Source organism: Pan paniscus, chromosome 15, assembly GCF_029289425.2.
Source record: "Pan paniscus chromosome 15, NHGRI_mPanPan1-v2.0_pri, whole genome shotgun sequence".
In the NCBI taxonomy this organism is placed as follows: domain Eukaryota; kingdom Metazoa; phylum Chordata; class Mammalia; order Primates; family Hominidae; genus Pan; species Pan paniscus.
In genome coordinates this window covers 61,731,819-62,308,534 of record NC_073264.2, presented here as the reverse complement: position 1 = coordinate 62,308,534, position 576,716 = coordinate 61,731,819, and the positions used below count along the sequence as shown (strand labels likewise).

Sequence of the window (576,716 nt, the reverse complement as noted above, 5' to 3'; positions counted from 1 at the left end):
TTTAGAAAAGGCCATGTCTAAATGGGTGCAAACCTAGCCAATCCCCTCCAAAAGAAAGTTCCCAGCTTCTCTGACCGGGGACTTTCTCCGCCAGCACCCAGGGGATGAAGGAACAATTTTCCTTTATCCTGTGCCTGCAACACAGCACGGCACAGGCAGAGCCTCCTGTTTCAAAGGCAAACCTTGAAATTTACAGTGCCCTCTACCTGAAGAAGGTTAGTTTAAAAATCAAAACGTGGCAGAAAGTCAGAGCTGGTAGAGAATTTGAATATTACCTAGGTAACCCCATATTCACTGAGGCTCTGCATTACTCAAAAAACCCACCTGGAGGCCAGGCGCGGTGGCTCATGCCTGTAATTCCAGCACTTTGGGAGGCTGAGGCGGGTGGATCACCTGAGGTCAGGAGTTCGAGACTAGCCTGGCCAACATGGTGAAACCCTGTCTCTACTAAAAATACAAAAATCAGCCAGGTGTGCTGGTGGGCGCCTGTAATACCAGCTACTTGGGAGGCTGAGGCAGGAGAATCACTTGAACCCGGGAGGTAGAGGTTGCAGTGAGCCGAAATAGTGCCACTGCACTCCAGCCTGGGTGACAAGAGTGAAACTCTGTCTCAAACAAAACAAAACAACCCAAAAACCCACCTCAAACTACTTTAAGCAAAAGAAGAAAATTCCTTGGCTCACAACACCCAACTTGCAGAAGACAGTGAGTTGAACTGGCTTTAGGAACTAGTAGGAACAGGGACTTAAACGTGGTCAGAGCTCTTATCTTAACTTCTGGTATTTCCAGACTCATTTCCAAGCTGTGGGACATTCCTCAGAGTCAGTTTTTTCCATCCGTGTAATGGGAATATTAACTTTCCTATCTACCTCCCAGAATTATTAACATGATCAAATGAGAAAATACATGAACAGAGGTACATATACAGTTGGTTATTAACACTTGTTTTTAAAATGTGAATTTATTGTGATTGAATTAAAGTATTGGGGACAATGTGAACATAATTCAAGTTTCTCATAGGCAATTTTATCTGCAAGAGAAAACTAGATTAACATAGAAGACGGCACCCAGCTGAACTGAGTCTTGTCAGGATTCACAAAATGCCACATACACATATTCTGCGCATCTGCCCTACTACCTTGCAGATGTGTTATTCTAACTAATCTACTTATCACAACCAACTGGGTCATCCTACGAGGTTATATTTTCCTATTCTTTCACATTTGTAAAGTGTTGTGTATTAAAAAGAATTCATTCAACATCTCCAACATGTCTAAGCATCCCAAGCAGGGCATGGGAAAGAAAAGCTTTGTGTATTGAGGGGGGAAATTGAAGTAAAGCATTTTGAGAGAATCAAGAGAACCTATGCTATCTCCCAAGCAACAGACCATAGAAATAAAAGAAATGTCTGTGGATGGAATAAGTTCAAGTGCTGAGAAATCAATAAGAATAAGGCATGATCCACCCACCTTGGACACCCAAAGTGCTGGGATTATAGGCGAGGTCAAGAGATTGAGACCATCCTGGCCAACATGGTGAAACCCCGTCTCTATTAAAAATACAAAAATTAGCTGGGCATGGTGGCACGTGCCTGTAGTCCCAGCTACTTGGGGAGGCTGAGGCAGGAGAATCGCTTGAACCTGGGAGGCGGAAGTTGCAGTGAGCCGAGATTGCACCACTGCACCCCTCCAGCCTGGTGACAGAGCAAGACTCCATCTCAAAAAAAAAAAAAAAAAAAAAAAAAAAAGGCATGAAGACATAGAAGAGATGGAAAGATGAGCATTGTTGAAACCGAAAACCAGGTGGTGAAAAATAAGGGCAACCTCGCTCACAAAGAGAAAGCACTATCTATGTGCAAAAACCTTAATGGAAATTACCACATTCTGCAGAAATGACACCTTTTGTTCTATGAGGGGCTGATTTGGTGATTTCAAATATCACCACAATTTCCAAAACTTCAGCTATTGAGTGAAGTCCTCAAGTGTGGATGAGAAAACTGCAAAGGAATTTCCAGCAGGGATACAGAAATTAACTAAAGAAGAAAATGCTACATTTTCAAATTTTCAATTTTGATGAAACGGATATCCATTATAAATGCATGCTTCAAATGGCCCACATTTCAGAATTTTAAGCCTGCAAAAAATCAAAAATGTTGGTGATCTTTGTTCTACCACTTCATCCTAACACAAGCAGCAACCCTCTCAGCTCCCTCTTCCATCAGCAAATGTCGGGTCTTTTTAAAGATAAAGTGCCGTATTTATTGTAGTATTTACATTTTTTCATTATTTAACATGCACAAAACTGTGCTATCATTTTTATTAAGTTCCTTTCTTTTTTATATTACCAACAAAGTGTTTAGGTACTGTGCCCCTGACCCTGTCTTTTCTCTAAGCCTGTGGTTTTTATTGTGCAATTTTGCATAACACAGTGAGTTTTAGGAATGCATGTATCATGTTATAGCAGAACTATCTGGATCTTTTAATTCCCACACATCTCTCCCTCAGCCATGGTTTGGCGACCACAGGCTACAGGTGTGAACCCATAATTCAAATCTGCCACTCCCCTCTGGGCCCCAGGACCAGAACCTCTCAAACTCCTCTTCACCCCTGCAGGCCTTCAGGGCCGAATCAAATTTCTTGACAACTCTACACTGTGCAGCTACTTTTGATGGACCCTCCGGAAATCCGTTGTCCTTTTTCATCTTCAACTCCACTGATCTTATCCTTTCTTACTTAAGGCTACTTGCTAGGCCTTGTATCTCTGTTGTGGTTCCTAGTGTTTTCTTTCCATTGAAGAAGTACCCCCTCCCCTTCCCCTCATCAGATGGTGCTGACTGAGCTGACAGGACTTAATTGAAGCTGGCATTATTTCCGATGAGAGCAGCGATTGAAAACTAGCATAGCTCTTGTGTGACACCCACACACACTCTCAGAAGGAGACTCAGCGGTGTGCTGGAGAGCCGCTGAGCTATCGTTGAGCTGTTCTGGAAGGCTTTGGCTTTCCTGCAGGACTCTAGATCTGTCTCTGCAAAAGCAACCTAAGACCAGCCCTGCATGAGGTAAGAAGAATGGGATGGAAATCAGGCCCATAGCTACCTAGAAAACCACATTTTAACAGCTGCCATTTATGGAACACTTTTCCTGGGGAATTTCATTATTCTTTCCTGACTACCTAACACATGTCAGAATTTGGAAAGTTAAGGAAATACCCCACTGGGTAAGCTTTAAAATGCGAGTTTCTAGCTCTTCCTGTTTCTAAACTCCAGTAGGTTTGTCTACATAAGAACACCACTGTGTGGTTCAGTAAAGACAACCCTAGAATGAAAGGTGTAAATTATGTCACTCAGTGAAGTAGAAACTTCCAAAATATTTTAGTACTAAAGAGTCTAAAGGTTGAGATCAACAGAATTCTCCTGAAATCTGGCAGACGTCCTTTAACCCTTTAAGTTCAGCTGAATTGTGTATGGCTTAGGAATGGTTTTTAAGGGGATAACATTGAATTTGATTAGCAATTAGGAGAATTGCACTTGATTCCAAATTCATCTCCTGACATGTTGGCATCTGAATATTTCAGCTCTAAATTACAGACCTCAATAACATAATGCTAAACAGTATCTAACACCAAAGTGAAAACACAGTGTGTTTTAGTCATTTTCTGTTGGTGTAACAATTCCACAGACTGAGTCAAGAAAATAGTTTAGGCCGGGCGCCGTGGTTCACGCCTGTAATGCCAACACTTTGGGAGGCCGAGGCAGGTGGATCACAAGGTCAGGAGATCGAGACCATCCTGGCCAACACAGTGAAACCCTGTCTCTACTAAAAATACAAAAAAATTAGCTGGGTGTGGTGGCAGGCACCTGTAGTCCCAGCTATCGGGAGGCGGAGCTTGCAGTGAGCTGAGATCGTGCCACTGCACTCCAGCCTGGGTGACAGAGCGAGACTCTGTCTCAAAAAAAAAAAAAAAAAAAAAAGGAAAATAGCTTATTCAGCTCATGATTCTGGAGGCTGGAAAATCCAAAAACATGGTATCAGCATCTGGGGAGTCATCCCGTGGTGGAAGAGCAGAAGGCAGAAGTGAGCCTATGAGACAAAGAGAGGAAGGGGACTGACTTTGTCAGGAACCCATTCCCATGATAACTAACCCATTCATTCAAAAATGGCATTGATCCATTCATTGCCAATTGTCTACCAAAGGCCCTACCCCTTAACTCTGCTACGGTGGCAACCAAGTTTCCAACACGTAACACATTCCAACCATAGTACACCATTTATACCCTGAAGAATGTGTGTGTATTGAGAAGGGTGATTGTGGAGACACATTTAAGTAAGAAGTGCAGTCTTTTAAAATGAGGCCAGACATCCACATCAAAGATTAGGGATTTGCCTAGTATATTAGTCCATTCTTACATTGCTATAAACAACTACCTGAGACTGGGTAATTAATTAAAAAAAAAGTTTCATTGGCTCACGATTCTGCAGGCTGTATTGTCTTCTGCTTCTGGGGAGACCTCAGGAAACTTACAATCATGGTAGAAGGTGAAGGGAAAGTGAAGAGGAAGCAGCTACATCTTCACATGGCCATCAGAGAGCAAAGGGGAAGGTGCTACTCACTTTCAAACAACCAGATCTCATTAGAACTCTATCACAAGACAGCACTAGAGGGATGGTGCTCAACCATTAGAAACCAGCCCTATGATCTAATCATCTCTTACCAGGCCCCACCTGCAACACACAGGATCACAATTTAACATGAGATTTGGGTGGGGACACAGCTAAAACATATCACCTAGTGATGTTCTTGCTTGGAAAAGTAGTGGAGTCCTATATGTAAGAGTGAGCTTTGCTGCCAGGCTGCCTGGGTTTTATACTTGGCCTTGACATCAACAAATTACCTGACTGTCATGAAGTCACTTTCTGTCCTCTCTTTCCTTAACTGTAAAATAAACATAGTAACATCTGATTCATAGATAACTATAAAAATCCAATGGAGAGTTCATGAAATCACCAGGTATATAGTATGCACTCAATGAATGTCAGCTATTTTTAACCATATCAAACTGCCTTTTGAATAGTCTAGAATGATGTATAGTTTCATTCAGAGTATTCACTATACATTATTACTATACTATACTATACTATTCAGAGTAGTAACTATACATTATTACTATTATTATTATTACTATTATTACTATTATTATTATAATAGACATGGTGAATCCCTTCTTATTTGTTTAAAAGGTACAGTAGTCCTAATAATAGTAACTTCCTAATAGAGTTATAAAGATAAAATGAGTTAATACATGGACCTGGTACATAGTGGGCACTTAGAAAATGGTACCTGTTATCGACCATCTCAAACTGTTTGTGACTAGAATAATGTGGGAAAACATTCAAAAATATTTGTCGTTCTTATTTTATGAAAGGTGCAGTCCTCGGCCTTTTCTGCCTATTTGGATCCAAGTACAGATTTTGGTTCTGATAAATGACTTATTTTAGCCTGAGTTCATGAGGTCATACTTGAAAGAATCAGAGCTGAATGCTGGTTGATTGTGTTAAAATAGGAGAAAAAACACACAGAGTGCACAAAATTATAGAAAATACACCAGAACCTCTAAGAATTTGCTGGTCCCCTCCTTCTGCAAGGGGCCAGCACCCCTCACTCATGGGGACAAGAATGTGCTAAAGTCTGCTCCTAGCAGGCTGCCAGAATTGATTTTGCACATTTCTTCCCAACTCCTCTTTCAGTGACACATTTTACGGGTCGGTAGCCTGAAATTGGCAATGGTAGGAGTATTTACTTGATGAAAATTGGCCAAGGCTATGAATCAGGAATTTTTTTGAAGTCATTTATACAAGATTTTTTAGCACATACTGTGTGATGGTGTCAGAAAATTCGTTTCTTCTTGAACAAATCCTTTTTCCAGAGATCCTCTAGAGACTAGGAACTGTCTGCCTCCTCAGCTGCTGGCTTATCTGTGGGAGCCTATTATCATCTGGTCCTCTGCAGTCCTGTTCCTCCCGATGGGCTGTCCACCTTTTCTCCAGGAGAGAAGGAGGCAGGAGGACCCGCTTCTTTTTGCCACTTTACCCCCTCAGTCACCACAATATCATCACACAAACTGCAAAGACACAGGCAGATTTCTTTACTTGTGGGTTGGTATACTTTCAGAAAGAAACTGTAGCACAGGAGGGACAAAGGCTGAAACTGAAATAAATTTGTACTTAATGGGTCCAGAACCCATTCCCAGAGAGAAAACGACATCCCCTCCTCTGGGAAAACTCCACACCTACCTGTACTCATGCGAAGAGATCTTACTCCTGGAATGCTTACCGAAAGCTGCAGTTTAAGGAATCCCTCCCCTGCAATCTTTAGCAGGGTGAACAAGAGTGTTTATTGACACTTTTAGCTTGGGAGACAATGAGAACATGAAGGAGTGTCTGTAATTTCATGGATGAGGGTGGACATGGATCCTCGAGTTCAAGTTTATTTTGCACCATTCCCAGTTTCTGTACTAGTTGACCTCTTAAAGTAAGTACACCTCCACAAGACAAACATTAATTTTCTCAGATTGCACCAACCTAATAATACAATCTAAACCAATGATTCTCAACTCTGATTGTACCTAAGAATCAACCAGGGAGTTGTTTTTTTTTTTAAATGCTGATGCCTGGGCTACACCCAGCATTGGGTTTTGGCCCAGCCATTGTTATTTTTTAAGGTTTCCCAGGTGAATCTAATGCGCAGCCAGGTTTGGAAACCACCAGTCTAAATCCACGGTGGGGAACGAGCAGTTCCCTAATCAGCAGGCTTGGTCTCAGAATTGGGCCTTTGTTCTCATGTCAAAGAATTGGTCTTTTAAAAATTCCTTTGATTCAGTAGTCCTCCTCTGATTGAAGTGTCAGGTGGGAAGGAGAAGACATAAATTACCAGTCCTTCCAACATGCACAGTTCACATGGTCATTAATCTTTCCGCTTTACCTAGTGATTCAGACATAAACTCAAACTTTGTAACTGCTAAAAGGTAGCACAGCTGATCAGTTTGAGTTTTATCTCTCGTCTTGACTTTTCCCCCTTTGAGGTCCTAATTATCAAAATTACGAAGAGAACCAGTAGATAAGCATGAGAGGAGCCTAAGAAAAAACAAACAAAAACAAAGAGAACCAGTAGAAAACAGTAGAAAAAAATTTTGAAGACCCAATTAATTGACTGTTTGAATCATTGCCTTATAACTCTCCTTCACCGTCTGCCCTTGGCTGGACAGACAGAGAGATTCTCATACTTCCCAGTAACTTACATGTCATTGGACCAGGGCACCCCAAACCAAATTTTACCTGTCCTATTTCCATTGACAACTACCTCTGGAAGTTTCTGTAGCCATTCATCCCAAATCAGTAGGAATTTCTCCTTCTAAGACCTTGGCCTTACATTCATTGAGTTCTTCACTGAGTTCATTGAGGTCCTCCGGTGGCCTCCATCCCCTTCCATGACCAGAACAGTCCAGACTCAGAGAGAGGCTTCCCTTCATAGGAAGCTGTGTGAGGGGAGAGAAAGAGTTTGTCCCAAAAAGCCTGAATTAGAGTGGAGATACCCTACCGAGGGATCCCAGAGTAGAAAGAGCCAGAGAGCTGAGTTGGAGCAAAGTCTGGAAACAGGACAGAAATTGAAGATGAGAACCCTGAGGTCTAGAAGAATAAGTGGAGCTGAAAAGGGATCCATTTGCTACATTCAAGAATGGGATTCATGCACAATGATGTCAAGTAGAGGTTCCTAACTCAGCTAGAGGACACTGGGCTTGGTTGGGGTGGCGGAGAAGAACCAGGTGTCAAAAGAAGGCTTGGAGACTTGCCCAACCTAGATTTGAACTACTCTCAGCTCAACAGAATCTCTCATCACTCTGAAAATTGATTTCATTTCCAGGAAAAAAATTATGAAAACTTTCCTGTCAGTGTGACAGGTGAGGTATAAATACTGAAAACAGATTCATATTTGTGGAGATAAATCCAAGTGTTTTGTTTCCCATGTAAAATTTAAACAAAACACCCAAACAGAAAAAAAATTTCCATTTGGAATGCAGTCTGGGTTCCCCAGATGTTTTGAAATGCTTTGCCAGATATTTAAACACAACCCAAAGTATGTTTGGCTAGTACTTCCTTATTAAAATTTTGGGTAAATTTGAGGGAAGGTGTATCCATATATTTCTGATTCATTTGCATTTAACTCATCAAACCAATATTTAGATGCCACTTCATTTCAAAAAATCTTTACAGAATTAAAAACCAGGAAGTTCTATTTTACAAAGCGTAAACAAATTTGAACATCAAACTGTTCTTATTGGTGGGATTTGCCTAGACTAAAGAGACTGAATTAATTCTAAACTTGGCAAAATACAACCCCCTACCTCTGTACCAGACTGACTCTGTCATTTGCAGAAGGTCACAAAGTTGTGCTCTTGGGAGAATATATATATATATATATGTATCTGTATATATATGTGTGTATATATATATGTGTGTGTATATATATATATATTTTGTTTGTTTTGTTTTGTTTTGAGACGGAGTTTCACTCTTGTTGTCCAGGCTAAAGTGCAATGGCACAATCTCAGCTCACCGCAAACTCTGCCTCCCGAGTTCAAGTGATTCTCCTGCCTCAGCCTCCTGAGTAGCTGAGATTACAGGCATGAGCCACCACACCTGGCTAATTTTGTATTTTTAGTAGAGATGGGGTTTCTCCATGTTGGTCAGGCTGCTCTCAAACTCCCAACCTCAGAGGATCCACCCGACTCAGCCTCCCAAAGTGCTGGGATTACAGGCGTGAACCACCACGCCCAGCGGGAGAATATTTTTTAATGTATTCTTGATTTGCATACAAAGCTTTGTTCATACCAAACAGGAGAAGAAACTTTAAAAGTATGAAAAGTTTCTGTTCCCTGTGTTGTGGTTCCAATCTCAATTTCTCATGGGATTCTATGGGACAGAACCAATTTTCTCATTACTAGAATTCAGGCCTCTTGAGGAAGAGATAGTCCTGCATATGTCACTCTTAGAGGAATAGGGTGAAGGGTTTTATTCATTGACTACAGTGTCTGCAATGGCAATAATTTATTTTTCCATAAATTGTAGTGATCATGTGAATGGCTTGTTACGTTTAAAGAGAAAGTGTATAAAATCCCTAAATGTTTTTTCATGATAGCTTATTAACTTTTTTTGTCTTTAGTCATTCAGCTTTTCTACTGAGAAAGAATAATATATGAAATGCTGGCATTGCAAATACCCAGGAGTTTAAGTAAAGATCACCTAAGATTGGCCAGATGACCAAAACTTTTAAATTATTAGTCTCTTAGTCACTAAAAGGGATCCAAGCACAAAAACATTAGACTTAAGTTCAAGAGGTAATACGGAATGACATCAGAGTACCAGCCAAAAGTTGGGAACAAAAGGCAACATAAATGCGGGTATGAAGTAACAAATTCTTTATTGAAGGAATTCTTTTTATCTCCAACAATTGATAGGTTCTATTATAATCAAACCCTTTATAGCAGATTGATTTCATTAATCTTAACCGCTCAAATTCTTCACATTTCCCTGCATCCACAGAGTGTCATGTCATGTGGCTTTGTAGGGCCTTACCACTCTGGGATGAAGTACCATACCTGTTTTTTTTTTTTCATCAGTTATAAAAATTTATAATTTTATTGAGTTATAATTTGTATACAGTAAAATCCACCCATTTTTAAATGTATAGTTTGATGAGTGTATACAGTTGTATAGTCACCACCACAATCAAGATATAGAACATTTCCGTCACTCAAAAAGGTATTCATATGACCCTGTGCAGCTAATCTCATTTCATCATCTCCAGCCTCAGGCAAAGACTAATCTGGTTTCTGTTACTATAGCTTTGCTTTTCCTAGAATTTCATAAAAATTGAAACATACAGCACGCAGTCTTCCATATCTGGCTTCTTTTTCATTTAACATAATGCCTTTGAGATTCACCATGTTATTACATGTATCAGTAGTTTACTTCTTTTTGTTATTGAGAAGTATTCCATTATAAGGAAATACTATAATTTGTGTGTACATGAATAAACAAATTTTTAATTTGAATTATTTTCAGCTTTAACTACTGGAGATGAAATTGCTATGAACATTTATGTACATATCTTTGGGTGAACACATGTTTTTATTTCTCTAATGTAAATATCTAAGAATTGAATTACTGGTTCATATGATAAGTATATATTAAATTTTATAAAAAGCTTTTAAACTGTTATTCAAAGGACTGCACCATATCACATTTCCCATTAGTAATGTAAGAGAGTTCCAGGTGCTCCATGTCCTCACCAATGTGTAGTATTATAAATATTTTTAATTTTAGCCATTCTAATGCATGTAATGGTACCTCATTGTGTTTTTAATTTGTGTTTCCCTAATGATGAATGAGGATTTTTCATGACCTTATTTAGCATTTGGATATCTTCTTTGGTGAACTGGCAGTTCAAATCTTTTACCCATTTGTTTTTCATTTATTATTTGAAACTCATTCAACAAGAAATAGATAGTAATGCATCATCAGTTAAGGAAATTAGATTTGTACTTATCCTTCTCACAAAGAAGGATCTGATGGCTTCAGTGGTGAACTTAACATTAAGGTATAACTATTACCAATTCAACTAGGAATACTTCCCAATTCATTTTATGAGTCCAGCTTTACCCTGATACCAAAACCAAAGACATTACAGAAAAAGAAAACTAAAAATAAATTTCTCTCATGACATAGCCCCCACACCCAAATTTAACAGATTTGAACAAATCAAATCCAGTAATATATAAAAAAGGTAATACATCATGACCAAGTGGTTGGTATTTGTCTCAGAATGTAAGGTTGGTTTAATACTAAAAACTGTTAGTATAATTCACCATATTAACAGACTGAAAAAGTAAAATTGACTAATTATCTCAATAGATGCACATAAAGCATTTGACAAAATTCAATATCGATTCATGATAAAAGCTCAGCAAACCAGGAATAGATGGGAATTTCTTCATTCTGATCAAAAGTCAGGCATGGAAGACCTACAGGTAACATTATAGTTAGTTGTAAAAGACTGAATGCTTTCCTCTAGGATTATGTCCTATCTTATTACTCTTACTGCTTATATTCATCACTGTACTGGAGATCCTGGAAATGGGGCGGAGGTTGGGTAGGGTGGAGGCAGGGGGTAGGGGAAGCATGGCCAGTGGACAAGAGGAAGTAAAACTTTCTTCATTTGTAGGCAACATGATTATCTACATGGAAAATCCTAAAGAATTCTCAAATAGGTTACAAGAATGAATAAGTAAGATTAGAAAATTTGAAGTATGCAAGTTTATTAAACAAAGATCAATTGTATCTTTTTTTGGTCACTATATTAGGGTTCTCTAGAAGGACAGAACTAATAGGATAGATGTATATATAAAGGGGAGAGTTTATTAAGGAGTATTGGCTTACACGATCACAAGGTCCCACAATAGGCCATCTGCAAGCTGAGGAGCAAGGAAGCCAGTCCAAGTCCCAAAGCTGAAGAACTTGGAGTCCAATGTTCAAGGGCAGGAAGCATCTGGCACAGGAGGAAGGTGTAGTCTGGGAGGCTAAGCCAGTCTAATGTTTTCACTTTCTTCTGCCTGCTTTTATTCTGGCTACACCGGCCGCTGATTAGATTAGCTGATTAGATTGTTACCACCCAGATTAAGGGTGGATCTGCCTTTCCCAGTCCACTGACTCAAATATTAATCTTCTTTGGCAGCACCCTCACAGACACACCCAGGAAAAATACTTTGCATCCTTCAATCCAAACAAGTTGCCACTCAGTATTAACCATCACAGTCACAAAGAGTTAGGACTTGAGAATTTAAAATATAACATTTGGGCTGGACACGGTGGCTCACGCCTGTAATCCCAGCACTTTGGGAGGCTGAGGCAAATGGATCACAAGATCAGGAGATCGAGACCATCCTGGCTAACATGGTGAAACCCCGTCTCTACTAAAAATACAAAAAATTAGCTGGGCGTGGTGGCAGGCACCTGTAGTCCCAGCTACTCGGGAGACTGAGGTAGGAGAATGGCATGAACCCGGGAGGCGGAGGTTGTAGTGAGCCAAGATTGCGCCACTGCACTCCAACCTGGGCAACAGAGCGAGATTCTGTTTCAAAAGAAAAATAAAATAAAATAAAATGTAACACAATGGCATCTAAAAACATGAAAATACCTAGGTATAAATTTAACAAAATGTGTGCAACACCTGGATACTAAAACATAAAACTTCATGGAATGAAATTAAAGAAAGACAGGTTAATAGAGAGATATTCCATATTTATGAGTCAGAAAACTCAATAATGTTAAAATCTCAGTTCTTCCCAAATTAATGTATAGACTCAACACAATCCAAATCAATATTCTAACAGATTTTTTATAGAAACCAATAGTTATTTAAACATTTTTATTAAAATGCAAAATTATTTTGAAAAAGATAAAAGTTGGAGGAGTTACACTGCCTGATTTTAAGATTTATCACAAAGCTACATAATTAGGGCAACGTGGTGTTGGATAGACAGATAGATCCGTGGAACAGAATGGGGGCCTAGAAATAGATCCACACATATATTGTCAATTGATTTTCAGTGAAGGTGCCAATGTAATGCCATAGGGAAAGGAAAGTCTTTTCAAAAAGCCACTGGATGTCCATAAGAAAATAAAATGATTCTTTACCCTAATCTCACATGTTATACACAATTTATTTACATAAATGGATAATAGAACTAACTGTAAGAGCTGAACTATAAAGCTTCTAGAAGAAAATATGTTTTTAAAAAATTGAACTGGGTTAACGCAAAGACTTTATTATACAGGATATAAAAAGCACAAACCTTGAAAGATAAAAATTAATTAACTGGACTTCCTTAAAATCATAAACTTTAGCTCTTCAAAAATCACTGTTAAGAAAATGAAAAGGCAAGCCACAGAGTTGGAGAAAATACTTTTGAAACATATATATTATAAAAGATTGTAGCCAGAATATATAAAGAACTCTTTAAGCCATTTAAACAGGTGTGTAATAGTATCTGATTGGGGTTTTAATTTGTTTTTTCCTAATGATGAATGATAGTAAGTAATTTTTGTTTTTTGGTCTGTTTCTTTTTTGTTCTGTTCCGTTTTTAACCACCCATATCTCACTGTTGGTAAAGTGTTTGTTCAAATCATTTGCCTATTCTTTTCTTTTTATTGGGGTCTTTCCCCTTATATTTCTTTTCTTTTCTTTTCTTTTCTTTTTTTTTTTGAGACAGAATCTTGCTCTGTCACACAGGCTGGAGTGCAGCTACAGTGTTGTGATCTCAACTCACTGCAACCTCTGCCTCCCAGTTCAAGCGATTCTCATGTCTCAGCCTCCTAAGTAGCTGGGATCACAGGCATGCACCACCATCCCCAGCTAATTTTTTGTATTTTTAGTAGAGATGGGGTTTTGCCATGTTGGCCAGGTTGGTCTCAAACTCCTGGCCTCAGGCAATCCACCCACCTCAGCCTCCCAAAGTGCTGGGATTACAGGTGTGAGCCACCACACCCAGCCCTCTTGTATTTCTTTTAATGTCTGTTGGATCTGTAGTGCTGTCTTCTCATTCATGCCAGATATTGGTGATTTTGGTCTTCTATTTTTTAAAATCAGTCTCACCAGAGGTAGATCCATTTTATTAATTCTGTCAAAGCTTTTAATTTATCTCTTTTTCTTCCATTTTGTTTCATTTATTTATGCTCTCATTTTTATTATTTCTTTCATTTTTATTTTTTAGGGGTTTAGTTTGCTTTTCTTTTTCTAGTTTCATAAGGAGGAAACTGAGGTCATTGATGTGAGATCTTCCTTCTTTTCTAATTTAAGCATTAAATATTACAAATTTCTCTTGAATCATTGTACTGGTTGATTTCACAAGTTTTGATACATTGTGTTTTCATTACCATTCATTTAAAAATACTTTCTAATTTTCCTTACAATTTCTTCTTGGATCCATGAAATATTTAGAAGTGAGGAGAGTTTTGATTTTGTTTTGTTTTGTTTCTTATTTGTTTGTTTGTTTTTGAGACAGGGTCTCACTCTGTCAACCAAGCTAGATGGCAGTGGTGTGATCATAGCTCACTATAGCCTCAACCTGATGGACTCAAGTGATCCTCCCACCTCAGCCTGCTGAGTAGCTGAGACCACAGGCATGCACCACCACACCTGGCTAATTAAGAAATTTATTTATTTATTTTTTGTAGAGATGAGTTTTTGCTATGTTGCCAAAGCTGTCTCAAACTCCTGGACTCAAGCAATCCTCCCAGCTCAGCCTCACAAAGTGCTAGTATTACAGGCATGATCCACTCCCCCTGGCCAGAAGTGAGCTTTTAAATTTCCAAATATTTGGGTATTTTCCAATATCTTTTTGTTTAGAGCTTAATTTTTGTGGTCAGAGAATAATACATAGTATATGATTTAAATCTTTTAAAACTTACTGAGATATGTTTTACAGCCTAGGATATGGTCTGTCTTTGTAGATATTTCATGTTCTCTTGAAAAGAGTATGTATTTTGCTCTTGTTGGATAGAGTGTTCTCTAAATGTCAATTAGGTAGATTGATGAATAGTGTTGTGCAAAGCTTCTATATTTTTACTAATTTTTGTCTACTTATTCTGTCAATTTATTGAGAGATAAATATTGAAATCTCCTATATTTGTCTTTTTCCTTTTAGTTCTGATTCTTTACTCTTATTTTTATAATAGTTTTGGGTTTACAAAGAGAGTACAGAGCATTCCCACATGCACTGAACCCAGTTTCCCCTGCTGTTAATATCTTACATTACTATAGTTAATTTGTTGCACAAATGAACCAACATGGCTTTTAACCAGACCCTATAGTTTATTCAATGTCATTATTTCTTTCTTAGTATCCGTTTTTTGTTCCAAGATCTAATCCAGGATATTACATACCATTTAGCCATTAAATCTCCTTAGCCTCTTCTTGTCTATGACAGTTTCTCCAGACTTCCCTTATTTTTAAGGACCTTGACAGTTTTGAGGAGTTCTGGTCCAATATTGTGTACACTATTCCTCAGTGTGGGTTTGTCTGATGTTTTTCTAATGGTTAGACTGATGCTATGGGTTTGGAGAAGGAAGATCACAGAGGTGAAGTGCCATTCTTATCATGTCATATCAAAGGTACATGCTGTCAATGAATTATCATTGATGAAGTTAACCTTGACTACTAGGCCAAGGCGGCATTTGCCAGGTTTCTGCACTGTAAAGTTACTTTTTCTCTCCTTTCCGTACTTCACTCTTTGTAGGTAAGTCACTAAGCACAGCCACACTCAAGGGGAGGGTGAAATATATATTATTTGGGATACTTCTACAAGGAGATTTGTGTCTTCTTTTTTATCTATTCTATCATTTTTATATCCATGTTGATTTAAGGCCATGTATTTTATACTTTAGGATATAATCCAATACCACATTATTTATTTTGTTGCTCAGAATGTTCCAACTTTGGCCATTGGGAGCTTTTTCAGCTTGGCTCCAATTCTGTCAGGTTTTGCTTCATGTTTTTTGAAGTTCTGTTATGAGGTGCATACATGTTTAGGACTGTTATTTTCTCCTACTGAATTTATTCCTCTCTCATTAAGAAATGTTTCTGTTTGTCTCTGGTATTATTTCTTCTGTGTGCATCAATATACATTGAGTTCATGGGTAGTCTGATTAAAAAAAAAAAACAAAAACCCAGGAGGTTTCTGGAAGATCTTTTGCTCTGATCGGGGTTATCCTGGTTATTTCAGTCTAGGGCTACAAAGCAATGCTTGAATCACCATCAGATCAGACCTATCAAGGAGAAATCCAGTTGGAAATAAGGAGCTGGATTGCCTAAAAGTATTTTCAAATATCACAGTCTTGAATTTTCTCAAACCAACAGGAAATTAAAATTTATTGCAAACTCCTATATCAAGGCTCACAAACCAGAATGAGTCAAAAATGAGATGATGAAATGTCAGGACTGATTTATGAGGTTTTGGTTTGTGAACTCTTTGGTTACTCCCTATCTGTCTTTTTCTGTCTGTCTCAGTTTCATCAAAACTTTTCCCAAATTATGTAAATCATGCCTGGTGGGGCCCATGATTTCTGCTCATATTGAGGACAGAAAACTGTCCTAATACCCTTCTGTCATTCCTTCCTCCGTTCCTCCCTGCCTCTTTCTTTTCCTCTTTTCTCATTCTCTTTTTGCTTTCCTCTTTGTTATTAAACATTTATTTATCGAGTGCCCACTATGCATAAAGTCTGGTAGTACAGTTGCTCTCAAACTTTTTTGTTCATGATCAATACTAAGAAACACATTTTTATATCAAAACCCAAAACCCAGCTCTCTCTCATACACACACACACACACACACACACACACACAACCACACACATTTCACTGAACAACTCTCCTGTAGGCACATTAGTCTGCTCAGGCTGCCATAATAAAATATCGTAGACTGGGTGGCTTAAACAGAAATGTATTATCTCACAGTTCTGGAGGCTAGAAGTCCAAGATCCAGATCCTTCAGGGTAGGCTTCTGGTGAGGGCTCTCTTCTGGCTTGCAGACGGCCACCTTCTCACTATCTTCACATGTGTGTATATAAGAGGGAAAGAGAGAGAGCATGCTTCTCTGGTGTTTCTTCTTAGAATGACACTAATCCTATCAGATCCACCCCTATTACTTCATTTAATCTTAATTACTTCCTTACTCCAAATAGAGCTACACTGGGGGTTAGGGCTTCAAACTATGAATTTGGGGGTGAGGGAAATATACATGCACTAAATAACACTAGATATTTTGCAATCAGAAATTTTCTGTTCTATTTCATTCTGATTATTTTAATTTAATGTTGGTGACACTCACTAAACTAATTTCATGATTTGCTACTGGGTCAGGGCCTATATTTGAAAAATGCTGCTGGGAAGAATATAAGGAGTTAAAAGGCAAAGTTCCTACCTTGTAGAGGCTTACATTCTAATTGGGAGAGTAGGGCATGGCCACCAATTGCAGCAACCTGTGGCACTATGAGACACGTGTTTATCAAGAGCAGAGCAGGCTGGGCGCGGTGGCTCATGCCTGTAATCCCAGCACTTTGGGAGGCTGAGGCAGATGGATCACGAGGTCAGGAGATCGAGACCATCCTGGCTAACATGGTGAAACCCTGTCTCTACTGAAAGTACAAAAAAATTAGCTGGGTGTGGTGGCGGGTGCCTGTAGTCCCAGCTACTCGGGAGGCTGAGGCAGGAGAATGGCATGAACCCAGGAGGTGGAGCTTACAGTGAGCGGAGATCGCACCACTGCACTCCAGCCTGGGCAACAGAGCGAGACTCCATCTCAAAAACAAAAAAAAAAAAAAAAAAAGAGCAGAGCAGAGTTTGCCTGGGGTGACATGGAGATACTGAGTGGAGGAGGTGGGGTTTGAGTCAGGTCCTGGTGGGTGGATAGACCAGGACCCACATTAAAACCATGTCCTTTGGACAGTTTGCCATGGGATGCACGTCTTCAGGATGCCTGCCCTACATCTGCAGACCCTCAGAGCCCTGATAAATGTGAAAGGAGGCCGGGCGTGGTGGCTCACGCCTGGAATCCCAGCACTTTGGGAGGCTGAGGTGGGCAGATCATGAGGTCAGGAGTTTAAGACCAGCCTGACCAACATGGTGAAACCCCGTCTCTACTAAAAATACAAAAATTAGCTAGGCATGGTGGCACACACCTGTAATCCCAGCTACTCAGGAGGCTGAGGCAGGGGAATCGCTTGAATCCGGGAGGTGAAGGTTGCAGTGAGCCGAGATCGTGCCATTGCACTCCAGCCTAGGCAACAGAGTGAGACTCCGTGAAAGGAATGGATGTTGGGCTTCTTACCTTAGTAAGCAGCGTGTCCCCTGCTTGGAGGCAGCTACCTGAGTGGTGGGAATCAGATAGCCCTGCCAACCTGGCCAGCCTGCGGGGGAGCCTGTCAGAGCCTCATAACTGTCCAATGGAGTGGTGTTCAAGAGTTCCTATGACTTTCATCTCAGGAGACTGAAGTTATACTGCCAGGGCTACAAGTGGGGCAAGTGAATTTATGGGCCTCATCTTCACCTACCTGTGGACATTGCAAGGACAGAGCCTCAGAGCACCATCCAATTCAGGACAATTTTGACATGAGTAACAGGTTCGGTCTGAGAACAGCCCCACTCAGAAAATGTGTGGGGTCAAAAACAGTAAGATCAACAACTATGGGTTTGAATCGCAACTCCAGCACAGTTGAGAGACTTTGGGCAAGACGCCCTGTCATTCCTCATTTCTCATCTGTAAGATACGGTAGTATTAACCCCAGCCTCATAGGGTCATTTGAGAATGGGCTGAATTAACATCTGTAAGGTGGTTAGAACAGTGTCTGGCATAATACACAGTATGAAATAGTATGTTAACTAAAGCCACCATCACCGTTTATTAAATCCTTTTTATATTGGCTACCATGCTAACTGCCTGAGATATGTTATTTGATTTGATCCTCACATCAACACTATGAGGTAATATTATTATCTGAAAGAAAAAGAAACTAGGATCTAGAAAATGTAAATAACTTCCCAACAGCAAGCAGCTGGTGAATGATAAAGTTGGGTTTGAAAAGTGATGGTGATGGTTTTAAGCATTATAAATGCAGATGATCTTGTTTTATGGTTATATAAAATATTCACATGGATCCAGAGTCAAATGTACACAAATTTAACTTCTGTCCCTGTCTCTTCCATCCTATTCTTGTCCTTCCTATATAGACAACTGTTTTTTAAAATTGTTTTTCAGGCCAGGTGCAGTGGCTCACGCCTGTCATTCCAGCACTTTGAGAGGCTGAGGCGGGTGGATTGCTTGAGCTCAGGAGCTTGAGACCAGCCTGGGCAATATGGTGAAACCCCATCTCTACCAAAAAATACAAAAAATTATCCAGGTGTGGTGGCACATGTCTGTGGTCCCAGCTACTAGGGAGGCTGAGGTGGGAAGATCTCTTGAGCCTGGGAAGTTGCAGTGAGCAAGGATGGTGCCACCGCACTCCAGCCTGGATGACAAAGTGAGACTCTGTCTCAAAAAAAAAAAAAAAACACACAAATAAAATAAGACTGTTTCTCTTTTTCTTTAAAAAATCTATAAGCATGTATTGTATGTATAGGTATATGTGTTTATATGTATACATATATAGTATGATCGTTCTATGGTAGGGAGTTTGGTTCTATGAGAGAGTTTGGTTCCAGGACCCCCACAGATACCAACATTGGAGGATGCTCAAGTCCCCAATATCAAATGGCATATAACCTGTGCACATCTTCCTATGTACTTCAAATCATCTCTAGATTACCTAAGACAATGTAAATGCTATGTAAATAGTTGTCATACTGTGTTGTTTACAGAATAATAACAAGGGAAAAAACTCTGTACATGTTCCATACAGATGCAACCAAACATTTTTGTTTTTTTCCTGAATATTTTTGTTCCTTGGTTGTTTGAACGCAGGGATGCAAAACCCATGGATAAGGAGGGCCGACTGTACTCCCATTCTTCGATAAACAGTGGCAGGCTGTCCAAAATATATATATATATTTTTTCCCACTTTGCTTTTTGTTTTTTACTTACCAATATTTACCTTCTGAGATCATACCCAAATCCCCATTATTTGCTTCAGTTGCAGAGTACTCCATCGTGTGCCTGTACCATAGTTCATTCAACTCATTCCCATTGATGGACATATAGGGGATTCCAGTCTTTGCTTTACAGATGATGCTGCAGTGATTAGCTTTGTGCATACAACTTTCCATATATTTTCCAGTGTATTTTGAGATAGATCCCTGAAAGTAGGCTTGCTAGGTCAAGAGGGAAATGTAGACATGTTTTTGCTCGATCTTGCCAAAGCCCCTTCCATGGAAGTTGTAGCATTTTGCACTACTATGTCCCCACAGTCTTCCCAAGAAATATGTTTTCAAATTTTCGAATTTTTGTCAAGCAAATTTTTAAAATAATTTTTTCCTTCTTAGAGAAACAATATGTGTTATGTTTAGACATTTTTGGGGAAAAGGCACACTCTGAAATTCTCAGCAATCCCTTTTCCTAGAATTGTTTTGCCCTTAAATATTTAACGGCTAGTCCTCACGTGAGAAATTCAGGACCCTTCCTTCCCAGTATCTCCAGGTAATCATGGGAGGGTTTGCCCAACTCTTTTTGTCATGCCAGGCTTCGAGTTACTATTCCAGCTGAATCCATGGTGCCTTCCTGTGCCCCTGCCCTCCATGAGGCGTCTCCTTCACTCTGAACACATCCATGTCTTTCTGATCTAAATAACCACAATCCAAAGCTGTATATGGAGCTGACGTTACTGAAGGCTGTGGCAGTAGAGGGGTCACATTCACACAGCAAGAGCCCACAAGCTTCAGAGGAATAGCAGACAACAGCAGCCCTTGGCCTCCAGCCCCCAGCAAGGAATTCTCAGTGCCAGACCCCTGGCCTCTAGATGCCCTGGGCTTGCTGTGCTCCTTCCTCAAATACCCACATCTCTTCTTTCCCACTCGCAAATCCAAGCTTCTCACTTTACTATGCAAAGAATCTTAGCTTCCATTGTCACACCAGCTCCCTCTAGTTTGGAGTTTCTATCATTTTTGCTCATAAAATGACTCATCTCAGTGTTTTGATGACCAAAACAGTTTTTATCTATAAAAGAAATTCTACCAGCATATAAACTCATTTTCCTCCCAATTAAATTTTAAAAATATGAAGAATAAAACCCTAATCCTTTCACCTAGACAGAGATAAACACTGTCAACAGATTGGTATAATTCATTCAGGACTGCCCCCTAGGTTGTGTGGGACACTAGGTACAGATTTTTTGCAAAACTTCTGTCTATAAGAAATATCTGAGTCACCCCAAATCAGCAGGTCAGCACCATCTTAGCTGCCCAGTGTTGAACAATCCCATGAAAAAAATCCTTGCCAGGCAGCAGGAACACTCCTAAACCTGGAGTCCAACCAGGATAACCCCATAAACACAAGTGCTGCAGCTCCCTGGAGGATCTGGTTGACTCCCAACACCCAGAATAGGGAGTGGCACAGAGTCAGGGTATCCCAAAAAAAGGAGAAACATGGGCCAAGTGCTCCACTTGGACATCCCTGCTGGTCTTGTCTGGTCCTGGACACCAAAGAAGGACTTCCTTGGAGAAAGGTACGTAAAGCTGGGGAGTGGGGCAAGGATGAGTCTTGGGGCCCAGTATAGGGCACTGTTTATCAGTCTAAGGATGGTACCGTATCTGCTAACAAAGCTGTGTAAACCAATGCCAGGATCTCATATCCCGCGATGCTAATCAAATTAGTATGGTGCAAAGCACACGTATCTCTTTTATTATTATTTTATTTGTTAACAGTGGCCTAGCTTATGGGATTTTATTTATTTAATTTTTAGTTTTTAATTTTTGTGGGTACATAGTAGTTGTATATATTTATGGGGGTACATAAGATGTTTTGATACAGGCATGCAATGTGTAATAATCACATCATGGAGGATAGGGTATCCATCCCCTCAGGCATTTATCCTTTATGTACAAACGATCCAATTATAGTTATTTTTAAGTATATAATTAGATTATTATTGACTATTGTCACCCTGTTGTGCTATCAAATACTAGGCCTTATTCATTCTAACTTTTTTTTTTTTTAACCCATTAACCATCCCCGCCTCCCCCTCACCGCTCCACTACCCCATACCTCTTTCAGAAACTGTCCAGGGGATTTTTTTTTTTTACCACAGAGTCAGAGTTGAGAGCATTCAACTTAATAGTGTTTAAAATCATTGCATCTCCCTTCCTGGGAAATTGAGATTATAATATTGAAGGAACTGGCCCCAAGCCACCCAGTGGGCCAAGACTACAGCCCTAATATCCTGCATGTACCCACACCCCACTCCCTACTTGCCTTAAGAGGCTGAGTGTCTAGGCTGCTCAGTTCCTTCCACCTAGCACGATTTAAGTACTCCTTTCTTCTCTCTCGCTCTTTTTTTTTTGTTTTTTTGTTTTTGGTTTGAGATGGAGTCTTGCTGTGTTGCCCAGGATGGAGTGCAATGGCACGATTTTGGCTCACTGCAAGCTCCACCTCCCCGGTTCAAGCAATTCTCCTGCCTCAGCCTCCTGGAGTAGCTGGGATTACAGGTGCACACCACAATGCCCAGCTAGTTTTTGTATTTTTAGTAGAGATGGGGTTTCACCATGTTGGCCAGGCTGGTCTTGAACTGCTAACCTCAGGTGATCCACCTGCCTTGGCCTCCCAAAGTGCTGGGATTACAGGTGTGAGCCACTGCACCCAGCCCTTTCTTCTCTTTTGATGTACTTTTTAGGTACTTTACCTGCCAATAACATCTCTGCTGTTACTGCCCTTACTAATCTTTACGCTATCAAGCTAAACGTGTGCTCATGAATAGCTGGGAAGGGTCTTAAGAAAGACACAGCCTTTTTCGACTAATCGGCATTAATCATTTCCTTTGGTTAAACTGGCTGAGACAAAACCCAGAGGGGTGCTTGTTCTTTTTTATAATCAGTGAGACTCCATGAGGAAGTGCAGGTGATGTGACTTCCAGGCCTATTCTCCATGGTGCAGAACCAGGCTGAGAGCAGAGAGGAGCTGAGAGCACACATTTCCCTCTGCTGATGTTCAATTACAGGGCTGGCCAGCTGACAGCTGACGGGTCTGGTTCAGACATTGTAGCTCAAGCTGGGATTTGGATACTTTCAAACCACCTACACATAAGGAAGGGAAAACAACAACGTGATTTTCTCTGACACTTTCCCTGAGTTCCTTTTCCTTTATTATTGTTAGAAATTCCAGAAAGAAAAACACTGAATTAAGCATTACATACATTCCTCTCTGGATGAGAACTGGGTGTATGGATTCTTGGGTTCATGATTGAAATTCTTGTATACCAAGTACTTGGTAGCCCAGGAAAAGCCAGAAAATCTTCATGCCTACCTTTCTTTGGCTATAAAATGGGGTCAACACATTGGCTTTGAAGGCCAAGCTACTCATTCTAGCCTTGCTTGAATTTTCCTGATAGCTTGTTGGGATGGTTGACAAAGATGTGTCCTCTCCTAAGTAGAAGCTAACCTGAGTTGGAATGTCAGTCAAGTCCCGGCAGGAGCAGATGGCACACTTGGAAGAGAGTTTTTGAATAGATGATTTATGGATGTGTGGGTAAACCTACGAGAAATGAGGAAGTGTCCTGGGGCTAACGACAGCACTGTGGCCTTCCCATCCCCAGGCCTGAAAGGACAGGAAGAGAAACTGGTTTTAGGAATCTGGTGAGACTTGTCATCGTAGGAGCTATGGTCTTCAGTAGAGATGTAGCCCCTGCCAACCCACCACCCAGCAGGGAGGGCTTGGGGAGTAAATACCCCAAACTCACTCAACCCCGCCCTCTGATCTCCTACTGTGCCTCCCTTTGGCTAAACCCAGCAGGAAACCAGAAGGCAAGAGAGCCCAGCTGCTGCAGCCTAAAGAGGTCAGCCTCGGGGTCACAGAACAGGGTGGAGAAAGAAAGTGAATCCCATAGGGCAAAAGGAGAATATCCCCTAGAGCTGGACAAACAGCCCCATAACCCCCCACCCCAATAACAAGTCTCCAAATATGCATCTCCAATGCACGCACCTCCTTCAAGGTTGGGTCCTGATGCTCACTGTTAAACACAATGATGTACATAAAATCACACAATCAACTGTAAAGACCTACACATATTCCAACTTATTACTATGGTTGTTGTTATTGGAATTAGAAACCTAGCCATTAGATGTCAGGGACTAAGCAAATAGAACAATGTAGCAACTGTCAGCCCCCGAGGCTGTTGTCAGGCTCCCTCAGCCTCCGTGCTTTGGTGCCTGTGCCCCATCTGTGACCAGGTGGCCCCACTGGAAATTCCAACAGCATAAGCTACAGTCATTCTGCCTGCTCAGTGTTGATTTTCCTCTCTCCTCAGCTCCTGCAGGGTGGAATGTCAGCTAAGTGGCAGGGAGCCTGCTCACCAAGGGGCTGGCTGATTGCTTAGGAAACCCATCCCTCTACTGGAATTTAATAAAAACCACCCACCAGACACAGGGTGGGGGCATTGGCTCTTTAAATGATGCTTTTCTTTAAGGGGGAAAAAAATCTATCTGTGCCAGTAAAAGAAAGAAGAGAAAGAATCTAGTTATTCAAAGATGGAAGAAAAAAATGTTTTTAATTTGTAACTTTGCTAATTTCATTCTGCTGCTCAAAACTCTTTGATGGCTATCATTGCCTAGGGAATACATTTCAAATGCTTTAGCCTGAGATCTGGCCTCAGCTTTTCCTACAAAACCTTTCATTACTCTCCTTCAATTATCCTTCTTCCATCAAATTGCATGACTCAGAGGACATTTTCTGGGCAGTTCCAGGTATCCTCCCACACACAGCTTTTTCATGCTGTAGACCAGTAGTTCCCAACACAGGGTGTTCTTGCCCCTCGGGGGACATTTGGCAATGTCTAGAGACATTTTTGGTTATTACGCAGGGGCAGGGGTGCTACTAGCATGGTAGGTAGAGTCCAGGGATATCGCTAAACATCATACAATGCACAGGCCAGGCCCTGACAACAAAGAGTTATTCAGCCCAGCATGGCAGCAGGACTGAGACTATGCCCAGCTGTCTCCCCACTGTCTACATCTTGTGTATTCATTGATTCATTGATGAACCTTGTGTATTCACCACAGTGAAACCTGCATTGTCCAGGACACTAGCCACTTATCACATGTGGCTGTTGAGCGCTTGAAACGTAGTTTGTCCAAACTCGATGTGTTGTGTCAAATGTTAATCAGATTTCAAAGACTTCATATGAAAAATGGAATGTTATTGTTCCATTGATAATTTTTATGTTGATTACATGCTGAGATTATAATATTTTGGATATTCTGGGTTAAATAAAATATACCATCAAAATTAATTTTACCTTTTTTTTTACTTTATTAAAGTAGCTACTAGAAAATTGTAAATTACAGATATAGCAGAATTGTAATGTTATTAACACTGGTCTAGAACAGGGATTGACAAACATTTTCTGTAAAAGGTCAGATAGGCAATAATTTAGGCTTTGTGGGCCCCTGTCCCATTTCTCCTCCTCCTCCTCTTTCTCCTCCACCTTTTAAAAATACAAACTTTTTTTTTTTTTTGAGACAGTGCCTCACTACATCGCCCAGTCTGGTCTTGAACGCTTGGCCTCAAGCAATCCTCCCACCTTGGTTTCCCAGAGTGCTGGGATTACAGTCATGAACCACTGTGCCTGGCCAAAATATAAACCTTTTAAAAAATACAAAACCCTCTTAAACTTTTTAAAAATATAAAACCTTTTAAAAACACAAAAGAAACATTCTCAGTTTGAGGGCCATATAAAAAACAGACCTTGGCCCCAGATTCAGACGGTGGGTCACAGTTCATAGCTCATGGCCCTGTGGAGGTCAGTGAGCTCCTGAAGCAACCCTTCCCTCCTGTCCTTTCACAGTGGGCTTCTTGGACTTCACTGCGTCCTTCCTCCCATCAAGTCTGGTATCTGCATCTCAGCCCTTTCTTAATCCTTGGCTCCTAGAAGTTGATATAGTCTTTCCGGGCCGGGCAGTGGCTCACACCTGTAATCCCTGCACTTTGGGAGGCTGAGGCGGGTGGATCACGAGGTCAGGAGATCGAGACCATCCTGGCTAACACGGTAAAACCCCGTCTTTACTAAAAATACAAAAACTTAGCCAGGCATGGTGGCGGGCGCCTGTAGTCCCAGCTACTTGGGAGGCTGAAGCAGGAGAATGGCATGAACCCAGGAGGCGGAGCTTGCAGTGAGCCACGATCGAGCCACTGCACTCCAGCCTGGGCGACAGAGCAAGACTCCGTCTCAAAAAAAAAAAAAAAAGTTGATATAGTCTTTCCCAATGTGGATCCTCCAGAGAGACCGGCATGATGCCTCACACCAAGCATGGCCTGATGAGGGAGGCGGTAGCATGCAGGGGTGAGGCGCCCAAGCTGTGGCAGGGTCTTGACCTTGCCCTCCATGACCTTCCATTTTCCTTACTTCTAAGTGGAGCAAATGACAGCGTCTCACTCAGAGAGTGAGTGTGATGATGAACGCAAAAATAGACAAATGGAGCACTTAGCACTTTGCTCTGAACATGGTGTGCTTCTCATTATTATTGTTAACATTTTTATATGAGTCATTATTGTAATTTTTGAAACTCACATGTTTGTTGAGTTACAGAGATGAAAGAAATGTGAAAATGATTCTTGTTATTCTTCTTATTAATGGTTACTTTTAAAAACCGAGTTTTTATTGAATTGCATTTTAAAGTCTATAGAACTATGGTCTACTACTTTCAAAAATTTGACTGTTTTTCCAGTGAGTGACATACATGCATAAATGTGTATATGTTGGCAGCTCAGAATTAACAGAGTATTTTTTTAAGTTCTAAATTCCTCTCAAATGGGAACGAAGTGTTCTCCTGACCCTTTCTACACTCCTTATTACTGTCGACATCTGCAACTAATTGTTGATCTATAAGTCAAAACTGTGACCAATGCAAAAAACCTTTAGCAAAGCCTGCCTGGGCTTGGGTGACCCTTCTTAATGTATTTCAGATTAAGACTGAAACAAGCCACCTTTTAACTGTCCAACTGAGCACCAAACAGTAGCGGTGAGTATTTATCAAACATCAAATAATAACATGATCAGATAACATGCTTACCAGCGAAAATCTAATTTAGAGCTTTAAAAATGTTTCATTTGAATTTTCAAAACCCAGACTTTTTGATAGGTACAAAGAAATACATTTTCAGCGTGCAATTTGATTGACTAAAGTAACTATGTATCAACAAAATCAAATTTTGACCATCTGAATATCTTTGTAGTAAATGAATGGCATTTTAAGAAACCACAGGAAAAGGCAACATCCCATTCTGGTGAAGAATTTGGGTTCTGGAATAAACACACACAAGTTTATGCTCCAACTCTGCCATTTACTAGCTGGGTGATGCGGGGCAAGTTACCCAACTTCCTTGAGCCTCATCTGTGAAATGGGGGCAACAGAAGCTTCCTTGTAGAAGAATCCTTATGATAAGCATTTGAAGGGAAGTGTTTGGCACACTGCAGACTATGTTTCAAACACTAGTAACAGAAAGGCTACAAAATGTATAGTCTAGACAAGCAACAGCATCCTTTAAAAAGTTAAACTAGGCTGGGTGCAGTGGCTCACACCTATAATCCCAGCACTTTGGGGGGATCGCAAGCACTTGCTGAGGATAGCAAGACCCTCATCTCTACAGAAAGAAAAGACCTTCAGCTCTACAGAAAGAAAAGAAAAAGAAGGAGGGAAGGAAGGAAGGAGAAAAAAGAAAGAAAGAGAGGGAAAGGAAGGAAGGAAAGAAAGAAGAAAGAAAAAGAAAGAGAGGGAAAGGAAGGAAGGAAAGAAAGAAGAAAGAAAAAGAAAGAAAAGAAAGAGAGAAAGAAAGAAAGAAAGGAAAAAACAGAGAGAAAGGAAGGAAAGAAGGAAGGGAGGAAAGGAAGGTAGGAAGGAAGGGAATTAAACAAACTAAATAAAGATAATGGACATTATAGCATTACAGGCTATTTGTGTGTACTAACTGGTTTAGTTTGTATTCTTCAGAATAGTTAAACGAATAAATCTGTTTTCCTCACTTTGCAGCTGACTACCCAGAGTTGCTCTACAGGAAGCAGCATGTTGCAAATCAACAACCACGTTCCAATGTGGGGCTCATCCACCGCCATTTGTTTTCTTGGCCCAGCCTCTTAGTTCGAGGGCCACTCCTCCCTGCCTGCCAGGCACAGCTACCTGTCACTAGATTTCAGTTTCATTCCCTCCGGCAAATGATTACTTATCTCTTCAAGCTCTCTCCCAGGGCAGAGCCTACATTTTCTGTCACCCTCATCACACCCTCCAAAATTGGTAAAAATCTATACATCCATTTTCACAAGATGTGGTAAAGTCAAAGAAACATAAACTTCACATCTAAAATACAATTTTGTTTATTTTGGAATCCATGTGATTCCAAAATCAGATTTTATGGGATCAATATTTATGAACTTTTAAATTATCGATAGCCTTGAGAATGAGGATTCGATTTTTAATTTTTTTCTTTGACATCTCCTGCATGTCTCGAGCTCTGGGCCAGCCATCTGTGTAACTGCAGACATTGCCTTCCACTTCAGCTGCTACTTCTTAGCCTTGGACCACTATCCTGTGAAATGAGAGGGCAGAGGCAGGATCCCCGGAGCCAAAGACTCAGGGGCAGTGGCCATATTCACCTCAAATGGACAAGCTCCTTCAGCTGGAGCATGGGTGCGCTTTAGCCTCCTTCCACCTATAGGGTTCTGAACCTGTTTGGGGTGGAGGGGAGTGCACCAACCACAGGTCCACACCAAAGCCCTCCGCCCCTTTAGACAGCTACAGCCACTCCCAGCCAAAGGCCAGGCCACTAAGGAGCCCTGAACACCACATCCTCTGGGGCCACACTTAGGAGGAAAGTTGTCTTCCCACAGCTGAAGCCATTGATAGGCTGAGCTAGCCCCTCTTCTCTGATCAAAACTGTGTGTGTCTATTGGGCAATCAAATATCAATAGTGACTGAAACTCCCATTTCCTTCTAGCCCAAGCATGCTCTGCAACAGGGGAGGAAAGGGTGGCTATTGACTAAGTGTCTCCAAGGTGCTTTCACAAGATGCTTGGTGCTTTGTATATATTATCTCATTTAATTCACAACCACCATTGGAATAAGGCATTTTAATCCCCATTTCATGGCTGAGAAAGTTGAGGTTCAGAAACGTTAAGTCACTTGACTGAGGTCCTGTGGATCACAAGTGGCAGGGTCCAACCCAAGAATGACTAGAATGTTCATAATCAGACTGCCGCAGCAGGCCAAGACGGGGTGGGCAGAGGGGGTGCCAACACTGCTCCATAATCCCACCCCTGATGAAGGGACAGCCATCTATGTCAGGGTCACCGTGACTGGGTCTTTGTTCCAGTGCTGAATGCATGCACACACACCCACACACGTGCACACACACACTCACATGCACCACAGGGTGCCGGAGTAATGTGGCTGTTTTGATCTGCTCTGAGGTTCCTAACTCAAGCACTGAAGTCCTGGGCTCGGCTTGAATTCAACCTGAGCCGAGAGCTGGCCAGGCCTCAGAAACGCGGGGCCGTCCATCACTTACGTCTCAGGTCTGCTCCTCGGAGAGCTGGAGTTGACCACAACTGCCTTGGCACTGTTCCACTGTGAGGGAGTCACAAAACTGGCATTTAAGTCCGGAGCGGAAAAAACACCCCAAGCTTGTTCGTTTTTCTGACAGGTGCTGGAGCCCATGAAAGGTCAGATTCCAGCTCACAGTCACATCCTGGCTTAGCCGGCTCCAGGCACACAAAGGCCTGTCTGTCTCGCCCCAGCGCGGGGAGTGGGGATGGAGGCCAAGGGCTTAAAATGGCCGCCTGATGGCCCGCTCCTGCTGATCCATTCCTTCACGCACATTGGCCTCAATGAAGCATTGGGAAACCCAGCTGCCAGGGATGTGTGAAATGGGAGGAATGAAGAAGAATGCAGGCTTTTTTCTTATTTGGAATTGCAAGAGATATTAACCCCCTGGCAGCCCATGAATCCATGCCCTGACATCAGCCTGCTGTGGCTCATTTTGTAAGAGCCCCGGGGACACGTCTGTTTCATGTTCAAAGCCTTACCAGGCTGGAAAATTGAGTGAGAGCTGTCCCTCCAAGCCCTCAGCAAGGATGTTGGGAAATGAAGGAGTTTATTCTCTTCCTTGCTGGTGCATCAGGGATAGCTCAGAATCGCGGTGTTATTGGAACAGAGGGCGTGTGTTTAAATGCACGTAGCCACATGCTTTCATCCAGGAAGGTTTATTTTTGCAGCCTTTATGAAAACATCCTCCAATTCAAAATGGCTCCAAGGACCCACAGTCCTGTATTTTAAGTTTCTCACCAGCAGCTGTAGGCTGAGATTCTTTACCGCTTCTAACTTCTTCAAAAGATCTCACCACCCTCTCTTGTCACATGACTCCTTCCCCTCCCTCTCCGTCACCTCCCCATAACTTTACGCCAAATTGTAATGCTGACAAGAAGCCAAAAGTTACAGCAGCTGCTGCACATCATCCTTGTAAAGAATCCTGGGTGATATTGATCATATAATAAAAACTTCAATTGACAGCATCTTTTAAAATAACAAGCTCAGAGTACCAATACAATTCTTTAAAAAAAAAAAACAAAAAACTTGCTTTTGAAATTAAAAAACAGTGGTTTTGGAATAATTTTCTCCCCACCAGTTGAAAATCTCACCCTGACAAGAAACTTTCTCAGTAAAATAAGCTGTAGACTGGAAACTGGAGGCCTGGCCTCTTGTCACAGCTGTATCATGGAGTTATTCTGCATCAAATATGTTCATAGTCAGATGATGGGGAAGCCCCAGCTTTCTGAAGGGGTGATCACCAGCAAAAGACTGACTGCAGAGCTGTCTTGTGTGTCCTGAATGTGTCCCCAATCCCTAAAAACCCTGTCCTTGCTCCCTTCTGTTAAGATTCCACCCCATCACCTCCACAAATGATTTACTCAATGAGCTTTTGCTCGCAGCCTATGTGAAAAGGTACAGTGTCCTTGGGGCCTGTCCCACAGCCACTCTGTAATTTCATGTCTCCATCTCTCAACAGGAAACACACTCATTCCCCTAGGAAGCATATTGACGATCACACCTACTATGTACATACATTGTGCTAAGTTCTTTTCGGCACAGTCGTGTACTTTTTCCACCATTTTATGAAGTAGGTATGTTACAACCTATTTTGTAGAATGTATCCCATTTTATAGAAAAGGTGCCCGAGGCTCAGAAAGGCCCCCTGATATGGTGGAGCAAGCACACAAGTCCATATCAATCTGACTCCAAAGATTGTACTCTTAGCCACCACCCTGTAGGGCCTCCTAGCATAACTGGGACTATGAGGAATAAATACTCTCCAATAATTTTTTAAAGAGCACAGTAGAAATGCTTTGGTCAAAATAACTACCATTCGTTGGGCCTTCAGTACATGGTGGGAACTGCTAGGAGCTTTGTGTAAATCTCTTATAACATTCTCATAGGGTAGGTATTCACGTTCCCATTTTACATGTTAGTGGCTTGATGACACAAAAGACAAAACAAAATCCTGGGCTCAATCCAGGAGTAAGAGACCTTGGCAATTCAGCTGGACTATGTACAGTGCAAATTTGGCAGCATTCAAAAGTCTTACTGCTACAGCTCTGTTATTTATTATTATCAGAAATAATAACTATGGCATTTATTGAGCCTGGAATGCCACATGCTTTAGGGCTCCCTTCCTGGTAGGCTGTGGTCATGCTTTGGATATGTCAGCTTTCCAAAAATGTGGTTCCTGTGATTTCCAGACTGCCTGGGGCTCCGTGTGTGTGTGTGTGTGTGTGTTGGCACACACCCCACGATGTGTGTCTGTCACACTGCAGGGAGCTTTCCTTCATTTAAACAGCCAATTAAAACCCACTTTGGCACTTAACGCATGTCACTGCTTCTCGGCACTCTGCTGGCTTCCCAGCAGGCCTTTAATTTGATAAAGAGCTTCTAATAACGACTAACAGAGGGCCCAGTAAGTTAATTAAACCTTGCCCTTTATTTTGCTTTCAAGGTGTGCCTCCTCGTAAAAGCCCAAGTTTTGTGCTTGCAAATGACTTTAGACAATGTTCCATGCTTCAATGAGAAAAGTATGTCTGTCATGTCCTGGCAAGTTACTCTTAAAGTCTCAATTTCAGCATCATGTCAGGCTTTCACGGAGGCCAGAAGCAGATGGAAAAAAACCTCTGCACCCAATTGTAGGGAGGCCAGATTTAGCAATGGAAGATGAGTTTCCTCTGAGAGTACAACGCTGAAAGATGAGCTGGCTGTCATATCGAACTCCATTTATCCCATTTCTTTAAAGTAATCTGAGAGACCAGATGGGTTGTATAAACAGAAGAGGAGGTTCCTGGGAGTTCACTAGCTTAATGAAGCCCGTATGTTTGACTCATGTAATAAGTATTTAATCATGCTGATGAAATTCATTTAAACTCCAGCCACACACGCTGTTGCTGAAGCCCTGATAATACCCTACATCACTCGTGCTGGCAGCACTGGAGCAAGACAGGTGACAAAGAAAATTGTGGCATTTCACAGGGTAAATGGGCTTTGGAGGGTCTGCAGGGGAAAGATAATGAGCCATGGGGGGCTGACTTGTTAGGCCATTGCCTCTGAGTCCTTGGAGCTCCCCTCTGTACCTGGCCATGGTGAGGTGCTAATGGCAGGGTAATAACTCACACATGCTTGCTTCTTCCTTTCTAAGTGATTGATGCAGAGAAGGTGTACCCATCAGGAAGCTTTCTGCTGCAAGTAACAGAAACCTCAACTCCACTAGCTTGAACAATCTGGAATTTTTCTGAATACATATTACCAGAAGTCCTAATATAAAGTGCTGTGAGACCTGGTTATTTCAGCAGCTTGAGCATATCCTCAAGGCCTCTGGTCCTTTCCCTATCTCTGTGCTGTACCTCATGATGTGGTCAGTTGTGGTCCCAGTCCAGAATATTTTCTGCTCATAGGCCAATGACTGCCAGTGATATGGTGATATGGTTTGGGTGTGTCCCCACCCAAATCTCATCTTGAATTCCCATGTGTTGTGGGAGGGACACAGTGCAAGGTAATTGAATCATGGGGGCAAGTCTTTCCTGTGCTGTTCTTGTGATAGTGAGTAAGCTTCATGAGATCTGATGGTTTTAAAATCTCTCTCTTTGCCTGCTGCCATCCATGTAAGACATGACTTGCCTTGCCTTATGCTATGATTGTGAGGCTTCCCCAGCCACGTGGAACTGTAAGTCCAATTTTCCTTTGTAAATTGCCCGGTCTCGAGTATGTCTTTATCAGTAGTGTGAAAACAAACTAATACAGTAAATTGGTGCTGAGAGCAGGGTGTTGCTGAAAAGATACCTGAAAATGTGGAAGAAACTTTGGAATTGGGTAACAGGCAGAGGTTGGAACAGTTTGGAGGGCTCAGAAGAAGACAGGAAAATGTGGGACAGTTTGGAATTTCTACACAGAAGTCGAGAATTGATATTTGGGAACCTCCACCTACATTTCAGATGTATGGAAATGGCTGGATGTCCAGGCAGAAGTTTGTGTCAGGGGTGGGGCCCTCATGGAGAACCTCTGCTAGGGCAGTGCGAAAGGGAAATGTGGGGTCAGAGCCCCAACACAGAGTTCCTACTGGGGCACTGCCTAGTGGAGCCATGAGAAGTGAGCCACTGTCCTCCAGACTCCAGAATGGTAGAGCCACTGACAGCTTGCACCGTGTGCCTGGAAAAGCTGCAGACACTTAATGCCAGCCCATAAAAGCAGCCAGGAGGGAGGCTGTACCCTGCAAAGCCACAGGGGCTGGGCTGCCCAAGACCATGGGAACCCACCTCTGGCATCAGCATGACCTGGATGCCATGGAGTCAAAGGAGATCATTTCGGAGCTTTAGGATTTTACAGCCCTGCTAGATTTCAGACTTGCATAGGGCCTGTAGCCCCTTTGTTTTGGCCAATTTCTCCCATTTGGAATGGCTGTATTTACCCAAGGCCTGTACCCCCACTATATCTAGGAAGTAACTAACCTGCTATTGATTTTATAGGCTCATAGGTGGAAGGGACTTGCTTTGTCTCGGATGAGACTTTACACTTCAGACTTTTGAGTTAATGCTGAAATGAGTTAAGACTTTGGGGACTGTTGGGAAGGCATGATTGGTTTTGAAATGTGAGGACATGAGATTTAGGAGGGGCCAGGGGCAGAATAATATGGTTTAGCTGTGTCCCAAATCTCAACATGATTTCCCATGTATTGTGGGAGGGACCTGGTGGGAGGTAATTGAATCATGGGGGCAAGTCTTTCCTGTGCTGTTCTCATGATAGTGAATAAGTCTCATGAGACCTGATGGTTTTATAAAGGGGAGTTCCCCTACACAATCTCTCTCTTCACCTACTGCCATCCATGTAACACGTGACTTGCTCTCCTTTGCCTTCTGCCATGATTGTGAGGCTTCCCCAGCCACGTGGAACTGTAAGTCCAATTAAATAGCTTTCCTTTGTAAATTGCCCGGTCTTGGGTACATCTTTATCAACAGCATGAAAATGGACTAATACAGACGGGATCACCATGATTGACTATTATCTCTGAGTGGCAATGGGGCAGTGTTGGTTCAGAGCCAGCTCCCACCAGCTCATGCAAGCTGATAGTGCACATCTCCTCCCAGCCTTGCGTTTAGTGACTTCATGTTGGTAGCTTGAAATTGGGCATGATGGGACTATTTATACCACAGGAATTGGCAAACACTACATAGCAGGGCTTTTTCTCCTGAAAAGCCAGTTGGCAAACATTTACCTGCATATCACTGTGACAAGGTCACCTTCCTTATGGCTGGATGCCAGAATAAAACCAGGGTTCTTCTAGCAAGAGAGAAAATGGTAAGGACATTCAGAATGTGCAGTAGAGAGGGGAAACTATTCCTTACCTTCTTTTGACTAAAAAGCAGTCTGCTGTGCCAGCAAAAATTCATGTACCAACCAGACCAAGCTTATCCATGGATGGGACTACCATTCTGATGTTTGTCTTGCTCTGAATGTCTGCTTGTCACCTGCTTAGGGTTATTGACTGTGATTCTGGAAATCATTTTTGTTATACATGACCCCTCTGACTTTGTGGTTTTCTCTACTGGATTAACAATGATAGCCATAGGTGCTTTTTTGTTGTCCTTACTGGAATGACAGCCCTGTATAAAGTTATAGTCAACAAGAACTTGCAGAAAACCATGAGGCCAAGACTAGGAGTGATACGAAGGAGCAGAAGTCCCCAAGGCACTACAGAGCCTTCCATGACTCAGTCGCTGATCAACAGCACCTTGTTGTAGCTGTACATTGAAACTGGATATCTTCATGGCTTTGGAACTTTTAAGTCTCCTGAGCATTGTTTTTAAATACAAATAAAATCTGGCTTTAAAAAAAAAGAAAGAAAGAAAAAGAAAAGCATCTGTGCTCTTCACAGCCCTGCCTCCCCATACACACCCATCTCCATGGGTTCTGCACTCCTGATGTGTTACCTCCCTGAAAGCAGGGTTGCATAGCTTTTATACCCACTTAGTTACAGATATTGCACTTGGTAGACCCCCACTTCTAACACACAAGAATACACATAGTTGCCCCTCTCCGAGCACACACACCCTTCCTGCCCATTTTGATGGGAGACAGAAAATCACCAAGCCTTGGAAAGTAGGTTACAGGGGGTGACTCCCCCCACCCAATGCCAACCAGTGGTGGGTGAATGGTGGGCATGGAGGGCAGAGGAGCCCCTGATAGAAGTGGTTCCTGGAACAATATCAGATGTTTCCCCTTCTCCCATTCCCACAGCAATGTGTCTCCCCCTCTTTCTCCTGGAGGAGAAGGTTTGGCCAAACAAGGATAAAGTTCTTGGTGGGAGAACTCTTTTTTTTTTTCCTGGGGGAGACAACATCTCCTCCAGAAAGGCTTGGGTTGCCCTCTGCTCATTCTCTTTGGAAACATAGCACTCGCAGTCTGAGGAAGACTGAAGCAACTTACAAATGGGAGAACCCAAAGTACCCTCAAAAGTGTCCTAAAAGAGCCTGCTCAAGTAGGAAGCACTTGTCTTGTTGGTTGGCTTCATTTTTCTTTCTTTCATTTTTGTTGCTGTTGTTTTTGTTTTGAGATAGGGTCTGGCTCTGTCACCCAGGCTGGAGTGCAGTGGCAAGATCATGGCTCGCTGCAGCCTTGATTTTCTGCACTCAAGCAATCCTCCCACCTCACCGCCCAAGTAGCTGGGACTACAGGTACACACCACCAAGCCCAACTGGCTTCATTTTTCTACCAAAATTAAAAAACTTCTCTAAGAAGCTTTTGATTTCTTTTCAGCTAAAATGATTCTCCACACTTAGTGGGCATCACAGTCACCTAGGAGAGTCTGCTAAGATGGCAGTTTCCTGGGCTGTTCTTCTGGTAATCTGGTTCAATAGTTAGGGTGCTGGGACCAGAAACCTGCACTTTTAGCAGGCATTCTCCGCCACCCCTGACCCCACCTCTCAGTGACTCTGAGGCAAGTTGTCTGAGAAGCCCTTCCATGAATGGGAATAAAATGTTCCCTTTGGTGGTCTAATCCAGAAGTTGGCAAACTGCAGCACACTAGCTAAGAAAGGCTTTTATAGCTTTGAATGGTTAAAGAAGTCAAAAGATTATCTTGTAATATTAAAATCATGCAAATTTCAAATTTCAGCGTTCCTAAATAAAGTTTTATTGGAACACAGCCACACTCTGATTATGTCATGTTTGTGGCTGCCCTCACACTATAGCAGCAGAGTTGAGTCATTGTGAAGGAGATCATATGGCCTGCAAAGCCTGAAATATTTACTATCTGGCCCTTTACAGAAAAAGTCTGACAACCCCTGGTCTAACATGTTCCATTATCTCTCAATTCCCTGGCAGGAGGGCTTCCGATGAGTTAGTTCTGAGCCACTGGCCACATCAGAGCCTTGCAGCCTTAGTAATAGTCTGCAGCTTTATGTCATTTGGCTCAAGGACTGAAAACAATGGCCAGGTGTCTTTCTGAGTGCAAAAGAGCCCTAGAGAGATGACGACTAGAGCAGGTAGTGGTGTGTTTCTTAGTGATATGCTGCAACCCACCCCAACCAGTAACCATTGTGCCATGATCCATGGAGCGTTGACTCCGTCCACAGCATGTGCATGCCCATGGTGGGGTCAGTGGGAAGTGGATGCAAACACACACATCTCATGACCCCTGCCCCCCTGGAACTTATACTTTAGCTGAGAAGAAAACACAGAAGACTTCTAGGCAGGGCAAAAATAGTGGTGGCTCCATTTCAAGCTGTGGGGCTTTTCTCAAATCAGGTCAGGAATGTGTTCAAACATTTACCATCCCAGGTCAAAACTCTGTGAAGTCAGTGTCCTCCATGAAAGAGGAAACCACGAAGGAGAGCTTCCAGGACTGCAGGCCTTGCCTTGTGACCCTGGCAGGTCCCATCCAGGCAGTATATGTTGGCAGAATGCCTCTGATGAGTAGGGCCCAGCATGGGAACTTAAGGAAGAAGGGCACTTGGAGAGAGGGCTGAGCCAAGAGGACAGAAAAACACACAGAGAAGGTGATCTTGAGAAGAGTAGCAGCGGGGAGGACATGGAAGCGGGGAAGGGGAGGATGGGCGAAAAGAATGGCTCACCTCCTGGTGGGGTTGGGCTGGGGTGTTTAGGCTGAGAAGGTAGGGTCGGTCATATTGTGGAGGGCTCTGAGTGCCAGAGTCAGAAACTGGTATGTACAGAAATCCATGGGAGAGGAGGAGCCATGAACAGGTTTTTAAATGTAAACTTTACATTAAAGTATAACATATAAAATAAGGGCACAAATGACAGGTGAATTTCCAGAAGGTAAGCACATTCATGTAACAGTGGGTCAATTACCTGCAATACCCCTACCTGTGGGGATTCTCCTGTTCCTGTAACTTATATTCAGTTAGTAATAACAGTGACCACCATGACTTACACTTACATAGAATGTTTTGATTTACAAATTGTATTTATGTACATTAAGTCTCTGAACACCGTGTGATGGGTACTATTACTATTGTTTTTATTTTACAAAGGCATAAAGCAACAAGATCATGTGAGTATTAAGCAGAAGAATTTGGATTCCACCCTTTGTATTCTTACCCCATTATTGGTACAGCCATTAAGATAATGTAGATAGATATTTATTCATATAGGAACATGATCAAAATATATTATGAAGTTAAAGAATAAGATACAGAAGGGTTATGTAGTATATATCTTATGGAAAATATAATAGAGCAGTAAAGGATACCAGAGTCAAATCATCTGTGTTTAAACCCTGGCCCTGACACTTACAAGCTGTGTGACCTTAGACAAGTCATGCAAATTCAGAAAGTCTCACTTTTCTTTTTCTATTTATTTATTTTCTTTTTTCTTTATTTTTTCTTTCTTTCTTTCTCTCTTTCTCACTTTCTTTCTTTCTCTCTCTTTCTCTCCTCTTTCTTTTTTCTTTCTTTCTTTCATTCTTGCTTTCTTTCTTCGTTCTTTCCATCTTTCTTTCTTTCTCTCTCTTTTTTTTCTTTGAGACAGGGTCTCACTGTGTCACCCAGGCTGGAATGCAGTGGCACAATCATGACTCACTGCAGCTTCAACCTCTCAGGCTCAGGTGATCTTCCCACCTCAGACCCCTCACCCTCAAGTAGCTGAGCCTCACTTTTCTTATCTGCAAAATGGGAATAATAAGTGTCAGGCCTCTGAGCCCAAGCTAAGCCATCATATCCCCTGTGACCTTCACGTACACATCCAGATGGTCAGTTCCTGCCTTAACTGATGACATTCCACCACAAAAGAAATAAAAATGGCCTGTTCCTGCCTTAACTGATGACATTATCTTGTGAAATTCCTTCTCCTGGCTCATCCTGGCTCAAAAGCTCCCCTACTGAGCACCTTGTGACCCCCACTCCTGCCTGCCAGAGAACAACCCCCCTTTTTCCTTTACCTACCCAAATCCTATAGAACGGCCCCACCCCTATCTCCCTTAGCTGACTCTCTTTTCAGACTCAGCCCGCCTGCACCCAGGTGAAATAAACAGCCTTTGTATGTTGCTCACACAAAGCCTGTTTAGTGGTCTCTTCACATGGACACGAGTGAAGTTTGGTGCCGTGACTCGGATTGGGGGACCTCCCTGGGGAGATCAATCCCCTGTCCTCCTGCTCTTTTCTCTGTGAGAAAGATCCACCTACGACCTCAGGTCCTCAGACTGACCAGCCCAAGAAATATCTCACCAATTTCAAATCCGGTAAGCGGCCTCTTTTTACTCTCTTCTCCAACCTCCCTCACTATCCCTCAACCTCTTTCTCCTTTCAATCTTGGCACCACACTTCAATCTCTCCCTTCTCTTAATTTCAATTCCTTTCATTTTCTGGTAGAGACAAAGGAGACACGTTTTATCCGTGGACCCAAAACTCCGGTGCCTGTCGTGGACTAGGAAAGGCAGCCTTCCCTTGGCGTTTAATCATTGCAGGGATGCCTTTCTGATTATTCAACCAGGTTTCAGAGGTGTCAGACCATGCAGGGATGCCTGCCTTGGTCCTTCACCCTTAGCGGCAAGTCCCACTTTTCTGGGGGAGGGGCAAGAACCCCAACCCCTTCTCTCTGTGTCTCTACCCCTTCTCTGCTTTTCTGGGGGAGGGGCAAGAACCCCTCAACCCCTTTTCCTTCACCCTTAGCGGCAAGTCCTGCTTTTCTGGGGGAGGGGCAGGAACCCCGACGTCTTATCTCTGTGCCCTGATCCCTTATTTCTGTGCCCTGACCTCTTATCTCTGTGCCCCGATCCCTTATTTCCACACCCCGACCTCTTACTCTGTGCCCCAACTCCTTATTTCCATGCCCCGACCCCTTCTCTGCTTTTCTGGAGGGCAAGAACCCCCCACCCCTTCTCTGTGTCTCTACTGTCTCTTTTCTCTGGGCTCGCCTCCTTCACTATGGGCAAGTTTCCACCTTTCATTCCTCCTTCTTCTCCCTTAGCCTGTGTTCTTAAGAACTTAAAACCTCTTCAACTCTCACCTGACCTAAAACCTAAGCATCTTATTTTCTTCTGCAATGCCGCTTGACCCCAGTACAAACTCAACAGTAGTTCCAAATAGCCAGAAAATGGCACTTTCAATTTTTCCATCCTACAAGATCAAATAATTCTTGGCGTAAAATAGGCAAACGGTCTGAAGTGCCTGATGTCCATGCATTCTTTTACACATCAGTCCCTCCCTAGTCTCTGTTCCCAATGCAACTCGTCCCAAATCTTCCTTCTTTCCTTCCCACCTGTCCCCTCAGTCCCAACCCCAAGCATCGCTGAGTCTTTCTAATATTCCTTTCCTACAGACCCATCTGACCTCTCCCCTCCTCGCCAGGCCGAGCTAGGTCCCAATTCTTCCTAAGCCTCCGCTCCTCCACCCTATAATCCTTTTATCACCTCCCCTCCTCACACCCAGTCCGGCTTACAGTTTCGTTCCGCAACTAGCCCTCCCCCACCTGCCCAGCAATTTCCTCTTAAAAAGGTGGCTGGAGCTAAAGGTATAGTCAAGGTTAATACTCCTTTTTCTTTATCTGACCTCTCCCAAATCAGTTAGCGTTTAGACTCTTTTTCATCAAATATAAAAAACCCAGCCCAGTTCATGACTCGTTCGGCAGCAACCCTGAGATGCTTTACAGCCCTAGACCCTAAAAGGTCAAAAGGCCGTCTTATTCTCAATATACATTTTATTACCCAATCTACTCCCAACATTAAATAAAACTCCAAAAATTAAATTCCAGCCCTCAAACCCCACAACAGGACTTAATTAACCTTGCCTTCAAGGTGTACAATAATAGAGTAGAGGCAGCCAAGTAGCAACATATTTCTAAGTTGTAATTCCTTGCCTCCACTGTGAGACAAACCCCAGCCACATCTCCAGTACACAAGAACTTCCAAACACCTAAACCGCAGTGGCCAGGCATTCCTCCAGGCCCACCTCCCCCAGGAGCTTGCTACAAGTGCCAGAAATCTGGCCACCAGGCCAAGGAATGCCTGCAGCCCAGGATTCCTCCTGAGCTGTGTCCCATTTGTGCAGGACCCCACTGGAAATCAGACTGTTCAACTCACCTGGCAGCCACTCCCAGAGCCCCTGGAACTCTGGCCCAAGGCTCTCTGACTGCCTCCTTCCCAGATCTTCTCAGCTTAGCAGCTGAAGACTGACACTGCCTGATCACCTCAGAAGCCCCCTAGACCATCACGGATGCCGAGCTTTAGGTAACTCTCACAGTGGAAGGTAAGTCCTTCCCCTTCTTAATCAATATGGAGGCTACCCACTCCACATTACCTTCTTTTCAAGGGCCTGTTTCCCTTGCCTCCATAACTGTTGTAGGTATTGACGGCCAGGCTTCTAAACCTCTTAAAACTCCCCAACTCTGGTGCCAACTTAGACAATACTCTTTTAAGCACTCCTTTTAGTTATCCCCACCCGCCCAGTTCCCTTATTAGGCCAAGACACTTTAACTAAATTATCTGCTTCCCTGACTATTCCTGGACTACAGCCGCATCTCACTGATGCCCTTCTTCCCAATCCAAAGCCTCCTTTGCATCCTGCTCTTGTATCCCCCACCTTAACCCCCAAGTATAGGATACCTCTACTCCCTCCTTGGTGACCAATCATGCACCTCTTACCATCTCATTAAAACCTAATCACCCTTACCCCGCTCAATGCCAATATCCCAACCCACAGCACGCTTTAAAAGGATTAAAGCCTGTTATCACTCGCCTGCTACAGCATGGCCTTTTAAAGCCTATAAACTCTCCTTACAATTCCCCCATTTTACCTGTCCTGGAACCAGACAAGCCTTACAGGTTAGTTCAGGATCTGCGCCTTATCAACCAAATTGTTTTGCCTATCCACCCTGTGGTGCCAAACCCATATACTCTCCTATCCTCAATACCTCCCTCAACAACCCATTATTCTGTTCTGGATCTCAAATATGCTTTCTTTACTATTCCTTTGCACCGTTCATCCCAGCCTTTCTTCACTTTCATTTGGACTGACCCTGACACCCATCGGGCTCAGCAAATTACCTGGGCTGTACAGCTGCAAAGCTTCACAGACAGCCCCCATTACTTTAGTCAAGCCCAAATTTCTTCCTTATCTGTTACCTATCTCAGCATAATTCTCATAAAAACACACGTGCTCTCCCTGCTGATCGTGTCCAACTAATCTCTCAAACCCCAACCCCTTCTACAAAACAACAACTCCTTTCCTTCCTGGGCATGGTTAGATACTTTCACCTTTAGATACCTGGTTTTGCCATCCTAACAAAACCATTAGATAAACTCACAAAAGGAAACCTAGCTGACCCCATAGATCCTAAATCCTTTCCCCACTCCTCTTTCTGTTCCTTGAAGACAGCTTTAGAGACTGCCCCCACCCCAGCTCTCCCTGACTCGTCCCAACCCTTTTCATTACACACAGCTGAAGTGCAGGGCTGTGCAGTCGGAATTCTTACACAAGGACCAGGATCGTGTCCTGTAGCCTTTTTGTCCAAACAACTTGACCCTGCTGTTTCAGGCTGGCCATCATGTCTCTGTGTAATGGCTGCTGCCACCCTAATACTTTTAGAGGCCCTTAAAATCACAAACTATGCTCAACTCACTCTCTACAGCTCTCATGATTTCCAAAATCTATTTTATTCCTCACACCTGACACATACACTTTCTGCTCCCCGGCTCCTTCAGCTATACTCACTCTTTGTTGAGTCTCCCACAATTACCATTGTTCCTGGCCTGGACTGCAGTCTGGCCTCCCACATTATTCCAGATACCACACCTGACCCTCATGACTGCATCTCTCTGATCCACCTGACGTTCACCCCATTTCCCCATATTTCCTTCTTTCCTGTTCCTCACCCTGATCACACTTAGTTTATTGATGGCAGTTCCACCAGGCCTAATCGCCACACACCAGCAAAGGCAGGCTATACTATAGTACAAGCCACTAGCCCGCCTCTTAAAACCTCTCATTTCCTTTCCATCATGGAAATCTGTCCTCAAGGAAATAACTTCTCAGTGTTCCATCTGCTATTCTACTACTTCTCAAGGATTATTCAGGCCCCCTCCCTTCCCTACACATCAAGCTTGAGGATTTGCCCCCACCCAGGACTGGCAAATTAGCTTTACTCAACATGCCCCGAGTCAGATAACTAAAATACCTCTTAGTCTAGGTAGACACTTTCACTGGATAGGTAGAGACTTTTCCTACAGGGTCTGAGAAGGCCACCGCAGTCATTTCTTCCCTTCTGTCAGACATAATTCCTCCGTTTAGCCTTCCCACCTCTATACAGTCTGATAACAGACCAGCCTTTATTAGTCAAATCAGCGAAGCATTTTTTCAGGCTCTTAGTATTCAGTGAAACCTTTATATCCCTTACAGTCCTCAGTCTTCAGGAAAGGTAGAACAGACTAATGGTCTTTTAAAAACACACCTCACCAAGCTCAGCCACCAACTTAAAAAAGACTGGACAATACTTTTACCACTTTCCCTTCTCAGAATTCAGGCCTGTCCTCAGAATGCTACAAGGTACAGCCCATTTGAGCTCCTGTATAGATGCTCCTTTTTATTAGGCTCCAGTCTCATTCCAGACACCAGACCAACTTGGACTGTGCCCCAAAAAACTTGTCATCCCTACTATCTTCTGTCTAGTCATACTCCTATTCACCGTTCTCAACTACTCATACATGCCCTGCTCTTGTTTACACTGCCGGTTTACACTGTTTCCCCAAGTCATCACAGCTGATATCTCCTGGTGCTATCCCCAAACCACCATTCTTAACTCTTAAAGTAAATAAATAATCTTTGCTGGCAAGGCTATGCTGAACCTCCTTAGGCACTCTCTAATTAGATGTCCTAGGTCCTCCCAATTCTTAGTCCTTCAATAGCTGTTTTTCTCCTTCTTTTATTCCGTTTAGTTTTTTAATTCATACAAAACCATATCCAGGCCATCACCAATAATTCTAAATGACAAATATTTCTTCTAAAAACCCCACAGTATCACTCCTTACCACAAAATCTTCCTTCAGCTTAATCTCTCCCACTCTACGTTCCCACGCCGCCCCTAATCCCGCTCGAATCAGCCCTGAGAAACATCGCCCATTATCTCTCCATACAACCTCCCAAAAATTTTCACCATCCCAACACTTTACCACTATTTCCTTTTATTTTTCTTGTTAATATAAGAAGACAGGAATGTCAGGCCTCTGAGCCCAAGCTAAGCCATCATATCCCCTGTGACCTGCACGTACACATCCAGATGGCCGGTTCCTGCCTTAACTGATGACATTCCACCACAAAAGAAGTAAAAATGGCCTGTTCCTGCCTTAAGTGATGACATTATCTTGTGAAATTCCTTCTCCTGGCTCATCCTGGCTCAAAAGCTCCCCTACTGAGCACCTTGTGACCCCCACTCCTGCCTGCCAGAGAACAACCCCCCTTTTTCCTTTACCTACCCAAATCCTATAAAACGGCCCCACCCCTATCTCCCTTAGCTGACTCTCTTTTCAGACTCAGCCCGCCTGCACCCAGGTGAAATAAACAGCCTTGTTGCTCACACAAAGCCTGTTTAGTGGTCTCTTCACACGGATGCGAGTGAAAATAAGAATATGTATTCATCTGTTTTCACACTGCTGTGAACAACTTCCCTGAGATTGGGTAATTTATAAAGAAGAGAGGTTTAATTGACTCACAGTTCTGCATGGTGGGGGAAGCCTCAGAAAACTTACAGTCATGGTGGAAGGGGAAGCATTCACCTTCACGAGGAGGCAGGAGAGAGAACAAAAGAGGAACTCACAAACACTTATAAAACCAGCAGACCTTGAGAGAACTCAATCACTATCACAAGAACAGCATGGGAGAAACTGCCCTCGTGATCTAGTTACCTCTCTCCCTTGACACGTGGGGATTACAATTCGAGATGAGATTGGGGTGGGGACACAGAGCCCAGCCATATCAGAATACATACCTCATATGGCTATCATGTAGACTAATAAGGAAACCTATGCATGATAGGCAGAATAGAGGCCCCTGAAAGATGTCTACATCTTTGGGATTCTGCTATCAAGGCCTCATCCCAGCCACATAAATCCAGGTGAGGCTAGGAGGTGTGTTCTGAGCCTCTCAGGAGCAGAGGAAACCATTTGCAGCTGGTGGCTGCCTTAGACTCATCCGAGGAATTGAAGGGTTTGATGTGTTCCTGCCTTGTCCCAGCCCATATTCTGGAAAATGCTTTATCTAAACGCCTGGCTTTAACTGTTGTTTGGAATTTTGACTAATTTTCTTAGTGCTCCTTAAATATCTGAATTCCCAATAACCCTCACAGAAGAAGGCTGTACAACTTACTAAGCACACGAGAATTTAAATCATGTGTCCAATTCTTGGCTCTCCCTGTTACTAGTATGTGATCTTGGATAATTATCTAATCTTCCTAAAGCTCAGTTTCCTCATCTGCAAAAATCAGGCAATAGTGTGCTCCTGACAGGCTGTCGAGAGGGTTCAATGAGATGATATAAATAAAGTACTTAGCACAGTGCCTGGCAGAGAGTAAGTGCCCCAAAATGCTAGCATATATTACTAATCACCCACAGTATGCCATCACCCTGAGAGCAGGGGCTGCTGAAACAGTGCCTCTCCCACACCCAACAACATCCTGAACAACAGGGCCCCAACACATCCCATAGTCTCCAGCACAGTCTTGTGCACAGGCAGGCTACAGAAGCCCATGAAGGCCACCAGAGAACAGAAAGATGAAGCCACATGCAGCAGCCTGGTAACCTTGGAGAAGCAGCCCCGGCATCCCAGAGACCTGACATGTCCTTCTGCTGCTGGCTGCCACATTTGGAGCTGAGACAATCAGCCTGGCTTACATCAGTTCTCTTGAGTGGATTGTGGAGGGGCTGCTATGGGTGAGGGTGGGTGGGCTTGGTGCCGGACTGACTGCTCACTTTTTCTTCCTTCCCCATGCATGACAGAGGAAAAGGGACTGGACTTCACAGAGTGATTGGTTGTTGCATTTTGTCTGTGATTTTCCATAGATGGCAGCCTCTCCTGATAAATTCCCAGGCACTTCTTGGGGGTGTAAGTGAGTGAAGGCTCTTTGCCAAGGACCTCTGACTCTCAAAGCTGGCGAGGCTGAGAGGCATTTCTCAGTCTCCCTCCCACTCTGTCTTGGCTGTGCCTCTGCTACCCCCCTAACCCTGAGGACACCACTGCACTGATGTAGCGCCAGAGCAATGCGAAGGCACCTGAGAATAACAGAGATGGACAGCCATCTTCTTTCATTTTTGACCTCTTGGAGCTAAGACATGACTTTGAAAAAGCTCAAGGCCCTTCATTGTACAACACAAAGCAGGCTCAGGGCACCAGCTGCTTCATGATTATTCTCTTGCTATGGAAGGCAACCCCAGCCCCCTGGAGTCTTATGCCAAGAAATCAAGATGTATGGATTATTTGGATGGAAGGAAGGAAGGAGGGAGGGAGGGTAGGAAGGAAGGAGGGAGGGAGGGAGGAAAGGAAGGAAGGAAGGAAGGTAGGAAGGAAAGAAGGAAGGAATTTAGGTCAGGAGAGGAAAGTTTGACCTTGTAGTTTGGAGGCAGGTCTATTCTAGATAGGCAATATATCTGAGCAACCAGCAAAGCCATCGAGAGAGCCCTGTGGCTGATGCTGTGGCAGGCACCACATAAAGAGCTAAAAGTGCCAATGAAATGGATGTGGTTGCTGACCAATAACCATCATCCCCTGACAGCAGGTGCAGGGGGCAGAGAGACAAGTGGAACCTCTTTGTCTTGTCATTGCAGACCAGAGTGCCCACAGCGATGTGAAACCTATTTGTCCTGGAGGAGGAGGGAGGAGGGAAAGGGAAAAAAACAACTGGCTCACTCTGGCTCCATAAATCACTGGAAGGGAGAGCCCTTGCCTGGTGAAGTTGGAGATTCTACCTGGAAGCTCCCTGATGGTGCATTGAGCCGGGGTGTTGTAAATCACCAGGGCTCCGCCAATGGCAGCCCTGCCCACTGGCCCATTGAAAAGGGGCTGGTTGTTTTGCTGGCAGCTGATGCAGTGCACTGTCCCAGAAAGCCGGGGGCAGGTGTCTGCCAGGCCATGGACCCAGGCCTACTTTGTGTGCTTCCCTTGGGTGTGATGGGGGGAGAGAGGTGGTGGATTGCTGTCCCTGGGAACTTGGCCCGGTGGCCTGGCATAGCCGGAATGTCCTTGGCCAGCTCTTTGTGAACAGCCAGAGGCAGTCAGGAGATGCATCTCATGATCAGATGGCCTGGGCTTGTGGAGTCTTTTTCCCAGGTTTCAGAATCATCTGAGGTCACTTGAGTGTCCTTGCTGTCCTTGTTAGATCCCTCAGGTAGCTCTCTGAGTCCTAATTGTTCAGCTTGTGCTGATTTTGTTTAGCCTGGATGGGCGTGCCCCAGGGGTAGATGTGTCCACATGGACCTTTAATAGTTTACCTCATTGTCCCAACCATCAAGGAGAGGGGCCATCCCCCCAAAAAGGGACAATAGCTGCCCCCTTTTACCTCCCCAGGTGGGCTACATGTATCCCCACTGCCACCCCTCATCACCCTCAGAATCACATCCCTGCTCACACACCTGCAATGCCTCTTCCATCTGGCAAACACTTGACAATGCTACTAGGCCCTCTTTGAATGTCCTGACTTCTGGACCTCCTATGACATCTCTCATCACCACCTACCAGAGAACCAACAAGAGCACTTCTTTCCTTCATTTGTTTAGTAAACAATTATTAAGCCTCTACTATGTCCCGGATGCTGTCAACACAGGAGAACACAACATGGATGCAACCTCTGCCCTCATGGAGCCAGCGGATTAGAGACACAATACACATAATAAATAAGATGGTTCCTTCAATTCATGTTTTCAAGGAAATAAACAAGAAGCTGAGAGCAAATAATGCAGTTTAAAGTACAGAAGCTGCTATAAAGGGGGTGACAGAAGAAGCCTCTGAGGAAAGGACATTTCAGCGGACACTGAAGATGGAAAGGAACAGGCTGTGCGTGGTACAGCGGGAGGAGCGGTCCAGACAGAGCGGGCAGTTTGTGCAGACAGAAGATCAGGGAACAAGGGGGACAGGGACCCCTGTGTGAGGGGAGGGGAGCACATGGTCTTGGGAAGGAGGTGGGTAGAAGTCTCTGCCCGGGTGCACCCATCCTTTGGCATTTGCCTCTCCCTTGGCAGGTCTTTCATATTCGCCCCATTGGTTTACTGCCCTGGCCTCCACACTGAGTATGAGCCCTTCCAGGGCAGGGCTGCGTCGCATCCTGTGTGCATCCTTGCCCATTCGATGAGTCACAAGTAGACAAGCTGCCTATTGGTTCCTGAATACCTGAGTAGGTTTCATACCTGCCTGGCCTATCCCCTCTCCCTCCCTTCCAAAGGTAAAACAGAAGTCCCTGCTGGCCCCTCCTGTAGGAGAAGGGGATGCAGAGCCAAGTGGCTGGAGGAACTGGCCTGACTTTCATCCTGAGATAACCCTGGCACCTGAGACACAAAGTCCACAGGCTGGGAACTGCTGCAGACTCTGGGTGCTTTTCCAGCTGCTGGTGATACCAGGGGTTCTCAGCAAGGCTGAGCAACTTTTATGGACTCCCCCTGTCTTGCATGCCTGCCTGGAACTTGTGATCAGTTTCTGTCCATTATTTAGAAAGTGTTACCATATATAATAGCTGGTAAGAACAAAAAATGACATGTGCTCATCAACATAGGATTAGATGTGTGGCAACCAGCATTGATCAGATACACACTTTCCATTTCAGTTCACCACGTGTTTCGGTGTCAGGCACAGGGTTGCCAAGAACAATGTGGCCCCTGCCTTAGAGAGACTATGGTCTGGTGGAAAAAAAAAAAACAAAAAAACAAACAGATTTGTGAACAATTAAGTCGTAGAAAATATTTTATTTTATTTGCTATGATGTAGACTTCAGTTCAGCTTACAGATAATCAATTTTACCTGGGGAGGAAAGGAAGAGTAGGGGATATTGGAAAGGTTTCCATGCAGGAGAAAGTGAGTTCACATCAACCAAGCAGGCAGGAGAGAAAAGGCCCTTCAGGGAGAGGGAGCAGTGTGAGCAAAGAAACAGGAAATGGTATGTTTGTTGCATTAACTGTAAGAATATTTGACAAGGTTTGAGAGTCAGAGGCCAGGGGCAGCAGTCAGGCTACGGAGGGATTTGTGTGCTGGGCTCAGGAGCTTGGGCTTGATCCCACTGGCATAGGGAGCACCGCTGAAGAGCTTTAGGTAGGAAAGGGGGTGGTAAGGTCATATTTACCTCAGGGAGAGATTGCTGGACTGGCAGTGTGGAGACTGGAGGAGAAGAGTTCAACTCAGGAGGCCAGGCAATTAGTCCTGGCACAAGTGAGAACTGTCACTGGGCATAGCCAGCGGCTGGGAAAGAGGGAAGATTCTAGAGGCCTGAAGGAGTTGGAGTCAGCAGGACTGAATGCTGCATTGGAGATGGAGAAAGAGGAGAAGTGAGGGGTTAAGGCCAGGCTGTCAGCGTTCTCCTGCAGGAGACAGTGAAAGCTTTCATGAGGCAGAATGTAGAGGAAGGAGCAGATTTGGCATCCAGTTTGGACAGCTTGAGTTGGTCATACTCAGCAGCAGACTTAGATCCTGGCAAGGGGTCTCTTCCATAGGCCCCACATTTTGGGGGCTCCATTCTAGCCCTTCCTGGGTCATACCACTTTCCATGAGCAAGACAAGTTAGTGGGACCATGGAGACAGGCCCACCTGGATCCAGCAAGGCCTTCTTCTAGAACTTGCTCCAGGTAACAAGCCTGGGGGTGCCCAGTCCAATGACCCCAGCCTGTGGCTTCTTCCCAGGTGTGTCCTCTGAAAGATGGCCCGCATTTCTGATGTGCACTCCCCAGCTTCCAGCAGTGGCCAAGTGGCAGTTTTCTGGTGGGGTGTGGAAATGCAGCTTGGATGTGCAGCCTGGGTTGTCCACATATGTACATGTGTGCAACTCCTCTTGCAGTGGGACAGAGTAGGGGTTTGGAAGATAAGAGGTCTCCATTTATCTCCCACAAATATGAGGGACAGACCTGGAGACAACCTGCAGGGTTATCTGAAATCTTCTCTTTTCCAGACTAATTATAGTATCAGCCCCCTACCTCACCTAAGCTGATCTGACTCCATTTCCAGACCCCTCATCATCCTGTTACCCTCCTTTGAATTGACTCTAAATCTTACGTAATGAGGAGGCATACAGATAGCTTCTGTATGAACTCTACAGTCAGGGATAACCGGAGTATGTGGATTCAGTTCCACTTGCTGCATCCCCAAAGGCACTGATGGAGGCAGAGGTGACTCCAGGATACCTTAGCGGGTGGGAGAGATGGGAGCTACCTGGGGAAGGGTTTGGAGCTGGCAAGATATAATTCAGAGGAGCAGATAATGAGAAAAGGATGGAGAGAAAGGTGTAAAGGCATTCAGGACTTGCCTTTCATAGGATTCCAATAAAGACAAAGGAAGGGTCTGCTTTGCTTTCAAGCATGTGGTCCTCACCCAGACTCCCCTGCAGGGTATCCCCTTTGTCTCTTTCATGAAAGCCAGTAGGTCTCCTTCACCCTTTTTCTCTGCTCTGATTACAACACAGAGCCTTCTCTTTGGGAGCAATAGCCATCTGGATTATCTTCTCTTCGTCTGGCCACCTCATCAACTCATCATCTTTTTAATAATCTCATCTGAAAACATATCCTTTCTCATTTGCTTCTTAATTTCCCCATTGTCCAGTGACTTTTCTCTCTCTCCCTTTCTCTGAAACCTTATTCTTATTACTTTATAGAACACTGGGGGATAGATTGCCTAGAAAATATGTACTGTAAAGTAAATGCATATGGCGATATCTATGAATTGCCCAGATCCAGTCCATCTGTGCAATGTCACAGGCCCAGCTGTTTACTTGTGCACAGTGCAATTGCAATGGCTTTATGACATGCGCACTGGCTTACAAGCTACTCTGGTGCTGGTCAGGAGCTTCATGTGCACAGTTAACCTTAGATCACTGTGATTAATCAGAGTGCAGCCATGGTAGATCACAGGCTAGTCCCCTGGCAAGGCCAGCAGGAGCACTCCTCCAGCCTGAGCAAGCGGGGAGCAGATTTTAATTCCAGGCTGTTAGGTGCTGCCTGACATTGGTGTCCCTGTGGTGTTTCATAAGCCCTGACAGTTCCTCACCATTGTTTTAGGGAAAGCAGGCACTCCTCTCGCTTTACCACCCCATTGCCTTCCCTGGAAATGAACACTTTCTCCCCACTTTGAATCTTGTGCCAGAAGGAAGGAGGGGAAATGACTGCACATTCCAAAAAGGTCAAAGATGGTCTGAAAGCAAAGGATGCACGCGTCTGCATCATTTCCAACAGCCCTTTGCAGTTCCTTTTAATTAGCTCAGTTTATGTTCCCCTCAGGTGGGGAGAAGCCCAGGATCACTCTGTCAACAGTTCTATCTATAGCAGAACCCCCATCCTTCACCCCGGCGTCTCCACTTGCACAACACTCGCTGACCCCGAGACTCAGCTGTGAGAATCAATCATCTCCTTCCAGAATTCATCATTCAGCAGCTGCGGGGCCTCAGCTATTTTTATCACCGCAGGAAGCTGGTGGCCAAGGACGTGCTGGGCTACCTTTGCAGGAGGTGTTGCTGTAGAAATGAGCTGTGGGTTGTCAGGGCAGCTGAGCCTCTGCCTCAAGGTTAAATCCAAAGTGCCTGACCTGGAACAGGAGAGCACTTGATCTTCTTCCATTCTGCAGCAAAGTGCCCCAGAGGCTTATGCTGGGGAAGCAGATGTCCCAAGGAGGGGACACTGTGGAAGGACTCCAGACGGGAGGCAGAGGCAAACAGAGTGGACATGTGTGGACATGTACCTGGGTTTCTCCTACCCAAACTGGGAAATGGGATATCTTAACCCTAGGCAGCTGGCTTCAATCACCTGCACAGTACCAGCCAAGGAATTCCCACTTTGCTGTGTTCCCACCAACCACCAACTCTTGTGGGGCGCCTTCTATGTACCAGACCCTGGACTGGGACTGAGGCTCCAGGATCTGCCCTGGAGTTGTCTCGAGTCTAGAGGAGAGGACAAATCAGACGCAGTATCACCAAACCCTGATGGCCACTTGCTCCAGTCACCCCAGGTCCTTTGCTCTGTTCCAGGGGAGGAAGCCATGGGGTGTAACAGCAGGTAACTCGGAAGGATTTTCTATTTGTAAATGTCCATCCGATACTCTAAACAAGCTCCTTCAGCACAGGCCTCTGAGATAAGGCAGTATTTTTAGTTTATTTAGAAATCATCTGGCTTGTTAGCTGTGCACATGTGTGCTTTGCTCACAAAGTGGGAAAAGCAGAACTCACTAGCATCCTAACAGAGAGAAGAGGGAAAGATGTCTCTGATTCCCTGGACATCTCTCATTTCAGAAAAGGAAAGGGGGGTAGTACTTTGAGGCTCTGCTGCTGTGAGCCTCTGTAGCCTTTAGGAAGGGGGAAAGCGACCCTATATTCTCTGCTGGAGGGATGGGGGGATGGGGAAATGTAGGCTGTTCATCTCTTCCAAACTCCAGTTGTTATAGGAAAGCGGTCCCAATCCAGATCCCAAGAGAGGGTTCTTGGATCTCATGCAAGAAAGAATCAGGGCAAGTCTGTAAAGTGAAAGCAAGTTTATTGAGAAAGTAAAGGAACGAAAGAATGGCTACTCCATAGACAGAGCAGTCCTGAGGGCTGCTGGTTGCCCATTTTTATGGTTCTTTCTTGATAATATGCTAAACAAGGGGTGGATTATTCATGCCTCCCCTTTTTAGACCATATAGGGTAACTTCCTGATGTTGCCATGGCATTGGTAAACTGTCATGGCACTGGTGGGAGTGTAGCAGTGAGGTTGACCAGAGATCACTCTCTTGGCCATCTTGGTTTTGGTGGGGTTTAGCTGGCTTCTTTACTACAACCTGTTTTATCAGCAGGGTCTTTATGGCAGGGTCTTTATGTGCTGACCTCCTATCTCATCCTGTGACTTAGAATGCCTTAACCATCTGGGAATGCAGCCCAGCAGGTCTCAGCCTCATTTTACCCAGCTCCTATTTAAGATGGAGTTCCTCTGGTTCAAACACCTCTGACACAATGACATAGAGAGAAATGAGTCTGGGTGGGTCCAGAAGTCCAGTTCCCTACTGAGCAGGGGAGAAGGCCAGTTTGCCCACCGCCAACCACATCTGCTGAGGAGAAGCTAGGGGTATTTGCTGAGGGGTGCCTACCCAAGGGGCCCTTCCTGGTTATAGAGGTGGAATGAGAGCTACCCCAGGGAAAGTTGCAGGGCTTGGGGGAAGAATTTGCTTTGAGCACTGGAGCCAGTGGGAGCCAGGCTATGGAGAAGCACCGGAGGTCCTGGGAGGTTTATCAACTGCCCCAGGGCCCTGGAGTCCCCCAAGGCCAAAAGCTCCCTCACACCCTGGGCTCTCTGTGGCTGTGACTCTGACCAGATATTTTACTGCCCTAAAATAGTCTCTTCCACAGACAATGTCAAATTAGCAAATTGTTTAAAGAATAAAGTCACTCAACACTCTCATTTAGAGCTTCGGAGTGTGCAAATTGACATAACCTTTCTGGAGGACAATTTGGCAATTAGTATGGGAACTTAGAAATATTCACACTCCTCGAGCTAATAATTTCTGCTTTGTAAATTTCCCCAAAGCAAAGAATATCCAAAAATAGTGGAATGGAGAAATGAATGATGGTGCATCTATTTGATGAAATCCAGTGCTGCTAAATATTTAATGATATGGGAAAGTGCTAAAAATGTAACGCTCAATTTAAAAAGGCAGAATAAAGAATGTATGTAGAGTATGATCTCAAGATTTTTGTTATTGTAACAGTTGCTATAAGAACGGTCCTTATTTAAACAAAGTCCTTTATAAGCAACTTCCTTGCATTAGAAGGAAGACCATAGCGGAGGGGGGCAAAGCAACAGAAGAGATGCTTTGGGGGCCGCTGGTGGGGAGGGCTGGGGGAGGGGCATGGAACCAAGGGGGAAGCCAGGAGCCTGGAGGTGTGAGTCTGAGGCCTCCCAGGGTGAAGAAGTCACAGATACTCTGCCTGGTAGCTGCCTGGAAGGCACAAAGATGCCTGGTGTTTTGGCTGCTACTGTGGCTTCAAACTAACTCCAACTCCACCCCCTCCTAAAATTTTCAGTGAAGTCCACCTCATCAATAATTGATCTGTGTGAGTGCAGATTTAGGGTAGAAACCCAGGGAAAGACATAATCTCCATCTGAGTTCATGAAAAACGGAACAACACCAGGAAATTAGCTATAGAAATCCATGCTTGGGGGCAGGGGTGATCCTGAGGACTGAAGACCCCATGGAATTTCCAGAAGGCTTGGGGAGGACTTTAGACTTCTAGAGGGCATGGAACAGGGTTGAGCCTCTCCAACAGTGTGAGAGGCTGGGGAATCCTTACTGATATCCAACATGGGTATAAATGGGCATATAGGCATATACAGATACAGGGCTGGAGGAACAGTGCCAGTACCCCGTGGCACTCCCTGGCAGTGGGATTATGGTGATATTTATTTTCCTTTTTATATAGCTTAGAATTTCGAATTCTTGTAAAACAAACACAGATTTTATAATTTTTTTTTAAGAGTCAAAGTTTCACTCTGTTGCCCAGGCTAGAGTGCAGTGACACAATCATAGCTCACTGTAACCTTGGACTCTTGAGCTTAGGTGATCCTCCCACCTCAGCCTCCCAAGTAGATGGGACTACAGGTGTGTACCAGCATGCCTGGCTGATTTTTTTATTTAGCCATGTTGAGACAGGGTTTTGCCATGTTGCCCAGGCTGGTCTCTAACTCCTGGGCTCAAGGGATCCTCCCACCTTGGCCACCCAAAGCACTGGGATTACAGCCATGAGCCACCGTACCCAGCCAGATTTTATAATTTTTTAAAAACTAATAAATGTAGGTACAAAGCACTGCCATTCCATGTTGCTTGTAGAGTCTGTTTCTGCCTCTGGGTTGGTGAGAAGACTGTGGGCCCAGATCCTGCCATGGACTCAGACTCTTCATGTAACTGAGGTCAGTGCTGGGAGCCAGGGGCCCTGCCCACTCACTAACACACCAGAGATCACATGAGATCCCCAAGATGGAACTCAAAGACATATTGGACACCTTCCTGTCTGGGCTGCAGCCTGGAGCATTCTATGGGTCCCAGAACAGGGTCCATGAAGAGGAATGTATTTCCCTGCAAATTGAGGCACGGTTGCAGTTGCTGGAAGGACATAATCAATGATGGCATCCTGGTTTCTCTGCCTCCCTTTGAGCTTCTCTGTTTATGCACATCTCCTAAAGGCTTGCAAGTCAAATGCCATTTCTTGCTGGTTTTTGTCTTTGAGTATCTTTCCTCTCCTAAAATAGAGCAAAAGCCTACAATGCAGGGTTAGTTTTCTTTCCTCCCTTCTTTTGTTGAAGGGAAATTCTGCACATAATACATAGATAAGAAAATACAATCGACCCATACTATCATTGTGCTTTTGGGTGGACAAGGCAAATATTTCTGTCTTCGATGACAATACATATTTGTAATATCACACTTGGAGCTTTTCTGCCATTGCCTATGTGGGGATCTGAAAGTGTTTTCTACTCAGCCATTCATCTTCAAACCATCTTTCAGGAAAAAGACAGGAAATTGAGAAAAATTATTTGCAGGCTTATTTTTCTGAATGATGCCCTCAAACGTTTTTTGACCGTGGCCCAACTCAGGCTTGGCAGAGGTTCCCACAGCCATCTCCCTCTGCCTGCCCCCTCTTTCCAGAAGAAAAACAAAACTCAGTGATAATAAAGAATATTAGAGGAACAGACAAGAACCTCTTATTTACTTTATAAAAATATTATAAACATTATATACATGACTTTATGCTATATTGTTCCTTATTACTCATTTTGCATAGTTTATTATTATAATTATTTAACATAAATATTTTTATGTTGTATTCTATTTTATAATGTAAAACAATATTTTAAAAGAAGTTTCGTAATGCTTAATGTTTCTTGGTAGGATTCAAGTAAATAGCCTTTGGTAGTGCTTAATAATGTTTACAGCATTGGGCATGGTTTGCACATAAGATCTTGGCATTTGAGATTTTGTAATCCCTGCTCAGCCCTTCTAAGGAAGGAAACCGCCTCTCATATTGTCTTTTGCCTATTTGCCTAATTTCTCCCTCAAAGAAAAGAAAAAGTAGGAGTTAAAGAAAAGGCAGAAGTGAAATTCAATAGTCAAACAACCCGGCACCACACCCCAGGCCTGGTAGTTAAAGATCAACCCCTGACCTAATAGCTTATGTTATCTATAGATTCCAGACATTGTATGAGGAAGCATTGTGTAACTCCCTGTTCGGTTCTGTTCTGTTCTGATCACCGGTGCATACAGCCCCCGTCACGTAGTCCCCGCTTGCACAATGTATCACGACCCTTTCATGTGGACCCCTTAGAGTTGTAAGCCCTTAAAAGGGACAGGAATCTTGACTTCAGGGAGCTTGGATCTTGAGATATGAGTCTACCGATGCTCCCAGCTAATTAAAGCCTCTTCCTTCCTAAAACTGGTATCCGAGAGGTTTTGTCTGTGACTGGTCCTGCTACATTTCTTAGTTCACGCTACATTTCTTAGTTCCCTGACCGGGAAGTGAGGTGATTAACGGATGGTCAAGGCAGCCCCTTAGGCAGCTTAGGCCTGTCCTGTGGAGCATCCCTGTGGGGGACTCCAGCCAGCTTCAGTGACACGGATCCTGAGAGCACTCCCAGTAGGCCATTGCCCAGGTGGAATGCTTTGCCAAAGCAGTGCGCGGCAGACCCCCATGGAGGATTAACACAGTGGCTGAACACTGGGAAGGAATCCGTGCTTGGAGTCCTGACATCTGGAACATGGTAAGACCGGTCTTGGAACTTTCCCACTCCATCTGAGTGGAAGCATGGCCTGATCACCCACGGTGTGCCTTTATCAGCACTTTGGTTTTGGTTTTGATTTTGACTGGATTTGAAATGTTTTGGTTTTGATTTCAGTTCTGACTTTTGGATTTGAACTGTTTTGGCTTTGATTTCGGTTCTGACTCGGCTCAAATTGCTTGATGAATGAGTAACTCCTTATCCGTCCTTTGGTTTTAGTTTTAATTTTGATCTGGTGTGAATTGGTTGGTGAGTGAGTGACTTTTTGCCCCTTTTCCCTACCCTCTTTGTGGTAAGAGTGTTGTTTTGTCTGCTGAGAGAGGAAAATGGGTAAAACACAGAATAAGCCTACTCCGTTAGGAACTGTGTTAAAGAATTTCAAGAAAGGATCCAATGGGGACTATGGAATTGCTATGACACCTGGAAAGCTTAAGACTTTGTGTGAGATAGATTGGCCAGCATTAGAGGTGGGATGGCCATCAGAAGGAAGTCTAGACAAGTCCCTAGTTTCAAAGGTATGGCACAAAGTAACTGGTAAATCAGGACACCCAGATCAGTTTCCATACATAGATACTTGGTTGCAGTGAGTTTCAGACCCCCCACAGTGGTTGAGAGGACAGGCAGCAGCAGTGTTAGTGGCAAAGGGACAGATAGCCAAGAGGGGGATCTCATTCCACCCGCTGAGAGAAGTCAGCTCCTAAGGTTCTGTCTGAACCAACATCACAGGATGCATGGCAGGCAGTGGCACCAGTGGTGCCCCCCCTTACCGAGAAGAGAGACTCCCCACTCCTGAGCCCACAGCACCTGAGCCTCCACAGGACACACACGCCCCTAGACCACCCAGAGTAGACAAGAGAGGAAAGAGAGAGAGAGGCAAAGAGGCAAAGAGAGAGGAAAGAGAGAGAGAGGCAAAGAGGCAAAGAGAGAGAAAAAGAGAGAGAGAACAAGAGACAGAGAGACAAAGAAGGAGTGAAAGACAGAGAGAGAAAGAGAGGCAGAGAGAGAGGAAGAGACAGAGACAACAGGAAAGTCAGAGAGAGAGACAGAAAGTCAAAGATAGACAGAAAGAAAGAGATATACAAATAGTTAAAACAACAATTTACCCTATTCGTTTAAAAGCCAAGGTAAATTTAGAACCTTTAATTGATAATTAAAGGTCTTCTCTGAGACCGTACAACACTCCAATACTACCTTGTTGTCAGTGTAAACAAGGGTGTAGCCCGAAAGCACTGAGGCCACTGACAATCCGTAGCCTTCCTGTAAAAATCCTTAACCCAGTACCCCTTGGATGGCCTAAATACATTCAATCTGTAGCGGCAACAGCTTTGCTAACAGAAGAAAGTAGAAAAATAACTTTTAGAGGAAACCTCATTGTGAGCATACCTCACCAGTTCAGAACTATCCTAAGTCAAAAAAAAAAAAAAAAAAAAAAAAGGGTGGCTTACTAACTCAAAAATCTACAAGTATGGGGCTTTTCTGTTAGAAAAAGATGATTTAACATTAACCACTGATAATTCCCTTAACCCAGCATGTTTCCTAATAAGGGATCTCAATCTTAATTAATTACCAAGGGTCTGACTAGACCTAGGAGGAGGAACTCCCTTCAGGACTGGATGATAGATGGTTCCTCCCGGGTGACTGAGGGAAAAAGACACAATAGGTATTTAGTAATTGATAGGGAAACTCTTGTAAAAGCAGAGTTAGGAAATTTGCCTAATAATTGGTCTGCTCAAAGTGCCAGCTGTTTCCACCCAGCCAGGCCTTAAAGTACTTATAGAACCAGGAAGGAACCATCTATACCAATTCTAAGTTAATTTGGACTAAACAAGGGCTTATTAACAGCAAAGGATAATTGAAATCCCAAACTTACAAGGTTTTCAACAAAAGTAAAGTTTGCTAAAAGTTAACAGTGTAACATGTATTATCCTAACTTCTAATCTTACGGCCTTAGGCAGTCTAGTCCACAGACATGAAGAAAGTTCACTTTGGAAAAGAATGGTTATCATCTTTAGGGGAAAAAAAGGTGGCGGGAGGGGGGAGGAGAATTTATGTAAAAGAATGTTATATGGTAAATTATTTTCCTAAAATAACTGGTTATTTAAAGAAAGGGATGTTTGCAAGAAGTCAGAAAGTTGAGGCATGTCGAAGAATTGTCTGTGAAAGTCGTGAAAGAAAAAAATGTGTTATAAAAAGGAATTTATGCAAGAAATGTTGTATAATTTAAAAGTAATTAGGCCTCCTGAATGTAAAACTATTGAAGAAAGTTTATGTGCAAGGTGTATAAGGAAAGTAAAATATACTTTTAGTAAAAGGATTATAAGGAGACATAAGAATGTGGATTTTTACCTATATTAAAAGGTTAAAAACAAATTTTTGTTTTGAAGGTTTAAGCAAGTTTTAAAACGTTAATCGTAACGAAAATTCTGTGTGTTAATATATTGGCTAAAGTTAAAGGGGTATCATCCAGTTTTTCTGTGAACTGGACATCAAAATAAAAACACGATGGGTTTTTCTTAAAGCACTGACCTGCTCTTTAACAAAAATTATAAAAGGTTAAAAAGAGTCTATAAAAATCTTACCTTATGGTCAGACATTAAAAATTGAATAAATATGTCTACAAAGTTTTATTAAAACTAAGTTTAACATTAATAACACTAATATAAAGGTGAAATTTAGCTTATCTGGTATAAAATCATACGGAAAGCATTGTCAAATATAAAATGGTGTTTGGCTTTCTTTGGTCTAAAAACTAATAAAAATAGGTGCTAAAGGAAATTTCTCAGTAAGAAGGCACCAAGGACTATAAAGTCCACTGTGATGTCCCTACATTTAAAACAAAATGTCAATTTCTTATAAATTATATACTTGGTTTGTTTTCCACTTTCCTTTCCCTCAAAACTAAAAGGCTTTTAGCACATGTACCACCCCTAGAATTTCCAGTAAACCAGCACCAGCCTGAAGATCACATTCTCATCAAAAGGTGGAAAGAAGGAAAAATCGAGCCAGCCTGGGAAGGACCCTACCTTGTGCTGCTAACCACCGAGACTGCTGTTCCTACAGCAAAAAGGGATGGACTCATCACACCCGAGTCGAGAAAGCACCAACCCCTTCAGAGTCGTGGGCCATAGTCCCAGGGGAAAACCCTACCAAACTAAAGCTAAGAAAAATTTAACTCTTTCATCTATTGTATTACTCTTTTTTCTTTCCTTGCTCTATTGCTGACCATCTAGACATAACCAAGTCAATTTCACCTCAAACTATTGCATTTGACCATCTAGACATAACCAAGTCAATTTCACCTCAAACTATTGCATTTAATGCTTGTCTTGTTATACCCTGTGGGGACTTGCCAAGTCAAAGACAGCTCTCTACTTCAGAAAAGTACCTCTGTCCCTCCTGACTCTCCTCAGACTAGGCAATAGTAAATTAGGACCATTTAATCTGAGGAGATTTTGATAAAGACTCCAGTGTCAACCAGGAGTCTTGTCTCCCAGTGTAGAGCTTTCATGCCATAGTTGGTCCAATATTCTGTGGACCACTAAAGAGCAAGGATGGACTGCCCCAACTGGTTTTTGTAATTTCTTAAAACCATACATTCATTTCACTAGAGGATCATAGAAGTTAAAGACTTAAAACAAACTTTGACAATTAAGACAGGATACCAAGATGCAAATGCCTGGTTGGAATGGATCAAATATTCTGTCCGCATGTTAAACAAAAGCAATTGTTATGCTTGTGCACATGGCAGGCCAGAGGCCCAGACTGTCCCCTTTCCACTAAGGTGGTCCTCCAGTTGGCCAGGCATGGACTGCATGGTAGCTCTTTTCCAGGATTCTACAGCCTGGAGTAATAAGTCGTGCCAAGCTCTCTCTGCTATATACCGAAGTTCAGCACCTTGCGGGTCAGCCCCTGAGGGCCATCCAGCTTCTGTCTCCCAACACTAAGTTCACTTCGTGTCTCTCATGACAGGGAGGAAACTTAGCACTCCTTGGAGACCTGAAGGGATGCAGTGAGCTTAAGAATTTTCCAGAGCTTACCAATAAGTCAGCCCTTGTTCATCCCCAAGTGGATGTGTGGCGGTATCATGGTGGACCTTTACTGGACACTCTGCCGAATAACTGGAGTGGCACTTGTGCTTTAGTCCAATTGGCTATCCCTTTCACCCTGGCATTTCATCAACCAGAGGGAGGGCAGGTAATAAAAGAAGGATGGATCCAGTTATCGGACAGAAGAATAGCCACGCCACAAGTGCTAGGAACCGCAGTCGTACTGGCTGCGCATGAGACCACCCGCGTAGGCCAAGAGTCACTTGAAAAGTTGTTAGGCCAGTACTTCTACATCTCGTGTCTGTCAGCCCTTGCCAAAACAGTAGTGCAGCAGTGTGTCACCTCCTGGCAGCACAATGCTGGGCAAGGTCCAACCGTCCTGCCTGGCACACAGGCTTATGGAGCAGCCTCCTTTGAAGATCTCCAAGTAGACTTCACCGAGATACCCAAATGTGGAGATCTCATCCCTAGGTTTGGACTGCCTTTATGAATTGGCTCAGACAACGGGCCGGCGTTTGTCACTGACTTGGTACAGAAGACAGCAAAGGTGATCGGGTGTAGATCAAGGATTAGAATGCAGCCCCCTTGCGACCACAGTGAAAAGGACCCCAGACTGTTGTCTTGACCACTCCCACAGCCGTGAAAGTAGAAGGAATCCCAGCCTGGATCCACTACAGCCGCATGAAACCCACAGCATCTGAGACCTGGGAGGCGAGACCAAGCCTGGACAATCCCTGCAAAGTGACTCTGAAGAAGACAACAAGCCCTGCTGCAGTCACACCCAGAAGCTGACTGGTCCATGCATGGCCGAAGCATGAGGAAACTCACCATGGGACTTATTTTCCTTAAATTTTGGACTTGTACAGTAGGGACTTCAACTGACCTTCCTCAAACTAAGGACTGTTACCAGTGTATACATCAGGTCACTAAGTTAGGTCAAAAAGTTAAAACTGTCTTTTTGTTCTATAGTTATTATAAATGCGCTGGAGCTCTAAAAAGGACTTGTTTGTCTAATGCCACCCAGTACAAGGTATGTAGCCCAGGAAGTGACCAGCCTGATGTGTGTTATAACCCATCTGAGCCCCCTATGGTCACAGTTTTAAAAATCAAATTAAGAACAGTCACCTGGTGAGGTCTAAACCATACTAAAAAGAATTCATTTAGTAAGTTTCCTAAGTTGCAAATTGTTTAGGCCCACCCAAAATCTCCCTGGGACTGGGCAGCTCCAGCTGGACTATACTGGATATGCGGGCATAGAGCCTACACTAAGCTACCTGACCAACGGGCAGGTAGTTGTGTCATTAGGACCATTAAGCCATCCTTTTTCCTACTGCCCATAAAAACAGGTGAGCTCCTAGGCTTCCCTGTCTACGCTTCCTGAGAAAAGAGCATAGCCATTGGCGACTGGAAAGATGATGAGCGGCCCCCTGAAAGAATCATACAGTACTATAGTCCTGCCACATGGGCACAAAACAGCTCATAGGGATACTGAACCCCCATCTACATGCTCAACCGGATTATATGGTTACAAGCTGTCATAGAAATAATCACTAATGAAACGGGCAGAGCTTTGACTGTTTTAGCCCATCAAGAAACCCAAATGAGAAATGCCATCTATCAAAATAGATTAGCCTTACACTACTTGCTAGCAGCTGAAGAAGGGGTCTGTGGAAAATTTAACCTAACCAATTGCTGTCTGCATATAGACGACCAAGGGCAAGTAGTTGAAGACATAAAGATATATACAAAGCTGGCACATGTGCCCATGCAGGTGTGGCATGGGTTTGATCCTGAGTCCATGTTTGGAAAATGGTTTCCAGTGCTAGGAGGATTTAAAACTCTTATAATAGGAATTATAATAGTAATAGAAACCTGCTTGTTGCTTCCCTGTGTGCTGCCCTTGCTCCTTCAAGTAATGAAAAGTTTTGTTACTACCTTAGTCCATCAAAATACTTCAGCACAAGTGTACTACATGAATTACTATTGATCTGTCTTACAAGAAAACCTGGATAGTGAGGATGAAGATGAGAACTCCCACTAATAAGTGAGATTCTCAAAGTGGGGAATAAGGAAGGAGACCACCTCTCATATTGTCTTCTGCCTAATTTCTGCCTCAAAGAAAAGAAAAAGTAGGAGTTAAAGAAAAGGCAGAAGTGAAATTCAATAGTCAAACAACCTGGCAGCACATCCCAGGCCTGGTAGTTAAAGATCAACCCCTGACCTAATCGCTTATGTTATCTATAGATTCCAGACATTGTATGAGGAAGCATTGTGTAACTCCCTGTTTGGTTCAGTTCTGTTCTGTTCTGATCACCGGTGTGTGCAGCCCCCATCATATAGCCCCCTCTTGCACAATGTATCACGACCCTTTCATGTGGACTCCTTAGAGTTGTAAGCCCTTAAAAGGGACAGGAATCTTGAGTTCAGGGAGCTTGGACCTTGAGACGCAAGTCTACCGATGCTCCCAGCTGACTAAAGCCTCTTCGTAAAACCAGTGTCTGACAGGTTTTGTCTGCGACCTGTCCTGTTACACTTCCACTGGCCTTGGACCATCACTCAGCAGCTGTGTTTTCCTGGGAGACAACAACCTCGACATTTCGAACATGGATTCTTTTTGCTTGGAAATGATGCCTAAGCATAATGGTGCTCACATTCTCAGAAAACAGACACCTATTCTAATCATGCATTTTCTCCTCAGGTCTTCTGAGGAAATGATCTCTTTCCAGACCCTCATTTGCTTTTTCCAATCAAGGATCTTGAGGTAGTGAGTAGGAGGCAGTGGAGAGACCTGAGGAATGAAGATAGAGAAGTTAGTTTACCAACTAAGATTCTTCCTCAAATGCCTAAGATCATCTCCCTGGGGTTTTACAGTTAGGATTTTGAGCACTGAGTCAGAAGAAAAGTGCTGGCAAACAGAGGAGTGGAGTTTAGGGGAAGACCAAGCCATGTTCACGACAAGGCCTGAGTAGAGGAAGAAAGCCAAGACACACTGAGGCAGCAGGTGCAGGTTCAGAAGGCCGCCTCACAGCAGGGAGACCTCCCGCACAATGAAGAGCACAGTCAGGGAAGGAGCAGCTGGCTTACTCACTGAGGGATTAAAATCGATCCCCATGGTCCAGAGACACAGAGAATTGCAGCAAATGGAACTGCTCAAGTGCTTCAATCCCCAAGGGACTGGCACTCTTCAGCTTCCTTACTTCTCCTTTTCTTCTAGAATCCAGTTTGGATGCAAGTTCCTCTTGGTTTCAGTGAAATCCTAGGCCTTTAAGAAAAAAGTTTCAGTGAGGGGTCCCTAAGGCTTGCTGACTGTAAAATAAACAAAGCCCAGTGGTGAGGGACTCCTTCTTCCACACTTCTCTAAAATTTCAAGGCCCTTTAAGAACACTAGATTCTTTCATATACAACTTAAAACTCAAAGAAGCACTAACTGTCTTCACTTTTTTTTTTTTAAGATGGAGTTTCACTCTTGTTGCCTAGGCTGGAGTGCAATGGTGCGATCTCAGCTCACTGAAACCTCTGCCTCCTAGGTTCAAGCAATTCTCCTGCCTCAGCTTCCCAAGTAACTGGGATTACAGGCACCTGCCACCACGCCTGGCTAATTTTTTTATTTTTAGTAGCGACGGGATTTCGCCATGTTAGCCAGGCTGGTCTCAAACTCCTGACCTCAGGTGATCTGCCTGCCTTGGCTTCCCAAAGTGCTAGGATTACAGGTATGAGCCACCTTGCCTGGCTTCCATCTTCAGTTTTACAGATGACAACATTGAGGTGCAGAGAGGTTAAGAAACATTTTTAAGGGTACCGAGGTGATAAATGGCAGAGGCAGGCCTGGAGTCCAGGTGATTCCAGAGCCTGGGCTCATACCTCTGCAAGGGTGGATGCCCTGGGCTGGGGCATCGACCTCAGGTCTTGAATAGCCCTGGAGAAGTGAAAGAAAGGGCAACAGAGCCAGCTGCAGAGGGGCTGGAGGAATGGGAAGGGGAAAGCTGCCATAAAGGAGTGTGTTCAACCAGCCAGTGAATGACAGGCACCTTCTGAGACTCTGTCCCCATGCTGAGCACTGAGGAGGGCACGAAGGAACAGAAGCAAGTGGTCCTTCAGCTGTGTGAATGAGGCTGGATGAGGGCAGAGAAAGGGGCAGCCCAGGGGCTGAGCTGGGGGCCCCGCTGTGTGGAGCAGGAGGACTCCCAGGGCCCTGCTCAGGGAGTGGGGACAGCCCTGTGGAGAACACACATCCTGGCTGAGGAGACGCTCCAGGACAGGGCAACATGGGGCACAGCATGATCAGTACATCTCACAGGGAACATGCTGCTGTTCACTTTAACAAACACTTTAGACACTGAGGTTAAAGTGACCTGTGCACAAAGGCCGGGCACAGATCTTTCCTTGAGTAATACAATGGTGTGCAGAGCGACATCTCGGCTGGTTTTCATTTCACTTTTTTTTTCTTTTTTTTGAGACAGGGTCAAGCTCTGTGTCAAACAGTGAGGAGCGCAGTGCAGTGGAGTGCACTGGTGCAAACACAGCTCACTGCAGCCTCGACTTCCTGAGCTCAAGCGATCCTCCCACCTCAGCCTCCAGAGTATCTGGGACTACAGGTGTACACCACCATGCCTGGCTAATTTTTTGTATTTCTGTAGAGACGGGGTCTCACTATGTCGTTCAGGCTGCTTGGGTGGTTTCATTTGTACTACAAAAGTAAATATTGAAAAATTTGTGACATAGAAAATAGAAATAAACACCGTGAGACTCTGGTGCAGCTCACTGGACAATGACACAGAGCTTCTGATTGCAAAGTCTGCCGATTCTTTGTCTTAGGCACTCTGTCACCAAAGCAGCTCAATGGGGCTGCACCGAGGCCCCCATCCCCACTGCACTGCAACCTTGCCCCCTTGCAGCTCTCTAGGCTTCCCTTTGCTGTGTGCAAGACTACCTGTCAACCTGTTCCTCCTCACAGGGGCCTTTATACACCCATCGGAGGCCCGGCCTCGCCACTCGGGAAGTGCCCTGGTAGAGAAGATAGCACTTACCCAGTTGACTATGGGTCTGGCTTTCATCCTCCATTGTAGCTAAGTACCTGTCTCTGAAATTAAAACAGTTTGGTGGATTTTCTCCCCAGGTTTTATATTCTTCCAGGATTGGGCACTGTCACTGCACTCTGGAAACCTCTGTGAACCTGGTCTGGTCTTGTCTGCACACAAACAGAAATGGCTAGATGGAACCAAGGCCAACGGAAAGGGTTTGGCCAAGCCCCAAAGAAAATAAAACGATTCGACCCCAAGGAGGCAGACAGTCCTGATTCCGGGCACACGAGGTAAAAGCCAAATGGAAATCCAACTGTTGCGGAGAGTGATTGCTCAGATGGGGCAAATGTGCTGTGAAATCAGCCCTTGGAAAATCATCTGGAGTTCATCTTAGTGAAATCCAAAAACAATAACTGCCTCCCCCAGCCTGCTCCAGAGGGAGCCTCAGGAGCTCCCCTCGTCAGAAGCCCGGAAAGCCGCGGCAGGAGCGAGGCCCCGGGTCTTCCGACTCAACCCTTGTTTATTTACGAACCTGCCCTGCGTTTCTTTCCCACTTCAGTTCATCCCTCACCCCCGCTTCCCGCCGCCCCCGCCCACCACGGGAGGTCCAGGGCATTCATCATGCCTCTTGCATGACAGGCAGCAGAGACACAAATAAAAATGGGACCGTTAACTCCACGGCTACCAGGCACAGGGATGGGGGCCTAAGCTCACACATTTGGGGGCCTTAGCAAATAAATCCTGATGTGTCCCCCAAAGACTTCCTGCTTCACTGGGGGAAGGTTGGGCAACCTAAGATTTTACTCTCAGACAGGGCAACAAAAGTTGCAGTACAGAGAATTAGAAGGGGTTGCTGATACTTCCTAGAAAAGAGACTGAGCCTGAGTTGGGCTTTTCATTTCACAGTGCACATACGAAACCGCCAGGGAAGCAGCTCTGGTCCCTGGCCCCTGGCCCCTGGGGCCTATTTTTATTCTGGCAAAGTGGCCTGAGCTCATCTACATTCTTAGAGGTGCAGGAGTTCAGCCCAGGGAAAGACCACGTCCCCACCGGCCAGGAGGCTTCTGAGTCTTTCCCGCACCACACTTTCTATAATTGCTCCCACAGACAATGTTGGAGCTCTGAGTAATTGAGGAGTTAGTTGCCATATGATGGGCTGGGTTTCGATATTGCTAAAGATCAAGGGACATGGGAGACTTTTTGGAGGACTGATGGTTTCTGTCCCCAAACCTCACATCTGCCCTTGACACTCTCCTAGAGTCTGAAGCCAACCCACTCTGGGTCTGTGATCTCACTTGGAAAATTCAGATGGTGGGGCTGAAGCGAAGTTGGAGAGAGTGGAGGGAAGGAGCGGGAGGATGTTTGTAAGCTGCTTAGCAGATCAAAGTGACAACGTGTCACATTTTCCAAGCTGGTTTCCAAAGCACTATGTTAATGGATCTTCCAGAAGTCCATCTCTTAACAACCTGAAAGAGGTTTGGTTCTCAATGTTTTCTGCCACAACACACAAGATGACGATGGTCATAAGAGTGGCATACTTCTGTGGACTAGCCCACTCTTGTGCACAATTCCCCACCTACAGCTGCCTCCTACTCTTTTTCTTTCCCACCCAGGAAAGCAAATCGGAATAAAAGTGAGTGTGACAGGCATTATTATGGGGTATCCTAGAATCCACTCTAGTTAAAAAAATCTTAGTGTATGAATCATTCACGGACTTTCATACTTGGCCAGAAGGGACATGACTTTTACATGGGACCATGGTTTTACTGGGACATGGTTTTTCATGGCAGAGAAAGAGACCCACAGCTAGCATCAAGCTTGCTGAGGGCTTGTGTTTGATCCCTGGTCAGCAGGGCTGGCTGTCCAAATTTCAGGGTCTGGCATGTGGGTGTGGGAGGAGAGCACATCACCCTGAAGCTGGTGTCCCCGCTAACTTATGTGAGCATCAGCTCTCTTCACCCCTGGTTGTTGTGGGCTGAGAAATCCCACATCTGGCAGGGTTCAGAGTAACTCAGGTATAATTACACTGTCAAGGTGACCAGGCTTAGGATCACAGGGCTCAAAAGAAGGCATGAGACCTGAAAATGGAGCTGCACTGTCAGGCCACACAGAGAGTAGATGAGGCAGAGAAGGGGGCTGGCAGGAAGGGTCTTAGGACTTTGGGAGGAACAAGAGAGGATAGCATGGGGAAATAATGTCTGTGAGAAGAATTCTCAGAAAATGGGGTGGAAGGATTCTCTCAGCATCTAGAACCTGCTTTCTATGTCCCACAACTTGGGCCTCCAGAAAGCTGGTAACATCTTTCCTTTCCTTCCTGCCTCCAGCAGACAGTGCAGTTGAAAGCTCAAATTTCAGGGCTGCAAATTGAGCAAGGAGGGTAGTGACAGCAGTCCAACACACCACACACCAGCTGCCTTCTTCCCCCGAGGCCACCAAGCCCTGTTCCTCACACCACGGCCAGAGGGCCTTGGACCAACTATTACTTGGGAAGGCAGCTGCCCTCATCAACAGGCCCAGGGGTCTTTTAAGTGAGTAAGGTCTTCAGACGTGACTAAATCTAAAATGGGCAAGGGGAGTCAAGGTTTTACTCTTAGTTTCCTTAGCATGCTTTCCACAGGTGTTCCACCGTGGTGAGTGCAACAGACACAGCCCCCCTCACAAGTGGTTCTCCCTCTGGTGGAGGCAGGCAGGAAATAAATACAGAATCATCAAAAATCAGCTCCAAGATGGCAAGAGTTTTTGTCTGTTTCCCCAGAACACAGAATGGTGCTTGGCACATGATAGGCGCTCAGTAAACAAATATGTTAATAACCAAGGGAAAGTGTCAGAGTGCTAGGTGCCGTGGCCAGAATGAGAGTGTGCTGGGACACAGATAGGCCAGAGGTTTTGCCCACAAGTTGCAGCTGCAGTGAGAACACGTCTGATGATGTACTGCTCAGCACAGGACGGTTCCACGATGAATGTGTCAGTTTCCTCGGAATACCATAAGAAGCCACAGACTTAAACAGCAGAAACTTACCGTCTCATGGTTCTGGAGGCTAGGAGTCCAAAATCAAGCTGCTGGGGGGTTGTTTCCTTCCGAGGGCTGTGAGGGCAGGATCTGTTCCTGGCCTCTCTCCTTTGCTTGTGGATGTGGCCGTCTTCCTCTCCCTTTGCATCATCTTCTCTCTATGTGTGTCTCCATGTCCAAATTTCTCCCTCTTGTGAGGACGCCAGTCATATTGGATTAGGGCCCATTCTCATTTTAACTCTTCAAAGACCCTGTCTCCAGTTAAGGTCACACTCTGAGGGACTGGGGGTTAGGACTTCAACATACGAATGAAAGGGGGTCCAATTCAACCCATAACATTAAGGATTAAATACATAGTAGTTATTAATGATGATAATAAAATCAATAACAAGGAAAAAGTAGAAATAAAAACCAAAACAAAGCCATTAATAACAAAGTCAAAACTTTCGCTTTGTTAGCACCAAGCAACTCTTCCAGCAGCTCCATGTAGCCTATGGGACAAAGGCCAAGTTCCCTGGACCGGCAGTCAAGGGCTTCCACGGGGAGCCTTCGCCTTGTTTTCCACCTTCCCTCCCTGCCTAGGCAGTGTCTCCCAGTGCTCACTTCATCTCTTCGTGAACATTGCTGGGGCTGTGCTGCCCCTAGAAAGCCCTTTTTCCTCTTCTCTGCTTATCCAGCTTCAGCTCATCTCAGGAGCCCAGATGCAGGTGCTGCTCCTGCAGGAAGTACTTCCTAAACATTGTCTGCCAGTCATCATGCAAACAACCTCAAGACAACTCTGAAGAAAAAAGGGGCTGCTTCCAGAGTGGGGAGGCTCAGGGAACCCAGTAGGGAAATGGGGACCAGCAACAGCAGGAAGCCATCAAGCTCCCCTAGTCCTGCCAGAGCTGTAGCTCTGGAGGAACCTGCCAGTGCCAGAATCACAGCAAAACAGGGAGGAAGCAGGGAAAATAAATCCCGGCCTCACTTTTCCTCTGCTCTGTGACCTCCTGCCCACTGCTCCACCAGCAAGGCCACTGGAAGCTGGGGCAAAGGGCCTGTTGCAGCCTGCAGCCATTGCATCCAGGACACATGGCAGGGAAAAGTGGACACAGGGGTGAGTAGGGGGCAGACAGAATAATCAGCACATGTACTGCCTGTGTCAACCTTGCCCTTCTCTGAACCCACACAGTATTGTTTTTTAATCTGGACCACTTGTGTGCCCCGTAGTCCGCCAGGGCCACCTTGGCTAGGAAGCTCGCTTCCAAGTGTGTGGCCATCAGCTATGGCTGGAGTATGAGGCCGAAAGCAGAGAACACATCAGATGCCTCCTCTGTGCCCTGCCTGCTTCCCCGACCTGCAGTGCTGAGTACAGAGCCAGGCTTGTAGTACGTGCTTAGTAAATCAGAGCTGAACACAAGTGGGGGTTTTGGAGATGAAGCGTGGGTGGGATCCATGCAACTACATATTGAAAAATCACTGGCTCTGGAAGAGCAATTGTCAGGCCCATTTCCTGCTGCAGACGAGCCAGGAGACGCTCGGGGCTTGGCAACCTGACAGCGGAGGAGCAGCCAGGGAATTTAGCAGGAGACAGAGAAAATGAGCCCTGCGGGGCTGGCGAAGCCCCATCAAAAGCAGACTCAGGCAGAGTCTCCCTTCCCCGATTCAGGGGCCAACACCGGGGTGGGGTGCCGGCTCTGCTTGCTCAGGTCCTCTGTGAGCCAGAGCGTGTGGGAGTCAGGGAGAACAATGCATCATTTTGGAAGCTGATGCTTCAGTCTGAGACCAGGCATAGCTTGAGGGCCACAGAAATTGTCATCTGAGGAGAGCACAGATGTGTCAGTCCTGGCACCTGCCATGCCAGGTCAAAGCTGGCCTTTGGCCTCAGTGGGTTTGGGGCTGGGGATAACCCCTGTATGCACCAGCAGAGGGCACCTGTCTTAATTGCAACCTATCCATAGGCTGGCCACTGATGTGTGTGGTGGGCATTGCAGCCTCCACTCCAGCATGGTTTTCACCCCAGAGGACCTGCATAGTCACTTCATTTCCCTTTCCAATTCAGGAGTGAGTATGTGACCCAATTCTGGCCAAAGAAATTTACAGGGAGTCCAGGTGCAGCGGCTCATGCCTGTATTCCCAACATTTTGGGAGGCCAAGTGGGAGAATTGCTTGAGGCCAGGAGTTCAAGACCAGTCTGGACAACAGAGCAAGATCCCATCTCTATAAAAAATAAAAAAATAAGCCAGGTGTGGTGGTGCATACCTATAGGACTATCTACTGAGGAGACTGAGGGGGGAGGATTGCTTGTGTCCTAGAGTTCAAGGCTGCAGTGTGCTATGATCGCACTACTGCACTCTGGCCTGGGTGATGGAGCAAGACCTTGTCTCTATAAATAAATAAATACTTAAAAAAATGTATAGGGAAGTCTGCTGGGTGCTTTTTGAAAGCAGAATGACAATCCATCTTCTTCCTCTGAACAATGTGTCTCAATATGATGCCTATGACTGCTGCTACTGCCATCTTGCTACTACCCAGAAGATGAAGCCAAACCTGATGCTCACAGGACTGAGACGGAGAAAGAATGTCAGTCTTTGATGAGATAATATAGCCTCTAAAACAACCAGCCCTCAAACCACACTATTCCAATATTTCAGTTCTGTGAGACAATCAATGTTCTAATTGTATATATAATAGGCTAAATATTAAATTATTTATATTAATATAATTAGATATTACATATAATTAGATATAATACACTAAGTATAAAATATAAAATATAATATATATATATATTTTTTGGTAGAGATGGGGTTTCACCATGTTGCCCAGGCTGATCCACCTACCTCAGCCTCCCAAAGTTCTAATTCTTTAAGTCCGCATCAGTGGGATTCCCATTACTTGCAGCTAAGAGCATTCCATTCAATGCCACCTGAGAGATCATTAGCTAAGCCAGGTAGACTAACTCCCTCCAGGACCTGTTGAGGACAGGCAGCCCACAAGCAGCTCAGGAGATAACTTTAACAGTTACACAAACATGTATTTTAATAGCTATGTGATTGTTTTAACAACTTTTAATTTTTAAATATAAGCAGGATGTCAAACCTATGATACAATATTTCCTTCTGAAATCTGTTATTTAAGTAAAAGCACGAATTATTTGTAAAGGAGAATATTAAGTAAACTACAGTACTGATGGGGGTCAGGACACACTACACGAAAGTACGGCACCTTGGCATTTGAGGAAACAGCAGAAGCAGGAAAGTCACTGTCAGACTTTCTCCCATCTTTCTCCCTTGAAGAAGGTCATAAGACCACCGTTTGAAAGATGCCTTCCCTATATCCAGAGGAAATGAATGTCCTTATCTCTGAAGACACTGGGACACAGAGAATATGAGCAAATGGGCCTTGCCAAGTCCCCCTTCCCTGTTGATTCCCATTAGATCAAAACTTTTTGTCCGCCAGTCATTCTTCTTCATGACCATCCACACTTCATCAAACCTAAGCATAAAAATACACAGGTTTCCCTGTTTCTTTGGCTCTTTATTTCTGAAAGCTCCTGTGTCACATAAAATTTACATTGAATACATTTGTCTGCTTTTCTCTTGTTAATCTGTCATTTGTTATAGGGGCTTTGGCCATGAACCTAGTGATGGGTGAAAAAAGAAATATCATCTCCCCTGTAGTATAAATTATATGAAGTGAAATAATGGAATGTGACTGTCTGAAATGCTGGCCAAGTGGATCAAGGCTACTGTGGGGTTGACTGGCCAGTAAGGAGGCAGAGGAGCAGAAACACCAAGAGCAAAGGACTTTCAATTCAGCAACTATGAATTCAGCATCTTTTATGTGCCCAGCCTGGGCCAAGTACTAGGGTTGCTGCAAAGAAGACGGTGACTTGTCCAGCGGCCCTGATGCTTCCATCTAACCAGGAAGATGGACACTAACCAAATGACTTCACAACACATTATTTAAATACAGAGGTGGTAAATCCATGTGGAAAACAGAGGGGTGTTAGGAGTGCATATAACAGAAACACCTGACTTCAACCAGAGGGAATGGAAAGGCTGTGGAGACAGAAGTGGAAAGCTGTCTGGGGCTGCCCCACATTGGCCTTGCTCAGCTCCAGGCCATCAATATCCTTAAACAGGCTTTTGCTCTGGGAAGCCAAGTAATTGTGTCCTCCCACCAGAAAACTGGCACGTTGAAGTCCTAACCCCCAGTCCCTCAGAATGTGACCTTAAGTGGAGATAGGGTCTTTAAAGAGGCAATTACGGTTAAATGAGGTCACGAGGGTGGAGCCTAATCCAACAGGAGTGTGTCCTTTTAAAAGAGGAAGACAGAGACATACGCAGATGGAGGACCACATGCATTTGCAGAGAAGACGGTCTTCTGCAAGCTGAGGAGAGAGGCCTCAGAAGGAATCAACCCTGCAGACAACTTGATCTTGGCCTTCCAGTCTCCAGAACTGTGAGACAATCCATATTTGAGCCATCCAGTCTGTGGGACTTTGTTAAGACAGCCCTAGCAAACGAATATAGCGGCCTAAGTGAGGAACTTTTGTCCTTTGCAATCGAAAGAGCCCTACTAATACTGGGAGCAAACAGGCTCCATTTTGGGAAGGGAGGATCCTGGCTGGGCCTGAAGATGTCACTGGGGCTGTCTGGGCACAGGACAGCTCCCTTTGTGTCTGTTCAGCCTCATTGTTCTTCCCATCCCCCCACACGGGGAGATTTGCAGCAGACACCGGCTTCCCTGCTGCATGGGGAGCAAGCTGGTAAGGAGAAACCCCCGCCCTGCGTGGTTATGGGCTCCCTGATGTTCTAATTGTGGATCAGTTATAACAGTCCTGCAGGGAGGAGGGGGTTTACTGCCAGGAAGAAAAACCCCAGGAACCCAGCCTTTCTGCTTCTCAGGACAGTGGGGGCCGTGGGGTGGAGTGAGATTCTCCAGCCATGACTCATGCTAGGTTTCATGAGTAAGGGAAGTTAAGAGAGTCATAATGACTGTACTGAAAAGCAGTTAAGTCCATTTTCACAGCAGCATTACACGGAATTAAAAACTGCATAATTTGATCCTATTTGCAACCACAGCTGCCATAAACTAACATATAAGCAAACTGAGCAGAGTGAACTCAGTGCCCCTGATTCAGGCTACGCATATGGGCCTGTATCCACAGTGCTTTGAGCTTCAGCAGAAAAGACCTCACCCTTCCATTCCGTTCCTATTCCTCCGAACCACTGAAATCACATGGGTGTCTGCCCCTTGGGTGGGGACACCATCAGAGCTGGCCTCTGCCAGGGGAAGAAGAATAGGGGCCTCACTGGCCAGGCCTCAGAGATTCTGAGAATGAGACTCACTGTTGTACCGGTAAGAAGAAAACCCGCAGGCTGCTGGAAAGGTGAATTATTTGTAGCCATGGCTAGAGCTGACTTCCCATTCCCACACTTCCAGCAGAAGAAAGACTTGGACAGACAGCACTGAAAAAATCGTGGAGAAGTGGCAGGCCCAACAGGGAGAAATGCAGGCTCTTTCACAGAGGACAGGAGATTGACAGGTGCTAAGTAGGGGGTGTGAGGCCCGCCAGGGGCTTGTGCCGCACACCCATAGTCAAAAGTGGAGGGAACCTCTTCCTCTCCATTAGCCAATGCTCTGGACACTGGGTATCTAGTACTTTCAATCCAGCTAGTTGGCACCATTGCTTCCATATGTGTGCTGGAATTTATTGAGTACCAAGTGTTTACAAAGTGCAATATTACCCACAGAAGAAAGCTTCAAAAACAGGAGCAGACTACTTTCGGTGGCTCTGCCTTTGACCTTTGTGCAGATCAGCAGCGGCAACTGACCTCCCTACGCCCTTTTTCAGTGGAGTAAACAAGAGGCAGGGATGGTCACAGAAAAGGGAGTTAGTCATCCAACCCCTTTAGTTGTCCCTGAGCCCACCCAAGCCCTATTTGCTTTGTGCTAACCTGGCCTCCAAAGGCAACAACCAATATTTGCTGTGTGCCTTGCCAGGGAGACATACAAAGCAGCCCATGTTGGAGTGCGTGCCAGCAGGATTTTTTTCAACCTAACTGGAAGGAGACATGTGCACGTGAACTATTACCAACAGCACAGGCATTGTGGATAATAGCCAGGTGAGGGACCTAGACTTCTGAGAACCAGGGAGAAGCCATTTGCTCTCCTACTTCCTCAAGTCACCCTTTGATGACACCCGTCCCTGCCCCCCATGAGGCCAAAAGGAGAAAACAGAGCACAATGAAAGAGACCATATTCTCTCAGCAGTCTCTACTCTCATACCTCTACCACCCTGTCCCAGAGCGGGAGGGAAACCTTGAACTGCTAAAGGAGTTCACTTCCCTTCCCTAAACAAGTCTTAACAATGAAAACCAAAACTATTTCTTGAGGGCCTACTCTGTGTCCTGCACTGTTTGGTTATTCTTTCCAATCTTCATAATAATTCTGCAATACAAGTGGTATTTCCCCATTTCACAAGTGTGAAAATACAGACAATGAAATTGTTAAATCACTGCCAGGCAGGATGTAATGCAGGAGAGTCTGATGACAAAAGTTTCCTCCCCAGCCTGCCTTGAAATTGCTCAATGTTTCCATAATCAGTGATTACAACTCATTCGATTTCAGGAATAATAAATTTAGAGTGTGTCTGAAAAGGAGTTGAGCAGCTATAAATAAATACTTGTGTACATTCTCTTGAGCGAGATCCAGGAAATGGTCAGGAGCCACAGTTCTTCTACCTGGAATCCATTTTTCATTCAGGACACAAATCGGCAGCCTGCTGATCTCTGTGCATCACAATGCAAGGAGAGTGAGGCTGTCAGCACTGTTTCCTTGAATCCTGCTGTGCAGTGGCAATTTATTCTAGGAAGCACGCTGCAGAGCATGACCAAAAATAGAAATGCAGGTTTTGCATATTTCATTTCCTAATGCTAGTAGCACTATGACCCTTTTGATAGAAGGCTGGGATGGCTGCTATGATGTATCAAACTTTATTGACACTTGATGTGTCCCAAGTTGGCTTGAAATGCCAGGTACCTCAAAGGGGACAGTTTCCTTGAGAAAAGCACTTGCTTGAGAGTCTAATATTTGAAGCACATTAGCCTCACCTGATGCATTCAAGTTTCTAAACCTAAATAGGCACCAGGACTAATGTGCTCTTTAAGGCTTGGGCTGTGGTCAAGCATGGGTTTTGACTTCATGTTTTGAAACAATGAGGATAGCAAATTAAGGAGACAAAAGATTCATACAGGTCAATTCCTGACTCGGATGGTTTGGGCTGTCCATCCTGGAGACCAAGGCCCAGTTCTGACAACGGTTACATGCTGGAGGCTGACAAAGCTGAGCTACAGAGCATGCAGAGATCTTGGAGGCAGCACCCCGTCCATGCCAAGGACACACAGAAAACCAAGACTATTTGTTTCTTCTTCCTCAATTTGTTCCCACTCCGTCCCTGCTGGTGTCTGACTTGCGACCATTAGGTATGCATCCCTTTGAGTTAATGCAGACCATCACAGGTCAGCAGCTGAATAAAGGTAGTAGATTTTTCATAAACCAATTATATTCCGTTTTAAAAACTGTATTTGAAATCCTTTTCCACTATTTTATTATTGTTAAAATATGCTTTCTTTTAGAAAGCATGGGTAATATTAGGTGGGAATGCATTTTCTTTTTAATGTTCTCACTTAGCAAAATAAAAAGTTAGCACTTTGTCAGAGGTTACCAAAACTGGGGGGAATTCTACTGGTCTAGGAACCTCTGCATTAAGACATCATTCCCAGAAAGCTTGCATTTTAGGATGCAGACCCTGCATGGTAAGCCTGGGACAGCCCAGTGAGAATGAGCTCACAGGTTCCTTTTTCACTGAAAAGTGGGAGCCCAGGTTCAGTGAGCACAGGGAGAACCCACCCACTGAAATCCCCTGGAGGTGGGAGTGGGGGCGAGGGGCACTGGGCAAAGACACATTGTGATTATTTTGATCATTTTGCTAAGGCTCCTCCTGTCTTCCTCTTCCCCAAACAAAGGGGGAAAAAAAACCATGAAAATAAATCCCCCAAGGAAAGAGAAAGCGAACTGGACAGGTTATGGTTTGAAAGTTTTATCATGGGTGATTTACCATCCCTCAAAAAAGATGGGTTATTATCAGGGCATCTCTTATCAGGGTTTTCTCTCTCTCCAAAATCCTGAACAAGAGGAAATTGCCTCAAAATGAAGCAAGAATGGGTCTAGATAGTATTTGCTGTTCCCCTACCTTCTCCATCTTTCGAGGCTCAAATTAATCTTCATTCTGACACCGTTCCCGGCTCCCACAGGCAGGCCCAGTGGTTCCTTCCTTGATGCACCCACAGTACTTTATCCATACCTCTAGTGTTGTCCTTCTCATTAGGTATTTCTAAATACTCTATTTTCTTCTGATTACAAAACACAAAAGTTAAAAAGCAGACCCTTTGAAATAACAATAACACTATGTGCCTGGCCCTCTTCTAAGCAGATCACAGTTATTACCCTGTTAATTCTCTCCATAACCCAGTGTCTCAGCAACCCAAGTGTCTCCCTAAATTTATAGCTGGAATCTTTCTACCTCTGATGCCTGACACAGTGTTGGCCTCAGTCAATACCTAATAAATAATTTTGAGTTTACAAGAAAGACAACAGTTTGATTTGGATACTTCACATGTTGCCAAATTTAGGAAAATGGGTCTGTTCAGGTGACATTTGGGAGCTTTCTCTAGCTTAAAGAGCTAGTATTGTGGGCACCTTGTATTAGTCCGTTTTCACACTGCTATAAAGAAATACCCAAGACTGGGAAATTTACAAAGAAAAGAGGTTTAATTGACTCACAATTCTGCATGGCTTTGGGAGGCCTCAGGAAACTTACAATCATGGCATAAGGGGAAGCAGGCACATCTTACATGGCAGCAGGTGAGAGAGAGAGAGAGACAGAGAGAGAGAGGAACTGTCAAACACTTTAAACCATCACATCTCATGAGAACTCACTCACTATCATAAGAACAGCATGGGGGAACCACCCCCATGATCCAATCACCTCCCACCAGATCCCTCCCCTTGATACGTGGGGATTACAATTCGAGATGATATTTGGGTGGGGACACAGAGCCATACCATATCACACCTGTAATTTACTTGCACACTTTCTCATCTTATTGGGTGTTTGTATACATATGTGTGTCAATACACTCATAATTTACCAATTTATCAATCATTGACTGGCTGCTATGGGTAATTCTGAAAGTGGGTGGGTGTGTACAAAATTAGCTATATGTGTGTGTCTGTGTCCCAGAAGGATTGGCAAATTAGTAATTTATGTCTCTGTCAACATTTCTATTCTGAAACTAAAATATTTACTTACTTAACTAACTTTTGGCTTTACTAACAGCTGTTAGCACAACAAACTGGTGCTTGATGATGTAGGAAAAATAATAAAGCATGTGGTGATTCAACTGCTTTTTAAAAAACACATCTTTGCTGGGAAGGCAAATTGGAGCTGGAGGACATCCAGAGAAATGCAACATATGGTCAAGAAAATGGAATGGCTTCTATACAGGCAAAAAAATGTCTTTTTTTTTTTTTCCGGGAAAGATAAAAAAAGTTAAAGGGAAAAAAAGCTATAAAGTTATAAAATTGTGAAAGACACAGAGAAGATAAACATGGAGAGTTGGTTTCAAATTCCAAAATAATGAAATTACTTGTCCTTTCTACCTTGGATGTCAGGTAAATTTAGATAAGTAAAATGAAATATTACTTTTTACATATTGGGTAGGAGGTTAAAAAGAAGTACTACTCCATACACAGTGATAACTGGGAGTTGATGATTGGTTTAGGAATGGGTGGATGAGGGAATCATAAGAAATTATAAGAGAAAAATAGGATGTTGGGGGAGGGTGATAGTTTCCTAAACTGATGATGCTGACATTGTGGCAGACAGCTATGCCTCTACCAATCATGCCTGAAACAAAAGACTATGTTGATGGACTATGAGTCAATAGATAAATATTTGTTTAAACTTACATTTCTATATTTCCTATTGTGTCTGTATAGTTTGATTTACATTAGTATGAAGAGTTTGATTTTCATTAGTATGTATAAATTATTTCCCTCTGACCAGTTTCATAGGGTCATTATTTTATAAAAACAATTGGCTTCCAATAAATGGTCTTATTTTGGCCAGGCATGGTAGCTCACGCCTGTAATCCCAGCACTTTGGGAGGCCAAGGCGGGAGGATCACCTGAGGTCAGGAGTTTGAGACTTGCCTGGCCAACATGGTGAAACCCCCATCTCTACTAAAAATATAAAAATTGGCCAGGCAAGGTGGCAGGTGCCTGTAGTCCCAGCTACTTGAGAGGTGGAGGAAGGAGAATTGCTTGAACCCAGCAGACAGAGGTTGCAGTGAACCGAGATCGCTCCACTGCACTCCAGCCTGGGTGACAGAGTAGGACTCTATCTCAAAAAAAAAAAAAAAAAAAAAAAAAAGGCGGGAGTTCCAAGATGGCCTAATAGGAACAGTTCCAGTCTACAGCTCCCAACGTGAGCAACGCAGAAGATGGGTGATTTCTGCATTTCCAACTGAGGTACCGGGTTCATCTCACTGGGGCTTTTCAGACAGTGGGTGCAGCCCACGGAGCGTGAGCCAAAGCAGGGCGGAGCATTGCCTCACCCGGGAAGTGCAAGGGGTCGGGATATTCCCTTTCCTAGCCAAGGGAAGCCGTGACAGATGGTACCTGGAAAATCGGGACACTCCCACCCTAATACTGCACTTTTCCAACGGTCTTAGCAAACAGCACACCAGGAGATTATATCCTGTGCCTGGCTCGGAGGGTTCCACGCCCATGGAGCCTCGCTCATTGCTAGCACAGCAGTCTGAGATTGAACTGCAAGGTGACAGCGAGGCTGGGGGAGGGGCGTCCACCATTGCTGAGGCCTGAGTAGGTAAACAAAGCAGTCAGGAAGCTCGAACTGGATGGACCCCACTGCAGCTCAAGGAGGCCTGCCTGCCTCTGTAGACTCCACCTCTGGGGACAGGGCATAGCTGAAGAAAAGGCAGCAGAAAATTCTGCAGACTTAAACCTCACTGTCTGACAGCTTTGAAGAGAGTAGTGGTTCTCCCAGCATGGAGTTTGAGATCTGAGAACAGATAGACTGCCTCCTCAAGTGGGTCCCTGATCCCCAAGTAGCCTAACTGGGAGGCACCTCCCACTAGGGGCTGACTGACACCTCATACAGCCAGGTGCCCCTCTGAGACGAAGCTTCCAGAGCAACGATTAGGCAGCAACATTTGCCATTCTGCAATATTTGCTGTTCTGCAGCCTCTGCTGGTGATACCCAGGCAAAAAGGGTCTGGAGTGGACCTCCAGCAAACTCCAACAGACATGCAGCTGAGGGTCCTGACTGTTAGAAGGAAAACTAACAAACAGAAAGGACATCCACACCAAAAGCCCATCTATATGTCACCATCCTCAAAGACCAAAGGTAGATAAAACCACAAAGGTGGGGAGAAACCAGAGCAGAAAAGCTGAAAATTCTAAAAATCAGAGTGCCTCTTCTCCTCCAAAGGAATGCAGCTCCTTGCCAGCAACAGAACAAAGCTGGATGGAGAAAGGCTTTGATGAGTTGAGAGAAGAAGGCTTCAGATGATCGGTAATAAAAAACTACTCCGAGCTAAAGGAGGATGTTCGAACCCATTGCAAAGAAGCTAAAAACTTGAAAAAAGATTAGACGAATGGCTAACTAGAATAAACAGCATAGGAAGACCTCAAATGACCTGATGGTGCTGAAAACCATGGCACGAGAACTACGTGATGCATGCACAAGCTTCAGTAGCTGATTCGATCAAGGGGAAGAAAGGGTATCAGTGATGGAAGATCAAATGAATGAAATGAAGTGAGAAGAGAAGTTTAGAGAAAAAAGAGTAAAAAGAAATGAACAAAGCCTCCAAGAAATATGGGAGTATGCGAAAAGACCAAATCTACATCTGATTGGTGTACTTGAAAGTGACGGGGAGAATGGAACCAAGTTGGAAATCACTCTGCAGGATATTAGTCAGGAGAACTCCCCCAACCTAGCAAGGCAAGCCAACATTCAAATTCAGGAAACACAGAGAATACCACAAAGATACTCCTCGAGAATAGCAACTCCAAGACACATAATTGTCAGATTCACCAAAGTTGAAATGAAGGAAAAAATGTTAACGGCAGCCAGAGAGAAAGGTCGGGTTACCCACAAAGGGAAGCCCATCAGACTAACAGCTGATCTCTCAGCAGAAACTCTAAAAGCCAGAAGACAGTGGGGGCCAATATTCAACATTCTTAAAGAAAAGAATTTTCAACCCAGAATTTAATATCCAGCCAAACTAAGCTTCATAAGTGAAGGAGAAATAAAATACTTTACAGACAAGCAAATGCTGAGAGATTTTGTCACCACCAGGCCTGCCTAATAAGAGCTCCTGAAGGAAGCACTAAACATGGAAAGGAACAACCAGTACCAGCCATTGCAAAAACATGCCAAATTGCAAAGACCATCGATGCTAGGAAGAAACTGCATCAACTAACGAGCAAAATAACCAGCTAACATCATAATGACAGGATCAAATTCACACATAACAATATTAACCTTAAATGTAAGTGGGCTAAATGCTCCAATTAAAATACACAGACTGGCAAATCGGATAAAGAGTTAAGACTCATCAGTGTGCTATATTCAGGAGACCCATCTCATGTGCAGAGACACACATAGGCTCAAAATAAAGGGATGGAGGAAGATGTACCAAGCAAATGGAAAACCAAAAAAAAGCTGGGGTTGGAATCCTAGTCTCTGATAAAACAGACTTTAAACCAACAAAGATCAAAAGAGACAAAGAAGGCCATTACATAATGGTAAAGGGATCAATTCAACAAGACGAGCTAACTATCCTAAATATATATGCACCATACAGGAGCACCCAGATGCATAAAGCAAGTCCTTACAGACCTACAAAGAGACTTAGACTCCCACACAATAATAATGGGAGACTTTAACATCCCACTGTCAACATTAGACAGATCCACGAGACAGAAAGTTAACAAGGATATCCAGGTATTGAACTCAGCTCTGCACCAAGTGGACCTAATAGACATCTACAGAACTCTCCACCCCAAATCAACAGAATATACATTCTTCTCAGCACCACAGTGCACTTATTCCAGGATTGACCACATAGTTGGAAGTAACGTATTCTTCAGCAAATGTAGAAGAAGAACAGAAATTATAACAAACTGTCTTTCAGACCACAGTGCAATCAAACTAGAACTCAGGATTAAGAAACTCATTCAAAACCCCTCAAATACATGGAAACTGAACAACCTGCTCCTGAATGACTACTGGGTACATAATGAAATGGAGGCAGAAATAGAGATGTTCTTTGAAACCAATGAGAACAAAGACACAACATAACAGAATCTCTGGGACACATTCAAAGCAGTGTGTAGAGGGAAATTTATAGCACTAAATGTCCACAAGAGAAAGCAGGAAAGATCTAAAATTGACACCCTAATATCACAATTAAAAGAGCTAGAAAAGCAAGAGCAAACACATTCAAAAGCTAGCCGAAGGCAAGAAATAACTAAGATCAGAGCAGAACTGAAGGAGACAGAGACACAAAAAACCCTTCAACAAATCAATGAATCCAGGAGCTGGTTTTTTGAAAAGATCAACAAAATTGATAGACCGCTAGCAAGACTAATAAAGAAGAGAGAAGAATCAAATAGATGCAATAAAAATTGATAAAGGGGATATCACCACCGATCCCACAGAAACACAAACTACCATCAGAGAATACTACAAACACCTCTACACAAATAAACTAGAAAATCTAGAAGAAATGGATAAATTCCTCGACACATACACCCTCCCAACACTAAACCAGGAAGAAGTTGGATCCCTGAATAGATCAATAACAGGCTCTGAAATTGAGGTAATAATTAAGAGCCTACCAACCAAAAAAAGTCCAGGACCAGATGCATTCACAGCCAAATTCTACCAGAGGTACAAGGAGGAGCTGGTACCATTCCTTCTGAAACTATTCCAATCAATAGAAAAAGAGGGAATCCTCCCTAACTCATTTTATGAGGCTAGCATCATCCTGATAACAAAGCCTGGCAGAGACACAACAACAAAAGAGAATTTTAGACCAATATCCCTGATAAACATCAATGTAAACATCCTCAATAAAATACTGGCAAACCAAATCCAGCAGCACATCAAAAAGCTTATCCACCATGATCAAGTGGGCTTCATCCCTGAGATGCAAGGCTGGTTCAACATATACAAATCAATAATCATAATCCATCAAATAAACAGAACCAAAGACAAAAACCACATGATTATCTCAATAGATGCAGAAAAGGCTTCCGACAAAATTCAACACCGCTTCATGCTAAAAACTCTCAATAAACTAGGTATTGATGGGATGTATCTCAAAATAATAAGAGCTATTTATGACAAACCCACAGTCAATATCATACTGAATGGGCAAAAACTGGAAGCATTCTCTTTGAAAACTGGCAAAAGACAGGGATGCCCTCTATCACCACTCTTATTCAACATAGTGTTGGAAGTTCTGGCCAGGGCAATCAGGCAAGACAAGAAATAAAGGGTATTCAGTTAGGAAAAGAGGAAGTCAAATAGTCTCTGTTTGCAGATGACATGATTGTATATTTAGAAAACCTCATCGTCTCAGCCCAAAACCTCCTTAAACTGATAAGCGACTTCAGCAAAGTCTCAGGATACAAAATCAATGTGCAAAAATCACAAGCATTCTTATACACCAAAAACAGACAGAGAGCCAAATCATGAGTGAACTCCCATTCACAATTGCTTCAAAGAGAATAAAATACCTAGGAATCCAACTTACAAGGGATGTGAAGGACCTCTTCAAGGAGAACTACAACCACTGCTCAACGAAATAAAAGAGGACACAAACAAATGGAAGAACATTCCATGCTCATGGGTAGGAAGAATCAATATCGTGAAAATGGCCATACTGCCCAAGGTAATTTATAGATTCAATGCCATCCCCATCAAGCTACCAATGACTTTCTTCACAGAATTGGAAAAAACTACTTTAAGGTTCATATGGAACCAAAAAAGAGCCCACATTGCCAAGACAATCCTAAGCCAAAAGAACAAAGCTGGAGGCATCACACTACCTGACTTCAAACTATACTACAAGGCTATAGTAACCAAAACAGCACATTACTGGTACCAAAACAGATATAGATGAATGGAACAGAACAGAGCCCTCAGAAATAATACCACACATCTACAACCATCTGATCTTTGACAAACCTGACAAAAACAAGAAATGGGGAAAGGATACCCTATTTAATAAATGGTGCTAGGAAAACTGGCTAGCCACATGTAGAAAGCTGAAACTGGATCCCTTCCTTACACCTTATACTAAAATTAATTCAAGATGGATTAAAGACTTAAATGTTAGACCTAAAACCATAAAAACCATAGAAGAAAACCTAGGCAATACCATTCAGGACATAGGCATGGGCAAGGACTTCATGACTAAAACACCAAAAGCAATGGCAACAAAAGCCAAAATTGACAAATGGCTTTTAACTAAACTAATTAAACTAAAGAGCTTCTGCACAGCAAAAGAAACTACCATCAGAGTGAACAGGCAACCTACAGAATGGGAGAAAATTTTTACAATCTACCCATCTGACAAAGGGCTAATATCCAGAATCTACAAAGAACTTAAACAAATTTACAAGAAAAAATCAAACAACCCCATCAAAAAGTGGGCAAAGGATATGAACAGACACTTCTCAAAAGAAGACATTTATGCAGCCAACAGACATGAAAAAATGCTCATCATCACTGGCCATCAGAGAAATGCAAATCAAAACCACAATGAGATACCATCTCACACCAGTTAGAATGGCGATCATTAAAAAGTCAGGAAACAACAGGTGCTGGAGAGGATGTGGAGAAATAGGAACACTTTTACACTGTTGGTGGGACTGTAAACTAGTTCAACCATTGTGGAAGGCAGTGTGGCAATTCCTCAAGGATCTAGAACTAGAAATACCATTTGACCCAGCCATCCCATTACTGGGTATATACCCAAAGGAATATAAATCATGCTGATATAAAGACACGTGCACACATATGTTTATTGAGGCACTATTCACAATAGCAAAGACTTGGAACCAACCGAAATGTCCATCAGTGATATACTGGATTAAGAAAATGTGGCACATATACACCATGGAATACTATGCAGCCATAAAAAAGGATGAGTTCATGTCCTTTGTAGGGGCATGGATGAAGCTGTAAACCATCATTCTGAGCAAACTATTGCAAGGACAGAAAACCAAACACCGCATGTTCTCACTCATAGGTGAGAGGTGAACAATGACAACACTTGGACACAGGATGGGGAACAGCACACACTGGGGCCTGTCTTTGGGTGGGGGGTGGTGGGAGGGATAGCATTAGGAGATATACCTAATGTAAATGATGAGTTAATGGGTGCAGCACACCAACATGGCACATGTATACATATGTAACAAACCTGCACATTGTGCACATGTACCCTAGAACTTAAAGTATAATAAATAAATAAATAAAAGGTCTTATTTTAAGTGATGAATGATGCCTCCTAACAGAACAACCAGCAGAACACTAATTAATGCATAGGCTTCTTGGCTGGTCTCTCTTATAAACATTAGCCCAAGTTCTGCTTTCAGCCATCACACATCTCTCTCTCCTGTGGTTCCAAATCATGTAACTGATCCTTCTGCTAATAAACTCTCTTTGGCCTTGGGCTGGGCACACTGAGTCCTGGCACCCACTCCCTGGATGTCCCCATAGGGACATGTTCTATATGCAAAAATGGTGACGATGAAAAAGGGCTGGGACTTCATGGATTTTGGTTTGGTGAGCTGTTACCATTCCTCTGGCTTCTCCTGACAGAGCCTTCACTTAGCAGATCATCACATTTCACCCTTCAGAGCATGAGACTTGTACTAATGCTGCAGCACTACCCAGCAGGGAGCCAGCTTTCCCACGGTCACTGGATGTGTGTGGTGTTCCACAGAGCCAGGGCTGCGCCAAGATCTTCAGCTCCAAGTAAAATCTTGGAGACCTTTGCCTTAAATGGTAATTACTCTGGCAAAGGTCCTTTATACCTTGCTCTAAATGTTATCCCACCCAAAGTAGAAAATGACTTGTGGAAAGTCTTTCTTGTTTTAAAAAATAGCTATAGCTATAGTAAGGGCATAGCAGCTTTAGAAATGGAACACGTATATTTTTTATAGGCCATTATGAAATAAACTTGCAGTAACTAATTCTTTCTCTCACCCATTTGCCTCTTTCAGAGACCCTGCAGGATTTAACATCCCAAACCAAATATACTGTTATGTGTTCCCAAACTATTTTTTCTCAGGGCTAAAGGGAAATTCCCATGAAGTGCTATTTTTCCAGAATGGAGCCCCCTGTCAATGGCAAAGAGAATACTTTAAAAATGATATTTCTCAATATTAGGGTACATTATGGATACAAAATCTTAGCCCAAATCCCCTTGGTCATATAAAACATGTCACATAATTGTATTTTCGGTTAGGAAGTAGTGTTACAAAATAAATATTTCCCCATTAGAACATACTGGGAAATGTTTGCTGACACCTACACTCAAACCCAGCAGGTTCCCTTGGAAGAGTTTGGCAAAGAACAGGCCCCTCCTTAATGAGGTGCTGGAGTTGGTTGAAAATTCAATATTAATTTACAAAAAATGGTTGCATTTAAGAAGTCAAAACTGAGGCCTGCTTGTGGGCGTCTGTGCCTTCTGCATTCTGGGTCTGTGAAATGTCCTGGGTCAACCAAGGATCACTGTCCTTGATTGGATTGCATCAGTCTTTCTTTTTCTAAAGCAGTCTGTGGAAAACATCAAGAAGGGTTTTGTTTTGTTTTCTCAGAATTTTTTTCCTTTATTTCTCCCACTGGAAAATTCTTACTGAAATTGTCGATGGTTGTTTCATTTGATTTTAAGAGATGCATGGCCGCAAGGGCCGTGGGAGTACAAATCAATAGCTGTGATCACTGCTGGATCCTCTTGGAGGGTTTTCCCCTTTTTTGCCTCTAGCACACAATCTAGATAGTCCTTGAGGGGAGCCTTATCTGGCCTGGTTTGGGCTTTTCTCTAGCTGCCAGATTGAAGTGTGACAACCACAGAGGTGGTTGTGGGGCTTTTGCTCCTCTCCTCTTGTCCCCAGAAGATTTAGAGTCCGCATTCTCAGCTACTCGGGTGCTCTCAGTTCCAGATCCAGTCATTTCCCCTCTAGCTCCCCTGTTCTTAACAGAGTCCCTCTCCATACTCACTCACTCACTGACTCACTTAATTCACACAGTACTTGGTCTAGATCTGTGACCTTAATTTGTAAGTGGAGTGATGGTTGCACATTAGTTATTATGCTGGTCCTTCCAACACAAACTGCATACATTTTCATCCTCTAAGGTCCTAGAACTATTTTTCTGCACTCTAATGCTGGAATTTCAAGACACCAAAACAAAACAGGTGGGATTTAGAGGCAGGCTGGCCTTGGAGGTGGTCTTTCAATCACAACCCGCTCTGACTGCTCTATTCAGATCTTGGGAATGAAGTTTCAACAACATCTGGGACTGAAGTCACTTTACATATTTTGATACCATGTCAATCCAAAAGGAATTCTTTTGGAGGTGTTTGGGTTTGAGGTACTTGAGCAAATGATTCTAAAGTATATTTAAGAGAACAGGTATGTGAGAATAGCCAAGAAAATTTTTAAAAAGAGAATAAGGGCAGGGTCCATGCTTGATTAGCTATGAAAACACAGGAGTTCCCCTCCTGCTTACTATAAAGAAAGCTTAAAATAGTGTCTCTCCCACCCTAACAACAACAATAAAGTCAGATGACCAAAAAACCATACCTTTTCTTGAGTCCACCAGAAAGCTGAGATCACATGGAACCCAAAAGCCTGAAATCTAAGGAAAGGCTGCGTCCCCAAGAAGAGATGGGACATAAACAAGGGTTTGTGGCTGAGTATGGGAAGAGACACTGGGTGCCATACAAAAATATAAAAAGAATTCATCTAAAGCTTTTAACAAATTACTGAAGGCCAGAAGCGGACTAGCATGAGTGTAGCACCCCTGGGGGCTGCAGACACAAGAGGAATTCGTGTCCACTTGCAGGCTCTTCTCCACTCCCTTCCACCTACTGATTGAGAAAGGACTGAAGGCAGGGTGGGAGAGCAAAGAAGCCTCCCTGCACAGTGCAGGCCCAGGAAAGAGGGGCAACATTGCTGAAGGAAAGGCATAAGGCTACAGCCACACCCTCCTCCCACCTAAGCCACTGGGGAGGGACAGTACAGCCTGTTGCAGTCAGGGCACAGGTGAAGACCCACTGCAGCTTGGGGGAGGGGAAAGCCAAAACACCCTTGATCCCTGGGGAAGGGGCAAGAAACAGTCCTGAGCCCCAGATCCAGACATTCTCTCCTGCACAAGACACAAGGCAGGGTTCAGCTGCCACAGGAGGAGGAGGAGGGGCAGGATTTCTGAGAAAGCCTTACTCCTAAGATCCAGGCATACAGGGCCTGCCAAAGCCTGAGAGTGTACTAGGATCAAGCACACCCCTGACTCCCCAGCACTAAGTAACAAGCAACAACATTCTACCCCAAGGCTGAAGACTTCTCGTTAAATATTAAAACTTCTGAAATCTTGAAATTGTTTAATTAATTGAATAATTTAGCCCTAGCATAGATTAAGGAGACATTAAGAAAAGTTCAGAAATACAGAGTTCACAAATTCAAACATACTTAAGAATTTAGTAACTTTGAAGAAAATGTTAGCTAGTACCTTGTACCTTAAAACAAAATTAGTTCTATATGATTATTTTATTAAAAAAAAACACATAAGAGTACCAGTAAAAAATGTAAATACTGTTACCATTTTGGGATGGGAAAGTTATTTTGAAGTATCAACCAAATACAGAAACTATAAAGCATTGTTTAATAGACTATATACAAATGGGGAAAAAATTCAGAATAGAATAAACAAAGCAAAAACACAAATAAAAATTGGGGGAAAATAGCAATATACATAGCCATTATACCTTAATATATATGATGTATAGATCCACAGATGTTAGACACATAGATGCCTTAATATAAAAGGAGAATCATTTGAACCTGGGAGGTGGAGGTTACAATGAGCTGAGATCATGCCACTGCATTCCAGCCTGGGTGACAGACAGAGACTCCGTCTCAAAAAAAGAAACCATATATATATATATATATATATATATATATATATATATATATATAATTATGAGCTCTTATAAATTAAATAGAAAAGTATGTTCCTTTCCCTCAAAAGAATTATGAACAAAAGACAATAGCAGTCACTCACAAAGCAAAAATTACAAACAGCTAACAAATATTTGCAAAGTCACTGAACATAAGTAATAACTCAAAAATTTCACAAAGATAATAATCTAAGTTGGTAGTATGCCTGGAAATCAACATTGTCATAAAGGCATATGACTGATGGTAGTATAAATTGTCACAAGTTTTTTGAGGGAGAGGTTAAGAAATTTGGCAGTATGAATCAAAAACCTGAAAAACGTACCTACCCTTTGATATAGCAATTCTACATCTAGAACTTTAAGGAAATAATTAGTCAAAATCCAAAAGATTTATATGTATAGATATGCATAGCAGTGTTGTTTATTATAAATAAATGTTAGAAGCAACCTAAATGTTCAGTCATGGGAGATTGGTTAAACAGATTACAATAAATCCCTATAAGTTAAGGCCAGGCAATAATTAAAATGATTAAATAGAGCAACATCATGGACATGGAAAAATGTTGACAGTATATATGTTTAAGTAATAAAGTAACAGGACAATATAAGCAGTATAATCCCATTCCCATTTTTTAATACATACACACACACATGCGTGCGCGCGCGCACACACACACACACACATTGTTGATAACAACAGAAGGAATAAACTCTGGATATCAGGTAGAAAATAGCCTTATTAGAAGGTAGCTTATAGACTCAACAATAAGGCTGGTGAACTAGGCTCGGCAACAGGGCAGGAACAAAGGGTGGTGAGGCAACCAAGAACATAGCCAGCTCATATCATGGTCCAGCCTGGTAGTGTTATAAACAAAATCCCACCATCCCCGGACACAAACCTCTGCATTGAGGGACTCCTGATTCAGCTGTCCTCATGAGAAATCTCCAACAGCCACCTGTATAATTTCATTACTTCCTTGAAATTTGAGCCCAGCATGGGAGCACCTGATCGGTCAAGACTCAGTCATATAGTTATACCTCCCATGAAATAGAGAGAAGAAATATCTATCTGGTCCCTTTAGCTTGCTGGTAAAGACATATATTTTGAGATTCTCCTCCAATACTGATAATGTTTGAATGCTGGATAGTCAGAAAGCAAGAATGATAACTCCATAAATACACACACAAATACACAAACACACACACAAACACACAAACACACACACAAACACACACACACGCAAAACTGGACATTCATAACATGTCATGATTAAGAATTCACATATTAATTAGGTCGGGTTTTTTGGTGATGGTTTGGGATTTTTTTTTTTTTTACGTAATCCTATTGTCAGTGAGTAGGGACTATTTCATTTTCTGCATTTCCAATCTGTATGTTCTGTATTTCTTTTTATTGCCTTATTGCACTGGCTAGGCCTTTCAGTAAAATGTTGAATAGGAGTGGTATGAGAGGATATTCTTGTCTCCTAATATTAGGAGAAAACATTCAGTCTTTCAGCATTAGGTATAATATTAGCTGTAGGGTTGTTTTTTGTTTTCATTTTTTTAGATGCCCTTTATCAGCTTGAGGAAATTTCCAATTCCTATTTTGCTGAGAATAACTATCATGAATGAATGCTGACTTTTGTCAAATGCCTTTTCTGCATAAATTAATATAATCATGCCCCTTTTCTTCTTTAGGCTGTTAATATAATGGAATAATTATTTTATTATTTAAAAATTAATTTTAAAAAATCAAACTTGCTTTCCCAGCATAACCCATTTGTTCATGTTGTATTCTTCTTTTCATAATTTCTAATATTTTGTTGAGTATTTCTGCATCAATGCTAATGAGAGATACTGGTCTATAGGTTTCGAAACTGTCTTTATCTGCCTTGATATCAGGGTAATTCTGGCTTCATAAAATGAATTGAGATGTTACCCTCTCTTTTATTTTCTAGAATATATCGTATATAGTGATAGTTCCTCTTTAAATGTTTGGTAGAATTTTCCATTGAAATATCTAGACCTATTCTTGTTTGTTAACTGTTGAATATTTCAGAGGCTTATAAGTACAATTCAATTTCTTTAATATATATCACTATTAAAATTGTATATTTCTTCTGGGGTGAGTTTTGATCATTTGTATCTTTTAAGAAATTAATTCATTCATCTGTGTTGTCCGATGTATGGTCATAGAGTTGTTTATAGCATTCCCTTATTATCTTGTTATTGTCTATGGGATCTGTAGTAATTTCCCTCTTTCATTCCTGATATTGGTAATTTGTATCTCCTCTATTTTTTGTCAGTCTGGCTAAAGGCTTATCAATTTTATTGATATTTTATAAGAAATAGGTTTTGGTTTTATTGACTTTATTGTTTTTCTGTTTTTCAATTTCATTGACTTCTACTCTTATGAACTTTTTTATGATTGCATTTTATCTCCATTATTTGATTTATACTTTAGAAATTTTTTAGTTGTTGTCCTAGCATTTACACAATACATCTTTAATTGATCAGAGTCTACCTTCAAATAATATACTGCTTCATTCATAATGTAAGGATCTTAAAATAATTTCTTCTCAATTCCTCCCTCCCAACCTTTATATCATTGTTACAATACATTTTACTTTTACCTATCCTATACACACATAATACATTGCTACTATGTTTACTCTTGACAGTCATTTATCTTTTAGGATCATTTAAACATTTTACATGTATCTTAGTTTACCTTCATTTAATCAATTTCCAGTGCTCTTCATATATTTATGTCTTTAGTTACGCATTTCTATCTTGTTTCACATTTCTCCTACCTGAAGAACTTCTTTAACATTTCTTCTCAAGTATATTTATTGGCAATACATTCTTAGTTCTTGTTTCTGTATTCCTGCCCCTTCCTTGGGACAGAGAGGTATTTTGTTTTGTTCTTCCCTAAGTTTTGCCAGTAGTCTAAAGGAAACAGTATTTTTCCCTTTCTCCTGTAGATTAAGGCTTTTTTTCTAGAAAGGAGAAAGGGTGGGGTTCATGCCCCTTTGCAGTGGCTATTTTCCCTTTCTCCCATACCTGCACTGAGGGATTCTTTCTCAGGACTTTGGCCAGTCTTTTCTGGTGGGATACAGTGCCTGGTGGAGTCCATGGAGAAAAGTCTCCAAGAAGGTGCAAACTCCCTCTACATATGCATTACCCAGGGGCTCCATACTCTCACCAGTCCTCACTCATTCGCCACCAATTCTTTACCTACTCCTGCTGAGTTCTTCTATTGGCTACATCTGCTCCAGGTAAGCAAGGGCTTGTGTCCCATGCTTCTTCATAGGCCTCCTCCAGTCCTTAGATTTTTAGGCTAATTGGCTGCCCTGTGACCTCAGCTCTTCGAGGGTCCAAAAAAAGTAGTAAACTTGCAGTTTGTCTGGCTTTTTTTTAAAAGTTGAAGTGACACTGTTCCTAGACCTTCACATGCTGAGATTTTATTCTCTTTTCACCTGTCTAGCCCACAGGGCCATTTCATTCCTCAATAGCTTTTCACACCCACAAGAATGCCTTGTGGTGTAGAATTGGATAGAGATAGTAATAAGCTAACAAAAAAGTGTTCCTATTGCCCTGGAGACATCATCCTCCCAGGGGAGAACTCTATTTTGTGAAAGGCCAGATGTCCAACTGAGGAATAAGCCTGGTCTCTTGGCCCACTCTGGGAAGGGCCAGTAGCGAGTCTAGCTTGCAGAGAGGGCAAAGACTCTAGCAGCATCCCCACGTTATGTCAGGATCTCCCTCTTTGGAGCTATGGGGACAGTGAAGATTGTGTTTTAGCTTGGGCAGGTGAAAATAACATGGTTGAGAAGCTTCATTTATTGGAAATAGGAATGAGGAGCCAGAAACAGAATCTCATCTTACTGCACACTGTGTACCTATTTAGGTGTCTGAGCTGCTCTGGCCTCCAGATTTGACTTCATTCCCAAACAAAAAGGAAGAAGGGAAAGAGATGCTCCATTCACCGGTTGTATGTATGAGGTCTCTACAGCAGGAGAGTGTGAAGTAAAAGTTGAAATTGATTGACTGGTTGTTTATGAAGAGCTAATGAAAACCTGACTGAGAATAGGTTGGTACACGGGTCTCTGTCTCTGCTGCACTGTGGTTTTCAAGGTTTCCTGGACTTGGGAGGAGGGCATAGAAAGTTGCTGGGCAAATCGCACAGTCTCCCCCATGCTAGACTCAGAGCTGCCTTCCCTAGTAAACATCACCATTTTCTTGCCTTCAAAGATTTCAATGCTTTGTGCGTATGTATCAATGAAATTGTTTACAAATATTGCTATAGAAGAGCAACCTTGTTCCCTTACTGGGTTATCGCAGTCCATTCATATCTGCATCCAACATGTTGCCTCAAAAGACCCCAAAAAGGCAGCTTTTGTTACCTATGCTTTACGAAGAGGAAAACTGAAGCTCACAGGGAATGATCAGTCCAAAGTCACTCACCTTCTAAGAAAAGGAAATACCCTGGAGTAGCACTAGGGTACCCAGGTGGGTTCACATGATAGGGAGGGACACCGGTAGCAGGGAGCCACTTCCAGTGACAGATTTTCTTGCCTTTGTCACTAAAACCTCCTGTTGGCATCTAAGCCTGGATATCCATCAGGGTCCCAAGAAGAAACAGATGACTTCCAAAAAGGAAAGCTTACCAGAAGGACTTACACACTGTAATAAGCAACATTTAGGGAAATCCCCATGGAATAGTAAGTACCGCTGTATTATTTTGCTAGAACCGCCACAACAAAATACCACAAACTGGGTGGTTTAAACAACATCATTTATTTGCTCACAGTTCTGGAGGTTGGGAAGTGCAAGATCAAGGTGTGGACAGGTTTGGTTCTCCTGAGGCCTCTTCCCTTGGCTTGTAAACAGTTGCCTTCTTGCTGTGTCCTTACGTGGCCTTTCCTCTGGGTGCACATCTCCATGGTATCTCTTCCTTTTCTTACAAGAACACCAGTCACATTGAATTAGGGCTTAATGGCCTCATTTTAATTTAATTACTTCTTTAAAGACCCTATCTCCAAATACAGTTGCATTCTGAGGTCCTGGGGATTGGGGCCTCAACCTATGAATTTGGGGTTGGAACACAATTGAGTGCATAACAGCTAATAGCAATGAGGGGGGCTACCACCCTATGACTGAAGGGGCAAGAGGAGGTGGAGGTTTCCAGAACCCAGAACCTGGCAAGCATGGCTACACATGGGGAGGGCCACCTGAGGTGTAGTCTACCCACAGTGGCCTGGCAGGCAGGGAGGAGGCAGCAGACACCTTGACCTCACTTTCCTCCCTCTGTAGGCTCCCACTGGTGCTGCTCTCTGGCTGAACCCAACAGGAAGCCAGGGGCAAGGGAATCCATTGCTACAGTCCACTAGGTGAACCTCTGGGCTCAGAGCAGGAGGAAATGGTAGAGGGCCAAGCTCAAACTATTTGGTGTGGCTTGCAAACCAAACTCTTAAGTTCTGCTCTGAAGTGATGGTGATTTATGAGAGGCACATTTGATTGCCTGGTTTTTTCAATTATTCCTGGATATGTTCAAAGGTGAGAGGACACTGAGAAAACACTGTGTCTATAGGGTCATTCTGAGGAAACATTGTAATAAAACAGCCTTTAGAGATGACTTCCCTACGGCTAGGGTCAGGAGTCCCTTCCACAGGGCTCCAGTGGACAGCAGAGAAGGCCCCTGTCCTGGAGTGCAGGCAGAGGCAGCTGCATGGACAGAGGCCCAGAGGCATGATCCCTGCAGTCATGAGCAGGATGTGGCATGGTGACTAGAAAGGGCCTTGAGGAGAGGGGTAGAAACCTAAGGCAGGCCTGACCCTTCTCTACTGTTCATCTGAGCAACGTGGAAGGCACCTACAGGCATCTGCAGGTGAGTCTCTGCTTCAGTCAAGCAAACAGGAATTAAACTACAATGCTACTACAGGGTAATGAGTGCTGCAGAAGCACACTGAAGGGGCACCTAAGCTCGGCATGAGAGCCCAGCAAAGGGTTCTGGGAGTGAGTACTCCTCTTGGAGGAAAAGTAAGAGGTGGCCAATGAAAAGGAGTGTGCCCTTCACTTGACTAAAACAGAGACTCATGGAACAAGAAAGCCCATTTGCAGAGACCCATCATGGCAACAGGTCTTGGTACAAGTTAAAAAACAAAATCAAAGCAGTCAACAGGATTAAAGACATTCTCTGAATTTCCGGTGAGTAAGTAGGCTCACTGGAGCTGTGACAGGCAGACCAGTTTTACGGTTTCAGCCGTATGACAGAAGACAACAGCAGGGGATAGGGGTGGTTATCCAAAGATCTCAAACTTTTCAGTATGTTTTAGGTGAGGGTGGTGCGGGGGTGCTAATATTCATCCATCCATTGATGCACACTTTGGGGGACACTGTGTTAGGAAATGTGGGGATGCAGAAAAGCAGAGGTGATGGTCACTGCCCTGCAGTTATTTACAGCCAGGCACCTGGGACTACACATAAACACGAGGCACTACAGCACTGCTGTGCACTCCCATGTGGCATCTTCCTGAGGCACAGCCTGTCTCTCCCATGTTACCGATACCACGTTCCACAGAAAATGTAGTACTACACAGCCTACCCCAGTGGTTCAGAACCTAAGCTTGGAATCAGGATTCCATCCTGACTTTTAAAAGTTTGACGCCAGATACATTATTTAACCTCTCTGAACCTGTCTTGTCATCTGTAAAAGAGAAATAATAAAGCCTTCCCTTTGGAATTGTGAGGGTAAAATGAGCTAGTCGCACAAATTAAGTACTCAGTAACAAAAGTACTTAGGGATTCAGGAGAGAAATTTTTTTTTGAGACAGAGTCTCGCTCTGTCGCCCAGGCTGGAGTGCAGTGGCTGGTATTGGCTTACTGCAACCTCTGCCTCCCGGGTTCAAGCGATTCTCCTGCCTCCACCTCCTGAGTAGCTGGGATTACCGGCACACACCACTACGCCTAGCTAATTTTTGTATTTTTATTAGAGACGGGGTTTCACCATGTTGGTCAGGCTGGTCTCGAACTTCTGACCTCTGGTGATCTATCCACCTCAGCCCCTGCTGTGGGATGGGTGGTCAGGAAAGGCTTCATGGAACATGAAAGACTTACGCTGGACCTGGGAAGATGGGTCTGGGATTTCTATGAGTGATGAGCAAAAGGACGGGTCAAGCAATGACCCAAAGCACTGGTCAAACTAGAATAATTCCTGTGGTCTCTGGGCCCAGATCCTTGTCCAATTTACCTTGGTTTCCATTCTTCAATCAAACTTCCTGGCTCAGACAACACCCCATCTATGGCCCCTGCTTCCAGGTCTGGCTAATTCCTCTCCTGCTCAAAACCCCTATGATTTGCTACTTGCCATGTGGCCCTCTAATTCCATCCCAAGGCTCCAGAGGTGCAGATCTGCAAACCAGCATGATTAGCCACCATTGCTGGCTTCCCATTCAGCATATAAATCTAGTGCCTGGGATTACCTCATGCCAGAAAACCGAAATCCAAGTCAGATGGTTAAGGCATTAATAGCAGTGAGTGTTGTAAAGACTCAACAATGTGAACCTTCCCAAAATGAACCATCCTGACCTCCCTCGCGCTGACAATGCGTGTGTGACATCATGTGTAAATGAGCCTTAAATTTGAACCAGGTGCCGAGAGCTGTCTGGCGTCTCCTGGCTGCTGTATTAACCACTAACATGCACAGGGGGATTCTGAGGCAGTAAAATGGAGCGAAACCAACAGCAGTGACCAGGGCCCAGTGCAGCAGCTGTAGCAGAGAACATTCAAATCACACCCACCCGACTGGGCCTGGGCCCCCGGGTCCTGTAAAGCGTATTTCCGGAGGGCTGGGGAGCCTAGGGAATTTGGCTGCCTTCATGCAGAGACAAAAGCTCCCCATGCAAATCAAACCACTTCGACTTGCTTCCCAGACTTGATTCTGAGCTGTTTTGATTTGCATCCATGAGGGTAGAACTCAAGTTCAGACTGAAGCTGCAGTTGGTAAGAACCAAAACCTATTGCATGCAGGTACAGGCAGTGTAAGATATATTTTTGGAAGGCACAATTTCCAAAGGAGAGAGTCAGCTCCAAATTCTCAGGTGCTATGATTTTCACCAGGCTGGGACCTGGAGAAAAAAGTGTGCCTTTGTCCGTTTGGCATCACAGAGTCCCTCAGCGAAGCCTCTCCCCACAATAGGTCACATAACACGCCAGCTCTGGAGAACACGAAATCAAATTTGGAGGGATGGAATTAGGTGTGTATAGTGGGTGGGTGTCCTTATCATTGTTAGTCATAGGTATGAGAAAGTAGATGAAGAAGAGTAAAAGCGAGTTAGGAAGAAATAGTTCTTTAAAAAATTAAGCCTGCATAAAATTAACAGGTTATGTTGTTGTTATTGTTATTGCCTTTTAATGCTTATTGTTCATGGTGCCCAATCTCAGGTTATTAACAGCTTGGCCATGTTAAAACCTGTATCCTGATCATCACTAGCAGGCCTACAGCAGAGACTGGAGACAGTGAGGATAAGAAAGAGGTGTACCAAGTGATCCTCTCTTGCTGGGGACTGTTCTAGAAGCTCTACACATGCTGGGGAAAGGAGCAGAAGCCAAAGAGAGGTGAAACTCCCATTCCATGGATCCCAAAGGATTTCAGCCTCAAAGAAATCCTTTGTTGTTCAGGGCACACTCTTAAACCATCAACACTCACCAAGTATACTGCACTGTACCATGAAGTCTCTAAGGTGGGTGGGTAAAGTAGGGATGGGAGGCAGGTTCTGGATGGAGGATACAAAGGAGTTGGCAGATGTGGAACCTTTCCTAAAGGCTGTCGCAGGGTGGTTAGACATACAAATATACAAGAATTTGTATATTTTATCATTTAGAGAAATTAAATGTAGCATCAAGATGTTGAGCATAGGTTTCCTGAGTAATGGAGCAGTTACATTAAGTCATAGTCAGGTAAGTCCTTCTAGAGGAGGTTGAGTGTGGAAATAGGTTTTGAGGGAGAAGAAACGCTTTGGAGGGGAAAGAGAAAAACAACATGAATGGTTTGTGCAAAAGTTTGGAGGCAGGAGGCCGGGCACAGTGGCTCACACCTGTAATCCCAGCACTCTGGGAGGCTGAGGTGGGTAGATCACCAGAGGTCAGAAGTTCGAGACCAGCCTGACCAACATGGTGAAACCCTGTCTCTAATAAAAATACAAAAATTAGCTAGGCGTAGTGGTGTGTGCCTGTAATCCCAGCTACTCAGGAGGTGGAGGCAGGAGAATCGCTTGAACCCGGGAGGCAGAGGTTGCAGTAAGCCAATACCCGCCACTGCACTCCAGCCTGGGCGACAGAGCGAGACTCTGTCTCAAAAAAAAAAAAAAAAAAAAAAGTTTGGAGGCAGGAACTCATAGGAAATCTCTTAAGATGCCAGAGGTCTTGACCTGGCTCGGTGGCTCATGCCTGTAATCCCAGAATTTTGGGAGGCCAAAGTGGGCGGATTGCTTGAGCTCAGGAGTTCGAGACTAGCCTGGGCAACATGGTGAAACCCTGTCTCTACAAAAAGTACAAAAATATGGTGGCGCATACCTGTAGTCCCAGCTACTCTGGAGGCTGAGGTGGGAGGATTGCTTGAGTCCGGGAGGCAGAGGTTGCAGTGAGCTGAGATCACACCACTGCATGCCAACCTGTGCGACAGAATGAGACCCTGTCTCAAAAAAATAAATAAATAAAATAAAAAATAAAAATAAATAAATTAAATAATTTAAAAAAAATATGCCAGAGGTCTTAATAGGATCTGAGGGCATGAGGAATTTTCCAAAACTCCAGAAAAAGTTCCTCATATGCCCAGGAGCTGAGACTTAAGAACAAATCAAGTGTGGTTTTTAGATAACTAGCCCCTGAAGGCCTAAAGTGCTTCTTTTTAGCTTTTGGAAGACAACGATGGCACTAGTCCAATGCAGAGAGGCAATTAATCTTTCTCTACCACTTCTACTTGATGTAAAGTCCAAGTTCAGCCTGGGTCCAGCATTCTCTACATCAGGATCCTACCCTTCAGCTTTACTTCTCAAATTGCTATTACATCTGTGCTCCTGGCAAAATTTTTACTTGTCATCTCCAAAGTATACCTTGTATTTTCCTGTACATATTGTTAGTATTTTCTTTCCAAACAGAAGTATCTTCCTTTCATTCTCATTTCTACTTTGGTTATCCTTCAATTTTACTTCAGTTGCTGCTTTCTTCACAAAGTCTTCCCCACTCACCCAGAAGGCAGTGAACCCCACCTCTATGAGCTTATCCAGCAGAGCTTTTAATGTTCATATTACTCACCAAGATATGTCATTCTTTCAACAAGCACGCACAGATGGCCTCATGTGCATGTGGCACATGCAATAGCCACACCCTGCGCTTCAGGGTATTACCAACCCAGGTATTGTATAGAGGTCACCTCCATTGGATTGTAAGTTCCAGTAGTTTACCAACTAAAGAAAAATACTGTACCTACCTAACAATGCTTTGTGACAGGGAAAATCATCTATTCACAAATGAGGCTGGAAATATAATTCGAGAATTTGCTCTCGCCAGAATAAAGTTCTAGATTGCTACAGCAGGGCTCTCTGATTTATTAAAAGCAAATTACTTTTTGTTTTACTATAGAAGTAACAACATTATGAAATGTTTAAGTAACTGAGTGTGGGAGTGATTAGACATCTTTTGGGAGAGTTGAGTAGAAAAAAAAATTGAGGAAAGCCATTTTACACTAAAATTAAAATGTATGAATGCAAGTCTATTTATGTAGTCTCATGAGCTAATAAATTGAGAACCATTCTGGATGAATGAAAGCAAAGAATTTATTTGAATGCAAATGAATGACAAATCTTTAGACAAAGACAAGGAGAGGCTCCAAGTATTTTGCTTCCCTGTGAAATGTAAATATTATTATGGTATAATCCTTACTGACTTTTGATATATCATATAAACTTAGGAAGTTATATAGTAAAAACGCCCTGTGTTTTTTTCTGAATTCTGAAGTGTTGACAAAAATTTTGCAAATTTGTAAACCAGAACTTATTTAGATATTTTTCGCTCCCAAAGGTTAGGATTAGTAATGACTGGGGAGAGAGTCAACTAAGTCATCAATGAATTTTGTAATCAAGATCTGTTTTTGTATCTACTTCTTTCCACCTATAAGATAACTGAAGTCAATGAGCATTAGAAGTGAAGAAATCTTTACTGAATTTTTGAATATAGACTGGTTATTTAGACTGGTAGTTTCCAAGTGTTGGTCTATGAGAAAGTTTTCACTGGTCTTTGATGAGATAAATAACTATGTAGCAAGTTTTTCACAAAGGTTATTATAACCTTCCTTAATTTTTTATATTGAAGGTGGGAAGTTTAATATCCTTAATCAATTTATAAAATAAAAAGCCTGCAATCTTATCAATGTCCCAAGATTCATTTTGATGTTCTAAAGTTCCAAAAGAAATCTCAAATCTGGGAAACACTGAATTAGACTACTGATGGTCTAAGCTATATTTGGATTTTTAAAAATTGTGTTTGTAGAAAGTCACAGAACACAGAAATGGATTTCTGACATTGTTTCATAAGACATCCAAGTTTTCTCAGTCTAGTTGACAACTACTGGAACACATCCCTGCTCTACTTGAAGACCCATATACCTTTCCTTTGTCCAGAATTTCCTCTGAAATACTTAACAAAGGAGAAACAACAGTGCTGTGGCAATGAACCATGACTCAAGAGGACACAAGGCCGGCCAAAATACTGTCTGGCTGATGTAACAGAACAGATTTAGGTGCCACATTTTAAATGAATAAAGCAGCCTTCAACACAGTCAATATTGACTATGTATCTGCTACGAGCAGAACCTTTTTGTAGAAAAAAACTCCAACAGTTGGATACACTTTATTTACATGGTAATTAAGCACATAGCCTTTATAGTCAAACTTCAGTTTCTATTCTTAGGATGGCATCTTAAGGATAACTTGTTCAAATAACCTTGAACAAGTCATTTAACCTTACAGTCTCTCTAAACTTTAATTTCTAATCTATTAAATGGGGAATATAACTGTGTTTACCTCAGATTATATGAGAATGTGCTTGGCATAGAACCTGGTCTATACACAGAAGTGCCAGCTCAGTAGTGTCATATTATTTTATGAGACTAATGATCTTCCATTCATTTAAAATATGAAACTTTCTCAGATTTTAGCAGGTTGGAGAACTGAGTAAGAAAACCAGGGAATTATAAAATTTGTTTCTACTCTTTTTCCATGGGAGTGCCCTTCCCTAGGGGCCCCACTCCCTCTGATTCCTACTGCCACCATCTAAGTAGAAGCTGAGTTGAAGGCCGGGTGCGGTGGCTCATGCCTGCAATCCCAGCACTTTGAGAGGCCAAGACGGGCAGATCACCTGAGGTCAGGAGTTCAAGACCAGCCTGATGAACATGGAGAAACCTCGTCTCTACTAAAAATACAAAATTAGCTGGGTGTGGTGGCTCATGCCTGTAATCCCAGCTACTCGGGAGGCTGAGGCAGGAGAATTGCTTGAACCTGGGAGGTGGAGGTTACGGTGAGCCAAGATCACAGCATTGCACTCCAGTCTGGGCAAAAAAAGCGAAACTCCATTTCAAATAAAAAAGGAAGTTGAGTGGCTCTGATCCCAAATACATACACACACACACACACACACACACACACACACACACACACAAACAGGTTGATCTATGGCACGTTCTTGGAGCCTGATTTCTGAACTACCAGGCTTTGTTACAGAGAACCTAGCAAGATGACCGTAAGGGGAAATGTTAGAAATTCTAGAACTGCTCCAACCTCCAAGATCTACCTCTGTGGAGGTCTGGTCTCTTGTCTTTAAAAAGAGGCATTCCCCTACAAGTACAATTGATGACTAGTAAATAATGAGCCCTTAACGCAATGAAATGACAATATATTGCCAATGAGATGTCAAGGAAAGTTCAATACACTTTGAGAGTTAGGAAAAGTTGGTTCAATCACATCCCTCATATGAGGATCGTCCCACAACCCTCCTGATGTGCCTACGGACTCTGGGAGGAAGCAAGTGGCTTACATTTTTTCTTGGCCATCTCTGCCTTTGAATTTCACTTTTTGAGATTTCTGGATCACCTGGATAGCATAAGGCTGTATGTGTTCTGTCCCATGTGGGTCTAAAGAAGGGTTTACATGCACAATTCTGTTCACACAAGGTATTTTTGTGTCTACTGACTTTATTAGTTTCAGGAGACAGAGACAGGCAAATTAAAACTGAATATTAAACGCTTCTGTTCTTAAAATGCCCGTCAGCCACTTTTCCTCTAGACTCCCACCACTGGGTTAGCACTCTCTGCCTCTTTCCCTTTGCTTTTCTCCAGTTCCCAAATTCACATTTTCTCTTTTATGCAGAGTGGTTTAGCTATCTCTCTCACTTCCTCTCCTCTTGCCAACCACTTTCATAGGGTCACATTTTTTTTGATTGAGGTGAAATTCACATAACATAAAATGACCCTCTTTAAAGTATACAATTCGCAGGCATTTAGTACACTCACATTGCTGTGCCACTGTATAAGATTTCACCGTTCATACCTAAATGACTTATCAAGATATTCCCCACCACCACCAAAAAAAAAAAGACATTAAGGATATTTCCCTTACTAAGAGAAGTTCTGGTGACAGCTGCATCAAGCAGCTTCTTATCCTTTTGGAGAAAGGGACAACATTTGTGAAAGAAGAAAGAAAGAGAAGAAAGAAAGAAAAGTAAGAGAAGGAAGGAAGGAAGGAAGGGAGGGAGGGAGGGAGGGAATAATAGGCTTGTTCACAGAAAGTTCGGTGGACATAATTGTGTCTCCTCCAACCCCTCAATTCATATTGAGGCCCTAACCCACAAGTATTTCAAGATGGGGTCTTTGGGAGATAATCAGGGTTAGATTAAGTGATGAGGGTGAGACCCTCATAATGGGATTAGTGGCTTTATAGGAAGAGGAACAGAGATCACTCTTTCTCCACCATGTAAGGACACAAGAAGGCAGCCATTTGCAAGCCAGGAAGAGGCCCTCACCAGGACCAAAATAATTCTAGCCAGCACCATGTTCTTGGACTTCCCAGCTTCCAGAGCTAAGAGAAATAAATTTCTGTTAAGCCATCCAATCTATGGTATTTTGTTATAGTAGCCTGAGCTAAGGTAGATGGTGACTTTTACAAAAAATAATTTTCAACTTTACTTACTGCTTCATGGAATGTCAGTAACTTACTTTGCTAATTATTCAGCAAATATAAATATATTTACAGTTGACTTTTGAACAATGTGGGGGTCAGAGGTGCCCACCCACCACACAGTTGAAAATCTGTGTACAATTTTTGACTCTCCCACCAAAACTTAACTGCTAATAGCCTACTGTTGACTGTAAGTCCTACCAATAACAGTTGATTAACACACATTTTGTATGTTATTTGTATTATATACTGTTTTCTTACAATAAAGTAAGCTAGAGAAACAAAAATGTCATTAAGAAAATCATAAGAAAGAGAAAACATATTTACCATTAAGTGAAAGTGGATCATCATAAAGGTCTTCATTCTCACCGTCTTCATGTTGAGGAGACTGAGAAGAAGGCAGGGGAGGGGTTGGTCTTGCCTTCTCGGGGTGGCACAGGCAGAAAAAAATCCCCATATAAGTGGACCCACACAGTTAGAAAACCCATGTTATTCTAAAGTTAACCGTATATTTACATATAAATATAATTTATATGTGAGTCACAAAATAAATATGACCAAATGCTAAGTTTCAGTGGTAGGTATATGGGCATATTATTTCAACTTGCATTCATGTTTAAAATTTTTCATCATAAAAAGATGGTAAAGAACTTACAGAGGAGAGCCTTTCCATTTAGCTAATTTATACTTAATTATTCAAACAAACCAAATTTGATAATAGATCCAAGGATTAGTTGGCCTTTCTGAGTTAATGATAATACAGGATCCTGGAAGAACAATATAAATGAATAGTGTCTGCTATGGGTTACATGTTTGTTCCCCCCAAAACTCACATTGAAATTTAATTGCCAATGTAATGGTATTGGGAGATGGAGCCTTTAAGAGGTGATTAGGCCATGAGGGCTCCACCTTCCTCGGTAGGTTTAATATCATAATAAAAGTGCTTTCAGAAGAAAATATCTGCAAACTACCCATCTGAAGTGGGATTAAGAATCAGAATATATGAGGAACTCAAACAACTCCATTGGAAAAACTATAATAATCCAATCAAAAAATGGGCAAAATATTTGAATAGACATTTCTCAAAAAGAGGACAAACAAATGGCTAACAGACATATGAAAAGGTGCTCAACATCACTGATCATCAGAGAAATGCAAATCAAAATTGCCATATCATCTCACCCCAATAAAAATGGCTTTTATAAAAAATACAGATAATAATAAATGCCGGAGAGGATGTGGAGAAAAGGGGAAAGGGGACCTTTATGCACTGTTGGGGGGAATGTAAATTAGTACAACCACTGTAGAGAACAGTTTGGAGGTTCCTCAAAAAACTAAAAATAGAGCTACCATATGGTCCAGCAATCCCACTGCTGAGTGTATACCCAAAAGAAAGGAAATAGGTATACTGAAGAGCTATCTGCACTCCCATGTTTGTTGCAGTACTGTTCATAATAGCCAAGATTTGGAAGTAACCTAAGTGTCCATCAACAGATGAATGAATAAAGAAAATGTGGAACATATACACAATGGAGTGCTATTCAGCCATAAAAAGAATGAGATCTTTTCATTTGCAACAACATGGATGGAACTGGAGACCATTATGTTAAGTGAAATAAACCAGACACAGAAAGACAAACATCAAATGTTCTCACTTATTTGTGGGATCTAAAAATCAAAACAGTTGAATTCATGGACATACAGAGCAGAAGGATGGTTACCAGAGGCTGACAAGGGTTGTGGGGTAGTAGGGGCGGGGTGAAAATGGTAAATGAGCACAAAAAAATAGAAAATATGAGTAAGACCTACTATTTGATAGCATAACAGGATGACTATAGTCAATAATTACTTAATCGCACATTTAAAAATAACTAAGAGTATAATTGGATTGTTTGTAACACAAAGGATAAATGCTTGAGGGGATGGATACCCCATTCTCCATGGTGTGACTGTTTCACATTGCATGTCTGTATCGAAACATGTCATGTACTCCATAAATATATACACCTACTATGTACTCACAAAAATTAAAAATAAAAATAATAAAAATAAAATAAAATAAAAGTGCCTTTGGAAGTGGGCTTTCTCTTTTCGCTTATCTGTCATTTGAGGAACAGTATTCCTCCCCTCCAGAGGGTGGAACATTCAAAGGCCATCTTGGGAGTGGAGACAAGGCCCTCACCAGACACCAAACGTGCTGGTACCTTGATATTGGATTTCCCAGGCTCCAGCAACACAAAATAGACTAAGCATCTCGCCTAAGAATATCACACACAATCACACCCTTTCCTGGAAACAGCAAACATGCAAAGGGAACAATTCTCACATGGGACTCATCAGAAACGCCACTCATGGGAAAACTCCCTAAATACACAAGATTTAACAAATATTTACTGAGCACCAACTACTGTGAGAGATGCTAATATGTAATGTCATAGTTCCTGTCTTTGGGTTAATTACAACTGAGTCAGAGAGGTAAAGTATTTAAATGTGAAAAGCTAAATAACAACACAAAATTGAAAGGGTAATTCCTACATAGTTGTTGTGAATATAAATCAGTATATCTTTTTTTTTCCTTTTTTTTTTTTGAGACAGGATTTTACTCTGTCACCCAGGCTACAGTGCAGTAGAGCAATCACAACTCACTGCAGCCTCAACCTCCCTGGGATCATGTAATCCTCCCACCTCAGCCTCACAAGTAGCTCGGACTATGGCCACACACCATCACACCTGGCTAATTTTTGTATTTTTTGTAGAGAGAGGGATTTGCCATGTTGCCCAGGCTGGTCTTGAATTTCTGGGCTCGAGTGAGCCACTCACCTCAGCCTCCCAAAGTACTGTGATTACAGGCATGAGCCACTGTGCCCAGCCAATAAAATCTTTAATGAAGGTCAATGTAGTAATACCTACCAAAATTAAAAATGCACATGCCCTTTGACCCAGAATTCCAGTTAAATGGATAGAAATATATACTACAGATATATTAATATATGTGCTAAATGACATATGTATACAAAGATAACATTTGAAGCATAATATAAAATTGCAACATTTGAAAATAAAAAATCCCTCAATATGCATTGATAGGAAACTAGCTAATTAAATTATGGTCTATGCATTAACAGAATACTATGCAGCTGTTAAAATATTTAGGGAGTTTTGTGTATACTGATACAAAATAATCTCCAAAACATAATGCTAAATCAAAAATAGACAAGTGGGACAACATCCAACAGAAGAGATTCTGCACAGCAAAAGAAATAATCAACAGAATAAAAATCTTAAGGAGAGAGAAAATATTTGCAAACCGCATATCTGATAAGGGGTTAATATACAAAATATAGAAGGAACTACAACAACTCAGTAACAAAAAAATTAAATTTTAAAATGGGCAAAGGACATGAAAGAAATTTCCCCAAAGACATACAAACGACCAGCCATTATATGAAGATGCTCAACATCACTACTTATCACGGAAATGCAAAACAAAACCACAATGAGATAGTGCCTCACAACTGTTAGGATGATCATTATCAAAATAACAAAAAACAAATGCTGGCAAGGATATGGAGAAATTGGAACCCTCGTGAACTGTTGATAGAAACATAAAATAGTGCAGCCATTAAGGAAACCAGTATAGAGATTCTTCAAAAAATTTAAAATAGAACTACCGTATGATACAGCAATCTCACTTCTGGATATTTAAACAAAATGATTGAAAACAGAATCTTGGAAGAGATATTTGCACTCCCATGTTTGTTGCTGCATTATCCACAATAGCCAAGAGGTGAAAACAACCTAAATGTCTATTGGCAGATTCATGGATAAAGAAATTGTGGTATACACATACAATGGAATATTATTCAGCCTTAAAGAATGAAGAAAATTCTTCCATGTGCTGCAATATGCATAATACTTGAGGACAATATGCTAAGTGAAACAAGCCAGTCACAAAAGGACAAAATACTACATGATTCCTTGGTACAAGATGGCGAAAGCAGTCAAACTCACAGAAGCAAAAAGTAAAATGGCAGTTGCCAGGGACTGCAGGAACAGGGAAATAGGGAGTTGCTGTTCAATTAGGCACAGAGTTTTAGTCATGCCGGATGAAAAAGTTTTAGGTATCTACTATACAATGTGCATATAATTAACAACACTATATCGTACACTTACAAGTTTGTTAAGAGGGCAGATTTCATGTTAGGTGTTGTTTATTTTTTGTTTTAGCACAACTAAAAAAAGTCATAATGTTAAGTAAAGAGAAGTCAAAGGGGCAAAGAATTTCATGTTGTATGCCAACATTTGCGGGTGTATATCCGTGTATTCTCCTTGTGTTTGTGTATTCTCTCTCTCTCTCTCTCTCTAAGAGAGGCATAGAATATACTGGGAAGAACACAGAAAGTTGTAAAAGTGGTTGCTTCCAAGGAGGAAAACTGGATGCTGGGGATACATTTGGATGGGAGGGTATTTTTGTAAATTTAAAATCCGTACCATGTGCATATTACCCACTCAAAAACTGAATACAAAATTACAAAAGTAGTTTATGAAAAAAATAGGAAAAATCTTACAAGGTACTAATGGTATACCAAAATAATCATAGATAATAAGGGGTAGACTGGAGTGGAGAATAAAGTGTTTACAGAAGTGGGATTTGAGCTGGGTGTTGAAGAATGAGAAGCATTTGGATAGGTGGAAAATAAGTCACATTCTGGGTATGTACCTGGAAGTGGGAGTAGGGAGAGGAGTAACAATATAGAAGAGGGCAATAAAAGGCAAATCAAGTGCTAGACAGAAAAAACAGTTTAAGGGTATTGTAGAACATACGTAAGAAAGGGCTCAAATATAGCTTAGTGGATGAGGCAAGGGAATCTGGGATTAATGGGGGTAGTAGCGAGCCATTATCTGGGATTAATGGGGGTAGCAGCGAGCCATTATCTGGGATTAATGGGGGTAGTAGTGAGCCATTATAGGTTCTTGAGCAAGAGAGTAATACTATGAAAGCAGGATTCCAAGGAGACCAGAGAACAGTAACAGGCAAAATGGGCTGGAAGACATACATCTGCTAGCAGGTAGATATGGTAATCCAGTAGTTGTGCATTGGAGTCATCTGGGAAGCTCTAAGAAGTATATCGATGCCTGGGTCGTAACCCTCAGAGATTTGGATTTAATTGGTTGGCGTGGAACCTGCATGTGTTAATTTTTGCAAAGTTCCCCAAGTGATGCCAAAGAACAGCCTGAATTGATAATCACTGCAATACTTCAGGCACAAAGAGATGAAGGCTGAGATTTAGATAGGAGTCTGGCAGGAGGCTGGGTCAGCATAAAAGCAAATCTAGGAGGCATTTCAAAGAACTGACATTGTGACAGATTAGAGGTAAAGAGTAGAAGGACACAGTCTGTTAGATTCCTTTATGCATCCATTCAACAAATATTAAGCCACTCCAAAGTACCAGGCACTGTCCTAAGCTCTGAGGACTTGGTTATAAATAAGACAGTTATGTCCCAGTTCTTATGAAACTTTCAGTCTAGTGGACACAGGCAACACATAAACAAGATTTCCAGCAGTGACCTGTATAACAGGGTAAAGTTAAAAGCACTACCATGTGTTGGGGGCCATAAGACGGTCATGACCATAAGACAGGTAGGGCAGACCTCTCTGAGGGGGTGACAGTTGACCCGAGGCTTAAATAAGAAGCCAGGCTTGCAAAGGTCTTTGACAATTATGCTCTAACTAGGGAAAACAGTAAGTGTGAGGGAACAAGCTTGGTGTGTTCAAGGGGCAGAAAGGCCAGTGTGGCTGGAGAATGAAAGATAGACTGACATCAGAGAAATAAGTAGGTACAGACAAAATTGAGCCTTGTAGGCCATGGCATGGATTTCGTTCTAAGTGAGATGGAAAGCCCTTGGAGGAAATTAAGCAGGGTAGCAATATAATCTGATTTGAATTTTTAAACAACTACTTTGCAGTATGAAAGTGGACTGTAGGTAGCAGGAATGGAAGCAAGAAAGCCAGTTGGGATGTTGGATGAAAACAGGGGCTGCTGACAGATATGAGAAAACTGTAGTGAGGAATGGATTTGGACATGTTAAGTTTGAAGTCATTGTGGAGCCCCCAAGCAGAAATGTTCTGAAGCAACTAGAAATACAGAAAACAGATAGGAGTTTAGGCTGTACCCACTGATTTGGGGGTCACTTCCAAGGGAAGTGAGGAAATGCAGGTTAGATGACACTACAGGAATATTAACAACTTCATCCAAAGTATAGACTAATAACAACTCAAGAGAAATACTGATAGCGGTGGGCTGCAGGGCCCTCTGGTTAGTCTTGTCTCATTTAACATTTTTATCTGTGAATGGGATGAAAAAATGTAAGTATGATGAAGAATGTCACAAAAGCAGGGAATGGTGACTGATGCACTAGAATCAAAGATTCAAAAAAAAGATTTCAACTGCTTAAGTGGTGCACTGAAGCTAACAGGATGAAATTTAACACATAGATAACAGATACATATGTATGTATGTATATGTGTACCTATACACATGTATATATATATATGTGTGTGTGCATGTATATTCCCTCACATTTAAAAAATGTAAATCAAGAGCACAAGTACAGGGTTCTAGAAACCTGGGTAATTTACCTAAAAAAGGCCTGCAGCTTTTCTGACCACATACTTTATAAGCCAAAAGTGTAATGTCATTGCTAAAAATGCTGATGTAAAGTCAAAATATGTGGATAATATTTACTACAAAACTACAAGAATTACTTTTTCTGGGGAAAAATACATCAGTAGTGAAAATAAATGCATTGGTCAGGATATTTCTAGAATACCGTTTTCTAGTCAGGCTGCTGACTAAATGTCTGAAGCAGAGACGGGAGAAGAGACAACATGGTTGGAAGTTATGTGATTTGAGGGACAGTAAAGTAATAAAAGTGTACGTATATTCAATGCTTAACGGCTTACTCGAGTTTTTCCCAAATATGTAATCTCACTTGAAGGAGAGTTTCCTCTGGTTGAGAGAAAACCCAGTCAAATATTGAGTCTTCAGTAAGTTCAGAGAATAGTAACTTGTCCAAAATTAAAAAGATATAGAAAGAGACAGAAGCTGGGATTCGAACACAGGTAATTTTGACTCCAAAATCTTTTTTTAAAAACATATGTATATATTAAAAATACATGTATAATTTTTCATTTAAGCAATTTCACTTATCAAGTTGGTCTGAAAATGTTCAGTCAGAAAAATAAAAGTTGTATCTGAACTTTTTTCAAGCAAGACGTATGTATGTCTTACATAGTTTCATGACCTTGGGACTAGCTCAACTTCTAGGACATAATATGTGCTAAGAATTTGCTGAATGAATTAGCCAGCCCTTTTGCTTGTGTTGTGTATCTGTCCACTGATGAACACTAGATAAAATATATACACAGTTGACTCTTGAACAACATGGGTTTCAACTGCACGGGTTCACTAACAGTTGACTTTTTTCAATCAAATATGGATTAAAAAATATAGTATTTTCAGGATGCAAAATCTGCGCATGTTTACACAGGGCTGATGTTTTGTATATGTGGTTCTGCAGCAGGACTTGAATGTGCATGGATTTTGGTATATGAGGGAGATCCTGGAACCAATCCCCCAAGGGATGCCTGTACACTCAAACAAGTGAGAAACATTTCACTGCAAGTCTTTTTCTTTATAGCATCCCATTACAATGTCTTTTCATCCATCTGTTTTTTTTTTTTCTCCCTGGCAACTCAATTTTCCTTTCTACCCATTTACTTTGTACCACAGGTGAATAAACCTCTTATTCCCACCTGCCCACCTGGCCATCAGCCAAGATGAGTCTTCCTGTTCCTTATAATTGCTTGTCCTGACTGACAGCTTGGCAAAGCAGGACAACAGATTACTGTGATAGTAAACACATTTATCAGATTGTTTAGGAAGGGTGACAAACAGAAAGGATTCTGATTGCAATAAAGAAACCATGTCCGCAATATCTTTATTCATCCTCCATCAAAATTTTGTTTCCTACTTTTCCTACCTCCTTATGGAAAAAATACAGGAAGATTATCAGAAGAATAAATTGTGTATTTGAGTTTTTTAAAAAACAAATTTCTCAGTACAATAAAAAGATTCTGAAATGTTCTAAGGTCAAAAATTATGACACCTAAAATCTAGGGAGAAAAATTTGCAGGAAGTAAAGTATGTTTAACATAGGGCTAATTCTAACACAGCCACAGAGAGCTGTTAACATGCCGAAAAGAAAAACAGGTTAAAATTAATTCAGTTTGAGTCCCTCTGTTTCTAGCATCTATTTTCTCTCTGTATATACTGTATTGGCAGCGTCAGCACTACAGCCAGCCAGAGTGGAAGTACTCTCCACACCTAGCCACCCACAGATTACCCAGTAACCTGAGCCTGCAAACATGCAGGACAGAGAAGAGAGAAGAGAAAAATCTGTTTACCTTAAAGAGAGATCTTCCAAACTCATTAACATCTTATACAGTGTTTGCCATTTCATTTGTGTTAAGATAACCTTATTCCCAGGCCCTAAAATGAATCATTTTAGGGTCAAATGGCTGTAGCACTTCCACCAATGGGTGGAATACACATTTCAAATACAATATAGAACTGGTTTAAAGGACACATTGAGAAAGAAATGTCTCTTTTTCAACTGATCTCTGCTTACTTCACTACCCCAGGGATATGAGAAAAAATTGTAAAGTTCTTAAAGGTAGATGCTTTATATGTAGGTAAATATAGAACAGGAGATTTTGCAAAGATGAAAATGTTTTAAAAGGGAGCACATGAAGACCAATGCTTAGCTCATAACCCATCTGAAGGCATATACAAAGTTCACCGGAAAATGGATAATTCGTTTCTGCTTTTCCACTGATGGATTTACCAGTATACTAAGCTGAAGTTTAAAAAATGCTGTGGTAGGAAGAAACACTACAGTACAGTAGCAAACAAAGCCAGAGAGGATGGGTTGATCTAGTAACGTGCTACCCATCAAATGCCAGATATGGAATTGCTGGATAGTAGAGAATCTTTAGTATTTTCAAGACCTCGATTCTATACCTAGATTGTATTGAATTTCAGATCCTGCTTCTAGATGGAAAAGCACACACACATACACACATACACACACACACACACACACACACACACACACCCCAGATTTCCAGACCTTGGGTGTTTAAAGGGCCTTCACACAGTAAATCAACCTACTGCTGTCTTGTTTTCTCTGCAACCAGACTGAAATAATATAGCACCAGCAGAGGTGTGAATTACCCCCATTCATCTTAATGGAGTGTTAACTTCAAAGCCTTGTTTTAACCATTTAAATGCTAAGCTCATGAGTAAACATTCTGTTAAAAATAAAAAAGTACAATTTAAACATTCACCCTCAACATACGAAAGTAATTTATAGTCTTGGCACTTCGTCTTTTAATTTAGCAAACAAGTCTCCAAATGTTAGAAAAGTATATATTTTCTGCTTTACTTAGTTTTATTTTAAATAGTTATTACCTAATAAATTATGAACATTAAGCCCATAATGAGAAGGCCCATATTTCCCAGGAAAAATTCTGAGGGGCACTTGAACAAGGTTTTTTTTGGTAATCTTGGTTGAAGGGGGCACTGCTCTCACCAGCCATCTTATTAACCTCATCTAAATGCACAGAGAAAGTTGTGACTCAAAACAGGCAACTAGATAAGGCAGAACATTAAAGTAAAATAAAAATGAATACCTGCACAAATAATTTTTCTTGCTACTAAGTTTTGTGCAGAGTGTTCAACAGACTGTCCCTTTGCCAAACCTCCCATGATCCTATCTCATGAGCAGGTGACAAATGTATTAATTGATGCCCAGCTGTCATCACACTTAACAATTGCCCCCAGGGGGCATCCTTGCATCTGTTGCAGATTTAGGGTTATTTTGGTATTACTGGAGTTAGACTTATTTAAGTAGCTGCACACCTATCTGTATTTGGATCCATAATGTCATAAACAGAAAAAGAGGGTACGAGTAGTAGGATATCGGATTGACTGGCTCTGGCTGACCTGAAGCCACATGGGAGGCCATGTCTGGCTGTGGCCTGGGACCATTCTAAGTGCCTAGTTTCAGGAAGGCATTATTAGTAGGAGAGTACAGCTGAGGTAAACTGTGGGAAAGCACTCAAAACGTGCACCTGGGGCCAGTTCCCCTGTGAGTGAAGGCTAGAGAAAGATTATGAAAATAATTGTCACGCAAGATGAAGAAATTCAAGGTATGTTTCCATGTCCTTAGTGGAAAGCAAACTCATTTCATTGGTCCAGATAAGGGAATGGACAAAGGGGATAAACATTTAATCTATCAAAAGAGTCTGTTTTGGTCTGCACCTAATTTATACAGAGCATTTAATTCTATCAATATGACCCTGTATAATAGGCATTAACTCCATTTTACAGATGTGAACATGGAGGCTTATAGAGGTTACGTAGTGTGCCTTACACTGAGACTTGAATCCAAGTCTTTCTAACCCAAGAGCTTGGTCTTTTACCATTACACTACACTGTTCTCCAGTTGCTAAATAAGTATCTCGATCTTCTCAAAAGAGAAGCTCAGTTGTCAATTTTTCGGCTTATTTCCTAAGTGAGAAGCAAAGGTGCACCTGCAAAAGAGTGTATTTCCATATATGAAAACCGGCACTTTGCATGCAATTCTCTACTTTACATGTGTACTGGGGTAGGATTACATTTTTACTGATACACCCTGGCTTTAGTAGAATTTCATGGGAGGAGAGCCCTAAGTTCTGGTTCCTAACCTGAAATAAGCCATGTCAATGAGAAGCTGCAATGATTTATAACCTCCAAACAAAATATTATAGAAATGATCAACATTTTGTCTCTGCCAAGTAGAATGTTGCCTGTTTTAGTGACCAACTAAGAAAACTCAGAGAAAGGACTTTGAAGTACACAGGCAGTCATCACAGGTCTATCTCATAATGAACAGAAGAGGAAAGTTATAAAAGTTTTTAGATAGGATTTAGAGGGAGGGCAAAATCCCTCTAAATTCTACCAAGTAGAACAATCTCAGTTTTGTTATTAGTGACTGATGCTAACAAAATTAAAACATAGCTAAGAATCAATTTTGTATATAAATTTAATACACTGATTTCTTAAAACAAACAAACAAAAGATTGACCCAATATATTTAAGAACATTTAAACACTTCTGCTCTTTGAAAGACACTGTTAAGAGAATAAAACAGCAAGCCACAAAATGGGGGAAAAAAAATCTTTGCAAAACACATATAAAGAACAGAAATTGGCTGGGCATGGTAGCTCACGCCTGTAATCTCAGCACTTTGGGAGGCTGAGGCGGGCAGATCACTTGAGGTCAGGAGTTTGCGACCAGCCTGGCCAACATGGCGAAACCCTATCTACTAAAAATACAAAAATTAGCTGGGTGTGGTGGCGTGCGCCTGTAATTCCAGCTATGCAGGAGGCTGAGGCACTAGAATTGCTTGAACCCAGGAGGTAGAGGTTGCAGTGAGCCGAGATTACACCACTGCACTCCAGCCTGGGTGACAGAAGTGAGACTCTGTCTCAAAAAAACAAAACAAAACCCCAGAAATATAAAATCTAAAAAGAATGCTTAAAAGTCAACAATGAGAAAACAATTAAAAAATGGTGGTATGTGCCTGCAGTCCCAGCTACTCAGTATGCTGAGGCACTGGGATCACTTGAGCCCAGGAATTTAAATCCAGTCGGGGCAACATAGCAAGACCCAGTATTTAAAAAAAAAAAAGGCAAAAGAGAGTTGAGCTAAACAGATACTTTACCAAAGAAAATAAACAGATGGCAAATATGCATATGAAAAGATGCTCAATATCATATTAGGGAACTGCAAACTAAAACAACGAGATACCACTACATGCCAATTAGAATGGTGAAAATCTAAAACACTAACACCACCAAATGCTGGTGAGGATGTAAGACAACAGAAACTCTAATTTACTGCTCTCTGGAATATAAAATGTTACAGCCATTTTGGAAGGTAGTTTGGCAATTTCTCATAAAACTAAATATATTCTTACCATACAGTGTAGGAACTGTGCTCCATGGTATTTACCCAAATAAGCTGCAAATTATGTCTACATAAAAACCTACACAGGGGCTGGGCATGGTGGCTCATGCCCAGCACTTTGGGAGGTCGAGGTGGATGGATCACCTGAGGTCAGGAGTACAAGACCAGCCTGGCCAACATGGTAAAACCTCATCTCTACTAAAAATAGAAAAAATTAGCCAGGCATAGTGGTGGGTGCCTGTAATCCCAGCTACTGGGGAGGCTGAGGCATGAGAATTGCTTGAACCCGGGAGGTGGAGGCTGCAGTGAGCCGAGATCACGCCATTGCACTCCAGCATGGGTTACAGAGTAAGACTCTGTCTCAAAACAAAACAAAACAAAAAAACCTGCACACGAATGCTTAGAGCAGCTTTATTTGTAATTGCAAAGACTTGGAAGCAACCAAGAGACCTTTCAACAGGTGAATGGATAAACAAACTGTGGTACATCCATACAATGGAATACTATTCAGTGCTACAAAGAAAGGAGCTATTAAGCCACAAAAAGACATAGAAGAAACTTAATTGCATATTGCTAAATGAAATAAGGCAGTCTGAAAATGCTACATACTATATGATTGCAACTATATGACATTTTGGAAAAGACAAAACTATGGAGACAGTAAAATGATCAGGGGAAATGTACAAAGACGAGCAGGTACTATTCCTACAGAAACTACTCCAAAAAAATTGAGGAGAAGGGACTCCTCTTCAACTCATTCTATGAGGCCAGCATCACCTTGATACTAAAACATGACAGAGACACAATAAAAAAAGAAAACTTCAGGTCAATATCTTTGATGAACATCGATGCAAAAATCCTCAACAAAATACTTGCAAACTGAATCCAGCAACACATTAAAAGTTAATCCACCATGATCAAGTACACTTATATGGGATGCAAGGTTGGTTCAACATATGCAAATCAATAAATGTGATTCATCACATAAACAGAACTAAAGACAAAAACCACATGATCATCTCAATAGGTGCAAAAAAGGCTTCTGATAAAATTCAACACCGCTTCATGTTAAAAACTCTCAACAAACTAGGTATTGTAGGAACATACCTCAAAATAATAAGAGGCATCCATGACAAACTCATGGCCAACATTATACTGAATAGATAAAACCTGGAAGCATTTCCCTTGAAAACTGGCATTAAGACGAGGATACCCTCTCTCACCACTCCTATTCAACACAGTATTGGAAATCCTAGCCAGAGCAGTCAGGCAAGAGAAAGAAAGAAAGGACATCCAAATAGGAAGAGAGGAAGTCAAACTATCTCTGTTTGCAGATGACATGATTCTATATCTAGAATGGTCTCCACCCAAAAGCTCCTTGAGCTGATAACTTCGGCAAAGTTTCAGGATATAAAATCAACGTACAAAAATTACTAGCATTCCTATACACTACCAATAACCAAACTGAGAGCCAAATCAGACAATCCCATTCACAATTGCCACAAAAAGAATAAAATACCTAGGAATACAGCTAACCAGGGAGGTGAAAGATTTCTACAATGAGAATTATAAAACACTGCTTAAATAAATCAGAGAAGACACAAACAAATGAAAAAACATTCCATGCTCATGGATAGGAAGAATCATTATCATTAAAATGGCCATATTGGCTAAAGCAATTTACAGATTCAATGCTATTCCTATAAAACTACCAATGACATTCTTCACAGAACTAGATAAAACTATTTTAAAATTCATATGGAACCAAAAAAGGGCCTGAATAGCCAAGGCAATCCTAAGCAAAAAGAACAAAGCTGGAGGCATCACATTAACCCACTTCAAACTATACTACAGGACTACAGGAACTAAAACTGCATGACAGTGGTATAAAAACAGGCACATAGACCAATGGAACAGTATAGAGAACCCAGAAATAAGGCCACACACCTATGACCATCTGATCTTCAACAAAGCTGAAAGAAACAAGCAATGGGGAAAAGACTCACTATTCAATAAATGGTGCTGGAATGACTGGCTAGCCATATGCAGAAGATTGAAGCTGTACCCTTTCCTTATACCATATATAAAAATCAACTCAAGATGGATTACAGACTTAAATGTAAAACCCAAAACTTTAAAAACCCTGGAAGACAACCTAGGCAATACCATCCCAGACATAGGAATGGGCAAAGATTTCATGACAAAGGCACCAAGCAATTGCAACAAAAGCAAAAATTAACTGACAAATGAGATCTAATTAAACTTAAGAGCTTCTGCACAGCAAAAAAAACCAAACAGCCTACAGAACAGGAGAAAATATGTGCAAACTATACATCCGACGAAGGTCTAATATCCGGCATCTATGAGGAACTTGAACAAATTTACAAGAGAAAAACCACCCCATTAAAAAGTGGGCAAAGGACATGAACAGACACTTCTCAAAAGAAGACATACATACATGCTGCCAACAAGCACATAAAAAAGCTCAGTAGCACTGATCATTAGAGAAATGCAAATCAAAACCACAAGGAGATTATCATCTCCCATCAGTCAGAATGGCTAGTAATAAAAAGTCAAAAAATAACATGCTGGTGAGGTTGTGGACAAAAGGGAACACTCATACACTTTTGGTGGGAGTGTAAATTAGTTCAACAATCGTGGAAGCACTACGGTGATTCCTCAAAGAGCTAAAAGCAAAACTAACATTCATCCCAGCAATCCCATTACTGAGTATATACCCCAAGGAACATAAATTATTCTACCATAAAGACACATGCACGCAAATGTTCACTGTAGCACTATTCACAATAGCAAAGACATGGAATCACCCTATATACCCATCAATGACAGACTGGATAAAGAAAATATGGTATATATATATATATATATATATATATATATACCATGGAATACTATGCAACCATAAAAAATAAGATCATGTCTTTTGCAGGAACATGGATGGAGGTGGAGGCTTTTATCCTTAGCAAACACACACAGGAAAAGAAAACCAAATATTGCATGTCTTCACTTATACGTGAGAGCTAAATAGTAAGAACTTATGAACACAAAGAAAAAAACAACTGGGGCTGGTGGGTAGAGGGTGGGAGGAGGGAGAGGAGCAGAAAAGGTAACTAATGAGTACTGGGTTTAATACCTGGGAGATGAAATAATCTGTATAACAAACTCCCGTGACACGAGTTTACCTATGTAACAAGCTTTCACATGTACCCTTGAACCTAAAATAAAAGTTAAAAAAAAATCAGTGGTTGCTAGTGGCTGCCAAGAATGAAACCTAAGGTAAACTATGAACTTTAGTTAATAATAATAGTTAATATTGGTTCATCAAATGTAACAAATGTACCACATGAATGCAAGAGTTAATAATAGGGGAAACTGTATGTTGGGGTAAAAAGGTATATGTGAACTCTGTACTTTCTGTTCAGTATTTCTGCAAACATAAAACTACCATAAAAATATTAATTTAAAAAACAAAGGATCAACCCAATATATTTAAGAGCATTTCGAGTTTGTTTCTTTTTTTGATTAAAACTGCCACACTCTTACTTCCCCATACCCACTGCATTTTGTTCTGCTTTTCTGTTAATAATTTTTATTAAAATGTTATTTTTCATCCAGGGTGTCTTCCGGAATAATTCATTCTTGCATCTAGGGGTATATTATTCTTGTAAGAAGTAGGAAAATATTTCTTTTATTTATTAATCCAATCAAAAATGATGAGTGCTAAACTAAAATTCCCAACCGAAATTCCAAAGATGAGCAAAACGAATGCCTGTGGAAATAAGAAAAAAGATAAAAGATAAGAAAGATAAAAGAAAAAAGATAAAAAATACAATTAGATTATTTGTTAAATCTCTACTCTCTGCAATAATGTATTCTATATTTTAAAATATATTGACTTTCTTGATGCAGGTAAAATAATATAAACTGACAAACTATTTCTTAAAATAGAAGTCTTGAAAGAAAGAAACAAAAACAACCTACCCCAAACTTTTTCCATGAGAGAAAATCCTCTCTGCTAAGTTTAAGATAAAATAGTCCTGGGAATATAAAAATCAAACATGTTGATGTACTGGCACCTTTAAATTGGAGGGAAAAAAAAGAGAGGATATTGCTGGATTCAGATGTGAGGCTGGGTAGCAATTTTATCAATTTTATTATGTGAACTTTTTGAAACAGAAAACTTACCAACTACACCAAATACATTTCTAATGTCAGGAACATATATTGCAAGTAAAACGATGATAATATTGAGTGCTAGAGTGATCAAAAAATGGCGAATCCATGAGAATGGAAAATTGGAGAAAAACATCATTGTTACAGCTTTTCTGGCCTGTATTACAGAAAAATAAACATATAGCAAAGAGGAAATGTCAAAGTCCAAATATTTGCTGAGAGAAACATATACAACAACCATGATATTTTTGCCTCCTACATCATTTAGATTTCAAAAATACAGCATAAACTATTATTATAAAGTATTTATACACATAAATTGTTTATATACTAATTTCTGCGTAAGCTTCATAAAAATACTTAGCTTTAATGCTAGAAAAAATTTTCACATGCAATTTTTTTAGGTTGCATAATTTTTTAAATTACCAACAATAAAAATATGAAAAAAGTCTCAAAGAATCATTTTCATTAAATGCAACAGATTAAAAAAACAGACAATTTATAATAGAAAAAGAAATCATGCCATGGGAAAGAAATACCACTTACTATTTTATTTTATATTATATGTTTCACAGCCTGTAAATATGAAAAAATAGTTCACTACACTTCCCATTGCTAAGAGCACAGCAGGCAGTCACATGCCAAAAAATTTATCCAGTCCCTGCTGTAATCTTGGCACTGCAGCCCACACAGGGAGGAGGCTTGAAGCCCCAGCTCTTACAAAACTCAGCATTAGAGATTCAAGACATCCATGCAGATGCATTTATACCCAAAGCCTTTGTTCCCATTTTCTCAGAAATTCTTAAGATTCTTAAGTATAGCAACCAGATGCAATGAAAATCTGTTTTGCCCCTTAAATTACAATTCTAGAGCAAATAAAATATTTTCACCAAGATTGAACTAGGATGCTTATGTGAAAATAAATTTACAATAAACCCAGAAGGAGCTTATTTTTCCTGACTTGACTTTTTCCTCTTCATGCACATTTTTTTGAAAACAGAATACAGAATTAAAGGGGGGAAAAACCCAAAACTTTAGAAGAACTATAGTTTCTAAATTGGAAACAATGCTGTGGGAGAATGTAAATCTAAACTAAATCTCAAAAAGCACAAATTAGCTTAGTGGCTCACTGTTATTTTTATGCTTTTATGGGGCCATATGCAAGTATGAAGTCTTTGATCAATTACTTGACAAGTGAATAAGATATACAAGACTAGATGTGATTCAAACATTCTATTCTGCAAAGAATTAGTGTTCCCCTATTAGGAAGCGTCTATACTAGGCAACAAAACCCTTTAAGAGTACTTACAGGGAAGTGGATTAGAGGGACTGTCAAAAGCACAGCAAATAGTATGCATAACTTCACAGTCATGACAACAACATCATGTGATAAGTATTTACTATAACCTTTTAGTAATTCTGACTCCACTTTGTCTGTAAATAAAATAATAAGGATCACATTATAAAGTACTAAGGTATCAATAGTAACAAAATTGTTTTCCTTTGCACTAATGGATGGTAACAGATTTTAGATTCCCATTACCAAATCCTGGCCTTTCCCCTAGCCTATGAAACACAGAGACATTAATTAAATATCTTCTTGAAACCTAACACCCTTTTTCCTTTAATAAAAACCAGAATAAGCAGAACCTCTCAAATTATGACAATGAATATGTATACTAAATTATCTCTTTGGAACTTTTCCATAATCTAAGGGTTTGAACATTTGTGCTGTTTGTTTATAAAGTGCTTTCACACGTGTTGTTGAATTTAGTCCCCATGATAACCCCAGGTAGGTCCAAAAGTGTTAAATGATTTGCCTAAGATCACATAACACAAAGCGGCCGTGCCATACACCTACTTCTTTTTGGTGCTAGAGCCAGCATCTTTTCCTCAATACCACAACGTTTTCTAGAATCTCAGAGTTTGGTGCATGTTACATTTCATCTGTGGATTCATGTTTTACGAAAAAAAGAGAAGTGTTAGGGAAATGTCTTACTTAGTAGGCCAGTGTGTGGTGGTCAGCAATAGGATTTATACATGCCGACCAAGCTTTGCTCCACAGCGTTCTTGCATTCTCACAATGTCTCCCTAACCTCAACCCAGACAAGGGGAAAGAAGACTGAGGGTGCTCAGAAACACTGGATATCAGTGTTTTGTGGGAAAATATCAGTTTGTACTTAAAATAGAATGGTGCTTTTTAATTTGAGAGTGTTTCAGAAAGGATACTTTGAGGGAAACCAAAAACAAAAGGAAACATACCTCTGTTCTCAGGGAACTTTAGGAAGAGATGAGATGAATACACATAGCTATGATAGAAAGTGTGATATACACATGTAAGTGGCCAGAGAGTTCTAAACAAGAGCTATGGAGATTCTAAACTGTGATGACACAGAACATGTTCAAATCCCACCAGTAACTAGCAACTTACACTGAGTCTCTCAGTTCCTACATCTTTAAAATGGGGATGGCCATATACTAAACTATAGGGTTACTGAGAACATTACATGAGTCAATGAATGTGTGCTGATGTTCAAAGATGTGGGGGAAGAGATTCTCTAGAAGCAAGGAGCAGCACAAACAAAGCAAAGGGAATGTGCATCTGAGAAAATAAGTGGTCTAGTAAGTACTACAGTGGATGAAACAGTGTGTGGGTGATGGGGCTGGAAATGCAGTTCAGACCTAGTAATACAGTTCTGCATGAGATGTGGCCTCAACCTGGTAGGCCACAGAAATGCAATAATGACTTACAAAGAACAGTGTATTATGATCTGAACTAAGCAGGAGTACGGATTGGAAGAAAAAGAGACCCCAAACAGGCATAACAGCTACTGTTACAATCACTGAGAGGTAAAGAGAATCTGAACTAGACTAGTGATAATGGAAACAGGAGAGAAATGAATTGTCCAAAGTATCAAAAACATACTTTACACAATGTGGGATTTGGACTAAGTAGGAGACTAAGAAAAGCCAGGAAATCTGGATTCTATTTCCAAATCTGTGAGATACTTGTGAGTCTTTGGAGAAATATGGCAAACTATTTTATTTCCATTTTCTGAATCATAAAATGAGCTATTAACACTTCTTGCTTAACAACCTCAAAGACTTTTTAAATGGCCTGGTTATTACGCAACATTTGGGCACTGGCCTGGCTCACCAGAGGAACCCTTTTCTCTTCCTTTCACAGCTGTAATCAGAGCAAGTATCATTAATCTAGGTACATATCTATAAGTCCCTTTAATCTGACAAATTTAGAAATTAAACTTTAGGAGCTCTGGATAAAAGGATCCAAAGCAGCTCCTGAATCTTGAAGAACTAGATTCATTACAAATTCAAAATAGATGTCACATGTCCACTTTCTACTTTCCCAGGATGAAAACACTTCTTCTGAGCCAGTCACTCTGTGTTCTTAACTGAGCCATAACATATGTGAGGGATAGAGTGGTGCATGCCTCCTCAGATTCAGACAAATCTCTACAAATCTCAGAAAGGGCCTAATGGTGATCTCTGTAAGTTATATATGCCATTGAAGTCAGGAGGCTGTCCTGTTTAATACACACTGTCAAACAGGGTATTAAGTTTACAAAGATTATCACAAAGTAGCAGAAATAACACTGGATTAGTATTCAGGAAACCTGCCTTTAATTCTGTGACAGGTCACTTCACCTCTCTGGGCTTTAGTTGTTCATCTGTAAAATGAATTGGAAGCCTTAAGTTGAGGCTAGCCCTTATAAGATCTCAGGTTCAACCAGCAATTTCTTCCTATGACACAAAGCTCCTGTTATCCTGATAGAAAGATATGATCAAAGGTTTTTGTTGGTTATGATTCACAATCCAAGAGCAAATCAATATCTGCCTCTTCTGTCTTTGGAGAAGAACTTACTACTTTTGTATCATTTATTCTATTTATCTATCTATGTATCTATCTATGTATCTATGTATGTGTGTATGTATGTATGTATGTATCTATCTATCTATCTATCTATCTATCTATCTATCTAATCTATCATCTATTCATCCACCCATCTATCTGCCTACCTACCTACCTATTAATCAATCATATACCTACCTACCATGTGATTTTCTTAGATGTGTATTTCTCTATTATATAAAATTTGCATACTCTGAAGAATTTGCATTGGTGGAGAAGGGATTAAATCAGAGACAACATAATGGTTTTACTTGATATTAGACAAATCCCTGTCTAGGAAACATGCCATCTACATGATGAAAACCTTTAGCCTTTGTGTTCAAGCAATAATGTTAGAAAGATAGATTATACATAGACACATACATAGATGGATGCCTAGAGCTTAAGTGAGTCATATTTTTCTAAAAGATCACCTTAACAAAAACTTGGAATAAAGGAAATCTGGCTTCTATAGCACAATTTCTGAGTAGACAACACAGTAATAAAGGCATTGGCTTTGGAGAGAGACAAAACTAGATTCAAATCCCAATTCCACTATTAACTGGCTTCAAGTATCTGGTCTAATTACTCAACCTAAATGAACCTACACTGAGCTTGCAGAATTGTTATAAGGATTAAGTTAGGGAGTATATATAAAATACCTGACACTGTCTTAAATGTTAGCTCAATAAATGTATTAGCTTCCATCCTTCCTCCACATCCCTTTCAATCTAATACAGCTACAATTTAATACAGTTTCTAAGCACCTAATGGTGATTCATGTAACAATTTCTCAGCCAGCCTGGATATTGGCAAGCCATCTGAGGTTTCTTCCAGATAGTTCTATTTATCCATAGGGAGAAGAAGGAGGTCAGTTTTTTTGGACTTTTTCTTATTGCTGAAGATCCCTAAATATAATAGTGTTTGTGCCAGGTAGCAATTTTAATAAAAGAAATATATAGCTATTCCACTATACAAAATATTTTTGGATCCCAAGAGATCCTGTTACAGTATCTTATTGACACAGAAAAGTCTTATTGAGTTCAAGTCTGTATAAAAACTAACAAACCCAACATCCAAAAATAAAGTTTATATATTTAAGTAATTTTGTTTTATTAATAATGATCAGAAAAGCTTGACAATCTGTTTTAACTTTCTTTGTAGCGTCTCTAGCAGGGCACCATGCTCACATTGGAAATAATGCTTTTCCTGATGGTGTACACAGAACCTTACTTTTTCTTGAGGTTCTTATCAGAAGAGGAAAAAAAGTCAACATACAAAGCAGACAGTTTTTGCAAAAGAAATAAAACACAATTTTATTTTTGTTGCATAAATTTAAAAGAACCTGTAAAAATAATTAAGGAGGAAGGTCATGGTGCATCATAGAATGCACATCTGCTGAATCCTGTGATAATTAGATCTGAAGGCAGAGATGTCTGACATCTAAGTATACAGGTATAGTTCCGTGTAAAACCCTTTCCTTTCTCAACTTGTTCTTTTGCAATTAAGATGACTGACTCACCCAACCCCCACACTTCTGAATTAGACTAATATATTGAATTCAAAATTTAAGAAAAACAGAATCATTAAAATTGCACGTTTTTTCTTATAGAAAGAATCATGTCCCTAAGCCTGAAGTTTTACTTAAGTGTTTAAGAAAATTTTCATAAGAAGTCATTAATCTTAAACCTGAACTACCTTTCTAAAAGAAAGATAATCCAATTGTTTAGGCCTCAAGAGCCACCACAGTACTGCATTGTAATTTGGTGACCTGAGCAAATTAACTTAGTAATAAAAGGCATAAGTAAAGTCTATACATTGGCGTGAGGCCATCTATGTAACTATTATTTTGTCATCTATAATTTTAAAATGTACTTACCATAAAAAGTGAGGTACCCAAAGAGTGCAGATATAAAATAAATGAGAAAACTTAAAGCAATTGCTGTATTGGTAACATTCTGCATTCTTTTCTTTGAAGGACTAAAAGACAAAAATGACAAAGGTAGAATAAGTGATCTGAATTATATGTAAAGAAGCAAGTATGTCCTAAGCTGGTCGAGAGAATTCCTCATTCAAGAACAACTCCATCAATAACTATACACTAGAAGTCCTCATTTGAAATTAGTACACAAAGATTACACTTCTTCCTTTTTTTTTTTTTTGAGACAGAGTCTCGCTCTGTCGCCCAGGCTGGAATACAGTAGTGTGATCTCAGCTCACTGTAACCTCCACCTCCTGGGTTCAAGCGATTCTCCTGCCTCAGCCTCACAAGTAGCTGGGATTACAGGTGCCTGCCACCACGTCCGGCTATTTTTTTTGTATTTTTAGTAGAGACGAGGTTTCACCATGTTGGCCAGGCTGGTCTTGAACTCCTGACCTCAGGTGACCCACCTGCCTCGGCCTCCCAAAGTGCTGGGATTACAGGCGTGAGCCACTGTGCCCAGCCTCAAAGATTACACTTCTAGGAAACATTCTTAACTTGGACAGAACTAACTCTTGTTTGTTTTGTTTTAAACTAACACTTAGGATCCACTGATGAGAGGAAAGGATTAACAAAAGAGGATGTCATTCAATCGGAAAGCCTTAGAGGTAAAAAGATACACAATATATTTAAAATATTCCAGGATTCTACAGTACCTTTGAAGTTCACAGTATATGGGCAATATTGAGGTATGGCAGAGAAATGAAAAAGCCATGGTTGGTAAGGCATAAGCACTCTGAAAAAAATTTTAAAAAGACAAAATTATTAAATGCCACTCTACTGAAACCATTATTTCATTTGACAACAAACTCAGTTCTTTAAAAAATCAATTTGATTACATTTATTTCATCTTTAATGAGTCTTCTCTTTATAAAATAAGAATTTTTTTAAAAGAGAAAAACACTTGTGATCCAGCAAATATTTTATTTGATAGTGGGCTTGCCTGTACTAGCCAGAATATTTTTTGTTTGGCTGCCCATACCATGCTGCTTTTACTACAATCACTACTTCTACATTATCTGGATAAGATTTTAAAAATTACATAAGATAAATAATATTTAAATGAGATAAAAATAACATTTTAGAAATGTTCTTTTTTAATTCTCTGTCTTCTAAATGTACGCACAATTTAAATGTATCTTATTACTCTAAGCAGCACTAATAGTTAATGCTCTTGAACCTGCTTTCATGAACTCAATCCAAGGGAATACTGAAAATATTAATCACATTTTAATATTGCCAGCATCTTTGATTAGGATCTCTTTCAATGGGAATGAATATCATTTATTCTAGACCTACAAACTCTTAAGAGATCCAATGTAATATACAAGTATAAGGTTTTGTTTTGTTTTTATTATTAGAATACTTAAGAGTCAGAGTAAAGCAAAAAAAGTTACCATTTAAGTGAAAATACCATCTTTACCAAATAGACAATGGTGATCTATTTTCTCCTTTCTGCTCTAAAAAAATTTCCACTTAACTAACTTTAGGCTCTTAAACAAAAGAAATTCCAGAAATGAAGACCTATCTTGGGACATAATGCCTAGAGTCTTAAAATATCTGAAGGGGGTTAGGAGAGAGGAAGCTGTAGTGTTTCCTGAGGCTGGACTAGGAAAATGAGAGTTTAATTCACAAATTCTCTGTTTCATATATTGCTCAATTTCCTGGCTTGTCAATTATCCTACCTAGATCTTTAAGGCACCTGGAGGTCTTTACCATGTAAAAGATGTGGTAATCTCCCTTTTGGGACCAGAGAGATATTTCTCATTTAAAAACTAGAGATAAAAAGGAAAATTCTGCATGGTGGAGTAACCAAGCTAACATTCTACACTAATAGAGTTTTACATGAGCAGGGGGGATTCTAGCATCTGGGACCTATACAAAATAGCATTTCAGCAGAGTCAGAAAGTATAGACAAATAAGCCTGCAGCAACAGGGAAGACTTTGAGCTCTTCTAGAGTGGTAAAGCAGAGACCATCCATGTCACAGTTCTTGTCTCCTCTGCTGATGCTCAGGGGCTCTTAAAGGCATTTCCAGTATACTATGGCTTTTAGGGAAGTCAAAGGGACTTGGTCTCCTAGTCTCTACTCCTGGCATCATGAATTTCAACTTTGGAATGTCGGCCAGAAGATATATTGGCAGTGCTCAATCCCTAGTCCAATGATGAGGCTGTTTAGCTACAGACCAAGGTTCTACTCACAGGGGAAGAGTTTTTGATATAATTGGCTACTTAGCTTTACAAGTCCAGAGGGCAACAGAAAGTCGGTATACACAGAGGACCTTATTGGCCAGACCAGACATTCGGTAAATCTGTTCTTTCAGGCAGAGGCCCATTTAAAACAGGCTCCATTTAAAGGCATACCAGGAAAAAAAAAAAAAAAAAAAGGTGGCTGTTTCATAATAGGCCACCCTGTGTTAAATAATAGTAGTCTTCTGGTAGGCAATCCTATACTTAGCACTTTCATGAAAATTAATTAGTCACAGGTACAAAGACCTAAGAGACCCTGTTACACAAACCTGTTAAAACCTGAAATGTGAAAAATCAACTAAAAGTATCTGTTAATAACTTACACACCTCTTTGGAGAAATGAAAGAGCTTTGGCTTACAATCATCTGTAACATTTGAAATCTGTTTAAGAGCATTGAGGGGAAAAAGAGAAACCAACAGCCATTAAATTTCAGAATATATCAATAAAAATGATGAATTTATTATTACTAGGCTTTCAAATGAAAGTATTTCAAAACAAAGTTCTAAAATGCAATATAGCCATTACTTTTTCATCAATCAGAAAAGAATCATTAGTCTTTCTTTTCTTTTTAGTTAAAATAAAAAGGAAGAAACTGAAAAGAAAATATAAGCTATTACCTGGAAGCCTTTCTCTACATAATTTAATGTCAGAGGACAAGGGATGGACCATTTTTTAATTATTACCTAAAAAAGTAAACAGAATCAGTACTCAGATCATTTCTTATAAAATTAATAAGAAACTGAATTGAAATAGGTCAGTATCATTTCAATTAATCTCATACCATATCAAATAAGATGCTAATAGAAGAGTCTCTGCTTCTGTGACTTTTCCCGGTTAGAATGGGGTCAACATTTAACATGGTCACCTGTGGTAGGGAGGCGGTTGGAGACTGCAGGGTGTTAAGTAGAGATCTCCCCCATTAACGACTAAGGGTACTCCTGTACTCCTGTGTCAACTTTCAAAATTCCAACAGCATCAAGGCATTTTTTTTTAAGTGCAACTCAAAACAGGAACATGATGTTTTCAGTGACTGTCATACAGGAATATGGTTATTTGTAGAGTAGGTATTAGTGAATAGAGAAACATTTAACAGCAGTTTATGGAAAGGCCACAGGAAGAAATAAGTACAGACTTTATACTCAGGAGGAGCTCAGAGATTTCTGATGTACACATTAAGTGCTGCCCCTCCTTACTTTTACAGATCTGAATTATTTTTGGTGAATGTGGAGAAAGCTGGCTGGAATAAGAGCATATAGCTAGGGAACTCCAGCTGGTAAAAATAAATTTAAAAAAAAACATTAAAAGAAATCCAGAGGGATGCTGTTTCCCAGAATTAATCAATGAAAATGTTTCATGTTTTTACTCTTAATTGTGGCCATCCTGTTATCAGACCTATAGCTGTGGCTCTGTCAATATTACCATTGTTGCTGTTGTTTCAGGGCACATAATTACTCTGTAAATGTTTGCTCCAGGGTGAATCCCAGTGCACAAAGGGACAAGAAAGAATAAAGGAAGTATTTGTTCTTTGTAGGAGACCAATATGTAAACACAATTTCTATTCCTACTTGGTATTTACCTAGTTTTGGATTTTGACTAATTTAATCAAAATTTTACACAGTGATAAAACAAATATAAGGAAAACATATACTTTTAGGATTAAGTTAATGAGTGAACTAAAGAATCACTCTTAATTAAAAACCTCACCAAGAAAAAAATTACTGTAGAAGGATAAACTAGACAAGCTGCTTTGACATTTCTAGGTAAGTTTTCAATATGACATAAAATGAAACGGTCAACTTACCAAAAGGAAATAACAAAATCAAAAGCAATAATCTCACCATCATTATCTTGATAGGTTTTCAAAGAAAAACAACAACAACAACAAAAAACGATGAGGATGGGGTGAGGGTGAAACTGCTCCAAATTCAGTTTCTTTTCTTGTTTTTTTTAAGACAGGGTCTCACTCTGTCACCCAGCCTGGAGTGCAGTAACACAATCTCAGTTCACTGCAACCTCCACCTCCCAGGCTCAAACCATCCTTCCACCTCAGCCTCCCGAGTGCCTGGGACTACAGGTGCGTGGCCATCACACCCAGCTAATTTTTGTGTTTTTTGTAGAGAACAGATTTTGCCATGTTGCCCAGGCTGGTCTCAAACTCCTAGGCTCAAGTAATCCGCCTGTCCCAGGCTCCCAAAGTGTGGGATTACAGGCGTGAACCACCGCACAGGCCCAAATTCAGTTCCTTATATTTTCCCCTAACTAACAGTGGTAGTGTTGGCAGAAAAAATCATTTACTGAGGACTTGCTGTGCACCAGGTACCTTGATAAACTCTGTATGTGAGCTGCCTCATTTATCAGTTGTTATTTCTTAAGCTTTCAAATCAAAATATTTCAAAGCAATGCTCCAAAATGCAATATTATCATTAATTTTTATTAATTTGAAAAAAATAAGAAGTAGCCTGATTTTATATTAATAGACAGTTCAGTTACTACAGCTAATTTCTCTGCAAAGATCCATCCCAACTCCAAGCCTGCATGGTGGTATGGGGTGGATAGAGATGATGTCCCACAAAGCAGAAGTACAGAACAGGAGTGAAATGAGACCCAACAACAGAGAGGAAAGATTAACAGGAAGTCCTTGCTTAGGTTGGTAAGAAGGTAAGTCTTGGGGTTGGAATGACAAAGGGAAAAAGGAGACTAAGTATTAAAAATATTTGTTCACTTGCACAAAAGGCCTCCCTTCCTTCTCTCTGCTCTAAGCCCTTTGCATCTTTTGTGGCTCAACTCAAGTTGTATTTCCTCTAAAATCCTTCTTTACTCTAGCTCTCAGTGAGCCTTCTCTCCTCTCAACTCTTGAGACTCTTATTCTGAAGCAAATATATCAATACTTATTTATATATTGCACACACTGTTCTCCATGTTTGAAAAGAAATTTATCTCCCCCACTAGATTGACAGATCCTTAAGACTAGTGTCCAGGTTAAATTTCCACACCCTAAAATGCCTAACATAGTGTTCAGTAGAAGGAAAGCTTCTGACTAAAAACCATTTAAATAATTCTCTATTTCAGGCCAGTGCAGTGGCTCACGCCTATAATCTCAGCACTTTGGGAGGCCAAGGTGGGAGGATCGCTTGAACATAGGAGTTCAAGGCTAGCCTGGGCAACATAATGGGACTCTGTCTCTACCAACATTTAAAAAAAAATTTATCTGGCCAGGCGCGGTGGCTCACACCTGTAATCCCAGCACTTTGGGAGGCCCAGGCGGGCGGATCATGAGGTCTGGAGATCGAGACCATCCTGGCTAACACGGTCAAACCCTGTCTCTACTAAAAATACAAAAAATTAGCCAGGCGTGGTGGCGGGTGCCTATGGTTCCAGCTACTCGTGAGGCTGAGGCAAGAGAATGCTGTGAACCTGGGAGGCGGAGCTTGCAGTGAGCCGAGATGGCACCACTGCACTCCAGCCTGGGTGACAGAGCGAGACTCCATCTCAAAAAAAAAAAAAAAAAAAAAAAATTATCCAGGCGTGGTGGCATGCGGCTGTAGTTCTAGTGATTCAGGAAGCTGAGGCAGAAGAATCACCTAAGCCCGGCAGTTTGAGTCTGCAGTGAGCTATGATCATGCCACTGCACTCCAGTCTGGGTGACTGGAGAGAGTGAGATTCTGTCTCTTAAAAAAAAAAGTTGTCTAACTGGATTACTGACCTATTAAAACGTTGCTTAGAATACTAATCTGTACTTAAGATAGAACTTTTAGAACGAATGGTAATCCGCTTGTGCTCTAAAATACACCAAAAAAAAAGTAAATTTACCAAAAAAAGGTAAATCCATCTTGTTGGTATCATTCTGAGACATAGATATAATTTATTTTTAAAATTGCAAAATATTTTAGAGGGGGCAAAAATTTAGGTTAAATTTTTTTAATGAAAATACAGATCTGGGAGAACAGATAAAATATAGGTTTTAGTTTATATTATTCAAAGAATATAAGAAAATAATAGTTTCTGAACTGATTTTTTAAAAATGTGATATAAATGCTATACATATTTACAAACACATATTGACAAAAATAATAAATGAAAAACTGGTATCCTTCCAAAATTCTGGGTTAATATATATACGTTTCCTTTTCCTAACCACTATGTATTTTAAAAGATAACATTCAGAGAATCTAAAATAAATATGGCGGCTGGGCACGGTGGCTCACGCCTGTAATCCCAGCACTTTGGGAGGCCGAGGTGGGTGGATCACTTGAGGTCAGGAGTTCAAGACTTGCCTGGCTAACATGGTGAAACACCATCTCTACTAAAAATACAAAAAAAAAAAAAAAAAAAAAAAAAATTAGCATGCACCTGAAATCCCAGCTACTTGGGAGGCTGAGTCAGGAGAATTGCTTGAACCCAGGAGATGTAAGTCACAGTGAACTGAGATCGTGCCACTGCACTCCACCCTGGGTGACAGAGCAAAACTCTGTCTCAAAATAAATAAATAAATAAATAAATAAATAAATAATAAAATTAACATGCCAATTAAAAAGAGTATTTAAAAAAGCATACAGAGTATTCTTCATTGCCCCACTGTAGATTAAACTGTGCTCACAGGTAAAAATCTGAGCAGATGGTTTATAAGGCATTACAATGAATGTAGAATATGGGTATTATTTCCATATGGCTGCTACATTAGAAATCTGCATTGAATTAAAGAGTATCTGTCATGACAGAAACAAAACTACAGTAGACATATCATATCAATACATTTAACCTGCTTTAAGCTATTGGCTATGAAAACTAAATTACTCCTATCTATGCAATGATTGCATTGCCAATTATCTGTGAGAGAAAAATTCAATATGTTATCTATACTGATTCTCTTTAATATCCATACATTCATTTGCATATGTAGGCCACTTCTAACCACACTTCTCAACAATCAAATGATGATGGAAATATTTAGTTTTTTTCTTTTTCAATATGGAGCCTACAAAGTGTATGTTCAATTCACTTATCTGCAAGATATAAGTCAGACAACTGGGGAGAGAAGAAGAGGAATGATTTTAATGTTGTTAAATTCAACAAATGATTAAATGTAAACACTGTTAAATGTTTTTAGTTTTAAGAGCATTCAATAGAGGATAAATGCTTATATATACTAAAATCAGGGTCACTTCCACTTTGTTTAAATAATTTAAAGTTATTTTATCCCTGTGTCTCAGAAGATAGCTTAGCCTAAGTTAAATGCACCCTAGGTTGTTTTGACAGCTTTGAAATCTGGATCTTTAATATGGCTTAACTACTGATGTGCTGTTCTGCTCTTACATATGGCTGTTTCTTTCACGCATTTTCAAAAACAAGGAAGAGTTGAACCAAGCTTATGAAAAGCTCATTTGGACATGTATATTCTTGGAAAGTTAAAAATGTTTATTTCTACTTAAGGTTTGACATTTAGATACTGATTATGGAATAAACTGCTATACAAAGAAAAAAGACAAAAAATTTCACACAAAGGTACTATCTTTAGAATGTTAAGATGTTTTAGAAGAATTAGAAGGAAATAAATTTAAATTCTTATCTTTATATTATTTTATAATATCAAAATAAGTTAAATTTACCATCTGATATTTTTATATAATAAAAATGAGCTAATTAAAAAATAAGGAATATATCCCACATGTGAAGAAAAATATTTGTAGTAGTGTTTTTATGAGAATTTATCTATGCTGAATAAACCAGACAAAATAGGAGAATTCAGTCAACCCAGTTCTTACTAGATCTCCTCAATGTAGTACCAGAAGCTCTTTTTTTTTCATTAATGGAATAAAGTTTCAAAATTAAGATGACTAGTCTCAAACAGATTTTACAGATTAGAACCAGACTGATTCTTCATACAATATGGTACAGGAATAAATTTACACACCTACACAAAGAATTACACTCCATCTAAGATTTTAACAGAATTGGCACGCTCTCCTCTCTAGTTAACCACAAGAAATGCTGAATTTGAAATGCTGTTCTAGCTAAGCCTCTTCAAAATAGATACAATGAAGGAAATAATTTAATGGAACAAAAGTGCTTTTAATAACACAATGAAATAAAATGAGATACCCTTCCCAACACAAAACAGTTAAAAGTAAAAAAGACTAACACAATGAGTCCAATTTTAGTGAGGAGATAAGCAATGTATTATATTTTAAACTTACCACAAGAGCAAAGAACATCATAAAGAAAAATGATAAACTACTTGTGTAGCCAAGAAAGCCTGTAAAATAACAGTAAAATAAAAAGCAATTTATAAGGAAAGCGATTTTAACGTACACCTAAAGCTATACATCTTAGGCATGTTTTCTATTATAGTGGTTGGTATCTGGGGCTTAGGGTTCAGAATAACAACATTCCAACTATCTGTCACAGATCATTTATGTAGCTCTGTACAGCAGAATTGGAACTGGCTTACCACTAATGGTACACTGTAAGGAAAGGCTGCTCTGTAATGTTCCGCTGTAAAGATTTTATTTTAGTGGGGCAGACAAAATACTACTGCAAACCAAGTAATAGGTTAACTAGGCAGGGCTGAAGGCTGAACAACCTAAAATAAGGCCAAGTTTAAAATTATACACAACCACCATCCTTCTGCCAAAAATGCGGTACTGTGAAATTTTAAAGCCCCTTAATATTTGTCTCTCTTTCCCTCCCTCCCTTCTTTCCTTTTTCTAAACAAATAATGTGCTCTATAAAGACTTACCTATTTTGGGAAGAAGTGCAAGAGGGAACACAATGCCAACACATATGATTATTAGTAGTGTTTGTCCATCAAGATACCAATATCTATTATAAAAAAAGTTCTACTTTAGGCATGGGACTCCAGTGTTTGTTCTGACACACACACACACACACACACACACACACATACACACACACACACACATACACACACACAGAGTTATAACCATTACAACCAGCCATTAGGAAAAGCCTACTTCCTTTCATTAAAATGTTCTTGTGGGATCCTATTTTTCTTATTAATGAATTTACATTTAGAAATGAATAAAAACAAAGAGATGCCATTTCCAACTACCGAATTAATAAATATTTAAAAATAAGATAATAGTCAACATTAGTGAGGAGTGATGAGGTGTGTAAAAAGCTGGTGAAAATGCAAATTATATAAATTACCTTTCTGGAAAGCAATTTGGCAATAGACATAAAGAATTTTCAAATAATTATATACTTGAAAACACTTATAAAAGACTATTAAAAATAATAAGAACATACACTTTTTGTAAATTTTAATTTTATTTAAGTTCCATAGAACATGTGCAGAATGTGCAGGCTTGTTACGTAGGTATACATGTGCCATGGTGGTATGCTGCACCTATCAACCCGTCATCTAGGTTTTAAGCCCTGCATGCATTAGGTATTTGTCATAATGCTCCCCCTCCCCTTGCCCCCACCCACCAACAGGCCCCAGTCTGTGATGTTCCCCTCCCTGTGTTCATGTGCTCTCATTGCTCAACTCTCACTTACGAGTGAGAACATGCGGTGTTTGGTTTTCTGTTCCTGAAGAACAAAGACTTTTATAAAAAGATGTTTACTGAAAACATTTAAAATAATAAAAATTGAAAACAAACCTCCAAGACCATGATAATTTTGAAATAACAATATACTGAATATTCAGTAAACATCATATATTTGTGTGTATACAGCATGATAATTTTGAGGAAAAACATGGATGCATTAAAAATGGAAAGGAACTAAAATATATTGATAGCCATTATCTCTGGGTGGTAAAATAATAGGTCATTTTGCTTCTTTATAGTTTTCTATATACATTTTTCCAAATTTCAGGAAAGGGCATTAATCACCAATTGTAAAATATTAAAATTTTCATATAAAGGCATTGGAATACAGAATGAGAAAAAGGTAGGTTAACGTGATTTTGTATTTGTTCATTGAAAAAAACAAAACTGGATGCACATATAAAGCCAGAAGGATATACTTAAAATACCAAAAAGTAGATATTTTTATGTGATAGCAATATGAGCAATATGTGAGATACATATGTAGACATTTTTAAAAGTTAAAGTTAATTCCCAAGACCTCAATAGATTTGTATGTAAAGGAGAAACAATTCATGAAAGAAATACAACTAGTAAATACACATGAAGAAAATCCAATCACTGGTGCTAATTAAAGAAATAATGAGACTGTTTCAATTAATCTAGCAAAATTAGTAAACAAAAATATTCAAGGATGTGGCACAATTGGACTTCATACATTGCTAGTGATCGTGCCAATTAGTACTATCTCTTGGAAAAACAATGATTATATGTAGCAAGAGCAATAAAAATGTAGTGGCAATCTAAGAAAATAAAATAGAGAAAATTCTATGTATGTGAAGCTGTTGAATACATTATTATAATATTGAGAAGCTGGAGGAAAACTCTATATACCCAACATTTGAAAATATTTAGAACAGCATACTCAATGGAATGTTACGTGGCTTTAAGAAAAAACACAATGAATAAAATGGAAAATGATGATGATATAATTATTAACTATAGTTTTGAAAGCTTTTGGGAAAAATTCAAAAGAATTAAAAGGACAGTGACTAGGTTAGAGATGTTATGCATGATTTTTCTTTGCTTTTTTTTCTAAATTTTCTTTATCGTAGCCGTCAGATATTTACACTTAAGTGTATACACATACATACACACGCACAATAGTAACAAAGTAAAACTTATGCAAAAATGGGAGCTCGGGGCATCAAAGACCAATAGGGACTTTTTCAAATTGTTTGGTAGATAATCTCAAAATTCCCACTTTGCAATAACGCATCCTCTTTCATTCTCTACCAGATACCAGTCTCCCACTGCCATGTTAAATTAGGCAAAGGTCTTCTACATGGATTTCAACCAGTGGCTTCTAACATGAACTTAATTGTTACTGTTGGGTGCTGACAACTTCCTCTTTAACAGAACAAGAGAAGGAGCAGCTGCAGAAACAGCACCATCATGACACTTTTCCCTTCTCCACCCTAATTTGTATCATTAGGAATACATATGCCAGAAACTATAACCTATGCATAAGTATTTACAGCTTTAGTGGACCTGAAGCTTTGCTCTCTCCATTTGCACATGCCCCTCAATTCCTGGTATGCAGGAAGTACTAAAAGAGTACACATATCAATAATACAAAAATGATACTCAACGTGTTTATCTTCTAGTCACTCTTGAGTAAGAATCAAAACAGAAACTTCAAAAGATCTTTCATTGAGGAACACCTGGCAACCAAATTTCTGAAGCTGGCAAAAGGCCCAGGGCTCTATGTCTGAAATGTGTTTCCTTCTGGGACCCAATATTAGACCCAGACAGTTGCAGTGCCAGGAGGAAAAATGCCCAAAGGAGTACCAAAGTAGATTCCATCTGTTAGTTTTGCTGTCTCTCGTAGATAACAATACTGCATTATACACTTGAAAATCTGTTGAGAGTGCAGATTTCATGTCAAGTGTTCTTACCATAATAAAATAAAACAAAAAATTATTATAAGCCAATTTCACTCTTTAAAAGAAAAAAAAATGTCACGAAGTTAAGTTGTACAAAAGGGAGCATTTAATCCCCAGGACCAGGACTCTTTTCTCTTGCACAGGAATAAAGGAACAGTTTTTGAAATTCTGTACACCAGTTACTTTATACTATTTCAGATCACAATTCATTTATGTCCATAAAAGTCATATAACTGACCAAAGCACTGAACTGTGGGACTGAAGATAACTTTACCTCCTCCCAGCAGTAACTCAGAATCACAGTTATGGAATGTTAGAGCTGGAAGAGACCTTAGAGATCATCTGGCTCAACAACTTCATTTTATATGTCTGTAAAATCAGCAAAAGGAAGGTGACAGTAGCAATGGAAATACTTTCAGATACTACCTCATTTATTTCAAGATCATGCTTTGCATTCTCCTTTTTATAGGATTGAACTTTAAATTCTTAATATAAAAATAATTATACTGTAAAATGTAATTTCTCTATCCTTGTCTTGGCTACTGGTTATCGTTAATCATTTCTTATCCTTAATAATTCATCTTAATAAAGCCAATTTTAAATACAGTGCTTTTCTTTACCATTCATTAACAATAAAGGCAACACAGTAAAGCACAGTAAAATTAGTTTAGATTTCACATGTGTGTCACAGACAAATGAATTGTGTTTCTCAATGGATATTTTCTAAAGAACAGAAATTATTAAACTTACAAAATAAAACTGCTGCCTGAGAAAAACAAACTAGTAAAAAGAAATCTCAAAAAGTAAATATTAAATACATTTATTTTGTAAATAAGCATTTCAGAAGAATGTACTAACTTTAATTTTTTCCTAAGGGGGGAATAAAGAATGATCTAACAGAACTCCTGTTTTCCTACTGTGATCTAAATATACATTCTCTTTAAGCCAAAAGAATTAGAGTAAAAACCTTTATACTTCCTAGAGAACTTGTTTGATCTGCGGATTTAATCCTGTATGATAAAAATGTTCCAAGTATGAAATATAGAGTATAAATCCTTAGCTGTATTGCAAATGCTTTGGCATGCAGATGTTTTTTTCCATATTTTAATGAAAACCAGATTTATTTATAAGTCGCTTTAATTTCATTCTCGAAAGGAATGGAACAAGAGTATCATATGTTCTGAATTAGGATCTTACTCACATCCCATATCAATTATGTAACTAAAATGCAAGACAACTTAATTGTGTCAATCATATTCCCCTGACAAGATCATTAAATGTTAAGAGAGCTTCCAACTTTAACAGCCACAGATTTTAAAAATGTAAGTTATTCTATGAAATATATAGATATATCATGAAAGTTCAGTATAAGTATTATAGCTTCTGACTTCTATTAGAGTATTATGAACACAGTTTCATTCTGATATGTTTATAAAGATTTATATTTCAAAGGTACACCAAGCTCGCAGATAACCCAGAAAATTAGCATACCTGAAAGATCTTAATTAAAATTTATTGTACATCAAACCCTAAAATAAAAGCTTATCAATATCATGTTGCTCTCATAGAAGAAATACTGCCATGTAAGTCTATCTAGAAAAAAACTGTCCTTTATGGATAGTAAAGTCAATTATCATAATATTTTGTTTCTTACTTATTTTCTAGCATCAAGCTTTCAAGACTAATGATTTATCTGCATTCAAGTAAGTTAATATAATTAGCCAAAATAAATGAATATATATTACATTTAAAACAAGATAAGGTTGTTAAAAAGATGTACAATTTTAACATATAACAGAGATGATGCAAACTGACCACAGTATTTTGAAGTATATGATTTTAAAAATCTATTTCTAACATGTAAAAATAACATTTTAATCAATTTTCTATTAATATGAATGAGATGGAAGTTCATTTTAATTTTTATTTAAAAAACAAAAAAATCAATGCAACAATGTAAATCATTTGCCAATTATTTAAAATGAAGCTACGGTAAAAATATCACTTTTAGAGAAAGAAGACCTAAATTTCAGTACCAGTTCTGCCACATACTACTTTAATTATTTCTAAAATATTACATATATTTCTAATCCCTCCTCTTTCCACCAACATATGACAATAAAAGAATATAAATAGGAGCCACCAAATTCAGGATCAAGAAAAAAGAAAACACTTGTGACAACTGTTGGAATTAACAGAGTTATATTAATTCAAATGTGTCACATTTGACTCTGAGCTTCCTGGCAGTCAGGGCAAAAAGGGAAACACCACCTTTAATATAGTAATTATTAGAATTCCTTAATTCTCCACACTGTGCTGTAAGTTTGTGTACACACATGCTTGTTTATACACATGCTATTAGCATGTGTATATATATCTTATTTGATCATCCCAGCAACTTTATTAAGAAGGCAATATTGGTACCCCCATTATATCACATAAAAAAACCTAAGGCTCCAAGTACTTTATATAGTCAAAAGAAGTTAAATTAAGTTCCTGAGATTATTGAATATTAAATGGATAGAACACATATCTCCTTACTCTTAGTCTAGCCCTCTTTATTCTACCTCATATTACCTTGAGTTCTTAACCCTAAAATATAAATTTCTCACATAGAATTTGAGTAATAGAAGGTGCCCTCAATGTTTTTTACAGCAGATACAAAAATGAATTTCACATAGCTATTTCTTATAGGAATTGTTTATCAACCTAAGCATAAAATCAAAATGTAACTAGATAAAGCTGTAGATAAAATAAGGTAGTTTTGAGTATCAGATGTGATAATGCATGTGGAAACCTCATTAACTGTAAAGTATCATACAAAGGAACAATATCTTCTGATGAAGAGAAATCATTTAGGACTTCTACTTGTCTTTTTTTAACTACATTTTCTTGATGGTTTCTATTCAGATCTAAAGTACACCACACTTTTCTTACAAATATGTATTTGCAGTTGTCTAAGTAGAATTCTTTAATGGAAGCTGAATTGTAAAAGCTAAAAACTAATTTTTGAAACCTTTCCTTGCATTCCAGAACAAGTTCAATTATTGAAGCAGAACAACCCAGTATTCAAATCTAAAAGTCTGACAGGTTTTGTACTGTGGTTTGAAACTTAACTATGTGAAATAACTTGATGGCAATTAAAATGATTTATTCTGTCTTTTCAAGTTCTTTTTCTAGAATGTTCTTGTTCTACACAGTGAAAAGTACAATTAATTTTGTTTTTTCCCTATAAAGAGGTGAGTCAAAAATGTAAGATGCATTTTTTAAAGAAAGATAAAAGAGATACAATGTAGTTTAGTATTGTTTATAATATTGTTCACAAACAGGAAATGAAACAATTAAGTCCTTGCAAATAATTTATTTTTTTGCCATGGTATATAATAGGAATTTCAAACAGGTATAGTTGTAACTGCCACATTTTTTATCACTATGATTTGCTGAGAAATGACAGCAATATCATTCACTCCCCTCCTTTGTTTAAGACCCATACTGTCAGTATATTCAACCTTCTCCCATCCCCAACCTGTGTCTTGCATATCCCCAGAAATTTACCCTTTACTCCTCCTTAAGAGCATCTCAATCTCAGACCTGTCTTAGCCTATCTCACACCCCCAAGGAATGCAAGGATTATATCTGGTGCTTCATATGGTTCACAGAACAGCGCTTTCATATGGGTAATCAAACATTGGCTGAGTAGTTTCTATTCTATTACTGCTTCACTTCTGCCTAATTTGTAACTGTCTTGAGGGCAAGGACTACATTTATTTTACCTGCCACTACAAGTATTGCCATTTACAGCTTAATACATATTTATCGAATTAATACATGAATGGACACAATGTAAAATACTTTTTCTTACCTACTATAGTCTCCAGTCAAAAATTCTGCAATAGCAGCAGGAAGCTCTGTTTTAATAATTAAAAGATAAGATGACATAGCTGCAAAAGAATAAAAAGTGTTCCTATTAGAATTCTATGATTCTTAACCATTTAAACAATAATCCATCTAGGAAAAGAGATGTCCATTAGAGCTATGACAACATATGGAAGATTAACATATAACACACTATACCAAAGATACATACACACACACACACACACACACACACACACACACACACACACAGAAAAGTAACTGTAGAGAAGAATAACAATTGTTAAGTTCATTAAGTATCTTTTGTTTACATTTCAAGTCCAAAGCAAACTAGGTAAGAGAAACAGTCTTGATTACAGGCTGCTTTTAAATGAAATTTTGTACAAAGTTTTACAAAAACTCTCTTATATGTTATCACTCTGTCTAAGGCATTAGAGGTTAGTTTAGCAACAACAGACATAGACACAGAAGTTTAATAGGTATGGCTAGTAACTGGATTATCTGTTCCTTCTTACTAGAGAAAGATGCCTCCCCACAACAGAGAAGTCTCATTCCCTCTGTCCCTTTCTTTTCCTCTCTCTACTACCCACCCCTGCATTATGAACACATATAATTATAGGATAAAAAACAATACATAATGAATTACATTTAAAATTAGTCTCTAAAAAGATTAGAGAGAGTTCAATATAAACCATTAAGTATATTAAAAAGACAAAACTTCCAACTTTTATTCCATTTTATTAACAGGGTTCATCTATATTATGTAATCATAACCTGAAGCTAGCATTATTTCTCACATTTAATCTAACAGAGTCTGATAAATAACTACCTTTTATAGCACTTTAATAACGATCCTAATTCTGATGTAGCTATAAAAACAAATTCTATAAAAATACTAGGAAAAGTTTTAATATGGTTACAGAATACAGAACTCATTCATATGTAAATACTTGAGTTTAAGCTTAAATATATAGAAACTCAGATGATTTGTAGTCAGAACTTCAATTTAACAGAGTAAGATTCTCTTTCCTCCCAGAGATTACGTTTGTGTGTATGTGTTGGGGCCAAAAAGGAAACGCCCATGAAGAATAAAGAGTGTTTGGGAGGCCAAGGCGGGCGGTTGACGAGGTCAGGAGTTCGAGACCAGCCTGGCCAACATGGTGAAATCCTGTCTCTACTGAAAATACAAAAATTAGCCAGGCGTGGTGGCAGTTGCCTGCAATACCAGCTAACCTGGGAGGCAGAGGCAGGAGAATCGCTTGAAACTGGAAGGCGGAGGTTGCAGTGAGCCGAGACTGCACCACTGCACTCCAGTCTGGGTGAAAGAGCAAAATTCCATCTCAAAAAAAAAAAAAAAAAAAAAAGAATAAAGAGTATACTTTGTGTGCACATTAATTTTATTACTTATTTATGTATCAGGAAACATTTCACTTTCTCCTTACAAAACTTACAAAAGCTAAGAACAAAAATGAATGTCAAGTTTCAATGGCAAAAATCTGGGGAAAAATTGATTAAAAGGCTCAAATAGTTTAAGAAGAATGTATATTTCTCAATCAACATCATTTGAAAGGAGCTGAACTTCATGATTACAATGCTATGTGACCATTTAACTTGAGGAAAAAAAGGATACATGCTAGTTTGTGTGTAAATTTGTATGGAGATAGATAATACTATAGACACAAAAACATACACTCTCAATTTTTTTTTAGTAAAATAACATGTATTTATGTCAAAGTAAAATTTAGAACAGTTAAATAATCACTTCTCTGTGATGAAAATATACATATACATATTTTTTCAGTTTACAACGATTTCTTTTTCCCTAGCAGAAGTACAGCTATGTCTCAGTGGGTTGACTAAAATCCACTGAGACATTTCTGCAAAATCTTTTAGTTATGGGGTATTACAACTGATTGTATGTGAAAATGTGTTCTGTATTGTTCATATTCTCATAAGGAAAAATGCTATCAATTTGGCACAGAACAGAAGGAAGGTTTAGACTAACCTTCTCCATTCAAGGATTTGGAGTTTTTATAATATTTTACCGATTCCAAAGAACTCTACACATATGGTGCAAAGATAAAAATTGTGAACTGAATTTTCTGAAACCGGCCTAGACTTACTTAAATATATCTTGTGAGAGAGACAGAAAAGAAAAAAGACAAAATACTTTGAAAACAAGGAAAGCAGACTTCCTATAAAATGTAATTTATTATCTGCCCATCTTTCTTTCTTGCTTGGATTAATCCAACACCACATGCATTTCTAAAGTTTCAGACATTCATCTCTTTCAGTAATTTTCTATTATTTCTTTTGGACCTTTAGCTGTAGAAAGCTTCAGTGAATATGAGATCCTATTTCTTTCTAATATAATATCTGTCATTCCTTCCAGAATTTCTATTAGCCCCTGGCTAATCATCTGATCACTTTTATCCTTTGTTGTACCCTCAACTCTTTGGTTTTCAAATGGGAGTACTATTTCATTAGATTCCAGTCTGAAGAATCATGTATATTTTAAGAAATATGAACTCACCAAACATGTGTTTCTCTCTCAAAGAAGACCTCACATACAAGATACAAATATAATAAAACATGCAAAACATTGCTTCTTTTCTAGAGAATGTTAGTATATATTTTAAGAGTATACAACCACAGAACTTACTATAGGGGAAAACCCACACGGATTAAGCCAGTAAAACAAAGGCCACCACCATTCTATTCACTATGAAAATTATTTTTTTCTTAATCACAAGTAACCTTTCATGTAAGAACTAGCACTTTAACACATTATATTATATATAATACAGAAAAGAAACAAAAAGATTACCAAATACATATTAAGTTAGGAAATATATCTTGATTAAATTCATACAAAAGAACAATCAGCTCAATAAAATGAACTGGAAAAGTTTTAAAGATATACTATTGATAGGAACGCTCATATTGCCTTTGTTTTTAACTAAAAGGTTTACTAGATCAAATAGCTGTTTGCCACAGTTTTTGTCTCATGTCTTTTATAAATGGCATAAGAAAGTGTTTAAGCACTTATCTTACAGACCAATCATAAGCAAAAATTTGTAAATGATTTTGGGTGACATGGACACCTAGTATAGATTCCTAAAACAAGACACACCATGTTCTACTCTAAATTAATAGCTGCAACTGGGTCATCCACAAGAGCCATGCATATAGTTAAGTGGCCCCAAACCACCAAAGCCAAAATCAGTGCCAGAAGATATACCTTGATGTCAGGTATTCAGCCATTATAAATCACTTAGTTTTAGCACATTAACTAAATAGGTATTCTTTTCTACTTAATTTTAAACATAACTAATATAACTCATTTAATAGAAACTTCTCTGGGAAAAAATAAAACATCTGTCAACTGAAAACACAGAAGTTGAAAGCACTCTTTAAAAACAACATGGAGAAGCAACAGTAATATTAAAAAGTGACTAAAATGGGGTCAAATCTGATTAGGTAATAGCAAGTTGCAAGGTGTTAATATCTGTTGATCTAATTATAAAGTGAAATAAATGAATTGGGCCCGGGAGGTTGAGAGGAGAGATGTTAGAAACACAGAAACAGGGAAGGGACTCTGGGCTGAGATCCATGAAAACAGCTAACATCTTTGTTTTTTAGATGCCTACTGTATGCTTGGTAGTATTCTACACAAGTTATTTCCTCACTTAATCTTTACACAAACCTGTGAGGTACATATTACTTATTTCACAGAATATAAGGAAGCACAAAGAAGTAACTTGCCCAAGCTAGTGATGGTGCAAACAGCCAGCCTGGGTTGAGAAACTCATTCTATTAACTAGTATGCCATGAGAAAGTGCAGGAGCAAAGTGAAAAAGTAAACCAACAAAACAAAGACAAATAAGGAAAGTCTACCAGAAGTACCACTCTTCAGAATTATTTTTCTTTTTTAAATCAGTATTTAAACAAACTACTTTTGAATGCTGAGATTAACAGTTGACTTCAAAGGAAATGAATATCACAGAGAACATTAGTCAGAAGCTTTAGTAACACTTAGAATTTTCATTTCATCTTGAGATATATTTTCAATGTATTTCATTTTTCAGTATTGGAGCTCCTTTGGTGATGTGATTAGTTCAAAATTCATGGAGTTTCATGATGAGATTTTATTGCATCTACTGCTATGACTCTACTGTATTTACGGCTGTGATTGTAGTTCTGAAGAGGAAGTTTCCTATTCTCACGTATTTGAAATATTAACACTCCACTGAAATCTAAAAAATAAAAATCAGTCTCTGTGCTTCCAAATACTGTATTCTTATGAGTTATTTTTCGCAGCACTCTGAAAATGCTTCCCAAGTTGTCGTTATTAAGCATACAAACTTAAAAAAACAAACCAACCCTAATTGGAGTTTGGGCCTAAGACATCATTACAGTTTATGAAGATAAGAATCTTTTTTGTTAAACATGTAAAATATATGTATGAGGACAGAATTACTTACAGCTATTTTTAAAACAGAATTAGGTTTTCAGCACCTGGGGGAAGTTCAGCAATTCTTAAAGGATTACTCAGCCCTAAACAAACGGATGTGCTACGGGGAAAAAATAAGTTTGCCTTTCTGTCTCAGAGAGATTCAATTTTATCTCAAACATGTTTTTAGTCATGGATACTAACTGGTTTATTCTATTCAATGTGTCTTATTAATCTGGTGGTTCCACAAAATATCTAAATGCCACTGAAGTTCTATATGCACTCAAATAGTACAGAACACATGCATAAATGAAAATCAAAATATATGGGGGAAAATGCTCCCCCATGACCCTAGAAAAAAATGTATATCTTTGTCTTATCATTTTCAGGATCTTAAATTTGAATAAAAAATGACCAAAATATCTACTGTTCTGAAAATTTTATAATTTTCAACAGAAATTACTATGAAAAATATTTTCAAAACCTTAAAAAAGATACACTACCAGTAAATGTTGTCAAATGAAGTGCTTGTGAAAAAGACTCTCCAAATTTCCTGTACCTCTCCTATTCTAAGGCAGTGCTTTCTAGAATTTCTAGACAAGTCTCAAGAAAGCTGCAGTTTCACCACAGATAAACTGACCAGCAGATGGCGATGTATCTGCGCGCCCAATCCTAGCTTCCCAAGAGACAATACAAACTAGTATATCTGGAAACACTCTTATACTTTACTAGCCTACCAAAAAGTAAATAAATAAAATGCATGAATGAATATACAGGAAGAAAGCAAATCCAAGTAATTTCTAGCATCTAATATTGTGAATTTTTCAAATACTGAGAATTTGAGATTTTTATAATTCTCAATTGAAAATGATCTTATTTATACCTTTCTGAGATTTAGAAATGGGGTTACCCGAGTCCATAGATTACCAAACTGAGGTGTTAATAAAGGCTGCAAGAGTAAGGTGTGTGGATTCTGTGCCAGACTGAAACATCTGGGTCATTCTAGCAATTTCAGGAGGTTTCAGTAAGACTATTAATGTTTATGGTTTTCCTTTCACAAAACGTAGTAATGATTAAATTTTTAATCTCCTTTAAAGAACTGGGGCTTTGAAGAATTAAGGAAAGCATATGCTATTCATAGTAATCCTTCATATAAGAGCAAAATAAGAATATAACATCCCCCTAGGAGCTACTCATCTTTCCACATTTTGAATTGGGCAAGTTGTGAAACCAGAAATAACATCAATTGACTTCACTGTTATCATGTGCTTGTAAGAGTTAATAAGACTTTTTCTGGCTTGACTAAGAAGATGATTGGGATGTAGTGTTTGATTTCTAGTGATAATTCTAGCCTACTGAATGGTTTACTTCAGGAGTTCAAATGAATGTGAAACCAACTACTTACCTTAGTTTTTAAGAAAAGAATCACATAATACAACACTGTTACAGGAACTATGTGAAAACTACCTTATACTTATTTTCTACCACAGTTATTAACCTTTTATCTTTAGTTAGGCTGCCAAATTCAAACTCTCTAAGCCAGAATTGTCCCCTATAACAGCATTAAATGTTAAAACTTCCAGACACATCTTTTCTGACTTTGGGTCCCAGTAGCAGTGGCTCTCAACAAATGCTACTCCAGCACCTGAGGAAATGGGCTGCAGAGGGTTACCTCTGGCTCTAGCCAATGTTGAGCCTGTTATTCATTAGTATTGGGAAGATATCAGGAATTGCTTTTAAGTAGTAATTTACTATATGGTTCCCAAATTTCCAAAGCCAAGGATTTCTATAACCTTAGAATAAGAGTGTTAAATTTAGTGTGTTGCATTTTTTTCCATTATAAAATTTAGAGATTTATAGACAGTAGATTTTTTCAATCAATTTGTCAGACCACACTAGAGCCTTGTGACTAATACTTGGTGCCTGATTAATCTTGGGGGAGAAAAACGATTTTCTGTGAAGTTCTAACAGTAGACGCTTTCCTAAAAACTATATGCTCACTTACATATACTGGGCTTTCTCTTCCTGGTCAATCAACTCTCTTTTTGCTCTTGAAGGAGTACTAAGCCAGGTCACTAGCTTTTCCCTCTCTCCCCTCTTAGTCCTTTCTTTCTTCCTATAATAAATGTTATTTACTAAATGTATACTATGTGCTAAGTACTAGGGATGTAAATAAACGAGCACATTAATTTGATTTATGGAATATGGAAATGTGGGAAATAAACTGGGTCTTTGGCGAAAGACACATGAAACAAATATTGATCAAGGGCAATTCATGGTCATTTTGCTTTTAAAGGCCTTCCATTTCAATTTTTTTCATGGATTCACCACAGGAATTGTATCTCATGAAAACTGAGAAGTATTTAAATGTTACAAAGAATAAGAGAGTTAAGAAACATTAAGATATGATTTTCTTAACCTGAAAATAATAGATATTTTACATATATGTGTGTGTGTGTGTGTGTGTGTATATATATATTATTATTATTATTATTTTTGAGACAGTTGCCCAGGTTGGAGTTCAGTGGCGAGATCTTGGCTTACTGCAACCTCCGTCTACCGGGTTTAAACGATTTTCCTGCCTCAGCCACCTGAGTAGCTGGGACTTACAGGCACACAACCCCAAGCCTGGCTAATTTTTTGTATTTTTAGTAGAGACTGGGTTTCACCATGTTGCCCAGGCTGGTCTCAAACTCCTGAGCTCAGGCAATCCTCCCACTTTGGCCTCCCAAAGTGCTAGGCTTACAGGCGTGGGCCTCCACACCCAGCCTATTTCAATATATTGTTAACCCATTTTACATAAATGAGATCTAACTCTCCCCAGTATTTTGAACTTTTAAATTTTTACATAATTCTAAACTAGAAGTCATTCTATGGTCTTTCAAGTTTCTTTTTTTATCACTTACATAGTATATTCAATTGTCTCTTTGAGGCAAAATCTTAGGCTTTTAAGCAGAACTTTAAAAACTGTCCAATTCATTCAACAAATACTACTTATTGAGCTCTTCTCAGAAACTAGGTAAAGTTAGGAAAACAAATAAAAACACATAGTTCCTGTCCCCAAGAAGTTAGAACATCTTCAACATTTAATCTTTTCACATTTTTCAAACATTTACTATATCATAGCAGAAAGAATAAAGGCCAACTGAGCAAGGTTTGAATCCAAGCTTCATTATGGGATAAATGTGAGCAAGCTACTTATCTCCACTGCACACTGATCTCTTCTCTATAAAATGAAGATAATATCTATATTGAAGAGTTGTTATAATTAAAGTATCTAGTAGAGTGCTTGACCTAAATAGAATCTATTACATTATTTTTCAGTTTTAATGTAAACAACCACTGCAAAAGTCAGATAATTTATACTAACAAACATTCTTTTAAAAAAAAGTTATCTGAACTACATTATTTGCAGACAGGCACTTAAGATGTGTAAAAATTCAATCTGATTTACACTTAATATAATCTTTTAAATATCCAATATATTTCCAATTAATAAAGAAAATAATCAAAATCCATTTTAATGAAGTAACATTGGTCACTGTACGATTAACTTATTTATTATAATAAAACTGTATATATATACTTATTTAATATAATGACACAGTATATTAAATATCCTCCCAAATAAGTATGTTATTTGCAAGCATACATGGACTAGAAGTTCCACAGATTCTGTATATATCAATCAAGAAACTACTTTTTAAGGCTAGGGTTCCTAGACTTTAACCTAAGAGGAGGTTCTAAAGGGTAGTCCTAAGAACTGAAGTTCCCTTTTGCTTAGTGACAAAAAATAGCATCCATGAATGCTTTTAGGGCAATAGTTATTGATTTGTTAAAGATACCTAAGAAAGGGCCAAATCATCTTTTGAACCAAGTATAACCCTCGCATTGAACTTTCCTGTAATAAAATACGTTAATACGTTAAAATAATTAATGTGCCTCCCAATGTGCCAAATTTGAATTCAAATTTTGGGGTAAGAAGGGACCTTAAACTCCCTGCTTCCCACTCTACCGTCCAACAATTTAACAAAGAGGGAACTGAAGCCAAGACAGTGAGAGTGAGGGATTTCCACAAGACACATGGCTACCCAATGGCAGAGACTGGAGTAGACAGAATTCAAGGTATCTGACTTCCAATCTAGTGTTCTACTCACAAGAGCAAGCTTCCAATTCTATTATAATAAAGAAATGGTTTATGTACATCTGGCTACGAAAAAAGACAGAAAAAATTCTGAAAATATGTATTGGGTTATTACTGACTGGGCACTTAATACACTTTTAACCAATGTGAAGAAAATCATGAGGATATCATTCTAAAAACTAAATAAGCATTACTAGCTTTTCTAAATTTAAGGGACATTAAAAACTGCTGTGACCACTCTAAATCACCTTTTTAAAAAAAAGTTCTAAAATAAGCAAGCAAGCAAACCAACGAAATTAAGAGTTGGGAAAACTCATGATTTATCCACCTCCAAATGCAAGAATCCTTTCTAGAATTCTGGCAACTGACCAACCAGCTCTGTTTGAATGTTTTCAGGGCTAAGGAGCATTTTCAAAGGGATGTAGGCCATCCTCATTATCACACAGCTTAGTTACAAGGGTACTCCGAATAAGAAAACCCAAAACAGCTTCTCTGTAGATTTCTATACATTAGCACCAGTTCTGCCCTCTGGAACAATACTTGAATTAGTCTAGTGTCTTTTTTATATTTCATGTTCAGTCTTTCAAATACCTGAAGCTAGATGCCAGTCTAGCATTTCCCTTTTCTTGATAAATATATCTAGAATATTTAAAGTACTTAGAAAGAGATTATACAAATCATTTCAGCTTTATTCTGCTCAACAAGTTTATCAATTCCCAGGTGTAATAGGTGCTGGGAGTACAAAGAGAAATGAGGCATACTTTTGAGCTAAAGGAACTTAACAATATAGTGGGGTACAGGAGCATACATACAGAGAAGTTAAATCTAGTAGCAGCCAAGTGCTACAGTATAGCCATCTCCAATAACAGTTATAAACAAGATTAGAGAACAAGGAAGGAATCAAGGTGAAAGGGACAAAGAATACAACAGTGGGCCTTGTGCCAGGTTCACAAATTTGGATCTAAATTGCTGAACTGAACAGTCTACATAAACTGTTAAACAATGGTTCAATCTAACCTAAACAATATGTGATAGTTCTTAGAATCTATACAGAGAGGATAAAGAGGGATTAAAAATATAAAAATATACATCATATTCAGAAACATTATCAGTGCACAGTTAAGCAATACTTAGTTGCTAAATAAATTATTCCAAAATAGATCTTAAAATCAATGACTATAATAAATTCATAAATGAAGAGACTGGTTTTCTTGACTTTCTACTGTGAAGTGTGAAGTAGTGTGTGTTAGGAGAAAATTATTTGGTATGGCATGCAAGAAAGCATTCTTTTTATTCATATTTTTTCATGAAAATTCAAAGAATTAAAACAGGATTCTAAAACAATGGCAGCACAATTCACTGGTGGAATGTCAATTTTTCCTTAACCAAAAAAACCTATTAAAGATGGAATTTGATTGAACAATACTTAAAGTGATATAGCTCAGACCTCTTGATTATGAGAGCTGAAGTTTATTAAAACTGTCATCTTTGAATTAAACTGTTACATGTAAAAAATAAGATTAAAATGTCCTCTGACTATACAATCCTGTATAAGATCCAAAGTACATGTCAACCTTTTCTGTGTATTTTCCTTTAAGAGCATTTATTTAGCACTCCAGTCAATGATAAAAGAAAACGAAGATATTGTTCAGCACTACGCAACTTCTTTACAACATATACACACATGATACCCATATTTTGGATTTAAATGTTTAATACATTTACTCAGTAACTGTCTATAATTAACAGTAGTTTTATTTCTACATAGTTCTCAATATTGAGATCATTTCTAGAATTGGTTATTAATAGGAACAAGATACAGGATAAATGTGAGAATGCTTATTTATCTCAGATTTATTTATGTTTTAAACCACTTGGTCATTTTAAATTCTTGGTTACAAGAGGACACTGTTGTCCATACTTGCTTGTTCACAGCCCACGGAACACTAATCCCTCTAAAGTAGTATCTGCCAATAGGGTGATTAGAACAAAAGTAGAGGGAAAATATTTTAAAATCACCAGGAGAGCTTTTCCAGACTGTATCCTACCTTCAGAATCACAGAAAGCCAATGTTTTAGAGGTGTGCTGCAGACCTAATAACACGACTGCAATCAGGGTTTAGCTGGAACTGAATTTAGAAGCTACTGTCACAAGTGCTGCTAAAAAGGATTAAAAAAAAAAGAGTAAAGAGGCCAACACACAGGCTTCTGAAGATAGCTATGTCTACAGAAGTTCCCAGCTAGATCTGTAGTAAGATAACAATTCAAAGGACATTATTGCCATCACATTTATGTATAAACAGTGCACTTTCAATTGCTTACCTCCAATATTCTGAATTATTATGGTGCCTGCCACCACCAACTGTAAAAGAACAGAAATATTCAGAAGATAGAAGGGGAAACAATATAAAAGGATCAGTATTTTATTAAAATCCAGTAACTATTACTAAAAAAGCAGATGCAGAAGTTGTGAGGAGAAACTAAAAAGAAATCTGCCAGTCATTTGAAATACATAAAATTAACAATCATCACATTAAAAAGTATTTCTTTAATAGTTCCAAAGTTACTATAAAGAAGTTTTTGAAATTTTTCTTGGCAGTCACTTTTAAATTGTTAAAAGTGTTAAAAGCTAGTAATCGATGATTATCAAGTATAAAAATTAAAAGTGTGGGAGTGGTGTCTCATTCCCTTCTTGCTGGTTTTATCACACTGCTTAAATAAGTAGAAAAAGACCGGCTGGGTGTGCTATGCCAATGCTATATTGCCTAAAAGGAAATGATATAAGTTTTCTGACTATATCAGCTTGGCATATACCAAGACTTTGAGCATCCCAGTCCCAGAGATTAATAAAGTCTAGAGCCCAATTACTCTCAAACCCTGAAAATATAGGCAAACTGTTCCAAACTCAATAATGTGAATTAAGCTGAATATAAGACAATGGGAGTTGGCAAGAACTGTAGGATATCGGAGAATTCCTCCCCCTTCAATGGGGCAGGTGCTACTCAGCTCTGGCCAGTTGATAATATGTGAGAATGTGGATCCAATGTAGCCAGATCTTCTGATTTTTCAAAGAAAGTCAGAAATTAAACTTTTTCATACTTTAATGATGCTTAGTTGGTAATCAGTTAAAAATAAAAAATATTTGAGCCATATAAAATGTGCCTGAGGACTAAATTCAGTCTGCAGGCTTGTTAGCTTATCATCTTTGATGAGATTCCTGGGGAACTCAAGGTAATCAGATATGCTTAGAGGAAACAGTAAAACACTGTGCTTCCATGTGGGCCTTTCAATCACTCAAGTCTTAATGGATCGGAACCCCAACGTATGCCTGGAGCTGACTAGCTGTCTAGAATCATTCAGTTCTACATGAATTGGGAACAGATAATCTTTCATGCCCATCTTTGTTAGGAATTCTATCAGTGGCACAGCATTTGCCTACACTGAAAACAATCTAAGTTATTAGGACCTAGGAGCCTTGAGGTTTGCAGAGGAGGGCTAATGATATGAAAATCTGGCAAAGTGTCTTTGGAGATGTGGTGATTGCCACTTGAATGCTCTCCAGAAAAAATTCTGCATTTCAGCCTATGTAAAACTTAGTTCCAAAATGTCGAAGTTACTTGTGAAAAGACTATTTTGAACTTGTGTATACTATCTTCAGTACAAATGATACCTACTGTCAGTAGTAGGTATACATGAAATTTGGTTTTATTTTCAATTAATATATTGCAAAAAACAGTAATATTAACTTATTGATGATTATTCTTTCATTCTTTGGCTGAATTTAAGCATTTAATATCTTGAAAGCTAGAATATCTATCTATCTACCCACCTGCCTACTTACTTATATTTTTAATGCCTAGCACAGTACATGGTACAAAGTATTTGATCAATAAATATTTGTCTGGTGAATAAATACCAATTTATAGACATTTAAATAAATCTTTAACAAGTTCAAAACATTTCAAAAAATTTCTTTATCATAATATTATCCCATATTATAACTATATAATATCTGGATAGAAGGAAATGGTTAAGTTTCAACCCAACTGTGGAAGTGTGGAGAAAATTTAAACAAGCAACCAAACAACAACTCCTCATTCAGAGTATGCTTTGTCTAGTGTTCCTGCCTACTATGAATTTTTTTGGTGCATGTATTAAAATGACAACGCAACTACTCTAAGAGGTTTAGGAAAAGAAGACTCTCAGCAGTCCCTACTTTTTAAACTTTGCTGCTATACAAGCAACGCAGGAAATATGAACATGAAATGACAGTGATGTCAGTGTTGATACTTAGAGTTATGTTTATAGGTTATGTTATATTAATTGTGGAATTTTCTCATACAAAAAATATTTTCTTCTTTGTTTAAACTAGATGGAGGAAACTGATCCCTGGCTGCACCAAACATCCTAATCCTCTAGAACAGAAACATTGCTACTAAGGAAGATTAACAAAACCTTTTACCCTCAAGTAACATATTCTGTTTTGTTTAAGTTTCAGGTTACTAAGGTCCAAGCCATGATGCTATATAGTATATGATTTAAGCATTCCTTTTTGTACTTTAAAAACAAAGTTAGGGCTGGGCGCGGTGGCTAATGCTGTAATCCCAGCACTTTGGGAGACCGAGGCAGGTGGATCACCTGAGGTCGGGAGGCCCAGACCAGCCTGACCAACATGGAGAAATCTGTCTCTACTAAAAATACAAAATTAGCCAGGCCTGGTGACACATGCCTGTAATCCTAGCTACTCAGGAGGCTGAGGCAGGAGAATCACTTGAACCAGGGAGGTGGAGGTTGTGGTGAGCTGAGATCATGCCATTTCACTCCAGCCTGGGCAACAAGAGCGAAACTCTGTCTGAAAAAACAAAAACAAAAAACTCCACCAAAGTTAACTGGAATGTAAATACAGGTTTTCTTTCCATTGTATAGCTATATATATTTCCTCCAGACTCACTTTCAGAAGTTAGTTTAGCCAGTTACAGATAGAGTATCCTTTTAGAATAAAAATAAAACAAAAAATGGTAAGTATGTGAAGTAATGCAAATATTAATTAGGTCAATTTAGCCATTCTACAATGTTTACATATTTCAAAATGACATGTTGTCCATAATAAATATATACAATTTGTATTTGTCAATTGAAAACATAAAAACACAAACAACGGATTTACAAACAAAAGAATTCCTGTTTGGAGCCAAAATGAATATGAATTTTAGAAGTACAGTAGTTCTTCAGAAATTAAAAAATATATATATTACAGCACTAACATAACGTTCAACTCCTGATTACTGGTGGAAGACAATTATTTTTCTCTACCTATTAAACTAGTGCAGTATCCCTATTGCAAGTGGGTGCCCCATAAATACTGCTGTTATTTCTCTTATTCTGAGTAAGAAAAGCAGTAGATCTAGAGTTCTAGGATGTGGTACTGGCTTTATATAATAGTTGACAAATAGGTCCCTTAATTTCTCTGGTCCTTAATTTCCTCACCTATAAATGAGAGGATAGCTAGATAATCTTTTAGCAATGTTCAATTCTTAAGTGATATGATCTTCTGATTACTGGTTTTGTAAATAGCCATGCTACAATTTGAATTCGATGTTGCTTTTCTTTTCTTGTCTTTATGAGGGTTTACTCATATGAGTACATAATCAAAATTAATACAACTTAAAACAGGTCATCGTTACTCTTTTAAAGTCATTCAAGTCATTGTGCTACTTTATTAGGATGAAAAATATTAAAAGATTCAAGCATTGAATTAAATGTATTGATGCATTTTTAGGAAGGACACAAAGACTTCTCTTTCTTTGCCTGCTCCTACCATTCTCTCTTTTCTCACTTTAGTTTCCTTTTATTCCTCTAATGTCTTCCTCTTGTATACACTTGTCTCTTTTAACTTGAAACAAAAGGAAAAATGCCACTTTGGGTTTTGGACACAATGAGGAGGAAAAAAAATTACCTTTCCAGGTAATCCAAATGCAAAGAGTCCAAGATCTTCATAAGATGTTACAGCTGTTAAGAGAAATTACAATGTTCACTTTTACACAAAACTATTTATGCGTCAGGTCCTAAAGAGAAGAGCAGGTCCTACTACAAACTAAATGCAGTATAATTCTTATGATCCAGGCCAATCAGGACTAAACACAAAATGAGAAAATTCTCCCTAACATCCTCAAATAAAGGCAACACTAAAAAGGATGGTTGGGCTTAATCTGCTGTTTTATGTAAAAATCTCTGGTAATTTTCATCAAATCTTTCATTTCCATCCCAAAACATAAGCCACAATACCTATGATTTTCAGATGTCTTTGTAAAACATGTCTTTTTCTCAGTAGTGACGGTTTTTACTTTTTAAGAAAATCACCAAGGATTCTTTTATTATGTTTCTCTAATATATCTCATTTCTGAAAGATTCTTTCTCTCAAGCTGTACATATTAAAAGTTATTTCCGGACACAGAAGATGGGTGATTTCTGCATTTCCAACTGAGGTACCGGGTTCATCTCACTGGGGAGTGTTGGACAGTGGGTGCAGGACAGTGGGTGCAGTGAATCGAGCATGAGCCGAAGCAGGGTGAGGCATCACCTCACCTGGGAAGTGTAAGGGGTCAGGGAATTCCCTTTCCTAGTCAAAGAAAGGGATGACAGACGGCACCTGGAAAATCGGGTCACTCCCACCCTAATACTGCGCTTTTCCAATGGTCTTAGCAAATGGCACACCAGGAGATTATATCCCGCACCTGGCTTGGAGGGTCCTATGCCCACGGAGCGTCGCTCATTGCTAGCACAGCAGTCTGAGATCAAACTGCAAGGCGGCAGCGAGGCTGGGGGATGGGCGCTGCCATTGCCGAGGCTTCAGTAGGTAAAGAAAGCGGCCTGGAAGCTTGAACTGGGTGGAGCCCACCACAGCTCAAGGAGCCCTGCGTGCCTCTGTAGACTCCACCTCTAGGGGCAGGGCATAGCCAAACAAAAGGCAGAGAAATCTGTCCAGACTTAAATATCCCTGTCTGACAGCTTTTACGAGAGTAGTGGTTCTCCCAGCACGCAGCTGGAGATCTGAGAAGGGACAGAATGCCTCCTCAAGTGGGTCCCTGACCCCCGAGGAGCCTAACTGGGAGGCACCCCCCTGTAGGGGCAGACTGACACCTCACACAGCCGGGTACTCCTCTGAGACAAAACTTCCAGAGGAACGATCAGGCAGCAACATTTGCTGTTCACCAATATCCGCTGTTCTGCAGCCTCTGCTGCTGATACCCAGACAAACAGGGTCTGGAGTGGACTTCCAGTAAACTCCAACAGACCTGCAGCTGAGGGTCCTAACTGTTAGAAGGAAAACTAACAAACAGAAAGGACATCCACACCAAAACCCCACCTGTACGTCACCATCATCAAAGACCAAAGGTAGATAAAACCAGAAAGATGGGGAAAAAAACAGAGCAGAAAAACTGGAAACTCTAAAAATCAGAGCACCTCTGTTCCTTCAAAGGAAAGCAGCTCCTCACCATCAATGGAACAAAGCTGGATGGAGAATGACTTTGACGAGTTGAGAGGAGAAGGCTTCAGAAGATCAAACTACTCCAAGCTAAAGGAGGAAGTTCGAACCCAAGGCAAAGAAGTTAAAAACCTTGAAAAAAAATTAGACGAATGGCTAACTAGAATAACCAATGCAGAGAAGTCCCTAAAGGACCTGATGGAGCTGAAAACCACGGCACGAGAACTACGTGATGAATGCACAAGCCTCAGTAGCCGATTCAATCAACTGGAAGAAAGGCTATCAGTGATGAAAGATCAAATGAATGAAATGAAGCGAGAAGAGAAGTTTAGAGAAAAAAGAATAAAAAGAAATGAACAAAGCCTCCAAGAAATATGGGACTATGTGAAAAGACCAAATCTACGTCTGATTGGTGTACCTGAAAGTGACAGGGAGAATGGAACTAAGTTGGAAAACACTCTGCAGGATATTATCCAGGAGAACTTCCCCAGCCTAGCAAGGCAGGCCAACATTCAAATTCAGGAAATACAGAGAACGCCACTAACATACTCCGCGAGAAGAGCAACTCCAAAACATATAATTGTCAGATTCACCAAAGTTGAAATGAAGGAAAAAATGTTAAGGGCAGCCAGAGAGAAAGTCGGGTTACCCACAATGCGAAGCCCATCAGACTAACAGCTGATCTCTTGGCAGAAACTTCACAAGCCAGAAGACAGTGGGGGCCAATATGCAACATTCTTAAAGAAAAGAATTTTCAACCCAGAATTTAATATCCAGCCAAACTAAGCTTCATAAGTGAAGGAGAAATAAAATCCTTTACAGAAAAGCAAATGCTGAGAGATTTTGTCATCACCAGACCCGCCCTACAAGAGCTCCTGAAGGCAGCACTAAACATGGAAAGGAACAACCGGTACCAGTCACTGCAAAAACATGCCAAATTGTGAAGACCATCAAGGCTAGGAAGAAACTGCATCAACTAACGAGCAAAATAACCAGCTAATATCAGAATGACAGGATCAAATTCACACATAACAATACTAACCTTAAATGTATATGGGCTAAATGCTCCAATAAAAAGACAGAGATTGGCAAATTGGATAAAGAGTCAAGACCCATCAGTGTGCTGTATTCAGGAGACCCATCTCATGTGCAGAGACACACATAGGCTCAAAATAAAGGGATGGAGGAAGATCTACCAAGCAAACGGAAAACAAAAAAAGGCAGGGGTTGGAATCCTAGTCTCTGATAAAATAGACTTTAAACCAACAAAGATAAAAAGAGACAAAGAAGGCCATTACATAATGGTAAAGGAATCAATTCAACAAGAAGAGCTAACTATCCTAAATATATATGCACCCAATACAGGAGCACCCAGATTCATAAAGCAAGTCCTTAGAGACCTACAAAGAGACTTAGACTCCCACACAATAATAATGGGAGACTTTAACACCCCACTGTTAACATTAGACAGATCAACGAGACAGAAAGTTAACAAGGCTCTCCAGGAATTGAACTCAGCTCTGCACCAAGTGGACCTAATAGACATCTACAGAGCTCTCCAACCCAAATCAACAGAATACACATTCTTTTCAGCACCACACCACACCTATTCCAAAACTGACCACATAGTTGGAAGTAAAGCACTCCTCAGCAAATGTAAAAGAGCAGAAATGATAACAAACTGTCTCTCAGACCACAGTGCAATCAAACTAGAACTCAGGATTAAGAAACTAACTCAACACTGCTCAACTACATGGCAACTGAACAACCTGCTCCTGAATGACTACTGGGTAAATAATGAAATGAAGGCAGAAATAAAGACATTCTTTCAAACCAACGAGAACAAAGACACAACATACCAGAATCTCTGGGACACATTCAAAGCAGTGTGTAGAGGGAACTTTATAGGACTAAATGCCCACAAGAGAAAGCAGGAAAGATCTAAAATTGACACCCTAACATCTCAATAGAAGAACTAGAGAAGCAAGAGCAAACACATTCAAAAGCTAGCAGAAGGCAAGAAATAACTAAGATCAGAGCAGAACTGAAGGACATAGAGACACAAAAAACCCTGCAAAAAAATCAATGAATCCAGGAGCTGCTTTTCTGAACAGATCAACAAAATTGATTGTTGATAGACCGCTAGCAAGACTAATAAAGAAGAAAAGAGAGAAGAATCAAATAGATGCAATAAAAAATGATAAAGGGGATATCACCACCAATCCCACAGAAATACAAACTACAATCAGAGAATACTATAAACACCTCTATGCAAATAAACTAGAAAATCTAGAAGAAATGGATAAATTCCTTGACACATACACCCTCCCAACACTAAACCAGGAAGAAGTGGAATCTCTGAATAGACCAATAACAGGCTCTGAAATTGAGGCAATAATTAATAGCCTACCAACCAAAAAAAGTCCAGGACCAGATGCAATCACAGCCAAATTTTACCAGAGGTACAAGGAGGAACTGGTACCATTCCTTCTGAAACTATTCCAATCAATAGAAAAAGAGGGAATCCTCCCTAACTCATTGTATGAGGCCAGCATCATCCTGATACCAAAGTCTGGCAGAGACACAACCAAAAAAGAGAATTTTAGACCAATATCTCTGATGAACATCCATGCAAAAATCCTCAATAAAATACTGGCAAACTGAATCCAGCAGCACATCAAAAAGCTTATCCACCATGATCAAGTGGGCTTCATCCCTAGGATGCAAGGCTGGTTCAACATACGCAAATCAATAAATGTAATCCAGCATATAAACAGAACCAAAGACAAAAACCACATGATTATCTCAATAGATGCAGAAAAGGCCTTTGACAAAATTCAACAGCCCATTCGTGCTAAAAACTCTCAATAAATTAGGTATTGATGGGACGTATCTCAAAATAATAAGAGCTATCTATGACAAACCCACAGCCAATATCATACTGAATGGGCAAAAACTGGAAGCATTCCCTTTGAAAACTGACACAAGACAGGGATGCCCTCTCTCACCACTCCTATTCAACATAGTGTTGGAAGTTCTGGCCAGGGCAATCAGGCAAGAGAAGGAAATAAAGGGTATTCAATTAGGAAAAGAGGAAGTCAAATTGTCCCTGTTTGCAGATGACATGATTGTATAACTCGAAAACCCCATCATCTCAGCCCCAAATCTCCTTAAGCTGATAGGCAACTTCAGCAAAGTCTCAGGATACAAAATCAATGTGTAAAAATCACATGCATTCCTATACACCAATAACAGACAAACAGAGAGCCAAATCATGAGTGAATTCCCATTCACAATTGCTTCAAAGAGAATAAAATACCTAGGAATCCAACTTACAAGGGATGTGAAGGACCTCTTCAAGAACTACAAACCACTGCTCAATGAAATAAAAGAAGATACGAACAAATGGAAGAACATTCCATGCGCATGGGTAGGAAGAATCAATATCGTGAAAATGGCCATACTGCCCAAGGTAATTTATAGATTCAATGCCATCCCCAACGAGCTACCAATGACTTTCTTCGCAGAATTGGAAAAAACTACTTTAAAGTTCATATGGAACTGAAAAAGAGCCCGCATTGCCAAATCAATCCTAAGCCAAAAGAACAAAGCTGGAGGCATCACGCTACCTGACTTCAAACTATACTACAAGGCTACAGTAACCAAAACAGCACGGTACTGGTACCAAAACAGAGATATATACCAATGGAACACAACAGAGCCCTCAGAAATAATGTCGCATGTCTACAACTATCTGAACTTTGACAAACCTGAGAGAAACAGGAAATGGGGAAAGGATTCCCTATTTAATAAATGGTGCTGGGAAAACTGGCTAGCCATATGTAGAAAGGTGAACTTGGATCCCTTCCTTACACTTTATACAAAAATTAATTCAAGATGGATTAAAGACTTAAATGTTAGTCCTAAAACCATAAAAACCATAGAAGAAAACCTAGGCAATACCATTCAGGACATAGGCATGGGCTGTTAAGCACTTCATGTCTAAAACACCAAAAGCAATGGCAGCAAAAGCCAAAATTGACAAATGGGATCTAATTAAACTAAAGAGCTTCTGCACAGCAAAAGAAACTACCATCAGAGTGAACAGGCAACCTACAAAATGGGAGAAAATTTTTGCAACCTACTCTTCTGACAAAGGGCTAATATCCAGAATCTACAATGAACTCAAACAAATTTACAAGAAAAAAACAACCGCATCAAAAAGTGGGCGAAGGATATGAACAGACACTTCTCAAAAGAAGACATTTATGCAGCCAAAAAACACATGAAAAAATGCTCATCATCACTGGCCATCAGAGAAATGCAAATCACAACCACAATGAGATACCATCTCATACCAGTTAGAATGGCAATCATTAAAAAGTTAGGAAACAACAGGTGCTGGAGAGGATGTGGAGAAATAGGAACACTTTTACACTGTTGGTGGGACTGTAAACTAGTTCAACCATTGTGGAAGTCGGTGTGGTGATTCCTCAGGGATCTAGAACTAGAAATACCATTTGACCCAGCCATCCCATTACTGGGTATATACCCAAAGGACTATAAATCATGCTGCTATAAAGACACATGCACACGTATGTTTACTGTGGCACTATTCACAATAGCAAAGACTTGGAACCAATCTAAATGTCCAACAATGATAGACTGGATTAAGAAAATGTGGCACATATACACCATGGAATACTATGCAGCCATAAAAAATGATGAGTGCATGTCCTTTGTAGGGACATGGATGAAATTGGAAACCATCATTCTCAGCAAACTATCCCAAAGACAAAAAACCAAACACCACATGTTCTCACTCATAGGTGGGAACTGAACAATGAGAACACATGGACACAGGAAGGGGAACATCACACTCTGAGGACTGTTGTGGGGTGGGAGGAAGGGGGAGGGATAGCATTAGGAGATATACCTAATGCTAAATGATGAGTTAATGGGTGCGGCACGCCAACATGGCACATGTATCCATATGTAACAAACCTGCACGTTGTGTACATGTACCCTAAAACTTAAAGTATAATTTAAAAAAAAAGTTATTTCCCCTTTTTCCTAAGCAAAAGTTTCTAATCAATATAAGGTAAACAATGTCAACATGCAGATTGATGTAATTTTGGTCACTAATTTATGACCCTCTAGCTATCTGACATCTCTCTGTATGTATTTTAAGTTAATCTGTGTAGGCTGATCAGGGGTAAATTTGTGATCTTAGGCATTCTGAAAGATTTTAAATTGCTTAAATGCTCTCAATACTAACATTGCAACTCCTAGCAGTTTAATCCACCTGCCTTATTGTAGCTTTTGAATGGGCAGACTAAATTTAAAGAAGTAACCTTTTTTTCTTGGAAAACTTTTGAACGCTTATGGTCTGTAAGAATAGAGTCCTCTTAGAATAGGTAAAGCTTAGCACATTTCATGGTTGTCTAACAACTACCCATGCTGGATTAATTCAAATGGAACATTTACTCAAGAACATCCCTACTTCTTACTATACAGTACTTGCATACCACATTGTCCAAATGTTTCATTGGCAATGGTTTCTAAAAACTGGATATGTAAATAAAGTTAAAGTATAAACGTATGATACTTTCAGAGATATTCACTTCTCCAGGTGCCTAGAATGATGATAATGTGTTCACAAAAAATAATACTCTTATCCCATAATTGGCTGGGCATATACTTTCTTTTGTCATCATAAAAGAGTATTCCATTTTCATGTCACATGTTTAATAAATGTGGTCACAGAAAAGATGAAAATTAAATGGCTCATAAAATAATCAAAACTATGTCTTTAGACCATATAGCTTTATGTTTTAACTAGTGATGCTACTATTTGTATAATCCTATAGTTTGAAAAGTGCTTACACTAAAGAGAATAGCAGATACCAAGGCTTGGTACAGCAATACATATCTTTTATTGAGTTAAAGATATGGCTCATCATTTCTCAAAGCTAGTTCCAATAAATCTTCTCAAGATATACATGGGTTTTCTTTCAACTGCCACTGTATAAACAAAAGAACTCCTCGGTACTTTCATAATCAAAGACCTATATGTATGTAAAAATAAGCATTTTTTAAGCCAGATACAGTCTTTACCTATCATTACTACAAAGTTAGAAAGAAATCAGTGGAATGCTGAAAAAATAATGAGATCTACTAATTAAGAACAAAAATTTTAACTTTATTATCAGAATTGATCAATGAATTTGGAAACTTCATGAATGATACAGCCCTTTTCTAAAATGTATTTACATACTGCTAAACAATGCACAAGGGCAATTTAGCTTTGAATTTGAGATATATAATTTGATTTATGAGTAGCAAACTTTACGCTTTAATAATAAAAGACTAATAATTTTACAAGGGTGGATTTGAGACATATTTTAGAATATAAAATTAAGTTACAAAACTAAGAACTAGAATTTTTTCCTCCTATGTGAAATGTCAACATTCTTTTTTTTCAAATCACATATTCTAAAGTAAAAACTATCACAAAAATTAGTAATTATTTTAATCAACAAATCTTTAATATTCTTAAGCTTAATTGATAATGTTATACATGGGCAACATTCCTTATATTTAACATCCCAAAGCCTTGGTATATATATTTTAAACCTGAAAATTATGTACATATTATCTTCTAATTTGGCATTGAGAAGGTAATTTTGTTCCATATTATATGAACCAAGTCTCCAGAGCATCTCTGATATGTCACTTTGAGGCATGAGATTAAAGAAATATCGGTGTTCATTTTCAGCATCCGTTTCATATTACAATTAAATATGTACATTCTTATTTTTTTTGAGACAGGGTCTTACTCTGTAACCCAAGCTAGAGTGCACTGGCACAATCATAGCTCACTGCAGCCTTGAACTACTGGGCTCAAGCAATCCTCCTGCCTCAGCCCCTGGAGTTGCTGGGACCACAGGCACATGCAAATACACCAGGCCCAGGCTAACTTTTCATTTTTTACTTTTTGTATAGGCAGGGTTTCACTATGTTGCCCAGGTTAATCTCAAACTCTTGGACTCAAGCCATCCTCCTACCTTGGCCTCACAAAGTGCTGGGATTACTGGTGTGAGCCACTGCATCTGGTCTGTTCTTTATTTTATTTTATTATTATTAAAGTTTTAGGGTACATGTACACAATGTGAAGGTTAGATACATATGTATACATGTGCCATGCTGGTGTGCTGCACCCATTAACTCGTCATTTAGCATTAGGTATATCTCCTAATGCTATCCCTCCCCCTTCCTCCCACCCCACAACAGTCCTCAGAGTGTGATGTTCCCCTTCCTGTGTCCATGTGTTCTCACTGTTCAATTCCCACCTATGAGTGAGAACATGTGGTGTTTGGTTTTTTGTCCTTGGGATAGTTTGCTGAGAATGATGATTTCCAGTTTCATCCATGTCCCTAAAAAGGACATGAACTCATCATTTTTTATGGCTGCATAGTATTCCATGCTGTATATGTGCCACATTTTCTTAATCCACTCTATCATTGTTGGACATTTGGCTTGGTTCCAAGTCTTTGCTATTGTGAATAGTGCCGCAATAAACATACATGTGCATGTGTCTTTATAGCAGCATGATTTATAGTCCTTTGGGTATATACCCAGTAATGGGATGGCTGGGTCAAATGGTATTTCTAGTTCTAGATCCCTGAGGAATCACCACACTGACTTCCACAATGGTTGAACTAGTTTACAGTCCCACCAACAGTGTAAAAGTGTTCCTATTTCTCCACATCCTCTCCAGCACCTGTTGTTTCCTGACTTTTTAATGATTGCCATTCTAACTGGTGTGAGATGGTATCTCATTGTGGTTTTGATTTGCATTTCTCTGATGGCCAGTGATGGTGAGCATTTTTTCATGTGTTTTTTGGCTGCATAAATGTCTTCTTTTGAGAAGTATCTGTTCATGTCCTTCGCCCACTTTTTGATGGGGTTTTTTCCTGTAAATTTGTTTGAGTTCATTGTAGATTCTAGATATTAGCCCTTTGTCAGATGAGTAGGTTGTGAAAATTTTCTCCCATTTTATAGGTTGCCTGTTCACTCTGATGGTAGTTTCTTTTGCTGTGCAGAAGTTCTTTAGTTTAATTAGATCTCATTTGTCAATGTTGGCTTTTGTTGCCATTGCTTTTGGTGTTTTAGACACGAAGTCCTTGCCCACGCCTATGTCCTCAATGGTAATGCCTAGGTTTTCTTCTAGGGTTTTTATGGTTTTAGATCTAATGTTTAAGTCTTTAATCCATCTTGAATTAATTTTTGTATAAGGTGTAAGGAAGGGATCCAGTTTCAGCTTTCTACATATGGTTAGCCAGTTTTCCCAGCACCATTTATTAAATAGGGAATCCTTTCCCCATTGCTTGTTTTTCTCAGGTTTGTCAAAGATCAGATAGGTGTAGATATGCGGCATTATTTCTGAGGGCTCTGTTCTGTTCCATTGATCTATATCTCTGTTTAGGTACCAGTACCATGCTGTTTTGGTTACTGTAGCCTTGTAGTATAGTTTGAAGTCAGGTAGTGTGATGCCTCCAGCTTTGTTCTTTTGGCTTAGGATTGACTTGGCGATGCGGGCTCTTTTTTGGTTCCATATGAACTTTAAAGTAGTTTTTTCCAACTCTGTGAAGAAAGTCATTGGTAGCTTGATGGGGATGGCATTGAATCTATAAATTACCTTGGGCAGTATGGCCATTTTCATGATATTGATTCTTCCTACCCATGAGCATGGAATGTTCTTCCATTTCTTTGTATCTTCTTTTATTTCATTGAGCAGTGGTTTGTAGTTCTCCTTGAAGAGGTCCTTCACATCCCTTGTAAGTTGGATTCCTAGGCACTTTATTCTCTTTGAAGCAATTGTGAATGGGAGTTCACTCATGATTTGGCTCTCTGTTTGTCTGTTATTGGTGTATAAGAATGCTTGTGATTTTTGTACACTGATTTTTTATCCTGAGAGTTTGCTGAAGTTGCTTATCAGCTTAAGGAGATTTTGGGCTGAGATGATGGGGTTTTCTAGATATACAATCATGTCATCTGCAAACAGGGACAATTTGACTTCCTCTTTTCCTAACTGAATATCCTTTATTTCCTTCTCCTGCCTGATTGCCCTGGCCAGAACTTCCAACACTATGTTGAATAGGAGTGGTGAGAGAGGGCATCCCTGTCTTGTGCCAGTTTTCAAAGGGAATGCTTCCAGTTTTTACCCATTCAGTGTGATATTGGCTGTGGGTCTGTCATAGATAGCTCTTATTATTTTGAGATATGTCCCATCAATACCTAATTTATTGAGAGTTTTTAGCATGAATGGGCTGAATTTTGTCAAAGGCCTTTTCTGCATCTATTGAGATAATCATGTGGTTTTTGTCTTTGGTTCTGTTTATATGCTGGATTACATTTATTGATTTGCATATATTGAACCAGCCTTGCATCCTAGGGATGAAGCCCACTTGATCATGGTGGATAAGCTTTTTGATGTGCTGCTGGATTCGGTTTGCCAGTATTTTATTGAGGATTTTTGCATCCATGTTCATCAAGGATATTGGTCTAAAATTCTCTTTTTTGGTTGTGTCTCTGCCCAGCTTTGGTATCAGGATGATGCTGGCCTCATACAATGAGTTAGGGAGGATTCCCTCTTTTTCTATTGATTGGAATAGTTTCAGAAGGAATGGTACCAGTTCCTCCTTGTACCTCTGGTAGAATTCCGCTGCGAATCCTTCTGGTCCTGGACTCTTTTTGGTTGGTAAGCTATTGATTATTGCCACAATTTCAGAGCCTGTTATTCGCCTATTCAGAGATTCAACTTCTTCCTGGTTTAGTGTTGGGAGGGTGTATGTGTCGAGGAATTTATCCATTTCTTCTAGATTTTCTAGTTTATTTGTGTAGAGGTGTTTGTAGTATTCTCTGATGGTAGTTTGTATTTCTGTGGGATCGGTGGTGATATCCCCTTTATCATTTTTTATTGCGTCTATTTGGTTCTTCTCTCTTTTCCGTTCTTTCTTAAGAAAGCTTTCCTTCCAAAAATCTAGAGCAAGAAGGCTTTTCAGTGTTACATATGGGGATATATCAAACACCTGCTTTTCAAATGACCTATTTTACATCAGTTTCTCTTTCAGTGAGCAAGTCATCAAGGTAATACCCATCAAAAAGACTAACTGGAGTTTGTCTTATTTTTATGCAACAAAATGAAGTATAGATAGTATATTTAGCAAATGTAGCAAGCAAATACCTTCACTGTGAACCAAAACCATAATACTGAAAGATTCCAAAAAGAATTGGTCTTTCAATTACCTGAAATTTAAAACTTATTTTTAATTTAAAAAATTAAAACACAACAGTTACTGTTTGAGAAAATGTAATCAAACTAACAGTTTAATGAAGACAGTTTGAAATGCAACTCTGACAATAATGGGATGCATTTTAGTAATCTCAAACTTGCTCTCTGGGTCTATTTTTTTTAGTTTTATAAAAATATCTGTAAATGCAGCAAACTTCCAAATTGAGAAGAAAAAACCATTAGGCTCTTAAATGGAGACTGACTACAATGGTCAAATCCTAATTCTAGCTTTCCGGTCAGCATATCTAGCTAGTCATTCCTTTCTGTCACTGCCATCAGACTTCTTTTGTTGCAAAAATTAGAAGCACTTTTCCATTCCTGAGACAACATGAATATGAGTAATGGCTTCCTGCTTAACATTGAGGCTTTACTAAATAAAATGTGTACACAGTCAGCCAAATGTTTGATCTCCACATACTCACTTTTTAACAACAAAAAATCTGCAGCATCTCAGCATATAAACCAAATCAACACTAGGGAAATACTTTTAAAATTCTGCTCTGTCATTTGGGCAATTTCTTAAAATGCTGAAAACAGTGTAAACTGGTATTGACTGTTGAAATGCAATTTGAACAATGAACCTTTAAAATATTTAAAACATTTGACCCTTAAGAGCTTGTCTTAAAACTAAAATCAAGAGAAATCATTATATGCAAAGACACTCAGGGGGTATTGTTTCAACTGGAAAAACAAAACTAACCTAAATGCTCAACAATGAGAAAGTGGTTACATAAATTATGGTAGGTATTTTTGATAGAATAGTATGTAGCCATTTAAAACTATATTTAAAATATTAAAATGCCAATATTATTTTAGGTGAAAAAAATACATAAAAAGACTAAAATGAATTACAAATGGTCACAAACTTTTTTCTTTTTCTTTCTTCTTTTTTGGCAGGGAAGGGTTTCCAATAGTCTATAATGAATATAATACAAGTGGTAGAATTTTCTTTTTAAAAACCATATTTTTGTACAGTTCCATTTTCTCTACCAAATATCTGGTTGGTTTTATTTAAGCTGTAATTTTAATTTTCTCTGGTGTTTAGTAATTGAAGTACTACTTGGTCTTCTAACAGGAGATTTTTTTTCAGCTCTTTCCTACCATCAAAGTTTTATGAAAGATGTTTTGAGAGATACAAAAATAAGATGTGGTGATGTCCAGTTACATTAATAGCATATTCCTACAGAACAGGAATAACAGTAATTATGACAATTACAAAATTAATTGAGTCTTTTACAAGAATTGATACAAACAGTACTTGGCATGACTGACCTCAAGTAAACAAATGACTGAAAGCAATCATTAGCAGTTTATTTTAGGAAATTTTTTTTGATATTAAAGAAATCAATGCTACGTTTTGTGGGAGCAGAAAGGCTATAAATCTTAAGTAAATTCGGGGAAAATTTCTTCCTTAATGTACCATCAAGGCACACTTTAATGCTATAATATTTTGGCGAGAGCAAGAGTTTGGCCTCCACAGGAATCGTTTAGAAACCTGCTTCCCATGAAATAGTGGAATATTTCCAGCTAGTCATTCCAGTGTTCTGTTTTGCATTTTTTCCTCAATGAAATAGGACAATTAATAAACTCTGGTCATAGTACAGAGCCCAGGTTTCAGCAGCAGCAATATTATCTTTGGATCTGGGTTGAGGGACATGAGTTATTCAAATACAGTTCAACTCTCAGAAAGCTGGCCATTGGGAATGTACCCTTATTATTTTGAAATTCTTGTCTTTCTTGTGTTTTCTATCATTTTCCTCTGATCTTTTTTTTTTGTATTATTTGCCCATGCAGGTCATTCATTTTTTGAATATTCACTATGCAATTTCATTGACACTTCTGATCTTTCTTAGTATGTGTTTAGATGCCAATGTGCCAACTGAATGTGGCATGATTTTAAAACACTCAACACAGAAAACAGAATGCTAGAATACTAGGAACATTCTTTCTCATGGCACAGAGGATGTGATATTGCATATATAGAGATGATTCTGGGATCTCAGTATACTACTTAGCTCTTCAGTGAACAATATTTACAGTTATATCCTATAAATGGTAATAGTTTTCAACTTTTGGCTTCAACCTATGGATAAAAACAAACAAATATAATTATAAAACAGAAAGTAAATATTGTCAATCTGACAATGTAAAGGTACAGCAGACAGACTATAGGAAATAGGAATAAGGAAGGTGAAAGAACAGAAGCGCTAGTATAATAAAGGCAGAAGATAAAAAGATACTGACTAAAGTTGATGGAACAAAATTAAATGTTTATATGTATTTAATTTAGAATTACAAAATAATCAATGAAAGGACAATCGAATATAAACTAATGAATATTAGAAGGAAGAAGGGGAGGGATTCGTGTAGCTGAGCTTTTGCTAACCTTCTGCAGTGAAGAGTCAATAGATAATCTCTTAAATCAATAGATAACCAAAAGCTATTATTTAGACTTAGAGAGGCAATCACCAAAAAAATTAAAAACAAAACTCTTTACATGTTGCTAACTCTGGGAAATGGGATAAAACTAGGGAAGAATGGGTGGGGAACTGTTCTAAGTTCTGCATAAGTGTGTGCACACATGCACACATACACGTGACCATATATTACTTTTGATAAAAATAAAAAGGAAAGGTTAATGTAAAAATGTTTAACCCTGCAGAGATTCACACCCATCCTTCACTGCAACTCAATAACAAAAAATTCAGCTTCTGCTTAAGGGAACACTTAATCTAATGTCAAGGCAAACACTACAAAGGAATCACTACACAAGGGGAGCACACACATAATGTTGCCAGGGTTTCTCAACCTTGCCACTACTTTTGGGCCCAGATCATTATTTGTTGTTGGGGGCTGTCCTGTGTATTGCAGAATGTTTAGCAGCATTCCTGGCCTTTACCCACTACCTGCCAATAGCCCCTTGCCTCACCCTGCCCTCCCCAATCCCCAGCTGTGACAATCAGAAATGCCTCCAGACATTGCCAAATGCCCCATGGGAGAAAAACCAAGTCCAGTTTAGAACCACTCATTAATAAGAAGGATGAGACAAGTACACAAATTCACTTTAGATAGACCCATACAATCAGCCCACTTAGTTTAACTGTGGGTTTACTGAACTATGATCCCTGATCAAAAGAAGAAAAACAGATCAAAATATAGTTTGGACAGCTCACTACCATTCCAAACCATAAGAAAATGTCCACAGTGAGCTTTGAAATGGGAAACATATCTATTGCCTTTCAGTCAGTTTTAGTTCTTCTGTGATTGTCAGTGAGAGTATCTCATAGTGCTGAATGGAATTCATTACATCCCTAAAACAACTCATGTCCTTCATAAGATACCCAAACGATGCTGAGGGAATGGGGAGAGATGGCTGTCAGCTCTTTATTGAGAAATGGTATGTGTCAGTGTCCAGTACGTCATGTAGATATTGAACACTGTATTTGATAAACTATGTAAAGAATTTTTTTTTCCCTTGGAAGTGGAGTTTCACTCTTGTCGCCCAGGCTGGAATGCAGTGGTGGCAATCTCAGCTTATTGCAACCTCTGCATCTCGGGTTCAAGCGATTCTCCTGACTCGGGCTCCCGAGTAGCTGGGATTACAGGCGCCTGCCATCACGCCTGGCTAATTTTTTGTAGTTTTAGTAGAGATGGGTTTCGCCATGTTGGGCAGGCTACTGGTCACGAACTCCTGACCTCGTGATCCACCTGCCTTGTCCTCCCAAAGTGCTGGGATTATAGGCATGAGCCACCGGGCCTGCCCAAGAATTTTTAAAGATACATTTGACTACACATAATTTTTGCCTTGCATGTTTATTTTGGAACTTATGTACTCTCTTTGTAGCTTTAATACATCCATCTATTCATCACCCATGTATCCAGCTTTTATTAAACACTCTCTGTGTGTCAAGCACATGGCAGATGCTACAAACATTGGTTAATGGTTTGAATATATATTAAATTTTCCAGAAATACAATTACCATGTAAATGCAGAAAAGACTATAATTTGTTTTGTTTGGAACTTTGCAAAAAATTGTTTCCTAAATGGAAAGTCACATCACTAACATTTACTTTTTGTGTCTTCTTTATTTCCTTGTTATGGCATTATATTATGTAAGTAGTGTATTAGTTTCCTAACGCTGCTGTAAGAAATTATCACAAACTTCATGGCTTAAAACAACAGAAATTTATTCTTTCTCAGTTCTAAAGTCCAGAAATCCAAAACCAGTTTCACGATGTCTAAATCAAGGTGTCCACAGGGCCACTCTTCTGAAGGCTCTAGAAAGAATCCATTCCTTGCCTCTTGCAGTCTCTGGTAGCTGCTGGCATGCCTTGATTTGTGGTCATGTCATTCCAATCTCTGCCTCAGAGGTCATGTTGCCTGCATCTCCTCTATGATATTCCCTCCATGATACATGTGACTGAATTTAGAGTCCACCGGGATAATCTCTCCCTCTCAACATCTTAACTCAGTCACATCTGCAAAGTTCTTTTTTGCCATATAAGGTAACAATTACAGGTTTCAGGGACTAGGATGTGGCTACCTTTTCGGGAAGCATTACTCAGCTCACTGCAGTAGGGTATAATACCTATGGGAATTTCATTTCATATAGTAAAGGGAGCATTTAGAAAATGTCATAAAAAGAAGGTATTCAGAATCAGTGCTCCAGAGGGTTTTAAAACCTTTTTGCCTTAAAAAAGAAAAAAAATGAGGAGCACACAAAGGCCATTTCACTCCTTCTTTATTCCATTATCATTACTCGAAATTACAATCTTCATAAAATAATTGTAACCTTCTTTAGGAAAAGGAAGACAGAAGACTACATTTTCTTTGCCAGAGAAAGAGATTATGTTCTGGGCACTAGAAAGGACCAAAATTCTCTTTGGAAGCAACCAACAGTGGATTCCAGTATCTACTTTGACTCTTTTTCAACAACCTCAGTGGCTTCTCACTGCTTCAGCAAAAACTACAAATTCCTTGGGATCTGAGACTTGTCTAACTCTCCAGTTTAATTTTCTCCTTTGTACTTTATGTACTACTAATAACAGTAAACTATTTTTGGTACTTTGAATACAATAGGTAGTATATGGCTTTGTATCCTTGCACATGCTGGAATATTCTCTCTTGCCTTGTCTGCTAGTCAAATTCCTTTTCAGCTTAGTTGTCCATGAACATTTACTGACCCTCACCCTCCAACTAAGGGCAAGTTGAAACGGGAGAGTCCTCTGATCCCCCACGAAGGGCAGGGCCTGCGACAGGGCTGTGGCTTGTCTGTTCTGTTCGGCTGCTGCACTCTCAAACCCCTTACAGGAGGCGGAGCTCGCAGACCGGCAGGTGTAGGGGGCGGGGAGAGCGCTTTTGGGCTCCAGCCCCACAGCAGCATCTAGGAATACATGCCTGCAACTCCTGAAGCCCCAGTGGGCGTGCTACAGTGCTCTTTTAGCTCTGCCTTCTACAGATTGCTTAAGTATTAACCAGCCCAGTGCCCTCTTCGTACCCAGATTCTTTTCCTGTGTCCAGGAAGAATCAGGTCACAGACGGATTTGAAGGATGGTGAATGTGGGAATTGTATTAGGTGATGGAGGTGGCTCTCAGTGAGATGGATGGGGAGCTGGAAAGGGGATGGAGTGGGAAGATGATCTTCCCCTGGAGTTCTGCTGTCCCATGGCCAATCTCCTCTCCAGCTGTCCCCAACCGACCTCTCCTTGACGTTCAAACACTCCTTCTCTTCTCTCCTTTACTGTGCTCCTCTTCTGCTCCTCTGTTTGTCTGCTCTCCTGCCTGTGGACCTGGAATTTGGGGTTTATATGGGTACAGGATGGGGGGATGGCAGGCAAAAGGCAACATTTGGACATGAAAACAGAAATGCCTGTTCCCAATTAGGGCCATGGGTTTCCAGGCTTGGGGGGTGGGGGCCTTTGCTGGGGAACCACCCTCTTCTACCCAGTATTTCCCTGCCTCCTGTCCATATCAAAGTCACTCTCTTCTAAGATATCACTATACCTTATACATATTTAAACTGTTAAATTTATCATACTACATTATAAATTATTTGCTTATGTATTTGTTTCCCCTATTAGACTATGAGCTTTTTCAGGGAAGTAACTGGCTCTTATTTATCTCTTTCTTATTAGTAGACAAGAGTATTGAATGAATGAATTTCTAGCCTGTGCTTCATTCTAAGCCTTGTCCACCTACATATAAGTCTAAAACTGAACTCATTTTTATTTTGAACAACCTCCTCCTACTGTGTTCCTATCTTCATTGATGACACTATCATTAATCCAGTGGCTCAAGCCAGAAACCTGAGAGATACACTAGACATCTACTTCTCCTTTATTGTCCACATTTACTCAGATATCAGCTCCTCTCAACTGGAACTCTGCTGCACCCCACCATTTGTTAACCTGTTTCTTTCTTTTATTCACCTTATTACTACCTTGGTTCAATCCCTATTTTATTCTGACTTTTTTAACAGCCCGGCCTGACTGCTAATCTACTCAAGCACTGTTAACACAAATTAAGAGTTAGACCGACAAATGAGAAAGACAATCCCTTTACTCAGAGGAATAAGAAAAGAGTTTCCATCCTGAACACAATCCAGAGGGCAAGCATGACCCGGAGCAAGGACTGTGCCTTTGTGAAAAGAACAACTCCAGCCAGGCAGTGGCTCACATCTATAATCCCAGTACTTTGGGAAGCTGAGGTGGGCAAATCGCTGGAGCTTAGGAGTTTCAGATCAGCCTGACCAACATGGTGAAACCCCACTTCTACAAAAAGTACAAAAATTAGCCAGGTGTGGTGGTGCACACCTGTAGTCCCAGCTACTCAGGAGGCTGAGGTGGGAAGCTACTCAGGAGGCTGAGGTGGGAGGATCACTTGAGCCTGGGAGGTGGAGGTTGCAGTGAGCCAAGATTACACCACTGCACTCCAGCCTGGGCAGCAGAGTGAGATCCCATCTAAACACCCCCTCCCAAAACCACAAAAAACCTCACAACTCCAATCTATAGATGGTGCTTAGATCTGCTGCTTAGTTATGTCCTGGGAATGCCCTCCACTTCTTTCCTGTGCCTGATTCCTTGTTTCTTTCTTACTCTCTAACTTTGGTAAAGGGTATACTCTATTGTTCACTAAGTAAGGGTGAATAAAAATTTTTGAGAACTTGTATATATGAAAATGTCATTGTTCAAACTTCACACTTAAGCAATAGTTTGGCTAGTTATAGAATTCTATATTAAAATCATTTCCCCCCAGGAATTTTGAAGGCATTGTTTTACAGTCATCTAGTTTACAGTATTGCTCCTAGGAAGACTTTCACTACTGTGGTTCTTGATTCTTTGCAGGAATTTTTTTTGTGTTGTTTGTTCCTTCTCTCTGTAAGCTTTTAGAATATTATCTATATAACTGGATTTCTGATCATTCACAGTATGTCTTGGGTAACAATTATCTTACAAGTATTATACTGGACACCAGGAGGAAAACTTTTAATCTTGAAACTAATTTCCTTCAGTTACATCAATTTTTGTATTATTTTGTTAATAATTTTCTACCATCCCTTTTACTTTTTTCTTGTTGCAGAATTTCTATTATTTGCATGTTGGACTTCCTGGACTGATCTTCTAATTTTCTTATCTTTTCTCTCCCATTTTCAAGCTTTCTCTTTTTTTCCACCCCCAGGAAACTTCTGTAACTCTCCCAACCCAACAATTGAACTAATTTTGACTTCTAGGACTTTTGGTTTTCTGAATATACCCTTTTTATAATTCCTTATTTTTGTTTCAAGAATGCAGTATCTTCTTTTAGTTCTCTAAAGTTATTAAATGTAGCTTTTTAAGTTTTCATCTGGTCTTGTATTGTCTGTTTCCTCTTTTCCTCTGAGTTTGTTTCTTTCCTTGCGTTTTCTTTAATAATTTTAGGAGCAGTTTTAGGTTCACAACAAAGTTGAACAGAAAGTACAGAGTTCCCATATACCTCCTGCCCCCAACACATGCACAGCTTCCCCTACAATCAACATCCTGCACCAGAGTGGTACATTTGTTACAATCAATGTATCTATATTAACATGTCATTATCACACAAAGTCCATAATTTACATTATAGGGTTCACTTTTAGTGCTGTACATTCTATGGGTTTTGACAAATATATAATGACATGTGTCCACTTTATAGTATCATACAGATTCATTTCACTGTCCTAAAGGTGAGGGTGCTCTGCCTATTCACGCTCCCTCTGCTAAACTCTGGCAACCACTGATCTTTTTTATTTTCTGCATAGTTTTGCCTTTTCCAGAATGTCACATACTTGGAATCATACAGTATGTAGCCTTTTCAGATTTTTTTGTTTTATTATATACATTTAAGGTGTACAACATGATGTTTTGATATACACAGAGAAATGATTACTAGAGTCAAGCAAATTAACGTATCTACCCTCTCACATAGTTATCTTTTCTTTCCTCCCTCCCTTCCTTCCCTCTCGCCCTTCCTCCTCCCTTTCTTCCTTCCTTGTGGTAAAAGCACCTGAAATCTACTCTCTTGGCAAATTTTCAGTAAACAATATTAAATATAGTCATCATGCTGTACATTAGCTCTGTAGACTTATTCATTCTACATAACTGCAACTTTATACCCTTTGATGAACATCTTCCCATCCCCCACATAACCACTGTTCTACTCTGTTCATATGTATTTGACTTTTTTAGATTCCACATGAATGTGAGATCATGCAGTATTTTTCCTTCTGTGTCTGGCTCATTTCATTTAGCATAATGTTCTCCATGTCTATTCATGTTGTTGAAAATGGCAGGATCTCCTTAAGTCTGAACAATATTGCACTGTACGTACATATCACAATTTTTTATACATTCACTTACTGACACTTAGGTTGTTTCTCTAACTTGGCTATCGTTAATAATGCTGCAATGAACATGGGAGCATAGATTATCTCTACAAGGTACCAATTTCATTTCCTTTGGGTATAAACCCAGAAGAGGAATTGCTGGATCATATGGTTTCTTTCACTTGATAGTATACGTTTAAGATTCCTCCATGACTTTTCATGGCTTGATGCCTCATTTCTTCTTCTTTTTTTTTTTTTTTGAGATGGAGTCTTGCTCTGTCGCCCAGGCTGGAGTGCAGTGGCACGATTTCAGCTCACTGCAACCTCCATCGCCTGGGTTGAAGTGATTCTCCTGCCTCAGCCTCCCAAGTAGCTGGGATTACAGGTGGGTGTCACCACACTTGGCTAATTTTTGTATTTTTAGTAGAGACGGGGTTTCACCATGTTGGCCAGGCTGGTCTTGATCTCCTGACCTCAGGTGATCCGCCCACCTCGGCCTCCCAAAGTGCTGGGAGTACAGGAGTGAGCCACCGTGCTGGGTATTTTTTTTTTTTTTTGAGACGAGGTTTTGCTCTTGTCGCCCAGGCTGGAGTGCAATGGCATGATCTCAGCTCACTGCAGCCTCCGCCTCCGGGGTTCAAGCGATTCTCCTGCTTCAGCCTCCTAACTAGCTGGGATTACAGGTGCCCGCCACCATGCCCAGCTAATTTTTTTCTGAGACGGAGTTTTGCTCTTGTTGCTCAGGCTGGAGTGCAATGGCTTGATCTCAGCTCACCGCAACCTCCAACTCCCGGGTTCAAGCAATTCTCCTGCCTCAGCCTCCTGAGTAGCTGGGATTACAGGCATGCACCACCACGCCCAGGTAATTTTGTATTTTTAGTAGAGACAGGGTTTCCCCATGTTGGTCAGGTTGGTCTCGATCTCCCGACCTCAGGTGATCCGCCCGCCTCGGCCTTCCAAAGTGCTGGGATTACAGGCGTGAGCCAAGGCTCCGGCACCTCATTTCTACTTAGTGCTGAATAATATCCCATTGTACAAATATATCAGTTTTTAAAATTCTTTCACTTCTGAGGAACATTTTAGTTGCTTCCAGATTTTGGTAAATATAAGGCTGTTATTAACATCTTTATGGAGGTTTTTGTGTAGAAATATGTCTTGAACTCATTTGGGTAAATACCAAGGAGCACTACTGATGGATCCTATGATGAGATTATATTTAGTTTGGTTAAAAAACTGCCAAACTGTATTCCAAAGTAGCTGTACCATTTCTTATTCCCACCAGCAATGAATGGAGAGTTCCTGTTGTCCCACATCCTCGCCAGTATTTGGTATTGTCAGTGTTTCAGATTTTTGTCATTCTAATACATGTGTAGAGGTATCTCATTATTGGCTTGTGTGTGTGTATGTGGCTGTTTTAGTATATATCTTTCACATTAAAGGTTTTCCTGAAATATCTGGTGATACTTGGCTATTTCTTGACGTAAGTGTGATGCATTAAAAGACTAAATACAAGCTCTGTGTACACAGAAGAGGCTTATTGAGTGGTACGCTTAACTATATGATGATTAAACAGGAGGTACTCAGCTCTTTCTTGAAGGGCCCTCAACTATTTTTACCTGTAGGTCTTTTCTCTTGGGCAGGAGAAATTCTGTTGAAAATATTCCTCCAATCCCTTAAGTGAAAGTAGAAGACTTACTGCCAGCAGTCTCAGAACTCCTACTAACTGGGACTCTCCTTCAGTTAGTAGACTTTCACTTAATCTCCCTGTTTTCAGTAAGGTGATCTTGGCCTTAACTACACCTAATATCTATGATTGCTGAGTCCTTTTAGTTTACCTTCTCCAGAAAATAAGCTTCCAGGTTCCTATAATAGTGGGGAAATGGCAGCACAGTGTTATGAAAGTGGACTCTGGAGTTAGCTTGCCTAAATCGAATATTAGCTCTTCTAACTAGCTAGCTGTGCAACCTTAAGCAAGCTAGTTAATCACTCAGTGCCTCAGTTTCCTATCTCTAAAGTGGATGTAACAATTTCTACCTCACATTGCTATTGTGAGAATAATACATGCAAATCTCTTAAAACAGCACCATGAAGACAGTATGCTAAAAAATGTTATCTGGCCAGGTGCGGTGGCTCACGCCTGTAATCCCAACCGTTTGGGAGGCCGAGGTGGGCAGATCACCTGAGGTCAGGAGTTCGATACCAGCCTGGCCAACGCTGTAAAACCCCGTTTCTACTAAAAAATACAAAAATCAGCCAGATGTGGTGGTGGGTGCCTGTAATCCCAGCTACTTGGGAGGCTGAGGCAGGAGAATCACTTGAACCCGGGAGGCAGAGGTTGCAAGCGAGCAAAGATCCACCACTGCATTCCAGCCTGGGTGACAGAGCAAGACTCTGCCTCAAAAAAAAAAAAAAAGTTTGGAGGCAGGAACTCATAGGAAGTCTCTTAAGATGCCAGAGGGCTGAGACATTAGAATTGCTTGAACCCAGGAGGCGGAGGTTGCGGTTTGGCTAGATCGCGCCACTGCACTCCAGCCTGGACAACAGAGCGAGACTTTGTCTTAAAAAAAAAAAAAAAAAGTTATCTTTAAAGAAAAAAAATATAACAGAGGGAGCAACATTATTATATTTCCCACCTCACACTCAGTCCCCAGATGAATATATGTTCACTGAGTAGAATACAGGCAGGATTACCCAGCACTATTTAAAGTTATTTTCTCCCCCACTTTTGAACTGTATGAATTAAAATGACATGAACTTAAATACCTGTTATGATTTAACTCTACTGTAATCCTGGGGAGGGGTTATGGCGTGATCTACACAGTAGCAATAAGGAAGGAGAATTAGGCAGACCCGAGAAATATTTACAAAATTAATTTGTAACTGGGTGAATGTACGAGGTGAAGGAGATATAAACTGGTGGTACCATTCACGGAGGTACGGTACAGGAAGAGGAGCATATCTGAGCCATTAAAGATGAAAGATAAGTTTAATTTTAAACATGTTGAGCTCACAAAGCCTCTGGAACATCTAAATGGAGATCTCCAATATCAGAGGTAGCTGATATGTTTCGGCAGCATGGATGAGAGTCGTCAACCTATTTTTGGTAGCTAAGCTATAAAAGTTTATAATGTTATTCAAAGACAGTAAAGTACAAGTACGGATAAAGATGGAACCCTGGTGGGGTAGAGACTGCTGGTTGTCTCTTCCCTTCTTCTACCTGAGTAACAGAACCCTGACTTCTAGTTGGGCTCATTGCCACCTTTAATAAACGCTACATTTTCTAGGTCCCTATGCAATTTAGTATGGCCATCGGGCATATTAAGTTCTGGCAACAAGAAAATGGAGTCTTAAGTGAGATTCAGCTGGTAGGCATCCCTTTCTCTCTTTCTGCTCTCTAGAACACGGATGCGATGTCTGCACTCCACAAGTCGTCCTAGACCTCAAGGATGGGGAAGGCACACACAAGAATAATGGAACAGAAAGGTAGATCCTCCTTCCTTGATGATACTGTAGATCAACCGTTGCTGTTTGTAATTTTAAATGAGATTGTATAAAAAGACCTCACAGAAGAGGTAAGATTTGTCAAAGCCTTGAAGGTGATGAGTGAGCAAAGTCATGTGGGAAACTGGGGGAAGAAACGCCCAAGAAGAGCACAGAAAGCACAAAGGTATGGAAGCAGGAGACTACCCAGCACGACTGAGGAAGAGTGAGCACAATTTTAGAGCCAGACTGTGTGGGTTTGAATCCTGGCTCCTATACTTCCTAACTGGGAAGTTACTTTCACCTCTCTTGGACAAGTTACTTTAACCTCTCTGTGCCACAGTTACCTCATTTCAAAAAATGGAAATAATATTGATACGTACCTCATAATATTATTATGAAGATTAAATGAATATTCAAATTCATAAAGTCCTTAGAATGATGCTAAGTGCTATATAAGTATATGTTACATAAGATAAAAATTAAAAGTGTGACTGAAACCAGTGAGGGAGTACTGGAAGATAAATCAAGGAGATAAAAAGGGCAGAAGACTTGTGTTGGACTTTGTAATGATTTTTGCTTTTACTTTGATTGAACTGGGAAGCAACTGGAGGATTTTGAGCAAAGGAATGCTATGACCTAACTTACATTAACAGATCATTATAGTTGTTTTGTTAAGAATAGACTGCAGGAAGTAAGAGTGGAAGTAAAAACAAAAAGATAAACTATTACTTTTGATGGTGGTAATAGTAACTGAAGATGGGTGGTAGCAATTAAATGAGAAAAATACCAGATTATTAATTTTTTGGCCAGGCACGATGGCTCATGCCTGTAATCCCAAGCACTCTGGGAGGTCAAGGCAGGAGGATTGCTTGAGCTGGTGCTGGAAAACAGCCTAGGCATCGTGGTAAGAGCCCATCTCTGCAAAAAATTAAAAAATGAGCCAGGTGTGGTGACGCGCATAGCCTGTAGTACCAGCTGCTCAGGAGGCTGAGGTTAGTTAGGTGTGGTGACGTGCATGGTGATACGTGCATGGTGATGTGTGCCTGTGATTACCAGCTACCCGGGAGGCTGAGGCAGGAGGTCGAGGCTGCAGTGAGCTATGTTCACGCCACTACATTCCAGCCTGGGCCACAGAGCAAGACACTACCTCGAAAAAAAATTTTTTTTTGAAGTGAAGGGAACAGTATGGCATGGATTGAACATGCAGGATGAGGGGAAAAAGGGGAGATACAGAATAACTTAAAGATCTTTGGCCTAAGCAATTAGAAGAAAGACATTACCATTTACTTAGATGGGAACAGTAGAAAGTGTAGATTGGTAGTATAAAGATGGGGAGTTTTACAAATCTGAGCTGTTAGACATCCAAGTGGAGATGTCACGGAGGCAGCTGGAGATGAGACTGAAATTCAGGGGAGAGTTCCAGGCCAGGGATATAAATTTCAGAATCACCATGAGCCCGATAATGAGTGTAAAAGAAAAGAGATCACTCACACCTGTAATCCCAGCACTTTGGGAGGACAAGGTGGGCGGATCACTTGAAGCCAGAAGTTTGAGACCAGCCTGGCCAACATGGCAAAATCCTGTTTCTACTAAAAATACAAAACTTATCTGGGTGTGGTGGCACACATCTATAATCCCACCTACTCAGATGGCTGAGGCAGGAGAATCGCTTGAACCCTGCAGGACGGAGGTTACAGTGAGCCAAAATCACATCATTGCATTCCAGCCTGGGTGACAGAGTGAGACTCTGTCTCAACAAAAAAGAAAAGAAGGGAAAAGAAAAGAGATCAGAGGAATAGTCCCAGGGGTACACCAATGTTTAGAGGATGGGGAGATTAAGAGAATTCAACAGAAGAGAAAAGGAGTGTTTGATGAAACAGGAAGAACTAGGAAAGCGTGACTTGTCTTTCAGAGAGCAAGGAGTTATCTGCTCTGTCACATGCTGCTGACTGAGAACTGATCATTGGATTTAGCAATGTGGAAGTCACTGCTACGACAGTTTCAGTGGAAAAGCCTGACAGGAGTGGGAGGAGAGGAACTGGAGACATCTGGTTTAGATAATTCTTTTTCTTTTTGGAGACAGGGTTTCACTCCCGTCCCCCAGGCTGAAGTGCAACAGCATGATCTCAGCTCACTGCAACCTCTGCCTCCCTGGCTCAAGTGATTCTCCTGCCTCAGCTGCCCCAGTAGCTAGGACTACAGGCTCATGTCACCTCACACAAATTTTTGTATTTTTTTTTGTAGAGATGGGGTTTCACCATGTTGCCCAGGCTGGTCTCAAACTCCTGACTTCAAGTGATCCTCCTGTGTCTGCCTCCCGAAGTGCTAGGATTACGGGCATGAGACACCACACCTGGCCTGGTTTAGACAATTATTTTAAGGAGTGCTGTCATGAAGACATGAGGCATATTCAAAAGATGCAAAGTAAAAGAGATTTTTATGATGACAGAAATTAGACTATTTGTAAAATGATAGGAAGGAAATCGTAGAAAAGGGCCAAGAAATAAGAAAGAAGGGAGAAAGTGGCTGGAGTGATGTAGGCAAGAGCAGGTGGGATCATAGCACAAGTCGGCGGGTAGGCCTTAGAAATAAACACAAAGAATTCATCCCAAGGAACAGAGTATATAGGCACAGATAAATAAGTTGTGGCAAGAGCTTATAAAATTCTTTTATGATTGCTTCTATTTTTTCAGTGAAACAGAAAGCGAAGAATATCAGTTATGGGTGAAATCAAAGAAAAAAGTGTCGAAGGTTTGACAGAAAGGAGAAGATATAAAAAAGCAATCTCCTAGATAGCAGATGAATGAGCTAAATGAAGTGATGAACCAAAGAAGTGAACCAGAATTGTGTGATAGCATCATAGGTACACTAGACATTGAATTATAGTGATATCAGTCTGCATGGTTGTGCTTTTCCTCAGGAAGATTCAAATGCATGGGTGCAAATGTGAAGCAGGCAGTTATATTTAACTATGGTTGGAATTTTGCCAGGGAAATATGATGGTTCAAGGGATAGGCAAGGGATTAAATAACATACTACAAAACCTCAACTGGATAAAGAGGGAAATAAGAATGAGTGTGGGGGGTCAGTGCAAAGGTGGTAGAACCAATGAATTGATAGAAGTCTTGGTAGGGGTGAAAACTGTCAGAGTTGAAGTACTTGAGAGGGTGAGTTAGAAACATAGGAGATGGTGGTGGCAGATGGGCAGATACTAACAAATGCTATTTTGGTAATGACAAGATCAGTGGTATGACCATAGGAGAAAATAAGTGGCCAGTGTAGGTAGAGAATATGATCATTAGAGAAGAAGAGGTTCAGGAACTGAAAGCATTAGAAGGATTAGCTACATGCATATTGAAATCATCCAGAATTATAACAGGGGTAATACTGAAGAAACTAAAAGGTGAGTAGAAGCTAAAATTTAGCTAAAACTTTCATGAAATGACAGGAAATGGTCTAGGAGTCTATAGATGACAATAGTAAGGAGAGCCGTAGATGGTATACATTCATGAGATTAAAAGCTGGGGGGTTCAAGGAGAGGAAGATGGTTGAGAAGCAGAAATGTGGGACAAACAGGACACCTATACCATCTTCAAATTAGTATGAGAGACATAAAGAGAAAAGACTGACCACTTGAGAGAACTACAGAGAAGCCTCAGAGGAGGTTCTCGTAGTGTAAGAAACAGACAGAAATGTTCAGAAGAGAATTAGAGACATGTGAGTTTTGCTGATGATTGACTGTGAGTTCCAGAGAGCACAGTGGAAGGGTTTCAGGAGTTAGAGAGCAGTGGAAGACGAGGTCAGAAACAGATGACAGCCATATGGGATGAGTCTGAGAAATGAAAGATAACCTAATATACTTGAAATGACTAACACAAATTGAGATAGATGGTATAATGTCATAATCCAAATGGTCTCAAGGCAAATAATGGTGACAATGCAGTGAGTAGTAGGGATCAACGACTAGGGAGTTGTGGTTCGGCCAGAGGTATGCAGAGTTCTAGGACTCTCACTCTCTCCAGTTGACAGTGACATGGAAGCCAGTGGAGGGGAGCTGTGGGTTTAGTATCAGAGCATGAGAAGTATTCCAAAAGAATGGCAACGAACCAACTATTTCTGAGATAGTAGTGTGTACAACACCCTGCAATCTTTAGGGATTTTTGCCCCAGTGGGCATTTTTGCCCCAGGGAGCACTCATTTGCCAAGGACTTGACATTTCATATACATTATTTTATTTCATTCTCAGAACAATTCCAAGAAGGAAGTGTTATCATTGCCATTTTACAGATGACAAACAAAGGCTAGAGAGAATAAGGTTCTTTACATTCCACCTCAGCTCCCATGAAAAGTCCTGATAGACCCCAAACTCTCCATAAAATCTAAAGTAGAATTTCATGTGAAGAAATCCTTTACTTTTATAAAGATGAAAATTTCTCTTTACCCTTTACCACCAGCAAATAAATGAAGAAGTTATTTCATAAAAACTCATGATAGCTCTTTCTCTTACCAATGAATTCAATCTGAGCATAATAATCCTTTATGACAGTCCAACAAACTGTTGGAAGAGAGTTAGTTATGTATTATACTCTAGTCTTTATATATGAATGTATGTATTGAAAAAAAAAAAAAAGGAAAAGCCTACCTCCACAGAGAATTTTACAAAGATTGAAGGAATTCAATCAACGGAAGACAGGTGAGTCAATGTGCAGGCAGAACCATGAAGTAGTTAGTTCATGGGCCCAAGTAGGCTACAGAAATCAAAGAAAAAGAGAAAAGAAAGAGAAACAGATATATTCACTTCATACGCCCCAGAGTTACAGAAAAGAACAAACACAGTGTCAGAATCTTAAAGTTAAATACATGTGAACCGAAGGAGTAAAAAATTAAAATTACTTAGAAATCTCCACACACTGAATACTACTCCCACATAACCGAAATAAAACATTTTACTTAAATTAAAACTAAAATGAAGTTTTAAAATGAAGCTTGAAAGACATAATTGCCACATAGTTGACTAAAGTATTAATCTTTTAACAGAATGAATTGAAAGAATCTACCAAGATGTTAAAGTATCACAATTAAGTAAAATTTTTTTCACATTCAGCAAAATTTCAATACATGCAATTAAAATTCAAGTTTCAGCAGGATTTACAAATATATTTATCTAAAGCTATTATTCCTAAATTCAGGATGCTTTTATGAACAACCTGTTACTTTAGGATTAATATTTGTACGGCTTCCTAGTATTTTCATCTGTCTGCACATTCACCCAAGCCCCTTGAGAGCAAAGGCGTGCACTGGATGGCCAAAGCACTGTTAGAAGTTGTGGCTATAAACTATGAATCCTAAACTAGATTTGCATAAGAATCACTTGGAGGACTTGTTAAAAACATATCTGGCACTGGATGGCCAAAGCACTGGTACAAGTTAGAGCTATAAATTATGGATCCTAAACTGGTTTTGCCTTGTTAAAAACATATTCTTGAGTCTCACCTCAGATTTTTGAAATTAGAATCCCTGAGGCTTAGAGCTCTCTGTGTATAAAAAGATCTATGAGTATTTCTGATGATGGACAGGTTTTAGGAAAACAAACTAGAGCAGTGGCTTCAGAATTATTCTGAAGAGTCTTAAAATTCTTAAGAAACATCACTGGGCTTCACTCACCTGTTTCAGCACAGAATAGTCTCACTGATATAGTTTGGTTTGTCAGACCCCTCCAAATCTCATGTTGAAATCAGATCCCCGGTGTTGGAGGTAGGGCCAAAGGGGAGGTGTTTGGGCCCTGGGGCCAGATCCCTCATGAATGGCTTGGTGCCTTCCTTGGGGTAATGAGTGAGTTTTCACTTTTATTAGTTTCATGAGAGCTGGTTGTTAAAAAGAACCTGGCATGTCCCTCCTCTCTCGCTTCCTCTCTTGCCATGTGTTCTCTGCATATTCTAGCTCCCCTTCATCTTCCACAATGAATGAAAGCAGCCTGAACCCCTTACTAGATGCAGATGGAGCAGAAAAGCCCCTCATAAGAAGGGCCATGCTTCTTGCAGAGCCTGTAGAACTATGAGCAAAATAAACCTCTTTTATTTATAAATTATGCAGCCTCAGGTATTCTTTTATAGAAACACTAAATGAATTAAGAAATCCATTTTTATCTATTTTGTGTATCTACTTTTCTTCTTAAAATCTGAACATCACAAGGCCAGATAAAGCAAAACGAACTCATCCATATAAGAATTAAACCCATGATTTTGGCATCAAAGCTGACCTAATCCAAAGACAAAAGAGACTAGACAGATAAAAAGACCAGAACTGATGAACATAGAATATTTGTTAATGACAAAAGGAAAATCTTAGAAAAGCACTTCTATAATTCATATACTTTTATTTACTGGATCCTAAAAGAACTTATTCAATACATGACTGAATTGCATAATAAAATTCCAAATGGGAAAAAGTATATACACAAATATATTGAATTAACTGCACATGCTTATTTCTCTTAGGAAAAAACTACCCTATTCTAGGCTTGCAATTAAAAATACAAAATGTGTCTAAATAAATTAAAGCTTTGTGACCTTACTTCCTACAATCCTAATTCTGCCATCCCTACCTCTGACTAGCAGGCAGATGGGGGCAGGGAAGGCAACAGTAGCTCTGAGAAGGCGTTCTCTCCTTGAGAAAATGATTTCTCCATAAGCATAAGGTTTGGATCCTTTGAACACCTTTTAGACCCTCCCATGATCTACTCTACTCCAGAAAATTAGGTTGTGTTGTGGAGGAAAGCAGGTAAAAATGCTAGTTACCTCCTCCCATCCTGTGCTTGGATATTCCCCCACAGTATTGGGTCTGTATATCCTGGTTTTTCAAATTCTCCATTCCGATCACCCTATCTAATAAAAATGTATGCTCACTGGATATTAGATTTGAGACATCCAATTCTATATGTAGATACAAACTCAAGAGACTCCTTTATTAAATGAAGCAGCATAACATTTTTACTAACCTGTCTGAATACACATACTAAGCAGAAGATGGACTGAGTAAGAAGCCAGGAGAGCAACTGTCAGCAGCAAGAAGCTAAAACATAAAAGAACACCTGGTCAAAACCTCCCAAAAGTTTGTCTTTTGTATGGTGTCTCATTACAAAAACAAATTGCTTAACAGTCAAATATTCACAGGAACTATCTCTGAGTAGTAGAATTATGTTCATTAAGGAAATTAAGAAGATACTTTTCTACTTTTTTGTATTTACCAATTTTATTTAAATGAAAATATACTGATTTTAAAATAAAAAAAAACCAAACTTTTTAAAAAATACAAGCAAACTTCCTCATTTTGCAGTCTTGTCTGCTGACTGCTGAATCAGCCATTAAATAATATTGTAATATTTCCTTTTTATGACTGGTTTTCTTCTTATTTTAAGTCTAAATAGAAGTTTTACTTATGCAATCTCATTGTCTTCTCTTTTTCCCTTCCTCCCTCTACTTCCAGTGATATGGACCTCCTTATCATACCTTCATCTTATTAAGGTGTACTTAAGATTTATTTAGACTGTATTTTCTAGCATCTATTAAACGCACACACTCTCCAAACCAAACTAAACTAAAATAATGTAGTTAACACACCTCTAATGATGCAATTTGAAAAATGTGCAAACAATGTAATGATTGAGGTCCTCTCACCAACAGTGTGAAAGAAAAAACTTAGATAATTTCCTATTCATTTTTAGGAAGACACCAGCAGGACAAGCTTCTATACAGCTATCCCCAATGAACTGCCCCAGTCATTGAAGAAATTTTCTCTCTGTGGTCCAGTTAATACTTGTTAATAAATAAAATTGAGAGGTAAAAGTACAAATGTCATTAAACTGACATCAGGAACTTCACAAAATAACACTCTAGCATCACCAAAAATGATGGTTGCTATGACTGGGTGAGCACACATTCAGCAGTATATATCTGCATGTAAGACCCTGGTGCATAAATTATGATTTTTCAAAGAGAATCAAAAAACAAGTCCTCTGACTATGTCTTGCTTAAGGTGTCACATATAGTTTTTAATTTTAAAAATAATGAAAGTTTGTGAGTACATTCCATAATAAAAGCAAGTTGGGTTACTTAAAAGTTGCTTTGCTTATCAAAAAATTTGGAATAAAAGCAGGAAATAAACCTAAAAGAGACTCCCTAGGCATTTTAAATTTCCTAGTAAATCGATCTGCTTCTACTGACAAAGCCAACTTGTTCATTCATTCTATTAGCCATGTGGTGCTAGATGCTAAGAATAAGGTCCAGTTATAAAGGATTTTTCTATTTTTTAAATTTTTTAGACAGGATCTCACTCTGTCACCCAGGCTAAAGTGCAGTAGCCCAATCATGGCTCACTGCAGCCTCAACCTCTCAGGCTCAAGCAGTCCTCCCAAGTAGCTAGGACTACAGGCGCACTCCACCATACCAGGCTAATTTTTGTATTTTGGGCAGAGATGGGGTTTCACCATCTTGCCCAGGTTGGTCTCAAACTCGTGGGTTCCAGTGATCCGCCTGCCTTGACCTCCAGTTGTAAAGGATTTCAGTTTAGTGGGAATATTAATTTCCAAACATATCATTGTAACAATTATAATAACAGAATGAATATACAAAGTACTATGAAAGCACAGAATATCCAGGATTGTCTTCTATTTTGGGCAAACTGGCCTACAAGCTAAGTCCTGAAACATAAAAAAGAACAGGCACAAAACACATGTCTGGCCTCTGAAAGTGAAATAAGACTACTTAACAATACAAAGAGACAGCGAGGAATGAAAAGATTATGTGTTGTATTTGCACTCACAAAATTGCTATTTGGAAGTTAATCTGCATGGCTTTGATTCACTTTGGCCAAGGAGATACAATGAATATGTCACTCTTAAGTGTCATATTTCATTATAAATGAAATGTGGATCAAGTTCCCATTTTTAAAAACTAGTCACACTTCTGTGTATTTAAGAAGCTATGTAGTAGCCCTCCAAGGTACACACTAGCAACAAGAATAACAAGAAAAATGCTAAAACCCCAGAAATAACTAACTAGAAATTGTATAATAGCAGCTTCTGGAATCTATCTCTCTACTTCTCCGTATATTATCAAAATGGAAAAAAAAATTTGATGGTAAAATATGAAGACTCACCTAAATCCAAAGACACCGGTATTAGCCATAACATAAGCTAAGCCAAGGATGCCACTTCCCATGATGGCATTCATCAAATTAAACACTGATAAACCAAATGAAACACCTGGTGATCGCTGTCTGTGAAGTTCCTGTAAGCACACAAATTTAGTAGTGTTAAATGTTTGGACGGTGAAGTTAAAATTTCGTGAAGAAATTCCATAAATGAAAGATTATGGAAAAAAGCTGCAAACCACCAGGCTTTGTATGACACACTCGTTGCTTAACCAACACTAATTTCCTTTCCTTTCCTTCCCACCTCCCACTACTGCAGCTCCAGGAATCTAGGGTTTCTTAGGAAAATGATTTCCACCAGTACACAAGACAGGTAGAGTTCAGGAAGGGCCATGACTAACCTTGTGACTGCAAGAGATGAAGATAGGATGGGAATGGAGTGGGGAGAGAGAGGAGGGATAAGGCCTCAGCTCATGTGATTACTAAAGAATTGCTGAGTCAACCTGGGACTGCTGTGGGCAGTTGTTTCTCCTCAATTACTAGGACTGCACAACTAATCTCTACTTATATATCTAATGAATTAGTTCTACCAAACTGGAAGGATGGTCAGGAATACCTTGCAATGACAGTATTATAAACAGCAGCAATTCACGTTGTTCTGGCAGTATCCCTGAAAACATCCCCCTCCCCACAAACAGCACTGGGAACAAAGTCCTGGGAACAGTGTCTAGGACTCGAGTTAAAAAGCGGAGTGCCCACTGCACAGGCTTCAGGGTCAGGAACGTGCTATGCACTTACTACCAAGCCACTTCCATTCTACCGCTAAGAATTTCTGTATTAAAATGTTTATTACTCTCCCTCCCCCCATGACTAAGTCGGAAGAGGAAAATCCTGTGACTCTTGCAAAGACCTCACGAGACTGGTGGAGAAAATAAGGTGACAAAAATACTAACTAACAGCAGTAAGTACATAATCCTAGGGCCGCTCATCCCATCATGTTCGCAGCTTCCACTCAACGCTGCATCTCTTCCACCCGACGCTTTTCATCTTTTCTTTCTAGAGTATGCTAGGCTGCTATCACGTTCATAACTGCGCCAATCTCATCTGAATCTCGGCGGCTGCCTTCAGACCCCATCCCCCAGGGTTCAGGCTCCAGCATCTCCCCTGCCCCGGTGCGGTCCTCCTTTTCTGGGTCTTATTTGGCAGGCACTTGAGGGAAGCCGGAGGGCGTCAGCGCGGGGAAGCGAACACAGCTCACTTACGTTGCTTAGCAACGGACTCAACTCTTCGGCCTCCGCTTCTTCAGGCTGCTGGACAGAGACATACCAGCCCCGCTCAGCGTTGAAGCTCCCCCAGGACGCCTCCATGCTGCTCTCCAGCTGACTACCAGGTCCATCTACGAGCCTCTACCCTTGCCCTGCGCTCCAGTCGTCGGTCGCGCCAGAGGCGGAGCTTTGAGCCCGGCCCTTCCGGCTTTCCGTACTTCACCAGGGCCTGGAAGGAGAGGAGCGAGTCGACGTGATCTGATGACGCGCGCCCTCTTCGCGACGAACAGTGATGATGTCATAGAAGACCCGCCCATCCACCCGCGACCCACATCCGATCGGTACCGGAGCGGGAGGTGAGGGGTCGGCTCGCGGATCCAGCTGCAGAGCGACGTGGGGAATTGGAATGGTGCTTTGGTGAGGTGGCGGCCGCGTTAGGGGCTAATGGTCCAGGGGAGGTACCAGCCCGCCCAGGGCTGCTCTCTGCCATGTGCTGCATGGGCACAGAAACATCGCGAGGTCACCCACCCGCCTAGGTGCTGAACTTAGTTTCGAGGTACTGGATAGTAAGGAATGTTTCAAAAGCCTTTCGCCACATTTTACTGGTGGGAAAACCGAGACTTATAGTAATTTATCCAGGGTCACCCAGCTGGTCAGCTGCTAGACCCAATTTGATCTCTGACGGTGAAGTTAGACTTCGTTGCTTTACAGGATTCTGGGACAGGGCCCTTTCCCCTTACAAGTAAATTCTTTGGTATTTTAGAAGACAGTGAATAACTGATACTATGCATATAACAATCAGCAAAGCTCTCGTCCTCAAAATACAGAAGCCTCTAGTTAAAGGCAGGACATGTGGCAGTAAAGCATCGAAAACAAACAACAGAGCAATATATTAAGAACACAAGCACCGAAGTCAGTCAAAACTAGGTTTTAATCCATGCCTAGCCACTTATCAGCTGGGAGACTTTGGGTGGGTTACCTTACGTCTGAGCTTTAGTTTACTTATTTACAAAATGAGGGTGCAATACTGCACACCTCCCAAGATTCATAATGTACATAAAGCATTTAGCGCAGTATCTGACACAATAAGCACCCATGAGACTATCCTAATAAATATCACCACTAGTAATGGTCATGTATAATGACTATTTCATTTACAGATGACCATTTAACTCATACTTCAGTCTTCCAATCCCAAATGTATTATCTAGAAAATTGTGGGTGAAGAGGATCATTGAGTATGGCTAATGGATCACTAAGCCCTCTGAACTGGGAGCAGGTGGGTTGAAGGTGTAAATTTAATATATACCACTATTATCTACCACTAATACGACTTCCTGAAAAAGTCATCCTAGTCTGGAAAAGATAGTATACTTCCCACACATCACTAAACGTTTTATTTGTCAGCATTTAGCAGGTTATTTGAGATAGTAGAATTTAGATTTTTATTCTCAAAAGCTGTCGTGTGTGAATTTTTTTTTTTTTTTAAGGATCTTATGGAGGCCATTTGGATTCTCAGGAAGATTTCTGAAACTGGAAAGCCATAGCATAACTGAATCAAAATCGTTGATTCCAGTAGCTTGGACATCCCTGACACAGATGCTTTTGGAAGCACCTGGTATTTTCTTATTGGGTCAAAGAAAAAGATTCTCAACCATGCCAGAAATAGAAACACATGAGAGAGAGACTGAATTGTTTTCACCACCTTCTGATGTCCGAGGCATGACAAAACTTGATAGAACAGCTTTTAAAAAGACAGTCAACATTCCAGTGCTTAAAGTGAGGAAAGAAATAGTCAGTAAATTGATGCGATCCCTAAAAAGGGCAGCATTGCAGCGCCCAGGCATAAGACGTGTGATTGAAGATCCGGAAGATAAAGAAAGTAGACTAATCATGTTGGATCCCTATAAAATATTTACTCATGATTCCTTTGAGAAAGCAGAACTCAGTGTTTTAGAGCAGCTTAATGTCAGTCCACAGATCTCTAAATACAATTTGGAACTAACATATGAAAACTTTAAGTCAGAAGAAATCTTGAGAGCTGTGCTTCCTGAAGGTCAAGATGTAACTTCAGGGTTTAGCAGGATTGGACATATTGCACACCTAAACCTTCGAGATCATCAGCTGCCTTTCAAACATTTAATTGGTACGTGTGTCATAGTAATATTCATATATTTGAAGGGAATTTGCAAATTGTTAATTTTAGCTTTAAAAATTATTTTTTTAATGCCAAGTTACAGAGGCAGAACATTTTATCATGTTAACTTTAAGCTGGATCTTGAGCTACATACCCTCTTTTGAGGGCCATTTTGAAATATCTTCTTTAGTCATAGCAAGTTCCAAATACTGGTCCAGGCTTTTGTGTACAACAATACATCAGTGTAGATTAAACTTGAATCACATGCTTTGGCAGCTACATTGAGGAGAGATCTTTTTGGTACACAAGACTTGTTAGGCCTTCAGGGCTATGTTAAATACTAGGTTTCATAAATTTGGGTACTTTATAGTCAAAAGTGCAAGATGTTTACTTATGCTTTCATTGATTCAACCAATTGAGCCTCTTCTATATGTCAAGCACCATACTGTCCTGTTACGCATTTCTTTTGTTTTTATTGATGAAGGGAGTAATAATGGATAGTGGTAACATAAATACTTAAGCAGATCCTTGTAATTGTGACTGGGTACAAATGTCAAGTCTAGGCTTTCCTATGAGTCACTGCCTACCCTAACTCAAACATTCCTCTGGCATTCCTATTTTATAAACTTTCTTTCATAGAGGCACTCATACATTAAAAGTGAAACATTTTCATACAGTGGTAATTTTAAAGCTTTTACTATAGACCTTCAGAATAGTTTTTAAAAATTTATAAATTTCATTCCTCATTTCAAACTAAATTCTGTACCTTAAAAGTTGAGTTCAGATACATGAAGCAGAAAGGGTAAGAACAATGATTAATTCGTTTATTGATACTATATTAAAAAACAAGTATCTGATTATCAGAAATGGGACAAATGCTGGTTGTATTTCAGGATATTGTATAATTGGGTACTGTGTGCTGATTTACAAATCAAGTTATGCAATGAGATAGCATATAGATTTTTATAACTTTTTTAAAGTGCTAACTAAAAAAATAGATTCATCAAATGGCCATGAGTATGCCAGTTCTGTAGCTTTTTTTGCTCTGAAGTAAATGAACATTTAATTTAGATAGGACTCTAAATATAATCTATGTTTCTTTTTTTTTGGAAACATTGTTTTGCTGGCATATATTTCTAAAGTGGGGGCATTTCTTCCAAAGCCACAGGAAAACAGACATTTGGCTTGAGGCCAGTGGAACCGGCAGATGTTTTACTGTTTTCTGAGGCCATTTGTTGCCAGGGTCCTTTACATCTCTTTCCATTCCTTCCCAATTCCTTGTGATCTACCTTTTTGGTTCCTTGTTTATTGGTTCATTTGAAAAGATTTAGTAAAACATGGAAAAAACATTAGGTAGACCCAAACTCCTCAAAACGTTTTCTTTAAAAATGTACCCTTTGTGTGTGCATATTAGCAACCGTCAGACATTAACTTTAGTCATCTGTTGAATTTTTTTAATTGCATGCCACATTACACACAGTAGGTGCAGTCTTTATCAACCAAAAGAAATACAACCCATTTCTGTTTCATATTAACAATGTTAGCTTTTATTTTGCAACCAATAGGCAGTATTATGGATTTTCATTTTTTCTTTTAGGCCAGGTTATGATTGACAAAAATCCAGGAATCACCTCAGCAGTAAATAAAATAAATAATATTGACAATATGTACCGAAATTTCCAAATGGAAGTGCTATCTGGAGAGCAGAACATGATGACAAAGGTATATTTTATTATCTCCAAGTAAGGTGTATATCAATATCATGTTTAAAGTCAGAATAGATGACAAAGATTTAAAATACTTGTAACATCCAGTGTTGGTGAGTATGTGAGAATGTGATCACTTATGTATGCTATTGATGGAATAACACTGATAAAGCCTTTTCAGAAGAATTGGTTAAATTCTCATATAGTGATACAATGGAATATTTCCATCATTAAAGGTTTTTTAGCTCCATATTTGTTAAAATAAGTTGTCCATCGATAGGTTGACAATGGACAATTGCCAGAAAGCAATATAAGTGACAAAAAGCAAGTTATAGAACAGTATGTATAAAATAGTTCTCAAGATATATTTAAACCTTCTAGGTTATACCCAGAAAGACTTTTAGTTGGCAGAAATTTGCAGAAACATTTCCACCTCTGTAATCTTAATAATTTGGCCGGAAGCATCTGATATGGTTGGAAGAAGGAAAAAAAAAATACATACAAATTGGGAATTAAGGTCCTGGAAAGCAGAAGATGGAAGATGTATCTATCTGTGAGATTTATAGAACTTATGAACTTTCTGGCCTTTGATTCTTCATGCATAAATTAATGAGTTTAAGATGATGGCTGAGGTCATACTTCATGACTGTAACTTAAGTTTTATTTTCTGTTTTTTAAGGTGTCTACTACAATAGACCCAAAAGAAACGTTAAAAAATCTTTTGTTCAAGTATTAGCTTCACTGTATGTATTTAGTTTACCAATGAAAACTCAAATTTGGGAAAGAGAATCTGGGAATGATTCATTCTATACACTGGCTCTAATTTATAGACATCAAATTTGCAAAGTTCAAGTAGCTGTCGAAAAACGTAGTAAAATACCTCAAAATTGAGTGACACATCTACCATGGCTCCCTTTTACAAACACAAAACTAAATAAGGAGGGAAGCTTGTTTGCTGCATAGAAGTACTGTCTGCAACTTGGCTACCCACCATGAAGATATGGGTGGTGTGTTGTTTCAAAATTGTAGGTCTTGCCTTGTCTATCTGGTGACATAAGAGTATAATTGAGCCAGTTAATTGGCCTGTCTGAAAAATTCCTCATGTGATATGGTAACTACTTTATGGCCATGGCCCTATAGGATTGAGATGGAGAGCCATTTGGCTTTAAAGAGATGACTTTTTCTCACGAATAAGTCTAATGCAGTATATTAACTGGCCTTAGGAATAGCATAAACACCAGGAGTCTAATTAAAATGCCTTTAAATGCACTGTTGTTTGGCTCTTACAGTAGTAAACTTAAATGTGTATGTGTTTGCCTGTGTGTTTACACAACCTATCCAATATCAATGGTTAGGATTTAGGACCAAGGAAATTAACCAAAAAGTATAACACCTTTTTTCAGGTTCGAGAAAACAACTACACCTATGAATTTGATTTTTCAAAAGTCTATTGGAATCCTCGTCTGTCTACAGAACACAGCCGTATCACAGAACTTCTCAAACCTGGGGATGTCCTATTTGATGTTTTTGCTGGGGTTGGGCCCTTTGCCATTCCAGTAGCAAAGAAAAACTGCACTGTATTTGCCAATGATCTCAATCCTGAATCTCATAAATGGCTGTTGTACAACTGTAAATTAAATAAAGTGGACCAAAAGGTGAAAGTCTTCAACTTGGATGGGAAAGACTTCCTCCAAGGACCAGTCAAAGAAGAGTTAATGCAGCTGCTGGGTCTGTCAAAAGAAAGAAAACCCTCTGTGCACGTTGTCATGAACTTGCCAGCAAAAGCTATAGAGTTTCTTAGTGCTTTCAAGTGGCTTTTAGATGGGCAGCCATGCAGCAGTGAGTTCCTTCCCATAGTGCATTGTTATAGCTTTTCCAAAGATGCTAACCCTGCTGAGGATGTTCGGCAAAGGGCTGGAGCTGTGTTAGGCATTTCTCTGGAGGCATGCAGTTCAGTTCACCTGGTAAGAAATGTGGCCCCAAACAAGGAAATGCTGTGCATCACCTTTCAGATTCCTGCCTCTGTACTCTACAAGAACCAGACCAGAAATCCAGGTGAGCAGTTTCTGGGAAATTAAATGTAAACCTTGCCATTCAATTGTAACTAATTCCTCCCAGTTTTACAAATTTTAATGCAGTATTAATTCAGTCTAATAGAAAGCTACTGTGTTAGTTCAGTCTAATAGAAGGCTATTTCATTAAAATAGTAAATCTGCAAGAATGTTATTTCATGTTTAAGTTGACTAGATTAAAAATGCCTATATTGTTTGTTTTAAATTTTAAGAGTATTTTCAACTGTTAAAATCTTACCTAAAATAGGTTTTCTGGATTTATTACAGAGAATCATGAAGATCCGCCTCTTAAAAGGCAGAGGACAGCTGAAGCCTTTTCAGATGAAAAAACACAAATTGCTTCAAACACTTAATTGGAAATGTTTTCTCCATCTCCCTACCAGACTTACATGTAGTGAAATAGAATTTGTATTATTTAATAAAATTTTAGGGTTCGGTTTTTACTATTGAACCCTTGTACTTTGCCTTATTTTACAAATTGAGGATTACCAATTAAACTTTAACTGAACTAAGGCTACCAAATACATTCCCTGTTATCTAAATTATAACATACAATTATTTTATAACAAAATATATCTAATTTTTATTGGATAAATATGAATAAATATTTTCTCTCAGGGAAAATAATTTTTGAAAGTAGGGTGATTGAGTACTAACTAGGAAGGTATTAACACCACTTTGTAGTTGTCCTTTACGTAACTACTCCTTTACTGCCAATTAACTATCACCATAAAAGTAATAAAAAATGAAATTATTTAGAACGGGGCAGGCAAACTACATCCTGCAGGCCAAATCTGTCCCACCACCTGTTTTCATATGGCCTGTGGCCTAATAATGTTCTTACGTTTCCCGTTGGTTGAAAAATAATCAAAAGAACATTTTGTGACGTGAAAATTGTATGACATCTATTATGTATCAGTTTTAAAAATTAGAATTGTATGAAATGAAGAGTTTCAGAGTTCATAAAGTTTGATTGGAACATACCATGCTCGTTTGTTTACATATCATCTGCAGCTGTTTTTTGTTTTTAATATGGAACGCTTCACGAATTTGCATGTCATCCTTGCGCAGGGACCATTCTGATCTTCTCTGTACCATTCCAGTTTTTTAGTATATGTGCTGCTGAAGTGAGGACTGCAGCTGCTTTCTTGAACAATAGCAGAGTTGAGTGGTTGCAACACACACTGAATGTGACTGTCATCACTTCACACTGCTGTTTGACACATCACAAATCACTGATGTGGTTGTAACGACAGCATTTTGAGTGCCATGTATATCACATGAACCCACATTTTATTTTTTATTACCAGAGCATATCTATTATAGCAAAACAAGAAAAGTGCACTTTGTTGTTATTTTTAAAGTACAGTAGGGTGTGAATTATTTTGATGTTGAATTAGACGACAAGGCATCTATATAGCTAAGCTAAAAGAATAACCATTGACATTACCAGACAAACCACTCGTCACAGTATTCCCAACTCACAGGCAAGCAACTGTTAGAAAAATTAGAAAATTTAAAATGGAAATAACAGAGCAGAATTTCTTCACAAAATGAAAATGAGGCTGCAACGACAGTAAGTCTCTAAGTCAATCATTTGTTAGCTAAGCAAAGCCATTTATTGATGGTGTGAATTAATTATGTTTGGATGCAGCAGCTGAATATATCCAGAGAAAATAAACTTGATTAAGATTACTGGCCTTTGGCAAGAACAGTTGCTTAAAGAGTTAAGGACATTGAAAGCGACATAAATAGTCACTTAAAAAAGGAAATGATTCTGGATGGTTCTTTGACTCTATTCTTATTTTTACTTAGAGACAGGGTCTTGCTCTGTTGCCCAGGCTGCAGTGTAGAAACACAGTCACAGCTCAATGTGACCTTGAACTCCTAGGCTTGAGATCTTCCCATCTCGGCTTCCCAAAGTGTGAAGGTTACAGGCGTGAGCCCTTATATGTGGCCCTCGTGAATGGTTTAGCACTATCCCCTTGGTGGTGTCCTCACGATAATGAGTTATGAGATCTGGTTGTTTGAAAGTATGTGGCACTCGCCCCCCACACTCTCTTGCTCCTGCCTTCGCCATGTGAAGTGCCTTCTCCTATTTTGCCTTCTACCATGAGTAAAAGCTTCCTGAGGCTTCCCCAGAAGCAGATGCCAGTGCTATGCTTCCTATAGCCTGGAGAACTGTGAGCCAATTATACCTCTTTTCTTATAAATTACCCAGTATCAAGTATTTCTTTATAGCAATGCAAGAATGACCTAAAACACAAGGCAAAACAACTTTGATATGGTACAGTCATTTTGACAATCGATATTTGAATCACAATATTTGATGACAGTATCCTTACACATCTGTCATACTATCAAAAGTTAAAACAAGAAACAAGATTTCCATTCCCACAAATTTTAGTGAGTATATTTTCTGAGTTCAGCATTTTTAGGGACCTAGGTGCAAGTGCAAAGGAAATTTCCCTGTTTCAAAATCTATTTAACTGCAATTGAGGTGATTCAACCTAATTTTCAGTAAGAAGTGATTAAAATAATGACATGCTAAAAGGCAAATTTCAAGGGAAGAAATGTAAAAGAATTTTACAAATGCTTTCCAAGTGATGAATATGCTCAGTTAATTTCATATGCTCCTGGATTGATAGCAGTATTTGGCAATACCTATCTGTATGAGAAGACATTTTTAAAGATGAAATGTGTAAAATCTTATTACCATTAGTATTAATGGTTAATGATGGTTAATGATAACCATTAATAGGCAATCATTTACAACTGATTTTGATCACAGGGAACACTTACTTAGAACCCTGATTAGAGGCAATGTTATTCTCACCAAAAAAGGCATTACAAAAAATTGGGCTATATTTTGAATTTTGTCAATTAAAAAAGCGTGGGAGCAGTGTGAAGGAGAAGAGGCGAGAACGACCCCTGGACCGACCAAAGCCTGCGCGCTGCTGCATCCCACACCCGGTGCCCACATCCCGCAGCCACCGCCGCCGCCATGCCCAAGAGAAAGACTGAAGGGGATGCTAAAGGAGATATAGCCAAGGTGAAGGATGAACCACAGAGAAGATCTGCGAGGTTGTCTGCTAAACCTGCTCCTCCAAAGCCACAGCCCAAGCCTAAAAAGGCCCCTGCAAAGAAGCGAGAGAAGGTACCCAAAGGGAAAAAGGGAAAAGCTGATGCTGGCAAGGAGGGGGAAGGTGCTGGAGATCCCAAGTGAAGTGTGTGCATTTTTTATAACTGTACTTCTGGTGACTGTACAGTTTGAAATATTCTTTATCAAGTTTTATAAAAATGCAGAATTTTGTTTTACTTTTTTTAAGCTATGTTGTTAGCACACAGAACACTTCATTGTTGTTTTTTGGGGAAGGGGTATGTGTCACTAATAGAATATCTCTGAAGCTGGATTGATGTGGGGAAAACATCTTTCCCTTCTAGTTTTGAGAGACTTCCTCTTGGCTCCCAGGAGGAGGGATTTCCTGACTTTGACACACATGGCCACCTTGGCACAAAAGCCTTGTGGTATGGAAAAACAAATTCGTTTTTATGTCTTCTTTTCCCTTTCCATCTTTCAGCATAGACTTAATCCCCTTAAGCCCAGACATCTGTTGGGACCTGACCCCCAGTCATTGGTTACCAGTGTGTCTGGCAATCTGGACTTTCCAGTGATGCCACTGAAATGGCACCTGTCAAAAGAGCGGTGGTTCCATTTCTAGATTGTGGATCTTCGGATAAATTCTGCCATTTTCATTTCACTTCCTGAAAGTCAGGGTTGGCTTGTGAAAAGTTGTTAAACAACATGCTAAATGTGAAATGTTAACCCTCTAAACTTTCCCTGTTCAGAGCATCAGATGAGGACTTCATTGGGTTTTATAGTGGCTGATTTTTGGTAGTCCATTGAAGAAGAGAGTTTGAAAGTTGTATACTGTTAATGACTGTCTGCCCATGTCCTGCCTGAAATACCATGATTGTTTATGGAAGTGTCTTTAATAAAGCTGGATACAGTTTGAAAGAAAAAAAAAGTGTGGCAATTTGTTTTAGCTTGTTCTGTAAGTACCTACATAATATCCACGATTTTGCTTGTTACCCTGCAAAGCCTAAAATATTTACTATCTGGCCCTACAGAAAATGTTTAAGAACCCTAATCTAGATCATTAATTACAAATTCAAATGCCTTCAGAAGTCTGGCAGGTCATGTAAACAAATGAAGGCAATAAATGGTAAGCAGTACAGGGATGTAATGAACTGGAACACTAATTCCTTACTTAATTCAAATTGTTTTGAAACAACCCAAGTATTGTACACTGATGTCCTAGGTTATAAAGTATGTGTACAAATGATGTTCTTATTTATACATGTAAAGTGGTAAGACTCTTGTCTCCATTTAGTTACTCTGGACAAAATATGCAATATGTAATTGTAAAGAAAACAGAACTAGATGTATCTATTAACGTTTTAACTTCCCCCTTTCAGAGTGGATAAGTGATTATTCATTATTTAAATCTAGGTCCACCCTAAACTTTCAGATGTGATACCTAGTAAATGAATTCCTGATGAATCTACTAGAAAATGACAGCTAGAAAGCTGGAAAGCTCATTAGATACAATTTTTAATTTTGTTAACTTTTTGACAGGTTTTCTACCACCTTAATTGGATTTTAAAATAATTATCTGACAACCTGTTGAGAGCCTAAAGACAACTTCTAAGAGAAGCATAGTTGAAATATTCATTGAATCAAATTAAGGAATACTAAGTAATCATGTATACTATGATGTAAATGTATTCTGTACCATTAATATCTGCTTAAGAGGGAGTATAGTTATTAGTAAAATCATTTTCTACATCATGAATTTCTCAGAACTTCTCTTAGGACATCAACAAGATCATTTAGTTGATGTCATTTATATCTCATAAAAGATCTAGATACTTGATCTGTAGAACTTCCTGGAAGTCTTACGAAGTTCGACTACCAGGACTAGTTTTAGCACAGCAGTTGTTTGACAGTCATCTCCAGAGCATGGCTTCTGGAGTCTGGCTGCCTAAGTTCAAATCCCAGCTCTGCTATTTTTAAGTTATATGACTGTTGGCAACTTACCTAACCACTGTCTCAGCTTCCTCATCTGTTAAAATGGGGGAAATACTAGTAGAACTGTTTTGAGGATTAGGTAATACACAAAGCATGAAGCAGTGCCTGGGACACAGGTAATACAGTAGTTGTTAATTGTTACTTCTGTACTCATAAAATACTTGAAGACTTAACTCATGTAGATGAAAGATATGTACAGCCTTTGTCTCTGAGAGTAAATCACTTGGATGGTAGGGGATAAGCACATCAATTTAGAATATTTCTGTTGTTTAGTAGATTCAGCGAATTCACTAAACCTCAGTGAATTGTCACTAAGTTATTTTTCACCATTCCCTTTGATCAAATAAGGTCAGTTAACTTCTAAATTTGGCCTATTGAACAAAGTACAGCAATAGCAACTACAAAATATTTACAAGTGTATAAAGGTTTTGGAATTTATTTGCCAAACCAGGTGCATGCAATTTCCACAATAAGGCAGGCTCAAAACAAGTCTTTGATATGTTTTATTAATTAGTTCATTCTTTTAAAAATACATTTATAAAAGGTATGAGAACAAGCAGTAGTGTTTCTTTTCAAAAGACTGGATTCCTTATTTTTGCAATTGGCTGCTGCAAAGCCTTAACTCTACATTCAATGTTCTAACTATTCTTTGAACAGATTTATAGACTGTACTTAAAAACACTAATCTTCAGTTTGGGAATACCTAATAGATACAGGAATAGGATATGCAGTCTGGTAGAATGTAGATGGAACTGGACTTTGATTAAAAAAAAACCTGCATTCTAATTCTGGCTTTTTACTAACTTGTGAATATGATCTTTGTCTACTCAATTATTTGATGCCTTGGTTTTCTCATTTAACAAAGATAGAAGTACAATAAAGATGAAGATGTATTGCTAAAATTAATTAATACCTGCTTAGTAAAATAAGACGGAGTTGTTACAGATGGATAGTCCATCCTAATGTAACCACAAGTCTTGTTTTACCTAAGTTTCTACCCATAAAACTAACATCTGTTGTAATAGAGATTTGATAGGAAATCCCTTAATTTCCTTAAGAAACTATATCCCATATCCAATGCTCTATGTAACAGACTCATACAAGGTTGAGATGCTGCAATATCATCCTATTCATATCTAAACTCTTTAAGCAAAACCCTGGTAATAAAAGCCTTTGAAGTTTCAACAAAAAAACTGTATCAGTATACAATTTATACATGGGAAACTGTACTTAAAATGTACCTTCTCCAGTCTCCAAAGGATTCATCATAAAATGAGCTTACATTGGAGGTGAAAGGTATCATTTAAGTATTAAATTTTATTAACTTACTTCTTTGAATGTGTCACTAAAGCAGGTGAATGCTGGGTTTTGTTTTATCCTGAGTGTGGCTCACAGCTGGGAACTATAACACCTTGATCAAGGTTTGCCTCATTTTCCACTGCTTAAAACAGGCATTGAGTCCTTAGTATTGAGGGAATGACATTATCATGGGTCAGGTTTTTCTTGCCATAACTTGGTCAAAGGAAATATATCCACTTGTCTGGACTAGTATTAACAAGACATTAGGAAAAAGGGGAACATTTTATGAGAAGAAATAATAGACTTGGATATTAACAGTAAATGTTGTAATCAAAATGGTATTTAAAATGTGTTCAAGTAAAACACTGTAATAAGAGAAAAACCACAGAACTTAATATAAATTATAGCTTTATTTTCTAAAAAGATTTTATAAGTCTGTCACAACCTCAAACACATATAGGTGAATTATTTATTCCTCTCTTCCATCAGATGAGGCTTATTGTGTCAAATCCTCTGAAAAATATAAGTAAAAATTATTTTTCACAAATATATATCCCCTATATTACTCAACTTAGTTCTGAAATTTTCTCCTTATAAATACTTTAACACAGCTGCTAGTGGTAGGACTGTGTTGTGCAGCTGCACATAGCTATAATTTTATAAGTCTGCTTTACTTTTGCTAGCTCCAGGTTCAGCTCCAAGGTCCAAATCTTATAAATGGTTAACTGGGCTGCCAGAAAAGCCCACTGAATGCATCCTGTAGTGCTCTGTGACAAGCAAGAGAAGAAGTATAGCCTCCAGCAAGGTCCTGTGGTGAGGCAGCTCTGACATGGTTTAAATACCTAAAACAAAACAAGAAGTGTAGCATTGATATACAAAGCAAATATAAATAGGTAACATTTTAAAAAGCAATAGTAAAACTGATTCAAGTTTTAAAGAGGAATTCCGAGATTGAAATATTCAGACTTTTATTATAAATAGATTATTATCTTTCAAAAGGAAACATACCAACTGTACATAGAGTGCCTAAACTAGTATTAAATTACATAGCAAATTACCACGGGGTCTAAAAACAGTTCTGAAAGAGGTTTCAAAAATAATTCTAAAATATTCACTGCTTCACAATTTTCAGAGCTGATTTGTTTTGTTGGCTGTTTTTTGGACACCTAACTAATGCTCTCCTTCCTGGCATATGCTTAAGAAATACACAGTATCACAATACTATTATAGTACTGATATTTCTACATAAATTTGTTTTAAAGCAAACCCTCAATAGCTAAACAAATGGAAGAGGGGAGAAAACATATGAGTTACTTCAAAAGTACTTTAATATTCCAAGAATATATTGTCTCATTCCTTGCAGGAAAGGAAACATTAGAAAATTACATGTTGAAGAAATCTCTGAGACTGAGCCTGAGTTCAAAATAATGTCTGAAAAAGTAAATACAGAAAAGTCTCATTGATCTCAACAATATAACAGTACAATTTTTTTCTGCAACCACACAAAGTTTTTTTAAAGCAATTAAACATTTATATCTTGACAAAAATAGACAAAACAGGCCTAAAAAAAATTGGACAATCTAGACAAAGAAGGGCAACTTAGCATGACTACTAACACTTCTGGAAACAAATAATTCCAGCTTTCTTTTAATGCTTAGTTTAAGAAACTAACTTGTTTCTTCAGGAAGTAAAGGAGCTTCACCCACCTTAGAATTACTGGTATGGCAAATGAATAAATCAGGTACCAGAACATTTTAATAACTTGGAACCTTTTTCACTCATTCATTCAAACTTCCTGTGTGTCAAAATCTTAATGCATGAGCAACTTATAACTTCTAACATAACAAGTCTGTTTTTCATTTGTATCCATGTTTAATAAACCTGTGTAGCTAAAACATACAGAGCAATATAAGAGTCCAGTAGAAAAAATGGGTCAAGGTAGAATGCAGCTAAGTTCCTGGAATTAGCTATAATTTATTCACATTGCCACAAATCAAGGTTTTAACTCAATTATTTGCTTCTCTGCCAAGGGCGAAAGGGGAAAGCGGAAGGAAGAAGAGAATATTTATTGAACAAAAACAAAAACATTTTTGATAGTATTTTATAGCCATAAAACATATCTCAGATCTTTTTTATGTAGAATACTAATGTACTATATGTTACTATATATAATTATATACATAAGATACTAATATATTAAGTGTAGTATAAAAATATAAATAGAAAAAGGATGAAATAAAAATATTTAAATAAAAGTTCTGGCTGGGTACGGTGGCTCACACCTGTAACCCAGCACTTTGGAAGGCCAAGGTGGGCGGATCATCTGAAGTCAGAAGTTCAAGACCAGCCTGGCCAATATGGCAAAACTCCATCTCTACTAAAAATACAAAAACTTGGCCGGGCGTGGTGGCACATGCCTGTAATCCCAGCTACCCAGGAGGATGAAGCAGGAGACTCACTTGAACCCAGGAGGTGGAGGTTGCAGTGAGCCGAGATTTCGCCACTGCACTCCAGCCTGGGTGACAGAGCGAGACTCTATCTCTAAATAAATTAATGAATGAATGTTTTAATATTTTCTCCATATACTGTATCTTACATATCCTCATGGGACACATCCCACTTTAGAGACTACTGTTACTAATTAGTCATTGTTGTCTGGGTGTGGTGGCGCACACCTGTGAGCCCAGCACTCTGGGAAGCCGAGGCAGGTGGATCACCTGAGGACAGGAGTTTGAGACCAGCCTGGCCAACATGGTGAAACCCCGTCTCTACTAAAAATAGAAAAAGTAGCCAGGCACGGTGGCAGGTGCCTGTAATCCAGCTACTCGGGAGGCAAGAGAATCACTTCAGTCCATGAGGCAGAGGTTGCAGTGAGCGGAGATCGCACCACTGCACTCCAGCCTGGGCAACAGAGTGAGACCCTGTTTAAAAAAAAAAAAAGAAAAATAGTCGTTGTTAAACTCTTGATAGAACCTTAGGTCGCATAGGATTGAAATAGGGATTCACCACACCTACCCCATGGCCATAAAGTTATCTGCTTATTACTTTCCAAGACACAATAAAGTATCAACTGTTAAGATTCTGATGCATGAGAAATGAAGTAAATGTTAAGTTACCTCGGAAAGGTCTAAAAATTAACCTGGCTTCACAGGGAATTCAGTAACTATCATACAAATAATAAGTGAGTAATATTTTTATAGGTAACTTGGAAATGAAATGTTCCATTCCTGATACAAGTTTCCAGCTAATTTTTATCCGCACACCAGATGATGATGTATCACCTTTTCCTTTCCTCAGATCCTCAAAAGAAAAGCATAGTCTTAGCTTCAATAGATGTTCACTTATGGTAAAATTCAAGCACCACAGCAGAATGTTTGTCAACCTTGAAAAGCCAAACATCATAAATGAGAATTGGTTTTCATAGCTGTAATACAAACCACCGTGCAACTAACTGTTTTGATTCATCACATTTTGGTACAGCTTGCTTCTGGGAAAGTTGAGTCATACCATATCTGGCTTGGCAATTTGAGCATAAACTTGCAGTGTGCATACAGCTTTTTATATGTTATCCTGAGAAACCTGAAACAGCTGCACTGCTGGCAGGAAAACAGAGGACCACCAGTAAAATATTCAAAACAGTTGCATCTTTTAATTTATGGCCATGTTTCCATAAAGAGTATATAAAACAGTTCAGCTTTATAGGTAAAATGTTATAAACAGTCATACTCCTTGATGCCATAAATGTGTAAAAAAAGTTTTATCTAAATGATTAGTGCTTGAAAATAGTATTTCTTGAACATAGTCATAATCCAGAGTAATGAGCAAATATTTTTAAATTTGACTTATTAATGCTAAGTTGTACAATTCTCACTGCCAAAACCAAGTCAATTAAAATTTCTTTGCATAGCACTGAAGAAAATGCCCTTCCCTTCTAGCAATCATTTACATTAAACATGTCTGTGAGTATGAGTCGTTAAGAGTCCTGCTTATTTACTTTGCTGTTTTTGATCTCTAGGGCTGCACAAAACTGTTACTGTGAAGTATTCCAAACAATTTTCACCACGGCAACCTACATTAATGCCAATAAAAAATAAAACAAAGTTCATTTTTGTTATTCAATTGTGGGCTTTTATTTTTTAAGTATCTTAATGTTCTTAAACCCTTTAATTATTGTAGCATGTCAAAGTATTTTAAAGAATCTGCCACATTGAAACAGCACAATGAAAATTTAGTGTTTTCTGTACTTTTCTACCTTAATCCACATCTGTGTTTTTATTCTTTCATGACCATTACAAGTACATCACTGAACAGGATTCCTGGGGTTTCTGGCAGAAGTCAGTATCATTTCATGTATACCTTTATAAAACAGAATGAGGAAGAAGTCTTAGCCAAATTTACTTCCAAAAGTCAAGCTCAGTTGGGTTTGGGAGCCTGGAGGTAATTGCTCTGACTATTTAGCCAATCCCATGACACTATTCCTGTTTTTCATGGGTTTATTTTAAATATGTGTAAATCTTATAAGCAGAAACCAGGAAAGTAAAAACGAGGTTTGCTTATTTTGGTACCTATACCTTATTTTTACTGAAAGCAGACTAAACTCAAAGACTTAAAAAATCATACCTTTGATTATTTTCTTAATAAGGTCAAAAAAAGTATGTTTTTGAAAGCATGTCTAAGATAATTCTTGTACAAAGGACATCTTATGCCCTAATTTATGCTCTGTCTAAAGCTGCCTTCCTATCCCATCAAAATCCCTTTCAAACAGACCTTGGAGAAGAGGGAGGGAAAAGGAGCAATGGATCCTGAGAAGGGCGTAAGATACGATTAAGCATTAGAAAACCACACTTGAAGGTTTGTTCCTGAATGTTGGTTTCCTACACTGTCATTTTCTTGTGTTATATTTTGCAGCTTTTGCTCCCAAAGAAAGTGAAATAATTTACACTTAGCTTCAGAAAGACTTCAGTTTCTTAGTTCTTTAACATAGGAGTGCTTCTGAGATTACTCTTTTCCTATTTCCCTTCCTTTAAAAGCACTATATTGACCATCTGGCTGAAGTCTTGGACTCAGCTCGTTTTAGTGCTACTTTGAGTTCTCAGCTAGGGGCAGAGGGCACGGCTTGTCACTCAAGACCAAGAGGCAAGCACTCTTCCTGTCCAGTCATAGTATGTTTGTGACAATCCTTAAAGCACACTGGCTTGGAATTAATATTGAAATGAAATGTAAAGTTCATATTAGTTTCCTCCACCTCAAATTACTGGGCCCTATGGAGAGTTAAAAACTTAGATTGGTTCAAACTAAGAAAGGTAGTGAACTCTAGAGGCTAAGACTTTCTTTTTACAAGGTGGCCCGTTTTTTTAGTCTTCATTTAAAGCCTTCATGCATTAAACAGACTATTTCCAAACAAATCTGTGTCCTAGCCCACAAAATTCAAATCTAACTGCCATTAAGAGAGATCAGCCAGCTGATCTCAGCTATCAAGACCCACAGCTCTTGTAGGAAGTTCAGCCAAAGCTATAAAGATTTACATTAACAACCTGAAGCCTACCTCAGTGAGATTTAAAAACAACCAGAGCAACAGTGCGCTCACACAACTATCACTAAAAAGCAAAAACATTCTGAAAACTAGTTAATGGTTAGGTGTCTTAAACTAAGCACAGTACCAGAATAATAGACAAACTGTTTATAGAGTGGTAACCATATATTCTAAGATAAATGAGAAAAGACACTACATGTCAGAAATACTATTCATAATTCTGAGGGCAGCTTGGTTATAAAAATACATGGCCGGCTGGGTGTGGTGGATCACGCCTGTAATCCCAGCACTTTGGGAGGGCGAGGTGGGCAGATCACGAGGTCAGGAGTTCCAGACCAGCCTGACCAACATGGTGAAAACCCGAATCTACTAAAAATACAAAAATTAGCCGGGTGTGGTGGCACGCACCTGTAATCCCAGCTACTCAGGAGGCTGAGGCAGGAGAATCGCTTGAACCCAGGAGGTGGAGGTCGCAGCGAGCCAAGATCACGCCACTGCACTCCAGCCTGGGCGACAGAGCGAGACTCCATCTTAAAAAAAACAAAAAACAAAAAACACGGCTTCATGAAGTCCAAACAAAAATGTAACAAACTTCCACAGGGAGTCATATGTTACTCTTACACTTTACCATCTAGCCAGCTAGTGAGAATACAATTTGAATAAACTAATAATAAAACTGAATTCAGATTTACATCAATACACTTGGAAAGAGAGTGAATAATTATGCCAGACATTTAGACCAATCAAACACCAAAACTCATATTTGGAAATTAAAAGACACATGGTTTCCAAATGAACACAATGCTTTATTATTACTCATATTTAATAACTGAATATAGATTGCTCGGAGAAGACTTTCTGCCTTATAACTGGAGTATAAGTCCAGTTATACTATAACTGTGTAATTTATTGCTATCAAAGAGCACACCAGGTATTTTGGATAGAACAGTTATTACTGACAGTTAATATAATTACATAATGAAAGGATTACTTCCTTGATTTAAGTGTGAACTATAGAACACACAGAAGATATAGCTACTTAAGTATAATATATTCTATGAACAATGTTGTTGGTAGTGCTGATTATCTCAAAGGATAGACCTCTAAGGATAGATTCTGTCTATATACTACATACATTTAAACACAGGAACATCTCAGGAACATGGGCTATGAGATAGATAGAGCCATGAAAAACAGATAATAAACAGTAGCTAATAGGCCAAATGATATTTGATAAATTTTAAGTATATTCTTCCAAGTCAGATGTTTATTTCCACAAGAGATTAATACAATGTTTGTCTAATTTCAGTATTGCCATTATATGCTTAGATGAGATTACACAGAAAAATGGCATAAATATTGTTTTTATTTTTTGATTCTTAAAACATTATGATACTCATTTCTATTAATTTATTCAGAATAATGACTGGAAGAGACAGAGTAAGGCAAAGTTTCATTAAAAAATCTAAAAATAGCAAGTAATATGAGCCTAGATTTTGTGTATCCCAGTGAGGAACAAGTGTCACTTCTTGGAAATTCAGTAGATATTATAAAAATAAATGTACTAGCTTCTGAATTTCTTTGGTAATATTCCTTAGAAAACCTAGTGCCTGATTCTGGTTTGTCTAATGTAATTTTTTACTAGAAATTCCATGTTAGTAACAGCTATGTGCCAGAATTTTCATCATATCTTTATAAAGGCAGGATGAGTAATTTATCTCCAAGAGCGAGGGGACAAAAATGCAGAAATTTAGATACATGCAGCTCATTCATTCTCAAAAAAAAAATTACTGAGAGCCTACTATTTGCCAGGTATTGAAGTAGCCCTGATAATAAAACAGAGAACAAAGCCTTCATGATCTCATTGACCGTATAATCCAGCAGAAAAGAAACATATTAAATAATGAATATTACAAATGAGAAAGTAGGGCTTGATGAGTGTGGATAAAAAGAGAAGCCAACATGAATAAGATCAGAACAGGTTTCCCTAAAAAAATGACAGTTAAGCTTAGATCCAAAGAGATAAAATTAGCTAGGAAGGCAAGGGGAGTATAACGGTGATCCAGAGAGAGGGAAGAACATATATGAAGGAGTAAGGAGACACAGTACATATTGAGAATATAGGGGACAGGTGGTTTCAGCTCAGGATGAGGCTAGAGATGTAGGCAGAAAGTACACAAAAGATGGCCTTATAGAAAACGTTTAAAAACTGTGAATTTTATTCAAGGGCACTGGGAAGCCACTGAAAAGTTATTATTAGAAAGCTGATGGCCGGGCGCGGTGGCTCATGCCTGTAATCCCAGCACTTTGGGAGGCCGAGGTGGGCGGATCATCTGAGGTCAGGAGCTCAAGACCAGCCCGACCAACATGGAGAAACCCCATCTCTACTAAAAATACAAAATCAGCTGGACACAGAGGCGCATGCCTGTAATCTCAGCTACTCGGGAGGCTGAGGCAGGAGAATCACTTGAACCCGGGAGGTAGAGGTTGCGGTGAGCTGAGATCGCACCATTGCACTCCAGCCTGGGCAACAAGAGCAACACTCCGTCTCAAAAAAAAAAAAAAAAAAAGAAAGAAAAAAAAGAAAAAAGAAAGTAAAAAGGAAACCTGATAATGTAAATGGTCCACTTTGGCTGCCCAATGGATTAGAGAAAAGCAAGAGTAGATACAGAGAGATTCCTTAGGAGGATGTTTCTCTAGTCCAGGCTTGATGCAATGGTGATTTGAATTAGGGTGGTGGCAGTGAAAATAATGAAAACTACTGGTTTAGAAATATTTCAGTGAGTGAGTGGGTGGATATGGGGGTGGGAATATGAGGGTGGGAAGGAGAAAGCAGTGTCAAGGTCAACTTCCAGGTACCTAGTCACATAGTCACATAGATCAGGGAAGATGCCCTCACAGAGAAATAGAAAACTGGAGAAGCAAATAAGGGTGGGAGAGGAAAGAAGGGAAAGATCCCAACTTTGGTTTTGGACTTGAGTCTGAAGTGATTATAGTAGAGACATATGCATGGTGATGAGGAATGGTAGCTGGATATATGGGCCAAGTGAAAAGAAGAGAGTTATGGAATGAAGATACCAATTTGGAGTTACCAGAATTTAGATACTATTTGAAACCATAAAAATAAATGTTAATATTTAAGAAGAAGGGATAGAACGAGAAAAGAGGAGGGCCTAAGGCAGAGGCCTAGACAACTACAATGTGTAATGGTCTGACAAAAGAAGCTATTTTGAAGTAAAGGGTAGTAAATGCAGCTATCCCCTGCTATCCCCAATACCTCATAAACTCTCTTCCCCTCCTTTCTAGACTTGCAAAAAATGTAGACACAAGGGAGGTGTAAGCCACCTGGAAAGGAGGAAAACAATAATAACAGAGACAAGGTAACCTATTTGATTCCCCCACCTAAGGACTCCAAAGGGCATATGCATAGTATTTACAGCAGACGTGTTTCTTATAGCAAAAGAACAACAGAAACAACCAAATGTCCATTGACAAGAGAATGGATAAACTTGTTATTGATACAATGGAATACTATCAGAAGTGAAAATAAATAAGTTACAGCTATGTACATGCATCAATACGACTGACTCTCAGAAACAATGCTTAGCAAAAAAAAAAAAAAAAACCCATAAAAACCAAGTTACATAAGAATATGAAGAGCATGGTTCCATTCATATTAAATTCTGAACATGCAAAGCTAAACATGGAATATGTAAATATGACAAAGCTATAAAGAAAAGCAAGGAATGATGTCAGAAAGATGGCTAAGTAGGAAAACCCAGCCTTTGTTTTCTTCACAAAGAACAATAATTGGACAGCTATCCATAAATGGGAATAACTGGAAGAGCTCAGGAATCTACTTGAGAAACTACAGCAATACACTGGAAGAAAACTCCCATAAGTAATGACACAAAAATTCCATAACCACACAAAAGAAAGAAACAGTTCATTCTGCCTTTATCATCCCATTCCCAAGGCTAGCACTGATCAGCATAGAAAAGGAACTCCCAAGTTTGTAAGTATCACTGGCATGGCAATGGAGAGCAGGATGAAAGAGCAGCTTCCCCAGACTTTCAGGGTACTGCCTGAGAAATCAGCAACCAGCATTAGTTATACCCCACCCAGATTGCTGAAGAGACTGGCATGGGTGGAAACAAAGAAGGATGGGGGCTATCAGTATCAGCCATATAAGCAGAAATCATTATTATCCTTAGTGGCCTGCTCTGCACAGGATTCCAGCAGCCTTCTCTGCTGAGGACCTCAACAGCCCTTGTGGCTACCACAAGAGATTTCACCCCTGAGGATACCACGGTGTTCACTGAGGTGGACCATGGCAGCTTGCTCTGCAGAAGACCCTAACAGGCTTTTGCTGGCTGCTGAGGAATCTAGCAGTCAGCATAGCTACAACAGACCCCCTGCAGGTTTGGCCACTGCGCATCCCACAGTTTTCTGCCTTCCCAATCTCCAGGTGCCTAAGTGGTGATGTGTGCCTGTAGTCCTAACTACTTGGGAGACTGAGGCAGGAGGGTCACTTGAGCCTGGGAGGTTAAGGCTTCAGTGAGTCATAATTATGCCACTGCAGTACAGCCTAAGTAACAGAGTAAGACCTTGTCTCCCAGGCGCAGTGGCTCACGCCTGTAATCCCAGCACTTTGGGAGGCCGAGGCGGGCGGATCACGAGGTCAGGAGATCAAGACCATCCTGGCTAACACAGTGAAACTCCGTCCCTACCAAAAATACAAAAAGAAATTAGCCAGGCGTGGTGGTGGGCGCCTGTAGTCCCAGCTACTCAGGAGGCTGAGGCAGGAGAATGGTGTGAACCCAGGAGGTGGAGCTTGCAGTGAGCCAAGATCACGCCACTGCACTCCAGCCTGGGTGACAGAGCAAGACTCTGTCTCAAAAAAAAAAAAAAAAAAAAAAAACCTTGTCTCAAAAGAAAGAAGGAAAAAGAAAGAAAGAGAAAGAGAAAGAAATATTGTCAGAAAACTTTCTAAATATGGGGAAAGATATAAACATCAAGGTACATGAAACATAAAGATGTAAAATCAGATTCAACCCAGAGAAGACTTCACCAAGACACATTATAATCAAATTTTCAAAAATCAAAGACAGAGAATTTTTAAAGCAGCAAGAGAGAAGCAGCATATCACATACAAGGGAACCTAAATAAGACCACTGGTGAATTTCTCAGCAAAAATCTTACAGACCAGGAGTAAGTGGGAAGAGTTTGTGAAAGAAAAAAAAAAAGCCAACCAAAAATACTTTATGCAGCAAAGCTATCCTTCACCAATGAGGGACAAAGACTTTTCCAGACAAACAAAACTGAGGGAGTTCATCACTATTAGACTTGTGTTACAAGAAATGCAAAAGGGAGTTCTTCAGATTTTAACAAAAGGCCACTACTTAGAAACATGAAAGTATAGAGTGGGCACGGTGGCTCAAGCCTGTAATCCCAGCACTTTGGGAGGGTGAGGCGGGCAGATCACCTGAGGTCGGGAGTTCGAGACCAGCCTGACCAACATGGAGAAACCTTGTCTCTAGTAAAAATACAAAATTAGCTGGGTGTGGTGGTGCATGCCTGTAATCCCAGCTACTCGGGAGGTTGGGGCAGGAGAATCACTTGAACCTGGGAGGTGGAGGTTGCAGTGAGCTGAGATCGTGCCACTGCACTCTACCCTGGGCAACAAGAGTGAAATGCCATCCCCCCAAAAAAAAACATCAAAGTATAAAACTCACTGACAAAGGTAAATATATAGTCAAATTCAGAATACCCTAAAACTGTACTGGTAGTGTGTAAATTACTTATAACTCTAATATAAATGTTGAAAGACAAAAGCATTTCCAGAAAAGAACTAGAGCTACAAAAATTTGTTAATGGATACATAATGTAAAAATACATACACTGACACAGAAAACATAAAATATAAAAGAAGAATCATATGGTTTGGCTGTTTCCCTACCCAAATTTTCATCTTGAATTGTAGCTCCCATAATTCCCACCTGTCATGGGAGGGACCTAGTAGGAGGTAAATGAATCATGGGAGCAGATCTTTCCCATGCTGTTCTCATGATAGTGAGTAAGTCTCATGAGATCTGTTGGTTTTATAAAGGGGAGTTCCCCTGCCACATGCTTTCTTGCCTTCTGCCATGTAAGATGTGTTTGCTCCTCATTCGCCTTCAGCCATGATTGTGAGGCCTCCCCAACCATGTGGAACTGAGAGTCAATTAAACCTCTTTCCTTTATAAATTACCCAGTCTCAGGTATATCTTTATTAGCAGGATGAGGACAGACTAATACAGAGAGTAAAAGTAAGTTTTTGTATGTTTTTGTATGACTAGCATAACTATAAGATGTTTTATGTAACCCTCATGGTAACAAAAATGCAAAAACCTACAGTAGATACACAAAAGATGAAGAGAAAGGAATAGAAGAAACATGCCACTACAGAAAATCATCAAATCACAAAGAAAGACAGCAAGAAAAGAGAAAAGGGACAAAAGGTCTCCAAAACAACCAAATAACTACAACACCATTAACAAAATAGCAAAAGTAAATCTTTACCTATCAATCATTACTTTAAATGTAAATAGACTAAATTTGCCAATCAAAAGACATAGAGTGGTTGAATGGATAAAAAAAATAAGACCCAATTATATGCTGCCTGAAAGAGACTCACTTCACATTTAAGGACACACACAGAATGAAAGTGAAGATACTCCATGTAAATGGAAACCAAAAAGAAGAGGGACAGGTAAACTTACATCAGACAAAACAGATGTTAAGTCAAACCATCACATGAAACAAAGAAGGTCACTAGATCATGATAAAAGGATCAATTAATCAAGAGGATATAACAAATGTAAATATATGTGAACCGAAGTCAGAGCACCTAAATATATAAAGCAAATATTAACAGATCTAAAGGGAGAAATAGACAGCAATACAATAATAGTTGGGAATTCAACATTTCACTTCGAACAATGGATAGATAATCCAGAAAGAATATCAGTAAAGGAACACTAAGCTGGAACTACACTTCAGACAAAATAAACCTAACAGACGTATACAGAAAATTCCAGCCAACAGCAGCAGAATACACATTCTTCTTGAGTGCAAAGAACATTTTACAAAATAAATCATATGTTAGCCCAGAAACCAAATCTTAACACATTTAGTAAGACTGAAATCATATTGAGTAATTTTTATAACCACAATGATATGAAACTAGAAATCAGTAACAGAAGAAAAACTAGAAAATTTACAAACGTGGAAATTAAACAACACACTCATGAACAATCAATGGTTCAAGAAGAAATCAAAAGGGAAGTTTTGATTCTCAAGAAAAATATCTTAAGAACAATGAAAAAGTAAACATAACACACCAAAATTTATGGTATGTAGCCAAAGCAGTCCTGAGAAACTTATACTAATAAAAGACAATACTTAAAAAGAAAAAAAACTCAAATAACCTGATATTACACTTTAAAGAACTAGTTAGTGTAAGGAAGCCCAAAGTTACAGTAAGGATGGAAATAAAGATCAGAGTAGAAATAAAATAGAGATTAGACATACAATAGAAAGAAAAAAAATCAATGAAACTAAAAGTTGGTTTTTTTAAAAACATAAAACTCACAAACCTTTAGCTAGATTAACTAAGAAAAAAGAAAGAAGACTCAAATACATAAAATTAGAAATGAAGGAGGAGATATTACAATTGAGGCCACACAGGTATGAAAAAAATCACTAAACAATTATACACCAATAAATTGGAGAACTCAGAAGAAATGGATAAATTCCTAGACACAGACAACCTACCAAGACTGAATTATAAAGCAATAAAAATTGTAAACAAACCAATAGAAAGTAAGGAGATTGAATCTTTTATTTATTTATTTATTTAGAGACAGAGTTTTGTTCTTGTTGCCCAGATTTGAGTGCAATGGTGCGATCTTGGCTCACTGCAACCTCCGCCTCCTGGGTTCAAGCAATTATCTTGCCTCAGTCTCCCGAGTAGCTGGGATTACAGGCACCCGCCACCACGCCCAGCTGATTTTTGTATTTTTAGTAGAGATGGGGTTTCACCATGTTGGCCAGGCTGGTCTTCAACTCCTGACCTCAGGTGACTCACCTGCCTCGGCCTCCCAAAGTGCTGGGATTACAGGTGTGAGCCACCGCACCTGGCCTGAATCTATATTTTTTTTTAAATCTCATTAAAGAAAAGCTTAGAACCTGATGGCTTCATTGCTGAATTCTCCTAAACGTTCAAAAAAGAATTAATACCAATCCTTCTTCAAATTTTTCTAAAAACTGAAAAGGAGACAATACTTCCAAGCTTATTTTATGAGGCCTGCATTACCCTAATACAAAAGCCAAACAAGGATATTAAAGAAAAGAACTATTACAGTCTAATATCTATAATGAACACAGATGTAAAAATCTTCAACAAAATATTAGGGAACCAAAATCAACAGCATATTAAAAGAATCAATACACTATGATCAAGTAGGATTTGTCACAGGGATGCAACATATGGAAATCTATGAAAATGATACACCACATTAACATAATGTACAAAAACCATATGATCATCTCAATAAATATAAAAAAAGCATTTAACAAAATTCAACGTCCTTTCATGATAAAAACTATCAACAAATTACATATAGAAGGAATGTACCTCAACACAATAAAGGCCATATATATATAAAATACAATAGCTAACATCACACTAAACTGTTAAAAGTTGAAAGCTTTTCCTTTAAAATTAGGAATAAGCCAAGAATGCCCACTCTTGCCATTTCTGTTCAACATAATACTGGAAGTTATAGCCAGAGCAATTAGGCAAAAGAAGAAATAGGAAAAGTTACATTGTCTCTGTTTGCAGATAACATGATCTTATTTATAGAAAACCCTAACAACTCCACCAAAAAACTGTTGAAACTAATTGATTCAGTAAAGCTTCAGCATGCAAAATCAGCATACAGAAATTAGTAGCACCTCCATACACTAACAAGGAGCTGTCTGAAGAAGAAATCAAGAAAACAATCCCATTTACAATAGCTACCAAAACAAACAAAAACAAAACAAAAAACCCCAACAATTTAAAAACAAATTTAACCAAGGAGGTGAAAGATCTATACACTGAAAACTATAAAACACCGATGAAAGACATTGGAGACAAAAGTAAATGAAAAATGGAATGGAAGAATTAACATTGATAAAATGTCCATAAAATCCAAAGTGATCAACAGATTCAATGATTCCATCACTGAATTCTAATCACATTTTTCTATCAAAATTCTTATGACATTTTTCACAGAAATAGAGAAAAGAATCCTAAAATTCATGTGGAATAACAAAAGACCTTGAATAGGCAAATAAAGCTTAAGGAAATGAACAAAGAGGCAGGTAAATATCACCTGATCTCAAAGTATACTACAAAGCTAAAGTAATCAAAACAGCCTGGTACTGGCATAAAAACAGTATACACCAATGGAACAGAACAGAGAACCTAGAAAGGGGCTAATATACAAAATATATAAAGAACACAAACAACTCGATAGCAAGAAAACAAATAACCTGATTAAAAAATGGGCAAATGACTGGAACAGACATTTCTCAAAGGAAGACATACAAATGGCCAAAAGGTATGTGAAAAAACTTTAACATCACTAATCACCAGGCAAGACAAATTAAAATCACAATGAGGTATCACCTCACACCTGTTAGGATGGCTACTACGAAAAAGGCAATATATAACAAGGGTTCGCAAGGGTGTGGAGAACAGAGAACCCCTAGTACAGCGTTAATGAGAATGTAAATTGTAAAGCCATCATGGAAAACAGTACGGAAGTTCCTCAAAAAATTAAAAACAGAACTACCATATGCACTCCTTATTAGTGTTTTGAAAGATGAAACATGAAAATTTATGTAAAGCATCTGGTACATTCAATCATGTGTAAGTGTTCTTGTCCACCCTCTATCTTCTATTTGATAATTTCAATACAAAGCATGCTTTCACAAAAGATAGATCTTCCATAGCCCAAATTTCCAAAGCACTTTTACCCTCTGCTAATAGTATGTACCTCTCTTTTCCCAACCCTGTGACCTCCCACGTCTATTCCAACAATAATATTGTTGCTTTCTATCTTTCCCCTTTTACTGTACCTCTATTATGAAGATCAAAGTGGAGATTTCAAAGGAAAAGAAGAATCCTGCTCGCTAATCTTTTATCACAGGGTAATAGAGTAACCCAAGGGTGCCAATACCTACACACTAACAGACATGGGGAAAAATTTACATATATACATACATATAATACATTTGTATAGATTCAAACATATACATACAGATCTATATTTCACAAATACTATGTATTCCCTTATAAGTTTTATTTCAGAAGTGAATTTACTACATTATTTCCACTCTCACTGCCTCTCCTCCCACTTGTTCCTCATATCCTTGTATTTTGACTCTGGTTACCATTAAATGGCCATTTCTTGGACCTCATCCTCCTCAACATTTTCCTCCACCTCTCTAATAGTGATAGCCCCTGGCCGTGAAATGCTTCCAGTTTCTGATTTCCATAATATCAGTCTATGCCCCGGGCCACACTCCTACTACTCTGACATATCATTCCCCACAATTCTCTTTTTCTGTTTCCTAATTACTAATTTTCTTCTTGGTTTACCTCCTCTCTTTCCTGATTCTTGATTCTGTCTCTGAAATGTATGGCTTCATTTAATGCTTCTGTTCTACTAAGCCCCACATCTCTTTTGGTCTGTCCTTCTATCTTAATTATAGTCCAATATGTTTATCTGCATGGGTGGCCCTTTGTACCTGGGTGTCCCACTGGCACTACAAAGATAATATTTTCATAATCGAACTCACCTTTCTTTACAAACCTAACGCTCTGTCTGTGTCTGACTTTCCTTAATAGTTTCAGCATCCTCACTGGGGTCATCTTGGAATGCTCTTTCTCCTGAATACCAGTGTGAAATCTGTATCATAATCTCTCTATAAACATCTATTTACCTCTCACATCATCTTCATTGCCACTATTGTTACCGTATTTCAGGTCTTTATTACCTCTTTCACAGACTAATGTGAATAGTCTCTTAATTGATCTCCCTATTTACAGTATGTTCTCTCCATTCCAACCTATTCATGGTTACCAAATTAATCTTCTTAGAGCAAAGCTCTGCATGACTCTCATGCAAAAAGACATTCACTGGATTCCTGCTATATGTAGCATGAAGTCCAAATTCCTTAGCCTACCATTCAAGGCCTACTGTACTTGATTCCAACCCACCTTTCCAAACATATTTTCCATTAACCATCTCCATGTACCCTGAACTTAAGCCAAAGTCAACTGTGAGGTTTTCTGTTATCCTCTATTAAAGGAGACAGGTCTCAGTCCTGTTAGAGGTGGGAAGCTGAAACTGGGCTTGCAGCCCTGCATGTAACCTAGATCTACAAAATACTCTTCTGTCTATGAAACAGCTCCTAGGAAAATTTTGCTTACTAGCTTGGGTATAGTCACAAGAAAGCTTGCAACCCATCTGGGGCATGGGTGGAAAAGGAATCACACATAAGGAATGAGACTACCCAAGCCTGCTCCACCCTCAAAAAATTAAGAATAACAACTGGTTCAGACTCAGTGAAGCCAACAGGAATTTGTCAGAAGCAAATATGAATCTCTATAACAGTATGCCTTCACGATCCAAGACCCGCAGGAAAACAACTCCCACTAAAAAAAAATTCACAGTAAAATGGAAAAAAAAAATTTAAATGAACCTCACTTATAAAAGAGTCAGAAGACATGACCAATGGCAGGACTGACACATCCACAATCATAGATAATAAACTGAAAGAAATTCTAAAAGAAGTATATTTAATGTCAAAAGAAACCACGAAAGGAATAGCTGCCATACGGCAAGGAAAGGACAATATGAAAAGAATAGGCATTTTCTTTTTTGAAAGAATCAAACAGGAATCTTGGGATAAAAGTTTCAATGGACAGGTTAAGCATTAGATTATCCACAGGACAGAAAATAGTAAACTGAAAGACATATGTGAGGAAAACACAAAATACAGTAGAGCCCTCCCCCGACAAAAAAAGGAAAATGTGAAAAAGAACCACTAAAGGAAATGTTTCAGCAAGAAGCAAATTAAACTCCAATGGGAAAAGCAGGATGTAAGGAGCAAAGATGAGCCAAAAACAACAATAACAATAAAACAAAGTAGCAACAAAAACAGCAAAAAAAAAAAAAGGGACAGGAAGCCTGAGTTTAAGCATTCTAAGGTCTTTGTTTTGTTCAGAAGGAGGAAAGATATTAAGTTTAGAATTTTTTGATGTTTGCAAATAATATTTCTTAATTCTGGGTAGCACAATTATTATGTTATTATATTACTCTCTGTGCTTCTCTATGTTTGAAATATTTAACAACTGTTTTAGATTACACCTCTTCTGGATTGTCCAGATAGAATTACTTCTCTCCTCCTCTGAATTCGCAAAGCACTTTATCGCTACCTCTCTTCTACGTACCATGGCTACTTAAAAATGTTATACATTCCCCACTAGATAAGTTTCTTGATAGCAACATAAATATTTATTTGCCATCATTTTAAAAAATCATCCTAACTTCTAATCAGAAAATACAGAATTTTTAAAACTAAATTAGGTTCTGATTAGTTAAGATATAGCTCTAAAGTGCAGCCATGATAATAGCTGGCAAATAAAAATAGGATATGAAAACAATTATCACCACAAATTATGAAGCTTCGTCGAAAGATGAAAGGGGTTTGAATGAAGGGTAAGCTATACATCAGGGGTGTCCAATCTTTTGGCTTCCCTGGGCCACATTGGAAGAAAAATTGTCTTGGGCCACACATAAAATACACTAACACTAATGATAGCTAATAAGCTAAAAATAAAACAAAACAAAAACTCATAATGTTTTAAGAAAGTTTACGAATTTGTGTTGGGCTGCATTCAAAGCTGTCCTGGGCTGCATGTGGCCTGCAGGCCATGGGTTGAACAAGCTTGAGTATATATCAGTCACTGGGGTGGACGAGGTTTTCCTGGAAATTAGAAAACGTCTATAATAATAAAAGGGTGATAGGGTATATAGTGGAAAATGACTTTATTTAAAATATAAATACTTGCATTTTCTTAATGAATATATTTGAAAATTGCTTTGAGATTTAAATTTATCCCATCTCATAAACTGAACTCTTAGTGTGTTAACCAATTTTATACTCAAATATATATACTACAATAGAATACAACTATGAGTGCAAGGAAAAACAAAAAATTCAAACAGGACTAGACACACTCAAAGGTAGATATTTTTTAAGGTATTTATTTTTCCATTCAAAGCAACTTCTCCTCAAAAGCTTTATTTCATACACTAGAATCTGAATCATGTCAACAACTTAGATAAATCTCTAAAGCAAACAATAACAAGCAAAGACAAAGTCAACTGGATAAAATAACTGATGTTTTCTCTTAATTATGGAAAATTCTATTTTCCAGCCAGTAAAAATTGGTTCATAAAATATCTAAGTCAAAGGACTAGTGACTATAGCAGCAAAATCTGAAAAAGTTCCAAGAGTTCTAGTTTAATGTATAACAATTTCAAGTTTTTAAAAAACATTTTTAATACTTAGGCCCACAGAAAACTTGTACTTTCTTCCAAGAGTAAAACCACAATATCACTTTGGAAAAAACATCACTTTAGAAAAAAAAAAATCTATGCCCACTATCAGAAGTAATGTGCTAATGCAATCAATGGTACCAAAAATGAAGCTTTTCTGAAATTGAATGCTTTAATAGATTAGCCAGTTAGTTGGTTAAATATCATTTGGACCAAAAATTTCATGTGTAAAGAAAATATTTTCCTCTTATTTTAAAAATTGTAGCATTATTTTCAGTATTCTGTTTTGCTTCCAGACTACATTTTTTGGCAATGCCTTGTAACTATGCACATGCTGGTATAATATTTTAAATAAAAATACATTCTAATGAGTTACATATGACTGTTTTTCTAAAATCATAAGTTTTAAAAGTTAAATTTTACAGAACCTGCTTCAGTACATTACAAAAATGCTTTATCGTTAAAAATGTAGACTTCTTATTTCATCACTTTAAAAGGTTAAAAGAAAGAAAAAAGCCCTACTGTTTTCTTGAATTCTACTTTTGAGAGAAAAATTATTTCCACCTGTCATCCTTAGGTTCAAAACAGGCCACACAGTTTTCCTACGCCAAGAACATGCTTTGGAGAGAACCCGCTACAATTAGTCAATAGGAAGTAAAGAAGAGGAAAAAATCCAAAGTTTATTCTTGATATATTTTGTTCCTAATTGGACTCATTTGCAAAAACTAATTTTTTATGGAACTAAAAATAATTTTCAAAAAAATATAAAATAAATATCAAGAGGATAAAAGTCCATCCTTCTTTAAAGATATACTTAAAATTAATTCTACATGTGATTATTAAAAATAAATTTTAAATGCTTTGTAAAATAAGTGAGAAGAATGATGGGTAAGGAGATTATAGTAAGAGAAGTAACACAGAATCCTAAAACTGGAAGGAAATTTTGAAATCATCTTATCTTGCTGTTTCTTTAACAGATAATCCTAAAACTGGAAGGAAATTTTGAAATCATCTTATCTTGCTGTTTCTTTAACAGATAAAATGGCTGATACCTAGATATGCTAAAAAATTAATTCTCTTGAAAAGAATTCAACTATTCAATTAACATATCTTGAACACTTACTATGTACCAACTACTATGTTAGGTGCTAGATGAGAAGACAAACAGTCCCTGTTTTCGAGGAGATATAAGTTTAATAGGAAGAAAAACATAAAAATAAACCATTTTTAATGATAAGAGAACTGGTCACCCGGAGAAGTCAGGCGAGTACAGAAAACATAATGAGTAAGTTGATACATGAAAGGAAAATGATAATTTGCCAGGTAGGTAAAGAAGCAAAGAGGGTTTTCTAGAAATAAAAAACTCTACAATGACTTGAGGCCTGAGAGAATATGATGTATTCTCAGTGTCAAATCCTGAGGGTTCCGTATGCCTCGAATATCTTTTTTTGTTTGTTTAGAGACAGGGTCTTGCTCTGTCACTCAGGCTGGTGTGCAGTGCCACAATCATAGCCTTGAACTCCTTGGGCTCAAGTGATTGTCCCATCTCAGTCTCCTGAGGAGCTGGGACTACAGGCATGCACCACCATGCCCAGCTAATTTTTAAATTTTTTGTAGAGACAGGGTCTCACTTAGTTGCCCAGGGTGTTCTCGAACTCCTGGCCTCAAGAAATTCTCCCGCCTTGGCCTTAGTAAGCGCTGAGATTACAGGCGTGAGTCACCATACTCAGCCCCTTCAGTATCTTTTAAAACAGACAATGGGGGCTCACGAAAAATGTCAGCAGGTGAATAATGCGATTGGGCTTGAATTTTAGAAATTTACCTTTGTAGAAAAGATAGATTGGAGAAAAAGAGGGTAAAAAAGGAAGCAAAGAGAAAAGATTATGAGGGCCTCTATGGGGCTATAGCTCTACAGGCCTTAACTGTCCAATTATATGACATAGCAGCAAGAAGAAATCTTTCCACCTGTCATCGCAGGTCTGGAGCCTGGAAGATTTGCTGAGGTAGGAAGTTTCACTAAAACAATAGTTAGAAGTTAACAATGAAGGTAAGTTCCATTTGGAGCATAAAGAACTGAGTGAAGTACTGGTCAGACACAGGTAGAATGACAGAAGTGTCCAGGATCCATTTGGAAATCTGATTTTCAAACTAACTAAAAAATAAATCTAGGCTTGCAATTTTACATAATTTTTATTTTTCAGATAGAGCTCACTTTGTTGCCGAGGCTGGAGTGCAGTGGCACAATCTGGACTTACTGCAACCTCTGCCTCCCGGGTTCAAGAGATTCTCCTGCCTCAGTCTCCAGAGTAGCCAGGATTATAGGCACGCATCACTATGCCTGGCTAATTTTTGTGTTTTTAGTAGAGAAGGGGTTTCACCATGTTGGCCAGGCTTGTCTCGAACTCCTGACCTCAGAAGATCCACCCGCCTCGGCCTCCCAAAGTGCGAGATTACAGGTGTGAGCCTGGCCAATTTAACATAAATTATTGTACCTTTTAAACTGTTTTCTCAGAGCCCTTGGGTTCTGAGCAAATACCTTTGGAGCACTATGGGGTTAGAATTGGGAGGGAGGTCCAAATTATCAGGGCTCTGGACCTGTCATTCCCACTGTAACGGAGTAGTTCTGCTTTTGACTATTTTATATGTTGGGGTCCTAGGAAGATATTGTTTTTTAAAAAAACAGCTCTGTTCCTTTAAAAAGTCTGAAAACGATTTGCTATGTACTGAATTGTGTTACCTCTATCCTTAAAATTCTTCTGTTGAAGGCCCTACTCTCAATGTGATAGTATTTGGAAATGGGGTCTTTGTGAGGCATTCAGGTTTACATGAATTCACGAGGGTGGAGCCTTCATGACTATATTAATGCCCTTACAAGAACAGATACCAGAGAACAAACTTGCTGTCTCTCTGCCACATGAGGACACAGATAGAAGGCCAGGAAGAGAGCCCTCGCCAGCAATCAAATCAGCCAGGACTTCCCAGCCTCCAGAATTATGAGAAATAGACTTCTATTGTTTAAGCCACTGAGTGTGTGGTATTTCGTTATAGCAGTTGAAGTAGACAAATAGACTACTACCATATAGCTTTAGAATCAAACATTTGATGTTAAATCCTACCCCCATAGTACTGGTCTCAGGAAAGGTATGTGGCCTGTTCGGGGTTGTTATAAATTATCAGGAACGATATACAAGAAGTGCCTAAAAAAGAGCCTACCATACACACAGGTACTCAATTAGTGATAGTGAATGAGAACAAAAGGTCAAGGAATGACTTCACACAATAACTTTAGCAGAGGAAGAAGAACTGGCCAAAAGGATTCAGAAGAAATCAGAGGAAGAAAAAAAAAAACAAAAAGGAAGTAGTGTCATAAAGCAAATGAAAGATACAGTTTGAAGAATAAGAGAATGGTTCGATAGAAGGGTAAAATAAGAAAAGGACCGCAAGTTACCCACCAAATTTTGTAATTAGCAAGTCAATTGTGAATCAGCAAAATCAGATTCTAAGTAAAAGCCAAATTCCACTAGGTTTGGTGGATGAATCAGAAATAAGGAAGTAGAGAGAGCAAGCATAAGACTTTTTTCAATGGTTTTTCATTGAATATGGAAGAAAGGACAGTAGTCAGAGGAAGATTCAGGGTTGATGAAGCGACTATGTGGTTTTAAGATGGAAATTTGAGTATGTTCATGTGGTAAAGGAAACATTTCAACACAGAGAAGATGATCTCAATCTGAAAGAGGGAGGGAGACCAATTTGATGGTCTAATATCCCTGAGTTGAATCAAAAGTAGGCCATGGAACACAGGTGGTGGGACTGGCCTCAAAAGCAGGACAGGCCTTTCTGCCAATAAGAATGGACAGAAGGAGTTAGCAATGTGTACAAGTATGGACGAGTTTATAGTTAGAGTGTGGCTTTGGAGAGAATGTATTCATACATACGTTTTCTCTGTGTAGCATGTTGAAAAGTTAGTTGCTGAGTATAAAAAGGGGAAAGTGGAGTGGGAGATTTGGGAAACTGATGATGTGGGAAAGCCACTGTGGGATGTGAGAGAAGAAGCCACCATATCTGTGTGCAAAATGATACCTGAATGGCACCAATCTGTTGTTTATGGGATCTTCTCCAGCTTCTCTCGGCAGAACTAATTTAACAATAATTCATACATGTTTTAAAATTTCTAATTATTATTTGTATTCAAATGTTATATATTGTCACAATATAATGAAAACACTAAAATACTAATGTATTTAATATAATTAAAACAGTAAAAATACTAATGTGTTCATAAGGAAGAAAAGATGTGATTATAAAGGAATTTTAGAAAGTGCCCCCAGTGGCCTAAGCCCTTCTCTCATGTAACAGAGAAAAATGACCAAAGATTTATTCAACTTTGAGACTGGGCCCATATTGTAAAGTGATTCCTATAAGGAATCTATTTGGTATTCAAATTTATTCCAAAGAAAAACAAAGAAAATACATAGTTAGAATTCCTTTATATAAAGATGCTCTATTTTTTTTTTCTGGCAAAGGGCTCTGGATAGAGATAAAATTACCTGACTCCCCTCTTACATAATAAAAAGATTATCATGACACATGATAGACTCAAAAGATGGATTTAGAAAAAAACCTGAAAGTGCTGCCTGTGTCTCAAAAAAACATTTTGGGACACAATAGGAAGCTATAGGTTTGGAAATATTCTTAACCCCTGAAGTATACCTTGAACAAGAAAGTATACTACTAAGCTTTGAGTGAAAAGCACTTGAGCCTACATGATGATGGTAAGTGGTTCTTAGTAGCTTTGAAACTCTGATTCAGGTCTTCACATTAGCTGCTTAATTGCACTGACTGAATTTTTCATTAGCTGATGAAATATTTTATTAGCTTTGGGAAACTGCTATAATCATATTTACAGTAAGAATTTTCTAAATATTTATTTCCTTGGAGCAAAGAGTTAACACTTTTTAAGAGCTATGTTTGCATGAAAACTCTTTGAGTCCTCTCCTCATTATTTGTACATCTATGAATAATTCAGACAATAAAATGGAATAAAAATTAAAACCAGAGATAATTTCTCCTAGAAAATTATGAGTTCTAGAAAGTGAAATTAAAGTGCCTCGCTTACCAAAATCTTGACAATTTGAAGTTTTATAAGTTTATAAAATTTTATAATTTAGGCACTTCTTGTATATTGTTCCTGATAATTTATAACAAACCTGAACAGGCCACATACCTTTCCTGAGACCAGTACTATGGGGGTAGGATTTAACATTAAATGTTTGATTCTAAAGCTATATGGTAATAGTCTATTTGTCTACTTCAACTGCTATAACAAAATACCACACACTCAGTGGCTTAAACGATAGAAGTCTATTTCTCATAATTCTGGAGTCTAGGAAGTCCTGGCTGATTTGGTTGCTGGCAGGGGCTCTCTTCCTGGCCTTCTATCTGTGTCCTCACGTGGCAGAGAGACAGCAAGTTTGTTCTCTGGTAGCTGTTCTTATAAGGGCATTAATAGAGTCATGAAGGCTCCACCCTCATGAATTCATATAAGCCTGAATGCCTCACAAAGGCCCCATTTCCAAATACTATCACTTCCATACAAAAGGACTATAGAAACTTACGGTCTCTGATAAGGAAGGGCACCTGGCTGACCCTTTGTCATTTTCTTCAGGGTAAGAGTCAGTTAACTGTCTACTTTCTTAACACTACAAAATAGGAAACATTCTACCTCCTCTAGTAGTTAATATATTCTGATTTGCTCACATTCCTGGTCCAAATCACCAGATGTACTAAATCATTAGTTAATTATAGAAATGCCAGGAACAACTGTAAAATAAGCATTTTAATACCCTTGCATAGTTTCTGGAATGACATTGCAGTTCCAGTTAGAAACCTATAATTTGTTCATCCTATATACAAAACTTATATGAATAACACTTAAGAATTCTATGATAATGCAGCTACTTTTAGTCCATGACTAAATCTTGCTTCGGTTATAATTAATCCTGGAAAATTCATTGCTTGAGAAGGCAGGGTTCCATATGGAGTTAACCTTGTTTTAAAACATGCTAACAGTCTCCCTTCCTCTCCATACCTTGCATAAATTTGAAAACTTAAAATGCTACATTCAAAAGATGTATATATTTTAAATTAGGCATGGGTGCCCTAGCAACCAGCAACATGGAGGGCAAAATAATGCATTTATTTGTTTTGGATAATTTTATGTCTCTGGTGGAAATGTTTAGGAATTAAAAAAAAAAAGAGAAACAAATCCTTCCACCTCTCCCCACTCCCTCACTGCCCACTGCCTGAACATATAATTGACTCTAATGAGATGATATGAAAAACAAAAACAAACAGTTGAAAGATTAGCCAGAAGATGACCCTAATTCTGTTTATAAGCTATATGGCCTGGGGCAAATGACTTTGCTTCAATTTCCCCACCTGTAAAATGAATGCAGCAATAATTATACTTGCCTTGCTTATCTCCTAGAATTATAGTTAAGAACCAATGAAATGATGCTTTAAAACTGTGAAGTGCTGTGAAATTTTACGAGTGTTCATATTAGCAAAGGCACATTTACTCAGCTAATTTACAATTACTGTTTCCAGTAACAATTTAGAAAGTTACTCAGATCTATAGAAGTTAAATCTGAAAGTTGAATAATTTATTCAGTATGCATCAGAGGAACCACAATTGCTGATTTACAAATACACATGGTTCTCTGGGAGGCGGAGGTTGCAGTGAGCCAAGATTGCGCCACTGCACTACAGCCTGGGTGACAAGAGCAAGACTCCGTCTCAAAAAAAAAAAAAAAAAAAAAGTGCACACACACACACTACACGTGGTTCTAATTCAATTAATACAAACTTGTGGAAAGTCAAATGACAAGATAACTAAGAGATTATCAGCCCATTAAAAATACATCTGTAAATAAAGTGAATTATGATTTAGCTCTACTGACAAAAGCACTGTGACAGTGAGGTTAAACTTGATTTTGCAGTAGTAATGAATAATCCCAAAATTTCAGTAGCTTTACCAGAGGCTTATTTCTTGCTTACTTTAACATATGTTAAAGAAGCTTTAAATTTAATTTCTAAAATGCATTGTAGTGGTCATTTCTTATATTGCAAACTTGTATCTACTATTTTTTATTCATAAAAATGGGCTGATTTTTACAAATTTTCGATTTAATATAAATATCACTGCAAAAGAAGGGCGCTAAATCAGAGGCTCTTAAACAAAGTCAAAGAAAACCTTACTGTTTTAATAACTGTCAAAGATTGTCTTAGGCACTGATAGTGGAAAAAACAAATGTCAGTACCGCGAGATTACTATATGAATATCACTATTTTAAATAAGACTAAAAGAGTCCAAATTTACAAAAAAAAAAAAATTAAGAGAGAAATAACAACAAGGGCCCCTTTCTTGTGACAGCAAATGGTGATAGGATTTTTGGCACTGTAAGTAAAGCTTACTATCTCCAAGTTAGGGTTTTGCTTCTGGGCACTGCTTGAGGGCAAGATGGAAGAAGTCCAGAATGACAAGTTTTCCTGTGTGAACACTACTGGAATAAGCAGCAGCAGCAACAAATGGTTAAATGAAGATAGATGTGCTTTTTGGCTGAACTCTTTAAGACAGACAACTTAATGGTAATCATTTATATCAGAAAAAACTATTCCATTTAAAAGTATGTTTCCCTAAAAGTATTTTCATCAGCTTAAAATTTTTTTAGTGGAGTGTGGAAAAGAAGATATGAACCAACAATCCCTAACTTTGAATAGAGAAGCAGCTTTCATTTATTGACTTTTTTTTTTTTTTTTTTTTTTTGAGATGGAGTCTCGCTCTGTCGCCCAGGCTGGAGTACAGTGGTGCGATCTCGGCTCACTGCAAGCTCCGCCTCCCGGGTTCATGCCATTCTCCTGCCTCAGCCTCCCGAGTAGCTGTGATTACAGGCGCCCGCCATTACGCCCGGCTAATTTTTTGTATTTTTAGTAGAGACAGGGTTTCACCATGTTAGCCGCGATGGTCTCCATCTCCTGACCTCATGATCCGCCCGCCTCAGCCTCCCAAAGTGCTGGGATTACAGGCGTGAGCCACCGCGCCCGGCCATTGACTTTTTTTTTTTTAAGAAACAGGGTCTAACTCTATTGCTCACACTGGAGTACAGTGGCACAATCTTAGCCCCAGCCTTGAACTCCTGGGCTCAAGTGATCCTCCCTCCTCTCCCTCCTGAGTAGCTAGGACTATAGGCGCATACCACCATACCTGGCTAAGTTTTGTTCTTTAAATTTTTGTAGAGATGGGTTCTTGCAATGTTGCCCAAGCTGGTCTTGAATTCCTGTCCTTAAGCAATCCTCCTGTCTTGGTCTCCCAAAAGGCTGAAACTACAGGTGTAAGCCAGTGTGCCGAGCCATCAGAAACTATTTCTTAACAAGGTAAATCTTTAAGGAGAACAAACTTTTGTTTCATCATTCTAACTATAAGTGTGACTACCTTTTAAACTATGTTATTGAAAGCATCCTAGTCAGTAGTATTGACCATACATTCATTAATACAATTTCCTGAATCACAGGGACTAAGAGATCAAGGGAAAAATGGACTAGCCAGAGAAATATTTCCAGATGAGGAACAAAACAGTAATACAATTAAATGAATTTTTGATCTGTTAAATTCACCATTGTTTATTATTTAAATACCACATAATCACTAAAAACCATAAAAACTAGAAATAACAAAACTTCTATATACTATGAGAATAAACGGAATTTTATTAAATTACCAATACTTAACACAGGCATTTCCCAAAAACTTTTAAAGAATAATTCAAATATTAACACTAGGTGGGAACGTCATACAGTTAACATTATCTAGAGTTTCAAATATTTCAATAGAAACTATATATGACTAAAGTTCAAATCTCACTCTAATTTTTTTCTTAAATTGAGCTTCTCAGGCTATTCTAATTTTGACCCTTCTGATTCTGTAATGTTGAAGAGATTTGTGAGAAGGAATAAGGAAGAACTGAATTTTAAATCCATCCTTTTAGATATCTCATCATAAGTTTATTAAGCCACTGAATTCAGATAAATAAGTAAGAAAGCTTTGAGACAGACGGCCAGGCGCAGTGGCTCACGGCTGTAATTCCAGCACTCTGGGGGACCAAGGTGGGCAGATCACGAGGTCAGAAGATTGAGACCATCCTGGCTAACACAGTGAAACCCCCTCTCTACTAAAAATACAAAAAATTAGCTGGGCATGGTGACAGGCACCTGTAGTCCCAGCTACTCGGGAGGCTGAGGCAGAAGAATGGCGTGAACCTGGGAGGCGGAGCTTGCAGTGAGCCAAGATCGTGCCACTGCACTCTAGCCTGGGCGACAGAGCGAAAATCCGTCTCAAAACAAACAAACAAAAAAAAATAAAGCTTCGAGACAGCCAAATGCCTAGGCAGATAAAAAGGGGTCTCCGGAGCCACTGCAAAAACATGCCAAATTGTAAAGACCATTGAGGCTAGGAAGAAACTGCATCAACTAATGAGCAAAATAACCAGCTAACATCATACTGACAGGATCAAATTCACACATAACAATATTAACCTTAAATGTAAACGGGCTAAATGCTCCAATTAAAAGACACAGACTGGCAAATTGGATAAAGAGTCAAGACCCATCAGTGTGCTGTATTCAGGAAACCCATCTCACGTGCAGAGACACACATAAGCTCAAAATAAAGGGATGGAGGAAGATCTACCAAACAAATGGAAAACAAAAAAAGGCAGGGGTTGCAATCCTAGTCTCTGATAAAACAGACTTTAAACCAACAAAGATCAAAAGAGACAAAGAAAGCCATTACATAATGGTAAAGGGATCAATTCAACAAGAAGAGCTAACTATCCTAAATATATATGCACCCAATACAGGAGCACCCAGATTCATAAAGCAAGTCCTTAGAGACCTACAAAGAGACTTAGACTCCCACACAATAATAATGGGAGACTTTAACACCCCACTGTCAACATTAGACAGATCAACGAGACAGAAAGTTAACAAGGATATCCAGGAACTGAACTCAGCTCTGCACCAAGCAGACCTAATAGACATCTACAGAACTCTCCACCCCAAATCACCAGAATATACATTCTTTTCAGCACCACACCACACCTATTCCAAAACTGACCACATAGTTGGAAGTAAAGCACTCCTCAGCAAATGTAAAAGAACAGAAATTACAACAAACTGTCTCTCAGACCACAGTGCAATCAAACTAGAATTCAGGATTAAGAAACTCACTGAAAACCACTCAACTACATGGAAACTGAACAACCTGCTCCTGAATGACTACTGGGTACATAACGAAATGAAGGCAGAAATTAAGATGTTCTTTGAAACCAACAAGAACAGAGAGACAACATACCAGAATCTCTGGGACACACTCAAAGCAGTGTGTAGAGGGAACTTTATAGCACTAAATGCCCACAAGAGAAAGCAGGAAAGATCTAAAATTCACATCTTAACATCACAATTAAAAGAACTAGAGAAGCAAGGGACAAACACATTCAAAAGCTAGCAGAAGGCAAGAAATGACTAAGTCAGAGCAGAACTGAAGGAGATAGACACACAAAAAACCCTTCAACAAATCAATGAATCCAGGAGCTGGTTTTTTGAAAAGATCAACAAAATTGATAGACCGCTAGCAAGACTAATACAGAAGAAAAGAGAGAAGAATCAAATAGATGCAATAAAAAATGATAAAGGGGATATCACCACCGATCCCACAGAAATACAACTACAATCAGAGAATACTATAAACACCTCTATGCAAATAAACCAGAAAATCTAGAAGAAATGGATAAATTCCTTGACACATACAGCCTCCCAACACTAAACCAGGAAGAAGCTGAATCTCTGAATAGACCAATAACAGGCTCTGAAATTGAGGCAATAATTAATAGCTTACCAACAAAAAGAAGTCCAGGACCAGATGGATTCACAGCTGAATTCTACCAGAAGTACAAGGAGGAGCTCGTACCATTCCTTCAGAAACTATTCCAATCAATAGAAAAAGAGAGAATTCTCCCTAACTCATTGTATGAGGCCAGCATCATCCTGATACCAAGGCCGGGCAGAGACACAACCAAAAAAGAGAATTTTAGACCAATATCCCTGATGAACATCGATACAAAAATTCTCAAAAAAATACTGGCAAACCAAATCCAGCAGCACAGCATATCAAAACACTTATCCACCATGATCAAATGGGCTTCATTCCTGGGATGCAACATACACAAATCAATAATCATAATCCAGCATATTAACAGAACCAACGACAAAAAACACATGATTATCTCAGTAGAGGCAGAAAAGGCCTTTGACAAAACTCAACAACACTTCATGCTAAAAACTCTCAATAAATTAGGTACGGATGGGACATATCTCAAAATAATAAGAGCTATCTATGACAAACCCACAGCCAATATCATACTGAATGGACAAAAACTGGAAGCATTCCCTTTGAAAACTGGCACAAGACAGGGATGCCCTCTCTCACCACTCCTATTCAACATAGTGTTGGAAGTTCTGGCCAGGGCAATCAGGCAGGAGAAAGAAATAAAGGGTATTCAATTAGGAAAAGAAGAAGTCAAATTGTCCCTGTTTGCAAATGACATGATTGTATATCTAGAAAATCCCATTGCCTCGGCCCAAAATCTCCTCAAGCTGATAGGCAACTTCAGCAAAGTCTCAGGATACAAAATCAATGTGCAAAAATCACAAGCATTCTTATACACCAATAACAGACAAACAGCCAAATCATGAGTGAACTCCCATTCACAATTGCTTCAAAGAGAATAAAATACCTAGGAATCCAACCTACAAGGGATGTGAAGGACCTCTTCAAGGAGAACTACAAACCACTGCTCAATGAAATAAAAGAGGATACAAACAAATGGAAGAACATTCCATGCTCATGCGTAGGAAGAATCAATATCGTGAAAATGGCCATACTGCCCAAGGTAATTTATAGATTCAATGCCATCCCCATCAAGCTGCCAATGACTTTCTTCACAGAATTGGAAAAAACTACTTTAAAGTTCATATGGAACCAAAAAAGAGCCCGCATTGCCAAGTCAATCCTAAGCCAAAAGAACAAAGCTGGAGGCATCATGCTGCCTGACTTCAAACTATATTACAAGGCTACAGTAACCAAAACAGCATGGTACTGGTACCAAAACAGACATATAGACCAATGGAGCAGAACAGAGCCCTCAGAAATAATGCCACATATCTACAACCATCTGATCTTTGACAAACCTGACAAAAACAAGAAATGGGGAAAGGATTCCCTATTTAATAACAAATGGTGCTGGGAAAACTGGCTGGCCACATGTAGAAAGCTGAAACTGGATCCCTTCCTTACACCTTATACTAAAATTAATTCAAGATGGATTAAAGACTTACATGTTAGACCTAAAACCATAAAAACCAAAGAAGAAAATCTAGGCAATACCATTCAGGACATAGGCATGGGCAAGGACTTCATGTTTAAAACACCAAAAGCAATGGCAACAAAAGCCAAAATTGACAAATGAGATCTAATTAAACTAAAGAGCTTCTGCACAGCAAAAGAAACTACCATCAGAGTGAACAGGCAACCTACAGAATGGGAGAAAAATTTTGCAACCTACTCATCTGACAAAGGGCTAATATCCAGAATCTACAATGAACTCAAATAAGTTTACAAGAAAAAAACAAACAACCCCATCAAAAAGTGGGCAAAGGATATGAACAGACACTTCTCAAAAGAAGACATTTATGTAGCCAAAAGACACATGAAAAAATGCTCAGCATCACTGGCCATCAGAGAAATGCAAATCAAAACCACAATGAGATACCATCTCACACCAGTTAGAATGGTGATCATTAAAAAGTCAGGAAACAACAGGTGCTGGAGAGGATGTGGAGAAATAAGAACACTTTTACACTGTTGGTGGGACTGTAAACTAGTTCAACCATTGTGGAAGTCGGTGTGGTGACTCCTCAGGGATCTAGAACTAGAAATACCATTTGACCCAGCCATCCCATTACTGGGCATATACCCAAAGGATTATAAATCATGCTGCTATAAAGACACATGCACATGTATGTTTATTGCAGCACTATTCACAATAGCAAAGACTTGGAACCAAGCCAAATGTCCAACAATGATAGTCTGGATTAAGAAAATGTGGCACATGTGCACCATGGAATACTATGCAGCCATAAGAAATGAGTTCATGTCCTTTGCAGGGACATGGATGAAGCTGGAAACCATCATTCTCAGCAAACTATCGCAAGGACAAAAAAACAAACACCGCATGTTCTCACAGGTGGGAAATGAACAATGAGAACACACGGACACAGGAAGGGGAACATCACACACTGGGGCCTGTTGTGGGGTGGGGGGAGGGGGGAGGGGGGAGGGATAGCATTAGGAGATATACCTAATGTTAAACGATGAGTTAATGGGTGCAGCACACCAACATGACACAGGTATACACACGTAACAAACCTGCACGTTGTGCACATGTACCCTAAAACTTAAAGTATAATTAAAAAAAATGCACACACACAAAAAAGGGGTCTCCGGAGAATCTCCGAACAGCCCCACAAGTGTTTACATCAGATGCTTTCGTGCAGATAAGGGAACCTGCCCATGACCTTGTCTGAGCATGCCCACATGCGCACTGGGGGAACGGGGTGGAGCCACCGGTAGCAAGGAGGATCCTGGCCTCTTCAGTTCCTGTGTGGTGGCCTGGGATTCAACCTGTGAGGTTGGGGGCCCGTTAGCAGGAGTCCATCTCACTGTGCTGGGTTTTTTGTTTCTTTTTTTCCCTTTTCGCCTAATAATATCCTGTTCTACTCACCTTTCAATGTGTCTGCATGCCTAAATTTCCCTGGTCGCGTGACAAGAGCCCGGTTTTAGCTGGACTAAGGAGCAAAATTCGGCAACAGCTTGATGGTCAATTTCCTTATCTACAGGGAATTTCAAATCCAATACTGCATCTTCAACTATATGTTTGAAAAAAGCAGCATCTGTGAGGGCCCAAATCTATGTATATAGAATCTATTGCTTTTTGATTTCTCCTCCTACCCTGCATCATACTCTTATTCCTGGCATTTCTCCATCACTTGTCATTCTGTGAGCAGAAGCCATAATATATTTTTGAATTTTTCACAATGTCCAAACACATTATGTGCCCATAACACACTCACAGTATTTGTTAAATGAATTTAAAATACTAAAAATAAGAGAAGATACTACCTCTTGAAGACAAGGAATAAAGCAACACATCTGGAAGTAATTTCTAGTTCCTTCAACTAATGGAAAATGAATAAGCAACAGTAAGAATCAAAATGCAACTTTTTATCAATGTCACATCTAAGTACATTCTTGCACTTTATATAAAGTATTTCAATATCAACTATAATGCTAAGAAAGAGAGAAAGAAGAAAGGAAGGAGGGAGGGAGGGAGGGATGGGGGCTAGGTAGGTAGATGAGGGAGGGAGGAAGAAAGAAAAAAAAGAGAGGGGGAGAGAGGTGGGGAAGGTGACAATTGCCTGAAATATGGCCCCTATCTACGTAACACAAATGGTCCTCTTCAAGAGTTTTTTGACTACATATAGTGAAACTAACTGACAGCATCAACAAAAACTTAGGGAAAAGGAAAACACATTTACCTAGATAATCTCTTAGGTTCATTTAAAATTCTTCATTTAAAGCCTCTCTAAAATTAAAGAAGTTAGGCTACTTGTGAAATGTTAAATGGAAAATGAATAATAAACAACCACAAATACAAAGGTACTAAGGTACAAAAAATCTACTTCACTAGAATTCCTTAATTTAGGGACAGCACCTCTATATTTGTTTACACTCTTTGTTTAGAAGGAAACCCTTGATAAACTAGGGAAAGTGAGGCATTCTGCCCCTCCCAAGAGCATTTAAATGTGGGAGAAATTGCCTTCCACAGGCAAGGGAAGTAATTTCTTTATGTTCCAGAAAGAGAGGAAGGAAAAAGACAGAAGGGATGAAATGAGCAATGTGACATATGGTCTGTATTAGTCCATTTTCATGCTGCTAATAAAGACATACCCAAGACTGGGCAATTTAGAAAAGAAAGAAGTCTAATTGCACTTATAGTTCTACATGGCTGGGGAGGCCTCACAATCATGGTAGGAGGTGAAAGACATGTCTCACATGGCGGCAGACAAGAGAAGACAGCTTGTGCAGGAAAACTCCCTTTTTTAAAACCATCAGATCTTGTGAGACTTATTCACTCTCAGGAGAACAGCATGGAAAAGACCCGCCCCCTTGATTCAATTACCTCCTACTGGGTCCCTCCCACGACACATGGAAATTCAAGATAAGATTTGAGTGCGGACACAGCCAAACCATATCATGGTCACAGTTTACAGTTGGGTGTAAAGGTGCAGATACCAGGATGAAATCAATTTTCAGACCCAGACAAAATAGGGCCAGGAAGGCACTAGGGAAAGGAGGCTCATGCTTACATGTCTGTTTCCAATGATGTCCTAAAATCCCTGTAAGAAATATGCATCTCCTGCCTTTGACAAGGTTTATCACTGTATATTCTTTAGGACGGCAGTAACTCAGATAAGTTGCTCTTGGAAGAACACTTGCCCAGTAACAGCATCTCTACGAATGAATTGCCAACAACTTGGACTTTGAACTTCTGAAACCAATAAACTCTCTTTCTAAGCAGCTTATGTACATCTCTACCTTTTGGCTAATAAAAGCTTCCCTTTACTCTTCCCTCACTGAATGCACTTGTAGCTTGCCCTTTCATGCATTCCACTTTATAATCCCTATTTCTCATTCCCAAGAAAACTAAACATATTTAGAGATAATTTTCTCTAGTGTCTTTTTTTTAGGTTAACATAGGTAATATGATCCCTCCTTGTAACCCTTAAATCTTCCAGACAATGTGCGTAGATTTTCTGGGGAATTCATTTAAGTGAAAAAATTCTATATACAAGGTAACAAAGGGTGGGACAGAGCCTCTCAAAGGAATACCATAGTACGGAATTAGAGCAGGGAGGTAAACAAGGAAAACAAACAATTATGGGTAGGACTTCAGACTGTCAATAGCTATGGGATTGTCTAGATCCATGTTTTAGATGTGATTATGCTTTTTACTTAAATAACAAAGGAAGGACATCTCATTTTCTTAAAAACTAAAATTCTTATTAAATAAATAAATGGGATAATTTGTCAATCATGTACTCCCTTATTTTCTTTACATTTTTCCTTAAATTCTTTTTAAGAATTTAACCTGTGACTTTCCCTTGGTGTTAAGAGCACAAATAAAATCACTGGGACAAAACATCTTACCCGCTACTTTGTTTGCTTCAAAACATCAGAAAACCAAGTAGTCTTCCTTAAAGATAAACTGAATTTTTATTTCAATAATTAGGAAATAAATGCTACACTGAACTAAATGCCAAAATTATAAGGGAGAATGGCAATACAACAATTTATCATTGTGTCGATATGCCTAATTGATCAAATTAGAAGAAGAAAAAAAGGAGAGAAAGGAAAGGTAGAAAATCTCAATAGACCTAAAAACAGTATAATACAAATAGATTCTAAGGGACCGGACTTTCTATATTATACTTCAATATTCTACCAGTCAGTATTCTAGGCTCTTCCATATATTACCTCATTTAGTACTCAAAACAACCCCATTAGATATCTCCATTTCATAAAGGAGGAAACAAAGACACAGAATGTTAGGTAGGTTACCTGCCTAGGGTTATAAACCAAGCAAAACAGCCAAGATTTGAACTCAGGCAATATAATTCCAAAAATTCTTCTCTCAACTCCTACACTGTACTGCATATTATTATTATTTACAAAGTGATTCATATATCTTCAAAGTTTTGTTTTTAAGATTACGGTTATATTTATCAAATCAAATTTTCTGAAAATGTAACGCAGTATACACCAAATTATGATGCAAAAACACTGATATTTAGCTATTCAGAAATAAGTATGATCTCTAACACGTAGCTTTAAAAATGATAAATCCTAGAGCACAGGATAAGAAATAGATAACAACTGTGTGGTCATCTATTATGTTTAACTGTTGGGAATTAATGTCAATAGTGCAGAATAAAATTCTTAACTGGCATTCAGTATGAGATATATAAATATATAAAAACAGTTAAAAATAGTTTTCTAAAGTGGTAAACTAAAATCTATCTAACATTTAAAGAATAAAGAAAAGAAAAAAACAGAGCTGAAATACCTGCACACTCCACGTAAGATAGTTTCTTGAACTATATTAATCATTTTTTAACCATGTCTTTAAAGGAGGGAAAAAACCTCCAAATTTTCTAAAAATGGAAACCTCTTTTAAAAAAATGAAATGAAATGCTGTACTAAGTGGAATTACAGTTCTGGAACGCAAGTGTTAATTATTTTATGATGAACCAACAATGAACACCTATAGCATAATTTAAGGCTGCTGTAGTTTTACAAGGATAGAAGAAAAACTAAATATTATTCTCTAAAAAAGTGATTTTATACTACAAATGAAACAAAAATTTAAGAAATATGAGCGAATTAAAAACTAGTATGTCAGTCTTATTTTAGACTAAACTTACATAAGAAAAAAGATTACAGAACTCTAATGTAACCTAATATATAGGTTTGTACAAGCAAAAATTAAAGACATATACTAGAAAACTTGATAATATAAAATTGATTAAAACTAACATCCTTATAATATGAAGTTTTTAGCAGAAAAAATCAGTAAGAGTAAGAAGTATGAATATTCTAGAAATGGCAAATATTTACACACAAACTTAATTCAATGGACAAATAACACACTTAATTCTCAAAATGACTGAATTAAAAAATTTAAAAAGTAGGCTCAGTATCTAAGGGAGTACATAACTAATTCACCATTGTTTTTTAAAAAAAAAACTTTGAGGATGTTTTTAAAATCTTCTACCTTGACAATTAAGCAACTCTTTTCAGAGTGTCAAAGGTTATAGATATATACACACACACATATATACACACATATATATATGCATTAAAGTAAGTAGTATTATTCTCCCACACTGACTAAATCAAAAATATTAAGGGTCTTACATATTAAGTATATAATTCAGGTCTACGATATGTATCTACAGACATATTTTTGAAATAAGAAAAAAGTTAGAGAAATATGAATAAAAAACATTTCAAGTTACACCCAGTGCTGCAATGGGCTTTGTTATCACAGAATCTTTTACAGTCTACCTATTTTGGTCCAGCCCAGCTGCTGTGGCAAGTGGTAGTGGTGAATCAGAAGGAAGCGGCAGCTGCACATACTCTCTGGCAGCAGAATAAATGCAGTCCCTGTCCCCAATTATTTCTCTTCCTGGCCTTTCCCTGACACAGGCAACAAAAGTAAGTAGTGAGAAAGCAAGCCTGAGCAGCTGCCTTAATCATTCAGATCCCTGCTGCAGCTCTCACAAAAAGACTTGTGTCTAAGTGGCATATTCCATAGGCTGTGCAAAACTCTGAAGGAAGCCTGAACCCTATGAAAGTCATCACAGAGCCATCCAGACACTCAAGCCAAAAACCTTGGAATTTTCCTAGACCCATTCCTTACCCTGCACCTGAAGTCAGTGGCCAAGTCCTTTCAATTCTATCCCTTCAGTCTCAAATCCATTCCCTCAACTCCATCCTCACTGCTTACAACTCTCTTATTTTGGCACTTTATTTTACTTCAGGCTTCTCAAATACATGATCCATACTGCTGCCTTCAGAAGTATTTTTTCTAAAATATAAATCTGAATATCTCAATTATTTAAACTTCTTCCATAGCTACCTATTACTAAGAGTGTATGGTTCAGAGCCTAGTTACTGAGATAGCAGTGGTTTTCAACCTTGATTTAAGACACACAGGAACAAAAAGGGGGAAAGGAGTATTACTCAAAATACTTAATATGATAAATAAGATTCTTCATGATTTGATCCTAACTAGTTTCTTGTCACTTTATGTTACAAACCCTGTGCTCCAGTCAGACTGAACTACTTACATTTCCCTCAAGGCACCCTGTTCTGTCAAATCTCTGAATCCTTCTGTTCTGATGGAATGGTCTGTTCATGCTACTAGGAGACTCTTATTTATCCTTTAAAATGAAGTTGAATGTCCATATCTCTATGAAATGTTCCTTGACCCTCTCTTCTTATGTCTTGTTTACATGACAATCTCCCTTTTCCAGACTGTCAGCTTTTGAAAGAGGAGCTATGGCTAATTGGTCTTCATAATTCTTCCACCCAGCACAATTACATTTAATATACTTCAGAAGGAAGGAGAATCTTGGCACTTGGCAATATCATACTTCTCTCCATTATATCTCTTAAATTCTCTTCAGTTTAAAAAGTCATTTCAGAACATCTGTGCCATCAAGGCATTGTGGGATGAGGTATGAGGGGACAGGGTAGAGTATAGTGAGATGGAGAAACAAAAATGAACAAGAGATGTTCCCAGACTTAGAAAAGCTTATCTAGAGAAGGAAACAGACTCAAATAATAATAATAATAATAATAAAGACGGAAGAAGAATCTTTAGTAATAAAGATCTCGAAGGAGGATATCCTCTTAAGCAAATACTCTGGAATTGACTGATGATAGTGTTTGTAACACAACTAAAACTAAACACTGCCTCAATGACCTCTACTTTTTGACCTGGAAAAGTAATTAAGGAAGCCAGTTTTACTTTACCAAAGCATGTTATATTTTTCTGACCTCTGAATGCAAACAATTTGAGTTTAAAGAGTGAAATAAAATTAAGACCTTTTGGCATTAGAAGGTTAGGTGTTTGTTTGTTTTAGGTTGAAAGAGGGTGGTTCCTGTCAGAATGTTTCATGGCTTGGGAATCAGAGACCCTTCTAGATGTAAAACAGTAATAATAAATACTTATTTCAAAATTTAATTATAAATTGACAGGAAAGATATAAAATGTTTCCTCATAATTTTCTTATTTAAAATTAGAAATTCCTCAGAGTTAACAAACACTTCTGTCTAATGCTCACTATTATTATTACAGATAGGCTCACAGCTAAATGTGTAATTCAGGAAAAGAAAAGGCAATATTCCCCAGGTCAAGAAAACGTTCAGGACTCGATAATCAAAAAGCTTTGCTTATACTAGGAATTACTGGGGATAATAGGCAAAACATATGGTTTTAAAGGGAGTTCAGTGAGGAAAGAATATTCTTTTCAACAAATGGTACTGGGACCATTGGGTATCTCTGTGCAAAAATGATGAACTTGGACCTTTACCCCACACCACATACGAAAATTAATTTAACATGGATCTGAGGCCCAAATGTAAGAGGTAATATTACAAAACTTTTACAGGAAAACATAAGAGGAAATCTTCTTGGCCTTTGGTTAGGCAAAAGTGTCTTAGATACAACAACAAAAGCATGATCCATAAAAGAAAAAATTGGTAAGCTGAATTTCATCAAAATTCAATGTGTTATACTTCAAGAAACATCATTAAAAAATAAAATAACAAACCACACTCTAGGAAAACATATTTACAAAATATAAATATAAATATATATATATATATATATATATATATATATATATTTTTTTTTTTTTGGAGATGGAGTCTCGCTCTGTCACCCAGGCTGGAGTGCAGTGGCATGATCTCGCCTCACTGCAACCTCTGCCTCCCAGGTTCAAGTGATTCTCCTGCCTCAGCCTTCTGAGTAGCTGGGACTACAGGCACATGCAACCACACTGGCTAATTTTTTGTATTTTTAGTAGAGACGAGCTTTCACCGTGTTAGCCAGGATGGTGTTGATCTCCTGACCTCGTAATCCGCCCACCTAGGCCTCCCAAAATGCTGGGATTACAGGCATGAGCCACTGTGCCCAGCCACAAGTTATATTTAATAAAATGCTGATATCCAGAATATATAAAGAATTATAAGATATATATATATATGGCAAGTGCTTTGTAAAATGACATTTTTTTTTAATTTTTTTTATTTAAAAAAATCACATAATCCAAAAATAACTTTTTGTAACTTTATAATAAAACAAATGACCCAACTTTAAAATGAGTAAAAGATCTGAACAGACATCATACCAAAGAAGATATATGGATGGGTAATAAACACATAAAAAGAAGCTCAATATCATTAACCATGAGGGAAAGACAAATTAATGAGATACCAATTTTTACTCACAACAATGGTTATAATCAAAATGACAATAATAAACATTGCTGAGGATGTGGAAAATGGAAAGTAGCTTTAAGTCTTTGGTAGTAGCACACTAAAATTAACGAAATTGGGTACAGCATCATAGACTCTGCATGTCTACCCCTTGTCTTGAGTCTAAACCTCAAACAGTATCCCAGGCTGAGTGCCTTTTACAGGGCCAAATAAGCAATAAGTCCCAAAGGATGACCTCTGATAAAGGAGATGTATCTCAAAAAGGCCCACATCAAGTCAGAAGATATAGTTTTCCTTTTGAACATGTAAATTAACTTTGAAATAATAAGAACCATACATATTGGTCTTTGCCCACAGTCCCTGGCACAGGGCTAATAAACTTATAGATAGGGTGGCAAGGAGAATCTTTTGTTCTAATATTTGGTCTTTGACTCCATTTCTTGACACAGAGCTCCTAAATGCCTTAGAATTTCCTGGGTAATAGGAGCATCTTTTGTTTGAAGGAAGCAAATCTTATGGGTTCCTGAATGGCCTCAGGATGGGGTTGGTTCACAAGGGGAACCAACCGTGCAGTTAGCAGGCTGGAACTTCTAGCCTCACCCTCTGACCTCTGGGGAAGGGAGGAGGCTGAAGGTTGAGTTAATCACCAATGGCCAATGATATAATCAACAGAGCCTACATAATTAAGCCTTCATAAAAATCCAAAATGACAGAGTTGGGATGAGCTTCTGCACAGCTGAACTTGTGGAGGTCCGTGGCGGGTGCGTGGCATGTCAGAGGGCATGGAAGCTCTGTGCTCCCCAACTATGCACCTCTTCCATCTGGCTGTTCACGTATATCCTCTGTAATATCCCTTATAATAGTTGGATAAACATAAGTAAAGTGTTTCCCTGAGTTCTGTGAGCTGCCCTAGCAAATTAGTCAAAACTGACGAAGGGTTTGTTGGAACCCCCAATTTATATCTGGTTTGGTCAGAAGTATAGGTAAGAACCTACTACTGGTGACTGGCATCTGAAGTGGAGGGCAGTCTTATGGGACTGAGCCCTTAACCTGTGGTATATGATACTATCTTCAGATAGACAGTGTCAGAACAGAACTGAATTAGAGGACGCCCAGTTGGTGTCTACTGGACTGGAGAACTGCTTTGGTTGGTGTGGGCGGGGAAAACCCCACAACACCTGTCGTCAGAAGTATTGACTGTGGTGTGTGAGAGTAGGAAATGCATTTTGTTTTTTTCATATCTCTTTTAACAACTCTTTGTGGGTAGAATAAGGGTGATTTCTGAGGTAATGAGTTTACCTCATAACTGGAGAAGACCTTTTAACTACTAGGGATTTCTAACCAGAGAGTAGGGCCAAATGAACAGTACTGTGATGAAAGTCCACAATCATGACTGAATTTCCATCAAAAGATCTCCTCTTACACTGAGCAATTCTATGTGCTAAAGTGCTTCTGACTGAGCCTACTCTATGATCCAGAGTTCTATAACATTACTCTGGCATTTCTGTGATAACATAATTTTTCTTGAAAGATCTTATATTCTGCCAAATGTGAACTTAAAAGTTAGAAGTGAAATAGGGGACAGTCCACACAAAATCTACAATATAAATCTCAAAAACATGAAAGAAGCCAGACATGAAAGATAACATAACCAGGGACCCAACAAAAACATTAATTATTCCTCCAAAAAGTATTAACACAGTTGATTTTTTAATGCTTGGTTAAGTTCCAAATAAATAGATGATACAGTAAATATAGGTTTTATAAGAAATGTAAGAAAAAAGTGAATGTAACCTGATGGAAGGAATTGTAAGGAAGGGATAAGGTTGCTAAGTTATGAAAACAAGCAAAATGAGCAAAACTTGGGAAGAATTCCACAAGTAGCACTTCCAAGACAGGATGCATGGCAAAACTAAGCCAAAAGGAAGAACATGGTGTAACTAGACATCCTGTACAGCACTCTCTTTACTCCTCTGTGGCTTCATGCATCCCATTGTGTTTTTGTTTCCATATACAGTCATCCCTTAGCATCTGTGGGGGATTGCTTCCAGAACTCCACCCCCAGGATACCAAAATCTGCAGATGCTCAAGTCCCTTATATAAAATGGCACTGTATTTCCATATAACCTGTGCATATCTTCTCATATACTTTATTTATTTAATTTATTTTTCATCCCCCTGGACACCAGGGAGCATATACTTGGTTAGTTATAACAACTAATACGACGTATTATAAATGCTATGTAAATAGGTGTTGTCATGTATTGTTTAGGGAATAATGACAAGAAAAAAGTCTGTACACATTCAATGTAGGCCCAACTATCGTTTTTCTCCCCAAATACTTTCAATTTGCCGTTAGTTGAATCTATGGATGTGGACCCCATGAATGGACAGCCAACTGTATCTGAGTTCAGCTGCTATTATTAATTAACAATGTAACACATTTACTTACTGGGAAAAATCATGTGCAAACAAAATAGCTTCTACAATATGGAATCTACATTATACAGATATCATTCCACTATTTACCATTCATGTGTGAGCTAATTCATGTTATAAATATGCGTTCTAGAAATAGGCAATGCAACAGGACAGACTGAATTTGATCTAGTACCTACTTTTAATATGTTTCCAAGTTGTCAGCTTTTGCCCTCACTCACCCATTCCCTGCCTTGCTTTACCCAACATCCCCAATGTTGGACACCTTTCAGTGACTTCATCTGTGGAGCTGTCTTTCAGAGTAGTTTTCTCTGTATGGGTTTAGTATTTTATTTTGAGAGTCAGGGAGGGTGATGTTATTTGTGTAGCTAGTTTTACAGTACAGAAGAAAGATTTCACATATATATTATTGTTTCTTCATTTTAAAAGTAGATGAATAAATATTTCATTTCTCTTTTTCAAATTAAAAACCACTGTCTCAATTTATTTTTTCTTATTATAGCTCTAAATAGAAAAAAAATGCTTCCCCACCTTAATCTATATCACAGTTTTGCTATTTTCAAGGCATGGAGTACAGTTTTTTTTTTTTTTTTTAAACAGGCACTGAATTTGAAAAGCTCTTTAATACTAGCACAAACTTAGTAATATAAATTCTGGGGTGAATTATAAACTTTACATGTATGTGACATACCAATAAACTGTATTGCAAATATCCCCCAAAGCAAACAAACAAACAAAAAACAGGCTATTATTACTCTCTACCAGTTTCATTACAGTTACAAAGACTGCCATAAATGTTTTTTATTTACAAATATCTACTGGTCTCAGAAGTTTTCATCACTAAAAAAATTAGACTATTTGAAACAGAGGTAAAATGCTTGTTTTCTGAAACAAACTTTTTGTTTTACTTTTTAAACTTCTTCTGCCTCCTTTAAAGTGACAGTCATAATATTCATTAGTGTTCAAGTGCCAGGGATGTTAAGTCACTTACACCTCAAATGGGCCTTATAAATATATCTACTGTTTTTATCTTGTTTTGTTTTGTTTTAAGACAGTCTCGCTCTGTCATCCAGGTTGGAGTGCAGTCCTGGGTTCTTAGCCTGCAGAGTAGCTGGGATTACAGATGCACACCACCACACCTGGCTAATTTTTTTATTTTCTGTGGAAACAAGGTTACACCATATTGCTCAAGCTGGTCTCAAACTCCTGGCCTCAAGTAATCCGCCTGCCTCAGCCTCTCAAAGTACTGGGATTACAGGCGTGAGCCACCGTGCCATGCCATGTCCATCCTTTAATCCAGGGATTTTTTGCTAATGAAATAATTAGAAGATCACATAAAAATTTAGCAAGATTCTATTTATAAAAACAACAAATGAAAACTGACCTAAATGTCTAATTGAAGACTGGTTAAATAAATTATGTTATGAAATACTGTAAATGATGCAATGGATAAACACGTATCATTTAAAGTATTAATGTAAAGTATAAAATGTAAAGATAGTCAAGATATAGTAGGTTAAGACAGGTAGCAAATGTAACAGAAGCATTTTTGTTAAATATGTATAATAACAAAAATATGCAAGATAACAAAAAAGGTCTAGAAGGCTATTAACCAAGATTAAGCTAGTGGTTCTCAAAGTATGGTCCTTAACCATCAGCATCAGCATTACTTAGGAACTTGTTGGAAATGAAATTCTGGGGTCTCACTCTAGCCCTACTGAATCACAAACTCTGAAGGTGGGGCCCAGCAATCTTTGTTTTAGAAAACCCTCTAGGTGATTCTGATATATGGTTTGAGACCACTACTCTAGGTCCTCTATTGGGAATCAGGATCCCCTTGAGACAGGAATAGAAACCATAAACTTTATTCCAGGAAAGTGTACATTTGAACAAATGTTCAATTTTATTCACAAATATGGGAAAGAAAGTATCTATGGTAGTAAAGTACCATTCCCAAGTAGAATGTATCTACTGAGCCCTAGGACTCTTCACCTACAACAAAATAACAGATACTTACTGCATATAAGTTGCCAAAATTAAATCACAAAAAAATGAAAGCAAACTGTGAATCAAACCTTCAAGTCTGGTATACTAATATTTCTTCCAGTTTGTCTTTATAAACTTTCTCAGATTCCAAGACTGACACAAAATCTCCTGGGTTTAACTTTCCAAATTTCTGAACTACTGAGTTTATACATTGAACTTGTGGCCTTTGCAATGGAGAAATCTTACTTGATCACTATTCCATTTGACTAACAATCTGTATTTCCTAGCCTTAAGAGAAAACCTTGAAAGTTTTTTTTTTTCTTTTTGTCCCCTCTCCCTCCCCTAGAAGTTTTAAGAAATTTATTTCAGAAACATCAAATCCTGTAGAGATCCCTGATTTCCTTACAGCTTATAGTAAGAACCAAGATCAAACTACAGAGACCTCAAGTTAAAGCTTCAAAGAAAACAAAAGGCCAAAAAATAAAAGATTTAACTACAACATTGGTAATCATCTCCTAATTTTATTGTTCCAAATCAATTTCAGATTTCTGTGGTAACATATGCATCTCTATAATAAATTTTAACCGAATAAAAATGTTAATGTTACTCTAAGAAAAGTATCCCAATTCTTTTTTTAAAACACTATATGCACACCTGCTATTCTCCTATCCATCCAAGCAGGAAACCATTTCTCCTTTACATCATGAGCAACAGAAAACTACTTATTAAAACATTAATCATAGTCCATTATATTCTGACTCACTGCCAAAAGTTCCCATTACATCACTGAAAATATCTATTAACCAAAACCTGCTTCTGACAAGTTACAGGAGTGTTTAAAATTTAGTAATGTAAAAGTCAGTTTAAAAAGAACAGTTACACAATTGATTTTGCAGTGGCAGCAAAAATAATTACTTTTTTCCCGACATTTATTACCAAAAGGGTGATTTAACTGGTGTTTCTACTGTAAAATTATTCAAAAATTATTTCAAACTTCACCTAGTGTTATTAAACAAATTTACTATGAAAGTATTAAACCAATGACTGAAAAGTGAAATTAAAGAATTTTAAAATGTGCTGAATACAACACTGTATGTAAAACTATATTGAGTTGTGTAAATATGGGTCTTGTTTAGAGCCATGTCTCACAGGAAATTGTAGCAAATGAAAACCATCCCCATTTTCCATTCCTGTTCTTTAGGATTTATGTTTTTACATTTAAAACCAGTTATAAAGAGAAACAAAAAACCATGGCAACATTACCTTCACGTCAGAATAATGACTACTTTGGGCATTCTGATCGTGTTAAAATAATTTAATATTATTAGAAGCAAAGTTTAAATATATTTTTATTTTGTACCAACAGAACCAACTATCTAGTTTTCATCTGCTGAACTGTTTGGGGAGTAGTAACAGTGGCTTCCTAACTTAGGACAGTGCCACTCCAAAGCAGGAGGAAGAGAGGTGACGTTTAATAAAGTGCCAAGAAAAAAAGCATAGGGGTGATGGGTTTATATTTCCTAAGAACAGAGACCACTTGTGGCTTATGATTTTCTATATTATAAAAATCAATAATTCAACAGTAGAAACATGGTAATTTTTCTTCTGTTTGCTTATATTTTCAAAATTTTTCTATAATGAACATATATTACTTTTACAATGGGGAATACCCAATGAATTTATTTATTTTAACAGATACATGTGACTCCAAGATAACTGGGAGAGACCTCAAGAGAAAACGCTAACATGTCTTAGTACATTATATTGTATGAATTCTCCTTCAAATTTAAATTATCATAATCTCTATTTCTGAAAATAGGAGTGAATGACAATCTCCAACAGTTTATATAACATCTAATATTTCTTAGGTTTATGTTTTCCTTATTGTATTGTTTCCTATGTTTAATTTAGCTAGAAAGTTCATGGTAGAAGGACTTAGAGAAATTAAAAGCATGAATTATATCTCAGTTAATAAGGAGACAGAAGAAGAAGAGAGACTTAGGTTACAATCATAGAACATGATAACGATAAATTACCAGAGTACTTTAACCCAAAAGCCAACATGTTTTACATTTGAAAGGTTGAAAGAGTCACCAAGCTATACATGTCTAATAATTTCCTAACAACTCAATCTCTTGATTGTTTTTCCTTTTAAAAACAAAAATTAGTCTCTCTAAATAGAAATACAATTTCTACAAACCTAATGAAAATAAAATCATCTCTACTTGAAAGTAGTTCTTAAGAGAATATAAGGCCAGGCGTCGTGGCTCAACGCCTGTAATTCCAGAACTTTGGGAGGCTGAGGCAGGTGGATCACTTGAGGTCAGGAGTTCGAGACCAACCTGGTCAACATGGTGAAACCCTGTCTCTACTAAAAATACAAAAAAATTAACTGGGCACAGTGGTGGGCCTGTAATGATTACAGGTGGGCACCTGTAATCCCAGCTACTCAGGAGGCTGAGGCAGGAGAATTACTTGCACCCAGGAGGCAGAGGTTGCAGTGAGCCGAAATCGCGCCACTGCACTCCAGCCTGGGCGACGGAGCGAGAATGTCCCCCCAAAAAAAAAAAAAAAAATCAACATTTTTCTGTTTTCAATCCATAATGGAAAGGAAAAAAAAAGACAAAGACATTTCATTATTATTAGGTGAATATAAGGTGGATCATAAGAGTGTAAAGATGCAGAAAGTAGCCCTCTAGACACTAATTGTGATGATAAAAATAATCATGTAAGTAAAATCTCAGATAATGATAGCCTAGATTAATCTTTTCAAACTTTTTTTTTTAATCTCCCCAAACTCTATTGGTGGGCTTGGGCTCTGCTGGTCCCACAGTGCTGTGGATCACCTGCCATGAAGCCCAGCCCCAATGCCCCCCCCCAGCCTCTGGCCCCACTGCCATTTATAGGACTGATTCTGCAAGACATGCAGTCTGTGGCCCACCCATGCCTTGTCACTGCAGGTGGAGCAGCTGCCCCCCACCAGTGCTCACAGTACTAGGATACCTTTGTCATCTGCAGTAAGACCTATGGCAACATGATGGCGTTGGATGGCATCATCCAGTATACAGAGAGGAACAAGTTCTCCTACCAGGAGATTATAGTCAACCTGCCTCTCTGCAGCCACCCCAACCTACAAAATGGTGGTGATTATTGAGGACAGGAACAAGGGCATCCTGTGCAAGGTGAGGTAGTACCCCTCTGTGAAGTCTATGGTCCAATGTGAGACTGATAAGGATGTCATCCAAGTCTCTCAGAAGTTCCTGCCAGGCAAAGCTGTTGGCTACTTTTGCTCAAAGCTGACCTTACACATGGGTGATGGGTTTGAATTCATGAAACAGAATTAGGATGCCTTCAGTGTTATCAATGACTCCTCAGACCCCACTGCCTTGCTAAAAACCTCTTCAAGGAATCCTACTACCAGCTCATGAAGACAGTCCTCAGGAGGGCAGCCCTAAAGAAGCATGGCATTCTCTGCTGCCCAGGTGACTGCCAGTGGCTGTACCTGGACCTCACCAAAAAGATGCAGCAATTCTGCATGCCACTCTTTCCCATGGTGGGCTGCACCTACTGCACCATCCCCACCTACCGCAGTGGCCAGATTAGCTTCATGATGTGCAGCAAAACCCAAGCACCAAGTTCTGGGAGTCCGTGCAACAGCTGACACAGAAGCTGGTGGAACATACATAACTGAAATACTATAAATCAGATGTGCACGAGGCAGCCTTTCTGCTGCCCAAATTTGCCCACAAGACCCTGAATGATCTGAGCTGAGCCCAGGTGCTGCTGCAGATGCCAACCAGGACGTTGGACCAGGGAGCCTCCAGGGTTCCTGGTCCTCTCCAGCTCTGAGCCAGACCTCTTGCCGGCTCTAGCACACCAACCAACTGTCCAAGTCCCAGAATGCTGCCTGGCTGACATGCTGAGCAGACTGTCTGTGTGTCTGTCTCTCTCGGTGTGTAGCATTCAGCCTCCAACCCTATATCAGCTGTGTATAGCACCATCTCTCTGCCTTCTCTTGCCCCTTCACTTGGTTAGTTTCACCTAACATGTAACTAAACAACAAAACAAAAAACTTCCCAAACTCAAAAATCTATGAGTTACCAATATATTGTGCACAATTCAATGATTTTTAGTAAATTTACATCATTAAGCAATCATCACCACAACCCAATTTCAGAACATTTTCATCACTTCAAAGCAGATCCCTCATGCCCATTTGCAGTCACTCAAGTATGTATTTTTAAGGACAAATATATATATATATATATATATATATATATATATATATATATATATATATATATTCTCATCTGGATAGTCATTAAACAAGATAGATTTCATTCCACAATAATTTGGAACAAGAACCTTGACCATCCATTTTGCTAAAAGTACGTGTGTCAACATCCTTTCATCTTTTATGATGTTTGTGCACCATAATTTAGTTGATACATTTTTTAAGTGTATAAATGATATTGGCAAGTGTCCACATAAAGGTATTTGGAAGGGAGAAAATCATGTAAAAATGAACAGTTGGCCGGGCACTGTGGCTCATGCCTGTAATCCCACCACTTTGGGAGGCCAAGGTGGGTGGATCATGAGGTCAGGAGATCGAGACCAACCTGGCTAAAACGGTGAAACCCTGTCTCTACTAAAAATACAAAAAATTAGCCAGGCATGGCTGTGGGTGCCTGTAGTCCCAGCTACTCAGGAGGCTGAGGCAGGAGAATGGTGTGAACCCAGGAGGCAGAGCTTGCAGTGAGCCAAGATCGCACCACTGCACTCCAGCCTGGGCGACAGAGCGAGACTCCATCTCAAAAAAAAAAAAAAAAAAAAAAAAGAACAATTGGATTGATCCTTCTAACTGGTGTTCACAAATCTAAAAGTGAGAATCTTTTGCAATTATGGAATAAAAAAGATGGCGGTCCTCTTTTCAACCAAATTACAAGCCATCAAAGTTTTCAAAGGTTTTAAATTTTGATCAAGCAAAGACAAAAAGAGTAAGAGATAATGATAAGCTTAAACCTGCTGATGTATTTGAAAGCCTGAATCCAAATTGAATTTTGATGATACAAATGCAAGTGGAACCAGAAGAAGTAACAACCTCAGCCAGACACGGTGGCTCACGCCTGTAATCCCAGCACTTTGGGAGGCCAAGGCGGGTAGATTACTTGAGGTCAGGAGTTCAAGACCAGCCTGGCCAACATGGTGAAACTCCGTCCGTCTCTACTAAAAATACAAAAAGCTAGCTGGGTGTGGTGGTACACACCTGTAATCCCAGCTACTTGGAAGGCTGAGGCAGAAGAATCACTTGAACCCGGGAGGTGGAGGTTGCAGTGAGCCGAGACCACGCCACTCCACTCCAGCCTGGGCAAAAAACTGAGACTCCATCAAAAAAAAAAAAAACAAAAAAAACAAAACTCAAATCTATTAGAGATGTATTTGAAATATGGATTCAACATATACAAGTTCCATATGTCCCATGTTGATGTGTGACCACTGATCAGTGGTTAGCTGCATTCGAAGGGCACTGCCAATTTTGAGTACAGACACCTTCTAAACCAAGAATATATGGAATAAAAATTTGATTGTGCTATATTTAAATCTCTGTTAAATTTTCTAATAAAATTGTTTTATACACTGCTTATTCATAAAAACAATGTAAAATTATTTAATAAAGTGGTTCATTGGACCTAGATAATAAATAGGAATGACTATTTTTCCTGGTAAAATGAGGGTTAGAAACTGAAAATTCCATGAAGCATTATAATACTGTACCTACCCTAAGAAAGAAGTTAGAGGACCTCTCCATTTGCCTGAGGCTACGCCAACCTCTGCTCATACATAATTTCCCTTAGACCTTAAAAGTATGTTCCCTAAACTTTAGAAACAATTTGAGCGGTGACTTCTACTATGTGTTTAGGGCAGCATTTCTCAAACTTTTCTTACCATAAGTAACAGTATACTTTACATAAAAACCCACTACAAGTGGGTTTTACAAAAGTTTTATAAGCCAACGCTTACAGGTTATTTTTTGTCTTTACTTTTGTTTTTTAATTTTTTAAAATTTTTTGGAGACAGAGTCTTGCTCTGTCACACAGGCTGGAATGCAGTGGCAGGATTTCAGCTCACTGCAACCTCCGCCTCCCAGGTCCAAGCAATTCTCGTGCCTCAGCCTCCTGACTAGTTGGGACTACCGGCATGCACTACCACACCTGGCTAATTTTTTTATATTTTAGTAAAGACACAGTTTCACCATGTTGCCCAGTCTGATCTGGAACTCTTGAGTTCAGGCAGTTCACCTGCCTCCGCCTCCCAAAGTGCTAGGATTACAGGCATAAGCCACTGCACCTGGCCTGTTTTAAATTTTTAGAGGCAGGGTCTCGCTCTGTTACCCAGGCTGGAGCGCAGTGGTGTGATCTTGGCTCACTGCAGCCTCGAATTCCTAGGCTCAAGTGATCCTTCCACCTCAGCCTCCTGGGTAGCTGGGAACACAGATGCATGCCACCATCCCTGGCTAATTTTTACATTTTTTGTAAAGACGAGATCTTGTTATGTTGCCCAGACTGGTCTTAAACTCCTGGGCTCAAGCGATCCTTGTGTCTTGGCCTCCCAAAATGCTGGGATTGCAGGCGTGAGCCATAGCACCTGGCCCAATGCTTACATTTATATAATGCCCTTGGTGAGTTTACTTTTTATTTTATTCTATTTTTAAAAACGTATATAACCTACAGTCTAAAAAACACTGATAATACAGCTCTTTAATATGTCATTTTTAAATGTTAAAGTTGAGGGTTAAGATGATAATGGATAAATTATTTGTAACAAACAAACAAAACCACCTTTCAAAGCAACAACAGTAGCAAGCTCATAAAACAGATGGAAGTGATAGAGCCAACATCAGGCTATAGATGTTAACTGTAACAAATGAGGGGATAAAGGCAACAACTAAGCCTTCCTAAGGAAGAAGACCTGCTTCATGGAAAAGTTACCACAGCGCTCCAAGAAATATCCTCCTGCTGTTAACTCAGTTGTTGGGAGATGAGAGCTGTCCAAATGTGTCTTGCAACTCCTCTCCCGCTCTGGTATGCAGAGCTGGGAACCGATGAATGCAGTAAACAGGACAGTAAGAATACTATTGCTTCTGACTCCCTTACTTTCTTTTTAAGTTAAGTTTGAGGTAAAATTCAAGGCATGAGATATGAAAGTTGACTGAATTTCACTTAAATCTAAAGACAGCTAACCACTCTTTGGCAGGATATTTTTAAAACATTTTAAAAGTACCAATTCCAAAAAATCTGATGCTAAACCCATCACAAATTAGCAAAGCAGCTACACTGCATGCCTTCAAACACAAGGACAGGAGAGACTAAGCTATTAATAAAACTACCAGGAAGTAACACCTACATTGGGTAAGGAGGCTGAAACAAAGCAAGGGGCAACAAATGGTGAGATTCTATTTTCTTTTCACATTCTGTAGTCCTAGATAGGGTAGATTTTAGGGTTTGATGAGGTGAACAAGGTGCTGATTAAAGCCAAAGGAAAAATGTGAAGAGACACCAAAAACATGACAATCATTATGGGAAATCTAAGAAACACAATAAGTTTAAAATATGTGGCTCAGCTGAAAATAAGATTTTCATATTCACCATGAATATAGGGAATATGACTCAATTTTCAAAACGTAATATAATTGCATTAAGAGATAATAGGGCAAGTGAAATAAGGGTAGAGAAGAGGTTTTAGACGGCTAAATTTTCATTTCTTATACTAGGAAGTCAAGAGACAGCTACAAAATTGGAAACCAAGGAACTGCAGTATGATGATGTTATTTAGAAATACAGAGGTAAATAGTAGAACAAAAAGCTAAGATTTAGAAGCTGGGCAGAGTAAAAAAAGTTACACTGAGACAAGCAGAATCGAGGAACAGCAATCTGCATTAAAAATTACCTGAAATAGCACCTTGCTCTAGGTCAACTAAAAAACAAACCTACATAGAATCAATCAGCATCTTCTCTCACCTTGAAATATTTCAGAATAATGAGCCAACCCTGGCTGGTCATCTAATCCACATTTTGCCATCTTATTGGTAATTCTCCTTCCAAAAACATTATTCCCTTCAAAAATCCTTCATAAACTAAAATTTGATTTGCTACCCATGTTCACTCTGCTCTCCCAAAGTATAGCCATTTGATTCTAGTTTCAATAATCGCACTTCTTTTAACCTTCTATATAGGACCTGTCTTGACCACTACTTAAGTTTGTGGATATCTTTTTTTAAATCTCCCTAAGGCTCTATAGCTTTCTTAAAATAATGTAACCAAATAGGATGTAGAATATTTTATGACTAAATTAAGATAATTTGGTCAACACAGAAGCTACCTACAACACAGAAGCCCATCCCCAGAGTGGACTCTATTAGGCAGCTGCATACATAGCATATTAGACAGCCAGAACAGATTTTTTTTTTTTACCATATCTGTGCCTCTACACAACTAAATTATTTTCTGTAATAACCATGAAATTAAAAATAACAATCCAGACACACCATTCGAAGCTGGGGAGCCAAGATGGTCGAATAGGAACAGCTCCAGTCTACAGCTCCCAGCATGAGCAATGCAGAAGACGGGTGATTTCTGCATTTCCAACTGAGCTACCGGGTTCATCTCACAGGGGAGTGCCGGACAGGGGGTGCAGGACAGTGGGTGCAGTACACCGTGCGTGAGCCAAAGCAGGGCGAGGCATCGCCTCACCCGGGAAGCGCAAGGGGTCAGGAAATTCCCTTTCCTAGTCAAAGAAAGGGGTGACAGACGGCACCTGGAAAATTGGCTCACTCCCACCCTAATACTGCGCTCTTCCAACAGGCTTAACAAACGGCACACCAGGAGATTATATCCCGCACCTGGCTCGGAGGGTCCTACGCCCACAGAGCCTCGCTCACTGCTAGCACAGCAGTCTGAGATCAAACTGCAAGGCGGCAGCGAGGCTAGGGGAGGGGCGCCTGCCATTGCTCAGGCTTGAGTAGGTAAACAAAGCGGCCAGGAAGCTCGAACTGGGTGGAGCCCACCACAGCTCAAGGAGGCCAGACTGCCTCTGTAGGCTCCACCTCTGGGGGCAGGGCACAGACAAACAAAAGAGCAATAACCTCTGCAGTCTTAAATGTCCCTGTCTGACAGCTTTGAAGAGAGTAGTGGTTCTCCCAGCACGCAGCTGGAGATCTGAACACGGACAGACTGCCTCCTCAAGAGGGTCTCTGACCCCAGAGTAGCCTAACTAGGAGGTACCCCCGAGTAGGGGCAGACTGACATCTCACACGGCTGGGTACTCCTCTGAGACAAAACTTCCAGAGGAATGATCAGGCAGCAGCATTTGCGGTTCACCAATATCCACTGTTCTGCAGCCTCCCCTGCTGATACCCAGGCAAACAGGGTCTGGAGTGGACCTCCAGTAAACTCCAACAGACTTGCAGCTGAGGGTCCTGACTGTTAGAAGGAAAACTAAAAAACAGAAAGGACATCCACACCAAAAACCCATCTGGACGTCACCATCATCAAAGACCCAAGGTAGATAAAACCACAAAGATGGGGAAAAAACAGAGCAGAAAAACTAGAAACTCTAAAAATCAGAGCGCCTCTCCTCCTCCAAAGGAATGCAGCTCCTCACCAGCAACGGAACAAAGCTGGATGGAGCATGACTTTGACGAGTTGAGAGAGGAAGGCTTCAGAAGATCAAACTACTCCGAGCTAAAGGAGGAAGTTCAAACCAATTGCAAAGAAGTTAAAAACTTTGAAAAAAAATTAGACGAATGGACAACTAGAATAACCAATGCAGAGAAGTCCTTAAAGGAACTAATGGAGCTGAAAACCAAGGCAAAAGAACTACGTGATGAATGCACAAGCCTCAGTAACTGATGCGATCAACTGGAAGAAAGGGTATCAGCGATGGAAGATGAAATGAATGAAATGAAGCGTGAAGAGAAGTTCAGAGAAAAAAGAATAAAAAGAAATGAACAAAGCCTCCAAGAAATATGTGACTATGTGAAAAGACCAAATGTACATCTAATTGGTGTACCTGAAAGTGACGGGGAGAATGGAACCAAGCTGGAAAACACTCGGCAGGATATTATCCAGGAGAACTTCCCCAATCTAGCAAGGCAGGCCAACATTCAAATTCAGGAAATACAGAGAACTCCACTAAGATACTCCTCGAGAAGAGCAACTCCAAAACACATAACTGTCAGATTCACCAAAGTTGAAATGAAGGAAAAAGTGTTAAGGGCAGCCAGAGAGAAAGGTCAGGTTACCCAAAAAGGGAAGCCCATCAGACTAACAGCTGATCTCTTGGCAGAAACTCTACAAGCCAGAAGACAGTGGGGGCCAATATTCAACATTCTTAAAGAAAAGAATTTTCAACCCAGAATTTAATATCCAGCCAAACTAAGCTTCACAAGTGAAGGAGAAATAAAATCCTTTATAGACAAGCAAATGCTGAGAGATTTTGTCACCACCAGGCCTGCCCTACAAGAGCTCCTGAAGGAAGCACTAAACATGGAAAGGAAAAACTGGTACCAGCCACTGCAATAACATGCCAAATTGTAAAGACCATCAAGGCTAGGAAGAAACTGCATCAACTAATGAGCAAAATAACCAGCTAACATCATAACGACAGGATCAAATTCACACATAACAATACTAACCTTAAATGTAAATGGGCTAAATGCTCCAATTAAAAGACACAGACTGGCAGATTGGATAAAGAATCAAGACCCATCAGTGTGCTGTATTCAGGAAACCCATCTCATGTGCAGAGACACACATAGGCTCAAAATAAAGGGATGGAGGAAGACCTACCAAGCAAATGGAAAACAAAAAAAGGCAGGGGTTGCAATCCTAGTCTCTGATAAAACAGACTTTAAACCAACAAAGATCAAAAGAGACAAAGAAGGCCATTACATAATGGTAAAGGGATCAATTCAACAAGAAGAGCTAACTATCCTAAATATATACGCACCCAATACAGGAGCACCCAGATTCATAAAGCAAGTCCTTAGAGACCTACAAAGAGACTTAGACTCCCACACAATAATAATGGGAGACTTTAACACCCCACTGTCAACATTAGACAGATCAACGAGACAGAAAGTTAACAAGGATATCCAGGAATTGAACTCAGCTCTGCACCAAGCGGACCTAATAGACATCTACAGAACTCTCCACCCCAAATCACCAGAATATACATTCTTTTCAGCACCACACCACACCTATTCCAAAATTGACCACATAGTTGGAAGTAAAACACTCCTCAGCAAATGTAAAAGAACAAATATTATAACAAACTGTCTCTCAGACCACAGTGCAGTCAAACTAGAACTCAGGATTCAGAAACTCACTCAGAACCACTCAACTACATGGAAACTGAACAACCTGCTCCTGAACTACTGGGTACACAATGAAATGAAGGCAGAAATAAAGATGTTCTTTGAAACCAACGAGAACAAAGACACAACATACCAGAATCTCTGGGACACATTCAAAGCAGTGTGTAGAGGGAACTTTATAGCACTAAATGCCCACAAGAGAAAGCAGGAAAGATCTAAAATTGACACTCTAATAACAGAATTAAAAGAACTAGAGAAGCAAGAGCAAACACATTCAAAAGCTAGCAGAAGGCAAGAAATAACTAAGTCAGAGCAGAACTGATGGAAATAGAGACACAAAAAACCCTTCAAAAAATCAATGAATCCAGGAGCTGGTTTTTTGAACAGATCAACAAAATAGACAGACCGCTAGCAAGACTAATAAAGAAGAAAAGAGAGAAGAATCAAATAGACACAATAAAAAATGACAAAGGGGATATCACCACCAATCCCACAGAAATACAAACTACAATCAGAGAATACTATAAACACCTCTACACAAATAAACTAGAAAATCTAGAAGAAATGGATAAATTCCTCGACACATACACCCTCCCAACACTAAACCAGGAAGAAGTTGAATCTCTGAATAGACCAATAACAGGCTCAGAAATAGAGACAATAATTAAGAGTTTACCAATCAAAAAAAGTCCAAGACCAGATGGTTTCACAGCCGAATTTTACCAGAGGTACAAGGAGGAGCTGGTACCATTCCTTCTGAAACTATTCCAATCAACAGAAAAAGAGGGAATCCTCCCTAATGCATTGTATGAGGCCAGCATCATCCTGATACCAAAGCCGGGCAGAGACACAACCAAAAAAGGGAATTTTAGACCAATATCCATGATGAACATTGATGCAAAAATCCTCAATAAAATACTGGCAAACCAAATCCAGCAGCACATCAAAAAACTTATCCACCATGATCAAGTGGACTTCATCCCTGGGATGCAAGACTGGTTCAACATACACAAATCAATAAACGTAATCCAGCATATAAACAGAACCAACGACAAAAAACACGATTATCTCAATAGATGCAGAAAAGGCTTTTGACAAAATTCAACAACCCTTCATGCTAAAAACTCTCAATAAATTAGTTATTGATGGGACATATCTCAAAATAATAAGAGCTATCTATGACAAACCCACAGCCAATATACTGAATGGACAAAAACTGGAAGCATTCCCTTTGAAAACTGGCACAAGACAGGGATCCCCTCTCTCACCACTCCTATTCAACATAGTGTTGGAAGTTCTGGCCAGGGCAACCAGGCAGGAGAAGGAAATAAAGGGCATTCAATTAGGAAAAGAGGAAGTCAAATTGTCCCTGTTTGCAGATGACATGATTGTATATCTAGAAAACCCCATCATCTCGGCCCAAAATCTCCTTAAGCTCACAGGCAACTTCAGCAAAGTCTCAGGATACAAAATCAATGTACAAAAATCACAAGCATTCTTATATACCAACAACAGACAAACAGAGAGCCAAATCATGAGTGAACTCCCATTCATAATTGCTTCAAAGAGAATAAAATACCTAGGAATCCAACTTACAAGGGATGTGAAGGACCTCTTCAAGGAGAACTACAAACCACTGCTCAATGAAATAAAAGAGGATACAAACAAATGGAAGAACATTCCATGCTCATGGGTAGGAAGAATCAATATCGTGAAAATGGCCATACTGCCCAAGGTAATTTATAGATTCAATGCCATCCCCATCAAGCTACCGATGACTTTCTTCACAGAATTGGAAAAAACTACTTTAAAGTTCATATGGAACCAAAAAAGAGCCCACATTGCCAAGTCAATCCTAAGCCAAAAGAACAAAGCTGGAGGCATCACGCTACCTGACTTCAAACTATACTACAAGGCTACAGTAGCCAAAACAGCATGGTACTGGTACCAAAACAGAGATATAGACCAATGGAACAGAACAGAGCCCTCAGAAATAATGCCACATATCTACAACTATCTGATCTTTGACAAACCTGAGAAAAACAAGCAATGGTGAAAGGATTCCCTATTTAATAAATGGTGCTGGGAAAACTGGCTAACCATATGTAGAAAGCTGAAACTGGATCCCTTCCTTACACCTTATACAAAAAGTAATTCAAAATGGATTAAAGACTTACATGTTAGATCTAAAACCATAAAAACCCTAGAAGAAAACCTAGGCAATACCATTCAGGACATAGGCATGGGCAAGGACTTCATGTCTAAAACACCAAAAAAAAAATGGCAACAAAAGCCAAAATTGACAAATGAGATCTAATTAAACTAAAGAACTTCTGCACAGCAAAAGAAATCACCATCAGAGTGAACAGGCAACCTACAGAATGGGAGAAAATTTTTGCAACCTACTCATCTGACAAAGGGCTAATATCCAGAATCTACAATGAACTCAAACAAATTTACAAGAAAAAAACAAACAACCCCATCAAAAAGTGGGTGAAGGATATGAACACACACTTCTCAAAAGAAGAGATTTATGCAGCCAACAGACACATGAAAAAATTCTAATCATCACTGGCCATCAGAGAAATGCAAATCAAAACCACAATGGGATACCATCTCACACCAGTTAGAATGGCAATCATTAAAAAGTCAGGAAACAACAGGTCCTGGAGAGGATGTGGAGAAATAGGAACACTTTTACACTGTTGGTGGGACTGTAAACTAGTTCAACCATTGTGGAAGTCGGTATGGCGATTCCTCAGGGATCTAGAACTAGAAATACCATTTGACCCAGCCATCCCATTACTGGGTATATACCCAAAGGATTATAAATCATGCTGCTATAAAGACACATGCTCATGTATGTTTACTGCGGCACTATTCACAATAGCAAAGACTTGGAACCAACCCAAATGTCCAACAATGATAGACTGGACTAAGAAAATGTGGCACATATACACCATGGAATACTATGCAGCCATAAAAAGTGATGAGTTCATGTCCTTTGTAGGGACATGGATGAAGCTGGAAACCATCATTCTCAGCAAACTATCGCAAGGACAAAAAACCAAACACCGCATGTTCTCACTCACAGGTGGGAATTGAACAATGAGAACACATGGACACAGGAAGGGGAACATCACACACCGGGGCCTGTTGTGGGGTGGGGGGGTGCGGGAGGGATAGCATTAGAAGATATACCTAATGTTAAATGACGAGTTAATGGGTGCAGCACACCAACATGGCACATGTATACATATGTAACAAACCTGCACGTTGTGCACATATACCCTAAAACTTAAAGTATCATAAAAATAAAAAATAAAGAAAAAAAATAACAATCCAGAAAAAGCACACAGTGAGGCTTTTCTTTTATAGCACTTTGTACACATAATTATTCCAATAAAAAAATTTAAATGTAAAATAATGTTTATATCATGAAAGAAAGAAGTAACAAACTAAAATATCTATTAATTTTTTAAAAATGGCACAATTTATAAGCACAAAATGGACTATCACATTATAATTTGTTTTGAGCTTTGACTTTTGCAGATTTGTCAATGAGTGCATTAAAATTGGTTGTTTTTACATAGTTATGTTCAATAGATGTTAGAGTTAGAGTCATCAATTTATCTCTGCTCATAGTCACCTGGAGAATACTTTTTGTTAATTTTAATTACAAAAGTTTCTTATCTGAAGAAACAGATATTCAAATAACTAGAAAATATCTTAGTGATAAGGATGAGTTTGGCAGAATATAAAAAATTTTATTGCACAATTAATTCTAGAAAGTGTAATACTGTTGCAATCTTTGTTTCATTAAAATTGATTCTAGCAACTTTTTTTTTTTTTTTTTTTTGAGACACAGTTTCGCTCTTGTTGTACAGGCTGGAGTACAATGGCACGATCTTGGCTCACCGCAACCTCTGCCTCCTGGGTTCAAGCAATTCTCCTGCCTCAGCCCCGTGAGTAGCTGGGATTACAGGCATACATCACCATGCCCTGCTAATTTTGTATTTTTTTAATAGAGACAGGGTTTTTCCATGCTGGTCAGGCTGGTCTTGAACTCCCAACCTCAGGTGATCTGCCCACTTAGGCCTGATTCTAGGAACTTTCAAATGTCCCCACAATTGAAAACTTTAAACACAAATAAAACTTCTCAGAACCTAAGTTCTGTTTCTTCATCTCTTTTTTTTTTTTTTTTTTTTTTTGGTGAGACAGAGTCTTGCTCTGTCACACAGGCTGGAGTGCAATGGCATGGTCTCAGCTCACTGCAACCTCTGCCTCCCAGGTTCAAGCGATTCTCCTGCCTCAGCCTCCTGAGTAGCTGGGACTACAGGCGCATGCCACCACACCTGGCTAATTTTTGTATTTTTAGTAGAAACGAGGTTTCACTATGTTGGCCAGGCTGGTCTCGAACTCTAGACCTCATGATCCACCTGCCTCGAGGGTGTTGGGATTACAGGTGTGAACCACCGTGCCCAGCTGTTTCTTCATCTTTATAATCACTGAGCTAACACTGTTTACTTCAAATGTACTAACTCAGCAATATGTAGTACCATAGGGGAGTTAAAAATAGAAATTTTGTTAGAAAGGAGCTTGAAAAATTCCAAAACCATACAAATTTACTCTTGAGTGAGGCTAAATATTGCTAAGTTTGTGGCTATTGGGGTTGGGGGGTGGAAAGGTGGAGCTTGGGGATGATTGTAAAACTCAAAGTTCTCTGTACTAATTTCTGCATACATAAAATGTTATTAAAGATCGAGAAATAAAGATGTTAATAGCTTACATATATACTATTAGATTTAAAAGTAATTACAGTGATTTTTGAGGACTTGGACCAACAAAAGATTTTTTCAGAAACGAGTATTTGAAAACCAACATTGTTTAGAACTGTCAGTACATGTTCATTTTAAAAAGACTTTTATTCAGTGTTATTATTTTTAAAAATTTCTATGAACAACACAACCCCTTATTGCTTGCAGCTTTGTTGTTCAGATAAAACCCTAGGAGCAACCATTTGCTCAGATAAAAACCTTGGAAGTAATCTTCTCTTTTTCATACCCCCCTTAACCAATCCATCAAAAATTATTTTGCCCCTGCTATCAAAATTATATCCATAATCTGACCACTTTCTTATGAACTATACTGCTACCATGCTGGGACAAGCCACTACCATCTTAGCAGGACTACTGCAAATTTTCTTGCATTCACGCTGCCCCTTACCACCATTGCCCACCATCTACTCTCCGATGACAGACCTTTCTAGATGAAAGTAATATTATGGCAACTTCTGTTCAAAATTCTCCTATGACTTCCCATCTCCTTCAAAGTAAAAACCCAAGTCTTGACCATGGTCTATAAAGACCTGTATCATCAACTAGGTCTAGCCTGCCCCCTTACATAAAAACCTGCTACCTCTCTGAACCTATTCTCCTACCATTCCCTATATTTACTCCTGCTCCAGACATTCTGGACTCCTTCCTCTTCCTTATTCACATTCCCACTTGTGCATTTACAGTTCCTTCTGACTCTCCCAAGGATATCAAATGACACATTTCTTTGCTAATTCAGGTATTTGCTAAAATACCATCTTACAAAAGATTCCAATCACCAAAAATAGCGCACTACTCCAATCACTATCCATCCTTTTATCCTTTATTTGTCTTCAAAGTACTAATTATCATATGGAATTTTATGTGTCAACTTGACTGGGCTAAAGGATCTCCTGATGGCTGGTAAAACATTATTTCTGGGTGCGTCTGTGAAGGTGTTTCCAGAAAAGATTGGCATTTGAATCAAAAGTCTTAGTACAAAATATACACCCTCACCAATGTGGATGGATGTCATCCAATCCAGCTGAGGGACTGAACACAGCAAAAAAACGAAGGAACTGTAAATTCACTCTTTCTTCTGGAGCTGGGACATTTACTCTGTCCTTGGACATCATAACTCAAGGTTCTTGGGCCTTCATACTCCATGACTTTCACCTCCACCCCCGCTAAGTCTCCATTCTCAGGCCTTCAACCTCAAACTGAGAGTCACATCACTGGCTCCCTTAATTCTCAGGCCTTTGGATTCAGCGTGAGTTATACTATGAACTTCCCTGGTTCTCCTGGTTGCTGATAGCATATCATGGGACTTCTCAGCCTCTATAATCACGTGAGCCAATTCCAAACATGAACATCCTCTTATGTATCTCTAAATGTCCTATTGATTCTTTCTCTGGAAAACCCTGGTTTATCTGCTATATCTAACAGGTGTTTCTAATGTTAGAAATATCTAACAGCATCTAACATATTCAATAATGTACTGTTATTGTTGGTTTTATTACAGTTGAATTTTAAGTTTCATCTCAAATGTTAGATCTTTCATAGAAACATCTAACAGCATCTTAACAGATTCAATAATGTACTGTTATTGTTGGTTTTATTACAGGAGAATTTAAGCTTCATGATAGTAGACATTTACTCCTCTGTTTGGCTCACTACTGTTTTCTCAGCACCCAGAACAGTAAATGGCACACAGTAGGCACTTCATAACTATTTGCTAACCGACAACCAAATGAATAACAAAAGTAAAAGAACTGCTGAACAGTGAGCCAAGATCATGCCACCGCACTCCAGCCTGGGCAACAGAGTGAGACTCCATCAAAAAAAAAAAAAAAAAAAGGAACTGCTGAACAATCTGTTGTTTTCTCAGTTAACCTGAGCTATACAATGAGGTTTCATTTCCCAATGGAGACAATTTTATATAAGATCCACGGGATCTACTGAATTCTACCATGATACGGGAGAAATAAACAAAGTCCAATAATAAATTGAATCTGCTTTTTTAAGGGTCCTGTAAAAATATAAATTAAAACATTTTATTGTAATAATTTACTTTTTTTAACTTAGTGCTTTCTTTCTGAGATTAATTTTAGAATATATCTCATTTTATATATTTTTAAATTGATGTTATAATTTAAGTCCTCACTACAAAAAACTATTCTGGAACCAACTACACAATTATATTTCCTCAGTGACCTTGTAATCTCATGAGCATTCACTCTAGACTAAACAGCCTCATTCAGCTGCCCTGTGTCTGACTGTTGATGAAAGAAGCTTGTTTGACAACTGCTTCAAGCAGAAACATATTTTTTCCATAATTGCATAAAAAAGATTTAAAACTTGCAAGACTAGAGCCAGGCTAGAATTTTAAGCACAAAGATTCATATTAGATATGTGAGTTCATTTCTAATTTAAATGCCCCCAAAAACAAACAAACAAAAAAACAAATACTAAAGACATTTTGCTGTCATGACCAGAAAAAAAAATTAATTTAGTAATATTTTCATAATTACCACCAAGTATAGTAAAATTATATGTTATATACACATGCATATTGCAGTTTTTTTGTGATTTTTTGTATTTTTCCACATTCTTTGATTTTCTGATGCCCCAAGACTTTCTGTAAAACTAACATATAAACTTAAGGTCGGGCACAGTGGCCCATGCCTGTAATCCCAGCACTTTGGGAGGCTGAGGCGGGTGGATCACAAGGTCAGGAGTTCAAGACCAGCCTGGCCAATATGGTGAAACCCCATCTCTACTAAAAAATACAAAAATCAGTCAGATGTGGTGGTGGGTGCCTGCAGTCCCCGCTACTCGGGAGGCTGAGGCAGGAGAATTGCTTGAACCTGGGAGGCAGAAGTTGCAGTAGGCCAAGATTGCGCCACTGCACTCCAGCCAGGCGACAGAGAGAAACTCCATCTAAAAAGAAAAAAAAAAAAAACTTGCATGGGTAGCATCAAAAACAAAACAAAACTTAAATGAAACAACTACGTTTTCACCATTCTTACACAATCCATCTATAATAAGTCAATATATAAGGTAAAGACGAAGGTAAAGACTATGACCAAAAAGCAGTATACAGAATGCCACATTCTCTCACGGAAATTTTGGAATATAAGTAACACTTTCATATGTAAAAATTCTAAGTGATTTCCAGAAAAAAGCACAATCACAGTGAAAGCAGATTATACAAATATTCTATATCGTGACTGTGCTGGTGGTTACAAACTGGATGCGTTTGTCAAAACTCATTGGAATATACAATAAAATAGGTATTTTATTGTATGTGAATTATGCTTTCATATAGCTGATTAAATTTAAATTTCTTAAGTGTTAAGATTTTTAAAGTACTATAGATTGCCTCAATTATTTTTCACTGGTAGAACATAAACTAATCCATTTAAAACAAATTTCCTGAACTTGAAGTTTTCAGCTGAAATTCTACCTTTCCCAAATGCTATTTTAGGTAGGTAGCTATCTAGGAATATAGGAAGTACTTGCTATTGAAAAAATTTTTAATAATATTATACACCATTAGGTTCAAAAACTACATCAATAGATGCATAAAAGCATTCAATAAAATTAAATGTGAAGAAGAAGATTTAATATGAATATTCATGATGCAATTCCTTCATTGTGATTTAGAAAATACATTTATGTGATACAAAAAAACACTTAAACAGCGAATATAATACTTAATGATGAAACACTTGAGGCATTCACCAGAAAAAAAAACAGAAAGAAACTACAGTTATTAGAATTATACTTGGTCTAAAAGTTCTACAAGTTCTAGCCAAAATACAATAAAATATAAACCTAAAGTCACAAATATAGCATTTAAAAGAAAAAAAATTTTTTTTCAGCTGACTGACTCCTAGATAAAAACCCAGATATTTACCTAATAGAACTAGGTACAGAAACTATTAGAATTCAGTGAAATATTATATAGAAAATTACATTTAATAGTTTTCATATATAACAGCAAGAACCAGTTAGAAAGCATGATGAAAACTTTTATCACAACAGCATCAAAAGTAGAATATAATGAAAATTAATTTCCAAGAAATGTGTGATATATATAAAAACTAAGTATATTTTAAATGCCCATTTTTCTCTGATCAGATTGTAAGTTTAAATTCCAGATACAATCCCAAAAGGATTGGTGTTTGGTTACTATATAGGGGGATGGATGTATCTTATTAGCTAAGTTGTTGGTGGCTTTTGATGTGTTTCATTACTTGATTCACAGTATTTTATAAAAATTTTCAGATGTACACAAATTTTGAAACAATTATGGAGTGCTTTGTTGCTTTTGCCAACAAAGTTTACTTCAAAGTATAAATGTATAAAAATGCTTAGAATATTTTGAGAAAGATAAGTAGCAAGAGAAGACCTATCTCGCTTGTAGTAGGCAGAATTTAGACATGGCCCTCAATATTCTACCCCGTTGTATCCATTCCTTGCATAATTCTCAGTCCTTGGGTATAAATAGGACCATAAATATGACAGTCTTCATTGCTGTGATTATATTATATATAAAAAATGATTTTGCAAATGTAGTTAAAATCCCAAATAAATAGATAATGTATTAATAAAAAATGATAATGATCCTCTGGGCCATCGGCTAGTCCTAATCTTTTTGCTGATGAAAGCTCTTGCCTGGATGTTGATATCTGCTTTACTGATCACAATGGTGGTTGCTGAAGACTGGGGAGGTCATAGCAATTTCTTAAAATAAGACAATAATAAAGTTTACTGCATTGATTGACTCTTCCTTTCACAAAAGATTTCTCTGTAGCACATAATGCTGTTTAATAGCATTTTACTTACAGCAGAACTTCTTTAAAAATTAGAGGCAATCCTCTCAAACCCTATCACTGCTTTATCAGCTCAGTTTATATAATATTCTAAATCCTTTGTTGTCATTTCAACAATGTTCACAGCATCTTCACCAGGAGCAGATTCCATCTCAAGAAACCACTTTCTTTACTCATCCCTAAGAGTCAGTTTCTCATTTGTTCAAGTTTTATTATAAGACTGTAGCAATTCAGTCATATCTTCAGTCTTGACGGCTAATTCTAGTTTTCTTGCTATTTTCACCCCATTTGCGGTTACTTCTTCCAACAAAATCTCAAACATGGGGTTGGAATTAACTTCTTTCAAATTCCTGATAATGCTGATATTTTGACCTCCTCCCATGGATCACAAATATTCCTAATGCACAAATATTCCTAATGGCTTCTAGAGTAATGAATTGTTTCCAGAAGGTTTTCAATTTGTTTCATCCAGATCCATCAGAGGAATCACTATCTATGGCAGCTATAGCACTATGAAACATATTATTTAAATAACAAGACTGAAAAGTCAAAATTACTCCTTGATCCATGGGCTTTAGAATGGATGTTGTGCTAGCAGTCATGAAAACAATATCCATTTCCTTGCACATATCCATCAGAAGTCTTAGGTGACCAGATGTAATGTCAATGAGTAGCAGTATTTTGAAAGAAATCTCTTTTTTCCAAAGCAGTAAGTCTCAAGAATGGGCTTCAAATATTCAGCAAACCATGCTGTAAACAGACACACTGTCATCCTGGCTTTTTCATTCCATTTATAAAGCACAAGCAGAGTAGATTTAGCATACTTTTTAGGGGCCCTACAATTTTCAAAATGGCAAATAAATATCGACTTCAATTTAAAGTCACCAGCTGCATTTGCTCCTAAAAAGAGAGTCAGACTTGCTTTTGAAGCTCTGGAAACAGGCATTGACTTTTTTTTTTTTTTTTTTTTTTTGAGACAGGCTCTCACTGTATCACATCACTACACTCCAGCTCAGGGTCACCCAGGCTGGAGTACAGTGACATGATCATGGCTCACTGCAGCCTCAACCTCCCCAGGCTCAGGTGATTCTCCCACCTCAGCCTCCTGAGTAGCTACCTCCCATCACCATGCCTAGCTAATTTTTGTATTTTTTGCCATGTTGCCCAGGCTGCTCTCGAACTCTTGGGCTCAAGCTATCTGTCTGCCTCAGCCTCCCAAAATCCTGGAATGAGAGGTGTGAGCTACCATAAGTGGCTGACTTCTTTCTGGCTATGAAAATCCTAGATGGCATCTCCTTCCAATAGACGGATGTTTCATCTACATTGAAAAATCTGTGTTCAGAGTAGCCACCTTCATCAATATCTTGGTAGATCTTGCTGAAGCTTCCACATCAGCCCTTGCTGCTTCACCTTGCACTTTACGTTACGGAAATGGCATCCTTCCTTACATTTCATGAACCAACCTCTGTTAGCTTTAGAATTTTCTTCTGTAGCTTCCTCACCTTTCTCAGCCTTCATAGGATTGAAGAAAGTTAGGCTTTGGTTTAAGGGATTGTTCTTGCTTCTTCGATCTATCCAGACCACTAAAACTTTCTCCATAGCAGCAATCAGGCTGTTTTGCTTTCTTAACATTCATGTGTTCATTGGAGCAACACTTTTAATTTCCTTTAAGAACTTTTCCTCTGCATTCACAACTTGGCTGTTTGGCACAAGAGGTCTAGCTTTTGCCTATTTCGGTTTTTGACATATCTTGCTCACTAAGCTTAATCACTTCTATCTTTTCATTGAAAGTGAGAGACATGTGACCCTTCCTCTCACTTGAACACACAGAACCCTCCGCAGGGTTATTAATTGGCCTAATTTCAATATTGCTGCGTCTCAGGGAATAGGGAAGTCCAAGGTAAGAGAGAGAGACAGAGAGAGAGAGAGAGAGATGGGGAAACAGCCAGTCAGAAGAACAGTCAGAACACACACATTTATTAACTTCACCTTCTTATATGGGTACAGTTTGTGGCAACCAAAACAATAATAATAGTAACAGCAAAAGATCACTAATCACCAATCACCACACAGATAAAATCATGCAAAAGTCTGAAATAGTGTAAGAATTAACCAAATGTGAAAAACAGACATGAGGTGAGTACATGCTGTTGGAAAAACAGCATTGATATACTTGCAATATTTGCAAAAAGTAATAAAACGAAATGCAATAAAATAAGGTACACCTGTATTTTTGTGAACTGGACCCTATTCTATTTCTTCAAGAGTCATAGATTTTTTAATTGCTTTGCCAATAACAGTAATAGATTTGTAATAATCAATTGCTTTTGCACAGCAAGTTGGTTTTTATGAATGCAGTCTATGGCCACACAAGAAAACAAAATTAATAGTGCTAATAGAGATCAAACAAGAAATTTTCTTCTAATTACCATCAGGTTCTAATTAACTGACTTAATTCAATACCACCATAACTACTACAATTATTTTCACTACTGATGATATAATAATAGTTAGATATTCTCTGCTAATAGAGATCAAGCAAGAAATTTTCTTCTAATTACCATCAGGTTCTAGTTAACTGACTTAATTCAATATCACCATAACTACTACAATTATTTTCACTACTGATGATATAATAATAGATATTATCATGTCTTGTGACTCAGGACATTAAACCTTCACAGTTAAAAATCATTTTTAAAGTTTGCTGATTGATAGTACAGAACTTATGCCAGTTATGTCAACATAAGACAGAAATAAGTATGTGCATCTATATCTTTGTATTGCTTTGTGGTAGAGCATTGTAGCTACCACAAAGCAATATAAAGACAAGCTCTACATGAAATTAAGATAAAAATTTCATTCTACAAGATCAATGGAACATAATAGAGAACCCGGAAATAAAGCCACATGTTTACAGCCAATTAATAATCAACAATGATACCAAGTACGTACACTGGGGAAAGAATTCCTTCTTTAATAAGTGGTGCTGGGAAAATTGGATATTCATATGCAGAATAATGAAACTGGACTCCTATCTCTCACCATATACAAAAATCAACTCAAGGTGAATTAAAGACTTAAATGTATGACCAGATGATATAAAACTACTAGAAAAAAACAAAGGGGAAACACTTGAGGACATTGGTTTAGGCAAAGATTTTATGGCTAAGACCTCAAAAGCACAGATAAGTAAAACAAAAATAGACAAATGGAACTATGTTAAACTAAAAACTTCTACACAGCAAAGGAAACAATCAACAGAGTGAGGAGACAAGATGTTGATTGGGAGAAAATATTTGCAAACTATTCATCTTACAAGGACCTAACATCTAGAATATACAAAGAACTCAATTCAACAATAAAAAAAGGTAATCTCATTAAAAAGTAGGCAAAGAATATGAATAGAAACTTTTTCAAAAGAAGACATACAAATGCCAACAGGTATATGAAAAAATGCTCAACATCACTAATCATCAGGGAAATGCAAATATAAACCACAATGAGACATCATCTTACCCCAGTTAGCAGCGCTATTATTAAAAAGACAAAAAATTACACATGCTGGTAAGGATACAGAGAAAAGAGGATTCTATTGGTGGGAATGCAAATTGGTATAACCACTACAGAAACCAGTATGGAGATTCCTCAAAAAATTAAAATAGAACTATATGATCCAGCAATCCCACTACTGGGTATCTAACCAAAGGAAAAGAAATCAGTATATCAAGGACACCTTGCACTTACATGTTCATCACAACACCATTCACAATAGCAAAAACTGTAGAATCAATCTAAGTATCCATCTATGGACAAATGGATTAAAAAAATGTGGCGTGCACACACACACACACACACACACACACACACACACAATGTATTACTATTTAGCCATTCAAAGGAATTAAACCACGTCATTTGCAGCAACATGGAGGGAACTGGAGTTCATCAGGTTAAGTAAAATAAACCAGACACAGAAAGACAACCTTTGCATGTTCTCACTCACATAAAAACTTGATCTCATGGAGATAGACACTAGAATATAGCAGAGGCTGGGAAGGGTGTGAGGGCGGAAAGGAAAAATAAAGAGAGGTTAGTGAATGAGTATAAACTTACAGTTAGATAGAAGAAATAAGTTCTAATGTTCAATAAGAGACTAGAGTGACTACAGTTAGCAACAATATGTTATATATTTCTAAGTAGCCAGAAGAGTGGACTTGAAAGGTTACCAACACATAGAAATAATAAATATTCAAGGTGACAGATACCCCAAATATCCTGACTTGATAATTACACATTCTATGCATGTAAAAATACTCACATGTACCCCATAAATATGTAAAATATTGTGTATCAGTAAAAGAAAAAAATTTCATTCTGCAGAATTTTGGCAGCAAACAGCTTCATTTAAATCATGCATAAGGAAAATTTAAGAATACACACCTTAAATAAAGATATTTTATCATAAAAATGTCACAACATGTCATAGAATGAAAGTAATAGATATTCCCATAAAACTGAGAAAGGCATTCTGAAATATCATATTAGAGAAGTCATTCTTACTTCTCAGCTTTACATATGATTATTTTACACAGAAATTTAAAGATATATATAAATTATGTATTTACATAATGCATATATTTACATAAATATAAACTAGCAGTGCTTTTAATAAAACCATAACTCTTATATGAAACTACTTAAATATTTCATCATGTAATATTTTCATGGCCGGTATCAAAGTTTGCCTGGAACCATACATATGACAAATTTATATCTACCTTAAATACTCTGTAATTTTTAATTATTTTTCACTATTCAAGTATTTGAGTAATACAGAAATTTACTCATAAACATTCATTAAAATGTGATATGAACTTCTAAGAATCCAAACCAAAATTTACAAAAAATCATGCGGATATAAATTATAAATGTTTAAAATCAAGTTTTAAATTTCTTACTTATAACTAATCAGTCAATTGATTTCTTGGGAATTTTAAGAGTAGGTTCAGAAGGTACATTATCTTTATCTGCTGGAGTACATGAAAGAAATAAAATAATAACAATAAAGTTATCTATTCAACACTTTGCCAACAAGTCTTTTTTTTAAATTTCCATAATCATTCACAAATGAACAGCTCACATTAAATAAATCACTTGTATACTTAGTGAAAATAGTAGTTATAGCCAGGCGCGGTGGCTCATGCCTGTAATCCCAGCACTTTGGGAGGCTGAGGCGTGTGGATCACTTGGGGTCAGGAGTTCGAGACCAGCCTGGCCAACATGGTGAAACCCCGTCTCTACTAAAAATACAAAAAATTAGACAGGCATGGTGGTGCGCGCCTGTTTTTCCAGCTACTCAGAAGGTTGAGGCAGGAGAGTTGCGTGAACCCAGGAAGCGGAGGTTGCAGTGAGCCGAGATCACGCCACTGCACTCTAGTTTGGGCAATAGAGACTCCATTTCAAAAAGAAAAAAGAAGACAGTAGTTATATTTGATTAATAACTTGAAATGGATGAATCTAGTTGTGTCACAAATGCTCATGATTTGTATCAATTAAGGGAATAACTCTTCTTTGAGTGGAAGGTAGTAAAATATTAACTAGAAAGCCAGATGATTATTAAAAAGAGAGTCTCACATTGACAATCAATTAGACTTTCCTAAACTAACCACTATGGCCATAATCTAGGGAATTTCAATAAGCAGTTAAGTTTTCCCACTGCTTGCTCCCACTGGCACAGAATAAAACATGTTTATGTATTGTTTTGAGCACACCAGAAGAGTACTGCCAGTACAATTTGAGTTATAATTATTTACTAATGATATCCTGTGAATGAGAAATTCACAAATATTCTTCATCTATTTCTCTAGTTTAACTTCATTGTGAAAAGATCTCAGTAACAATCACCTAAAAATCTCAACGCAGTATTCTTTTGGTTTTATCCCTTATCAAAGTTTTATAAAAGAACAAAAATATAGTTCTTGGGAGACCAATGCCTCCCAAGACCTTATGTCATCCACTCCCAAAAATACATAATTAAAATTATCTTGAAAGTGCCTGTGTCCACATTTTAGAAACAAATAAGGTGTAGCTACAAAAAAACTGTACTACTCTTAACTTCATCATGTCACATAGTTTCAACGCAGATACTGGAAAACGGAAACGAGATGATTTGTTTTGTTTTGTTTTGTTTTGTTTTGTTGAGACAGAGTCTCACTATGTTGACCAGGCTGGTCTTGAACTCCTGGTGTCAAGCAATCCTTCCAGCTCAGCCTCCCAAAGTGCTAGGATTATAAGCATGAGCTACCACACATGGCTGAGATAATTGATGTATTCTCTATTTGCCTCTAGAGAAATTAAACTAGTTCCCTTTGTAGGAAAACAGAATATAAAATGGAAATTTTGTTACAATAAGGAAAGGAAAGGAGACAGCACTAGAGGCTAGAAGTTTTGGGTTGGGGGAAAGACCATTGTAAAGGGATAACTGGAGCTTATTAGATGTAATCTTCTAGCAACGACACGGACAACTGTTAGGATGAATGTGAAAATATTACAGCTTTACAAAACTGATACCTTATCCTCATACCTTATGAACAGCACCTCAAATCATTCTTTGAAAAGTCACTTCACAAAGCAACTTCTTCAGTTCCTTTCTAAATGTTTCTAAAAATTTAGTTAGGTAAAAATATATTTTTAGGTCTACAGTAATAAGAAAAACAATAAGAAAGCAGATAGCTTCAGATAATAATTCCAGAAAAGAAAGTTAACTTCTGATACAAGAAATCAATTTAGGATTTACTTTGGCACATATCTAAGTATAAGGCCACAATATATCAGCAAAGAGAAAGCTTGAGCTAATCCTGGCTCTAATAACTAAAGTCCTCTGTATAGAATTTAATCCCTTTGTCAAGGTAGAAGACTGAAGAGAAGGAAAGTATGAGTTACACATTCTATTTTGGTAGATAAATAGTTCCTGGACCAAAAAAAAAAAATTATTTAGCAATTCTGATGTCACTACTAATTATCTAAATTCCTTCACTATTTAGCCACAGATGGCTAAAAGAAACTGTTACGGCCAAGATTTACTGCTTGAAGGGTATACATGTTTATTTGTAATCGTAACAATTTGCCTTTTTAACTGTTGTAGATATAAAATGTATGTACAGTCTTTATGGACAAAGACAAAAGTCTGCTTCTAGGATCTTGGAACTAATTATATTCTAAATATTCAATGCTTGATGAAAGCCCTACCACCACCACCACCACCAACAGACACACACACAAACACACAAAAAGTGCTCCTCCCTCCCTTCAAATCAGATGTTAAGTATGAAAAACTTGGGAAAAGTAAGAACACTAAGGTTATACCTTATCTAAAGGACACATCCTACATTTAAAACTCCAACCCATAGAGGTAAAGGCAGAAAGAAACACAAAAAGGGCTCCAAACAAAGTGTTGCCCAAGTTTATTTAATTTAATAACTTACTGGGAAAAAATAGACAATCAGGCTAAAACTACTTTACAGGGAATTCTAACCCTTATTTAAATCTTCATGTTCTAAGAAGTACCACCACCATAGAAGATTAAAAAAGAAAGATGAGGAGGATATTCCATGAAACAGACCCAATAAAATCAGCAATAATGGAGCACTAAATGCAAGAGGAAATAAATCATTTAAAAAAAAAAAACATCCAAGCCTCCACTGCTACAGAGGAGCAAAGATTGGGTGCCAATGGAGGAGGGGTAGAAAACCTACTGCCCGCATTCCTAGTCCTACATTGAAACAGGAAAAAGAAACCAACCACTGAGGAAAGGCAGGAAACCAACTCATACCTAGCGTCCTACACTGATGCAAAGCATAAGTCTAGGGGAGAGGCAGGAAACAGCCCTGTGCCCAAGATTCCCCACCTGCAACAAAACAAGACAAACTTCAGTTGCGAGTCTGGGGAGGGACAGCAAAGCCACCTGTACCCTGAAGTAACAGATACAAATTGTTGGCCTCTGGGAAAGAAATAGGAACACTAAGAAAGCACCATTCTGATCCTCAGGCACACAGGTCCTCCTATGACTAACGTTGGAAAAGGAGAAGCAAGAAAACCCTTCTTCCCACCATAAGACTTATTCTAAGTAAAAAGCAAGGGCAATCTACTATAGGGGAGCAACACCAAGAGAGAAGCCCTCTGTGGCTCAGGCTTACAGAGCCTGTTGAAAACTAGAGGGTAGAACAAGAAAACCTAGAAAACTCCTTCCAGCACTCCAGGCCTCACACTAAAAGCAAGGTGGCAATAAATTGTGACTAGATGAATTTGAAGCCTGTGGTACATTGATAGGAACTGGAGCAACAAAAAACCAAAACCAAGATCAAAATACAGAATACTCAACTCTCGACACTAATGGCCTAGCAGAAAAAGTCATGTAAATATTTCTGTGCATAAATATTATTTATCTCAGAATCTACTATTCTGTCATACAGAATGTCCAATATTCAAATAATAACTAAAACAAACAGGAAAACAAATGTATCATGAGGACACAAAACAGTCAACAGAATCAAACCCAAAGATAAGAGGAGGAGTTAAGAAAATACTATGATTAATAACTTAAAGGATCTAATGGAAAAGGTGGATAATATGTATGAACAGGTAGGGAATTTAAGAAGTGAAAATCGTTTTTAAAAAGTGAATGAAAATACTAGATATAAAAATTGCAATATTAAAAAGAATTCCTTTGATGGCCTTATCAGCAGAATGGGCAAAATAGAAGAATAAGTGAACTTGAAGATAGGACAAGAGAAATTATCCTAACTTTTAAAACAAACTTTTTAAAAAAAATTAAAAAGCACAAAATAGAGCATACAAGAGGTGTAAGTAAAAAAGATAATCAAAAGGTATAACATTGTAAGATTTAAGAGACTAATATCTTTTTTTAAAAAATTAGTCTAAAAGCCAGTATTATTACTAAGTTTTATAACTCACATTTTGTTTTCTACATAATTTAAGAAACTAACACATTTAAAAAAATAATTTATTAATAATCTTGGACACACAATATATAAAGATGTAATTCTGTGGTGCTGACAACTAAAAGGGGTGACGACAGAACTGTTTAAAAGCAGAGTTTTTGCATGTTACTGAAGTTAAGCTTGTATAAATTCAGAGTGCTACAACTTAGGATAATAAATGTAATCATCATAATGACAAAAGAATAGCTCAAGAATATACACAATAGAGGATAAGCAAAGAATTTCAATGTGGCACTAAAAAATAAACACAAAGAAAACAGTTATATAGGAAATAAGGGAGAAAAAGCTATAAGGCACATGTAAAACAAATAAAAAATGATGGAAGACCATCCTTATCAGTAATAACTTTAAATGTAGCTTAATTAAACCCTCCAATCAAAAGATGGAGATTGGTAGAATACATAAAAAATAAATAAAACCATGATCCAACTATATGTTATCTACAAGAAACTAACTTTGGATTCAAAATCACAAACAGGTTAAAAGTAAAAGAATGAAAAAGGCTATTCCATGCGAATAGTAACAAAAACAGAACAGAGGTAAATACTAATATGAGGCAAAACAGATTTTCAACTTAAAGTGTTCATAAGACAAAAGAACATAACATTAGTTAAAATATTTACTTACCTAATAACAGACCATCAAAACATATGAACCAAAGGGAGAGTTTTACAATAATAGTTAAAGCCTTCAATACTCCCCTCTCAATAATAGATAGAAAAACTAGACAAAAGATAAATAAAACAGAGGACTTGAACAATAGAATAAACCAACTAGACTGAAAAAAACATATATGGAACACTATACTCAACTACAAGAAAATACACTACACATTCCTCTAAAGTGCACATGGAACATTTTCCAGGACAGGCCATATTTTAGGCCATAATTTAAGTGTTAATAAATTTTTAAAAAATTGATATCATACAAAGTATCTTCCCCAATCATAACAGGATGAGGTTAGCAACCAATAATGGAAGAAAAACTAGAAAATTCACAAATTTGTAGAAATCGTACAATACACTATTAAATAACCAATGTTTCAAAAAAAATCACAAGGAAAATTAGAAAATAGTTGGAAATGAATAAAAACAAGAACAAGCCATATCAAAACTTATGGGACACAGCAAAGGAGTACTAAGAGGAAAATTTATAGCTATGAGTGCTAACATTAAAAAACAAGAAAAATCTGACCAAGCACAGTGTCTCACACCTGTAATCCCAGCACTTTGGGAGGCCAAGGTGGGCAGATCACTTGAAGTCAGGAGTTCGAGACCATCCTGGCCAACATGATAAAACCCGGTCTCTACTAAAACTACAAAAAATTAGCCAGGAATGGTGGTGCACGCTTGTAAATTCCAGCTACTCAGGAGGCTGAAGCAGGAGAATCACTTGAATATGGGAGACGGAGGTTGCAGTTAGCTGAATCATGCCACTGCACTCTGGCCTGGGCAACAGAGCGAGACTTTGTCTCAAAAAAAAAACAAACAAAACAAGAAAAGTCTTAAATCAACAATCTAACATTACACTTAAGGAACTAGAAAGAGAAGAACAAACTAAACCTAAAACTAGCAGAAAAAAGAAAATAATAAAGATTAAAGCAGAAATAAACAAAATAGAGAATAGAAAAAAGAGAAAAATAAATAAATTGAGGTGATTCTGTCAAAAAGATCAACAAAATTACCAGATCTTTAGCTAAACAGACTAAGAAAAAATGAGAGAAGACCTAAATTAGTAAAATCAGAAATGAAAGTGGAGCCATTATTACCAATTCTAAAGAAATTAAAAGGATTATAGGATATATAAGAGAACTATGAGCAAACTGGGTAACCTAGATGAAACATTTAAAGAAGAGCTATCACCAATCAAATGTTTCTAAAAAAGTGAAGAGGAAGAAACACTCCCTAACTCATTCTATACTCTGTGTGATGGTTAATACTGAATGTCAAGTTGATTGGATGGAAGGATGCAAAGTATCGTTCCTGGGTGTGTCTGTGAGGGTGTTGCCAAAGGAGAGTAACAAGAGTCAGTAAGCCGGGAGAGGCAGATCCATTCTCAATCTGGGTGGGCACCATCTAATCAGCTGCCAGTGTGGCTAGAATAAAGCAGGCAAAAGAAGGTGGAAAAAGCAGACTTGCTGAGTCTTCCAGACTTCATCTTTCTCCCATGCTGGATGCTTTCTGTCCTCAAACATCGGACTCCAAGTTCTTCGGTTTGTGGACTCTTGGACTTATACCAGTGGTTGGCCAGGGGTGCTCAAGCCTTCGGCCACAGACTGAAGGCTGCTCTGTCGGCTTCCCTACTTTTGAGATTTTGGGACTCGGACTGGCTTCCTCCCTTGCTCCTTAGCTTGCAGATGGTGTATAGTGGGGCTTCACCTTGTGATCGTGTGAGTCAATACTCCTTAATAAACTCCCCTTCATATATACATCTATCCTATTAGTTCTGTCCCTCTAGAGAACCCTGACTATACATTCTGATATAAAAGCCAGACAGAGACTACAAGAAAACTAAAAGCCATTATCTCAGATGAAGAGATACAATCAACAACATACCAAGAAGATTTTACATCATGAGTACGTAAATTTATCCCTTGGATGCAAGGTTGGTTTAACAAATGCAAATCATGGTGTATATGTACCACATTTTCTTAATCCACTCTATCATTGTTGGACATCTGGCTTGGTTCCAAGTCTTTGCTATTGTGAATAGTGCCGCAATAAACATATGTGTGTGTGTGTCTTTATAGCAGCATGATTTATAGTCCTTTGGGTATATACCCAGTAATGGGATGGCTGGGTCAAATGGTATTTCTAGTTCTACATCCCTGAGGAATCACCACACTGACTTCCACAATGGTTGAACTAGTTTACAGTCCCACCAACAGTGTAAAAGTGTTCTTATTTCTCCACATCCTCTCCAGCACCTGTTGTTTCCTGACTTTTTAATGATCGCCATTCTAACTGGTGTGAGATGGTATCTCATTGTGGTTTTGATTTGCATTTCTCTGATGACCAGTGACGGTGAGCATTTTTTCATGTGTTTTTGGCTGCATAAATGTCTTCTTTTGAGAAGTGTCTGTTCATATCCTTCGCCCACTTTTTGCTGGGGTTGTTTGTTTTTTCTTGCAAATTTGTTTGAGTTCATTGTAGATTCTGGATATTAGTTCTTTGCCAGATGAGTAGGTTGTGAAAATTTTCTCCCATTTTGTAGGTTGCCTGTTCACTCTGATGGTAGTTTCTTTTGCTGTGCAGAAGCTCTTTAGTTTAATTAGATCCCATTTGTCAATTTTGGCTTTTGTTGCCATTGCTTTTGGTGTTTTAGACATGAGGTCCTTGCCCATGCCTATGTCCTGAATGGTAATGCCTAGGTTTTCTTCTAGGGTTTTTATGGTTTTAGATCTAACGTTTAAGTCTTTAATCCATCTTGAAATAATTTTTGTATAAGGTGTAAGGAAGGGATCCAGTTTCAGCTTTCTACATATGGCTAGCCAGTTTTCCCAGCACCATTTATTAAATAGGGAATCCTTTCACCATTGCTTGTTTTTCTCAGGTTTGTCAAAGATCAGATAGTTGTAGATATGCAGTGTTATTTCTGAGGGCTCTGTTCTGTTCCATTGATCTATATCTCTGTTTTGGTGCCAGTGCCATGCCGTTTTGGTTACTGTAGCCTTGTAGTATAGTTTGAAGTCAGGTAGCGTGATGCCTCCAGCTTTGTTCTTTTGGCTTACAATTGACTCAGCAATGCGGGCTCTTTTTTGGTTCCATATGAACTTTAAGTAAGTTTTTTCCAATTCTGTGAAGAAAGTCATTGGTAGCTTGATGGGGATGGCATTGAATCTATAAATTACCTTGGGCAGTATGGCCATTTTCATGACATTGATTCTTCCTACCCATGAGCATGGAATGTTCTTCCATTTGTTTGTATCCTCTTTTATTTCATTGAGCAGTGGTTTGTAGTTCTCCTTGAAGAGGTCCTTCACATCCCTTGTAAGTTGGATTCCTAGGTATTTTATTCTCTTTGAAGCAATTGTGAATGGGAGTTCACTCATGATTTGGCTCTCTGTCGTTATTGGTGTATGAGAATGCTTGTGATTTTTGTACATTGATTTTGTATCCTGAGACTTTGCTGAAGTTGCTTATCAGCTGAAGGAGATTTTGAGCTGACACAATGGGGTTTTCTAGATATACAATCATGTCATCTGCAAACAGGGACAATTTGACTTCCTCTTTTCCTAATTGAATGCCCTTTATTTCCTTCTCCTGCCTGATTGCCCTGGCCAGAACTTCCAACACTATGTTGAATAGGAGTGGTGAGAGAGGGCATCCCTGTCTTGTGCCAGTTTTCAAAGGGAATGCTTCCAGTTTTTGTCCATTCAGTATGATATTGGCTGTGGGTTTGTCATAGATAGCTCTTATTATTTTGAGATATGTCCCATCAATACCTAATTTATTGAGAGTTTTCAGCATGAAGCGTTGTTGAATTTTGTCAAAGGCCTTTTCTGCATCTATTGAGATAATCATGTGGTTTTTGTCTTTGGTTCTGTTTATATGCTAGATTACATTTATTGATTTGCGTATATTGAACCAGCCTTGCATCCCAGGGATGAAGCCCACTTGATCATGGTGGATAAGCTTTTTGATGTGCTGCTGGATTCAGTTTGCCAGTATTTTATTGAGGAGTTTTGCATCCATGTTCATCAAGGATATTGGTCTAAAATTCTCTTTTTTGGTTGTGTCTCTGCCCAGCTTTGGTATCAGGATGATGCTGGCCTCATACAATGAGTTAGGGAGGATTCCCTCTTTTTCTATTGATTGGAATAGTTTCAGAAGGAATGGTACCAGTTCCTCCTTGTACCTCTGGTAGAATTCAGCTGTGAATCCATCTGGTCCTGGACTCTTTTTGGTTGGTAAGCTATTGATTACTGCCACAATTTCAGAGCCTGTTATTGGTCTATTCAGAGATTCAACTTCTTCCTGGTTTAGTGTTGGGAGGGTGTATGTGTCGAGGAATTTATCCATTTCTTCTAGATTTTCTAGTTTATTTGCATAGAGGTGTTTGTAGTATTCTCTGATGGTAGTTTGTATTTCTGTGGGATCAGTGGTGATATTCCCTTTATCATTTTTTATTGCATCTATTTGATTCTTCTCTCTTTTGTTCTTTATTAGTCTTGCTAGCGGTCTATCAATTTTGATGATCCTTTCAAAAAACCAGCTCCTGGATACATTAATTTTTTGAAGGGTTTTTTGTGTCTCTATTTCCTGCAGTTCTGCTACACCATGGAATACTATGCAGCCGTGAAAAATGATGAGTTCATGTCCTTTGTAGGGACATGGATGAAACTGGAAATCATCATTCTCAGTAAACTATCGCAAGGACAAAAACCAAACACCACATGTTCTCACTCATAGGTGGGAACAATGAGAACACATGGACACAGGAAGGGGAACATCACACTCTGGGGACTGTTGTGGGATGGGGGGAGGGGGAGGGATAGCATTAGGAGATATACCTAATGCTAAATGACGAGTTAATGAGTACAGCACACCAGCATGGCACATGTATACATATGTAACTAACCTGCACATTGTGCACATGTACCCTAAAACTTAAAAGTATAATAATAATAAAATAAAATAAAAACAAAAAACAAACAAAAACAAGAAAAAAAACAGCTCTGATATGTAACAACAACAACAAAAAAAATGCAAATCAATGTTATACAACTCATCAATAGAATGAAAAATAAAAACCACATGATCATCTCAATATATATGCAGGGAAAGCATTTGACAAAGTTCAAAATCTTTTCATAACAACTGTCAACAAAATAAGTTTAGAATAAAATGTCCTGAACAAAATTGAGGTCATTTATGAAAGGCCTATGCCTAACATTATAATCAACAGAGGAAAAGTTTTCAGTTTTTGCCTGACCCCAAGACAAGGACGTCCACTTTCATCAATTACATTCAACATAGAATTGGAAGTATTATAAAGAGCAATTAGACAAGAAAAATAAAATACATCCAAATAGGAAATCAAGAAGTAAAATTATGCCTCTCTGCATGACATGATCCTATATGTACAAAATCATAAAGATTAGACCAAAAAGTTAGAATTAGAAAATGAATTCAATAAAGTAGCAAGATAGAAAACAGACATGCAAAAATCAGCTATATTTCTTTATACTAATAGTGAAGTATCTGAAAAAAAACAAAACATTACATTAGCTTTTTTGTAATCAAACAAAACAGACATGCAAAAATCAGCTATATTTCTTTATACTAATATTGATCTATCTGAAAAAAATCAAAACATTACATTAGCCTTTAATATAATGTAATCAAAACACTACATTAGCCTTTTTCAAAGGCTAATCAAAAGATTAATCAAAAAGATTAAGATACTTAAGAACAAATTTAACAAAGGAGGTCAAAGCTGTACACACTGAAAACTATGAAACACTGAAGACAACATAAATAAATGGCAACAAATCCCATGTCCGTAAGAATAGAGGAATATTGTTAAAATGTCCATACTACCAAAAGCAGTATACAGATTCAACAAAATCCCTATCAACATTCTCATGGCATTTTCAATACAAATAGAAAAAAATTATAAAGTTCACATGAAACCACAAAATACCCACAAAAAACAAAACAGCCTTGAAAAGGAAGAACAAAGTTGGAAACACCAAATTTGCTGTTATCAGATAATATTACAAAGCTATAGTATGGTATTGACACAAAAACAAACATATACACATTGGAACAGAATAGGGAGCCCAGAAATAAACCCAAACATCTGCAGTCAACTAATTTTTGATAAGGGCATGAAAACATACAATGGAAAAAGGCTAATATTTTTAGTCAATGGCACTGAGAGAACTATACACATACAAGTGAATGAAACTGGCCCTTATCATACACCATATCAAAAAACATCAACTCAAAATGGACTAAAGACTTAAAAATAAAACCTGAAACCATAAAATTCTTCAGAGAAAACATAGTGAGAAAGATCCTTGATGTTAACTTTGGCAATGGTTTTCTGGATAAGACACCAAATAGGCAACAAAACTGAAAATAAACAAATAGAGTTACATCAAACTAAAAAGCTCTAGACAACAAAGGAAATAAACAACAAAATGAAAAACCAACCTACACATTGGGAAAATATATTTGCAAACTATACAAACTATACATCCAATAAAGGGTTAATACCCAAATTATATAAAGAACTTGAATAGCTCAAAGGCAAACAAAACCAAATAACTCAATTTAAAAATGGGCAAAGGACCTGAATAGTCATTTCCCCAAAGATAACATATGAATGGCCAAAAGGTGTATGAAAAGCTGCTCAACATCACTAATCATCAAGAAAATACAAACCAAAACCAGAGTCTCTTAATAGCAGAATTGATTAAGCAGAAGAGTGAACTTGAAATATAAGCTATTTGAAAATACAGTCAAAGAAAACAAAACAAAATTAACAATAAAAAACAATGAAGCATGCCTAAAAGATCTAGAAAATAGCCTCAAAAGTGCAAATCTAAGAGTTATGGGGCCTAAATAGGAGACAGACAGAGAGATGAGGGTAGAAAGTTTATTCAAAAGGAGAATAACAGAACATTTCCCAAATCTAGAGAAATATATCAATATTAAACTATTCAAGTACAAGAAGGTTACAGAACACCAAGCAGATTAAACTCAAAAAAGAATACCTCAAAGCATTTAACACTCAAACTCCCAGAGGTCAAGGATAAAGAATTCTAAAAGCAGAAAGATAAAATATACAAATAACATAGAATGGAGGTCCAATATGTCTGGCAGCAAACTCTTCAGTGGAAACCTTATAGGCTGGAAGAGACTGGCATGAAGGAAAAAGCTTTTGCCCTAGAATAGTATATCCGGTGAAAATGTTCTGCAAACATGAAGGAGAAACAAATAAAGACTTTCCCGGACAAACAAAAGCTGAAGGTTTTTATCAACACCAGACCTGTCTTACAAGAAATGCTAAAGGGGGTTCTTCAATTAGAAAGAAAAGAACATTAATGAGCAATATGAAGTCACCTGAAGGTACAAAACTCACTGGTAATGGTAAGTACCCAGAAAAACACAGAATATTCCCACACTTTAATCATGGTAGATAAACTACTCTTAAGTAGGAAAACTAAAAGATAAATCAATTAAACATAATAACTACAACTTTTCAAGACATAGTACAATAAGATATAAATAGAAACAACAAAAAGTTAAAAAGCAGGGGGACAAAGTTAAAGTGTAGAGTTTTTACTAGTTTTGATTTTGCTTATTTGTTTGTTTGTTTATGCTATCAGCCTTAAGTTGTCATCAGCTTAAAATAATGGGTTATAAGATAGTGTTTGCAAGCCTCAACAAAATACTAGCAAGCTGAATTCAACAACATATTAAAAAGATCATTTACTCATCATGACCACATGTGATTTATCCCAGGAATACAAGGATGGTTCAACATATGCAAATCAATCAATATGATATATCATATCAACAGAATGAGGACCAAACCATATGATCACTTCAACTGATGCTGAGTAAGCATTTAATAAAATTCAACATTCTTTCATGGTAAAAACCCTCAAAAACCTGGGTATAAAAGGAATTTACCTCAACATAATGAAGGCCATATATAACAGACCTGCAGCTAGTATACTGAATGGGGGAAAACTGAAAGTCTTTCTTCTAAGATCTGGAATACAGCAAGAATGCCCACTATCACCACTGCTATTCAACACAGAACTGGAAGTCCTAGCTAGAGCAATCAGACAGGAGAAAGCAATAAAGGACATCCAAAGCAGAAAGGAGTAAGTCAAATTATTTTTGTTTACAGATGATATGATCTTATATTTGGAAAAACCTAAAGACTTCACAAAAAAACTATTAGAACTGATAAACAAATTGAGTAAAGTTGCAGAATACAAAATCAGCACACAAAAATCAGCAGCATTTCTATATGCCAAGAGTGAACAATCTAAAAAAGAAATCAAGAAAGTAATCCCATTTACAATAGCTAGAATAAAATACCTAGGAATTAACCAAAGAAGTGAAAGATCTCTACTATGAAAACTATAAAATATTGATGCAAAAAATTGAAGAGGGCACACACACACAAAAGATATTCCATGTTCATGGATTGGAAGAACCAATAATGTTAAAATGGCCATAGTACCCAAAGCAATCTACAGATTAAATGCAATCTCTATCAAAATACCAATGACATTCTTCACAGAAATTAAAAAATTCCTAAAATTTATATGGAATCACAAAAGACCCAGAATAGCCAAAGCTATCTTTAAAGAAACTTTAAAGATATAAAACTTCAGGAATTATATTACCTGACTTCAAATACTACAGAGCTATAGTAACTAAAATAGCATGGTACTGGCACAAAAATGGACACAGAGACCAATGGAACAAAATAGAGAATCTCAAAACAAATCCATGCATCTACAGTGAACTCATTTTTGACAAAAGTGCCAAGACCATACATTTGGGAAAAGAAAGTCTCTTCAAAATATGGTACTGGGAAAACTGGATATCCATATGCATAAGAATGAAACTAGACCCCTAACTCTCACCACATACAAAAATCAAATCAGGATGAAACACTTAAATCTAAGACCTCAAACTATTTAACCTACTAAAATTAAACATTGGGGAAATGCTCCAGGATATTGGAGTGGGCAAAGATTTTTGAGGAACACCCCCACAAGCACAGGCAACTAAAACAAAAATAGGTAAGTAGGATCCCATCAAGTTAAAAAGCTTCTGCAAAGCGAAGAAATCAATGAACAAAGAGACAACCTACAGAATGGGAGAAAATATTTTCAAACTACCCATCTGACAAGGCATTATTAACCAGAATATGTAAGGAACTCAAACAACTCAACAGGAAAAAATGTAATAATCCAACTTAAAAATGGGCAAAAGATTTGAACAGACATTTCTCAAAGGAAGATATACAAATGGCAAACAGTCATATGTAAAAATGCTCAACATCACCAGTAATCATCAGAGAAATGCAAATCAAAACTACAATGAGACAGAATCTCATCCCAGTTTAAATGGCTTTTATCCAAAGACAAGCAGTAACGAGTACTGGAGAGGATGTGGAAAAAAGAAAATCTTGTACACTGTTGGTGGATATGTAAATTAGTACAACCAGTATGGAGAACAGTTTCAAGGTTTGTCAAAAAACAAAAATAGAGCTACTATATGATCCAGCAATCCCACTGCTGGGTATATACCCAAAAGAAAGGGAATTAGTATTTCAAAATGACATCTGCACTCCCATGTTTGTTACGGCACTGTTCACAATAGCCAAGATTTGGAAGCAATCTACATGTCCATCAACAGATGACTGAACAAAGAAAATGTGGTACATATACACAGTGGAGTATTATTCAGCCATAAAAAAGGTATGCGGTCCTGTCATTTGCAACAACATACATGGAACTGGTGGTCATTATGTTAAGTGAAATAAGCCAGGCACAGAAAGACAAACTTAGCATGTTCCCACTTATTTGTGGAAGCTAAAAATTAAAACAATTGAACTGATAGAGTGTAGAAGGAAGGTCGCCAGAGGTTGTGAAGGGTAGTGAGGAGGTGGGAGAGGATGTGGGGATGGTTAATGGGTAGAAAAAAAAATAGTTAGAATGAATAGGAACTAGTTTTTGGTTTTGTTTTGTTTGTTTTTGTTTTTGTCACCCAGGCTAGAGTGCAGTGGCACAATCTTGGCTCACTGCAACCTCTGCCTCCCAGGTTCAAGTGATTCTCCTGCCTCAGCCTCCCAAGTAGCTGGGATTAAAGGTGCATACCACCATACCCAGCTATTATTTTGTATTTTTAGTAGAGTCGGGGTTTCATCATGTTGGCCAGGCTTGCCGCAAACTCCTGACCTCAAGTGATCTGCCCACCTCAGCCTCCCAAAGAGCTGGGATTACAGGCATGAGCCACTGCGCCTGGCCAAGAACTAGTATTTGATAGAACAACAGGGTGACTATAGTCAATCATAATTTAATTGTACATTTGAAAATAACTAAAAGAATATAATTGGATTCTTTGTAACACAAAGAATAAATGTTGAGGTAATGGATATACCATCTACCTTAATGTGATTGTTACACATTACATGCTTGTATCAAAATATCTCCCATAGCCCACTGTATATATACCTACTATGTACCCACAAAAATTAATACTTAAAAAAATCTTCTCTATCTTAAATATATATAATTTTTCTTTTTTAATTATATCTTAATAAAGCTAGAAAACACTATGAGCCAATATCCTTTATGAACACTAATGCAAGAATCCCTGACAAAACACCAGCAAACTGAATTCAGTATATTAAAAGATGGGCCGGGCACAGTGGTTCACACTTGTAATCCCAGCACTTTTGGGGGGCCAAGGTGGGCAGATCACTTGAGGCCAGGAGTTCGAGACCAGCCTGGCCAACATGGTGAAACCCTGTCTCTACAAAAAATACAATAATTAGCCAGGCATGGTGGTGCATGCCTGCAGCCTCAGCTACTCGGGAGGCTGAGGCATGAGAATCACTTGAACCCAGGAGGCAGAGGTTGCAGTGAGCCAAGATTGCACCACTGCACTCCAGCCTGGGTGACAAAGTGAGACTCTGTCTCAAGAAAAAAATAATAATAATTCAACATTCTAGGAACAGGAGAAAGCTACCTGGACATAAGAAAATCTGTGTATGAAAAATTTTGACAAAATTATTGGAAAATGCAAAACCTAGTAACAGAGGAGTACTATTTTAAACACGTGAACTTCACGGACATTAAAAGTAAAGATTTTGAGGTAAATTTATTTTAAAGATACACAATTCTGGCTCTTTGTAAGAGATAAGAAATAAATGTTTACATCATGTATAACGTTTTACATTATAAAACGCAATATTGTCTATCTCTTCAAACTTCAATTTTAGCATTTAAGACAATTGTTTAATAAATCTGTTATCTCAAAGGGGGTTTTAGGTTGTTTTACATCCTGTTGGCTTCATGCTTGTAGGCTATAGGACTTTAAGAGAATAAAGAACTGAATAAAAATTAGCCTTAAGATATTAAATATCATTTAAATGTAACTTTACCTTGGAGCCTTGATGTTCACATGTAAAATATTATGCAACATGTTCCAGATTTTGGTTTTGTTTTTGAAGATGCATGTAGGTTTTATTATTTGTTTCATCTTTCTTGTTTTTGTTCTTGGGGTCTCTGACTTTTTCTATTGCTTTTTAGTTTCTTGGCCTCGATTTACCCACTTTTTTTTCATAGTATATTCTTTCCACTATTTTCTTTTGTTAAGCAACAACAGTTTCTGGATCAGCCTTTCATTCAATAGTTCACATTTTAAAATGAGACCAAGAAATGATTTGCTCCATCTAGCAACATCTGTGCCTGCGCTTTTCAAGTATACAAATACCCACTTGCTCCCATGAGAGAGACTATAACCATCTCTCCATCCCTCACAAAAGCCAGGATCCCAGGTTCATTTCCAGAATGGATATATATAATATGACTGTTGAACCACAGGGCCAGCCTTACGTTATACCTTTCAACAAAATATATTTCATGGCTCATGGCTCATAAATGTAGTTTCACTGTAGACAGTGCACAATGAGTAAATCTACCCTTTTTCATGGCAAGGAGCCCAACTCATATTTTTATTGGCTTACTACTAACTAAATTAAGCCCCAATTTCTTTAAAAAGAAAAAAAAGAAAAAAACACTCACGACTGAAAATAAACGCCATTTCAATATGGCTGCCAAGGACAGACTTGAAAAAAGAACGAATGTATTCCAGGCTCAATCTCAAGAGACCTAACAAGTCCACAGAAAAATTAATGTACTAAATAAAACAATTTGGTATTGAGTACTGTTCATTTTTCACAAAACAGTAAAGTTCTATAAACTGAAAATCTAAGAATGTTAACATGTCAGTTAAGAACAGCAATAAGTCCCACATATCAGCTCCTCAATGTAAAGTTCTTTAGGACACATACCCAAGTCTTCCTAGCATCTCAAGCTCAGGAACATGTGGTCCATATGTCTCTATCTGCAGTGGCTGGTATTCATACAGAGCTTCTTCAAGCTTGTGAATAGGTGCCAGTGAAATATGTTGACCCTGTTAGAAAAATGAAGGAATTTAATACCTCTTATTATTATTTTCATATTGCTACTTATTTATAATCATTTTAAAGATGAATTAAATTCCTCACATTAGAAGTATTAGCCATTAGTTGTGCTGTTCCATGGGTACAATGCATTGCAGCATAACCAAAATCCACATAATAGAATTAATAGTCATTTACACATGATTTAAAAGAGGAAAACCAAATCCATCATTAAATTCAGATTTAGCATTAAACAGTATAGTTGTTCAATGTCAATGGTAGAAGTCATCAAATACAAGAGACTTCAAAAAGTTTATGCAAAATACATATTATTTAAAAACTATGCATGGATTTTAAAAACATTTGCACCAAAACAAACTTGTACTAACTTGTTATAACATGTCTGAACAGCACCTAGTTGGAAGCACAAAGAAGCATAAGACCATTTGAAAAAAGCTCCTATCAGAGCAATGTGAATTCTACTAAATTGAAAAAAGAACAAACATCTATGGTGAAGACTGGATGGAAGAATGGCAAAATCATTACAAAAAGTTTATGGGGACAATGCCCCAAAGAAATCAGCAGTTTACAAATGGATAACTCATTTTGAGAAGGAGCAAGAAAATGTTGAAGATGAAGCCCTCAGTGGCAGACCATCTGCATCAATTTGTGAGGGAAAAAAAAAAAACTTGTTCATGCCCTAATTGAAAAGGACTGACGATTAACAGCAGAAACAATAGGCAACACCATAGACATCTCAGCTGGTTCAGCTTACACAATTCTGACTGAAAAATTAAAGTCGGGCAAACTTTCCACTCAATGGGTGCCAAAACTGTTGCACCCAGATCAGCTGCAGACAAGAGCAGGGCATTCAGTGGAAATTTTAAGCAAATGTGATCAAGATCCTGAAGCCTTTCTTCAAGGAACAGGAGATGAAACATGCCTTTACCAGTACTGAAGACAAAAACAATCAAAGCAATGTCTACTAAGAGGTGGAAGTAGTCCAGTCAAAGCAAAAGTGGACTGGTTACAAGTAAAGGTCATAGCAACAATTCAAAAAACTCGCAATTCAAAATACTCATGGCATTTTGCTTATTGAGTTTCTGGAGGGCCAAAATACAATACCATCTGCTTATTATTATGAGAAAGTTAGCTAAAGCTTTAGCAGAAAAATACCTAGCAAAGCTTCACCAGAGTCCTTTCCCCACCACAACAATGCTCCTGCTCATTTCCTCTCAACAAACAAGGGCAATTTTGCAAGAGTTTCCATGGGAAATCATTAGGTATCCACCTTACAGTCCTGACTTGGCTCCTTCTTACTTCTTTTTGTTTCCTAACCTCAAAAAATTTGTAAAAGGAACCCATTTTTCTTCATTAATAATAATAAAAAAAGATTTCGCTGACATAGTTAAATTCCTAGGACCCTCAGTTATTTAGGGATGAACTAAATGCCTGGTATCATTGCTTACAAAAGTGTCTTGTTCCTGATGGAGCTTATGTTGAGAAATAAAGTTTATATTTTTTATATTTATCTTTTAATTCCATTTTCCACAAACTTTTTAAAGTTCCCTTGTATACAAGCATAGTCTATCCTCACATTTTTCTATTTTTACTAAACAACTTTGACATTTTTGGTAATCAGTGTTTTTGTTTTTGTTTTTTTTTTTTGAAAGCTCAAATTAGGGAAGAAAGCTAATAAAATTATTCTCTGCAAAGTTGTGCCACATAAATATCTATTCTCTGAAGTCTTTACATGATATCAAACTAACTTACCAAAAGTGTATTTATTTCACATCACACACACATATACAAATAAAATAAGAAAATTTTATGCTGAAAACTAAATTGGATGAAAACATCCACTCTATTTTTCTGAGAAGAAAGAACTACTGGATAACTAAAATACAAAGACCTTACAGATCATATTTGAGCAAAATAAAGTGCCACTCAGGTATATACCATTACATTGGGATTTACATATCTATCATCCACGTGGGCATAGAATTCTAATTTATAAAAATACCTACAATTTATATAGTCTGTGTTTGCTGATTTTAACCCTAGTTCTCTTATTTTTCTTGGTATAGTTCTATCAATTTCTCTATTTCATAACTTTTTATAAACCATTCTTGCAGTTATTAATTCCTCCAATTTCTAGTTTATAAATTTTTTTGTTGCTACATCCCTTAGTTTCCTTTTTCCCCTAAGTTACTAAGTTGGATGCACAGTACACATTATCTATTTTATTATTTTAAAAAAGGTAAAAGTCATGACTTAAAAGTCATAAAATACAATTGTAGCAGTGAGAAACAACCATCGAAGATCCTTGCATCTGGATTACAGTTTCTCTCTTCAACAAGTTCAATAGTATGTAGCATCATCCTAGCTAGTTTACAGGCACGTTGTAATAGGCACCTCTGACACTGTAATGTCAAAAGTACTTCACCAAAAACAGGCGAAGGATTTGAACGGAGATTTCACCACATAAGATATACATATTGCCAATAGGTATATGAAAAGATGCTCAATATCACTAGTCATTAGGGCAATGCAAATCAAACCACAGTGAGATACCACTTCACACCCATGGCTATTTAAGATGGCTATTATTAAAAAGAAAAACAGAAAATGCTAAATGTTTGTGAAGATATAGAGAAACTGAACTCTTGTGCATTGCTGGTGGGAATGTAAAACGGTATAGCTGCTGTGGAAAACGGTATGGCACGTCCTCAAAAAATTAAAAACAGAATTACCACATGATCCAACAATTGGATGGATTCTGGGTATATACCCGAAAGTGAAAGCAGGGTCTCAAAGAAATATTTGTACACCAATGCATATTTACAGCTGCATTATTTTCAGTAGCAAAAATGTGGAAGCAACGCAGTGCCCATCAAGGAATAAATGAATAAATAATATGTGGTGTGTATATACACATAAATACAATAGAGCATTATTCAGTCTTTGAAAGGAAGGAAATTTTGACATATGACAACATGAATGAACCTGAAGATATTATGATAAATGAAATAAGCCAGGCATAAAAGGACAAAAAGTATATGACTCCACTAATAGAAGTTTCCAAAGTAGTCAAATTCATGGAGACAGAAAGTAGATCAGTGGTTACCATAGACTAGGAACATGGGAAAGAGCAGTTAGTGTTTCATGGGTACAGGTTGAGTTGAGGAAGATGAGAAATTTTTGGAAATGAACGGTGGTGATAGATGCAGAACAATTTGGATGGACTTAATGTCACAGAAATGTACAGTTAAAAGGGATTAAAACATGAACTTTTATGTTACATGTATTTTACCACAATTTTTTTAAATGAGTTTTGGATATTCTAATTTCCTCATTTGCTTTGCTAGAATTAAAATACACAGGAAAAAGAGAAAAAAAGTGTAATGTCAGAAATTTCATTCATAGTATTTTAACCCCTAACCTCCATGTTCCACAGCCTTTCTAAATAAACATGAAACTGTTAAGCTAAATCTTATACTATCATAGAATAATCCAATTTCAGACCAATGATTCAGAGAGCATTGCATAGGTTAAGAAGACAGTGCCTGAGTGGGATATTTTGAGACTTGTTCTGACATCCCTATTTCAAAGTGTCTTCTTCATAAATTGTCAGACACTAAATTCTCCTGCCATTTGATAAAAAATGTCCAGCATTGGTGTCACATGTTTTAGCTATGGGGGTAAAAGGGAGGGGAGAGGAGTAAAAGAGAGGAGGGTAAGTGAGGGAAAGGAAAAATACTGTGACAATTAAAGAAGTACACTTACAGTCTCACCAACACTCCGTTTGCATTTCAGAAATTAGACAGCAAGGTCCAGAAAGGCTCACACAGAATGGGTATTTTCAAGAGCTGGATTACCTTCCAAGGAAGATAATACTTAAGGAAGACAAGCTTTCTTAAGTAATTGCACTGGAAAACAACATACTAAAACTAATCATTACCTAAACATTAGCAACAATACCCAAATTACTAAAGTTATGATGTCTTATAATTCAAAGTCTTCTCTGAAGTTTGTGGGGACATCATTTACAATAGCCAAAAAGGTCACTGAATAAGAATAGTTAACATTATTTATTCTGTGCTAGGCACTATGCTAAAGGGTTTTGTATGTATATCTCAGCATCCACAATAATTTCATGAAATGTTACTATTTAATAAAGTATGATTAAGTACTATTAATGGTACTTAATCATACTTTATGAATGAGGAAACGGGGGTTAGATATTGTGACTGAGCAAGATCACACTGTAGTTAATGGCAGTTTGATGATTAAAAGCCAAGTCTGTCAGATTCTAAAGCCTGTGCTTTTTTCCCCTAACACCTTCATTTTGTGGATATGGAAGCTATTATCCTCAAAATGTAAATTTTTCTAAGGTCACATAGAGTTAGATCTCTCAATTACTGCCCAGTGTGGGTTCCACACACTGCCTTTTAATATCCTATTTTTAAATAATATAATCATGGTTGTTCAATTTAAAAGTTTTAATGGCCGTAAGTAAATCCTAGGTGGTTTAAACCAATTTTTTATATAAATTCTAGTAGCTCAGGTACATAAAATACCATAGGCTCAAAAAGGAGTATTTTTTAAAACTATAACATTTAGAGAGAAATAAACATTACTCAGTGGTAGTTCTGTTTGCCATAAGAACGATAAGATAAAGTTCATAAATGACACACAAACTGCCCTTCTAACATTCCATCTATCTTTCCCTCGGAAAAAACTCATGAGATAGATGCCATGGTTCTCAAACCTAAAGCTGGGGCAGAACTTAGAGAACAATGACTTACAGACTCATTGATATGTTTTTTAAATTTTTAAAATCACCAACAGAGAAGATAATGGCTTAACAGGTCACATGAGAAAGTATTAAGGGTTTTAAGTGACTGGGAGGAAAAGGGTGTTTAAAAGTTTTTTAGACGAAAAGTGCTTATTGGTGATATTTCCACCCAAACAGTAAGGGTGATAGATATTATTCTAAATTATCAGAAAAAGGAGGATTCAAATTAAAGAACTCAAAGTGCATGATATACTAATTATAAGTTATATTTGAATTAAATTTGGTTGGGTGCCAAATGGTATGGTATAGACTTAAGTGCTATAGAGTATTGAGAGGAAGAATCAATAAAAGATGGAAGAATGAAAAAGACAGAACAGAAAAAAAGATAGACTATCAAGGGGGAGAAAAAGATAGAATAGGAAGAAAAAGAATATTGAGAGGAAGAATCAATAAAAGATGGAAGAATGAAACAGTGCAACTTGTGCCAGACCTCAGAGGACAAAGTCTACAAAAGCAAGGCAATGGGGAGGACAGCAATATTACCAGAGCAGTATGTTGTGTCCTGAGACAATAAGTAAACCTGGGCAGAGACAGGAATATGGAGAAAGAAGGGTGGGCAGAGAATAAATCAGTATAGATAGCTTAAATTACAGCTAGAAAATACTCCAAGGCTAATTTGAACTCAAATGGGTAAGAAATCAGAACTGTCAAAACAATGTCAGAATGTTTTATCTCCAGCATATTACTAAATAAATGATAAATAAATAATGTTTAATATGAAAAGAGAGTGTGAATACACTGCTGGTAAGAGAGCAAATTATGGAATTGCTTTCTGGATGAAAAGCAATTTAGTAAACCTTTAAAATCTTCACATATTTTGACCTAGTAATACCATCTGTAATAATTTATAAGAAAGCAATCAGAAATATAATCAAATTCTTATTCATATCTGTTCATCACAGTTTATATTGTCAAAAACTAAAAGGAAACTAAATGTTCAATCAATAAGTAAACATCAGTTTAAGTAAACATCAGTTCAATTATAACATAAAACAGTGTGCAGCCATTTAAAATCATGTTTAAAGAGAAATTAGTAAAATGTTAAGTACATGATCATTATGCTCTAAACTATTTTTAAAATCTGCCTAAGAGCCAGGCACAGTGGCTTATGCCTGTAGTCTTAACATTTTGAAAGATCAAGGTGGGATGATAGTTTGAGCCCAGGTGCTTGAGACCAGCCTGGGCAACATAGTGAGCCATCTCTACAAAAAAAAAAAACAATTAGCCAGGCATGGTGGTGTTCACCTGTAGTCCCAGCTCCTCAGGAGGCTGAAGCAGGAGGATCACTTGAGCCCAGGAGATCGAGGCTGCAGTGAGCTGTGATTGTGCCACTGTACTCCAGCCTGAGTGTCAGAGCAAGATCTCGTCTCAAATAAAACATAATAAAATAAAGTAAATCTGCAACTGCAAAAGAAAACTAAAGAAAAACTATCCCTAGGTGATGAAATTATTTATCTTTGTTGCACTATTTTCTGAATTGTCCAAAATGGGTATAAAAATGGGTATATTTTATATTTATGGCTATAAAAAAACTACTATTGAACAATACCACAGAGAAAAAATCAGAAAAAAACATACTGCAAGACAAGTGGCCTGGTTTCTTCAGTAGGTCAATGTCACGAGAAACAACAACAATAAAGATGACAAAGTATAAAGTGGATGGGAGCTATTCAAGATTAAGACAGAATTAAGATGTTTAATAAACATAGTGAGAGTCACTGGCTCAGTACTAATTTGGAAGGGAAAAAACAGCCATGAAACATTTTGGCAACAATTGGGGAAATCTGAATATAGACTGGGTATTAAGCTATATTAGAGAATTTCTGTTAATTGTTCGGTGTGATTATGGCATTATGGTTATGTATGAGAATGTCCTATGCAGGAAAAGGTCAGTGAGAGATGCCAGATGAAGAATTTAAAAGTAAAATTTCATGGAAATTGTAATTTACTTTAGAACGGTTCAGGGGAAAAAAAGTGCATATATATATGTGTGTGTGTGTGTGTGTCTGTGTATGTGTGTGTGATGTAATACCAAAATATTACAGATTATTGAATCTAGGTATTAGGCATGTGAGTATTCATTGTCTTATTTTCCAACTTTGCTATTTTTGAAATTTTTCATTATAAAATGTTTAAAATAGATCATGGAATCTTTGTTAGTTTTGAAAAAAAAATGGCTATGTATTTACAGCAAAGAAAAATATAATAGCACCAAAGAAAGAAGAGCCTAGAATCAAGTAGGTCAAGTCGGTAGCTATTTTAGTGATTAAGGTTAAAGTAATATGGTCTAGATCTGAGTAATAATGGGGGGGAAGAGAAAAAAGAATAATAATTATAATTAAAACTGCAAGAATCGGTAGCAATCTGGTATAGCTGAGGTGGGAAGCAAAATGTGAAAACCAGAGAGAGCTGATTAACAGAGGCAGGAAAACTAGGAAAGGGAAAGGTGGAAGAGTAATGTAGGATGGATGCATGTCCCTTCCAAATTCCATGTTGAAATGTAATCCTCATGTTGAAGGTGAGGCCTAGTGGGAGGTGTTTGGGTCATGGGACTGGAGCCTTCATGAATGGCTTTGTGTCCTTCCTTAGCAATAAGCAAATTCTCTATTAGTTCACGTGAGAGCTGGTTTTTAAGAGGTACTTCCTTCTCTCTTGCTCCCTCTCTTGCCACGTGTGCCTGCTCCCCCTGTGCCATCCACCATGAGTAAAAGCTTCCTCATACAGCCTGCAGAACCATGAGCCAAATAAACATCTTTCCTTAATGAATTATCCAGTCTCAGGTATTCCTTCATAGCAATGCAAAACATACTAATAAAAAGAGAAAATTTTAAAAAGATAAAATGCAGACCAGAAGAAAATACTTGCAAGCCACATATTTTATAACTCGATCAAATTCAGAATACTACCTATAAAGAATTCTTAGAGACTGGGTGCGGTGGCTCAAGCCTGTAATCCCAGCACTTTGGGAGGCCGAGGCGGGTGGATCACCTGAGGTCAGGAGTTCAAGACCAGCCTGGCCGACATGGTGAAACCCCATCTCTACTAAAAATAAAAAAATTAGCTGGGCATGGTGGCCGGCGCCTGTAATCCCAGCTACTCGGGAGGCTGAGGCAGGAGAATTGCTTGAACCTGGGAGACAGAGGTTACAATGAGCCGAGATCGCACCATTGCACTCCGTCCTGGACAACAAGAGTGAAACTCTGTGTCCAAAAAAAAAAAAAATCCTAGAATTGACTAATAAAAAGACAAAATGACCCAATTAAAAGTGGCAAAAGATTTTAAAAGACCAGATGGCTAATAAGAACATGAAAAGATGCTCAACATCAATAATATTCAGAAAAATGCACACTAAATGCACACTCACTTGAATGACAACAACCAAACTGACAGACAATAAAAAGTGTTAGTGCAGAGGTGAAGAAACTGGAACCCATGGACACTGCAGATGAGAGAATACAATGATGCAGCCACTTTGAAAATTAGTTCAGTAGTTTTTCTTAAAGTGACAAGTAAATTTACTTTATGACTTAGTTAATTCCACTTATAAGTATCTACCCAGGAGAAATGAAAACATATGACCACACAAAGACTTGTACATGAATGTTCATAGCAGTTATTAATAGCAGCCAAATAGTGGAAACAATCTAAATGTCCACCAATTGTGAATGGATAAATAAAATGGGGTGGTATATTCATATAGTATGAATATGAATTCCTTTATTAAACATTCACACAATATGCTGAATTTTATTACTATTCAACAATAAAAATGAATGAAATATTGGTACATGCTACAACATGGATGAACATCAAAAACGTTATGCTACAAGAAGCCAGATGTGAAGGACCAATATATTACATGATTCCACTTCTAGGAAATGTCCAGAAAGGGCAAAATTACAGAGACAGGAAGTAGATTAACAATTGCTGTGGGCTAGAAGTGTGAATGTGTTGTGTCTGCAAATGAGTATCAGAGACCTCTTTGGAGTGATGAAAACATCCTAAAATTGGATTACTGAAATGGTTACAAAATTCTGTAAATTTACTAACAATCAATACATTGTATATTTTAAATAAGTAATTCTTATGGTAAGTAAATTATATCTTGATAAAGCTGTTAAAAATAAAGAGTTTAAGATGGTGGTTTAAATCAATCCACCATTGCTGCCTGTAAAATATCCAAGTAGAAATGTTCAGTAAAGGCAGCTAGAAATATAAAATAAACTCAAAAGAAATTTTGCTATCAGCATCAAAATGATAGGCAAGGTCACAAGAATAAGAAATGGGTGTGGGGGAATATATAAAGAGTGAGGTCTTAGCACTGAGTCTTGAAAAATACCATTAAGTAATTCAGGTACATTTTCCTGACTTTGAAAAGTACGACACAAAACTAAAGCCCTTTCTGTTTTTGTTACTGTTGTCATATAATTGATAAAGAAATAAGGCTTTAAAAGTAAAAATGTAGTGAGAAGAACCACAGAAAACCATGCAACTTTAGGTAATACCCATACCTGGAGGGAAATGCATGCAAACTGTACATTCAGTAGTATATATAATTAGTGTTTTTATTCCTCTACAATGTAACAAAATGGAACCTGTTTCTTTTCTAAAATATAGCTTAGAGCCCTATATTTCCATCATTTGCTAGTCAAAAAATATAAGCTTATGAGAAAAAAGGTTTTCTAAAATTCAGCTCATTTCCATATAGAGCAACATAGGAACATTGGAAGAACAATGCAAATGCTGACACGGGTAGTTATACATGGCAGTATTTTTAATAATCTGTATTTTTAATAATCTGAAATGTATTATTTAACTTTTCTTAGAAAGTTTAAAAGCTACTACAAAAAATAGTTTATAATTTACTAAGATTTGTCTGTTAATCTATACACTACAAATATTATCATTATGCTTTCTCACCAAATAAAGAGCAGAGTATCTTTTGTGTTAACTCTAAATACATACTATGTTAAAATAGAAACACACATTTAGAATGCAACAAACCATTTAGAATAACACTATTAAAGAAAATACATTATTATTTAATGAAAATAATGGCAATAAAAATAATCAATTAGTATATAGATTGTTGAGATAAACAATAATAAAAATACTAAACATGAAAATCCAGTTCTATACCAATCAGTATATGGTTTTCTGTTAAGTACCATAGAAGAGGTTGTAATTACAAAGTGCTGACAATTTAGGCCGATAGGTTAAATGATTCTGCAAATCCTTTAACACAATTTTAAATTCAGAACTCTTTTAATTGATCTATCTTGCTTAATGACATTTATCCATCAAACTATCCTCATCTTCAACATATTTGCCAATAAGCCCTGTAAGCCTGTTAAACTCTGTGTAATTGTCTGTTTTGAATCTGTCTCCCATTAGACTGTAAGGCCCTATGCTCATGCTCACTGTCATAGGTACCTCACTGAGCAGCTTGGCACCAAAAAGCTGCTCAATATTTTGTTGAATTAACGAATAATATAAAAATATAACAATATAGGCCAGGTGCAGTGGCTCACGCCTGTAATCCTAGCACTTTGGGAGGCCGAGGCAGGCGGATTGCTTGAGCTCAGCAGTTTGAGACCAGCCTGGGCAACATGGTGAAACCCCGTCTCTATTAAAATACCAAAAAAAAAAAAAAAAAAAATTAGCTGGGCATGGCAGTGTGTGCCTGTAGTCCCAACTACTCAGGCAGGAGAATTGCTTGAACCCGGGAGGTGGAGGTTGCAGTGAGCCGAGATCATGCCACTGCACTCCAGCCTGGCAACAGAGCGAGACTCCGTCTCAAAAAAAAAAGAAAAAAAATATATATATATATATGTATAAAATAACACAATATAAAAAAGTTGTCATGTGATGTAATAGTATGAACACTAAGGCAACTGTAAGATGATCACGTTTCCATAAATTTTAAAATGCTCTTACTAAGTGTAAACAATTGGAATTTTCTTACATAGTCTTGTGTACTATGAGAGTACATAAGAAATAAATTTCTACCTTCTCTAGACTTTGATTATTTTTTTCTTTTCACTTATTCATTACAGTCAATGGATGCTTTTCATCCTAGGCTGTGAATGTGTTTTCCAGACATCTTAGTAGTTATTTTAACAAAATTTCAAATAACAAAACATTGTGCTTACTCTGTGGCATTCATCATCCATTCATACAACAAATATAACCACCTACTATATGCCAAGAACTGAAAAGAACATCAGGGAACAAAACAGATCAAGCCCCTGCCCTCAGGGAGCTCATATCCTAGTAAATCACATTACAGTGAGACTGTGCATTCCACTTTTATTTCTTAGGGTCATTTAATTACAACAACAACAAAAAAGATGGTAGTGTTTGTTTCATGAACTGAGTCCTCTCACAATGTTAAATCTGTCAAATTCTACAGAATATGTTACCTTACTAAGTGGAATCAGAAACCAGAATATTTCATTCTGGTAGCTTTAAACTACTGTAATTCTAGTGACTATTTCCAAAGAAAGTATCTCCAAGCAGCCTTTTAGAAAATCAATTAAAGTAATTCTGAATGACTATTTCTGTTTTGGTAATGTTCTAATAATTTAAATATGTGTGGACATGTGTGCTGTGTATGCATGTATATACACATACATATATGTCTATTTGTACATATGTATATGGATGTGAATATATTTTCTAATAGTGTGTGTGCCTACACATATTTTTGCAATGGGATAGAGTACTTAAAGAATATACCTGGCACTGTCTATAAGCTGTTCATTCTGAGTAACATTTCTTTGGTAATTCAGTTGTTTTCAATTTATTTTAGAAGCAAGCAGAGAGATTTTTATACTATGCTGTTCTGGTCATTATAGGGTGATGTCAGCCTGTCATCACTGCAGCAGCTGCATGGTAATAACTTCCTGGTAGCACACAATTTCATGGTAAGTATAATTCATTTTTCCCCATATAAATGATTTTTCTCTAATTTCTTTCAAAATGTAAAGTAAACAGTAAAAAGACAAATGAGGGACAGGGCCTACAGGCTAAGATGTAACTATGTACTTCTCCTGGCACTGTCTCTAAACTAGAATGAACTGAGGTGCAACATTTAATTTCTCTCTGTTTCATTTTCACCATGTGCAATGAGGAAGGGGGGAGTGTATAAGTGAGGAGACTGAAACAGTAAGTCTAACTTGCTATCATTTCATGACCACTAAGTGGAAATAAGCCACTGACTCACAATGTATCATAAAAATACATAAAATTTCCCTCAAATTTAATGTAAAGTAATTTGATTCTACATATACTAAAGAAACAGCCAGTAGAAAAAATGCACAAGACTAAGACCCAGATTCCCAACTCTATTAGAATCATCAGACTACATTCTTTTTCTGAATGTATGTTTGGGAATAAGCAGAATATAACAGTAAAAAAGATACATATATGGTAGGCTCTTTTAAGCATTCTAATGATGACATACTTGCACAAATCAGCCTTTAAGAGCACTCTTTGTCTTTTAAAATGTGATGCCTAATAGTTAGATTACCAATTTTCACAAAAATTTTCTTCTAAAACTGGCTTCTTCAAAATAAAAAAAGAGGTTTCATCCTGCAGACACAGCACCATATTTTTCTAGCTCTTCAGCAATGTTCAGTTCTACTCAAATACATATGATATGCTTGAAAACATCAAAGACAAATTTCTATAACTATCTAGCTAAGGGCTTAAGTTTCTTGCTCAACATTAGAAATAAAATGGCTCTAAATACATCTTCACTTGGCAAGCCAAGTCTCTGAAAATGTTTCTAGCAAATTAGCCCTGGAAACTCATCAAAATCTGTTTACTACAGTGAAATTCCTTAAAGATTTGTTAGCCAAATTCATTTGTAATCTCCTCCTTAAACACATACACTAATTAGTGTTCCACACAGAAAAATGTCCTTTAATAATATTTCAACTCTAATTTTAGAATTCTTATTATATCAATATAAATTTTTCCTTAAGAACTTCAAAAATGAAAAGTAACCAATTTCGAAAAGGTTGGAAAAAATTAGGAAATAGTATCTTCCATTAAAAGATCACTAGTAAAAGATTAGTATCATTAAAGATTCTCAAATAATATATAATTACAGCTAAACTCTGGATATTTAATAAGCATTCCTATAAATTCCTTGTATTGGCTTAGAACTAATAAGGCTCATATAGACACTACAGCGATATATTTGTGGTCACATGCAATTACTTTTGAGAAAGGCATGAGTCTCAAACTACAGGAGAACACAAAACATAAAAGGAACAGCATTGTCTCCCTCTGCTTTAAACTGTTTTGACTATAATTTCATTCGTACAAATTTTTCCCTCCCTGAAAAATGCAAAAATAAAAATAGGAAAGGAACTAAGCTAGTCATTTTCCCTCAGTTAGTTCCACATGTGAAACATTTGAGAAAGATCAAAGTGTTACCTAGAAGGGTCCTAAATTATATGACTGACTTAGTTCAACACAGCTATACTGTGACATGCACAAGGATTCCGTTCTAAAGTTAGATTAAGGCAAACAAAAAAAAGGTCAAAATAACCCCTCAAAAATCCCTCAAATTGCCTATAAAGTATACTGTACATTGTTCTGTGCATATTTTAATCTCTTTATGTAAATCCAACTCAGCTAGTTTCTCCTCTAGCATTGGAACAGATCACCTAAGTAGGTGGCTTACATTTGGCATCTATGCTGTTTCAAAATTTTTCTTTACCTTGGAGAAGAGAGGCATTTTTGCTACTTTTGTTGTTTTCAACTTTAGTTGAATTCAAGCAAATTAAATGCATGTACGATATGATTCTACTGAATATGACAAGCATTTGAATTTTCATTCAGCAGAGTTCATGGAAGAAATGAAATTTGGGAGAACCTCTGAAGGCTGAAACAGCCCTGAAATGGAGGGGAAGAAAGAGCGTTCCCAGTGAACGGAATTTCAATACCCAGAGGAGCTTCAGTACAGTAGTGAAAATAGAAGCCAGAATACAAAGAGGGAATGGAAGGAAGAAGAAACACTAGGCAAACATTATTTTCATTAACTTATAAGACAAATGAAAATAGGGAAATATGCCAGTAGCTTAAAGGAAAAGCAAAATACAAGAAAAATATTTTGTTTATTTTGTTTGTTTTTGTTGTTATAGGTTTTATTTTTTCCTTGGGCACTGATAAATGTGATACAATGTTGAAAAGTATTATTTTTACATTCTTTCTCTGATGCTTGTCTTATTACCAAACTACCATTTGTTGCCAAGAGGACATAGTGTCCAGCAAACCATATCTGTTTCTATAAAAAGATCAGAAAAGAAAAACATCAAGGAGACTATCTGATTAGACAAAACCTGCCTCCTTTAAAAGAGTCTGCATTAATTTTAAGAAAAACAGTATTTGCAAGAAATTTTCTGTAAAAACTTTCAGGCATAGAGCATTTTAGCTCACTTTCTTTTACCAATTTCAAAAATAATTTCCAAGAATTCCTAACTTGGCACTATAAGTGAACTTTATCCAACAATGACAACTTATACATAAGTCCAAATTTCCTAATGTAATATAGAAATGGCTTTATATAAAATTATCTACAAATACTACTACGATTACATAAGCAAAACAAAAATACCATGTAAGATTAGTAGTCTTCTAAAGCAGAAATAGTTTTCCATGAAAAGATGGAAGTTTCTTTACGCCATTATAGAGACTGAATAATTTAAGAGACCACATTTTATTTAGATTTGACTCTTCTGCGCCTAGTACAGTAGTTGGTATGTATCAGGAATATTTGTTTCATGAATGAAGAAATGTTTTAAAATGATCCCTCTAATCATCTACCCTATCTCCAAAAACACCTACATAACAAATCTCCTCGTTCTATTTGAGGTCATTTAACAACAGAAGGAGTAGTTGTTTTGCCATTCCCATTGTAGAAAATAAGTGAAGACCTAAGCCAGACTGTCACTGATTTTACCTTTCTTCTGTCCTAAAAAGAAACAACAAACACTATGAATACTCTAACCATCCCAATCTAACTTCCCCAAACCAAACGCACATACACACAAACACCACCACCACCACTATCACACTCATAAAACCACCATGCAATTAAATCTACTCTAAAATGCAGAAAAGAACAGAATATTTAAGACACTGACTTGATACCCTTCTCACCTGCAATTTCACATAAATTGTCTTTTATTAAAGTCAGGCAGATATGGAATGGATTGCTAACAGTGCAATTGCACTAAAATGATACAGAAATATTTACTGAACATCTACTATGTGCCAAGCACTGTGTTAGGCATTACATACACATTTGAGGTAAGTATGTTTTACCTGTTTTACAGGAAAAGAAACTGAAGCTCTCCAAGACCAAGTAACCTACTCAGATTTTAAACCCTATCCTGCTAAAATCCACAAAGCACTTCTCTATTATAGAACTAAAATATGAAAATTTATTTATTAAACATTTGGTAGATGTTAGGCACTGTGAAGATATAGCAGAAAGTATACCACCATAACTGTCCCTATTTTCAAGCATTTAACAGTATCTATTTAAATTTTCATTTAAAATATATTATATTTATTAAACATTATTAAATATAATGTGCTCATTTGTTTAAAAAACATTAGTATATAAGTACTTTTTAAATGAAAGCTACTCTAGTTCATTAAAGCATATCAATTCATTTTTAGAAAATATTTACACTCAATTTTTCCATAACATATTCAGATTAAGGCAAATTTCATCTTTACTGAGATGTGCTACAACCTCATTAGATACTCACTTAGAAGTTGTCTTGTTTTTATAACAAGCAAAAATAATATTTTCTTCAAACAATATAAAATTGATGGCTTGTCTGTTAATCAATGTTAAACTGCATATCCTTTGAAATATGAACCAGTTTAGTAAAAAGGCTATTTCAACTAAGAAGAGTAATTCCTGGCAATGCAGAAGTAAATTGCCTTTCTAGAAAGTTGACTATACTAATCAATCCTTTAAATCACAGTTTATTGTACTTTAACAAATCACTCTTCATAATTAAGAGACATGTTTTATGAGACGAACTACAAAAACAATACAGCAAAATCACAATCCTTTATAAATTTTTCATCTGAGAACATAGGTGTGTGATCAGTGAGCATAGTGGTGGTCCCACAAATACAAGAATACACAGACTATCACATTTGTTTCCATTTTTTAAAATTAAAAAAATAACAATTTTATAGCCCTCCTTTCACTAATTAGTTAATTCATGGATAGGTATATTTAGTAAAACAATGCCCTAGAGGACAAAGAAAGCAGTTCATATGAGAGAGTTTAGTAAAACAGCTTTGGAGCCCTTCTGAAAATTACTTGATAAAAGTACTAACATTCCATCAGTTGTTGAGACAGGTGCTACTGCCAATCAGCTGCATTTGCTGAAGCACATTCTAAAGATTACTAATTAATCCCCACACTGAAACCAATGGTTGCCTGTCATTTTGCTATGATCACCATTTTTTAAAAAATAGTCACCAAAAAGAAACGAGAAAAGAGTCATGAAGTACAGCTCTAGATAAAATATAACCCCAGGTAAGCTATGCATCTACTTAGTTATATCTTTTCAGGTATTCTTTATATGAAACTCAATGCACTGGCTGGAGTCCTGGGATCTTATAGCCTCTCCACATTCTATTTCTCATTTATTTCTATTTATCACAAATGTATAAAAGTATTTTTGAGATATTTAGGAAAAAGAATCATACTATATAAGACTGCATTTTCTTTGTTGTTGTTGTTGTTGTTAAATTTCGAATCTTTCGATCACAAACTCAAGATAAATATGACTTGTAGAGACATTTTCCAGATTACACCCATATTTTTATTAAAACTCACCCACACTCCCCTGCCTTTACTCCCACCATGCACATATCCCTGCACACTTTGTTCTACCACCATCATATCCTACCTTCATTATCTGAACACTCTAAAGAATTTAACAAATATTAAAATAGTCAACGCTTCCAAATCTTGGCAATTATAAAATATCCTGAAGATCCTTAAAACTATACTAGCACAAGATGCCAAAGAAATTATTTTTAATCTGTATGAAAACATATTAACATATGTAGATAAAGATAAAAATATATTTGAAGGTTCTTATGATTTTCCATCTTTTTAATGTTTTAAGTTAACATTGATTTTTGAATCTCAAGTAACTCTGTGATCTACCATGTTTCTAAAGTTGCTTTCATTCAACTGTACATGCCCTGACCTCCACAATGACCTCTACAAAAGCAGTTGTGCACTTTACTGTGGTGCAAATCCTCACGGACAAGTTGAACCTGTTCTTTTTGGCACTGAGCCCTTGTGCTGAACACACAGCTGAGATTTATTATAAAAGGGGAACTAAGGGGCATTATTTCACAACATTTATCCTTCACATACAGCCAAGTATAATCTTTTACAACCTTTGAGAGCTCTTAAATAAACAGATTTTCTCTTAATTGCACGAAGAGTTTTTTATTTGTCACCAATCATATGGCATATTCAGATTCATTTTACATTAGGAAAAAGCTAGCACACAAAGCATATGTGCTAACAGTTATAAAAATTACTCTCCTTGCTTAATATTTATTTAAAAATCATAAGACTTTTAATCTTCAGATCTGAGGATAATTACTTGCCTTGCTGTCTTTAGCAAGAGCAATGTAATAAAATAATTAGTAAAAACCTGCCTTCAAAGATCTGTATTTTAAACAGTAGGTTACAAAAAGCCCAACTTGCTACAACACTCTCATAGGTCTTTATTTTTATACTCTCTTGTGTTTTCTTTTTAATTTCAAAGTTCAATTGTAATTCGGGCATTCCCATAACATTTTAAAAACACTTCTCATTCTAACAACTTTGAACTGGACTCTGATATACAAGACTGCTGCCCAGCAACTTTCTCAACTCAACACATCTGATATCATGTGGGAGGGAGGAATTTCATGAGTTCTAAGAAATATCTCTAATAACAGGAATTACCACACCATTTAAGTTAATTCTTCAAGATTTGCTAATTGATCTAGCATCAAGACTTGCCTTGTTGAAAGCAAAGAAACAAATACAACCTCAAAAGTATTCTATCCTGAAAGTCAGGTTCAAACTAGCTTATCAGCTAATTGCTCAACATTAAGGACACTAAAATATGTTGATTCAGGTGAATATTTTCTTGCTTAAAATTCTTCTAATTTTTTCATTAATAGCAAGTGTACAGACAATTTTTAAGATGCCTGTAGACCTTTTCACAAAATTTTTTAAAAAAATAATTCAATATTAAACTGATTTTTTTAACGGTGAAAAAAACCTAATGACATGATTTTAGGCATTAGGAGCTCCACAGTGAGCAAAACAGGCATGTTCATACATAGTGCCAAATATGCTTTGTCTTCCCTTAACAAAGAAATTTCTTTCTTTAAACTTTAACATTTTGAACAACATAACCTTATTGTTCCAGTTCTAAGGAAAATGTTTTAAATAATTTATATCCTTAATACTGTCTCCCTATATCCAATGAATTCATGTAAATGTTCATGAGTTTGAATGTTTTTACATTTATTACTAAAACAGAAAACATTTTTTCTGGAAATATACAATCTTTTGGAAAAAAGCAATTACTTTTAAGTGTTTTTCAAGTGTTATATCTTTAAATAGATATAAATTAGCATGGAAATTACTAACCAACTATATTCATAATATTAATCTGCACTACATGAGACAAGATAAAAATTGATAATATCTATAAAAGATTCATTAAATATGTAAAAAAAAGCCTCAAGATCCTACACTATGTTCTCATATTATGTCAGCACTGGTGGTATTTTTTAAATGCCTAAGGCCTCTAACTCATTTTGAAATATATGTGCTTCAAGATTTCCATAATACCCAAAACTATTCTTGGTGAAGTAATGAGTTAACTACAGGTTAACCACCAAATAACTTAAAGAACAATCTTATTCTATATTTATTTTGTTTCTTCATACCACAACAGCTTTCCCATCTATATATCTTCTCACCAGCAAGAACACAAGCATATACACTATCAGCCTATGACTCCCCATATTAAATGTGCCCTTAGACCAACACAATGTTAAAAGCATGGGGCTTTAGAGTTCTGAACAGTCAAATCCTAGCTCTACCTTGAGCAAAAATAACTTTAAAAAAAAGTCTCAGCTGGGCATGGTGGCTCACGCCTGTAATCCCAGCACTTTGGAGGCTGAGGCGGGCGGATCACGAGGTCAGGAGATGGAGACCATCCTGGCTAACAAGGTCAAACCCTGTCTCTACCAAAAAACACAAAAAATTAGCTGGGCGTGGTGGCGGGTGCCTGTAGTCCCAGCTACTCGGAAGGCTGAGACAGGAGAACGGCGTGAACCCGGGATGGGGAGCTTGCAGTGAGCAGAGATCGCACCCCTGCACTCCAGCCTGGGCGACAGAGTAAGACTCTGTCTCAAAAAAAAAAAAAAAGAAAAGAAAAGAAAAAGAAAAAAGTCTCAGTTTTACTTGTAAAGAATTAAATAAATAAATTTAAAGGATATAAAAGAAGTGTCTACAAAATGCTACCCACTATTATTACTTCATCATCATCGTCAACAGGAAGAGAAGCAGGAAGAGGGAATATTTTGCACATCTCTACAGACTGTTGTTTAATATTACAAGATAAAATCACTAACTTCCAAAAGCCTGAAAGTTAGAACTCAAGGCATCTTCCTGCAGAAACAATGTTACAAATGATGTTACAGTTTAAGACTGACAATATATAAAACACATTAATTATCATAAATTTAGTCTCAGGCCGTGGGAACAATTCAGGAGAGAAAACTTTATCTTTCCTAAAGTTAAGGCTAGCCTTGGGCAAAAATTTAAAATTTCTTAAATTATAGCTTTTTCGCATTTTGTCTTTTGCATTCTTACCCAGCACTTAGTAACTTTCCCAGGCGTTATATATTCCCATAACATAGTATCAATAAGCTCTTAATTGAAAACACTCCACTCAAACCTACTATGAGTTTTAAGAGTGATGCCTGATCTTAAGTCACCAACCTACATATAACACAATCAAAACTTCCTGGTATCAGTAAGGTGTCAAGAGGAAACAGACTGAACTGCATGATTTTACTCAGCAGACCTCTGGTTCTGATTATACTATTGCTTAAAAAAAATTGTGAAACTTTTTTTCTTGAACAAAATACAGAACAGTAGTGCCTTTAAAGAAATGAGCTAAGAACCATTCACTTCTCATTTTTTGTCTTGATTAATGTTTTTAAATTTTTAGTAAGTGTCAACAGAGATTATCTGGGCCAATTTTTTTCATCTTCATACTTCCCAATGTAAAAATCTGATTCTCAAAAGTCACTAACATCTTTCACAATGACTCAAATTAGAGTAGCATGAGGAATTCCATGAGGACTTGGAAAGGCACAGAAAACCTGGGTAATCTGAATGTCTATAAATAATGAAATTCATGGAATCTCAGAAGTAGACATAATATTAAAGATCATCTCCAATCCTACTAACCACTGAATTTTTAAATCCCCATGCCAATATCCTTACCTATGGCTAGACATCTCATGACCTACCAAGATAGGCCAAAGCACCAAAATAGGCAAGAGATATGCCTGGGTCTCCAAATAAATCCACTGAAATATACACCTTACATGAATGACAGATGAAATATATGTGACAAGGACAAAATTCAATGTACCTATTAATGCACACAAACACAGTATTAATCTCACAAAAGCTTAACCAGAACTTTACTTCTCTACAGATTCCTTGTCCCTTAAGACTTTCTAGGAGACACAATTCTTACGAAAGGCAGATATGGGCATACTTCGGAGATATTGCAGGTTCAGTTGTAGACCCTTGCCATAAAGTGAGTCACACACATTTTTTGTTTATTTCCTAATGCATGTAAAAGTTATGTTTATACTCTACTATAGTCTAGTAAGTGTGCAATAGCATTATGTCTAAAACACAGTGCACACATCTTAATGTAAAATACATTATTACTAAAAAATGTTAACCATTTGAACCTTCAGCAAATTGCATCTTTTTGCTGGTGGAAGGTCTTGTCTGGATGTTGATGGCTGCTGACTGATCAGGGTGGTGGTTGCTGAAGATTGGACTAGCTGTGGCAGTTTCTTAAAATGGCACAACAATGAAGTCTGCCACATTGATTTACTCTTCCTTTCATGAAAGAGTTCTCTGTAGCACATGATGCTGTTTGATAGCATTTAACGCACAGAACTTCTTTCAAAATTGGAGTCAATTCTCTCAAATACTACCACTGCAGAGTGAACAGGCAACCTACAGAATGGGAGAAAAGTTATGCAATCTATCCATCTGACAAAGGGCTAATATCCAGAATCTACAAAGAACTTAAATAAATTTATAAAAAAAAAAAAAACATCAAAAAGTGGGCAAAGGATAAGAACAGACACTTCTCAAAACAAGACATTTATGCAGCCAACAAACACATGAAAAAAAGCTCATCATCACTGGTCATTAGAGAAATGCAAATCAAAACCACAATGAGATACCATCTCATGCCAGTGAGAATGGCAATCATTAAAAAATCAGGAAACAATAGATGCTGGAGAGGATGTGGAGAAATAGGAATGCTTTTACACTGTTCGTAGGAGTGTAAATTAGTTTAACCATTGTGGAAGACAGAGTGGCGATTCCTTTAGGATCTAGAACTAGAAATACCATTTGACCCAGCAATCCCATTACTGGGTATATACCAAAAGGATTATAAATCATGCTGCTATAAAGACACATGCACATGTATGTTTACTGAAGCACTATTCACAATAGCAAAGACTTGGAACCAACCCAAACATCCATCAATAATAGACTAGATAAAGAAAATGTGGCACATATACACCGTGGAATACTATGCAGCCATAAAAAATGATGAGTTCATATCCTTTGCAGGGATGTAGATGAAGCTGGAAACCATCATTCTCAGCAAACTATCACAAGGACAGAAAACCAAACACCGCATGTTCTCACTCATAAGTGAGAGTTGAACAATGCGAACACATGGACACAGGGAAGGGAACATCACACATCGGGGCCTGTCAGGGGGTGGGGGGCTGGGGGAGGGATAGCATTAGGAGAAATACCTAATGTAAATGACAAGTTGATGGGGACAGCAAACCAACATGGCACATGTATACCTATGTAACAAACCTGCACATTGTACAAATGTACCGCAGAACTTAAAGTATAATAATAAAAAAAACTGCCACTGCTTTATCAACTAAGTTTATGTAATATTCTAAACCCTTTGTTGTAATTTTAAAAATAATCAAAGCATCTTTACCATGAGTAGATTCTATCTCAAGAAACCACTTTCTTTGCTCATCCCTAGGAAGCAACTCCTCATCCATTCAAGTTTTATCATGAGATTGCAGCAATTCAGTTACACCATCAGGCTCGACTGCTAATTCTAGTTCTCTTATTGTTTCTACCACATCTGCAGTTACCTCTTCCGCTGAAGTCTTGAACTGCTCAAAGTCCTTCCATGGGGGTTGGAATTAACGTCTTCCAAAACTTCCAAAATATCAACTAGTAATGTTGACATTTTGAAAACAACCCTCATCTCCTCGTACATCTCTGTCAGAGCTCAAGTGATCAGATGCATTGTCAATGAACAGTAATATTTTGAAAGAAATCTTTTCTGAAGAATAGGTCTCAACACTGGGCTTCAAATATTCAGCAAGCCATGCTGTAAGCAGATACGCTGTCACCTAGACTTGGTTGCGCCCATTTTAGAGCACAGGTGGAGTAAATTTAGCAAAATTCTTAAAGACCCTAGGATTTTCAAAATGGCAAATGAGGCCGGGCACAGTGGCTCACGCCTGTAATCCCAGCACTTTGGGAGGCCGAGGCGGGCGGATCACGAGGTCAGGAGTTCGAGACCAGCCTGGCCAATATGGTGAAACCCCATCTCTACTAAAATACAAAAAATTAGCTGGGCGTGGTGGTGAGCACCTGTAGTCCCAGCTACTCAGGAGGCTGAGGCAGAGGAAACGCTTGAAACCAGGAGGCGGAGTTTGCCACGAGCTGAGATCGTGCCACTGCACTCCAGCCTGGTGACAGAGTGAGACTCCATCTCAGAAAAAAAAAAAAAAAAAAAGCAAATGAGCACTGGCTTCACCTTAAAGTCACCAGCTGCATTAGCCTCTAAAAAGAGAGTCAGCAGCCTTGCCTTTTGAAACTTTGAAACCGGGCCTTGACTTCTCTTTAGCTATAAAAATCCTAGATGGCATCTTCTTTCAGTAGAAGGATGTTTAATCTACACTGAAAAATATGTTGTTCCGGGTAGCCACTTTTATGTTATAGAAATGGCATCTTTCCTTAAATTCCATGAATTAACTTCTGCTAGCTTCAGACTTTTCTCCTGCAGCTTTCTCACCTCTCTCAGTCTTCATAGGACTGAAGAGAGTTAGGGATTACAACCTGGATTAGACTTTGACTTAAGGGAATATGGTGTGACTGGTTTGCTCTTTTACCCAGACCACTGAAACTTTCTCCATATGAACAATGAGCCTGTTTCATTTTCTTATCATTCATGTGTTCACTAGAGCAGCACTTTTAATTTCCTTCAAGAACGTTTCTTTTGGAGTAGCACTTTTAACTTTTCCTTTGCATTCACAATTTGTCTCAGTGTTCAGCACAAGAAGACTAGCTTTTGGCTATCTTGGCTTTCCACATGCCTTCCTTAGGAAGCTTAATCGTTTCTAGCTTTTGATTTAAAGTCAGACATATGTGACTGTTCTCTTCACTTGAACACTTAGAGGACACTGTAGGGTTGTTAATTGGCCTATTTTAAATATTGTTGTGTCTAAAGGAATAGGGAGGCCTGAGGAGAAGGAGAGAGATGAGAGATGGGGCAATTGGTGGAGTAGAACACACGCAACATTTATCGATTAAGTTTCCTATCTTATATGGGTGTGGTTCCTGGCAGCCTAAAACAATTACAATGGTAACATCAAAGATCATTGATCATATTTCAGCACAACAGATATGATAATAATAAAAAAGTTGGGGGGAGGGGCCAAGATGGCTGAACAGGAACAGCTACAGTCTGCATCTCTCAGTGAGACCAACGCAGAAGGAAGGTAATTTCTGCATTTCCAACTGAGGTACCCAGTTCATCTCACTGGGACTGGTTAGGCAGTGGGTCCAACCCATGGAGGGTGAACAGAAGCAAGGGTGGGGCGTCGCTCCACCCAGGAAGTGCAAGGAGCTGGGGGACCTCCCTCCCGCAGCCAAGGGAAGCTGTGAGAGACTGTGCTATCCAGCCCAGATACTACACTTTTCCCACGGTTTTTGCAATGTGCAAATCAGGAGATTCCTTCATGTGCCTACACCACCAGGGCCCTGGGTTTCAGGCACAAAACGGGGCAGCTGTTTGAGCAGACAGACACCAACCTAGCTGCAGGAGGTTTTTTTTTATACCCCAGTGGCACCTGGAACCCCACCAAGACAGAACCATTCACTCCCCTGGAAAGGGGGCTGAAGCCAGAGAGCCAAGTGGTCTCATTCAGCAAGTCCCACTCCCACAGAGCATAGGAAGCTAAGAACCACTGGCTTGAAATTCTCGCTGCCAGCACAGCAGTGTGAAGTCAACCTAGGTCAATCGAGCTTGGTGCGGGGAGAGGTATCCCGCCATTACTGTGGCTTTAGTAGGCGGTTTTCCCTGACAGTGTTAAGGAGACTGGGAGGTCTGAACTGGGCAGAATTCACCACAGCACAGCAAAACAGCTGTGGCCAGACTGCTTCTCTACATTCCTCTTCACTGAGCAGGGCATATCTGAAAGAAAAGTAACAGCCCAGTCAGGGGCTTACAGACAAAACCCCCATCTCTCTGGGACAGAGCACCTGATGGAAGGGGTGGCCATGGGCCCAGCTTCATCAGATTGAATTGTTCCTGCCTGCCAGCTCTGAAGAGGGCAGCTGATCCTGACAAGAGGAATTCTCCCAGCACAGTGCACCAGCTCTGCTAAGGGACAGACTGCCTGCTCAAGTGGGTCCCTGACCCCCGTGCCTCCTGACTGGGAGACACCTCCCAACAGAGGTCAACAGACACCTCATACAGGAGAGCTCAGGCTGGCATCAGGCCGGTGCCCCTCTGGGACAAAGCTTCCAGAGGAAGGAGCAGGCAGCAATCTTTGCTATTCTACGGGCTTCACTGGTGATACCCAAGCGAACAGGGTCTGGAGTGGACCTCCAGCAAACTGCAGCAGACCTGCCGAAGAAGGGACTGACTGTTAGAAGCACTAACAAATAGAAAGCAACAACATCAACATCAACATAAAGGACCCACACACAAAAACCCCATCCAAAGGTCATCAGCATCAAAGATCAAAGGTAGATAAATCCACGACGATGAGGAAAAACCTGTGTAAAAATGCTGAAAATTCCAAAAACCAGAATGCCTCTTCTTCTCCAAATGATTACAACACCTCTCAAGCAAGGGCACAAAACTGGATGGAGAATGAGATTGATGAACTGACAGAAGTAGGCTTCAGAAGCTGGGAAATAACAAACTCCTCTGAGCTAAAGGAGCACGTTCTAACTCAATGCAAGAAAGTTAAAAACTTTGACAAAAAGTTACAAGAACTGCTAACTAGAATACCCAGTTTAGAGAGGAATATAAATGACATGATGGAGCTGAAAAACACACCACGAGAACTTCGTGAAGCATACACAAGTATCAACAGCTAAATCTGTAAAGTGGAAGAAACGGTATCAGAGATTGAGGATCAACTTACTGAAATGAGGCATGAAGACAAGATTAGAAAAAAAGAATGAAAAGAAATAAACAAAGCCTCAAAGACACATGGGACTATGTGAAAAAAGCCCAGGAATATACAGATTCAAAAGCACATCCAAAAGCTTATCCACCATGATCAAGTTGGCTTCATCCCTGGGATGCAAGGCTGGTTCAACATATGCAAATCAAAAAATGTAATCAATCACATAAACAGAACCAATGACAAAAAACACATGATTTTCTCAATAGATGCAGAAAAGGCCTTCAACAAAATTCAATACCCCTTCATGCTAAAAACTCTCAATAAACTAGGTATTGATGGAATGTATCTCAAAATAACAAGAGCTATTTATGACAAACCCATAGCCAATATCATACTGAATGGGCAAAAGCTGGAAGCGTTCCCTTTGAAAACTGGCACAAGACAAGGATGCCCTCTCTCACCACTCCTATTCAACATAGTACTGGTAGTTCTGGCCAGGACAATCAGGCAAGAGAAAGAAATAAAGAGTATTCAAATAGGAAGAGAGGAAGTCAAATTGTCTCTGTTTGCAGATGACATGATTGTATATTTAAAAAATCCCATCATCTCACCCCAAAAACTCCTTAAGCTGATAAGCAACTTCAGCAAAGTCTCAGGATACAAAATCAATCAGCAAAAATCACAAGTATTCCTATACAGCAACAATAGACAAGCAGAGAACCAAATCATGAGTGAACTCCCATTCACAATTGCTACAAATAGAATAAAATACCTAGGAATATAACTTAAGGGGGACGTGAAGGACCTCTTCAAGGAGAACTACAAATCACTGCTCAAAGAAATAAGAGAGGACACAAACAAATGGAAAGAAATTCCATGCTCATGGATAGGAAGAGTCAATATCATGAAAAAGGCCATAGTGCCCAAAGAAATTCACAGAGTCAATGCTATTCCCATCAAGCTACCAGTGACTTTCTTCCCAGAGTTAGAAAACACTACTTAAATTTCATATGGAACCAAAAAAGAGCCTGTATAGCCAAGACAATCCTAAGCAAAAAGAACAAAGCTGGGGCCATCATGCTACCTGACTTCAAACTATACTACAAGGCTACAGTAACCAAAACAGCATGATACTGGTAACAAAACAGATATATAGACCAATGGAACACAACAGAGACCTCAGAAGTAACACCACACATCTACAACCATCTGATCTTTGACAAACCTGACAAAAACAAGAAATGGGGAAAGGATTCCCTATTTAATAAATGGTGCTGGGAAAACTGGCTAGCCATATGCAGAAAACTGAAACTGGACCCCTTCCTTACACCTTATACAAAAATTAACTCAAGATGGATTAAACACTTAAAGGTAAAACCCAAAACCATAAAAACCCTAGAAGAAAACCTAGGTAATACCATTCATCATATAGGCATAGGCAAAGACTTCATGAATAAAACACCAAAAGCAATGGCAACAAAAGCCAAAACTGACAAATGGGATCTAATCAAACTAAAGAGCTTCTGCATGGCAAAAGAAACCATCATCAGAATGAACAGGTAACCTACAGAATGGGAGAAAATTTTTGTAATCTACCCATCTGACAAAGGTCTAATATCCAGAATCTATAAGGAACTTAAACAAATTTACAAGAAAAAACAGCAACAACAACAACAAAAAAACCCATCAAAAAGTGGGCAAAGGATATGAAAGACACTTCTCAAAACAAGACATTTATGCAGCCAACAAACATTAAAAAAGGCTCATTATCACTGGTCATTAGAGAAATGCAAATCAAAACCACAATGAGATACCATCTCACACCAGTGAGAATGGCAATCATTAAAAAGTCAGGAAACAATAGATGCTGGAGAGGATGTGGAGAAATAGGAACACTTTTACACTGTTGGTAGGAGTGTAAATTAGCTTAACCATTGTGGAAGACAGTGTGGCAATTCCTCAAGGAACTAGAACCAGAAATACCATTTGACCCAGCAATCCCAAAGGATTATAAATCCTTCTACTATAAAGACACATGCACACGTATGTTTATTGCAGCACTATTCACAACAGCAAAGACTTGGAACCAACCCAAATGCCCACTAATGATAGACAGGATAAAGAAAATGTGGCACATATACACCATGGAATACTATGCAGCCATAAAAAAGAAAGAGTTCATGTCCTTTGCAGGGACATGGATGAAGCTGAAAGCCATCATTCTCAGCAAACTAACACAGGATCAGAAAACCAAACACCGCATGTTCTCACTCGTAAGTGGGAGCGGAACAGTGAAAACACATGGACACAGGGAGGGGAACATCACACACCGGGGCCTGTTGGTGGGTGGCAGGCAAGGGGAAGGAGAGCATTAGGACAAATACCTAATGCATGCAGAGCTTAAAACCTAGATGATTGGTTGATAGGTGCAGCAAACCACCATGGCACATGTGTACCTACGTAACAAACCTGCATTGTTCTGTAAATGTATGCCGGAACTTAAAGTAAAATAAAAATATTAATAATAATAATTTAAAAGTTGGAAATATTGTGAGAATTACCAAAGTGTGACACAGAGACACAAAGTGAGAATATGCTGTTGGAAAAATGGTGCTGATAAACTTGCCCCATACAGGGTTGCCAGAAACCTTCAATTTGTTTAAAAACGCAGTATCTGCAGAGCACAATAAAGAAAAGCACAAGAAAACCAGATATGCCTGTGTATCCTTGCCGAGAAAAATGCATTGACATTAATCACCATGGTAGTACAAAGAAGTACAAATTCATAAGTACTTAAGCAGCTTCTTTAACAGCAGAATTTTAATCAAGATCTCACCAGATTGTTTCTTAACTTGGATGAGTTCATCCAAGGCTTTGACTTACTTTACATTCTTGTTTACTGCTCCCAGTAATTCTACTTGATAACCAGACCAATGTTTGTCTTTTCATGTATTCACTAGATGATAATCTGCTTAATAGAAATTCCCATAAAGTATGAACCCAAAAAAGAATAAAGTTAGTTTTAGGTTCCCTGTTACCTGGAAAATGCAATTATCCTTTAAGTAATCCTTTAATGACTTAAAAAAAGTCATTAATATTTCTTATCAGACCATGTCATTATTTCTGATTAGCCTATTTATGGCTTAAAACAGATCATTTTCCCTTTGTTTTTCGACAACTTAATATTTTGGCAGATTCTACATCCAGATTTAAGAAATGTTTATCTTATATTTGGAGCCAGTCACCTAATCACTCTCTTTCTTTTTACTTTGTTGCTGTTCTTGGTTTCTTTTTATTTGCTTGTTTTTAAGTTAATCTACCATGTTATCTGTGGAGGAACTCATCTTTGCATCTGACAACATCTAAGAAGGCTGCTCAAAGATTGAGCATTTCATTATATTATCTTATTCTCACAAACAATACACTGTAAGGTTATTCCAAGCATGAATAAGGTTATTTGCCCAAGTCCCAAAAGCATAACTCACAGAGCCAGAATTTGAAGCTCTCAAACATTAAAAGCCAACACCTATCTCACTGCTATTCTGCCTATCTTCTGTATAAAGGCAAGAAAAAAAGTCTCTTGGTTGTGCCATGAAACATAGTAACAGGAGGCTACAATTACTCCCCATTAGTTCTCATTCTCAACTCAAATGCTCCTAGTGGAAAAGTACATGTTACTACTATGCAGAACATGGAAAAGAACTTGAATATCTTTGATAAAACAGTGGAACTTTGCTAGAATGGGTAACAGCAATGAAAAAGTATGTGTTATTTACCATTTCAAGGATAAAAGGCCATGCATCAGAAGTAATTACATTTATGGATCTAATTTCTAAAATGAAAATCAATAATACAGAAATAAAAAGACTATTTTACGCAGCCATATCATATCAATAATCCTCATTAAAGAGACTACATAAGGCCAGGTGAGGTGGCCCACACGTATAATTCCAGTACTTTGGGAGGCTGAGGCAGGTGCATCACCTGAGGTCAAGAGTTTGATACCAGCACGGTCAAAATGGTGAAATCCCATCTCTACTAAAAATACAACAACTAGCCTGGTGTGGTGCCAGGCACCTGTAATCCCAGCCACTCAGGAGGCTGAGGCGGGAGAACCACTTGAACCTGAGATGGGGAGGTTGCAGTGAGCTGAGATCATGCCACTTCACTCCACGCTGGGTGACAGAGTGACACCCCATTAAAAAAAAAAAAAAAAAGAAAGAAACTAAGGATACACAACAGCAATATAGGACCTCCTACCGAAGAAAAAATTATTTGTTCAGTATCTAACATTATTTTCTGTATCAAATTCCTTACTGGTGGTACAATGGAAAAAGAATTACAGAATCTACAGCCATATACTCTCACTCTGATTTCCACTGTCCACCTGTGCTTAGCGATCATATCTGTAAAAAAAAGAAGGGAATTAATAATATCCACAGTGCATATTTACATGCAAGTTCACTGAATACTATAAAATGCTCTTCAGTCTTAAGATCTTATTAGTATAATAACAGACATATTAGAAATCTAGGACCACAGGCAGTTCAAAACACTTCATTATATTGACTTTAGGCGTATACTAAAAAGTCCATTCTCATTAGTAACATTCATCTTTAGAGCAGACTATAACTCAACAAGACTATGAGGATTCAGAAATTTTGAATATCTATCATTTATTGCATTAATTGTACCATTCAATTTAAATTTACAATCCTCCAAATATATTGTTAAGCAATGATCTGTCAAGAAGGAACGTTTTGTATCTTATGGAAAAGTAAGCCCCAGAAATGAAAAAATTACAGCAAAGACATCTATAATTGTGTTTATATTACATGAGTGATTTGCTGTTTCTCCAAAATAGCATGTAAGTCAGTGATTCTCAAATGTGCAAAGTATTTCCATGTGCTTAACAAGAAAACTATCCAAAACAAACACTGTTTAAGAAATTTCTTATTATTTTATTTCCTTTCCATTGTTTTTGTCCCTTTTTTTGGGTCCCACTCACCTTCTTTCTTTCAGTTGCCTGGCTATTGCTCACAGTAACACTTCTAAAAGAATAAGGCAACAAAATTAGATACCCAGTGGGGAACTCTAGCCCAAAATATTACTTGACAGTGACATAGTCCAGAGTTAAATACTTATAGACATTAACTCTTAAAGAGACTAATACATGTCTCAATGCAAATACTAAATATACTACGGTATCTTTTACCTAGTCTTAAAGATTATCATTCAATATTTATCAAAAAGAAAACATCTTATTAAGATTATATAGTCCTCCAGAAAAGTCAATACTTTAATTATTATAAGCCTTATTTTTATATGTGTTTTTATGTGACATATATAGAGTAAATACATCTATAGGGGATATGTTTATGAAATCCCATGAAGCAAGAAAAAAATCTGAAAGCAACAGTACATAACGCCACAACATGAAGTAAAACAAAAAAATTAACACAGTATCACCATTTCTTATAACAAAGATGCTTAAGTAGTCATTCCTCAGAGAGGTATTATTGAATTACATGGCAATAAAAGCTTGAGGAAAATTATATAAAACTTGAGGGAATCGTATAAAAATAAATTCAGGCTGTAACTATTTTTAAAACACAATGAAAATCTAAACTACCAGTTCATGCTAAAGCCCAAAAAGGGTGACAAAATTAGTAAAGTTAAAGCCCTGCTGGGCCCTAAAAATATAGAAAGACGAACACAAAGAGAAAATCTTAAAAGCAGCAAAAGAGAAAATACTTATCACACACAATGGACCCTCAATAAGACTAACAGCTGACTTAGCATCAGAAACCATAGAAGTCAGAAGGTAGTGGAATGATATATTCAAACAGCTAAAAGAAAAACACTAAACCAAGAATTCTTTATCCAAATAAACTACCCTACAAAACTGAGGCAGAATAAAGACATTCCCAGGTAAAGACTGAGGAATCTGTAAAAATAGTAAAGATGTCCTGCAGGCTAAAAGTAAATGATACCAAGCAGTAACTCAAATTCTCACAAAGAAATGAAGAATACTCAAGAGGTAATTACATAGACAAATCTAAAAGACTGAATAAAAACTTTTCTCTCTTTATTCCTCTTAACGAATTTACAAAACAGCTACAAAAAAAACCTGTAAAACTGTATGGTTAATCTTACAGCATATAAAATATAATACATATGACAATGGCACTCTCCAGGAGAGGAAAAGGAATGAAGCTATACAGAATTAAATATTCTACATATTACTAACACTGAATTAGTATTAATATGAAGTCAATTGTAATAAGTCAATATGCATATTGTAACCCTAGGTCAACCAATACAAAAACACTTAAAAATATGCATAGTAAAAAGAAAATAATTTAAATGTGCACAAGAAAATATCTATTTAACACAAAAAAGGGCAATAAATGAGGAAGAGAAGAACAAAAAGCACCATGAGAAATATACAAAACAAACATTAAATGTAAATAGCTTGAACACTATAAAAACAAAGACTATCCAAATGAAAAAGATCCAGCACACATTAGAATCAAAGATATAAAATAGGTTGAAAGCAAAAGTGTGAAACAAGATAAACAATGTAAACAATAACCATAAGAGAGCTGAAGTAGCTGTACTAAAATAAAACAAGTTTTTTTTTTTTTTTTTTTTTTGAGACGTTGTCCCGCTCTTTCGCCCAGGCCAGACTGCAGTGGTGCGATCTTGGCTCACTGCAACCTCCGCCTCCTGGGTTCATGCCATTCTCCTGCCTCAGCCTCCTGAGTAGCTGGAACTACAGGTGCCCGCCAACACACCCAGCTAATTTTTTGTATTTTTAGTAGAGACGGGGTTTCACCGTGTTAGCCAGAATGGTCTCCATCTCCTGACCTCATGATCCGCCCACCTCGGCCTCCCAAAGTGCTGGGATTACAGGCGTGAGCCACCGCGCCCGGCAAATAAAACAAGTCTTTAAGACAAAAACTGTTACTAGAGACAAAAGCATTTCATAATGATAAAAGGGTCAATATCATGAAGATATAAAAATTATAAACATACAAAAGGAGTCTCAAAATACATGAAGCAACGCTGGACAGAATTGAGAGAGAAATAAACAATTCAACAATAATAGTCAGAGATTTCAAAACTCCACTCAATAATTGATAGACAAACTAGACAGAAAATCTGTAAGGACACAGAAGACTTCAACATAACCATCAAGCAACATGATGTAACTAACATCTAACACATTCTTCCCAAATATAGAATAAAATTTCAAGTACTTGTGGAACATTCTCCACAATAAAAAATATATTTGGCCATAACATAAGTAACAGTAAATTTTAAAAATTGGGATCATACAAAGCATGCCCTCAAACCAAAGTGGAATTAAATTAGAACAACAACCTCTAAATAATCCATGGTCAAACAAGAAATCACAAGAAAAAATTTAAAAATGTATCCAATTGTATGAATATGAAAATACAACATATTATTGTAGCAAAAGCAGTATGTAGAGGTATTATAGCTTTAAATGCCTATTTTTAGAAAAGAAGAAAGACCTCAAATAAATAACCCAAGTTTCCACCTTAAGAAATTAGGAAAAGAAGAGCAAAGCTTATAAGCAGAAGGACAACCATAAATATTAGAATGGAAATCAATGAAATGGAAATCAAAAAAAATTTTTAAAAAATTCTTAAAACCAAGGTTGATTCTTTGAAAAGATCAACAAGACTGTCACACCGCTAGGTTGATGTGCCAAGGGAAAAAAAAGAGAAGGAACAAAACTACCAAAATAAGAAATAAAAGAGTGAACGTGATCCTGACCCTACAGAAATTCAACTTAGATGAAACTGACCAATTTCTAGGAATACTCAAAATATCAAGACAAGGAATGAAGGAAAAAGAAAAAGGAATAGGAGAATGGGGAAGGGGAGGCAAGGGGAGGAAAGGAAGAGAGGGAGGGAAAAGAGAGGAAGGAAAAAGAAACGGGGATAGAAAAAGGAAGTGTGAATAGGCTTATTATTAGTAAAGAAATTGAAACAGTATTTGGAAATCCTCTCATTAATAAAAGCCAAAACCAGATGGTTCACTGGTAAATTCCATCAAATATTTCAAGAAGAAATAATACCAATGCTTCAGAAACTCTTCTAGAAAGCAGAGGACAAAGGAATATTTTCCAAAACATTTTATGGGGTCAATATTATCCTCATACTAAAGTCTAACAAAGCCACACTATAACAAGGATGAAGCACAAAAACTTTACACTAAGTCAAAGAAGCTAGGCTCAAAAGACTACATTTTGTATTATTCTATTTATAGAAAATGTCAAAAAAGACAACTATACAGAAACAGAAAGTAGAGAAGTGGTTGCCTAGGGCTCGGAGTGAAAGCAGAATTAACTATCAACTATCACAAGGCATCTTCTGCAGGTGATAAAATATTCTAAAACAAGATTATGGTTGCAGATCTCTTTAATATTACTAAAAAATTATTAAATCATATGCTTAATGTGAGTGGATTTTATTGTATGTAAATTATACTTCAATAACTGTTTAAGAAAAAACCGGTTCAGTGACTAGATCAACAACATCTACCTAGACTAACCAAGATTAAAGGCAGAGTGCTGGGAATTTGCTAAAAATTAGCAGTGTAACTCTTATAGGCATTTAAAGAATTAAGAAAATATTATAAACAACTTTATGTCAACAAATACACTTTAGATGAAATTCTCAAATTCTTTGAAAAATACAACTTACTAAAAAAAATAGAGAAAAGCTGAGTAGATTATATTTTTTAACTGAGTTTATAAAAAACCTATATACAAACAAATTAGAGTCCCAGATGGTTTCACTACTGAACCCTATAGAAACACATTAAAAAAAACCCATTAATTTCATACAAACTCTTTCAAACATAAGGTAGTAGACCCCACTTTCAAGTGAAGCCAATGACCCTAACAAAACCATTGCTAGCATTACTGATAAAAACATTATATTACTCCAAAGCTAAACAAAGACATCTACAGGAAAAGTATAGAGCAATATCCCTGATGAATACAGACACAAAAATCCTTAATAAAAATATTATCAAATTGAATTCACATATATCATAACCATGTAGAATTTATCACAAGAATGCAAAGTTAATATATAAAAATGAATCAATTTAAATCACTAACAGTATAAAGAAGAAAAATGATATTTAATAAACACAGAAAAAGCACTTGACAGAATTCAACACCTACTCATAACTTTTCAAAAATTTCAGTACTCTAGAAATGGAAGGAACTTTCCTCAATCTGATGAAAGACATTCATGAAAGTTCTACAGCTAGTATGACATATAATGTCAAAAGACTAAATGATTTCTCCCTTAGGTGGGGAATAAGGCACTGCAATAGGGCAAGTAACAGAAATAAAAGGCAGAGAAGTAAAACTGTCTCTAAATGCAGTTAACATAATTGTTTATATAAACAATCCTAAAAAATCTAAAAGCGATTACTCAATAAGTAAAATAGAAAAGCTCATCGCACGCAAGCCCAATGTAAAAATATACATACCAGGATTAAGCAATAGGAAATGAGATTTGAAATAACTATTTCCTTGAAAAGAGCATCCCACACATAAAATACTTAGGGAAAAAAATGACAATAAGTCTAACACAAACCACTGAAAACTACAAAACATTGCTGAGATAAAGAGGCCCTAAATAAATGAAGCATACCATGTACATGTAGTGGAAGACTCAGTATTTTAGATCTTAATTCTCCCCACATTGATCTATAGATCCAATCAGAATATCGATTATACTTTTACCAAGAATTTTTGTAAAAACGGACAAACTGAATCTAAAATGTTAAGGATATGCAAAAAGCAATCTTGAAAAAGAAAAAAATTGGAATACTTATACTACCTTAATTCAAGAATTACTATAGTAATCAAGATAATAAGTTATTGAAACAGAATAAGGAAAACAGAAATAGACCTAAACTTATATGCAGTCAATTGATTTTCAACAAAGGCACCAAATATGTGAAAGCAATCCAATGAAGAAAAGTATTCTCTACAAATACAACTAAATGTTCATATGCAAAAAAGAAACCCAAACAGGTACTGTATACCATACATAAAAATTAATACAAGATGGATCAGGAACCCAACTATAAATGCAAAAACTACGAAGTTTCTAAACAGGAGAATTATCTTTGTGACTTGGGGGAAGGAAAAGGCTCCTCAGATAGGACACAAAAATTACCTTAAAAGAAAAACATTCATAAATCTGACTTCATCAAAATTTATAACTTCAGTTCATCAAAAAATATTATTAAGAAAAAGAAAAAGTGAGCCACAGACAAGAGAAATTATTCATAAAACAGATGTCTGACAAAGGACTCGTGTTCAACACATTGTAAAACATTTTACAAATCAATAGTAAAAGCACAAACAACTCAATTTTTTTAATGGACATAAGATTTTAATAGAGTCATCACAAAAAGAGATATAAAAAAGGCAAACGAGGCTGGACGCGGTGGCTCATGCCTGTAATCCCAGCACTTTGGGAGGCCAAGACAGGCGGATCACGAGGTCAGGAGATTGAGACCAGCCTGGCCAACACGGTGAAACCCCGTCTCTACTAAAAATACCAAAAATTAGCCGGGCATGGTGGTGGGTGCCTGTAATCCCAGCTGCTTGGGAGGCTGAGGCAGGAGAATAGCGTGAACCCGGGAGGCGGAGCTTGCAGTGAGCTGAGGTCGCGCCACTGTACTCCAGCCTGGGCGACAGAGCGAGACTCCATCCCAAAAGAAAAGAAAAAAGGCAAACAAATGAATAAAAAATGCTGAAAACCATTAGTTCTCCAGGAAATAAAAATCTAAATTACAATGAGATACTATCAATCATCACCAAAATAACTAAAATTAAAAGGATTGACAACATTAAATATGACTGAAAGTGCTAGGATTACAGGCATGAGCCACTGTGCCCAGCCAGCTGCTTTACTAGTAATAGTCAAAAACTATAAACAGCTCAGGTATTCCCCAACAAGAGAATTGCTAAACAGATATACAGACATTCCCCAACTTATGACGGTTTGACTTACAAGTTTTTGACTTCATGATGATGCAAAATCAACAGGCATTCAGTAGAAACTGTAATTCGAATTTTGATCTTTTCCTGGGCTAGCAACATGCAATAGGATGCTCTCTCATGATGCTGGGCTAATGTAAGTGTTCTGAGTACTTGTATTAAGGAAGCCTATACTAAATTATGATGTTCAGCAGATTAGGTATATTAAATGAATTTTTGACTTATGGTATTTTCAACTTATGATGGGTTTATCTAGACATGCCCCATCAAATAAATTGAGGAGCATTTATATTCAAACAAATGGAATATTACATAGCAATATAAAGCAAATAATTCTTGATATACAAAACAACAAAAACAAGTCTCAAAATATTCTGCTGCTTCTCCTGCATATGACCATTATACAATAACAAGACCAGATTGACCATTCCCCACTTAAGCAACTAGAAAACTGAACAAAATAAGAATCAATGGTTTCCAGAAATTGAGTAACAGCCAGTACAGAACTGTGAGCCCCAAGGGAAGAAAAACAAATGAAATGAACCCTTTGATTGCCCTGGCTTCCTGCATGGGGGCCATTTCCAGGCTATAATACATAGAGAAGTAACCCAAACAGAGCCTAGGAATCAAGGAGACGAAAATCAGACTTCAGGGATCCCAGGGCAGCTATAATTTGCAGGGCAGATTACCAGAGAGGAAAATGCCACACAGAGAAAAAACTCTAAAGTGGGAGTTAACAAATGTTTTCTGTAAGGAGCAGATAAGTATTTTAGGCTTTGCAGGCCATATGATCTGCATCATAACTATCCAATGATGCTATTATAATGTAAAAGCAGAAAAATATATGTAAATGAATGAGAATGGCTATGTTACAATAAAACTTTAATTACAGTAACAAGTAGCAGGTGGGATTTAGTCAGTTAGCTGCCGTTTGTCCACCTCTGCTCTAGAGAATTTCACAGTGATGTCCTCAACTTTTGCCTGGGTTTTGAGCTGCACATGAGTGGAAAACTACTGAACACCAAGAAATGAACCTGGAAAGCAACGTATTAAACAATTCTCAAAGCTCATACAGAAACAGTTCATATATTCCCAATAAACAAGGTAAAAAGACCTCTCAATAAATACATATGGCATCAGATAGGGTCTTCAGAATAGTATCACCATGAAAGTGGAGCTAAATTAGCCTAACATTAAAATCTGTTCTTGTACATGCTAACAATGCTTAAAAGCAAGACTTGCAAGGATATAATAGATTATAGCTAACTTAACTGCATCCCCAAAGTCTTATAATATTTAATGGAATACCAAAAATTACCAGGTATTCCAAAAAGACAGAAATATATAACGCACCTCAGGAAAAAAAAATCAGTCAATAGAAGCAGACTCAGAAAGGACAGAAATGTGAAATTAGCAGGACAAGGATATTAATACAGCTAGCATAAATATATTCCACATGTTCATGAAGGTAGAGAAGAAATATGAATATGATGAGAGAAATCGAAGGTGCAAAAAAGACCCAAACAGAACATGTAAAGATTAAAAACACACACAACTTTATGTGTTGTATGTGTTAAAAACACACACAATTTTAAAATGAAAAACATAACAAATAAGATAAATAACAGCTTAGACACTACAGAAGATCACTGAAATTGAAGGCTTAATAATAGCAGCCACCTAAAGTACACACATAAAATACAGACTAGAAAAATAATAGACAAAGGAGAGACAGAGAGTGACAGAGAGAGGTGTGAGAGAGGGAGGACAGAAAGGGGAGATATAAAGGGAGGGAAAGGGAAAAGGAAATGGAAAGGGAGAGAGGGAGAGAGAGAAAGAGAGAGAGAGAGAGAATCAGTAAGAAAACAGGAAATTTTAACATCAAGTCACTTGACCTAACTGACATTTACAAAACATTCTGCCTAAGAGCCAAATAGAAATTATCTTCAAGTTCACAAAACAATATTCACCAAGACAGACCACACTCTGAGCAATTTTTAAAAATCTGGGCCAAGGGCGGTGGCTCATGCCTGTAATCCCAGCACCTTGGGAGACTGAGGTGGGCGGATCACCTGAGGTCAGGAAATCAAAACCATCCTGGCTAACACAGTGAAATCCCGTCTCTACTAAAAATACAAAGAATTAGCCGGGTATGGTGGCACATGCCTGTAATCCCAGCTACTTGTGAGGCTGAGGCAGGAGAATTGCTTGAACCCAGGAGGCAGAGGTTGTGGTGAGCAGAGATCATGCCATTTGCACTCCAGCCTGGGCAACAAGAATGAAACTCCGACTCAAAAAAAAAATCTTAATAAAAGATTTTTGAAATCCTTTAACATATGTTCTTTGACTATAATGAAAGTAACTAGAACTCAATAACAACTATGATGGAGTATAAGGACTGGGATCAAGGGTCCCAGCTGCTGCACTCTGCAATCCATCTCTGCATTTACACCAAGGCCATGATTCCCATGGGCTGCTTCCAGCCAATGACTGAGTAAGGCAGGAATACTAATGTAGTTCCCTGGTTGGGTGATATGAGACTTCTCTGACAGAAAACTCTGGCACAAGAACTCCCCAGTCAACTTACCACTTTCCTTAGAAATACACTGTAGTATGAGATGCTTTTATCCACCCTCGTTCTTTCTTAACTTGGGGTCAAACCTACATCAGAGTCTGATGACTCTCTTAGTCTCCTACAGCTCCCTTTTCATTTTCTCACACAGGCATTTTTCCCTAATAGATTTTTTGCACATTTAAACCCATGTTGGCATCTGCTTCTCAGAGGACTCAAACTGTTGCAAGATGTCAAAATTTTGCAGATGTAACTAAAGAAATGCGTAAAAGAAAATGTATAACATTTAATATCTGTAATTTAAAACTTGGAAAAACCTCAAATCAATAATCTAAGTTTCTTTCTAGGGATCCGCAGGATGCCGCTTTTCCAGCTGGAAACCTCTGTGGCTGGTGGCACCTTTTGTCCAAGTTTTCTTGGGCCCGCTGGGCTCATTCCACCCCCTCGGCCTGATACGCTGTGCACGGCTCGTGCCATCAGCCCAGATCCCACACCTGCCAAAGGCGAGTCTGGCACAGAGCAGTGACGGGTGCATGAGTGAGTGCAGGGTCTGGCAAGAGCGCACAGCCAGGCATGCCAGCTGCTGCAGCAGGGTGGGCAGCTCCAGGCACTTTCTCCATGCAAGCCTGAGGCTGGATCAGATGCACCGCAAGTGGCTTCCACTGCAGGCACCCACGTCTGGACAAGAGGAACATGGTGACACTGGAAAGCTTGGAGATAACAGAAACCACAGAGCCCCAAAGAGGGTGTCATAGCTCTGGCTCTGGGAGCTCCTAGGTCTGGGTTTCCTGCAGGGCTGCAGCTCTTCTCTCCTTCTCATCACCCCCAAACATGGTGAGCAGGGGGACGTATTTCAGTCCTGTTTGTGTTACAGCTCTTTCAGTCCCGCCATTCACCTGGTCCAGAGTTTTTATCCCACATCTAGGAAGAATGAGGTATGTGGACAACTGGAAGGTGAGCAAGGCAGAGAGGAGCTTTACTGAACAAAAGAACAGCTCTGAGGAGACTGGAAGGGGGTAGCTCCTCTCTGCAGGTCATCTAGACAAGTGTCCAGCTCTCAGCAGAGTGGATAGCTCCTTTCCACAGCTGGTAGTCCCAATGTCTGTGTGAGTCTGGCTGGGTCTGGGATTTTTATGGGCTCAAAAGGAAGTAAGTGCATGCTAATTGGTCCATGGGTGGCCACGGGCAGGCTCATAAAGAGCACAGTAAGTTCTCACTCTGGGGCTGCTGATTCCACTCTGAACCTGACAGGCCAGCCCCCAGGCTTCAGACTGTTCATGGCTTGAATGTAGGATTTCATCAGGGACTCACCCCTTTCCACCCAGAAGCCCATCTGCCTCCTGCCACAATCAGTCATGTTGTCCAGGGTACCCACTCTGCTTGTGGGAGGGGCAACTGCAAGGTCACACAGAGGGACCCATCGGCCTCCCTCTCATGCTCCTCATTCCCCAAAGTCCAGAGGGGGCTGAGGCGACAGGGGGCTGGCAGGTCAGTGCTGCCCCAAGCATGGGCACACCCCACTGGGCTGCCACCACACCCAGGCTTGGCCCAACTTGCTCTACCCTGGAACAGGCTCAGGGAGCAGGAAAAGGCCAGGCAGCAGGAGCAGGTGCTTCCAAGCCTGGAGGGGCAGTGGGGCTTCCCAGACCCCCGAGAGTGCAGGGATGCCCAGATCCACAACCACAGGTGGGCAGCTGCACCTGCCAGCAGGAGCACAGGGCTCCTGCCCCACCATCTCAGAATGGGGCGAGACTCCCACCTGTTCCCAGCTCCCACTGGCTCCATGTACAGGGCAGCGCCAGCCATACCTTCCCCACTGCAGCTGGTGTCTTTGCAGTGACTGCTGCTGCCATCCCTTCCACCTTTAGAAACTAGAAAAATAAAGCAAATTAAATCTTAATTAAAGAGAAGAAAAGAAATAATAAAAACCAAATATCAATGGAATGGAAAACAGACTAATAGGAAAAAAAAATCAGGCTCAGTGTAGTGGCTTATGCCTGTAATCCCAGCACTTTGCCAGGTGGGAAGATTGCTTGATCTCAGGAGTTCGAGACTAGCCTGAGCAACATAAGGAGATCCTGTCTCTCCTAAAAACAAAAAAAATTCGCCAGGTGTGGTGGTGCCCTCCTGTAGTCCCAGCAACTCAGGAGGCTTAGGCAGGGTAACTGCTTGAGCCCAGGAAGTGGAACCTGCATTGAGCAGTCATCGCCCCCACTGCCTTCCAGCCTGGGTGACAAAGTGAGATCCTGTCTAAAAAATAGAAAAAAAAAAAAAAAATCAATGAAAGCAAAAATTGGAAACTGGTTCTCTGAACAGATCAAGAAAACTGATAAACCTCTAGCCAGCCTGATCAGAAGGAAAAAAAAGTGAGAGGTCATAAATTACTAATATCAGGAATAAAAGAGAAGCATTACTAGAGATTCCTATAGGAATTTCCCAACTTGCAAAGGCTACAGGTCTTTCATGTGTTCATTAGAAGCCTATTACTAAAAATTCTCAATCTCAAGAACCGTCTTATAATGCTTTGTTAACCCACAGAATCTTAAATAGTATAGCTAAAAGCTCTTGCTCCTTTTAAGAATATTTAACACCTCTGAGCTCAATATCCTAAGAGTCATAAGTCCTAGACCACTCTGAGACCAAAAGGAAACAGACAGCAAAGTAGGGACTCAGTGGAGGCTCCAAACTACCATGGCAGCATCTAGGAGAGGCTCTGATTAAAAGTAACAAAAGAGGGCAAGATGGCCAAATAGGAACAGCTCCTGTCTGCAGCTTGCAGCAAGATCAATGCAGAAGGCGGGTGATTTCTGCATTTCCAACTGAGGTACCTGGTTCATCTCATTGGGCCTGGTTAGACAGTGAGTGCAGCCCATGGAGGGTGAGCCAAAGCAGGATGGGGCATCGCCTCACCCAGGAAGCGCATGGGGTCAGGGAACTCCCTCCCCTAGCCAAAGGAAGCCATGAGGGACTGCACCGTGAGGAACGGTGCCCTCCAGCCAAGATACTATGCTTTCCCCACGGTCTTTGCAACCCACAGACCAAGAGATTCCCTCAGGTGCCTACGCCACCAGGGCCCTGGGTTTCAAGCACAAAACTGGGCAGCCATTTGGGCAGACACTGAGCTAGCTGCAGTTTCTTTTTTCATAACCCAGTGGTGCCTGGAATGACAGCGAGACAGAACCATTCACTCCCCTGGAAAGGGGGCTGAAGCCAGGGAGCCGAGTGGTCTAGCTCAGCGGATCCCACCCCCACGGAGCCCAGCAAGCTAAGATACACTGGCTTGAAATTCTCACTGCCAGCACAACAGTCTGAAGTCGAACTGGGACACTTGAGCTTGGTGGGGGTAGGGGCATCCATCATTACTTAGGCTTGAGTAGGTGATTTTCCCCTCACAATGTAAACAAAGCATCAGGGAAGTTTGGCAGTGCCACAAAGCTGCTGTAGCCTGACTGCCTCTCTAGATTCCTCCTCTCTTGGCAGGGTATCTCTGAAAGAAAGGCAGCAGCCCCAGTAAGGGGCTTATAGGTAAAACTCCCATCTCCCTAGGACAGAGCATCTGGGGGAAGGGGAGTCTATGGGTGCAGCTTCAGTAGACATAAACGTTCCTGCCTGCCAGCTCTGAAGAGAGCAGCAGATCTCCTGGCACAACACTCAAGCTCTACTAAGGAACAGACTGCCTCCTCAAGTGGGTCCCTGACCTCCGTGCCTCCTGATTGGGAGACACCTCCCGACAGGGGTTTAACAACACCTCATACAGGAGAGCTCTGTCTGGCATCTAGCCAGTGCCCCTCTGGGACGAAGCTTCCAAAGGAAGGCAGAGCCGGCAATCTTTGCTGTTCTGCAGCCTCCGCTGGGGATACCCAGGCAAACAGGGCCTGGAGTGGACCTCCAACAAACTCCAGCAGACCTGCAGCAGAGGGGTTTGTCTGTTAGAAGGAAAATTAACAAACAGAAAACAATAGCATCAACATCAACAAAAAGGATGTCCACACAAAAATCCCATCCGAAGGTCACCAACATCAAAGACCAAAGGCAGATAAATCCACAAAGATGAGGAAAAACCAGTGCAAAAAGGCTGAAAATTCCAAAAAGCATAACACCTCTTCTCCTCCAAAGGATCACAACTCCTTACCAGCAAGGGAACAAACTGGACAGAGAATGAGTTTGATGAATTGACAGAAGTAGGCTTCACAAGGTGGGTAATAACAAACTCCTCTGAGCTAAAGGAGCATGATATAACCCAATGCAAGGAAGCTAAGAACCTTGAAAAAAGGTTAGAGGAATTGCTAACCAGAATAAGCAGTTTAAAGAATAAATGACCTGATGGAGCTGAAAAACACAGCACAAGAACTTCGTGAGGCATACAAAAGTATCAATAGCCAAATCGATCAAGGGGAAGAAAGGATATCAGAGATAGAAGATCAATTTAATGAAACAAAGTGTGAAGATGAGATTAGAGAAAAAAATAATGAAAAGGAATGAACAAAGCCTCCAAGAAATATGGGACTATGTGAAAAGACCAAACGTTTGACTGGTGTACCTGAAAGTGACGGAGAGAACGGAACCAAGTTGGAAAACACTCCTCAGGATATTATTCAGGAGAACTTCCCCAACCTAGCAAGGCAGGCCAACATTCAAATTCAGAAAATACAGAGACCACCACAAAGATAATCCTCGAAAAGAGCAAACCCAAAACACATAATCATCAGATTCACCAAGGTTGAAATGAAGGAAAAATGCTAAGGGCAGCCAGAAAGAAAGGTCAGGTTACCCTTGAAGCCCATCAGACTAACAGCGGATCTCTGCAGAAACACTACAAGCCAGAAGAGAGTGGGGGCCAATATGCAACATTCTTTTTTTTTTTTTTTTTTTTTTTTTTGAGACGGAGTCTCGCTCTGTCGCCCAGGCTGGAGTGCAGTGGCGCGATCTTGGCTCACTGTAAGCTCCGCCTCCCGGGTTCACGCCATTCTCCTGCCTCAGCCTCCCGAGTAGCTGGGACTACAGGCGCCCGCCATCACGCCCGGCTAATTTTTTGTATTTTTAGTAGAGACGGGGTTTCACCGTGCTAGCCAGGATGGTCTCGATCTCCTGACCTCGTGATCCGCCCGCCTCGGCCTCCCAAAGTGCTGGGATTACAGGCGTGAGCCACCGCGCCCGGCCGCAACATTCTTAAAGAAAAGAAATTTCAACCCAGAATTTTATATCCAGCCAAACTAAGCTTCATAAGCAAAGAGGAAATAAAATCCTTTACAGAGAAGCAAACACTGAGAGATTTTGTCATCACCAAGCCTGCCTTACAAGAGCTCCTGAAGGAAGCACTCAATATGGAAAGAAAACACTGGTACAGGCAAAAACAAGGCAAATTGTAAAGACCATCAACACTATGAAGAAACTGCTCAACTAATGGGCAAAATAACCAGCTAGCATCATGATGACAGGATCAAATTCACACATAACAATGTTTATCGTAAATGTAAACAGGCTAAATGCCCCAATTAAAAGACACAGGCTGGCAAATTGGATAAAGAGTCAAGAACCATCAGTGTGCTGTATTCAGGAGATCCATCTCACGTGCAAAGAAACACATAGGCTCAAAATAAAGGGATAGAGGAATATTTACCAAGCAAATGGAAAGCAAAAAAAAGCCAGGCTTGAAATCTTAGACTCTGATATAACTGACTTTGAACGAATGAACGAATGAATGAGAGAGAGAGGGAGGAAGGGAGGGAGGGCGGGAGGAAGGTAGGAAGGAAGGAAGGAAGGAAGGGCACTACATAATGGTAAAGGGATCAATGCAACAAGAAGAGCTAACTATCCTAAATATATATGCACCCAATATAGGAGCACCCAGATTCATAAAGCAAGTTCTTAGAGATCTACAAAGAGACTTAGACTCCCACACAAACTCCTTCCCAATAGTGGGAGACTTTAACACCCCACTGTCAATTTTAGACTGATCAACAACACAAAAAATTAAGAAGGATATACAGGACTTGAACTAGCTCTAGAGAAAGCGGACCTAACAGACATCTACAGAACTCTCCACCTCAAGTCAACAGAATCTACATCCTTCTCAGTGCCACATAGCACTTATTCTAAAACTGACTGCATAATTGGAAGTTAAACACTCCTCGGCAAATGCAAAAGAACAAAAATCATAACAAATGGTCTCTCACACACCAGTGCAATCAAATTAGAACTCAGGATTAAGAAACTCACTCAAAACTGCCAAACTACATGGAAATTGAACAACCTGCTCCTGAATGACTACAGGGTAAATAACGAAATTAATACAGAAATAAAGAAGTTCTTTGAACCAATGAAAACAAAGACACAAGGTACCAGAATCTCTGGGACACAGCTAAAGCAATGTTAAAAGGGAAATTTATGGCAGTACGAAGTGGGAAACATCTAAAATCGACACACTAACATCACAATTAAAAGAACTAGAGAAGAAAGACCAAAGAAATTCAAAAGCTAGCAGAAGACAGGAAATAACTAAGATCAGAGCAGAACTAAAGGAGACAGAGCCACGAAAAACCCTTCAAAAAAATCAATGAATACAGGAGCTGGTTTTTTGAAAAGATTAATGAAAAAGATAGACCATTATCCAGACTAATAAACAAGAGAGAAGAATCAAATAGACACAATAAAAAATGATGAAGAGAATGTCACCACTGATCCCACACAAATACAAACTACCATCAGAAAACACTATAAACACCTCTACGAAGATAAACTAGAAAGTCTACAAGAAATGGATAAATTCCTGGACACATACATCCTCCCAAGACTAAACCAGGAAGAAGTCAATTCCCTGAATAGACCAACAACAAGTTCTGAAATGGAGGCAGTAATTAATAGCCTACCAACCAAAAAAAGCCCAGGAACATACAGATTCACAGCTGAATACTACCAGAGGTACAAAGGGGAGCTGGTACCATTCCTCCTGAAACTATACCAAACAATGGAAAATAAGGCACTCCTCCCTAACCCATTTTATGAGGCCAGTATCCTGATACCAAAATCTGGCAGAGACACAACAAAAAAAGAAAATTTCAGGCCAATATCCCCAATGAACATTGATGCAAAAATTCTCAATAAAATACTGGCAAACTGAATCCACCAGCACATCCAAAAGCTTATCCACCACAATCCAGTCGGCTTCATCCCTGGGATGCAAGGCTGGTTCAACATATGCAAATCAAAAAATGTAATCAATCACATAAACAGAACCAATGACAAAAAACACATGATTTTCTCAATAGATGCAGAAAAGGCCTTCAACAAAATTCAATACCCCTTCATGCTAAAAACTCTCAATAAACTAGGTATTGATGGAATGTATCTCAAAATAACAAGAGCTATTTATGACAAACCCATAGCCAATATCATACTGAATGGGCAAAAGCTGGAAGCATTCCCTTTGAAAACTGGCACAAGATAAGGATGCCCTCTCTCACCACTCCTATTCAACATAGTACTGGTAGTTCTGGCCAGGACAATCAGGCAAGAGAAAGAAATAAAGAGTATTCAAATAGGAAGAGAGGAAGTCAAATTGTCTCTGTTTGCAGATGACATGATTGTATATTTAGAAAACCCCATCATCTCAGCCCAAAAACTCCTTAAGCTGATAAGCAACTTCAGCAAAGTCTCAGGATACAAAATCAATGTGCAAAAGTCACAAGCATTCCTATACAACAACAATAGACAAGCAGAGAGCCAAATCACGAGTGAACTCCCATTCACAATTGCTACAAATAGAATAAAATACCTAGGAACATAACTTACAAGGGACGTGAAGGACCTTTTCAAGGAGAACTACAAATCACTGCTCAAGGAAATAAGAGAGGACACAAACAAATGGAAAGAAATTCCATACTCATGGATAGGAAGAGTCAATGTCATGAAAAAGGCCATACTGCCCAAAGAAATTCACAGAGTCAATCCTATCCCTATCAAGGTACCATTAACTTTTTTCAAAGAATTAGAAAAAACTACTTACATTTCATATGGAACCAAAAAAAAAGTCTGTATAGCCAAGACAATCCTAAGCAAAAAGAACAAAGCTGGAGCCATCATGCTACCTGACTTCAAACTATACTACAAGGCTACAGTAACTAAAACAACATGGTACTGGTACCAAAACAGATGTATAGACCAATGGAACATAAAAGAGGCCTCAAAAATAACGCCACACATCTACAACCATCTGATCTTTGACAAACCTGACAAAAACAAGCAATAGGGAAAGGATTCCCTACTTAATAAATGGTGCCAGGAAAACTGGCTAGCCATATGCAGAAAACTGAAACTGGATACCTTCCTTACAACTTATACAAAAATTAACTCAAGAAGGATTAAAGACTTAAACGTAAGACCTAAAACCATAAAAATCCTGAAAGAAAACCTAGGTAATATCATTTAGGACATAGGCATGGGCAAAGACTTCATGACTAAAACACCAAAAGTAATGGCAACAGCCAAAACTGACAAATTGGGATCTAATCAAACTAAAGAGCTTCTGCACGGCAAAAGAAACTGTCATCAGAGTGAATAGGCAACCTACAAAATGGGAGAAAATTTTTGCAATCTATCTATCTGACAAAGGGCTAATATCTGGAATCCACAAGGAACTTATACAAATTTACAAGAAAAAAACAAACAATCCCATCAAAAAGTGGGCAAAGGATATGAACAGACACTTCTCAAAACAAGACATTTATGCAGCCAACAAACACATGAAAAAAAGCTCATCATCACTGGTCATTAGAGAAATACAAATCAAAACCACAATGAGATACCATCTCATGCCAGTTAGAATGGCGATCATTAAAAAGTCAGGAAACAATAGATGCTAGAGAGGGTGTGGAGAAATAGGAATGCTTTTACACTGTTGGTGGGAGTGTAAATTAATTCAACCATTATGGAAGACAGTGTGGCAATTCCTCAAGGATCTAGAATCAGAAATACCATTTGACCCAGCAATCCCATTACTGGGTATATACCAAAAGGATTATAAATCATTCTACTGTAAAGACACATGCACACATATGTTTATTGCAGCACTATTCACAATAGCAAAGACTTGGAACCAACCCAAATGCCCATCAATGATAGACTGGATGAAGAAAATGTGGCACGTATACACCATGGAATACTATGTAGCCATAAAAAAGGGTGAGGTCATGTCCTTTGCAAGGACGTGGATGAAGCTGGAAACCATCATTCTCAGCAAACTAACACAGGAACAGAAAACTAAACACCACATGTTCTCACTCATAAGTGGGAGTTGAACAATGAGAACACATGGACACAGGGAGGGGAACATCACACACCAGGGCCTGCTGGGGGCAGGGAGCTAGGGGAGGGATAGCATTAGAAGAAATACCTAATGTAGATGATGGGTTGATGGATACAGCAAACCACCGTGGCTCCTGTATACCTATGTAACAAACCTCCACATGTATCCCAAGAACTTACCTCCACATGTATCCCATAAGTATCTCCATGTACCTCCACATGTATCCCAAGAACAAACCTCCACATGTATCCCAGAACTTAAAAGTATTGAAAAAAAAAAAAGGAACAAAAGAAAGCAGCAATACATTCTTAGCTCTAGCCACCATTAGGAATGGAGGCTGGGAGAAGATGCCAGACACTCAGCAAAAATGGGAAGAGCTTCTAGTGTAGAAAAATGTTAACAGGAGGCACGGCACTGACAGAATGGGAATGTATCCATTCAGTTGAGTATGTTTAAGAAAGTTAGAGAGTATGCAAAAATAACTGAATGTAATCCTCGGTTTTCAAACTTAACCACAGCCCCTGAAGTTGTGGCAAATTGTATTCTGATACATAAACAATCTGTGATTTAAAAAAAAAAAAAAAAAAAAGGCAGAAGAAGTGGTGAGGACCAAAATAAATAGCAATAAAAATTGTATAGGAATTATATAACAAAATGATCAACCAAAGAAAAACCTAATATTATTTCCTACATAATAGTAACACAAAAACCACAGTTAACTCAAGGCAATACTGATGGTGCATTGATAAAATTCCAAAGGAAAACTAAGTCTGCTTAGCTGAAAAATTAAAATATTACATTAAAAATCATCGCAGGACATATCTGGTCATGAGCATTTGCAGATGGAACCTTATAAGATTCCCAAACATTTGTGGCAGCCGGACTTCTCAGGAAAATACTGAATCATAGCTCTAAGCAATCACCAAAAAAAGAAAATTTATTTCAACATTTACAAATACTAAATTTTAGTGTCCCTTAACTTATTCAACAGATCACTAACTAGTAAAAAGCTCTAACACATCAAAGTGAATCTATGTATCTGAATTTCATATAACCTTCTAGGAACCAAAGAATGAATGTGTGTTTTGAAATTAGTGTGCAAGTTCATCAGAAGAAAATTCCTGACTGAAAACTATGGAATAAACTTGGCTAAATTCATACCCTCCATTCTTTTGCTAACAATTCTTCCACATGCTCATTTTTAAATGTGAAATTCCTTCGTCCTTTCCATTTTTCTGAAACTCTACTTTTCTCTAGGTTTAATTTAAGTCTTCCATACTCCACTCCTCATAAATGAGAATACCACTATCAACCCTACAAGATAGTTTTCACGATTAAGTGAGTTAATGTTCAGAGACTGATTGAAACACATCTTCCTTCTTTTTCCCTAATTCTAATTCTTGTAAAATTACTATATCCGCAACAACAACAGCAACCACTGCTTTGCAAATGTTATAGGAACTTGATAAAACTCTACTGATAAACAGATTGGCACTCAATATAATTATCTATAAAGCTGAAAATCTGCCTCATTACATTAAGCAATGCAGTATACAGTATGTAGAATACTTTGTAGGAAAATGTTTGTTTCATAAATTAAGCAGAAAACCATTATTTCTACATCCTAGGCTAAGAATATTTCTGCATTTGCAAGCACCTTTAATGTTACCCTCAGTGGGACTAAAGGAATCAAAGCTTCCCACCACTCATAGAATACTGATTTTACCTTGTCCTCATTACAAAGTAACTGATATAACTGAAAATCCAGACTCATTATTTCTGCCTATGCTCATGTCTAGACAGATCATGAGACAAATTTTCTGGAATAAATTCAACCACTGCCATAAATTCTGAAGCCAACAGTTTGACTATTAACAATTTTTCCTTTACCGTGGTAAAGGAAAGAATATTACATAAAACTCATTGAGTATAAGTCATTATTTGTGAATTTTCCCAACTATTGACACTAAATATTTCAGTTTTTTTATTTAAATATCCATAGAACAATTGAATTGTTACCTAGAAATATAGGAATATATAAGAGTTACTAGGCAGTTGGGGCTTGTAATATTGTGATTTATGATAAGAAATACAAATGGTTTTCATCCCATTTCCTGGTACTCGTCTCCTAAAACGTTTGTAGTCTCCAAAATGGTGTCTTTTTGTATGCTAATAAGATGGCTGGGTGGTCCTGGATAGCCTCAGGACAGGGGCTTATTGCAAAGGGGACCAACTTTGTAATTAGAGTGTTGGGAACTTTCAGTTCCACCAACCTCTGGGAAGAGGTGAGGGGCAGGAGGTTGACTTAATCACCAGTGGCCAGTGATTTATCAATCTTGGCTATAGGAAAGAAGCCTCCATAAAAACCCAAAAGGACAGGATTCATGGAGCCTCCAGGTTGCTGAACACATGGAGGTGCTAGGATGGTAGCCCACCCTGAGAGGGCATGGAAGATGCACGTCCCTTCCCACATACCTTGCCCTATGCATCTTTTCCATCTAGCTGTCCATCTGTATTCTTTGTAATATTCTTTATAATAAATCAGTAGACATAAGTGTTTCCCAAAGTTCCATGAGCCACTCCAGCAAATAACTGAACCACAGGAAGGGATCGTGGGAACCTTCAATTTATAGCCAGTTAGTCAACAGCACAGGTTACCACCTGGAGCTTTCGATTGATGTCTGAAGTTGGGAGCAGTTGTGTGGTACTGGGATCTTACCCAGTGGGGTTTGCACTAATTCCGGTTAGTGTCAGAATTGGGTTAAACTGTAGGAAATCCTATTGGTGTCTGCTGCAGAACTGGTTGGTGTGATACAGAAAAGAAAACGAAATAACAACCAAAAAAAAAAAAACACATTTTGGTGACCAAAAGTGTTCCGTGCTGAGTATGTGCAGCAGGGGAAAATGAGTTGTTTTTTTCCTACTATATAGGAGTCTATAGATAAAATAACTAGTAAAAACTACACGGTACAAAATTAACAGTTATAAGTCACAAACCCTACCTTCAATCACAATTTACTGGTCTATTATAGTTTTTATTTGTATCTATAACTATTTATACTTAGTATCTTTACAACGAGCCAGGCATCCTGAGAGTTTTATAAAATTACTTCACAAAATATTCAGGAACTCTATAATGTAGGCATAATCTCTTTTTTAAGAGTTGAGTAATTAAGGCTTAAAGAGGTAAAGTGATTTGCCCAAGACCAAACAATTAGTATATATAGTAGAGAAGCCACAATTCAAACTTCTAATAATATAATAAGGACGACCTGTTTTAAACAATTCTGAAATAACAAAATTCAAATTTACAGTTTTAATCATGAAGCTATTCATTTCATAAAAATTTTATTTAGGTCACATTAAAATACTCACCAAGGATTATCTTAAGTTTTAAGAACCTCCATTTTCTTTAAAATAGAATGGAATTAACCAAATTTCTATTTACTTACATGTAACTCTTCAGGGATATCCATGTGAAAATTAGAATATACTGCTAACTTTAGTGAAATAACATAACTGGAGACATTTAAAAGCTAAGAGAAAGTAATCACCTGATACTCACCTAGTTAATTATATGCCATAATAAGATCTGATAAGACTATTATTAATTTGATTTACATTTCAAAATACCTTTATAGATTGAAATTAATGCTATGTGCATATCACAAGACTTGAGAAAGGGCACATGACTTCTTTAGTTGTTATACTTTGATTTACTACCTAAGTGCAAATTATATATTAAAAATAGAATAAATTAATAACACTTGGTCAAGTTTTGTTTTTTGTTCTTTGGCAAAATGGTAAAGCACCTAAGCTGTCTGGCACAAACTTATGGCTTTATAGGACATAACTGACTGCTCAATGTAATTTTTATTTTCTTTTTCAGATACGAACGGGTATTAATTTTCTATAACTCACATATTTTATCAAGGTTAGATCTTCCAATGAGTTCAGAGGAATATGCAATGCTTGAAAGCAAACAGCTAAATACTATCTGTTGCACTCAGAAAAGGCAATTTATATCACAAATGAGTACTCTGCTCCCTTCTGGCTCACCCATAGATAATATTTTTTTAAACTCTTCAAACATCAGGGTTAAAATACTTAAAAAAGTTTTCCCCTTTATTAATGCATGGTATGTTTCTCCATACTACTCCCCAAACCAACCACAGACTATCAAAAGTACTTAAAAACAATTCTTTTGTTTTTAAGTACTTTTATCTTTTGACATCCATAGGTTATCTTTGTGATCCATAAAACAATTATCTTTTGACATAAAAACAATTATCTTTTGACATCCATAGGTTATCTTTGTGACTCATTTTATTTTCAGTTTGCAAACAAACAAAATAGAATGAAGAAGCACCAGATCCTCAGCCGTAGAATCTCATTCCTAATTTATGAGATGACCAATGTACCTTCGCTTGTTTCCAAAAGACTAAGATTTACTTGCATGGATATTTATTGACACAAATTATCTAGTAATGAATCAGGGAAAAAAAAAAAAACTTTGAGGTCTGTTCACTGGTTCAACTAAGAATGATGTAATGAAGAATAGTAATCATAACCATAAGCTAAGTAAAAATAATTAGAAGTATTTGTAAAATGATAAAGAAATAGAAGGCTGCATAATTATATTGACAGGATTTGAACCAAATAGATCAAAATAACTAACACCTGGCCAAGAAACAAAGTTGTAGCTCTCACTTTAAGAGTTCAAAAGCTATCACCACACGGAGGGCACAATAATCTATAAAATGAAGTTTCTGTCCAGGTGCGGTGGCTCATGCCTATAATCCCAGCACTTTGGGAGGCCGAGGCAGGTGGATCATGAGGTCAGGAATTCAAGACCAGCCTGGTCAGTATGGTGAAACCCCGTCTCTACTGAAAATACAAAAAAAAATTAGCCGGGCATGGTGGCATGCACCTGTAGTTCCAGCTAAGCAGGAGGCTGAGGCAGAAGAATCACTTGAACCCAGGAGGCAGAGGTGGCAGTGAGCCAAGATCACACCACTGCACTCCAGCCTGGGCGACAGAGTGAGACTCCATCTCAAAAAAAAAAAAAAGTTTCTCCTATTCATGCATAAAATAGTGATAAGTAGAACCTTCTTAAATTCTGAAGTCACAAATTACATTAATTTCTCTAAGACCCTATGCCTAACATTCCTCCACCCCCTGACAGTTTAATTCCTAGAAAATATACTTCAAATAATAAATCCAGCACAACCTTCATAATATTCCTAATCAAAATATGTTCACTGACTGACTGAACCCTACCTATGTGAATATATAATAATAAAATCCTCATTTCTTAGTCATTATTTTATGCCCATTTTGAACCCTTCAACTTTCTCTAGGTTTATTAAACAAATAAATTCAGTCTTTTCTGTCACATCTCAAAGGATCTATTTCCAGAAACCTTAATCATATTTATACATCCTTCCTTGGTTCCTCTCCAAGTTGAGCACATCCGACTTCATTTTGTGTTTTGACTTTTTTTAAGTAGAGCAGATCAGGAAAAGAAAGTTATTATGCTGACTCCTGCCCCTTAAATTACCTAGTTCATACAATCAGCCCACTATTAGAAACAAGAGTTCAAATCTTAGCTCTCAGAGGACACCTGAATCAGAATGTGTAAGTTTATTAATATTTTCATTAATTAAATGAGATGTAATAGAAAGAGAATGAGTTTCAGTGTCATCTTTTAAATGTGACCTAACCTCTCAAAGACTCAGTTTTCACATTTGTAAAAATAGGAATACCATCTATTTTATGAAGATACAAAAACAGAAAGTAATACTTATTATAAAAAAGAACTATCATAGGTCACAAATTCTTAAGTAATGTCTGTATTCTTGCATATCCAGCAGCCAGACTATGCTGGCTTATAGCAGGCATTCAACAAAATCAACCCCTGGGATATAGTTGCTTAATGTTACTTTTCATCCTTCATTCAGGATTGATTTTTCTAAAGACTATAAAAATACTTAACTTCATAAACATTTAGACTTTCATCTGTATTCTGTGTCAGTCTCCACATTCAGTAAAAAATTGACACTAATGAATTCACGTAAATACTATGCCATTCTAAATTTTACCTTTCCCTTGAACCAACTGTGATTTTTATTTCCAGTTTAGCCATTCTAGTGGGTATTTAGTGCTGTGTTGTGATTTTAATCTACATATTCTTTCACCAGTCACTAATGAGGCTGAGGATTGGCTATCCTATTTTTAGAAGTGCCTGTTCAAGACTCTAGATCACATATATGAGTTATTTATACCTTCTGGATCTAAGCCTTTTATTAGTTACATATGTTGTAAATAACTTTTGTCACTTTGTGGCTTGTTTTTTCCCCACTCTCTTAAGGATGTTTTTATTGTTTTACTTTTCTATTATCCATCTGGAATTGATCCAATGGGGTGGGGGTAAGTGATCCAATATTTTAACACACATTGAGAGTAATATAACTTAAGTATGTGACAGAATACTTATAACAATATTCAGCATTTGGTTCAAGGGCATTATAAAATAATTCATTTATATATCTAACTACGAAAAATAACAAACATTAATGGTAACATTATGGTTGCTAATTATTACTATTTACCACATGGCTAGCATACATTGGGCACCAGCTTTAGCATTTTATGTATAGATTTCAATATTCTAAACAATCATATGAAGTTAACATTTCTCATCTTCCCAAATAAGAAAACAAACTCAGAAGAGGAAAGCAATATCTTACCCATGGAAACATATCTAATAACGGTAAATCTGGGATTTAATCCCATTATGCCCATTTTCTTTCTTCTATACTTTATTGCCTCCTAATTCAAATACTTTGGTAGTTCCTTATTGAGTAGTATTTGTCTTTACATTATTTCAAGATGTGTTAATACTTCCAACATTTGAAAGTTTGAAACTGATCATGAATATCTGATATTATTTAAGTACCTACACAGCCACAATCACATAAAACTATGTTAAAATATGAAGCCTCTGCCCTCAAGATGTTTATAACCTAATAGCTAGTACACATATGACAAACAAGGTAGGCAATTTTAAAATTCGAAGAAAGTAGCTGGATGGGCAGTTGGGGAGAAAAATGAATAGATACATAAAAGGAAAAGAAAAATATTCATATATTACAAATCAAAGCTTGGCATTTTTATATTTATCACAATCTCCTAAGAATGGTGATTTATTATTTTTTTTTTGAGATGGAGTCTCACTCTGTTGCCCAGGCTGGAGTGCTGTGGCTTGATCTCAGCTTACTGCAACCTCTGCTGCCCTGGTTCAAGCGATTCTTCTGCCTCAGCCTCCCAAGTAGCTGGAATTACAGGTTCCTGCCACCGTGCCCGGCTAATTTTTGTATTTTTAGTACAGACAGGGTTTCACCATCTTGGCCACACTGGTCTTCAACTCCTGATCTCGTGATCCACCCGCCTCACCCTCCCAAAGTGCTGGGATTACAGGCATGAGCCACCGCGCCCAGCCTTGTTTTTGTTTTTGTTTTGAAATGGAGTGTCACTTTGTTGCCCAGGCTAGGGTGCAGTGGCACAATCTCAGCTCACTGCAACCTCTGCCGCCCTAGTTCAAGCAATTCTCCTGCCTCAGTCTCCCAAGTAGCTGGGATTACAAGCGCCTGCCACCAAGCCTGGCTAATTTTTGTATTTTTAGTAGAGATGGGGTTTTGCCATGTTGCCCAGGCTGGTCTCAAACTCCTGACCTCAGGTGATCCGCCCACCTCAGCCTCCCAAAGTGCTGGGATTATAGGCGTGAGCCACCATGCCCAGCCCACAAGTACAGTGATTTCTTAGATATAAAAGGTAATGATGCAAGAAAGAAAATTAAAGGTAATAGAAGTCTTAAATACCACTCAGAGAAAGACATTCAGAAGAACATAAAGGCAATGTAAAGATAGAAATTTTTTTTCCTCTCCAAATCTATATGCCTTGCAGCAGAATGTTAAACATTATTACAAACAAACTCAGGGTAAGATACCCCTTCAGGCAAAAAGAAAATCTGTGCAACACATTCCCCCTCCCCAGTCCCCACTCAAAAGTAATCAGATAAACAGAGAGCACTGCTGCTAACAAGCTCTCACAGAATTCAGGGATAGCTAAAGGGAGAGTACTCCAAGTAGTGAGTTTTCAGTTTTAGAATTTGATCCCTTCGTCAGTCTTCAAGGTTGTTGACCTTAAAGCCAGGGTGTAAGACCCACCTCTTCATCCAATACTTTAAAAGGCAGAGTAGAGGGAGGTTTATTAAATTTGCTCCAAGATGAGCTGAGATTGAAACTTCTTTCATCATTAAAAGTGTGCTCCTCAGCCGGGCACAGTGTAATCCCAACACTCTGGGAGGCCAAGGCAGGCAAGTGGCTTGAGCTCAGGAGTTCCAGACCAGCCTGGGCAACATGGTGAAACCCCATTGCTACCAAAATTACAAAAAATAGCCGGGTGTGGTGGCACACACCTGTAGTCCCAGCTACTGGGGAGGATGAGGTGGGAGAATCGCTTGAGCCCAGGGGGCAGAGGTTGCAGTGAGTCCAGATTGTGTCACTGCACTCCAGCCTGGTCGATAGACCAAGACTCTGTCTCAAAAACAAAATAAAAAATAAAGTAGGCTCCTGCCTGAGCACACTGGCTCACACCTGTAATCCTAGCACTTTCGAAGGCTGAGGCGTTCCAAGATTGCTTGAGACCAGGAATTCAAGACCAGCCTGGCCAACATAACTATACCCTGCCTCCTCTACAAAAAAAAAAAAAAAAAAAATTCTTAAAAACTAGCCCAGAGTGGTGGTGTGAGCCTGTAAACCCAGTTACTTGGGAGGCTGCAATAGGAGGATGGCTTGAGCCCAGAAGTAGGCTACTGTGAGCTAGGATCTCACCACTGCACTCCAGCTTGAAGTAACAGAACAAGATCCTGTCTCTAAAAATAAATTTAAAATGAATAAATAATTTAAAAAGTATGCTGCTGAAGCAACTTTGCCACAATGGATATATTTCCTAATCTCCTCAAGGAAATACATTGCAGAGTATTTTGTTCATATCATGTTCAGGTTAGCAGATTTATTAATCAGTGATCTTCAAAAACTTTTACATCTCGCCATTCCAATTCATTTCATTTTTAAATAAATAGAACATTACGAAACACAGAAAGACCACCAGCAACTATTCTGTCTAGGTGAAAAAAGGTTGTAGATCTGATGCTGCCTCTCTTTAGGCAAAGAAAAGCACTAAGACTATCTAAGAGGGCTAGCCAGGTTATATAAATTTCAAAACGTACCACAGGTAAAAATTAAAAGATAAGAACACAGAAGAAGAGAAATACATAATCTGTAATTCTCATTGGTAATGGAATGTAAAAATGTGATAGAGTGATGGAAATTTAGATATATCTATAAAAACAATTTTTTTATTTTGGCTGTACATTGCATCAAATTCTTCTTGACCCAAATGTGAATCTCCCAATGGCAAAGCAAAATGCTCTGAAGTTAAGAAAAATGAGAATAATTTATTCAAAAAATTTTTTTGAATAATTACATAGTACAATATTTAGTCCCCACAAGAACACATAAAGTTATGTCACAGAACACATTGTGTCCTTAAGGAAGCTCATCTAAAATGAGACCGGCATGGAAAATAGCCAATTGTAATACAAGGCAGGAGCTACAATATATAATAAAAGTACATATAAAATGTTAGGGGAAGCATCAGAATATGCAATTAAATTCCACACAAAAGAGGGTTCATGAAAATCACACTTGATCGATGCATAAATTATAAGTAAAGTTTTCATAAGCAGTTAAGTATATTCCAAACAGAGTAAACACCATAAAGTCACAGAAACTTGAAAGTACTTCAGGATCTTCATTCTATTAAATGTGAGCCTAATATGTAAGATTCAGTCATTCATTTAAAAATATTTAATGAAGGTCCACAGTGAACATTCATTAAATAGGTACTAGAGACAAACATCATTCTAGGTATACAGAATTTATATTCCAGTGGTAAAGATAAACATTAAACAGTGTACCCATAAGACACTTTCTGATAGTGATATATGTTATAAAGGGTTAAAAAGCATAACATGGGCCAGGCGTGGTAGCCCATGCCTGTAATCCTAACACTTCTGGAGGCCAAGGCAGGAGGATCACTTGAGCTCAGGAGTTTGAGGCCAGCCTGGGCAACATAGTGAGACCCTGTCTCTATATTAAAATTTTAAAAAGCATAACATAATGTGGATGGGGGCAGGAGAAAGATACTTTAGATAGAATAGTCAAACGGTCAGTGTGAATTGAGCATAAGGAGCAAGGCAGAGTAGGGAAAGTATTCTCTTAACAGTATCTTTTGTCTGTTTCTAGAAAATGCTGTTTCTTACCTTAGGACTTCTTTACTGCTCTTTTCTCTGCCTGTATTTTTGCATGGCTAACTCCATTTTACCATTGACTTCTTAGTACAAATGTCACTTTGTCAGAGGTGAGAAAGTAGATAATATTCTGAATTTTATATTCTAAGTGTACTGGGAAGACATAGGAAGATAGTAAGCAAGGAAGTGATGAGCTGATTTTTTTAATATTGTTTATTTACCATCATTCATTTATTTAGGAAACCACCCAAAGGCTTATAGACTAGATTATGGGGTACACAGATGAATAGAGACACCAGGTGGAATGTTACTGTGATAGTCCAGTAAAGAAATGATGGCAATTATCCTAGGATGATAAGAGGTGGAGAGAAGTGGGTAAATTCAAGATAAATTTTAAAAGTAGAGCCAACTTAATACCAAAGTATCTAGATTTTCAAATTCTATAGTCAGCAACTGAAAAAAAAAAAAAAACAGTTGCAAAAGACTTAAGATGAGTTCTTGTATCTTCTACTTAGACTGTAAGCCAGATCTTATTTTAATATTATATATACTATAAAAGGAAGAGAACTAGAAAATAGGAGCAGCTGCTACACATTTGCTAAAGTGGAAGCAACAGTAAAATTAAATATGACTTTATCCATTGGGGTCAAAGGAAAGAAACGGCCCTTTGCCTCTTAAAATTAGAGTATTATCTCTAATTTAAAATATACTTTGATAATGTTTTGAGGCATTCGTTCTTGCATACTCATCATGCTCAATTTACAATAGGGGATATATTCCTGAGGCTTGTAGCTACATTGTGTCATCTGAATACTAGACTTTATTCTTGAAAATTACTGAGTTTACTGGTCTTTTACCAGTAAACTCCCACCACTTCAATATTGCATGTCATTAACACTGACTTTGAAATGCAGGCATACAATGATAAAAGCCAAACAAAGATTCTGCAACCTCCATCATCTTGAATTTTAAAACTATGTATAAAAATGAATTTTATGTATATAAAAACTTGGTAAAGATTAAGGAATTAGTATAGCCATTTGTGTTATCAACTCGTTATTATCAATAAAAACTAACCTCAATTATTGAGAGCTTACAATAAGCCAAGTACTATACCGTGTACTTTGTTCACATTATTTCCCAACACGTTTATGAGATCAGTATTATCATCACCATTCCACAGATGGGAAAAAAAGGCTTATTGGAAAGGCAAAGTAATTTGTTCATGTCAAGCAGCTGGACAAATGGGTTGTTGAGAGTTGAACTCAGGTCTGTTTGGATTCAAAGTCCAAATCCATAACCATGACTTTGTAGTGCTGCCACAACTTTTTTAAAACCAGTTTTTAATTGATACAGAGTAGTTGCATATATTTTGTGGTAGTTTTGATACCTGTATGCATACAATATGTAATAACCAAAACAGGGTAATTGAGATATCCATCACCTCAAGCATTTATCTTTTCTAACCACATTTTATACTACTCTAATGAGACTATTTTAAAAGATAATTAGGAATTTGAATGCTACATATTTAGAGGGGCTACATCTCAAACATCTAAATATTAAACACATGTTAAAGTTAATATGCCAAAGTATATATTTTCTAAACAAAAAAAAAAACCTGTAAAAGTATACAAAAACATCATTGGCTTATAAAATCTTTCCCTTGAATGCTAAAATAAACAATAAAATATAACAATACAATATAAAATAAATTTTTTGAAACCCAAATTAATCTATTCATCAGTCTAGAAACTAAAAATGGCTTTCAGAGTTTTTAAAAATATGTATGTGAAGAAGACTGTTTAGAAGAAAACACTAATTGATACATTTGCTTTCCCATTTCATATCTGCAGATGGTAACTACTCTCCAAACAATATTTATAAATTTTTTTCTACACTACAAGCTTAAAAATGTAAGTAGAGTAAGAAAGTCATACAAACCCAATTCACATACAAAAAAATTGTGTTGTATACTCTGAAAATTATTTGTTTCACTTTCCTCATACTGCACCCATCCATATTTCCAGACACCTAAAACTAGATCAGACACTGTTCTTAAACATCTGAACATTTCGGTTTACTACAGAAATCGTGTAAAATTATAAAGCATAATCCTTGAAAAAATATCTTTCAAACAAGCAATTAAAATAAGCTTACCATTTTGATGCCTGTGGAAAACGTCACTGGTTTTACAGGTTTGGGTTTCTCAAGTTGCATTTCTAATTGGGTAGATCTATCTTTATGCTGAGCCAAAAGCAGAGCAACAGGGAGATCAGAACTCTCCTGTAAGAATAGTTCAAGTTCAATAAGAAATGTAAAAAGGGAAAACTAAAAACAACAAGACTTTTATTTTAAATTATGTCTTTTCCATAAGCATTTCATGTCAAACTAAATATTCACATTATGGAGGACACTTTACAAAAAATATTAACATTCCATAATAAGAAAAGGCTGTTGTAGACTCATAAATCAAAATAACCTGCAAACAAGTATTTTTATAAAATCCACATTAAAAGTTCCTATTTCAACTAGCAAACCAACCACATTTATTAAAACGAAAAAAATAAGCTAATCACAAAAAGAGTAGAACAAGGTACTATAACTTAGATCAGATGTTTATCTAAGACGCATTCTTTTTACCAGTAAATTTAGACCAGTTTGAAATTGTTTCCCATTAGATTTCACCTGAGACTGTTTGGAAATGATCCTTGTTCTATTTTGCACAATGAAACTATTGTAAGTACAACCAAAAGTATATTTATTTTCTCCTTTACTAACTTACTTTTAAAATTTAAGTCTATGTTTTCTAACTGAAGTAACAAAATGACAGTTAAACATTTTAATATATTAATTCTAAGCACACAGACACATTTTAATACCATAAGAAAATTACTAATTTTTATATGTAGACTATTATTTATTCTGTTTAACAAGAAGTCCTCTTACATCTTTAAAGTGCTGTGGAGCTAAGGTCTAAACTAAATGATATCCAGACATTTTCCTTTCTGAGTTTTCAGTTAAATAAGAATCCAAAAACATATGCAGAAGGACGTACCAGGAGGAAGAAGAGATCTCTCTCTCTCTTTCCTACACACACAAACAAACACACACACACACAAACACACAAGCAGAGAGAGAGATTGAGAATTTTCTGTATCTATAAACAGAGATGAAGGTCAAATACATTTTTATCTCCTATACCAGGATAATGTGCTAAAACATATTGTTCAAAGAGGCTATAGATGTTAAAATAGTGACTACACAGAATTTGATCCTGAAGAAACTCTATTGTTAACATTTCACAGCACAAAGCAAACATACAGATTTTAATTTTCTTTCCAAATCTAGCAACTTAATAATTTTTTAGGCACAAATGTGGTTAATTAATAGACTTAAAGGAATTGGTTTAAGGTTACAGTATAGAAATAACTCAAATAAGCAACTTAATTCAATAGAATTGTCCTAGAATAAAGTTGCACATCAAGATTTTATAATAGAAGTGTTTTGCAAGAGCAATGTTACAAAGATTAAAACTTTTAATAGTAAATGGAAGAACACAAATTTTATTTATTTATAAGATGTAAACTTATTAAGGAGCAAAATCATTAAGACCTGGCTTTAACAATAATGAAGGAAAAGTGATGAAATATAGTACGAGGAGAATATACTAGAATACCTTTTATATTCTACACCAAAGCATTAGTAATGCATGAGTAACTGTATTGCTAAGATTCCTTGCAGCTATTCTAGATTTACATTAAGAATTTTATAATAAAATATAAAATTAAAGAACATTTTTAATGGGCTGTGACCAAAAAAATCTTTTAAAAGCTATTCTATCTTTTCACATGTAGAAACTAACAAAAGAAAAATAAATTTACTTAGCTAAAAAGTTAAAAGTATTGCTTTTCAATTTATACTCTAAATCAATTCAAGTGCTCTTCTTTAACTGGTATTTCCTTTAAAAAGCAAAAATTCTTCCATAAAAGCAATGTATTAACTTCAAAAAAAAAGTTGCTAGTCAAGACTTTAGCTTGTTTTAATCCTGGTTTCACATTCACATAAAAGGAACTGAATGTTAAAGTGTCTTGGTAAACAGCTGAAATCTAATAAAAACAAACATTCTAAGGATCTAAAACACTTTTGATACTGAAGCACAGAATTTAGTTCCAACCTACTTTATTCTATTTTAGCACTCAAATTTTGAAGCCTGGAAGCCTTACTAAGTGTTAAACTAGAATTAAGTAGGAGTTCCAACAACAAAAAATATTAATGGAGTAAAATAAACTATGTGAAACATGCATGCTCTGGGGAATATCTAACATGCAGATTTAGCCTTTCAAGTTATTTCATTCTTTGCATTACATTTTACCTTAAAAGGTTCCCTAACCTGTATTAATTGCCTGAAGGCACACTGTTTAATATTTAAAGAAATTTTAATAAGAACTGCCTGTAATACTCATTAAAAGCTTTATAATGACCATTTTTAAAAGATTATTTTAACTGACTTTAAGCAAGACATCTGGCAAACAATATTTCTAATAAAAATCACCTACTGCGTTTGACAACAATATTAGCCTATACAAAATTTAAGACATAAACTGAAGCGAATTTTCAAACAGGAATATAAAAAGATTTAATAAGCCAGGACCTGTTTAAAAATCTTTTTCCAAACTGTTTTTTAAAATTTAATTTACAGTTAGGATTAAATAAATGGACCTTTTAGCCAACATTACTGCAAATACTAAGCCATAAACATTAAGACCATAACATTAAAATCCCGTCACATACAGTATAATATAATGCAAATACTTTTTAAAAGGTTAAAAAGTGACTTTTGGCACAAAGACCAGAACCAAAAACAGGAGGAAAAAAATTCTAATAAGTAGTACTTGTGTAAATTAGGTCCAGAGATTAATTATAAGAATTAAGCTTCTAGACATATTTACAAATGCTATTGTTTTTTAAACAAAATCTCACACATGAACATATACAGAAAAAGAAATACGTTCTTTTACTTAATAAGGATTCAAGAGGATAAAAATAAATTTAATGAATTCATTAGTCATAAAAATTTAAAGTATTTTAACATTTATAACATTGTATAAAGACTGAAAAATAAACATAACAAAATCTTTAAAAATAAGTTTAAAAATGAAAACCAGAAATTCAAACTGCAGTGGTATTCTAAACCAATCTGTTTTAATTAATTGCACTAATGAATACAGTAAATTACTAAGAATTATTTAATCATCATGTTATATGATCTAAACAGTGAGGAAAGTATGTGCAGTAATGACTTGCAGGTGAAGAAAACAGGAAGTGGGAGAAAGAACTCACAAAAATCAATATTAACTCCAGATTACACACAATGTACAACAATGGTAGTTTCACATCTTGCTTCATGCCTCACTGAATCAAAGGGGAGCTTCATGCCAATAGCAGCTCAATGAGGCAGCAAAACAGTACTTTAAAGACTAAAAGAATATGCGGCTGGGCGCGGTGGCTCACACCAGTAACCCCAGCACTTTGGGAGGCCAAGGCGGGTGGATCACAAGGTCAGTAGTTCATGACCAGCCTGGCCAAGATGGTGAAACCCCATCTCTACCAAAAATACAAAAAAATTAGCTGGGCATGGTGGCAGGCACCTGTAATCCTAGCTACTCGGGAGGCTAAGGCAAAGAATTGCTTGAACCAGGGAGGCAGAGGTTGCAGTGAGCCAAGATCACGCCACTGCACTCCAGCTGGGGCACAGAGCAAGACTCCATCTCAAAAAAAAAAAGGGAAAAAGAATATGCAAGAATAATTGTTATGCAAAGCTGGCTAACCTCAAAATAAAATCTAAAAACTTTTTTTATTAGATGGAACATAAAATGTTAAAAGCATATTTTCTATCAAAGTTCTATATTTGGGATTAATTCAATTAATTGTATAGAAGAGAAGCATTATCCAAAAAAGAGCCTGTAACTCTTTGTATAAAATGATAAGGGGAAGAATCTTTCAATAAAACAATTATAATTAGTAACTATATACTAATAATTAGTAACATCAATTTACTAATTCATTTTTAAAGTTTTTAATTTCTCACCAAACAGCTACAAAAATATAAAATACAACATGTCATTTCACTGTTAAAGCCATACCTGCCACTTAATAGTTTCAAGAAAGAACTAATGAAAGTTGCTAGGGAAGGCGTCATTATTCTATTTAATATGCTGGTGTCCTCATTTTTAGAGCCAAATTCACATTCCAGTCATAGAAAATAGAGTTTTATGACAGTGTTTTCTATCTAAGCCTCATTAATGCCCTTACCCTTATTTTTCCTTTAGTTTCTCACCTCCTTATAATTTAAGTAATCTTGCTTTCTCTTTTTTTACTCCTGGTTAACTGACTTAAATGCTTTTTTGGCAAAAGCACAGTAGAAGAACACATATATACATATTTTCCCCAATCATAGGATAATAGCATTATCAACTAGACAAGAAAGTTAAGTGTATTAACACTGCACACACACACACACACACACACAAACACAAACACAAAAGCCTCAGGGAAATAAATTATATGAACATAAAGGGAAAGAGAAGAATGCAAAAAGACTTTCCTGGAGAGGAAGATTTTCTGGTTTGTGAAGTCATCAATATCATACAGGGTTATAAGTATCAAATAATATAGTAACAAATCCATGAAACACTTCATAAACCTTAGTTATTATTACTGTCATTATCTAACAAGGTTGACTACCTAGGAAGCTAATTGCTGGAAAACAATAATTTGCAAAAACCCCGCTATTTCTTTCAAGCAAAAATACACTATTTTTTTATGCAAAAATATAAAATATATTGTCACAAAGTAAACAGTCAATATAAACTTCAGCATGGAGCCAAAATGAGCTCATTATTAGAAAAATAGTATTAATCAGGAGAAAAGTGCTTCAGAAACAATGTATTTTAGTCAGTCAGCTTAAAGCCATATAAACAATCTATCAAGAATATACTGGCTCATCTCAGTTATAATGTCACTCTCTCATCTGAAAATAAAATGGATATTAAACAAAAATCTTTTTAAAAATATAGAAGTAAAATATACTAGAACCTCATTTTAACATCGTTCTTAGAGTTACACAAAGTAAGTAGTGCCATGTCCACAAACAATACTCTTATCTAGGAAATCACTTTAAATCCTTCATAGTAGTTGGCATGATAAATAAATAGGCATAAGGGTAAGACAAACTACAATATGAAAATGAAAGTCATTTTCATAATTCTTATCACTAAACTCACATTGGGATAGAGACTGAGTATCCCAAATGAATTTATATTATGCCAAATTCTAGAAAAACATAGTTTTCCCCAGTACATACTGTGTGGACTAAAGATGGCCATCACACTCCCATTAGGAGGTGAGATCTATATCCATTCCCTTTGTAACTGAGTGGGCTCTTTTACTAATATGGTGGAATCAGTGCTGTGCCAGTTTCCTAGCCCAAGCCCTAAAATGTTAGCATCTTCTACCTCCTTATTCTTGGAATATTCTCTCTTGTAACCCTGAGCCAACATGTGAGAAGTACAATCACACTGTTACAGAAATTGATGGAGTTTCTGATGTAGTCAGCCCCTTCACTAGATTCACGGTAAGGACTCCCCTCTACTAGACCCACTGCACTCAACCCTATGTGGGAGGGAGCACGTGGGTGAGTCAGCGCAGATCTAGCCAGCTGCTCCAAGCACCAATACAGGAACAAGTTTTGCATGGGGCCCGCAGTCAGACCAGGCACCAGCAAGCAAGTGCAGGACCCAGCCATCCGCCCCAGGCACGGACACAGAAACAAACTCTATGTGGGGCCCACAGCCAGACCAGGCATGTTGCCTCAAGGGGAACATGGCAGTGCCCAGGTGAGGGGGCCCACAACCCCAAAGCCCCAGGGGAAGTGTTACAGTGCTCCTTTAGTTCTGCCATCAGACAGCAGTGTGTTGGCAGCTCAGTTGGCTTCTGGCCTTGTCGCCTAGGGCAGCTGCTCTCCACCAGGAAGGGCAAAGTGCCAGTGTGACAGCCTTTCTGGGTACCCACACTTGGTGGGTCCCAAGCTCTTGTCTGGCATCCAAGAAGAATGAGGTCACAGGGATGGTTAAAAGATGGCGAAGGCGATAATTTTATTGAGTGATGAAAACAGCTCTTAGCAGAGAGGGGAGCTGGAGAGGGGACAGGAAGAGCAAGTCGTCTTCCCCGAAGTCAGGTTGTCTCTTCCTCTACTTACTGAGTCTGGGGTCTTTATAGGCACAGGATGAGGAGAATGTGCTGAATTAGCTTATGAGTAAGCAAAAAAGGTTGAAGTGAAGACACTACTCAAAGATGGGCATGAGAGTGTAGAAAACCAATTAGGAAAGGGTAGATATACATAAAATAGGTGAAGCGTGGGGATCAATCAGAGGAAAGCACACCAAACAGGAGGACAAGTTCTCAATCTGGTCCAAGGATTTAACTTGTAGCTTGGCTTTCAGGCTTTAAACTGTCTTCAACATGGAGATGGGGTTTCTCTGGGTACCCGTCCCTGTCTGCCTAGGCATTTGGCTGCCTCCTGTCGCTATCAAAACCACATGGAGAGGTGTCCTGAGAATACATTAGGGAAGCAGAAAAGCCCCAACGAACCACTTAAATTCCTAACCCACAGAATTGTGAGCATAAAAACATATTGTTCAGTGTGGATGGAGGGCAACCTCTTATTCAGCAATAAATACACTGATATCAATACATAACCAACAAAACTAAAGGTGAACCAGATTACAAACACTGTGGAAAAGCCCTTTAAATGCCATCATCCAGCCTACTAGGAAAGGTAAATCCTGAAGAATGTTTTTTACAATCACAATTAGCATTAATACATACCAGCTCATCTAAAAAAGCCTGCTTATTCTTCCTTTTTAGAATCTGCTGCAGTTGTTCTTCTTTTTGTATAAATAATCTTCTTTGTTCATTTTCCTGTCGTTCCACTTCTAAAGCTTCTTCCAGTTCTTCCTGTTCTCGAGTCTAAAACAAAAATTTATATATGACGTGGAATAAATTTAAGAGCCAAGAGCAATCATATACCACACTCTAATACTTTCTTTATTGGAAGCATAAAACACACTAGTCACTTATTATTTAATAATGTAGCAATTCCATATTGAAGGAAATAGAATTTACTTTATTTCATGTAGACACGTTACTATTAAAGAAAACAACTATTCTGTTATACCATACTAGTGGAATTTTGCTATACTAAGGCCACTGGGAACATATTAAGGGAATTTGAGGGATGAGTTTAGAAAGGTGACTAGAGGCAGTAAGGTATACATAAAGATCAATTGGGTTCAAGACTGACAATAGGAGGACTAGTTAGAAGTATATTCAAATAACCCAGATAAGAAATAAGAGCCCTACGCAGCGGCTCACACCTGTAATCCCAGCACTTTGGGAGGCCACGGCGGGTGGATCACAAGGTCAGGAGTTCGAGACCAGCTTGGCCAACATGGTGAAACCCTGTCTCTACTAAAGATACAAAAAATTAGTCAGGCATGGCGGCACATGCCTGTAATCCCAGCTACTCGGGAGGCTGAGGCAGGAGAATCGCTTGAACCCAAGAGATGAAGGTTGCAGTGAGCCAAGTTCACACCATTGCACTCCAGCCTGGGCAACAGGGCGAGATTCCATCTCAAAAAAAAAAAAAAAAAAGAAAGAATAGAAATAAGAGCCCTAAATAAAGTAATAATCTAATTAGAGTGGGGATGAGGCTTAAAAATGATAAGGAGTGATCATCAACAGAATATAAAGACTGACCAAATATGGACTGAACACTTGGATGAATGCTGGCACCATTCACTGAAACAAAGAGCATAATAAGAGACAAAATAGACTTTAATTAAAAAACTGTCAAAAGAGACAAAGAACATTATATAATGATAAAAGGATCAACATATAGAAAGATATAACAATTATAAACAACTAAATATGTAAAGCAAACATTGACAACTGAAGGGAGAAATAGACAGCAATATAGTAACAGTAGGAGACTTAACTCACATTCAGTAATGGATGGAACTTTCAGAAAGAAGATCAATAAGGAAATAGGAGTTTTAAACAACTTTATAATTCTGTATATTTCTGTTATAACAACTAACAGAAATATACAGAACATTCTACTCAACAGCAGCGGAATACATGATCTTCCCAAGCACACAAAGAACTTTCTACAGGATAGGTCACAAGTTAGGTCACAAAACAAGTCTTAACAAATTTAAGAAGACTGAAATCATACCAAGTATCTTTCCTGACCACAATGGAACAAAACCAGGAATCAATAGCAGAAGGAAAACTGGAAAATTCACAAATATGCACATATGTGAAAATTAAACAATACACTCAAATAATCATTGGGTCAAAGAAGAAATCAGAAAGGAAATTAGAAAATACCTCAGGACAAACACAAACAAAAACATAGCATACCAAAACCTGAGGGATACAGAAAAAGCAGTACTAAGAAGGAAGTTTCTTGTGATAAACACCTACTTTAAAAGAGAAGAAAGATCTCAAATAACAACCTGGCTTTACATCTCAAGGAGCTAGAAATTTAATAACAACCTGAGCTCAAAGTAAGCAGAACAAAGGATTAAAATAAATAACAAAGATTAGAGCAAAAATAAATGAAATAGAAAACAGAAAAAGAACAGAAAAAATCAACAAAATTAAGTTTTTTCAAAATATAAAATTGACAAACTCTTTGCAAGACTATGAAAGAGAGAGAAGACTCAAAATCAAAAATGAAAGAGGGGACATTACAACTGATGCCACAGAAATAAAAGGATCATAAGAGACTACTAAGAACAATTATACACCAACACTTAATTATATTACGCTTCAGTTAATCTAGAAGAAATGGACAAATTCCTAGAAACATACAACCTACCAAGACCAAATTATGAAGAAACAGGAAATCTGAAAAGACCTAGAACTAGTATGGACACTGAATCAGTAATCACACATCCTAACAGAGAAAAAGCTGCAGTGGTGAATTCTGCCAAACATTTAAAGAAGAATTAATATCAATCCTTCTCAAACCTTTCTAAAAAACTGAAGAGGGAGACACTTCCAAACTCATTTTATGAAGCCAGCATTATTACCCTGATACTAAAACCAGACAAAGGTACCACAAGGAAAGAAAACTGTGAGCCAATATCCCTGATGAACAAAAATGCAAAAATTCTCAACAAAATACTTATAAACTGAATCCAACTGCACATTAAAAGGATCATACAACATAACCAAGCAGGAATTATCCTTGGGATGGAAAGATGGTTTGACATACAAAATCAATTAATATACATTAACAAAATAAAGAATTAAAATCACATAATCATATCAATACATGCAGGAAAAGGCTTTGATAAAATGTAACGCCCTTTCATGATAAAAGTGGTGGCTCACATCTGTAATCCCAACACCTGGGGTTAATGAAACATTTTACCTACGCATACCTATTTTGCATGTATCTTCTGATGTTCCCAGAGAAGGTTACTAGGCAAAGAGAGTAACATTAATGACATACTGATGCTCTCAGAAATAAGATACTTTTAAAAGAAAGCTAGGCTAGCTATGAATGGAATGAAAATGTAGTATCAATTCATTGAGAGTTTTACAGCAGGAAAGAAATGCTGATATTAAGTACTATAAGACTATAAGGAGGAAGTCTCTTCTAAATACAAAATGAAAATATAAGCTATGTGATCCAAATATACTTGTATCCTTTTCACTGATTATTACAAAATCCTGATAAAGTATCTCAAACGTAATTACCTCTGCTTTCCCCTACAACTAGAAAGCCAAACTGTACTATAGAAATGATAGCTAAAGTGTATAGACAATTGCTCCTTTGCATGCATACAATTCTTTTTTCTTTATAGAATACATTCTAATACATATAATAATAATGACTCCTGAGATATTTTCAAAACAAACTTCAACATGAGATCAACTAAAACAAACCAAAATCATATTTATATCTAGCAATGTTACTCTTTTGGTAAAACAAAAAAGGTAACTAATTGAGAAACCAAAGTTAACCTTAGTTTACAAATGTGTTCCTCTGATCTAATCATGAATTCATTTTAGTTTCTAATAAATAGTGTTTTTGTTTTATCTCCCTCTTGGTAGCTCCATCACCGTCTGTCTGGGTTTTCTCTCTCCTTTAGAGAAATTAATGTCCAAGGATAAAAATGAGCCTCCAGTGTTTTGTGACCACTGTCCAAATGCTCACTTACCAGAAGATTATACGGGCAGATAAAACTAGCGTTAACAATCACCTATCTTACGGATCCACTTCCTTAAGAAAGCACAGTCTAACATAATGCTGTCAAAGTGGTTTTTGCTACAGTAATGTGTGCCTGCCTACCTACATACCTATACAGCATATATTCATATTTCTGGTCTAAATTTCAGCTAAATTTTCTATAAATGTAACTGGTTTAAAGGAAGATGGCTTTTTAAAGTATCATGTGGAAACATTTGTTTCTAAGACAAAAGAAGAAGAAAATACTTAGCAACCGACCAGCTTTAATTTATTTTTCTGAATAACATCTTTGTTTTCCTTTTGGTATATCTCCATTTTCTTTTTGGTGTTGTCCAAATCCACATTGTTGGTCAAGTTGAAAACTGCATTAGAAAGGAAACAATGACATGAAAAATATTTTTAATATAAATCTTGAGTAGACAATAAAAAACAAATACCACAGTGACTCATTTGTTAGGTTGTCATTCTTTATAGCTCTATTTGTGACCTTTTAATCAGCTACCTATTTTAGAGACTAGCTCTAGTTACGGCAAACATGTTTTCCAAGCCAAACACAAGGACAGACTGTCTGACTCGCACAAAATACCTAAATGTCAGGATCACTCCAGAAAACCTAAGATATGTGCTTAGATCTGATTTTTATAGTCCCCTCTCTAGCTTTAAAAGCATAAAAAAATTGTTTACATTTTTTTAATATAAAGAGTAAGTCTGGAATCTACTACAAGAATCAGAATTTTAAAAAAAGAGTTAAAAAATCATATATTTTTATAATTTATATCAAACAAAAAACAGGTTTTATCCCCATTCCAATTGTCTCCAACATGAGTAGACACAGGCTTGAATTACTTCCCTTGTAGTCTAGCTCTAGAAACGTATGAAATAAAAGAGTTGGAACTTAAGAAGAAAAATAAAGGATAAACTGGCACCAAAACTTAAAGTAAAAGAATTTCTTAAGAGAACCACTGAGACATGTTTAGATACTACTAAATTTTCTGTAAATTAGAACTCTCTTTTTATAATTCCAACTCAAAATAATTTGAATTATGAATGCCATATTCCCTTCTAATTTTCCATATGTAAATCAAAGTTACTATAATACTCTGAACAATTAAAAAAAGACCTTCTTGCTATATATAAACTCCTATGGAGGAATCCGTATCAGTAAGACTCTCCTGTTCCATAATCCAATTCAAGCCTCCTTTAGCTTCCCTTGTAATCTTTCTACATCCATTATTAGCCCTTCCACCCCTTCTCCAATTACTTACCACTGCTTCCTGCTTCTTGCCCTACAAACAAGACGGATCTACCCTAAATAACTCTGCTCTATCCCTTGGGTTTCTACAGATTGCTTCCCCATCTCACTCTTTCCTTTAATAGCTTATAAGAGTTGAAAAGTAACACTGGAGGACCAACACAGAGTTGCTTGTTTTGTTGAGTAAAGCCATCAAACAGACTCAAATGACCAGTTTGATCTATAATTTCATTTTTTTCTTCTCAAAAGTCCAACTTATTTCAGAACATCAATTTATCATAATCACTGTTGAAAATCCAGGCTCATTTAGGTATAAAGGCAAAAGTCTATTCAGTTTTATCATACGCGATTTTAAATCTGGAAGAATTGAGAGAAAATGAGAAGCAATTATCCTCTAGCAACTTCTCCAGTTTTTTAACATAAAGTGGGAAAGAAAATAAGTCAGGGAATCTGGCTAGGATGCAATGTGGGACAATCTTCATAAATCACACTCTAGTCCTGACACAAAACAGTCAGAGGGAGGCTCCAGACAAGCAGCACTCTCAAAAAGGTACCTCTGATCCTTAGTTAAAATGGTGATTCCACTATCTTTACCAACCACTCACAATCTACCCCTTGTATTTAATAGGCCATCCTCTAAGCAACCAAATCCAATGATCTTTCACAACTCTCACCATCCTCAACATCTACCAGATCCAACCTCAGCCTCCCAAGTAGCTTGGATTACAGACATGCACCACCATGCCTGGCTAATTTTTGTATATTTCAGTAGAGACAGGGTTTCACCATGTTGGCCAGGCTGGTCTTGAACTCCTGGCCTCAAGTGATCCACCCGCGCTGGCCTCCCAAAGTGCTGGGATTACTGGCGTGAGCCACCATGCCCAGACATTAACCTAGGCTATCTGATTCCAAACCTGAACTTTTATCTACAATGCCTACAAAACTAGTTGTGTCATTTCTCTCAATGCCTGAAAACCACTGCTACCTAGCAGTCCTCTGCATTTGTATGCCCCTACACTTTCCCATTTCCATACCTGTGATTAAACTGTTCCCTACCCATAGGGCTCATCTCAGTACCAACCTCAACCCAGAACAACAGTGAATATCCACATATGACTCACCCTTCTATACCCATTTTAATGACCAGCTCCTCCTTATGAGACACTTTGCAGTTACAGTCTCTCCATCCCTGAATGCTTACAATACATTGTCTAATATCGCTCTGCTGGCATTTACCCACTTTCTACCCTGTATAATTATTTTCAATGTGCACATCTTGTTGACCTATTAGAATGTTCCTTGAGGGCAGTTTCTAGGTCTGATTCATCTTTATTATCACTTCCACTACTTCTAAGGCACTCCTATTAGAATGGCAAAACTCCAATGACAACATAAAATACTGGTGCAGATCTGGAGCAACAGGGACTCTCATTCCTTGCTGGTGGGAATGTGAAATGGTATAGCCACTTTGGAAGACAGCTTCCTAGTTTCTAACAAAACTAAACATACTCTATCATATAATCTGGCAATCAAGCACCTAGGTATTTATCCGAATGAATTGAAAACACATGTTCACACAAAAACCCACACATGAATGGTAACAGCAGCTTTATTAATCATTGCCAAAACTTGGAAGCAACCAAGACATCCTTCAGCAGATTTTAAAAAAATGTAATATTATTCAGCACTAAAAAGAAATCAGCTATAAAGCCAAGACACAGAGGAGCTTTAAATGCATATTGCTAAGTGAAAGAAGCCAATCTGAAAAGGTTACATACTGTATGATTCCAACTATATAACATTCTGGAAAAGTCAAAACTATAAAAACTAAAAAGAACAGTGTTTGTCAGGGGTTGGGGTAGGGAGGAATAAACACACAGAAAAACACAAAGGATTTTTAGGACAGTTAAAATGACTCTGTATGATATAATGGTAGATACACATTATTATACGTTTGTCAAAACTCATAGGGTATACAGCACCAAAAATGAATCCTAGTGTAAACTACAGACTTTGTGTGATAATGATATCTCAATGTAGGTTCATTGATTGTAACAATGTACCACTCTGGTGCAGGATGTTAATAGTGGGGGAGGCTGTGCACTGTGCACATGTAGAGGGAAGAGATATATAGGAACTCTCTATACTTTTTGCTCAATTTTGCTGTGAATCTAAAACTTCACTAAAAAAAAGTCTACTTTAAAAAAAAAAAAAGAAAAAACTTCTCATCTGGTAAGGGCTCAAGAAATACTTGTTGAATTATCATGAGAGAAAAAATAAACTAATACCCAACATTTATAATTACTTTTATAATTATAGATTTAATTAAAATAACCTTTATAATTACTGATTTGAACATGGCAAAGGAGGAAGGTTCAAAAGGACAGGACTAAATTATCTTGGTTTCTTATGGTATGAATCTACTGAAAAGTAAGCGGTCAAATTGATATCCCATGTAGAGCTCTACTAGTATGTTCAAAACAGTTTTAAAAACACTGTTTATTAGCAAACTAGACAGTTTACTACTGATTTTAACTTTTCCATTAAATAGAGCCCAGAAATAGGTAAACTTAAATCCTAAGTGAAATTAATCTGTTTTTATATAAACAATTTCTTTTATGCTTATCAAAAACTTTATGAGTTCTGGATCACTTGAGGCCAGGAGTTTGAGACCAGCCTGGTCAACATAATGAGGCCCCATCTCTACCAAAAAAATAAAATTAAAAACTTTTAAAATTAAATTAACCAAGTGTGGTGGTACACACCTGTAGTCCTAGCTACTTGGGAGGTAGAGGCAGGAGGATCATTTGAGCCCAGGAGTTTCAAGCTACAGCGAGCTATGATAGTACCACTGCACTTTAGCCTGGGAGACAGAGTGAGACCCTATCTCTAAAAAATAAATGAATAAATAAAAATTTAAAAAAGAAAACTTTATGAATTCCAAAAAAAGTAAAATAATTTGTTTCATATTTTAATTTAGAAGCAAAGGTAACAGCAATAATAAGTGCAAATCATAATCAGATAATACAAATCTCTTCCTTTAAAAAGTAAGAAAAGAACCATTAAAGTGAATTACTATTTTAAAAGTTTTCAGATGAAGCAGGTCTCATTCATACCCAATGAATCAGGTTGGTACAATAGCCGTGAAGAAAAAGGAATAGAAGCTAATTTGCTATAACAATCATTGGATCCTTTATCTGTTTACTGGTTTAGCTTAGATGTTGACCTGCCTTTAGTCAAGTATTAAAAGCAAACAAAAAGCCTATTGTATTTTCTGAAAGATTTAATGTTATTCACGTACAATTTTGAAGTCTTTTTGACATCCAGAATTTATAAAGCCCTTAGGACTTTCTCACCCTTTTAAGATAAGTATTCTCTGCACCAAAAGAACAATCTGTTTTGCACCAAAAGAATAATCTGTTCATTATGAAACTAAGAATAAACCTTTGAGATAATCCCTGGAGCCATAAGGAACAAGAATTTTATGTATAGATTGTCATAACCACAGAAAAGAGTCTATTGTTAATGCCATAAGAAAGTCCATCTTCATGTGTGCCCCTTCTATTGAAAATGTTTGATGCTATTATTAAAATTATAATGTTTTCATTTTTATATTCATATTCAAAAGATTCATAATGAAATTTATACAACAAAATTACTTCAATCTCCAATTTATGAATCCTCAAACACTGACCCTCTGAGGCACCCTAATAATTCTAGTTTTCTTACTCCAGATTTAAACGTTTATCTTCAACAGCACCCTTCTACCTATAAGATCGAGTTCAAATTTCTTTAATATACTTCAAAATATGGCCCCAAACTACTTTTTTTCTCTCATCTCTAATAATTCCATAGAACTCCATGTTCTAGACTCAGAAAGTAAGAAAATCCTATATTTACAATTTGGCTCCATTCTTTACTAGCAATGCAATCTTGGGCACAATACTTAAGCTCTCTGTGCCTCTTCTCCAGATGCAAAATAGGAATAAAAATGCCTGTCTCTTAGAGTTTCAAAAATTATGAGATAATGTGTGTACAGCTCAGTCTGGTACTTAGTAAATGTCCATTAAATTAACATTTTATACTTCTGATTAACACAAATAATACAGATATCACAGACATCTATCTTTAAAAATATGAATAAAACACAAAATAGAAAGCTATTGAAACAAGATTTTTAAAGGAAGTTTTGGCTGGGTGCGGTGGCTCACGCCTGTAATCCCAGCACTTTGGGAGGCGAAGGGGGGTGGATCACAAGGTCAGGAGTTCAAGATCAGCCTGGCCAAGATGGTGAAATCCCGTTTCTACTAAAAATACAAAAAAAAATTAGCCAGGCATGGTGGTGGGCGCCTGTAATCCCAGCTACTCGGGAGGCTGAGGCAGATAATTGCTTCAACCCGGGAGGCGGAGGATGCAGTGAGCCGAGATCGTGCCACTACACTCCAGCCTGGGCGACAGAGCTAAACTCCGTCTCAAAAAAAAAAAAAAAAAGTTTTATTTATATGATGACAAACAGAACAATGCCATACAACTAAGTGGTGGAGCCACACTCTAACAAAACTTAAAAGATCTAAAACTAAAGTTTTCACTTTATCTCTCATTTCTGCAAACGCTTCACCCAACAAAACAAAATAATAGAAAATACTGCCTATTCTCCCGGGTTTACCTGATTAACACCATACAACTGCATGGGGTCGGGTCATAATATTTGAATTTATCTTTGCCTACTCTAACACACTTCCTACATCAAATCAACCACTTGAATATTCTATGTCTAAAATATCCTCTTTATCTATCCCCACTGTGACTATCTACTCCAAGCCCTCATTATTTCTCATCCAAATTACTGTAATGGCCCCTTGAAAAGTCATTTCTCACTCTTTAGTATCTCCTCTTAGCCACAAGATAAAATCTTAACTGACAGCCCAGTTTACAAAGCCCTCTTTTTTTTTCAGTTGACAAATAATAATTGTATATATCTATGGGGTACAATGTGATGTTTTGATATATGTATTCACTGTGGAACTGTTTTATCTAATTAATTAACATATCCATCACCTGACATGCTTATTTTTTTGTAGCAAGGACATTGAAAATCTACTCTTTCAGCAATTTTGAAATATACAATACATTATTATTAATTATGGTCACCATGCTGTGCAATAGACCTCAAAAACTTATTCCTCCTGTCTAATTGAAATTTCATATCCTTAGGCAACAAAATAATAAAAAATACTGCCTATTCTCCAATGTTTACCTGATTAACTCCATACAGCTCCCCTTTCCCCACCCACCATCCATCCCACAGCCTCTGGTAACCGCCATTCTACTCTTTACTTCTCTTAAGTTCAACTTTTTTAGATTCCAGATATAAGTGAGACGATGCCATATTTGTCTTTCTGTGACTGACTTATTTCACTTAGCATAATGTCCTCCAGGTTGATCCATGTTGTTGCATATTACAGAATTACCTTCTTTTTTAAGGCTGAAGTATTCCATGGTGCATATGTACCACATTTTCTTTATCCATTCATCCAATGATGGACACTTAGGTTGATTCCATATCTTAGCTACTGTGAATAGGGCTATAGGTTATAGACCCAGAAGTGGGATTACTGGATCATATGGTAGTTCTGTTTTTAGTATTTGAGGAACTTCCATACTGTTCTCCAAAATGGCTGTACTAATTCACATTCCCACCAACAGCATACAAGGATTCCCTTTTCTCCATATCCTCATCAACACTTATCTCATCTTTTTGATAATACCCATTCTAACAGATGTGAAATGATATCTCATTGTGATTTTAATTTGCATTTCTCTGATGATTAGTGGTGTTTAGCACATTTTCATATACCGTACGTATGTCTTCTTTTGAGAAATGTCTATTCAGGTCCTTTGCCCATTTTTTAATCAAGTATTTTCTTGCTACTGAGTTGAGTTCCTTATATATTTTGGAAATTAACCCTTTATCAGATTTCTGGCTTGCAAATATTTTCTCCCACTCTGTAGATTACTTCTTCACTCTGTTGTTACCTTTGCTGTGAGGAAGTATTTTAGTTTGATACAATCCCATTTGTCTATTTTTGCTTTTGTTGTCTATGGTACTAACGCCTCCTTAATCCAGCCTGTTTTTCAAGCCCCATTTTTAGTCATCCCTCATGTTTTACCTACCTATAACAGACTACTTGCTCATTCTCCAACATGCTCAACATTTTTCTATCTCGGTGCCTTTTTCTTTTGTTACAAATGTTTTTCCAAGCCCTTTCTATCTGGTTAACTCTTCTTCTTCTTTTAAGATCAAACTCACATGTCATCTCTTCTCTGAATGTCACCAAACCACATCTCTATTTCCCAGTGCTAGGTTAATTGCTTTATCTGTATTCCCATAGCATTTTATAAATGCCTATTTATAAGACTTATCACATTACATTATAGTTATTAGTTAACATAATTATCTCCCCCTTTAGAGTCTGAGCTTATTGAGGGCAAATACCACATATCCCCATCCATAAAGCAGTTCACATAACATAATTTAAAAACTTGCTGAATTGAACTGAAGTTCAGAAAATAAACTATAAATCCAAGAGGTTACTTCCCAAAAATCATCAATATCTTTAAATAGAGTAGAACCACTCTTTAATAAACACAATGAGGATTTATAGTTGAACATTTAAATAAGTTTGTTAAAGGAGAGAAACACACACATACACCTGTCTCTCTCTTCAAATACTTTAACTTAAAACATATATAGGAAGTATATAGTCATTCTCTAACTTAATGACATAGAGCAAATTCTAGTTTTTAGAGTTTTGCTTCTTCCTTATATAGGCCATAACTGTCATCTATATTGTTCAGTTTCCTTTTCTGTTTTCTGGTTTTTTGAGACATGGGCATGCTCTGTTGCCTAGGTTGGAGTGCAGTGGCGCAACCATGGTTCACTGTAGCCTTGGACTCCTAGACTTCAGAGATCCACCTCAGCCTCCCAAGTAGCTGGGACTACAAACATGTGCCACTACACCCAGCTACTTTTTAAAATTTTGGTATAGATCTCATTATGTTGTCCAGGCTGATCTCAAACTCCTGGGCTCAAGCAATCCTCTTGCCTTGGCCTCCCAAAGTGCTGTGATTACAGGCGCGAGTCACTGCACCTGGCCAATTTCCATTTTTTAAGAAGTGACTTAAAAACCTGAGAAGCAGAATCCTTCTAGAGTTTTACAATTTTTTCCCCAACCTTACACACTTTAAATATTTAAATTACATATAATATTAAATATGTATTTAATTACATAACTACATAACTACAATAACAAGTACAACTGGCATAAGAAGTTTGATGGCATTAACAATGCATTCATTATGCTGTGGGTATCAGTGAGTACATTTTATGTAAGAACTGGGGAATGACAGTTACTTCAATGAGACAATTAAGTCGAGGTTGCTTAAGAGAGTTTCCTGACACTGCAACTGAAGACAGTCCTTCATGAATACACATAATAGCAGAATCGCTTTCAAATTAAATGGTCTGAGCCACAGCTTCTATATTTTGGTAAAGAAAGCATTACATGTTGTATACCCCCAATATCCAGACTTGCTCTTGCCTATCAATTCTAGTACCAATTATGGGCCCCATGTTGTCCACACCTTCAAATTACTTTATCTTGGAGCAATACACACACACACACACACACACACACACACACACATATGCAGTGTGTGTGTATATATATATATATTTTTTTTTTTAATCATAGCTCAGTCAGAATCTTAATCCCAGAATCAAGATCTCCTTGTAGTTCATCCCCTAAACCTATTCCTCGCCTTCTCTGTATATGTTTCTTTTAGTTATCCTGACTGCCTGCTTGTAATTGTGACCATGTATTCAACTTGTACTGCAACACCTATAATTTCCTTTCCCTTTATTGCTTGACCAGACTTTTGACTAATCACATTACCTTTAGAATATATGTAAGCTACTTTTCTTCCCAATTGCTATCCAACAGCTTGTCCTATACTTAGTATCTATGTAGAGCCAGATTTCTACATACCTTCATACTTGCCCAGTTCTTGTAGATTTCTTTCTGGTTTTTCTTCTCAGTCTACATTCTAACTTTTCCACTTTGCCTTGTCACTCCCAATTCTACCATCTTTTCAGCTAAAATCCATAGTCACTCATGATTGCTAAGATAACATACAAAGTGCAATGAGTACATGCAGAATGGAAAAGCAGTGGCTCTTATGGCACTGAAAGATCCCAGAGAAACCCTAAATTATGTTTTCCACATGCTTTTGCTATGGCATAACAAATGAACTTAGACATATGAGAAAAGTTTCAGGTAACAGTTGAAACAAAAAGATTTTCTGGATTTTCTAGTAAAGAAATTAAAGGAATTAGAATATTTATTATTCCTCAGGAATCTGAATTGTTAAGTTTATCATATATAAATCTTCTAAAGAATGATCCATTTTATTATAATCTTATTTTTAATAGTAAATATTGAGTACAGTTACCTATCAAGTTTGAAAGAATAAAAATGATTGCTGTTTGATCCTCATAGTCTCATTCTAATGTTCACAGTATATAACCTTTGTGTCATTTCCAAACCCGCACTTAGTAATAATTATTGCAAGTTTAAAAAGCAGCATTATTTTTTAAATCAACATATAACAACTTCCAAAGTTTTTAACATCTCTGAAATTTTATTTAAGAAAACTGAAATCATTTTTTCTTGATAAAATCTTCCTTTTGACTAAACACATCAGAAAGAAAAGGCACAAAGATTACTCCAACCTCTGATTCCAGAATAATACTGATTAATAGAATGCCACTTCAACAGTCAACTGCTTCAAAGTACTTTAAGACTACTATATCCACAGAAGCACAAATAATGATAAACATATGGCTTTAGTCACTATAAATATGGTTAATAGGAACCCCATTTTTGAAAAATCAGAATATGTTTTCCATTCATTTAAACTACTCTAATATGTTATCAACACACAGATGCATGTACCCATATAGTCTTCCTCCCCAGCTATAAAGTGTTACTATCTCTATTAAACATATTTTTCCTAAAAGACAATATTAAATAGGTTCTTTACTTAAGTATGCCTTCAATTTGACAAACATGACTCAAGTGCAAAAGAAAGTAATTAGGTAAATGTTAGCTATCACAACAAAACCTGTTAAGAGGTTTTTATGTGAGATGTTCTCCCAAGCATTTAAAAGATAAAAGCACATGGTCTTATAGGCTAGCATACATCAAATTTAAAACGTACCAATTTCTTCCACTTCTTCCAAGAAGTCATTGTATTCTCTTAGACTAGGAAAATCTTCTTCCCTTTTATTGTATCTTTAAGAAAAGAAAAAAGAAATCTACATATTACATATCATTGCTTTTAATATTATCTAACTGGTTTGCTTGTTCTGACCTAATTCATATATGATACATGGAAAAGAATTGCTTACTGTGTAAAACATCGTTCTCTATTTTTTTATTTTTATTTTTTGAGATGGAGTCTTGCTCTGCTGTCCAGGCTGGAGTGCAGTGGCACAATCTTGGCTCACTGCTACCTCCACCTCTCTGGTTCAAGCAATTCTCCTGCCTCAGCCCCCCGAGTAGCTGGGATTATTACAGGCGCACACCACCACATCCACTTAATGTTTTTTGTATTTAGTAGAGATGGGACTTCACCATGTTGGCCAGGCTGGTCTCGAACTCTGATCTCAAGTGATCCACCACCTCGGCCTCCCAAAGTGCTGGGATTACAAGCATGAGCCACCGCGCCCAGCCTAAAACACTGTTTTTCTTGACACCAGGTTTGTAACCAGACCAAAAATGCAATTCTTAAATTCTTATGACTACGGAGAAGAAGTAGGATCAGGAGAAAATGGTACAATATGCAAAATCCTTGTTAGGACTTCAGGGAAAGATAAATTGGGAGCTTGAAAGATTGGGAAATGAGCTTAAGCAAGGCATAACATTGGAAATTATGGTATTATTTACTTCTAAGGGATTCACTAATTTCCAAAACACAAAAAATTGAAGCGACTCCTCCATTTTTCATGACATAGTCTAAAAAATACTAGATCAAGAAAATCTGTAAATATTGTAATGTACCTGTGAAGAATCAGTAAATTGCAAGGAATTACCAATGAAAGATCAAAATCTAAGAGACTACCTTGCAGAAGTTATACAAACAATAAAAGAGCCGCTAGGCGGATTGATAAAGTATTATTGGTTATGTACCTAGAAGGATGCTGCTAAAACACTGGTTACCTGGGTTGAAATGTACACCACCAAAAATAAAAATAAACATATCAATTATTTCTCATAATAAAAGAATAGATAAAAGGAAACCCAAAACTATTAACAAAGAGTAAAGAGTAAAGCCTAAATTGTAAATGAAAAAGACAGATTAATAATATATAGGTATATATATACATATATACACACATATATATACTATGCCCATGTGTGTATGTCTATATACACAAAAATACACATACCAAAATAAACTATAGCTAACACGTAATTTTCTCTAATAGCCTTCAAACTTCAACTTAATGTTACCTCCTCTGCCCACACCTGACATCACTGACCACAGCAACACTGAGTCACTAACTATATAGCACTATTCTCAATCTATAATAAATAACATTTGTTTTGGTTTACCTGTTCTTTTGTCTTTTTGCTATCCTATGCTACTGTATGGTAAGTCTCATGAGGACAGGGTTCATAGCTGTTTTACTCATCACTTCATAACTACTGCTTAACATGCATAACATGTTTACACATAGTAGTGTTTACACATAGTAGGTACTCAATACATAGTAGGTACTCAATACATGTTTATTAATCAAAGAATAAATACAAATGAATAATGAAGCCATCAATCAAGAGGCTCTTCTTTAACAAAGATAAATATTACTCAGTTCTCTAAGAACTTAAATGAATTTATAGTTATTTACTTGCTAATCTGTCCACATTTATGAGCAAATAATAATCAATTACTGACATAATTGTTAAAGTCCTCTTTGTTGACTGAATCATTCGAGCAGGAATACTTACATCTTTAGCACTTTTTTCCTGATCTCAACCTCCTTGTCAACAGTGGGATCTTCAAAGAGTTGTACCCTGAAGTTGCTCTTTCTGAGTGGAGTACCACACTCAGGGCAGTTTCCAGCTCCTCTCACAAACAGTAAATCTACACAACTTTCACAGCTGTAAGGACAGAAATAAAACATAACATTTAAGCCAATGTTCAAATCTACAACACATCTGAATAGTTTGCCCCTATGGGATAAGGAGAGTGAGACTTGAAAACTAGTCACTTCTATTTAAAATCTTACCAAAAAACTTTCTGGAAAATGTTCATTTTCATTTGGAGCTTACTTTTCAGATATAGGTATCCCAAGTGATACCAGTTTAGTTTTACAGATCAAACAAATTTATAAATTAAAACAAATTGAGTGAGAGACTAGGAAGAAGACCAGGATAGGGAGAAGTCAAAGAGCATGTAAAAGGCTAGTGTATGGTCACCTCCATCCCCAGTCCCAATATCATCCATAGACCTGGGCAAGAGAAGCCTCTGCCAGGGGCCTGCTCTTTAGAGAGCCCTGTATACCCCAAGCACTAAAACAGATGTTTTTTTCTTCCTTTCCTTGTAAGAATGTCTTTTGAAAGTTCAGTAATCAACTGAGCAAATGACAATTACAAGAAAGAGGTGCTAGCTGAATGAGGCCTCACTGGCCAGAGGATAAAGAACTTTGAGTGCTCCAGTATGTGTGAGGGAGAAAATGAACACAACTTCTGCCATGAGAAATCCCAGAAAGAGTGGCTGCTTATAAAAGCTTTACTCAGTTAAAGTTCGTTGCCCCAAATAAAGCAAACCGAATTCCCAGGCAAGCCAGGTTTCCCAGATACCTGCATCCCCTTTTCTGGTAGTGCAACATTAAGAAGGGCTTACAACTTCCTAGAGGACTTGAGTTGAAAAAACAATGAACTGGAGAGGCAAACCTCTCTATAACCAGATTCCTGGGGACTTGGCGGGATCTGTTAATATACTGTTTTAGATGGGTCTAGGTACCACCCCAATCATCCCTGCCCTACCCCAACAGATCCATACTACCACTCAGTCAGGCAGGTTACAAGGATGGATGGGAGGAGAGAGCAGTTCCTTTAGCCTCTGAGTCTTGAGGGTATAGGCTGCTGGCAACTCAACATGCTGTGTAGGAAATCAGGCTGGGCCAAGGATGTGGCTTGATTTATAACTTTTAAATATTCAAATGTTTTGATAAATATTTAAACATTTGTAGTCCTCCAGGTGTAATCTTGCCCAACTCCATATGTGTTAGGACCACACAGTCCTAATCACTCCTTTTGTTAGCAATATCTGACATCATCTTATTTATTTCTGTGTTCTGTCTCCTAGACAAGGAAGTACAGTATATTTCATAAAGACAGAATGTTACCTATCTTGTTCTCTATCCGCAGTGCCTAACGCTAAGTACTCACTAAGTAAACTTCACAAAACAAAAAAATGAATACAAGACAAAGGGAAAAAGAGAAATTCTAATGAATAGGGAAGAGTTGATTTCTTCCAAGTGTGTATTTAACTTACAGAATAAGCTAAATAAGAAAAGTAATAAGAAAAATAAGAATTTTTAAGGTTATTAGTAAAATACTAACATTGATCTTTAAATATATATATACACACACAGACATATATACACACATATGTATATATATACATATTTTATATATATATATTTTATATATATATATATATATTTTTTTTTTTTTTTTGAGAATGCAGTGAAGTTGTCACAGCTCTCTGCAGCCTTGCCCTCCCAGATTCAGGCAATCGTCCTACATCAGCCTCCTCAGTAGCTGGGATAACAAGCACACATCGTCACGCTCTGCTAATTTTTTTATTTTTTTGTAGAGACTGGGACTCCCCATGTTGCTCAGGCTGGTCTCGAACTCCTGGGCTCAAGCGATCCTCCTGCCTTGACCTCCCAAGGTTCTGGGATTATAGGCATGAGCCACCACTCCTGGCCTATATTTCTATCTTAATAGTGTCACTAAAAAATAACAGGGAAAAATTCCAAAGATCATAGTGTCATTAGCAAGATCAACTAAACCCCAGATAAACCACTCTGGACTTAGGAAGTTTCAGAGTGGTGCATTTCCACTATTCTTTGTGGTTAGAGGAAATTAAACCCATCCATGGAAGGTGAAAACAGGCACACTTTACAACTATACTAACTAAAGATATTTATAAGTAAGCACCTATCCAAAATATTCAAAATTACAGAGCCACAAATAACATTATATATCTCAAGGTCTTGGAGATTAGACTCAATCAATAGTTTAGTCAGCAAGGTAATATAGAACATTAATATTTCTAAAAGTTATATTGTATATTAGACATAATATATTGTTTCCAAAATCAATTGTACATCTCCACTTTTTATAATCTGCCTTGTCATAATTTAAACAGTATTAAAATTTTTTATTGCAGTTTATTTTCCTATGTAACATTTTCCATTTCTAATTTTAACTGTGAAAAGAATATTTTTTCTTTAAAGCTTATAAAATATAGAATTATATAGAAAAATAATTCAAAGTTCTACTTCATTGTGTTCTGTATCTCACTTCCCATGGGTAATATGCTACTGTTGAGTTTAGTGTTTGTGTGGCCACATCTTTTTCTACATATTTACAAAATACATATATAAAAACTAATCATTAAAAAAAAGAACAGGCCAGGCCTAGTTGCTTACGCGTATAATCCCAGTGCTTTGGGAGGGCAAAGCAGGAAGATAGCTTGAGGCCAAGAATATAAGACCAGCCTAGACAACATGGCTAGATCCCTCCCTCTACAAAATATAAAAATTAAAAAAAAATTAGCTAGATGTGGTGGTGCATGCCTGTAGTCCTAGCTACTCAGGAGGCTGAGGCAGGACAATCACTTGAGCCCAGGAGTTCAAGGTTACTGTCAGCTGTGATTAGCCACTGCACTCCAGCCTGCGTGACAAAGCAAGACCTATATCCAAAAATAAATAAATAAATAAATAAAATAACAGTAAAAATAGGCTGAGTGCAGTGGCTCACACATGTAATCCCATCACTTTGGGAGGTCAAGGCAGGCAGGTCACTTGGGCCCAGGAGTTTGAGACTGGCCTGGGCAACATGGCAAAACCTCATTCCTACAAAAAAACAAACAAACAAGCAAGCAAAAAACAACAACAACAGCAACAAAAAATTAGCCGGGCATGGTGGCACACGCTTGAGTCCCAGCTACTCAGGAGGCTGAGATGGGAGCTACTCAGGAGGCTGCAGTGTGCTGTGATCATGCCAGTGAACTCCAATCTGGGCGACAGAGCAAGACCCTGTTTCAATAAAAAAAAAGAAGAAGAAGAAGAAGTAGTAGTTGATAATTGCTAGTTCATTTTATCTGGCAACAGAGCAACCAAAACAGCAGTATATGGGCAATCTTTTGCCTCTAGGAGTGCTAGGAATTTTTTCAAATAAAACTTTACATTCTGCAGAAAACAGAAAAATCTGCTGAAGAAGCCCAAATTTTCAGTCATTATCCATTTCCAAAAATATTTTTATGGTTTTTGTTTTTAAAAATCAGAATGGTGCTCATCCTTTTTCTCTCTGAATGACATATTTTTAGCAGATTTTATTTTATCAAGAATATTCTCGTCAAAATTTTAGTCAATTGTTCACTTTACTTTTTAAAGAGCAACTATATTCCATGTCAAATTTCAAATATTATTAAAACATACTGGCCTAAAAGAAATATTCATAGTTTGTCAAAAACTCTACACTTAAGACTTTCTGTGAAGTAACCTAGTTTTATCAGCACTTTCCATTCTTCATTAGCTCCTTGGCTTTTAAAAATGAAACACAAACCTATGGTCTTGAAAGCTAAAAAACAAGTAATAACATTGTAAAATAAAAATTTTATTTTTACAATAAATTCTTCCTTAAGCCCATGTGTACTAAATTCTGTAAGAAAGAAGCAGGATATTATTTTTTTAAAAATTTCCTCCCAAAATAAACCTAACTTGTCTATACAAGAAAATATTGATTGAAGTGCCATATCTTTGAACATTAAAACTTTAGAAACCTTAATTCAACTAAATCATTTGACAAAAATCTCTGCTCTAACTGAATCATAGAAATTTTAGAGGTAGAAATGACCTAATGATCACCAGTTAATTAAAATATTATCAACATCCAATAATGAAATGCATTTAAGGATTCATGGAAAACACATGAAAAAAATAACACCTGGTGCATTTTAGAAAAGGCAGTCAATTTACAAATAGACTTTGTTCCAATAGTTTGCTTACAAATTAGCTGCTTGGAACTCAAAATACATTTTTCCCAAATAAACTATTTATATGTGATGGTTAGGGTTTTCAACTAAACTGGCCCAAAGAAGATGAACAAAATATTAGACATTTTCTTTTCTTATTTTTCTCTCCTTCCTAACCTTCACCATGAGTTGATGATATCAGCTTTCAAGTGGGAATTAAACTGGAATTTTAAAAGAATATTCTACAAGTTTTAGTCCCCAGAAAGTAACCAATTGAAATCTTCACCTTAAAAAGGTTTCACATTTTCTTAAAGCCCAGATATTTGTAATTTTAAAAAACTTATGACCTCAAAATGAATAACTTTTGATAGAAGGGGTATACAATCTTAATAAAAGTAGAGACTTACTTATTTGCATACATGGATTTCAAGCCAATTAGCCACGGGATCCAGTTAACTTTGTCTATGGTAATCATTTCTCATTTATCTCAGCAACTAAAATAGGAATGTGTTACATTTACTTATGCGGCATTCTCAATTTAAACTTTGGAATATTTGCTGTTAAATTTCCTCATCAGTCCTTTCATACCTTTAGGCTAAATTGCTATGAATCACTTGATACCTAAAAGGGAACTCAGAATCTATGTATTCCAAATCCTGAGAAAAAATTTATAAACTACCTCAACAAAGTGCTTTTGGAATATGAAGCAAAAGAATTCATCCACAGGTAGAGAAGTGATGGCCTGGGAGCAGGTATTAAAACATTATGAAGAGATAGTAGACTTTCAGAAGAAAAGATATTGCCCTCAAAATTTAAAAAAGCATGTTTACCCATTTTTTCATTATCTTAGAACTCAAAATTAATGTCTAATCAATCTTCTGTTGGCTATTATCATTTAGCATAGCAATTTTCAACTAACAAGCAAATAATATAAGGTACAAATTCAAATAGTATATTTAAGTCCATTCTGAGCCAGAAAAACAGAGCTGTGTAAAAACAAATATTTGTACTCAAGGGAAAAGGAAAGAGTTAATAATTAAATAAAGCTGTGCCAGAAAAAACTCACTTTCAAAAAAACGGGTTTGTATCCTCCTGACAGACAGCAAGGACCATGGAATCTATCCAGTTTTCCTTTTTGCCCCTTTGCCAGAAAACTCCTAAGCCAAATTTAAATCCTTTATGGAATAACACTATAAATATTTTCTAGAAAGAGGTTGGAAATATATGAAGGAACATAGAAAGAAAATAACATTAATTAGGGCTTTTGCGATATGATGTAGATATTATTTTCCTTACTACATAGGTGAGGGCACTAAGCATGGAGAAGTCGAATAACTGGCTTAAAATCATATAACTAGTAAGAATTCACCATTACCCTGTGAATCCCATATTTCTGAGACAGGACTCAGTCAATTTAGGAAGTTTATTTTGCCAAAGTTAAGGACACACCCTCAGGAGGTCCTGATGACATGTTCCCAAAGTGGTTGAGTACAGCTTGCTTTTATATATTTTATATTGATAATCACGACATACATTTTATATTAATAATCAATATGTGTAAGATGTACATCGGTTTGGTCCAGTAAGGTAGGACAAGTCGAAGTGGGGGCTTCCAGGTTAGAAGTAGATGAGAGACAAAAGGTTGGATTATTTTGAGTCCTTGATCAGCCTTCCACTGAATACACAATTTAGTCTGGCTCAGTGAATCTGCATTTTTATATAAACAATAGGGCAGAGGAAGCAATCAGAGATTCATTTGTCTCAGATGAGCCTCAGAGGAATGACTTTCAATAGAATGGGAGGCAGGTTTGCACTAAGCAGTTCCCAGCTTGACTTTTCCCTTTAGCTTAGTGATTTTGGGGGTCCCAAAATTTATTTCCCTTTTACAGTCCTCTTCATACTCTACACTTTCTCCTTCTATCTTATTCTTACAATTTTTACAATGACCTATGAAAATAATCATCCTAAGTATCTATTTCTAGCCTAAAAATCTCTCCTAAATTCCTATTACGCACTGCCTATTGCACAATTACTCTTTGATATCCCACAAGTTACCTCAAACTCAACATACTCAAAACCAATATTCTTCTGTCTGTGTCAGATACATCAACTTTGTGCATAAACATTCATATACTATGGTGAAAATAGAAAAAAAAGAAAGAAAAAGTAACTCTATTACAAAAGCATACTTTGAATACTATCGTAAGCTTTCAGCCAGTGAGCAACAGCTCAACAAATTATACTACGTACTCCTAACCAGCATGTGTTAATAACACATCATATTCCAAATGCTCTAAGCCAAGAACATTTTCTGAAATATGTGGACTATTCTGTAGCCATTCTTTCTGCCACTGATGAATAGTTTCATCCTGATAGCTAAAAAGGGTGTGCATGTGATAGTGCTGGATGTTAAGATTTAAGACATTAGAGGCTCAAAGCCCCTTCAGGGATACGGTTGAGGAAACAAGGTAAAAGCTAAGTTAGAAATTGGAGGGAAAAGTCTGTCTAACTTTATGAAGGGCTTCAGAAACAATACTGCAGACTGGGAGAACTGACAATTACAGGCATGCCTCATTTTATTGTGAATTGCCTTATTGGGCTTTGCAGATATTTCATTTTTTACAAATTCAAGATTTGTGGCAACGCTGCCATGGAATGAGTCTATCGGCACCATTTTTCCAACAGCATGTGCTTACTTCATGTCTCTGTTTCACATTTTGGTAATTCTCACAATATTTCAAACATTTTCATTATCATTATATCTGGCATGGTGTTATGTGATCAGTGATCTTTGGTGTTACCATTTTAATTGTTTCAGGGCACCATGAAAAGCACCCATATAAGACAGCAAACTTAATAAATGTTGTATGTACTCCAACTGCTTCACCAACTGACTGTTCCTCCAACTCTCTCCCTCTTCTCAGACCTCCCATTCCTTGAGACACAACAATATTTAAATTAGGCCAATTAATAACCCTACAATGGACTCTTAGGTGTTCAAGTGAAAAAAACAGTCACGGGTTTCTCACTTTAAATCAAAAGACAGAAATGACCAAGCTTCCTGAGGAGGGTGTATCATAAGCTGAGATAGCCCAAAAGCTAGGCCAACTGCACCAGTTAGCCAAGCCATGAATGCAAAGGAAAAGTCCTCGAAGGAAATTAAAAGCACTGCGCCAATGACACACAATGTTAAGAAAGCAAAACAGTCTTATCGTTTATACAGAGAAAGTTTCAGTGGTCTGGATAAAAGATCAAACCAGCCACAACATTCCCTTAAACCAAAACCTAATCCAGATCCTAATACCTAACTCTCTTCAATCCTATAAAGGTTGAGAAAGGTGAGGAAGTTGCAGAAGAAAAGTCTGAAGCTAGCAGAGGTTGGTTCATGAAATTCAAGGAAAGATGCTGTTTCCATAACATAAAAGTGCAAAGTGAAGCAGCAAGTGCTGATATGGAGGCTTCAGCAAGTTATCCATAATATCTATCTAAGATAATGACGAAGGTGGCTACACTGAAAAACAGACTTTTCAATGCAGATGAAACATCCTTCTATTGGAAGATGCCGTCTAGGACTTCCATAGCTACAGAGGAGAAGCCAATGCCTGGTTTCAAAGCTTCAAAGGCAAGGGTGTCTTTTCAGGAGCTAGTGCAGCTGATGACTAAATTGAAACCAATGTTCATTTGTCATTTTGAAAAATCATAAAGCCCTTAAATATTATGCTAAATCTATACTGCCTGTGCTCTATAAATGGAAGAATAAAGCCTGAATGATGGCGCATCTATTTACAGCATGGTTTGCTTAATATTTGAACCCACTGTTGAGACCTATTGCTCAGAAAAAAAGATTCCTTCCAAAATGTTACTGCCCATTGACAATGAATCTGGTCACCTAAGACCTCTGATGGATATGTGCAAGGACATGAATGTTGTTTTCATGCCTGCTAACACAACATCCATTCAAAAGCCCATGGGTCAAGGAGTAATTTTGACATTGAAGTCTTGTTATTTAAGTAATACATGTCATAATGCTGTAGCTGCTACAGACAATGATTCCTCTGATAGATCTGGGCAAAGCAAATTCAAAACCTTTTTGAAAGGATTCACCATTCTAGATGCCATTAAGAACATGTGTGATTCATGTGAAAAGATAAAAAATATTAACATTAAAAGGCATTTGGAAGAAGTTGATTCCAATCCTCACAGATGACTTTCAGGGTCTGACTTCAGTGGAGAAAATAACTGCAGATATGGCAGAAACGGCGAGAGAACTAGAATTAGAAGTGGAGCCTGAAGATGTGACTGAATTGCTGCAATCTCATGATCAAACTTGAACAAATGAGGAGTTTGGGCTTCTTAGGGATGATTCTTGATATGGAATCTACTCCTGGTGAAGATGCTATGAACACTGTTGAAATGACAAGAGATTCAGAAATAACATATACAGTTAGTTGATAAAGCTGTGGCAAGGTTTGAGAATTGATTCCAATTTTGAGAGGAATTTCCCAGTAAGTAAATGTTATCAAACAGCATCACATGCTCCAGGGAAATCTTTCATGAAAGGAAGAGTCAATAAATGCAACGAACTTCATTGTTGTCTCATTTTAAGAAATTGCCAAGGCCACCCCAACCTTCAGCAATCACCATCCTGATCATTCAAGAGCCATCAACATCTGGGCAAGACCTTCTACCAGCACAAAGATTATAGTCACTTTCGAAGGCTCAGATGATTGTTAGCAATTTTTAGCAGTAAAGTATATTTTAATTAAGGTATGCACACTGTTTTTAGTCATATTGATATTGTACACTTAATATACTACAGTATAGTGTAAACATAACTTTCATATGCACTAAGAAATCAAAAAGTTTGTGTGACACACTTTATTGTGCTAGTCACTTTATTGTGCTATTTGTTTTATTATGATATTTGCTTTACTGTGGTGGTCAGAAACCAAACCAGCAATATCTCTGAGGTATGTCTGTATACGAGTAATAAGGGAAAGCACCATGGCCACAGGAGCATTCAGGACTTCGGAGACTTGAAAGAACGATGTCCCACTAAACCAAGCTAGCATTTGCATAGAGACCTTTACTATAATTCTACTTCGGGGAAAGGAAGGGCAAATTCAACTAATACTCTGATTTCCATTAATGCAGGTCCTGCACTAAATAAGGTATGTCTTTACTTCCACCATGATTCAAAGGAGCTAAAAATACATGTACCTAAGTATGTCCAAAAACAATGTCAGCAATTACCTGAAAAGGCTATTATTAAAATGCTTATCCCTTTTCCAAATAGGTATCTATAGATACCAGATAGTCTTCATTTATTTCAACCAAAACATACAACAGACTCAACACAGAAGCAGATGTGAGAATCTAGTTTTCTTCTCTTAAGCCAAGCATTTTTAAAAGATTTGCAAAAATGTAAAACAATGCTACTCATCTCACAAAATTTTTTTGTTTTGGAAAATATAGTTATGTTTCATAAAAATACATTGTGGTAACATGTAATAAGTTTATAATTTTTGATGAATAAATGAACATTTCAAAGTTTCCAAATTTTAATTTCTAATATGATAAATGTTAACAGATATAACTTTCATAAATAAGAGGTCTTGAGAGTCATCAATAACTTTTAAAATTATAAAAGTTACTAACACCAAAAAGTCTGAGAACCACTGTTACATGTGACCAATAAAAGATTGCTTATAATGAACAAATGAACTCAAAGGAATGCAATCATAATTTAAGTGTTCCCCAAACTACCCAAGCCATTAAGATTTTCTCATTTATTAGTACTGAGTAAAATATTTTTTAAATTTTCCACTGTTTCTATTGTTCTAGCTCTCTCTTCACTTCTTATTTTGTTTTTCTACCTCTTTCTCTTGATTAGAAATGCTACATGTTTGTCTAAGTTGTATAAGGGCCCTTTTAAAGAATCACTATAAAGAAACTTGAATTTCACAATTTTTTTGTGTGTTTTCCAATTTCCTAATTTCTACTTTTCTATTATTTATTTTATTCAATTTTTCTTAATTATATTTTGTTTCTATTTCTTAGAGTTTAACACTGGGTTTATTTTCATTATTTCACTCTTCATATCCACAACAGTTTGTACTTTTCTACTATTTTTAAGAGGCCATGAAAAAATATATATAATTCTTTTTTTAACTATTTCTTCTAGGTCAATATTTATCAAGCATCCATTATTATGACCTTTTAAATAGAATAAAATATAACAACTAGTCAAGATGCTATTTCTATTCATTAGGTCCTCAAATATTTAAGCTAAACAGTTGGCTACCCTCTCAGTACTATGCCAGGTGCCTTATCAAATGCAAAGCTGAACCCTCAAATGTTTGATGAGTACAAGAATATACATTCTTGTGAATCAATTAAAAAACAGTTGATACTAGCAAATAATTATAGACTAAATTATATAAGCTATATAAAGCAGATGTGTGAGAATAAACTATCATCTCCTACCTCAACAACAGAAAATTCCAGAAGATCCATACAGAGAATGTGGGGCTATGAAGGCAAGAACTGTATTTGGTTTATGACAAGCAATGCTTAACTCAAGGTGAAATAGTTCTAAAAATACAATGTTCTCATTTTTGTTTTCTTGAAAGCAAAGTATATCAATGTTTGCTCAACATTTGCTAACATTTTCAATTAATCATTTAAATCCCTAATAAACACTAGGGAAAATCAATTAATAAAATAACAGACAAGTTTGAGACCCGTTCCCCAGATTGTTTCAAAACCTAAGTCATATTTTATATTTGTAATTTTTTATTTTTCTGATTAGTATTGACAATTATTTTTGAATTACACTAATAAAGAGGGGGAAATGGAAACCTTTTAAAAAATCAAATGGGCACCCAACAATCAACTTAATTAAATGAGTTATTATATGTAAAAGAACTTAAATCAATTCCTGATACATAGTAAATGTTCACTGAGTGCTAGCTGGCTGGGCGTGGTGGCTCATGCCTATAATCCCAGCATTTTGGGAGGCTGAGGCCTCCTGAGGTCAGGGGTTTGAGACCAGCCTGTCCAACATAGTGAAATCCCATCTCTACTAAAAATACAAAAATTAGCTGGGCATGGTGGTACACACCTGTAGTCCCAGCTACTCAGGAGGCTGAGACACAAGAATTGCTTGAACCTGGGAGCCAGAGGTTGCAGTGAGCTGAGATCACACCACTGTACTCCAGCCTAGGCAACAGAGTTGAGACTCGTTCTCAAAAAAAAAAAAGTGTTAGCTATAGCTACACATTTATCAAGTCCTTTCCATTTGACCAAAGAATTCTTACACTTTCCAGAAACTAACTGTAAAAAGAGTATTTTCGTTGCCTGGCACGGTGGCTCAGGCCTGTAATCCCAGCACTTTGGGAAGCCGAGGTGGGCGGATCACAAAGTCAGGAGTTCGAGACCAGCCTGGCCAACATGTAGAAACCCCATCTCTACTAAAAATTAGCCAGGCACAGTGGCGGGCAACTGTAATCCCAGGAGGCTGGGGCAGGAGACCTGCTTGAACCCGGGAGGCGGAGGTTGCAGTGAGCTGAGATCGCACCACTGCACTCCAGCCTGGGTGACAGGGCAAGACTCTGTCTTGCGGGGGAAAAAATATTTTCAGCCTTGTGTAGTGGCTCACATCTATAATCCCAACACTTTGGAAGGCCGCAGCAGGAGGATCATTTAAGTCCAGGAGTTCAAGACCAGCCTGAGCAACACAGCAAGACCCTCATCTCTATTAAAAAAAAAAAAATGTTTTTAGTTAGCTGGGTGGCTGGGCGCAGTGGCTCATGCCTGTAATCCCAGCACTTTGGGAGGCAGAGGCGGGTGGATCACCTGAGGTCAGGAGTTTGAGACCAGCCTGGCCAACATGGCAAAACCTCGCCTCTACTAAAAAAAAAAAAAAAAATTAGCCAGGCATGGTGGCACGTATCTGTAAACCCAGCTACTAGGGAGGCTGAGGCAGGAGAATGGCTTGAACCCAGGAGGCGGAGGCGGAGGTTGCAGTGAGCCGAGATTGTGTCACTGCACTCCAGCTTGGGCGACAGAGCAAGACTCCATCTCAAATTAAATAAATAAAATAAAAAATAAAAGTAAATCAGCTGGGCATAGTGGCCTGTAGTCCCAGCTACTTGGGAGGCTGAAGTGCAAGGATCGCTTGAGCCCAGGAAGTTGGAGATACAGTTAGCTGTGATCGCACCACTGCATTACACCCTGGGTGACAGAGTAAGACCCTATCTCAAAAAATATGTAAATATTTTGCTCTTTATTTAAAAGTAAAACTAAAGGCTGGGCGCGGTGGCTCATGCCTGTAATCCCAGCACTTTGGGAGGTCGAGGCCAAGGCAGGCAGATCACGAGGTCAGGAGATCGAGACCATCCTGGCTAACACGGTGAAACCCAGTCTCTACTGAAAATACAAAAAATTAGCTGGGCGTGGTGGCAGGCGCCTGTAGTCCCAGCTACTCGGGAGCCTGAGGCAGGAGAATGGCGTGAACCTGGGAGGCAGAGCTTGCAGTCAGCCAAGATCGCACCACTGCACTCCAGCCTGGGCTAGAGCACAGCTTTGCTGGTAATAATACATTCTTCCAAATTTGTACCAACATAATGGTATGTATTATTATAACAAAGTAAGAAAATATGCTACTTTGAAGGTACATAACTTTGCTTCTAAAAAGCATGGTCTACATAAAGACCATGATTTAAAAATAAAAGCTGCACTAAATATGATTTTCTCCTTTTACAGATAGCAAGACAAAATGACCTGTCCAGGTCATAGTTTAAGTGCAGGCCAGAAATCTGTCACCTAATCTCTGGGGATCTCTCTACCAACTGAATAGAATGTTACAGGTCTAGCCAAACCCCACAGCTTCAGAACCAGGAGATCTCATAGTGTTATTTATCTGTGGTTCTGGAGTATTCAAACCAACAGGTCTTATTAGAAAGCTTAGACCCACTTGACAATGAATGATTAGGTTTATGTTACTCTATGGCAAATCTAAAGGTCATACCAAATTCATTATCATCACCTACGAACATCTACTAGGGATTTGTTATAGGTAGTAAATCCATCTAATGAAGTATGAAATATAAAGCCATACTATAAAGAAGTATAAGATTTTATCCCTGCCTTCAGGGATGTATTATATAGTTAGGAAAGAACACACCCATAAAACAACAGAACAAAGTTATGTCTGCTAAGTGTTAATATAAGTGGTAAATTCATTCCTGAGCAATTATTTATTGAGCAACTGAGAGGGAGCAGAGCATACTGGTTAAGGGCACAGACTCTGAAGCCAGTTTGCCTGCTTTTCCTTATTTAAATTATTAAACCTCTCTGTGCCTCTGTTTCCTTCCTTGTGAGAAATAAAAATAATACCTACATAGGGGTAAAAACCTAGCTTTCAGAGCTGATGAGATTTACATTAGTTAATACAGGTAAAATGCTTAGAAATATACCAGACACATAGTACACTCTCAATAAACATTAGCCATTAGAAATATTACTTAATACAAGGAATACCCAGTAAGGACCAGATTTCAAAGGAGCCAGTAACAAGGATTACAACTGTTAAAGGATTCAAGAAATAGGTTGAATTGAGCTGGGCCATGAAAAATGTGCTGGCCTTGAAATACGAAAGAAGGATGACATTCCAGGCAGAGATCACAAAAAAAATAAAGGTATCAATACACACAATGTATACATGGAACAACAAACACAACGTTTTGACAAAAAATAAAAACAGTCCACGTAAGGTAGTCTTTCTCACCCTTTTCTACCACAGTATTCTTAAATGATAAAGAATGAACTTCCTGGAAAATTGGGGAAATGGCCTCAAATGGTCCCCTATAAGCTCAACATGTCTTCAAATTGTATCACGTTTTAGCTTAAAAAGCTAAAACTTCATGAAAGTTCTATTTGACTCCATAATTCAAACAGCCTTATTTCATTGAAAAATGTCCTCAAATAGTTACCAGTTATTCAATTACTCAATCTTTTTCATATTCCTTAGGTAAAATTGACATTCCAGGAAGATGTCTATGGATTCACGTACCACCAACATAACAGCACACAGTAAGGAACAAGTATACTTCTGTTAAAAAAAAAAAAAAATCACACACACACACACACACACACACACACACACACAAACAAAATCCATGCATACATGGAAATACGGCATAGGAAAGAGGTAGTATTACAAATCAGTGTGGAAATAAATGACTACTAAATAAATGCTTGAGACACTAAATAAATGCTTTCTAGATAAAGAGAGATGCTTCTAGATAAGGAGAGAAAAAAACTAGATCCCTATCTTTCACCCTATACACAAAAAGAAATCCCCTATGAACAGATGACTAAAGATCAAAGAGAAAACTTTAAACTTTTATCAAATTATAGGAGAATATAATTACGAGATCAGGGCAGAAATTTCCTAAAAGTAACTAAAAAATTTTAAACCATGTAAAGGAGATTGATAAATTTCATTTTATCAAAATTTAAGGCCAGGTGTGGTGGCTCACATCTGTAGTCCCAGCACTTTGTGGGGGCCAAGGCTGAAGAAGCACTTGAGGTCAGGAGTTTGAGATCAGCAAGACCCCATCTCTAAAAACAACAATTTTAAATTTAAAACTTCTTGTAAGTGGGAGGGGAAACACAATACTATTAAAAGACTTGCCACAAACTAGAAAACAATGTTTTCATCATACATAAAAGAAAATATTCATACTATATAAACAGGTTCTACAAATCAATAAATGATGCTATAGAAAAATGAGTGGATTATATGAACAGGCAAATTACACCACACAAATCCACTTGCTTCTTTTTTTGTTTTTAACAAACTTATTTCCTCACTTAAAACTTGATTTTATAAAACACAAAAAAAAATTTTTAAGAGTTCTGTATCACAGAACATCAAGCAGTACAAATATCCATCGCTTCATAGGTTCAAGTTACATAAATTAAAGTCAAATAATTGGAAACTGATTCGATAGGGAAAACTATACATGAAATGAAGGTCAAAAGGAGCTACACAGCAATATTTCATTGTTTATAGATTATTAGTTACTTTCAGAACTTTAACAAAGATTCTGAATATTTAGACTTCCTTTGCTGTATTTTATAATTAAATATCTCCCTACCTATACTGAGTCAAGCTACTTGACCAAAACATCTGATTTAGGAAAGCATTTAGCTTTATAGCACAAGTTTTTCCATCTACAGTTACTATCTTCAAAGGAATATACATCACAATGTTGAAAAAAAACAAAAACCTCCTGGCTCCTTTTGAATCATGCACAATAAATTCATGATGTTAACTCCATGGTGAGTCAAATAGGTACCAAAAAATAAAAGGAACAATTACACACAGTTCAGTAAGTATCATTTTGCTTTTCTCCATGTATAAATTAACCAATGAAATAAAACATATCAACTATAGATGACTTGACTTCACGAAAACCACATTTCAAAATTACAATTACATTATTTCCTCATGTCATCTTCAGTCATTGACAGGAATTTTGTAGGCCACCATGCTATTTACTTTGTGGATTGTAGTAGTAAATGAACAAAGGCAGACTTCCTCAGAATTGGTAATAAACTGTGATCCCGACTCTTCCCATTTTTCAGGTACAACCAAATCTTTGTCTGTGTAAATCAGCAGATCAAATGAACAAGAAACTTCCAACAGTGGCAGAAATGTCACTGTAGCTGTGATCTGTCTGATGACTGAACGGATTTCATCCTGGATAGCTTTCTGAGACTTTTCTCTGGGTGCACTGTCATCTTTTGCAGTCTTGTCACACTCAATATCAAACTGTCATCTTTCTAGGACCTCACCACTTTCAATATTTGAGATAACTACAACCAGTTTCTGAACTGAACACTTGTATAACCAATCTTCTAGTTGTTCCACCACATTATTTAGGTATTTTATGAGCTCAAGATCAGTAGTTACAAGCAAGGTGAGTCCGTTTTTCTGCACTCGAGTAAAGGTTTCAGATGGATAAATGCCACGCTGATATAAAATGCTGTTGATGCCGAATGAGAAGAACTCGGCCACGATTTCGGCACTCCCACGCAGGGTGATTCCCTGCTCCCGGGAGAGCTGCAGCGCCATGGCCAGGGACACAAACAAAGGCACGCGCTTTCACTACACGGACAGCAACCACAGCGGCTCCAACAGCACTTCCCCGCCAAGAGTTTCAAAAGTAACGACCATCCACTTGCTTCTTAGAGTAAGTGCACTCTAGCAGGAAACAGCTTCTTTTTTTTTTCTTTTTTTTTCTTTGAGACGGAGTCTCACTTTGTTGCCAGGCTGGAGTGCAGTGGTGCGATCTCGGCTCACTGCAATCTCCACCTCCCGGGTTCAAGCGATTCCCCTGCCTCAGCCTCCTGAGTAGCTGGGATTACAGGCGTGCACCACCACACCCAGCTAATTTTTTGTATTTTAGTGGAGACGGGGTCTCACCATGTTGGCCAGGATGGTCTTGATCTCCTGACCTCATGATCCTCCTGCTCGGCCTCCCAAAGTGGTGGGATTACAGGTGTGGGCCACCGCGCCCAGCCTGAAACAGCTTCTTAAGGATTCTACTTATTTTGTTTCCATGGGAAACTTTCAAGAGAAGAAGACAAACTATAGTCCCAATGCTGTAGTTGATTTCCTGGCCATAACAGATCATCATCCCTCTTTAGAGTCCCCTCATACTCTGCTAGCACTTATGCTGGTGTAAGCAGCTTGCCAGTAGAGCGATCCAGATCCTTTTATCTAAGAGGTTTGAAACTCTGGTTACCATGCCCTTTTTAGGCAATGGCTATTGTATTTGTACATTTATTAAAATAATGGGCTTAGGAACACCATGAGACATATCAGCAGATCCCCTGAATGCCAGACATATTCTTCTCTGTCCATACCGTGATAATGATCAGAGTCAATTACCCTTACCAGGATGGTGACTCCTTTTCTTCCCTAGTGATTTTGGCAAGAGGAGCCCAAAGTGACCAGACAGCAGGCATGGCTTAAAATTTAATGGAACTCTCATTGTGTCTGTTCCCTAGTAGGGCATTTCTACTTCTGGAGACAAGAACCTCTAAGCCCACAGGGTCTAAAGCTATATGAATGGAAAGCATAAATTCCTCAAGTAAGGATTGGGTATGATAGTAAATGAGACCACTCCTATTCCATCCCTTGGTTGTTGAACCCGTGTACATATTACCTGTTGAGGATACTTAATATAATGAATATCCATATGATGGCCAAGCATTCTGGAGGGATGATACCCATCCTTGTAGAGGATCACCTCCAATCTGGCATCTCAGTTGTACCGTTATGAGCCCATTACAACTGTTCTATCAATCCAGAGGATTATAGGTGGAGCAGTATGAGTTAAGACCAGTGGATTCATGAACTTTGGCCCACTGCTACACATCTTTCCTGTAAAGTGCGACTCTTGGTAAGAGACAATATTACTCAAGATCCCGTATTAGTGGATCAAACACTCTGTAAGTCCTCAGATAGTAGTGCTGGCTGTGGACTTATGAGCAGAAAAAGCAAACATGTGGACCCAGAATATGTGTTAATCCCAAACTAGAAGAAATGCTGTCCCTTCCAAGGTGAGGGAAGGTACAGTTTTAGAGGCTTCCACTTGATCTTCCCCCACTAGGAAAGCACTTAACCAAACTGGTCAAGGAGCCAAGTTGAGAATTCTGCCAACTACCATGTATGTTGATTCCAATTACAAAACTAGGAACCAGAGAAAGGACTCTGATAACAGAGACACACTGTGAGTTAAATCTGGGCCAGAACTCTATTTATTATAATTATCTGAGTCTCATACACCCCTCCCCATTCTAACAAGAGGAGGTCATAGCACTTTAGGTCCCCAGATTTCAATGTCATTTCACTCTGACCAATAATTCTTCATAGGTTTGCAGCCAAAACTGAATCACTGAAGATGACTAGGCAGAGCAAGCATCAAGTAGTAACTGGGCTGAATAGTGACTCAGAATCTTACAAAGAATCAAAACAAACCCACTATCACCAAGTTAGACCCAGCACAGATTTCAAAGTCTGCCTGGCATTCCTTCAGTTGTTGCCAATAGAAATGAATTCTCAGACTGCTCTGGTTTGCTCCAGAACCCAGCCTATTAAATTCAGCCAACTAAGCATAACCATCTAGCTATTTGTATGGCTATTATACTTGTTATGGTCTACTTTGTTCTCATCCTAATCTTTCCACTAGAAGATGCTTCTATAGATAGCATCTATAGAAGATAGATACTCCTAATGCTATGTTTCATATTCAGTTAGATACTTTGATGGCACAAGAGCAGACTCTATGGTAAACAAAGATGTAAACATGAAAGGTATCAGTGTAGAGATAACCTTTTCCCAATATTTATTATAATCTTTTCCCAACATGTATTATGGAATGAGAATGGGGGGACTAAGCAAAAAGAGGACCTCAACAGGTTAGCCATACAAGCAATTAAAAAAAAATCCAATATAAAGGTAAAGAAAACAATTGTAAATTTAAAAGTATGCAGAAAATACATGAGATTAAATCAAATACCTTTATTTGGACTGCTTATGCTACATCAAAATTTTAAAATAGACTTAAAAACAAAAATTTTGGTGGGGGAGAGGTGGGGTACAAGTAAAGATGAGGTCTTGCTGTGTTGTCCAAGCTGGTCTCAGATTCCTGGCCTTAAGCGATCCTCCCAACTCAGCCTCCCAAAATGCTGAGATTACAGGCATGAGCCACTGCACCCATCCAAAAACAAAATCTTATATGTAGTAGAGTGTCAATAATGGGATTATACAAAGAGAAACACATACCTTACCTAGAGAGCTAGTTTCCTAAAGCTATTTAAGCATATTTCCCCTTCCCCCAACTACTCAAATTAACTTCCTAAAACACTATTCAAAGGCTGGGCATGGTGGCTCACGCCTGTAATCCCAGAACTTTAGGAGGCTGAGGCAGGTGGATTGCTTGAGCCCAGGAGTTCCATACCAACCTGGGCAACATGGCGAAACCTTGTCTCTACTAAAAATACAAAAAAATTAGCCAGGAGTGGTGGTGTGCACCTGTAATCCCAGCTACTCAGGAGGCTGGGGTAGGAGAAACACCTGAGCCCGGGAAGTCAAGGATGCATCAGGCAATGATCATGCCACTGCACTCCAGCCTAGGCAAAGAGAGTGAGACTCTGTCTCAAAAAAACAAAAACCAAAATAAACAAACGACAACAACAAAAAACACAACACTATACAAGTCCATTTAAATTTAAATGTTGTAAACCTTTTTCCTGCCATGATCACAATCACTCTATTCTCATGTCCTCCCCATCACCCTCTGGGACCACTTATAGTGAATATGATCCAAAGTATTCTCAATACGTAATACATACTCATATTGCAGACACTTCAATCAGTGATACTAGTTCTGGAATCCCACCATCTTTATCCTCAGTTATGGCCTCCCCTAACAGTATCTGCTCCTCCCCTCCCAGTACAGTTTTCAGCGTCTGGCTTATATGGTCTGGTCTCCCTGTTCACCACTATACCTATCATCATTTTTGGCAACTTGAACATCCTCATAAATAAGCCAGGCACTATCCTAGACATTCAATTCCTTGGACTGCCTCACTCCAATGATCTCTTGCCCCATCCCACTTAAGTCACTCACCCTCATACCTTCAGCCTGCAATCTTGTCATTATCAATATATATATATCTCTCTGCTGGGTTGTCTGTTTCTAGCATCTCACTCTCTGAACACCTTTCCCTCTCCTTTCAGATGACTTGCATTAAATACCACTACTCTATCCTTTGACCTCACAAGGAGCTCCCATCCACTGACACTACTACTTTTCCCTATTTATCACCCCTCTCAAGGTCCTAACCTCATCCTTACACAAGCATACATTACAGCATCTAGAATTAAAACCAATCCTTTGCAAATGCATTTAACTCACTTGCTCCTCTCCACTGTTGTTCCACCTGATCCATCTATGGTTGAAGCCATCTATCTACCAGTCCATGACTGTATCTGAGCAGCTAAATTTTGCTGAAGAAAAACATCTCATAACCTTACCGAAGTTCACACTAAAATTATTCACACTAAAATTAACACCACAGATCTCAGATGAACACTCAACACTGCCAGACATTCCTTCTACAATTTTTAATTAAAGTCATTTTCCCATTCCCTGAATGAACCATTTCATACTTTCTTCTCTCTCCTCAGACTTCTCACATTTCCCATTCTCACCTCAATCATAGCTAGTGACCTAGCCTCATACTATAGAGACAAAAATAATCTCATTTCTAAACACCAATGCCATCAATCTACCTGTTTCTATAACCATATTAACTGCATTCCTTCAGGTTAAAATGAAAAAAATATCTCTGTTGTTAGCTACAAGTCAATACCTCCCCTCCAGTTATGCTCTATATCCCACTTCCTAATCCCTACTCAAGTATTTTACTTTTATAATTATCTCCCCTTTCTCCTGCATTATGAGTTTCTTCCTCTTCTGAATCATTCTTATTGGAATGCAAGCATACCTTAATATCAACAACCATCTTTTTAAATTGACTCTACATTCCTTTGCAGCTACTACTCAATTTCCCCGTTCCCATTCACAGCAAAATTCCTGAAACAAGAGTTGTCTATACTGCTATGTCCCATTCTCTTTAACTCATTCAGATTAGTCTTTTATTCCTGACCTTCCACTGAAACAATTCTCATGGATTTTACCAATATCCTCAATCTTGCCAAAGCCAATAGTTAATTAACAGAGAAGAATTTTCTGTCCTCATCCAATACCACCTCTTAGCAGCATTAACTGACCACTTCCTCCATCTGGGAACACTTTATTCTCTAGACTTCTGTGACCTCACACTTAACTAGTTTTCCTATTACCTGTCTCTCTTTCTCTGTTTCTTTTTCTGGCTGCTTCTCCTCTGTAAACCACCTAAAAGTTGATGTGTTCCAGAGTTATGTCGTGGGCATTCTTCTCCCCCTACAAATGATCATATCCAGTCTAAACAGCTGTAAATGTGCCTCCCAAATCTGATTACGGCCCTGATCTCATCCCTCAGCTCAACCAACCACCTAATCAATGACTCCTAATCAATGACAAAACATGACAAGTTTTGACTCCTAAACAATGACAAAACATAACAAGTCCAAAGCAGAATACTTGATTATTTCATACTGCTCTATCTGCTCCTCCCCCAGTTATTCCTATTTCACTAAATGTCACACAATCCACATAGTTGCTAATGCCAAAAACCTAGGAGGCTTCCTTGATTTTTCCACTTCCTAATTACCCGCATCTAATTAATACCAAGACTGATGACTTCACATCTAAAATACATCTGCTTTTGGCCATTTGCACTGTTATATGCCACTATCACTTATTACTTGAAGTACTGCTAAGGTTTCCCAACTGCTCTCCTTACTTCGACTACTTATCCCCAACACTTACCCACCTTCTTCCTCCAAATGTAGTCTCTACAGAACAGCCAAAATCATATCTTTAAAATGAAAATTAGCTCATTTCTCACCCTTGTTCATGACCCAATGGTGTCTCATATTAAATAGCATAAAATACAAATGACTTACCACACCATTGAAGATACTACTTGACCTGACCCCTACCTAACTCTCCAGCTTCATTCCTATCATTCTACCCCTCTCTTCTTTCTTTCCTTCCAACATGCCAAGGTTATTCAAGCCTTAGGGCAACTGCATTTGTCTTCTCAGCCATACATTCTGTTCTTCCCAATCTTCCTATGGCTGCCTCCTCTCATCACTCAAGTATCAAATCAAATGTCACCTCTTTAGAAAGACTCTTACTGGAAAAATTATCCCTACTCCTAAGTCCTCCTCCACTTCTGCCACAAAACAGCCAAAATTCTTGTTAGAAAGTGATCTGTCTTTTAAAAGATCTTATCCATCAGACAATATCTCCTCCTTAAAGAGGACTTTTTTACCATCCAATCTAAAATTGATGACCCTGTTATTTTCTCTCATAGCTAATTATGCCAGATTGTCTCTTGGCAACTTAAAACCATTTTCATCATTCTGTGCTCTTCCCAGGGACTAGAAATCTGGAAACTACATTCATTTTCCAAAATCCCTAAGAGCAAAGCTCCAGTTTTGCTTCTACCTCTTGAGAACATCTTGAGAAACATCTGAAAAGCTTTGGAAGGCAAAAAGACAACAGAAGCATTACTGCTCCTTCAACAGCAAAGGACAGCACATGGGCATCAGCATATGACACATTAGGTTTCACTCACAGCTTTCGGGTACTCTTCTGTGAACCACCTGCTTCAAAGATAAGAGACAAGTGGAATCAGCAGCAGCAGTTTTTCAACAATTCCTGTTCTTTCTGACTTTCTGAATGGGGCAGTTTCTCTTACATTACTGTCTAGCCCTTCCTAACAGGTTTGTAAGCCTGTAATTGCCTGAAGTAAATTCTTCATGGCTTGAAATATCTAGGGTGGTTTTTGCTTTCCTGACTAAACCCCAATTGATATATATCCTGCTTTTTATGGCCCACTTATCAAAATCAAGAATCTTATATTTCTTAATTTTTGTGTTTAATATCTGTCTCCCCAAATATATTATTCCATGAACACAGTGATCACATTTGTTATGCTCATTATCGGTATCTCAAGCCCTGTGTTTTGGTGCAAATAGTGGTTGAATGAATGTAACACCTTAGTAAAATACTTCCATTCACTACATCAAACATAACAACTCCAACTCTCAAAGTTTCTCTACAGTCTATCACAATTTCAACTTATTAAAGTAAAAAACAGGCCAGGCGTGGTGGCTCACGCCTGTAATCCCAACACTTTGGGAGGCAAAGGCGGGCAGGTCACGAGGTTAGGAGATCGAGACCATCCTGGCCAACATGGTGAAACCGCCATCTCTACTAAAAATACAAAAATTAGCTGGATGTGGTGGCGTGTGCCTGTAATCCCAGCTACTCAGGAGGCTGAGGTAGGAAAATCGCTTGAACCAGGGAGTCAGAGGTTGCAGTGAGCCGAGCCGAGATCACGCCACTGCACTCCAACCCAGCGACAGAGAGAGACTCTGTCTCAAATAAATAAATAAATAAATAAATAAATAAATGTTTTAAAAAATTAAAAAAAAAAAAAACAGCAGCTCTTGGACTTTGCCTTCCTTACTTCATTTGCTTATTCAGACACCTCAAAGCCTTGGGATTACTCTTCATTTCTACCTAGCACTCTGGAACTCTTCCTCTTTCACTACAACACTATCAAGAAATCTCAGACTAGCTTTTTACTTTTAGATGTATAAGATTATATACTTTGTGATTAACAAGAAATGAGGTTATCCTGTGATGAAACCACTAATGCAATCTGAGTTTCTAATCTAAATATCTGATTTTGATTTTTTTTTGGAAAGCCAAGAATTGGCCTTTTTTTTTTTTTTTTTTTGAAACGGGGAGTTTCACTCTTGTCCAGGCTGGTGTGCAATGGCACAAATCTTGGCTCACTGTAACCTCCGCCTCCTGGTTCAAGCAATTCTCCTGTGTCAGCCTCCAGAGTAGCTGATTACAGTAGTAGAGTACAGGCACCTGCCACCACACCGGGCTAATTTATGTATTTTTAGTAGAGACAGGGTTTTACCATGTTGGTCAGGCTGGTCTCAAACTCCTGACCTCAGGTGATCCACCTGCCTCCGCCTCCCAAAGTGCTGGGATTACAGGCATAAGCCACCGCACCCGGCCAATTCATCATCTTTTAATTTATTTATGTCAATTTCTTTAGAGATGTGGGGGTCTCACTCCGTTTCCCAGTCTGGAGGCAGTGGTGCAATCAGAGCACAATGCAGCCTTGAGCTCCTAGCCTCAAGCAATGCTCCTGCCTCAGCCTCCTGAGTATGATTTTGATCTTAATTTTAAATTCCCTAGTGATTACCCTGTAATAAAACTCATAATCAAAAATAATCTTAGAGCCCTTAAAAATGCGCTCTTTAATTCATCTAAACAAGTGTTCAACAAGGGAAAATGAAACCTTCCAGTACAACTGAAAGCAAGCATAAAATTGCTCTCCATTATTGTTTAGTTTTACAGAAAACTCCTATTATTCAGAGAACTAAAATACCTTCAAAGAAAATTTACCCATCATAGAAAATGGACACTTATTCACCGAATTCAAAGCAATTCAATAAATATTCATTAGGTGCCCACCATGTAGCAGGCACTGTTTGAGGCATTAGGAATACTTCAATAAGCAAAACAATGATCCCTGCCCTCATAGAGCCTATATACTAACATGGACAGATAAATTATGTAGTGTTAGAAGAGAAGAGCTAGGGAAAGAAGAAAATGTAGGGCAGGGTGAAAAGTGCTCAGGATAGTAGGGAGAGTGAGGTAGGCAAGGATTGTAATAAGATCAGAGAAGCTGGAGAATGATCATGTAAGACAGAAGGGACGCTATAAGGACTTTGGCTTCTACTCTGCATGAAATGAGGAGCCACTATAGAGTTTAGAATACAGAAGTGACAGAACATAAATTACTTATTTTAAGGCGCATTCTTGGCCACTGTGTGTGAAAGCAGACTATAGGGACAAAGGCAAAAGCAGGCAAACTAATGTATGAGCCACTACCATAAATTCGTGAAAAATAAGTAACAGAAGGGAGAGTAAAAAGTGGACAAATTCTCACCTTATACAGGCATTAACAGAAGAGGAAACAGAAACTACCAAAAAGCATGAAAAGGGGAAACAATCAGGGAAATGCATTTTAAAACCACAGTAAAATGCCACTTCACATCTGAATTTTTTTTTTAATTTTAAAGTCTGACAATACCAAATGCTGGCAAAGATGTAAAAAACAAAACAAACAAACAAAAAAAACCTCCATACTGCTGATAGGAGTGTAAACTGTACAACCTCTTTAAAGAACAAAACGGCATTTCCTAGTAAAGTTAAAAATGGACATGCCTTATTACCTAACAGTTTTATTCTACGTATATATACTAGAGAAACCATAACTCATATACACCAGTGGACATATACAAGAATGTTACAGCAGTATAACTTCCTATAGCAAAAAAGAAATTTGGAAACAATACCTATGTCCATTAACAGCAGAATGGATAAATAAAATGCAGTACAGTCCTACAATGGAATACTATATAACAGTGGAAATGAACAAATTACAACTATGTGCATTAACATTGTGAATATCAAAAATATAACTCATAAACACAATGCTGAATGAACAAAGTAAGTTGAAAAGAACAAATATACAAATTAAGAACCCTTGTGCCTTTTGGTAGAAATATAAAATAACGCAACCATTTTGGAAAGCAGTATGAAGATTCCTAAAAAAAATTGAAAATAAAACTACCATATGATCCCACAATCCCACTGCTGGGTTAATATTTCAAAAAATATTTGAGCAGAACAGAATATTTGAAAAGAATATGTGAAAGGAACAGAATATATGAAAATAACAAATATATAAATTAAGAACTCTTGTGCATTTTGGTGGGAATATAAAATGGTGCAATCATTATGGAAAACAGTATAAAGATTCCTAAAAAAAACTTTAAAATAAAACTACCATATGATCCAGCACCTCTGGGTAAATATTCCAAAGAATTCAAAGCAGGATCTCAAAGAGATATTTGCATACCCATGTTCATTGGAGCATTAACACAACAGTCAAGAGGCAGAAGCAACCCAAATATCCACTGATGGATGAATAGATAAGGATACTATATACATATAATGAAATATGCACCTTTTAAAAAAGGAAATCCTGTCACATGCTAAAACATGGATGAACCTCAAGAATATTACGTAAAGTGAATAAGGCAGTCACAAAAAGACAAATACTACATAATTCCACTTGTATGAAGTATCCAGTCAAAATCACAGAAACAGAAAGTTAAAAAGTGATTGTCAAAGGCAAAGGGCAGAAAAGAAGGGAAAATTAGTTTAATGGGTATAGAATTTCAGTTTTACAAGATGAAAAAGTTCTAGAGATTCATTGCACAACAATGTAAATATACTTACTACTGAACTATACACTTAAAAATAAAGGTTAAGATGGTGGCCAGGAATGGTGCCTCACTCCTATAACCCCAGTGCTTTGGGAGGCCAAGGAAGGAGGATTGCTTGACCTCAGGAGTTCAAGACTAGCCTGGGCAACATATCAAGACTCTGTCTCTACAAAAAAAACATTTCAAAAACACATTTTAAAAACTAGCCATGTATGTGCCTGCAGTCCTAGCTACTCAGAAGGCTGAGACGGGAGGATCATTTGACCCCAGGAATTCAAGGTTGCAGTGAGCCTTGATGGTGCCACTGCACTCCAGTCAGGCAACGGAGTAAGGCCCTGTCTCTAAAAAAAAAAAATTTTGTTTTTTAATTTTTAAAGCAGTTAAAATGGTAAATTTAATGTTGTGTGTTTTTTACCACAGTAAAAAAATTCTTAGCCAGGTGCAGTGGCTCACACCTATAATCGCAACACTTAGGGAGGCCAAAGCAGAAGGCTCACTTGAGCCCAGGAGTTCAAGATCAGCCTGTGCAACAAAGTTAGACCGCCATATCTGAAAAAAAATAAAATAAAATAAAAAAATTGGCCAGGCCTGATGGCATATGCCTGTGGTCCCAGCTACATGGGAGGCTGAGGCAGGAAGATCACTTGAGCCCAGGAGAACAAAGCTGCAGTGAGTTATGTTTGTCCCACTGCACTCTACCCTGGGTAACAGCAAGATCCTGTTTCAAATTTTTTAAAATATATCTTAAAAAAGAACACAAATATATAATGTATACACTTATATAGAATCCACAACTAAATAGTATACTGTTTAGAGATCCAACAATATCTGGCCAATCTATGAAGAAAAGAAAAAGAATGACAAAATTCAAAGAAGTAGTCATTTCTATGGGAGGAGGAGAAAATATAATAGAAAAAAGATAGAGGGTTCAAACTTACCAGTAATACCCTATTTCTCAACCCAGGGGGTTAGTGCACAAGCATTTGATTTGTTTTCATTATTCATTAAACTATACATATTATATATACACTTTTTGTATGCAAAAAAATAACGTAAAAATGTAAACTCAACATTATAATCTTAGGATTAGGGTAACTTTTTGAAAATGCACATAGCGTTGCCATCATCCACATTCTGATATAAAAGAGAAAAACAAAAAGGGTTTATACAAAGTGTATTATGGCATGATGATTCAGAAGCAAAGGTTTGTCATCAATGAGGCCTAGATGAATCTAGGCTGAGCCATTTACTAGTTTGTTTCCTTAGGCAAGTTACTCAGAATCTGTAAGCCTCAATTCCCTCATCCATAAAAAGTGGATATTTACAATACCTACCAATTAGAGTTATTATAAAGATTAAATGAGATAATGAATAAAGAGCATTCAGCATTATGCCTAGGACACAGTAAACATTTCTGTATAAGTAGTAGTAATTTTTAAAACCCTCCCAGGTTATTCTCACCTCCCTCTTCTCCACCTCCATTTGAAAGATTTTGATATTACCTGAAAGAAAGGTTAGAAAAATCCTGTTCAGAGATATAACTCTTAAAACCTTTGTAATTTGTCCTTGTGTTTCTGTAGAACATATCATTTAAAACCAAAACAAAACTTTTAAGAAGTCAACCAAGACCTTTAAAAGTCAACCAGGGAGAAAGTTATTAAACATGTAACTCTTCAAAATTACAAATACTATTGAAGACAACCACCTATTTATGAGCAGACACATTCCGGAGCTCTTAATAAATGAGTAATACAATAATATTATATACTCAACCTCAAGCAGGAATGAAGTTAGCCATAATTCAAAAAACTAAACTGGGCCAGGCGCCGTGGCTCACGCCTATAAACCCAGCACTTTGGGAGGTCGAAGCAGGTGGATCACCTGAGGTCAGGAGTTCGAAACCATCCTGGCCAATGTGGCGAAACACTGACTCTACTAAAAATACAAAAAATAAGGCCAGTCATGGTGGCTCACGCCTGTAATCCCAGCACTTTGGGAGGCCGAGGCAGGCAGATCATAAGTTCAGGAGATCGAGACCAATCTGACCAACATGGTGAAACCCCGTCTCTACTAAAACACAAAAAAAATTAGCTGGGTGTGGTGGCGTGTGCCTATAGTTCCAGCTACTCAGGAGGCTGAGGCAGGGGAATCACTTGAACCAGGGAGCTGAGGTTGCAGTGAGCTGAGATTGTGCCACTACTCTCCAGCCTGGCGACAGAGTGAGACTCCATCTCAAAACAAACAAAAAAAATAGCCAGGCGTGGTGGCATGCGCCTGTAATCCCAGCTACTCAGGAGGCTGAGGCAGAAGAATCACTTGAACCTAGCAGGCAGAGGTTGCGACGAGCCAAGATCACATCATTGCACTCTAGCCTGGGCAACAGAGCAAGACTCCGTCTCAAAATAAATAAATAAATAAAATTTAAATTTAAATTTAAAAAAAACTGAACTGTTCTTGCCTCCAAGATCAATTAGAAAACCCGGAAGGGTCTCACAGATATAATTACCACTTGGATTTTATTTACTTTCTTCAGCCATCCTCTATGTATCTTAAGTCCCTTAAAATAGGCCCCAAAACTGGCCTCAATTCTCCCCACAAGTGTAGAGTATCCAAAAAAGATCCCAGATGGACAAACTGTAGTAAAAAGAAATACTGAGCCAGACTAAGGCAGTAAGCTGGCCAGACAAAGCAAGGTATGTTAGACTACAGGTTTGCAGAGTAACCTGAATGTTCCAGGAACTCACAAAACCATAAGTCACAAATCTACAAAGCACAAGGGTTTCTTGTACATATTACCATTGAAATGCTCCTCCACTTTGCCTTCCAGAATGTAGTTTAGGTTTATATTGCATTTCCAATCCAAAAGTGTATTGTTAACACCTCAAGAAGCATATGGAAACCATTTCCCTGAGCTGTTCCTATATTAAAAATGTTTACTATAAGAGAAACAGATCTCTGAATCCAAACCTTAACAACTTATTAAAGCAGAAACTCTCAAACTTGATTTATTTACAAACAATAGTTTTTATTATTGAATTGTTTCCTTACATTTTCTCCATATTATCTGAAACCATTTCCTATTTCTAAAAGAATATTTATTCTTGCATTTGTATTACTGTTTCAAGTTTTCAACTATAATGTATTTGAAGTTCTAACAAACACCTACCCAATTCATCTTGTTGTTCAAAATAATTAAATTATATTAATAAGCCTCCCCAAAATGAAATCTAGTCATACAATGAATAGTATTAGATATTCATTAATTAATTGTCCCATATCTAAAAGTTTCTCAAAAAGATTTTTGGTTTTTTTTTTGAGACGGAGTCTTGCTCTGTCACCAGGCTGGAGTGCAGTGGCGCGATCAGCTCACTGCAACCTCTGCCTCCTGGGTTCAAGCAATTCTCATGCCTCAGCCTCCCGAGTAGCTGGGATTACAGGCATGCGCCACCACACCCAGCTAATTTTTGTATTTTTAATAGAAACGGAGTTTCACCATGTTGGCCAGGATGGTCTCGATCTCCTGATGTCATGATCCACTGGCCTTGGCCTCCCAAAGTGCTGGGATTACAGGCCTGAGCCACCACGCCAGGCCACAAAAAGATTTTTAAAACAAGACGAATACCCAAAAAAGGAGTAAGGGAGAGTAATTTGTATTTCTTTTTTTTTCTTTCTTTCTTTTTTTTTTGACAGAGTCTCGCTCTGTCACCCAGGCTGGAGTGCAGTGGCGTGATCTCAACTCATTGTAACCTCCGCCTCCCGGGTTCAAGCAGTTCTCTGTCTACGCCTCCCAAGTAGCTGGGATTATGGGCGCCCACGACCAAGCCTGGCTAATTTTTGTATTTTTAGTAGAGACAGGGTTTCACCACCTTGGCCAAGCCGGTCTCAAACTCCTGACCTTGTGATCTACCCGCCTAGGCCTCCCAAAGTGCTGAGATTACAGGTGTGAGCCACCGCACCCAGTGGAGTTTGTTATTTAACAGATGCAATCCTTTTACATTATCTGAATCATCTTCTTAAAAATCACTTAAAAGAGAAATTAGAAAGTTAAAATTTTCATTTTAAAAGAATTAATCATTTTTAAGTTATACATTTAATTTTATAAGTCAAGATTTTATATATTTCTAAGATTATAGGTTTTAAATTTATAGAGGCAGATTTTGAGGATTCTACATTTTAATTAAGAATATATCCAACCTCTGCTAGAGTCACAACCATATGACAAATAAAAGCCCAAAATTTTTAACACAGTACTGTATGTCTTAGATTGCCTAGAGGTATAAGATTTTTATATTCAGTCTAACCATAAATAGAAGCCATCATCAATAATCTAGTCTGGGTAGGCCTCTGTTTTCCAATGATTACTTTAATCTTATGAAAGCTCTATTGTTTTTTAATTTTCCAAACATTTTTTGTGTGTGTTATACAGCTTTCTTGCCACTAGCTTCTCCAGCACTAGACATAGCATCAGACTGTTTAGTTATATTCCAAACTTTGTTTTTAATTTTTTAAATTATACTTTAAGTTCTGGGATACATGTGCAGAACGTGCAGGTTTGTTACATAAGTATACACATGCCATGGTGGTTTGCTGCACCCATCAACCTGTCATCTACATCAGGTATTTCTCCTAATGCTATCCCTCCACTAGCCCCCAACCCACCGACAGGCCCCAGTGTGTGATGTTTCCCTCCCTGTGTCCATGTGTTCTCATTATTCAACTCCCACTTATGAGTGAGACGTTTGTTTGAGATGGAGTCTCTGTTGCCCAAGCTGGAGTGCAGTGGCACGATCTTGGCTCACTTGCCCAAGCTGGAGTGCAGTGGCACGATCTTGGCTCACTGCAACCTCCGCCTCCCAGGTTCAAGTGATTCTCATGTCTCAGCCTCCCAAGTAGCTGGAATTACAGGCATGCGCCGCCAAGCCCAGCTAATTTTTGTATTTTTAGTAGAGACAGGGGTTTCACCATGTTGGCCGGGCTGGTCTCGAACTCCTGACCTCAGGTGATCCACCCGCCTCGGCCTCTCAAAGTGCTGGGAGTACAGGCATGAGCAACCGCGCCTGGCCTATATTCCAAACTCTGGTCACAACCTTCTGAACTGGGAGCTCTCAGTCCCTCATTATACACACTGCCCCTTTGATCTCATCCAGATCTCCAATCCTTTATATTTCCTTTTTCTCCTAATTACAGCTTACTCCTACTTACACTTCCTTTTATAATCAGGCCAGACTCCAAAGACCTACCATTTCAGCTACTACCATTTGCTAATTTATTTATTTGCCTATTTATTTACGTATACACATTCCTTGCCTTGTTCCAGAAGAGATTTCACTGAATCTTGAAAATTACATTCTTCACCTGGGTATCAAAATCCAGAATGTGAGAATTATCTTAGACCGCTTCTTCTTACCCTCACAGCCACAGAATCACCAAATCCCCTCAATTTACCATCTAAATCTGTCTCAAATCTTCTCTACTTTCTTCAATTCAACTCTAATGCCTTAATGTCTTCTTCATACTTAAGGTAAAACAAGGGGCCAAAAGTATGGGTTCCAAACCCAAATAGCCCATTAACTTCTAGCTGTTTGTGATAAGCTTTAAGACAATTAGCTTCACTATCTGATAGACAAAAACAGTCACTGGTATTGCAGACACAAAATCATAAACAAGAGAAAAGAAAGAATGTACTGAAGAAAAATGGCATTGATCTTCCAGAAAAAGAGGGCTACACCAGGATTATGTATTTTAAGTACATAAGTATATAACCCCTTTTATTTTTGAGCTTCAACATTATTGCAGAAAATAACATGTACACATAAACTTTTCACTTTACATATATAAGTAGTTTAACAGATATATCATACCATTAACAACTATTACATAACACTCTAAAAAGAGAACAATTAAGTCAGGCTTAACCGCATTAAAAAGTGATCATTAAAAGACAGTACTGTGCATAGCTAGCAAAATCAACTATTTTCCATGCTAGGCAATGACTCAAGAATTACAAACTGTCACCAATACCTGCATTAAACATAAACCCAGACAGTAAGCAATTGTCATGGAAAGATAAATCCATGTGACTATATCTCTGAAGCTTAAGCAAAACTAGTTTACATGAAGCCAAATAGTTTATTAAATAACCATATCTAAAGCAGCCCTTTGTTTTGACAATAAGTAATTTAATCATTTTTCCATCACTGTGGATCTAAAAGGTATGTTAAAATGTTATACTCCTCCAGGTGGATTAATATGGATTTATTAAACTATGCTTAGACTAACACTGCTTCCTGGTCATTGTAGTTCCAAATTAAAGATAATGATAGGTTTAGAGAAATAATTCTGCTCAATTATTACTCACCAAAAATTCTGAGTTTTCACTGCTTGATGACTTACACTGGAGTAGGAAGGCAGACGATACACACAGCACATTCATAAACTGGGATTTAACCGAGTGAAAATTGAAGTGAAAGAACATTAAGGTCTCTAACCTTACTAAATTACAATGGAGTCCAATACATAAAATGCTTTAGTCATGGAAAATTAGACAAGTCACTTAATCACTCTGTACCCTATTTTATTCATCTATAAAATAAAAATATGGACTAGATATTCTCTGAGATCTCTTCCAGCATAAAGAGCATATGATTCAAAGGACTTATTATATGGACCTATGCTGGAAAATAATAAACCACTCCACTTTAATTATTCATTTAAAATGATATAGGTTGTAGCTGTTGCATTTATTAAAAAGTCCTAACCAGCAATGCAGCAATGGCCATTTCATCTATAAATTAATTAAAGATAAATGATAAAGATAAGTGTGATCATTTTGAATCTCAGTAAGAAATTTCCATTAGCACCAATGAAAATTGTGTAAATTAACTCCCTACGCATGACTTTTTTCTTAACTTCCCTAATTTAGTTTAACTGGAGAAAAAGCCAGGTATGAATCTGCAGTGTTTCAATGCTGAAACAGCTTTAAAAGAAAAATATATTCTTTTATCTATTAAAATTAAGAAGTTGTACTAGATGATTTATAAGGTTCCTTTTGGCTTTAAAGTCCATACATGATAATAAGCTATCTCTATACAACAACTGATAAACCAAACTGCAAACTGAGCTACAAGAAATTATGTTTTCTTTATTTTGTTTATATAAATTTACCACTGAGCTCAGTAAAAATTTCTGGCCAAGTGGTAGTCACAATTTAGTTTTTGGTTTAGCATACAGAAAAATCATAGAAAAATTACTGACAAAATACCATAATGTAAGGGAAGGAAAAAAAAGAATATCATAATCATTTTACCACACAGTGTCTTTTTTTTTTTTTTTTTTTTGAGACAGAGTCTCGCTCTGTTGCCCAGAATGGAGTGCAGTGGTGTGATCTCCGCTCACTGCAGCCTCCGCCTCCCAAGTTCAAGTGATTCTCCTGCCTCAGCCTCCCGGGTAGCTGGGATTACAGGCATCCACCACCATGCCTGGCTAATTTTTCTATTTTTAGTAAAGATGACATTTAGTAGAGATGTCATTTAGTAGAGATGACATTAGTGGGCCAGGCTGGTCTCGAACTCCTAACCTCAGGTGATCCGCCCACTTCCACCTCCCAAATTGCTGGGATTACAGGTGTGAGCCACTGTGCCTGGCCACAGTGTCTTTACATACTTCCCATCATTCACTCTCCTGATAATCTATTTGAAACCACCTATAATCCATCATAAGATATTACAGAAAAGAATTCACTAAAAATTTTTTCATGAAGCTGAGTCTTGCCCAGAAAGCAATAAATACATCAAATAATTCTTTAGGGTTTTTTCCTCCTGAGATTTTGGGATGAGATTTCTAAACGAAGAGAGATGATTATGGTGTCCCAAACTTCAAGTCACTGACTCAAATCAAAGCAGCAATTTGCTGTGTTAAAAGAGCAGATGATTGATGTAATAGGAAAAGAAGGAAGAAACTTGAAGAAAAATAGAATCAGTAAAACATGGGAAAAAGAAAAAATGAATATCTGATTTTTTAATGTTGCAATGTATAAAGCACTAGAATTAGAACTTACCAGTTCACAGATCTAGATAGTTTGATCCCACTTACAGCCGGGACATTAATTTATATATTCTAAAAACTGTCAAACCACACAAAATAGGTTAAATAACTAAATAACACATTTAAACAAAACCATTATTTACAAAACAAGACATAAGAAAGGGAAAGCAGCTCATAACACATTTAATTAGTGTTACACTTGATAAGGAAAGAAACCTAATTACTAGGGCAAAAGATAAGATCATTCTGTAACTATGAATATGTTTGGCACATAGTCTTACCCAAATATTTGTTGAATAAAAGCAGCAGTGAAGACTGTAAAAGGAAAACATAACCCTAAAAAGAAACATGCAATAAAGGAAATATAACCTAAACAAAGAGAGCTGCTTTGCAACTTTTTGAAAATATCTAAATTTAATAAGCATCAACATAAATTTTTCAGTGCTGTCATAGTTTAAGCTACTACCTTAGTGCTAAGGATTGAAAAATAAACAATTTGAAAACCTGAAAATTAGATAATCCCAAACTTTAAAAGTCACTTTCTTCTCCTCAATTATTAAGGGCTCTCAGGTAAATTATAGTTTTCACTTAGAGAACACTGTTCAAAGAGTTCCTACTTGAAGGTTACCCTGAAATGTTTGTCTTAGTTAAAACTCAAATGTATTGTGGTATTGTGATTTAAGGGCCAAGTGAATATCAAATGATTGGTGACCCCAGATGACTATCTGAACTTGACTATTCCTAGAATCTGGTATGTGATAACCTTCTACAACAGGGAACCCTTCCAACCCTAACTTAACTCAGTCTGTGGGCAAAAAAAAGTACCACAAGCCAGTACACGTTGCTTCACATTCTAAATTAAATAAATAGATCATGACACACAATCCATGCCCAAAAACAAAGAAGTAAACACATTACATATTAATACATTTTCCAAAGGAGTTATTCATAAGTGTCTAGCAAGAAAAAAAGTACAATGGCCAAAAGAGTTGAGAAAAATTCATTTTCTTGCACCCAAAATGTGCAAAATCTTTGGTTTTCTTTGTGATATTTTGGAGACTTTGCTAAAGCTGCTGTTGAATGAGAACACCTAGGCTACCATCATGAAAATCAATAATGCACCTGGTAAGAACACAAAAGACTGACTCACCTGTGTGGAATCCATTAGCCTTTGAATAAGCCCAAGTCTGGTACCAGAGGGCACAATGTACTTTCTACCAGACAAGAGGAGAACGATTTTTCCTTGTCCTGCTTTCCAGCTGCCCAAAGAATAGATCTCATAGTAATTGTAATATGACTCTTTTACAGAAATAAGAGGTGGATAAAGTGCTTACAAACAATAGCTATTTCATACAACTGTATTTCTAAATTTTCTTTCAGACTTTTATTGCTCAGAAAGTTAAATAATGTTAAACGAAAACTTTAACCTGTGTGTTTGCTTAAAGCACAAACATTAAGAAAAAAATGCTTTATGTCTGTATTCTTACAATCATATTGGAGACTTGCTGCTAAACACAAATATGAAAGGCAGTGAGGTGTTAATTGTAACCCCAGTGAGTTAAAACTAATAGAGCCTTTATGAAATCCTGCATGTTACGTAAGTGTGGTGGGGGAAAGGCACTTTTATACACTGTTGCAGGGAATTAACCAGTGCACTTTAAAAAAAAAATTAGAAAGAGCTATCAAAATTTTATATTTCTAAATTTCCATCAACAGTAGCAATATCCATATAAAGAAATATTACCTGCTAAAAAGGAGGTAAAGCATATGCTGATACTCAAAATCTACCACTAACTGAAAAAAAAGGTAAAGGTGTAGTATGATTCCATTTCTGCAAATTTCAAATAATATGACCATATCATTTCATTAATGCATAAGTTTATATTGTCCACTTGGAATAGATATATTTAATTGTACCAAAACTGTTTGCAACTTTAATCTTTCACATTTCAGTTTCTCTCACTTCATATTCTCCCTACCCAAGCTGGCTTGAATTTTCTACTACTTAAATAAATTCTAATCAGAAGACCTACTTCCATATTATACTATGCTCTCTGGGCAGAACAGAACTTTAAATAAGTAAAAACTGTTCTTATAATTTAAAAAAATTTCTTTTAAATAATAGAATGATTATAAATATTTGACCTAAGGCTAGATATGATTTTATTAACCAATCATCCACTAGAGAAATATTATGCATAAAGCAGTTTTACTTATAAGTCTAATTTCTTCAACTTAGGCCTAACACTTACAAAGCAAAGATTAAGTACAGTATACCTGCAATAAATAGTACGGCATGTAGAAAGTTACTTTTTAAACAACAACAGGAAAAGTCTCCTTTTGAGAAGGTTATTGGTACACCTTCTATTCAAAGCATCAACAATTTCCAACATTCATCAAACTGGCCAACTAAAGAATGCATCTCATGTTAATGATGGCTACTCATCAACTCCATGCTGTTGAGAATATGGAGCCAAAATGTTACCAGATCTAGCAGTTTTTCAACAAAACTGAGAGATCCAAATTTTTACATGATGTCTCCTCATTTTTACATGTTGGCAACTAATTCATTTTTTTGTTTTGTTTTAATTTAAATGCTGTGCAAGCCAACACTCCAGGGCCAAAATTAATTTCACCCTCAGATTTCAAGTTTCAATCTCTAGGAAAGGTGCTGGAAGCTGAGGAGAGAGAGAAGAAAGAAAAGTAAAATAGGCAGAGACCAGACCAGAAAAACCTTTACATGATAAGCTAAGGAATTTGGATTTTTAGCATATATTACAGTAGCATTTTTCAGGCTTATATTTCTTTAATAACAGAACTCTTTCTTCATACTAAATGTTACCCAGAAACCTAATACGTAAACAAATAAATGAAGACTGCTCTAGTTTAAGGGATGACAATGAGCAGCTGCCTCAAACAATCTCTCAGAGTTTCAGTTTGAAATCTCTCAGGCAACACAGTTTGAAAATACTGAACTACAGGATGATGTGGGGTCTGTGTGTCAGGGATTACATAAAGCCAGAGGAAAACGTGGTGTGTATTCCTAAAACATCAATTTTATGCAAAGGTTAGGGGTATGAAATAAAAAATTAGGAAGGCATATACTTTTTGTTTTAATACTAACAGAAAATATTAAAAAATTAAAATCTTACATGCATTTTTAAGGTCAATCAAAACTTCAAAGGGGCTTTCAAAGCGACACTTCTAGTTGCACCTCCAGACAAACTAGGGGTACAAATTTGTTTTCCTCCATTGTTAATGTTACTTTTTAAAATGTGAGAAGCATTGGTGGAAGACACAAGAAACCACCAAAGAAGTTTAAGCAGGAAGTATCATGGTTAAAAGGGGAAGACTATTTTTTGTTTTGTTTTCTGAATTTGGGGGTTTTTTTTTGGAGGGTTGGGAGGAGTGGGCAGTAGTAAGCAGTATCCATGTTAATTAAGCTTGAAGCAGTCCTCGGCCAGGAGACAGTTGAAATAGTCCAAGTGGACCAGGCAACGTGGCTCACACCTGTAATCCCAGCACTTTGGGAGGCTGAGGTGGGAGGATCACTTGAGCTCAGGAGTTCGAGACCAACCTGGGCGACACAGTAAGACTCTGTCTCTACAAAAAGATAAATTAGCCAGGTGTAGTGGCACACACTTGTAGTTCCTGCTACTGAGGAGGCTGACATGAGAGGATTGCTTGGGCCCTGGAAGTCAAGGCTGCAAGAAGCCATGATCTTGCCACTGCACTCTCACCTGGGCAACAAAGCAAAACCCTACCTCAAAAAGAAAAAAAAAAAAAAAGTCCAAGTAGAGATAAGGAAGACATAGACTACAAGGGGAATAGGATAAAATCTGTAATTTGGAAGTTATTAAGGAGACAGTTATGGGCACAACTTCGTAGTGCTTAGAAATAAGCCTAGTACATATAGTATGACCTCAGATTTCTTATTTGAATATCTGGTGTATTTGTTGGTCCCACTGCCCTCTACCATCTAAATTATGCTCCTTAGATGGTTCCAACAACACTCATCATAACAATTATTGTAGTGTATTGTAACATTTTGTTTGTCTATCTTCCATACTTAGCAATGAGACCTCAGGGCAAAAATTACCTCTGATTCAACTTTGCATCATCAACTCCTTGTACACAGGAAGTCATAAAATAAAAATTACAAAATAAGTAAAGCATCAGAATCAATACACTGCCAAGAGCAGAAAAAAACCTAAAAGCACGGAAATGCATGAACAGTTTTCTCCTATTTCCTATTCTACATATGTTCTAGTTAAGGACAGAAAGGGAATCTCTGTGACTCATCAGTATTTCTCAGACAAATGCCACAGGGGTAAAAATTTGGAAAGTATTAACTGAAACTAAATTATAGTTTGTCTCCTATATTCTTCTGATGTAAACTAGGAGTAACATGAATGATATTCTAGGAAATCTTGCCCTAAAGCCCTAAGCTTATAGCTGCTGTTTGGTTCAAATGCTTAGGAACAGTCTATTAAAAATATCTTTGAAACAAAATATAACTTTATCAAACAAGACATTTCAGTGTCTCAATTGATGACCAGAAAATGTCAAACATTCTAGCCTGTGTGTGGGTGTGTGTGTGGACAATAAAAAAAAAAAATGCACTAAAATACTGCAAAATCTGGAACTGCATTTAGATAAAATTTTCATAGTGGCTTGAATACAGTCTATATATTAATACAACTTGGAATTATCACCAAAAACTGAGGAAAGAGGTAAATAAGAGTAAGAAACTGTCAGATCAGTATGTATTTCCATCTCAAACACCAATCCCTCCAGATTCCACAAAATAAATTACTCCATACACCATTAGTTTTAAACAGGAAATTTTTAGCTTCTTAGTACTCTGTGTTATGTTTCTGAACAACTTCTGCAGTACCAGAAAGTTGCATATGATTTCTTAAAACTAACAAGTCAAATAGCCTGTTCTCTCTCAGTGAAATGTGAGAGCCAGTCACTTGGGAACTCACAGCTGATGACATCTTAAAATCAAGTTCTAGTCCAGGTCAAATACACTAATGGTTTAACCAAGCCAAAAACTAAATTCAAGAGAAACTGTAGGCTACTATTTAAACTGGAAGTGAATATCCTGTTGTCATTTACCTCCAAATACAAGACAGCATGATTGGTTTTGCCCATAAAAACGCAAGGGCATTTATACATTTTAAAAAGAAACTATATGGCATCAAAATAGACATGGCTCTATTTTGTAAAACACATTTCTGTATTAATAATTAAATCCCCAAAAGACCACAGCTTTAGGCCACAGGTATATAGCCAGAAAGAGCACATGAATGACACCTTTGTGAGTCAAATGGTATCTTCCCAGTAACATTAAAACTTTATACTTGCTTTATTTTCATTTTAATTGATTTCCAGTTGGCAGAAGTACCTACCACTTACATCAAGATTTTTCCATCCTCCAGCTTAACTGTTAAATGGTAAGCAATCCATAAGACACTGTGAAGTATAAAAATATACTATTTTTAAAAATTCTTCCATGATCACTCTTGAATATTCAGCCTCCTTAGTAATGGGAAAAGCACTTCTTAGCTCATACTCTATAAAAGTTCAGAATTTCATGTACAATAACGCATGTTCCAAGAGTAACAAAACATTATCTGACAGTAACTTTTCCAGACAAGTGTAGCATACTCCAAAATGCAGAAGTTCTATTCTAAACTTTTTTCAATATAACTCTGTCTTTAATGCATATGTTCAACAAATGTGTATGGTTGTGTACTATCACTGAAACTTTCCTTAATGACATAGACAGCTCGTTATGAACAGAGGTTCCCACATTGTGCTATATGTAAGTTAACAAAACTCAACCTTTCTTATCCCATAGTCCATTAAATAGGCTATCAAATAATCTAAGCATCATAATGAAAGAAATAAAAAGTCTACATTTCCCAAAAAAAGACAAGTATTTACGCTTCAGAAGCATTACACAATGGCATCACATCATGTGCATACTTACACAAATTCACTTATATATGTTCAGCAAAAAGAGACAGAGATACATTTTTAGAAAGCGGTCCCATTTCCCCAGCCTCTCCTCTCAGTGACTATCTCTATACCCCAGAGTAATCATAAAATGAGAGATGTCACTCTGCTGTTCCCTCTGTTGCACTCAGTTTCAATGCCTCTCCTAGGACAAGCATCTTATTGGACTATATATGACAGTGTTTAAAGGTAAGTCTTTTCAGTATAATGCCAAAACAAGAGCCAATTACTTCATCTGCTGTTCAGGTGAGGAATACTGATTTATTACTATGCTGGAAGGAAAACTGGCTGCGCTAGGTTTAATGAAAAATTATTTACCCATATGGACAATTTCTGATCCTTAATATTAAGGGTAATCTTCACTATATTTTCTGCTTTACATGACTTTAGAATACAAATTCCAGGCTGTGTGCAGTGACTAGCCTATAATCCCAACACTTTGGGAGGACGAGGCAGGAGGATGGCTTGAGCCTAAGAGCTCAAGACCAGTATTGGACAACAAAGCCTGACCCTGTCTCTACAAAAAATAAAAAATTAGGCCAGGCACAGTGGCTCACACCTGTAATACCAGCACTTTGGGAGGCCGGGGCGGGTGGATCATGAGGTCAGGAGATCAAGAACATCCTGGCCAACATGGTGAAACCCCGTCTCCACTAAAAATACAAAAAGTAGCCAGGTGTGGTGGCACGTGCCTGCAGTCCCAGCTATTCTGGAGGCTGAGGCAGAAGAATCACTTGAACCTGGGAGGCAGAGGTAGCAGTGAGCTGAGATCACTTCACTGCATTCCAGCCTGGGCATCTAAAAAAAAAAAAATTAGGTAGGCATGGTGGCACACACCTATAGTCCTAGCTACTTGGGAGGTTGAGGCAGAAGGGTTCCTGAGCCCAGAGGTTTGAAGTTACAGTGAGCCATGATCATGCCACTGCACTCTAGCCCAGGCAACAGAGTGAGATTTTGTCTCTGGAAAAAAAAAATACATATATACAAATTCCACATAAGATTCAACTCCACTGTATGTCTTACTTACAGAAACAAATCTATTAACAAGGTGAAAGTATTTTTATAAAGAATTAGTTCCTCCAATTGCTATTTCATGTGTTATAGAATGTAATCCAGACCTTAGTCAATGACAGGAAGCTTACAGGATTCTCACTAAAAACACTAAATTATTATCACATCTTACATGATATTAAAATGTTTACCTTTACAATACTACTAGATTCCCCCTTGATTACTTCTGAATAAAAGTAGTTCATATGCCTCTGAACAAAAGCCACTTCTCTAATGACAATGGCTTGTTGAACATGGGCCCTTAAAAATTTCTCCCTATTGCCAGGCGCGGTGGCTCACGCCTGTAATCCCAGCACTTTGGGAGGCCGAGGCGGGCAGATCACAAGGTCAGGAGATCGAGACCATCGTGGCTAACACGGTGAAACCCCGTCTCTACTAAAAATAAAAAAAAAATCAACCAGGTGTGGTGGCACACGCCTGTAGTCCCAGCTACTCAGGAGAGCGAGACAGCAGAATCACTTGAACCTGGGAGGCGGAGGTTGCAGTGAGCCAAGATCGTGCCACTGCACTCCAACTCCAGCTTGGGCGACAGAGCGAGACTCGGTCTCAAAAAAAAAAAAAAAAAAAGAAGAAGAAGAAATTTCTCCCTATTATTTAAAAAAAAAAAATCCCTAATGTGTGTACAGCTTTTGGCAATGTGCCTTTTGTTTTAATAAAGATGAAGGGATTCTATTAGTTATCTGTTGCTGCATAACAAAACACCACCAAGCTTGACAGCTTAAAACAATAAACAATTTATTATCTCACAAAATTTCTCAGTGTCAGGAATCCAGGAGCAGCTTATTTGTCAAGATATCAGCTGGGGCTGCAGTCATCTGAAGACAGGACTGGGACTGAGGACTAAGATGGCTCACTCACTTGGCGGTTAGTAGAAGGTCTCAGTTCTTAACCACACGGAACTTCATAAGGCTGCTGACGACACATAAACTGTCTTTCATGACAGCAAGTTGCCCAAGAACATAGAGAGTAACCACATGGAAAGCCACAAAGTCTTTGTTAAAGACCTAGCCTTGGAAATGAGAAACTTCTACCATATTCGATTGGTTATACAAGCAACCCTGATACAATCAGGGAGAAACTAAGCAAGGACATAAAAAGTAGGAGACAAAAATCATTGGGAGCCCTCTTGGATTCAAGGTATTCCAATGATAAATATACATATGTGGTTGGTGTGGTTTTACATATGGCCACAAATTCTTTATACTTCTTTCATCAAAAGGTGAAGCCCAATTCCCCTTCCTCTGAATGTGAGCTGTATTTAGGACTCTGAACAAACAGAATGCAGCAGAAACGATGGTGTCTGAATGATGTTCATAGAAGACATCGTGGCTTCTATTTGTCTCTCTCTTGAATCATCCACCCGAGGAGAAGAAAGCTACTATGTTATGCGAACACTGAAGAAATCCTTAGGAGAGGCCCATGTGACAAAGAACTGACACCTCTAGCCAAAAAATAACAGTAAAGAACTGAGGACTCCTGACAAAAACCACATGAGTGAGCTTAATACAGTCAGCCCTCCATATACATGGGGTTTTGCATACTGTGAATACTGTATTTTCAATTCTTATTTGTTTTGTTTTTTGAAATCCACATATAAGTGGACACACACTTCAAACTCATGTTGTTTAATGGTCAACTGTTTATCCTCCAACTCCAGTCAAGCCTTCAAATGAATAGAGCCCCAGCTGAAACTTGATTGCAATCTCATGAGACACCCTGAGCCAAAACTACCCAGCTCAGCCATGCCCAAATTCCTGATGCACAAGAACCGTGAGAAAATAAATGTTTGTTATTTTAAGCCATTTAGTTTTAGGATAATTTGTTAGACAGCAATAAATAACTAGTGCAAGCCAGGTGCGGTGGCTCACGCCTGTAATCCCAGCACTCTGGGAGGCCAAGGTGGGTGGGTCACCTGAGGTCAGGAGTTCAAGACTAGCCTGGCCAACATGGCAAAACCCTGTCTCTACTAAAAATACAAAAATTAGTCGGGCATGGTGGTGCGCACCTGTAATCCCAGCTACTCGGGAAGCTGAGGCAGGAGAACTGCTCCAACCCAGGAGGCAGAGGTTGCAGTGAGCCAAGATCGCACCACTGCACTCCAGCCTGGGCAACAGAGTGAGACTCCATCTCAAAAAATAATAATAATAAGTAGTACAATGGTAGAGTAATATGAAATTTCTTACAAAATTAGTTACTGAGTCAAAACTTAAAACAGCATTCTCCAAAGTGTTTTTTGTTTGTTTGCTTTGAGACAGAGCCTCACTCTGTCACCCAGGCTGGAATATAGTGGCACACTCATAGCTCACTGCAGCCTTGACCTCCTGGGCTCAAGCAATCCTCCTACCCCAGCCTCCAGAGCAGCTGAGACTACACAGCACACACACATACAAATAAGAAGATAAAAATTAAAAGAACTCCTCTGTGAAAGTATTATGTATAATTTTTTTCTTTTGTCAAAACATTTTTTAATATTATCTTGTGGCATTTTTTCAATAAAACATAATAGACATGCTTAAAATAAATCTATTTTAAAATAAATTTTTTTTTAAAATGCAAATATTAAAAATTATATTCCTAATCCCAAAGAATATAGAAATAGATCCTTAACTGGTCCTCACTTATGCTCCAATAGATCTCAAAAATACAGCATCTGGCATGTCATACTTCATAAATCCCATCACTTTTGAAAGCTTTTTTGTCCCATATCTTCTATTCCAAATCCATTCTAGATCAGTAGCAAGAAATAAGATCAAATAAAACAACATATTTTGGTAACATTATCTGAAACAGTACCAAAATATGATGATTTTTTTAGAAACATGTCAGTTAACACCAGGAAGTAAACACAGTAGAACTATTTATAAAGAAATTATATTTAATATTGGTAAATTTCAAGATACTTATATTTTAATGAGATGAATTGTTTATAAGTAAACCAGTTAGTGCTAGATGCAGTTTGCTTCAGTTACCTGAAATTAGAACAGCAAGTTCATTAAATATATATAAATCAGTGGTGCAGAGGCACTGCACCATATTGATGGAGGCTTCATTGATTTTCAATGATATAACCACTATCATATTTGTGTTCTAAAAAAAATGAGTGAGGTATACAATCACTTGTCCTCATCTCAAAATTCTTTTTTTTTTTTTACATATTCCAACTTAGTAAATGAAAAGAAAACCTAACACTCCAAACATTTCTGATAAAGTCTGTTAAATTTTAAATTTTCTTATCTTTTTGTAGAGAATATATATATTTGTTTGTACATGTAAATAATCTATATTTCTTTAAAAATAAATATGAAAAATAAAAATACTATAAAATAAGTTATCCTACAAATCATTTCATTGCATCAACAATACAATTTATTTAGGCTTCCTAGTTGACATCTGATTATACCTCAAAAACCAAATACTATGTCATTGCTTATATATCATCAATAAAAAATAAAGATGTGGCAAATACAATATCAGGAAAAATATCATTATTGAATATTCAAAGATGCTTTTTATCGTAAGCTAGCACCCTAGAAAATAAAATATAAAGAGAAAATTGTTCTAAGTAGATCAAAATGATTTTTAATATTGTAGTTTTTTCATCTTATGTATGAGTTTGAGTTACAACCCAGTTGCATTACAGTAAAAAAAAAATGTATTTAGCCAACAGGTAATCAAAATGTAATTGAAAATTAATTTTGAAATTTAATTTCTGAATGGGATTTACACACAAAAAAAGAGACTGGAGCTGTCCAGGTGGGCTATGCAACCATATATCCTTTCTTAGGCTTCAGTTTCCCCATTTGATTAAAAAAAAAAAGAAGGTGGAGGGAGACATAAAATACAACTAGAAAGATGTTTGCTAAGCTCCTTCCAAATTTAAATTAACTAAGTATGTCAACTTCCTATCAATCCTTTTAATAAAACAAATAGCATTTTGTAAGCTGTACTTTTGCACAAACTTTCATACTAAGCCTGAGAGCCAAATCAGACAACACATTCCACTTTCCTAAAGGGGCTAATATTTAGATAATTTCTCTTCAGTGGCTGCTTTAGACAAAACCATTTCCATATTTGGAACCACGTACAACATTGGTATATTTGGTATCACCCAGACATTTTTGTTCCCCTGATGCTAACTTTGCAAAACCTGTACCCAACCAACCAAAATGATTTGCTTCCCCAAAGGACCTTTTCCTAAATCAGCAGAACAGCTAAAATTAGGCTGCAAGATTTCAGATTTATGTTTCTTTAGCAAATAGTAATTTTCTTAAAAAATAGCTGATTTAACAATAAAGCCCACTTTCACATCTTAACTACAAAGAATATTTCTATAACTATAAACTTTCCTTTTCTTCCTTGTTTAAAAAAAAAAAAAAAAAAAAAGGCTGGGCGCAGTGGCTCACGCCTGTAATCCCAGCACTTTGGGAGGCCGAGGCAAGCGGATCACGAGGTCAGGAGATCGAGACGATCCTGGCTAACATGGTGAAACCCTATCTCTACTAATAAAATACAAAAAAGATTGGCCGGGCGTGGTGGCAGACGCCTGTAGTCCCAGCTACTCGGGAGGCTGAGGCAGGAGAATGCCGTGAACCCAGGAGGCGAAGCTTGCAGTGAGCCGAGATCGCGCCACTGCACTCCAGCCTGGGCGACAGAACGAGATTCCGTCTCAAAAAAAAAAAAAAAAAAGTAAAGAAAAACGAATTTATTTTTAATGACTCAAAAGAAGAACTAAGACACTATGAAAGTAATGGGGGCAGAAACCATGTCTGCCACATTCACTGTTGTTTCCCCAGAACTGTGTTTTCAACCCTCTTAGACCACAAAATTTACCTAGATAGTATAAAATACTGGTCCCCACCTCGAAAGACTATGGTAGGGCCCAGAAATCTGTACTTTAAAGAAGCACCCCAGATGATTCTTAGGATGAGGTAAGTTTTGGAATCACTGGCCTGGAAACGGTATTGAGTGTCTGAGAAAGACTGCAAATACGTTTATTAGTAAACACCAACAACTAGTAAATTACTGTTGTCTTATTTTTTTCTTGGAAAATAGGCTTAACGCATTTGAAACCTGAAGAAAATCATTAAAATCTCATTTAATTTTCACTCAATTATTCTCATTCTATTTGCTGTCTCAGGAACAAGTTGCTAAGTAAACTGAAAATAAATTGCCAAAAGATTCCTGAAACTTAAGCTGAAAAACTATATATTTTTTGCACATAGAATACTGAAAATAACTCTTTATAGATTATAGAGTAAATTTACTTGAATTCATAGATTTACTTGAATTCTTAAATTTACTCGAACTGTGCCTCATCTAATCTTCATAGTAACTGTAAGGTATCACTACTAGTGAACCCATTGTACAGATGAGAAAAAGTTTTAATAAGAATCACTAATTTTCCCTAAATCTCATAGCTAATAATAAGTAGTGAACCTAGGATTCCAACCCAGGCAATCATACTATCAGTATATATTTGTTAGACATAATATTTTTATGCCCACAGCAGAAAAAAAGCAATGAGAAAAAATTAATTCCATTTCTATTTCTATTTGTATCCCTAAAGGAAACTAATGAACTACTACTTTAGATCCTTACAGAATAAAATAACTTGCATTTTAACAAATAAGTTTGAATGTCCAATAGATAGCTTCACCTGTTTGACTCTTGGAATACAAGTTTGAGAACATAACTTCCATGGAAAGAGAATGTTCACAAAGCCAAAGATGCTATGAAACTTTCTGATACCTGCAGGTACAAATCTGGATAGATTTCCTCCAAAATTCAAAACTATATATAGTCATGCACTACACAAGGACATTTTGGTCAAAGACAGACCACATATACAATGACATCTGTTCCTTAAGATTATAATACAGCTGAAAAATTCCTATCACCTAATGACTTCGTAGCCATCCTAACATCTTAGCATAACACATTACTCACCTGTTTGTGGTGATACTGGGGTAAACAAACCTACTGCACCACCAGTCGTATGAAAATATAGCATATGCAATTATGCACAGTGCATAATAGTTAATAATGATAATAAATGACTACGATACTGGTTTATGCATTTACGATACTGTGACTTCTTAACTGTTATTTTATAGTGTACTCCTTCTACTAATAAAAAAAAAAGTTAATTGTGAAACAGCCTCAGCAGATCATTCAGGAAGTATTCTAGAAGAAGGCATTGTTATCACAGAAGATGACAACTTCATGCATGTTATTGCTCTCGAAGACTTTCCAATGAGAAAAAAACGTGGAGAGGGAAGACAGTGATATTGATGATCCTGACCCTGTGTAGGTCTAGGCTAATGTATGTGCTAATGTGTATGTTTGTATCTTCATTTTTAATGAAAAAGCTTAAAAAGTAAAAACAAAAATAGGGCCATGTGTAGTGGTTCATGCCTGCAATCCCAGCACTTTGGGAGGCCAAGGCGAGAGGATCACTTGAGCCCAGGAGTTCAAGACCAGCCTGGGCAACATAATGACACCTCATCCCTACTAAAAATCAAAAAACTAACTGGGCACGGTGGCACCAACCTGGAGTCGCAGCTATTCAGAAGGCTACAGCTGAAGGATTGCTTAAGCCAGGGATGTCAAGACTGCAGTGAGCCGTGATCATGCCCCTGCACTCCAGCCTGGGCGACAGAGCAAGACCCTGTCTCAAAAAAAAGGAAAACCTAAATTTAAAATATTTTCTTCTTTTTTTTTTTTTTTTTCTGAGACAGAGTCTCGCTCTGTTGCCCAGGCTGGAGTGCAGTAGCGCAATTTTAGCTCACTGCAACCTCTGCCTCCCAGGTTCAAGGGATTCTCCTGCCTCAGCCTCCCAAGTAGCTTGGGACTACAGGTGGGTACCACCACACTCGGCTAATTTTTGGTATTTTCAGTAGAGACGGTGTTTCACTGTGTTAGCCAGGATGGTCTCGATCTGCTGACCTCATGATCCGCCGACCTCGGCCTCCCATAGTGCTAGGATTACAGGTGTGAGCCACCACGCCTGGCCTTAAAATGTTTTCAATAGAAAAAAAGCTTAAGTCTTATAGAATAAGGACATAAATAAAATACTTTTGTATACCTGCATAATTTGTGTTTTAAGCTAGGTATTACAAAACAGTCAAACAGTTCAAAAGAAAATAAAAATTTATAAAGTAAAATTGTTACCATAAGCTGGGGTTTATTATTGAAGAAAGAAAATTTTTTTATAAATTTAGTGTAGCCTAAGTGTACAGGGCTTATAATGTCTACAGTAGTGTATAGTAATATCCTAGGCCTTAACATTCACTCACTACTTACTGACTCACCCAGAACAACTTCCAGTCCCACAAACTCCTTTCAGGGTAACTGCCCTATATAGGCGTATCATTTTTTATCCTTTTTTACTATAACTTTTCTGTGTTTATATATAATTAGATACACAAAAACTTACCATTGTGTTACAGCTGCCTATGGTATTCAGTACAGTAACACGCTATACAGACCTGTAGCCTAGGAGCAATAAGCTACACCATATAGCTTAGGTATATAATAGACTATACCAGGTACTACACCATAAGCACACTGTATGATGTTCACACAGTAAAACTGCCTAACATGAGTTTCTCAGAATGGATACCCATCATTAAGACATAATTTTGGGCAGGGCGCATTGGCTCATGCCTGTAATCCCAGCACTTTGGGAGGCCAGGGCGGGCAGATCACAAGGTCAGGAGATCAAGACCATCCTGGCTAACATGGTGAAACCCCATCTCTACTAAAAATACAAAAAATTAGCTGGGCATGGTGGCGGGCACCTGTAGTCCAGCTACTCAGGAGGCTGAAGCAGAAGAATGGCGTGAACCTGGGAGGCAGAGCTTGCAGTGAGCCAAGATCGCACCACTGTACTCCAGACTGGGCGACAGAGCGAGACTCTGTCTCAAAAAAAAAAAAAAAAGACATAATTTTGTGTGTGTGTGTGTGTGTGTGTGTGTGTGTGTGTGTATGAAATGAATCTTTAAAAAGGATTCTCAGTATAGAAGGGAATTGGAGAGTAGAAACATTACAAATAATATAATTAGTAAATATCTTGTAAACATAGTTTTAAAGAACTATAAGTTACGCTCAGTAAGTAACTAAGTATATTAGCACACTGCATCTTAAAGACTAAAGTACACTAATAGCCATTTTTGATCAAGCAAAAATAGTATGTTAGAGCCATATAATAAGCAATCCGTAATGAAGTATTCATATTCTGCAGAGTGATCAGCACCATCCCTCATACTGGGAAAAAACAATTACAGCTAATACAAATAGTTTTATTAATGTTGTAAGGTCAAAGAAAAGACTACAGACTACACTGATTTTTTCTTTTTTTTTTTTTGAGACAGAGTCTCACTCTGTCACCTAAGCTGGAGTGCAGTGGTGCGGTCTCGGCTCACTGCAACCTCCACCTCCCAGGTTCAAGTGATTCTCCTGCCTCATCCTCCCAAGTAGCTGGAATTACAGGCATGACCCACCACGCCTGGCTAATTTTTTGTATTTTTAGTAGAGATGGGGTTTCACCATGTTGGTCAGGCTGGTCTCGAACTCCTGACCTCGTAATCTACCCGCCTCGGCCTCCCAAAGCGCTGGGATTACAGGTGTGAGCTACCGCACCCAGCCAATAATTTTCTAATTAACTATTAAATTACACAAATTTTAAGAGCTTCAGGGGGCTGGATGTTACCTATTATAAACAAGTGAACAAACCAAAGTTAAATGGCTGGCCTATAACTCGCTAGTCTATGGTGAAACTAGAGCCTAGATTTTCTAACTTGAGATTTGGTGTTCTTTCTACTCCTCAACCTGTCTCTGGATAATTAAGATACATACAACACCAACTCTTACATATGTGTGAAAGCACAAACTACCTCCCCTTCAGAAGAGTCTTGCGATCTTCACTGTAATTACCAGTCAGAAGACAGGAGGCACCAATTCTCTAAGCGCTGTTCTGCAGCACTATACTGCTAATCAACCTCAAAACACTCCATTAAAAGAAAAGAAAGCTTACAAAAATATTAGGGAAGGAGCTGAGGTAGTAAAAACAAAAAAGTAATCAGAACTATACAACAAAAAAGAAAATGTTAACAGGGTACTGCCAATTTTGAGGTAAAGAAAATAAACAGGGGCCGGGCGCAACAGCTCACACCTGTAATCCCAGCACTTTGGGAGACCAAGGTGGGAGGCCAAGGTGGGCAGATCTCTTGAGTCCAGGAGTTCAAGACCAGCCTGGGCAACATGGCCAAACCCCATCTCTATTAAAAATACAAAAATTAGCCAGGCGTGGTGGCACACACCTGTAATCCCATCTACTCAGGAGGCTGAGGCACGAGAATTGCTTGAACCCGGGAGGCAAAGGTTGCAATGAGCCAAGATCGCACCACTGCATTCCAACCTAGGCAACAGAGCAAGACTGTCTCAAACAAAAAAGAAAAGCAAGAGGTACATATAGAACTGAGAAAATCTGCAAGACTACAGGAGGAAGTAAATGCTTAACAACAGTAAGGCCAGCTTTTGCTAACAAATATGATGGAGTAACTGATGCCAGACTAGCCTTCCCACCATGAGCAACCATAAAATAAAGTGCATAATACAACTGTTTACAGGCATTAGACAACAGGCAGGACAGGACATCCCTGAGAGATGGGAAACTCACAAGGTGAGCCCTACAAATGCCTCAGCTTTCTATCTGGCAACAATTGCCATGATCATGGCCCAGCAAGCAAGACTTTAAGAAGGGAATAGTGATTGTGCTAAGCCAAATAGGCAGAGATCAGAATGCAGGGTAATTGATGTGGCTGAAATCCACAAGGCAGAGAGGCTAGAAGACATGTAGGATTCCCCCATTAAATCCTTGGCCAAGAAATAGGCTGCACATGTGTAGGGCAAAACCAATCAAGGCTTAAAAGAGAGTGGTTAAGAGAGGAAAATACACTAGAGTTGAGGAGTACTGGGTATACCTAGAGTTCCCACCAGCCAGAGCAGAGAAATCACATTAACACCTTATTAACATCTCAGATATCCAGCTGAGATATCAAAAATGCCTCAACTAAGAGTAAGAACCACATCCTAGAATAAGGCATATTCTAGGTGCACCCTAACAAAGACTAAAATCAAGCCCCAACAAGTTTTTGAAGGGATTAAAAATGTGAGGTTGAGTTACACTAAAGTAAGGAAACAATGGGTTCTCCACATATCATTCTAGCAAAGAGTAAAACCAAGCCTACACAAGTTCAAAGTTATCTGCCAGTAACTGAACTACCTGCAAGAATTTTTAAAATCAACACTTTTCACAAAAATACAAAATCCAGAATCTCTATAATATACCACCTACAATTAAAAAGTAGTAAACATGCAAAAATAAATAAGCAGAAAACTGTAACCTACAGTCAAATAAAAGCAGTCAATAGAAACCAACCCTGAGATGGCTGGGCGTGATGGCTCACACCTGTAATCCCCGCACTTTGGGAGGCCGAGGCACGCAGATCACTTGAGGTCAAGAGCTTGGGACCAGCCTGGCCAACAGGGCAAAACCCCGTCTCTACTAAAAATACAAAAATTAGCCAGGCATGGTAGCAGGCACCTGTAATCCCAGCTACTTGGGAGGCTGAGGCAGGAGAATCACTTGAACCTAAGAGGTGGAGGTCGCAGTGAGCCAAGATCGTGCCACTGCACTCCAGCATGGGCAACAGAGTGAGGCTCTCTCAAAAACACAAACAAAAAAGAAACCAACCCTGAGATAGCCAAGGAGTTAACTCTTACAGACAGAAACCTTAAGATTGACTATTATAAATATTTTAAAGGAATTAATGGAAAATATGTTCAAAAAATTAAAGGAAAATGCTTTCAAAGAACTAAAGAAAAATATATTCTTGATGAATATATAGATGGGAAATATCAGAGAAATGAAAACTATAAAAAAGATAAAAATGAAAACTCTACGACCAAAACAATACAATAAGAAATGAAAAATCTATTGAATGCAAAGGGCTTAACATAGTTGGATGAGATTAGAAATGGCAGACAGGCAACAGTGAACTTGAAGATAGATCAATAGAAAATATATAATCTAAAGAACAGGGAGAAAGAGATATGAGTAAAGTTAACTTCTCAACAGAAACACTAGAGAACAATGAAATGATATCTTTTGTATGGTCAAAGAAATGCCAACCCATAATTCTATATTCAGCAAAAATATCCTTCAAACACTAGGGTGAAATAAAAACACTTTCTTATAAACAAAATCAGAGTATATTCTTCACCAACACACCTACACTATAAGAAATGCTAAGGAGCTGGGCGCAGTGGTTCACGCCTGTAATCTCAGCACTTTGAGAGGCTGAGGCAGGCGAATCACCTGAGGTCAGGAGTTCAAGGCCAGCCTGGCCAACATGGTGAAACTCCATCTCTACTGAAAATACAAAAATTAGCCAGGCATGGTGGCACACACCTGTAATCCCAGTTACTCAAGAGGCTGAGGCAGGAGAATCGCTTGAATCTGGGAGGCAGAGGCTGCAGTGAGCCGAGATTGTGCCATTGTACTCCAGCCTGGGCAACAGAGCAAGACTCCGTCTCAAAAAAAAAAGAAATGCTAAAGAATGTTCTTTAGGCAGATGGAAATCAATATGACTATAAAATCAGATCCAAAGGAAGAAGGGCAATATCAAAGATAGTAAATAGGTGAAAATAAGAGACTATATTTCACCACTTCATACCCACTAGAATGGCTATAATCAAAAGACAACTATAACAAGCATTGGCAACTACATAGAAAGACTAGAGCCCTCATTCACTGCTATAAGATGGTACAGCCACATTGGAAAACAAACTAAACAAAGAGTTACCATATGATCCAATAATTCTACTCCTAAATATATACATGAGAGAAACAAAAACATTTGTCCATACGAAAACTTGTACATGAATGTTCACAGCAGCATTATTCATAACAGCCAAAAAGTAGAAATGACTCAAATGTTCTTCAACTGATGAATGGATAAAATGTAGTATAGCCATACAATGGAATAATATTCAGCAATAAAAAGAAATGTGGTACTCATACATGCTACAACATGGATGAACCTAGAAAATATTATACTATGTAAAAGAAGCCAGTCCAGAGAACCACATACTGTATGATTCCATTTATATGAAAGGTCCAGAATAGGAAAATCTACATAGTCAGAAAGTAGATAACTGGTTGCCTAGTGCTATGGGAGCGGGGAGTTGAGGAGTGTGACGGCTAAGTGGTGAGAGGTTTCTTTGTGGGGTAATATGTACATCTCTGAGAATATACTAAAAGCCATTGAAACGTACACTTTAAATGTGTGAATTTTATGGTACGTGAATTATATTCAGTGAAGTTGTTTTTTAAAAACTTACCTTTCCTTAAAGACAACTGACTGTTTAAAGCAAAAATAACAACAAATCACAAATACAAATAAAAGATATGCTGAAAGAAACCACTAATAATAATAATAACAATGAGGAGTTAATTGTTGGCCATAAAAGGTGACTGTAATCCCAGCACTTTGGGAGGCTGAGGTGGGTAGATCACTTGAGGCCAGGAGTTTGAGACCAGCCTGGGCAACATAGTCAGAGCCTAGCTCTACAAAAAAAAATTAAAAATTAGCTGGCTGTGGCAGTGCACACCTGTAGTCCCAAATTCTGGGGTGGCTGAAGTGAAAGGATCCCTTGAACCCCTGAGTTCAAGGTTGCAGTGACCTGTGATCAAGCCACCACACTCCAGCCTGGGTGATAGAGTGAGATCCTGTCTATTTAAAAAATAAATAAATAAATAAAAAATAAAAAGCTACCTGCTAATAGGCCAATACTTTAAAAAATCCAATTATTTCAAAATAAGGCAGGAAAGGAGCAAAAGAACAACAAAAAAACCAAAGGAATACAAGGAAACATGTAGACTTAAACCCAATGATATCAATAATTAGATATAATGGACTAGTACACCAATTAAAAGGCAGAGACTGTCAATCCAGATAAAATGGCAAGACCCAATGAAGTAGAGTCTCCCAGAGATAGACACAAATTGGTTGAAAGTAAATGGATGGGGGCCAGGTACAGCGGCTCACTCCTGTAATACCTACATTTTGGGAGGCCCAGGCAGGAGGATCACTTGAGCTCAGGAGTTTGAGATTGGGAAACATAGCAAGACCCCATCTCTACTAAAAATTAAAAAAAAAAAAAAAAAAAAAGCCCAGGCGCAGTGGCTCACGCCTGTAAACCCAGCACTTTGGGAGGCCGAGGCGGGAGGATCACGAGGTCAGGAAATCGAGACCATCCTGGCTAACACAGTGAAACCCTGTCTCTATTAAAAATACAAAAAATTAGCCAGACAGGGTGGCCCGTGCCTGTAATCCCAGCTACTCAGAAGGCTGAGGCAGGAGAATGGTGTGAACCTGGGAGGCGGAGCTTGCCGTGAGCTGAGATCACGCCACTGCACTCCAGCCTGGGCAACAGAGCGAGATTCCATCTCAAAAAATAAAAATAATAAATAAATAAATAAGCCAGGTGTGGTGCCATGCACCTGTAGTCCTAGCTACTCAAGAGGCTGAGGCAGGAGGATCATTTGAGCCCAGGAGTTTATGATTGTGCCACTGATATTACATGGGTTAAAAAATTTTTTTAAAGTAAATGAACGGAAAAATGCACACTATCAAATAGTAAGCACAAGAAAGCTGACAGTGCCAAATTATTATCAGACAGAATCTTCAGGAAAAAGCATATTACAAGAGACAAAGAGGGCCATTTCATAATGATAAAAGGAGAAATGTATTAGGAAGGCATAACAATCCCAAATATGTACCCAACAAGAGAGTTCCAAAATGCATAAAGTATGACAAAACTTACAAGAAAAACTGACAAATCTACAATCATAGTGGAGTAATTCATAAGATGAGTAGATAAAATAAATTAATAAAGATACAGAAGATCTGGTAATGCTATCAACCAAGATGGGTATGGTAGTATGTACCACGTTTATAACTTATACTACACTACACCCAACAACCACAGAATGTATATTCTTTTCAAATGTACAATGATTGTTCACAAAGACAGGCCATATGCTGGACCATAAGCAAGCTTTCAGAAAACTTCAAAGGACTGAAATTTTATAGAGTATATCCTCTTATCACAACAGAAAATTATAAAATAATATATCTAGAATGTTCCTGTTCTAAATCTTCCACCTAAAATAAGTGCCTTTTCCTAATTTTCTACCCAGAGGGGGCTCTGTTTCCCAATTTGCACAAAGGTACTGAATAAGACCAGTATATTAAATGAGTTAACACCACTTATTATTCTTATCAACAAATAAATTCAAACTTAATCTGATAAAACTTTTAAACATAACTAACAATTTAGAGGAAATACTGAGAACAGAAGAACATATTTAACAATATCACAGAGATGCAATAAGCAAAATTCAGACTCTTCAGGATAAACTATCCAGTAACATCAGTAAATGAGAAATAGGAGAACAGAAAAAAAAGGGAAAAAAAGAAAGAGAAAGATGTTAAGTAACTATCACAAAACATTGCCTTTATATATCAAGATGGTAGGTACTTGATTTTGCTTATCTTGTACTTTGCGTCTCGTGCGTGATGAAAAAAGTAGATTTAGCACGTAAAATTTCCAGAGACAGGTTTTGCCAAGAATGGTTGGGATAGAAATTAATTTTTTTTTTAAGATGGAGTCTTGCTCTGTAGCCTAGGCTGGAGTGCAGTGGTGTGATCCGGGCTCACTGCAACCTCTGCCTCCCAGGTTCAAGTGATTCTCCTGCCTTAGCCTCCCAAGTACCTGGGATTACATGCCCATGCCACCACACCCAGCTAATTATTGTATTTTTAGTAGAGACGGGGTTTCACTATGTTGGCCAGGATGGTCTCGAACTCCTGACCTCAGGTGATCCACCCGCCTCAGCCTCCCAAAGTGCTGGGATTACAGGCGTAAGCCACTGCACCCAGACAGAAATTAAATTATTAAAGGCTGTAGTTAAATGATAATTAGATACCACTGCCTCCATCTAATTCTATATGCCTTCAGAATGGAAGGCCCATTTCTTGAAATAGGTGGCCTGATAAAGAAAAAAAATTACCATTTTCTGTAATTGAGACAATGTTCATCCTTGAACAGAAAAAATTAAAAAAAGAACATGAAATCCAATCTTCTTCTGTATGCATACAATCAATTCATTTGTGCATTTGCTAGATTAAATTGATAAGTAGGGAAATATGCTTCTTCAATTGCTAGCAGCTAAGAAATAAAGGTATTTAATAATGTTTCACCTCTTTTCTCTCCTCTCTGCTCCTGTATTTTCTCCCATAAGTAAAACTCCTAGTTAATTTTTCCATAACCCTATAGTTCCTCTTTTATGAAGCACTACTCCTACTCACTTTATCACTTGCCTCCAAAAAGTCTTTGCTACTTGAGGACATGAAAAAAAATAATAATAAGTTAATAAAATCCTGCGGAAGCCAGCCTTCAAGATAGCCCAATGATATTCACACTCTTGGTATTCACACTCTTGTGTGTACTCTCCCACATTATAACACTACAAAACACCAGAGGTGATGGTATATCACTTCTATCATTAGGTTTTAAAAGGCTCTACAGCTTCCAGTTCCCTTCCTCCCTCCCTTTCTCTCTTCTCCCCTCCATCTCCCCAATCTTCCTTACCTCCACTCATATCACTAGTTCTGGGAAAAGTCACGTCATAAGTAGCCCTATGGAAGAGTCCATGGGGAGGAACTGAAGCCTCCTGACAAGAGCCACATGAGTGACCTTGGAAACAGATACTCCAGGCCCAGTCAAATCTAGACTGCAGTCCTAGCCAACAACTTGATTACAACATCCTAAGACCGAGCCAGAATCATTCAGCAAAATAATACCTGCTCTTCTCAGACTAACAAGCATATTATTAAAATGCCTATATTCAATCCCATGAAATACATGCCATAAAAACTCAACAAACTATCAAAAAATTTTTCATTAAGAGCCAAAATGAGGCTGGGCACGGTGGCTCACGCCTGTAATCTCAGCACTTTGGGATGCCAAAGCGGGTGGATCACCTGAGGTCGGGAGTTCAAGACCAGCCTGACCAACATGGAGAAACCCCATCTCTACTAAAACTACAAAATTAGCCAGACGTAGTGGCGCATGTCTGTAATCCCAGCTACTTGGAAGGCTGAGACAGGAGAACTGCTTGAACCCGGGAGGCAGAGGTTGTGGTGAGCTATCACGCCATTGCACTCCAGCCTGGGCAACAAGAGCAAAACTCCATCTCAGGCCGGGCGCAGTGGCTCACACCTGTAATCCCAGCACTTTGGGAGGATCGAGGCAGCTGGATCACGAAGTCAGTAGTTCGAGACCAGCCTGGCCGACATAGTGAAACCCCGTCTCTACTAAAAATACAAAAATTAGCCGGGCATGGTGGCATGCGACTGTAGTCCCAGCTACTCGGGAGTCTGAGGCAGAAGAATCACTTGAACCTGGGAGGTGGAGGTTGCAGTGAGCCTAGATCATGCCACTGCACTCCAGCTTGTGTGACAGAGCAAAACTTCGTCTCAAAAAAAAAAAAAAAAAAAAAAACCAAGATGTTTTTCTTATCAGAAAAGCATCTGATAAGATGCTTTTAAACATCTTTTAAAATGCAAGATTTTAAAAAATAATATTAGCCAATATAGGCAAAGTTGTGTGGCAATAGGAATCTCCATACAGTTGTTGGTAACATAATTGACAAGATCTTTTTTTTTTTTTTTTTTGTAAGATAGCGTTTCCCTCCTGGCTAACACGGTGAAACCCCGTCTCTACTAAAAATACAAAAAAATTAGCCGGGCGTGGTAGCGGGCGCCTGTAGTCCCAGCTACTCGGGAGGCTGAGGCAGGAGAATGGCATGAACCCGGGAGGCGGAGCTTGCAGTGAGCCGAGATTGCGCCACTGCACTCTAGCCTGGGCGACAGAGCGAGACTCCTTCTCAAAAAAAAAAAAAAAAAAAAAAAAAAAAAGGATAGGGTTTCCCTATGTTGTCCAAGTTGGTCTCGAATCCTCCCTCCTCAGCCTCCCAAGTAGCTAGGATTACAGGTAGGAACAACCATGCCTGTCTTGACATAATCTTTTTTGAGAACAACTGGGCCATATTTATCAAATTTAAAAGCCACAAACTCTGACCCAACAATTCTACTACTGGACATTACCTTGTGATTTTTACCTGTTATATCTTATGATATACTGGCCTAAATGCTCAAAGACATATATGTACATATATATGCATACTTATGGATGCTTACTCCAAGGAAAAACTGGATAATTAAACAAATATTAATTTTAAAAATTGGGGTAAATAAATTATATTTGAACAATGGACTACTATCAAATTGTTAAAAGAGGAAAACATATGCATATTGATCTAGAGAGATTATCCAATATACATAATGAAAAAAGCAAGGAAATATATATATATATATACACATATATATATGTTTATGCTATATTCCTGTTTATGCTAAAGGAAGAAAAAGTTTTCTACCCAAACACACCCATGTTTGTATATGCATAGAAAATATCCGAAAATATACACAAACAACCTAAAAGTTGTCACCTCTGGAGAAGTGAACCACAAAAATTTTTACCTTTCAATTAATAACTTACGTTGCTTTTATTATTAATAGCTTATATAATTTTAAATTTTTTAAATGATTGCCGAAAAAATCAGTGAGTTCTCTCCTCCATTCAGAAACAGCAGTGTGTTAGCCTAGATTAAAGTACTTCTTTAAAAGGATGATTAATTAGACAACATGCTAAAGAGTTCATATTAAGAAAATTACAACAGAGTCCTTATAATTAAAGCTGTATTTTCACATTTCATAGTGTACTGAAATCATTTAAAGCTAATCATTATTGTGCAAGTATTTCATAGCAGGCCAAATAAGTCCTGTTTTAATTTTATTTCTGCTTATCACCCATGCCACACAAAGAATAATAATAATAAAATAGCCAATATATAGTAAACAAATATTATGTGACAGAATACTAAATATCTCTAAATATTTTCCATATATTATTTAATACTTAAGGACCGTGATACAAGCAGCACTATTTTCTCTATTGTACCAACAAGAAGAACGGCTAACAAAGAGTTAGTCATTTCCCTAAGGCCACAGAGCCAGTAAGAGTAAAGAATGTGAAATCAGACAGGCTCATTCCAAAGCTTGTTCTCTCAGCCAATACGCTACAGCTTTTCACTCATTTTGTTCACATTTCAAGTCAAAAAAGGACTGTAAAATGTAGCCTGTTATCTAACAGGTTAGCAAATTAACCACATTAAATGCAACACCAGAATGAATTAGACAAAAGTCTTAACTCTTAGATCTTAACAAAAAGGGCTGAGGATACAACAAAAGCAATTTCAATTAAAATAAATATTTTATAATTGCCCAATTAAAATGCCATTTATGTTACTGAAATCGTATAATCTTCCCTGAATGGCTAATTGCTGCTAGGCCAGAAAATTACATTTAGCATCCTTCTGGTAAATTACATTTAGTTAGTATCCTTCCCAAAAAAAAAAACAAACTCTCTTTCCTGTTCCACCATAACAAACCTCATAAAGAAAAATGGAGAGAAATTGAACGAAATCTCTCTAAAAACAGTCTATCTACAGTGTTTTTCCATGTAGAATTCCCTTTTCCATGCATTCTTCTTGATTACTTTTACCTTACTTCTAATCTTAAATCATTCAATCACAGCTCTACTATACTTCTTTGCAGAGTAAAGCAAAGGAAAATAAAGATCAATTAGAAAAGTTAAGTAAGCTAATAAATTCCATATAATAATTATAGCTACAGCTAATCATGCAATTTATGCTTACCTAAAGACCCTGTCATTGCTCTACATTTTTGTCAGCACTTGGGGGGTTGGGAGGAGACCTTGTCTACACACTGTAGATTATCCATTGTTTTTTGCCTCCAATAAACCTGAAAGAAACTACAGGAATATATGCTCGCCATTACATGGCACCTTTTTATCTCAAAGTGCTTTCTAGAACCACCTTCACTAAACCACATCTGACAAGAAATCTGGCAAGAAACACTTTGACCAATCCCTGTTTCAAAATACACAAACTCAACCTCCCTCCTTCTGTCCCCTTCCCCTGAAAATGGGCGTTCTAAAGTCAGACTTTCTGGGTTCCAATTCTCTCGAGGCCCACTTAATAAGGGACCTTGAGCAGTCTCGATTTCCTTCCCTGTGAAATGGAAATACCAGTATCTACTTCATGGGACTGTTGTAGGAATGAACTGAGATAACTCATGGTAAGGCGCTTAGAACACTGTCTGGCACAAAATGTGCACTCAAATGCCAGCCATTATTATATCTTCAAAATTAACTACCTGCAGTCCGGGTTTTCTTCATTTTAGTGATGGGAGTCTAACCGAACTCCATCAGGACAAGTGGGCATACACACAGGGTTTTTTAATTAACTCATACAATAAATAGCAGCAGTATATACTCAAGCAAATTTTAAGTTTTCATAGCACTTTCGCACTTTTTCAATAAAAACATTTCATATGAAATAAACACTCCAATCCCCCACGCTTTTAATCAGCGATGTCCAGAGCCCAGTAAACAACACAAAGCCTGGAAATACAGTCGGGATACTCATTGGCTATGGAAGGCGGAACCTGACAAACTGCTGGATGCCACACTGAGAACCCGCAGTTCAAAGCAGGCCAGAGCCGCTCGGGGCTAGCGGCTACAGTCTATTTAAAGTCACAACGCCTTCTTTTCCCATTTTCCTCCCCAGTGTTGAAACTAACAACGCCCTTTGCTCACAAGACGAGGCCTAGCATCTCCCGGCCCTCTCCTCCCACCCAGCGCGTCTCTCCCCCAGGGAACGCACTGCCGCCCAACTCACAGAGTGTGTCCGCAGACATTCACCATCAGCTTCAAGGAGGGGTTCCGATATTTGGTGGTCTTACACCGAGGGCAACCCTGATCGTCCATGGCGGTTTCCCTCCTACAGACTCTCGCAGGCGCCTGTTTCAGCCAGAGCCACCTACAAGCCCCCTCAGACGCGACCAAGCAGGTTCCTACCAACAGGCGCTTGGCAGAGACGGTCCCTTCGCGAAAGAGCACCGGCAAGGGGCGAGGCGCTGCAACACAAACGTTCCGGCAGTCAGTTCCCCGGGTCTTGCATCTAGGGCTTGGTCTTAGCCTTCCATAAAGCAACTTAATACCTTGAATTTGACAGGGGAACTTTTAAAATGGCAAATTATACAAAGCCTTATCTCCACGCACCCAGTTGCATTTTTCAAGGTACTGTGTCACAATTAGGAAGATAAATTCCATCTTGTTCTGTCTGGAAACATTCCCATGATTTCAAAGATTTATGAGCGGTGTACTTACTTTCTTTTGGACCATTTAATAGCCTGTGCTTTATACTTCTTTATAATTGCATAGTCATGTCAGCTCAGCTGATAATATGCATTCGCAGATACAAAATATGAAAAAGCTATCTACTCCCCCATCAGACAGTATTTATTTCCCCAAATACCTAGGAAAAAATCATATAAGAATACATACAGAAAAATTTAGTTCTGCAATTCCAAGATCTGATAGCCTGAATATCTTTGTAAATTGTAAACCATGTTCATCACATTTATCAAGAAGGCAAATTGAAGTCTGTAAACAGCTCTATTAAATAATAAGCTTTCCCACTGTAAAGGACACATCTTATTCATCTCCAAAATAAAGATTTGTTGATTCTTAATGAGTAAGTAGACTAAGTGAAGAATTAATGAATGACTATCAAACAATAGCGTAATGTGAAAATTTTTAGTGTCAAACATTCTTTGTAACCACCTTCATCTGACCCAAACTCCATCAGAAGGGAACATGCAAACAAGATTTTTCAAATAATCTGATACAATGAGTATAAGCTATAAACATTTATAGTAATTTTAACTCATCATAGAACTTGTGTTCTTTTCAAGAAAAAGGAAATTCAATTCACATTTTTAAACAGTGAACCTGGTAGGGAACCCAAAACCCAAAAATACAGTTGGGATTTCCATGGGTATAGAGAGGGATGCTGACAAACAGCTGGATACCACACCCAGGAACCAGCAGATCAAAGCAGGCTGTGACAGAGCTTTACATTAGTATGAAGACATCAAGGATTCATCTAATAAATAAACCATATCATCTCTTTGATCATAATATTGTTCCTCAACAGGAGTTAACCAAACATAAACTTACTAAAATAGGTAACACCAAATACTATGCTACTATGCTGATCCGGAGGCTTATTATGCTGCTGCTATTGTCTTATTGAAAGACCACATCCAGACCAGTTACATGATTCAGAGTGAAGCTCTTCAAGAACAAAGGCAACTCTAGTACTTTATATTTTGGACCATTTAATAGCCTGTGCTTTATACTTCTTTATAATTGCATAGTCATGTAAGCTCAGCTGATAACATACAAGAAACTTCTGGTGAAAGAATGAATATGTCATATGTGCAAATAAAATTTTTAGCCAATACTACATTGAGGTCATCCACTCAGATGGCATTATAGTTTATTGCCACTAGGACAATTTTTGTGTGTTTGTTTGTTTGTTTTGAAACAGGATCTCCTTCTGTTGCCCAGGCTAGAGTGCAGTGGCCCGATCACAATTCATTGCAGCCTTGAACTCCTGGGCTCAAGTCATCCTCCCACCTCAGCCTTCTAAGTAGCTGGGACCTCAGGCACTAGCCACCAGTCCCAGCTAATTTTTTATTTTACTTTTTTAAGAAATGGGATCTCACTATGTTGCCCAGGCTGGTCTTGAATTCCTGGGCTCAAGCAGTCCTCCTACCTCAGGCTCCCAAAGTGCTGGGATTACAGGCATGAGCCTGTAATGATGCCCAGCTATCCAGGACAGTTTTAATTATGTCTTTGAAGATGAGACCCAACCACGTTGTGAAGTGAATTGCTTTTCCTTTCTCCCAAAACTTAAGATTAAGGCAAAGAAAGCACTAAAGATTGTGAGAAGCAGCATTGCTACAAGCTTTATCCTTTTCCTAGGTGGGAAACTACTAACTTGGAAGCATGGTAGCAACAGCTGACTTGGAAATCTGTCAGATAAGCTTTACTTATGGACCTAAAGACAGTAGAAAATAGCACTTATAGATTTGGTCTCTGGTACCAAGAGAGCTGAATTCAAGTGCTGGCTTCATCACATGATTTATATGACCTTGAGCCTCAGTTTTCCCAATTCTAAGTTCAGGATAGTACTTGTAAAGAATAAAAGATACTTCATTTAAAGCACCTAGCATAGAGTAAGAGCTTCGTAACTGCTGGCCATTATTAATGGTAGCATTAGGATACTGGCAGTAGTATTATCTAAAAGAGGCAGGACAATATAATAATAAGAGCCCAACCTTCTTTTACATCAGTCAGACCTGTGTTTGAAGCAAATTTCCAATCCTCCCGTTCCTCAGTTTCCTTCTTGCATATAATACACTTCATAAAATTGCTGTAATGATTAAATTACATGACATAGACATAAATAAAGGCCCTAATACAATGCCTCATACATTACAGAAGCTCTGAAATGTACATCATTATCACTGGTGGGGATGAATAACATGGAATGGTCAGAGAGCTTTGAGGAGGAAAGCACTGATGGCACCAGGTTCCTAATTCAAATGGAACCTCAGCCTATGTAGAAAACCACCAAACTCAAGTTTCCTAAATTTCTTTTTTTTTTTTTTAGGAGAAAATAATTTATCAACCATAACATATAATTTTGAAAGATTAAAAACACGTTCATCTCAACACAAAAATTCAATCATGCTTAAGTGCCTTCCAACGTGTTCATCCAAGGTGAACCTTCATATGTTTACAAATTCTTTTTCTTTATGAATTTTTGTTGACTAAGAACAATTTTTTTTCATTTTCTGAACTTCAAAATTATGCATTTTTCTATACGCTATACATATGAAACTTATGCTCCCTATGTATTGTTTTTACTATTTTTTTTTAGGTTTTTTATTATTATACTTTAAGTTATAGGGTACATGTGCACAACATGCAGGTTTGTTACATATGTATACATGTGTTGTGTTGGTTTGCTGCACCCATCAACTCATCATTTACATTAGGTATTTCTCCTAATGCTATCCCTCCCCCATCTCCCCACCCCACGTCAGGCCCCGGTGTGTGATGTTCCCTGCCCTATGTCCAAGTGTTCTCAGTGTTCAACTCCTACCTATGAGTGAGAACATGCGGTGTTTGGTTTTCTGTCCTTGTGATAGTTTGCTCAGAATGATGGTTTCCAGTTTCATCCATGTCGCTACAAAGAACATGAACTCATCCTTTTTCAGGGCTGCATAGTATTCCATGGTGTATATGTGCCACATTTTCTTTATCCAGTCTATCACTGATGGACATTTGGGTTGGTTCCAAGTCTTTGCTATTGTGAATAGTGCTGCAATAAACATACATGTGCATGTGTCTTTATAGTAGCATGATTTATAATCCTTTGGGTATATGCCCAGTAATGGGATGGCTGGGTCAAATGGTATTTCTAGTTCTAGATCTTTGAGGAATCGCCACACTGTCTTCCACAATGGCTGAACTATTTACACTCCCACGAACAGTGTAAAAGCATTCCTATTTCTCCATATCCTCTCCAGCACCTGTTGTTTCCTGACTTTTTAATGATCACCATTCTAACTGGTGTGAGGTGGTATCTCATTGTGGTTTTGATTTGCATTTCTCTGATGACCAGTGATGATGAGCATTGTTTCATGTGTCTGTTGGCTGCATAAATCTCTTCTTTGGAAAAGTGTCTGTTCATATCCTTTGCCCACTTTTTGATGGGGTTGTTTGACTTTTTTCTTGCAAATTTGTTTAAGTTCTTTGTAGATTCTGGATATTAGCCTTTTGTCAGATGGGTAGATTCCAAAAATTTTCTCCCATTCTGTAGGTTGCCTGTTCATTCTGATGGTAGTTTCTTTTGCTGTGCAGAAGCTCTTTAGTTTCATTAGATCCCATTTGTCTATTTTAGCTTTTGTTGCCATTGCTTTTGGTGTTTTAGTCATGAAGTCCTTGCCCATGCCTATGTCCTGAATGGTATTGCCTAGGTTTTCTTCTAGGGTGTTTATAATTTTAGGTCTTTAATCCATCTTGAATTAATTTTTGTATAAGGTGTAAGGAAGGGATCAAGTTTCAGCTTTCTACATATGGCTAGCCAGTTTTCCCAGTAGCATTTATTAAATAGGGAATCCTTTCCCGATTTCTTGTTTTTGTCAGGTTTGTCAAAGATCAGATGGTTGTAGACGTGTGGTGTTATTTCTGAGGCCTCTGTTCTGTTCCATTGGTCTATACATTTCTGAAGACAGCTGAATCCCAAAAGTGGAAAAATTGAGGCCCTTATTTCTCTTCCCAAGTCTGCTCATCCTATAGCATTCCTACCTCAGTTAACAGTAGATTCTATGGGAATGGGACAGTGTTTCTCAAATGCAGACCTTCTTTTCCAGCCCCAAGGCTATGGACCCAGGTTGGGCTTTCCTCGTCGGAAGAGGATACTTACTGTTTTCTCCCTTTACTAAGGACAGCATCTCTACTCCACTTCTTTTGGGAAATAGTCCTTAGTCCCTCACCCCACATGTATGTGGTTCTACTAGGTCTGTTGATCACAATGCCTGCCCCCTGGCACAGGGGTTGGCATGACACCTTTATTGGCTGTGAACTTCCTCAGGAACCAGAAACTCCAATTGAACTGGCCTAGGCAAAAAGTTGAATTTATTGGATCACAATATCAAACAATGTGAAGAGCAGGAGTGCAGCTGGCTGGACTTGAAGACCTGCTATCCCATTTCACTTGCCTCTGTCTTTCTCATCAGGTTAGTTTTCAAAGGAGCTTTCTCCAAAACCTTAGAAACATGGCTCCCAGTAGCTCCAAGCTCACATTTTACATTTTCATCAAAGAGGCTCTGCTGCTTTTCCCTTACTGCCAATTTGAACAATTCTTCCCTAGGCCAGTTCAAGTGGGGTCTCTGGATCCTGGGGAAATTCATATCACCATAAAAAAGTAAGAGTGCTGCTATGCTTGGGAGATGACTAGAATCTGGCACTCAGTCTCTGCCAGGATGTCTTCTCTCCACTGTAGCCCATGTGACTCACTAGGTCACTCTTCATCTCACCTACTGCTTATCAGTGTCCTAAACATGCAGATACCTTGATCACTGAGAATTCCCAAGCATTATATCTAAGATTCCCTCTACTAGTCTTCCTTAATTCTTCCAGTACAAGTTTGAAAACCCCCAGCAAAAGATTCTGAGTGTTTTGGGGCAAGTGCCCATCCTGGGTCATCAATGGTGGCCATGATATGACACACAGACATCACCACTGTATATCCCACAGCAAACAGCATTTCATTCAAAGTCCATAATTTGTCTCCAACATGCCTTTTAAGCTAATAACCCACATTTACATACAACCCACACTCCAGACACACTGGATTACTATTTCAAAAATATACCACACACCTTCACAGCTCCATGCTTTTCTCATTCTGTTTCCTCTGCTTCTCATTAACCTTTATCCTTATCCTCTCAAAATTATTGTCCTTAAAGACCCAGCTAAAAATTCACTCCCAATTGCCCTCCTCGTCTCAAAATCAGACTCTCTATCCTCACCAATCCCATATCCTATATTGTTACTTATCATTGTCTTATCTCCCCCACAAAATTTTAAGCTCCTCAGGAACAGAGACCTCAATATATTCGTCTTTCTATCCTTTGGTACCAAACCCAGTGCCTTGAACTTAAGGCTCAGTAAGTGTTTGGCAAATAAATGATCCTTCAGAAATATTCGCTACATATCATCAACCATCACTAAATAATAATGGATGGGAGATAACTTTAGAACCTAATTTCTCTAATACACTAATAGTACCAGTACATATGCTTTTTTTCCCCCTGGGACAGGGTCTCACTCTGTGTCCAGGCTAGAGCTCAGTGGCATGATCATGGCTCACTGCAGCCCTGGCTCAGGTGATCCTCCCACTTCAGCCTCACAAGCAGCTAGGACTACAGGTGAGTGTCACCACACCCAGCTAATTTTTGTATTTTTTGTAGAGATGGGGTTTCACCATGTTAACCCAGGATGGTCTCAAACTCCTGGACTCAAGCGATCCATCCACCTGGGCCTCCCAAAGTGCTGGGATTATAGGTGTGAGCCACCACACCCAGCCCAAACTCACTGATGAATGAAGAAATCTCCATTCTTGATGGCAAAACCATCAAATATATTCAAGCAAAGTGTAAAATTTTGTGCTGCACCTGATTTTCTTCAATATACTAAAATGGCCAAAGATTTTTACCTACACTCATCACTATCTTCAAGCTGGAAGGAAAAGACACAGAAACAAGCAGCTTGGTTTTTTGCTCTTCACTCTCACACAATCCCAGCCTCAATCCTGTTTTCCCAAATCGCAACACAGATTGATTTTTATTTTTATTTTAGATTCAGGGGGTACATGTGTAGGTTTCTTACATGGATATATTGCACGATGTTGAGGTTTAAGCTTCTATTGAACCCTTCAACCAAATAGTGAACATAGTACTCAACAGGTAGTTTTTCAACCCTTGATCCCCTTCGTCCCTCCCACCCCTTTTGGAGTCCCCAGTGTCTGTTGTTCCCATTTTTATGTCCACATGTACCCAATGTTTAGCTTCTGCTTTTTTTCCCCCCTATCATCCAGGCAGCAGCCTCAAACTCCTGGACACAAGCAATCCTTCCACTTCAGCCTGCCAGGTAGCTGTAACTACAGACGCTCACCACCATGCCCAGCTATTTTTTTTTTATTTTTTGTAGAGACAGGGTCTCATTATGTTGCCCAGGCTGTTCACAAACTCCTAGCCTCAAGCTATCCTCCCAGATTGGCCTCCCAAAGCACTGGGATTACAGGTATGAGCCACTGCACCCAGCCTAGCTCCCACTTATAAATAACATGCAGTATTTGGTTTTCTGTTTTGGATTAATTCACTTAAGACAACAGCTTCCAGCAGCAACCATGTTACTACAAAGGACATGATTTCATTCTTTTTTATAGCTGTGTAGTATTCCATGAGCAACACAGTTTTAGACAGCATATCAATACAACAGACTCAATGTTCACGGCATGGCACACATAGGAAGTAGAAGCAAGTATTCATCAATTTTACAACACATTTGGCAAAACCAGTGCTCTGGGATAAACTCTACACACCTTCAGGTCTAGTATTCCATTCCAATGTAACTGACCATGTTTGAGTCTACTTTGAATTGCTGGCAGAATGAGCTCTGAGTGTCAACTGGCTATAGGAACCTGGATCTTGGTGTGGATTTCACAGCTGGTCCTACTGGAGGTATGGAATAGCAATGTAGCTAGCTACAGGCTACAGATGTCATAAAAAGCCACTGTTGCTTCTATAGAACTTGATGCTCTAGAGGCAAATATACAGAAGACATGCAGAAGCCCAGCAAGTGGTTTTCCAAGTCAATGCACTATATTTGATTGATAATAATTCTGAAGCAGACTCCTGTGACCTGGTTTGGGATGGCTCCAAACATAGCCAAAGGAATTTTCATTAGGTATATACAACTAAAAAGTCTCCTACTTTGCAATATCAGGAAGAAGATAACAAACATTTACCAAGGATTAGTTACTCACCAGGTGCTTTCTGGCACATCTTATCTCATTTAATCCTCACAACAACTTAGTCTACTTTTTATAGTCAAGTAGCTAATAAATGGAAGAGCTAGGATTAAACCTGTGTCTAGCTATCTGATCCTCAAATCCACATCCTTTCCACTAAACCACACCATATCCTGTCTACTTTGTTCTGAGAAATGTGCTTTAAAATTTCAAGGAATTAAATGCAACATGGTCTCCTGGATTGGATCATAGGACAGAAAACAGACATTAATGAAAAAAAAACTGGTGAAATCCAAATAAAGTCTAGAGGTTAGTTAATAGAAATGCGCCAATGTTAATTTGTTCAGATAAATATAGCATTATCATGTAAGATGTTAAAATTAAAGGGAACTAGGTGAAAGGTAAGTGGAAACTCTACTATTTTGGTAACTTTTCTGTAAATCAAAAGCATTCCAAATAAAAAATATATTTTTAAAAAAATTTGGCCAGGTGTGGTGGCTCATGCCTCTAATCCCAGCACTCTGGGAGACTGAGGTGGGCGGATCACTTGAGGTCAGGAATTTAAGACCAGCCTGGCCAACATGGTGAAACCCCATCTCTACTAAAAATACAAAAATTAGCTGGGTGTGGTTGGCAGTTGCCTGTAATCCCAGCTACTCCGGAGGCTGATGCAGGAGAATCACTTGAAACCAGGAGGGGCAGGTTGCAGTGAGCTGAGATCATGCCACTGCACTTCAGCCTGGGCATCAGAGAGAGACCCTGTCTCAAACAAAAACAAACAAACAAGCAAACAAAAATTCAAGGAAGTTCTGAATCTCAGTTATTGTCCTGAAGCTTGGTACCTAACTGGATGTTTCCAGTGGAGTAGAAACACATGGTCTTGGCCGGGCGCGGTGGCTCACGCCTGTAATCCCAGCACTTTGGGAGATCGAGGCGGGCGGATCACGAGGTCAGGAGATCGAGATCATCCTGGCTAACACGATGAAACCCCATCTCTACTAAAAATATAAAAAATTAGTCGGGCATGGTGGCACGCGCCTGTAGTGCCAGCTACTCAGGAGACTGAGGCAGGAGAATCGCTTGAACCCGGGAGGCAGAGGTTGCAGTGAGCCAAGATCACGCCACTGCACTCCAGCCCGGGCAACAGAGTGAGACTCCATCTCAAAAAAATAAATAAATAAATAAATAAGCAAATAAATAATATGGCCTTTTCTGTTGTTATAAATTTTAAATCTACCAGCGATGTCAACACATTAGGGTAATGCAAAAACAAGTTAAATCCTACATCAAATGACATCTTGATTGACCAGCAATAAAATAAAGCCTGTCTACAAAAAAAAGAAAATCTCACCAAGTTTATCATGACGGCAGGTGACCTAGACAGCTGCTTTGTAATATGCTGAAGTAGGCAGATATGAGTAGCTGGGAAGCATACACAATACAAGGCCACCCTGAAGTAAAGGTTAGGATGATGTCATTAAAATGTTGAATTTTGAGAGGCCGAGGCGGACGGATCACGAGGTCAGGAGATCGAGACCATCCTGGCTAATGTGGTGAAACCCCGTCTCTTCTAAAAAATACAAAAAAAAAAAAAAAAAAAAATTAGCTGTGCGTGGTGGCGGGCGCCTGTAGTCCCAGCTACTCGGGAGGCTGAGGCAGGAGAATGGCGTGAACCCAGGAGGCGGAGCTTGCAGTGAGCCGAGATCGCGCCACTGCACTCCAGCCTGGGCGACAGAGCGAGACTCCATCTCGGGGGGAAAAAAAGTTGAATTCTGAGAAAGAGCAGCAGCAGGCAAACCCAACTGACCTACAGTAATCAAAGAAGCAGAAATGGATTATCCCTTTTGGAATTAAGATCTTGTGCAAATTACAAAGGAAAGAGACACAACTGCAAACAACAAAAGACTCTACCCCCACTTCAGCATCAAACCAGCGGGCAATCTGTCTATGCTGTGGAAAAGGGCTTCTGATCCTGCACTGATCTGGATGACACCCGCACATTCAGTGTTTCTAGCCTATCATCTTTAAAAAAGAAATACTCATATACTTACATTAAAAAGTTCATGTAGAAAACTTAAATTTCCATATTTAAAGCTTAGATCTCTTCCACACGACTCATCCAGGATAAACTTATGGTTTAATATTCTACATGTTTAATTATACCATGTTCAACTCAGTTGGGTTGCCAGCCCTCCACGTGGCTTAAGGTTAAGTACATTTTTTGAAGGCTTCTTGTTTTTGTCTTCTCAGTGGGCCATGTATGCTGCTAATTATAAGGTTTTCAAGCATTTTTCCCCCTTTGGAATTTTAATTTACTCTAAATGCTTGCCCCTTAGAACATTTCCTAGTGTCATTTTATTTTTGACTGTTTTGAATACAAAATCCTTGATAAAGACATCCAAAAAGAGGGAGAATGGGGAACAGGGAGATACTGGGGGGCTTCTGAATTGTCCTTTGAAGTTTTGTCATCTAGATGCTGAGGGTGGTCTCTTTGTTAAAAATTTAACCATCCAGACCTTAAGGCCACACAATTAATATTCCCTCTGGAATCGTAGGGCCTCTGTTTGAAAGAGTTGTCCAGTTTTCAGGCCACATTAGGTAATTTCCCGCCCAGGAGCGTGGCTTGGAAAGAATGTCGGTGTTTTCCTTCAGGTATAGGTGCCTGGGGGTCAGGAGGGGAGGGAAAGGCGAGGGGTGGAGTGGGAGGCGGGTGATCGACAGGGATAGAAACTGTGTCTCCTCCTCCCTCTGAATGCGAAATAGCCAATGAGGTGGCTCGGCCGGGCCGGCCCGGCCGCCACTGCCATATAGTATGCAGCAACCGGAGGAGTCACGTTAGGGGAACGGCAGAAAGCAGCTATCCGTTTACACTACTTTGCTCTAGCAGCTATCTTAATGGTGACTGCGTGGCCGGGGGGAAACCTGATCGGCCAGATCCAGCCGAAACCAGGAGGGAGGGAGTGGGCTTTCCGGAGGGGGAGAGGAGGGAGGGAGACGAAGGAGGAGGAGTAAGAGAGGAGGAAAGAAAGAGGAAAAGAGTGCGAGGGAGTGAGGGAGGGAGGAAAATAAACAACAAAAAAATGTCCTCTTCCTCCCCCACCGGGCAGATCGCAAGTGCGGCGGACATCAAGCAGGAGAATGGGATGGAAAGCGCCTCGGAAGGGCAGGAGGCGCACCGAGAAGTGGCGGGGGGCGCGGCGGTAGGGCTGAGCCCCCCGGCTCCAGCCCCTTTTCCCCTGGAGCCGGGGGACGCCGCGACCGCTGCCGCCAGGGTGAGCGGAGAGGAAGGGGCAGTGGCGGCGGCGGCGGCCGGAGCGGCGGCGGATCAGGTACAACTCCACTCGGAACTTCTGGGCAGGCACCACCACGCCGCCGCCGCCGCCGCGCAGACCCCGCTGGCCTTCTCGCCCGACCACGTCGCCTGCGTGTGCGAGGCACTGCAGCAGGGGGGCAACCTGGACCGCCTGGCCCGGTTCCTGTGGTCCCTGCCCCAGAGCGACCTGCTACGTGGCAACGAGAGCCTGCTGAAGGCGCGGGCGCTCGTGGCCTTCCACCAGGGCATCTACCCCGAGCTCTACAGCATCCTCGAGAGCCACAGCTTCGAGTCGGCCAACCACCCGCTGCTGCAGCAGCTCTGGTACAAGGCGCGCTACACCGAGGCCGAGCGAGCCCGCGGCCGGCCGCTGGGAGCCGTAGACAAGTACCGGCTGCGCAGGAAATTCCCCCTGCCCCGCACCATCTGGGACGGCGAGGAGACGGTGTATTGTTTCAAGGAGAAGTCGCGCAACGCGCTCAAGGAGCTCTACAAGCAGAATCGCTACCCTTCGCCCGCCGAGAAGCGGCACCTGGCCAAGATCACCGGCCTCTCCCTCACCCAGGTCAGCAACTGGTTCAAGAACCGCCGGCAGCGCGACAGGAACCCCTCCGAGACCCAGTCCAAAAGGTGAGCGCCAACTTTCCTCCTCCTCCCCCTTCCTCTCCCCCACCCCCTTCCCGGCTTTCTTTTCCTCCAAGTGCTCGCAAACATGGCGCTTACCTTCCCCACCAGCCTGGTCCGGCTGCCCACCTCTCCCCGCCCCCTACCTCGCTCCCCGGCCGGCAGAGGTGGGGGGCGGCGGAGGCGGGGGGCGGGGGAACCTCCCTCCTTACCCTCCCCCTCTCCCCCCAGAAGTTTCTGGTCGCCCGCCTAGGTCTCAGTCCCCGCCCCCACCTCGGCTGGTCACTGCTGCCCAGCTTCCCACCCCCATCCCGCTGGCTTTGAAGTTGCCACCCTCTCCCCGTTTCTGGAGGGGCTAACGAAGCAAATGTGGACACCGGCACCGTAGCTCTCCCTGCCGCCCGAGGCCCGCAGAGGCTGCCGGCGCCGGCCGGGGTCTGCACCTCCGCGAGGTCACACCGGGCCTGGCGCGCGCGCACGCTCCCGGATCCCCAGGGTTCAGCCGCCCCCCAGGCCTGCGCTGGAGGTCGCGGTGGCTGCTCTGGTGAAGGGAAGAGAGTGTTGTGGGGCTGGCGGCGCAGAAGGGGTCTCGGAACGTCGAGGTTTCATATGACAGAGTTAATCATTCACCCTGCCCCTATGGTTCCCTTAGCGGCCGCGGCAACGTGGGGTGCTGGTGCAGCTCGGCTCTGTCATGTTTTGAAACCTGATTCTGAACTCCTTAGGATCGGGTTTCAGCGCAGCCGGGGTAGCAGGGCTGAAGGGCTGCTTCCTCCCTCGGCCCCCGAACGCTGCTTGGCTCCCTCCTGGTACGGTAGTTATGGGTCGGGGGCAGGCCGGCTTACGGCGGGCGGCAGCAAAGGAGTGGGGGCGCTCCCACCCCACTGGGTTTGAGCTTTTTGCCTGGCAGACTGCTTTCCCCCTCTGGTAAAAAAATACCGGATTTTCCACCTCTTTTGTGCGTCCTCCCGAGTCAGACACTTGGTGTGTGCGTCTGTGTGTTTTGTTGGACGAAACAAAGTAAGGAGAAGGTCGCCTAAAGACCTGGTGTCTCCAGCCCCGCGGGGATAGGAGAGAAAGAATCCAAAAGCAGCTCGAAGGTTCTTCTCGGGGAAGCAAACTGGGAGCCGGGGATCCAGCCCGCCTGCGCCAGGTGAAGGTGATCACCCAGCGCATTCCAGAGCCGGTCTCAGCCCGCCCTTGCCGCTTCTGGGCCCCTGTGGGGGTCCGACGGCTCGGGCTCCGGCGTTCCTCGCCCAAGGCTGGGAGGGAGGCTTGGTGCCCTATCCGGCCCTCGCGGTAACCAAAACAAAACGTGCACCGGGATGTGCGTGCGCCTTCCGCAGATATGCGGAGAGGTCCAGAGAAAGCGCTTTGGTTACGCCGAGCCACCTGCCCCGCGCCCACTAGAGGCCGCGGATCCCGTGCTCGGAAACCAACGGAATCCGCAGGGCCGGGGCAGAGGGTGGCAAGGGGGCACCGCGAGCAGGCCAGCTGCTCCGCCGCCTCCGCTCGCGAGCCGGGCACGCTCCCTGGGACTCCCCCACGCTCTACTGCTGGCTTCTTCGTCCCCCCCGCCCCACCCCATAAACTCCACACCCCCCACCCCCCGCCGGCCCAGTTGCCTGGTTTAGGCCCCTCTCCGGATCTACCTCCCACCCGCACCCCCGGTGAGTCACCCTCGCAGACGGCGACGGCGGCTCAGCCTCAGCTTGTAAATCAAAGCGCTTTCTGCGCTCCTGGCCCCGCAGCCCAAAGCCCGGGTAATCCCCTCCCCTCGGCATGAAAGCGAACCGACCGCGGAGCACTGCGGGGATGTCGGATCCTCTGCTGGGCCAAGTCCTGCCGCGCTTCCAAAACGCCTCTGTTCTGCTCTCGTTTGCTCTCCCTCCCAGCCTCAGACCAAATGGGAAACCCCCATCACTACCCACCCCCCAACCCCCATTTGGTATTTCTCCCAAGTCAGAGAGCTGAGGAACAGGGTCCTGCCTGGAACAGAGGGGCCAAGGACGTTGGGGAAGAGGTCTAATAGTTAGAAGGCCTCTGAGTGACACCCTTTCCCTCCCACCTCACCAGGGCACTGGATGGTGTTTGTTAAATAGGCCCCTTTGGCTTCCTTTGGATTCAAAGGCGACTGCACATAACTGTTCTTGGGTTGAAAGTGCCTTTTCCTACAACAAGGACAGCCACTTTGTTGAATGAGAGAGTTGTCAGTCTGGTGGAGTAGAAGTTTGGGAGCAGGTGAGAAAACGATCTCTTGTTAACTAACTGACCAAAAAAGAAAAGCTGAGCACTTCCTACCTCCTGCTCCTTTGGCAGCTTCATTTACCTCCAAGATAACACTAATCTGAATTGGTTTGAGGGGAGGGGAAGGAGTTCCTAAACAGGAAAGACCGACCACCTCATTTAAGGTGTTTTTTTCTATGGTGTCAGTAGCAGCATATGTAACAGTAAGGAATAGCACTTCTACACTGTAAAATCAAATATACTCTTCTCCTGTAATGCTGAATTTACATCTTCCAGATGTCTGGACTTTCCCTGAATTTATTGTTATTTTAAATGATTGGGATCTGAGAGTTTATCTTCCCAGATTCTCTGGCTGGTCGGAATCTGCTGAAAGGCCTCTTAGTTTAAATAGGACTAGCAGACATCCTGCTGTGCTTTCCTTAAATACTGCCTTTAATGGATTTAGAAGCTGGTTTTCCAAACAAGTGGCACTGTGTAGAATGTCATCCCCCTGACCTTCTGAACATTTTGATTTCCCCCTCCATACAGTGAGTCAGATGGCAACCCCAGCACTGAAGATGAATCCAGCAAGGGACATGAGGATTTATCTCCTCACCCACTCTCCGGTTCATCTGATGGCATCACCAACCTCAGCCTTTCCAGTCATATGGAGCCAGTATATATGCAACAAATTGGAAATGCTAAGATATCATTAAGCTCTTCTGGAGTTCTGTTGAATGGAAGCTTGGTACCTGCAAGTACTTCACCTGTCTTCCTTAATGGAAATTCTTTTATTCAGGGACCCAGTGGAGTTATCCTTAATGGATTAAATGTGGGAAATACACAGGCAGTGGCATTGAACCCACCAAAAATGTCATCAAACATTGTGAGCAATGGTATATCCATGACTGACATACTGGGGTCTACTTCCCAGGACGTGAAGGAATTCAAAGTCCTCCAGAGTTCTGCTAACTCAGCAGCCACCACGTCCTACAGCCCCAGTGTCCCTGTCTCATTCCCAGGCCTGATACCCAGCACTGAGGTGAAAAGAGAAGGCATTCAAACAGTGGCTTCCCAAGATGGAGGGTCTGTAGTGACTTTTACTACACCAGTGCAAATTAACCAGTATGGCATTGTCCAGATCCCCAATTCCGGAGCAAACAGCCAGTTCCTTAATGGGAGCATTGGATTCTCTCCACTGCAGCTGCCCCCTGTGTCAGTGGCAGCTTCACAAGGTAACAATCTCATTTGGTACCTTAATGCACCAGCAAATGTGTTCATCAGCTGCTGTAAGTGACGCATTTGGGGATAGCTATAGATTGATGTTTCTGTTCAGGTACCTTATTAGCTGCCGAAGCTGTAGAGTAGCCTTGATGTGATTCTCCTCTTTCACAATACCCATGTAATATCCAGGTTGCTTTATTCCCTTGCATCATGAGGATGGGCTTTTATTTTACTAACAACTGAATGGAAAAATACAGTTCATAGCAAGTCCTGCCAGTTCTACAATTACAGAAATATGATAAGTCAATCAGTGCTTACAAAATAACTCACTGCTTGGCATTTTAATATTAAAAATTAATAAAATTGCTAAGAACACAAAATTAGTCTAGCAGTTGGTAAGAATGCATACACTTTACCTAAGCATTATTTATTTGACCAAAAAATGTTTTAGAAGAACAAGCTAAAAAGACCGGATCAATTATGTTTGAATCCTGTTTCCTCCTATAATGAAGACTAACAGACCTAAAAGAAAATCAGAGGAATATGCCATTGGATTTCTATCGCTCAGCATATATACTAACCCCCTAAATGTGTGGGTTTATTTGTGAAGATAATAGTAAGCCTTATTTTATATGTTTGTGGCTTTACTAACAGCAGTCTTCCAGAGAAAGCACTTAAATGAAATTCAGGAAAACTGAGGCTGATATATTAGTTCTTCACTGACTTTAAGCAAGCCTGGATCCTCTATGTCATTTTCTCTTTAAAGAAATAGAAATGGTTAGAATTTGGCAGTGGAGTTTGCATAATCCCTTGAATTCAGGAAGGGTAGATCTTAATGCACGTTTGCCTTCTTGTAGACAAATCTGAAAATCCAGATTTTTACAAAACCAAAGTAGTAATTGTTGGCTTTAAAGGTCTGCTTCCTATAAGATGGTTTTACCCCCCCCACCCAAAAAAATCAATTTATGCACAACTCTCTTGTTACCACAACTATGGTCTATGTCAGCTTATTGAAGGAATTAATGGAAAAATTGTTCTAAATTTCATTCTGTACATTTGCATTTCTTTAGGCAAAATGGTACTAAAACAAGACAGTCCTGCAGCATACTATTCAGTTCATCATTGTTCCAGGTTATGGAAAGAGTTAAGTTACTATCTAACATAGGGCAAAAATATGAAAACCACAGGGAAAGCCAAAGTGCTTAGTTTGATAATAATTTAATGTGGATCTAACCCCTTTTCTCTCATTTAGACAATTTCCAAACAGGTCACATTTTAAAGGCAACAAATTTGAGCAGAAAGAATGAGTTATGTATGTTGGGGGAGGAGAAAAGTAGAAATACTTTTAATTGTGTAATCTAGAAGAGTACTGCCATAGAAAATTATTATGAACTAATAGCTAAGTTTTTAAATGGGACATTTAATAGGAATAAGAATAGCATTTTCAGTTAAAATAAGTAAGATCAAATCTTAGACTGTCTGGGTGAGTTGAACAGACAGTCTAAGTTTAACCAGATAGTTAAGTTTAATCCAGTAAGCAACATCTCTATGGTAGTTAGGTATTGCAGTTCTCAATAAAACATTTTGGGGATTCAGTTTTTTCTCACAGATACTGAGCCATTCTTTAAAATGTCTTGACAAGATAGACTTATCTTTCTATAGTTGGGATTTATGTGGAAAAGTAGAATATCTACATCTTTTACTCACTTTACAGTCTGAGCAACTAAGATTATCATTATTATTATTATTATTATTATTATTATTATTTTTAGGCGGAGACTCATTTTGTCACCCAGGCTGGAGTACAGTGGTGTGATCTCGGCTCACTGCAGCCTCCGCCTCCCGTGTTCAAGTGATTATCCTGCTTCAGCCTCCCTAGTAGCTGGGACTACAGGCGTGCATCACCATGCCCGGCTAATCTTCGTGTGTTTAACAGAGAGAGGGTTTTGCTATGTTGGCCAGGCTGGTCTTGAACTCCTGTGATCTGCTCACCTCAGCCTCCCAAAGTGCTGGGATTACAGGCATGAGCCACAGCGCCTGGCCTGATTTTTTTCTTATCATTACAAAGTAATGCTTTGTATCTATATGGTTTTTCAGTTGGATTTTTTTATCTTAAAATTGTTGTTCAATTTTTACTTCAGTTGTAGTTATGCTCAAAAATCAAATTTTAGATCAAATTCTCTTTTCTTTTATATATGTTATAATTTCTACAAATTCAGAAGTATTTATATTCAGTAGCAGTTGGGGAAAATGTTGCCTGTATTATGCTATTTATGGCTCTATAAAAAGATAACTAATCATTTTGTTCATGCATACATTGGCAAACAATTTCATAAACATACACACAATAAACTAAACATCTATTTGAGATTTTTTTTGCCACAAATCAGCTGCCTACAAGAATTTTAAAGAGGCCGGGCACAGTGGCTTACGCCTTTTAATCCCAGCACTTTAGGAGGCTAAGGCGGGTGGATCACCTGAGGTCAGGAGTTCCAGACCAGCCTAACATATTGAAACCCCGTCTCTACTAAAAAAACAAAAATTAGGCTGGCATGGTGGCACATGCCTGTAATCCCAGCTACTCAGGAGGCTGAGGCAGGAGAATCGCTTGAACCCAGGAGGTGGAGGTTGCAGTGAGCCGAGATCACGCCATTGCACTCCAGCCTGGGCAACAAGAGCAAAACCCCTTATCTCAAAAATAAATAAATAAATAAAAATAAGAATTTTAAAGCATACTTAAGTTGAAGGCAGTGTTTTCAAATAAAAGCAGTTTTTTCATATGTGTGGTCTGAAACAGAAATGTAAGAGAATAACTGAAACATACCTAGAAATGTTTTTCTTAACACTGGTATTTCTGTGATTAAACTTTCTAGTTAAATGTTTTAAAAGGGTTCACATGCAGTGTTTTCTTTTTACTAATGAAGACATTCCTTTGCATTAAAAATATTTGGAAGACATAAACAGCCCTGTGGCACTTATTTATCAATAGAGGCGATAATCACAATATTCTAATACTTCAGGAAGGAAAATGTTTTAGGTCAATTAATTACCTTTAACATTGGGCTGCTCTCTCAAAAAAGTAGTTTACTGAGGCCAGATGTGGTGTCACGCCTATAATTCTAACACTTTGGGAGGCTGAGGCAGGAGGATCACTTGAGCCCAGGAATTCCAGACCAGCCTGGGCAACATAGTGAGACCTCATCTCTACAAAAAATTTTAAAAACTTGGCCAGGCGCGGTGGCTCATGCCTGTAATCCCAGCACTTTGGGAGGCCGAGGTGGGTGGATCACGAGGTCAAGAGTTTGAGACCAGCCTGACCAACATGGTGAAACCCAGTCTCTACTAAAAATACAAAAATTAGCCAGGCGTGGTGGTGCGTGCCTGTAATCCCAGCTACTCGGGAGGCTGAGTCAGGAGAATTGCTTGAACCCAGGAAGCGGAGTTTGCAGTGAGCCAAGATTGCACCACCGCACTCCAGCCTGGGTGACAGAGCGAGACTCTTGTCTCAAAAAAAAAAATTTTTTTTTAAATTAGCTGGGCATAGTAGTGCGTACATGTAGTCCCAGCTACTTGGGAGGCTGAAGTGGGAGGGATTGCTTGGGCCCAGGAGATCGAGGCTGCAGTGAGCCACGTTCACATAATCCCAGCACTTTGGGAGACCGAGGCTGGCAGATCACTTGAGCTCAGGAGTTCGAGAACAGCCTGGCCAACATGGTGAAACCCCATCTCTACTAAAAATACAAAAATTAGACAGGCATGGTGATGTGCATCTGTAATCCCAGCTACTCAGAGGTTGAGGCAGGAGAATCACCTGGGAGGTGGAGGTTGCAGTGAGCGGAAATCGTGCCACTGCACTCCAGCCTGGGCAACAGAGCAAGACTGTCTCAAAAAAAAAAAAAAAGAGTTGACTGAACATCTAATTCAAGATGAGGATAAACAGCCCACCTATCACAAAAGTTCCCCCAAATCCACCTTTCCTTCAGTGACCATATTTGAGGTCCTAGATTATCTAATTGCCATCATCTCGTGCCTATGTAAGGAATCAGGAACAAAAGAGTGTTATTTGATGGTAGTGGGGGGTCTAATTCGTGTACATTGTCTAAGTGATCTGATTTGAACATCTCAGCTTTCTACTTAACCTTTTTTTTTCTACTTCTGGTCTTTATAGACCATTATACTAAGAGTCTCAAAAGATACAAACCTTTTAGAGAAGCATTAGCTCTGATCCTTTATGTTAATCTGTATTTTAAAAAGCACATTTCTTATTACCATTAATTGTTCCTATTACTACAACACTGAAAATTCAGAACTGGCACAACAAAAGGCAAAAAAAGCTTTTGAATGTTTTGTTGACTTGACATTACTTTATGGCTAGTTTGGTGAAAGTTTGCAACTTGTCTATACAGGTTTATATGGTTAAGTTTTAAGCCCCAGGGTAACTCATTTTATGTGGTAAGTTCTGCATTGCCATTTATTTATATTTTATGTCAGTTACTGAGCAGTCAGTCCTGAATGAAGGTGCATTTGTGTTTTCTAATTCTAACTGGCAGAGCTAGCAATAACTATCAACTAATTGAGAGATGTCAAGTTACTAGTGAAGAAACAGAAACTTGACTGAATCAGAACTTGGAAAAGATTTTTTTTTTTTCACACTTGGCTTCTAACTAGTAGTTCTCAATCCCCCTTGGTCATCAGAATTACTTGGGAAGGTGGGTACTCTAGAAGCCCAGTCCCCACCATTACTCAATATACCCGTGTAACAAACATGCACACATGCCCCCGAATCTAATTTTTTTTTTTTTTTTTTTTTTTAAAGAAAGGGCCGGGTGCTGTGGCTCACGCCTGTAATCCCAGCAATTTGGGAGGCCGAGGCGGGTGGATCACAAGGTCAAGAGATTGAGACTATCCTGGCCAACATGGTGAAACCCCGTCTCTACTAAAAATACAAAAATTAGCTGGATGTGGTGGCGCATGCCTATAGTCACAGCTACTCGGGAGGCTGAGGCAGGAGAATCACTTGAACCCAGGAGGCAGAGGTTGCAATGAGCCGAGATCGCTCCACTGCACTCCAGCCTGGTGACAGAGTGAGACTCCATCTGAAAAAAAAAAAAGAAATAATAAGCAACAGAACCTTTGACATGTTCTATCCTCAAGACCGTTGGAGGTCATGAGACATAAAAAGTAAAGGTTTGGAAGTCACTGTGTTTTCTAAGAAGCTGATGAAAGATGGGGAACACAGGCACACCTGCGACTCAGGAACGCAAGTAGTTTTTTTGGCTGTGTTGTTGTTGGGGTTAAACATAAAAGATGTCTCCATACAAAATATATCTATATATATATTTACTTGGAGAGGTAAAAACAGATGTTCTAAGATGTACTAAGTTACACTTTCAAGGAGTAGAGCCTGGGAATCTGTAGTTTTAAGTGCCCAAGGTAATTCTGAACCAGAATTGGGCTAAATGCTTGTATGGAAGTGTTGCTTCTTTATAGATACTGTACCTGAGAAAAAAACGTGTGTGTAACTTTTTTTCTTTCCCTATCACTTCCATCAGTGATAATCAGTACTTTTTTTTTTTAGGTAATATCTCAGTAAGCTCAAGCACTTCAGATGGAAGCACATTTACAAGTGAGTCTACCACAGTCCAGCAAGGAAAGGTTTTCTTGAGCTCTCTTGCTCCCAGTGCAGTGGTATACACAGTTCCTAATACAGGCCAGACTATAGGATCTGTGAAACAGGAAGGCTTGGAAAGGAGCCTGGTATTTTCTCAGTTGATGCCTGTCAATCAGAATGCACAGGTAAATGCAAACCTATCTTCTGAAAACATCTCGGGGAGTGGCCTGCATCCACTGGCCTCCTCATTAGTTAATGTATCTCCAACTCACAATTTTTCTCTCAGTCCCTCTACACTACTAAATCCCACTGAGCTAAACCGCGACATTGCCGATAGCCAACCAATGTCTGCACCGGTGGCAAGCAAATCTACTGTGACATCTGTCAGCAACACTAACTATGCAACTCTTCAGAACTGCTCCCTTATTACTGGTCAAGACCTATTGTCAGTCCCTATGACTCAGGCTGCCCTTGGGGAAATAGTTCCTACAGCTGAAGATCAGGTAGGTCAGCCCTCCCCAGCAGTACATCAGGATTTTGTCCAAGAACATCGTTTGGTTCTGCAATCGGTAGCTAACATGAAAGAGAATTTCTTATCAAATTCTGAGAGCAAAGCAACAAGTAGCTTAATGATGCTGGACTCTAAATCCAAGTATGTCTTAGATGGCATGGTTGATACTGTCTGTGAAGACCTGGAAACAGACAAAAAAGAGCTTGCCAAGCTCCAGACTGTCCAGCTGGATGAAGATATGCAAGACTTATGAACTTTATTTCCTCCTCACCTCTTTTTGGCATCAGCGGCAAATCTTTTCATGAAGCCCCAAGGACACAAAACATTTTCCCATTTAAAGGAAAACACTCTAGTTTTGCAAGTATATGCATACAAGAGACTTTAGATTGATCTGCATGAAGATCACAGTTAAGTATACAGGAGTAGAACTGCATTATTGCAGCCTTTTTGTTCACTTATAAATTTCTCTTTTAAATAGATGGAGACAAAGGATAAGGTGAAATGTATCAAGTCAAAGTGAATCATTTAGTTGACTCTATAATTCTAAGGTCAAAATGGAACTTGATAGTTTTTTAAATTAAAAAATGTATACACCTAACATAGAAAATTAAAGATAGCTGCAGACTAGAAATACAATTGTTTTTGTTTACTTTTACTCCATGGGCATTGAAAAGGTTAAGAAACATAAATGGTACGTATTTTTAAAGTTAAGTAGCATGCATATATATATGCACACACACCTCTTTTTCAGCATTTTTTGAGAAAGTCTTGGGTTAAGTCTCAACACATTTCCAAATGTGATTTCTAATAGCTCAGTGTGGCTGAGAAAGTGCGGAACTCCACTAAAAACTCTGAAACTTCAGTATAAATGTAAATATATCAGTTCTATAAGCAGGATTTGAGTAATTACAGTGAATTTTATTTATACTGTATATGTTTCTCTTCAGGCGCTATGAACTGAAAAATATGTTTTCTTACTGTTTAATTTATTTTTATTGTTTGAACAGGAAGTGAACATAGTTGTTTCCAACAAAGTTTTACTTTTTGTAGGATTTTAAAAATAATGATTTTTACCAGGAATCTATTAAGGTCAATATTAATAACACTGAAACAGGAAATCTAACTCCCAATATTGGAATTTTGGTACTTTTTTTCACATCCTTGTTCTTTCTTTAGCAACTCTGATTCATTTAAATATGTTTTTTATAGAATTCTATGTGCCTTTTTACCTCGTGGCCTTTTTATTGGTAGTAAGGTACAGAAGTGTCAACAGAAGCACTGATGGTTCTTTTCTACTATCTAACAGGGTTAATTTCACCACAAAATTGCTTTAAATCTGAAGAACTTAAGTTTCACTAAATAATATATATGACATTTATCACACAAATGGATAAACAACTAATTATTATTGAAACTTTTCATTACAAGGAAAATAAGTTATAAATACCATGTAAAATTGATTATACAGGCTATGAAAACCATTTTAAAGGAAAGAAAATATGTAAATTCTATTGAGCAAAATTCTGTCCTGTTGAAACTTAGTTCTAAAGGTTTTGAATCAGTTGTTACACTCTGACACGTGACTGTTGTTTGCACTATATTATCATGTCTTCTTTAAAAGTAAATATTTTGGGTTTCTGTAAGAAGCTTGTTTAATAATGTTGTAAGCCATGGCTATAGTTTTATCAAGACTCTGAACACAAGATGTAACAATGCAAATAAATTTATGTAGTGAATAAAGTTGCTCTCTAGTCTCTGAAAAGCAAAAAAAGTGAGAAAATAATTTCTTCAGAGATAACTTCAAGTTGTTGAACATAAAGATGTTAGATGTTAGCACATCTTGCTTTTTTTTTTTTTTTTGAGACGGAGTCTTGCTCTGTTGCCCAGGCTGGAGTGCAGTGCCGTGATCTTGGCTCACTGCAAGCTCTGCCTCCTGGGTTCACGCCATTCTCCTGCCTCAGCCTCCCAAGTAGCTGGGACTACAGGCACCCGCCACCATGCCTGGCTAAATTTTTGTATTTTTAGTAGAGACGGGGTTTCACCGTGTTAGCCAGGATGGTCTTGATCTCCTGACCTCGTGATCCGCCCGTCTCGGCCTCCTAAAGTGCTGGGATTACAGGCATGAGCCACCGTGCTTGGCCACATCTTGCTTTTTTTTTTATGATCAGAACAAAGGCCCACTCTAGTTCTCTACATGTCAATCAATCAAGCGTGTTGAATAAGGGACATAGAGGATTTAACTTTTGTTATCATAAATGGAACTTGCAGGCATATATCAAGAACCCTATGAAGAATTCCTCTCCCATCATTTTGATAAAGAACTACATCATTTTTTATAGAATTGGTGAATGTTCCTAAACTGCTGAAGCTACATGTTTTTTGTTTTGTTTTACAAAGTCAGGTGTTTGAGAGTTCTTTTCCACTCTACTACTACGTATAGAGCTTGTTTTTTCTTTGGGTGTGTGCTGATCCTGTTACTGAGATTAATTACATTGCTCTGCAGTGTAGTTTACATAAAAATGATGTTTTCCACTTGATTGCTGCAGATATCAAGAGTTTGTTATTTTCAAATACCCATCCAATAAGAGAGATGGGGAGGTTTTTAGTTATATATGCTATATATATATATAACTGGAAATGTTTTATATGTTTTCCAAAAATATAATAAGCCTCTCTTTTATTCAGCGTTCTTCCTCTTTTCTCCCTTATGAAAAAGAAAAGATAGCACAAAACTTAAGACTTACCTAGGAAACCCATTCATATTCCCACCATGATGTAATTATAACCCTACAATTACTTCAGGTAGCTACACAATATACCAGGTAAGAATCAATGCACAGTATAAAGAACTTATTGTTCTTTTCTATTCTTTCAGTTGAATAAGGGCCAGTTGGTATGCAGCCCATGTATATGTGAATGGAGTAAGATAAACCCCATGATCTCCTTGCACAGAACTGCAAATGTCTTTTGCCATACCAAGGGCCAGACTCAGAACCCTTGGAGTCATGTGGCAGAATTTCCCTCTTAAATAAACCAATGCTTGAAAATGCTGCAAATGACCCTCTAATGATCCCTGAAGATCAAAATAGGGGTAAATGACTCCCTGCAAAACCCAACCCATGCTGCTGGCTGTGGGATTTTTGGTGTAAGCCTATCTATGCACTCTATCAGCCAGAATTTGGCATTTAGCTCTTAGTTAAATCTAGTAAAGGACAGTCTATTGTTTAAAGAGAAGGTGCATTTGTTCCTCAATCAAGCAAGAGCACCTGTGTTGTACTGCTTTATATCTCATGTATATTTATAGTAATGAAAAGACTTTTTAAATTGTACACGTTTCAGTGCCTTTCTTGTGTTACGAAAGGCAGGTAGATATTATAGCCATAGGTAAAAATCCATAGTTAAATTGCACACTGACCTTAAATCTCTCTGTGTATGCCCTTGTATCTTGCATGTTAAAAGTTGGATTATTGGGCATGTGTGGCAGCCTGCCCTGCTACATGCTAGACAAGTGTGCTTTAGTACATAGCCACAAGTTCTTCATTCTTTAAAATGTTTTGACAGATCATCTCATAATAAAAATAATTCAGGAAAACTATGGGGGAATAATTACATTTCACAAAAGATATTTTAAACTCTTTGTAAAACTTAGATAATAGAGCCTAGCAGTTACTTTGTATCTAATTGATACATTTTATGTTAATTTACCACCATACATTTTATTAATCAAAATTGTATAGCATGTGACTCTTTTGGCTTTCAGAGTTCTCAAAAATATTCTTTTGTTGCATGTACTGTATGTTTAGAGGCAACCAATTATATACTCAATATGGTTGTACTGTGCCTTACACAAAGAGAAACTCTATACAGAATGTATATCATGGGGTGGGGTAACAGAGTCTTTACTGCACTGTTAGGTGATGGCACACAGAGCATGTCCCAGAACATTTCTGTGCTTAATTACCCAACCAAAGAGATCTAAAGTATGTATGTCGTACTGTAATGGGGGTTTATGCCTGGACAATTAAGTGTTTTATTTGTTTTCTGAAATGATGTGAACTTATTTTTCTAAACACTATGCTAAATAAACTTTATATTTATACATACCTTGCATTGAAAATTATTTGGGAAATATTGTGTTTTTTTAAATATGAATGACTCATCTTACTAGAAAAGAAAAAAGAAATAATGTTGATTTATCCCTGGAAAAGGGAAGAAGAGGAAGGGAAAAAACAAACATTCCAAAAGCTGGCAAATGGTTATAAGGCCAATTGGAGTGATTTTGGAAAAATAATCTTTGTCAGTCGTTGTGCAGAATTATGCAATTAACTGTGCTACATAGAGGTAAATTATTAGATTGCATCCTCCTTAAAAGGAAGAAGTGTACCTTCCCCTTCCCAGCATTTTTGGTTTTTTGTTTTTTGTTTTTTGTTTTTTTGTCCCTAGAGATGAATGTGATGTTTGGCACACGGCAGTTACTCTGTAGGGTTTAATGGAATTAAATTGAAGGGTCCAAAGACCTCCTATTTTCAACCTTATTGAAAGAGTTCAATATCACCCATCCCTAGGGCACTGCCATTAGCCAAAGTCTGGTACCACCACGGTTGGGTGCACCAATAGTTTCACTGAAAGTAACAGGTAGAACTGCGTTGCTGCTAACTATATAGAAAATTTGGCCTTCGTACAGTTTGGTCCTAATTTTAAAATTATATAACCTGGTTTTCTTTGCTTCTACACTGAAAAGAAGGGGAGGTTAATAAAATAGATTGGAAACCAACTGTACAATTCTGTAAAACTAGTTAAAGCCATCAAATTAAATTCAGATATTATATCTAGACTTTTATATTCTTGATATTCCACTCATTTATTTAACAATTTTATATGTAAGTAAACCAGTTAACAGGAACAGAGTTTCAGTGAGTTCAACCACTCCAGCCAATGAAGTGGTTACATTTTAGAACATTAAACAAATATTTTTAAAAATTGGACAAGATCATTGCTGTACTTAAAACATTTGTGGCTCCTCAGAAACTAGCAAATTAAATAAAAACCCTCAATGGGAATTCAAGGCCTTCAGCTATATGGTTCCACCCCACTTGTTCACTTGCCCTTAAGAAACAATAAATGGGCCAAGCACAGTGACTTAGGCCTGTAATCTCAGCACTTTGGGAGGAAGAGGCAGAAGGAGGCGGAAGGATCACTTGAGCCCAGGAAGCTCCAGTGAGCTAGGGTGGTGCAACTGTACTCCAACCTGGGTGACAGCAAATTCCTATATCAAAAAAAAAAAAAAAAAGCAATAAATGAAAATTTACCTTTGCATATCACCATTCCCAATACAGTAGATAGTAAATAAATAAACAAGACATGTTCAGATAACGGTCAGTGTTATAAAGTTGACAACAAGGAGTAATGAAATTGATAATATGAAATGTTAGGGTGGGAGACATACATTAGATTGATCAAGGAAGTTCTCTGAGGAAGTAACATTTCAGCAGAGGTAATTGAATAAGGAGGAAGCCAGCCAGCAAGACCTAGAAAAGAGCATTCCAGACATAGGGAACAGCAGGTACAAAGGCCCTGAGGGAGGGACAGAGTGTCTGGATTACGGCGCTAACTCCAGGGGTCATGCGATAAATCTAGCCAGAGAGGTAGGCAAGGGCAGATCACAGGTAGAGCTTTATTGGTCTCAAATAGTTTGAATTTGAGTCTGAGAAGCCACTCATGGCTTGTAAGCAAGGAGTAATATAACATGATTTACACTTTAAAATGTTGCCGTGGCTAATCTGGGAAATGGAGTTGCAGGAGGCAGGAGAGCCGGAACTAGGAAACTATTGCCATGTTGCCCTGAGCTGTCAGACAGGAGATACTTCAGGAGCTCTTGAACTGCACCTAGGGTAGTTTGCCCTCCAACTGTCTCCAGAATTTTGTGCTTTCCAAGACTTGTGTCTATTCTGCTGCCTGCTGTTAGCCAAAGCCACTTACTGCTACTGAAGATGATTGTCACAGCCTGAACCTGTCCCCTGGTAGATCCAGCTCCCTAATAGATATTTTCAAAATGTCCCAGTCCACCTAAGATTCTACATGTGGAAAATTAAACTCTCATCTCCCTAAGCCTGCCCCAACTCTGTGTTGCTCATTTCAGCAACATGTATTCACCCAGATGGCCAGACAAAAATCTGGGATTCACTCTGGAGTCTTGTCTCCCTTTCTTCTCCCTACCTTTATCAGATCACAAGTCTATCCAAGTCTGCTCTTTTACAGTCTTTTGATTCAGTTTCTTCTTCTCCATTACTAAGGTTACTCCTACAGTTTAGGCACTTACCATTTCTCTACTGAATTATTGCAACTGCTTCCTACCTGGTATCCTAGTGTCTGGTCCTCATTTTGGCCACATTACAACTACATCCAAATGGAACTTCCAGAATTTAAGACTTAACCCAGCCTCGTTTTCCACTTTAAAACCTTCCATGGCTCTTCATTGCCTATGAAATACCGTTTAAACCCTTTACCCTAAGAAGTCTCCAAGATCCAGGCCCTGCCTCTCTGCCTACTCACATCTCTAGCCACATAAAACTGTTCCCCAAAGGAACCAGATTCCTTCATAACGACCCAATCCCCAAGACTCACTCAATGTCACATCTTCAGGAAGCCTTGTCTTACTTTCACAAGTAGAATTGTGCACAGCCCATTCTGTGATTAGACAGGGATTTCTACCTTCCTTTAGTGTGGCACTAATATACTTATCACTGTAAGTATATGTTTGCCTCTTTACATATTCATCTTGGTTTCTCCAGCATTTAGTATTATGCATGGGACATAGTAGGCACTTAAAATTTATTTGTTGAATGAATAGTGATGGTAACAGGCATCCATAACTTTAAATCATTTCATTGCTATGGATTAGGGAACTATATTGCTAAACTGGTTAAAATATTATCCCTATGTAGAGCACAAAAATAAATCAATACATTTTGGGGTAGACCCTGAGAGTGGTTCCTCAAATCTTTTAACATTAGTGAATGGTCTTTATGGTAATTATTTCATTACTATTCCAAGGTTTTTCTGCTTAACATGCAAGTTTAAAGCTGTGTTCCAGATGATAGAGGCTAAAGATTGACAGGCAAATGGGGCATTAACAAAAATGTACTCACTGAGCTTTTTTTTCTTTTTTGACCCTTTTTTAGATCAATGTTTCAAAATACCAGTGATGTGCAGAAAACCTATTTATACTTATGTATAGATAAACTTTCTAAAAATATTTTTTCTGTGGCTATATCCACATTATTTGCATTTGAACTAAGCAGATCTCTAAAGAGTCTATGAAGAATAGTAAATGAAATGTAGAGGTAGGCATCAAGAAACCTGGATTCTAATTAGCCTTGAGATTTAGGAAATATCAGTTCACCTCTCTGGGCCCTGTATTTTTTCTGCGAAATGGGTATGTTAGATATTATTATAAAAGAAAAAAATGGTTTAATAAAATTCATTTACCCCTACAGAGTTAAGTTCAAATCAATTACAGAGGGGAAGCACATGGTGACCTGCTAAGAGCTGCAAATGGAAGATAAAATAATTGGGATGGGGTCAACAACCTGTGACCCACCAGGATTATTTAGAGGTGTACAGCTAGGTGAGGCAGGTCTGGTTCTGTACTTGTCCACCTCCTTCATCTGTATCCACTTTGCCCCCTAAGGGATCTGTCATTTCCTCAGGCATTGGCCTACCTCCTCAAGTGCCTTAAGTGATCTCTCTGGTGTTGATGGTTAACAGTTTCAGATATGATTATCCCAACCCTCCACCCAAGAGTAATTTACTTTTTTTTTTTTTTTTTTTGAGATGGAGTCTCACTCTTTCACCCAGGCTGGAGTGAAGTGGTGCAATCTCGGCTCACTGAAACCTCCGCCACCCAGGTTCAAGCAATTCTCCGGCCTCAGCCTCCTGAATAGCTGGGATTACAGGCATCTGCCACCACGCCCTGCTAATTTTTGTATTTTTAGTAGAGATGGTGTTTTGCCATGTTGGCCAGGCTGGTCTCGAACTCCTGACCTCAGGGGATCCACCCGCCTTGGCCTCCCAAAGTGCTAGGATTATAGGATTATAGCATCCAGCTATAATTTACATTTTAAGGAAGGCTTTTAAAGACATACACAAAAGGAACCAAGCTGTAATAATGGCTGATAAACTGTAGATTAGTAAAATTGAGCATTTTTCCCTATTTGTAAGGGCAGCAGGGTGTGTGTGTGTGTGTGTGTGTGTGTGTGTGTGTGTGTACACTTGGGGGATTGGGAGAGAAGGATGGATAAGGGGAGAGGCAGACTGTCACCCTTTATCCATTTCCTCTTTTGTGTGCTCCACTTCCCTACTGGGTATCAAGGCCCAGGCAGTGAAATCTAAGCTGTTGGAGCCTCTGAAAGCAATTAGCAGTGTAGTTTCCCCCACACCTATCTTATCCACAGCCTGGGAAAATTCCCTTTCAGAGAATTCCTGTGTTGAAAAGATAAGTCATTAGCTATAATGAAACCATAAAATCTAGCCACTAGCCATAGAAAGACAAGCGTTGTTTGGTTGCTGGTTTTTTTGGTGTTTGTTGTTTAAGATGTGAACTACTTAGGAGATGTGCCAAAGGAAAACCAAAAATATATTTTGTTGAAAATTAGGGAACATAATGAATTTTGTATTCACTTTATTTAATAAGTACATTCTTGCTTATGTTCTTTATCAAATGGATGACCTTAGATAGCTTAGTAATGAGTGCATTACCCATTACTCAGCAAATTAATCTTATTAACACTACATAGGAAGGAGGATGGATTCAATCCTGTCCCTAAATGAATAATCATCAGGGGTCTTAATCTCAAAAGATGTTGGAGGGCCAGGCATGGTGGCTCATGCCTGTAATCCCAGCACTTTGGGAGGCCAAAGCGGGTGGATTGCTTGAGGTCAGGAATTCGAGACCAGCATGGCAAAACCTTGGCTCTACTAAAAATACAAAAATTAGCCAGGTGTGGTGGTGGACACCTGTAATCCCAGCTGCTGGGGAGGCTGAGGCAGGAGAATCACTTGAACCCAGGAGGTGGAGGTTGCAGTGGGCTGAGATCTCACCACTTCACTCCAGCCTGGGTGACAGAGTGAGAGACTCCGTCTCAAAAAAAAAAAGATGTTGGAGTGTTCTATCCCAATTACACTAAATAGCTTTTCCTAAATCTCTTCAATAAACACACACTAGTTTTTTTTGTTTTTTTTTTTTCTTGGAGATGCCGTCTCACTCCGTCGCCCAGGCTGGAGTGCAGTGGCATGATCCCAGCTCACTGCAACTTTCACCTCCTGGGTTCAAGCGATTCGCCTGCTTCAGCCTCCCAAGTAGCTGGGATTACAGGCACGTGCCACCACGCCCAGCTAATTTTGTATATTTAGTAGAGATGGGGTTTCACCATGTTAGCCAGGTTGATCCTGAACTCCCTACCTCAGGTGATCTGCCCACCTCGGTCTCCCAAAGTGCTGGGATTACAGGCATGAGCCACCGCGCCTGGCCAACACACACTAGATTTAAGAATATATGCAATCTCAGCTAATGAGAGTTTTTACTTCTATTCTTATTACAGTCATTCTCTGATATCTTAACAAACACATATCTGACTTTCTAAGACTGAGCACAGACTTTTTTTTTATATACGGTAGCAAACTAGCAGTGTTGTAATACTGAGTTTTCAGTATTATAGTGAAACTATGTTAATACAGAATTTGTGTTATTTCAAAGAGTGATGAATTAGGCTAAAATTTACCTTTAGCTATTTTATTTGAAATGGTACATATTAATAATATAAATTAAATGTATAGACAACATCATGTCCATATATAAATTATCTAAGGTGGGGATACTTTAACAAACATCTTAAATCCCTTGGAAACCCTCTCAAATACAGTAGCCATTGGTTGCTAAATATAGAGTATTTCTCTTCTCTCTGTTTATCATGCAGATCCATGAATATACATATACACATATATACGTGTGTGTATATATATATATATATATATTTATATATATATTTTTGAGACGGAGTCTCACTCTGTCACCAGGCTGGAGCACAGTGGCATGATCTTGGCTCACTGCAACCTCTGACTCCCCGGTTCAAGTGATACTCCTGCCTCAGCCTCCCCAGTAGCTGGGATTACAGGCATGCACTACCATGCCTGGCTAATTTTTTGTATTTTTAATAGAGACGGGGGTTTTAGCATGTTGGCCAGGATGGTCTCTATCTCCTGAACTCGTGATCCGCCTGCTTCGGCCTCCCAAAGTGCTGGGATTACAGGCATGCACCACCATGCCTGGCTAATTTTGTATTTTTAGTAGAGATGGGGTTTCTCCATGTTGGTCGAGCCGGTGTCAAACTCCCAACCTCAAGTGATCCACCTGCCTTGGCCTCCCAAAGTGCTGGGATTACAGGTATGAGCCACCGTGCCCGGCCCATGGAAATATTTTCTAAGTTATTATACGCCCTATAAATGAAACTGCCTTTTCTTTCTTTTTTTTTTTTTTTTAAGACAGAGTCTCACTCTGTTGCAGTGCAGTGGCATAATCACAGTTCACTGTAGCAATCCCCACAGGTGTGCGCCACCACATCTGGCTAATTTTTTTTTTAAGAGATAGGGTCTCACTATGTTGTCCCACTGGTGTTGAACTCCTGGCCTCAAGCAATCCTTCTGCCTCAGCCTCCTAAAGTGTTGGGATTACAGGCAAGAACCACTGTGCCCAGATAAAACTACCTTTTAATTTATTTCTGTAATTCAAAATGATTAATTAATTCATACTGATAGACCTCTTTTCAGTCTTTCTTAGTTGGATTTCTCCATGAAAACTGTTAGATACATCTGTAAATCAAAGCAATTATTATGAGGAAAAGGAAATAGTTAAGCGCAATCTTTGATACACTATCCTAAATCTGATCACATTGCCTCAAATACCTGATGATCATATTACCTTACATGCATACTTCCCAGAGGTCTGGGTAAACATAAGCCACATATTTTCCCCAAACATTTTCACTGATGTACAGAATCTGGCAACATTCAGTGGATCTTTGAGCTCTCGGGTGCTAACCTGATGAAGCCCAAATCTTGTCAATGCCAATGCATTTGTACATAAACAAAAAACCGGGCCTCTGATTTGGATGCAAGCTTCTGTATGACAGGAGCAAAACTGTGCTAAAGAAACTCCTGGGCCAGTCGTGGTGGCTCATGCCTGTAATCTCAGAACTTTGGGAGGCCAAGGCCAGTGGATCACCTGAGGTTGGGAGTTCGAGACCAACCTGACCAACATGGAAAAACCGCATCTCTACTAAAAATACAAAATTAGCCAGGCATGGTGGCGCATGCCTGTAATCCCAGCTACTCGGAAGGCTGAGGCAGGAGAATTGCTTGAACCTGGGAGGCAGAGGTTGCAGTGAGCCAAGATCACACCATTGCACTCCAGCCTGGGCAACAAGAGTGAAACTCCGTCTCAAAAAATAAAATAAAATAAAATAAATGTAGGGACACATCAAACATGAAAAACAAGGAAATATGTTACTTCCAAAGGAAAAATCACAATTCACCAGTAACAGACCTCAACCCTAAGAAAATGTATGAAAATGCCAGAAAAGAATTCAAAATAACAATCATAAGGAACCTCAGTGAGATACAAGGGAATACAGACAGATAATTCAATGATATCAAGAAAAACAATTCATTATTCTAGTGAGAAATTTAAAATGAGATGGATATTTAAAACAAACAAACAGAAATCTTAAAGCTAATGAATTCAGTGAATGAAATAAAAATACAGCCAAGGGCTTCAACATCAGACTAGAACAAGCAGAAGAAAGAATTTCTGGACTTGAACACAGCTCTTTTGAAATAAAAAAAAAGGAAAGGAAAGGAAGGAAAGAGGGAAAAAGTGAAGGAAGGAAAGAGGGAAGGAAGGAAGGGGAAGAAAGGAACGAAAAGGGGAAGGAAGGAAGGAAAGAAGGAAGGAAGGAAAGGGAAGGAAGGAAGGAAGGAAAGAAGGAAGGAAGGAAAGGGGGAAGGAAGGAAGGGAGGGAGGGAGGGAGGCAAGGAGGGAGGAAAATAATGAAGAAAGCCTGCTGGATTTATGGGACACCATTAAGCAAACAAATACTCATCTTATGGACATTCCAGAAGAAGAGAAGGGAAAGGTGAGGAAGATATATTTAATGAAATAATAGTGGAAAATCTCCCAAGTCTGGGGAGAGAGATGGATATTCAGGTTGAGGAAGTGCAAAGAATCCCAAATAGATTCAACCAACAGGTTCTCTCTGAGGCAAATTATAATCAAATTGTCACAAGTCAAAGACAACAAAAGAATGTTAAAAGCAGCAAGACAAAAGTATTAAGTCACATATAAGGGAAATCCCATTAGATTAACAATGAATTTCTCAGCAGAAATATTTTTTCTTTTCTATTTCTTTTCTTTTCTTTCTTTCTTTTTTTTTTTTTTTTGAGACAGAATCTCATTCTGTCACCCAGGCTGGGGTGCAAAGGCGCAATCTTGGCTCACTGCAACCTCCACCTCCTGATTTGAGCGATTCTCCCACCTCAGCCTCCCAAGCAGCTGGGATCACAGGCTTCGCCACCACGCCTGGCTAATTTTTGTATTTTTAGTAGAGATGGGCTTCACCATGTTGGCCAGGCTGGTCTTGAACTCCTGACCTCAGGTGATCTGCCCACCTCAGTCTCCCAAAGCGCTGGGATTACAGGTGTGAGCCACTGCGCCTGGCCAGAAATCTTACAGGCCAAAAGAGAATAGAGTGATATATTCGAAGTACTCAAAGAAAAAAACTGTCAACCAAGAATAGTATACTAAGCAAAGCTATCCTTCAGCAATAAAGGAGAAATAAAATCTTTCACAGACAAGGAAAAACTGAGGGAATTCATCACCAGTAGCCTGCCCTTACAAGAAATGCTCAGGGGAGACTTACATCTGGAAATGAAAAGAGGACAATCACCATCATGAAAACATCCAAAACTATAAAACTCACTTATAGAGCTGATACACAAAGGAGAAAAAAAAATGTATCACTATAGAAAACCACCCAACTGAAAACTTTTTCAGTAAATAATAAAAGATAAAGAAAGAAAGAAAGAACACATCAAACAATCAGAAAACAATCAATCAAATGACAGGAATAAGTCTTCACCTATCAATAGTAACTCTGAATGTAAATGGATTAAATTTCCCATTTAAAAAATATAGACTGGCTAAATAGATGAAAAGACAAGACTCAGCTATATGCTCCTTACCAGAAACTTAGCTCATCTGTAAAGATACACATAGACTGAAAATGAAGGAATGGGAAAAGGATATTCCATACAAACAGAAACCAAAAGTGAGCAGAGTAGCTATCCTTATGTCAGACAAAAGGGATTTCAAGTTGAAAACTGTAAAAAAAAAAAAAAAGACAAAGAAGCACATTATATAATCATAATGGGAATCATGCAGTAAGAGAATATAACAATTGTAAATATATATGCACCTAACACTGAAGCACCCAAATATATAAAGTGAATATCATTAGATCTAAAGGTAGAGATGGACCCCAATACAATAATAGTTGGGGACTTCAACACCCCCCTCTCAGCACTGGACAGATCATCTAGACAGATTATCAACAAAGAAACATTGAATTTAAACTGCATCATAAGCCAAGCGCAACGGCTCTTACCTAGGATCAAGCTTGTAATCCCAGCACTTTGGGAGGCCAAGGTGGGAGGATCACCTAAGCCCAGGAGTTTGAGACCAGACTGAGCCACATGGTGAGACCCCGTCTCCACATTTAAAAAAAAAAAAAAGAAAATTAGCCCAAGCATGGTGGCTCACGCCTGTAATCTCAGCACTTTGGGAGGCTGAGGCAGGCAGATCATGAGGTCAGGAGTTTGAGACCAGCCTAGCTAACATGGTGAAATGCTGTCTCTACTAAAGATACAAAAAATTAGCCGGGTGTGGCGGCACGTGCCTGTAATCAGCTACTCAGGAGGCCGAGGCAGGAGAATCACTTGAACCTGGGAGGCACAAGTTACAGTGAGCCAAGAACGTGCCATTGAACTCCAGCCTGGGCAACAGGGCAAGACTCTATCTCAAAAAAAAAAAAGAAAGAAAGAAAAAGAAAAGGAAGAAAGAAAATTAGCTGGGCATGGTGGAGCACACCTGTAGAAGCAGCAACTACTCAGGAGACTGAGGTGGGAGAATCACTTGAGCCCAGGAAGTTGAGGCTGAAGTGAGCCATAATCATGTCCCTGTCCTCCAGCCTGGGTGACAGAGTGAGACCATATCTCAAATAGAAAAATAAATTAAAAATAAAATTTAAAAAAAAACTGTACCATAGATCAGAGACCTAATAGGCATTTACAGAATATTTAACTCAACAGCTACACAATATGCATTCTTTTCATCAGCCTTGGAACATTCTCACAGATTGACTTACATTAGGAAATAAAACAAGTCTCCAAAAAGAAACTTCTTTTTTTTTTTTGGAGACAGGGTCTTGCTCTTTCACCCAGGCTGGAGTGCAGTGGCATGATCTCAGCTCCCTGCAATCTCTGCCTCCTAGGCTCAAGTGATCCTCCTGCCTCAGCCTCCTGAGTAGCTTGGACTACCATGAGTAGCTACCTGAGTAGCTTGGACTGAGTAGCTTGCGCCACCATGCCTGGCTAGTTTTTGTATCTTTTGTAGAGACGGGGTTTCATGATGTTGCCCAGGCTGGTCTCAAACTCCTGAGCTCAAGCAGCCCTCCTGTCTTGGCCTCCCAAAGTGCTGGGATTACAGGTGAGTGAGCCACTGCACCTGGCCTTATAAAATGTTTAAACATCAAAGGCATATCAGGTATCTTATTTGATCACAATGGAATAAAATTAGACATCAATAACAAGAGGAACATTAGAAACTATACAAATACATGGAAATTAAACAACATGCTCCTGAGCAACAAATGGGTGAAGGAAGAAATTAAGAATAAAATTTAGGCCAGGGGCGGTGGCTCACACCTGTAATCCCTGTACTTTCAGAGGCTGAGGTGGGAGGATCATTTGAGGCCAGGAGTTTGAAACCAGCCTGAACAACATAGTGAGATGCTGTCTCTAACTTTTTTAAAAGGAAGTCTTAGCCAGAGCAATCAGACAAGAAAAAGAAACAGAGAGCAATCAAATTGAAAAAGAAGAAGTCAAACTATCTCTGTTTGCCAATGATACAATCTTATACCTAGAAAACTCTTCTAAAACACTACTGCATCTGATAAATGAATTCGGTAGTCTCAGGTCACAAAATCAATGTACACAAATCAGCAGCACTGCTATACATCAACAATGACTGAGCTGAGAATCAAATCAAGAACTCAATTACTTTTATAGTACCTACAAACCAAATAAAATACCTAGGAATATACTTAACCAAGGAGGTGAAAGATCTCTATGGGGAGAACTATAAAACACTGTGGAAAGGAATCATAGATGACACAAACAAATGGAAATACATTTCATGTTCATGGATTGGAAGAATGAATATTGTGAAAATGACCATACTGCCCAAAGCAATCTACAGTTTCAAATAAATTCTATGAAAATACCAACATCATTTTTCACAGAATTAGTAAAAACAATCCTAAAATTCATATGGAACCAAAAGGAGCCTGAATAGCCAAAACAATCTTAAGCATAATGAACAAATCTGGAGGCATTGTCATTACCCAACTTCAAATTATACTATGAGACTATAGTACCCAAAATAGTATGGTACTGGTATAAAAGTAGATACATAAAGTACAAGAATGAAACCGGATCCCTCTCTCTCACCATATACACAAATTAACTCAAGATGGATTAAAGACTTAAATCTAAGACCTGAAACCATAAAAATTCTAGAAGAAAACCTAGGAAAAACTCTTCTAGACATTGGCCTAGGTAGAGAATTTATGACTAAGACCCCAAAAGCAAATGCAACAAATAAATAAATAAATAAATGGGACCTAATTAAACTAAAAAGTTTCTGCACAGTGAAAGAAATAATCATCGTAGTAAACAGACAACCTACGGAATGGATACAAATTTTTGCAAATTATGCATTCAACAAAAGACTAATATCCAGAATCTATAAGGAACTCAAACAAATCAGGAAGAAAACAACAAATGATTCCATTAAAAAGTCAGCAAAGGATATGAATAGACATTTCTGAAAAGAAGATATACAAATGGCCGAAAAAAAAATGAAAAAATGCTCAACATCACTAAATGTCAGGGAAATGCAAATAAAAACTACAATGAGATCAGACCTTACTCCACCCAGAACGGCCATTATTAGAAAGTCAAGAAACAATAGCTATTCATGTAGATGTGAAAAAGAAACTCTGATGGGAATGTAAATTAGTACAACCTCTATGGAAAACTGTATGGAGATTTCTCAAAGAACTGAAAGTGGATCTGCCATTTGACCCAGCAAATCCACTACTGGGTATCTATCCAAAGGAAAAGAAGTCAGTATATCAAAAAGACACATGCATGTGTATGTTTATTGCAGTGCAGTTCACAATTGCAAAGATATAGCATCAACCTAAGTGCCCATCAGCCCATGAGTGGATAAAGAAAATGTGATATGCATACACATATGTATATACCATGGAATACACACTCCATGGAATACTACTGAGCCACAAAAAAGAACTAAATAGTGTCTTTTGCAGTCACTTGGATGGGACTGGAGGCCATTATTCTAAGTAAGTAACTCAGGAATCGAAAACGAAATATCACATGTTCTCATTCATAAGTAGGGGCTAAGCTACAAGTATGCAAGGTGTACAGAGTGGTTTAATGGACACTGGAGAACCAGAACAGGGGACAGTGAAAGGGGGATGAGGGATGAAAAACTATCTATTGGGTATAAGGTACACTGCTTGAATAACTTCTTAGTGACTTCTTTTCCTGCAGTCCAAGAATTTATCCATTTCCTCTAGGTTTTTTAATTTATTGGCATGAACACATACAACCTACCAGAATTAAACCAAGAAGAAATAAAAAGCCTGAACAGACCAATAACAAATAATGAGATTGAATCAATAATAAAAAGTCTTTCCACAAAGAAAAGTCCAGGACCAAATGGCTTCACCATTGAATTCTAGGAAACTTTTTTTTTTTTTGAGATGGAGTTTCCCACTTGTTGCCCAGGCCGGAGTGCAATGGTGTGATCTCGGCTCACCGCAATCCCTGCCTCCCGGGTTCATGTGATTCTCCTGCCTCAGCCTCCCGAGTAGCTGGGATTACAAGCATGTGCCACCATGCCCAGCTAATTTTGTATTTTTAGTAGAGATGGGGTTTCTCCATGTTGGTCAGGCTGGTCTCGAACTCCCGACCTCAGGTGATCTGCCCACCTCGGCCTCCCAAAGTGCTGGGATTACAGGTGTGAGCCACCATGCCCAGCCGAATTCTAGCAAACCTTTAGATAATTAATATCAATTCTTCTCAAACTATTTCAAAAAGTTGAAGCAGAGGGAATTCTTCCTAAGTCATTCTACTTGGCCAGCACAACCCTGATACCAGACAAGGATACCACAAAGAAAGAACACTGCAGGCCAATACCCCTGGTAAACACAGATGCAAAAATCCTTAACAAAATACTAGCAAACCAAATCATACAATATATAAAAAAGATAATACATCATGAGCTAGTGGCATCTCTCCCAGGAATGTATGGATGGTTCAACATAATACAAATCAATAAATGTCACACATCACATCAGTAGAATGAAGGACAAAAACCATATGATCATGTCAATAGACGCAGAAAAAACTTTTGATAAAATTCAACATTGCTTCATGATAAAAACTCATAATGATTTAGGTAAAGAAGGAAAGTTCCTCAAAATAATAAAGACCACACATGACAAACCTACAGCTATCTCACTGAATGTGGAAAAGTGGAAAGCTTTTCTTCTAAGGACTGGAACAAGACGAGTATGACAAGTATGCCCACTCTCACCACTCTTATTCAACATAATACTGGAATTCCTAGCCATAGCAATTAGGCAAAATAAAGCAATAAAGGATATCCACAAATGAGGAAGTCAAATTGTTCCTGTTTTCAGATAACATGATCTTACATGCAGTAAAACCTAAAGACCTTACCAAAAAACTCTTAGACCCGATAAACAAATTTAGCAAAGTTGCAGGATACAAAATTAATATGCAAATATCAGTATTTGCATACACAAACAATGAACTAGCTGAAAAGGAAATAAAAAAGACAATGTCCTTTACAATAGCTACACACACACACACACACACACACACACACACCCCTAGGAATAAATTTAACCAAAAAGGTGAAAGACTTTTACAAGGAAAATTACAAAACACTGGTGAAAGAAATTGAAGAGGATACAAACAAATGGAAAGACATCCCATGATTTTGGATCGGAAGAATTACTCGTGTTAAAATGACAATGCTACCCAAAGCAATCTATAGATTCAACACAATCCTCATTAATACATCAATAACATTTTTCACATAAATGGGAAAAAATCTTAAAATTGCATGAAACCAGAAAAAAAAAACAACAATTAGCTAAAGCAATCCTGTGTAAAAAGAACAAAGCTGGACGTATCACACACTCTGTCACCCAGGCTGGAGCGTAGTGGCATGACCTTGGCTCACTGCAACTTCTGCCTCCCAGGTTCAAGCAATTATCCTGCCTCAGCCTCCTGAGTAACTGGGACTACAGGCACGTGCCACCAAGCCCAGCTAATTTTTGTATTTTTAGTCGAGACGGGATTGCACCATGTTGGGCAGGATGGTCTTGATCTCTTGACCTCATGATCTGCCCACCTTGGCCTCCCAAAGTGCTGGGATTACAGGCGTGAGCCACCGCGCCTGGTCTGGTCTGAGAAAATATTTTATGAATAAGACCTCAAAAGCACAAGCAACAAAAGCAAAAATAAACAAATGGGATTATATCAAACTAAAAGCCTTCTGCCAGCAAAGGAAACAATCAACAGAATGAAAAGACAACCTACAGAAGGGGATAAAATATTTGCAAACTACTGCAACAGATTAGTTTCCAGAATACACAAGCAACTCAAACATCTCACGGCAAAAACCAAATGATCCAATTTAAAAATGGACAAACAATCTAAACAGACATATCCAAAGAAGACATACAAATGGCCAACAAATACATGGAAAAATGCACAACAACATTAGGGAAATGCAAATCAAAACCACAATGAGGTATCACCTCACCCCTTAAGGGTGGCTATTATCAAAAAGACAAAAAATAACAAATGTTAGTGAGAATGCAGAGAAAAGGGAACTCCTATTCACTGTCAGTGGGAGTGCAGACTAGTATAGCTACTATGTAAAACAGTATGAAGTTCTCTCAAAAAACTACAAATAGAACTGCCATATGATCCCACAATGCCACTATGGGAATTTATCCAAAAGGAAGGAAATAATTATATCAGAGACACTTCTACATCCCCATGTTTATTGTAGCATTATTCACAATAGCCAAGATATGGAATCAACCTAGGCGTCCAATGACAGGTGAATGGAGAAAGAAAATTTGGTATATATACACTGTGAAATACTATTCAATCATAAGAAAGGATGAAATTCTGTCATTCACAGCACATGGATGTTACAGAAAGATGTTATGTTACATGAAATAAGCCAGGATCAGAATGTTAGACACCATGTTATCACTCAAGTGTGGAAGCTTAAAAAAATGATCTCATGGAAGTAAAAAGTAGAACAGACAATACTAGAGGCTGGGAAGAGGACGGGAATGTACATAGTGATGTTTCGATATATGTAATGTATAGTGATCAAATCAAGGTAACTAGCATAGCCATCATCTCAAACATTTATCATTTCTTTGTGTTGGGAACATTTGATATCCTCCTACCTAGTTGAACTATATATTATCGTTAATGATAGTCATCCTATGGTGGCATAAAACACTAGAACTTATTCCTTTTTTTTTTTTTTTTTTTGAGAAGGAGTCTCGTTCTGTTGCCCAGGCTGGAGTGCAGTGGTGCAATCTCGGCTCACTGCAACCTCCGCCTACGGGTTCAAGTGATTCTCTTGCCTCAGCCTCCCAAGTAGCTGGGACTACAGGCACATGCCACCACACCCGGCTAATTTTATATTTTTAGTAAAGACAGTGTTGAAATAAATTTTTGTTAAAGGATGCAAAATTATAGCTAGATGAAAGGAATAAGTTCCTGGCCAGGTGCGGTGGCTCATGCCTGTAATCCCAGCACTTTAGGAGGCAGAGACGGGTGGATTACAAGGTCAGGAGTTTGAGACCAGCCTGGCCAATATGGTGAAACCCTAACTTTACTAAAAATATAAAATTAGCCGGGTGTGGTGGCACGTGCCTGTAGTCCCAGCTACTTGGGAGGCTGAGGCAAGAGAATCACTTGAACCCAGTAGGCGGAGGTTGCAGTGAGCCGAGATTGCACCACTGCACTCCAGCCTGGGCAACAGAACGAGACTCCGTCTCAAAAAAAAAAAAAAAGGAATAAGTTCTAGTGTTTTATGCCACCATAGGATGATTATAGTTAACAATAATATATAGTTTCAACTAGGTAGGAGGATATCAAATGTTCCCAACACAAAGAAATGATAAATGTTTGAGATGACGGCTATGCTAGTTACCTTGATTTGATCACTATACATTACATACATCGAAACATCACTATGTACCCTATGAATATGTGCAATTATTATTTGTCAATTTAAAAATGAAATAAAATAAAAGACAGGCCAAAAAACGTGATATGACTCTGCATGTCTGAAATGTAATTGGGTAATCGGACACTAGCCCTTTTATTCTTTTTTTTTTTTTTTTTTTTTTGAGACGGAGTTTCTCTCGTTGCCCAGGTTGGAGTGCAATGACGCGATCTCGGCTCACTACAACCTCCACCTCCCAAGTTCAAGAGATTCTCCTGCCTCAGCCTCCCAAGTAGCTGGGATTACAGGCATCCGCCACCACGCCCAGCTAATTTTTTGTATTTTTAGTAGAGACAGGGTTTCACCATGTTGGTCAGGCTGAACTCCTGACCTCAGATGATCTGCGCATCTCAGCCTCCCAAAGTGCTGGGATTACAGGTGTGAGCCACCGCACCCGGCCACTAGCCCTTTTATTCTAGCATATCTCAGTATCTGTAATTATCTGATAAACTGGTGTTCAGCAGCACATATTTTGTGAAACACTGCGTTAACTCAGAGGGAGGACTCTCTAATGAGGACATTTCATGCATTATATAGGCCAGTAGAACAGATATTTTGGGCTTCTGTAGTACCTTTCATATCATATCACATTATGTAAGCATATCAGTTAGTATACATGCCTATCTGCTGTTGTAGAGGCCCAAAATTACAGTGACTTCAATAAGATAGAGGTTTATTTATCTCAAGTGACTGTCCAAAGGTGAGTAGCCTAGGTTGACAAGATACCTCTGCTCTATCAGACCATCCAGGATCCCAGGCAGGCAGTTGGTCTCTGTGCCCCTCAACATTGATTTTCACTCCCTGTCTTTTCTAGAGCAGAAGCTATCTCTTTTTTTATTTATTTATTTTTGAGATGGAGTCTCACTGTCACCCAGGCTGCAGTGCAGTGGTATGTTCTCAGCTCTGTAGCCTCCACCTCCTGGGCTCAAGGGATCCTCCCACCTCAGCCTCCCAAGTAGCTGGGACTACAGACACTCACCACCACACACACTAATCTTTTGTATTTTTTGTAGAGATGGGGTTTCACCACATTACCCAGACTTGTCACAAACTCCTGAGCTCAGGCAATCCACTCACCTTGGCCTCCCAAAGTGCTGTGATTATGGGCATGAGCCACCATGCCCAGCAGAAATTATCTCTTTAAGAAATAATCAAGATATTGCTTAAATCACTTCTTACATATCATTGGCTAGTCACATGTCCACACCTAGCTCCAAGGGAATTGTAGTCTCTAGGTGAGTAGCCATATCCACTACTAAAAGGTGGGGAAATTATATTCCAAAAAGGAAAAAGGAACCATAGACACTGGCGTGGGGGGCGATGGTCAATGAGTAATCTGCCACTGTATTTGGCCTACTTCCTTGAAGCTTATGGAGCTCTCTTGTCTGGATAACAGAATGGAAGTAGTCATATAAATGAAAGAGGAAATGCCAATTTTTCATTGGAGATGTCTATAGATCCCACTTCGAATCAGGATGATAAACATCATCTTTAAATTATCATCATCTTGTATCTCCTTAAAAAGTTTGAGGCAATGTACAATTCTTAGTTTAAAATGAAACTCAAAAGCTGTTTTGTTTTTGTTTTTTTTTTTTTAAGAGATGGAACTCACTATACTGCCCAGACTGGACTGCAGTGATCATTTACAGGCCTAATCATGGCACACCACAGCCTCGAACTCCTAGCTCAAGGGATGCCACCTTAGCTTCCCGAGTAGCTGGCACTACAGGTGTGCATCATTGTGCCTGGCTCCGAAACTGCTCATTTAAAAAAAATTTAGACTTATTCGTAATCAACGAATTATAAGCTCCATAAGGATAGTGTCTTACCATTGTTGTCAGAGCAATGTCTCACATTATAGGTACTTGGGAAATAAATATTCCATGAATGAATAAGAAGCAATATTTTAAAATTAGATACTATTATCTCCTACTAAATTAGTAAAGATTTAAAATGATGATGATGCTTAATGCTGATGAATGTGCAATAAGGCAGACAATTTTACATATTACAGATGGAAGTATAAATTGGCACAACTTTTCCCAAAGGTAGTTTTTAAAATTACAACTACAAAAACAAACAAGTTTTTGCTAATCATATGAGCAAAGATATAAAAATTTGTTAATACATTATCTTGATGAGGGTATCAGGAAGCATACTCTTTCACACATTACTGATGGGAGTCCGTTTGGAATAACCATTGTAGAGACATTTGAAATTGCCTGTCAAAATAAAAATGCAGCCAGGTGCGGTGGCTCATGCCTATAATCCCAGCACTTTGGGAGGCTGAGGCGGGCAGATTACGCGGTCAGGAGATCAAGACCATCCTGGCTAACATGGTGAAACCCCATCTCTACTAAAAATACAAAAAGTTAGCTGGGCGTGGTGGCACGCGTCTGTAGTCCCAGCTACTCGGGAGGCTGAGACAGGAGAATCGCTTGAACCCGGGAGGCAGACGTTGCAGTGAGCCGAGATCGTGCCACTGCACTCCAGCATGGGCGACAAAACGAGACTCCGTCTCAAAAAACAAACAAACAAACAAAATGCATATACTCTGACTCCGTCATTTCTTCTGTAGAGATTTGTTTTACAGACATATTTTACACATTTGCAATAATCCTATATATTAAGGGTGCATGTTGTAGACTTCTTTGCAATGGTAACTGTGGAAAAGGCCTAGATGTCCATCATTGGAAGGGGTAATTAAATGCCACACAGCTGTTAAAAATACATGTTGTTAAAACGATGAAAATCAAAATACACAACAGTATTCCTACAATACCATAATTTGGTGGGTTTCTTCAAAAGTTGCAGGGGAGACCGGGCACGGTGGCTCATGCCTGTAATCCCAGCACTTTGGGAGACTGAGGCGGGTGGATCACCTGAGGTCAGGAGTTCGAGACCAGCCTGGCCAACATGGCGAAACCCTGTCTCTACTAAAAATACAAAAATTAGCTGGGCGTGGTGGCTGCTGCCTGTAGTCCCAGCTACTTGGGAGGCTGAGGCAGGAGAATCGCTTGAACCTGGGAGACAGAGGGTTGCAGTGAGCCGAGATTGTGCCATTGCACTCCAGCCTGGGTGACACAGCAAGACTCCATCTAAAAAAAAAAAAAAAAGTTGCAGGGGAATATGTACACACACACATACCTATAGTCTAGGGAGAAGAAATAAGACTGAAGGTCAGAGATGGAAAGATGACCTTCACTTTTATATCCTTTTAAATTGTTTTTTTAATCATATATCGCTTTTATGACAAAAGTGTAAAACTTTCAAAGGCACTATTCATAATCTTTGCCTCAGTAATTTTCTTCCTAGCAATATATTTCCCACGATAATTTGAGAGACAAATAAAAATTAATTCCCAATATGCATCAAAAACTTGAAAATAACCTAAAGTCCAATATTATGTAAACAATTGTAAAAATTATAATTTTTTTTTTTTTTTTGAGAGGGAGTCTTGCTCTGTCGCCCAGGCTGGAGTGCAGTGGCACGATCTTGGCTCACTACTACTTTCGCCTCCCAGGTTCAAGCGATTCTCCTGCCTTAGCTTCCTGAGTAGCTGGGATTACAGATGTGCACCACCACACCCAGCTAATTTTTGTATTTTTATTAGAGACAGGGTTTTACCGTGTTGGTCAGGCTGGTCTCGAACTCCTGACCTCGTGATCCGCCCACCTCGGACTCCCAAAGTCCTGGGATTACAGGCGTGACCCACTGCGCCTGGCCAAAAAATTATAATTATTTTATAACATTTTCAGTGATACTAGAAAATGATACAACGTGACAGAAAAAAGGACCCCAAAAGGGTATATATTATACCTTCAATTTGATGAGAAAATAAATGGAAAAAAAAAAAGCTTAGTTAAAAGTCCACAAGTACACATACCAGAATGTTACTGTTACTGGTGGAGGGTCTTGACTGCATGTTGTCCAGGTTCTTGGCGTTTTGAACAAAGAATTGGACAAAATGTACAGCAGAGCAAGGAAAGAATGATGCAGCGAAAGAACAAAAGCAGAGATTTATTGCAAATGAAAGTACGCTCCACAGCGTGGGAGCGGCCAGAGCAGCGGCTCAAGGGCTCCAGATACAGAATCTTCTCCGGTCCAAATAACGGCTAGAGGTTTCCCAGTGGTTGCTCGCTTATTGGTTGTGGAAAGCAACCAATCAGTGGCTGAAATGAAGTTGCAAAGGTCAGACTCCCATGCAAACATCTGACTGATTGTGGAAAGCAACCAATCAGAGGCTAAAGTGATGTTACAAATTTTTCACTTCTATGCAAATGAAAACTTGGCTCGCAATCGGTCTGATTGGCTGCAGACAGCAACTAATCAGAGGCTGAAGTGAAATTACAAAGTTACACTCCTATGCAAATGCCTCATTGGTTGCTTTTTGCAGAGGTACTTTCAATTTCCCATCTGCGTTGCAGAAAAGATGGTGGTTTACAAAGGGAGTGCCTGTGGTCCTTTTGTTACTTAGGTCTGGAAAGTTAGGGATTTCCTTTCAGTTTAGTTCTAGGAAGTCAGTGTGAAATGGCCTTAGGTTCCCTTCCTCCAGACCCTATTTTCCTGCCTCATTATCAGCTGTTGCCACTAGAGAATACCACTATGGATGAGTATTCTGTTTCTTAATACTTTTCTGTTTGATGATATCAGTTAGGGCTCTTCTGGGTGTAAGCGTCTGAAACCTAAATCAAACTAGCTTAGTAAAAAGGATATTTATTGGTTCACAGAGTCAGTCAGGGCACTAATATTTATTGGCTCATGAAACCATTTGCTAAAACTGACTGCAACCAGGGTCTCTCCAGTTCTTTGGAATCCAGTTTCTGCTCCTCTCTGTACCTTGGGGTCAATGTCTCCTAGGGTAGCTCTGCCTTCTCCACAAGCCTTAGAACCCTGTTGCCAGTAGCTCCTGGATTCACATTTTCTAGTTTTGCCAAGGAAAATAAAAGACTGTCTCTCCATTGTTTGAGTGGGGTTGGGGAGGTGCATCTAGAACAATCACAATGAAAAGTTCTCACTGGCCCATGTTAGATCTCGTGTCCAACCATTACCCAATCACAGTGGCTCAGGTGGTGGTAATGAGAGAGTATTAGGGGCCAACTTGGATCAGGTGTCTACTCTTAGAACAATCACTGTGGCCAGGAAGACAGATTTGTGAAAGGAGACAGCAGTATTCACTGACCAGATGGCTAGTGCAAGGGAATGAAGAGTGCCATGTATCTAGAAAAGAGGAGAGTTATTAGGCCCTCAGAATAACGATGTGTATTGCACTTTTCTTTCTTTCTTTTTTTTTTTTTTGAGACGGAGTCTTGCTCTTTCGCCCAGGCTGGAGTGCAGTGGCCCGATCTCAGCTCACTGCAAGCTCCGCCTCCTGGGTTCACGCCATTCTCCTGCCTCAGCCTCCCGAGTAGCTGGGACTACAGGCGCCCGCCACCACGCCCGGCTAATTTTTTCTATTTTTAGTAGAGACGGGGTTTCACCGTGTTAGCTAGGATGGTCTCGATCTCCTGACCTCGTGATCCGCCCGCCTCGGCCTCCCAAAGTGCTGGGATTACAGGCGTGAGCCACCGCGCCCGGCCTGTATTGCACTTTTCAATGAATACGTTTTATGCAGATAATCAGGAAGAAAATTTTAAAGTAAAAAAAAAGAACACCACTTCCTTCTTTCTCCTTCTTGCCCTGGGGCTCAGTAGTGTCCCTGAAACACTTTCTTACAGACTTTCTAGTCACTTGGGAAGACAATGATATTCACCTTTTGATTAGAACTTGGAATCAAACTTGCTCACCCCTAAATGGCCTGGTAAAATTGTTTTCTGACACCCAGAACCTGATTAGTTGTGGTTTTTTTCACAAGTCATCTTCCAGTCAACAGAAACATTGTTTGCATCTGAGTTCTACCCTATGGTTTGAATTTTGGGGTGAGGCTTAATTCCAAAGGCCCTGGTTTCTACATTTTTCTGCCTCTCCTGAACTAGCCAAGTCTGTGTTTATTGACCTTCACAGCACAATGCAAAATACCCTTGTTTGCTTTGGCCTGTCCTGATGGGCAAGGAGTCATGTCTGAGTTTGCCTTTCACTGTTTGATTTGCTAATTCTATTGTGTATTTTAGTAACTTTCTGTATACATCACTAGACACCTTTGTTAATGACTCATTATTTCAATGTTTTGTGGAAAAAGATTATACAATGTGCTCTACTTTCTTAAGACAATTTGTTACTTTCTGTAAAATTATGAGACTAAGGACCAACTCATAATGGAATATTTATTTCTAAGTACAACAATAAATATTTCTAATATTTATTTCTAAGTACATATTTATTTCTAAGTACAACAGAAGTAATCACTATTATACTAGATATAGGATAAAATTACATAGAATTATGAAAAGCTGAAGATGAGATTCATCCATTCTTTTTTATTTTTCAATTGCGGTAAAATACATACAGCATCAAATTTACTATTGTACTTTTTTGTGTGTGTGTGACAGAGTCTTGCTGTGTTGCCCAGGCTGGAGTGTAGTGGTGCCATCTCAGCTCTCTGAAACCTCCGCCTCCCAAGTTCAAGTGATTCTCCTGTCTTAGCCTCTCGAGTAGCTGAGATTACAGGCGTGCAACACCACACCCGGCTAATTTTTTTATTTTTAGAAGAGACAGGGTTTCACTATGTTGGCCAGGCTGGTCTCGAACTCCTGACCGCAGGTGATCCACCTGCCTTGGCCTCCCAAAGTGCTGGGATTACAGGCGTGAGCCACTGTCCCCAACCTGTAACCATTTTTAATTGTAGTTTAGTAGTGTTAAGTACATTCACTTTGTTGTGAAACCAGTCTCCAGAATTCTTTTCATCTTGCAAAGATGAAACCCTTTACCCATTAAAGAACTTCCCATTTTCCTCTCCCTCCAGCCTCTGACAAGCACCCTTTTACTTTCTGACTCTGTATTTGACTACTCTAGGTACCTCATATAAGTGCAATCATACAATATTTGTCCTTTTGTGGTTGGCCTATTTCACTTGGCATAATGTCTTTAAGTTTCATCCATGTTGTAGCAAGTGTCAGAATTTTGTTCCTTCTTTTTTTTTTTAATTATTTTTTTTTATTGTTGGACTCCATTCTTTTTTTTTTTTTTTTTTTTTTTTTTGAGATGGAGTTTCGTTCTGTCGCCCAGGCTGGGGTGCAGTGGTACGATCTTGGCTCACTGCAACCTCCGCCTCCCAGGTTCAAGTGATTCTCCTGCCTTAGCCTCCTGAATAGCTGGGATTACAAGCGTGTACCACCACGCCCAGCTAATTTTGTGTTTTTAGTGGAGATGGGGTTTCACCATCTTGGCCAAGCTGGTCTTGAACTCCTGACCTCAAGTGATCTACCTGCCTCGACCTCCCAAAGTGCTGGGATTACAGAAGTAAGCCACCGCGCCTGGCCTCATTCCTTCTTAAGGCTGAATATATTCTGTTGCATGTACCACATTTTGTTTATCCATTCATCTGTTGATGGACACTTGTATTGCTCCCACATTTTGGCTATTGTGAATAATTGCTGAAAAATGAGGAACTGGGAGCCAGCCATTTGAAATAAACATGGGCGTACAAACATCTTTTTGAGACAAAGGGTCTCAAAAGGGTCCAAAATAATTGAATAATTATTTTGGGCATATATTCAGAAGTGGAATTATGGAATCATATGGTAATCCTAGTTTTAATTGTGTGTGTGTGTGTGTGTGTGTGTGTATAAAACGGGGTCTCGTGCAGTGACACCATCCTGGCTCACTGCATCCTCTGCCTCCTGGGCTCAAGCAATCCTCCCATCTCAGCTGCCAAGTAGCCAGGTCTACAGGCATGTGCCACTATGCCCAGCTAATTTTAATATATTTTTGTAGAGACAGGGTCTCACTATGTTGCCCAGGCTGGTCTCGAACTTCTGGGCTCAAGCGATCTACCAGTCTTAGTTTCCCAAAGTACTGGGATTACAGGCATAAGCCACTGCACCTGGTCCTATTTTTAATTGTTTGAGGAACCACCATATTGTTTTTCATAACAGCGGCACCATTTTGCAATCCTAGGAAAAGCGCACAAGAGTTGCAATTTCTGCACATCTTCAACTTAATTTTTTTAATTTCTGTTTTTGAGAGTGGGCATTCTAACTGGTGTGAGGTGGGAAACATCCATTCTTAGCCTCTCATTTTGTGCATGAGGAATTGGGAGCCAGCCATTTTAATCCAATACATTATCTAAGGTAATGTAAATCACTTGAGGCGGTAAAGTGCAGTGCTAAAAAATTGGGCTCTAGAGCTAGACTCCTGTTTTCTGAATTGTGGCTTGACTGCTGACAGCTATGTAACCTTGAGCAAGTTACTTAACCTTGCTGTCTTAGTCTCCTTGTCTGTAAAATAAGTATAACTTAAGTGTACCTACCTCATAGGGTTGTTATGAGGATTAAATAGAACGTATATATACACACATACACATATATACATATCGTATAGCATGAAAATGCCCACGGATTCTTTGAAACTTCTCCCATGAAAAAAATGGGACCTAATATTCTTCCCCTTGCATCCACACTGGTAGCAGGTACTCACTTGTCACTGATAAAATGCAGCTGAAGTGATCCTGCTTGGTTTCTAAGTCTGGGTCAGGAGCCTTTCAGTTTCTTCCCTGACCTCCAGGAATGCTCCCTCTGGGGAAATCCAGTCACAGTGTAAGAACTCTGACTACCCCTCTGGAAAGACCACATGGAGAAACCCTGTGACTCCATGGAGGACAGAGGCCTCATTGTGGCCAGCTTTATTGCTATCCTGACGAGGTGCCAGGCATCTGAGTGAAGATATATGGATCCTACAGACCAGATCAGCTGTCAGCTGAATAGGAACCAGTGACCAGAGTTGGTAATGTATGAAGAAAAGAATTGCCAACTAAATTTTGCCCACATTTTAATACCATTGTTTTTGGTATTAAATTACACAGCAATCGGGCTGGGCGCGGTGGCTCACGCCTGTAATCCTAGCACTTTGGGAGGCCAAGGCAGGTGGATTGCCTGAGCTCAGGAGTTGGAGACCAGCCTGGACAACATGGTAAAACCCTGTCTCTACTAAAATACAAAAAAATTAGCCCGGCGTGATGGCACGCGCCTATAATCCCAGCTACTAGGGAGGCTGAGATAGGAGAATCGCTTGCGGAGGTTGCAGTGAGCCGAGATTGTGCCATTGCACTCCAGCCTGGGAGACAGAGCAAGACGCCATCTCAAAAATAAATAAATAAATAAATAAATAAATAAATAAATAAATTACACAGCAATCAACTGCCAGAACAAACGCCTGCTGTATAAGTGTCACTGGAATGTAAGTGCTCCAAGGGCAGAGATTTTTGTCTTTTTTCTTCATTTCTGTTTCTTAGAGCATTGCCTGGCATATAATAGATGTTCAATAAATATTTGTTCAAAAGCTGGAGACACCACACTACCTGATTTCAAAATATATTATAAAGCAATAATAACCAAAACAGCATGGTATTAGTATAAAAACAAACACATAGACCAATGGAGCAGAATAGAGAACTCAAAAATAAATCCATGGATTGGTAGCCAACTGATTTTCAACAAAGGCACCAAGAACATCTACTGGGGAAAGGACAACCTCTTCAATAAATGATACTGAGAAAATTGGATATCCATATGCAGAAAAATAAAACTGGACTCTTCTCCCTCACGATTTACAAAAATCAACTCAAGATGTATTAAAGACTTAAACACGCCAGGCGCAGCAGCTCACGCCTGTTATCTCACCACTTTGGGAGGCCAAGGTGGGCTGATCATGAGGTCAGGAATTCGAGACCAGCCTAGCTAACATGGTGAAGCCCCGTCTCTACTAAAAACACAAAAATTAGCAGGGTGTGGTGGTGTGCGCCTATAATCCCAGCTACTCAGGAGGCTGAAGCAGGAGAATTGCTTGAACCCAGGAGGCAGAGGTTGCAGTGAGCTGAGGTCATGCCAGTGCACTCCAGCCTGGGGGACACAGCAAGACTCCGTCACCAAAAAAACAAACAAACAAAAAAAGCCGGGCGCGGTGGCTCACGCCTGTAATCCCAGAACTTTGAGAAGCTGAGGCACGCGGATCATGAGGTCAGGAGATCAAGACCATCCTGGCTAACACCGTGAAACCCCGTCTCTACTAAAAATACAAAAAAAAATTAGCTGGGCGGGCGACTGTAGTCCCAGCTAGTCGGGAGACTGAGGCAGGAGAATGGCGTGAACCTGGGAGGTGAAGCTTGCAGTAGCCGAGATCGTGCCATTGCACTCCAGCCTGGGTGAAAGAGCAAGACTCTGTCTCAAAAAAAAAAAAAAAAAAAAAAAGTGGGCACAGCATATGAATAGAAACTTCTCAAAAGAACACATACAAATGGCCAATAGCTATATTTTTTAAATGCTCAATATCACTAATCATAAGGGAAATGCAAATCAAAACTACAGTGAGACATCATACTACCCCAGTTGGATGGCTATTATTAAAAATACTTCTTAAAAAACCAGATGCTTGCAATATTGTGGAGAAAAGGGAACTCATATACACTGTTAGTGGGAATGTAAATTTGTACAGCCACTATTGAAAACAGTATAAAGAGTCCTCAAAAAATTAAAAATAAAAGAACTACCATATGATCCATCAATCCCACCACTAGGTGTTTATCCAAAAGAAAAGAAATCAGTATATCAAAAGGATACCTAGGTGATGGATACACCATTTACCCTGATGTGATTATTATATGTTGCATGCCTGTATCAAAATACCTCATGTAATTCATAAATACATACACCTACCATGTACCCACAAAAATTAAAAATAAAAAAAAAAGTCTGGGCACAGTGGCTCATGCCTGTAACCCCAGTACTTTCGGAGACCAAAGTGGTTAGATTGCTTGAGCCCAGGAGCTCGAGACCAGCCTGGGCAACATGGCAAAACCCCATCTCTATAAAAAATACAAAAATTAGCTGGGTGTGGTGGCACATGCCTGTAGTCCTAGCTACTCAGGAGGCTGAGGTAGGAGGATCACTTGAGCCTGGGAGGTGGAGGTTGCAGTAAACCATGATGGTGCCACTGCATTCCAACCTGGGCAACAAGGTGAGACCCTGTCTGAAATAAATAAATAAAAATATTTATAAAAAGGATACCTGCACTGCCATGTCTATTGCAGGACTATTCACAATAGCCAAAATATGGAATCAATCTAAGTGTCCATCAACAGACAAATGGTTAAAGAAAATGTGGTATATATATACAATGGAATATTATTTGGCCATCAAAAGAATGACATCATGTCATTTGCAGCAAAATGGATGGAACTGGTGGAGGTCATTATGTTAGGTAAAACAGACCAGGTACAGAAAGACAAATGTCTTATGCTCTCACTCATATGTGGGAGCTAAAAAAAAGTGGATCTCATGAAAGTAGAAAGTCAAATGATAGATACCAGAGGCTAGGAAGGGTGTGTGCTGGGAGATGGGTGGATGAAGAGAGGTTGGTTAATGTGTGCAGACATACAGTTAAATAGAAGGAATATGTTTTAATGTTTGATAGCAGAGTAGAGTGACTATAGTTAACAACAATGTGTTATATATTTCAAAATAGCTAGAAGAGAGGACTTGAAATATTTCCAACACATGGAAATGATTAATAGCTGGGGTGATACATACCCCAAATACCCACTTCATTGTTACACATTCTATGCATGTAACAGAACATCACATATACCACATAAATATGTATAAAATTGTGTCAATTAAAAAAGACTACAGATTATTGAAATATTCTGAAAACAATACCTAATTCAAATATAACTTTAAATGTTTGTTTGTTTGTTTGTTTGTTTTCTTGAGACAGAATCTTACTCTGTCGCCCAGGCTGGAGTGCAAGTGGCAAGATTATGGCTCCCTACAGCCTTGACCTCCCTGGGCTCAGGTGATCCTCCCACCTCAGCCTTTCAAGTAGCTGGGACTACAGGCATGTGCCACCATGCCCTGCTAATTTTTGTATTTTTCGTAGCCATGGGATTTCATGATGTTGTCCAGGTTGGCCTCAAACTCAAGCTATCTGCCCTCCTCAGCCTCCCAAAGCGCTGGAATTACACGTGTGAGCCACCGTTCTCAGCCTTAAGTATTTTTAGTAAGATTGTTTCTCTTTATTCTACCAAATAAAGTAAGAAAGAAATATTTGTTCAATGAGTGAAGGAAAGTTAAGCTCTTGTTTTTAAATGGTAGCTAAGAATCAGACCCAGTCTACTGATTACAGGTCTTTGTATCACCTCAGGCTGACATAAAAGCTGTTAACCATTTTACCTATTTCTCCTGAGATTCTTAAGTCTCTACGATAAAACTCTTGGTGTACTCTCAATAAAGTTAGCCAGGTGTGGTGGAGCATGCCCATAGTCCCAGCTACTTGGGATGCTGAGGCGAGAGAGTCACTTGAGTCCAGGAGTTTGAGTCTATCCAGGCAAGATAGCAAGACCCTCATCTCTGAAAAAAAAAAAAAAAAAAAAAAAAGCCAGGCTCAGTGGCTCATGCCTGTAATTCCAGCACTTTGGGAGGCCAAGGCGGGCAGATCACTTGAAGTCAGGAGTTTGAGACCAGCCTGGCCAACATGGTGAAACTCTGTCTCCACTAAAAATACAAAAATTAGCTGGGCATGGTAGCACATGCTGTAATCCCAGCTACTAGGGAGGCTGAGGCAGGAGACTTACTTGAACCCAGCGGGTAGAGGTTGCAGTGAGTCGAGATGGTACTACTGCACTCCAGCCTGGGCGACAGAGCGAGACTCCATCTCAAAAAAAAAAAAAAAAAAAAAAGAACTGGGGAAGTTGGAGTGTGTGTTAAAATATTGTTGCTATTTACACTTCAATAGCTCGGGGTTGAAATAACTTGCGTTGTTTTAAAATTGCTGAACCAAGAAAGGATGGGCCCAGAACACTGCAGGCTTCGGGTACAAGCTTTACCCTCACGTGCTCAATCATTTGAGTCTAAAGCATGTCCGCTATGCTCAGGCAACAATGTCAGAGGAGGGACGTCTAGCCTCACCAACATGCTATACCAAGACCACTCACACTCTCTTTGTGCTGCTGCTGAACCAGGCTACCAGGTCAGAATTTCCTTGGCTTGGAGTAATTTCCATTTGCAGTCTGTTGGCATCCTTTCCTATCATTTGGCCTTGGTCAAATTATCTCAGTCCTTCAGAGATAATAGTGTGGTTCAGCTATAATATTGAACCACAGAAAAGAAAACTTTCTTCAGGCATTTCCGCAAATTTACTCAGTTTACTCCCCTCCCTTCTCCAGGGTCCAGGCTTGCAAACCAAAGGCTACTGGTAAGAGCAGCCTTTGTCAAGCCACAAAAGAACCTGTTATACACTTTCCCCAGGGCCCAGGGGCCTACTTGATATAATTTGCATAACTAAGATCTGCTTCTCAAGTGGTTCTTCAGAACAAAAAAGAACAAGGATAATCTGCTCCAAGGAGTCTTGCTGTTTTTAAAACAGAGACAACGTTTAAAAGCAATTTATTTGGCAGAAGTTTAATATAACCAAGAAACCTTTCCACTGACAGCCAGCCCGGCATACCCTTATTTATGTGCACACATGGACACACACACACACACACACACACACACACACACACACACACACTGACCTAGGTTAGCTTTCTCTCAACTCAGATTCATGAATGTTTCTGTGGTCTGTGATTGTATATACTCTAATATTCTCAATTAGAAAATAGGGAGAATGTAAAGAGTCGAATTTGTTTTTAAAAACTTTGTAAGTTTCCTTTATAACTGTAGACTCCAATAAACAATATTTAGGGTTTTGGTGGTATCGGAATTAACAAGAGAGTAAAACTGATGAACAATAAGGGTAAGTCATTTGTAAACTCCAAAGCGTGTCTGAATGTATCAGTCTTTTTGACTTCCCACACTTTAAGCTCTGTCAAGACTCTGTTTAGAATATTTAAAATCGCAACTGCTAAAACGTAGCACACTGGTTATAGGTTCTAGATCTGTAGTCAGAAGACCTGGGCTTCAACCCAATACCCCTACTTCCCATCTGTGACTTGGTGGGAGGCAAGTCAGTGTAGTCAAACATGGATATTGTATTGATCACACTGACTCATTTAGTACCTATTTCATACGGTTGTTGTGCAGATTAAATGAGAAAAATAAAATAAGAGTATTAAACATCCAGTAAGTGCTCAAAAACATAAGCCATTGTAGTTACTATAATCGTTTGTGAAATTTAACTGCCAAGATATTTTGTTTCTAGACAGGGTCTCACTCCGTCATCTAGGCTGGAGTGCAGTGGCACAATCACAGCCCTCCCCACCATTTCTGGCTAATTTTTTGTAGAGATGGGGGTCTCATCATGTTGCCCAGGCTGGTCTCAAACTTCTGAGCTCCAGAGAGCTGCCTGCCTCAGCCTCCCAAAGTGTTGGAATTAGAGGTGTGAGCCACCACACCCAACCAAGTATTTTAGTTTCACAAACTATACTTACCATGACTCCCACCTGTGCAACTGCCTTCATTTCTATAACCATAGCAAGTATTTACATTGTCATTTACAATATAGACATCTATTACTTTCATCTCTCTGAAATAGGCCCAGTCTTCTAAAATGCAGAAAGCAGAGAATAATTCAATTAAGAAGACTCAGTAGCTTCTTAGTGTCCTGATATTTAAACATTTAGCTCAAGTATTGATTCTTTTAGCATTTAAATCAATTTTAGATGTTAACAATAGCTAAATCTAATTGCTAGTGACCCTACAATTAACACAATAACACAAATCATGGACATCAAGTACATATTAAAGTCTGATAACAGGTAATTTTTTTCTCTTAGTTCTTTGAGGTTATTGATCAAGCCCAATATAATTTCTCTTTCCAAATGGAATTCCGGCTCTTATGTAAGAATAAGGAAATAACAACATCCCCTGGAAAGGGCTATCAGACCTCCCTGACTAGGTTAGGATGTCAAGTGAAAGGAGGAAATGAAAATTAAACATCCCAGCTGAAGCACAGATGGGAAACTGGATAAGCTGTTCACCCTCTATTTTGATTACTACAACATTTGTTAGGGTTAAATGCCTGATGTGTGTTTGGGAATGACAGTTATTCTGCTGCTAAAAAGAAAGGAAATGAATGATCCCATCAACATTGTGATGTGGTTGAGATTTATCTGCATCTAATCTAACCATGTTTGGGATATGTTGAAAATCTTGATCTATTTAAAAGGTTCCAATTTAGCAGAACTTTCTTCCTTGTCAGCACTCAGAGAAGCCTTTGAAGTGGATAGGAACTCTACAAATGAAGGGAGAGATACACATGGAATGAATAGGCCTTAAACATTTTGCAGAATTCCAAATGTCCTTTCCACAGCCACATTCTTCTCCTCCCATGATTACACTATGCTCATTTTAAGGGAAAGATTTTCAGTGGATCAGAAACTAGAGGGTGGTATGGAACCAAGGCTACTGCATCTTTGCTATGATGCTGGTGGGTTGCAGAGCCTCCCTTTCCTCCCAGCTTTCTATATTTGGGCGAAAAAATGTCAAGAGAGGCAGAACAACTAAAAACATATATATATATATATACACATACATATACATACTTATATTTATATTTTGGCTGGGCGTGGTGGCTCAAGCCTGTAATCTCAGTACTTTGGGAGGCCGAGGTGGGAGGATCACCTGAGGTCAGGTGTTCGAGACCAGCCTGGCCGATATGGTGAAACCCCGCCTCTACTAAAAATACAAAAATTAGCCAGGTGTGGTGGTGAGGGCCTGTAATCCTAGCTACTCAGGAGGCTAAGAAAGGAGAATTGCTTGACCCCAGGAGGCAGAGGTTGCAGTGAACTGAGATTGTGTCACTGCACTCCAGTCTGGGCAACAGAGTGAGACTGTGTCTCAAAAAAATAAATAAATAAATAAAATAAATAAATAAATAATAAATATTTGTCCAAGAGGAGTTCTAGGAAGAGAGAACAGAGAGAAAAGAATGATAAAAATAACAGGATATCCCCCAGAGTTGATATGTAAAACTTTAGATTGAAAGGACCTATTAAGTACAGAACAGGACGAATTAAAAAAAAAAAAAAGACTCGGCTGGGCGTGGTGGCTCAAGTGCATAATCCCAGCATTTTGGGAGGCCAAGGCGGGTGGATTGCTTGAGCCCGGGAGTTCGAGACTAGCCTGAGCAACATGGTGAAACCCTGTATCTACAAAAAATTAAAAAATTAGCAGGGTGTGGTGGTGCAGGCCTGTAGTCCCAGCTACTCAGGAAGCTGAGGTGGGAGGATCAACTGAGCCCAGGAGGTGGAGGTTGCAGTAAGCAGAGATCACACCATTGCTCTCCAGCCTGGATGACAGAGCAAGACCCTACCTCAAAAAAAAAAAAAAAAAAAAAAAAGGGCTGGGTGCGGTGGCTCACGCCTGTTATCCCAGCACTTTGGGAGGCCGAGGCGGGTGGATCACAAGTTCAAGAGTTCAAGACCAGCCTGGCCAAGATGGTGAAACCCCGTCTCTACTAAAAATACAAAAAAATTAGCCAGGCGTGGTGGTGGGCACCTGTAATCCCAGCCACTTGGGAGGCTGAGGCAGAGAATTGCTTGAACCCGGGAGGCGGAGGTTGCAGTGAGCTGAGATCGTGCCACTGCACTCCAGCCTGGGCGACAGAGCAAGACTCACTTCAAAAAAATTAAAAAAAGTTACATATCTTATCTAGACACATTCTGAAATTTCAGAATGGCATGGAAAAACTGTTTTAGAACACTTTGGCCTGGTGGGGTAGTGAGGACAGATTACTACAAATAATTGCAGAGAGATCCCATTGCCACATGGGATGCAAGAAAGCAATAGAGTAGAGAGCGGAGCAGCTCGTAATGAACTTGTAAGTAAAGCATAGGAAATGTAAGCAGAGTTGCAAGAAATGTAAAGATTATTTAAAACTGATAACAGAAAAGGAATTACAAAGTTTAAAAAATGGACTTCCAGTTTTCAATCAGGTATGTAAGGAATTTGGAAATTGGGCACTATTTGAGCAGAAGAAAGTGAGTCTTTTGTTTAGTTAAGGGAGGAATTGTTGTTTTTTGTTTTTTTTTTTTTCTAACCAGTTAAACTCCAGCAGCAACTCTGAGTCCTGTTGCTTCAGACTGCCTGGGAGAGACAATAATCAAAACCCCCTCTATAAATCATCCAGTTATTCAAGGCCAGGCCCAAGAAACCAGGTAGATAGATAAATAGGTAGACATAGAGAGAGAGAGAGGGAGAGAGATACATACATACATACCTAAATTCATAGATAGAATCAACAACACTGCTTTATTTTGGCATACATTTTGGCCTAAATTAACACTGCTGCATTATAATCAAGTTTGCTTAATCAACTGTTTTTAGCATCCATAAGCTTCAATTAATTTAGAAGATGGTGAAGGCCAGGTGCAGTGGCTCATGCCTATAATCTCAGCACTTTGGGAAGCTGAGTGGGAGGATTGCTTGAGTCCAGGAGTTTGAGACCAGCCTGGGCAACATAGCAAAATCCCACCTCCATAAAAAATTTAAAAAATTAGCCAGGCATGGTGGCGCATACCTGTTGTCCCAGCTGTGCTAGAGGCTGAGATAGGAGAATCCCTTGAGTCCCGGAGGTCAAAGCTGCAGTGGGCCATGATCATGCTGCTGAACACCAATCTGAGTGACAGAGTGAGACCCCTTCTCAAAACAACAACAACAACAAAACCATGACAATAGAGCAGTTTCACCAGTCAGAATAGATATGTTATAAATAAAATATTAATGGAATAAATATGGTAGTGTATTAAAAACCATTATATCATGACCTAGGATATTTTACACAAGGAATTTGAGATAGTCAACACAAAGAAATCTACTTAGGTTTACCGTGGTAATCTCTAGATGGTGGGAATATAAAATTTTATTTTCTTCAAGTTGTTTTTTGAGGTCAACCTAGAAAGTCAATGGGAATAATAAAAAAAATAGTTACACCCATATTCAATAAGAAGGCCAGATAAAAGATCATAGCTTCCCTAGATCCCCAGCAGTAATCAAATAAAAGGTCTTTAAAAATATTTTATTCAAGGGCTGGGTGTGGTGGCTCACGCCTATAATCCCAGCACTTTGGGAGGCTGAGGTGGGCGGATCACGAGGTTAAGATATCGAGACCATCCTGGCCAACATGGTGAAACCCCGTCTCTACTAAAAATACGAAAATTATCTGGGCATGGTGGCACGAGCCTGTAGTCCCAGATATTTAGGAGGCTGAGGCAGGAGAATCGCTTGAACCCGGGAGGTGGAGGTTGCAGTGAGCCAAGATCATGCCACTGCACTCCAGCCTGATGACAGAGCGAGATTCCGTCTCAAAAAAAAAAAATTTATTCATGGTAGCAATAAAACTATCTAATAAAATCTCTAGGAATAAATTTAACAAGACTTTTACAGGATTTATATTAATAAACTCTAAAACTTTCCTGAAGGGTTTGGATTGGTTTCCTAGGGCTGCCATAACAAATCACCATAAATTGGGTGGCTTAAACCAATAGAAATTTATTCTCTCATAGTTCAGGAGGTAGAAGTCTTAAAAGAAAGTGTCAGCAAAGTTGGTTTTAGAGGCCATGAGGGAGGTACTGTTCATGCTGCTATTCTAGCTTCTAGTGGTTTTGGCAATTCCTGGTGTCTCTTGGCTTAAAGACACATTGCTCCAATCTCTACCTCTATTTTCACATTGCTTTCTCTGCACCTCTGTATGTCCTTTTCTGTCTCTTATGAGGATACTCTCAATGAATTTAGGGACCACAATAGTCCTGTAAGATCTCATCTCAATTTTTTATATATATATATATAAATATATATATAAATTATATATATATGGAACTTGGAAATTGGGCACTATTTGAGCATATATGTATATATATCTATATATATACACATATATAGATATATATGTGTATATATGTGTATATATGTGTATATATATATTTATATATATGTGTGTATATATGTGTGTATATATATATGTGTGTATATATATCTATATATATACACACATATATATAATTTTTTGAGAAAGGGTCTTGCTATGTCACCCAGGCTGGAGTACAGTGGCATAATCATAGCTCACTGCAGTCTCAACCTCCCAGGCTGAAGCGATCTTCCTATCTCAGAGTATCTGGGACTACAGGTGTGTGCCACCACACCCAGCTAGGTTTAAAATTTTTTGTAGAGATGGCCTCTTACAATGCTGCCCAAGCTGGCCTCCACCTCATGGACTCAAGCAATCCTCCTATCTCAGCCTCCCAAAGTGTTAGGATTACAGGCATGAGCCAGCCACAGCACTATATATATACACACATACATATACACACACACACACACACGTATGTTATATACATATTTACACACATATATATTTACACATATAAGTGTATATATACACACTTATATGTGTATATATTTACACATATATACACATATGTATATATACACATATGTATATATACACATATGTATATATACACATATATGTATATATACACACATATGTGTGTGTACATATACGTATATATTGCATATATACGTGTATATATATATATGTTTTAGAGATGGGGTCCCATTCTGTCACCCGGGCTGGAATGTCATGGCGTGATCCTAGCTCACTGCAGCCTCAATCTCCTGGGCTCAAACAATTCTCTTGCCTCAGCCTCCCAAGTAACTGGGGCAACAGGCACCACCACACCAGGTTCTTTCCTTAGTTATATATTCAAGGACCTTATTTTCAAATAAGATTGTATCCTGAGGTTCCATGTAGACAGGAATTTCAAGGGGGCACCACTTAACTCACTGCAGGCTTAACGTGACCTGAATAAAGAATGAAATATACCATATTTCTGAAAAGGAGGACTTAATAGTTTGAATATGTCATTTTGTAATTACTAAAAAAAAAAATAAAAATTAAGTGGAGACAAAATAAAAAGAAATAAAAAGTTAATGGGTTATGCAGGGTGGCTCATGCCTGTAATCCCAATGCTTTGGAAGGCTGAGGTGGGAGGATTGTTTGAGGCCAGGAGTTTGAAACTATCCTGGACAACACAGAGAGACTCCGTCTCTACAAAAAAGTTAAAAAATTAGCTAGGTATGGTGGCCCATAGCTATAGTCCTAGCTGCTTGGGAGGCTGAAGTGGGAGGACTGTTTGAGCCCAGGAGTTCGAGGTTACAGTGAGCTATGATAACACCACTGTATACCAACCTGGGCAACAGAGTGAGACCCCATCTCTTAAAAAAGACCAAACCACTTAATTATTAGAAAACAAGTTAGAAAGGAGGAATATAGACAAGATGAAACCAACAGAAAACAAATAGATGGTAGAGTTACATGAGATCATATCAGTAAGTTCATTAAGTGTAACTGAATATCAGTTTTCTTTATAAAACACTAAATGATACGTTGTTCATTAGTAACACACTTTAAACATAAAGACACAGATGACAGCAAAAGGATGGGAAAAGGACAGCATGAAAATATTAATAAAAAGAAAGTTGGAGGCCGGGCGCAGTGGCTTAAGCCTATAATCCCAGCAGATCACGAGGTCAGGAGATTGAGACCATCCTGGCTAACACAGTGAAACCCCGTCTCTACTAAAAAATACAAAAAATTAGCCGGGCGTGGTGGCGGCCACCTGTAGTCCCAGCTACTAGGGAGGCTGAGGCAGGAGAATGGCGTGAACCAGGGAGGTGGAGCTTGCAGTGAGCTGAGATCACGCCACTGCACTCCAGCCTGGGCTACAGAGCAAGACTCCATCTCAAAAATAAAAAAAGAAAAGAAAAAAAGAAAGCTGGAGGCCGGGTGCAGGGTGCAGTGGCGCGCACCTGTAATCCCAGCACTTCGAGAGGCCCAGGTGGGTGGATCACTTGAGGTAATGTGTTTGAGACCAGCTTGGCCAACATGGTGAAACCCCATCTCTACTAAAAATACAGAAATTAGCCGGTTGCGGTGGCATGCGCCTGTAATTCCAGCTACTCGGGAGGCTGAGGCAGGAGAATTGCTCGAACCCAGGAGGCGGAGGTTGCAGTGAGTTGAGATCATGCACAGCAGCCTGGGTGACAGAGTGAGACTCTGTCTAAAAAAAAAAAAAAAGAAAGAAAGAAAAGAAAACTGATATGACCATATTTATGAGACAAAGTATACTTTCAGGCAAGAAGTATTACTAGAGATAAGGAAGAACATTTCATAATACTAAAAAGGTTTGCTTCAATAGGAAGACCCAACAATTCTAAATTTGTCTGGACATAATAACATAACTTTAAAATATATGAGCTGAACTAAAAGGAGAAATAGACAAATTCACAATCATAATTGGAGGTTTTTTTGTTTGTTTTGTTTTTTAGACAGAGTCTCACTTTGTCGCCCAGGCTGGAGTGCAGTGGTGGGATCTTGGCTCACTGCAACCTTCACCTCCCAGATTCAAGCGATTCTTCTCCCTCAGCCTCCCGAGTAGCTGGGATTACAGGCGCCCACCACCACGCCTGGCTAATTTTTGTTTCTGTTTTTTTCAGATGGTGTCTCACTCTATTGCACAGGCTGGAGTGCAATGGCGAGATCTTGGCTCACCGCAACCTCCACCTCCCAGCTTCAAGTGATTCTCTTGCCTCAGCCTCCCAGGTAGCTGGGATTACAGGCGTGCACCACCAAGCCCTGCTAATTTTTGTATTTTTAGTAGAGACGGGGTTTCACCATGTTGGCCAGGCTGGTCTCGAACTCTTGAACTTGTGATCTGCCTGCCTCAGCCTCCCAAAGTGCTGGGATTATAGGCCTGAGCCACCGCGCCTGGCCTTTTTTTTTTTTTTTTTTTAGTAGAGATGGGGTTTCTCCATGTTGGCCAGGCTGGTCTCGAACTCCTGACCTCAAGTGATCTGCCCACCTCGGCCTCCCAAAGTGTTAGGTTTACAGGCTTGAACCATCAAACCTGGCCTTAATTGGTTTTAACAGACATCTCTTAGTAACTGTTAAAAACAAGAAGACCAAAAAGTCAATACAGATATATTTAAACAACACTATTAAGCAACTTGACCTAATTGATATTTATAGAACACTATACCCAGCAACTGCAGAATACGCATTCTTTTCAAGCACATACCAAAGATAGACCACATGCTGGGGCATAAAGCAAGTCTTAAAAAATTTCAAAGGACTGAAATAATATACAGTATATTCACTGACCACCAGAAACCAATACAGACGGATAAGTAGAAAATTCCAAAATGTATAAAAATTAAGGAACATACTTCCAAATGACCTGCGGGCCAAAGAATAAATCACAAACAAAACTAGAAAATACTTTGAATCGAAGAATAATGAAAATAAAACATCAAAATTTGTGGAATATAGCTTAAACAGTGCTTAGAAGGAAATTTATGTTTTTTTAATTTTACAAAGATAATCCAGGCCCAGATGTCTTCAAAGGTGACTTCTTCCAAATATTTAAGAAGGAATAATGACAATCTTTCTCAAACCCTTTCAGAGATTAGAGAAAAAGAGAACACTGTCTTTGTGGCTAACATATTTTATTATGGCTAACATAAATTTGATGCCAAAACAAAAAATCTTTTCTGCATATGGAAAGGATTATTAATATGCTTTAGAAAAATATAAATAATACATTATAGATCAGAAAATCATAATACATTTTATTGTAAAAATTATAAATACAACATTAGCAAGTTGAATACAGAGAAATAAAAAAGATAGCACATCATTACCAACTATGGTTTATCAAAGAAAACCATATAATTATCTTAATCAATACAGAAAAAGCATTTGATAAAATATAACACCCACTCAGGAAAAAAAAGCTCAGCAAATTAAGAATAGAAAGGAATTTTTTTAATCTGACAAAAGCTATCTGCAGAAAGCCCAGAAACTATGGCTGACATATTTAATGGTGAACCATTGAATGCTTTTCCTCTGAGGGGCCACTGCAATTCTGTGGTAGAAAGTACAGGTTTTGGCATGGTGTGGTGGCTCACGCCTGTAATCCCAGCACTTTGGGAGGCCAAGGTGGGTGGATCAGGAGGTCAGGAGATTGAGACCATCCTGGCCAAGATGGTGAAACCCTGTCTCTACTAAAATACAAAAAATTACCCAGGCGTGGTGGCGCACGCCCATAGTCCCAGCTACTCGGGAGGCTGAGGCAGAGGAATCACTTGAACCTGGGACGTGGAGGCTGCAGTAACTGAAATCACGCCACTGCACTGCAGCCTGGAGACAGAGCAAGACTTCATCTCAAAAAAAAAAAAAAAAAAAAAAAAAAAAAGGAAAAGAAAACAGAAAGTACAGGTTTTTTTCAGCATATGAGGCTAGAACTCTTGGATATCCAGATGGAGAAAAATAACACAAAGTTGATGATATGATTTGGCTGTGTCCCCACCCAAATCTCAAGTTGAATTGTATCTCCCAGAATTCCTACATGTTGTGGGAGGGACCCCGGGGGAGGTAATTGAATCATGGGGGCTGGTGTTTCCCATACTATTCTTGTGATAGTAAGTCTCAGGAGATCTGATGGGTTTATCAAGGGTTTCCACTTTTGCTTCTTCCTCATTTTTCTCTTACTGCTACCATTTAAGAAGTGACTTTCGTCTCCTACCATGATTCTGAGGCCTCCTCAGCCATGTGGAACTGTAAGTCCAATTATACCTCCTTTTGTTCCCAGTTTCAGGTATGTCTTTATCAGCAGCATGAAAATGAACTAATAGATTTGACCTCTACCTTATACCATATACAAAAATTATTCAAGATTGCTCAAAAATATAAATATCAAATTAAAAAAATCAAACTTCTAGAGGAAAACATAGGAGAGAATCTTCATGATTTTAGGGTAGGCGAAGATTTCTTAAACAGGATAAAAAGACAATAACCATACAAGAATAAAAACATAATTGGACTTCATGGAAATAAAAAGTTTTTTGTTTACTAAAAAATATCCATAAAAGAGTGAACAGGCAAGTCACAGGCAAGGATAATATTATCATTATCTATCCATCTGTCTAACAAAGGGGTTCTTTCCAGAATCTATAAGGAACTTATACAAATCAAATAAGACAAAAATATTTTTATAAGGAATGGGCAAAAGGCTTGAATAAGTACCACACAAAAGAGAATATCCAAATGGCCATTATGTGTATGAAAAGATAGACAACATCATTATTCTTCAGGCAAGTGCAAATTTAAACTACAAGACACCATTACACATTTACGAGAGTCTAAAAACTTAAAAGACTGAAAATACCGAATATTGGGAAGAATGTGGAGCAACTGGAATTCTCATACAACTGCTGTTGGGAGTGTAACTTTGGAAAACTCTCTGACAGTGTCTATTAAAGCTACACACACATACGCTATGACTCAGCAATTTTTTGGCCAGCTTTTTTGAGGTATAATTGACAAATAATAATTGTATATATTTACAGTGTACAACATGATATTTTAATATATGTATACATTGTGAAATGACTGTAATAATTTATACTTTAATCATACTATGATCAAGCTAATTAACATATCCATCACCTCACATAGTTATCTTTTTTGTGTGTGGTGAGAACGTTTTGAGATCCACTCTTTTAGCAATTTTTGTGTATACATTATTATCAACCATATTCACCATGTTGTGCAATAGATCTCCAGAACTTACTCATCCTCTTTACGGAAACTTTGTACCCTTCAACCAACATCCCCCCTCGCCCTCCCAGCCTCTAGCAACCACCATTCTACTCTGTTTCTACGAGTTTGACTTTTTCAGATTTCACAGATTTTAGTGAGATTGTGCAGTATTTGTCTTCTGTGCCTGCCTTATTTCACTTAGCATAATGTGCTCCGGGTTCATCCATGTTGTTGCAAATGACAAGATTTCCTTCTTTTTTAAGGCTGTATATATACACATTTTCTTTATCCATTCATTCATCAATGAACACTTAGGTTGACTTATCTTGGTGATTTATTGTTAATGCAGTTAGCATCTTACGTATATGTAAATAGAATGCTGCAATAAACCTAGGGGTGAAGACGTCTCTTTGACATACTAATTTCATTTCCCCTGGATATATACCCTGAAGTGGGATTGCTATATCATATGATAGTTATATTGTTAATTTTCCGAGGAGCCTCCATACTGTTTTCCCTAATGTCTGTACTAATTCACATGCCCACCAACAGTGTACAAGGGTTCTATTTTCTGTGTCCTTGCCAAAACTTATCTTTCATCTTTCTGATAACAGCCATTCTAACAGATATGAGGCAATATCTCACTGTGGCTTTAATTTGCATTTTCCTGGTGATTAGTGATGCTGAGCATTTTTTCATACATCTGTTGGTCATTTGTATGTCTTCTTTGACTTAGCAATTCAACTTCAGGTATATAACCGAGAGATATGAGAATTTATGCCCAATGGAAGACATATACAAGTATGTTGACAGCAGCTTTATTTATTCCAGTAAAAAACTGGAATCAACTCCAATGCCCATTAGCAGCAGAGTGGATAACTAATCTAATTTGTAGTCATATGATGGAATATAACATATTAATAAAAAAGAATGAATGGCTAATATGCACAACAGCATGAATGAGTCCACATATATATGTATATATATGTATATATGTATATATGTATATATATGTATATATGTATATATGTATATATGTATATATATGTATATATGTGTATATATGTATATATGTATATATGTGTATATATGTATATATGTGTATATATGTGTATATATGTATATATGTGTATATGTGTATATATGTATATATGTGTATATATGTATATATGTGTATATGTGTATATATGTGTATATGTGTATATGTGTATATATGTATATATGTATATATGTGTATATATGTATATATGTGTGTATATATGTATATATGTGTATATATGTATGTATATATGTATATATGTATATATGTATATATGTGTATATGTGTATATATGTATATATGTATATATGTATATGTGTATATATGTGTATATATGTATATATGTATATATGTATATATGTGTATATATGTATATATATGTATATATGTGTGTATATATGTATATATGTATATATGTATATATGTGTATATGTGTATATATGTATATATGTGTATATATGTATATGTGTATATATGTATATGTGTGTATATGTATATATGTATATATGTGTATATATGTATATATGTGTATATATGTATATATATGTATATATATGTGTGTGTGTGTGTATATATATATATATATATTTTTTTTTTTTTTTTGAGACAGAGTTTCGCTCTTGTCACCCAGACTGGAGTACGGTGGTGTGATCTCAGCTCACTGAAACCTCTGCCTCCTGGGTTCAAGCAATTCTCCTGCCTCAGACTCCTGAGTAGCTGGGATTACAGGCGCACACCACTACACCCGGCTAATTTTTGTATTTTTAGTAGAGATGGGGTTTGCCATGTTGGCCAGGCTGGTCTCGAACTCCTGACCTCAGGCTATCTGCCCACCTTGGCATCCTAAAGTGCTGGAATTATAGGCGTGAGCCACCATGCCCAGCCTTCACAGGTATTATGTTGAGCATAGACGTCATAAAACTATTTGCTTTCATTGATATTATAGTCAAGAACAGGCAAAATGAATTAATATTGCAAGTCAGCATCTAATATTAGAAGTCTTTTGACTTCTAGTAATAATTCATTTTGCCTGATTGTCTCTGGGTAGGTGGGTAAAGTGGCAAGAGAGAACTTTCTGAGGTATTAATAGTAGAAATGTGTTATGTATCTGGATGATGGTTACTCAGATGATACATATGTTAAAAAGCCATTGACCTGTATACTTTAGATTTGTACACTTTCTTATCTCTCTATATTTACTTAGACATAATTTTGAAAGATGCTAACTGCATTAATAATAAAAATGAACAATTTTAAATTTGCCACATTTTCCCAATTATTCACAAAGATTAAACAGGCATTTAGGGAAAGATAGTTTTTTGTATATTGTCAAGGGTAGTAGTACAAAATGGTACACATTTTTGAAGGCCAATCAAATAATATACATCAAAATTTTAATACATCTACCCCAGTTGGGCATGGTGGCTCACACCTATAGTCCCAGCACTTTGGGAGACTGAGGTGGGAGGATTGCTTGAGTCCAGAAGTTCAAGACCAGCCTGGGCAACATAGTGAAACCCTGTCTCTACAAAAATAAAAAAATTGGTGGGGCATGGTGGTGTGTACCTGCAGTCCCAGCTACTCAATAGGTTGAGGAGGGAAGATTGCTTGAGCCCAGGAGGTGGAAGCTGCAGTGAGCTGTGACTGTGCCACTGCACTCTAGTCTGGGCAACAGAGTGAGACACTGTCTGAAAAAATATATGTGTGTGTGTGTGTGTGTGTGTGTATGTGTGTGTGGGTGTATGTATATATGTGTGGGTATATATATACACACACATACATGTACACACATATATATGTAAAAATATATATATACCCTTTGACTCAGCAATTTAACTTTTAGCAATTTACCCTAACAAAATATTCATACAAGTACTCAAAGATATGTGTGAAAAGATAGTAATAAAACATTAGTCATACAAGAAAAAGCTTGGGGAAAAAAGACATGTTCATCAACATGTCTTCGATGATTATCTAAATTATCTAAAATAGATAATTAAAATAATACCCATGAAATATGTTATAGCCATTAAAGAGCTTGAGGTTTATCTATATGTTTTGATATACTAAAAATGAGACTGAATTGTGTAAACAAAGATGGGAAAGCTCAGGCTTCTAGCCTCCATATCCAGTTACTTAGCTACTCTGTCTCAGTTTCTTTATTTGTAAAATAAAGTTAATAATATTGTCCTTCCTAATCCATCTCACAAGTGAGGATCAAGTGTACGAAGCCCTTTGAAAGACAGAAAGTGTTACGGAAGTGCAAAGTGTTACTCCCGAAATAACATTCCCTTTTTAACTAAAACTTTGTTTCTCTTAAATCACCACTCAGTCCAGATTTATTTTCCCTATCACTGATTTAGACCAGTGTTTCTCAAACTGTAGGTAGCAAAGTATGGGCACCAGATCAAAATGGATGTGGAAACATTATTAAAACATTGTTAAAAGTACTGAGCCCAGTCTCAACCTACCAAAGTTTTTGAAACCCTGTTTTAGATGGAAATGGGCATTAAGGCCATCTTTTCTCTTTCATTTAGAAGAATTTGGGCTGACTCTCATTCATGGAAGCCTTCAACTTTGGCTTTATCTGCCTTGGCTTATCATTTGTCCTCAATGCAGGAGTCAAATGGGCTAGTAAAGTAGTACAAATGGTACCCGCATTTATGAAATCCCAATAGCAGCCAAATACATTTGATGAAAAGAACAATGTGATGCCACATTATAGACACACATGAATCCCAGTTTAGCTTTAAGAACCGTAGCTGTTGGAAAACACCATCTCCTCCTGGGCAGCTGCTTTGGCTACTGTCCACAATTAATTTAGCAGAGTCTCAAAAATAGAAAGCAGCCTCTGTTCTGTTATATAATAAACAGTGCTTTATTTGAAATGACAATATTTACTTTTCCTATAGTGAACTCCAGCAGTCTACTAGGCAGTGGGCAAACAGTAGAAATACCTAAAATGGAAACTTGAGAAAGCAGTTTAGCTAGTACAGTTTATTTTCTACTTGACCAACAAGTAATTAGAAGAGCCCCTCCATGTTACTCACATTTTATCTAGTTTGTACAGGATCATGGGTTCCATGTGACTTTATGATCACCATGCACATCTTTCTTGTTTTGATGTGTCTTGAAATATGCAAGACAGATGTGAAATAATGAGGTCTCCAATATTCAAGTGTTTAAGCAGAGCTGAGGGCTGTCCCATCAAGAATGTTTTCTAAAGGATTCTACTAAGATTGGCAGGTTCAACTGCCAATTGACTTCTCAGCCTCTTCCAACAGCAAAGAGTCTGGCGTCTATGTTTCTATTATCTCATTTTCAAGTTATCTTTAAAGGGAAAATATTATAAATTATGATTATTAATTTTTTCAGTATTTAATATCTTTTATAAATGAGAAGCTGTGATTTATGTGTTATTTATTATAAAAACCCTTTATAAACCTTTATAAACAACAAATGACCTCTATTTGCAATGTAGAAAACCACTTTTTTTTTTTTTTTTTGAGACGGAGTCTCCCTCTGTCGCCCAGGCTGGAGTGCAGTGGTGTGATCTCTGCTCACAGCAACCTCTGCCTCCCGGGCTCATGTGATTTTTCTGCCTCAGCCTCCCAAGTAGCTGGGACTGCAGGCACGTACCACCATGCCTGGCTAATTTTTGTGTTTTTAGTAGAGACGGGATTTCACCATTTTGGCCAGGCTGGTCTTGAACTCCAGACCTCAGGTGATCTGCCTGCCTCAGCCTCCCAAAGTGCTGGGATTACAGGCGTGAGCCACTGTGCCCAGCCTGGACAACCACTTTTAACTTCTTCATAGAGTCTATTTTCTACTCCTTTTATCATATTGTGACAACTCTCCAGAGCATCTCCATTTCTTGCAAATCTTGAGGGAGGGCAGGTCTAATTGAGTCACACTATTCCACAGGGGTCATGTACAACGAAGAGATGTTTAAAAATTTTTGGCCTTTTAAGCTGGCATTTAGCTAGCAATACTGGATACTCTGCAGTGTTCATTGGACGATGAGATTTGCTTAATTTTTGCAACAGTGCTTGGATTTTCTTCAGAGGTTTTTCTTTCTTGTCACTCCTGATCTGGTGTCACTTCCTCCTATCTCATTTAGCAAGACCAATCACTTAAAAAGGACAAATGATTTCATACCTAATTACTAGCTAGAAACATTTTAATTCCTACAAAATTCTTCAGAAACCCAAAGATTCTCCTCCCATCCTGCCAAAAATCTAATCTACAAGTCCTCTTGTCCTCTTTAGAATGGTACAAAGAAAAGTAAATTTTGATTAGGTAAAAATTTGAAGTTTAGATTTTATTCCTGCTGATTTGTTATGCTCTACTCTTAGGCAGAGTGGATGTTTATTCTCAAAGGATAGCCCACCGACCAGTTGCATCAAAATTATCTGGGGTGCGGCCAGGCATGGTGGCTCATGCCTGTAATTCCAGCACTCTGGGAGGCTGAGGTGGGTGGATCACCTGAGGTCAGAAGTTTGAGACCAGCCTGGCCAACATGGTAAAACTCCATCTCTACTAAAAATACAAAACTTAGCTGGACATGGTGGCGAGCGCCTGTAATCCCAGCTACTCTGGAGGCTGAGGCTGGCGAATTGTTGGAACCCGGGAGGCGGAGGTGGCAGTGAGCCGACATCATGCCATTGCACTCCAGCCTGGGCAACAGAGTGAAACTCCGTCTCAAAAAAAAATTATCTGGGGTGTTTTTTAAAATGCAGATTTCATGGTCCCACTTTAAACCGAGGGAATCAGAAACTCTTGGGGCAGTGTCCTGTAAACTGTATTTTATAAATGCTTCAGGTCAATTGCATGTACATTACAGTTTGTGAAGCATTGCCCTAAAGATCAACCAAATTCTTAATTTCTAGTGTATCTTATATTTCTTCTCCTCAATAAGCCAAAGAAAGAATTGTAAGCATTAAAAGTACAGGCCAAATCTTGTCATAGAATGTGTATTCTATTGTAACCCTGTTTATGATCACTTAATAGCTTCTGTGTGGGACAGTTAAGCTGTAGTAATTACCTCATGGTTCTGTAATCTGTATGTCTCCTCCCACATGACATTTGTACCAACTAAGACTATGGCTTATTTCCAGACAGAATGGAAGAACTACCAGATCTAGGTGGGCTGATGGCACTTCATGTTACATCATTTTTCTTGGTAATTTAAAGGCATTTATCAAATTTCTCACAAATCTTGACCCTGAATTATAGAGGAAAAAAATATTTTACAAAAACTCACTAAATCCAAGTCACTTTAATCACTGACCTCTTTGCGAAAAATTGCCTTTTAAATAAATTGGGAAGGATCTGGGATTTATAGCTCTTGCCCCCAAACTGCCTCTGAATTATATTACCTTAAGCAAATTATGCGACCTCTCTGCCACGGTGTTTTGGATTTTTTTTTTTAAACAGGGTCTTGCTCTGTTGCCCAGGCTGAAGTGCAGTGGTACAATCATAGCTCGCTATAGCCTCAAACTCCTGGGCTCAAGTAATCCTCTGGCTACAGCCTCCCCAGTAACTGGGACCAGAGACACATATCACCATGCCTGGCTTTTAAAATTTTTTTGTAGAGACAGGGTCTCACTATGTTTCCCAGGCTGGTCTTGAACTCCTGGGCTCAAGTGATCCTCCCATCTCAGCCTCCTAAAGTGTTGGGATTACAGGCTTGAGTCACTGTGCCCAGCTCTTGCTATGTTTTTGTAATAGAGATAATCACTGTTTGTAATAAGGATGATATTTCCCAAAATTTTGAGATGGATGAGATCAGGCTTGTAAAATATCACGTTCTTGAATGAGGTATGCTAAAAGAAATGAAAATTGGGCTGTGTGCAGTGGCTCACACCTGTAATCCCAGAACATTGAGAGGCTGAGGTGGGTGGATCACCTGAGGTCAGGAGTTCAAGACCAGCCTGACCAATATGGTGAAACCCAGTCTCTTCTAAAAATACAAAAATTAGCTGGGCATGGTGGCAGGCACCTGTAATCCCAGCTACTTGGGAGGCTGAGGCAGGAGAATCGCTTGAACCTGGGAGGCAGAGGTTGCAGTGAGGCTGAGATCATGTCATTGCACTCCAGCCTGGGTTACAGAGTGAGACTCCTTCTCAAAAAAAAGAAAAAAAAGAAAGAAAGAAAGAAAAAAGAAAAAAATTATTACTATTCCTTGTATAGGCTGTTAATGAGTTATTAACCTATCATTAATGAATCTGCCTCTTGAAGTATTTCACTTCTTGTTTTTTCAGGCTTACTAGAGTGATGCAATCTGCTCATAAATTTTCCTGGAGTATTTGGGGAACTTTAAAATTGAAAAAGCAACATAATCTCCCTCCCAAACACACATGCACACACACATATGCATGCACTTGCACTCCCTAAGACCACAGCGTGCATCTTTATCTTCACTTTCTATTGACTAGACTGATTGAACTTACTAAACCATTTGGGTCATCAAAGCCTCAAGTGCCTTGGGTTAGCTAAAGTATCACAAAGTCCACTAGCTCATTAGCAGTAAACCCTAATGTAGCAAAGTGATTAGAAATAAATTATTTACTTGATGTCATTTGGTTGTAAAAATCATCCTTCCCATTTATAGTTTCAGTTGCAATTATGCAAAATGGTTATTTTAAAATTTTGCTCATTCAAAATTAAGGATTTTTGAGAATCTGATTAGACACAAAGCAAAACCAACACCTATCTGCATATCGCCATCATTAAATTCTTTAGTAATGAGGAACCCCTAGTTGGCTCAAGAGAATGTTTAAAGATTGTTCCAATATTTTCGATTTGCAGAGTAGGAAAAAGGATTTTAAAGTATCATTGAGTCTACTTGTTTGAAACCGATTAGCATACATTGTTGTGTTATTTTTAAAGTTAATTTTATAAGCACAAGATATGTAACCTTTATGAAAAAAGAAAAAACTGGAAAAAGAATCAGAATCTGGTATATATAAACAGATAAAATGGGTTGACAAGGTCTGGGTGCAGTGACTCACAACTGTAATCCCAGCACTTTGGGAGGCTGAGACTCGGGGGCGGGATCACTTGAGGTCAGGAGTTTGAGATCAGCCTGGCCAACCTGGTGAAACCTCGTTTCTACTAAAAATACAAAAATTAGCCGGTCATGGTGGCGGGCGCCTGTAATCCCAGCTACTCAGAAGACCGAGGCAAGAGAATCGCTTGAACCCCAGAGGCAGAGGTTGCGGTGAGCCGAGATTGTACCACTGCGCTCCAGCCTGGGCGACACAGGGAGACTCCGTCTCAAAAAAAAAAAAAAAAAAAAAAAAGGTTGACAAGTAGCCAGGCATGGTGGCACATGCCTGTAGTCCCAGCTACTCAGGAGGCTATGGTGGGAGGATTGCTTGAGCCCAGGAGTTTGAGTCCAGCCTGGAAAATGTAGCAAGATCCTATCTATAAAAAAGGAAAAAAAAATGCATTGACAGATACAAAGAAAAATAAGTGAGGAATACATGTAATGGTGTGTTAAGGCTACTCCTCTTGGACTGTGGGTCCATATGAAAAAAAAATGTTCTGGAACTCAGTAACAAATCACTATTGAGAAGTTCCTTACAGGGTGACATAAAAGTATTATTATTATTTTTGTTGAGACGTAGTCTCACTCTTGTCGCCCAACCTGGAGTGCAGTGGCACGATCTCAACTCACTGCAAACTCTGCCTCCTGGGTTCAAGCAATTCTCCTGCCTCAGCCTCTTGAATAGCTGGGATTACAGGTGAGCGCCACCACACCCGGCTAATTTTTGTATTTTCAGTAGAGACGGGGTTTCACCATGTTGGCCAGGCTGGTCTCGAACGCCTGACCTTGTGATGCGCCCTCCTCAGCCTCCCAAAGTGCTGTGATTACAGGCTTGAGCTACCGTGTCCGGCCAGTTGCTTTGGTTTGGTTGACTTCACTTCTTGAACAAATTTGAGGATGAAACAATCACAAATGTTTCTAATATTTTCTGAACAAGGAAGTGAGATGTTAGCACCTTTTTTTTCAGTACTGTATCTACCATTATAGCATCTGTTGGGTAGTCTTAATTTCAAGCCTTCTAGAAAAAGCAGTATATTCTGATTTGAGAGTTTCTCCCACATGGTAAAAATAAAATGTGAAATTTCAATAACTGGCATAAAAAATTTTAGTAGTACCCAGGAAGTTTTCAGAAACTAGTGTTTTCATATAATATGGAAGTTTCAGTGTTTTGAAGGTTCAGTAAAGAATGAGTACACAAGAGTGAAGTCTAAATTACCCATACAGAAGGGTAACCCTATAGCCCACATGTCTGGATTCATGTATGCAGATGGACAGATACACTTCATTTCTCCTGGGAAGTTGAGCTCTAAAAAGCTATCACTCAGAACAGACAGTTTTATGACTGCATGAAAAGAAAAGGAAAGATGACAAAGTTGCTTTAAAAATGAAAGGCCTTTTGGAGTATTAACAGCTGAAAACATTAAGCTTTCAATGAAGAAACAAAAATCAGCTTTAAACTGCAAATTAAAAAGAAAAAGAAAAAAAAACTTGTGCATAGGGTTTGAAGCATATGGACACCCACCCAGCTAGCAGTGAGGGCAATGGGAGCCCCAGACTTTAGCTTATTAAAGATGACCTTTCCCCTCTCTAAAATTTCAAAGCTGACGTTTCAAGTGCTGAGCAGACTGTGTGCCATATGTAACATGACCTCAGCTCCACTCTGCCTGAGCACTGATGGCATCACTAATGAGAGGTGAAAGGTCCTTTTCTTGCAGCTTTTTCAGAAATCCACCAATTCTTGCCTGTGAAGTAAGGCTCCTCCCTCCCCTCCCTTGGTTTCAAGAGAACGGCATTTAATACACAGCCTCAAAACATTTTTATTACCGTCAATTTGCTTATAGCCATAGCCAAATGGCAGGATGTACAATCACATGCAGAAGAAAATATTTATTTTGACTCAGAAGGCAAAGGGATTAAGAGAACATTGTATTAACCTTGCCTTTCATCTATGTTTTAAAGGGAAAGTCTCCTGAGGCATCCATTGAAGTTCTATTTTTTAATAAAGAGTATCAAAGGCTTTTAGGAGACCAGGTGTGTGTTTAACTGAGAGGAGGAGAGGAAGGAAAGAGGCTTCACGAGAGAGAAAAGGCAGTTTTCACAAAGCTGCTTCAGAGACTGCAAAAAGATGTATGTGCTGGAATCTGTTACAGGCATTCCTAACAGCCAGCCTCCTTCACCGTCCCCCCACCCCTTTTTTTCTGCTGCTTGGAAACAAAATAGCTTTTTTTCCAAGCAGGTTGTTATCATATTCATGGCATGGTCAATTTCCGTTTGCCAAGAAAATATTTAGGTTGATCAAAGAAATTAGAAAATCCGCTGAATAGAAACAGACGTTCCCACAAGAGAAGCGCTTCTCAATGTGAAGAGGCAGGCGGACTGCAGCCCACCCAGTTACTCCTAGGAAATAAGTCTCCTGCCAAAGGCGGAACTACAAGGCCACCTGGATTCTACTGGAGGGGCTACAGAAGAGTCAAGACTTCACAGGAAATTCAAATAGAGACTGGAGTTTGAGGCGCTCTGGCGGCAGAGGTGGATGGAGATGATCGGCTCTAGTATCTATGTACAAATCAGGAGGGCCTTTAAATATGTCCATGAATCCAGAGCGACCTTTCAAGGCAGAAGATAAGTGAGTCTGGGATCCTTTTGTTTTGCTTTGCCTGGTTTACTACGCTCATGGAAAGGCAAGAACAAATTATCCTGGGTAGATGACAGAGAAGTATGTACTTTTGGAATGGAGGAATGGCTGTTTCACCCGCATTAATACAAGTTCAGTCTTTTTGATGTGTGGATTTGGGTGGAGAATGGTTGATAGTAGTTGTCTTTGGGACCTTATTGGTCTCTGCGTGTGCTCCCCGGCCAGTTGGTGATGGTAAATGAGAGGGTCTTCCATCTCTTTGCTGTTCCTGGGCAATGCGCGGCCAAACGCATTGCCACTTGCTGCGGCGCTTCAACGCGAATGACTGGCTGGGGTCGCGGCTTCCGGCCGCAGATTCCACGAAACCGAGAAGCCAACTCGGCTCCATGAAAGGAGATCCCGATTTCCCCGCTCGCCTCGGGCAAATTGAGGCACCTCATTCGCCAGCGAAGCGTCGCCGTCCTTATCCCAACGCCTCCAGTTTTTGGAGGGAAAAAGTGAGGGAGGGATGGCCCTAAAAGAAGGCGATTATGGAAACAGCTAAAGAAGCCAAAGAAAACTCCCTCCTCGCGAGTGCCGTCCGGGGCTACGTGGCGCTGGCGAAGCCAAGGTGGGCTGAGCGGTCCCCGGGCTTTGGGCCGAGAATCCGCTCCGCTACCCCAGACCCTTCCCGCCGCGCGCTCTTCACTCCGGGGACTCGGCCGAGCAGATTTTCTTTCTTTCTTTCTTTTTTTTTTTTGTTGTTGTTGTTTCGGTTCCTGCCGGCCAGGCGAAAACTCCTTTGCCAGGAAGACAGCGCCCTCTTTCTCCTCCGGCCGCGCCGCCGCCGGCCTGCGCCGGCTCTCCGCTCCACTGACCTCCCCGCGCCTCGTTGTGGTCCCCGCCCTTCAGGCCCCGGCCCCTCCTTCCTCAAGCCCCGACGCCTGTGGGCCCCATGCACCGCCCGAGGGAACAACCCCAGAGAGCGCCGGGCCAGCCCGGCGAGATAGCGCGACCTCTGGCTACAAGCCTGGGCGGAGTCGGCCCCGGCGCAGACGCGGCGCCCGAGAGCTCCCGCACAGCCCGGGGAGGGAGTTTCTGGTGCAGGCGGCGGGGCGACGGGTGAGGCCCAGCTCTGCGAGACCCCGCTCTGCGAGCCAGCGGGCGGGGCCGCCAGCACACCGGGCGGTGAAGCCTCCCCGGCGTCCGTGCGCGGATACTTGGCTGCGCGCGCGCACCTGGCACAGAGAGTTATACTGAGGCTCAGGATCAGTCCGCGAAACGTGGACCCGGGCCTGCACGAGGGTTGATGGGTGAGGGTGGCGGGTGAACTTGAGTAGAGGTAAGGAAAGATCTTACGGCCTTCTTCCTAGTCCTAAAAGCGTCCCTCGCAGCCCGCCTGCTTGCTGGCAGCCTCACCCTGCTGGCTTCCAGGAGGGCTTTGTCAAGCACTGCAGCGGTGTTGGAAACCTTGTTGCAAAGTCCAAGCCTAAGCGAGTGGGCGAGACGCGCAGAGGGGCATGGATGAGTGGGCACCTTCCCAGCACCCTCTACCCAGTATCTCTTTTCCCACTGCTCAGAGGACTGGTGAGTCAGACAAACGCCGCTCGGCCCTTTTGGGAACAGAGGCGGTCGAGCTTCTGTCTGCGAAAATCTGGATCCTTTAGAACCCGAGCAATATGCTCGTGTGAGAATGCAAAAACAGATCCCACGGCTTGGGTATGCACCGACTGAGGTACAGGCCTGAAGTGCTCCCACCCCCCGAATTCCTACCCGCTTGTGGGAGCCACAGGGGTAGTTTGCTTCCAGCTGACCCTACTGTACAACACAGGCGGCTCCCAGAAATGCACTAATTGAGTCACAAACGACTGGCCGCCACTAACAAAGCGATCCATCTCAGCAGCTCAGCGCCCAATTTGTCCGCAGCACTTTCTTCCGCAATTCAGAAGCATTATCTTGTTTTAAAAAGTATCACGGCAGAGACGTGGCAATTATCCTGAGCTCGGGTTACACTAAATGGCTTAGGCTGAGAAATGGAAGAATACAAATGCCGCGAACGTGGTGATTGCCTCGCTGCCGAGCCTGGACCGGGGGTAGGGGAGGCGAACTAGAGCTTTCGGCCGGGGAGAAGGGAGGCAGGCGCAAGTTCCCACTTGTGGTCGTCTCCGGGTGGCACCAGCGAGAAAGGAGTGTTGGCCCTTTATCTCTAAAGGCTAAGGATTCCCAGCGATGAATCCCCAAAGGTCGAGGGAGAAGAGGTCATATCCCAACATGACCAGGCCAAGCTTCTGGTCTCAGGGTCTGGGTTTTGGGTCAGGAACAGGTTGGGAACTTCAGGCACTGCTGGGATGAGGAACAGGAGAAAGGTCAAGGGTTAGTGAATGAGATGGGGGCGGGGGGGGGGGCGGGACGGAGATTCCAGTCTCTCTTCAGGACACCCACTCTACAATTGGGCAATTGGGGAGGAGGAAGGCATTGGGAGAAAACAACCCGAAGGAAAAAGAAGCTGGCTCTTTGCAATGGGAGAAGGGGTTCACTCCTGAACTAGGGGCAGGCCTGCGCCTGGGCGGACGCTGTAGGGTGGGAACGCTCGATAACTGGAGAGTCCCAGAGACCACCAGGCCTTTCCGCACCAGGAAAAAAAAAAAAAAAAAAATCTGCTCTCAGAATCTTCATCTCGGTCCACCAGGGTGAGTTTGGGCCTGGAAAATGGGGGAAAGAAAAGAGAGTAGCGAAAGGTTTTCAGGTTGCGGCGCCCCGCGTGCAGACGTCTGCTCTCCCCAGCCGCCCAGCCTGCTGTGGCAGCCACGCTGTGCGCGTGTCTTTATCCTTCAGCTCAAACCAGCCCCCACATCTTGAAGTAATCAGCAGCCGAGAAGAGACTCGTCCCCCTGGCATCTCAGGTTAAAGAAGGAGGTCCAGGAAAATGTGGTAGAGCCATTACAAGAAACCCGAGCCGCAGTCATCAGGGACTCCAATTGCCATCGCATTAGGATTGATTAGAGACCAGCAGTACCGTAATGACCCGGAAAGAGGGGCAGCCGGGGATTATTAATATCAGAATGCGGGGGGGGGGGGGGGGGTGGGCAAAGTGGGTAGGGAGAAGTTTCAAATTACTAGGATTTATATGTAAGTGCAGGTTTACCTGAGGAAACCAGATAGTCAGTGAATCACGCTAACGATAAATCTAATTGCATTTCAAATTTCACGAAGCCTGATTTTTTTGGAGAGTGGAGTAAAACCATCATGAAACCAAGCCAATATCTTAGTTTTTATAAACACATAGTTTTATAAGTTTATTGTAAGAATTCAAGTGAAGAGACGGGGAGGGGTGCTAAATGTCTGCTTTCCTTGTCATTGGGCCTCCTTACCATTTGGACTCCAAATAGCTTGATTTTTCTTCTCGTGGGAGTGCATTTTTGAGTCGCTTTGGTTCTTCCCTCCAGGGATATGGGGCAACGGAGTGGACATTTTTTCAGAGCCTGCAGAGGAGTAATACACCAAAATTGAAGTGAAGCAGTGATACCTGGGTAGTGGTTTTTGTTTTTTGTTTTGTTGAAGACATGAATGATCAGGATCCCAAGGAGATGTGGAGAAGAGTGGTTTGTCTCCTTCCTCCAAATATGAGCCAAAACAAATCAGCCCCTGATGGTCCGGGCTGAAATGCAGCTCACTGGATAATTAACTCCATCTTTCCAGTCCACCCTAACTGTTTATTTAGTGTCACCCTGCATTACCGTCACTAGCACTTTCCTCTGAACAGGAGGAGCTGCAGGCTTTCACCTCCCAAAAGGAAATTCTTTTTAGCTTAGACGGATGTGGTATTCAGGATGTACATAAGTTGAGAAAAAAACTTGATTGGAAATTCAATGGAAGATAAGCGGTTTTGGAGAGTTTCATTTCATAAACCTGCCCTAAGGAGATATTTTAAAAAACAGGGAATGGGGGGTGGGGCGCAGAGTCCCTTTAATTCTTAAGAATTGTTTCTTGTGACACCTTGGCTCCACTTTCCAGAGAGGTAGTTGGCATCTGATGTTGAGTAGGGTCTTCTAGCTCAAACCTGGCGATTGGTCAGAGCTTTCTCAGAGGGCAATTTGTTAACCCTTTTCTCCCCTAGGTGGCCAATACACCTTTGCCCGCCCTCCGTGCAGGCTACACCATCTATTGCCCGCCCTCCACTCCCTGTGAAAGGTTCTCGCCAAGTAAGGCCTACTACACCGCCCAGACTTGAGGGTCTACTTTCAAGAGAACTTACCTGCGCTGCCTCAGTGGGTGACATAAGCACACTCTGTGAAACCTCACAGCGCCCAGTCCCGGAGAGAAAAAAACGAGCGACCAGAGCCGAGGGGAAGGGAGAGGGAGGGAAGGAGGAAGGAAGAGGAGGATGAGAAGAGGAAGAGGAAAAACAATGAGAAAGAAGAGAGAGAGATAAGGAGAGAGAATGAGAAACAGGTTCACATACAGACAGAATGAACGAGCGTCCTCTTTCAGATGGAGAAAAGAGTTAGAGACACACTCTGGGAAAGACTTGCCACGGGGACACACGTAGAGGGAGAGAGAGGATAACTTCCAAAGACACACACCCCAGCTCTGTTCCCCTCCAGTTTGAGCTCCCTCCCGTGCTTGACCCTCAATCGGTCCATCAGTCAGTGTGTGTTTCTCTCTTTCTCCCTTCCCTGACCTCGAGACAATACGGAGATGGTATTTTCGGGAGCCGCGCGGGGCGGCAGGGTTTTCAGCGGCGAGCCAGGCTCACAGCTGGCTCTGTTTGTCCAGGTGTGGGCGGTGGAGGTAGTGGGGGGCGTCAGTCGCCCTGAATCTTGGGCCAGCGCAGCGTTTTCGCACCAAAGAAGTAGGAGGCTCTGCTCTCGAGCTTCCCGCTTCCAAGAGAAAACTTCCTCCCTCCATACATACATAAATACACTTGGGGAAGAGACAAATCTTCATTGTTCAGAAATAAGCTGAGGAGGCCCGCCTGCTCCCCTCAGCCAGGCAGAGCGAGGCAGGGAGGGAGGCGGGGGCCGCGCGGATCCGGTGTCACGTTGCAGATTCCCACTAAAGATAACGAAACGTGATCTATTTTTCAGAACAGCAAGTGGATGGGAAAGAACCTTGACAACACAAAACTCATTTACTAATGGACTGGTTTTGGGTTTCTCTTCTCTGAGTCCGCAAATCTCTCTGCCTGAGCCCCAGGCCTATTCAGACCTCGCGGGGAGCGGCGTCCCCCAGGAGCAGGTGGGCTGCTGCTCCGGCGCCACGCCGGCCATCGGAGCCGGAGTTCCCAAGGGTCGAGGGCACCCGGAGTTTCCGACTAAGCAGAGGAAAAAGAATTTTGGCACTTCAGCCCGGATTTGGGGAGTCTCCGCACTGCCCCAGAGCGATGACACGAATTTATTGAAGAAACACCTCTCTATGCCCTCCCTTTCCAAATATTTGTAGGTAGAGTAGAATCCTCACCGTCGTTCTGGATGGTCAAAGAATTCCAAGAAAGCGGCCCGGGAGCCCCAAACTATCTTGCTCCAAGCCAGAAGGGAAACAAGTGGGTCCCAGCTAGGGGTGTTTGCATCAAGGCCTGTCAACCCAGCCGAGAAACCCTAGCAACAGCTAATGCTGTCCCACTGAATGCTTTTTCATCGACTAAAGCGCACGCGGCCGTTACCTGCACAGAGGAGGCACTGGAGAGCCGAAACCTGGCATCGGGCGCTCCTTGCCAGCGGTGTTCCCTCCCGAGCCGCGCTGCAGCGAGGGCAGCAGCCGGCTGGCTAGAGTTGCTCATTTCCTTTAAATCTCCAACGCATCTCTGCTTTTCGTGCGATTTGCATTGACAGCAAAGGTTTTATGTTACGAGAACAACTCAAACCTTTCTGTGTGCGATTTAAAATGGATCATTTAGTTTAGGTGGTTTGTAAATTCATGTCATTTTACCTCTTTCAGCGGTTTTCAGTGAAAGGTTCCATTTTGGGAAACCTTATATATCCGAGCCAATAATTAACATTTATAACAATTGGTTCCCCTAACCGAGGGATCGAAATAGCAGGTAGACTCCTTGGTATAAAGCGCATAGCACTTTCCCTTTCCAGTTACGCGATCTATTGGATTAAGCGGGAGGAAAAATGTTGGCCGGCCCAGTCACGGCCTCCGAGGAAGAACACCTCTTTTCTGCCCGGGTTCCCGCAATCACACCTTCTACACGTCGTCTTCCCAGATGACGGCAATGTATAGTACGTCCTGGTTCCTTTTGAAGACAGATAAAAAGAAATGGGCAGGTAGGTCTGGAGGAAGCCGGGGAAAAAAGGTGGTCCTATTTGTGTCTAATTGCCATCTCTGCTGTCATCCTCTGTAAATTTATACCTGCCCTTATTTGTGCAGGCTATGCCTCATTTCCTTATACAAAATTGTTAATTACAAAGCACACCCCATACTCAACATACTGTTTGTCTTTTAAGAGACGTGGTTGTGCTTAAAGACCCTCCCCCCATTGTAATTGTGCGCACTTGCTCCAGACTTTAGGGTATTAACTGATTTTTAGAGCCGGGTTTAAGCCTCCGTTCCGGTCCTCACACAGCTGCCATGTCAATAAGGACTGTTTCAAGCAGAGACATTCCTTCTGGGAGGGCACTGCAGCTCCTTAAGACTTCATGTGAAACATCATAAGCACTAAAATAAGACAGTGAGGGGAAATTACCAGACATGGCTCTGGGTTTAGCAGTGCCAGGCTTCCAGTTTAGAAAGTCATTGGGCATACTATATGGCAGAGGCTCTTTTGAAAGAATGCACACCTATTAAATGCATTTTTTAAAAAAAAGCCTAGGGTAATGAAATATCAGCATCTGCTTCCAAGATCTAATTGCATGGAATAAGCAAGAGTTTCAAGGATGCAGAAAGCATTATGTTCAGCAGAGAAGCAGCTTCCTGTCTACTTGGAATCTCCCATGTGGCAGCCCTGAGGTGGGAACCCTTTATGAGTTTAGAATGTATGTTGCGGGTGCACTGTACTGGGTGCATCATTTTAAAACCATATTAATAATAAAAGGGGAAACCCAGACATGCTTCTCCTTCTCCCACTTGCATCTCAATATGCAAAAGATTCTGTAGTGCTGGGCTCTTTGGCTAAAGGAATCAAAACATATTTGAAGAAGACAAGCCAGTTTAAGGAGCCTACAGTTTGTTCTTCACCACTCACTAAGAGGGCACATTGAAATCAAAAGCATTTTTGAAGTGTACTTAGAATTCTGTTTTGAACTTATCTAATCAGAGATAAGTATAGTCACAAAGTCACTCTCCTTCCACCATTTGGCTTCCCTTATCTCCACGCATTGTTCTTATCTCCTGCTAGTCTCAGCTACTGACAATAGATTATCTTTGTTTAGAGAGGCTAATTGTTTTCAAAATCTTTTTAATAATTGCTTTGGAACTAGGTGTGCAAATGAGGCTTAAGATAATTACAACTTCATTTGTTTGTGCAGTTTTACTAAGCATTCTCCACACATAAACAAAACAGCAGATGATGGGACTTAAATTGCAGTGCATCTCTCATTCCCTGGCAGCAAAATAGGCCAGCATTGCAACACACACACACACACACACACACACACACACACACACACACACACCTCTTTATTTAATCTTCTTGGAGCCGCTGTCGTTCTCGCTTTGAGGGCAGTGTCCCTCTCAGAGCAGGGTAAGGATTATATTACAACCGGACGGTTATTGGAGCCGGGCACAGTTTTATTTAATTTACACCACATCCAGCGCCTTTCGTACGAGGTTCCCAAAGCATTTTTGCTAATAGCAAGTAAAGCCTCGCGGCATTCCTCAGTAGCAGAGGTGGCACTGCAAAACACAACCGCACAGATGGGGAAATTGAGTCCAGAAGCTTCAGGAACCTGCTGGTTTCAATCGCAGAACATTAAGATACCAAATCACAAATGAACGCTCGGAGTCTCTAGGTGCTCAGCAAGTATGCTCTAAACAGCTCTCTGCCTGGTCTCAAATCATGGAGGTCTTTTGTGAACGAGGGAAACGCTGTCCGACTGGGAGTACTTGTGCCCTTTGGAGGGTGGTGTGCAGCAGTGGGGGGAGGACAGTGGGAGTTGGTGGGGGGAGGGAGGAGGAAATAGGGTTGGACTCCTCGAGCTGAAGCCAACCCGAAGAGAAGCCACTCTTCCAGAGGCTGCATGCGCGGACCCTGGTCTGCTCTTGAATTATTTATCGCGTTCCATAAGCTATTCATCAATCCATTATTTATTCATTCCAACATTAAAGTAATTAAATATGAGCTCACCGGGGGAGGGCAAGTCTGCAAGGGATGAGGACAAGAGTACGGAGGGAGAGGGGAGGAATTAAGGTTTGGAGTCATTGATTTGTGCGGAGTTGTGCGCGACTCCCCTTAGGTGATACTGGCGACGGGTCCCGCGTTGCAGGGTCCTGACGCGCTCACCCGCTCCCTACCTCCCCACACCTCCGCAGCGCAGCTCCCTCAGACCCCAACTGGCTTCCCACCTTTCCTCTTCCTTCTCCTCCCACCACTCCCTACCCGCGCAGCCCGGGCAACACCCCCAACCCCCAGCTCCGCAGCCTCGCCCTCCCCGCTCTGGGCGGTGCGGCCTCTCTGCCCAGCCGGGCGGCGCGCTGGCTGGCCAGCCCCGGATAGGCGCCGCCGGCAGCCAATCAGCGTGCCGGGGACGCTGCGCGCTTTAAGGCCGCTGCGGGGAGAACAGAAACCAAGTTCCCCGGCAACTAGCAGCATCCACCGGGCGGGAAGTCGGAGGCAGCAAGGCCTTAAAGGCTACTGAGTGCGCCGGCCGTTCCGTGTCCAGAACGTCCCCTACTCCTCCGCCTTCTCTTCCTTGGCCGCCCACCGCCAAGTTCCGACTCCGGTTTTCGCCTTTGCAAAGCCTAAGGAGGAGGTTAGGAACAGCCGCGCCCCACTCCCTGCGGCCGCCGCCCCCTGCCTCTCGGCTCTGCTCCCTGCCGCGTGCGCCTGGGCCGTGCGCCCCGGCAGGCCCCAGCCATGTCGATGCTGCCGTCGTTTGGCTTTACGCAGGAGCAAGTGGCGTGCGTGTGCGAGGTTCTGCAGCAAGGCGGAAACCTGGAGCGCCTGGGCAGGTTCCTGTGGTCACTGCCCGCCTGCGACCACCTGCACAAGAACGAGAGCGTACTCAAGGCCAAGGCGGTGGTCGCCTTCCACCGCGGCAACTTCCGTGAGCTCTACAAGATCCTGGAGAGCCACCAGTTCTCGCCTCACAACCACCCCAAACTGCAGCAACTGTGGCTGAAAGCGCATTACGTGGAGGCCGAGAAGCTGCGCGGCCGACCCCTGGGCGCCGTGGGCAAATATCGGGTGCGCCGAAAATTTCCACTGCCGCGCACCATCTGGGACGGCGAGGAGACCAGCTACTGCTTCAAGGAGAAGTCGAGGGGTGTCCTGCGGGAGTGGTACGCGCACAATCCCTACCCATCGCCGCGTGAGAAGCGGGAGCTGGCCGAGGCCACCGGCCTCACCACCACCCAGGTCAGCAACTGGTTTAAGAACCGGAGGCAAAGAGACCGGGCCGCGGAGGCCAAGGAAAGGTACGCGGCGTGCTTCCCGCGACTCGGGCGACCCCAGGAAGCCGTCCTTTCTCCTCCGCCCCCTCCCGCCCCCGCAGGCACCAGCCACCAAGTCCTCCCCGCCGGCCGGAGCCCGTCCACGGGGCGGCGCGCAGGCCCTCCGCGGCGCTGCAGCGAAAGTTCATGAACTCTGAGGTTCCTTGCTAAGGATGGGGCCTCATTTGCTTTGAGCACCCGCGCGTGGGTTTCTCTGGGATGTGAGTGTCGGGAAATACTGGCGCTAGGTTTGGTCTTCATGCCTCCCTGGCTGGCCGCGGCTATGAGTGGTGGGTGGAGAGTGAGTTTCTAAATCAACGGGCAGTGAAATGTTGATTGGTGTCGCAAGGAAAGGGGTTTGGTGGGAGCTGAGGTTCGCGAACCTCTCTCCTCTTGCTCCCCAGAGGGGTGAAGCTGGCCTGAGACATTGGCTCTGCCCCCACTCCTGCCCGGTTCTCCACAGCTCTCTCTTGATAGTCTTTTGGTTTAGAGGTAGCCTGCTTCATTTCTCACTAGCTGGACAAAGGGAGGAGTCTTTTAAAGATACAACAAAAAGAGAGCTTTGGGGAGAGTTGGCGCTGCATTTACTCCCCGGCGCCCCAAATTAAGAAAGGGTTGATCCTCGCCGTGCTCGCTCGCGCGTGGCCCGGCACTGCAGCCCGTCGGTCTGGCTGACCGCGCCGCATGCCCAGACGAGGAAAGGGTCTCCAGTCGCAGCCCTCTCTCGCACTGGAGCTCACAAGGCAATATTTAAAAAATTGGTCTCTACCTTCCCCCACCTCGGGGCAACACCTTCGGCCACCTAGGCAGGCTCCTTCTGTTCTCTATAGAGTTTCGGACAGAGATTCAGAAGGACGGTGGGGAGGTGGCTGTGGCGGGGAGAGCGCTCCGCGAAGCCAAAGAGTTTGGGGAAAAACCTGAGCGCAGGGGCCGGTTAGGTTTTCCTTTGTTCGCTTCCAAGACTAGGGGCCGAAGATCTTGCTTCCTTTCTTGCCTTGGTGGAAAACCAGAGCCAGGATAAATTCTGCTGAAATGGGTTTGTCGGGAGACAGAGACTGTGAGGATAAGGGGAAAGAAAGGTGACAGACAGGCGCTAGGAGTCGGGAGGACTGACGAGCACTCGGAAGGCGGAAGCGGCGAGGGAAGCGAAATCCTGAAGTTAACCGGTACCGAGTGCCGGGACTGACGCCCCAGCGCGCCGCGCCCGCTGGCAGCCTGTGCGGGGCGGCGAAGTTTCCCCTGCCCAGAAAGGATGGGTTGGGGTGGGTGTTGGTAGGAAGTTTGAGAGGGGGACACGAGGGGCTGAAGAGTTAGCGAGTAACACAGGAACAGGGATTGTATGGTTGCAGTTAGCCTTTAGTTACAAAACGGCCGTCCTATAAGCCAGGCCCGAGGGCCGACTCCAGATGAAATCAGAGACTGGCTGCGCTCCCTGTGTTTACTCAGGTCACTGGGCCGCGCTGGGCACCACTTCCCATGACCTGTTCTGTGTCTGCAAAACCACCAACTCTGGGCGGGGGCAGGAAAACGGGATGTTTAATTGTCTCCTCATATGCGAACAAGGCAATGGACTTGATTCACCCCAAACATTTGTGCGTTGGACTCTGTCCTCTATCATTTCTTTATCACCAATATCTATTTATTGAAAGATTTTCAGTTACATTTAAATATGTTGCTAGTTTATATGTATTTAAATGTAACTGCTTGAACAAAATTTAAAACATATATTTTGTATGTTTCAAATAAATCCTGCTAATCTATCACTTTCTGAAATCTGGAAGAGAAAAGGACCTGGCTCCTAACAGGAGGCTCTGTCCGTAGCTCTCCATTTCTCCAGGTTCCTCTGACTCCTCACCTCCCCCATTACCCTTGGGGATGGGTGGAAGGGTAGAGCTCCTCCATTTGGGTTGGTGACAGATTGCACAATGGCCCTTTCCTCCTTCCAGCTCCCCTCCCTCCATCTCACACTTTTTTTTTTAACCTACTTTTTTTTTTTTTTTTAACCATATGGTGTTGTCCTCTATTTCTTAGGGAGAACACCGAAAACAATAACTCCTCCTCCAACAAGCAGAACCAACTCTCTCCTCTGGAAGGGGGCAAGCCGCTCATGTCCAGCTCAGAAGAGGAATTCTCACCTCCCCAAAGTCCAGACCAGAACTCGGTCCTTCTGCTGCAGGGCAATATGGGCCACGCCAGGAGCTCAAACTATTCTCTCCCGGGCTTAACAGCCTCGCAGCCCAGTCACGGCCTGCAGACCCACCAGCATCAGCTCCAAGACTCTCTGCTCGGCCCCCTCACCTCCAGTCTGGTGGACTTGGGGTCCTAAGTGGGGAGGGACTGGGGCCTCGAAGGGATTCCTGGAGCAGCAACCACTGCAGCGACTAGGGACACTTGTAAATAGAAATCAGGAACATTTTTGCAGCTTGTTTCTGCAGTTCTTTGCGCATAAAGGAATGGTGGACTTTCACAAATATCTTTTTAAAAATCAAAACCAACAGCGATCTCAAGCTTAATCTCCTCTTCTCTCCAACTCTTTCCACTTTTGCATTTTCCTTCCCAATGCAGAGATCAGGGGGAAAAAAAAAAAAAAAACCCAAACAAACAAAAGCACCCAGGCACCCAGTCTGAGTTCTGGGCAACTGATACGCCTGTTTCAGCAGCCTTTCTTTTTTTTCAATGAATGGGAATTGCAAATCAACTGGATTTTCATTATTTCTTTTAATTTATATATGGAGAAATGTGAAGAGGGAAAGGAAATGGAAAGAGAAAGAGAAAGGGAGATAAAAATAGTGAAAATAAGAGCCTCCAGGCTCAGAAGAACTGATTACATTCTTAAGGTGAACAGGAAAAATACAATCTATAACTTTCTTTGATGAGGAAAAATTAAGTTTACATTTTTCATATTTAGTGTTAAACAATTTAATGTAGATTAAAATAAAAGACCAGTATTAGGAGGAAAAAACAAGTGCCTAAATGTCTTAATGCTCTCTATGTGAGACAGAAATAGACGTGACCATTAGTAATGCAACTATTTTTGTCAAATTTAGTGGGATTTTTTGGTTGTTGTTTGTTTTCTTGGGTTTTTTTTTTTAAATGACAAACTCTAAAAATGTACCAATGTGAAAAAACACTTTCCTGAATGCCATTACTCATGCCCTCAAAGCTTTCATATCTGTAGCCTACTCCTGTAAAGGGTTTCTCCTGTTTCTAGTTTCTAGTTTGCAAAGGTATGCCAACGAATCTGGCAACCTGGTATTTGTTACTAAAACAGCATGTGTTTTCAGGTTTCTTTTCTATTGTACCTAAAGCAGTCTAAATTAAAACTTAGTAGAACACCAGGAGTATGATTCTGTTTCTGAAAGGTGAGTGGTGTATTGCTGTCATTGGGCCCTATTTTTTTTTTTTTAATATATTTTTCTTTCTTACTTAATGGTGGCTGTGAATTGCAGGGTACTTTGAAGGCCATCATCTGAACCAAGACTAGTAACTAGATTAATTATATGACAGAAAGAGTGAATTTAGCCTTGGGGTATTTATTAACTTCTATTATTTAGATATGCAATTTTGTTTACCACTATCTCTTCACAGCATTCATATGTTAACTAAACTCTTTTGTGTTAACAAGTTTATGACAAGACTGTGAAAGTAAAAATAATTTATCTGCTTGAAGACAAAAAAGGGAAGGAGAACAAGGATAGAAACATTGTGAATTAATTTGTACAAATAGAAAGCAGACCAGCAGGACAGGAGCTCTTTTGCAGTGCTGCCGGATGGTGTCTAGAAAAATCCCAGTAATCATGTAGGCTCCATATTATTTTTGCCTGGGGCAAAATGATGTATCTTCTGTATTTAGCTTTTAAAATTAGTGAAACAAATGGCATTATTTATTAAAATTCTACTCAGGATAACAGGATTGGCTTGCTTGTGCTTTGTAAAATATTGTTCCCCAGGGAGAATCTATTTATTTTCTGACATGACAGTTTCACAATTTTGATTTTTTCCCATCTATAATTGTCACCATTAATATATTATTTCTTTCTTACTCTTTCCTATTTCTGTTCTGGTCTAGAAAACTGAGGTGTGCTTGGGGAAATCAAGGCCTTCTTATTTTTTAAAACTGTCAAATAGCTTTGAGTTCCAGGGAGAAATGTTCACTGTACTTAACTGTACACACTTTTACTTATAAAGTCGTTTTTCCCCCTCAGTGATGGACAGATGTGCACACAGCCACTCAGAGACCATCATTTGGTTTGGGAGCTCAGGGTCCCAATCTCCCTTGTTAGTGTTTTGGATCATTAAGTCGGTGTTTATTTAAGTCACTAGGGTGTTTATTCTCCCTGTCTTGGGCCACGGAGAAATGCCACCCTCTGCAGGAGGGGCTCTCACAGGGAATCTCCTCACATTCTTCACATTCACTCCCCAAAACAAACACCCTGCACAAAGATAGCTTTCAATGACCCTGACAGGCTTCAAAGGACGCTGCGGAAATCTCTCTGGAAAATAGGAAGGGCCAATTACTTTAATTTCTTACATGCCGTCTCTTCCTACTCCGGTGACTACCCTCCACTCTCCCAGCTCCGCCTGGGATAATTTTAGGCTCGTGGAAGTTGTGTCTCGCAGGGCGCCCCGGCCCACTTCCTGCTCCCTTAGTTGGTGAATCTTGGAAATGTCTGCAGATCCGGCGAGGAGCAAGAGGGCTGGTCCTGTAAAAGCCCCCGTGATTACTGCTTGTAAACTTGTTAAAAGGACAATTTTCTGTCACAGTCATAAACTCTTTGTAAAACCCCTGGCACTAAATCCAGAGCGCGCATATTCCAGATGTGTTTAATAAGAAATTGCACAATGTGCCTCCTTCCGCCATCCTCGGCTCAGTCTGGGTAAAAGGGGCGAGCAGGAGGAGGCGAGAAAGCTGGATATTGCTTTGAGTTTTTTTGGCAATCATTTCAGAGAGATCATTAGGGGAAACTAACCATATTTTTTTCTTCCCTCGAGGAAATCTTCGAGAACCAGCTGTTAAGGGACCTCCAGTTTACCTTCTGGGCGTCGCAGTTTAACTGAATCTAAAGCCACTTTTCGTTTCTCCTCTACAGATGTCATAACGGTAGCCAAAAGTAATGAACAACGGCTTATAAATAGTTTGTAGGACGAAACCATACAGCATTGTGCCAAGTGAAATGAAAAAAAAAAAAAAAACTCTAACACTCGGGTGATGTTTATTTTTTAACGTTTTAAACCTAAACACGCGATTGTTCGAGTCCCCACTCTCTGCTCGCCTTGACCTCTTGGCTGAAAACGAAGCTTCCTAAATTCTCAGAGGCCAAGGGGTTTGGCTCCCGGTTCCCGAATTTTTGGCTTAGTGGGTAGGGGCTCAAGAGCCCAGCGAGCTACAGGGACGGAGAAGGGCACCGCTGGGGCCGGGCACCACCGTTCTTGAACCTGTTCTCTGGGCTAGGACAGCGTGGCTGGGGCCGGACCCCGGGCCGGAGTGGAAGCTTCCAGAAAGAGGCAGTGGCGTTGGCACTTATGGATGAGCTCTGAGTTTGCTGAGCAGCGACCCTTATTAGCGGCTCTCCCTTGTCCGCTGGGGGCCAACGGGACACCTGGCACAGAACTCGCGCGGAGCGGGCCTTCCTCTGCTCTGTGGCAGTGGCACTGCTGCTGCTGCACTGAACGCGGCGGCGGCTGAGGCTGGAGGGGGCTTCATTTCCTACTGCCTCCCCACCGCCTGCAAGTCTTTGGCAAAGTCCGAAGGCAGGACTCCAGGTTGTGGATCCAATAGAGGCTTGTATCCCGCGCTTCTCTAGCGGCAGAAGAACTGAAGATCTTTTCCTGTCATCCGCGCACTTCGGAGGCTGTTCTTGACATTGGGCCCTGGAGAGGCGCGGGAAGCTCGGGCGCCGCTGTCCTCTGCTCCGCGCGGGGCAGAGCCTCCTCTCCACCGGTTCAGAGAGAATCGCGCGCATCTCAAGACCCGGATCATAGCGCAGCTCCAGGAGCAGGGGGCCTAGTGGCCCGGCCCGCGGAGTGCCTGAGAGGAGAGGCTGCCAGTATGGATTCGAAGGCCAGACAAGGGAGGAGGCCTCGGCCTGAGCTTCGTGGTACAACTCAGCTGTCGTCGCCTTGGGTACCCCGAAGCCAACTCCCAGGCCCAAGTCTCAGTCGCCCTCTTCGGAGTCTGAGAGCTAAGCTCCAGGCGAGGCACGTGAGCGGCGCTGGACACTCGGAGCCGGGCTGGTCCCCGCCCTGTGGCGGCAGGATAAAGCCGCCCTGGCAGCGCGTTGCGCCTCCTGCCCGACCGCAGGTGTGAGCGCTCCCTGGCTCCCAGGCCCCGCGCTTCCCGCACAGGGCAGATGGTGCAGGCCTTGGATCCTGGTTCGGAGGCGGCCTAGGCCCTGCTGCCGATTCTCCAGTGCCCTTCTTGCTTCAGACACCTCCTGTCTCCTTCTTCGCTTCCTGGGGTCTTGGCTTTGGTTTTCGGTCCCAAACTCTTCACCCGCGCGCTCTGAGGAGGGGTGCCAGGTAGAGAGGGCGTCACTTTCTGGGCTTGTCGCTAGAACTTCCCGCGGCAGAGAGAGGGACCCTGGCTTCTAGTGTCTCCAGCAGAACTGGGGGTGGAGGAGCTCCACTTTCTTGGTGGGGCCAGGTCAGGTATTTCCTTCTTAGCCAGCGGCCCTAGGGAGAGCAGCGGCCTTGTCCCCCACGCACAGCCCTGGCCCCAAGGGGAAGGCACCAGCCTAGGTCTGCAGCGCGCTTCGGGTCAGGCTGTCGCGGCTCACCTTCTGCCCTGATTTGTTAGGGTGGCGTTGACAGGGACAGGTGGGTTAGGTTTAAGGTGAGGGTGGTCGCTGGTAGCCCACGTGCTCTCTCCGCTCCATTTCTCTTTTTTCCAAGCTTTCCCTTGGAGGGGACTCTAAAAACTCTCGGAAACTACCTCCTTCAGCTGCCCGAAGCCAGCGCACTGGTGTGTGTCCCCACCTCGCCCCCATGGACAATTCACACTGAGGGACCCGAAGGCTCAGTCTCATCGCCTGCACGCGTGTTCCGCGACCTTAGCCAGGTAGGCACTTCTGAGCCTCTTAAGGGCATAGTGGCCCCTCCCCCATTCTGACCGAATCCAATAATTCCACCTGGAAGAGTATCTAAAGGGGTTGAGTTAGATACGAGTGGTGTGAGCCAGCCAGGAACAAAAATAGCCAAAATCATAGGCGAGTTGTTGGCTATTGGTCTACCCAGAAAAAGCGCTGCCCTGGAAAGGCTGCATTTTCTCTAATATTTTAAACCAAGTACTCACACACACAACTTGGGTCCAGCTGATGAAATTGGAAACCTGTTCTCCCACTGAGGATGACAATCAGGGTTTCAGACGCTGTGGTCCTTTCAGACAGCGAGAAACAACACTGCAGTAGCGTTTAAAAACAAAGAGAAAGAGACTGCTTGAGGCGCGTGGACGCCTGTCTCTTCTCCAATGGAGTTTAAGTTTCTCGCCTTTTAACTTGTTAATGGACAGCTGAGACCCCAGTTCTCAGCAGGTAGAGTCCAACCCATCACCTTAAGGTTTGCTCCCTTCCGCTTTGCTACCTGAGAATCTTCCCTCCTCCCTCTCCTTTCGGGAGAGTGCTCACTGTTTTCCTTTGCCAGATGTTAAATATTCTTGAAATAACATTCTTTTTTTTGTGATTAAACAGAAAAATGGAGGAACAAGCAAAAACCTAAAACCCAAAACTCAAACAATCTTATCTTGGAAAGAGAAAACAGTTAACTTCAGATTTAACACATACTTAAGCTTACCTGAAGTGGCTACCCAACTGTAATTAAAGTATGGTTAGGTGATATTGGGTACTCTCCCTTCTTTACTGCCATTAGTGGTTGCCATTAAAAAGATAAATAAGTAGACAGAGAGACTCTGGCTCTTTGCTTACTATAATAAGGCATGGAAATTAGTTACTATAATAAGGCATGGAAATGTATACCACCTCCCTTCATCTGGTCCCCTGTCCTTTCCATGCTAACTTAGAAGATCAGTGTTTTATGAGACTGACATAAGTAGACCCAAGTAGAAACACTCGTGGATTAACACAAGGCAAATTTACTTTACGTTTCTATATAATTTATTTTAATTAGTGATTTAAAATTGATTATTGGTTTTAAAATGCCATGACTTATTTACAGTAGAAACATTCTTTGGTGGTGGGGGGAGGGGAGCAGTGGGGGGTTGGTGGTGGTTTAAGACCTGAGCTGATATGCATGTGGGATATTAAAGGGGGGAAAAACAGTCTAGACTACATATTTTTACTGACATAAGCCATTAAGTGTCAGGATTCTTAAAGAATATTGAAATGTTAAAGAACATTTCATAGACATCCTTGATAGAAAATCTGCAGATGCCAGCCAGGATGCCTGTAAAATCAACCTTCTAGATGTTCTTTTCTTGTTATTAAGTGTTTTTACAAACTTAACTACTCTCCTTTTTTTCCCCCTCAAGGAAAAACTTTAGTTGCTTTGCAATACTTCAGTTTTAATTTGAGTTGCCAGTTTTCCAAATAGTCTAAATACCAGGAAAAGACAATGGGATTGTGAACACCTCCTTACCTCTTCCCTTCCACCCCCCAAAAGAGCCAACAAACCAAACCAAACCCACGTAATTGTGACATTTTGTGTTGGCCTTCACACAGCTATTATATTAAACTCGGTATGCAGTCATATTCCTCTTAACTTTTGCAGCACTTTTGCCTGTGATAGTGGTGGGGACTGGTAGTGGTGGGGACTTGGTGGAGTGCTTGTAGAGAAAATGCACATGTATGAGGGTGAGATGGCAGCCTGCAATACTTTACAAAAGGTAATTTTACCTTTAAATCAAGGAGGTAGTTACAAGGAAGACAGCATTAGCTCTGTATTTATTTAAAATGCCTTGGAGATGAAAGTAGGTAACAAGCTTTTTAAAAAATTAAGCTCGATAGAAGATCAACATGCCTTAGTATCTATGAAGTGAAAAGAACATTTAAACAATTGAAGCTTTGTCTTCAGATATGTGTGGTGAATATTTTCTATGCATTGCAGATGTTATATAAACATAACATGCTTCCTCCTAAAGTCAAGTTCTTGATTTTAATTGAAGAATAATATTGCTCAGGGCTCTACCTCTGAGTACAAATAGCTAATCTAAGAAAATCAGCTCTGGGAATCTGGAACCAATGGCTATTTTAAAAATAAACAGACAAAATCTTCATGAAGAGGACCAGGAGGATTATTTTACATACAGTATATCTCCTGATTCCTCTCTCTGTCTGTCTGTCTCTCTCTCTCTCACACACACACACACACACACACACACACAAAACTTTTATGGAAGAACTGAAAGGCAGAATGACAATACTGGCCCCTTACCATATTTCTACTTAAAAAAAAAAATCAGTCTGGTTGAAGATTCCCAAGCCATCTTGCCTAACTTTTCCAGTATCAATATATCTTAGAAGCAAGTCCAGATGAATTTCCTCTTTTTCTTTCTTTCTTTATTTTTATTTTCTAGGGAAGGGAAAGAGATGTAAAAAAGGGAAAAGTAGAACTAAACAAAATAAAGATACACTTTGAAATTTGTATTGTAATATTTAATAAGTAGCCATTAAACAGTATCTACAAAAACAACGCCAGTATGCTGAACTTTCTTAGTTCAACTAAGGCAAGAAGTAATTTTTAAAAAAAAACTGTTAGGATTAAGTTAGAATTGAAATGAATGGGGAGATTTCAAAAGCATTTGGATTTTCTAACACAGAAGCCAACATGGATGCTCAACATGATTGACTTAGGGAAGAGGCTGGGGGAAGCAAAACACTAATTTACAGAAATTTCTTAGAAATTCCTGTTGGAGTAGAGATTTTCTGTTTTAGTAGGATCAAGCCCAACTGCATTGACACCCAGCCAAGAAGGAGATGTTGAAATCTACCTGAGTTCAGGGACCACACCTGGGGCTCCATCCAGTAGTAGGACCAGGTAACATCAGAATGCCTCATTCTCTACCAGTTTCCCCAAGTTCTAAATCCTACCAAGTTGAGAATCCCACAAACTAAGAAATTGCAAGGTAGGGCGGGATGTAAGATGTTCCTTCCAACTCCCATTTTGTCATTTGGTGAGAAACGTGTGTGTTTTAGTTATTTTCTAAAACCGTATTTTTAGTTCCCCTGGGTGACAAGAAAGAGTTAATTTGTTTGCTGATAGGTTTCGCACTGTGGGCAGGTCTACCAAAAAGGAGAGGAAACAGAGAACAGTCCTATGATTAATTCTACCTGTTTTTCCCATGAGCGATCACCTGCTCCAGGGGTCATGAATAGCAGGTAGCTCTCCCTCTCCTGGGCTCTGAGAGCTTCGTTTGTTTGGTGACAGCTGAGTGACAAGGCCTGAAACTCGAGCCCATCGCCCGGCCTGATGTGGGGATAAAAACCCTGGATGTTCCCTCAAACATTTCAGGAAATGAAAGTTGTAACGCGATCCCTCCTGCGCCCACATCTCCCCCAGCAAACACAAAAGCTCAAAGGAGCCTTCTCGGATTGAATTCGGCTTGGAGTTGATGGAGGGAAAGCGGAGCCCAGCACAGGCTGGGGGGAGGGCTGGGGCCGCGGCTGGAAGGCTTTCTGAGCCCGAGAAGGAGGAGGAGGAGAGCTGGGAGAAAGCCGGGCGCGTGAGGCCTGGGCCCCCCTCCGGGCCAGCTTCGCCGCCGCATCCCAGGCGCCCTGCTCCTCCAGACAGCGTGGGCAGCTGCCGCCGCCACGTTAAATCGTGTCTTTAGGGTCAACCCGGAGTGGGAAGGAAAAGCCGCTGCCTCCGGCCCTGCGCCGACCCCTGCAGGCTAGCGCGGCCTCTGCTCTAGGGGCTTGGGCCGCGCGGCCTCCAGGCCATGAGGGCCCAGAGGACCCCGAGGGCCTCAGCGGAGGCCCAGCCCAGCCTTTGCGGCCCCTACTTGCCCGCTTGGAGGCTCCAGGACTCCAGGCCAGCTCTTAGGAGAGGCGTCCCTTCCGATCGGGCCCCGCGGGCTGGCTCAGGATGACTGCGCACAGCTCCGGCGTCCACAGCTGCAGGGGTCCGGGGTGCAACCGCCTAGGGCGCAAGGGCCTCACTCAGCTCCCTCGCGCTCGGCAGCCCCCATCAGTCAGCAGCTTCCATCTGCCAGGGGGCCTCGCCGGCACTGGGGGGTAGGGGTGGAGGAAGCTCCCAGTGGGCGGCTGAAGATGGTGTGGGGGGTGAGGGTCATGGGAGAAGGGGAGCTGAGAAGTTGGCGCTCCGACCCCCACGCGGCCATCTCTGCGTGGGCCGTAGGCGCCTGCCAATCACCACGCCTGATGCAGGCGCAGCCTAGCCGTAGATAGGAGGAAGTATACCCAGGACCCCTCAAGGCGAGTTTTCCCCCTTAACCCAAACAGCTGCGACTGGTTTGTTTTGTTACAGAATTTTCTTTTTAAATTTCCCCTTGTGTTCAGAAATCTTTCTCAGACAACATTATCAACCCCCATCTCTCTCCTCAACCTTCACGGATGATTGTTTTTTCTTTCTTAAACGTACAAACACATTGTGGAGAGAATTGATGGGGCAATGTCACAGATGCATCGCTGGCACACACAAATTGCATTGGTTTGAGTCAAGTTAACTAACATCTCTGAGCCTCGATTTCCTCTTCGGGAAAATAGGAACTACAATATTTAGACTGCAAGGGAAGCTTAAAATTAGCCAAAGTCTTGAACGTAAAGTGCTTGGCACAATAGACGTTAAATGAATAGCAGTTATAACATGCTTGGAGCCTCCTTAGACTGCCACAAAGCCGCCTGGGAAAATTCCCGTGATGCTAGAGTTTGTAGTGAGGGCAGATTATGGCCATTTCCTCCTTTTCTGGATCACGAAAAGAAACGCAAGTTATTCTATGAAGACATAGGGCTTGATTAGACTTTGAGGGTAGTCAAAGCTGAAATTTATTTCTTGAAACTGTGAGTCTGGAATCTAGAAGTTTAACTCCAGTAATTTAATTCCGGAAGAATATTTAAATCTGTAATGCTTGGATTTTGCCATCGCTATTTCTCATGATTTGAACTTTTACGTAAATGTCATTATATATGGTAGAATTCTATTGATAAAAAATAAAACCCACTTAAATGTGACGGAAAATGATAAATTACTTAGAAGAGAACTAAAGCATTTAGCTGAGTAGAGAATTTAAGGCCCCACCTAAATGTGTCAACATAAGTGTAGAATAAGAAACTACTTTTAAGATTTAATGTCTTGCTGATGTTAACACAGTGCTGGATATAATGGCACCTGATAAATATTTTTGAGTAAATGAATGGGCTGCTGAAATGATGGAGAGTCTTTAGATAGAACACAATTCCCAGAGTTGAAATTTTGCAAGACCCTCCTGGGTACATTTCTTCTCTTGTGACACTCTAATGATCACCAGGGATGAATAGCTCATTTTGACATATAATACATCCTTCTCTTATTTCAAGGACTTTCTCATTCAGGTATTATTGAAAGCAAAATGCATAGCTGAAATTTTCTTGGGTAAAAGTGGGAGCGGGGAGAGAGGAACAGGAAGGAGACTGTTTCTCCCTAGAATGATGCAGTGGTAGAACCAGAGAACTATTGGCAGGAGGAACAACCCCAGCACAAGTAGATATGAAACCTAGAGAGTAGGTGGAGTATGCCTGTGGTAGGTGTTTTTAAGGATGGATCCTCATGCACTGCAATCCCTTCACAGTTATTTCACTGTTATTACTACTGGAAAGATTTTTTTTTTTTTTTGACAGGCTCTCACTCTGTTGCTTAGGCTAGAGTGTAGTGGCACGATCATGGCTTGCTGCAGTGGCACAATCACGGCTTGCTGCAGCCTTGAGCTCACAGGCTCAAATGGTCCTCCCACCTCAGCCTCCTAAGTAGCTAGGACTACATGCGTGGCTAATTTTGTTTTTTATTTTTATTTTTTGTAGAGATGAGGTCTTACTATGTTGTCCAGGCTGGTCTTGAACTCCTGGAATCAAGCAATCCTCTGCCTCAGTCTCCCAAAGTGCTGGAATTATAGGCATGAGCCACTGAGCCTGGCCTGGAAAAGCATTTTTTATTTAGTTGTTTAACACTACATGTTCTTCCATCATCTTTATTTTCTTCAAAAGTATCCTGGCCAACTAAAAACTGTGTATGTTTAAATTTTAAATTTAGAGAAGTTAATCAATTTGTAGTCAATCACCATATAGGCTCAGAAAGAGTTGAACACTTTTTTTTTGTTTGTTTGTTTAAAAAATTCTGGGGTGGGGGGAGGGGGGAGGGATAGCATTAAGAGATATACCTAATGTAAATGACAAGTTAATGGGTGCAGCACACCAACATGGCACATGTATACATATGTAACAAACCTGCACATTGTGCACATGTACCCTAAAACTTAAAGTATAATAATAAAAAAAAAATTCTGGTCTTGAACTCCTGACCTCAGGTAATCCACCCATCTCAGCCTGTAATTCCAGCTACTTGGGAGGCTGAGGCAGGAGAATCGCTTGAACCTGGGAGGCGGAAGTTGCAGTCAGCTGAGATCATGCCATTGCACTCCAGCCTGGGCAACAAAAGCAAAACTCCATCTCAAAAAAAAAAAAATTATGTATTACACTCACAAATTCCTTGAAGTAGAGCTGGAAACAGCAGATGCATGTTTAATAATTTACCTAAAGACTTGTTATATATTTATACTCTGCTTTATGCCTGCAAAATTACACTTGTTTACACACATATTTTTGGCAAATGCATGTTCTAATACTACTTTTATTTGCAAAGCAAAGATTTAAATGTAATCAGTACACAGAAATGGATAGAAGATAAAGTGAAACTTCAGGTCCATCACTTTTAAGAATGTGTCTAATAATCGGAGAAACATTTGGTAGGAACTGTGATTACACTGCAGCTTAATTATTTGCATATTGTGAAATGATTTGCATAGTACCAGGGCCAGGAGTTCTAAGAATTATATTTTTCTGCCACAACTTTTAACATGACTAGAATAAAATATGTAGTATTTTTTCTTTTTATATTGTTCCAGCATCCAAATGTTTAGAAACACAAAAATATGTCCATGTGCTCACTCGAAAAAACAAAGAGAAATAAGAAAGAGCACTTTATGCTGAGGAATAAGTAAATTCAAATTAGATTAAACTTTGCAGAGGGTTCTTCAAGGAGGTTTGGGTAGATTCCAAACCTTAGCATATCATTCAAGAAATGAAAGGCCTCAGGGCATTCCAAAAGGCATGTCCGCTCTAAATCAGCTTTAGTTCATTTCAAATAAAAAAATATATGACTGAACTTGAAGGCTGGATAAAGAGGGGAGTCTTATTTCTACTCAGCAGATCTATCATGGTGAAATAAAATAACTGTGGAAATCTAGGCCCTTCAATTGTAGAGTTTCTTCAAAGAATTTATATATATAACTGCCGAGATAGTAGTTCCTGTTCAATCACTTAGCCTTCATGAAACTGAAAGACTTGTCAGTATGCTCAGAAGTATGGTAACTCTCTTTCTACTGGAAATTAGTTATAGGTAAAATGAATTAGCCCTCATGGAGTGCTTAGAAGATAACATACTAGATGTTTTCAGCATATTTCATGATGCATAACATTTTATGATTTTAATTATAGGTCAATCTCAGATAGCTGACTGGTCTGTCAACTGTTAAAAATATTTTTTCCTTTTGATTAAAGCCCAAAACAATGGAAAATTAAGTCAACTTCAAATAAAATGTAAAAATTTCAGCTGGGCGCAGCGGCTCATGCCTGTAATCCCAGCACTTTGGGAAGCTGAGGCAGGTGGGTCACCTGAGGTTGGGAGTTCGAGACCAGCCTGGTGAACGTGGTGAAACCCCATCTGTACTAAAATACAAAAATTAGCTGGGCATGGTGGCACGCGCCTGTAATCCCAGTTACTTGGGAGGCTAAGGCAGGAGAATCACTTGAACCTGGGAGGTGGAGGTTGCAGTGAGTTGAGATTTTGCCATTGCACTCCAGCCTGGGTGACCAGAGTGAAACTCCGTCACACACACACAAAAAAAAGTAAAAATTTCAACATTAGTTAACTGAGCTAAAAAGAGAATTTAATGAAATATCAGCTTCATTTCTCAAAGTTCAACTTTTCAGCATTTTATGGTGGCAAACTTGCTGTAAAAACATGCTCATGAAAAATATTGTAATTTGTGATCTCTTCCCCTTTTTATTACTAGATCATGTATAACTTTAGGACAATGAAGATTTTGATATGGATAACTACCTTAAATAGATAATAAACATAGTAAAACAAAAGCACAAAATCTTTGTGGAGTTATAAACAAAACTCACAAACAAGACTTAGGATTGATTTTAATCTTCCATTATGCTTTTTATGAGCAACACGAGCGATTAAGAAAGACCTATTTTCTTTGCTGGTGTTCTCAGCCATACTTCCCTTGAGAAGTATACCAAAGGAAGTATGGTAATGAGGATTAGGAGAGTCAAATACTGCTAGCCAGTGGGTGAACTGTGGATTGTGTTACCTGCAGGAGTGGAGGCAAAATACCCATAAAATAGCCTTTCAGATTCAGTTTGTCTCAAGTTACATTGTGAAATTCAGTGGTTTGGTGCAGTTGTATACCCGCTGGCTCTGAAAATTAAACAGAATTGGGGTGGGCCAACCCTTGTACAGAGGACATGCAGGTGGGACCAGAGGTATTGGGGTTTGTGGTTTCCTACGGGAAATGCTTTTGGTGATTTCATGCCTCCCTGGGTAGAGTGGGTAAGAGGCAGCAGGTCCACAGCCTGATCTGTAGCTCCTTCTTTGTCCACAAGCCAGTTTGTATTATGAAGGCTAATTTGATGCCAACTATTATTTTTAAGTCCACCATTAGCCCTTTCTGACCCAGTACATCAACTGGTCAAAAGTTGAAATTACAGTATTTTATCCATTAAGAGAAGAGAATTCTAAGATGCCACATTTCTTAAGAGCTGAGAAATAAAACATCAAGTCCTGACCACACAATTCACCTTAATATTTTTTAGTTCTCTTGGAAGTAGTATCAACGATCCTGGTATCCTGGCTGGAATTCAGATGTAAGACCTGGCGTATGCGCCTTTATGTTCCAGTCATAACTGGAAGTGGTATTTATTCTTTACTTCCTGTTCTAGATTTTAGTGTGGTATCTTTTGTGTGTATGTGGATGGCTGTTAAGCTGATGGCTGAGGAAGCTTTGAAGACTTTCTATTTATTCATGTTTTAATTGATTTAACCTCTTAAGATTGAACAAAAAGTTATAATGTTTATAAATACTTTTTATGGAAGAAAAATATAAGCTTGCTTAGTGTAGGTGAATTACTGAGACTATAATACCGATGGCTATTATATGTATACTGTATCTCTTTATGACTACCAGATTGGTAAATTTTTTCAGTAAGAAAAAAATCGATTATTGAGTTTTATAGAAATCAATGGGTTATTAAGATGAAGTACCATCTTAGACAATGTGCATTCACGAATCAGCTTAATGTCAGAAAAAAATTTCTTATCTTGGATCAGCTATTTGGAGACAGTAAACGAACCAGCAGTGAATTCCTAAGGACCATAGTTTTTGGTAATGTATGTGAAGTGAGAGATTACTGTAACTTACTTATTTTCTCAGCAATTTGACCTATCTAGTAATCTCTCAAAAGCTTGGCTCTTTCTTTTCCATATATCTTCCTCTTTCACACATTCTCATAACCATGCCAGGTAGATTCTATGCAATTGTCTTTACTAATGGAAATAAACACTATTGAATCATTGACTCATTCATCAACAGTGGGTAATTAATTAAGGCTTGTGGGGGGGAGACATTGGAGTTGGTAATGAAGTTGAATCAGAAGGGGTAAGAAAAAACGTTTTCTCTCTTTTGCTGATAAAGTTGTGCTTATAATTAGCTAAAGATTTGAAGAAGTAAAAATGTAATGCTAGAAGGGATTAGATAATTAAGTGAACTTGTGCTGCCTGGTTGAGCCAAATGCTTTGCATCTAGAAAGCAGACATGTCAGCACAGAGATCTCTTCTAAACTTCTGGCCCCTTTGTTTTCATCAGAAATGAATCCAAATATTTAGATATGCTCTGAGTGTTACAGTTAAATTAGAAATTTTGCCTAGAATGAAATCTCTGGCAAAGTGAAATTGCTGGCCATGTATGTACAAGCAATGATAATAAAAGTAAGGTTGAAAACAGTAAGCATCTCATGAGAATTCCAACTTAGTACTGTCTTTGTTTGTGAATGCAAGGAAAAGAGGTAGTGGAGTGTACCTCTAACTCTTATAGGAACACTTTTCTACCTTGAGAATTTGGCAATAGTTAGAAAACCACCATCGTGAAAGGCCTCTGCCCTCCTGGTAGAATGATTTAATGTGGCTGTCTCAGAAAGAATCTGCTCATGGCCACTGGTTAATTCATAGAGTTGAGGTCACATTTATTTTAAAGAGTTGACCAGTTAAATATAAAGAAAGCTCTCCTTTCTAACAATGAGTAGAGAATTATGGTTAAAAATATTATTCATGAGCAATCCACAAAATCGTTCTTGGGTCAAGTGTAGCACTAACAGTGAGGATTTGGCCATGGCCTCCAGATACAACTGTATATGGGATAGCCTTATCACCCTGCCTGATCTCTCTTGATAAGATTGTGGAAACTAAAAACCGTCCAGGTAGCCTTGGAGACAAATTGTCCCTAAGAAATGGGAAGTACAATTACCTAGAAAAGCATCATGGTAACATCACATATTTTATAACAAAGGTGCAGGCTGGTTTCATTAAGTTGTATCTAATATATATGTCATTCATGTTTGGGGGAGATAAGTATTTTTATTATAAAAAATTTAGAAAAATAATCTTTGTCTTTAAACTGTGACTCTTTACCTTTGCTAGCATTTTTTTTAATTAAAAAAAAAATCCAAACAAAAATACTGCCAGATTACCCCAGGAAGGTGTTAACCATAGTAAATGTTCATAAGGTAATGAGAGCAAGATTTTTATCTAACTACATTCAGTGAATTTATTGGTGTTTAACTCTGTATTAAACCCGGAAAAACAAATCTAATATAAACAGTGTCTTTTTGGAATAATTGTAGTTGTATTGGTTAACAAGTATAAGCATGTGTATAAACTATGGTTACACTTTTTAAACTAGATTCTTCCAAATGCCTAAGGCTGTGCCTATAGAAAACTGGCATCACATTCCCATAAAACAACAACTACTTCAAACGCAGTGAAACTGGCCATTTGCAGTACAGAAAGCATAATGTTTATTGGACTGACTGCTCCAATTTTATAAACAGTTTGTAAATCTAGATTAGGCAGGCAGCTTCAGTCAACCTTTTCCCTCACCCCTTAGTAAATTACAGGTCTGTTAAGGTACACAAAAGCTTTCAGGCCATCAGGGTTCTATTTCTATCTTTTTATGTTTTAAAATTTCTTTCTATATTTTTAATAGAATCATATCTCAGAGATCTGCTAAAGAGTACACCAGCTGCCTGAATGCCTTACTGTATTCAGCATGTTGGCAAAGATAATTTATTAAGAGTGTAACTTGTACATAATAAATAACATCCTTTATTGCAGTTGTCTAACCTGTGGTTTGTCATCTTCTTGTTAAGAGTTCAGTGTGGCTAGAAAAAAAAAAATTTAAGGTTCTAGATAACCCATCAGAGCAGGCTGAGTTAACTACTGCATTGTGATTGCCTTTTAAGGTTCTTGGCAGAAGTTCACTGCCACCTTTGATGCCCACTCAAAACACCTCAGTATTTATCCTTTAAAAAACATTTTCTGGTGTTATTTCCAGAAGCAGTAATTATGCTCTCAATAAACCCCTTCTAGTCTTGTTCAGAAAGGGTTTAGAGGGGCAAGTATCATTTCGAGTTTAGCACATTAGTGAAACCTCAAGGGGTCTAGGACTTGGGCTAAAATCTGGAAAATATCTCATGGATTTTCAAATTGTCCATACTTTAGATAGGATCAGCTTGTGATGGTTTAGAGACTTTGTCTTGGTCAACTTCAGAAGATAGCATTATCATTCCTTTTTCTTTCTTCCTCCCTCAACAAGAAAACCTTGACTCTGATGGTTTATAAAGAACCTAGACATGTAGTTTTCTTTTCTGAATATTGAATAAATGTCTCTGGAGTGTTCTCAGGTTGCCAGATGTCATCCTGATATTAGAGGCTGACTGTTCTTTGTTTAAAGTTCCCAGGTAAGAGATTTCTAGTAAGACCTGATCCATATGGAGCACCTGAGGAGAGTCTGATCGGTTTTATATTTTTCCAAACTTTTGTTCTTGGACATTCCCCTACTCCTGTTTATTACTGAACCTAATTTCCCTTTGTGTTCTTTATTTTCTCGTCCATAATTCTGTCTAAGTTTTAAGTCATAGATGGCATCTGAGGGAAGATAAATAGAGGAAGAAGATGGGTATCTATCATATGAGAGGGTGCACTTTATTTATCTTTGTATGACCAGTGCCCAGCTCAGTGCCAAATACCTAGATGGTGCTTCATGGATGCTTTTTGAATAGATGAAAGAATGATGTTCAGGAGTATAAGGGACAGTGAGTGATAGGAACATTTCTCCTATTAATGTATTTAAAGGGTAGGCCTAATGCCTAGCAAATAGTAGGTGTTTGAGAAATGATAGCTTAAAACACAGACACACACAGAAATCTTGGGGGTCAGAAACCTAAAACAATGTAATTTAAATCAATTTACTTTATCCTGATAAATAAGGAATGGGGTTTCATTGAACTATTTTAATATACTGATCCAAAACAATTTCACATATGAATTCCAAGGCAGCTAGAAGAATGGCAAATGCGTGAAATTAACTTGGTGGGTGAACTAGAACCATATCAAGAAATATTTCAAAAATCACACCAATCTTACTAAGGCCACTATTCAGAGAACTTGTCCCTTAATGCCATGGTTCAGCATCACCATTCACTGTGATTTATATGCCTGAACTACATAGTTCACTCAAAGTCACATTGCTGGTACTGTATCAGCCAGGATAAAGACTTGGCTCTGCATTCTATGGTGTGGTCATCTTGGCTCAATATTGGGTGTTTCTGGCTTGCACCAGTCATGTTTCTTCATTAACTTCTAGTTCCTTACCCTCCTCCCCTGAGAAGGATATAGTTTTATGACCATCAAGATATCATATTTTGGTCAGATAGATAAAAGGTCATCTTGACCTGCAAGATGAGTGGGAGGAGGCATTTGCTTCGTATGTGTGTTTGGGTCTGGAAGGAGAAATTTTAAAGAGATGGGTTTCTATTGCTGGATGACCATTCTTGTATGTTCTCTCCATAAAAGTGTTAATATGAAATAACACTTTCATATTTCTAGAAGTGTTATTTTATTCTCAGAATTACCCTGGATTTGTCATTTAGAGGCATCATCTCCTACTGGCTAAGCACCCAAGTTTTGGTGTCAGATAGACCTGAGTTCAAATTCCAACTTTGTCACATACTGTCTGTGTGACCCTGAGCAAATAACCTCTATACTACTACTACTAATAAATAGTAGCAGTTGGCTGGGCGTGGTGGCTCACACCTGTAATCCCAGCACTTTGGGAGGCCAAGGCAGGCAGACCACCTGAGGTCAGAAGTTCAAGACCAGCCTGGCCATCATGGTGAAACCTGGTCTCTACTAAAAATACAAAAATTAACCGGGTGTGGTGGCGTGCACCTGTAATTCTAGCTACTTGGGAGGCTGAGGCATGAGAATCGCTTGATCCTGGGAGGCGGAGATTGCAGTGAACGGAGATCGTGCTATTGCACTCCAACCTGGGTGATGGAGTGAGACTCTGTCTCAAAATAAATAAATAAATAGTAGCAGTAATCCTTGGGTAGTTGTAATAGTAATCACATATTCAAGAGTTACACTTATCATGCTAAGTGCTTTGTAAGGACTTTTTTTTTTTTTTTTTTTTTTTTAATGGGACAGAGTCTCTCTGTTGCCCAGGCTGGAGTGCAGTGGTGCGATCTCGGCTCACTGCAACCTTCAGCTCCTGGGTTCAAGCGGTTCTCCTGCCTCAGCCTCCCAAGTAGCTGGGACTACAGGTGCATGCCACCAAGCTTGGCTAATTTTTGTATTTTTAGTAGAGACGGGGTTTCGCCATGTTGGCCAGGCTACTCTCGAACTCCTGACCTCGGGTGATCCACCTGCCTCACCATCCCAAAGTGCTGGGATGACAGGCGTGAGCCACTGTGCCTGACCGGGACTCAACTATAAGACATGTCTATGCTGTTATTCACAGTTTAAAAATGAGATGAGGCTTACATAGATTATGTAACTTGCCTCTGACCTTTATTTTCCTTTTCTGCAAAGTGAAGATAATTGTGCTACCTTCCTCATAAGGTTGCTGTAAAGATTAAATTGCTGTATGTTGCAGGTTTTTGACAGCGTATGACATGTAATAAGTGCTCAGCAAGTGGTAGTGCTAGCTAGTAGTATACCTGGTCTTATATAGCCAATAAGACTTTATTGTATCTCTATTTACTAAAATAATAGGGTGATTGATTTTGCTTCTTCAAGGTGGAGATATATGGATTATTAATAATAATTAGTATGGCCAGGAGAGGTGGCTCACACCTGTATTCCCAGCACTTTGAGAGGCCAAGGCAGGAGAATGGCTTGAGGGGAGTTCGAGACAAGCTTGGGCAATGTAGCAAGACCCCTGTCTCTACAAAAAATTAGCTGTCATGGTGATGCACACCTGTAGCCCTAGCAACTCAGGAGGCTGAGGCAGGAGGATCGCTTGAGCCCAGGAGCCTAAGGTTACAGTGAGTCATGATTGTGCCGCTGTACTCTGGCCTGGGCGATAAAGCAAGACCCCATCTCAAAAAAAAAAAAATTAGTACATGTGACTCAGTGGTAAATATATTCTAAGCATAGTCTATGGATAATTATATTTCAATCCTTTTTACAAAACAATTTCTAGACCTTCATGAACTATGACTTGGCAAATGTAGCCACTATTGTTATATTAAGAGACTCTTTAGCAAGGACTGTCTTTATTTATTTCTGCTTAATTCATTCTTATTCAAAAATGGTTTTGGCTTGCTTTTTAAACATTCAAATTAGTATGTGAGTCCTTAATCCTATTCCAAATATTGCCAAGGAAAGGGATGACAGAAGTACCTTGGGCCAAATAATGGTGCTCACAAACACATATTTTCAGTATGAAATTTCTCCATTCGCATTACTTCATGCAAAAAAAAATGACATAAATAGAGTGCCTGCTTATATCCAATGTCAACATTTTTTTTTTTTTTTGAGATGGAGTCTCACACTATCGCCCAGGCTGGAGTGCAGTGGCCCAATCTGGGCTCACTGCAAGCTCTGCCTCCCGTATTCGCGCCATTCTCCTGCCTCAGCCTCCCGAGTAGCTGGGACTACAGGCGCCCGCCACCCCGCCCGGCTAATTTTGTGTATTTTTAGTAGAGACGGGGTTTCACCGTGTGACCCAGGATGGTCTCGATCTCCTGACCTTGTGATCCGCCCGCCTCAGCCTCCCAAAGTGCTGGGATTACAGGCGTGAGCCACTGTGCCCGGCCTCCAATGTCAACATTTAAGAAGACACTAGGAGTGAAATTCACGGTCTTTTACTAAAAAGTCATCTACTTAATATTTACTGAACTGTAATGAACCAATATTTTGTGAACAAAGATTTCCTTTGCTAGCAGGAAATCCAAGGCCTCATAGCCTTGGATGTGAGTGCCACCTGCTGGCCAATGTACAGAAACTCTTTCCTGAACCTTAAACCAAGAATGGTAAATCATTTACAGTTTTCAACGGGAAAGAGCCCAAGTAACACCCCTTTGACTTTAGGTCACAAGGACAGCTGTAGTGCCTAATGAGTTATGTGGTCTTTGGATAAGCATGCAGATTTATAAGAAAAACATACTCAGGAAACAAACTCAATGCAAAAATATTCCACTGAGCTATTGTTTATAAGTTTGCCAGTGCCAAGAGTATAGTAAATAGTCCTCTGTTTATATTATGAGCTCACTGAATTTTATACATTGGTGACATAGGCAGTTGGTGGGTGGCTTTTTACCATAGGGAGCCTATATGTATATCTTGCAGAAGGGTAGGAAATTGGGGCCCGTTTGCTGTGATGGCTTTGATGTCAAATATGTGATCTTGTCCTAGAATTTTAGTTTTGGAGCCACAGCCCAGGGTTGGTATTTAGGGGAGAAGTGCCTCTTTGTATCACTTTATTGTAATCAGTTCCTTGGAGGTAACTTGACCTGTGACCTATGGGGCAATTCAGTAGATTGGAACTCATAGCAGCATTGGGGCAACTTGTGATTTTCATTGAGGTCAAGAAGGTAGAAATGACTCTTTAGGATAAATAGATACACGTCTTGATCTATTAGAACTTCTTCTTCTTTTTTTTTTTTTTGTTTGAGACAGAGTCTGGCTCTGTCACCCCGGCTGGAGTGCAGTGGCGTGATTTCAGCTCACTGCAACCTCCACCTCCTAGGTTCAAGTGATTCTTGTGCCTCAGCCTCCCGAATAGCTGGGATTACAGGCATGCATCACCACACCCAGCTAATTTTTGTATTTTTAGTAGAGACGGGGTTCCACCATGTTGGTCAGGCTAGTCTCAAGCTACTGACCTCAAGTGATCCGCCTGCCTTGGCCTCCTAAAATGCTGGGATTACAGGCGTGAGCCACCATGCCTGGAGTTTTTTTTGTTTGTTTTTTGTTTTTGTTTTTGTTTGTAGACAGCGTTTTGCTATGTTACCAGGCTGGTCGTGAACTCCTGGCTTCAAGCAATCCTCCTGCCTTGGCCTCCCAAAGTGCTGGGATTACAGGCATGATCCACTGTGCCCAGCCTCGATCTATTAGAACTTCATGAAGTTTCTATCAGTCTGGCCCTTGAGAAAGACATGAAAATTGCATAGCACACTTTGTATGCTAGCTACCTGGGAGAGGTGGAGAAGGAGGGGCCCTGGGGAAGTGACAGTCATCTATCTAGTCTTCTCCTTGGGTCATTCTTGATTGCTTTTGCAGAAATTTTAAAGTTCCAGGAATTGGTCTGTATATTGTCACTGACCCAAGGATTGTCCCTAGTATATTCTTGACATGAGACTGGTTTTCTGCTTTCATGATTTTATAGTAGTTGGTGGTGCGTATCTCTCCTTTCCTGGTTTCCCTTTTACTATCACCGAAAAACATCACACATAATTCACAAAAGAGTCTGTTGGGATGAAGCAAAAATTCTCTGTTCCAAGGTTGGTTAATTAGTTTTTGTGGCTAAATTTCTAAACCTACAAAACAGGATTCAGATTTCGAAGGGGCTTAAGGCATATAGAGCTTTCTGTTTTTACTTTTAGTTATATTCAGCTCAGGTACCTCATAACCGAAGGGGGTTAGAATTCACTATTTTTATGAGAAAATGATGGGTGCTTGGTGATATTTTCCCAAAGATTTCTAGTGATGACAATCCGTATTGGATAAGACCACTTAATACTTGGCATGCTTATTTTTATCAACACCAATTCGAAGCTAGAATACAGAATGAAGATGTTACTTTTTACACCTACAATGGCACAATCAGCTCATGAGACTAAAGTACTCTGTCCTTGCTAATGACTGCACATTCAGATTTTTGAATTTTCTCTACATGTGTTTCTTGATTTAACCCAGATTTGTGGGCTAGAAACCATGGAGCTACTCTTTATTGGGGGTAAATCCCAGCCTCTTATTTGTCTCTTGGGTTTCTCACAGTGCTATGCCAGTTCTGTGTTTCTTGTACTTTTAGTCTGGGGCAACATTTGTCAATTCTTGGGTTTCTTTCCTCCAACTCCTTTACACTATCATACCCAGCCCCCAGCAAGTTTTTTCTTTACTGTGTTTCAAATTATTTGAATTGTTGCTTTAGTTGGTGTAATAGTGTGGTATCACATAGATTTCTATCAGATCTGTAGAATCTTCTTGATGTTACACTGACTGGATTTTAGTGATATTTTCTGCCTTTTCATCACTGGGCTCTCAAAAACTGCTTCTGGGCAGAAATTTGGTTCTAAGCCCATGCACAACAGAAGAGAAATATTAGGGTGATATAGTCATATGCTACAGAACTCACCAGGTTTTGCAAAAATAACTTGAAACAAGACAAGAATGGAAGTACAAATCTCAGTGGGTTCTTAATGTTTCATCACAAAGTTTTGTGGTAAAACCAAGATGAAACCACAAGCTTCACTGTTGGCCAGACCAGCACTGGAAGAACGATTGATTTTAAGGTTAGCCAAGGTCAGGAGGAAACTTGGCTTGTTTTATTCCTATGTACAAACTCCAGACCTACCAAGTTTTGCGTGGTTTGGGGTTTCCAAAACAGAAATCATTTTGGGACCCAGTACAAAACTAAGGCCTGAGGACTAGTGGCAGGGAAAATTCATTCTGTCTTGGCTTGCATTTCAGCAATGCCAAGGTAAAGGATTTTATCTCCAGAGTTGTTAGTCGAACCTTATTTACTTAAATTGTTCTTTGGAAGTTTATGAGAACAAAGAATATCTTTTCTTTCTGTCTCTCTACCCAATGGGAAGTCCAGGATTCTTTTCCCAGAGTCTCCAGACATATCTATAGGCCAGAGGAAGATTTATTTCTTGAAAAATTTCATGGGTATGATTACTGACTCATAGACTATATTCAATTTCTTTGGCTCAATACTTGGGTAACTCTCCAGGGGTGAAAGTAGCAAGATTGCCTTGTCTGAGAGAATTGGACCTAGTCCACAGGTCTGAAAAAAATCACGTTGCTCTTTTGGAAGAAGGATTTGAAGAAAATAAACAGTCACGCTCAGAACCTAAGATCAGTCTCTCAGTGGAGTGTAAAAATGTGGCACATGAAAGACTCACTCCCTTGGTAACTTGTGGGCAGCCCAAGCTCTGATTAGGGTATCATGAGTGGACAGTATGAGTCTGGGAGTGACTCTTGTTATGCCAGGACCAAATCTTCTAGAAGGTGATAAAGTTCGTCAAGTCAGTGAGTCCTGCTTTCAGCTGCAAATTATAGAAAACCCTTCTATAAGGTTTCACTCTTAGGGGCCATTATTTATTTTTCTCAAAAGGAATTCCAAGGCTGGCAAGGTGGCTTACCAGTGATATCAGAAACCTAGACATTTTTCTTCTTGCCACTCCACTGTCATTCTTCTTTGGTCACCTCAGAATCTCTAGAAGATTGCTAGAGTTCCAGAACTCATGTTTACATTGTAGCAGGAAGAAGGAAAAGGAGTTAAAGGCCAAAGGACAAAGGCTTAAGGGTAAAATGGTGATAAGGCCCATTTAATGAGGAAAACAAGAATTTATTCAGAACTCACCCACCAGATTTTCACATATGTTATAAGGCTAGAACTGTGACATATGCCATCTCAGGTAGAGGTGGCTGGGGCTAGGTGGCTAAGTTGTGACTACTGGTGGGGTCATCCAGTCAACAATACCTACCTTGACTAGTTCAAGACAGGTGGTCAACAATAAAAAGATTCCTGGAACTGCTGAAAAGAGTAGGGGTGAGGTATTTATGCTGAAGCAGATCTTACCTATAAATCGGACCCACAGAATGGCCAGAAGAAGATTACAGCTAAACTTTAGAGGATTCTCAGAGAAGTTGCTCTGTGAAGGTTCACTGAGAAGTCTAGTGGAGCTGGTATCAAATTTCACAAAGTGATTGTGTAATTTATAATAATTGGACATAAGGTGATTAAAATGTAATGTTGTAAGCTATTGTTGACCATGGAAGCTCTCAGAATGAACAAACCAGCTAAACACTACATCTTCAGGGGGTCTGTCTTAAGAAATCATTTATTTCTTCCTTTCTTCTTCTGTTTCTTTTTCTTTCTTTCATTCTTTCCATCTCTTCTTTCCTCTTATTCATTCTTTTAAGTTTTAATCATAAAAAATGTCAGCATACAGAAAAAGTGAAAGAATAATACACACATACTTTCCATTATATTTTAATAAATTATTCTTTAACAATGCATATATCTATCTAGGCATCTATGTATCCATCAATTTATCTATCTATGAACTAATGAAGGAGATTGCAGACTCATCATCCCTACATACTTGAGTATATTTCTCTTAAGAAGACATTTATACTGGAATAACTCTGTGGTAAAACAATTGAAAAAAAGGAATATAATTTATAAAAAAGCGAGACAAGAAGAATCCATGAGGCAAATATGCACAGAACAGGAGTGACTGCACAGTTTCTTCCTTAGCAATCCTCCGGAACATGTCATGCTCACTGTATACCAAACTTGCATCTGGGAAAGGGATGTTTCAGAACACATACATTTCATTTTCTAAATAGTAAATTTTCTAACTGTATCCTAACTTCAAGGAAGAGAAAACAGCCAGAATGTGCAAGTTCTTCTATTACCCTTTCTTTCCTTTTTTGTTATGAAACATCTTCAAGTTAGAGGAAGGTTATTAAAATAACAAATACACATGTATTTGCCATCTAGAATTAAAATGAAAATTTAGGAGTAGTTTTGCATTTTCAAGAGAGAACGACAGGCCGGGTGTGGTGGCTTAGGCCTGTAATCCCAGCACTTTGGGAAGCTGAGGCAGGCAGATCACTTGAGGTCAGGAGTTCAAGACCAGCCTGGGCAACATGGTGAAATCCCATCTCTACTAAAAATACAAAAATTAGCTGGGCATGGTGTGGAGCATGCCTGTAATCCCAGCTACTCGGGAGGCTGAGGCAGGAGAATTGCTTAAACCGGGGAGGTGGGGGCTGCAGTGAGCTGAGATCCAGCCACTGCACTCCAGCCTGGGTGACAGAGCAAGACTTCATCTCAAAAAAAAAAAAAAAAAAAAGGAAAGAGAACAACACATCTCTTCAACCAACTGCAAAAGCATTGGAGGGAAAGAAACAAAGGTGTAAGTAAAATATTCCAGAGAAAGGTTGTTTTGGGAACCAAAACAATGTAAAACAACTGGAGAAAGAGAAGGGTTAGTTTGTTTTGTAGAGACTTAAAATCCCCAGGAAGAAGTCACATGAAGAGAGTAAGACAAAGCAAGATAAATTTGTCACAAGCACTCTTTCATGCTTATCTCATGGAAGGAGTTGCCATTTTTTTCTGCCATTGGTTTCAAAGTTTCAGAAACGTGGTTCAGCAAAGAAGTGCCAGTGCTGCCAGTGCTCATCCCCAACAGCCCTGGAGACAATGGATGCGCCGTGCCCTCATCATCACCCTATCTCAGGCTGAGGTGTTCCTTCCTCTTGCATTAGTGGAACATCGAGAACTGGGAGGGAGACAACCGGCAGTGGTAGTGCTCAGGCCTGTCAGATTCCCGCTAAGGCAAGCTGCTTTCAAGTGATTTGTGGTGGTAAAAAATCAACAACAGGCCTGGCATGGTGGCTCATGCTTGTAATCCCTGCACTTTGGGAGGCTGAGGTGGGCAACTGCTTGAGCCCAGGGGTTTGAGACCAGCCTGAGCAACATGGCAAGATCCCCATCTCTACAAAATATACAAAAATTAGCTGGGTGTGGTGGTGAGCACCTGTAGTCCCAGCTACTCAGGAGGCTGAGGTGGGAGGATCGTGTGAGCCCAGGAGGTTGAGGCTGTAGTGAGCCAAAATCAAGCCACTGCACTCCTAGCCTGGGTGACAGAGACCCTGTCTCAAACAACAACAAAAAACGAATTAAAAAAAAAAAACCCAAAAAACCAAAAAACAAAAAATCAACAACATTAACAACAGTAGGATTGATTAAGAAACAAGAGTGAAAGATAAGATTAGAGGCTGAAGCTCAAACAGTCAACATGAGGCAGGAGAGGATTACAGCATCGGTGCCCAGGATGCAGCCGGCTTTCTCCGCCAGTCTTCATGACCCCTCCTCACGTCTCTGGGCATCTTGATTCCAGAATTCGTCCACCACCACCTTGATAACCAAGGCAGAGGGCTGTGAATGGACCTTGGATGCATTCCTTTCTAAACCACTCCATTTACAACATTAGGTTTTTAGGTGGTTTAAAGGAATGCAAAATTGTTCTGTTTACTTCCTCTTTGAATTTTCCTTTGTCACACTCTTTTATTTTCTTCTGGCTGAACTGCTGTGTCTGCTTTTGTTACTGATTCATCAACAGGCAGCATGTTTTTAGGCTGCTAGGCTAAAGAAGTGAAAAAGGTTTCCTCTGCCTGGGCGTGGTGGCTCACACCTGCAATCCCAGCATTTTGGGAGGCCAAGGCGGGTGAATCACCTGAGGTTAGGAGCTCGAGACCAGCTTAACCAATATGGTGAAACCCCGTCTCTACTAAAAATACAAAAAAATTAGCCGGGTGTGGTGGCATGCACCTGTAGTCCCAGCTACTGGGGAGGCTAAGGCAGGAGAATTGCTTGAACCTGGGAAGCGGAAGTTGCAGTGAGCCGAGATAGCACCACTGCACTCCAGCCTGGGTGACAGAGTGATACTCTGTCTCAAAAAAGAAAAAAAAAAAAAGATTTCCTCACTGGCAATGACTCCCTCTGATATTTCTTTGGGGCCAATATACTCTTTAAATTATTTGATTTCCCCTGACTCTCGAAGTCCCCCTTCCTTATAATTAGATGAACCTAACCTGAGGCCTCTATTGATGGGAAAGGGCTTTCAAAGGCAACATTCAGAGAGTTTGCTTGACCAGAAAGGTCAGCAGCAAGCACCCAGCTCTGGTACAAGGCCATATGTTCTTTAAGGAATAGGACTCCATTAACAGACTTTGTTACTGGAGAGTTTTTTATTCTTTCCTTTTCAGACCTAGAAGGATATCTGAAGGGTTTATTATTAGTCTAAACTGAGAGCAAGTGAGTGTCCTTATCATTCAAAAACAAATACACCTGTCTGGCAGCAGGAACTCTGCTTGGCTTTATGAACCAGGAAAATCAACACAGTAGTCAGAGCCCAGGCAGTAAATCCGAGGGGCCTGTAAAGTCATGTTGGAGAAGGGGTTCTTTGTGGAAGGATTCAAACTTCCACGGGCTCTAGAGTTCCCAATGGAAGATCAGGCTTGGTAGTCATTTTATTTGCACAGACTCTGTAGCCTGTTTGTGTATCCGATACTACTAAATGTGGAATATAAGAACTTCGATGGGTGAGAACATGCTGAAAAGTTAGTAGGGAAAAACCTAAAGGTTAAAGGAAAACAATACTCTCTGACTGCAGTCAGGTTAGCACTTCTTTCTGCCATCTCCCTAGGTCCTAGCTGTTGACTAGTTTCCTTATGCTGAAAAAGGAACTAGTTCAGTTCTGAAACTTAGTTATGCCATCCTGACTTCCTTTATTCTATGTTTAAAATTTAAGAGTAATTTTACGTTTTCAAAATAAAATGAGTATCTTGATACTCCTCAAATTCACAAGGATGTAATGTAAGACTCTGTATTCATTCATTCATTGGCTAATCTTTGAGTGCCTTTGAAGTTTAAGGCATTGTAGTGTTTGGACAAGATAAAGGTGCCCTGTTGGAGCTTATGACCTAACAGGAAATAGGATATATACCATTCAGGTCCCCCAAAACACACCAAATCCACACATTCATTGTCCCCACAGTTTCATCGTTAGCTTCAAAGACGTTTTCATATTAGAGTCAGTCTCAGTCACCTACTGACCCTGACTCTCCCTCCTGTAATTTTAGTCCTTCCCAGATTGGTCCCAGAAGAGTATTTTTCTTGTGTGTGTGTGACAGCTTTAGAGTCACCTGAACAGGTGGGTAGTGTCAACTCTTTTGCCTTAGCTGCTTGTGTGTGGTTAGATGGTTCATCTATGTGGGAGAGATTCTTAGGTCTATAAGTGGGAGGATGAGTGGGGTGAGAAGTATAATGTTTTGGAAGAAATAAAAGCATTCGACTCATTTTAAGGAATTATCCAAAATAAAGGAATAATTAAAAATATGGTTACTAGTATTAATGAATGTAATCAACCAAATTTAAAGTCACATTTGTCACATTTTTAAACCCAGGGTAGGCTGCAAGAGAGTGTAAGTTTTGAAATTAGCAGAGTCGTGTTGAAATTCTGCTCTACCATTTTCTATCTATATAGACGTAGACCAATAACTTAAGCCTGTAGGCCTGTATTTTCACCTCTGCAAAATGGAGATAGTGATATCCACTTTTCAGAGTGATGTGAAGATTAAGTGAGCCAATCTATGTAAAAGTTCTTAGTCCTGTGCCCCAAATGCTGATTCTCTCCCTGCCTTTTCCTCTACTTTTCTTTGGAGAATTATGCCTGTATTTTATTTTAGTCTGTCCTTTTTTTCCCCCTTGTTCTTGGCTTTTCTCATTGTTTTTGTTCTTATTTTTTCTGGCTGATCTTGTCTCTTTGGTTTCCCTCTTTTTCCTCTCTGTGGATGTTTGTTTTGCCTGTGTTTATTTTTCCATCATGAACTTTCCTTGAGTTCCTTTCTCGTTTGCCTTTTCGCAGGCGTCTTTTGTTTTACCTGGGGCTCTAAGCCGTTTGCACGTTGATGTCAACACTGATTGCTGATTTTGGACTTTATTGGAGAAAGGGGGTGGAAGGTGTGGGAAGACAGCTCTTAAGGGGCCTAGAGAAAGGATATTGGGAGGTTGAAGTGGTTAGTTGCTTGGCTATACATATTTTGCAGACATACATTTCAGTTCCTGGCCAGAAGTCTGACGGTTTTTTCCCACAGGTCCTCAGGGTTTTTGAATCCGCCCCGATTTCACTTTCCTTCCCCCCTCCCTGTTTCTCTACCCGGTTTTAGTGGAGCCCAGCTTTCCCCTCCCCAACTTCCTGTTGCTTTGCTTTCTCTGAAACATGTTTAACCTATCACTACTCTTCTTTACCGTTTCACTTATGTGGAACACCCACTTGGAAGGGGGGTTGTTTCTTAAGAGGGGGAGGTCATTACTGATAATAGGAGTTAATAGTTGCCTGTGATGCACCAGTGCTCACACAAGACCAAAACCAAGACAGCAGGAACTCATAACCCTGGTTAATTGGAACAGATTCTGAATGTAGCCCAGAGAATCTAAAGGACAGAAACAAACTAAGGAAGTGGTGGATGGTGACAGGATGGAGATGCCACGGAGTGTATCTTGCATTTTAATTTCCACAAACATTTACTTATCATCTATCCTGAGCCAAGCAGTGAGCTAGACTCTGGATATAATTTGATGAACAATATAAGAAAAGCTCTGCCTTTAATCACTTTTAATGGTCAAATTGTGCTCTAAACAGAATCTCCCTGCAATTCATATCTATGATTTTAAATTTGGGACTACTTTTCTATCTTGGGAGACATCATGGAAAGAAATCTGGGACTTGAGTGGCAACAACAGATCTTGTGGTGCTTGTGGGCAATGGTTGGTGGCACATCGCAATTACCTGTCACATGTCCCTAATATTTTTATTAAGGAAATTTTAAGCAAAAATAGTGATAATGCTAGAATAAGCGCTTATCATCCATCACTCAGCTTCAACAATTAATATTTTGTCAACCTTGTTATATTTCTCCTCTCTTCCAGTATTTTCCTGGAATATTTTAATGAAAATTCCAGACACCATGTCATTTCCTCTTTATTTCAATATGCTTCTCAAGTAGGGAAGGACTTTTTTTTTTTTTTAACATAACTACCATGCCATTATTACATGTAATGAAATCAATAGTAGTTTTTTTTGTTTTTGTTTTTGTTTTTACATGGAGTCTTGCTCTTGTATTCCAGGCTGGAGTGCACTGGCGTGATCTTGGCTCACTGCAACCTCCACCTCCAGGGTTCAAGTGATTCTCCTGCCTCAGCCTCCTGGGTAGCTGGGATTATAGGCACGTGCCACCACACCCGGCTAATTTTTGTATTTTTAGTAGAAACGGCGTTTCACCATGTTGGCCAGGCTGGTCTCGAATGCTTGGCCTCAGGTGATCCACTCACCTCGGCCTCCCAAAGTGCTGGAATTACAGGTGTGAGACACTGCACCCAGCCTATAGTAATTTTATAATGTCATCTAGTACTCAGTCCACAAGAACATTTCCCCAGTTATCTCAAAGATGCCTTTTTTAAAAAAAATATTTTTATTTTTATTTATTTTTATTTTATTATTATTATTTTTTGAGATGGAGTTTCACTCTTATTGCCCAGGCTGGAGTGCAATGGCACGATCTCACCTCACCACAACCTCCACCTCCCAGGTTCAAGTGATTCTCCTGCCTAAGCCTCCTGAGTAGCTGGGATTACAGGCATGTGCCACCATGACAGGCTAATTTTGTAGTTTTACTAGAGACGGGGTTTCTCCATGTTCATCAGGTTGGTCTCAAACTCCTGACCTCAGGTGATCTGCCTACCTCGGCCTCCCAAAGTGCTGGGATTACAGGCATGAGCTACCATGCGTGGCCGTTATTTTTATTTTTACTTTTTATCTTTTGGAGACGGAGTCTCACTCTGTTGCCCAGGCTGGAGGGCAGTGGTCCGATCTTGGCTCACTGCAACCTCTGCCTCCCAGATTCAAGCAATTCTCCTGCTCAGCCTCCCGAGTAGCTGGGACTACAGGTGCATGTCACCTAGCCTGGCTAATTTTTGTATTTTTAGTAGAGATGGGGTTGTGCCATGTTGCCCAGGCTGGTCTTGAACTCCTGAGCTGAGGCAATCCACCTGCCTTAGGCTCCAAAAGTGCTAGGATTACAGGTGTCAGCCACCTCATCTGGCCTCAAAGATGCCTTCTTATAGTTGGTCTGTGTGGATTGGGATCAAAGCACACATATTACTATTGGTCATTCTCCCTTTTAATCTCCTGTTTTGTAATTATAAACCCCTTTCCATTTTTTTCTCCCACACCATTGATTTCTGTAGAAATTTGGTATAGTGGGTATGCTACCCAGATCCCTTCCTTATGACCAGAGCATTCATGGTGTAGCTGTCAGGAGTGTGGGTGGCTGAAGGCCCACAGCATGTATCTGGTTGTTTTTGGGGTAAAAATGCCTGGCCTTTTTGCCCCAGTTTGGGACAACTCTGAAGGACCATCCCAACTCCAGAGCTCACTATGAGATTGCCTGAGAACTCTGCTGTGACTGCACCAGTTCAATTTCTTCCTCTTCCCAATCCTGTTTTCCTCACTTTCTTTTAGGTATGTTCCTGAGGCTACTCCCATTAAAATTTCTGAACACAGTCTCCCTGTCAAAGTCTATTTTCTAGGAAACCCGACCTGGACAGTTGACACCAGGAGTGATTCTAGCAAGCAGAATCTAACATGGGATGTTGGAGCTGAATCACCTGCCTGCCAGCTGGCAATACAAACACCATTAATGGTAGTTGGTGGAGTACCCATAGCTCTTGTGTGGTGAGAGGTGCAATTTAAAAAAAAATCACTGGTGGTGAGCTAGGATGGGATACCATGGAAGGGAAAGAACTGCCAAGGGCAGTATCACAGACATTTGATAGGTTGGAGGGAAGTAGCAAGCATAAAGACTGTGAGAGCTTGGATGTCTGTTGCTAGGGACTATTGATACATTGGGCAAAGATGGTGAAAGCCTGAGGGTGATTAATCATCAGAGGGCTTCCTCAGCAGCCTATAAAGGAATTTGTTTTTCTGGTAGCCAGAGGGCAGAAGAAGCAGATGATCAGATCTGGGACTTTATAAGGGTAACATAGCTCTAGAGGAGATTGAATTTTTAAGTCTGGCAAATGTGCTGTGCCAAGGTCAGGCCTCAGTTGGAAAGAAGTAAGGTCCTGGGACTGGGGTGGGGACATCTGGATCAATGCATTTGAAAATATTGAATCACCAGATTTCCCTGGACCCTCTGGGCCCACAGAAATGATTAACTCTTCTCTGTAAAGCAAACTCTCCTCTTGCTTGAAAAAGATGCAAAGGTCTCTGTCTTATAACATAACACATAGTATAGTATGAAGGGACTTGAATCAACTAGGAATTCTTCAGAACATCATACTATTTAATGACACTATTTAATGACACACTATTTAATGACAATGAACAGTAAGTCCTTAGAGACTGATATGGGTTGGCTGTGTCCCTATCCAAATCTCATCTTGAATTATAGTTCCCATAATCCGAATGTGTCATGGAAGGGACCTGGTGGGAGGTAATGTAATTGGTGCGGTTACTCTCATGCTGTTCTCATGGTAGTGAGTGAGTTCTCATGAGATCTGATGGTTTTATAAGGGGCTTTTCCCCCTTTTGCTCAGCACTTGTCCTTGCTGCCACCATGTGAAGGAGGACGTGTTTGCTTCCCCTTCTGCCATGATTATAAGTTTCTTGAGGCCTCCCCCAGTCATGCTGAACTGTGAGTCAATTAAGCCTCTTTTCTTTATAAATTTATAAATTATCCAGTCTTGGGATGTCTTTATTAGCAGCATGAGAACAGACTAATACAGTAAATTGGTACTGGGTACTGGGGTGCTGCTGTCAAGATACAAAAAAAAGTGGAAGCGACTTTGGAACTGGGTAACAGCAGAGGTTGGAGCAGTTTGGAGGGCTCAGAATAAGACAGAAAATGTGGAAATGTTTGGAACTTCCTAGAGAATTGGAGGGCTCAGAAGAAGGCAGGAAGATGTGGGAAAGTTTGGAACTTCCTAGAGACTTGTGAATGGCTTGACCAAAGTGCTGATAGTGATATGGACAATAAAGTCCAGACTGAGGTGGTCTCAGATGTAAATGAGGAACTTGTTGGGAACTGGAGTAAGGGTCACTCTTGCAATGCAAAGAGACTAGTGGCATTTTGCCCCTGCTCCAGAGATCTGTGGAACTTTGAACTTGAGAGAGATGGTTTAAGGTATCTGGCAGAAGAAATTTCTAAGTGGCAAAGGGTTCAAGAGGAAGCAGAGCATAAAAGTTTGGAGAATCTGCAGCCTGATGATGTGATAAAAAAGAAAAACCCATTTCTGGAGAGAAATTTAAGCTGGCTTCAGAAATTTGCATAAGTAATGAGGAGCCAAATGTTAACACCACGACAATGAGGAAAATGTCTCTCCAGAGCATGTCAGAGACCTTCACAGCAGCCCCTCCCATCACAGGCCTGGAGGCCTAGGAGGGAAAAATGGTTTTGTGAGCAGGCCAGGGCCTCCCTGCTCTGTGCAGCCTCAAGACATGGTGTCCTGTGACCCAGCTGCCTCAGCTCCAGCGGTGGCTATAAGGGGCCAATGTACAGCTCAGGCTGCACATACAGCTCAGGCTATTGCCTCAGAGGGTGCAAGACCCAAGCCTTGGTGGCTTACATGTGGTGTTGAACCTGTGGGTGCACAGAAGTCAAGAATTGAGGTTTGGGAACCTCTGTCTAGATTTCAGAGGATGTATGGAAATGTCTGGATGTCCAGGCAGAAGTTTGCTGCAGGGGTGGAGTCCTCATGGAAAACTTCTGCTGGGGTAGTGTGGAAAGTAAAGGTGAGGTTGGAGGCCCCAAACGGAGTCCCCACTGGGGCACTGCGCGGCAGAGCTGTGAGAAGAGGGCCACCACCCTTCAGACCCCAGAATGGTAGATCCACCAACAGCTTGCTCCATGTGCCTGGAAAAGCCCCAGACACTCAGCACCAGCCTGGGAAAGCAGCTGGGAAGGGTTAGGGGGAAGCTTTACCCTGAAAAGCCACATGGGCAGAGCTTTCCAATGCCATTGGAGCCTACATCTTGCATCAGCATGCCCTGAATGTGAGACATGGAGTCAAAGGAGATCATTTTGGAACTTTAAGGTTTAATGACTGCCCTGTTGGATTTCAGACTTGCATGGGGCCTGTAGCCCCTTTGTTGTGACCAATTTCTCCCATTTAGAATGGATGTATTTACCCAATGCCTGTACCTCCATTGTATCTAGGAAGTAACTAACTTGCTTTTGATTTTACAGGCTCATAGGTGGAAGGGACTAGCCTTGTCTCAGATAAGACTATGGACTTGGACTTTTGGGTTAATGCCACAATGAGTTAAGACTTTGGGGAACTGTTGGGAAGGGCATAATTGTGTTTTGAAATATGAGGACATGAGACTTGGGAGGAGCCAGGGGCAGAATGATATGGTTTGGTTGTGTCCCCACCCAAATCTCATTTTGAATTATAGTTCCCATAATCCTCATGTGTCATGGGAGGGACCTGGTGGGAGGTAATTTAATCATGGGGGTGGCTATCCCCAGTTGTTCTCATGATAGTGAGTGAGTTCTCACAAGATATGATGGTTGTATAAGCAGCTTTTCCCCCTTTTGCTCAGCACTTCTCCTTGCTGCCACCATGTGAAGAAGGATGTGTTTGCTTCCCCTTCTGCCATGATTGTAAGTTTCCTGAGGCCTCCCCAGCCATACTGAACTGTAAGTCAAGTAAACCTCTTTCCTTTATAAATTATGCAGTCTCAGGCATGTCTTTATTAGCAGCACGAGAACAGACTAATACAGAGACCTCGTTAAAGACTTCTGTGCTCCAGAAGGTAGGACATAATCCCTACAGACATTCAAGGGTCCACCACATCTGTGAAGTTTTAAGGATCCTAGTAGTCCGGGACATGCCAGGACATTTTCTCCAAAGTAAATGACAAATTATAGTATCTTCCACCTCCTGCTACTAAGAAGGAAGCAAAACACTTGGTAGGTAGCTTTGGGTTCTTGGGGACAGTATATTCTAGACTTAGGAATACTTCTTTAATCATTTGCTAACAACCATGGAATATTTCCAGATTTGATAGGGGCCCAGAGAAGGAAAGGGGTCTGCTGCAGGTGCAGGCTGTGGCAAAAGCAGCCCTGCCACTTGGGTCATGTGACCTGCAGACTGTGGTCCTGGAAGTATCTACAGTGGGTAAAGGTGTGTATCACAAACTCCAGTAGAAAAATCACACATAGATGCCCAGGGTCTGGCACAAAGTCATGCCCTTTGCAGTAGAGAATTACACGCCAATCACAAACACAGCTCCCTGAAGCTACTGTGCCCTGGTAATGCTGGAATATATAATGACTTTTTGGTCAGGCTGGATTTTGTCAGAACCACCAAGTCATAAGATTTGGTGGGCCCATAAGGAATCCATTGTAAACTGGAAGTAGTGCATATGGGATTGGACACGAATGAGTGACGGGGCACAGATGAGCTGCAAGAGCAGGTGGCCAGACTCTGTGCCCGGCCCTACTTTTTTACATAGTGAGTGAGTATATGAGTAAGGTCATTGTGAGGCTAAAATGGCCTGGCTTCTGGCCTCTGTGTAGGATATCTTGGAATGGCCAGAGCACCCTGTGGGATTGGCCCAGTTCTCCACTGCAACTGTGTTGCAGTTTAACTTCTCCCTTTGCCCAATCCTGTTTGCCTCTCTCTCTTATAGGTATATTCCCTGAGATCACTTACAATAAATCTCCCACACATGGCTCTCTGTCTCAGAGTCTGTTTGTTAGAGAACTCTACCTAAGACATTAGGTCATTCATCCCATAGAATGTCTGGATTTGGTTGATGTTTCCTTGTAGTGTGGTTTCACAGTTACTTGTTTTTCTATCCCTTTGTTTCCTGTAAAGGTGTGGTTGTAGCCAGAGACTTCAAGTAGATTCAGGTGGCAAAGTGTGAATGCATCATATTCCAAGGCATAAAATATCCGGGTGTCTCACTTTTGGTAATGTTAATATTGATTGGTAGGTTCAGGTATTGTCATATAAGTTCTTTAATAGCCCTATTTTTCCTTTTTCTCATTTTCCCTTATTCTTTTCATTTTTCATTTCTGTTTCCTCCTCACCTCTTTTCACCTCCTCCTTTCTATATGTCTCAGATTTCCCAGTGGCACCATGTTTGTTGGTGTGGAAGAACTCAGGGCTCTTGTGATTGCTGGTAACAAACTTGACCTCTTGAGAAAGAGGAAGAATAGCTGACCAGAGAGAAAGAAAATCATTAGTTTTCATGTTCAAATCATTGAATATCTTACTCTAACTCTGTAAAAATGAGTTTTTGTTTGTCCTTGGAGTGACTGAGAAGGGTGAGTTTGAACTGGATATGGATGACCATTTCATACCCTACTCTATCACCACAAATCATCCCTTTCCCTTTCTGCCCTCTACCTTCTCAAGGAATCATTACTGGCATGACCCCACTGCTCACATTTTATTAAAATGTGATGGTACTTGCTGCAGTGATAAATTATTCTGGTATGTCAAATGAAAGGAAAGGAGAAAGGTCTGGTGTCCTCCTTTTAGGATCTCTCTTCCTTGTATGATAATGCATAGCTGGCATCTGAAGATAATGCTTCTATCTTTATTATCCCATCAAAAGAATAACTGCAGGGATGGGAATTCGTAATCAGGGAAGAGGGAAACACCTTGGCAAGCCATGGCGGCAGCTTTTTGGTAGGCATAGCTTTGAGTGTTGAGCCCATCAACCTGATGGGCTGCAGCTTACTTCGTTTACATATGGGGCTGGCCAGAAGACTCATGTCCAAAGGCATTAAGAAGTTCGTTCACCTGGAAAGAAAAAAATTATTTGACAATGACAACTGAACTCTCTCACACAATGGGTTATAGTCAGTATCTTAATTAAAGAACATCTTTTCATTGCCAGTAACAGAAGATAACTGGGAATAGCTTCACCAAAAAGAAAGGGGAAGAAAAAAGATATATTATGAAATCCAAGGAGAAGCTGAACATTCAGTAGGTTTCACAAAAGGAAAGAACCAGAAGTTAGAAAGCTGTTAGAACCCAGGCCACAGTTCTCACTTGAAGTGTCTCTCTGTTCACAGTCTTGAGAGAGACAGACTGTGATTGGCTATCTTGCATCAGCTGTCCATTCCTAGTCCAGTCAGCTATGGTCAAGAGGTTTTGGTACAAATATGAGGGGAGGGCAGCTCTTTTTTTTTTTTGAGATGGAGTTTTGCTCTTGTTTCCCAGGCTGGAGTGCAATGGCACGATCTCAGCTCTGCAACCTCTGCCTTCCCAGGTTCAAGCTATTCTCCTGCCTCAGCCTCCTGAGTAGCTGGGATTACAGATGCCTGCCACCACGCCTAGCTAATTTTCTGTATTTTTAGTAGAGATGGGATTTCATCATGTTGGACAGGCTGGTCTTGAACTCACAGCCTCAGATAATCCACCTGCCTTGGCCTCCCAAAGTGCTGAGCCGCTGCGCCCAACCAGGAGGGCAGTTCTTACTGAAGGAAATTTGAGTTATGGTCTGGACAGATACCCCCAAAGCTAGTCAATATCTGATAAGTATCTGAATGGATGAAGGATATTTGGATGGGTGTGTTTACACAAATACATGGAAATTTATGTGAATATTGTCATACATCACTTAAGAACAGGGATGCAAGGGATACAATCTGAGAATGGATTGTTAGGTGATTTTGTCATTGTGTGAACATCATAGAACATATATACTTACACCAACCTAAATGGTAATAGCCTACTACACACTTAGGCTATGTGGTATAGCTTATTGCTCCTAGGCTGCAAATCTGTAGAGCATGTTACTGTATTGAATAATTCAGGCAAGTACAATGCAATGGTAAGTATTTATTTATCTAAACATAGAAAAGGTACAGTAGAAATGTGGTATAAAAGATAAGAAGTGGTACACCTGTAGAGGGCACTTACAAATGGAGCTTGCAGGACTGGAAGTTGCTTTGGGTGAGTCAGTGAATGGTGAGTGAATGTGAAGGCCTAGGACATTACTGTACACCACTGTAGACTATGAACACTGTAGATTTAGGCTATACTTAATTTCTTTTCTTTTTCTTTTTTTTTTTTTTGAGATGGGAGTCTCGCTCTGTTGCCCTGGCTTGAGTGCAATGGCACAATCTCAGCTCACTGCAACCTCCACCTCCTGGGTTCAAGTGATTCTTGTGCCTCAGCCTCCCAAGTAGCTGGGATTACAGGTGATTGCCACCACGCCCAGCTAATTTTTTGTATTTTTAGTAAAGACAGGATTTCACCATGTTGGTCAGGCTGGTCTTGAACTCCTGACCTCAAGTGATCCACCCACCTCTGCCTCCCAACATTCTGGGATTACAGGCGTGAGCCACCATGCCTGGCCAATTTCTTGAAAAATGTTTTCTTCAATAATAAATTAACTTTAGCTTACTGTGACTTTTAAATATTACAAATTTTTAAGTTTTAAAAACATTTTGACTGTTTCATAACACTTAGCCTAAAACACAAACACATTATACAGATGTACAAAAATATTGTCTTTCTTCTTATCCTTATTTTACACATTTTTTCTGTTTTCAAGTAATGAGCTATAGAAATGATCCCTGAAAGTATAGTCTTCTCTATTTTCATTTTCTATTTTAAAATTAAAAAATTTATTTTGTACTTTTTAAACTTTGTTGTTAAGAACACACACACACACACACACACACACACACACACTAGCATAGGCCTGCATAGAGTCAGGACCATTAAGAAGTCACTAGGTGACAGGAATTTTTCAGCTTCATTATTATATTATAGCACCACCGAACTGTCATTTACTAGTATGCTGTTTTGAAGTACATGACTGATACACACACACATGTTACATACATAAATAAAGATTATATATAAAAATGTAAAATTCAAAAGCATGTGTAGAACGATTATTAAAATGATAATATGTGAAAGCTTCATGAAGGTGAAGACCTTACTGTCTTCTTCTTTACTTCTTGGGACGTGCCTAGAATCTGGAAGGGTCCCTGGCTCATAGTAGGTGTTTGGCTATTATTTTTTGACTTTATGAATATTCATAAATTATGATAAAATAAAGTAATACTAAGTATCATTAAAAGTGGGGCAATGAACCTGTGAGCTTCCTGATAAGATGCAATTTGAAGTATACAGCACTACCTATAAAATATTCTTGCCAAAATAGTTGAACATGAATCTAATCAAGGTTTTAGAACTAAGCTCCAGTTTACAGAAAATGGAGAAACATACAAGTTAAATGATACTTCAAAGAAGCAAACAGATAAATCCAGAATATGGGACATTTTACAGAATAATTGACCTGGTCTCTGCAACAAGCCAGTGGCATGGGGGATAAAAACGAGAAAGAGATTTAGGAGACATAACAACTAAATTCAAACACACTATAAAAAGAGTTTTTGGAAACAATTTTGGAAATTTATTCATAAACTCTTGTTATATGACACTAAAAATTATTGCTAATTTTCTTAAATATGATAATGGCCTCATGCCCATATAAGTAAGTGTCCACTTTTTGTTTAGAGATTCATAACGAAGCAAGAGGTAGGCTCCCATGGCACTGGGAAGCTCCGCCCATGTGGCTTTTCAGGGTAAAGCTTCCCCCCAACCCTTCCCAGCTGCTTTCCCAGGCTGGTGCTGAGTGTCTGGGGCTTTTCCAGGCACATGGAGCAAGCTGTTGGTGGATCTACCATTCTGGGGTCTGAAGGGTGGTGGCCCTCTTCTCACAGCTCTGCCGCGCAGTGCCCCAGTGGGGACTCCGTTTGGGGCCTCCAACCTCACCTTTACTTTCCACACTACCCCAGCAGAAGTTTTCCATGAGGACTCCACCCCTGCAGCAAACTTCTGCCTGGACATCCAGACATTTCCATACATCCTCTGAAATCTAGACAGAGGTTCCCAAACCTCAATTCTTGACTTCTGTGCACCCACAGGTTCAACACCACATGTAAGCCACCAAGGCTTGGGTCTTGCACCCTCTGAGGCAATAGCCTGAGCTGTATGTGCAGCCTGAGCTGTACATTGGCCCCTTATAGCCACCGCTGGAGCTGAGGCAGCTGGGTCACAGGACACCATGTCTTGAGGCTGCACAGAGCAGGGAGGCCCTGGCCTGCTCACAAAACCATTTTTCCCTCCTAGGCCTCCAGGCCTGTGATGGGAGGGGCTGCTGTGAAGGTCTCTGACATGCTCTGGAGAGACATTTTCCTCATTGTCGTGGTGTTAACATTTGGCTCCTCATTACTTATGCAAATTTCTGAAGCCAGCTTAAATTTCTCTCCAGAAATGGGTTTTTCTTTTTTATCACATCATCAGGCTGCAGATTCTCCAAACTTTTATGCTCTGCTTCCTCTTGAACCCTTTGCCACTTAGAAATTTCTTCTGCCAGATACCTTAAACCATCTCTCTCAAGTTCAAAGTTCCACAGATCTCTGGAGCAGGGGCAAAATGCCACTAGTCTCTTTGCATTGCAAGAGTGACCCTTACTCCAGTTCCCAACAAGTTCCTCATTTACATCTGAGACCACCTCAGTCTGGACTTTATTGTCCATATCACTATCAGCACTTTGGTCAAGCCATTCACAAGTCTCTAGGAAGTTCCAAACTTTCCCACATCTTCCTGCCTTCTTCTGAGCCCTCCAATTCTCTAGGAAGTTCCAAACATTTCCACATTTTCTGTCTTATTCTGAGCCCTCCAAACTGCTCCAACCTCTGCTGTTACCCAGTTCCAAAGTCGCTTCCACTTTTTTTTGTATCTTGACAGCAGCACCCCAGTACCCAGTACCAATTTACTGTATTAGTCTGTTCTCATGCTGCTAATAAAGACATCCCAAGACTGGATAATTTATAAATTTATAAAGAAAAGAGGCTTAATTGACTCACAGTTCAGCATGACTGGGGGAGGCCTCAAGAAACTTATAATCATGGCAGAAGGGGAAGCAAACACGTCCTCCTTCACATGGTGGCAGCAAGGACAAGTGCTGAGCAAAAGGGGGAAAAGCCCCTTATAAAACCATCAGATCTCATGAGAACTCACTCACTACCATGAGAACAGCATGAGAGTAACCGCACCAATTACATTACCTCCCACCAGGTCCCTTCCATGACACATTTGGATTATGGGAACTATACATAATGAAACCTGGTGAAGTAAAACGATATGTTTTCTATGATTTGATATAAAGTACTTTAGCATAGGAAAACAAAAAGAAAAAGGAACAGATGATACAATAGCAAAATCTTGATAATTTTGGGGTATGAATGAGGTGTATATGGGGATTCATTTTCTACTCTCTTGACTTTTGTGTGTGTTTGAAATTTTTCATAAAAATGGAAAGAGAATAGAGCATATTTTCAGCTTTTTCTAAATTGCTGAGTCTTAAGTATGTTTGCACATTATAATGTCCACATTTAAATAGAGAAACACTTCCTGGACAGGGTGAAATGGTGGAAAGTGCCTTGATTTGGGAGTCAGACGAACGTGGTTTGAATCCTAGCTGCATTCCAAGGACTTGAGGAGGGAGGGAGCGTGCCTGTAGCAAAGGCAGCAAGGGCAGAGGAATGGCTGGTTTGTAACACGTGTGTGTGTGTGTGTGTGTGTTTGAATATATATATATAGGATTCCTGGGAGAGGACTAAGTTTTGAGGAGTGAAAGACATGGTGATTTGTTTTGAGCCACGTTGAGTTTGAGTTTAAGGTCTTTGAGATATACAAGAAGTGATGTCAACAATGCGGTTCATGTCAAAGTCTGGAGCACAGATGAGAGAACAGTGTAAGTCTACTAGTTTCATAGAAAAAGGCAGTTTACCTTTAGATGTTTCCATGTAATTGTGTTGCTGCTACAGCACATGCAAGCATTTCATAGATATAATACCTATGAGAAGCAAGGACTCATATAAAGCAATATAAAGCTGTGTTTTATTTGTTTCACAAATGAGCAAGTTCATTTTTATAGGAAAGCAGTTACCTTTCTCCTGCTTTTTATCTTTTACTGCAGACGTGGGGGATTTCTGGCAGTAGCTGAGACCCTTTTGAGCCAAGTCTGCCTTTATTTTTTCCTATTATTACAGTTTATTTTTCGTGATGTGAATCTGCCAGTTACTAGTTAGATAGACTTTCCGTTGAAGGAGGTTGCTCTGAATTGCAATCTAGCAATACCTAACCAGGAATGCCCCCCTGCCCCATTAGAGAAAGCCACTAAGAGAACTGTTGCAATTATCTAAGAGTCAGATCCCAAGTTGTTTTAGGTATAAAGCAGAATGAGGTAAGCTAGAGTGGGAGGTAGAGAGTAGTGGTGGTAATGAGGATGTAACTTCTCATCCCATTTTTAAGAAAGTCTGTAAAATGTTGCTTATGAAAATGACTTGGTCTCATAAAGGGGTATAACTGCTTCAGAGTCTTTCAGAAACTCAGATGTATCCTGTGGTTAATTGTCCATTTTTGGCTTAGTTTTGCTTAGCCTCCCAGAGAACCATTTTAATAACACTGTATTTTTAACTGGGAAAAAATGATTTGATGGTGCATTAATTGCTCCTTTGATGACACTTAGATTTCACCACTGTTCCCTTGATACATCTACCTATTCACTTCTAGCTTTTCCTAATGTTTTCTTAGTTTTGCAGAGCAGTATATGATAGACAATACAAATTATCAAAACACTACCTCCGATTTATCTAATTGTTTCTCCTGAAGCCTTTGGCATGATTTCACGTGTACAATTTCATCAGAATTTATATGACATTTCTGTCAAAGAGTTAGGGAATGACAGGTGCTACTATTCCCATTTTTTGTTAGGAACAAGAGTGACCCACAGAGTTAGTAAATATCAGAACCAGGGCTAGAATATAGGTGTTTTATTTCTATCTGAACATGTGAAAAAGAAAGAAAGACAGATCAAAGGACAAGGAAGGGTGTAGAAGAAAGACCAGCAAAGAAAAAGTAAAATGAGTTTGTTTACTTATTCCTTCAAGAAACTAAAAATAATCATCTTCAGTGTTCCCGTTCCTGAGACTACATGATGAATGATGAATGGTTACATGCCAGGAGCCAAAGCTCTAGTGGGAGAGGCGTTCCCATAAATATTCCACTATACACATTTTCTTTCCATACTGCCATAATTGTGCACATGAATGTCCTGGCTGATGCTCTCAAGAGCATCAACAATGTCGAAGAGAGACAAACCCCAGGTTCTTATTAGGCTGTGCTCCAGTGTCATTATCCAGTTTCTAACTGTGATGAAACATGATTACATTGGCAAATTTGAAATCATTGATGATCACAGAGCTGGGAAAATTGTTGTGAACCTCACAGTCTGGTTAAACAAGTGTGGAGTGATCAGCCCCAGATTTGATGTGCAACCTAAAGACCTAGAAAGATGGCAGAATAATATGCTCCTGTCTCGTCAGTTTGGTTTTATTGTGCTGACCACCTCAGCTGGCATCACAGACCTTGAAGAAGCAAGACAAAAACACACAGGAGGGAAAATTCTGGGATTCTTTTTCTAGGGATGTAATACATGCTTATAAGAAAAATGCCTCAATGGACCAAAAAAAAATTGCAGTATAATGGAAGAATTAAAGAAGTGCCATGGGAGAAATAGTGAGCAAAATGAATTATAACATTAAATTTTTTTTTTTTTGAGACGGAGTTTTTGCTCTTGTTGCCCAGGTTGGAGTGCAATGGGCTCACTGCAACCTCCACTTCCTGAATTCAAGCGATTCTCCTGCCTCAGCCTCCTGAGTAGCTGGGATTGCAGGCATGCGCCACCACGCCTGGCTAATTTTGTATTTTTAGTAGAGACAGGGTTTCACCATGTTGGCCAGGCTGGTCTTGAACTCTGACCTTAGGTGATCCGCCCACCTCGGCCTCCCAAAGTGCTGGGATTACAGGCATAAGCCACCGCGCCCGGCTTACATAAAATATTTTTTGCTGATGGTCTCACTTTCTCAATTCCAAATATCTAAGATCTTCTCATTTGTTTGTCTTGTAGTGGATACCATGTATTATCTGATGTTACTATTTTGTATTCAGGCACCACTGTCTCTTAATACTATTTTGCTCACATTTTGGTATAAGATTTCTTGATTTTTCTCTAAGGAATCTTTGAGATCCTCTCTTAGCCACATTTTGCCAGTGAAGTCATTTTAAACTTCCAAGTTTTCAATTTCATGCCCTTATAATTATGGGTTGTAGAGCAGGATAGGACTACAGGAGATTGTCCAACCCTACCCCTTGGACTCTATCACTATGGCAAGCCTTGATGAAGCACTATGTTGTACTCATGGACTTCCAAAACTGTCAGCTTTCCACATTATAACCTAGCCAATCAAGGAATAACTAACAGGCCAAATACTCTTACACCTGCCTAGTTAAAAAATATATATTTCAGAAGACCTTGTTATAGGGTTAAAAAGTAGAATTGGTTGGATTTGAGTGAGGAAAAGGCATAGTAACTAATGTGACTTATTTAATAAAATATAATTAATCCCCTCCACCTAATGCATCATGCTACTTCATGTGTGTGTGTGTGTGTTCATGGGTGAATTGTCAAATAACAAATCACTGCTGCTTCCTTACAGTTGAGGTATGATGGCTCACCTATTCATGTGGTCCATTTGAAGAGGGAAGTTCACCTAACACACATCTATTCAAACAGCATTTATTGAGTACTTAGAATATTTAAGGCACCTTTTGATACGTGGGGCATACGTATAGAGGTACCCAGCTCCCAGAGTGGTGGCACCATTTAAATGAATTAATAAGATAATGTGTTTATGTGAAGGCCATTTTATAAATTATGAAGTGCAAGCAAAAATTCTACTATTGTTACAAAAATAAAATCCATAAACCTTTTCCTATTGCTTGTTTGGCACAGAAGTGAAATCGTTTCAAGTTTGCCCCTTTACAAGCCCCGGGCATGTGAGAATGCACTAAATCTGGCTTGGACTTGGTTCACTGTCTTAGATCTCAGAAACTGTGGGGACTATGACTGTGATAGTACCATTCATCTTGTCTTCTGTAAACTCACAGTTATAACTTTTCTCCAATTTGGGTATAAGAGGAAGACGAGACTAGTTTTGCCTTTTGAATCACGCAGCCATCAAGTGACTTGGATTTTCATCCTCACTGATTTCCTTTGCAAAATGCCCTTGAATGTCAGGTGTGGGCAGAGAAACCACGGTAGGACTCTCTCCTCTTGCAAAGCAAAGTGGAGTGTTACTGTCATAACAAATGCATCTTTTCTTTTCCTCTAGTTTTCATAAATGCCCAGGTGTATAAGCAAATGTCCTAGGACTCTCTGTAGCTTGCTCAAGGTTGTAATAATTTTTATAGTTTTTATTTTAAGGTCTCTTTTATTTTTCTCCTAAATCCTGTTATGTGGCCTGCCCAGGAAAGATGCTTATTTTCAAAATATAGGTACAGAAAAAGTAAGGCTCCATATGTGGAAATCAGTGACAACTCAACCTTTTTGGGCTTTGTTTGCAATGTAGGAATTGTACACCTTGGTTATGGTCTGTTAGTTGTTCTAAAATTTTTGCTACAAATTAGTAATGACCTTAGTTGTGCTTGGCATTGGAAGCAGCAGAGAGTAATGCACATTTTATCCTACAGAGTAGTTCCAGCTGGTGCTGAATGGAGCAACCTGACTTCTAAACAGTGTTTATTGCAAGGGTAATCTTACATCATTGCTCTATTGTCCAAGGTTAATTGTCAATTTGCTTTTAAATGTTATGCAAAAGTATTGGCTTAGCTGTAGAAAACTTCATCTTGGGAAATTTGACCCTCCTGGAGATGAATAATTAATGTCCTATGAAATCACATGCCTGAAAGAGAATTCTAAAGTTCACCATGACCATCCTTTTTTCTCCTAAGTGTATTCTATTTTTAAGAATTCCTGGAAACAACTCTATGTTAAAAAAGAAGCAAAGATTTAAAAGCAAACATGCTGAGAAAGTATTTACAGAAAACATTATAGACAAAAGATGGCTACTTTTGTTATATAAAGAGCTTTACATAAAGTTATAAGAAAACCATTAAGAATACATTAGATAAATGGAGTAAGGATATGCACAAAATTTCACAAAAGAGAGAGATCAACTAATAAAACTGGAAAATGGGTCAGTCTCACAAGTGTCATAAGCATATCATAACTAACAGGTACTTTTTTGTTTTTTTGCTGATCAAGTTAGCACAGACTTGAGATTTATAATACTGTTGAGAATATGGTGAAATAGGCACTTGTTCTATGTCACTTGTGGATGCATAAATTCTTAAGATTTTTTTGCAAGGTAAGTTGGAAAACTGTATCAAGATTCTTAAAAATACTCTTAGCCTATTTTCAGTAATTCCACCTCTAGAAATCTGTTATAAAGGCATATTGTTACTTAAAACATATAATGCATAAATATGTTCAAATATAATAGCAAAAAACTGGAACCACAATTAACATGTTCAACAGTGAGAAATGGGTAAATAAACTATGGTCTATTTGGTATATCATTGAGTAATATTGTAATATTAAATTGCAAAAGCATTCACAGAAGGACAAATATCTATCTGAGGTACCTAGAGTAATGAAATGTACAGAGAAAGAAAATAGAATGATGGTTGCCAGGCACTGGGGGAGCCAGTAATGGTCAGTTATTATTTAATTGGTAGGGAGTTTTAGTTTGGGATGATGAAAAATTCTGGAGATGGTTAGTAGTGATGGCTGCACAACAAAGTGAATGTACCTAATGTCACTGAATTGCACACTTTAAAAAAGCTAGAATGTTATATATATTTTATCACAATTAAAAAAAGCAAGATCTTTGTAACAGCATGAGTAATGTTTGTTGTATATTGTATGATTTTATTTTTAAAAAGCAGCAGCATACGTGCTCTGTGAAAGACACTGTCAAGAGAATGATAAGATAAGTCACAGACTGGGAAAAATATATGCAAAAAACTATTGGATACGACTGTTATCTAAAATGTACAAAGAGCTTTTACTACTCAAAAACAAGAAACAACCTGATTAGAAAATAGGCAAAAGATGGCCGGGCACGGTGGTTCACACCTGTAATCCCAACACTTTGGGAGATCGAGGCGGGTGGATCACCTGAGGTCAGGAGTTGGAGACGAGCCTGGCCAACATGGTGAAACCCTGACTCTACTAAAGATACAAAAATTAGCCGGGTGTGGTGGTGGGTGCCTGTAATCCCAGCTACGCGGGAGGCTGAGGCAGGATAATCGCTTGGACCCTGGAGGCAGAGTTGCAGAGAGTCGAGCTCACACCACTGCATTCCAGTCTGGGCCACAGAGTGAGACCCAGTCTCAAAAAAAAACAAAACAAAAAAATGGCAAAAGACCTGAATAGACACCTCACCAAAGAATATGTACATCATCTACCAGCATCTATTATATATAAAATATAAAATATATTATATATAAGTGTGTGTATACATATATATATATATACACCCCCACACTGATGGGAAAATGCAATAGCTTGTAGCAAAAGAAAAAGAAGCAGAAGTAGTAAAAAAAAATATGAATAGTGATTGTATTAGGAAGTGGGACTATAAATGAGCTCTTCCCTTTCCAACTTTATTATTTTTTTCTAAATGTTCTCTAAAAAGCATGTATTAAATTTACAGTGATTATATAAACTTTTAATTTCAAAAGTAAATGAATAGGACTTCCAGTTGAATATGGCTGATTGAACACATACATTTTACGTTTGCTCCCTCCTGGAATTCCAGTAAAACAATAATAAAGGTTTTAATAAAAGACATGAGCTCTTCCAGACAAGAGAGGTACCAAAAGCAACAAAATCAGATGGGCTAACTTGGGATGGAGACTGACTTGGGCAAACTGTAGAAAGCAGGATTCTGACCTAGCAGTGAGAAAAAGCAAAAAATACCTTAATTTGTACCTGAAAGTTCCCCAAAAACGCCAGGATGAAAGGAGATCATTTGCTCTGAGAGAGCAGGTAAAGATGAGGCTTGAAAACAGGGGGACTGGTTGCAAATATGTTTAAGAATCAGATCCTAATTCTAACCACAAGGAAACAATCAGACAAATACAAATTTAGAGACATTTTGCACATATTCACCCATTTAAATTGTATAATTGGTTTTTGGTATGTTCTTCATATGTGCAACCTACACCATGCAAATTTAGAACATATTCATCACAGGCTTAAGCTCCTAAAAAATGTCATTGTCATGTGAATAAAAAAAGGTGGAGAAACAGTTTAGATGAAAGGAAATGAGATTAACAAGACCTAATAACTAAATGCAATGCATGATCTTTGACTGGGTCCCGGATTAAAAAAGAAACAGCTAGAAAGGGCACTATTTGGGCAACTGGGGAAATGTGATTATGGTGCGTACATTAAATAATACTGATTTCTTGGGTTTGATATTTATGTTATGGTTTTGTGTGAAGATTGTCCTTGTTTTAGAAGATACTTGCTGAAATATTTAGAGAAGTGACAAACTTATTCTGAAGTGGTTCAGCAAAACAATCTATATATTTCCCTTTCTCAAGAATCTACTGTAGATTGTGTGCCCAAAAGGGGAGGGGAGTAAAGCAAGAAAGAGGAAGACATGGAATCTGGGAATCAGGTGATCCAACGGGAGTGAGAGGGAAGGGAAACCCAAGATGATGGTGATGGGAGGTCCTGAGGTGACAGATGTACAGCAGGCCCAGAAAGTAATCAGCCCAGTCCAGAGGCTCTCAGGAAGATTACTTCAAGGAGAAAAATATTAGTAAAATAGATTACACATTTGAATGTATGGAGAGAAGGTTTACATAAGAGAGGAGTTTATAGTTGAATTTGTGATACATACCTTAAAATCCAAGCAAACGAAAAGCAAGACACATTAACTCCAGGCAGAACATAAAGTTATGGAGGAAAGGAAAAGCAACAGTGTACCACATGGCTTAGTACTCAATAGTCTTTCCATAGTCATAAGATATGGAATATTTATCTATGCAAAATTACAAGGTATTTTTATTAGAAAGATGGTGGAAGAAGAAATCTCTGTGTGTGTGTGTGTGTGTGTGTGTGTGTATAATAGAGCGCTGCAAAAGGAGAGCCTCTATATTATACCTACAAAAGAATAATCACAATAGCAATATAAACATGATATTTAGTAATAAGGAGGTAAATTCCACAAACATTGGAAAAAAGTGTTAAGAGAAATTTGTAGTGAATGGAAAATGGAAGTGGGAAAGAGGGCTCCTGTTTGTTGAAATAAACCTTGTAAAACTGCATGACTTATTTATGCATATTATGCATATGCATATTTAACTTTGAAAAAAAATTGAAAACAAAAGAGCATGTGTTATGCAGTATGGCTTCATGGAAAGAGCCCTGGTTTAGGGACAGGTGATCTGAGGTCTAATCTTGATTCTACCAAAGCTTTGGTATCTATGTGACCCTGAGCAAGTCATTTGCATTCTTGGAAGTATATGTCCTTATTTGATAAAGTGGACTTAATAATGTTTAAGGACCTTTCCAGCTCCAAATTAAATAATATGATAAAGTACTTATTGAACATAAATATTTGATTGAAGAATTAAATATTTTACTAATGATAATTTGTTTCTATCAGGCTTACATTTAATGCATCTATATTTTAAAAACTGTTTTTATTAAGGTTTATTTTAATATGTTAGTACAAATATCTTCAAATGAAGTAGATTGCTATGGACTGAATTGTGCCCGTCCCCCCAGCGTGCTGTCCCCACAATGTGATATTTGAAGATGGGGCTTTTGAGAGGTAGTTAGGTGTAGATGAGGTCACGGTGGTAGAGCCCCCATCATGGGATTAGTATCCTTACAAGAAGAGAGATCAAAGCTTACTCTCCCCACATACACGCAACGAAGAGGTTATGTGAGCACACAGCAAGATGGTGGTTGCCTCTTTTTGGAGGCCAGGCGTGGTGGCTCCAGCCTGTAATCCCAGCACTTTGGGAGGCTGAGGGGGGTGGATCACCTGAGGTCAGGAGTTTGAGACCAGCCTGACCAACGTGGCGAACCCTCGTTTCTACTAAAAATACAAAAATTAGCTGGGCATGGTGGCAGGTGCCTGTAATCACAGCTGCTTGGGAGGCTGAGGCATGAGAATCACTTGAACCTGGGAGGCGGAGGTTGCAGTGAGCAAATATCATGCCACTGCACTCCAGCCTGGGTGACAGAGCGAGACTCCATCTCAGAAAAAAAAAAAAAAATTATTGAATCTGAAAGAAACATTTTTAAAAAATTATTTTGTAACTTAAAAGTCATCCAATTTTTTAAAAGGTGAGAACATAAGTGTATTCAATGTCCTTTCCTCATAGAATCTTGACCCATTTACAATGTTTCTATTAAACAATTCTAAATATAATTTTTGAGGAATCAATTCAAATACTTTCCTTTGAGGATTTTTCTACATGATACTAATAAAGGTGTGGGTTTTTTGTTTGTTTTTAAGAACAATAAGCAGACCTTCATTAAGCTGAGAAATAAAAATGAATGTCATTGGATTACTTAGATTTTGCTGTATGTATTTTTAGTCATTGTACAACATTTTTCATTTTTTTCCTGGTCAAGATGTTGTGTTTTATAGGATTTTAAGAAAATAAAACATTCTTAAAATGAAGACCATAAATCAGTAAGTGGAGGCAGAACTCACTTATATAATAGCAGTAGGTTTGAAAGAAGTCTGAAATTATACATATGAATAAAAATGCAGAGTTGGAAGTACTCCTGTAAATACAAAACACTTAGAAAGAAGGAAGTGGGAAGAGAACGACTGCATAAACACTTACATGGATTATTTATGGGTATGATTGCTTTAAAGTGTGGATTGGCCATAACTTAAAAATTTAACTCTCCAATCTAAGACATTTGCTGAACTGAAAATCAGATGACAGTAGGCCTAGACGGTAGGTAGACTGAACTACCCTAGGGGGCATGCAGCTAGGACCCTGGGGACCTCAGGAGTAAGGTATATGCTCTGTACAATGTCAGTCTTGGTTTGTTGGGGCCATCTGACTCTGGGTTTAGCCAAATAAAAACAAAATGGTGAATTTTAACCTTTCCTTTTGAGTTGGGAAACCAAACCAAAAAACCACTTGACCCTCGCAGTTGCTATTTGCCTCAGGATAATGTGATCCTGAGCCTGTTTCTCCACGGCTTTGAGATCACATTCATTTTCTTGATATTTCACAACAAGTTTTAAAAAGTGATAGGAACAGTTTGAAATGACAAAGATGAAACATCAGCAGGGGAAGAGCAGCCAGAAT

At 39.2% G+C, this 576,716-nt stretch overlaps 5 protein-coding genes, 1 long non-coding RNA gene, 1 other non-coding gene and 2 pseudogenes across 16 annotated transcripts; 4 read left to right on the top strand and 5 right to left on the bottom strand.

Annotated features, from left to right (window-relative positions):
- Positions 1 to 55,646: 55,646 nt before the first annotated feature.
- LOC134728903 (uncharacterized) lies at positions 55,647 to 74,303 on the bottom strand. The gene is made up of 2 exons (XR_010109764.1): positions 63,887 to 74,303; positions 55,647 to 63,586 (listed from the first exon to the last, which is right to left on the bottom strand). It is a non-coding gene; the product is annotated as an uncharacterized LOC134728903 (long non-coding RNA).
- Positions 74,304 to 93,939: 19,636 nt separating this feature from the next.
- SLC38A6 (solute carrier family 38 member 6) lies at positions 93,940 to 190,611 on the bottom strand. 6 transcript variants are annotated; one of them, XM_063596083.1, is made up of 17 exons: positions 190,349 to 190,596; positions 189,093 to 189,223; positions 186,934 to 187,007; positions 155,726 to 155,778; positions 152,092 to 152,131; positions 141,160 to 141,238; positions 134,538 to 134,620; positions 133,996 to 134,054; positions 128,419 to 128,484; positions 128,128 to 128,181; positions 126,209 to 126,288; positions 125,451 to 125,551; positions 120,971 to 121,095; positions 119,674 to 119,818; positions 119,470 to 119,564; positions 98,739 to 98,856; positions 93,940 to 94,119 (listed from the first exon to the last, which is right to left on the bottom strand). In XM_063596083.1, exons 1-17 carry the CDS (start codon positions 190,451 to 190,453, stop codon positions 93,962 to 93,964), a joined length of 1,566 nt encoding a protein of 521 aa, XP_063452153.1. In that variant the 5' UTR covers positions 190,454 to 190,596; the 3' UTR covers positions 93,940 to 93,961. The 6 variants fall into 6 exon arrangements, 5 of the variants coding, with proteins under 5 accessions (XP_063452153.1, XP_054953648.1, XP_034793539.1 ...); XR_010109763.1 differs by lacking the exons at positions 93,940 to 94,119; positions 98,739 to 98,856 and adding an exon at positions 118,977 to 119,257 and having other exon boundaries at positions 119,470 to 119,599; XM_055097673.2 differs by lacking the exons at positions 93,940 to 94,119; positions 98,739 to 98,856 and adding an exon at positions 118,977 to 119,257 and having other exon boundaries at positions 190,349 to 190,611.
- Positions 190,054 to 200,294, top strand: TRMT5 (tRNA methyltransferase 5). Of its 3 annotated transcripts, none has more exons than XM_008956980.5 (5): positions 190,054 to 190,707; positions 191,842 to 192,497; positions 194,086 to 194,210; positions 195,598 to 196,249; positions 196,534 to 200,294. In XM_008956980.5, the coding sequence occupies exons 1-5, from the start codon at positions 190,613 to 190,615 to the stop codon at positions 196,617 to 196,619; spliced, it is 1,614 nt and encodes a 537-aa protein (XP_008955228.1). In that variant the 5' UTR covers positions 190,054 to 190,612; the 3' UTR covers positions 196,620 to 200,294. The 3 variants fall into 3 exon arrangements, with proteins under 3 accessions (XP_008955228.1, XP_003831681.1, XP_024781269.1); XM_003831633.7 differs by having other exon boundaries at positions 190,609 to 190,768; XM_024925501.4 differs by having other exon boundaries at positions 190,651 to 190,887.
- Positions 197,293 to 197,401, bottom strand: LOC112437161 (U6 spliceosomal RNA). The gene has a single exon (XR_003025809.1). It is a non-coding gene; the product is annotated as a U6 spliceosomal RNA (small nuclear RNA).
- A 2,754-nt stretch (positions 200,295 to 203,048) lies between the features above and the next one.
- On the bottom strand, positions 203,049 to 436,019 carry MNAT1 (MNAT1 component of CDK activating kinase). Its single transcript, XM_003831634.5, has 8 exons — positions 435,787 to 436,019; positions 374,353 to 374,505; positions 372,560 to 372,633; positions 362,287 to 362,390; positions 358,593 to 358,733; positions 351,864 to 351,989; positions 290,617 to 290,738; positions 203,049 to 203,499 (listed from the first exon to the last, which is right to left on the bottom strand). Exons 1-8 carry the CDS (start codon positions 435,873 to 435,875, stop codon positions 203,379 to 203,381), a joined length of 930 nt encoding a protein of 309 aa, XP_003831682.1. The 5' UTR covers positions 435,876 to 436,019; the 3' UTR covers positions 203,049 to 203,378.
- On the bottom strand, positions 384,395 to 390,900 carry LOC134728902 (mitotic spindle assembly checkpoint protein MAD2A-like; annotated as a pseudogene).
- A 10,334-nt stretch (positions 436,020 to 446,353) lies between the features above and the next one.
- On the top strand, positions 446,354 to 461,174 carry LOC100981746 (homeobox protein SIX4). 2 transcript variants are annotated; one of them, XM_034937645.3, is made up of 4 exons: positions 446,354 to 446,460; positions 446,670 to 447,505; positions 450,275 to 450,960; positions 456,528 to 461,174. In XM_034937645.3, exons 1-4 carry the CDS (start codon positions 446,458 to 446,460, stop codon positions 457,322 to 457,324), a joined length of 2,322 nt encoding a protein of 773 aa, XP_034793536.1. In that variant the 5' UTR covers positions 446,354 to 446,457; the 3' UTR covers positions 457,325 to 461,174. The 2 variants fall into 2 exon arrangements, with proteins under 2 accessions (XP_034793536.1, XP_008955418.2); XM_008957170.4 differs by having other exon boundaries at positions 446,364 to 447,505.
- A 60,628-nt stretch (positions 461,175 to 521,802) lies between these two features.
- Positions 521,803 to 526,161, top strand: SIX1 (SIX homeobox 1). Of its 2 annotated transcripts, none has more exons than XM_003831636.6 (2): positions 521,803 to 522,808; positions 524,855 to 526,161. In XM_003831636.6, exons 1-2 carry the CDS (start codon positions 522,249 to 522,251, stop codon positions 525,147 to 525,149), a joined length of 855 nt encoding a protein of 284 aa, XP_003831684.1. In that variant the 5' UTR covers positions 521,803 to 522,248; the 3' UTR covers positions 525,150 to 526,161. The 2 variants fall into 2 exon arrangements, with proteins under 2 accessions (XP_003831684.1, XP_063452151.1); XM_063596081.1 differs by having other exon boundaries at positions 521,947 to 522,749.
- A 42,399-nt stretch (positions 526,162 to 568,560) lies between these two features.
- On the top strand, positions 568,561 to 568,942 carry LOC100982081 (small ribosomal subunit protein uS8-like; annotated as a pseudogene).
- Positions 568,943 to 576,716: the final 7,774 nt, after the last annotated feature.

Coding starts and splice junctions, on each gene's coding strand:
- SLC38A6 (XM_063596083.1), bottom strand. CDS start 190,453: ATGGAGGCGTCCTGGGGGAGCTTCAACGCTGAGCGGGGCTGGTATGTC. Junction 152,132..155,725: donor CATTTGGATTACCTGGAAAG/GTAATTTTTTTT, acceptor GTTCTTTTACAG/TTGGTGGTGGCAGGCACCAT. Junction 119,565..119,673: donor AAATGTATTTGGTGTAGTTG/GTAAGTTTTCTG, acceptor TCCAATTTAAAG/GTGCCAGTACATCAACATGT.
- TRMT5 (XM_008956980.5), top strand. CDS start 190,613: ATGACGCGCGCCCTCTTCGCGACGAACAGTGATGATGTCATAGAAGAC. Junction 194,211..195,597: donor AGCAGAACATGATGACAAAG/GTATATTTTATT, acceptor ACCTTTTTTCAG/GTTCGAGAAAACAACTACAC. Junction 196,250..196,533: donor GAACCAGACCAGAAATCCAG/GTGAGCAGTTTC, acceptor GATTTATTACAG/AGAATCATGAAGATCCGCCT.
- MNAT1 (XM_003831634.5), bottom strand. CDS start 435,875: ATGGACGATCAGGGTTGCCCTCGGTGTAAGACCACCAAATATCGGAAC. Junction 374,506..435,786: donor AATGTCTGCGGACACACTCT/GTGAGTTGGGCG, acceptor CTGTCCTTACAG/CTGTGAAAGTTGTGTAGATT. Junction 358,734..362,286: donor AGAAAAATAAATTAAAGCTG/GTCGGTTGCTAA, acceptor TTTTTGTTTTAG/ACTCGAGAACAGGAAGAACT.
- LOC100981746 (XM_008957170.4), top strand. CDS start 446,643: ATGTCCTCTTCCTCCCCCACCGGGCAGATCGCAAGTGCGGCGGACATC. Junction 447,506..450,274: donor TCCGAGACCCAGTCCAAAAG/GTGAGCGCCAAC, acceptor CCCTCCATACAG/TGAGTCAGATGGCAACCCCA. Junction 450,961..456,527: donor GTCAGTGGCAGCTTCACAAG/GTAACAATCTCA, acceptor TTTTTTTTTTAG/GTAATATCTCAGTAAGCTCA.
- SIX1 (XM_003831636.6), top strand. CDS start 522,249: ATGTCGATGCTGCCGTCGTTTGGCTTTACGCAGGAGCAAGTGGCGTGC. Junction 522,809..524,854: donor GCCGCGGAGGCCAAGGAAAG/GTACGCGGCGTG, acceptor TCTATTTCTTAG/GGAGAACACCGAAAACAATA.